Source organism: Gorilla gorilla, chromosome 17 (assembly GCF_029281585.2).
Source record: "Gorilla gorilla gorilla isolate KB3781 chromosome 17, NHGRI_mGorGor1-v2.1_pri, whole genome shotgun sequence".
Lineage (NCBI taxonomy): Eukaryota > Metazoa > Chordata > Mammalia > Primates > Hominidae > Gorilla > Gorilla gorilla.
Genome location: NC_073241.2, coordinates 92,043,701 through 92,449,978, shown reverse-complemented (window position 1 = coordinate 92,449,978; position 406,278 = coordinate 92,043,701). Strand labels below are relative to the sequence as shown.

The 406,278-nt window shown below is 41.2% G+C and overlaps 1 protein-coding gene, 1 long non-coding RNA gene and 1 other non-coding gene across 5 annotated transcripts; 1 reads left to right on the top strand and 2 right to left on the bottom strand.

Moving 5' to 3' along the window:
• Positions 1 to 47,613: 47,613 nt before the first annotated feature.
• On the bottom strand, positions 47,614 to 133,917 carry LOC129528398 (uncharacterized). Of its 3 annotated transcripts, none has more exons than XR_008673676.2 (6): positions 133,768 to 133,917; positions 132,113 to 132,237; positions 98,736 to 98,877; positions 60,284 to 60,494; positions 52,656 to 52,778; positions 47,614 to 48,073 (listed from the first exon to the last, which is right to left on the bottom strand). It is a non-coding gene; the product is annotated as an uncharacterized lncRNA (long non-coding RNA). The 3 variants fall into 3 exon arrangements; XR_008673675.2 differs by lacking the exon at positions 133,768 to 133,917 and adding an exon at positions 132,988 to 133,168; XR_008673677.2 differs by lacking the exon at positions 133,768 to 133,917 and adding an exon at positions 132,988 to 133,116 and having other exon boundaries at positions 132,113 to 132,230.
• An 11,827-nt stretch (positions 133,918 to 145,744) lies between these two features.
• PHLPP1 (PH domain and leucine rich repeat protein phosphatase 1) lies at positions 145,745 to 405,875 on the bottom strand. Its single transcript, XM_031003733.3, has 17 exons — positions 404,197 to 405,875; positions 290,248 to 290,444; positions 281,589 to 281,714; positions 259,905 to 260,071; positions 225,029 to 225,175; positions 224,175 to 224,405; positions 216,994 to 217,196; positions 214,884 to 214,944; positions 211,239 to 211,334; positions 206,108 to 206,263; positions 184,326 to 184,526; positions 180,980 to 181,142; positions 167,432 to 167,562; positions 162,710 to 162,814; positions 153,474 to 153,668; positions 150,561 to 150,789; positions 145,745 to 147,921 (listed from the first exon to the last, which is right to left on the bottom strand). The coding sequence occupies exons 1-17, from the start codon at positions 405,740 to 405,742 to the stop codon at positions 146,743 to 146,745; spliced, it is 5,133 nt and encodes a 1,710-aa protein (XP_030859593.2). The 5' UTR covers positions 405,743 to 405,875; the 3' UTR covers positions 145,745 to 146,742.
• LOC115931525 (U6 spliceosomal RNA) lies at positions 390,191 to 390,297 on the top strand. Its single transcript, XR_004067996.2, has one exon. It is a non-coding gene; the product is annotated as a U6 spliceosomal RNA (small nuclear RNA).
• Positions 405,876 to 406,278: the final 403 nt, after the last annotated feature.

Here is a 406,278-nt window from a genome sequence, read left to right as displayed (position 1 = left end):
ATCTGTTGAGCACCTGCTGGATACAACACTATGCATACTACCTTTTGCTCTCAAACCTTGCAAGGTAGGTATTGGCCTCTTGTATTTTGTAGGAGATAACTGAGACTCAAGACGTTGAAACTATATGCCCAAGTTCTCAATAATCATAAATTACAGAGGCAGGATTTGAGCTCTGGTGTGGCTGACTCCAAGGTCCATAATCCATCCTTTGAATCGGTAGCCTCCAAATTGCTGCACTTGGAACCATGGTGGCACAGCCTTCCCAAGGAGTACCCAGGCATGGGATGTTTAGAAGAATCAATGTTCTCAACACCCATGGGTACTCTTTCATAAACCGATTTCCGTGAGCACACCCCTGAGATCAAACAACTCTCCTTACTCTCCCCTTTCACAGTCATCTGTCACACTTCTCAGAAGAGAGACACACTCCTCCCTCTGTCTGAATCTAACTGTGATGCCCTGCGGTGGTGAGTGTCTCATACTGGCCCAGAGTTAACTGTGTGCCTGTCGTCCCAAGCGTGTGTCAGTGAGGTCAGGTTAGTGGCTTGAAATTGGCCTTGGTGGCCGGGTGCGGTGGCTCACGCCTGTAATCCCAGCACTTTGGGAGGCCGAGGCCAGTAGATCATGAGGTCAAGAGTTTGAGACCAGCCTGGCCAACATGGTGAAACACCATCTCTACCAAAAATACAAAAATTAGCAGGGTGTGATGGTGGGCACCTGTAATCCCAGCTACTCGGGAGGCTGAGGCAGGAGAATTGCTTGAACCCAGTAGGTGGAGGTTGCAGTGAGCTGAGATCACATCATTGTACTCCAGCCTGGGTGACAGAGCAAGACATGAACATTAAAAAAAAAAAGAAAAAGAAAAAGAAAAAAAAAAAGAAATTGGCTGTGGTGGAAGCGTTTATACCATGTAAATGAACAAAAGCTATAAAGCAGGGCTTTCTTTTCTTTGCCTTTTTCTTTTTTCCCCAGAGAGTAAATTTACCTACACACCACTGGGCATGGCCCTGGAGTGTTAGAATTCTTGGGTTACTGAAAGTCATGATTTGAAATCCTGGGGCTATATTGGATTGTAATGACTGGGGAGCAAATCTTTTTGGAAACTGATTTTCCAATTCTTTGCTTTCAACAAAGTTGAAAGAGTTTCTAGTGAAGAGAGCCGATAGATTTTTTAATGTGACTTTTGAATATACCAGAAATTCAAAGAGTTTAATAACGTTGCTATAACAAAACTCTTTCCAATCTCATGTAGTTGTTATGTGAACAGCCCTCCTCGGAGCTTATATCCATAAAGATAAAAAACAAGAATAGACTCACTGGTGAACACTAGTTCCCTCTAGCATTATGTAGTTTTTATTTATGGTTATGTGTCTTTCTGGGGATGGAGGAGAGAGGGAATAAACTAGTCCCATCTCTTTTAAGAGATTTATTTCCAATAAAATTTAAATTTTATACTTAATAATTATTTGTCAAAATTGTAATATATTTGTGCATTTTTATGAGTTGGGTAATAGTAATTGTATACTCAACTCAGGAACACAAAAAGCCTTATGGTCACAAAAATTTATAGATTTTCTATAGATGATTCTGAGGTAAATCAATTTTAAGAAATTGTAAGTTGTAAATTTAGTTGTAAGAAATATTATATTAGGATAAAATGAGAGGCAGAATTATGAATTTGAGGAGAAGAAAAAGAAATGTATAATGTCCAAGTGTCAAAAAGTAACTCCTATATTTTTCATGTAGGGTATTGAGTATCATGCCAGTATGGTATTTCGATTCCAATGGATATCGTTTGAAAATGATGTAACAAATTTATTTTTAAAATGTGAATTCTTAAAATAACTTGTCAGACAAACTTGTTATTAGCCTGTGTCAGAATTCTATTTCAGACTGGCCTCAAGAGAAGAGGCTCCCAGCAAGCCAGCCAATTCAGTGATTCTTTTTTGGAAGAGACACAAACAGAAAAAAGAAATGGCACCACAACAGAAGAACAGCTCGAGACTGGTTGACGTGGTTTAGATAGCTGAGTGGAGACCCTGACTTCTCAGCAGTTCTTAATCCCATTAAAGTCTATCCGGAAATTACCCAAGCATTTTATCAGGAATCATAATTACTTCATGGAAGGGGTTACAAATGACATCATACAAAAAAGTTCTGCCACAGACAGTTTGGGAACAATTTTCTTTCTTATGCTATTAAACAGTGCATTGGAAATTATATCCTTAGCAACTATTGACATTTACATTTAAAAAATGAACCGTCATACATGTGCAAGCGTGGTATATGTCTTTCAAACTGCTGACAAGGGGGCCTTCTGTCAAGTTGGGGTGGTACATCGGCTGATTCATCAGAAGACCCCTTCCTGGAAGCCCCTCCAGGCACTCCTCTGGACTTTATTGGAAACTGAAAAGCAGATACTACCCAGCGGAGTATTTTATTTAAATTAATCTTTCTGTCAGCACCAAGGAAACAAGTAATTGGATAAAAATAATAGTTGTAATAATTACTCAATCTGGGAACAAAAAGTAAAGCCTTAAGGTCACCAAAATGCATTTAAATGCATAAGCTTAATCTTGGCTGTAGAAAAGTATGAAACGCTAATCAATTTTAAATGTTAACATTAAGAAATCTCATCTGGGAAAAAATGGGGGTGAAAATGTGAATTTGAGGAGAGAAAGTGCCAAATTTCCAAGTGTTAAAAAAGAACTTGTTTCTGTATGTTTTATGTAGACGGTTTTCAATTATCAAACCATCGTGGTACTTAGCTTCCATTGTATACATTTTTAAAGTGATATAAAACAAATCTGGTTGCGATTCCTATCAACATAGGCATGAGCCACTGCGCTCAGCCCTCTTTGTTTTTGTGCTGGTTCCTTTGTGAAAGTTCTGCTGTTGAAGTGCTCCAGGACTCTACCCTCACAACCCTCTACAATCCCACATTTACTGGAAGAGGAGAGAAGGCAATGGATTTAGTCACCCTTTTTTGGTGTCCCACCACACACTGCCACCAAGTGGAGGACGGCATCTCAGGTCCCTGGCAACCTCATACTAAGAATGGAGGATTTGCCAGACAGGACGATTTCTGGGCCAATTTGGCCATTCAGCAATTCTTTTTGGAAGAGATACATACACAAAAAACTATTCAACTGTATGCAAATGTATACAAACTGTAAATGTATACAATGGGAATCTAAGTCCCTCAATGATTTAACACTCAAACACCACCTACATGGAAAACACAGAAACAAGTTTTCTTGTAACAGAAATTTGACATTGTTTCTTTTACTCCTCAAATTTACATTTTTTACCCCCCTCCCTCTATTTAATTTTGGGTGCTATTTTTTAATGTTTAAAGTTGATTAGCTTCTCTACTTTCCTACATATGTCTCTTTGGTTACTAACACCACTCTCAAGGGACCTTCCTTGGCAAAGGATGGGCCATCTGCCCTGGTGAGTTCAAAGATGACTGCTGGGTTTTTTGCCCAAACAACTGAGTGGATAGTGGTGTCATTTATTGAATTAGAAAAGGATTGAGAAAGTGAGGTGAGTGAGGATCAGATCTGGTGGAGGAGAATCAAGAGAAAACTCTTGTCAGTTGATAACTCCATCCTGTATCTCTCCTGAGTGCCAGACTCATGTCTAAGTCTCCTCTTGAATAGATAGTAGGGGTCTCAATCTCGATACAGAACTTCAATCAGTCATCAGCATATGGATAGTATATAGACATGGATTTGCATGACATTTCCTGTGGAAGGAGACAGTAGGTGAGGGTAGGGTCCTGGAGCACTTCCAACAGCAGAACTTTCACAAAGGAACCAGCACAAAAAGAGGGCTGGGTGTGGTGGCTCATGCCTGTAACCCCAGCACTTTGGGGGCCAAGGAGGCAGGATCAATTGAGCTCAGGAGTTTGAGACCAGTCTGGGAAACATAGTTAGACCATATCTCTACAGAAATAAATAAATAAATAAAAATTTTAAAAGAGAAGGATGTCTAAGGAAGTAGGAAGCCTTCTATTATGATTATTGTGTCATCATCTTACTTGAATCTCACAGGAATTTCATGAAGTAGATGTTATTGTCCCCATTGTCCAGATGTAGAAAATGAGGCTAAGAGAGACACATTAGTTAAGGTAGGCTAAATTAGGCTGCAATAACAAATAAACCCCCAAATATAAGTACCTCAACAAAGAGATGTATGCTCATGCCATAATCTAATGTAGGTTGGGAAACTCTTCCTGAGAACCTCTTATCCAGGAAGTGGCTCAGGAACCCAACCTCTTTCTATTTTGTGATGCCATCATCTTCAACAGGAGGTTCACAAACACCTGAAGCTGTCAAAACAGCAAATGCAAAGACAGTAAAATATCTCTCGATGGGTTTTGCTCCTTCACGCTGAATGTCCCAGCCATTTACAAGCCTTCATTATCCTAGTTGCCCCCATCTGAATGCACTTAATTTTTCGACATCCCTTTAGAAGATGACACCAAATGAATACCATTCCCTGGTCAGCAACTGTCCTGTCCCAAGTGCTTTGGGGCTACTCCCTTCCTAGCCTGGAAGCCACACCTTAGTGATAGGGATCAGAGCCACATTCATGTTTTACCCAGTGTTCTGAATTGTTGTCTGTTACATTGAGAGTGACATTAACCCCAGCTCTTTTTTTTTTTTTCATGAACGACTAGGATGCCTGTGAAAATTTACACAATTGATTTCTTTTAGCACAAACTCAAGTCTTGACACCTCTGTAAAATTTCATTTTCTTGGTCTCTGCCCTCCATGCCAAGCCATGTGAACATTCTGAGTCTCAATTCTTACCTCTGTCTCATTATCTAGCCCTCCAAATTTGTGTCATCTACAGATCTGATAAGACAGTCTTCTACACCTTTGTCTAAGTCTTTGATAAAATTACAAAACAGGTCAAGGCCAAAAATAGAGCCCTGTGCTGTTCTCCAAATAGCTCTCCATCAAACACAGACTATAATTTCTTCTTTTTATCTTTTTGCACTTCATAATTTGCTGAATAAAGGCAAAAGAAAGAGCCAAGTCTTCTTCTTTCTCTATATCATCTGTAAATATCTGTGCCTGTTTGTATTCTTTTTGTTGCAAACATATGCAAAAATTCCTTTTTGTTATTTTGCATTAAAAAATGGCAGCTCATTGCCCACCTTACCATACTTGTCATTAGTTTTTTCTGTCTGTCTGTCTGTATCCTGAATCACAGCTATCTCAGCCCACATCCACAATGAAAGCCATAGCCGCAAAGCAATCAGGCCCTGTCCTTTTCTCTCACTGCCTATAGCAGGTGACTTGACTTTAATTACAGACTCCTTTCAGAGTCTCCTACAGCTCCTCCATGGACCCCACAACAAGAATCTCAGAGGGTGACTGTCAAAAACTCTGAAAGGCCTGAGTTTTTCCCTACTTGCAAGTTATCAAGTCGGTCGGCCACAATTTTATGGATGCTGGTTGAAAACGTAATACTCCTGGGGTCAGATTATTCACAGTAATTGCAGTTGCCAGAGTTATCAGCATATTTAAGTGGGGTCCCCAAGCCCCAATTCTCTCAGGAAAATATGGATAGGACAGACACAATGAGTCAAAATATAGGAGAAGTCTGAATTTAGGGAGCTTGAATCTTCTGTATTAGGTAGTAAGCATGTCTGCCTTTTGTTCTGGAAAGAGATATTATCTCTGTGTTCCAAGGCTGTTCGCTATATACGTGTTTTTGAAAAGAGTCCAGAACAGAGCAATCAGCACCTTACTTACAACATAGACAGAAACATGAGAGATCCATGGAGAATTATCCATCATCAGTAACACAGGACAAGTCTACTCCTGTTGCATGTGAGGTGATCAAATGCAATGACAGCAAAATATATCCTTATAGGCATTGCTCTATGAAGCCAAATGTTCTAGCCACAATCTCAGCCCTACACCATCCTAGTTCCTCCATTTGGACATATTTCACATAGCAACATCTCTTTAAAACTCCAAATATGGTCATGTTTCCCTAGGCGAGAACTGACTCTATGCTGCTGATCATCAAAGTCAACCTTAAGTCCTCTTTTTTCAGCCACCTGCTGTCCATGGACACTGGATCTTGACTATCATATTATCTAAGGCCATTCATGGGCCAAATCAAATTTACAACCTACTCCAAAGACTAGGTCCTTCCTCAGCTTCCCCTTCCTCTTGCTGGTATCATCATTTCCTCAGGTTTCCAGGTTCAACACCATGGGCACCTCAGCTCACGCAGTGCTCATTTTGTGGGTTGATGAATGGATCCAGCCATTTGACACATATGTGTTGAGCTTCATGCAGAGGGTAGTGAGGTGGGCTCCAGGCTTTATAAATTATTAAGACCCAGGCTGGGTTCCCACAGGTAAACCATAAACATTTCTCTCTCTCTCTCTCTGCAGCCAAGCCTCGGATCTTTCTGTTTGGAACACCAGCTTGGATGCTAAGGAGCAATGGATTTTTCTCCATATTCTTTGTTTTTCCACAGTTTGGAGCTTACTCCATCTCAGAGCCCTGCAGGCAGGTTGGGGTAGAAGCCACAAAGATTATTATGAGTAAAACTCAGCAGCAAGCAGCTCAGGGGAGCTTTGATCCTCTCTCCCAAGGGGAACATCATCTCCTATATCCATGTGGAACCTCTCAGCTGGAGAACAAAAAGGGGAAAAAAGAGGAATAAAATATTTATAGAAAAGTTATTTCTCACAAGCAAGCATTTGTTCTAAGAGCTTTTAGAAGTGTAATTATTTTTCTCCTTCTTGGGCTTTTCTGTTTTTAATATGAAACACTTTAAAGTCCCCTGGTTCGATTTCCAGGAAGCAATAATCCATTTTGCCTTGGGTGGAGTTTAGGAGAGAAACTAGGTTTCAGAAGTGAATATGCTTCCACTGAAAATGCCACATGGAGCTCTTGCCTCTTCTTTAATGTTCTTGCATAACAAGAACCCCATTCCCAGGGGAAAGCAGGGTGGACCAGCAGTCTTTCTTTCCACCCTCTACTGCAAGTGTCTCTGTCCTATTTGAGCCACAGCTGGACTCCTGGCCTCACCCTCACCTACAAAGTGACTGTCATATACAAAGGGTAAACCTCGGGAACAGCACTACCCAACAGAAATTAAATGTGAGCCACAGATGTGAGCCACATATGTAATTTTTTTTTTTTTCCAGACGGAGTCTCTCTCTGCCACCCAGGCTGGAGTGCAGTGACACGATCTCGGCTCACTGCAACCTCTGCCTCCTGGGATCAAGCAATTCTCCTGCCTCAGCCTCCCAAGTAGCTGGGACTACAGGTGCATGCCACCATGCTAAGGTAGTTTTTGTACATTTAGTAGAGACAGGGTTTCACCATGTTACCCAGGGTGGTCTTGAACCCCTGAACTCAGGCAATCTGCCTGCCTCAGCTTCCCGAAGTGCTAGGATTACAGGCATGAGCCACTGTACCTGGCCGGCATATGTAATTTTTAATTTGTTAGTAGCCACATTTAAAAATTTTTTCAATAACCCCATGAAATTAATTGTTAAATATATTTTATTTAACTCAATTTATCATGTTAACATATAATACAAAAATTTTGAGATAGGCATGTAGGGAAAACTCTCAAACTGTGTATTTCCTCTACCATCATACCACAACAATCATCAACACAGAAGACTTCTGTGACCTAATGTATGGGTATTTTTCCCCACACACCAAGCAGGGAACACTAGCTGGCTGTCCTCTAATTCAGTTCCAACACTGTCTACCTGGAGACCTTGTCAGATCCCACAGGTTGAGGGCTCAGTCCCCAAGACTGCCCCTGACCACACCAGTCGGAAGTCCAGGCCTTTGGAACTGCTGACCAACAAGCTTCAAGTTGGGGTCCCCAGAGCCCCCTCTTTGGCTTCAGTGAATTTGCTGGAGCAGCTCACAGAACTCAGGGAAATACTTATGTTTACCGGTTTATCGTAAAAGATATTGCAAAGAATACAGATGAAGAGAAACGTGGGGTGAGGAATGGGGGACAGGGTGTGGAGCTTCTACGCCCTCCCTCGGTGCCACCCTCCAGGAACCTCAGCATGTTCAGCTGTCTGGAGGCTCCTTGAACCCTGTCCGCTGGGTTTTTATGGAAGCTTCATGATGTCAGCATTCCTTTCCCCAGGGCACAGGGTAGGAACCACTCATAGGAAGGTCTTAAGGACCTCAATCAGCTGCACGGAGTCTCCGTGCAGTGGACCTAGGCTCCAGCTGTGGCTACAACATAGGGTTTTTATACAAGAAAAATAAAGTGAATTAAGCCTGAAAAAAAAGAAAAGAACCTCAATCAGAAAAGCAGTAGAGTCCTGCCCTGGGGCAGGTGAAAAGGGGCAGAAGTAGGTCAGAGACTTAACACACCCACCATCATAATAAAAGACGGTAACAAGGGCTACGCGAGTCACAAGCCAGGAACCATGGAGGAAAACCAGTACCTATCATAACACCACAATAGGCTATGTTTTTTTTTTTCATACTAAGGCTTTGAAGTCAATGTGGAATTGACAGTGGCAGCATATCTCAGTGTGAGTGAGCCACATTTCAAGTGCTCAAGAACCACATGTGGCTGGTGGCCACCATGCTGGACCATAGCACCGGACCAGACCCTGTGTACAGATATTTGACATCTCATGCACAAGTGATGTGTCTGCAAAACGCCTTCCTCTTCAGGCCTCCGCTGCTCCCCACCTCACCCCATACTTGTTAATTAAGTTGTTAAAACAGGAAAACATCTTCTCCAACTCCCTCAATTCTCCTTTTTCAAGCTTAATCCAAAAAAGTTCTTACTTTTGAAACAGTTGTTATCAGTTCGAAGGGGAAACTAAATCTGAAATGTGTCCAGTGGAAGGATTGCAAGTCCTCTTGACAGGCAGTAAACTCTGGATATCAGGTCAGGGTTTGAATTCTGGCTTGCTAAGTGCATGACTTTGGGCAAAGCATGTGGCCTCTTTGCATCTTTGATCCTCATCAGTTCAATGGGTTGTGACACTTGTCCCACCATATTCTACCAGCCTCATACAGGGTAGTGGAGTCAGGGAGATCAAAGTGATGAATGTGAAAGAGTTTTCATGCCACATAAAATGGAAAATAATATTATTTATTATGAAAAACCATTAAAACATTATTTTCAGTGCAGCTACAGAAAATAATAAATCCACAATAGCTACGCAGACAGTGTAAAGATTCAAAGTAACAAACTGAACCAAAGAAGCAAATTCCTGTAATTACACGTCAACAATTTTCTCAACCACTACCAAACTTTGACTTGTCATTTTTATTTACAAAGAGAGAGAGGGAATAATAAACGTCTCCCAGGATAATAATCAACTGTGGTCCTTGGAGCCAGGTACACAACATGAGAATGCATCTTGATAATGGCTTACAATAAACTTAGTTATGATCTTGACAATGACACTGCAGAGAGCATCACATGTGGACCTTTTTTTCAAAGACCAACAATTTGAGATGTCTGCAGAGACTTCCTGCAATATCTCTGCCCCATAACCACCTGGATATTTCCTCGCAGTGATAGTTTTTAGATTAGTAACATTAGCTTCTAACATTCCCTATGACACCACTTAAAACTTACCTCCTTATTGTTTTATTTAAAATGAGATCTGTGTGCCGGGGAATGGGGAAATAGGTTGTCTTCATTCCTAATTTGTTCTCTCCCAAGTGTTATTTAAAAACAAAATTCCAATTTTGGACTTTTCCCATTTGCCTTTACTAATTACTTCTTTCATGTTCCACCCATTTGTGCCATAACTAATTCAAGTTCAAATAGAACTTAGTCACTATTTCATCACAGTCATCTGCTCCTAGAGAAGTCATCCACACGCCACAAAGACAGGAACCAAGAAGGCCTTGGCGCTTCATGAGGCCACAAGTGTTGTCCCTCTGATCCAATCACGCGAGACCAAATTTGTCTGGGTCCAAGAGTGTAGAACGTGTTCTTACCTCCAAATTCACATGTGCTAGTTGTATGGCGTGTGGAAATAAACGCAGACCAACCAAATGAGAAAAGCAAAGGCTATTTATTCAGAGCTTGCTATATATACTAAAGGAGTCGGCCACTCACTATCTTTTGCATTTTGGCAGAGAATCAAAGGCAAACAGATCAGTGGGAAAGCTTTAAAATGGCAAAGAGGGAAGGCTTTGAGCTCACCCTGATGGGAGGTTGTTGGCATAGGGTGGGGGCGCCTACATGGAGGTGGGCTAACTAGAAGCAGGACATCCTACATGAATAAGTATAGGTGCATATTGGCTTTCTCTGGTTGGTCCTAAATTGGAATCAGGGAAGAAAATCAAGGAAGCAGTCCATTATTAATTAACTCCTGGCCATTTGGGGGCAATTGTACAGAGGTTATTGTCTGGCTTCATGGGTTGTTTCTACAGACAGTGATCTGACTTCCTGCAAGTCTGATTTATAGCAGACCTGTTTCCTGGGCTGGTAACAGTAGGTCATGAGCTGGTTTCCTGGGCTGGCTGCTGTAGACTGTGGGTCTGAATTCTATTTTTATATCTGGTCTGGCCATTGCCCATTTGTATATTCAGTCTCTCAGCTGCAAAACAAAGCCAGTGAGGATGACAGGAACCTAGAAAGGAATAAACTTGAATGATCAGCAAATTATCAAATGAAGTCACCAGACTTCTGCAACACCCTGGCAGCCACCCAGCAATTTGCTAATGACATCCTCTAAGTCCTCCTCTCCCACTCCATAGCCACACCTTGGTGACATTTTTTTGTCTCCACTGCCACATTATATGAGACAGTGCCTCAAGAGCACATGCAATCCTGCAAAAGCCACCAAGATGTGCAGAACTCACATGCAGGAATTCAGCCTCACGTCTGGAGGCCTGATGATGCAACAGGTTATCCAAAGGGGATGCTGGGGTCCCAAAAGTTTTCTGAGATAAAGAATTTGGAAGCATCTCCTTGAGTTCCAGCAATCCTAAAATGTTTTACCACGGATTCTTTGGAAGAACTGCATCCACTTCCAACCACTACAAGTTGTTTTAACTATAATGTAGTGGTTGGGCTTTAAGTCAGATGGAATCCAACCCTGGCTTGGATCGTATAATTTCTAAAAACAAAGCATAAAGTAATTTACCTTTTACCCAGCACCTAGTGTGTGGCAGACACTATGCTAAGTGCTTCAGATACATTATCTCCTTTAATCTGTGGCAACAGCCTTATGAGATGAGTACCTTTATTTTGCATTTTATAGGTCTCACTGGGCTAAAATCAAGTTGTAGACAGAGCTGCCTCCCTTCTGGAGGCCCTAGGGGAGAATTGTATCCTTGCCTTTTCCAGCTTCTAGAGGCCCCCCAACATTCCGTAGGTGGTGACCCTTCCTCCCGTCACTCCAGCCTTTGCTTTCCTCACTCTCACTCTGATCTGCCTCTCTCTTACAACAACTCTAGGATTAGGTTGGGCCCACCCAGACAATCCAAAATTCTCCCCCCATCTCAAGATCCTTAACTAAATCACAACTGCAAAGTCCATTTTACCATGTAAGTTAACATACTCACAAGTTTCCGAACATTTGGATGTGGACATCTTTGGAGGAGTCATTATTCAGCCTACCACCACAGATAAAGAGGCTGAGGTTCAGAGTGGTTAATTTATTTTCACAAAGCCTCATAGCTAGTAGTAGTGGAACTGAGGTTTGACTTTTCCAACTACATCAGGCTTCCCTTTCTGAGTTCACCAGTTTGGCCCTTGAAACCAAACTCAGCATGGTACTATGTATGTAAAGTCTAACCTTCACCCTACTCTTCCTCAGTGTAATAGTCTGTCTAAATTAATGCTGCTAATTTATAAAGAAAGCAGATTTAATTGACTCACAGTTCCACATGGCTGGGGAGGCCTCAGGAAACTTACAATCATGGCAGAAGGCACCTCTGCACAGGGTGGCAGGAGAGAGAATGAGCGCCCACAGGAGTAATGCCACATGATTATAAAACCATCAGATCTCAAGAGAACTCACTATCACGAGAAAAGCATGGGGGAAACCACTCCCATGATTCAGTTACCTCCCACTGTGTCCCTCCTGTAACATGTGGGGATTATAATTCAAGATGAGATTTGGGTGGGGGCACAGCCAGACCATATCACCCAGGCCTGTGGGTCCCCACCACCAGCTGGTGCAGGCAGCTCCCAGCCATCCATGCCATCTTGAACCAGAAGCGCCAGCCTTCAGGGAGATGGTCATCTGCAGAAGAGAAGTTGTGGTGCCCAGAATTGCCTCTCTGTAAGGATTAGCCTCCTCCAATTAGACAGCCACAGCTCAGCAATTTTCTCCTGTTTCATTTCATCTTGCCCTCACCCCCACTCTGAATCTCTCAAAATTCTTCCCTAGCTCTATTCCCAAAGTATACAGGGATAATACCTGCTGTATAATCGTTCCTGTCCCCATTTCCTCCTCAAAATAGGTCAAGAGTAAGGAAGAATACCTGGTGGGACCAAGAATTATTCCCAAGAAAGGGAAATTTACCAGCCCCTGAATGGTTAGGGTGCTGTGAACCAGCAGCCCCATCAAGGAAGCTGCATGCACATCTCCAGGCTGAGTCCCAAGTGGGAGAAAGGCCCATCCCGATAGGTGGAAGATACTCTTGGAACCACTATGAAGACCCCATCATCTGTCCTTCCTTAACCCTCCCTCTTGACTGTCAGAAAATTCAAGGAGCCCTTGCTTACTCATATGGGGTAGAATTACAAAAGAGAGCAGCATACCAGTGTTGAGTTTGCTAATTTTCTGACCTTCTGGGCTCTGAATTTGACTCACCCAGATGTGTGTCATTTGATTGGTGCTCTCTGACCCGTCTGGACTTAGTGTCTTGTCTTCTGCATCCTTACAAGTTGGTTTCCTATTCTGGCATGCTAGCCTCCTATCATAAAATTTACCCCAAACGCTCACCAGAGCTTCTACTGCTGCCCCAGTTCCCAGGGTCTGTTCAATAAATTCACATCCTTGGGGGACACAAGCATTTCGTAATGTCTTCTCCAACAAGTCGAGGCCCCAAAGTCAGAGAAACACAACCCATTGTGCCAATGGTAGACACTATGCTGCTCTCTTTTATATTTTCTTATCGCATATGGTAGGGTGGGGGCTTAGAAGAACATAGCAGAGGTATTCATAATAAAGAAGAAATTAATAAAGACCACAGCAAGCCCAGATTCTTTATTTTATGTTCTCTCTGTACCATGGTTCAGTTACCTGTTAGAATAATTGCAGATCAATTTCATTTAGTTAGTAACTAAAAACAATTGCCTAGAATTCCCTTTGATCTCTCTCCATAGCGACAAATTGTACACGAAGAAGTCTAGCAAGAAAGGTGACTCTCAGAGGAACTTTTTGGGCCCCTTCTACAGGAGGAACTTTTTTGAGTCCTCAAGTGCTGAATTCCCCCATCTTTAACACTCAATGGCTCTTTGTGTTGATTTCTGCAATGGAGCAAGTCTTCAGCCCTCCCACCCTCTGTGAATTCTGGCCTGCAGTGAGACCTTGCATGAAGCACTGTGTAAATCCTGGACACAGTTGAGTGAGAGAGACATTTATTGTCTGTCTTGGCTGTAAGGGAGGCTAAGTGTTTATGAAGTATGTTAAGGACACACATGTCGTGGTGAGCCTGTATTACTGTCCTCTCACCCTGTGTCTGACCAATGATGCCGACAGACTGTGGACGTTATAATAATGATTCCTATGACTCCAGGGCACAGCTGGCCCTTTGGTTTTCTCATATAACTGATCTCAGGTTTCCAAGAGTCTTCAGGAGCATAATCGTATTAACAGCACACTCCCAGGTAGGGAATAAGTATACCAATGTTTCTTGGTCTCCAAAAACTAATCTAGACTTCTCTCTTGTAAATTTTCACTAGCCACTAAAGATAAGAAAATCATTTAGATAGTATAGAATATATCATGGTGAACCTTTCCAAAATGTATCCAGTGTTTTCATAGTTCAAGACCATTGTTATATTACATTATCTTACTTGTAAAAATCAAATTATATCTGAAGGGGAATATTTCTTTCAAAAATCAAGACTTAAATAAAGAACATCTTCCTCTTACAAGAATTCCAAAATGGCCAGGAAACATATACGTTCCTGGATATTCTTGGAAAAGTCATTTAACATTTATGGGTCTCTGTTTCTTAAAATTCTAGAAAAATCAAGGCATTGGCTGGGCGATCTCTGAAGCAGCACCTTCCAATAGAACTTCCACAATGACAGCAGTATTCTGCACCTTCACTGTCTGATACAGTAGCCACCTGCCACAGGGCGGCTATTGAGCACTTGAAATGTGACTGAAATGACTGAGAAAAGAATTAATTTAATTTAACTTAATCTAAATTTAAATAGCCACATATGGCTAGTGGCTATGTATTGGACAGGACAGGTCCAAGGGGTTCCTCGTTGATGTAAATACAATGGAGAAGTAGAGGTGAATACCCCAGGGCTGAGCAGGAAGGCCTTGGGATCCAGGTCTATAGTTATCCTACTGCGGAGAGCTACTCCTCTGCTAAAAGGACCTCTCAGCCACTGGCAGCTGGATGCAGAAGGGAAGGCTGCAGTACCCAGTAAACCACACACCCGCAAGACCACTTAGGCTCCAAAGGAGAAAGGATGAGGAACTGGGTGAATACTTACCAGGTGCAACTAACTAAGGGCATGACATCAAATGAGAAATAACAGAGCAGCCTCTTCTACCTTCTGTTCGGCCTTTTTGGATGTTCTCAGTCTAACTGCACACACCAATGACTTGGCCACTAAAGAGAAAGCGGGGACTTAGTCCTGTTAGATAAGGGAGCTGGCTCTCTGCCGCCAATCAATCAGAAAGCTTTTAAGATGGGAGTCTATGAAATATGTATTAAATACCAACAAAAAAAATGAATGCAATGAAGTTTTTAACTTAGAAGCACTCCTGGGAACCAGGGGCCAGGTTCTCACAACATAAAACCTGTATTAAGACCTCATTCCAGATAGGACTCATATCCACCTTCCTAAGGGATCAGTGAGGTCCAACAGGGTGTTTCTCCTCTTTGGGGTGGGAGGGAGGTCTGAAATTTGGTACTCTTCTGTGCTCCCCCAGAGCTAATTCCCTTTCTGAAAGAAACGAAAGCAACAGGAACACTCATTTGTGCCATTGTGTTCTGCACAATCACACGCCTTTCAATTGCCACATTAAAAATTCCTCCCAGGGCCCCATGGAGTTAGGTGATTATGTTTAATATAACCTTCTGGGTTTTGGTTTCATGCAGACTAGCAAAGAATATGGAAACATGTAATTCCATACTGCCCGAAGTACTTCTACAATTTGAGCCTCAATTAATGTTTGTTTACTTATCTGCTAATCTCACTCTTTTTTCTAAATTCATTCTCAGTAAGTGAGAGTGCAGAATCTGACGTTCAGTCATTTCTGAAATATGACCAAAATGGAAACCTCCCCAGAGAGCTATTCAATGGGGGAAAGGAAAAACATAAACTCCCAAATGAGTAACTCCGAGTGTCCTTTAATTTTCCTCTAACAGAAAACCATTTTCTACGAGAAGGTATGTGCACAAAGAGGTAACTTTTTAGAAATTTACCAGTGATTTTATCATGGTAAATTGAGCCACAATCCCAATGAGAATACTTGCTATTATTGTTAGAAATGCATAGAGCCTGTATTTATTTTCAGAGGAGTTTGGTATCATTTTTATGAGTTGCTCCTCACAAAAAGCAAAACAGAAAACACCCTGAACCTCTAAGAGGTAGATCAGATTTTATCTCTCTCTCTCTCTCTCTCTTTTTTTTTTTTTCCAAAGGAGGAAACCACATAAAATGATTTGCCCTGAGGTCAGCCAGCCCATTGGTGTCTGGGCTGGTGTTAGAAGTTCTGGTCTCTAGACTCCCAATCGGCTGAATTGTCTCTGGAGCCTGGTCCTTGTGTCCTCAGTGGAGACATGCATGTAGCTAGTAGCTATGCCGACAGACAAGTCTTTCTTCCTAAACACTCTCCACTCTTACCATCTGGCAGTCCCTGAGGGCTCAAAACTGCCCCACCAGTGAGACCTTCTAAGGTGGTTCTTTTGATTTCTTTGCAACACCCCCTGGATGGAGTCCGAGAGACTTCTTATTCTGAATTCTCTTCTGTAGCAAGCCAGTCATATTGCCATTTTTACTGTGATCTGGCCATGACCCCCAGGCTGTTCTGACGTCCCTGTTGATGTCTTCCCTGGGGCAGAATGTTCTTCAGACAGAGGATGGCTGAGCTGTAACTACTCATATGTGAGTGTAGGTCTTCCGGGCCTGGCCAGAGCTGCCAAGCAGGATAAGCCCATCATGGTCCTCAGCAAGGATAGAGAAGGGCCATTGGCAAGGTGAGTCCACTCCCGCCTGCAGGCCTGGCACAATGAGAGCAAGTGCGTTGTCCCAAGATCCCCTCAGCAGCACACTCTGGGGAAGAGATCCCAGTTGCTAGGGAAGGTTAAAGCAAGGTTCAGAAAACAAAACAAGCAAGAAAACTCAGTAGGTCAGTGAAACAAGAGCCTGGGCTCTGCACCCAAAGTTCCAACTTAGCGTATCATCCACACTACCCATGACGTAAGGGCGACCAGGCGCCACAGTATTTCTCAGAGTGTTCTGTGGAACGCCAGCTGCAGGAGGTGCTTGGCAGAAACTGGGTTTCATGGTCAAATGAGTCTGAGAAACACTGCAGATTACATTTCCCTCTGCAGTCATATCAGCATATCAAAGGTTATGAGAAGTTCCACAGTAGGCCGGGCATGGTGGCTTACGCCTGTAATCCCAGCCCTTTGTGAGGCCAAGGCAGGAGGGCAGATTGCTTGAGGTCAGGAGTTCGAGACCAGCCTGGCCAACATAGTGAAACTCCGTCTCTACTAAAAATACACAAAAATTAGCTGGGTGTGGTGGCGCACGCCTGTAGCCCCAGCTACTCAGGAGGCTGAAGCAGGAGAATCGCTTGAACCTGAGAGGCGGGGCTGGCAGTGAGCCGAGATCACACCATTGCACTCCGGCCTGGGCAACAAGAGTGAAACTCCATCTTAAAAAAAGAAAAAAAAAAAAAAAAGAAGTTCCACAATCGAGCAATGACTCTATTACTCTGTTACTCTGCTCAACCCAGAACACTCCAAATTTGACCACCCATAGGCCTTCTTTTTTATGGGACGCTGACTAATGTACCGTGGGACACTCGGGCAGATGTCTGTCTGCTCCATTCTCTCCTCTCCTGCCATCCTCCACCTTGAGCCAGGGCCATGTTGCCCACTCCTGGGTGGTCTCCCTGCCCTCTGGCATCCTCCAGGAAACCCAGACCAACTCATTTGTTCTAAACACCCCTTTCTCCACATCTCTCCCATAACCAAAGACCTACCATGACTCTCTACGTCCTCCTGAGATAAGGCTGGAATTTTCTGCCCCGTCTTGTATCTCCCATATTGACCCTTCACCCTCTCTGGGCAGCCATATTTTTTCCACTCAACACCACACTCCTGTCCTCCCCCAGGCCGGTCCTGAGGGGTAGCACTGAGAGCAGGGGCTTTGGAGGCCAACATGAATTTGAGTCCCATTGCTTTTCCTTCTGGACCGCATGACTCAAGCCTCTCTGAACCTTGGTTTTATCATCTGCAAAATGAACATAATGAGACCTGACTCAGGGCTGTGGTAAGCATGAGGCGAGCTAACACATGTCACTGCGGGGCCGGGCACATGGGAAGCTCAACAAGTGGTCATCCCTCTCATTCAGAGCCAAACATCCCCAGCAAACCCCGCTTCAGATACACTCACACTCATACCAGCTTCGAGGATTTCTTCCCCTCCTTCCCCCTACCTAGGCCTTACTCATCCTCTGGGGCCCCCTCGTTCCCACCGCCCCCATGAATCCTTCCCTGAAAATCCCGGCGCAGCGATCCCCTAGCCTGCACTTCTCCTGCAGGCATGGGTTTGGTTTTCCTCTGTTTCCACATGTTCCATAACGCTTTCCACCTGGTCCCCAGTAGGACTGCAAAGTCTTGAGTGCAGAGTCTCATCCCTCACTCTGCGTGGTCCCATAGACCTGTGCTCTGTACAGATGAGACGAGGCCTGCTTGTATATTCACATTAGGATGAACCTGGAGTCTTTTCCTCTTGGCTCCCTCAAAACCTTTTTCGTTCTCAATTTGCTATAACCTTTGAAACCTCGCCGTGTGGCATATTATAGAGAAGAGAGAAAAACTCAAAGGTGTGCTCTTTTTTAAAAAAAAATCCCAAATACCAGAAGGAAAATCCACACGTTGATTTCGGGGTTCATCATCAACACGCACTTGGTGAGCACCTTCTCTGGGACTTTGGGAAAAACCTGTTCTGGAAGGGCCCTTGGCTGTAGGAGCCAGTTACAGGGGACTGAAATAAGTACCCAGCCTGCTCCGCCACAGCTGCGGAGAGGAGAGAGCAGCAGGGGAGGCGCATGGAGAGAAAACGGCCAGGGGAAAATTTCCAGAAAGCCCACCCCAGGGGACACTGGGGTTTCCGGAAAGCAAGGAGTGACCCCCGCATTCCACCTACTTCCCCCCTACTAAAGGCTTCCGCAACTCCAGGGAGTCCTCCCCTTTTGAAGCTGAGCCTCGGCATCCTCGCCTACCTCCCTCCACCCTGCAGCAGAGAGGGCTGCCCCCAGCTGAGGATGGGGCACAGCAGCCAGAGGCTTCCCCGGTCTTCATGTCGGAAATCCTGTCTTTTCCAGCACATGCACACGCCACATACACCCCCGCCACACACACACACACACACACATCCCCACACACAACTCCACACACCACACACACACACACCCCATACCACATCACACCACACACACATCACACCATAGCACAACACACCATACACACACATGCCACACCACACCCACCACACACAAAATCACACCACACCACACACCATACACACACAACACACCATACACACACACTCCACACCACACACACAACATACCATACCCCACACACCATACACACATCACATGCACACACCACACACACACAGACCAAATCACAAAACACCACACACACCACCACACACACGACACCACACCACACGCATCACACACACCACGCCACCACACACACACACAGACCACACCACAAAACACCACACCACACCCATACACACCCCTATACACACACACAACACACACAGCAAACCACAACAAACCACAAACACCACAGCACGCCACAACACACCACACATCACACTACACCACACCACACCCACATCATACACCACACCACACCCACATCATACACCACACCACACCATACACACACACACACATCACATCACACCACACCACAATACACTACACACACACCACACACACCATGCCACAATACACTACACACACACACCACACACACCACCACATACATCACATCACACTACACACACATCACACCACACACACACCACACACAGACACACACCACACACACGTCACCCACCACAGTGCACCACAGACACACACCACACACACCACACCACACACATCACACAACACACCATACACACCACACACACACAGACACCACACCTTCTACACCTGACACCAAACATTACACCACATACATACCACACCACACACACACACACATGCACACACATGCACACACACACCACACACATGCACACACCACACACACCAAACCACACATCACACCACATGCACAACACACATCACACCACACACACACCACACCACACATCACACCACAAACCACACTACACACCTGCACACACACCACACATCACACCACACACACACACCACACACATATCATACCACACACATCACATGTCTCCCACCAAGTTTCCATTTCAATCTGTGACACCATCCTCCTTTCAACCTCTTGTCCTAGTGTGGACAACTTCACATTGGAATGCTGAATAAAGAAGGGTGTGAATTCCTATCTGTCCATCAGCGCCTCTTCATTATGGCTGAGCTAATTTGCAAGGAGAGGATTCCCTGCCTTCACCTCCACATCCCAGGAGGAGCTTCTTACTCAGCAGGTGTTCATCTACTCGCTCACAGGAAGTGACAAGAGGCTGTGGATTCCCAGGCAGGCCCAGTTGGGAAAGCTCCCACCAGTGACCTGGGACCCTCAGAGCCATGATGGGGGATGGAGAAGCCGACCAGGAAAAATGTTTGTTTTCTTTTTCTTTTTCTTTTTTTTCTTTTTTGGAGACAGAGTCTTGCTCTGTCGCCCAGTCTGGAGTGCAGTGGCACCATCTCAGCTCATTGCAACCTCCGCATCCTGGGTTCAAGCAATTCTCGTGCCTCAACCTCCTGAGTAGCTGGGATTACAGGCGTTCGTCACCACTCCTGGCTAATTTTTGTATTTTTAGTAGAGACGGGGTTTCATCGAACTCCTGACCTCAAGTGATCCGCCGGCCTCAGCCTCCCAAAGTGCTGGGATTACAGGCGTGAGCCACCGCGCCTGGCCTGTTTGTTTTCTTATCCTTCCTTTTTGAGACGGAGTCTCGCTCTGTCGCCCAGGCTGGAGTGCAGTGGTGCGATCTCGGCTCACTGCAAGCTCCGCCTCCCGGGTTCAGGCCGTTCTCCCGCCTCAGCCTCCTGAGTAGCTGGGACTACAGGCGCCCGCCACCACGCCCGGCTCATTTTTTTGTATTTTTAGTAGAGACGGGGTTTCACCATGTTAGCCAGGATGGTCTCTATCTCCTTCTTAACCAGCTCCAGGGTGAAGAGTACGTTTCCAGGAATCTCATTTCATTACCAGTGAACTCTGTTGTGATCAACATTCACTCTCTTAACTTTTTTTTCACTTTAATTCTTAGAATCAGGAGCGGTAGGCAAACAGCTGACACTCATTTTCTCTGTCAAAAAGGCAGTTTCGAATTATTGGTGAGCAACTGGTGGTCGCATAGGAGAGGGGAGAAGGGGAGAGTCCGGGGAGTGATCGATTGGGGGACGGGGATTAGGCATGCATAGCAGAGCCAGGGAGGTCACGTTGGGGACCCGCCATCCTTGACCACATCTGTTTAAATTCAGCCAGGGTAAAACATTAGCGCGCAGGAAGGCGGCTTCACGGGGAGGGAAAAGAGGGTGAGCTCCGCCTCCCCACACCCTAGGGCTGGAGGCCCAGCTCAGAACAGGAATCAGATGGTCCAGGTAGAGAGGCTATAGCCACGGTGAAGACCCAAAGCCAGGCCATTCCAGACGCTGGTTAGCTCCTGGGGGCGGGCCCAGGAGGGACTGGGAGGTGGGATGAGACCCTCCACCACTCTAGGAGAATGTGGGCTCGGAGCTAAGCTCACACACGCAAGCGCTCCACAGAGGCTCTGTTTACAGCATTATGTGGTTGCACAGCCTTTATTCAGGTTGGAGCTTTAACACCTTGAATGTGCAACAGAATCGGTCAAATCCCGTTTTGTTAGGGACATGGTGTTTTGCGGAGCCTCCTTTGTGGTGTCTGAGAGAGCAGTGGCAGATCGCCAGGGGCTCAGGCCCCAGGACCCCACTTGCCCTGCTGGGAGTGAGCCCAGTCATGAAGTCCTTGGCCTCCCAGAGCCTGTGTCTGCACTCACAGCTGAGCCTGGAGGAGCAGAGAGCCAGAAGCGTCAGGTCCTCCGAACTGGATATTCCCCTCCACTCAGTGCCCCCAAGCTCAGAGCTTGGAGAGAGCCGCACATCGGCTGCCTGTGCTGCTGGTCCCCTGGTTCAGGAGGGTCGGGTCCGCTGTGCCCAGGAGCTGCAGCCTCAGGTGCAGCACCCCATGGCTCTGGAGATGGCACCTGTGCAAACCGTGGGTGGCCCTCCCTCTTTTCTCTCCTGCCTTCTTTTTCTTGGCCATTTGAGGGTCACTTTTCTCTCCTATTCTTTTTCTCTGGTCTTGAACCTGAGGCCTATCAATCCACTTACAGCCTTGGCTTAAGCTACCTTGGAATTTTAAAAGAAAATTGTTGCCACCTGCCCTGGATGTTCCTGTTGTTGCCTTGAGATCTACAGTGTCTCAAGTGTGGGTAAGACGAAAGTGCCAGAGGCTCGTATGCCACCCGAGGCCTCATGCTGAATTCACTTACAGTCAGTTACAAATGCTTTTTAGATCTTCAGTGCTTCTGTGAAGCCTCATATTTGCTGTTCAGACAGACACTATAATGGAGATGGAATAAATGGACAGCAACTACACAGGACGGTGTGGGCAGATGGTGTTGGAGCGAGGGGTGCAGGTGGAGCCCACAGGAGAGGAAGGCTGATTGATCTTCTATGGGGAGAGCTTCATAGCGCGGGGGTGGGGGCACCTGACTGGCAAGCTGTTTGGTGTGAGTTTGGGGATGCAGCTGTCAGGGAGAACATCCCTTCTTGAATGAGCAGAAGCCTTCATGAATCCGCTGAACATGCTGCAGCACTAAATTTACTGTTTGCCACATGGCCAAGCTCATCTGCTCATCACAGTGGAGCTGGTGGCCTTGGCGTTATGGGCTCCCAACCCTGGCCAATGACATATGACAGCCCTGGGCACATCTTGAACCATGAAAGGAAGGCACAGGCCAGATGCCAGATACCAGGCTGATGCTTAAATGAGTGAAAGAGAAAATCACCCATCATCCTCCCCCCACCCCACCCCCAAAAAGCCAAAACCTAATTCAGACCAACCTGAAAACTAAAAATAAGAGATGGAGAGGAGGTGGAGAAGACAGCCATCCAGGAAATTCGTTTCTGACCATAGGGACTGAAAAAGACTTGCCTCTGCCCTCAGTTGGCAGAGTGGTTTGTTGTGCAACCTGTGAGACTCTGCCCAGTACCTCTTATCTGGGCTGTCAGTTAAACTGACACGGGTGACTCTCCCCACAACGGAGCTGTAATTAGCTCAGATGCCGGGCTGGGACAGGCCTGGGATGGGGCACTTCCAGGTGCTGGTGATAGACAGGGGCCCGCTCCAGCAGTAGTTCTGTTGGCGCTGTGCTCCTTCCCCACCCAGGCTAAGGGTTTGCCCTGCTCCTCTGGAGGCCATGGGACTGGCTGTGCACCTACAGGCCCATGGTGCAGAGCTACAGGGCACCACAAGCTGTCCACATGCCCACGTTAGAGTTTCACTCAGCCCTTGGCCTCCCAGGGAGAATCAAAGCTGAGTTAATAAGTGAAGCATTTACAGGCCACCTCATACTCTTGAAAGATAAGGAGAGCCCTCAACCTTGTGATAGATAAGCATTGTTCAAGGGCAGAAGTCTCCAGGGAAGACGTCTTGGAAAATCCATGTTTTCTATGGTCAGGGCTACCTTAGCCTCCCAGACCCTCCCAGAAGGGAGTAGAAATAGAGAGCCATGTGTCTGCTGGCCTGGTCTGCCCACTGGACATCGTGGGGCTGTGGGTGACACACTCGGGACACTTGCTGCACAGCCCGGTCCTGAGCCCTTCCCTGGACTCTGACGGCCCAGGTCTGGCTCTGCCCACAGCCCCGCTTTAGGCCGTGGCTCTTGCATACTTTGGCCTCCTGTGAACATTCAAAAGATGGTGGTGTCTGCCCTCGTGCATCTAAATAATAAAAATGTTTCCAAACCACAAGTTTTAAAATCCCACAAAGCTCTGATTTTCTCATGATGACTGGCTGCTGCTGCTTCCGACTTTCCTTCTGCCCTCCTTCACCTCCTCCTCTTTTTCTTCTTCAAGTGTCAAATTCTTTCAAAAGGCTTGTTTTATTTCATATCCCTGCTTGCTGATGCCCTGAGCGTGGGCTTGCTCTGTTGTTTGGTAGCCCAGTGTGGGCCGTAACCTTGCTCTTAGCAAACAGCTTCCAGCTGGGAGATGTGCCCCTTGGTCACCAGGACCAAACCCAGTTACTAGTTCTGTTGATGCCAAGAAGTCTTTCAATTACAGCGATGGGTACAACTGGTCTGCTTAGAATGAACTTGAGCCTGGAGCCCAGAGACCCAGGTGCCAGTCCAGGCTCTGCCTGCAACTGACCAGCCCTCTCTGGACTCAGTTTCCTCATCTGTAAAGTTACTAGAAGGCCACCGTGGTCGTTTCCAGCTTCTGCAGGCCACACCCTTGCTGTCATGGGATTCAGGCCAGGCCTGGACAGCCTCTGTCCTTACTGCCTCTGGCTTAGTCCTCATCCCAGAGAAGGCTGTGGGTCAAGACAGCGCCAGGAGGCTGGGCAGCAGTCCACTCCCAAACCCAACCAGGGATTAGGATCAAGCGGGGGGTGGGGTACACTCAATGCCCACACCTGATGTGCTAACCACTGGGTGAATTATTTTCACTTCTGTGAACAAGGCCTCTGCTATCGCTTCACCAAGAAGCCGGCCACATCTGAAAACCACCGGTGTTGCGAGTTGTCTTATGGAAAGTGGAAACAGGCAGGATGTGGTTTGAACTGACAAAACACCAAGGCAGCCCATTCCTCAGGAGGGGCTTTAAACAATGGCAAGGAGAATGGGGGAGGAGATCATGCCTTCTGACTTGGAGCCAACTGGCCATTAAGGCTGGGCCGGCAAACGAGCCACTTAGGACCAAGATGGTAAAACAACAACAACAACAACAAAACACACGCACAACAACCGAGAAACAAAAACAAATCAACAGTAGTATTGCTCCTTTCAGTAGTAAAACTCTGCATCTATACAGCAACTCCCACACTGAAGACGCTTTCACACGCACTGGGTGCTTGCTCATGATGACCTGCAGACAGGCGGAGCTGTGTTAATATTCCTTTTTTGGGGATAAGAATCCTGAGATAGGATGACGGCTGTGAAGACAGGAAGTGTCAAAGTGGTCCCAAAAGCCAGGACTCCTGAAGCCTGACCCCAATTCAGCATCTAGTTCTCCTGGCCCTGTGTAAACACAGCCCCATTCGAGAAAGGCAGCACTTCCTGTGACACCACAGCACACACCCCCGCCTTGGGTTGGGGGTGCATCCCCCCAAATGGATGCTGCGTGAAGGCAGAGGGCTTGAGGGCTTTACCACATACTCCCTGTGCCTCACACCTTGCTGCCCATTGAGACACTCCACAAAGTCTGATAAATGAACAATTAATTATAAATAATGAAAACACCGAGAGGCCACTCATCTCCAAAGATTTAGGTACAGAATTCGCCCAGCTGTGATAGGATCTTATGCGGAAAAGGTTTCTGTCTTGCCTCCTAAGCCAGTTGGATGAAAAGTCTTTTCCTTGGCTTTCCTGGAAAGGAGAAACATTAATGTGAAAAGACAGGAGTGAAATGAGTTCCTGGAAATTGACAGTGGTCCATTTCTCTGAACCTTAGAATTTGCTGCGCTTGACTCCTTTACATCCTGGGACCACTCCCGTGAGATAACAATTTCCCTGTGTTCCATCTGCAAGGACCTTCCTTGGTGTGTTGGTTGACATTTGATGGCTTTGCTGAGAGGTATTGTTTTGAAGAAGGTAACAATCCTAGCGCTCTTGTTGACTGGCTGGCTTAGCCACATTTGGGGTGGTTGTTCTTCTGAATGACTGTGGGGTAAGGGACACAGTGTCTCAGAGTCTCAGTTTCCTCATGTCTAAAATCAGGGTGATGATAAAAGTGTCCATAGCATGGGTTAGGGTTAGGTCGTAAGGATGGAGTGACGTCATGGTGGGGCCGCTGGGAACAGTGCCTGGCATAGAGCAAGTGCCCAATAAATAGCAGCTATTGTTACTCTTGCAGGGTTCTTTAAGCAGCATAATAGTCTTTAAATCATAAAATCTCAGCCTGCATTTTTTTTTCCTCATAGACATTATCCAGAGCAGCAGACCTTGTTCAATGTTTCCCTGGCTTCCTTCCCTCTGTTTTCAGTCTCTGGGGAGGAGTGGAAAGGAAGGACAATCTCATGCTGCAAATGCCACCTCTGCAAACTCCTTGGATTAATTCACAGCACTCAACTGAAATGACTTTTTATTTTTAGCACACATGAGTATTTAATATATGATAAAGGTTACACCGCGCATCAGTTGGGAAAGGAAGGACCACTCAATAAATGGAGCTGGAACAACTGGCTAATTATTTAGGAAAATGTGAGTCTATTTTTACCTTTAACCACACACCAAAAACTTTATAGATGGATCAGAAATGAATGCCATCTCAAATCCAAAATCAAATATGTGTACTTCAGAAAGAGGAACGTCCTTCTAAACATAGTGATAGAAAGACATAGAGATTTGACTACCTAAAATACAAGCCTATGAAAATCACAAAAATAATGAAATCAAAGATTAAATGTCATACCAGATGAAAATATTCATAACATAGGCAAGAGCCCATTACTTCATTGAGTTATTTGTCTTTTGATTAACTTGTAAGAGTTCTTTGTATATTCAGGAAATTAGCACTTTGGGTCTCGCATGTGTCATCTGCCATCTATCCACTTCTTTGTGGTATTCTCTGTCTCTCGGAAACTTGTAAGCCCTAAGCAGTTTAAATTTGTAAATCTAATAGAAATGAATTATAAGCTGACTTCATTGTATATATATCTATGTAGTCACCTTTGATGTCACCTGAGATCTGAGCTCTGCCAAGAATAACATAAACTGCACTATAGAACTGTTTGTTGTTGTTACAGTCTTAGTTGAGTGGATTACACAGAATTTTGGATCTATGTTCTCCTGCTGCCTTTAAAAAAAAGAGAGAGAGATCTGATAACTATTTTTGTTGGAATTTGGACAGAAAGCTGCCACTCTTAAAGCCTTATAGCTCTGTCTATTTTCAACCCGTGCCTTCATTTCTTTGCCTGAAAAATGAACCAAGTCACCAACTTTCACTGAATGTTTTCAGAGGCAGACCCCGAAAGGTTATTGCATCTGTGAGTGACTGCCTCCCTGTGGACTGGAAGGCATTGAAGGTTTTGTGATGTCATTCTCCCTATCTTTCGATGTCTTCTCCATCCATGTAGGCTAGATATCAATATCCCCCGTCCCTTGATTGGTTTCCATTCTGTTCTTTCACAGCTGAGCATGGGGAATTTCCAAACGAGAACTAGAGCAGGTAGGCATGGCAGCCAATGTTCCTGATGTCATTAGTTGTCTCTAAATCTCCGTGAAGTTTTTATTAGCTTCTGGTAACCAAGAAAAAAAAAGAAACAGCAAATCATTTGTTAAAGTCATGAAGCTGAACTAAATGGATAAGGTCCTCTAATTGACCTCGAGGAAGCTCAGGGACACTGTAGATCAGTGGTTAAATGACTTGTACGTCTAGATTTAGAGAAGATGTCTGGCTCCCGAGCAAATTTGTCTGCTCATAAATTTTTTGATTAGGCTGAAGCCTTCTGCCAACATATCCAGATATTCAATTCAGTATGTCCTTCATTTGAGCTAATATCGTGACTGAAAGCACAGCAATCTGAGAGACACAGTATTTAAATTTAAAATTGTGCTCACAGCTTGTTTCTAAGAGATCAATTTATTAGTCCAGGTGGGAGATAGAAATCCTCAAGGTTGTAGCTATGATGCTATTGGAAGCGAATTAATTGGAACCATGGGCTGAAGGCAGGAGCTCTCTGACTTCACACTGCCTGCCAAGGATGCCTTATTTTAAGTACGTCAGTATTCCTTGCAGGAAAATACTGTTACATATTTATTTTTGATAGCCTAGTTCAGGCTCCACAAGACATCACTGAAATGCCCAAAGTAAATTCTTGGTGTAAATCACTGGTGTTAAAGATAAACCACGAGCTTCTCGCTGCATCTCCATGACATCCAAATAAGGGTTCAGGTGCCTGTCAAAGGGGACAACAGGTCACAGAAGCTGCGTGGAACCTGGGCTTATTTACCAACTTTCCAACTCTTCACCCATTACAAGTAGAGATACATGGACAACACACTCCCTTTTAAATTGATGTTATTTTTCTCTCTTTCTAAAAAGAATTCCTATTGCCGGGCATGGTGGCTCATGCTTGTAATCCTAACACTTTGGGATGCCGAGGTGGGTGGATCGCCTGAGGTCAGCAGTTCGAGACCAGACTGGTCAACATGGTGAAACTCCGTTTCTACTAAAAATACAAAAATTAGCTGGGGTGGTGGCACATGCCTGCAATCCCAACTACCCGGGAGGCTGAGGCAGGAGAATCACTTGAACCCAGTAGGTGGAGGCTGCAGTGAGCCGATACTGGCACCACTGCACTCCAGCCTGGGCAACAGAGCGAGAAAGCGAGACTCCATCACAAAAACAAAAACAAAAAACAAAACAAAACAAAAAAACTTCTATTATTTTCTATCAAGAAAAATAATCTTGTATAAGAAGTATAAAAATCTGGATTAGAAATGCTATAAAACAAACAACAACAACGACAACAAAAACAAGCAAAAGACAACCAAAATAACTAAACATTTTTGATTTTCTAGATCTTTCTTTTCCCAGGCAGGTAACCTATTTTCTTCTGAGTAGGCAGTTTCCTGCTATCAAACATAAGTCAAGAGCTCTCCCAATCAGCAAGTGTCAGAATGAAAATAAATAGGTGTAACCTCTTTCATTAGAGACTTTTTTGGGAGTCTTTTCATGGGCAACTTTTGGTTTGGTTTGTCGCTTTACCAAGAGCTAAGATCTAGATAAGCAAGTATTCTTAGTGTTTCTCTGTCTGGGCATTTTTTCTAGTTCAGGAATGGCACTCTTCAGGGATCCGGCTTTGTGTACTAGCTCTGGTCTAACATTCTATCTTGTGTGGTGCTGGGCTTAACCTTTGCCACCAGGGGCATAGCCTCTTAAAACCCAAGGTCAAGCCCACCATGGATGACAAATGCCTGTGGAACAAACAACAACTTTGGTCTTCTCTTCTGTCATTTGGGGGGTTTAATGGCTTCCTTTTCTTTCGCCATACAAGCTATTATATAAGAGAGATTTCATTATATAAAAGAAGTTTCTCCAGATACCTTGGCTGCCATATGCCCACATATGATTTCCTACTAATGGCTTCTCTTTTTGTTGTTGTTCCTACTGTAGTCTCTCTCTCTCTCTTTCTCTCTCTTTCCCTCAGCCTTTCCAATCCAATGCTCCTATAACCAATTCCTGTGTTAAATCCTCTCTGTTTGAAATACTTGATTTCTCTTTTCCGGACTGGACATGATCCCTCTGTGTCTCTGGCACAGACACCATCCCTGAGTCTGACTTAGCTCCTCAGCCCTGACCTTCCATCTTCCTACTCAGCTAAGAGAGAGCTAATGAAAAGAAAGAAAAGCTATCATAGGAAATCTTATGTGGGCAATATAGCAGCTGAGAAACTGGGGGTGCAAAGGGGGTTGTGGGAAAGAAAATACAAAGCTTAAATGAACCTAAGTAAATTGTACACATCAATCAATGCAATTGCATAAATTAGTGTACAGAAAAGAAAAGGAGTTTGGGAGTCAGCATTGGATTCAAATTTTCTCTGCCACTTGCAGGTAGGGTTATCTTAAGCAAGATATTTTCCTTATGTTTAACGAGTTGAATTGTGTCTCCCAAAAGACACGTTGAAGACCTAATCCCCAGTATTTCAGAATGTGGCCTTATTTGGAAACGGGGTCATTGAGATATTAATTAAGTAGATAAAGTCTTACTAGGGTAGGGTGGATCCTTAATTCAACATGACTGGTGTTCTTATGAGGAGACACAGACACCTCATAAGAGAGAAGAATGCCACGGTGGTGAGGTAGAGATGGAACTGACGCAGCTGCAAACCAAAAAGTGTCAAGGGTCAACAACAACCACCGGGAGCCAGGAAGAGGCAAGGAAAGGTTCCATCTAGAGTCGGTGAGAGCATGGCCCTGCTGGCACCTTGACTTCTGGCTTCCAACCTCCAGAACTATGACAGATACGTTTCTGTTGTTTTAAGCCATCCAGTTTGTGGTGCTTTGCTGTGTCAGCCCTAGCAAACTAGTGCATTATCTGAGTCTCAGTTTCCTCATCCATAAAGGTGGGAGAATGATACTTTACAGCAATGTTCCCCAACCTTTTTGGCACCAGGGACTAGTTTCGTGGAGACAATTTTTCCACGGACAGGGGCCGAGGGGGATGGTTTCAGGATGATTCAAGTGCATTGCATTTACTGTGCACTTTATATTATGATTACATGGTAATATATAATGGAATAATTATACAATTCATGATAATTGTAGAACCAATGGGAGCCCCAAGCTTGTTTTCCTGCAACTAGACAGACCCATCCAGGGGTGATGGAGACAGCGACAGGTCATCAAGCATTGGATTCTCCTAAGGAGCCGCAACCTAGATCCCTCCCATGTGCAGTTCACAATAGGGTTCGCGGTCCTATGAGAATCTAATGCCTTCGCTGATCTGACAGGAGGCGGAGCGCAGGTGGTCATGTGAGCGATGGGGAGCAGCTGTAAATGCAGAGGAAGTTTTGTTTGCCCGCCTGCTGCTCACCTCCTGCCGCATGGTTCGGTTCCTCACAGGCCTAGGTACTATCTGTGGCCTCTTAGGAACTGGGCCACACAGGGTTTCACAGGTTGTGAAAGGGTTTGCCGCATTGTTTCCAAGATTTAAATAAGGACATGTGTGCCGAGCATGTCCTCATGTGTCCTCAATACATGGTCACTGTTGGTGATGTTCTGCAATTTTGAGGGGGCTGGCTCTCCACAGGACGCCACTCCTGTCAACAGTGCTTGCCTCCCTACACACACACACACACACGCATGCAAACACACACTACACACCACACCACACACACCACACCCACTCACACAATACCTACCATGCGCAGAAATACACACACTACACACCACACCACACTCACACACACCACACCCACTCTACACACCACACACACCCACTCACATTACACACCACACACACACACCACACACACCGCACCCACTCACCCAATACATACTATGCACAGAAATACACACACTACATACCACACCACACTCACACACACCACACCCACTCACACCACACACCACACACACACCCCACCACTCACACCACACTCACTCACACAATACATACCATGCACAGAAATACACACGCTACACACCACATCCACTCACACACACACTACACACACTACATACCATGCCACACTCACACACACTACACACCACACCACACACACCACACCCACTCCCACACTACATACCACACCACACTCACACACACCACACCCATTCACACACACGACACACACCACACCCACTCACTACATACCACACCCACAAATACACTACACACACCAGACTCACACACCACACTCACAAATGCACATGCTACACACCACACCACGCTCTCACACACACCACGCACACCACACACACAACATCCACTCACACACTACATACCACACACACAAATACACACACTACACACACCACACACACACCACACTCATCCTACACACCACACCACACTCATACACTACACACCACACACACCACACTCACACAGATGACACCACACTCACATCATACCACATTCACACACACTACAAACCATGCCACACACACCATACCATACACCACACACACACAAATACAAACACAACATGTGCCATACACACAAATACACAAACACACCATACCACATGCACACACACCCCACACAAACCACACTATGCACCACACCACATAGACCACACCAGACATGCACAAATACACCACACCACACACAAACCACACAAAGACACAAAGACACACCACATACACACCACATAAATCACACACATAACATACAACACACATCATGCATATCACACTACCATACACACACACACACACACACACACCAGTAGCCTCTGCTCTGTGTGTAGCCCTGCATGTGTGGCAGCAAACTCTGATGTGCTGTTGTCCGTTTCAAGACTTCCAGGATGTTCATTTCAGCCAGGCTTGGCCTGTGTAGAGGTCTGGCCAGAGGGGAAGGGGTCCGAATCCAGCCGTGGCCCTGGACAGCGACCTCTGGAGAGCACCCACTCCTAGCTGGGCCCTGCCCAACTGAAACTACTCCCTGTGGCATTCACCCCTGTGGCCTTAACTCAAAAGCACAAGGAGTTGCCAGTTATTAAAAAGTTGAAAGCAAAGTGCATTTGTTTCACATTTGCCAAGGTGTTTGCCAATGATAGATTAAAATGGCCATACCTTCTGGTCCTTTAATGTGCTCTACTTAAAAAAAAAAAATCAATTGCTGGTGACAACCCAACCTCAGATGGAGGGAGACAGAGCAGGCTTGGTTTGGTTTGGTTTGGTTCAGTTTGAATCCATGTGGGAAGCCCAGGGAGAGGGTAGCCCGTAGCCCCAATTCCTCCCCAGGCACAGGCAGCCTGTGTGTCGTTCTCACTAGCACTTAGGAACACTTGAAAATAATTTTCAAAGGAAGTAGGTAACTCTCCAAAATGTCCAGAGTGCAAATGAGAAACAGTCTTGCGGCCTCGCAAACATGTGCCGGGAGAGCCCATGGCTAAAGAGAGAACACGCATGTGCCTGTCTTCGACGTTGCCTGGTTTCTGGCTACCAGCTGCTCAGAGCTTAAATTGGAGCTGTCACAGACCAAAGATGCTGCCTGCAAATATAATATGTGCTTGGGACTCCTCAGCAGCGCCAGCTTCTCCTCCCCTCCCTGTGGCTGAACAAATCTGCGCTCCTGAAGAAAAGCAGAACTCTGGAATTGACCCGCTCCCTATCTGAGTCATCTTACCTTTAAGCCATAGTTGGACGGAGCTTCAGAGCCTCAGAGCCATTAACAGTGCACCTCTCCCACAAACACAAGCCTGCCTGAAGAGCAGCCGGCCCGGGGAACTCTAAACAGCAATTAGGCAAAATCTGAAATTACAGAGTTCTCACTCCACAGAGAAATGCAAATGATAATTTTGCCTCCTCCAAAGGCCCACAGCCTGATTTTGTCCTCCATCTGCAAAATGCTTCCTTCCACCCTCCAAAGAACTTCCCCAACGAGGCCTTCCTGGACAAGCCAGAAAGGGGGCTCATAGGTCCTCAGCTCAGTCTGTGTAATCTTCCTGCTGAAATCCTGGAGAGAGGGATGGAAGGGAGAAAGAGAAAGAGAGGGAGAGGGAGAGGGAAGGAGGGGAAAGAGGTAGAGGTTAGAAGAGAGACAGGGATCAAGGAAGGGAGGCAAGGAGAAAGAAAGAGAATTTCTTTTACATTGTTTTTACCCACCCCAAACAGTAGTTGGACACTAACTATGTCCTAAGCACTGTTGCAGATAAAGCAAAGTATAAGATGTATAACACCTTGGCTGAGTGCAATGGCTCACGCCTGTAATCCCAACACTTTGGGAGGCCAAGGTAGGAGGATCCCTTCAGGCCAAGATTTGGAGACCAGCCTGCGTAACATAGTGAGACCCCTCCCGCATCTCTACAGAATATATATATATTAGCCAGGTGTGATAGTGCTCGCCTGTAGTCCCAGCTACCTGGGAGGCTGAGGCAGGAGGACTGCTTAAGCCCAGGAGTTCAAGGTTGCAGTGAGCTGTGATCACGCCATTGCACTCCAGCCTGGGTGACAGAGTGAGACCCTGTCTCTAAAATAAACAGATAAGATGTAACCTTTAGGCTCAAGTCATTTCCAATCTAGTCAGGAGAAAAAAAAAAAGCCAAACACAACAATTTACTCAAGCACTTAATTTGATGCCACAGGTAACTATGGCTGTGCAAATGCCGGGAAGAGAGAGACAGCTGAGAGCTGGAGGAGGAGATGCTTCGTGGAGGAGCTGGAAGCTGAGGCAGACCCCGATAGAGAAGTCAAATCTGAACCAGAGGAGTCGGGTGAGAAGAACCGGTCCAGGAGAGGGAAGACAAGCTAAGTCCCGGGGTGAGCCCCTGTGGAAGAAGCCTCCACACTTCTCTGATGAACCCTGCGGCACCCTTAACACCACCAGGATTCCCTTTGTGCCTCCTTGTGCTTGGGTGCCCAGGGGTCCCAGAGTTCCTGGAGGGCAGGGGCTGTCTTTCCTGCTTTGCACGCCCAGCCCAGAGTACAGTGCCTGGGACACATGGCCACGAACGTAAATTGTGGATTGAACAGATGAGTGAACAAGAATAATATGAACTGCAAAGTAGGTGCCTGGCTGGAAATCTACCAGCCCATCCTTGGGGGGCTTTAATTCACTATCATCTCCTGTGTTCTTAAGAACCATCCAATGGGCTCTCAGTATAGGTTGGTAATGAAGCGGAGTCCAGGAGATGTCAGCTTGGAGGCCATCCCCACTCCGTACCTCTGGTGATGCTGTGAGATTCTCTGCCTCCGTTGAGGTTGTTGAGCTCTCACCTCTCACAGCCCTGTTGCAGTTGTCCCGAAAGATTTTGCTCCAGAACCAGTGAGCTCTCCGCCTGGCCAGATACGGGGTTTCTTCCCTTCCTCTGACTCCTCTTATCCCTTCAGTATCATAACTGCAGCCACTGAGCCCTGAAGGTGACCCCGTAGGGCTGGCTGCCCCTCGTTGCCCTGGGTAAAAGTCTTGGCTGAGCCTCCCCTTCTCCTTGGGTCTCCACCCTGGGACAGCCCACCGAGGGCCTGCTCAGTTCCGGGTCCCGACCTTGACCACGTTTATAATTTTCTGGATCACAAGGATTTCCTGGCTCTGGCCTGGGCTGGACCGGATGCTTTGGCTGTCTCAGCACCAGGTCTGACACAAGAGGTTCCTTGGGAGGCGGATCTGAGCTGGGACTGAAGCAGCAGGAACCCTGGGTAACAGGAGGCTGGAGGGTGAGGTGCAGAGGTAGGGAGAAAAGGCCATGGGGTATCAGGAGCTGACCGGAATTTGTGGTATGCAGGGCCTGCTGGGGGCAGTGGGGAAGGGGTCAACCTTGGGAGGGCCTTGAGCAAGGCATGGCATTAAGAATTTACCCTGTGGGTAGAAGAGGGCCATTAATGAGTTTTAAGCAGAGGGGACAAATGGCCAGATTTGTGTTTTAAAAAGATAACCCCTAGCTTTGATATTTTTAGCTATAAAGGGTTGCCTAGGTTAATGAATCACTTTTTAAATGTCCTATCTCGTATGTGCTCATCCATCAATACCCATCTCTCATTCATTATCCAGACACCCAGGGCACTCAGATTTATGAGGATGTGGGAGATAGTCAAGTGTACAATGGGGTGGGGGAGGCAGAATTCTAAACAGGGAGCCCATGAGGTTCCTTGGACCTGAGCTATTCTCTCTCTCTCTCCATTCCCAGGGTAAAACCCGTTTTGCCACAAGTCGTTTGGATTTTTAAAATCTCTATTTCATAACACACCAGAACTAAGTTGCTGTTTACTCGTTCCAACAGGACATGGTGTGTATAAATCATTCGATTAAGTTATTACTGGGTAAATCAAGAGCATCTGTGTGGGGGAGAAAGGCTGAGATCCTGACTCAGTGATTTGCAGCAGCGCCTAATAACATCTCCACTTGCGCATCTTCACAGAGCCAAGAGGCTGTCCACCAACTGTTTCCTCGCTTTAGCCCTGTGACCACCAAGGCACAGGCTCCAGGGACAGACTGCCTGGATTGGGCTCCAGCCTGGCTGTTTACATGTTGTGCAACCTTGGGTAAAATATTTAACCTCTCTGTGCCTCAGAAGCCTCATTTATAAGATAGGCATTATAACAGAATCTACCTCATAGGGGTGTTATAAGGACTGAAGGAATCAATACATGCAAAGTGCTTAGAACAATGCCTGGTTCACAGGGAGCACACAGTAGATGTTATCTATTCTTATTCTTATTCCCTTAGCTACCAAAACAGGACTAGAATTGGACTTAAATTTGTCAGTTTCCCATAGACTCAACATTGAATGTTGGCCCCTTCCATGTCCAAGGAACAGGCCCTTGCTTGTGTTCCATCATCGGTGAAGGTCCCATTTGTACATCTTTCCAGTTTGATTCTAGAATGCCTGTAGGCCTGATCAATTCCTTAGACTTTGCTCATCCCTATCTAGTTAGTAATTAACATATTAGGTTTGGGTGCCTAATATGTTAATTAGGTAGGATTGGGTGCCTGACAGTGAATGACTCTAAGTAACTGTGTGATGTGAATTACACCAGCGGCATTTGTATTCCCAGTTTCCAGAATATTCTAGGCACTCAATAATACTTGGTGGATGAATACGTAATGTTAAGGGCAACAACAGAAAGTATCATCTGGGCTGGGGCATGGTGGCTCATGCCTGTAATCTCAGTACTTTGGGAGGACAAGGCAGGAGGATTGCTTGAGCCCAGGAATTCAAGACCAGCCTGGGCAACATAGTGAGGCTCATCTCTATTTAAAAAGAAAGAAAGAAAGAAAGAAAGAAAGAAAGAAAGAAAGAAAGAAAGAAAGAAAGAAAGAAAGAAAGAAAGAAAGAAAGAAAGAAAGAAAGAAAGAAAGAAAGAAAGAAAGAAAGAAAGAAAGAAAGGAAGAAAGAAAGAAAGAAAGAAGGGAAAGAAAGAAGGAAAGAAAGGAAAGAAAGAAGGAAAGAAAGAAAGGAAAAGAAAGAAAAAGAAAGAAAGAAAGAAAGAAAGAAAGGAAGGAAGGAAGGAAGGAAAGAAAGAACAATCTGGGCTACTGTAGGGTTATTATTCCATCATGTACATCACACATTAAGAGTCAGCCTTCTACTATGCGTAGTTATAAAATAATCTCATTTAATTTACTAAGTGCCAACTGTAAAGCCATACACAGTCCTAAAATCACACCAATTAATTCTAGTCAACTGATCAGATACTCTGCTACTTGTTAAACTTCAAAATGTAGTGTTTACTGATTCAGATTAACCATGATTTAAAAAAAAAAACCTAAATCTACAGACTTACAAAATTGGCAAATTAGAGGTTATATGATCTACAAAAGCATTTTTCAACTTTAAAGAAAAAGATCCTTAGGAAGTATCTGTAAATTTCAAGTTCCCTATAGATGTTAAAAATACTATTCAATATACTAAAATGCATGTTCCATGAATACATCTATTTTACAAACATTAATAAATCGAGCTATAAGATATTGCCATTTAAGTCCAAGAACAAATGTAGGTGTTAATATTGAGTATGTAGAACAAGTAAAAGACAAAAATAAATAAATGTATTAGAGATAAAAAGATGGGATTTTATAAAGAAGGTAGAAAAAAGAAGCATGTCAAAGGAGAACTCAAGCCCAAAGTAATCAAGGCTTGTGGTTTATCCTAAAGGCCACAAAAACAGTTTATTATTTTCATCCCTAGCTTAGAAGGACAAAGACATGCTAGACCCCGCAGGGGTAGACAGCACAATCATAGCAGGTAGCAAAGAGAAAGAAGTTTCTTAACTCTGGCTGTCAGGGAACAGGTCCAGTGGCCACTCTGGAAGCACCTCAGCCACACTGGGTGAAGCCGATGCCACAGGATTTGGACTTAAAACTCAGCTGCCACTGCTCATGACCGCACCAGCTGATTGTCCTGACCTCCATTTTGGGGGTTTTCTTCTGGATCTTCACTGGTAAATGACTCAACCTATGATTCAATCTTTGTCTTTCATTCTTCAACCTGACGTTTGGGCCACTCCAAGACCCAGGATCTCATGTCCCTGAAATCTCCTGGTCAACATGGACCTTTATTAGTCTTCAACTCTCTGGCTCGGTTCTTGATTCTTTCCCCTTATTTTCTGCTTTGATAGAGCTAATAGATTGGAAGAACACAGACATATACACTATGCCTATAGCATATCACGATTACAGCAGAACACTTGATAAAGCCTCTCATTTAAATCCCAGTGGAACAGACTGGAAACTTGCATGCTGCATGGTAACATAATCAGATCACTGTTTCCCGAGTGTGTTTTATGGGACTCCATAAGAAGATAGCCTCACATACAGACACAAATATACAAAGTAGTCCGCATTCTTAACAAGTCCCTGGGAGCAACAATAATAAAGACCCTGAGAGCTTTTTTATTTATTTATTTATTTATTTATTTATTTTATTTTTTGAGACAGAGTCTCGCTCTTTTGCCAGGCTGGAGTGCAGTGGCACGATCTCAGCTCACTGCAACCTCCGCCTCCCAGGTTCAGGTGATTCTCCTGCCTCAGCCTCCTGCCTAGCTGGGATTACAGGTGTGCGCCACTACACCCAGCTAATTTTTGTATTTTTAGTAGAGATGGGGTTTCACCATGTTGGCCATGATGGTCTCAATCTCTTGACCTCATGATCTGCCCGCCTTGGCCTCCCAAAGTGCTGAGATTACGGGCATGAGCCAGCACACCCGGCCAAGAGCTTTTTTAAAAGTCTTATCAATATTTAGAGGAGCAGTTCCTCTATCAGACACATTCTGAGATAGCCTGAATTTGGGACGATTCATAGATGGTTTAATAACTGTACTCAGAGACTACTGCTTAGTGTCCATTTGTGGAGACACTGCTAGTTCTGTCTAGATCAAAAGGCTTTGCACTTGCCCTAATCAGCTCAATATTTTTTTTCCCATCAATGACTTTGAATTAGGCATAGAATCTATGTCTTTTAATTGGTGGTAGGAAGACAGTTAGTATAATGAAAGGCAGGGTCAAAATCAAAATAATCTGAATAAAGACTACTCATTGTGCCTTTTTTATTTGACTCGTATACCATCCTGCATTTGTGTTTTAAAAATTAATTGCACAAAAATATAACAGGAGAGAGTTGATTTGGCGATGGTTCACGAATAGCCTGCAAGCACAGCCCGAGCCAATGAAGTGATGCTAATGCAATTTAAAGCCACAGGCCTAGAAGCTTATTGTCCAGACCACGTCTGGAGTATCAAATCCTAGCTACTGCATTTTAAAACAGCCATTATGTGCAGAAGGGGTTGGACAGAGTGAAAGCCACCATCATAGGAAAACTGTCTGAAGGCATTAAATACGCTTGAGTTAGAATAAGAGAAAACTCTAGGAAGACTGTGTGTTGATTTATCTTCAGTATGCAAAAGACAATCATGTGGATACTGAGTAAGACTTGATCTATGTGCTCAAAGTCTAGATTGCAGGCCAAAGGGTATAAGTCAAGTTTCCCTTCAATATAATGACTTTTTCTTATGTCATATGGTCCAATAATGGGGATAGGTTGTCCTCATAAGTAGTATGCTCCCCATCATGGAAGATGTTCAAACAGATGCTGAATGCCCAAGTGTTGGGGCTGTTGAAGAAGGGATGACATCAAGCATTCTTCCTGGTTGTTTAAATATTTAACTGCTGTGTAGCCACCTCATTTGGGAGGATGGTCATAGATTACCTAGCCTGTCCTCTCAACCTTCTGCAGAATCTTCTCCCATGCCTAACTCTCTATGACATTTCTGCTTTTAGTCCTCAGTACCATCTGAAAGTGAGGGAGCATCAGGAGCTGCAGCTGTGGAGGCCTCTGAGCTGCTCCAGTGCCTGGGATTGTGTCCAACTCATGCTTTAACATTGCAAAACACCTTGATAGCTTTCCAACAAATTCCTCTCTATGTTCAAACTGACCTGACTCAGTTCTTACTACTGACAAACTAAAGAACTATAACTGCAACCCCAATCTCGTGCCTTTTAAATATCATCTCACCAGAAGATAGTTCAAGTTCATTTAAGCAGGGATTTGGGTCATCATTTTATAATATTCTTATTTCCCGTCCTTATACCCTGAGTGTCGAAGTCCATGTACATTAAAGCAATCAGAGAGATTCCAATTAGCCTCATAGTCACTCATGCTCAAGTGTAGAGTTCTGGAAGAACCAAAAAAGGCTGCTGGAACAGAGTTATTTACATTTTAATTAAAAAAAAAATACGCATCCGGCGATGCACATTTGACTCATAAGGGAACACTTATGCAAGTACCAGTTTTCCTCTGAAATGTCTCACTAGTGGTGTGAGTTTTATACGATAGTTTCTGGCCTGGAACCAAGAAAATGGCACAGTCTCTAAAAGTTCATTTGTTACACAGCTGGCCTGACAGTTAATTAATGGGCTTTATTAGGCTGGAGGTCGGGAGGCCTCCCTAAGCCAAGTTTAGGACCGAGTTAGGTATCAAGGGTCTGGAGCCCCAGATGAAGCTGAAACATCATGCTGTTAACTCCCCAAACTCTTGGCAATGCACAGCTTTCCTTTTAGAAGGTAATGGTTTCATGTCTCCTGTGAACAAGTCCTGTTAAAGATCAAAGCAATCTTTCATAATCTCATTTTGATGAGTTAAAGGGAAATGAACCAGAAACATGAAAATTAAATGTCCCTTAAAACTCCTTTTGGGATGTAAATACTAAGAAGAATGCCCCCCTACCCCGGCCAAACCCTATATGGGATTTTATCAGACCCCACCCACGTAGGGAAAACAGATCAAGGCTTCTGACAAATTGAGACGCATCTGGGTTTGCCTCTACCTAATTGGTCTGTATCATGATCCTGAAAAGGCTCTTGTCATGGAAAGGGCACCCGTGCTGTCCTGGCAGGTGGGGGTGAGAGCAAGGACTGTGCTGTGCTGCTTCCATCCACAGGGCATCATCTCTTCAAAGGGACCAATTGTAACCATCAAAAATGTAGGCTGCTACTTCAGCTTTAAAACACTCACTACATAAATGATGTCTCACGGGGCTCCAGGCTTATAAGTAAAAATGATTTTGTTTATGTGTTAATTTCTCACTAAAAACACAGCTCTCTCAAAGGAGTTTCCATAGCACATATGCCATCAAAGACAAATGCTCATTCAATCTGTCTCTTAAATGTGCAATGACTATCTCTGCATGTAAGAACGTAGAGGGTTTCATTTGTTTTTATTGAGGTGAAATTCACTTAACATAAAATTGTCGGGCACGGTGGCTCACACCTGTAATCCCAGCATTTTGGGAGGCTGAGGCGTGTGGATCACTTGAGGTCGGGAGTTTGAGACCAGCCTGACCAACATGGTAAAATGCTGCCTCTATTAAAAATACAAAATTAGCTGGGCATGGTGGCGCATGTCTGTAATCCTAGCTACTTGGCAGGCTGAGGGAGGAGAATTACTTGAACCAGGGAGGCGGAGGTTGTAGTGAGCTGAGATTGTGCCATTGCACTCCAGCCTGGACGATAAGAAAAAAACTCTGTCTCAAACAACAACAACAACAACAACAACAAACATAAAACTAACCATTCTAAAGTGAACAATTCCGTGGCATTTTATATGTTCACAATATTGTGCAACCACCACCTCTGCCTATTTGCAAATCATTTCCATCACCTTAAAAAATAGCCCCATACCTATCAAGCAGTTGTTCCTCAATCTTTCCTCTCCTCAGCCCCTGGCAACTACTAACCTGCTCTCTGTCTCCATGGATTCACCTCTTCTGGACATACCATATAAATGGAATCCCAGCCAGGCGTGGTGGCTCATGCCTGTAATCCCAGCACTTTGGGAGGCTGAGGTGGGCAGATGACCTGAGGTCAGGAGTTTGAGACCAGCCTGGCCAACACGGTGAAACCCCATCTCCACTAAAAATACAAAAATTAGCCAGGCATGGTGGCACACCCCTGTAATCACAGCTACTCAGGAGGCTGAGGAAGGAGAATCGCTTGAACCTGGGTGGTGGAGGTTGCACTGAGCCGAGATCGTGCCACTGCACACCAGCCTGGGTGACAGAGCAAGACTCCATCTTAAAATAAATAAATAAATAAATAAATTGAATCCTATAGTATGTTACCTTTGTGCATGGCTTCTTTCACTTAGCATTATGTTTTTGAGGTTTATCTGTATTGTAACATGAATCAGTACTTCATTCCTTTTTGTAGCTTAATAATATTCTGTTATATGTCTATGCCACAATTTGTTTATCCATTCATCTATTGATGGACATCTGGGCTGTTTCTGCCTTTTGGCTATTGTGAATAGTGCAGCTATAAACATGTGGGTACATGGATTTGTTTGGTCACCAGTTTTCAATTACTTTTTTTTTTTTTTTTAAGAAATGGGATCTTGCTATGTTGCCCAGGCTGGAGTGCAGGGGCTATTCACAGGAGCAATCATCATTGCATACTCAGCCTCAAACTCCTGGCTTAAGTGATCCTCCTGCCCCAGTCTTCTGCACAACTGGGACTACAAGCACAGGCTACACGCTCCTGGCTGTTTTCAATTCCTTTGGATATATACCTAGGAGTGGAATTGCTAGAGGGCCATTTGATGATAGAAAGAGCTATAGCTATACTCTGCATGCCTGTTTTTCCCCAACACCATAACACACACATAGGAAGTTAAATAACAATCCCCACAGCTGTGAACCCATCACCAGTTTCATTGAGTAGATATTGAAACTGCTACCTGGCATTTCAATGTCCTCAGGTCATGGAGGGGATAAGCAAGAAGGGAGGCCCCAGTGATTTCTGGAGAGATTGGCACTATCAAGGGCGCTGGGAGAGCTACACAGTGGGAGCCGGAGCAGTATTCATGGATGCCCAGGGGTACCCCTTAGGATGTCTGTACTGCCTGCTTCATGGTCAAGGTTAACAAAGCACTACACATCAACCCCACATGGGCAGCATCACCAAGGACTCAAACTCCTCAGGACTGAAAACGTAGGTCTCTTTCTCAAGCAAAGAATTTCAACCAACTGAGATGCTGGAAAAAGACAAGGAAAGTTTGGAATAGAATGGACAGTTGGCCAATCAGTCTTATTCCTGTTACCAGCTGCAGCAGAGCAGACTGATATCTTCAGCAGTATTTCTCTGCATGCTGCTTATGTGTAAGAATTTCCTCCCTTTTCTTGTTTAAATAGAAGTTACAATTTTTTCAAATGAAAAATCTGACTTCTGAGTGGATCACGTACAGAAACCTTCCTCTTTTCTTCAAACATGGATAAATATATTCATTTATTCACTGATGAACAAATATTTATTATTTGATAAATATGGTTCACTGTGCTGAGGGAATGGCAGGGAACAAAACAGGCAAAGTCCTTGCCCTCATAGACACTGCCTTCTAGAAGAGGGAGGGAGACAGAACACAGTAAGTTTATCATATATCAGGTAATGATAAGAGCTAAGCAGAACAATGAAAGAGATTGAGGAGACAGAGCTTTAAGAGAGGGTGGTCAGGCAGGGATGTGCACTCATTTGTCTGAGAAACAGCATGGAACCTGTAAAACTGAGTAGAGTGTGTAACGGGGAGGGTGGTAGGAAATGAGATCAGAGAAGTAGTGATGGCCTGTCTCATGCAGGGCCTGTGGCTGTAGTAAGAATTCCATAGAACTAGTAAAACCTGGATGCCAAAACCAAACAAGGGGAAGATAAGAAAGGAAAATCACAAGCCAATCTCAATCACAGACATTATCAAAGTCTTAACATAATATTAGCAAACGAAATCCAGAGATCTATTTTTAAAAAATCATTTTGGATTTATCCCTAGAATGCAAGGATGGTTCAGGATGAAAAGATAATCAAATGATATTTACCACTTTAAAAGATTAAGGAAGAAAATCATATGATTGTTTCAATAGTTACAGATAAAGCATTTGATAAATTCAACACTAACTCATGATTAAAAAAAAAACAAAACATAGTAAACTAGGATTAGAAGTGAATAAACTTCCTTAACCTGAGAAAGTATGTACAAAAAACATCCTTACAGAAGAATTGTTGGAAGCATGCCCTATAAAATCAAGAACGGGACAAAGATGTTCACTCTCAGTACTTCCATTCAACATTTTCCTGGAGGCTAGTAAGACAAGAGAAGACATAAAGATTGATGCACTGAATGGATGTGTCTGTGTCTGTATCAGCTTGGCATCATCACCACTTCCTCCTACAGTCTTCTCTGAATTGTGTAAGGTAGAAGCCTGAAACTGCATTTCCCAGCATCCCCTTCTCTGTATTACTCTGTGTTAAAGTTTGCAGTCCCATGAAATCTGATTGGTAGAGGAAGAGTTGAGGCTATCAGTCTCCAAATAAGGATGTAACCAGGTATTGGGGCAGACCTGATATGCCCAGTGAATATTTGAGAACCACCTGCTTCATTGCTGCATGCTTAGACAGCTGATGGACGCTTCTCAAAGATTCTTAGGATTGCAGCTGTTTCCTGTTAAGAACCACCAATTTGGTGCATTGCAGTAATCTAATTGTACATCCAGTTTGGCATACAATAAGGACAAAAAGAAAGAACAAAATTTTTAAATATTGGTTTTGTTCTTGTGAAACTATTATATGTATTTTGTAGAATGAAACATATATGTAATTATGCTAGTGTCATTAGAAACCAGATTTTCAATGTGAGAGAAAAAGAGATCCAAATACAAACCAAAGAATAAAACCCTGTGATCTTAAATTTAAAATGGAAATTTGAGTATCCTATGATGATTTTTCTCTTTAAAAATTAATTTTTTAGGAAACATAAATGAAAAAATACCTAGAAGTGAAGTCACCTGGAAATAGAATGATCAACCCAGTATCACGGAGTACCCTTAAATATCCATCAGGGAAATGCAAATCAAACCACAACGAAATATCGTTTCACAGCCACTAAGATGATTATAGTAAAAAAGACAAATATAGCAAGCATTGGTGAGGATGTTGAAAAATTAGAACCCTCTTACACTGACATGGTACAGTCATTCGGAAACAGTCTTCAGTTCCTCAAAAGCTTAAACATAAAGTTACCAAATGACCTAGCAATTCTACTCCTCATATATACTCACGCCAAATGTATCACATGTCCACAAAAACTTGCACACAAATGTTCATAGCAGCATTATTTATAATAGCCCAAACTGGAAAATACCCAAGTATCCATCAACTGATAACTGAGTAAGTAAAGTTGATTGTGATGATAGGTTGTACAACTGTATTAGTCCGTTTTCACACTGCTGATAAAGACATACCTGAGACGGGGTAACTTATTTTAAAAAAGAGGTTTAATTGACTCAAAATTCAACATAGCTGGGGGGACCTCACAATCATGGTGGAAGGTAAGGAGGAGCAAAGCCACATCTTACGTGGTGGCAGGCAAACAGAATGAAAGCCAAGCGAAAAGATGGTTATAAACCATCAGATCTCATGAAACTTATTCACTACCACAAGAACAGTATGGGGAAAACTGCCCCTATGATTCAGTTATCTCCTACTGGGTCCCTCCCACAATATGTGAGAATTATGGGAGCTACAATTCAAGATGAGATTTGAGTGGGGACAGCCAAACCATATCAACAACTCTGTGAATATATTAGAAGCCATTGAATTATACACTTTAAATGGATGAGTTATATAGGGTGTGAAATATATCTCAATGAAGCTGTTAAAAATAATACAGTATTTTAAAACTGATTATTAATGAAAGCACAGAAAAATACCAAGACTTAGGGTACAGCAATAGTTAAGGGAAATATTTATAGCACTAAAAATCTTTTTAGAACCATAAGAAAGATGAAATAAATGAACTCATGTCAATTCAAGAAGATAGAAAAAGAACAACAGAGTTTAGGCAAAAAAAATGTGATGGAAAGAAACATTAAAGATAAAAACAAAAAAATAAGAAAAGGAAACAAAAGTAAAATAGAAATGACAGAATGAGTCTTAGAAAAGAAAAATAATGCTAATAAAATAAATCCCCATTAAGGCTGATAAATAAAGAAAAATGAACAAATAAACATTAGGAATAGAAAAATATAATGTAATCACATATGCAGCAGAAACAAAATCATAAGGGAATCTGTGGCACAATTTTATGTCTATTCTGAAATTGGCTGAATTTTAAAATAGAAAAACTGAATAAAACAATTAGCATTAAAGAAATTGATTTGACAATCAAATATACCTGCCCTCAAGCCACCTCCCCAAAAAGACACTAGTCTTAGCTGATTTCAGCAGTGAATTTCATCAAACCTTTAAGGAAAAGATCATTGCTATCTTATATAAGCTTCCCAGACAACAGAAAAGGACAGTAGGCCACTGAGTTTAGATAGTGTAGAATTAACACCAAAATGAAACAAGGACAGTACAAGAGACAGAAACTATAGGTTATCTCACTTATAATGTAGATTAAAATTCCTGAATAAATATTAGCAAATGGAATCCAACCAGAGTATTTTTTTTTAATGATCACAACTAATTTTGATGTTTCCCAGGAAGGTAAGAATGTCAGAAATATCCATCAGGAGAACTTTACAACATTTATAGATCAAAAAGAAATAAAATGACACATTTTATTCTATAAATTCAACACCTTCTCTTATCTAAAAGAAAAACTCTTAGGAAGCTAGAAATGGAAGAGAACTTCCTTAATTTGATGAAGAGTTTTTACCAAAAACCTAAAGCAATCATATCACATCTTTCTGGATTATCCCTATTAAAACCAAGAAAAGGCAAGCAGGGCAGCCATCACCACCCCAGTCAACTTTACACAGAAAATACTAGCGAATGCAGTAAGCAACAAATAAATAAAATGCATAAGGTTTGGAAAGGAAGTGAAAATTTATTATTTTTAGGCATAGAAAATGCATAGATGGGTGGCGCACGGAGACTTACGCCTGTAATCCCAGCATTTTGAGAGGGCGAGGCAGGTGGGTCACCTGAGGTCAGGAGTTTGAGACCAGCATGACCAACATGGTGAAACCCCATCTCTACTAAAAATACAAAAAAATTAGCCAGGTGTGGTGGCACGTGTCTGTAACCCCAGCTACTCAGGAGGCTGAGGCAGGAGAATCACTTGAACCGGGAGGCAGAGGTTGCAGTGAGCCAAGATGGAACCATTGCACTCCAGCCTGAGCAACAAGAGCAAAACTCTGTCTCAAAAAAATAAATAAATAAAATAAAATAAGAAAGAAAGAACAAAGAAAATGCATAGATATCAACAGAAAATCTGTTAGAACTAAAAAAGGATTCAGCAAGGCTACTGATTACAAGATCAACATGCAAAATTCAATAACTTTTGAATGTGAACAATAACAAATGGGAAAAAATTGGAAAAAAAAAAAAAGCCAGCTCACAATAGCAGCAAAAACTATAAAGGACCTAAAGAATATACATTACATACCATTTTTAAGAGCTTTATGGGAAAAAATTATAGTTTTATTAAAGGATATAAAAGAAGATCTGAATAATGGGTAAGAGGTCTCAAAAGCATAAACATGTCAATTCTGCCCAAATTATCTATAAATTTAAGTAAATTCCAAACAAAATCCCAGCAGAACTTTTCTGTTCATTTGTAACGTGATTCTAAAATTCATATGGAAAAGTGAATTATCATTGCCAAGATAATTTTGAAAAATAAGAAAAATGGGTGGGCAGGAGCAGTTGGCCTGCAGATTCTGAAACATTCTAGATAGTTACAGAAATTAAAATACAGTTGTCTGAGCAGAGGAAGAGGCAGTGGACAGAATAGAGAGCCTGGTGCAAATCCATGTTCATGCAGGATTCACATGCAGGGGCTACGTGGGATGTGGAATATGATAGCGGTGGCACTAGAGATCAGCAGCGAAAGATGAGCTTGTGCGATCAATGATGATGGAAGCATTGGCTTTTCATATAAAAACTATAACTAGACTCCTACACTAATTATACAAAAATTAATTCCAGAAGAATTAAAGACTTCAGCACGAAAAATCGCAACTAAACACTGCTGAGATGTGAGACCTCAACCACATCTTGAATGCAAAATTTCCATCGAATGTGAATATCATAATTCTATGTATGTGAAATTTTTAAATAAGACAAAGCATAACTGTATGTTGTTCATGAAGATATTTTTTAGTTTAGTTTCTTTTATTTTTATTTTTTTATTTTTAAGTTTGAAGAATATCTTTATGGCCCAAAGTGAATCTGCCAAGCTTTTTAGGCCACCTTGCGTGCATTTTAGTTGTTTCCCCAAGGGAGAATCTGAATCGGTGCCTTCCCTGACTCTTTCCCAGCCAAAATGCGGGCACGTGACCAGGCCTGCCAATCAGACACGGGGGCCTCGGGCCGCGGGAGGGAGCTGGCTGGCTGCGCGTCTCCGGGAGCCTCTGTCATTTCAGTGGCGCATTCTGGGCAAAGGCGGTGTGGTCCCGGGGTGGGCAGCAGATTCCGGAAAGGGTCAGTTGGTTCTGGGAGTGTCCCTTTCATTGTCTCAGGCCTCTTTTCCCATCTGTCCCAAACGTTGTGTGAACTCCCGTCTGTCTCTCCTGAGTTCTTTTCTGCTTAAACTGGTCAGACCGGATTCTACTGCTTACAAATGACAACTGTAACTGACACGCAACCCTGCAGAACAGAAAACATCTTTATAACAAAACATACCCCATCAACGTTAGAGAGGAAAAAACAGGCCTCGAGAAGGTATTTGCAGGATCTATAACAAAGGAATTAATAAAGATATATACTGTATTTATCTTATCAGAGAATTTATCTTTAATGGAGAAAACTCAGATAAATAAAGAACAGAAGCACGCCCATAGGAAAGTGGAGGGAAGGAGAACAGGAAGTCCTCAGAAGCAGAAATCCAAAGGTCTTTATTATATATATTTGTTCTTATTTTTACAATTTACATAAGTAAAATTATGGCATTCATATTCCATACATTCCTTCACACAAGATAAGCGTACGTGAGACCTCAACCACATCTTCAGTGCAAAACTTCATGGAATGTGAATATCATAATTCTACTTATGTAAACATTTTAAATAAGAAAAAGTATAACTGTATGTTGTTTATGAAGTTTTTTTTTTTTTTTTTTTTTTGAGACGGAGTCTCGCTCTGTCGCCCAGGCTGGAGTGCAGTGGCGCGATCTCGGCTCACTGCAAGCTCCGCCTCCCGGGTTCACGCCATTCTCCTGCCTCAGCCTCCCGAGTAGCTGGGACTACAGGCGCCCGCCACCCCGCCCGGCTAATTTTTTGTATTTTTAGTAGAGAAGGGGTTTCACCATGTTAGCCAGGATGGTCTCGATCTCCTGACCTCGTGATCCGCCCACCTCGGCCTCCCAAAGTGCTGGGATTACAGGCGTGAGCCACCGCGCCCGGCCCCTGAAGATGTTTTTAAACTATTTTTAAAGTTTGAAGCTGGAAGCACGCACCGCTAAATATGATAGTGCTGCCTTTCCAGCGTAGAGGGCTCAGCAGCCAAGCATCACAATCAAAAGGCTTCTGAGATTTAGTTGTATTTATTTCTGGGGGGGTGGAGAGATAAACTGTTTACAGTTATTAATGGTCTAATATGGATTCTTTCACTCCATTTCCTACACTTACAGAAGAATTACATGACAGGAAATGGTATATTCTATGTGTAAAAATGACAGAGGGAAACTTCATCATAGAGTCCGGAAACATAAGCTTTTGAAAAAACAAGTACATTTCTGCGGCTTTATTCTCAACTCAATTTTTAATTATGCATGCAATTTACTCCCATGAATAAAGATAAAAGATCATAATGAGTCATTTATAATAATTTTAGGTCTTAAAAAAAGTAACGGAGCTTTTCCTTCTAACATGCCATGTTCTTCACAATGATCCTGTACCTCTGTGTAGCCATGACACCAAGCCTCCAAGATCACAACTGTGACATGCACCTGTCATTCACAGGCCAAGCCACAGGATGCCACTGTTGCATTTTTGCTATAATAGACTTTTACTTCAGGTGAATGAAGAAAGAAAAAAAGGAAACTCTATTTTTAATAAACAGACACATGGCAACCATTTAAGATTCAAGATACAACAAACCTTACCTTAGTTATTAGTTATGGCTAATTATTAAAATCCCTTTAAATTGGACTTTGAACATCACATATTGAAGTTGAGATTTCTATGCCAGCCATGTGCAATTGCTACATTTATAGACTCATGACATCTCTTAATATATTACTGACTTAAAATAACATATTCACTAGTATTTAAGCCTCTCTAAAATTGTTTGTTAATGGGTCAATGTATTTTTGAAATCAAAGTGTTGGGTAAATCAAAGTATCGTTTTCCTTTTACTTACCCAAAGATACTTATTTGCATTGTGATTGAACCACAACTGATAGTTATACTTGGCACTTTCCAATTTCTTTTTTTGTTTGTTTGTTTGTTTGTTTTTCTGATGGAGTTTCACTCTTGTTGCCCAGGCTGGAGTGCAATGGCGCTATCTCGGCTCACTGCAACCTCCGCCTCCTGGGTTCAAGCGATTCTCCTGGCTCAGCTTCCGAAGTAACTGGGATTACAGGTGCCCGCCACCACGCCTGGCTAATTTTTTTTTGTATTTTTAGAAAAGACGGGGTTTCACCAATTGGCCAGGCTCGTCTCGAACCTCTAACCTCAAGTGATCCGCCTGCCTTGGTCTCCCAAAGTGCTGGGATTACAGGCGGCACTTCCCAGTTTCTTTCTGACCCTGTCCCATACTTTCTAGCAAGTAAGTAAAGGTTTACAAACTAACAATTACAGGTCCCCAAAAAGCTGCTATTTAAAGGAGAACATTACTTTTGTCCTATGAGTAAATAAAATGTATAGGAAGATGTTCTCAAAATATAAAATATTTCTATTAAAAAGTGACCATATTTATGAATGCCCGGTCTATGTATACAGGAAATAAATAAATTGTAGTCTCTCAAAGAGACTGCAGCCTAATTAAGCACATCCCTTTCCTCTGCCAACTCAGTCAGTTTCTGTCTTCTGTGGATTTTCACAGCTCTTTGAATATGTGTTTAGTTATAACCTGCAGAAATTGTTCATTTGTTTATTCATTTCCCTATTCAACAAATACTAGGTGCAGAGAGCAAGACCAACACGACCTGTCCTAGGAGGTTACGGTCTAATAAATGCATTGCAATTACTGCTTACTCATCTTTCTCTTCTATAGGACTGTGAGCTATCCAGTATCCCCAGAATGCCAGGCAGAGCAGACTGCAAAGAAATGTTGCTTTGGTGAATGATGTGCCGGGATGAGGTGGAGGCAGGAAGGCCAGAAATGAGCACAGTCATCCAGCCAAACGGTGCTGGGAGCTCAGGACGGAGTGGCAGAGTGGTGTTGGGAAAGAAGGGACATTTAAACAAGATGGAAGAGCAAGAGGACTTGATGCTCCTGCAAGCAGTCCAGGAAAGGTTAGATTGTGTGTTTATTTTCCTCACTAAACCCACAAGATCTATATGTTGAAATTCTAACCCCTAAGGCAATAGGAAGTGGGGCCTTTTGCAGGTGATTATGTCAGATGGAATTAGTGCCCTTATAAAAGACACCCTAGAGAGCTGCCTTGCTCCTTCAACCACAGGAGGACACAGCAAGAAAGTGCCACCTATGAAACAGAAAGTGGGTTCTCACTAGACATCCAGTCTGCCTGGATCTTGAACCTGCCAGCCTCCAGAACCGTGAGAAATAAATTTCTATTGTTTATAAGCCACCCAGTCTATTTTGTTATAACAGCCGGAACAGACTGACACCTTGGCACTGGCAATCTTTCTATGTTATAGAATTAACCCAGTGCCAGCCTCATTTTTGTGAAATAAGCTGGCCTATTCTGCAGTAGATAGTAATCCAGCAATAAAAGGCAGGCAGTTGAAAAATCAACATGGAGCATTCCTCGGCCCATTCCCTTTGGTGCACTTAGCAAGGACATGAGCAGGCGCTGTCAGTTTGAGTCACAAGGCATGTGTCCTGGCTCGTCACGTGCCCCCGAGCACAGGTCTTAGAGTTTGGGGCAACTCTTCGGGGGTCAGTGTGACTCATAGGCATGGAGCATGAGCAAAGTGGTGGGCTGAGTGGTTAGAAGGTAATAAATTCTTAAACTTAACTAAAATAACCCAAGTCTTAATTCAGGATATTGGTTGCCTAAGCAACAGAGAGGTTAAAGCAGCAATAAATTATGGCTAGTCTTATCAAAATAGAGCTCCTACAGGTTTACAACAGGGCCCTAGCACCCTGGTTGTTGGCTGTCAAACACAATTGAGTATGGAGAAATGATCAAGTCCGTATCAAAGGAAAACAGAAAACCACGACCCAGGTACAAGGTCCAGAAACACTGAGGTCCTAATCTCAGACAGTTTGGAAAGCAGAAGACCTGCCTCTGAATCTCCGCCCTGGCCTTCACTCACAGTGCGGCCTCACTGGGCTGCCCGTCTTATCTCTGTGAACCTCAGACTGTCCTCTCTAAAGAGAGATGTTGTAAGGCTCCCACGAACTCACATTCATGGAAACACTCACAAAACAGCGAGATGCTTTGCAAAAAAAGTTACTGCTGTCTTTAAAAGATGAAAAACAATGTTAGTTGAGTAAGAGTAACAATAAAGCTATCATATTTTAATAAGAAATACCTATCAGCAGCCAGCAGTTCAGATGAGTGAAATTATCTGAACAAAGAAACCATGTCTATAACAACTTTTAAAAATCATTTTTTGTTAACACTCATACTTGACCTTCAGAGACACTGGAGTTCTGGCTAAGTTAAACATTTTTGCAAGGTCTTATGTGAAGACTTACAGTGGTATAGTCATCCTTCTTAGTCTTATACCAATGTCTGATTAATTTTTCTAGCACACCACACCGCCTCTGTCCAAATGTCTCTGTCACTCATTCAGTGCCTTGCTTACCCTGTGTTATTTTGTACATTCTCTCTCTTTCAGTCTCTCTCTCTCTCTCTCTCTCTCTCTGTCTGTCTGTCTCTCTCTCTCTCTGCCTTTGGTCCCACATAGGAGTTCCCCTCTCCAGCCAGACTGATTTTTCTGCCCCATATGCAATCCTCATTGTCCTTTTCTCCTTGAAGACCCAGGTCAGAGCATCAGCCACCCAGTGATGTCTACCCCATGTATGCTACGCTCACCAAAGGGAGTGTTGTGCTCTTGTTAGCTTGCTCTTCATGTTACCTTGCTCTTTGTGTTACCTTGCTCTTTGTGCCTTCAAGTAGACTTCAAGGTTTCTGAGAAAGGACCAGGAGGGGCCTCGCTTACTGCTCTTCAGTCCACGTTACCTGAGACTCAACCTTGTGTAGGTGGGCAGGAGTTGTCTGAAGATAGGGAGGAGGGCAAGAAGACATAAATGACTGTGAGCTCTTATACCTTGGAGAGGCCCCACAGAGCTTCACACAGTGCTGCTCCCCAAACAGTCCTAGAAGAAGAGGCCACTTTGTTTCATCTGGAGGAACTTAGGAACATACAAGTATAGGGTATTTACCAAGTGTGGAGTGAGCACTGGGCTGCCAGTGGGGATCCTAAGTCGGATGAAGAAGGAAGCTGGTGTGGCTGCCTTCTCTTCCCTTCTGCAATCCTGACGGACATGGAGGACAGAGACAGGTGTGGAGAAGACCCACACCTACAGGTGTAAGCTCCATTGAAAGGCAGACATGGCACAGAGGAATATATGCCATCTGAATGACATATGCAGTCAGCTGAATATATAAAGAGACATATATTTGAATGACTGATTTCATTCTTCCTCCCATCCCAATGCAATGAGAATTCAAAGAACAACACATATAACCTCTGTGTTCCACCAGCAAGTCCACACACAGCACACGCCACATGTGGAGGGGTTTTAGATAGAAGGAAATGTGACTTCTTGTCCTTCCTGCATTTTGCCTTCGTGAATTATGCATTCATCTCTGCCTCCCAGGACACCACTGATAGAAATCAAATCCATATTAATAATCCTCAAGGCGGAATATTCTCATTTGCCAACGTTTTATTTTTATACAGGTAGAATAAAAACAGTAAAATGCACAGATCTTAAGTGTTTAGTCTAATGAGTTTTGACAATTATATGCCATGTAACCACCACTTCAATCAAAACATAGAACATTTCCATCATTCTGGGAAATTTCCTTCTGCTCCCTCTCAGGTGATCCCACTCTCACCCCGCAGAGCAATCTCTCTGATTTACATCACCACGGTGAAGTTTTGCCTATTTTTGCATTTCATATAAAAGGAATCATATAATTTGCATTCTTTTGCTTCTGGCCTTTTGAGTTCAGCATAATGTTCATCCACATTGTTGCATGAATCAGTAGTTTTTTTTATTATTACTGAGCAGAATTCCATTGTATGAATGTGTCACAATTTACCTAATTTCCTATTGATAAACATTAGGGTTATCTCCAATTTTGTCTATTATGAAAAGAGCTGTTGTTGTGGTCATGTACAAATCCTTATGTGTACATGTGTTTTCAGTCATCTTGGGTAAATATGTAGTGTATTAGTTTGTTTTCATGCTGCTAATAAAGACATACCTGAGACTGGGTAATTTATAAAGGAAAGAGGTTTAATTGACTCACAGTTCAGCATGGCTAGAGAGGTCTCAGGAAACTTACAATCATGGGAGAAGGGGAAGCAAACATGTTCTTCTTCACATGATGGCAGCAAGGAGAAGTGCCAAGCAAAAGGGGGGAAGCCCCTTATAAAACCATCCGATCTCATGAGAACTCATTCACTATCACGAGAACAGCATTAGGGTAACAGCCTCCATGATTAAATTACCTCCCACCAGGTCCCTCCCACGACACGTGGGGATTATGGGAATTACAATCCAAGGTGAGATTTGGATGGGGACACAGCCAAACCATATCACATAGGAATGGAATATCTGCATCATAAGGTTAAACATATGTTTAACTTTATATAAAACTGTCAACTACAGTAGTCCCCCAAAACTGTTGTATCATTTCACATTCCCACCAGCAATAAATGAGAATTCCAGTTGCTCTGGATTCTTCCCAAAATTTGGTGTTGTCAGTTTGGCAGGGGGAGGGTTGTTTTGTCCTGTTGTGCTCCTTGCTTTAAGTTCTTCTAGTAGGTATGACGTGGTGACTCACTGTGGTTTCGACTTGCATGATGATTGACGGTAAGAGATGCTGAGCACCTTTTCATGTCTTATTGTCATTAATATACCTTCTTTTATGAAGCATCTGTTCAAGTCTTTTGCTCATTTTTTAAAGTTTTAAAAATTGTTTTATTTTTTATTTGAGACAGAGTCTCACTCTGTCACCCAGGCTGAAGTGCTGTGGTGCAATCATAGCTCACTGCAGCCTCAAACTCCTGGGGTGAAGCTATCCTCCCACCTTTGCCTCCCAGGTATCTGGGACAACAGGCACACGCCACCATGCCTGGCTAATTTTTTAATTTTTATTTTGTAGAGACAGGATCTCAACATATTGTCCAAGCTGGTGTCAAACTCCTGGACTCAAGCAAATCCTCCTGCCTCAGCTTTTGCCCATTTTAAAATGGGACTGTTCATCTCTTTATTGTTGATTTGTAAAAGTCCTATGTATTCTGGAGTAAAGTTTTCTGTCAAATATATATGCCACAAATGTTTTTCCCAATCTGTCCAGGGTTATCTGTTGATTTTCTTACCAGTATCTTTTGATAAGCAGAAAACCTTAATTTTAATAAAGTCTAAGTTATCTATTTTTTTACTTGATGGTTAACGGTTTTGGGATTCTGTTCAAGAAATCATTGTCCACCACAGGATCATGAAGATGAAGGCCTATAATTTTTTCCAGAAGCTTACGGTTCTGGATCTTATATTTAAATCTATAATTCAGCTCAAATTAATTTTTATGCATGGAATGATGTGGAAGTTGAAGATCACTTTTTCCCATATGAATATCCAAATTTTTCAACAAAATTTGTTAAAAAGACTTTCCCTGTTGGGCTGCCTTGGCATCTTGGTAAGACATCAATGGGCTATATATGGATGGGTCTATTTCTAGAGTTACTAACCTTTTATTTTTAAGCAACACATTCACCTGGAGAGTGGGTCCTCAAGACTCCTCAACTTCAGTCTTGTCTTTAAAGGGACTGATAGAGAACCCTTGATTTTTTAGAGAATAAAGCCTATATGTATTAAATTACAGTACTTAGTACATAGTACAAGGAGCAATATTTTCAGGCACCATACATAAACAATATGGAAGCCCCACAAACAACATGAATGACACATTGGTTTCATTTTCTTGAATTAAAATTCACTCTAACGTTAAGCTCTCATACCTCCATGCTGATAGGAAAATCAGTCTAAGATTTTCCTTAAATTTTTCCTTCCTTGTGGTTGCAGAAGAATCTTTTGCCAGGAGATTGAAAAATTGCTGGGGTGGGGAAGGGTCAGAAGGAAGAGGGCACCTCTGCTTTCTAGTCCATTAAGCTAACAGCTGATGTCCTTAAGGATCAAACCTAAATATTCCCTTCAAGGCCGGGTGCGGTGGCTCATGCTTGTAATCCCAGCACTTTGGGAGGCCGAGGCAGCCAGAACCCTTGAGCCCACGAGTTCGAGACCAGCCTGGGTAAAATGGCGAAACCTCGTCTCTACAAAAAAAAAAAAATTAGCCAGGCGTGGTGGCACGTGCCTGTAGTCCCAGCTACTCAGGAGGCTGAGGTGGGAGGACTGCTTGAGCCAGGGAGGTCAAGGCTGCAGTGAGCAGTGATCGTGCCACTGCACTCCAGCCTAGGCAACAGAGTGAAGTGAGGCCCTATCTAAAAATTAGATATAAATAAATAAATATTCCTTTCAGTTGGAGTGAGATAGAAGTCGAGGTTCATTTTTTATGGGAATCCAGTTGTTTTAGGCTCTGTGCCACATGGAGCACAGGGATCCCTGCATAGGCTGGGAGTCTCCAGGGGCTGACAGGGAGCTTCCCTAGGCTTCCCCGGCAGCTATGCCCCTCAGAAGCTGTTAACTGCTCGGATGTTATCAGTTTCCATGGAGTACAGCAATGGACATCTGATGTTCTTCTCTGCCCAATACAGCTTCCCTTCTTCTGGTAACAGACCTTCACTTTCTCTTTGGGAAGCCACCTTCCCCATCCCAGATTATGTTCCCCCAGATCGAAGAAGGTGTTATTCTACCCCCCCGTCCTGAAGGAAAGTGATTGTTTAAGCTCCAGACCTAAGTTAGGCCAATTCGAAGCAATGAATGAAAGTCAGGCCCTGGGATTCCTCTCCAAGAAGTTTCGTCGTTGGACTTCAATTCGGTGGGCTGTAGCCTCCATACTGGGAATATTCTATAGGGACAGAATCTGATGGAGAATGAAGCCAGCATGTTGGTCGGCACAGGCACAGGATGGGGAGAAAGGGACCAGGTCCTTCTGAGAAACAGAATTCAGCCATGTCTGAGCCAGGTTCACAGTCGCCTAAGTCATTAAATTCTCTTTAACCTTCAGCTCCCTGAAGTTGGGTTCTGCAAGAAGAGTCCTGACTAATATTTCACAACCTGGGCAGCCCAACACCCTCAGCCCTTCCCAATCTAGGGAGAGTTCTCTTCCTTTCGTCAGAACTTCTACTTCCATACCTCGTTCCCAGCACCAGCCTGTCAGGAAGCACACAGCCAGGAAGGGCACTGCCTAAGAGTGCTCACTTTTTCACCTGCCATGCTGCCTTCCTGCTTGGAATGGGTAAGGAAAAGCCACGGTGAGCACAAACACGAGATCTCAGGAGATCTCAGCAGAAACACAAGATCTCAGCAGAAACACGAGATCTCAGCACAAACACGAGATCTCAGCAGAAACACGAGATCTCAGCACAAACACGAGATCTCAGGACAAACACAAGATCTCAGCAGAAACACAAGATCTCAGCAGAAACACGAGATCTCAGCACAAACACGAGATCTCAGGACAAACACGAGATCTCAGCAGAAACACGAGATCTCAGCAGAAACACGAGATCTCAGCAGAAACACGAGATCTCAGCACAAACACCAGATCTCAGCACAAACACGAGATCTCAGCAGAAACACGAGATCTCAGCAGAAACACGAGATCTCAGCACAAACACGAGATCTCAGGACAAACACGAGATCTCAGCACAGACACGAGATCTCAGCACAGACACGAGATCTCAGCACCGACACGAGATCTCAGCACAGACACGAGATCTCAGCACAGACACGAGATCTCAGCACAGACACGAGATCTCAGCACAAACACGAGATCTCAGTGCAGCCAGCTGCCACTGGACCTTCTCCTCTCCTGCTTTCTTAGAATTGATCAATTTTCTCCCATATCCATTTGCTCCCCTCTTCTTTTTTTTTTTTTTTTGAGACTGGTTCTCGCTCTGTCGCCCAGGCTGGAGTGCAGTGGCACGACCTCAGCTCACTGCAACCTCTGCCTCTCAGGTTCAACCAATTCTCCTGCCTCAGCCTCTAGAGTAGCTGGGACTACAGGTGCACACCACCATGCCCGGCTAATTTTTGTATTTTTAGTAGAGATGGGGTTTCACGATGTTGGCTGGGCTGGTCTCGAACTCCTGGCCTCAAAGTGATCCGCCTGCCTCAGCCTCCCAAAGCGCTGTAATTACAGGCATAAGCCACCATGCCCGGCCTGGATTGCTTTGTTTTTAAGCCAATTTAATGCATGGATCACTTACCTTGTGTAAGTCCAGTACGCCTGGAATTATAAAACAGTCTCTCCCCTTGGAAGGCTCAGGTGTAATAAACAAGAATTTGAAACCAGGAGAGAGTGACTAAGGGAATGTGGATTCAGGCGGAAAAAAGCAGGAAAAAAGTCAACATTTCTAATTTGGAGAAACCGATGACACCACTGAGAGAGCCCCTCAGGGAAGAAGAGGGGGCTGGAGAATCCCTAAAGAGAAGCTTAGATAACACGGGGGAATCAGATGGCAGGATCTGCACGCATAGGACTCTGAAGGAGACTTGAGAGTCCATTAAATTACAGAATGTTTTTGTTAAATAATGCCTGAGGGGTGATCTGATCTGACATGGATAGCTCCTTTTATTTCTTTTAAGTAAAATTAAATCCAACTGTAAGCCCCAATTTCACCATTAACAAACGAGATAACAAAGTCAATAGTTCCCACAATATGCTTGGGTTAGGGACTCCTGCAACGCCCTTCCGGGTCTGCCACCCAGAGAAACTCGGCACTTATCTGCTTTATTAGTTGTAATTAGTCATATAATTTTTTAAAAAGCAAACATCTAAATAAGTTTGGACACCCAAGGATGAGATGATCTCGCATTTCCCTTGCAGTGCTAACATTTTTTCCTTCTCCTGAGCCCAATCTACTCCTCCACCCGCGTGACTTTGATTTGCAAATCACGTGTGTCACGCTCCCTCTCTGGGTTCCCTACCTGTTGTTGGTCACCAGGACTCAGAAACCAGATTTCTGACAAACTTGGATTTGTTAAATAGAGCTAAGTGCTACTGAGAAAAACAACGCAGGACAGGCCGGGGGTGGTGGCTCACACCCGTAATCTCAATACTTTGGGAGGCAGAGGCGGGAAGACGGCTCGAGCCTGGGGGGTTCCAGACCAGCCTGGGGAACAGAGTAAGACCCTGTCTCTACAAAAAATAAACAAAACTAGCCAGGTGTGGAAGCGTGCGTCTACAGACCCAGCTACTTGGGAGGCTGAGGTGGGAGGATCACTTGAGCCCAGGAGGTCAAGGCTGCAGTGATCCATGATTGCCACTGCACTCCAGCCTAGGCGACAGAGTGAAACCCGTCTCAAAAAAAAAAAAGAAAAAGAAAAAAGAAACAAAAGAAAAGAGAGAAGAGAAAAGCAGGACATAGGAAGGGGCCTGCAGGGTGTGGGTGGTGGTTTTAATGAGGGTGGTCTGGGAGAAGCCTCAGTGAGAACGTGGTGCTGAAACAAAGATCTGGTGGAGGTAAGGATGCAAGACGTGGGGACAGCAAGAGGGAAGCTGTGCAGAGCGAGGCCACAGCAAGGACAAAGCCCCGGAGGGAAGAGCCTGGTGCTGCAGCAGAATGGGCAAGAGAAAGTGGTGGAGGTGGAGGTGGAGGCTCGGTGGAGCCCAGGTTATATAGATGGTGGGTCCGAAACTTGCAGATGTATCAGAATCCCCGCGATTCCCCTCTCCAGAGCTTCTGATTCAGTAGGTCTGGGGTGGGGCCAAGATGTTTGCATTCCTAAGGAATTCCCAGGTGCTGCTGTCGCTGCTGGTCCAAGCCCACGCTTTGAGAACTGCTGCTGTAGACAGATGCCTAGAATGCTCTTCTCCCAGATGGCTGCACGAATCTCTCACGTTGCCTTTATGTTTTCATTCAAACATGACCTGTACAATGAGGGCTTCCCTGGCTACCTTACCCACCACAATTCCAAACTTCCTCCCCTACTAGACACACTCCATCCTCTGTCCCTACTTTTTTTTTTTTTAGACAGAGTCTCACTCTGTCACCCAGCTGGAGTGCAGCGGCGTGATCTTGGCTCACTGCAACCTCCGCCTCTGAGGCTCAAGCGATTCTCCTGTCTCAGCCTCCCGAGTAGCTGAGATGATAGGCATGCACCACCATGCCCAGCTAATTTTTGTAATTTTAGTAGAGACGGGGTTTCACCATGTTGGCCAGGCTGGTCTCGAACTCCTGGCCTCAAGTGATCTGCCTGCCTCAGCCTTCCAAAGTGCTGGGATTACAGGCGTGAGCCACCACACCCGGCCAATCCTCTGTCCCTACCTTCACAGCACTTCTCACCTGGATGAGATTCCTGGAGTTGTTGTAACAAATGACCACAGACCAGGGAGCTTAAAGCCACAGAAATTTACTCACTTACAGTGCTGGAGGTCAGAGGTCCAAAATCAAGGTGTTGGCAGAGCTGGTTCCTTCTGAAGACTTGGGGAGAAAGCTCCCATGCCGCTCTCCTAACTGCTGGTGGTCCCGGCACTGTTGGGTGACTCTGGGCTCATAGTTGCGTCACTCCCATCTCCACCTCCTTCCCACGGCTGCCTTCCCTCTGTGCCTCCCTGCGTCCTCACATGGCCTTCCTGTCAAGATGCCAGTCATTGAATTTAGTGCCTTCTCAAATCCAGTGTGACCTCATCTTGACTAATCACATCTGCAAAAATCCTATTTTCAAACAAGGTCACATTCTATGGTTCTGGGTGGGCATGAACTGAGTGGGGAGTGGGGGAGGGGACAGTATTTAACCCAGTACTTGACCCTTTATCAGGCAATATTTTGAATAGCTCTTGCTTATTTTCCTTCTCATGCAAATGTTCTTGCTAAGCTCCATGAAGACAGGGAATTGCCCCCCTTTTGTTCCGTTTTAAAATCATCAGTGACTAGAACAGTGCCTAGCACTTAACAGATTCTCAATGGATAGTTGTTGAATCCATAAATGTATGTGTAATAGAATAAATGGTATTTGGGCCAGGCGCGGTGGCTTATGCCTGCAATTCCAGCACTTTGGGAGGCCGAGGCGGGTGGATCACCTGAAGTCGGGAGTTCGAGACTATCCTGACCAACATGGAGAAATCCCATCTCTACTAAAAATACAAAATTAGCCTGGTGTGGTGGCACATGCCTGTAATCCCAGCTACTCCGGAGGCTGAGGCAGGAGAATCACTTAAATCTGGGAGGCGGAGGTTGCAGTGAGCCAAGATCACAACATTGCACTCCAGCCTGGGCAATAAGAGTGAAACTCCATCTCAAAAAAAAAAAAAGGTATTTGAAGACAAAACATGGCATGAGGGCATCAGGGGAGTGAATGAAGACTGGGACTTCCCAGGACTGAACTCTAGAGTGTCCCAGCGTGGAGAAGTGCGGGAGATGAGGAGGGAGCTGCAGAGGAGAATGAGAAGGGCCAGCCTGGGAAGGGGGAGGAGAGCCAGGACATCTGCTGTTTTGGAAACTCAGAGAGAGAGCACTGGCCATGACTTGACGTCAAGTGGAATGACGGCTGAGAATTTAGGCACATGGAAGTCACTGGTGACATTGACAAAAGCCATTTTGATGACGTTTTAGAGGTGAAAGCTGGTCAAATGCACAGAAAATCATCTGGTTGGAAACATCAAGACGATGAGAGTTGTTGTCTTTGGGTGGCCAGAACTGCTGAAGTCATTATTATCTTATTATTGCTTGACTGTACCTCTAAATGTAATAAATATGCAGCTGCTTTTATAAAATAAAATAATCTTAAGCCATATATAGTAAAACAGAAAAAAGTATCTGGAATTTTTCAGGGTTTACATTATTTTTCTATTTTACTTTGAATCTGCTTTGCGTTATCTGCCAATGTGTTCATGAAATTTTAGAATTAAGCAAAGTTAAAGATTATGAATTACCAGTTCATATTTTTAAAGTTTTTTTGCATAACACAAAACACTTTTTATAATTTATTTCACCAATCCCTTATTGTTAGACTTTTGAGTTATTGCCAACTAAAGTCCTATTGTTAGACATTTTGGTTGCTTCCGATTTGGGCCTAACAAACCATCAGAAGAATAACTGGATGAAACCAATAACTGGATGAAGCAAACCACCCAAGCCAGAATAATTGGATGAGAATAAATTACAAATAAGGGAGAGAGAGAGAAAAAAGGAGACACAAAACAACTGGAGAAATTCTGGGAAAACATAAAAAATTCTTTAAGAAGTAAAAGTTTTTTAAAAAATAAATCCTTTAGTACACAAAATTTGTCAACATTTGCAAAAAATACAGTGATTAGAGGTTAATTTTCAATCAAATTATTTTATTTTTAGAAATTATTGATTACTCAACTAAGTTGTTATTCACAAAATCATGTTCATGTTCCTCCCCCCGCCCTCGGTCCAATGCTTATGTGGCCACTTGGGGAGTTGTGCTACCATACTGTGTACGCGTTCGGTGGTATAAACCAAAAGAGTGCTTATCTTAATATTTGCAAGATTGCTTTCTAAAATCCAGTCCTTTTCTCTCAAATCTGGTAGTGGCACTGATCTATGGTTGACATAGTTCACCAGCAACGCAACAAAAGGGCATTACTTCAAGTTCAACATCTGACTGGGTCTCATTCCCAGTCCCGAGGGAGTGAATTCAGCACCTTCTTCTCCACGTTGATCCCCACAGTGGCCTGCACAGAAAGAGGGCAGGAAGATGTCCGGGCTCCAGCATCCCAAACGTGTCTGGTACATAACAGAAATGGAGAGCCACTCCAAATATAATTTGTTCCCGCCCACACCAACCCCATCCTGAAAACAGTAAAACAGCTCTTCATTTTTTTTTTTTTTCAAATGCAGATGGGTCACACTAACCAGAGATCGTTGTCAAAGCATTCACCATGTTGGTCTTCACTTTGATCAGCCTCAACCCGTCTGCTTCCAGTCCTCCGAAGCACGATCGATGTTTGTTTCAGACAGAACTAAAAATAAGAGCTAGCAGGATATTTGTCATAAAGCCACATTAGAATTGTCATTTCCAAGGAAAGCGAATCCACTCCTGGCACTAAAGTTGCTCATCTTGTTCTTTAGCATGGCAGCATTACATTCATTCCCAGGTAGTAATAAAACCATCTTCATCTCTTCCACCAGGGACAAATGTGAGAACCCAGCCCAGGTGAGCTTCTTAGAACATATGCTGTCCTATAAGAAAACTGCAGCCAGTTTTATCTCTCCCTTAGACAGCATATTATTTTTCTTTTATACACAATGTACACTTTGGCTGAACCATTTGAAAGTGAGTTTCAGACATCATGACCCTTCACCCCGAAGCACTTCAGCAAACATCCACCACCACCAACGTTCTCCCGTTCAACCACACCATGACCACACCAAAGGAAATCAACATTAATTATATAATATCTAATGTAGGGTCACTGCTCCAGTTTCCACAAGACTCTTCGAAATGTCTTTTATAGCTTAAAAATAATTTTATTATACAGTTGAGGTCATATACTACCTTTGGTTTCCATGTATTTTTTAGGGTCTTTTAACATAGAGTGATCCCCTTGCCTTTTTGATTTGCCTCGTTTTTCTGTTTTACATTACTCAGATTTTTTTTTTTAAGTCCACTCCAATTATCTTGTACCATCTCCTATGTCCTAGATTTGTCTGATTATTCCCTGATGATTAGATTCCGGTTAAACATTTTAAGCAAGAATGCCAGATAGACAGCAGGGCATCCTCATAGCATCATATCAGAAAGTGGGTGCTAAAGTTAGGCTGTTCAGACGCTGTGTTTGGCACTCAGCAGCCAACTTATTTTTAAAAAAATAAAATTAGCTAGGTGTGGTAGCTCGCTCCTATAGTCCTAGCTACTAGGGAGGAAAAGGCAGGAGGACTGCTTGAGACCGGAGTTCGAGGCCACACTGAGCTGTGATTATGCCCCTGCACTCCAGCCTGAGCGACAGAGTGAGACCTCATCTCTAAAAAATAAAAATAAGAATAAATTAGAAATAAATTTAACAAACCACACAGTGAACACATTTCTATTTCCTAATTTTCTAATAGCGTGATGAAAGCCCAGTGTATCTGTCATTACCATTTTCATGAGCAGCAATTTTTGTGATTTCTAATGCAGCTCTAAGCCACGAGCCTTCTCTATCACTGCGAAGGGGATGTTTAAAAAGCTGCCTTTAAAACCAACCACCACCTTGCACACAGAAAAAAAAACAGTCTTCACAAGCTAGGAATTTACAAGCTGAATCCCAAACTGAGACAGATGGCTGAGGGCAGTGGGCCACGTGGTTGCCCCTGTGGCCTCCGTCCTGGTCTGGGAATGGTCACTGGTGCAGGCACACATCACTCACAGGAGCGGTGTCCTCCAACCCACTGCAGCTCAAGTCCAGCCAGGAGACCCAGAGCTGAGCTGCTGCTTGTATTTTGGAAACCACATAAATCACACATAAGAATTCACAGGCTAACAGCAGGTAATGCCCGTTGAGATACGGGCAACTCCAGTGGGAAGAGGGTGTGTGCTGGGACTGAGTTCTATTCACCTCAGGATCCCCAGCCCAGGCCCCTGGCACTAAGCAGGGGCTAAGACAGGTAGGTTGTGACTCTTTGATCACCACCATTTACCCCTTGTCCTCATGATGTGATTTCTGGGCCTGGAAATGGCCCAGAAATGTGTGTCCCCCCAAGATCTATGTCCCCAAGAGCTTTCCTGTCTGCTGGAGCTGCCGAAAACCTGAGTTTTGTCCTGGTAGTTCGAGAGCCCTGTTACAATACAGCTGTCCCCAGCCATTTGCCTTCATGAGCGAGGCTGGAGAATTGAAGTGGAGTGCTCAGGCCTCGAGCAGAGCCTGGGTGCATCCTGCGAAGCCACTAGGGCTGGTTTACGGGGCTTTAGCTGACTCCCTGGGCACGTTGATGTACCTGTGCCAAATACCTGCTTATTAAGCGCCTACTGTACGCCGGACACTTTGTAACCCTGGTGCCCCCAAATCCACCAGCAGGACTCCCCCTGCCCCTTACTGTGGTCCAGGCTCCACTGTCCTGGGAAAAGACTGCCCCCTGGCACCTTCGCCCGCAGGATGAGTCGCCCCTCCCACCCCCTCCCCGGGCATCCATTGCAGCTGGAGGGCGCGAGGTGGGGACCTTGGGCACTGGGCCCTGTGGGCAGGAACCAGCAGGGCTGATCCCGAGCATGCCATCCTCATGGGCAGCAACTCAGCACTAACAAGCTTGCAGAGTCCTGGAGCTGCTCCAAGAAGGAGCACAGAGAACGGGGCCAGACTCTGGGGTCCCTGGTGGCTGAGGCAAGGTCTTGCAATAGGGAAGGGGGCAGAGTTGGGGAACCTCCTGAGCTTTCCTGGGTACAGGCTGAGGGAGGTTGAAGGTGGACCTCTGGGGGCCGTGGGAGCCAGGAGGCTGCTTGGAAAGAAGGAAGGTAGCAGGTTAAGATGCTGTGGGGTGGGCGGGCGCCTTGAGCTAATTTCCTAACCTTGGTCCCCTTTTGCGTGGATCCATTGCGCTCTTGGTTGTTTTTTGTTTGTTTTTGTTTTTTGTTTGTTTGTTTGACAGGCTCTCACTCTGCCACCCAGGCTGGAGTGCAATGGCGCTGTATCGGCTCACTGCAACCTCAAACTCCCAGGCTCAAGTGATTCTCATGCCTCAGCCTCCCAAGTAGCTGGGATTACAGGCCCGAGCCACCGTGTCTGGCTAATTTTTAAATTTTTTGTAGAGATGGGTTTTTCCATGACAGCCAGACTGATCTTGAACTCCTGGGCTCAAGCAATCCTCCAGCCTGGGCCTCCCAAAGTGCTGGGATTACAGGTGTGAGCCACCAACCCTGACCTGGACTCCAGGTTCTAAGAGCCCTCATCCCAGCTCCCCACCCCCGGGACTTAGCCATTTTAACCATGCCTTTGATGATCTTAGGGCACGATAGGAAGGGAAGGATGAGGATGGGAAGAGGGCAGCATGCTGGGGAAGGAGGGACATCAGCGGAAGGAGAGGGGGAGGAGTAGGTGACAATGTTCAGGATGTTTCCCTTTAAGGAGCCCGTATATTTTCTCACAGTGTAATACAGACACAGCGCCAGCCCTAGGTGTAATTTAAAAATTTCTAGTAGCCATGTTTTAAAAAGGAAAAGAAACGGAGAAATTAATTTTAAGATTTTTGTTAATCCAATATATCAAAAAATATCATTTTAACACATAATCAATACTAAAATCTAATGTGATGTTTTCCATTCCTTTTGTTGTACACGTCTTAGAAATCTGGTGTGCACAGAGCTTCTGTATTGGGACTAATCACATTCCAAGTGGTTAATAACTACATACGGACAGAAGTTACCATATTGCACAACCCAGGTGGAGACAAAATGAACCTGTCAGGTTGGGGCTGGGTGGCTGGAGTTTTCATCTATGTACTAAGAAGGATTGGGGGGTGGGAAGGGGAAAGAAGGTTTTTTTAAAAAAAGGCCTTTGAAATGATTAGAATCCTTTTCTTATTGAAATTTCAGACTTAAAAAAACATTTTTCAGGAAGAGGAGCAATTTGTCTGAATAAATCTGATGCGTGTATCTTATGATTTTGAACTTAATCAGTGCCTTATTGTGGTCAACCATATTTTATAGCTGTATAGTTGACCATATATAGTTGACCAACTATATAGAAGACCATATATTGTGGTCAACTATACAGATGGGCAGCCCTTTCCAGACTTCCAGCATCTCTTTCTAAATACAGTTCTGTCCAGCTTGATACTTCCACGCACACAGCGTCTTATTCCCCCTCTTCATTTTGGGGGTGGAACATGACTAATAAGAAAATGGACTGAACATTCAATCAATAAGAATAGTTACAAAAATATTCTCAAGTTGCATCAGGGTCTTTTTTTTTTTTTTGAGACGGAGTTTCCCTCTGTTGCCCAGGCTGGAGCGCAGTGGGGCGATCTCGGCTCACTGCAAGCTCCGCCTCCTGGGTTCACGCCATTCCCCTCCCTCAGCCTTCCAAGTAGCTGGGACTACAGGCACCTGCCACCATGCCCATCTAATTTTTTTGTATTTTCAATAGAGACGGGCTTTCACCGTGTTAGCCAGGATGGTCTCGATCTCCTAACCTCGTGATCTGCCCGCCTCGGCCTCCCAAAGTGCTGGGATTACAGGCGTGAATGTTGCATAAATAAAGCTGCTTTTAAGTGAACTATATTTTCAGCTTCTGGCAGCAGCAACTTCCACAAATGTTCTTTGGGGAAATACCCGCAATAAATATTCAAGTTGAAAAGAGTTTTGTGAACTCAAGACAGTACGTGAATTCACAGAAGATTGACCTTATTTAAAATCTGTTTTCAGCTACCAATTCTGTGTTCAAGGTAATGAACTCTCCTCCTAATCGAACCTGAAATTCACCTTTCAATTATGCATCAAATTGCAAAACCAAAGGACAGGCAGATAAATGTGAAATGAGCAGTCATGTTGTAAGTAAGACATGCTTTGTTCCATCATTTGTGGGCACAAGAACTCATGTTCTTTGCAAATCTTCCTGGCAGTGTCTGAGAACATACCAAACTGGAAGCATCTCAGGATTGTGCCTAGGGAGAGAGAGAAGAAAAGAGGGAGGAAGGGCTGGAGGGAGGGGGAGAGAGAGAGGAAGAAAGAGAAGAGAGAGAGAGAGAGAAAGAAAGAGGCGAGAAGAGAGACAGAGAAGAGAGAAAGAAAGAGAAGAGGGAGAAAGAGAGAGAGAGAAGGGAGCTCTTCTCTTACAGCAACTCCCCTTCCTTTTCTGCATTACATGAGAAAATGGTCTTTCATGTGGCAGAATGAAGAAAAGGTCTGTGTTTATTTTCTCCATCTTTGACTCTGAGGGAAGCTGAGCTGAGTGGTGGTAAATAACTATATAACTGAAATCGCCTTGCTTTGTGTTACCTTAGGAGTGGCTTGTTTTGTAGAGGCTTCAGATTTATGGAGACAGATTACACTCCACTATGTAAATCACTTTGTAAAAGTAAAATCGTAATTCCTTCGGGCCTCTAGGGTACAATTCGATGCACTAAAACAATAATTTACTATTAAGTGGGACCCTTGGGGTGGCTTTTTCTTAGAGAATCATCTTCTCGTTGGGAGACTGATTCATTAGGCTACAAGAAGGAAGCCTCCCTCTTTCTTGTCTACTGTGTCACGCTGTGCTTATACGTCCAAAAGCAGAAAGTTCAGGCTCCAGTTGAGAAGGTGGAAGGTCAGTTCTTGTGTGTCTGACACAGGGAAGGTATCATCGATTCTCAGGAATGACGAGGTGATACCACGTGGGGGACATGCATGTCTTAGCCTAGGATCCAGCAGGACTGGCGCCCTTCAACCATCCCGGCTTCACTGGCGTTTGAGGCAAGACCTTCAGACCTTTCCTTAAACTGCCAGGACATGGCACTCAGGTCTGCCATGATGTTGGGAATGTGAAACATAGTCTCTCTCAGACATTTAACTTGCATTTGTGTTTGATTTAGAGCACGGGGGTATTGTATTTGAAATATTCTCATATTTTTGATTTGCAGAAATAATAACCAATCAATTGCTCAATCCTCAACTGCTAAAATGAAATACAGTTTGGAGAGATAATAGTTAAATATTTCTAAAACTGTGCCCTGAAATTAAGAAGACCCATTTAAGAATTAGTAGCTTCAGGTTATTGAAAATGTAATTACTTTCAGCCTTTGTAATTTTGTTCCTCTTTTGTGGATGAAGACGAGAGTTCCACAAACAATACCATTCAGTGGAATTTAATATTCAAGAGAGGATTTGAGTGGTTCAAGATGAAATTAAATCACATGCTTGAGGAGGCTGCATTATGAGCGGCCTCCAAGCTACATTCTTGGATTTTCTAGTTGCTGGTTTCCTTCTAAGCATGGTGCTCCTCCTCCTCTCCATTGGTAGCCAGTGGTTTCATTGCCACTCGGATGACCAGCTCCCTAATAGCTCCATAATCCTTCTTCCACACCTACGCTTTTCTGTTTCATTATTAAGTGAACAGGATTTAGACAACTTTTCCCTCATGTCTCTTTTTCTCTTCTCACGGCTCTACTGGTTTACTCTGGAATTTAATTTCTTCTTTGCTAGCAGTTTCTCATTATGTGATTCAAAGAATAAGGGACAAGAAAAGAGGACCCCTCAGTATAACACACGCCTATTCCGCGTGAGAGCAGCGTTCACGTTCTTGTTTAATAGGCCTGGGAAATGCTTCCTAAAGCAACAGTGGAGTGGAGAGTTGGTAGGAACTGTTAATTGTCTTGTGTTGCTTTAGAAAATTGCTTGATTACAGTGGAGACATTTCAAAGGAGAAAAAGCTCCAGTATATGATGGCAAAACCATGTGTAAATCAACTCTGAGTTGTAAATTTGCCAAAATATTCTTTTACCTGGACACCCGGTCCCATCCTAACCCCTTTGTTCTTCAAAAATGAGAATATGGCTCTCTCTCCCTCTCCCTCTCCCTCTCCCTCTCCCTCTCCCTCTCCCTCTCCCTCTCCCGCTCCCTCTCCCTCTCCCTCTCCCTCTCCCCTCTCCCCTCTCCCCTCTCCCCTCTCCCCTCTCCCCTCTTTCCACGGTCTCCCTCTGATGCCGAGCCGAAGCTGGACGGTACTGCTGCCATCTCAGCTCACTGCAACCTCCCTGCCTGATTCTCCTGCCTCTGCCTGCCGAGTGCCTGCGATTGCAGGCGCGCACCGCCCCGCCTGACTGGTTTTCGTATTTTTTTGGTGGAGACGCGGTTTCGCTGTGTTGGCTGGGCTGGTCTCCAGCTCCTAACCGCGAGTGATCAGCCAGCCTCGGCCTCCCGAGGTGCCGGGATTGCAGACAGAGTCTGGTTAACTCAGTGCTCAATGGTGCCCAGGCTGGAGTGCAGTGGCGTGATCTTGGCCCACTACAACCACCTCCCAGCCGCCTGCCTTGGCCTCCCAAAGTGCCGAGATTGCAGCCTCTGCCCGGCTGCCGCCCCGTCTGGGAAGTGAGGAGCGTCTCCGCCTGGCCGCCCATCGTCCGGGATGTGAGGAGCCCCTCTGCCTGGCTGCCCAGTCTGGAAAGTGAGGAGCGTCTCTGCCCGGCCGCCATCCCATCTAGGAAACAAGGAGCGCCTCTTCCCAGCCGCCATCACATCTGGGAAGTGAGGAGCCTCTCTGCCCGGCCGCCCATCGTCTGAGATGTGGGGAGCACCTCTGCCCTGCCGCCCAGTCCAGGATGTGAGGAACGTCTCTGCCCGGCCGCCCCGTCTGAGAAGTGAGGAGACCCGCTGCCTGGCAACCGCCCCGTCTGAGAAGTGAGGAGCCCCTCCGCCCGGCAGCCACCCCGCCCAAGAAGTGAGGAGCCCCTCCGCCCAGCAGCCACCCCGTCTGGGAAGTGAGGAGCGTCTCCGCCTGGCAGCCACCTCGTCCGGGAGGGAGGTGGAGGGATCAGCCCCCCGCCCGGCCAGCCACCCTGTCCGGGAGGTGAGGGGCGCCTCTGCCCGGCCACCCCTACTGGGAAGTGAGGAGCCCCTCTGCGCGGCCAGCCGCTCCGTCCGGGAGGGAGGTGGGGGGGTCAGCCCCCCGCCCGGCCAGCCAACCCGTCCAGGAGGGAGGTGGGGGGGGGTCAGTCCCCCGCCCGGCCAGCCGCCCCGTCCGGGAGGGAGGTGGGGGGGCCAGCCCCCCGCCCGGCGAGCCGCCCCGTCCGGAAGGGAGGTGGGGGGGTTAGCCCACCGCCCAGCCTGCCGCCCTGTCCAGGAGGGAGGTGGGGGTTCGGCCCCCCGCCTGGCCGGCCACCCGGTCCGAGAGGTGAGGGGCGCCTCTGCCCGGCCGCCCCTACTGGGAAGTGAGGAGCCCCCCCCCGCCCGGCCAGCCGCCCCGTCCGGGAGGGAGGTGGGGGGGTCAGCCCCCCGCCAAGCAAGCCACCCCGTCCGGGAGGTGAGGGGCGCCTCTGCCCGGCCGCCCCTACTGGGAAGTGAGGAGCCCCTCAGCCCGGCCAGCCGCCCCGTCCGGGAGGGAGGTGGGGGGGTCAGCCCACCGCCCAGCCTGCCACCCTGTCCGGGAGGGAGGTGGGGGGGTCAGCCCCCCGCCGGGCCAGCCAACCCGTCCAGGAGGGAGGTGGGGGGGGGGTCAGTCCCCCGCCCGGCCAGCCGCCCCGTCCGGGAGGGAGGTGGGGGAGCCAGCCCCCCGCCTGGCGAGCCGCCCCGTCCGGAAGGGAGGTGGGGGGGTTAGCCCACCGCCCAGCCTGCCGCCCTGTCCAGCAGGGAGGTGGGGGTTCGGCCCCCCGCCTGGCTGGCCACCCGGTCCGAGAGGTGAGGGGCGCCTCTGCCCGGCCAGCCGCTCTGTCCGGGAGGGAGGTGGGGGGGTCAACCCCCCGCCTGGCCAGCCGCCCCGTCCGGGAGGTGAGGGGCACCTCTGCCCGGCCGCCCCTACTGGGAAGTGAGGAGCCCCCCCCGCCCGGCCAGCCGCCCCGTCCGGGAGGGAGGTGGGGGGGTCAGCCCCCCGCCAAGCAAGCCGCCCCGTCCGGGAGGTGAGGGGCGCCTCTGCCCGGCCGCCCCTACTGGGAAGTGAGGAGCCCCTCAGCCCGGCCAGCCGCCCCGTCCGGGAGGGAGGTGGGGGGGTCAGCCCACCGCCCAGCCTGCCACCCTGTCCGGGAGGGAGGTGGGGGGTCAGCCCCCCGCCTGGCCAGCCGCCCCGTCCGGGAGGGAGGTGGGGGGGTCAGCCCACTGCCCAGCCTGCCGCCCTGTCCGGGAGGGAGGTGAGGGTTCAGCCCCCCGCCTGGCCAGCCGCCCCATCCGGGAGGTGAGGGGCGCCTCTGCCCGGCCGCCCCTACTGGGAAGTGAGGAGCCCCTCTGCCCGGCCAGCCGCCCCGACCAGGAGGGAGGTGGGGGGGGTCAGCCCCCTGCCCGGCCAGCCACCCCGTCCGGGAGGTGAGGGGCACCTCTGCCCGGCCGCCCCTACTGGGAGGTGGGGAGCCCCTCTGCCCGGCCACCACCCCGGCTTGGGGGTGTACCCAACAGCTCATTGAGGACGGGTCATGATGACAATGGCGGTTTTGTGGAATGGAAAGGGGGGAAAGGTGGGGAAAAGATTGAGAAATCGGATGGTTGCCGTGTCTGTGTAGAAAGAGGTAGACATGGGAGACTTTTCATTTTGTTCTGTACTAAGAAAAAATTCTTCTGCCTTGGGATCCTGTTGATCTGTGACCCTACCCCCAACCCTGTGCTCTCTGAAACATGTGCTGTATCCACTCAGGGTTGAATGGATTAAGGGCGGTGCAAGATGTGCTTTGTTAAACAGTTGCTTGAAGGCAGCATGCTCGTTAAGAGCCATCACCACTCCCTAATCTCAAGTACCCAGGGACACAAACACTGCGGAAGGCCGCAGGGTCCTCTGCCTAGGGAAACCAGAGAACTTTGTTCACTTGCTTATCTGCTGACCTTCCCTCCACTATTGTCCTGTAACCCTACCAAATCCCCCTCTGCGAGAAACACCCAAGAATGATCAATAAAAAAAATAAAAATAAAAAAAAATAAATAAATAAATAAAAATGGAAAAAAAAAAAAAAAAAAAGACAAAAATGAGAATATGCTGGATAGACTATTTATAGCCTGCTTTCTGACAGCTTAATGCATATTAGGATTTTTTCTGTATAATTAAATGCTTTATAATACTTTTTATGATTACATATTATTTCATCTTATGACAGTTCATCATTTATTTAACCATGGCAGTGTTTCCAGTTTTTTCCTATTTATTTCAACAAAACCATGACATATGTACTTATGTCTATCTCTATTCCCATGCTTCCTGGCTGTCTAATTTCCTTCTCCATATTGTGGGTTGAAGCCCTTCCCTGGCCAGGGGTGTTGCTTGAATGAACCAACAGTATGGTTTATCTCACCAACAAACAACTTAGGCGTAGGAGTGATCCCAGGAATCCCCAAGCATCAAAGTCACTTATTTTACAGATGCAGTCAAGGCCTAGAGAAGCCAGGAAATTTACGAAAATTCTCCTAGCGAATGAGTTCAAAGCATAGACTGAAACCCAGGATTCCTGGATCTCCATTCCATGCTTTTTCCATCATACTAGGTCACTTCCCAAAGTGCCTGAAAAATAAAACCTTCAGAGCCACGCAAAAGCAAAAGAGCCATCTATCTATCATCTATCTATCTATCTATCTATCTATCTATCTACCTATCTATCTGTCTAGACAAACACATATATACATATAACTGTAACTTAGAGCAAAATGTAATTTATAATTACATTGTTAGTTACTTAAAAAAAAAAAAACCTCACTACAATATTATACAGATCTCCCTACAATAAGCTAGCATGAAATAATCCTAGTCTTATTAATCATGTCCCTGAAAAGTTTCCAGATGAGATAGAGACAGGAAAGCACCTGTCAGCCCCCAAAACCCTATGTCTCCAAGTGCTGAGTGCACGCACACAGCCGTCCGGTGTTAAGTGCTATGGAGACACCTGAAGCCTAGGCATCAAAGCATTCACCTGCCTTCCCTCCCACCTCCCATCAATTCTTGGAAGACACTAAAACAAAAGTTGTCCAAAACCAGTAAAGCGATCAAAGGGCCAAATCTCAATGGCTTTTCCCAAGTGTCGACCAGAGTCTTGACCATCGCTGCCCCAGGCTCATGGGCTGTAACAACCACAGAAATATGCTTTGAAACCTAACATGACAACCTCATATAATTGAAAAGCTGCCAGTGTTGAGGAGGTACAGATATTTAAAAGTCAGAAAGTTGCCAGCCACCCTCAGAAGGTCTTCATAATCAAGACACCTCAGTGTCTAAAGAGCAAGCTCCTCATGCCTGTAGTTCTTTGTGGGAATCTGTAGCCTCTTCCACTTGGTCATGAAACAGCCACAGTTCTGTGCTGGAGGATTTTCCAGATAATCCCAAAAGTGGGCTCACATTTCCTCAGTGCAAGTGGTATAACCAGCACCAACAGGACTCCAGCAGGATGAACACGCCTGATGACATCACTTTGTTGGTGTCAGCAGAGACTTGAGCTCAAATTGAGTGGTGTTGCTGCATCAGGAAAATAAACCAGTACTTACCGACTTGGAGAAGACAGATCTGTGAAAGTCTGAATCGCTTTTAGATCTTTGCAAACAGTTATTGCAAGCCTGGTATTTTTCAGATACCTAATAATATAGTAGTATTTTACATAATTGCCTTCCCTAACATTCGTAGAAAACTATAAATAGTCCTCTTAATGTGCACAGAAGTACTTATATTCCAGATGTTCCCATGGTGAAGGGACTTGAGCTATAATTTCCACCTATTTCAGAAGCACTGAGACACCAAAACTTGACAAGCTCATTCTTTTCTTTTCCCTCCTACATATTTCCAGCCCCCCTCCTCCAAGCCAGTGCTCGAGATAAGGCCGTCTCCCTTCCCAGTGGGGCTCAAGTGCATCTGCAGTGATTCCTGGCCTTTCTACTCCCTCTGAAACAAACTTCAAGAAAAACCCATCTTGGAAAAATGCTCTAGCCTTTGCTCGAGGAGAGGTGTATTTTGTGTGTCACATGTTGCTTGTTTCTGTTTTCTTTTTTTTTTTTAATTTTTATTTTTGCAGATGGAGTTTTGCTCTGCAGCCCAGGCTGGAGTGCATTGGCACAATCTTGGCTCACTGCAACCTCTGCTTCCTGGGTTCAAACAATTCACCTGCTTCAGCCTCCCAAGTAGCTGGGATTACAGGTGCATACCACCATGCCCAGCTAATTTTTGTGTTTTAGTAGAGATGGGGTTTCATCATGTTGACCAGGCTGGTCTCGAACTCCTGACCTCAAGTTATCCACCTGCCTCAGTCTCCCAAAATGCTGGGATTACATGCATGAGCCACCATGCTCGGCCCCTTGTTTCTGTTTTTAAAGGCTACTGGAGGTGGAGTGAGTGAAGGTTTCCTGCTGTTACTTGATTGAGGTTTCCTTTTCTTGACTACTGTGTTTTCGCGCCTGCTTATAAAACTACTGACGTGTGAATCTAGCAAAAAGTTTTTCCTCCACAATGTGAATTAGAATATTGACTAATAATTATTTTGAATTTTTTTAGGTTGGATTAAAATTTGCACTACTATTCCAGAAAACTCATTGTCTACTATAATCAGAACCATATTTTAGGCTGGGTGCAGTGGCTCACACCAGTAATCCCAGCACTTTAACACGTTGAAGTGGGAGGATTGCTTGAGCCTAGGAGTTCAAGACCAGCAGGGGCAATATGACAAGACCTCATCTCTACAAAAAAAAAAAAAAAAAAAAAAAAAAAATTAGCCAGGGTGGTGGCGCATGCCTGTGGTCCCAGCTACTCAGGAAGCTGAGGTGAGGAGGATAGCTTGAGCCCAGGAGGTCGAGGCTGCAGTGAGCTATGATTGCACCACTGCACTCCAGCCTGGGCAACAGAGCAATACCCTGTCTCAAAAAGAAAAAAAGAATATTTTAATCATGTTGGTCCTAACTTGCATTCTAAGTTTCATATTTAAAGGCACCATGCACCTGACTCTTCCCAACATAGAGCATGTGGTTGGAGAGGGTGCAGGTCTGGGGTAGGGGTGAAGGGAAGGGTCTGGAAGCCTCTGGTCCTCATTCATAGACCCTATAGAATAGAAAGGAGGGTTGCTTTGCTAACCTTCTGGGTGGTGGTAGGAACTCTTTCAGGTACATCAGTATCAGGCAAGACTCCCAGGGAAGTTGGGGATCTGGGAGTATATTTTTGTTAATCCAACTCTTTGTACCTCTCCTCGAAAGTCTGTGGGCCTCCACAGGGGTAGGCACTCTAGAGTTGGGTTAATGCAAACAGATTTCCAGATCTGCAACTTCCTTGAGAATTTTGTCTGATACTGACCTGCTGAGAACGGACCAGGTCTCCTTTGCCAGCCTCCCATTCACAACTGCTCTTCTCCCTCCTTACAAAAGAAAAGTGCACCTCTTGTGGGTGCCTCAGAACATAAAGACTAGAGTGTCAAGCCAAGGGCAATTTGACATATTGGTGTTTAATCAAAACATCATAAACTTGCAGTCACACATATTTCTGTTAAAGGAAAACATAGCTTCAGAGATGGAGTTTTTTAATCCAACTTAGATGCTCAGACTGTTTTAAACTGTTGTTTCTCCTCTTTTATCTCCTAACTACTGACAGAGAACTTGCCACCAGAGAGAAAGCAAGCAAGGAGAGAAACTCACATGCAGTGGGTGGCAAGTCTGTAAGCTTTATCCCACAGCACTCTTTGAAGTGAGATACTGTCTCAGAGACACATCTTAACACATTCACTTGAATTGAGGAATGAGGGCGGATTGTTTCTAACAGAAAGCCTCAGTAATTTCACTGATTGGTTAGACAATGAGGATTGACTTTATCAATTTGTTCATATGATGACAGACATTTTCCATAAATTAAATGAACTAAATTAGCAGCTCCAATGTCTCAAATAAAATAGATGTAAAGCCCTTGATAAGGTAAAAGCATTTTATCAAAAATAGTCTATTGGCAAAGGCATATTGAAATTAACAGTATTTAGATTTTCCTAACACTTTCTGGTAACAGTGGGTGAAACAAAATGCCTAAATGTAAGAATAAATAGATATAATTAATCATCATTTTTGGTTATTTTTCCCAAAGCTGGAAAATTAAATGGCTCCAATGATTGAATAACAAATCTTTTGAATCTTTTGTAAATCAGATGGTTTCCTTTTTTAGGGGGAGTGTATTGGCTTTTATTATAATTAAAGGAGAAGCTAATTGAGTTGTCACCTGATAGAATACTAAAAATAATTTTTGATGATGGATTTTTTTTTTTTTTTTTTTTGAGATGGAGTCTCGCCCTGTTACCCAGATTGGAGTGCAGTGGTGTGATCTCAGCTCACTGCAAGCTCCACCTCTTGGGTTCACGCCATTCTCCTGCCCCAGCCTCCCGAGTAGCTGGGACTACAGGCACCCACCACCACACCTGGCTAATTTTTTGTATTTTTAGTAGAGACGGGGTTTCACCATGTTAGCCATGATGGTCTCGATCTCCTGACCTCGTGATCTGCTTGCGTCAGCCTCCCAAAGTACTGGGATTACAGGCGTGAGCCACCGCGCCCGGCCGATGATGGATTTTTTTTAATTTTTGATGATGGATTATTAGGTGATTTTTGGAATATCCCTTGGAAAGAGTTCAAAGAGTTGGATGTTACTGTTGTAACAAAGTGCCTGCCATTTATTTATAGGAACAAAATTTTTTTAGAGCTTACATGTGTAAAAATGAAAACTAGGAGTAGAATTGAAGCTGAACCTTGTCTTACTCCAGCAATAAGTAATATTCACCTATAGATAAATCCATATCTAGAGAGACATTTTCAACAGCAGTTTACTTTTATATATAATAATTATATGTCAACATTTGAAATATATTTGTTTTGATGAATTGTAAACTAATAATAATTATAGCAATAAATCAGTCCAGATAAAAATTAATGCCTAGTACCCTATGGCTACTGAAAGTTTAAAAAGCTTGAAATTCCAATTTATGGGCATATTTCTGTGGCAAAGAATCAGGACTGAGTGATTGATTAATGCCTTGAAGCATAAAGATATTGCAACGGGATAGAATTCCATGGGAGAAGTACAATGGAAATGTGGGTTCAAGAAGAGAAAGAAATTATAAACAGTTCTGAAAGTTAAGCAACAGAGGTCCACATCCTTTTTAAGTCAATGTTGATGGTTTTCAACGCTCATGGTATTTAGACTCCGTTATTTATATGTAAAAGAGTTCTCCAACAGTTCTTTAAATCCAATTTTTACAACATAAAGTATGTCTTTTGTGACGATATTAACATATGATGAAAAAATTAAATGTCAGCCAAAACATGTGTGCAGGAGATATCTAGTTTTGTTTCAATTATTATATAAGCTACAGGAGAAGGGTCTGAAGTCCATTCTTCAGGTAACTTGGGTTTCTTGATATAAGACAGAACAGTTTTTCATTCTCTTTCACCTGTGCTTCTGTGAACAGACAACTAGCCTCCAATGCCCGGTGTGGCTAAATGTTCCCTTTCCTGTCACCTGAGTGTTTTTAAGCTTCAGCAACGTATCAACAGTTTTAAATTTATTTTTTATTTTTGGATACAGGGTCTTGCTCCGCTGCCCAGGCTGGAGTGCTGTGGTGCCATCATGGCTCATGGTAGCTTTGAACTCCTCAGCTCAAGCAATCCTCCTGCCTCAGCCTCCTGAGCAGCTGGGACTACAGATGCATGCCACCACACCTGGCTAATTTTTAAAATTTTTTTAGAGATGGAGTCTTACTATGTTACCCAGGCTGCTCTTGAACTCCTGGGCTCAAGCAACCCTCCCGCCTCAGCCTCCAAAAGTCTGGAACTCCAGGTGTGAGCCACCGCACCTGGCCTGGACCCCTTTTCAGGGGAAAATATGTTGTGGACCTCCTTTGTTGCCTTAAATTTTTTTCTATAGTAATGCTGCTTACAAATACAAAACTCCATATTTAATCCTTTATACTCATAGCTCTTATGCATTGATTTATAAAAACAAATTTACAAGTCAAAAACAAATCACATGCTGGGCACGGTGGCTCACGCCTATAATCCCAACACTTTGGGAGGCTGAGATGAGCCGATCACCTGAGGTCAGGAGTTCAACACCAGCATGGCCAACATGGTGAAACCCTCTCTGTACTAAAAATACAAAAATTAGCAGGGCATGGTGGTGGGCGCCTGTAATCCCAGCTACTTAGGAGGCTAAGGCAGGAGAATCTCTTGAACCTGGGAGGCAGAGGTTGCAGTGAGCCAAGATCATGCCACTGCACTGCAGCCTGGGCGACAGAGCAAGACTTCGTCTCAAAAAACAAACAAACAAAACAAATCACAAAGCCAACAAAATTAAAATGTTACCTCACAGGACTGTTGATCTTGTTTGTTGAAGCTAAATTGCTGCTCTCTATGAAACAGCACTCATTGCTGTGGCAGCAGTTTTGTTGTTTTGTTTAATTTTGACATCCCTGTATTCTTGGGGGGCATCTAATGGCTCAGTGATTTCCTTGCCTCTTCTCTGTCTAACTAGTTGAAATCTTTGTGTTCAGTTGGCACAAGGTGGTGTCACAGTTTCATCTGCCAAGATCTCTCCTTTTCAGAGCCCACTATTCTGGCAGTAGACCAGGACAATTATATGCTCCTTGGTGACAAAAAGATTGTAAATACAAATGCAGGTACCTTACTCCTGGGCAGGGATTTAGTTTTGGAGTGGTCACCAAATGATGCTGAATTTACTTCTATTAAGATCTTTAAAAATTAGCATCAAAAAATATGTATTGTACGGAACTCATGGCCCGCACCACATCCTCAGACTCTTGGAGCCCTGTAGATGCCAGTGTGGGACACACACTGCAATCTCAGCTATTACCCACAACCTGAATGGGTGCAGCGCTTACCAGTTTAGACAGGTCTGAGAAGACATGGAGGAAAGAGAGGTCATGAAATGGAATTTTCCATCTAAGCCACTCTAAGCAGCCCAGAGGCAAAGCATCTCTGAATTGCCCAGGATGCCTGGCAGAGTGCCTGGCATTTATGGTAAGTACTTTATAGTTTGTTTGTTAAAGTGATTTGTTTGTTTGTTTTTGAGATGGAGTCTCACTCTTGTTGCCAGGCTGGAATGCAGTGGCGTGATCTCGGCTCACTGCCGCCTCCACATACCGGGTTCAAGCAATTCTCTTGCCTCAGTCTCCCAAAGTGGCTGGGATTGCAGGCATCCACCACCACGCCGGGTTAATTTTTGTTTTGTTTTGTTTTGTTTTTGAGATGGAGTTTTGCTCTTGTTGCCCAGGCTGGAGTGCAATGGCGCAATCTCGTCTCACCGCAACCTCCACCTTCTGGGTTCAAGCGATTATCCTGCCTCAGCCTCTCGAGTAGCTGGGATTACAGGCATGCGCCACCATGCCCGGCCAATTTTTGTATTTTTAGTAGGGACGGGGTTTCACCATGTTGGCCAGGCTGGTCTCAAACTCCTGACCTCAGGTGATACTCCTGCCTCGGCCTCCCTAAGTGCTGTGATTACAGGCTGTTAAAGTGATTTAAATAGAAGACTCAAGTTACTAAGTCACCCAGGATGGGCCTCTGATGATTGGCTTTGTTTCTAAATATCCCAAAAATAATTTATCTGGGTTTATTATTATATCATATATAATCCCAAGCTCCTCCTATATATTTATATATAATATTATAACATATTATATATTATATATATTTCACATATAATATATAGTACATTAACTATATTTAATATAGGTACATTAAAATTATATTAAATATATATTAATTATAGTGAAGTAAAAATATTATATACTATACATGAGTTATAAATAATACATGTGTTATATAATATATAAAATTATATTATAACTCATAGATCATATGACATATATTATAGAGGCTGGGGTGGGGTGAGGCTCTGGCAGACTCATCTCGAAGCCGCTGTGGTTTGGCAAGTGCACTTCCATTGTGTGTCTCCGGGGAGCATATCTGAAGGGGGCCATTGGAGGCTGGGGCCACTATTGCTAAGCGCCGGTGGGAACTTAAATCATTGGATGTGTTGTTCATTATTCCCAGTCCTGTCTGAGTCTGCCATGGAGAAAGGTGTTCTCAGCATTGACTCCCCAGCCTTTCTCCAACCTTACCCCAAGCTTTTGAATAATACATATTTTCCTTGTCCGCAGATGATTTTCTCTTAAAAACATACGATGCCATCTAATCCCAACTGAGAGGCTAAATAGAACCCACACTTTTAAAAATAAAGTCATGTCTTTCCTATAATTTTTTAGCACTTAGTATATTTTGAGACTGTAACATTCTGGCACTCTTAGTTTTCTTCCAGAGACGTTATCAAGTTCTAAGTCATGTCGCTAAGTCAGCAACAAGCTTTCTTCCGTGCCTGATAGTCTAAGAACTCAACGCACAGGCTTTAAAACTACATTACCTTGGTTTAAATCTCACTCTTGCAACTTATTTGTTCTCTGACTTGGGAAGGCCACTTAACATTTCTGAGCCTTAGTTTTCTCATTTTAAAAATGGTTGTTGAAAGGACTAGGGGAACTAATACTGATCAGGTTTTTAATCACTGTGCCTGGCGTCGCAAAGAGCTCAATAAATAATAGCTGTTTTTCTGTCATTGCCTCCTAAAATATATAAATTCACATATGATTTTGGGAATTGAGTTCCTCGAATGAGATTTCCAAAGACTTTATTGGATGTAATTCATTTTCTACAACTTAATTTCTTCCCAGGTCCTTCCAAAATGCAGCCTAGTAACATCAACACACACCTATATACAGTATCCTGAAACCAGAACAGCCGTTTTACTGCACTGCTGTTTGCTCATAAAGCAGTCACATTGTTGGTGTCTGCTCTGCACTCAAGAAAGAAGGGATCAACACTTTACTGGAAATAAGACAGAAGACTCTGTTGGACTCAGGAGCTAACTTGTTATAATTTGCTCATTGAGTCTTAGGACTTTCTGATATGCAAAACCTTGAATTCTTTCATACTTGACTAGTTCTTTTCTCACTTTTAAATTACACGATTTCACTTTTAAATTATAGAACTTACAAAAAATTCTGAATTGAAATCTCTGAACCCAAAGCAGACACATTGGGTTGAGCTGTCTTACAAGAAGGTACGCCAAACTCAGTAGTGTGGATCCCAGTCTCAACACTGCCGCAGCCCGGCTGTGTGATCTTGGGTAACCCGCTGCCCTTCTCTGGGCCTCAGTCTCCTCTTCTACCAAATGAGAGGATGGACTCCATGAGGGCCATGATTCTAAACTCCCATTATTCTAAAAGAAAGAAGCAAAATTGACTTATAATCCCAAGGAAAAAGTAATTAAAATGTTTATAGAGCTCTATAGTTTACAAAGCACTGTCTCAAATGATTCCTATAACAATGCTATGAGATGTTATCATTTGTCCCATTATGGATGAGACTTTTGCCATACTGATAAATAAAGTGACAACCAAGAATATATAGTTCCTGAGCTAAGAAGAGATCCAGGATCTTTCTGTCTGGGATACTGGATTTCTAAATTTTCCCTAAATTTATAGTCATTTGATTAGAGGGGAAATTGCTTATACTTCAAATCCAGAAAATTATCTTTATCCTCATGGCTACTTGCCCGTTCACACGGATTCTCCAGGTTGCATCATTCATTCATTGACTAATTTCATCAGCATTTCCTGGCTATGTCAGTACAGCATCGTTCAAAGTGCTATGTGGAGATTCAAGAGAAGGACACATAAGCACGAGTTGTTCCCAGCAGTGGGGGAAACGGCGTGGGAAATGGATATACTATCCAGGTCTCCTTATGCACTGATACAGTCCCAGCACTTACAACAGTATCTGGTGCATGGTAGAAGAGTGAATGAATGAATGAAACCACAAGTGGGTTGAAGTATGGGGTCACACAATTCTGACCAACCCTCTTCTAGGAAGGTTCCCTTCCATTCACCACACAGGAGTCAGAACTTCTATCTTTCTACTCCCATTTCTGTAGCATATATCACATTGGGGTTGTTTTCCTTTAGTTTGAAGTTTTTCATCAAAGTCATACATGCTTGGAGTTAAAAATCAAATAGTGCCCAAGGGCTGGAAATAAATCACAGTGATTCTTTCCCCCTCCTTGCCCTCTCCCCACACTCCAGTTCTCATACCTCGAGGCAACCACTTTGAACCCTTTCAGCTGCAGCTCTGGAAATTACCTGCACAGCACTATGTAATATGCTTCGATGCTAAAGTTCTTGATCTAGCCATTGCAGATGGCATCTATCATCTGTTATGATGGATCACTATTTTAAATTAAGTCATATTTTTATGACTATTTATGACTTACTTTGTTTCAAGCACCCTGTCAGCTCTGCCATCTGCCTGACTCTTTTCTCACCCTGGCGGTGGACACCCTCGGATATCTAGGGAGCCCCCCATTTTTTCCAGAATTCCCCTCTCCCTAAACCCCCATCCTCCTGCTCCAGGTTGGCCCACTGCTCCTCCATCCTCCTCCCCATGCTCCCAGCTCACCACCAGTCTTGCCTGCTCCCAGGGCTTCATCTTTCCAGGTTTGCTCCTTGATCATCCACTTCTGATAACAGAAGGAAAGGAAGGTAGAGATCTGAGTCTAGTGTGCCTGAAAATCTATTTTGCCTCACATGTGAGTGAGCTTAGCACAGAGCCAAATTCTACATTCCTGTTTTCTCCAGATTTAGACGGCATTGCTCCCTCATCTTCTAGAGTCTGTGTTGAGGAGTCTGATGCCATGCTCTGCTTTTTTCTCTGCTTGGAAAGCTTTTGGGGACATTTATTTATCTTCATTGTTCACAGCAATGTGCCTTGATGCGGGTCTTTTCCTTCTGCTGTGTTGATAACTCAGTCAGCTCTTTCAGTCTAGAGATTTAAGTCTCAGTGTTAGAAAGTGCCCAGTGATTATTTTTTCTGACCATTTTCTCTGTGCTTTCATTCTGAAACCCCTATGAATCAGACTTTCAGAAATCTCCCATGTCTCTTTTCTTTCATATTTTCTATCTTTTTATCATTTATATTAATTTACTCAGCTTTGTCTACCAACACCTATGGTGAATTTTTTAAAATCTGGTGTTGTATTTGTTTTAAATTTCAAGGGTGCATTCTTCATCTCTGATTGTTACCATTTTATAGCATTTTATCCTTGTTTTAGAACTGCAATGTTTCCTGCTTCTAAGTATAGCATTTGGGTCTTTAGTTTTTAAATGTTCTCTCTTCCCTGCATGAGTTCCATTTTGCAGTTGTTTACTTGGGGCCTCCTCATGTTGAGGGTTCTCTTGGTGTGTTTGGAAAACCTCAGTTGTCTGGCATTGAAGACCATCAAAGACTAAATGGAAGCTCTGTGTGCAAGGTGGAATCTGTTAATGGTTCCTTGAGGGTCCCCTAAATGATATTTTCCCTAGAGCTATCCAGGGAATCCAAGGAGGAGAAATCCTCCCATCTCCTGAAAGTGGAGAGAAGAGAAGGTGTGGGTTACTTGTGACCTGCCCTCAGGCTAAGAGACCATTCCATTGGCAGACGTTGAGTATTCTCTCCCTCTTTTCAGCCTCATCCCCATCTCCATTTTGTGAATGGCTTTAAGCTAAGCTCCTCCAATTCAGTTCCTTCAGAAAATAGATCTCAAGCCTCCTGCCAGGAAGCAGTGGCTGGCAGCTAGCACCCTGTCTGAGACAGCAGAAGAGGGTTAAACATTCTCTGACTCCCCACGCAAGACCCTGCTTTCAACTGGGTATCCCAGCCCCTCTGTCTGACATTCCTGGTACCCCCACATTCTGACCTCTTGGGGTTCACCAGGACCTTCTTACTGTAGATTCCATTCTCTAAGTGCACTTTGGGTTGTGTCTTTCTCAGTTCTGCTAAGTCAATGACAATTGTCCATCTAATTTTTGTCCTGAAAAATTTCACTGAACTCTCTTCTCTACTGATGTCTTCTTCTATATTCTTTGTCCTTAGGGATTTATTCCTTTTTACTTCCTTACTATTATTTTATCAGAAGTGTCAGAAGGGAGAGGTGATACATATACGTTTCACATAACATCTTTGGGCTTGTGATTTGCTGATGTAAACACTTGTTCCTATTTATGAATGACATCCCCTCCTTTCTCTTTGGGAAAGTCCCTTCCTGGTTGCTCTCCGGTTTCTATTTTGGGAGGCATGATTTCCCCTCCGCTATTGGCTTTGTTGGTTCTTTCTTTTGTTCTGCTGTTGGATTTTCCCACCTGTTGTATGGTAAGTTTTGTTTGCACACTCTGCTTGCATGGACATTTCCTTGCCCTTCTCCATTTACCTTTCTGTATCTGGAAGTTTCTGAGTGCTCCCGTGCAGCCTCCTAGGAGGACAGGTCAGACCTGGGATTCATGCCCACAATAGCTCAGCGCAGTCTTCTCTGGGGCACATCAGGGCTCCAGCAGACACGTGTTCATGTCTAGAGCCTCCTTCCACCCCAGCAAACTGCTTGTTTCTTACTGCAACCTTGCAGTGGGGGAGGGGAGCTTTTCTAGCTTTATTCATAGGCAAAGAATGCTCACAGGCTGGAGTTTCCAGCAGGCAGGGCACCTGGCATTGACTCTCACTGTCCAAGGAGGCGGCCCAGCCCTCTTCCTCCATAGGGTTGGCTTCTTCTCACACTACTGCTGGCTTCCAGGCTGCTCACCCAGAGCTTCAGCCCCTGCTCACCACAGGGGTCTCCACTCCTGGTCCACAGAGATTTACATCTAGTTTTTGTTTTGTTTTATTTTTACTGTGACTGTTATGGGCTGAAATGATATGTTGAATGTCCCCCAAAATGATATGTTGAAGTCCTAACTCCCAGTACTTCAGAATGTGACCTATTTGGAAAGAGAGTCTTTACAGAGGTAATCAAGCTAAAATGAGGTCAGTGGGGTGATGAGGTCATGGGTGTGGACCCTAGGATTTGACTGGTGTCCTTGCCGAAAGGGGAACTATGGAAACAAACAGAGATGCCCAGAGAGAAGACAATGTGAGGAGACACGAGGAGCACCACCGGGGCGGTGATTCCACAAGTCAAGGAGTGCTGAAGATACCAGCAAACCACCAGACGCCAGGGGAGAGCTCGGAACGGGCCTTCCTCACAGCCCCCAGAAGGAACCAAACCTGCCAACACCTTGATCTTGGATTTCCAGCCTTGAGAACTGTGAGACAATACATTTGTATTGTTTAAGCTGCCCTATTTGTGGTCTTTTGTCCTGACATCCCCAGGAAGCTAAGTTAGTGACTGTATATTTTAATCCTTCAAATATATACTCTATCATCTCCATGTATAAATATATCAAATATATATTTGGCATTAGAAAGGGGAGGTTTCGCATGCATTCCTCTACCACACTGACCAGAAATCTATCACATTACCTGGTTTCCTTATCTGCTCACCATGAGGCACTCTGAGTCCAGAGGTTTTAATTCCCCTCTGTAACCACAGTGCCTGGTCTCTCGAAAGTGCTCAAGAATTGCTTTGTGAATCAGTTAATAGGCTGAGAAGGTGAGGGACCGATCAATTTGATGTGTGGTTATTCAGGGAATACTTCTCAAAAGAGGTAAAAATAGGCCGGGCGCAGTGGCTCATGCCTGTAATCCCAGCACTTTGGGAGGCTGAGGCAGGCAGAGTACTTGAGGTCAGGAGTTGGAGACCAGCCTGGCCAACATTGTGAAACCCCATCTCTACTAAAAATGTGAAAACTAGCCAGGTGTGAAGGGGGCACGCCTGTAGTCCCAGCTACTTGGGAGGCTGAGGCATGAGAATCGCTTGAACCCGGTAGGTGGAGGTTGCTGTGAGCCGAGATCACCCCACTGCCCTCCAGCCTGGATGGCAGAGTGAGACTCCGTTAAAAAAAAAAAAAAAGAGAGAGATAAAAATACTGAACAATTGGCTTTCATACGTATGTTCCTAATTTTGTTTTCTAATTGAATGCACTAGAGAACAATCTCGTACCCCTGGGCCTACCATATACATGAGGGTATCCCATCTGTCCCAGAATGGACTTTCCAAGAACGAGGCTTACATCATAATCCAGACCCTTGGGATGATCTCATACTTCCTGGTCCTTTCCTGAACTCTCATTTATTCATCCAAGAATTAATGAATTCCTTGAGCAGGTAGCTCTTGAGCCATCAGTCACAGATATTTGTTGAGTGCAAACTAAGTGTTAGGAATTGTTCTGTCCATGGGATGTATCTGTGAGCAAGACAGACAGCTTCCATCTTCTCATGAACCCTGGAGAAAGTCACAGATGATTATGTCCAACAGCTTTCGGTGACTAGATTGTTTCACACACAAAATCCACACCTCTGGGGAAGAACAGGTTTACTCCCTAGGCGTGACTGAGTAGAGCAATTTGTTGAAAGTACAATTTTTTTTGCTTGTGCTCTGAGACCCCTGGCACTTGTAAGAGCAGAGCCATCTCTGCATGGCTGTGTTGGGCAGATGCATGGAGCTGTGAAGTTTGAGAGACCTGGGTTTGAATGAAGAGGCTGACCCAATTCCTGGGGCCTTGGCTCTCTTACTGAACCTGTCTGGATCTCAGGGCTCACCTGTGAAAGGGTGGGAGCAATCCTACCTCACAGAGAGCCGGGAGAGCCTGATGAGGGAATGTGCTCGCATGACTGTTTCTTAACCATATATCAAAAAAGTCCCCAGTATTCAATATGAGATTAGCTTTCCTTGGAAAAGCTTATGGAGAGGTGCTAGGGTTTTGAAAATAGAGGTTGAAGAAATTATTTGTCTCTTTCTCTGTTTTGGTGGCGGTTTCCCACCTACCCTGGGATACAAATGTTATTGGTGATATAGATACTGTCCAGCCCTCCATCACTGTGTCTCTGCTGGGATTCCATGACCAAAAGGAGAGAACTAGAAAACTATGCTCTCAATAGCTGAGTGCTCTGTGGTCCTGGCCCTGGGTCTCGCACTCAGAGTTCACAGTGCATTTGATTCATGGTGCATGCCAAGAAGAACGCTGGCACTTTGGATTTGGTAAATGGCTTACTTGGTTTTCGGTTGAATTTTGTGCTGAGGCACAGCTAATTAGAACCCATCTGAAGATGGCATAAATAACTGGGTACTTCCACAGGCCTCTAGCCTTTAATGTTCCAATGACAGTCCTGACCTCCATCAAATATCTCCTCTTGCTCATTCACCCCCAGCCCAGGCTGGAGTGGGACATGGCAAACAGCACCAGCAGCAGCAGTAAGAAATGAGACACTCAGGTGATAGCTATGCCAGTGACTATGTCATGTTTTATTTAAAAATTCTCCTTACCCATTTTCTGGGATAGCCAGAGCAACCTATTTTATTTTTCTGCTTGGTTCCAGGTACGTGGGGACAGATGGCTAATATTTGCCAGACTGTATATATATGTACATAAATACCTTTTCTCCTCTAGCCTTGGGCTTAAATATTAAAGACGACAACCCTTATTATTGTTAGGGATTGTGAGTAAGAGAAAATTCTCATTTTGTGCACTCAAGCAAAATGACTTAATCAATTTCTCCTTGACTTACACAAAGGGAGTCTGAAGTTAAAGTTCATGCTTTAGAAGGCTTTATTGTGGAGACTTTTTTTCTCTCACACTGCACATCGAACTGACTTTTTATTCAACTGCTAATGATGTTGGGATAATTAAGATAAGCCTCAGAAACACTGCGTGGAGACAAATAGAAATTCCACTTATATAGTGGAATTTCTTTAAAAAGAAAATTGCCACAGTGTTTATCGTCAATGAATGCATTATGTAATTGTATATCATTGTAAGTCAAGTATTGGTACCTATTGTGTCTATATGACAGTTTTCAATTCACCCATTTCCCATAATGTAGAGTAAATCAGCTCATCTAAACAGAACAAAACAAAACAAAAGAGAGAAAGAAGGGGGTTAACGGTAGGTGTCCTTTTTTTTAGCAATGATGTCCTTTTAGTTACAGCTTGTAGTAAAATTAGAGGGTCCTGGGGTTGTTTTACATTATTTTTTGTTCTGCTTCTTAAAGGTTACTTAAGGTTTTGACTCTGATGAATCTTAGCTTTACTAGATCTGGGTGGCATGGGAAAGAATTTGGGAAGTTGGGAGTGAATGTTGCAAAAAGGCAACACAAAATACAGGGTGGAACTGGTCTAAAAAGACAGTGATACCGATGTAAAGGATGATGGCGTCTAAAGGCCTTGCTACTCAAATATGGACCAGCAATATCTACATCACCAGGGACGGGGGCGGGGTGGCCCTCATTAGAAATGCAGATTCTCAGGTCCCACTCCAGATTCACTGAGTCAGAATCTGCATTTTAATGAAATCCCCATTGAATTGTGAGAAGCACTGCTTTCAGAGACATCTGAGATCAGAGCGAATTCAAACATTTTTATAAAGGAGAAAATAGACTTACTCAAGATCACTGACAACATACAACAATTACCGTTGTTCTATAATCTCCACTATCTGTTCAACCTCCGCGGCATCTGTAGTTATAATCCCTATTTAAATTCCTACTATTATTTGTGTTTGTTTTCTTTTCTTCTTGACTAATACTGCTAAATGTTTATTTTGGAATTTTGTCCCCTAGAAAAGAACTTTTGGCTTTGTTGAACCTCACTATATATATTTCCTATTTCATTAATGTCTACTTTTACCTTTATTATATTTCTTCCCTTTTTGGCTTATTCTGATATTTTTTTTGGCGGAGGGGGGGTGGGAATTTTTCAGTTGCCTCCTAGGCTTATTACATTTTAGATTTTCTTCTTTCCTAATACAAACATCTAGAACTATAAATTGTTCTCTAAGTATCATGTTAGCTGCACCTGACAAATGTTGATGTGTAACTTTCAGTTACAGTTTAGCTCCAATATTTTCTAATTTCCATTGTGATTTTGTTTTTAATACATTAACAGATTTAAAGTGTTTTATGTAAGTTTCCAAATGCACAAGGTTTTTAAGTTATTGAATTGTGATTAAAGAGTATAGTCTATGGAATATTTACCAAAATTGGTATGTTAAGGTTTCCCACAGAGATGGTGAATTTGGTAGCTTCTTTGGTAGAGCTGTCAATTTTTGATTTATGTGCATTTGAGAGTCTGCTGTTAGTTCCATTCAAATTGAGAACTGTTACATATTTCTGGAAAATTGGACCTTTCATCATTCATTATGTCACGGCCTTTAGTGCTAGTAACGCTTTTTGCCTTAAAGTTTACTTAGTCTGATGTTAATATTGATATCACTACTTAATTTATCTTTGGGTTAGCATTACCTTGGTGTATGATTTTTTTTCATTCTTGACTTTTAATCTTCCGGTACTCTTATGCTTAAGACGTATGTCTCTTAAACAGCATACACCTACACTTAAAAAAAAAATCCAGCCACGCGATTTTTGCCTTTTTACCAGAAAGTTTAGTTCTTTTACATTTATAGTAATTACTGGATTTTTATCCACATCTTATTTTGTACTTTCTATTTGTTCTACTATTTTGTAGTTTTTTCTTTCTTTACTTCTTTAAAGTGTTTCTTTTTTTTCTTTTTGTTATTTCATTCCTCCCACCTCCACTTATTTGGAAAGTATGATGCAATATGTCTTTTTGTTTAGTGGTTACTCTAGGACAAACAAGCATGCTAACAACATTTAAAGTTAATTAATAACTTTATGCTCCTGTTGAGGACTTTAGAAAGCTTTAACTATAGTCATGCTCCTCCCCACTTATATTTTATTCTTGCCCGTTATTTAATCCTTACCTTTCCCTACAAATTAGATATTATTAGGCTGGGCGCGGTGGCTCACACCTGTAATCCCAGCACTTTGAGAGGCCGAGGCCGGCGGATCACGAGGTCAGGAGATGGAGACCAATCTGGCTAACACAGTGAAACCCCTTCTCTAGTAAAAATACAAAAAAAAATGGCCGGGCGTGGTGGGCGCCTGTAGTCCCAGCTACTCGGGAGGCTGAGGCAGGAGAATGGCCTGAGCCCAGGAGGCAGAGCTTGCAGTGAGCCCAGATCGCGCCACTGCACTCCAGCCTGGGCGACAGAGTGAGACTCCATCTCAAAAACAAAACAAACAAAAAAACAAACAACAACAAAAAAACAAATTAGATATTACTATCAATCAAGTGAAGTCACTTTCCTTTGGCTTGAAATAAATCCTTTAGAATTTCCTTTAGTCAGAGATTTGTTGTTGTTGTTTTATGATAAACTCTTTATGTTTCTATTTATATTAAAATGTCTTTATTTTGGTCTCCTTCTTATAAGATATTTTAATTCTTTCACATATTGACAACGTATTCTGCTGTCTTCTGGCTTCCATTATTGTGACTAAGAAATCAGTAGTAAGTCAAATGATCACTTTGCTGTGGGTGATCTTTCTTTTGTCTCTCTAGCTGCTTTTGAGATTTTCTCCTTTCCAAATTTTTGCAGTCTACCCATCTGACAAAGGGCTAATGTCCAGCATCTACAAAGAACTCAAACAAATTTACAAGAAAAAATCAAACAACCCCATCAAAAAGTGGGCAAAGGATATGAACAGACACTTCTCAAAAGAAGACATTTATGCAGCCAAAACACACATGAAAAAATGCTCATCATCACTGGCCATCAGAGAAATGCAAATCAAAACCACAATGAGATACCATCTCACACCAGTTACAATGGCGATCATTAAAAAGTCAGGAAACAACAGGTGCTGGAGAGGATGTGGAGAAATAGGAACACTTTTACACTGTTGGTGGGACTGTAAACTAGTTCAACCATTGTGGAAGACGGTGTGGTGATTTCTCAAGGATCTAGGACTAGAAATACCATTTGACCCAGCCATCCCATTACTGGGTATATACCCAAAGGATTATAAATCATGCTGCTATAAAGACACATGCACACGTATGTTTATTGCGGCACTATTCACAATAGCAAAGACTTGGAACCAACCCAAATGCCCATCAATGATAGACTGGATTAAGAAAATGTGGCACATATACACCGTGGAATACTATGCAGCCATAAAAAAGGATGAGTTCATGTCCTTTGTAGGGACATGGATGAAGCTGGAAACCATCATTCTCAGCAAACTATCGCAAGGACAGAAAACCAAACACCGCATGTTCTCACTCATAGGTGGGAACTGAACAATGAGAACACTTGGACACAGGAAGGGGAACATCACACACTGGGGCCTGTCATGGGGTGGGGGGAGGGGGGGAGGGATAGCATTAGGAGATATACCTAATGTAAATGATGAGTTAATGGGTGCAGCACACCAACATGGCACATGTATACATATGTAACAAACCTGCACGTTGTGCACATGCACCCTAGAACTTAAAGTATAATAATAATAAAAAAAAGATTTTGTCCTTTCCTTTGCTACTCTTTAGCTCTATTATGATGGATATAGGATTTGTATATTTCAAAAAGTTTTGGAAAATTTTCAGCAATTATTTTTTGAATGCTATCTATTCTTCATTCTTGTTTTCTACTTAAGGACTCAGATTAGACACGTATTAAACATTCTCATGTTGTACACCACCTTTCTTAACCTTTGCTTTATATTTTCTATATCATTTTTTGTAATTTCCACTGTAATTTCTTCTTTAAACCACAGGTTATAGAAACATGTTGCTTAATTTTCCAACATTTGGGATTTTTCTAGTTATATTTCTGTTATGCATTTACAGTGTATCATTACTGTGAAGAGAATATATACTCAATCTTCTATATGTTGCCTAATTAAAAAAAAAAAATTAGCCTGGGTGCGGTGGCTCATGCCTGTAATCCCAGCACTTTGGGAGGCCAAGGCAGGTGGATCACCAGAGGTCAGGAGTTTGAGGCCAGCCTGGCCAACACGGTGAAACCCCATCTCTACTAAAAATACAAAAATTAGCTGGGCATGGTGGTGGGCGCCTGTAGTCCCAGCTACTCAGGAGACTAAGGCAGGAGAATCTCTTGAATTCAGGAGGCGGAGATTGCAGTAAGCCGAGATTGCACCACTGTACTCCAGCCTGGGTGACAGAGCAAGACTCTATCTTAAAAAAAAAAAAAATTAAAATTAAAATTAAAAAAATTAAAAATGATACATATTTGTACATATTTATGGAGTACAAGTGATATTTTGTTACATGCATAGAATGTGTAATTATCAAGGGGGGTATTTGGGGTATTCACCACCTTGAGTATTTATCATTTCTATGTGTTGGGAACACCTTTAAGTTCTCTCTTCTAGCTATCTTGAAATATATAATACATGATTGTTAACTACAGTCACCTTACTCTCCTATCAAACATTAGAATTTATTTCTTCTATTTCACTGTATATTTGAACCCATTAACCAACCTCTCTTCCTCCCCCAGGCACATCCTTTCCAGCCTTTCTAACTATCATTCTACTCTCTACCTCCATGAGATCAACTATTTTAGGTCCCACATACGAGTGAGAATATGCAATATTTGTCTTTCTGTACCTGGCTAATTTTACTTAACATAATGGCCTCCAGTTCCATCTATGTTGCTACAAATGACAGGATTTCATTATTGTTTTATGGCCAAATAGTATTCCATTGTGTATTTATATTAATACCACATTTTCTTCTTTTTCTTTTTTTTTTTTTTTTGAGACAGAGTTTTGCTCTTGTTGCCCAGGCTGGAGTGCAATGGCGTGATCTTGGCTCACTGCAACCTCTACCTCCCAGGTTCAAGCAGTTCTTCTGCCTCAGCCTCCCAAGTAGCTGGGATTACAGGCATGTGTCACCATGCCTGGCTAATTTTTGTATTTTTGGTAGAGATGGGTTTTCACCATGTTGGCCAGCTTGGTCTTGAACTCCTGACCTCAGGTGATCCATCCGCCTTGGCCTCCCAAAGTGCTTGGATTACAGGCGTGAGCCACCGTGCCTGGCCACCACATTTTCTTTATCCATTCATCCATTGATCTTTATTTCCCTAGACTGCATTCTAAATTGTTTCACACCCATCTTTCAATTAACAAATACCCATGTTAGCTGTACCTAATTAGTTACTCCACTGATCTTTCTAAAAAATGTAACTGTGGCCAGGAGCCGTGGCTCACACCTGTAATCCCAGCAGTTTGGGAGGCCTAGGCAGGCGGATCACTTGAAGTCAGGAGTTCAAGACCAACCTGGCCAACATGGTGAAAACCCATCTCTACCAAAAATACAAAAAGTAGCCAGGCGTGGTGACGGGCACCTGTAATCCCAGTTACTCAGGAGGCTGAGGCATAAGAATTGTGTGAACCTAGGAGATGAAGGTTGCAGTGAGTTGAGATCATGTCACTGCACTCCAGCCTGGGTGACGGAGCGAGACTCAGTCTCAAAAAAAAAAAAAGTATATATATATAATTGCTATAATGTAATATGTATGTAATTGCTATAATTTTCATTTATTGAAGATCTACTAGATTTGTTTTTAAATCCACATGTTTCTGTCCAAATTTCCAAGCTTCTAGTTAATTTTTTTCCTGAAATCTACATGGGATTATAAATCTTTAATTTTAAAAGAACATATTAGATGTAGATAATGAGTATTCTTTATCTGAAAATAAGTATGTGAACTTTTAAAAGATCTATTTCTACTATCTGTTGTTTCTGCCTCTTCTCATTCATAGTAACTTGATTCCTCATAAATTTCATAATTTTTTTAAGCCACTTATATTCTTTGCAACTTTACCTGTGGGAATTCTTGCAGAACTGAATTAAATTATGTTTTTTTTTCTCTGGGAAGGTCGCTTACTTCTATGAATCATCTGGAGATGCTACAAACAAAGGATTTTAATTTAAAGTCTGCTTGATGTTTTCCAGATCACACAAGTGGTTAGTTAAGATAAAATCTTGCATGAGGGCTGGCATATGGTTGCAAATTCTCAAGGGATATATTTTTTTCCTTCTCCACCTGTCAGCAAGGCTGAGAAAAGCAAATTTTTTGCTATAAATTTCTGTGCAGTGGGGCTTATGTCTCACTCATACACAGTATAAGTCCCAGCTATATATGGGGGCCTCCTATTATATTCCCTCCTTGGGCAGAATCTGGGCTTTATCTCCATCCCCCTACACCCAAGGTACTTGCAAAGTGAAATCTTAAGATCTGGTGGAAACCCTTAGAGGAAAAGCTAGCTTTGGAACTTATTAATCTCCCAGAGGTCTTGATTTTATTTTATTTTTAGACTTGGTGTATTCCTCACTTATAATCATTTATAAAATTTGGTTTAAAAATTTTTAAAAACCATTTTAGTTGTTCCAGTAAGGACAGTCATTGTGTACCTGACTGCCATATTGCTAGAAGAAGTTACCAGGTATTCTTGCAGGAAAACAGAATTTAAGGGAAGCTGTGAAGACTGCCTATATACATCTTACTGTTGCAGGCTTAGGGCAATGTTATTGTTAATTCAGGATCATAGAAGACCAAGGATACAATAAGTAGGTGTATTAATCCACTTTCACATGCTGTAAAGAACTGCCTGAGACTGGGTAATTGACAAAGAGAAGAGGTTTAATTGACTCACAGTTCTGCAGGACTGGGGAGGCCACAGGAAACTTATAATCATAGTGGAAGGGGAAACAAACATATCCTTCTTCACATGGTAGCAGGAAGGAGAAGCGCCAAGCAAAGGGGGAAAAGCCTCTTATAAAAACATCAGATCTCATGAGAACTCACTATCACAAGAACAGCGTGAGGGTAACCACCCCATTATTCAATTATCTCCCAGTGGGTACTTCCCATGACATGGGACTGGAGGAACTACAATTCAAGATGAGATTTGGGTGGGGACACAGCCAAACCATATTAGTGGTAAAAACTGGATTATTGTGTATTAATGGAGAGGATCAATTACACAAAGAACCTAAAAATATGTTTGACACAAAGAGAATTCATTTTTCCAGGAAAATTAAAGAATTTAGAGACAAACTGGAGAGACGGAAAATTAAACAAAAAATCCTAATGCTCTTTGGGGAGTATCTTCTGAATTATTTTTATATTGCAGAGAGTTTGTAAACAGGCCTATTTATTATAATTATTAAAATTAATAACCAATTTATTACAGTAGTAAAATTTTAAATGTAAATATTCTTACACCCTTGTGTTTAATTTACAAATTGTATCCTACTTATAAATCTAGTAATTTTTGTCCAAAAATAAGAAATATGATATTCGCTTGTTCTTTGATTAATCTTAAATTAACTTAAGCTTAATAGTTAAAGTCTTCTAAACAATTAAATACGCCGGCCGGGCGTGGTGGCTTACGCCTGTAATCCCAGCACTTTGGGAGGTCGAGGTGGGTGGATCACGAGGTCAGGAGATTGAGACAATCCTGGCTAACACGGTGAAACCCTGTCTCTACTAAATATACAAAAAGTTAGCCGGGCGTAGTGGCGGGCGCCTATATTCCCAGCTACTCGGGAGGCTGAGGCAGGAAAATGGCGTGAACCCAGCGTGCGGAGCTTGCAGTGAGCTGAGATTGTGCCACTGCACTCCAGCCTGGGCAACAGGGCGAGACTCTGTCTCAAAAAAAAAAAAAAAAAAAGAAAAGAAAAAACAATTAAATATAACTTACAAACATAATTATGTTCTTTTAAACATTTTTAATGCCTGACTGGACAGATTTACAAAACAAAATCTTCTAAACTCTTAAGAAACTCTTGCAAATCAAACTTATAAACATAGTGAGCCAGTTTTTATTTTCTTTTTCTTTTTTTTATTTTTTCTATACACAGGGTCTTGCTATGTTTCCCAGGCTGACCTCAAACTCCTGGGCTCAAGTGATCCTCCTGCCTCAGACTGCTGAGTAGATGCGATTACAGGCACACACACCATACTTATTTCAGGTCAGTTTTTCTTAAACATTCAAATACTGTTTTAAAATTTAATCAAATTATCTTATACTTTATGAATTAAAATTGCAGGTCTAATACCAATGATGTATTTCAAATTGAAATCCCAAAATTGATATATCAGAGCTTCAAATGTATATTGTTTCTACCCCTTATTTATTATGTAGATTATCCTGATTATAAAACTTATTAATAAACTTAACACAAAATATTAATACCACAGGTTTGTTTTCCTTCACCATTTCTCTGCTTATATTAATATAATCTTAGAACTGTAAAGCCACTTAAGTAGAGAGGACAGATTCTTATCACTTGGAACAGCACTGATAAGACTGGGATGAAGTTTCAGAACTACAGTGAAATTGCTTATTGGTCAGAGATTGAGTGGGATGTGGGCATGACTGACCCTACCCAAGCATGGGTGAATATACTGAACCAATTCCATCAACCAGAAACCCAAAGCCACGCTTTTCAACTGGGATTTAGTCTTCAACCAGTGCATCATGTTTCTATTTTATCCACTTTTTAATCAAACCCCTTTCACCTCTTTATTACCTGAGTTGGGTATATGTGCCCCTACCCATATTGTAACCAATTTCCTTCATCATTTGTTTGGACTCTAATAACCTCTCTATGGTCTGATTGGATACTATGTGTTACTGTTTGCTTGTTATTTGGTTCTCACCCACAATTCTGCTATCATTTTATTCACAAGGACGGACATTTCATCTGACCAAGGCATGTCAGGAAAGACTTACAGGAAGAAATAATGTCAAAGCTAAGATCTGAAAGATTCATCCATCTATTTTTAAAATATTTATTGAGTAATTAACATATGCAAGTACTGATTTGGTATCTATTGAGTAGCTAACATATTCAGATACTAGTAGTCTAGTGGTGAACGCAACAGATTAAATGGCTGCCCTCATAAAGCTTATCTTTTGGTGGAGGAAGGCAACAAGTAACTAATACGGTATAAATGGGGGGATGACATGTGAGCAGTAACCTGAATGTCAAACAACAGGTGAAGGTCTAAGAAGATAAAGGAAGTCACTAAAAAGGATGACATAGATGAGTGGTTTTCAACTCTGTCAAGCTCAACACCCCTTTTTAATAGTAATAAATATTTTGTAATACCCCTCTTTTGTTACCCTGAAATTAAATTCACAGATAATATATTTACTCAGGTGCATAATTTTTTAAAAGAATGTACATAATGGCCTGACTATAATAGAAACAATTCAAATAGAATAAAATCTATGCATTTTTTATCCATATATGTCCAGTCACAAAAACAACTACTGTAGGTATTTCAGAGGAGAGTTAATGTAGAGAATTGGTTACAAAGATTTTGGAAAGGCTGGAAGAGCAAATCGATGAAGGTAGGGTTTTACAGGATTAGTAACTATAGGGAATGACTACCCCTGAGAACTGGAGAAGCAAAAACAGAAATGGTGTTACTCAGAGTCGCTGGTAGCCAGGCTGTGGCTGCCATCCTTCATAGCATAAGATCCAGGATGAACCAGAAGCCAGTGTCTCCTACTGGCAGACCGTCAAGTGAGGCAAGATGGGAAGGAATCTAGGAGCTGGAACTTGGAGGTTTCCAGCCCCAGAGGCAGAAGGCAGAGCTTAGAAGAAGTGTGCATTGCCAAGAGATCACAGTGTCAATTTGCAATTTTTAGACACAACTACATTTGAAGATACAATGAAGAAGTCAGATGCTTGAATCTACTTTTAAATAAGTTGAGATTTAGTAGGAATAAGACAATGTTCCACTAAATGTAGACACTTTATTTATATGATGTTTAGAAATAGAAGGCTAAATAAGTATATTCACCTCTATGTATAGTCATCACAGATACAGTGACCACCACACACCTATATACAGGTGGTGTGATGTTGTGATGTTGATTGAGCTGCTGTCACTGGCATTGCCATTGCTGACGAGATTCTCCAGGTGGTTGAGTCAACATTTCACAGTAAAAGGTCTAAACACACTATTAGTTGCATTGCTGGAAAATTTAGTGTATACTAAAACCACACCAAAAAGCTGCGTGCTTATATGCAAAATGAAGTTAGGTTTGGGTTTCAAATCATTATAAATTTTTTTTTACCTGTATGAATGTCCATTAGGATGTTCAAAACTGGGGCTGGACTCGAGTTTTGGAGGACATCTAATTTTTCACTCCTTTGCCTTCTAAATGTCATTTGCATGTTGCCACCACATCCCACTCCCACCCCTCATTATTATGACAACTAAAATTGTCTCCACAGATTTTCGGTCCCCAAAAAAAGAGGCAGCAGTGATTCTGAAAAGACCATTTTTCACATGGAAAATTATTATCGTGGCTGGGCGTAGTGGTTCACGCCTGTAATCCTAGCACTTTGGGAAGCCGAGGCAGGTGGGTCACCTGAGGTCAGAAGTTCTAGACCAGCCTGGCCAACATAGTGAAACCCAGTCTCTATTAAAAATACAGTAATTACCTAGATGTGGTGGTGGACGTCTGTAATCTCAGTAACTTGGGAGGCTGAGGCAGGAGAATCACTTGAACCCGGGAGGCGGAGGTTGCAGTGAGCCAAGATCACGCCATTGAATTCCAGCCTGTGCGACAGAGCTAGACTCCATCTCAAAAAAAAAAAAAAAAAAAAAAACAGAAAAGAAAAGAAAATTATTACCATCTGCGAAGTGAAAAGCAGGTTAGGAAATAATATTTCAGAATAATTCCCTGTCATTATTTTGAAAAGTGTTTATTCATACATACAAGAGAAAGGCTGGCAGTTGTCTTAGTCCATCCCTGGCTGCCATAAGAAAATGCCATACACTAGGTGACTTATAAACAACATACATGTATTTCTCATCATTTGAGAAGCTGAGAAGTCCCAGATCAAGGTGCCAGCAGATTTGGTGTCTGGTGAGGGCCCTTTTCCTGGTTCACAGACAGCTCTTCTCACTGTGTCTCAGGTGGTAGAAGGGCCAAGACAGCTCTCCGAGGTCTCTTGTATAAGGGCACGAAAGCCAATTGTGCAAGCTCCACCTCACGACCTGATCACCTCCCACATACCATCACCTGGGGGTTAGGATGTCAACATGTGGATCTGGGGGGAGCATAAACATTCAGTCCATTACAGTAGTGTATAAGCCAAAGTGTGAACAGTGGCCATTTATGATGTAGAGATTTGAGGAATGATTTTTTTTCCTTTATCTGTATTTTAAAAATTTTCTACTTGAGAAACTTTTAAGTTGATTCAAGGAAAAAAAAAAAAAAATCTATCGTAGGTCAGGCCAGACAGGATCAGTGAGGATCCTGGTTCCTTGGACCTGTCATACCCGAAATCTATCAACAGGCGCTAACTGCTTGACACAAGCTCCTGAAACAAGCATTTACTCAGACGAACTCCCAGCAATGCCACCCTCCTTCCTGCACATAAACCCCTCTTGGTCCTTGCTCTTCTTGGGGATGATGAACAGGGTATTTCCTTTCTTGGAAAAGTGCTGTGGGTCTGAAGCAGGCTGTGCTGCATTTGGGGCTTTGTAGCACAGTTTTCCTTAAGTATAGGAACCCCCCTAAACTCAGCACTTTGTGATGTAGGGATATTTCTCCCTCATGCCTGCACCATACATCTCAGCTATAAACTCCCAACTGGAAGACCCAGTCTGAGGTTTGGATAACCACTCCCCATCCATAGGCCAAGACAAATGCCCCACCAGCAAGCTGCAGAGAGATAAGGGAAGTTGCTTGCTGGGTGCTTGTGGCAGGCCTGGCACTTCGAGCCCTGCCAAGAAAAAACAGGGAAGGATGGTAGGACAGGAACACAGCATGAAGTCATTGGCAGGGGGTCCCTGTATATTTCCAAATGACTGCCCATTAGGATTTAACCTAACACACTGTCTCCAAGCCAGCCGCCAGCCTCCAAGACCTCTGCCCTGCACAGGCCCTTATGTTTGGACCAACAGGCAGGGTGTGGTTGTACCTGAAACACACATCTCCTAAGCCTGAATGCCTGGGCCAAGACTAGGGATAGCTTCCAGATGTGGGCTCCACATCTGGGCCAGCCGTCAGGAGACTGCTTATTTGAACAAAGACTGTAAGTACTCAAAGAGCCCCAAGGTCCGGAGAAGGCTGCCAAGACCTGGCGCACAGACGAGTACAGAACAGACCTCAATTTATGGTTCCAGGAGAGAAAGAAAGCTGTGCTTTGTGGTCCTGGATTGATACCCACGAAGCCAGGTACTCTATTCGCACAGGATGGGCAACAGCTCCATCCACAGGGCTGAAATGCGAGGCTTAGCCTCTAGGATAAGCAGAATTCCGGACTGAGGATGGGCTTCTATTTTCAGCAACCTGTCTCTTGACCCTTCCCCCCTTTCCATATCATCTCCTAATTGATATTCTCTGGAAATATTTTAGAAATACGGAATTTTGCAACTTTACAGTTTGGTGGGCCCTTTTAGCCCGTCATCCCCCACCAGACACCCATTGTTTTACACAGAGCCATGTGACTCGAGAATTTTCCCCACTGGATAAGGAGAAACAAACAAATAGAGCCACTGGCAGTCGTCTTTGGAAGAGGCCAACAAGATTACCGTGACATGGGGGCAGAGTACCCTACACTCCCGGGAAAGGGCAAACGTACTTCTCTGCTGAGTCGCGACAGGCTGACTAGGCCCCCTGCCCCCCAAATTCATATATTGAAGTTCTAGCTGGCAGTACCTCATGATGTGACTGCATTTGGAAGTGGAGATTTTAAAGAGTCAATTAAGTTAAAATGAGGTTGTCAGAATGGGCCCTAATCTAATGTGACTATGTCCTTATAAGCAGAAGAGATAGGACACAGATACACACAGAGAGGCGACCACGCGAAGACAGGCAGAAGGCGGCATCTACAAGCTGAGGAGGGGAGCCTCAGAAGAACCCATTCCTGCCGACACCTTGATCTCAGACATCTAGCCTCCAGAACCAGCCTCCAGGAAATACATTTCCATTGCTTAAGCTGCCAGTCTGTAGTAATTTGTTATGACAGGCCGAGCGGACTAATACGAGAGAGATGCTTGGGGTGTGCTGGGGAGGTGGGTGAGCTGCTTGGCTTGTAAGGGCCCTGGGGGTCAGGCTGGTTGGGAGGCCAGCGTGGCCCAGCGAGGAGCCCTGGGATGGATCTGAGCCCAAGGATGTTTGTCATTTTTGTCATTTTTTTTTTCAGTTTTGTGCTTTCTTTAGCCTCAAACTATGAATAAAGTTCTATTAAATGTCACTGCCTGACCTCTGCATTGCTGTGGGACATAAAGGAGAGGGTCCTTGGCTGGGCATGGTGGCTCATGCCTGTAATCCTAGCACTTTGGGAGGCCAAGGCTGGTAAATCACCTGAGTTCAGGAGTTCGAGACTAGCCTGACCAACATGGTGAAACCTGGTCTCTACTAAAAATAAAAAAAATAGCTGGGTGTGGTGGTGGGGGCCTGTAGTCCCAGCTACCTGGGAGGCTGAGGCATGAGAATCGGTTGAACCTTGGAGGCGGAGGTTGCAGTGAGCTGAGATCGAGCCACTGTACTCCAGCCTGGGTGACAGAGTGAGACTCCATCTAAAAAAAAAAAAAAAAAAGAAAACAAAAAGAAAAAAAAGTTAAAGAGGAGAAGGTCCTTGCTGAGGATGGAGTAGTCAAGGGAGAACCAGGTCCCTTCCTCTGGGCACAGAGGAGGACAGTTTTGGGACAGGATGGGAACCTTTGAGTACAGACCCAGGACACAGGGAGGGACCCACCCATCGCAGGGGCAGCATTCCTGGGGTTTTCCAGAACAGCCAGTGGGCAGTTGGAGGAGTAACAGCTTTCTTCAGGGAAGATGGTACAGGCTTCTTCTATTATAGTTTGGATAACACATAGCACAGGAATTTCACTAGCTATGTTACCTTAGGGAAGTTACTTAAACTCTCTGGTCCTGTTTTTGAGTATAAAATAGGATAATTATCCCTTCATAGAGTTGTTATAAGCATTAAATGAGACAACGTATAGAAAGGATTTAGCACTTTCTCTTATTCACCAAATATTTCTAAGCACCTACTGTGTGCCAGGTACCATTTTGTGCTGGGAGGCTGCAATAGAAAACAAGAGAGAAAATGTCCCTGTCCTCACAACTTATATTGTTAGAGATGGAGAAACGATGAAGGAAATAAAAGTGGAAAGTGGTTCTAGAAGGAAGAGGCGGGCTGCTGGGTCAAAGACTGTTGCAAAGCCAACATAAGGAGAAGACAGATCCATGAGCAAATGCCACATGTCCTCTCCTTCATGGGGTGTGGCTTTGGGTTTGTGTGAGGTGGGACAGATTGCTGAGCCCCTGCATGAACCAGACCCTAGAAAGGTGATGCACCAGGGAGAAGAGGCTGGAAAAATCCTGCTCATTGGCCCAGGGAAATAATGAGCAAGCTGATGTGTGCCCAGGATCCTGAGTGAGGAAAAATAAATCTCCTGTTTAAAAATAAAAGAAGTTTGGCAGTTCCTCGGAAAGTTAAATAAGAATTACCATAAGACCCAGCAATTCCACTACAAGGTGTGCACTCCAATGGCTGGAGGGAGGGACTTAAGCAGATACATGTACACCAGGGTTCACAGCAGCATTCATAGCAGCTATTTACAAGGGCCCAAAGGTGGAAACAACCCAGATGTCCATCAGCAGCTGAATGGATAAACAAAACAATGGTACATACATTTCGTGGAATATTGCTGAGTTTTCAAAAGGAATGAAATTCTGAGGCCGGGCGCGGTGGCTCACGCCTGTAATCCCAGCACTTTGGGAGGCCGAGGAGTGGGGATCGCTTGAGCACAAGAGTGAGAGACGCATCATCCACATGCATCCTTCCTTTCTGAGGGAGGTCGAATGGATCTGCTTCGGTAGGACGTAGTTTGTAATTCACCGAGCTGTGCTCAGTGCAGTCGAAAGCACGTGCAGTGCGCTCAAGACCCCCTCGCACTCGGGGCACACCTCCTGCCACTGGGCCGTGCTGCCCCCTCTGGCCGGTCCGCACACTGCAGCCCAAGGCGAGCCCTCCGGGGCGGTAGACGGGAAGGGGCAAGGAGGGCGCAGAATTCTGAGGCCTGGTAGTATTGTTTTTCTGACATAAGCCCACTCCTAATTCCGTTCCCTCTGAAATAGATTTGTGAGATATTTACAGTGCTCCTGTTCCCATGAAACCAAGCTCAACAAAAAGAAAAGGAGAAGGCAGCCAATCCAAGGAGCTGCAGCGCCCTCCGTGACCTGGAGCAGGTGCTTGGTCAGGACGGCACGCAGCACAGTTCTGGGCTCCCAGAGCCAATGGGTTTGCAGAGGCCCAGGGTATACTCTCTCCAGAACACCCCTTTTCGAAATCCAGGAGCATACAGAAAGAGACTAACATGTTCCACTACATTTTTAAACCTTTTGCATGAAAATGAAAAAACTACTATATGCTAAATTTTTTTTTTTTTTTTTTTTTTTGAGACGGAGTCTCGCTCTGTCGCCCATGCTGGAGTGCAGTGGTGCAATCTCGGCTCACTGCAAGCTCCGCCTCCCGGGTTCACGCCATTCTCCTGCCTCAGCCTCCCGAGTAGCTGGGACTACAGGCGCCCGCCACTGCGCCCGGCTAATTTTTTGTATTTTTAGTAGAGATGGGGTTTCACCGTGGTCTCGATCTCCTGACCTCGTGATCCGCCCACTTCGGCCTCCCAAAGTGCTGGGATTACAGGCGTGAGCCACCGCGCCCGGCCTATGCTAAATTTTTAAATGTCAAATGAAAAAAAAAATTTTTGTAATTCATATGAAAAACAAGGCCTAATCTTCCTAATATATAAAGAGCTCCCAGAAAAAGGAAGAAAAGAAAAAGAAATAACCCAAAAGAAAATCTGGGCCACATTCACGAAAAGCAAACACTGAAATATTATTTTCACCCACAAAATTGGGTGATTTTTAAAAACCCACAAAAGGAAACGCTAAACAGGGAAGCATCCCTTGGAAGCCACTTGCTTGATGGCCCCCACATTGAATCGCAGAACAATTCTCAAGAATTCACTTTTCACTTTCCCCACAAATGTCCTTACTACTAAATGTGAGGAGATTCACAAATATTTCTAGAGAAAATTATTTCCATTTAAATAAACAGAAGAAAAAATAAATCCCATTCCTAGTTTTTAAAAAATGTCATTAAAGGATAAGCTGACGGTAAGACCATTTTACCTCTGTATTTCCATGCTTATTCAGCTTAGTACTTAGACCAGTGATATTAATTAGTTTTGGATGGTTGTGATAAATGGATGGATGGATGGATGGATAGACAGACAGATAGATAGATAGATTGTGATGCACTAATGAAAAAAAGGTGGAAAAGAAGGGATGGAGGGAGAAAAGAAAGAAGGGAAGACAAAGGACAGAAAGAAGACAGGGGAATTCTTAGGTTGGTTGAATGGATAAATGGAAGGAAGGTTGGGATGGAAGAAAGGATGGTTGGCTGACTTACTGGCTGGCTGGATGTGATGGAATAATGAGTAGGTGGATGAAATGATAGATTAATGGGTGGAATGGATGATGGAAAGCTGAAAAATTGATAATGAAATATAACAAGACTCTCATCAAGTAATGTGGCTTGTCTCGGTTTAGGGACAGAAGCATTGATGATATAATTCTCTTCTTTTCTAGTAAAAATGGGAAATTTCATAAATTTTTTTAACTAGTTTCATTTCCAGCTGCCAAGACATACAGGGCTCTCAACTGAGATCCTGCCGCTTGAGCAAGAGGAAGGTGAAATGAGGTGCAAGGGTTAGCATCTTTACTTTACAGGTGAGGTAACTAACTCAACCCTCCTTTTGAATAATAAATATCCAAGCTATTACAGACTTTATAAAATACCATGCATTTAAAATAAAATTGTAGGCCATAGAAATGAACAAAAGAAGGGAAAGAACAGGGTCATTAAAGTTATTCTATGAGCTAGGACAGGTCACCCCAACTGTGGTTATGGCCAAGGCTAAATTACAGAGTGCAATGCCATCTGCCCCAGTGTTCTCTTCCTGTCACTCTCAAAGGCTTTTTATTCCAATTTATTTTAGGAGTGCCAAAAGGTATGTTTCTAATTCTATTTCTCTCCAGTTCTTTTTATAGTACTCAAGTCTGGGCAAATATCAGTAACATAAACGTGTGTCCTCGTTTTTGTATTTTAAGTCAGTGATAAGTTGAAGTACCCTGGATTTCCTGCTTCTTTGGAATTCATCACCTGCTGTTTTCAGAGCCAGCTGCACCTGTGTGGTTTTCGGAGCACAGGTCCACCTGCTGGACTGCCTGCTAGGCCATTAGCAAAGCCAGTGGCCAAATCACACACTTGGGCGTTGTTAGATTCTGTCACTTTAGTGATTGTGAAAAGCTCCAGGCTGCCTGCACCCCCTCCCAATGTTTGCCAGAGAACTGGGAGCTGGGGACAGGGGTTCATTTGGAAAATATCAGTAAGAAATAGGAAGTTCTAAAGTACTTATTATCTATGAGGAAGACAACCAATTATTGCCCTGAGTTTATTGGGGTCTTTCTCTCTTCACCTGTAAAAAAGTGCATTTGCCCAAAAGGTATTGAATTAAGGGGGTATAGTAGATGCTGCCAGATTCCCATATACCTCCCCTTGTCCTTCTTCCTCAGTGCTGACAGGCTCCCATGCTAGCTGCCAGCACATGGCCTGAGGACTTTCTCTTGCCCTGGAGCTCCCTTTTCTACCTGTGCCACTGCCTGAAGTGCTAGGGAGTTGATGCCCCTGGGAACAGCCACCCAACGATGATTGACAATTGGTATATATATACCCCAGCTCCCTTGCTTTTCAGGTAAAAACTCCGATGTGTGTGTTCTACATTGGCTTCTAGAGTTTCCCAAGTGGAATTAAGCTTCAGTCACCCACAGTGGTAGCTGAATGGATAACACAGGCTTTACTGGTTGCCTTCTCTTCCTGTCTCACTTCCCCACTCCCCTGCCAGCATCTCCTGGGGTCTTATCTTTCAAATAAACTACATGATCTGGAATCTTGTCTTAGGGTCTGATTCAAAGGGAACCCAAAGTCAAGCATCCTCTATGAATGGGATATTGCTGGGGAGATAGCAGAAGACATCTGGGAGATTCCCTTGCAAAACCAGAAATTATGGCTATCTCTCAAGCCTGAGCAGTCTACACAGTTTAGAGTTCCTCTGATGCAGTTTAGGGACCCTGTGGATGCCATGTACACCTTCAGGCCTGGGAGGGTGGGCTGAGGTGGACCCCAGCCAGAGGTGTTCAGAACACAATGAGCCCTGTAGGCAAAGATCAGGGGAGTGTCGGGACAGTTGGACGACAGAAGGACCCATTGTGTTCTCCTGCTGTCTCCATCCAGTGTACATTCTCCTCACCAGTCCCTTTTAACTGTGAGATAGGAGGTGGAGGGAGAAAAATGACTGGGAAAACAGGAGCCTTCCTGCATTCTACTCATTCCTTTTATACTCAACATATTTTTGTTCTGGAAAGTACACTTTTTAGTGTTTCTTTCAGGGAGGACCTGCTAGGAGTAAACTCACAATTTTTATTTGATTAAAGATTTATTTACAGGCCAAGCACGGTGGCTCACACCTGTAATCCTAACACATTTGGGAAGCTGAGGAGGGCAGATCACCTGAGGTCAGGAGTTCAAGACCTCTGGCCAACATGGTGAAACCCCGTCTCCACTGAAAATACAAAAATTAGCTGAGCATTGTGGCCTGTGACTGTAATCCCAGCTACTCAGGAGGCTGAGGCAGGAGAATCGCTTGAACCCCGGAGGTGGAGGCTGCAGTGAGCCAAGATCGCACCACTGCAGTCCAGCCTGGGTGACAGAGTGAAACTCCATCTAAAAAAAAAAAAAGAGAGAGAGAGAGAGAGATTTCTTTACAGTTCTCCCTTGGTATCTGCAGAATATTCCAAAACTCCCTGCAGATACCAAAATCTACAGATGTTATAATGCATTATATAAAGTGGCATTGTATTTGAATATAACCTATGCATATCCTCCTTTTTATATGTATTGTTCTTAATCAGTATTTTTTTCTGTTGTATCGTTGTGTCTTTTTTTTCTTAATATTTTCAATCCATGGTTGATGGAATCTATGGATGTGGAACCTGCAAATACAGAGGATGGACTGTATTTTGCTCTTAAAGTTGAAAAATAGTTTAACTAGGTTTTGAAGTCTACACTGGTAGTTATTTTCTGTTAGCTTGTGCCTTGTCTTCTGACTTCTCTTGCAGATACTGAGGAGGCTGTTGTTAATCTAGCAATGTCATTCTTTTGTAGATAAGCTCTCTCTCTCTCTCTCTCTCTCTCATTTCTTGATCCAGATAAATTTAATCCCCTTTTTCCCTCTCTGCTATTCTACAGTTTTATTTTCATGTGTCTAGCTGTGCCTTTATTTTTATTTCAGGGTTCTTTGCTGCTTGAACCTGTGGAATCATATCTCCTATCAATTCTTTTAAAAATTTCAGCCATTGTCTCTTTGAGAATTGCCATCATCTTATTTTTTTCTATTCTCTCTTAAAATTCTTATTAGGGATATGATAGCTCTTGTTATTCTACCCCCATGTCTCTTAAGTTTCTTTTAATATTCCCTATCTCCCCTTGGCTCCATCTTCCAATTTACAAACTCTTTCTTTAGCTGTGTCTAAGCAGCTGCTTAACCTCATCCACTGAGTGTTTAGTTTAAACAGTCCTATTTTTCATTTCTAGAGGTCCTATTTTTCATTTCTAGAGGTTCTATTTTTTTTTTTTTTTTCAAATCCACCTGGTCATAGTTGTCCTCTTTAGTTAGCCTCTCTTCTATGGTTTTTACTTTAAACATATTATATTATACTCTTTCAATTGAGCATTTTATTATCTGAAAGCTACCATGTTTGGGATGAATGCTTACTTTCACTCATGATGGAATATATTCTTTAGTGTTTCATAATTTTTTATTATAAAATTCTCTTTCAGAGATGGTCTTGTTTTATTCTGTTTTGTCTTCTGTGGGAATTCTGTGCAGCTTGGATCTTAGACATGTCCCTTCATAGTGGTTTCAATTTTGCTGTTGCCAGGTGTCTTGGAGATAGTTAAGGCAATTAAAAAGTCACCACTTCTGTGCTGCCACAGGTCACTTTCCATCAGCTGAGTCTTGGAACCTTTCCTCACTGCTTGCATGGCACCTTGCACACATCTCCATGGCACCTCACATCACACTCTGTTCTGAAGCTTATATGTCCCTTTCCTCTATTATTCTGAGAGCTCCTTAATATTCCTCAGGTCTATCACAGAGCTCATAAATATTTGTTGCATGAATGAACTTGGAGAAGCCAGCCCTCAGAGCCTCAGCTTCTTTGAATGGGATGTTATATTTCATCCTTACCTCATAAGATTGTCGGGATATCATAGACTCTTAGGGTCAAAAGGTGCTGTAATTCAATCCATAGGAGGTCCACATTAAATGCTTAATTCCCTGCATAAGATAATTAACTAAAAAGCCCTCACAAGCTGTGAAGGGCCAGCAGAGGTAACTGACTGTGCTTCTCCACTGCACCTGGCAGCTGGTTCACTATAACATTACTGTCTGTCTTTGTGCTCTGTGACTCAGGAATAGTTCCAGTGAAAAAGATCCATCATGCAGCAACAATTTCAAACTTTTCTGAGACCAGAACAAGGCTGCACCTGAAGCTGATTCCCTTGGGCATACTTTGGGTTTAGGATCCTTCAAAATCAAATGGCAGTGACCAAGAAAGCAGCTGTGTCCACTTTAAATGTCCACTATCTGTTCCTCACTTTCCAAACTTGACCAAACACTCTTTGAGGAGAGTGACCACAATATATATGTATCTGTATATTCCTATGGTCAAGCAGGAAGCACAGTACTAAACAGTAAGTTTGACTGAATTCTGTCTGACCCATTGAATTTCTTTCTTTCTTTTTTTTTTTTTTTTTTTTTTGAGACGGATCCTCACTCTGTCACCCAGGCTGGTCTGCAGTGGCACAATCTTGGTTCACTGCAACCTCCACCTCCCGGGTTCAAGCGATTCTCGTGCCTCAGCCTCCCAAGTAACTGGGATTACAGGCGCCCACCACACCCGGCTATTTTTTGTATTTTTAGTAGAGACGGGGTTTCAACATGTTGGCCAGGCTGGTCTTGAACTCCTGACCTCAAGCGAGCTGCCCGCGTTGGCCTCCCAAACTGCTGGGATTACAGGCGTGAGCCACTGTGCCCAGCCTGAATTTCAAGTTAAAGCTAGAGTTGCATTTGATGCTCAATACTCTAAATAAAAAATATATGCTACCTCACAAAACTAGAAATTCTTGATAATAGTAAAGCCATTTTTGGTTTGGGCTATACTTTTTTTTTTTAAAACTCAAGCTTTCCTTTGGTGGGAAAAAAAAGGATGGGGTTTGCTATGGGTTTCAGCGGCTCCAAATAGCTGTCTTCCCCTGCCCCCTAGTGGCTTCATGACAAACTGTGAGAACCTTCGCATCGTTTCTTCTCAATTTTCATTACTCCTATTCTTACTGTTTTTATTATTGCTTGTGAAAAAGACTTTCTTAAAATTATGCAACCTAAAAATTCGCCCTGCTTAACATGAAATAAATCTTCTGTACTTTTTCTAGAAAATATGCGTGCAGGGCCGGGCGCGGTGGCTCACACCTGTAATCCCAGCACTTTGGGAGGCCAAGTCAGGGGGATCACTTGAGGTCAGGAGTTTGAGACCAGCCTGGCCAACAAGGTGAAACCCCATCTCTACTGAAAATACAAAAAGTAGCCGGGTGTGGTGGCATGTGCCTGTAATCCCAGCTACTCGGGAGGCTGAGGCAGGAGAATCGCTGGAACCCGGGAGGCGGAGGTTGCAGTGAGCCAAGATCACGCCACTGTACTCCAGCCTGGGCAACAGAGCAAGACTCCATCTCAAAAAAAAAAAAAAAAAAAGAGAGAGCGAGAGAGAGAAAGAAAAAGGAAATATGTATACAGTCAGAGGCACCGTCCTAGACATAGAGAACACAGGAGTTTAGAAGCAATTTCCTCTCATTCCTCATCTGCGGCCATCGTAGACGTTTCCCTTCATAGTGGCCACCACCCTGGGAGGTCTTGCTCCATGGCTCCAGCTGACCCAACATGAAACGTCCACACCTTCCCCAGGCGCATTCTACTACCAGCACCTCCCAAATTAGACCTGAGCCAGCCTTCACATCATTCCCAGCCCCAGCCTCCTGTCCCGGCCAAGAACAGCCCCTTTCTTCCATGTGCCTTGGCTCCTGGGTCCCACCCCCTGCCTGTGCTCTCTGCATAAACACCATTGGTTTGGTATAACCCACTAGAATTGCATCCTAGACGTGAACCCAGCGTTTGTTCACAGTGTGTGACCAACACTAACACCAACCCCAGTGATTTCTGGTGAAGCACAGACCAGGCAAACCTTGTCTTTATCTGAGCCACTTAACATACTTCACAAAATTCAGTAAGCAGATAAATTAACAGAGATTACAGTCATTATGAGATTTAAACTTGTGTCCTCGAAGATCAGGTAGAGCCGCCCCATGAACCAAGTTGCTAAGAATTCAAAATATATGATCTATTGAGTTTCTCTGCACCAGCAAGCATAACTAGAAAATGAGTTTTTTAAATGACACCTTTACAACTGCATCAAGAAAACATCAAATACAAACACCTGGGAATAAATCTAACAAAAGATGTCTAAGACCCCTACCCTGAAAACTACAAAACATCATTGAAAGAAATTAAAGATCTAAGTAAACAGAGGAATTTGCAACGTTCATGGAATGAAAGCCTCAAAAGTATAAAAATGTCAATTATTCCAAAATATATTTATAGATTTAAAGTAATTCCCATCAAAATGCCAGATTTTTTTAAATTGGCAAGCTGATTCTAAAAATTCATGGGGAAATTTTTTAAAAATTACTTAAAGAAGAACGCTAAAGGAGTTACATTATCAGATATCAAAGCTTATTACATAATTCCATGTCTGGGTATATACCCCACAACATTGAAAGCAAGGACTTAAACAGATACTTGTACACCCATGTTCACACCAGCATTATTTGCAATAGCAAAAGGTGGAAGCAACCCAAGTGTCTGTAGACAAAATGTGGTGTACACATGCAGTGAAATATTATCCAGCCTTAGAAGGGAAAAAATTCTGACACCTGCTACCACATGGATGAATCTTGACGACATTATGGTAATTGAACTATGCCAGTCACTAAAGGACAAATGTCGTATGATTCTCCTTATATGAGGTACCTAGACTAGTCAAGCTTATCAAGACAGAAAGTAGGATGGTGATTGCCAGAGGCTTAGGGGAGAGATAATGGAGAGTGTTTGTTTAATGGATACAGAGTTTCAGTTTGGAAAGATAAAGAGTTCTAGAGATGGAGGGTGGTGATGGTTGCCCAGTGATGCAAATACATTTACTGACATTGAACTGTATACATAAAAATGGTTACAATGGTTAATTTTGTTATATGCATTCTACCACAATTTTTTTTTAAAAGGACTTGTTATAAAACTACAGCAATTAAGACAGTGTAATAAAGGCATAAGAACAAATAAACCAATGGAACAACACAGAAAGTCTAGACACAGGCTTACACACAAGGTCATCTAATTGATGACAGTAGTGACAATGCAGTAGAATGAGGAAAACCTGACCATTTAAAAAAATGATGTTGGGTCAGTTGGTTAACCTTATGCAGACAAAATATGCCTTAACACCTAATGCATACCACACACAGAAATCAATTCTGTGTTGTAGATCTAAATGGAAAAGATCAAATACTAAGCCACCTAGAAGAAAACATAGGGCGATATCTCAAAAGCACTAACCTTAAGGAAACAGATTGGTAAACTAGACTTAATTGAAATAAAAATACTTTTGTTTATCAGAAGATCACATTAAGATGAAAGGGCAAGCTTTGGAGTGAGAGAAGATATGTGTAATACACACACTCAACAATGTATAAAATGCCCTGCAAATCAATAAGAAAAAGACAACTCTCAAGAGATCGAGACCATCCTGGCCAACACAGTGAAACACCATCTGTACTAAAAATAGAAAAATTAGCTGGGTGTGGTGGTGCATGCCTGTAGTCCTAGCTACTCGGGAGGCTGAGGCAGGAGAATCGCTTGAACCTGGGAAGTGGAGGTTGCAGTGAGCCGAGATCATGCCACTGCACTCCAGCCTGGGCAACAGAGCGAGACGCCATCTCAAAAATAAAAAACAAAAAAAACAAAACAACTCAACACAAAAGTGGTCAAAAGACTTGAACAGGGACCGCACATGAGAATATACCCCAATGACCAATAAACACATCCAAAGATGGTCAACATCAAAATTAAACTACAAAAAGACATGGCAACAAAACACAACACACAGTACCACAGGTTGATGAGATTTTGGAGCAACTAAAACTCTAATGTATTGTTGAGAGCATAACTCGGTACAGATAGTGTTTATCTATGTCTCCTATAGCTGAGAATATGCATGCCTTATGGCCTAGAAATTCCACTCCTAGGTAACAATCCAACAGAAATTCAGTATGAATGTGAATAGCAATGGCATTCATAAAAATCCCAAAGCAGGAATTACCCAAATGTCCATTAACAGTAGAATGGATAAATAAATGGTTGTATATCCACAGAATGAAATACTATACAACAATGAAAAACACAAACTATTTAACACATTACATACGGGTGGATCTCACAAAAAAAAATGTCAAATAAAAGAGGGCAAATAAAAAAAGAAGATGATCCCATTTATATAGTCCAAAACAGGCAAGAGTAGTCTGTAGTGTTGGCAGTGAGGAGGATAGTGGTCCCTTGTAGGGGTGGTGACTAGGGGAGACATGAAGGAGGCTTCTGGACATATAGTAATGGTGCGGGCTACACAAGTATGTGAACTTCATGAAAATTCTTACTGGCAAATGAATAATTTGTGCACTGTTCCTTATGTGTGTTAATGTTCAATACAAAGTTTACTTTTAAAAGGTATATATTCTATATAATTCAGCCCAAAGACCACATTTTACTTAATGGAGAAACACTATACGTAGCCTCACTAATAATAATAATAGAAGAAAGACAAGGTAGGCCATATGTCCATATTCAATACTGCATTGGGGATAACCACCAATAAATCAAATAAGAGAAAGCAATTAGAGGAATAATAACTGGAAACTGAAAGGTAAAAGTATCTCTGTTTGTTGATGACATGACTATATATCTGGGAAACAAAAAATTAATGGGAAAACTACTACAAGCAAATAAAGGAATTCATTACAAATAACAGAAACTTAGCATCCGGAAAACAATAGCTTTTATATATTTAAACAATGATCAATTTATAATGTCAAAAGTATTTTAAGTAAAATAGCTCGACATAAACATAACATGAAATGTGTAAAACCCATATGAGAAAATTATTATATACTCCTGAAGACATGAAAGTACATTTGATGAAAAGACATGTATTTTTTTGAATAGACTCACTATCTTAAAAATGTTGACTCTCCCTAATTTATGTATAAAATCAACGTGGTATTGGGGTTTGTTTTTGTTTTTTCCTGGAGCTAGCCAAGTTAATTATAAAGATCATATGGAAGAAATATCAGGCAGGAATACCTAGGAAAATCCCGTGGAAAAAAAGAGTAATATGTGTATGTTGGAAAGGGGAGGTTACCAGATATTAAAACATAATGTAAAATCCTTATAATTAAAACAATGTTGTATTGGCATATGAATAGTCCAATTAAATAAAATCAAAAATCCAGAAATAGACTAAACTACACAAGGAAATATACCATACTATGAAGGTAATGTCTCAAATCAGTAAAGAAAGAAAACAATTTTTAATAAATGATGTTTGAACAACTGAATAACTATATGGGAAAAGATACAGTTGAATCTGCTTATCACACTATACTACAGGATAAATACCAGAGTAAGCCACACAAATCCCAGAGGAAAACATGGGTAAGTTACTCTACTACCAGGAAGCAGCAACATGTCTCAAAATCCAGAATTAGTGAAAGAAAGACATTTATAAACTTGACTATATTAAAAAAAACTTTTACATGGCAAAAAATAACATAAGCATGGACATTAACAGAATAATAAAAGAATATAAACAACTCTATGCCCCAAATTTGATAACTTGGATGAAATAGACCAATTCCGTGAAAGACACAATCTACCAAAACTCATACAAAGAGAAACAGATAATCTGAATAGGCCTATATCTATTAAAGAAATTGTATAGTAATTAAGGATGTTCCAAAACGAAAAGGACCAAGCCCAGACGGATTTGCTGGTGAATTCTACCAAACATTTAAGGAAGAAATTATACCAATTCCTTGCAATCTCTTCCAGAAAATAGAAGCGGAGGGAACACTTCCTAATTCATTCTGAGGCCAGCATTACCAGCATACTATAGCCAGACAAATATTACAAGAAGAGAAAACTACAGACCAATGTTTCTCATGAATGTAGATGCAATAATTCTCAGCAAGATATTAACAAATCAAATCCAACAATGTATACAAAGAATTATACACCACAATTAAGTAGGATTTATTCTAGTTATGCAAAGCTGGTTCAACATTTGAAAATCAATTAATATATCACACTAACAGCCTAAAAAAGAAAATCATATAATCACATCAATAGATGCAGAAAAGCCATTTGACAAATCCAACATCCATTCATGATAAAAACTCACAGGAAACTAGAAATAGAGGGAAACTTTCTCCATTTGATAAAGAACATCTACAAAAACCTACAGTTAAAATCATACTTGATGAGAAACTAGAAGCTCTCCCACTAAGATCAGCAACAAAGCAAGGATGTCTGCCTTCCCTACCTCTAACCAACGTCATACTGGAAGTCCTAAATAATGCAATAAGACAAGAAAAGGATACACAAGATATGCAGATTGGAAAGGAGGAAATAAAACCATCTTTGCTTGCAAATGACATGTTCATCTATGTAGAAAATCCCAAAGAACTGACAATAAAACTCCAGGAACTAATAAGTGATTACAGCAAGTTTTCAGGATACAAGGTTAGTATACAAAAGTCTATTGCTTTCCTATATACCAGCAATTAACAAGTGAAATCTGAAATTAAAAACACAATACCATTTACATTAGCACCCCCAAAATTAAATATCTAGGTATAAATCTAACAAAGTATGCACAAAACCTATAAGAGAAACACTACAAAACTCTAATGAAATAAATCAAAGGATAGCTAAATGAATGGAGATATATTCCATGTGCATAAATACAAAGATTTAGAATTGTTAAAATGTCAGTTCTTTGCACCATTATTTATAGGTCCAATGCAATTCCAATCAAAATTACAGAAAATTATGTTGTGGCTATCAACAAACTGATTCAAAGGTTTATATGGAAAGGTAAAAGACCTCAAATAGCCAATAGAATACTGAAGAAAAACAAAGTCAGAGGACACTACCCAGCTTCAAGACTTACAACAAAGCTACAGTAATCACTACAAGGTGGTATTGATAAAAGAAGAGACAAATCAATCAATGGAAAAGAATAGAGAGTCTAGAAATAGACCTATATAAATCTAGTCAGCTAATCTTTGGCAAAGGAGTAAGAGAAATTCAATGGGATAAAAATAGCCTTTTCAACAAATAATACTAGAACAACTGGATATTCACATGCCAAAAAAAAAAAAAAAAAGAATTTAGACATTGACTTTACGCCTTTCACTAAAACTAATTCAAAATGGATCGTAGACCTAAATACAAAATGCAAAAATATAAAGAGAAAAATATAGAAGAAAATCTAGGTGAACTTGGGCTTGGTGATTACCTTTTAGCTTCAACACCAAAAGCATAAGCTATAGGAGAAAATTTTGATAAGGTGGACTTTATTAAAATTTAAAACTTCTGTGAAAGACACTGTCAAGAGAATGAGAAGACAAGCCACAGCCTGGGAGAAAATATTTGTAAAATAAATAAATATAGGACTTATACCCAAAATATACCAAAAAAAGAAAACTTCTTAAAACTCAACAATAAGAAAACAAACAACGAAATAAGTGGGCATCTCACCAAAGAAGATATAGATGGCAAATAAACATATGAAAATATGCATAATATCATATAGAATTAGACAATAGCAAATTAAAATAAGATACTACTACCTATCTATTAGAATAGCTAAAACCAAAAACACTGACAGCATCAAATGCTGATGAGAATGTGAAGCAACAGGAGCCCTCATTCACTGCTGGTGAAGATGCAAAAGGGTCCAGCCACTTTGGAAGACAGTTCCAGTTTCTTACAAAGCTAAACATATTCTTACAATACGATCTGGCAATCATGCTCCTTGGTATTTATCCAAATGAGTTTAAAACTTATAGTCACACAAAAACCTGCACATGGATATTTATAGGAGTTTTCTTCATAATGGCCAGAATGTGGAAGCAGCCTAGATATCCCTCAGTAGGTGAATAGATAAGTAAATGTGATACATTACATACAATGGAATATTATTCAGAAATAAAAATAATGAGCTATCAAGCTACGAAAAGACATGCAGGAAGCTTAATTGCATATTGCTAAGGGAAGGAAACCAGTCAGAAAATATTTCCGACAAATGTCATCTATATGACATCCTGGAAAATGCAAAACTATAGAGACTGTAAAAATATCAGTGGTTTCCAGAGAGTTGGGGCAAGGAAGGGAGGAAGGGAGCGATGAACAGTTGGAGCCCAGGAGGGGTTTAGGGCAATGAAACGATTCCACACGACATGATAACAGTGGATACATGACATTTTGCATTTGTCAAAATGCATAGAATTGTTCAAGACAAGGAGTGAACCCTAATGTAAACTACAGACTTCAGTTGATAATTATGTCAATATTGGCTCCTGAACTGTAACACGTGTACAATTTGTAAGATGCTGATAATAAGGGAAGCTGTGTGTAGGGAGAAGAGAGGGTATTTGGGAACTCTGTACTTTCTGGGCAATTTTTTCTGTAAACCTAAAACTGTTCTTAAAAATGAAGTCTATTAATTAAAAAGAACAACATAGCGAAGTCAAAAGACTGGAAAAAATATTTGCAATTTGTATTACAGACAAAAGACTAATTTCCTGAATGTATAAAGCACCAGAAAACTGAAGAGCCAACAACTTGAATGAAAAAACTGATAAAAGACACAACAGATAATTCACCAAAAAAGAATGCAAATGACCCTTAAAGGTATGAAAAAATATGAAATTCCACTCATAAGAGAAAGGCAAATTAAAGCCATACTGCGGTGCCATTTCTCACCTATCAGATTGGCAAATATTCACAGCTATGATAAGCATTCTGTGATCAGGGTGGAGGAAACAGGCACCTTCGTATACTGTTGTTAAGAATGCGAAACAGCAGGCCGGGCGTGGTGGCTCACGCCTGTAATCCCAGCACTTTGGGAGGCCGAGGCGGGTGGATCACGAGGTCAGGAGATCGAGACCATCCTGGCTAACAAGGTGAAACCCCGTCTCTACTAAAATTACAAAAAATTAGCCGGGCGTGGTGGCGGGCGCCTGTAGTCCCAGCTACTCTGAAGGCTGAGGCAGGAGAAAGGTGTGAACCCGGGAGGCGGAGCTTGCAGTGAGTGGAGATCGTGCCACTGCACTCCAGCCTGGGCAACAAAGCAAGACTCCGTCTCAAAAAAAAAAGAAAAAAAAAAAAAGAATGCAAAACGGCACGACCTTTATGAAAGGGAATTTGGCAATATCTACAAAAATTGCATATGCTTTACCCTTTGACTCGGTAAATTCACTTCTAGAAATCCATCCCAAGGAAATATTGGGGAAAAAAAAAAAAAGCAAAATGCCCAGGCACGGTGACTCACGCCTGTAATCCCAGCACTTTGGGAGGCTGAGGTGGGAGGATTGCTTGACTCCAGGAGTTCAAGACCAGCCTGGGCAACATACTGAGACCCCGTCTCTACAAAAATTTAAAAATTAGCTGGGTGTGGTGGCACATACCTGTAGTCCCAGCTACTTGGGAGGCTGAAGTGGGAGGTTCCCTTGAGCCCAGGATCTCCAGGCTGCAGTGAGCCATGATTCTGCCACCGCACTCCAGCCTGGGCAACAGTGGGAGACCCTGCCTCAAAAAAAGGAAAAGAAAAGAATTAAAGAAAACTAATAAAAATGGTTAGCAAGAACAGAGACTAGACTGCTTGAGATTACCTTCTTACAGGTTTAACTTTGGGCCGTGTAACTAAAAAAATTACTAATGAGCATCCCTTTTTCCTGGTTCCAGGTCACTCTGCACAAGGCTGCAAGAAACATCCTTACACATATGTCCTTACATGCTGACGCTTTCATTTCTACAGGATGGAACACTAAGAGAGGAATTGTTGAAGAAGTCATACATTTTTAAAATTATGGAAATTGTCAAGCATGCAGAAATAGAAAGATATGTATAATGAACCTAATGTATATTAATCAGCTGGCAGAGTCTCACAGAGAAAGAATGGCTTTGGTGGCCTTTAGAGGCAGTATTTTGACTGTACATACTTGGCGGAATATGCCCTCAGGACAAGAAAGAACAGCAAAATAATTTAAAACTGGCCACAGGAGCCAAAACTTAAAAGGGCTCCCACTGATGTGAGCTGGAACAATTTGAGTATTTAAAAAAACAATAAATGCAATGTATTGAAACACATAAAATACACAAAATCCATGAATTAACAATTGCACTAAAAAAAATTATTGGTCACCGTCGGAGAACACTAGGGCATCAGTTTATTATTCTGAAAATTGATACAGAAAAAGAAGCCAACATTTATTCTGCCTTTCCTGAACAAATCATATTTCAGGGCAACCAAACAGTTCATAAGGCAAAGTTTGCTTTTATCCAAGAATTCCAGCTAATTGTTTCAGAAGGAATGACAGAGCTAGAAATCGCCATTTTGTAACATCTCTTGGAATAATGGACCTAGGCTGCATTATGAGCGGAGCCTCAGAGCACTCGGTGAAAGGTTGATAGGAATTTTATCTTGGACTGATCAGACTGACATACTCTGAAGCTGCTGACCAATATTTGGTATCCCCCATGTGCATGTGCTAATTACCTATCTATATGAACATATAGGACATGGGAATATGTACATATTGGAAAGTGTAGAAAACAACACTAGGTTAATGTAGATCACCGGGAGCGGGGAGTTTGGATGGTTCAATCCTATTTGTGTAAGGCGACATGTGTTTATGTGTGCTAAAAGAAAGGCAAGAAAGGAGGATCACCGAAGCTGTTAGGGTCGTCTTTGCTCAGATAGTTCCACCCCTGAGAAGCCTCCCCTCCCATGCTCTCCAGCACAGAGCTCACGCCCCTTGGCCATGCTGAATCATGAGGTTGTCTTACCATAGGAGGACAGGACGCCAATACACAGGAGAGCTTGGTGCAGTACGTGTGTGCAGGAGTCTGCTACACAGCCTGGTTCACCGGGACCTGGCACCGCGCATAGGCCTTGCAGAGAAGGCAATCCCAGCCAGACCCATGGCAGAGGAAGCCAGACAGGAAAATGGGATGGGATTCGCACTGCATCAGCCCAGCCGAGGTCAACCACAGATGCCACTTCAGGGTCTACTGGAAACTGTCCATGATATTAAGGTGCATTCTCATCACACTTGCCATCAGCTGTTGAGTGCACCAAAAGTCTCTCATTCTAAGGAGGGCTAGAGATGAAAAGCTTTGGGTATCCCATCACGCAGAGATGGTACAAGGTTCAGATCTACTTACACCTGCCTTCAGAGCTTAATGATTTGGTAAGATGATAAACAGGTAAGAGCTTCATAAACTGCAGGGCACTCTACAAATACTGGCACCTCTATTATAAAATGCCTTTAACTTTTAACTTGATGGAAGAAATTAGTGTGACTAAGAATCTGGTGCTTTCCTAACATGTCAATCTCTAAACTCAAAACGCTGTCATTTTAGATAGTTCTCACTCTGAAACTGGATTTAAATGAATAGGAAATCAAGCCTGAAGGGGAATAGTGCATGGGGAGAGGAGACCACGGCAAGGGACCTCCATGCTCCTCCGAGACACTGAAATGGGAAGTGATTAACCTTTGGATAGTCTGTGGGGTGATTTGGTATTTGGCCATGCCGCTGAGGCTGAAAGGTTAATGAATTTGCCGCCTGTGGAAGAGCCAGGCTGATGAGGAAGACGCTGTCTGCTGAGGGAGTGGGGAGGAGGGTGTGCTGGCAGTGGGGGGCACCTGGAGCTCCCCCAACCCCTGCCTCATCCCCTAAGTCACCCACAGGGTCCCTCAAGGCCCCTGCTTGGTGTCCTGCCAGAAGCGCCTGCTGGGCCCGGCCCTGGGCAACCCCCACACCTGCTGGCGGCTGCAGTGGGTGCCTCAGGGGCTGCCGTCCTGCCCTGTCACTGCCTTCGTCCACAGATAAAGAAATTCTGAGAGGAAGCAACTCCTGTGCCAGGAATGAGGCCTATGTTCAGGCCAGCTCCTCGGTGACATTGTGACATGGAGCTGCGCAGGGCCCTGTCCTCCCTCTCCACAGGCTGTAGAGGTGACAGCATTGGTCGGAACCTACTCTTCTTGGAATCGCCAGTGCCCTGGTTACAGCTTTGTGTTAAACAGGGTCCTTGGGTCCTTTCTTCAGCAAGAGCTGGAAAAAAGGACTCTCCATTTCTCCTCTGGTCCTTTACCCACTGTGATCTTCTACCCTGGCAGGACAACAGACTCACTAGAGGCTTGAGGAAATACTCACGTTGGCCCCACCCAATGCCAATGGAACCAGGGTCTCGGGTAAGGCCCTGGCATCAACATTCTTCCGAATTCTGATCCCCAGCAGATTCTAAGGTGCAGCTGGGGAAAGCCAGCAGCCCTGACCAAGCTCAGTCCCTCAGTGCCCTTGGACTCTGGGGCAGCCTGCAGGTCCCAGAGGGCCCACTCCAGCCACAGTCACTTCCTCATGCTGCCTTATCAGCCCTGATTGGTCCCTGCCAGCCTGTGATCCAGCCCCCGCTCCACTGGGGAAAGAGAGCTCCCACCCCAGCTCTAGATCCAGCATCACCCCAGCCCCACCTCTGTCCCTCCCGTGCTATGGTCCTGGAGCCTCAGCAGACACTGCCTGCAGTCAAGACACAGCTGAGCCCTGCTACTCTCCTTGGCTCTTCCCCGGGCCTCTCCCTCCTGGCTCTGGGTCTCCACCTTAACATAGAAATGTGTACCTTTTCCTCACTCAGGTAACTTGGACTGCCCAGCTCCCAAGTATCTTCAGCAGTGCTGGCTGGAAGAACACAAAGACTCTCAAGGGTGGGCCCTGCCTTCACTCCCTCTGGCCCATCGGTGCCCAGCACTCCTACTCATCCCAGTGTCCATGTGTGCTCCCCCAGGATACCTGACTTTTCATGCACCTCTGTTCTTTCTAAAATCTGAGAAGCCTCCTCCACTATCTTCCTTCCAAATCTCCCAAGTGTCTGGGGGCTGGGCCATGCCAGGAGCTGCTGCGGGCTACACAAGCTCTGGCCACACTGGCCTTCTCCAGGGAAAGGTTCAGGTATTAAGGAGTTTTATGCCAGGCCCAAGCATCTCCCTGGGGATCAGTGTGACACTTTCAGCAAGCCCTAGCCGTGCTGCACTCCGAGACTCTCCTTTTTTTTTTTCCACCATCTTCCCTGCAAATACTTCAGACCTGTCCAAGAGGATTAGAGTTGTTGGTTGGGGCACTTCCTGTCCAGCTTCCTTGCTGACCCCCAGAATTGTCTGCAGGTCCGCTTCATCCCTGGGCTTCAAGGCTCTGGTGTGTCACCACTGTTGACACTCATGAATCAGCCCAAGTCCCAGGACCAAGTCAGTTCCTGATGTGGACTAATCCCAGGTGAGTCCCTAACATGTAACTGATCAACTTGGGAATCACCGATCCAAGCGTACCACGAGGTCACTACAATGGCTGGGCCTCTGAGCACCCCACAGAGCTCCCTGTAGTTATTTCTGAGGACACTCAGGGCATTGTCCCAGGAGTTCCTTGCACAGGACCTGTTATGGGTTGAATTGTGTCTTCCACCAATCCTTATGTTGAAGTCCTAACCCCCAGGACCTCAGAATGTGATTTTATTTGGAAACAGAGTTGCTGTAGATGTAATTAGTTAAGACGAGGTCACACTGAGGCAGGGTGGGCCTTTCGTCTGATACAACTAGTTTCCTTATTAAAAGGTGTATTAGACAGGGTTCTCCAGAGGGACATAACTAATAGGATAGATGTACGTATGAAAGGGAGTTTATCAAGGAGAACTGACTCACACGATCACAAGGTAAAGTCCCACAATAGGCCATCTGCAAGCTGAGGAGCCAGGAAGCCAGTGGTGGATCAGTCCTCAAAACCTCAAGAGTAGGGAAGCCTTCAGTCTGTGGCCAAAGGCCCAAGAGCCCCTGGTAAACCACTGGTATAAGTCCAAGAGTCCAAAAGCTGAAGAACTTGGAGTCTGAGGTTAGAGGGCAGGAAGCATCCAGCATGGGAGAAAAATGAAGGCCGGAAGACTCAGCAGGCCTGCTCTTCCATCCTCTCCTGCCTGCTTTATTCTAGCCTTGCTGGCAGCTGATTAGATGGCTCCACCTAGACTGAGGGTGGGTCTGCCTCTCCCAGTCCACTGACTCAAATGTTAATCTCCTTTGGCAACACCCTCACAGACACACCCAGGAAAAATACTTTGCATTCTTCGATCCAATCAAGTTGATATTCAATGTTAACCATCACCAAAGGGGAAACTGGGACAGAGATAAGCACACTGGGGAATGCCACATGAAGATGAAGGCACAGGATGCCAGAGATGGCCAGCAACCCCCAAGCTGGGGGAGAGCGTGGAACAGATGCTTCCTCGAAGCATCAGAAGGCGCCAACCCTGCCGATACCTTGCTCTTGGACTTCTAGCTCCAGAACCATGAGACCACCTGTTTCTGTTGTTTAAGCCCTGTGTGCGTCTGTCCTCACACTGCTATAAAGAACTACCTGAGACTGGGTAATTTACAAAGAAAAGAGGTTTAATTGGCTTGCAGTTCCACAGGCTGCACAGGAAGCATGACAGGGAGGCCTCAGGAACCTTTTAATCACAGTGGAAGGCGAAGGGGAAGCAGGTACGTCTCTCTCACGTGGCCAGAGCAGGCAGAAGAGAGTGAAGGGGGAGGTGCCACACACTTTTCAACAACCAGATCTCGTGAGAACTCACTCACTGTCACAAAAACGGCACCAAGGGGGAAAACCAACCCCGTGATCCAACCACCACCCGCCAGGCCTCTCCTCGGATACTGGGGATCACAGTTCCACATGGGATTTGGGTGGGGACGCAGATCCAAACCATATGGAGCCCTCAGTCTGTGGTTCTGTTAAGGCAGCCTGAACAGAATAATGCTTGCCCCCATGCCGCTCCCTTCCAGTCTCTGCCCAGCCACCCCCTCCACTCCTCCTGCCACATGGTTCTCAGGAGACCCTCGTTTACTTGGGCACAGCCTTCCTCTGACCCCACCACTAGGTTCCCCTTTGCCCTTGATCCTGAGTGAACAGGCCTCTAATTCCCACCACCTGGAGACTGAGCTTGACCTCAAAGGACTTGACTGGAACTGCAGGGGCGTGTTAGAAGGGAAGCCTGACCCAGACAGCCACTCCCCAAACAACTGCAGCTCCTCTCACAGCCAAAGACGTCTCCTCCTGGGTGCCCCTGCCTGCCCTGTGGGTCAGGGACCACCCCTCCCATGGTGAATGTCCACACCCTTTAGAATTCAGCCCAAGCCCATGAGTCCCATAAGAGGACAGGGTTTCCCACAGCCCGTCTCAGGCCTCCTGATCTGCTTTCCCCCACCAGGCCCGGCCTCTCTTCAGGAAGGCTGGGTGCTCTTCCCTGTAAGTGCCAGGGAACTCATGTCCGACACAATAGTCCAACTCCGTCCTCTCCTGGAGTCTCAACCAGTGTGTGTGAATAATACAAGGTAGGGCATTGCCAGTCCACACCATTATGAAAGGATGCACTGGGTTGAACAGTGTCCCCAAAAAGTTCATGTCAAGGCCCAGCGTGGTGGCTCATGCCTGTAATCCCAGCACTTTGGGAGGCCGAGGCACACAGATCACCTGAGGTCAGAAATTCAAGACCAGCCTGGCCAACGTAGCAAAACCCTATCTCTACTAAAAACACAAAAGTTAGCCAGGTGTGGTGGTGGGTGTCTGTTTTCCCAGCTACTCGGAAGGCTGAGCAAGGAGAATCATTTGAACCCAGCAGGCAGAGGTTGCAGTGAGCTGAGATCGTGCCACTGCACTCCAGCCTGGACGACAGAGTGAGATTCTTTCAAAACAACAACAACAACAACAAAACCCAAAAAGTTCATGTCTACCTAGATCCTGTGAATGTGACCTTATTCAGGAACAAGGATTTTACAGATGTCATCAAGGTAAAATGAAGTCATACTCATGAATTCATGGTTAGGGTGGGCCCCAAATCCAATGTGACTGGTGTCCTTGTAAGAAGAGGACACTTTGGACACAGAGACCCAAACACATGGGGAAGGCCATGTGACAACAAAGACAGGGATTGCATCTGCAAGCCAAGGAATACCAGGACTGCCGGGAGCGGCCAGCAGCTGGAGAGGCCAGGAAGGGTTCTCCCCCAGCCTTCAGAGGGAGTATGGCCCTGCCGACTCCTGGAGCGTAGATTCCAGACTCTAGCATTGAGAGAGAATGAATCAATGTTGCTCGAAGTCTGATTTGTGGGGCGTTGCTATGGACGCTCTGGGAAACTCAGGCACAAGCCAGTAAGCCAGGGCTGTCCCTTTCACAGCTTTCCTCCCGAGTGAGCTTCTGTGGGTTAGGATGCTTTCATACGCACATAACCAACCCAACTCAAGTGGCTCAGGCAACAAAGGATCTATCCTACACCTTGATTTGCTTGATGAAAATAGATACGCATGCAGGTAACAATGATGAGTGTCCATGAGCATGGGGAGATTTGGGGGGCCCAGGCAGTAGGGCAGTACGTGTCAGATGTCAGCAGTGCTTACCTGGATGGGGGAGAGGAGAGCTGTAGAGAACCAGACAGAAGACTGCCTTTCAGCCTAAACACGTGCATTCACCTTACTTCATGGCTTTCCTGGAACAAAATGGCTCTTCACATTTGTGAATTGGAAGTGGGTTTTGTGCTGGAGTCAGCCCCAAAGAAGACATACAAGGTTTAGCGTCCTTTTTGAGACAAAAAGCTTCCCATGGAACCAGTATATTCTACCAAGATTTCAAAACTCTCTCTTTTTTTTTTTTAGACAGAGTCTGGCTCTGTCGCCCAGGCTGGAGTGTGGTGGCACGATCTCGGCTCACTGCAACCTCTGACTCCCAGGTTCAAGCAATTCTTCTGCCTCAGCCTCCCAAGTTGCTGGGATTACAGGTGCCCACCACCACACCCAGCTACTTTTTGTATTTTTTGTAGAGACAAGAGTTCACCATCTTGGCCAGGATGGTCTCGATCTCTTGACCTCGTGATCCAACCGCCTCCGCCTCCCAAAGTGCTGGGGTTACAGGCGTAAGCCACTGCGCAGGGACTCCAATTCCTTTATAAATTTATTTCTTCAGCATTGTCACTGAGATCTGTCTGTCCAGGCGGAGAAGCTCCTGGAGTGACAGCATCTGTCCTCAGGAGCATACTGCAGAGCTATAAACATGACGAACTCTCAGGAGTCCAAAGACACCAGGTATCCCAGGCTGGGCGCACACATGGATGTTGTTGCAGTGAGAACCAAAGACTTTTGCTTGAATTTCCTCCTCCTGGGGGACAAGGGCCATAGAGTCCTGGATGCTTAGCTCAAGGCCAATAGGCATGTGTTATATGCTAATCGATACACGCATTTGTGACCTGGGAGTATGCTGTTTTGAGCAGCTGCATGTCTATAGGAAATAATAAAGTGATTCATTTTTATGTTGCGAACTTCAGTATCTGATATAAATTCTATCAATATGCCTTTGCCACCAAGCTCCTGCCTCTAATATTTAACCATCATCTATTGTAGTTGCAACAAACTGAATCGATTGAGATTGAAAAATCAGATGTAAAAAAAAAAGTAGAAAAACATGTCCTTTGTGGTTAATATTAATCTTGCGATTGATTTTTTTTCTTTTAAGGAAGTCTGCCAAGAGTAGAGGAGACAATTAGGAGAAAAAGTGATTCACTGTATCCACAGCTTCAGAGGTCAAAAGGAGACAGAGCTGGCCTTGGTATTTGGCAGAGAGGAGAGTCAAGAGGTTGGGCCAGCAGCCGCACAGAAACACATCACATGAGACCTGGAGAGGGAGGAGGCAGAGAGCACGGGGCAGTCAGGAGGACGGGCTGGGCGCCATGCTCTGTGGGAGGGAGGGAGGCTCTGGTCTCCATGCCTTGGCTCCCAGTACAGCACCTTCCTGTTCCTGGATTTGCTTCCTGGACCAGACACAACACTCAATGACCTCTTTTAGTCAAAAACCTCTCCAAGACCAGGCTATTCTCGGCCTGCTGCACTTCTGCTTAGGCTATCCCAGAAGTGACCCCTGTATCAGAGCCAAGAAGGCTGTGTGGCACCTCTGGGTAAGATCTGTGGGGTCACTCACCAGAGACCCCTGGCACTTAGCATCAGAAGAAGATGGCTGAGCCTAGAAGGTGCTGACAAAACAAAAAACAAAACAAGCCCCCCTACTCCCACAACTTTCTCAGGTCATCACACCCTGGAATGATCCCAAGCAGCCCCATGCCACCACTCCCCAACCTTCTAGGAACCTCAGTAAAGGAGAAATATGTTATTGATGTCTCCACTCCACAGCTGTTGTCTCCCACGTACCCGCTATCTGCCTGGCACTGTTGGTCATTTTAGGGACACTTTAGACAGGCAAGTTTCTACTCCCAGGAAGCTTCCAACCTAATGGGGAGATTGTGAACAGGCAGATAAACGAGATCATTTTGGATATTGATGAAGGACAGGAAGAAATTAAAATGCAGTAATGTCATGTGGGGTGACTTGGAAGGGAGGGCCTTCCAAGTCAGGGTGGTCAAAGAAGACCCTTCGGTTACCCTGTGGGGAGGCAACATCTGAGCTGAGGTCAGAACAGAGAAGGAGCTGACACAAGACTCTCGGAAGAAGCACAGCAGACTGAAGAAGAGTGACTACACTGGGTCTAAATGGAGACCAGCCAGGCTCGCGCCGCAGGAAGGAAGCCGGTGTAACTAGACCAGTCACTGTAACTGGGGGTGACTTTGCCTCCCAGGGGATATCTGGCAATGTCTGCAGACAGTGTTGCTGTCGGCAGTGTGGGAGGATGCTAGTGGCAGCTGGTAGGTAGAGGCTAGAGATGGCACTAACTGTCCCACAATGCACAGGACAGCACCCAACCAAAGAATGATCTGGACTGAAATGTGCCTGGTGCTGAGGCTGAGAATCTTGGGGCCAGAGGGTGGAGTGAGGGCAAGAGGGCAAAAGCCCATGGCTGGGAGGTGGACAGATCACATAGGACCACGGGGGCCCTGATGAGGAGTTTGGGTTGTATTCTAAAATGATGGAAGGCCACTGGAGACTTCCCCTCGGGAATCTGGCATGATATGCATTAATAATGAGCTTCATGGCTCTGATGGGAAATAGATGGCTGTGGGTGCATAATGGACCCTCCTACAGAAGTGCAAATGAGAGATGATGGTAGCTTACAGGAGCTGTGGAGACAGACAGAAGTGGATGGCTGGGATATGTCTTTAAAAAAATGAGGCTGGGCACGGTGGCTCACACCTGTAATCCCAGCACTTTGGGAGGCCGAGGCGGGCAGATCACCTGAGGTCATGAGTTCGAGACCAGCCTGACCAACATGGAGAAACCCTGTCTCTACTAAAAATACAAAATTAGCCGGGCGTGGTGGTGCATGCCTGTAATCCCAGCTACTTGGGAGGCTGAGGCAGGAGAATTGCTTGAATCCGGGAGGCAGAGGTTGCAGTGAGCCGAGATGGCGCCACTGCACTCCAGCCTGGGTGACAGAGCGAGACTCCATCTCAGACACACACACAGAGGCTGGGCGCAGTGGCTCATGTCTATAATCCCAGCACTTTGGGAGGCTGGGGCAGGCGGATCACGAGATCATGAGTTCGAGACAAGACTAGCCAACATGGTGAAACCCTGTCTCTACTAAAAACACAAAAATTAGCCGGGCATGGTGGCAGGTGCCTGTAATCCCAGCTACCTGCAAGGCTGAGGCAGGAGAATTGCTTGAACCCGGGAGGTAGAGGTTGCAGTGAGCCAAGACCACACCACTGCACTTCAGCCTGGGAGACAGAGCAAGACTCTGTCTTGAAAAAAAAAAAAAAAAGAAAGAAAGAAAGAAAGAAAGAAACAGACTTGTCAATGAGTCGTCTGTGCAGAGTCAGAGTAGGGAGGGAAAAAGGAATCAAGGATGATCCCTGGGGTTTAGGGCAGAGCAAATGAGTGGATAATGGTGACATTTTTGTGATGAAAAAGACTGGGAGAAATAGTTTGGAGTAGCAAACCGGGAGTTCTGTTTTGGACGGGATGTGTTTGTGATGCCTATTACATATTCACAGGCAGAAAGACAGTAGACACTGCGCTAGCATCAGACAGATGGTATTTAAAGTACATAAGAGACACTGAAATCCACCAACAGTTACCAGTTTATGCCAGACTACTTCAACAATACTAAATTCAACATCAAAGAAGAATAGAGGAAGATATGTTCCTCTTATTGTTTGCCTAGAAAAAGTTCCTTAAGATATAATCATTTTTGATTCTTAGAAGAATAATTATTTTAAGGAGGCAGGACAATTCTCACTTACACATGATCTAGGAAGATGTCAAAAAATGCAGAATCATCCAGTAGAAGCTGTTAGGAGTCAGGACACACTTCACATGCCTGAAACACCTGTTCCCTGGCGGGGGTGTCGTTACCCCACTTCTCCATGGGCCACTTCCCAAACATCCTGTAAGAACCACTGGAGAATGTGCCCCTATGTGAAGCCATCTCTGTTCCTGAGGTGGGTGGCTCTTCTCCTCTCTGTGGATGTGAGACACTTTGAAATTAAGCCCTTCTACAGGCCAGGCCTCTGCTAATGACGTCAGGCACATTGTTTCACCGCATTGATGGCTGTGTACTGTGAATCCCAGTTTACAGATAAAGTCACCAAAGCACTGGGAGGTTACATTGCCAAGATCGCTGACTCGGGGCTGCTACTACAAAAGTACCTTAACATACTGGATGGCCCAGAAACAACAGAAATTTATTGCTCACCGTTCTGGAGGCTGGGCGTCAGCAGATTCGGTGTCTGGTGAGGTCCCACTTTTCTGGTTCAGAGATGGCACCTTTCCCGTGTCCTCACACAGTGGAAGAGGCAAGGCAGTTCCCATGGGCCTCTTTTATAAGGGCACTAATCCCATTCATAAGGGCAGATCGGTCATGACTCATCACCTCCCAAAGCTCCCCACCTCCAAATACCATTACATTGGTGATTAGGTTTCAACATACGAATTTTAGGGGGTACACAAGGATTCAGACCACAGCAGTCACCTAGTAATGAGGGCAGCACCAGGATTTGAACTCAGAGCTGTCTGCTCCAGAACCCTTGGCTCCTATTATTTTTTAAAATGACGTTTACTCTAATAGACTGTGAAATGCTTGAGGAAAAAAATATGCAAAGCTGAGTTCATGGAGAACACCAGCATCCTACACTGGCAAAGTACCACCTATCTGGAACTCATCTTAACATTTTACATCTTACCATGAACTTGCAGCTACTAGATTTGAGAGTACATAAGCCAGGTCATAGAAATCTGCTATCCATCACCAGCCACTAAAGGAGCATTTGCAAAGGGTAAAAATAAAATCTTGATTTTCCTTCTCAAAGCTGAGCTGTTTAATCCTTTAAAAATCATCCAATGCTACATCAGAATTTTCTCTTCATTCAACTTCTTTTTTCTTCCAAAAGGAAAAAAAAAATCTACATTACACTTCCCTTTGTGGTAGGTGCTTTGACCTCAGCACTCTCCTTCACTCTTGCTCCACTGCCCTGGGCCCACCCACTCTTCACCAGCGTTACTGGGGCTGCACCCACCCTCATCTGAAATCTAGAGCTATTCTTCCTATGCTGCAGAGAGGAACAGTCACAGCTCTCTACCTCTTGCTCCAATTGTTCATAACCTCTAATCAAGATAACAGCAAAGGGGGCCAGGTGCGGTGGCTCACGCCTGTAATCCCAGCACTTTGGGAGGCCAGGGCGGGGGGAAGGAGCAGATCACTTGAGGCCAGGAGTTCAAGACCGGCCTGGCCAATATGGCAAAACCCTGTCTCTACTAAAAATACAAAAATTAGCTGGGCATAGTGGTGCACACCTGTAATCCCATCTACTCAGGAGGCTGAGGCACGAGAATTGCTTGAACCCCAGAGACAGAAGTTGCAGTGAGCTGCGATTGTGCCACTGCACTCTAGCCTGGGTGACAGAGTGAGACTCTGTTTCAAAAAATGAAAAAAGATAATAGCAAAGATGTTTGTGAGTCTGTTCTCACGCTGCTATGAAGAAATACCCTAGACTGGGTAATTTATAAAGAAAACAGGTTTAATTAACTCACAGTTCCACAAGGCTGGGGAAGCCTCAAGAAACTTACAATCATGGCAGAAGGCACTGCTTCCCAGGGCAGCAAAAGCAAGAATGAGCGCCAGCAGGGGAAAGGCCAGATGCTTATAAAACCATCAGATCTCGTGAGAACTCACTCGCTATCACGAGACAGGGGAAACCAGCCCCATGATTCAATTACCTCCACCTGGTCCCTCCCATGACAGGTGGGGCTTATGGGGATTACAAATCAAGATGAGATTTTCGGTGGGGACACAGTTAAACCTTATCAGTGTTCAATAAAGTGTTATTTACAATAGCAAAAAGCTGAAAACCATATAAATGTGTTATTAATACATTTGAATACATAGTAATTCTGTTGGGTGAATTTGGGAATATTTATTGAGAATTTTTAAGAAAAAGGGAAGATGCACAACGAAATTTCAAAAAGGATATAAAATACAGCATAATCACAATTATTTTAAAATGGTGCTTAGCAAAAAAGCTGGACAAAAATTAAACAATGGTAATAGGTTTATCTCTAGACTGTGGGGTCAGGAGCCATCTTTTTTCCTTCCTGAATGTTTCTATCTTTTCCAACTTTTCTGTGTGCATTATTTTATAGTTGGGAAAAAGCACTATTGGTTATATTTTAAAATGTGTCCATAGCTTCTGGGGCAAATAAGGCTTTGTTCCATTTCCAGCACCTGTGTAAAGATGGTTAGTCATATGTGGTGCTAAGTAAGAAGGGTGCCAATGAAAAAGAACGGGGGCATGTTGTTTGCAAAGCTGGTGCATTCTTTTATACATACAATTATGCTGGAAGCTTATAATGTGCCAGGCACAATGGGAGCCCCTGAGATAAAAATGTTAGTAAGGCAAGGTCACTCTCCCAAGAATCTTACAAGATGAGAGATGCCCACTTAAAATCTAGGAATGAAAAAAAGAAATGTTTAATAAGGGTGGACCAAAATCCTTGAAGAAGATGAATACTTTTCTTTCATTACCATTAAAAAAAAAAAGAAAAAAACCAAAAAACTTTCCAGTGATTTAAACAAACAATCTTGACCAAATATAAAAGAGTGATAACAGAAATGGGGTCCCAAATAGATTTCCAAAACCTGTTCACTACCTTCTAGAGGGATGGCTGTAAATCCCCCCGCTTCCCGCTCAAACCCACTCCCAGGAAGGGAATGGAAGATATCTCAACCTCCCCAAATATGGTTTGTGCTCAAGCCTTACCTCTGGGTCACATTTCCTCCTTCTATCGAAAGGCAGCTCCCCTCTCCCCATAAACTGCGCCATGTTTAACACATCTTGCCTTCCACAGTAATGAACTGGAGATCTCTCCAAGCGTGCTCTGTAATCTGAATTGTGACATCTTGGATCCTGCCTGACATACAGACCAATCTCCCTCCCACTTGCTCTCCTAGAGAGTCTCCTTTTCCCTTGATTTCACTGGGACAGTGATGCCACAATTCCATCACTAGCAAAAGATCTAGACATACACACACACACACACACACACACACACACACACACACACACACCCCACTAAAGCCCTCTTTCTTTTCATTTTAAGCTAAATTTTGCCAAGTCACATCCATCTAGAATGAAAAGGTCCCAAACTACCCAAAGTGCTGGCTTCCTCAGCACTGAAGCAGACAGTTCCGTGCAGCGGAAGGCTACTCTCCTCTCCCTAAACTCACGCTCTGGGGGAGGAACCTATGGGTGCCCATCCCTGCGGCTGTGCCCTGGGAAACAGTGGTGTCCTGGAAGCATGAATAACAGGACTGGAAACGACTCCAAGTTCCTGCGTCCAAAGCTTCCCTTCACAAACAAAGGTGCATGAGTCCTAGGGGGTTGTCCAAATTCCCACTGTTGGGGTCACAGTGACAAAGGCTGTCTCCTTTGACCAAACTTGAGTCAGGCTGCCAAGTCCTCTTTCTGACAAATCCTTGACCTTGGCCCATTTAGTCCAGTTTTAGCAAGAATGCAGGCAGGCAGGTTTAGCAGCAAATGTTTCACCCTTGTTCTGACCACTCCTGATGTTTGATCAAATTCCTCCTCCCCACCCTGTAGGGCAGATGCACCCAACAGCAATAAGTCAAGCACACCCTGAGAATGACTCCATGGTCTTAAGGAATGTGTGTTCAAAGTTCTGAGCTAAGGAATCCAGGAGTGGCCGCCCGGAGATTCATCTGAAGGACGTCCAGACCCCTGGCCCATCCCTTGGAATGGCAGGCGGAATGGCAGGGATTGAGGCCCTTTGTTTTGGGTTAAATGAAGGTTGCTAGGTGGAGGTTGCCAGGTAGAGGTTGCCAGGTAGAGGTTGCTAAGTGAAAATGCCATATAACCCGCATGCTTCTTACACATGAGAGCCATCTTCCTGTCCAGCTTGGGGCTCCTGGACAGCTCTGTATGTGAGTCCCCAATAAACCCTATGTCTCCTTAGCTGGCTCCAGGTCTGTTCCTCAGCCTCTTGGACATGGCACCATCCCTACTGGAGTTAACAGGGGTTCTGCACGACAACCCTCATTATTTTTACTTTAGGAGATAGAATCTTGCCTTGTAACCCATTGTGGAGTGCAGTGGCGTGATCATGGCTCACTACAGCCTCGACCTCCTGGGCTCAAGTACTGCACCCAGCTTTATTTTGTGGGGGGCGCAGGAGAGTAGAGACGGGGTCTCACTTTTTTGCCCAGGCTGGTCTCAAATGCCTGGCCTCAAGTGATCCTCCTGCCTCAGCCTCACAAAGTACTGGGATTACAGGCGTGAGACCCCGTGCCGGCCCAGTCCTGACATCTTATCACCTGGCCTGCCTTCAGCAAGAATTCTGTCGTTGGCCAGAATCCCCTGTACTCCTGATGTTTCCTCTTAATTTTCCATCCGCTCACCTGCAGCCCGGCTCCTAGGCTAGAAATTCCCATTTCTCCTTGTATTCAGAGCATCGTGTTCACTAATGTCCCTTGGCCTTGGCCTCCATCTCACACACTCTTCCCCTGCATCACTGAGCTCCAGCCACGCCACCCTCCCCGGGGCGCCTGGGCGTGCCCAGTTTGCAGCCAGGAGGACCTCCCTGCATGGCCCCTGACCTCCCCGCCTGAGGGGAGGATGAACTGCGCACGCGCAGCCCGCCTTCCCTCCCTCGGGAGCCCGGGTCCCCTACAGGGGGCGCTCTCTGGCTGCGGGGGCAAGTCTGATTGAACCAGGCTCGCAGTCATTAGCTCACTTACCGGCGACACAGGGCACAGGCTCCATGGCCAGCCTTAAGACACACACGCAATCTTTTCGCCCTCTTCTGCTTGTTTCTCTGCCCTGTTCTGCTCTTGGTCAGATGCCGGGGTGAGGAGAGAGGGACGCTCTTTTTTGCCCACTCCCCCAGAGCGTCCCGGCTCTTGCTTCCGCTCCGGGTCATTGCAGTTGCCTCTGCTTGAAATTCCTTCCCTTCCTCCAGATCCTAATCTGACTTCTTTTCGGCCAGGTCTTAGGTCAGATATCACTCTCGATCACTTACCCTCTTCTATTTCCTTCATATCTTTTTTTGCAATCTGAAATATAATAGTGTTAATTTTAAAAAGTCTATTTATTCCTGGTCCATCTTCTCCATCGGGAGGCGCTGCCTGAAGGCATTGGCCTTCTCTGACCTCCTTCCCACTAACCTCAGGGGCTGGAATGGTGTCTGGAATAGAGGAAGTGCTCAGTGGATCGGTTCTCCGTGCTGAAAGTAGGCGAACAGTCAAAATAAATACCCCACCCTTACCCATCTCCCCAGGAGAGACGTTAGAGGGCTCCTGCTGGCTCAAAAGAAAAGGTGGATAAATGCTAACAATAGGGATGGGCCCCGAGGAAGCTAGGCCGCCCCTGCATGCACAGACCCTCCTGTGGGCATGCCCCACCGGGGCACAAGGGGCTGGCAGTGTTCTGGTGTGACGCTCTTCATTCAGTGTGGACTGGCAGCCCAGGAGCACCGGTCACCTGAGGACAGCCCCCAGGGCAAGACAGGGACCAAAACAAACAGAAACAGACAATTCAAGGAGCAAAACCAAAAACACCTATTCCAGTTTATATCCTCATAGAGGAAAAGACAGGATGCTAGGAAAAAGGAAGATTCAGAGAACTAAAAAGCACTTGGAAATTAAAATATGATAGAAGAGATTTTTTAAGAGATTTGGAGGATAAAATAAGGTTATCTCTCAGAAAGACAAAAGGGACATAAAGATAAGAAAACTTGAGGATTAGCCACAGTAGTCCAGTGTGAACTATAAAGATCTCAATAGGACAGGGGTTGATAAACTTTTTCTGTAAATGGCCAGATAGTAAATATTTTAGACATTGTGGGCCTTACAGCCTCTGTCCCAGCTACTCAATTCTGCCACTATAACACAAAAGCAGCTGTAGAGAACATGTAAATAATAAAGTTTTGTTGGAACACAACACGTAGTTGTGCAGATAAAGTTTTACTGAAACACAATCATTGTATCAGTCTCAGACTCAACAGTGGAAGCAGGAAGCAATGCTGTGAAATTTTTGAAGGAAAAGAGTTCCAGCCAGAATTCTATGCTCAACCACAAATCCATCAAGTGTTATGGAAAAACAAAGATATCTTCAGACAGGTAGGGGCTCATGAAACTGACTTCCTATGCATATTTTCTAAGGAAGTTACTGGAGATTTTTTCCTGGTAAAATGAAGGGGTACACCAAGAAAGAAGAAAACACAAACGCAGGGACAGGCGATCCAGTAAAGGAGATGAGCAAAGAAAATTCCCAGGAAGTGAGAAGGGAAGCACAAGGATGACAGCTTAGTAGCAATCCTGGGGATGAAAAGGCTAGACCGGACAGGGAGACAGAGGTGCCAGAGGGATGTCACTAACAAAAAGAGGAATAATCCATCCAGGCGTGGTAGTTCACGCCTGTAATCCCAGAACTTTGGGAGGCCGAGATGGGCGGATCACCTGAAGTCAGGAGCTCGAGACCAGTCTGGCCAACATGATGAAACCCCATCTCTACCAAAAATACAAAAATTAGCCGGGCATGGTGCCCACGTGCCTATAATCCCAGCTACTCAGGAGGCTGAAGTACGAGAATCTCTTGAACCCAGGAGGGGAAGATTGCAGTGAGCCGAGAGTGTGCCACTGCACTCCAGCCTGGGCGACAGCGTGAGATTCTGTCTTAAAAAAAAAAAAAAAAAAGAAAGAAAGGAAAAGAAAAAGAGGAATAACTTAATTCGTAGATTATTGAATGTGTTTGAACATATTTATACTTCTGATGGAGCGGTCGGGGATAAGTGAAAATTACATAGAAAATCAAGAGAGCAAAAACAAACAAACAAAAAACAGGCAAGTATTAACTCCAAAACAAATAAAAACCTGTACAGAAAAGGAGATAGAATCAAAAGGCACTACCTAGCTCAGCCGCGGATAATATTTACATATTCACAATGATACAAACACTGATTATTGATCTAACAAAATATGATTTAACAATGTCAGGAGGACAGGAGAAAAGGGTGTGTGTGCATGGGACGAGGGGGGTGAGAGCACAAAATCCTCATAGAGGGAAGGTAATAAGCACAAAAACAAAAAAATGAAGAGCTGGTGATCATAGCCTTTCTGGTTGGGGTGAACTGCACAAGAACAGCTGAAAGAGGCTGCCCTGGAGGACTGGGAGCCAGGGATGACAAGACAGGGAGGGAGGAGCAGGGGACTGATGCTTCTCTTTCCCGGCACACTCAACTATTGGGCTTTAAAAAGGATTTACATGTATACTTTGATATAGATAAAAGTGAATGATAAAAAAGAAGGACAGAGCAGCAGCACTGGAGGAAAAACTGCAAACAAGCAACAGCATGAAGGAGATGCTCCCGTGGGACCCGTGCACACTTTGGGACAGCAGGAGCAGGGCATGGCAGGGATGACAGGGCGAGCAGCCAACTCAGTGGGTGTCAGAACTTCAGGGCTGAAATCCTCAAAGTCCTGGGGGAACTGGGACAAGTTGGGTGCCCTGGGTGGGAAGAGTGCTGATGGTGGGAAGGTGGCCAGGTGGATTAGTCTGTACTCGCACTGTTCTCAAGAAATACCCGAGCCTGGATACTTTATAGAGAAAAGAGGTTTACTTGGCTCATGGTTCTGCAGGCTATACAGGAAGCATAGTGGCTTCTGCTTCTGGGGAGGCCTCAGGAAACTTACAATTATGTTGGAAGGCAAAGGGGAAGCAGGTGCGTCTTACATGGCCAGAGCAGGAAAACAGAGAGGGGTAAAGTGCTACACACTTTTAAACGACCAGCTCTCACGACAACCCACTCACTCACTTTCACGAGAACAGCACCAGGGGATGGTGCTAAACAATTCATGAGAACTGCACCCCCAGAATCCAGTCACCTCTCACCAGGCCCCAACCCCAACACTCAGGATTACAATTCCACATGAGATTTGGTGGGGACACAGATCCAACTCATATCCCTGAGGGTCAAATTGGGGCAGTCTTTTATGCTGTACTGAAGATTTGCATTTTTAATTGGATGTGAGAAGAAGCAACTCAGAGATTTAGGTGGGAGAGAAACATGATCCGATCAGTGTTTTAGAGAGATTTCTTGGGCAGTCATGAGGAGGACAAGACTGGAGGGAAAAGAAATAAAAGTGAAAGTGACTGGGAGAAGCACCAGGAATCTGTTCCAAAAACCTGGGAGATAACTGAGCGTCCCAATAAAACCCATAGTAAATGTGGGGGAGAGATGAGATGAGGCCCTCATGGGGGTGTTTGGGACATAGAGTTGACAGGACTTGGCGACAGATGATGGGGAGGTGGGGATGAAGTGGGTGAGCCTGGAGGTTGGCGGGTGGTGTGGGGGCCGCTTCCCTGCACCAACCTTGCTGGAGGCAAGGGGCTCTGCGTCCCTGGTTTGTGGTGCCCAAGGGGAGGGGGGTGTCCAGAAGGAGGATGGGCCTGGCTGCAGCCGTGGGAATGACCCAGTGGCCCAGGAAGCACCCCTGAAGTGAAGGGGAGGTGAAGGGAAGGGCTCTGGGGCCCCTTAGCCCTTCAGGATCAGGCAGGGAGAGCCTGGAAAATGAGGCATCAAAGCAGCAGCTCCAAGTCAGACCAAAGGCCAAATAAAAGCTGGTGAAACAAGAGGGATGGGATAGGCCCACACTGCTGCCAAAGGCTGAAACAGGTCCCTGGGTCCCTGAAGTCCCTGAAGGTATCAGTGTCTGTGGGGAGACCACAGCAGCCGTGGCAGGAGAAGCACACGGGAAAGCCTGGACAGCCTGGACGTGGGCGGGGACGGCGCCTGCCTGAGAAGCAGGTGGACACGAGCAGGAAGTGGGAAGAGCTAGGCCAGACTCAGGTACAGGAGAGAAGGTTTTATTTTTATTTTTGTAAACGAGATGAATCCTGCACTAATTATAGGTTGCAGAAGTGTCAGAAAGAGGCAGGGGGAAGTAGTCAGAGGATGAACACTTTCTCGGAGACAGGTGAAAGCAGGGAAGGGCAGGGCCTCCGTTTCCTTGAAAGAGGCTTGAGGACAGGGGGGTAAATGGTGCCTGTGAGGTGTAGAAGGGACAAGTGCAAGGGTGGCTGAGCAGCCCTGGGACTCAGTGGGGACTGAGGCTGGAAATCTGAGGACAGCACTCACCTCCATGGCCCTAGGCAGAAGAGGGCAGAGGGTTGGGCCCATGTCAAGGATAAGCCCCTTGAGACCCTCAGGCTGCTTCTAGCAAAAGCATGGCTAAAGCGGAGGCCACTCAGACTCACGGCGGGGCTTGCTGAGCCCCAGGTGTCCTCCCTCCCATCTTCACTCAAGATGCCAGGGCCTTCTACCCTCATTGCTAATGGGCATGTGGCCTGTCCTCAGGGTGCTAGAAAGGGGGGTGCACAGAGCAGGGTAAGGGTTCCTGCAGCAGAGGCAGCTGTGAGGCAAGCGTGCTGGATGGGAACGAGGGATGGCCGGCAGTATCCACCTTCCCCATGTGTGTACGACTGAAAGTTGATCAAAATCAAACCTGCTCATTCAAGAAAAGCAGCTGGGAAATGGTTTCCATGGTGTTCGGTGCACAGCACACAGCAGCATTGGCCCTGCTCCCCCTCAGCGCTCCAAGTTTGAGTCTTAGTGAGTGTCAGTGCAGCACAGGGTCGCTCTTATCTGCTCCTGTGTTGTCTGCACTCAGCGCGTGTGGAGAGGGTTCATCTTCTGCGGAGCCTCCTGGGCATTGCAGCGCAATGGCTAAGGGCACTCCATCTAAGAACGAGCCTGTTTGGGTGGCAGGGAGGAGCAGCTTGCGGGATGTGGACATTTGCCCCTCTTCGTTCACTGGTGATGGGAAGTATTATCCTTCATAAGTCCAGCAGATGGGAGAGCCTGGAGGTCACTGCTGGACAGTAAGAACTTCCCACTGAGCCGGTTCTCAGGGGTCACACTGGAGGGCTGGGGTTTAGAGGCCCTTTGGAGCTCAGGGTTGGCCATTAGCAGTTATGTGTGGGGCTTGGCCCTCCCCAGCCCACTCTGTCACTCCACTGTGTTTGTTGGTTCTAAGTCTCCCCAGTACATTGTCATCTTTTAAACTGTGGTTTTATTGTCCATCTCTGGGAGCCTCTCCCACTGCACTCTGCCCAGTGTGAGTGCTCCACTTATGCATGGAGGTGTTCACCAGTTTAGGAAGGGGCACCAAGGAGCCTTTATCTTTGGAGCACCAGCAGGAACAAACACAACACCAACTCAGCAAAACAGCACAGTGGATATTCTGCCTAGAAACGGGTCTGAGGTCAACTCTTGAGATGGTGTCTGCTGTGTGACGCTGAGACTGCTGAGACTAAAACAGAATGGAAAGGAAACAGACCTCTCTGGTCAAACTGCTGTTCTTGGCCATGTCCATCCATTGTCCTTTCTCTCCCCCCACACCCCATCATCCTTCAGGAAATGTCCCAGGAATAGTGACAGAATACACACCCAACACACCAGAATCTAAGGAATATAACAAAATTTAAATTTGAAAACTGGAGGACTCACAAAACTTTATGTCCTTATATGCAAACGACACACACAGGCGACACTGTAACACATGTCTGCTGAAGTTTTTGGGAAAAAAATCCTAATGGGCTTAACTTGTGAGAGATGGTGGTTTCAGCATATTGCTGTTCATAAGGAAGAAGTATGGCTTGTTGTTTGCAGGGTGTGCAGTGATATGACACATTTATTTATTTTTTCTTTTTTATTTTATTATTATTATACTTTTTTAGGGTACATGTGCACAATGTGCAGGTTAGTTACATATGTATACATGTGCCATGCTGGTGTGCTGCACCCATCAACTCATCATTTAGCATTAGGTATATCTCCTAATGCTATCCTTCCCCCCTCCCCCCACCCCACAACAGTCCCCAGAGTGTGATGTTCCCCTTCCTGTGTCCACGTGTTCTCATTGTTCAATTCCCACCGATGAGTGAGAATATGCGGTGTTTGGTTTTTTGTCCTTGCGATAGTTTGCTGAGAATGATGATTTCCAATTTCATCCATGTCCCTACAAAGGACATGAACTCATCATTTTTTATGGCTGCATAGTATTCCATGGTGTATATGGATGTGACACATTTAAATAAGCTATTTTTAACCATCTGAAATGCTCTAGGAGGAGGTGTATTACAGCAGTTCTTAAACAGTATTACAGATCATAAGGCAAATAAAATACATTTATTTTGTGTGCTTGATTTATTCGTGGCTTACAAGGCAATTTATATTAAGTGAAAACTAGTTTAAGAAACTTTGAATGTTAATTGTGGAGCAGTTTTCTTGAAAACTCAGAAAAGCAAATCACTTATTTATGAGTTCAAGAAAAGTCAACATCTGGAGGTGTAGCATTTGGGAAAACCATCTTCGTTGCCATTTCAACTTTCTCTCAATAGGTAAGATTGGTAATTAGGGGAAAGTGCCAGCTTACCAGAATGGAATAAGACCTAAGAAACTGAATGACTAGAAAGTACCTGTGATTTCAGTGAAGGCAGTTTCCCTTCCCTGTCCTTAGAAAAGTGGAGGAATGACAATGAGAGCAATTTCAGTCATGAGCAGATGGAAGAAAATTCTCCAAGTGTTCTGTTGCTTCCCCCTCTGCACAGGATAGAAGAACACTGTGTTTCTGATTGGGCATAAAATGAAGGGACTCATGAACCGAAGCTGGAGAAAGGCCATGCTTGTTTATGGGTACTCACATCAGGGCTGGGGACAGCATAGCCTCCAGCTTTCTACCACACACCCCAGAAAATGGACGGCCGCCTTGAGGACCCATCTGCCAATTTCCTCGGCAGTGTTCAACCTTAGTCTTCCAGAAGGAACAGGACAATATATGGGGCCTCCACACTGGCTTCTGCCATTCATGTGGGCCTGTAGGCCATCGTCAGGCTGGCTCACACCCTCATGAGGTTAGCACAGCCACCTCCACACCAAGCCATTTTCTCAGGGCCCCGTGCTGGTGAGGCAGAGCCACGCAAAGTAGCCAGCTCTTTACTGGTGTTTCCTAAACACGTTGAATGAATGCACACAGTGAAGCAGGTGGGTGTGAGCGGTGGGGTGTGCTTTCCATCACCAGCCCAAAGCTTTGTCTGCTAGATGTAATTCCTACATTCACTTAGTGAGCAGGGCAATAGACTCGCCGTACTAAGTTGGAACTTTGTTGTAATTTTGGTGCTGAGTGGGGTGAGGCTTAGGGGAAAAAAAAAAACCACCTTAGAGCCGTCTTTCAAATACATAGCAATAAGAATCAGTTCATGACAGATAAATGACAATAGTGAGATAAGAGTTTCCATAGACTAGTTTGCACAGTGTGAGTTAGGGGGATGCAATGAAAGAAAAATGAAATGGCAACAAACGAGAGAAGCCCATTTTCTCCATCATTACCAGTGCTTTTCCTTCTATAACAATTGTAATAAGTGACTTAAGAGTTTCCCATTTTCAAAAAGGTACTTTTTTCTTTCTTTCTTTTTTTTTTTAAGAGTCAGGGGCTTGCTCTGTTGCCCAGGCTGGCCTTGAACTCGCTGGCTCAAGTGATCCTCCAGCCTCAGCCTCCTGAGTCGCTGGGACTAACTTCAGGCCCACAGTACCATACCTGGCTTAAAAACGTGCTTTTGCTGCATTCCTCATTATTTTCTTTCAGATGCCCCTTAGTTCCTTCATTTGTAACAATGACAATATTTACACTTACATAAGGCTTTAGTATTTAAATTACTGCAAATACATGACCTAATTTGATTGCTGGAGAGGTAGGTAAGGCAGATACCAGAAACCCACACCTTATAGAAATTCTATCTTTTTTTAGGATGAGTTCATGTCCTTTGCAGGGACATGGATGAAGCTAGAAACCACCATTCTCAGCAAACTATCACAAGGCCAGAAAACCAAACACCACATGTTCTCACTCATAGGCTGGAACTGAACAATAAGAACACTTGGACATAGGGTGGGGAACATCACACACCGGGGCCTGTTGTGGGGTAGGGGGAGCAGGGAGGGATAGCATTAGGAGATATACCTAATGTAAATGACGAGTTAATGGGTGCAGCACACCAACATGGCACATGTATACATATGTAACAAACCTGCACGTTGTGCACATGTACCCTAGAACTTAAAGTATGATAATAATAATAAAAGAAAAAAAATTTTTTTTTGAGACAAGAGTCTCTGTCGCCCAGGCTGGAATGCAGTGGCGTGATCTCGGCTCATTGTAACCTCCGACTCCTGTGTTCAAGCAATTCTCCTGCCTCAGCCTGCCGAGTAGCTGGGATTACAGGCATGCACCACTACACCTGGCTAATTTTTGTATTTTTAGTAGAGACGGGATTTCAGTATGTTGGCCAGGCTGGTCTCGAACTCCTGACCTCAGGTGATCCACCCGCCTTGGCCTCCCTAAGTGCTGGGATTATAGGCATGAGCCCCCGTGCCCGGCCTGAAATTCTATCTTGTGATAACATGTCAGGGATGAACTCAAAATACCCTTTGATGAATGTTCACATGATCAAATGGAATTCTTCTCTCCCCTGCAGTGCCAGTGGTGAGGGGACTCTCAGGTGTTATCCTATAAGGTCCAGAACATGTTAACAGATGCTTTGTGTTTTGCTTTTTTTAACCATGGAGAAAGGGGAATTGGGAATTAGATGGACAATGAAGACAGACTTCTCTCCCAGCAAAACTATGATTCTGGTTATCCATCTTAATATTTCTGCATGTCAATTTCCCATGGAAAATCAGGCTCATCACAGGAACCAGCTGTCATCACTTCTACTGTCTTACAAAGCGGAAACACAGCTTCTCGGCTATACTTGACAGTGGTATAGGAGTTTGCTATCATGTGTTTACGAAAATACAGTGATAAGAAACTTAAACACTTTGTTTCTTCTGGGAAATTGAAGGAAGGATAAAGAGTGAAGCCCATTTCCACCCAAAGTCTAAGCTTACCAGCAGGTGGTGCTGTGACAAAAGCAATCAAGAGAAACCAAGGCAGGCAGGTGGGGTTTCTGGGCCCCAGAGATCGGCTCTGCTACCTCTCATCAAAGCCAGTGTTCGGGAGCGGGAGCGGGAGCGGGAGCGAAGGGCAGGAAGCTTGAGGACAGCACAGGGCGGGCAGCATGCGCTGGATCCAACACCAAACAGTTTCTAGGGTCCTCGATCAGGGGTTCTTCTCCTAGCAAGGCTCACCAGAGCTCTCCGCTTCCCGTTTCATTTCTTCCTTTCTCTCCCCTCAAAGCCCTTTCCCAATTATCTGGATTTCCAGCAGGAAGCAGGGAATAGAGCAGGCGGGAATGCCCTTCTCCCTAATACTTACCCTGCAGACACTGTGGCTTCAGGGATCTTCAAATATTAAGCACTTTAATATTCAGAAAGCACTTTCAGTTGTATAAGCAGCTCTACATATACTATTAGATGCTATCTGGATAAACAGAAATGCAAAGAAACTCCTCAGAAATAACTGAGGCAGCTCCTATGCAACCACATGGAGACCTATCAGCTAAGTCTATGCCACTTTGGTCACTCAGCATGTGCTTGACTGAATTAGCTTTTCATCTAAATGCCCTACTTACCCCAAGCCTCCAAAGGGCAGAGTCTCACTCCAAGGTGCCTTACATGTAGTATGTGCACAATGGGACCGAAAAGAGACAATAAACCCAGAAGCAAGCACAACTAAACTGGAGGACTCAGGAAAAAAGCAATTCCAAGTCTCATACCCCTTTCTCCTGCAGCAGACACAGAAGTTAGGAAATGAGGTTTCCCCACTGAGCTTGTGGGGCCCAGTGGCTGCCCCTGGCACAGAGTTGCTGTGGGGCCGATTTTAGAATCTGGAAGCGATTGCTGCCTCCGTGGACCACGCTCAGTCAGTTCTGACCACTCTGGAAGTGAGCTGCAGTGGAAGAGATCCACATACAAGGCCTGGGTCTGCTCCACCCCCGGGGACAGGTGAACCCTGCCCAGAGGGGGTTTAAGAACTGAGGAAGTCAGAGAACCAGCCCAGACCTGCAGGAACTAAGGCGTGGGTGTGAAAGCTTGGAGTTGTCCACATCTGCTTCAACCCAGTGGGGCAGCCCGAGGGAGAAGGCAAGGGGCTGGCAAGTGGAAGCGGGGCAGGGGTCCCAAGGTGGTTTAGCTTCCAGTCTCAGCCAGAGCGCTCCGCCTGTACTGGGGAGTCAGCTCCCTTGGTCCCTGGGTCTCTCACTGGGCCGAGATGAGGCAATTCTCTTCCATGGCTTTAGTGGTTTCCAAAGAGCACTGTGTGCAAGTAGCCTGATGTGGAAATGAAGTACGGCCATTACGAAAACAAAGTCCACCCAGCGGCCTCCTAGAGGGGGACACAGAGCCCACCACCGAGTCTACTAGTTAAGAAATAAGAACTGCCTGTCACCGAATTAGCCAGGTCCCACCCAAGGGCAGACCTAAAGAAGGAAGTCAGGTCTACATAGGAAGGTGGTCCATGTGAGATGAAGACCAACAGTATCTTCCACACAGGTTCACACGTGTAGGGTGGGGGCGAGGTGAGGGCGGAGGTCCCTGTCTGTAAATGCAGTTGACTAGTAGCTGGGAATATTGGCTTTCTTAAGTACACACCACTGCACCTACACGATTCCTGCTGGTGGTGGAGGGCAAGCCAACCAGCTTGATTGACCCTGTCCAAGTAAGAGGCAGGTTAACCTGCTTATGTGAGCTACAGGACCCCCAGGAAAACTGAAAACTTCGCTTCGTGAGAGTAAAGTTGTCCGGGGATCTCCCCTATCTATGCAACCTCTGTCTATCCCCCTTCTCACATCTTCCCTAAGAAGTACCTGAACATCTTACCCTAAGTCATAAGAAGAAATAGAAAAGCTGTAAGATCAGGCCTGGCACGGTGGCTCACACCTGTAATCCTAGCACTTTGGGAGGCTGAGGTGGGCAGATCACTTGAGGTTAGGAGTATGAGACCAGCCTGGCCAACATGGTGAAACCCCATCTTTACTAAAAATACAAAAATTGGCTGGGCATGGTGGCGGGTGCCTGTAATGCCAGCTATTCAGAGGCTGAGGCAGGAGAATCACTTGAACCCGGGAGGCGGAGGTTGCAGTGGGCAGAGAACACACCACTGCACTCCAGCCTGGGAGACAGGGCGAGACTCCATTTCAAAAAAAAAAAAAAAGAAAAGAAAAGAAAAGAAAAGCTGTAAGATCAGCTAATTATACTGCTTACCATTTGGTTAATTTCACATTTCATTCAATGTAGGTTAACTTACTGGATGTTTTTCTCTTAAAAAAAAAATCAGAAATATCTGATAACCCCAATATTCCATCCATTCTTTCTAAACGCAAGCTAGTGTGACTGTCTCCAAGAAACATCTGGCTGCTGAGACAAAAGCAGATGCTTGTAAATACTTGTAAATTTCATATTTATTGTAACAAAAATTATGACATGTCCATTTGTGCATTCTGCTTGAGTATAACTCTGGGTATGTAAATGGCCTAATGGGGCACTATACAACCATGCTGATTGTGGCAGCAGTAAGGAACAGTTAAAAGTGTCTGTCAAAGTGGAGAGGCTGGGACAGGGGAGGAAAATGGGTTCAGGGCCCTTGGGTGCAGGTTCTTGACCAGTGGCCTAAGATCCATTTCCTCTGGACAGAAACACTGCAGCTGCTCAGCCTCCTCATTCAGTGAAGTGAGGGTGAGTTGTGAGGCAGGCAGGCTCCTCAGAGGGGAGGGGGAGGGGAAACGTCAGTTACTTGGGCTGTGTCCTTACGCCAAGACTACAAAACATCGTAAGCCTCACTATACAACACTGAGCTATTTACAATAGAAATTCTCAATCAGCTGTTCTCTCAGAGAAAATTAGTGAATCCCAGTGACTTAAGTCACCTGACAGAGTAAAGCAACTCCTAGGAGTTAGTCTCCATATTCTACAAATGTCTATTATTTTCAAGACAAAAAAAACAAAACAAAACAAAACAAAAGCCTTTTCCCCCCAAAGAAATACAGAATTACAATATTATTAAATCATTTAGCAAAGGCAGCCTTCCCTGCCTTCCAAACAAACAAAACAACAAAAAGCCATTTTAAAAAATATTACATTATCATTAACTGTTTCTCTGTAATATATTAAACCTTTTGTTCTTTGTCTTTACATATCTGATATGTTAGGGGGAGAAGTTAACAAATGTAAATCATATTGGTAAAGCATCACTAGAAGAAAGTGGTGATTATTTAAAAAAATAACCCAAAGAAAGAGAACCTACAGATTAGCTGCGACGACAGGTTGGGAACAGTGTCTGGGGGAAGGATGTGGAGTAAAACCCCTGGTTTAATGTGAGCCTGGGAGACTCTTGCAACTCAGTCTTTTGTGGTTAGTTTATTTGTTAAACAGCTCGGCTGGGTCATAGTGGCGTGTCATAATAATCTGGCAGCTGGTCCAGCTGGTAGTGCCGCGGCAGCTGCGGCTGGAGCTGAGGGGGTGGTGGCGGCTGCTGCTGCTGCTGCTGCTGCTGTTGCTCCTGGTGATGCTTCATGATTTCTTTGACCTCCTCTTCCAGCTCCGGGGGTATGATAAACTGATCATCGGGATCCGGCTGAGCCGGGGCAGCAAAATAGCCTCCAGGCTTTCGAAGAGGTGCGTCTGTGGCCACCTCTATCACATTGTGGCTCCTTTCCTGGGGCGCAACAGAGCCATTGGCCCTCCGGCGCCCAATGGTCCCAACGGCAGAGAAGTCTGCCTTCCTGGGCAGACCTGGCTCATCCTCATTGGCGCTGATGACAATGCCCTCATCGCTGGCCTCTGCTGGCACCTGAAGCAGGTGCTGCTGTTTCTCCTTCTCCTTGGCCCGGCTACAGTGGATGTCCACCTCCACCTCCACCCGGCTGCCGTTGGTGAAGACGCCCTCGATGGGCTCCTCATCGTCACTGTCAAGGCCGTTGTCGGAGAAGGCGCTAGAGAACGTGGCGCTGGATAGCTGGCGCTGGAAGGAGTTGGACAGACAGATGGGGTGGAGCATGCAGCGCTGCTCACTGGGGTAGGCAGGGCTGTTCTCGCTTAGGGCTCCGGGCGGGGGCTCATCGGAGGCTGTTGACCCCACCTCGCTGCTCATCTCAGAAGTGGAGAGCTCACTGCTAATCTCGGAAGCCATGCCGCTGCTGGAGGACGGCACGCCCAGCCCATCTGAGGGCCGATCCTTGATCACCATGTTCACTGAGGGAGGAAAGATGCCAGGACTGGGTGGTGGCACAGCCCCACCGGCGCTGAGCTCGCAGCAGCAGAAGCTGTCCTCAGTGACACTGAGCTGCACCACCACAGCGCTGATGCTGTCGTGGCAGCCGTAGCTCTGGGCCAGGGTACACAGCTTCTTGGCAGCAGCCAGGGCGTCGGGCACGTTGCGCACGGCCTCCACGGCCTCCTCAACGGACAGGCTGTCCCACAACCCCTTACTGCCTAGGATGAAGAACTCATCCTGGGGGGTCAGGAGCACGGACTGCACGTGGGGGCGAGGCACCACACTGGGATGGAGGAAGGTGTAGCCCAGGATGCGCGTGGACTCAGTCACTCCGTTCACCTTGCCATCCTGGAAGAACAAGGGTTTGCAGACAGACAGTTAATACAGAGCACCTGCGGCAACTGTGCAGGTTCCCTGCGGGTCCCTCGACTGTCTCGACTGTAGGAGCACAGAGAAGTGCTGTGTGGCCCACAGAGGAAAGAAGGGCTCACTCTCTAGTGAGTAGTTAATGTGCACCTGTCATCAGAAACCCCAGGGAGTAGGCCTGGGCAGGTAAGGAGCAGTAGGGACAAAAGGAAAAGATTTCGGTTATGTGTGTTACTGGGAGCCCATTCACACTAGGTCACAAGTCCTGCTGTTTATCTAAAGCAAGCCATCATCTAGCCTTACACAGCAAGCATAGCTGGCTAGCTCCTCCTGTAAACATGGGTTTACATCTTCCCTCCCTTGGTGAACATGGTGATCAAGGATCGGCTCTCAGACGGGCTGGGTGTGGGAAGACTCTGAGGTAGCAAGAGACTTTCTGATAGAAGCCAGTCCTGAGCAAAGACACATGATGCAGGCATATATCAAGACAATACCCCTAAATCTTCCATTGCTCTCCATGATCACAAGAGGCAGTAGTGTCTAAAGGTCCAGAGAGGACTTGAAAGTACTTAAGCGGTGGAGAAAACCTTGGTTTGACTAGGTGGGTAAGAATGCTCATGTCAGGAGAACAGATGCTAAAGAAGAAATGCCAATTCTTACAACTTCCTTGAACTTGATTTCCTGTTGACCAATGGAGAAGGCAAGATCTGCTGGCTTTAGTTCAGCTGTGTGCATGCTATTTAAATCAATTACCAAAGTGCCAGACCACTTGCCAATAAAAAGACCTGGGTTTTTTTTTATTTATTTATTTTTTTTTTGCCATGTGTACCTGCTTGGTTCTTTATTCTTCAAATTTTGAGATTCTCAGGTCCATGACATACCTCTACATGCCCTAGTTTTAACACTTCTTTCCAGGAAAGGCTTCATTATGACAAATCCCTGTCTGGGATGACAAAGTGTTTCTTCCACAGAATATCCATTTCCTTTCCAGTCCTACCACTTCCCTTTATTTGGGATTTGGCAAGGTGTTTACTTGTCCTAGGGATGTCTTTCCCAGCTTCTCACACAACTTTGCCACACCACACTTATAAGCAGGTAAGCATTCCTATTAGTAAAATTAGTAAGATGGGCTTCAAGCACAACCTTAAACTGCCTTGATTCTACTGACATAATCTGTCCCCAAAGCATGGAATTTGGCAGAAACTGTTCTTGCTGTTCTGTCCATCCCTTTAGATTTCTCTCCATCAAAACCAATGGTTTTGTGATTCATGAGCAATGAAGCTTCCACCATGGGCTCCAGGAGTTCTGCTCCATTCGCTAATTCATCAAAGTGTCGGTCATCTGCCCTGTGCCTGAAAAAATGACGTGGGCAGACAGCAGTGACCTGCAGAGAAACATCTACCTTCAAGAGGTTTCCAGTCTTACATTGTTGATAAAACCCATAGAACCATGTACAGTTTGAGGTGGACTCTGGTGAAAGCTTATAGTCCAGTAGAGAAAAAAGACTGACTCCACACAGGCTTTGATGAGGGCCTTAAGAAAGAAACAGAAAGACTCAAGCTATACATGGGATTCTGTGCAAATGAGTCTGTGTGAATTTGTTCTCTGTCTATTCTTGGAGCAGAGAGGATGAACATGGATGGTAGACACTGTGCTAGGGAGCAGAAGACAGTCTAATGTGTACAGAATGCACTGAATTCAACTTTAGTTCAACATTATGCCAAACACAATTGAAGGTAAATGATTTCTGTGACCTACATGAATCATGGTTTGCACGTCAGACTTCTCTTGTTTTCTGTGCCTCGCCTCTTCCCTGCTTTTGTTTGCATTGCTTAATACTCAACAATGAGGTTTTGTTTTGTATTGTATTTTACTTCTCTTCATTGAGACACGCCCTCCAAACACACACACCACAGTCTGTGTTGTGGGGACTGCCCTGTGCATTGTGGGGTGTTGAGCAGCATTGTCCTAGCAGCGCTGTAGGATGCTCAGTGGCCTCAATCCACTGCATGCCAATTGCACTCTCCGCCCCAGCTGTGATGACCAAAAATGTCTCCATATGTTGCCAAATGTCTTGTGGGGAAGCAAACTGCCCCCAGTTGAAAACTGCTCACTGTGTACTCAAATGGGACATGAGGTATGAACCAAAATAACAACTAGTACACTTACATAGACGTTCATAGTTTACAAGTCGTACTAACCTTGTAAGATACGACAGATGCATGATTATTCCCACTTTACAGATGAGAAAACTGAGGCTTAGAGAGGTTTAAAGGTCACAACCTACAAGTGGCAGAGCTAAGATATGAAAACTACCAGTGTGATGTCAGGGGTAGAGCCCTCAACCACCAAAGCAGCCCTCTGCAGAGTGGCTGCAAACATGGAATGGGATCATGCCCATGAAGCACGCAGCACAGTGCCTGATGCAGAGAGGCAACCAACAAGCATATACATCATAATGTAAGACATTTGCTTTGTGATACTATGGATTTGGAATTCTAATGTCAAACCAACTTCAAAAGTGTTCTTTGAAGGCAAATGCTCCCTAGCTAGTTTCTGCTATGACCTGGTCTCCTCTCCTCTCCTCTCCACCATCCTGGGGAACACCCCTCTTTTCTCACCTCAGTGATAATGGCCTTGTGCTGTTTAATCCTCTTCAGCTCTTCTTCACAGCTCATGATGTAAGATCTGGACAGAGGCAGCGGCTTTCCATTTCGACAGAGAACTGTTTGGCACTTGCCCACATTAGCAGAGGTCAAGGTGAAGGATCCTCCTGGATCCACAGGGTCATGCTTGATATGACAAAGGACAGCGGCACCACCAAGCTTCTGCCCAGCAGTTCCAAGTTTCCTGGAATCCGAAGAGAGGGGGTGACACTCAAACACAGCCCATCGGTGCCAGTTCTGCAAATTCAACAGCAAGACCGCACCACTGGACAGGGCCAGGAAGGAGACAGCTGGGGATTCCACTCCGCCTCCTTCATCAAAGCACACACTGCTCCACCTCTTTGATGAAAAGAGCCCCTGAATCTGACATCACACACATCCACACAGAGAGGCTCACAACTGGAAGACAGTATCACTGTACCATTAAAAGCCACAGGTGCTGCTCTGGAAGGCGGTTGCCCCTGGGCTGCTGTGTACAGCCTGCTACCCTCATCAACCACACTGCCCTATCAGCACACTCCAAAGACAGCAGGAAAATGACTTCTTTCTCCATCTGCTTCTCTAAATTCCCTCTGTCCCCAGGAAAGGAACATTGAGAAAACCATGTACGTAAGAGCAGGTATAAACGCCCTACCCCACTAACAGGCACACTTTAGAAGAACCTGACAACCCTCTCCCCCTTATAAGGGTGTTTGCTGGTAGCAGCCTTGAAGTATTGGAGTGTTCATGTTCCTGCCCTATATAGTAAAGACTTTCTGGACCAGCACCATCTATTCTAGAAAACTCATAGAAAGGACATTCTAATAATCAAATACCAAGTGCTTGTGATTTATCTTTTTAATCATGAGAATCCACAGACCTACCAAATACAGAAAGCACCTGCAAATTCTGAAAATCAAAAATCAAAAACCCCTCTTACAAAGCTACTTGTTCTGGCAGATTATCAAGGGAGAGAAATGGCAGAGAGGGACAAAAGACCATTATTGCTCCCATGGCCTCATGAACTCCTATGGCAAGCCCCACAAATGGTAACACTGCCCAGGCCCCTGCTGTTCCTGAGTGGTACAGGAGCAAGAAAGTTAAGAAAAACAGCCTCCCGTTTTACAAGGGCAGACCCTCAGGTACTGTCTGCTCCTATCATGTGTGTAAGGTAAGCAACTGGCAAGAAGAGCAATGGAAACCAGGGCTGCCTACTTGCATGCATTAGGAAATCCCGCACAAAGACCAGTTCCCCTAAGGACCAAAAGCTCACCACACAACCCGTACCCTCTTAACAGATAGGGAAAATAAGAGACATACAAAAGACCCTGGAGAAGGGCCTATAGTTTAGGTTCCTAAACTCCAACTTTCAGATATTTGGCTCTAGACCCTTCCAAGGCATCTCTACTTTCTCCCTTTCACAGGCACAGTGTAAAAAGTATAGCAAGTAATCCGAGACCGGGGTTCTCAGTTTTTAATTCTTACCCAGTGCTTGAGGGTGCATAAAAAGCAGACCTTTTGGGGGTCGTGAAGGGATGTGTTTGTGCTGTGGTCTGTATGCACATGTGTATGTGTGTGCATATGATACATGCTTGCTGTTTTTCTAGAACAAAAGGGTGGTAAAAACAGGAAAGCTGATGTGCCTGCTAGTTACAACATCCTTTGAAGGGAGTCTCACAACCCGAGGTCAGGTCCTGGCTGCACTACCTATTAGCCCGTAGGCACTGTGCTTCACCTCACTGTACATCACTTTCAGTAACATTACCCAGCTAACTGGTAACAATTTATGACACATAAGGTAAAATTTAGAACAATGACTGGTACATATTAAGGGCTTGCTGGATATTAGCCATTATTGTTCAGTTGCTAATTGTATATGCTCACTGAGAATCTGAAAGTCAGGGGTGAGTGTAGCAGCAAGAACCACCCCAGGCTTGCCTCCACCAAGCTTTCTGAGAGGAACCATTTGTGATGCAGGTATCACTGTAAAAGGCTGCTCTGAACACTCCTCCCCAGACACCACTTCTACCCCTCTAACAAAGCTACTTGCTCTGGCAGAATATCAAGGGAGAGAAAGAGCAGATAAGGATAAAATACCATGACTGCTCTCATGACCTCAAATACCAGTACACTCATCACTCCTGGGTCCCACATGAGTGAGTCTGCAGTACAATACTTATAGACAGGCAATTCCATTATTACCTAGAAAGCCATGAAGGTGGTAAGAATAAACAATTCTCTGAATGAAGGAATCCTCATTCCTCTAAGAGTTACAAACAATATTCCACAATTTCTACAGCAACCTAAAGCTCTGCTGCTGGTGGAAACTCCAGGCTATGGCCTAGGATTCTGCCAGTAACACTGACTTCAACATTTAATAAAGGAGAAAACAAAATATAAAGAATGATTTAACTCTTGGGCTAAAATCTGACCATATTGATTTCACAAAGGTTTGCACTATCTCAAACCAGTGATAGTATTTCATAAGGGCCAAGAAACTAGGATAGAAACGGTCCATTTCAAAGAGAGGTCCCCACACCAGAAAGTCTAAAAAGCCCCTACAGCTCACATGATTTGGGAGGAGAAATGGCATTGCAAACAATCTGATGAAAATCTGCAATCAATACAGGCCAGTGAGGTCCAGTTCTCAGAGAAACTAATTCCTTGTCATTGTCTGAGCCTTCTACAAAGTTGTCTGAACATCAGTATGTCTCAAACTGGAGCACCATTCCTGATGCCTGGGCAACACCAAACTTGCCTGAATGCATCTTGGTACTCATAGTCAAAAAACATGGCTTGGAGACCATTGGGCACCTGCTTTTCTAAACAGGATAAACACTCAAAGAGCAAGAAAACACACAGCAGGTAAGCAGGAACTCTGAGTTTTACCTTTGCATGACAATGAATGTATTGACCATGTATTCTTCTTCGTTTTTTGTTTTTTGCAGCTCTTCAGCCAAAATGTCACTCATAGTGCACTGGAGAAGGTAGGGCACCTCCACATTCCGGTCTCCGTCAAACACACCATACAGGGCTTCGCGGTTGTCACAGAAGTTATTCACCGACAGGGCTGCGACACACAACCTGCAAGGCAACCACACTTCTGTGCTGAGTCCACTCATCCTCCTGCTCCAGGCCCAGCCCAGTGCTTATTTCAAGATTTTCCTAACTCAGTTTTCTCTCTTTCTTCATGACTCCAGACAGATTAAGGGCAGGTAAACTGACTCCAGCTAATTTCTAACAGCCAATTTTGATAAGCAGAGAAGGATGAGCACGAATTATGCTTCACACATGCCTTCCTACATGCTTCTCTTCTGATGAGTTTATTTTTAAATGTCAGTGACAGAAGGGGAAAAAGAGGCATGGGAAATAAGAGAAGATTATGAATCCATATCTACACATACATTCAATAAGCAGTTATTAACGAGAATCTCCACATCCAGCCAAAATAGAAAACTAAAACACTGGGAAAAATAGACGAAACCTATATGAAAAGCATGTACAAATACAGAAAAAGCCTCAAATGACTTTTAAAAAATTATTTTTATTTTTATTTCTTTTTGAGACAGGGTCTCCCTCTATCACCTAGGCTGCAGTGCAGTAGTGTGATCTCGGCTCACGGCAGTCTCCACTTCTAGGGCTCAAGCGATTCTCCCACCTCAGCCTCCTGAGTAGCTAGGACTACAGGAGTATGCCACCATGCCCAGCTAATTTTGTATTTTTAGTAGAGATGGGATTTCACCATGTTGGCCAGGCTGGTCTCAAACTCCTGAGCTTAAGCAATCTGCCAGCCTCAGCCTCCCAAAGTGCTGGGATCACAGGTGTGAGCCACTATGTCCAGCCTTCAAATGACCTTTTTAAAAGGCAGGAAAAACAAACAAACAAACAAACCCCAACTGGACAATAAGAGCACAGGTCAGTGATCCTGGAGAGAGCCTGCTTCCCGCCCAGCTTCCTCCTGGGGAAGTGTCCAGGCTGCAGCACAGGGAGGAAGACCCAGGTGGAGGCTGTGGTCTCCGTGCATTGAGGAGATGGAGCTGGGGGCTGAAGGAGGACAAGGTGGCCAGAGTCCGCAGTCAGTGCACTGGAGGAGGATAGTGGTTCCCGGCAAATGTGGAAAGTTTGGAGACTGTCTCCACTCCAAACTCAAAAGAATCAAACTGTTTCCAAGCAACTACGTCCCAGAAACTGTCCAAAATGAAACAGAGAGGAAAAAAAAAAGACTGGGAAAAAAAAAAAAAATAAGGCCAGGACCTTAGTGAGTGGTGGGATAACTTCAAACAGCCTACTATACTATAGGGAATTGGAGTCTTCGAAAGAAGAGACAGATAACGCTTTTGAGGAGTTGATGGCTGAAAACATTTCCAATATGAAGAAAATTATAACACTACAGACACTGCAAGCAAGAGAAACATGAAAAAGACTTAACTGAGACACATCAAAATCAAATTGCTAGAAACCAGGAACAAAGGCGGGAGCTAGAGTGGGGAAACCAGGACGTGCCCAACAGCAGGCTTCTCCCTGGAAACCTGGTAGGAGACAGTGGAGCAACATCTTGAATGTACCAATGGAAAACAACTAGAAAACAACCTAAATTTCTAAGCCAGTACAAACAGCTCTGAAAAGTTAAGGGGAAATAAAGACATTTCCAGATGCACAAATAAAAGCATTTACCACCAGCAGGATGGCACTAAAGAAATGGGAAAGGAAATCCTTGAGGCACAAGAAAATGACACTAGATGGAAATCCGGAACTGTACAAAAGAATGAAGCACAACGATAATGACAGCCAGGTGAGTGAACAGAAACATTTCCTCATTTTTTGTTTAATTTTTTTTTGAGATGGAGTCTCACTCTGTCACACAAGCTGGAGTGCAGTGGTGTGATCTTGGTTCACTGCAATCTCTGCCTCCCGGGTTCAAGTGGTTCTCCTCCCTCAGCCTCCTGAGTAGCTGGGATTACAGGCACCCGCCACCATGCCCAGCTAATTTTTGTATTTTCTGTAGAGACAGCGTTTCACCATCTTGGCCAGGTTGGTCTCATACTCCTGATCTCGAGCGATCCGCCTGCCTCGGCCTCTCAAAGTGCTGGGATTACAGTCATGAGCCACCATGCCCAGCCTCATTTTCTTATTTTAAAAATCACCTTAGAACAGTGATTCTTAATAGAATGTTCAATAATATTCTAATGGGTATTGGGAGGCAACAACAAAGAATTATCTGGCTCAAAATGTCAATGGTATTGAAGTTGAGAAACACTGCTTTAGAAAATAACTAAAGTAAAAATAACAATAATGTATTTTGGAGGTTATAACATAGATAGAAGCAGAACATATGACAACAACAGCATAAAGGCCAGGACAGGAGAAGGAGAAGTACATATTTGCAAGGTTCTTATATGTGAAATGACATTACTATTACTTGAAGGTAAACAGTAATAAGTTAAATATCATACTATAAACTCTAAACAAGCCACACATGTACACACAGAGACACACAGTAGAATAAGAATAAATAAAGATAAAATCAAATCATAACAAATAATCCAAAAGAATGAAGAAAAAGGAAAAAGGAAATAAAGAACAGATGGCACAAATAGAAAACAATAGTAAGGTGGAAGGTTTAAACCTAACCATATCAATAATTTCATTAAATATAAAGGCCTTAACACTACCGAAAAGACAAAAAATTCAGACTGAATAAAAAAGACCTAATTATATGCTGCCTATAAGAAATCCATTTTAAATATGAGACAAATAGGTTAAAAGTAAAAGGATTTTTTAAAAGGTATACCATGCTAACATTAATCAAAAGAAAGTTGAAATGGCTATGTTAATATCAGACAAAGTATATTTCAGAACAAAGAATATTATAGGAATAGAGAGTCATAATGATAAAGGGGTCAGTTCATCAAGAGGCTACATCATTCTAAATGTTTACATACTTAACAGAGCTTCAAGATGTATGAAGCAAAAACTGACAGAACTACAAGGAGAAACAGACAAATCCATATTCATAGCCTCTCAATCATCAACAGAAGAAGAAGACAGAAAACTGGTAGGAGGCTTGAGCAACAATATCAACCAACTTGAGTTAACTGGCATCATACCCAACAGCAATTTTTTTTTTTTTAAATGCACAAAGAACTTTTACCAAGATAGGTAAGATTCTGGACCAAAAATCAAGTCTAAATAAGTTTAAAGGATTCAAGTCATACAAAGCGTGTTCTCCAACGATATTAGTGAAATTACTTAAAAAAAAATTTACAACTCTAAATGCTTATATTACAGAATTAGAGGTCTCAAATCAATAATCTAAGCTTCCATTTAAAGAAACTAGAAAAAGAAGTACATAACAAACCCAAAGCAAGAAGAAAGGGAATCATAAAAATAAGAAAAGCAGTTGAGTGTGATAGCTCACACCTGTAATCTCAGTACTTTGAGAGGCCAAGGCAGGAGGATTGCTTGAGGCCAGGAGTTTAAGATCAGCCTGGGCAACAGAACAAGACCCTGTCTCTTAAAAACAAACAAACAAAACAAACAAACAAAAACAAAAAACCCATAAAACAAAAATTAAAACATAAGAAATGTGAAACAGAAAAATTATAGAGAAATATCAGTAAAACAAAAAATCTAGTTCTTTGAGAATATCAATAAAATCAATAAACCAAATCAAACTGATCAGGAAAAAGAAAACACAAATTACCAACATTAGGAATGAGAGAGGGGAGGAACATCTCTACAGATTCTACAGATTTTAAAAGCATAATAACGGGCTGGGCACGGTGGCTCATGCCTGTAATCCCAGCACTTTGGGAGGCTGAGGCGGGTGGACCATTTGAGGAGTTCGAGATCAGCCTGGCCAACATGGTGAAACTCTGTCTCCACTAAAAATACAAAAAATTAGCTGGGCGTGGTGGCGCACACCTGCAGTCCCAACTACTCAGAAGGCTGAGGCAGAAGAATTGCGTGAACCCAGAAGGGAAAGGTTGCAGTGAACCGAGATTGTGCCACTGCACTCCAGCCTGGGTGACAGAGTGAGACTCCATCTCCAAAAACAAACAAAAAAAAGCCTTATAATGGGATATTATGAACAGGCTTATGTCAATACATTTGAAAACTAGATAAAGCAGACCAATTCCTTGAAAGACACAAATTACCAAAGTTTGTTCAAGAAGAAAGAGATAATCCTATTTAAAGAAATTGTAGGTTAAAAAAAACCCAGAACAGATGGCTTCACTGGTGAATTCTTTTAAATATTTAAGAAGGCTATATTACCAATTTTATACAAACTCCTCCAGAAAACTCAAGATGAGGAAACACTTCCCAACTCATTCTATGAGGCCAGCATTACCCTGATACCAAACCCAAAGACATCACAAGAGAGCTACAGACTAATATCCACCATGGAATATAGACATCCTCAACAAATTAACAGCAAATCTAATCCAGCAGCATGTAAGAAATATAATACTTTAGGCTGGGTATGGTAGCTCACGCCTGTAATCCTAGCTCTTTGGGAGGCAGAGGAGGGCAGATCACTTGAGGTCAGGAGTTAGAGACCAGCTTGACCAACATGGAGAAACCCTGTCTCTACTAAAAATATAAAATTAGCCAGATATGGTGGCGCATGCCTGAAATCCTAGCTACTCGGGAGGCTGAGGTGGAGAACTGCTTGAACCCGGGAGGTGGAGGTTGCGGTGAACCGAGATCGTGCCATTGCACTCCAGCCTGGGCAATAAGAGTGAAACGCTGTCTAAAAAAAAAAAAAAAAAGATACTACATCGTGACCAAATGCATTTATACTTGGAATGCAAAGTGTATTTAACATTTTAAAATCAATCAATGTAATTAAACACATCAACAGACTGAAGAAGAAAAAAAACCATACAGTCATCTCAATTGATACAGAAAAAGTCTATGACAAAATGTGTTATCTGTTTATTATAAAAACTAAGATTTCATTATAAAATCTTAGCAAACTAGATATAGAAGAGAATTAACTTGATAAAGGGTGTCTACAAAAATACCGAGAGCTAACATCACATTTGATTGTGAATGAACAAGTTTTCACCAAAGAAGGTATATGGATGATAAATAAACATATGGAAAGAGTAGGGAAATGCAAATTAAAACCACAATGAGATATTATTATTAGAATGGCCAAAACAACAACAACCTGACAATAACACCTGCTGGTAAGATGTGTAGCTACTGGAACTCTTAGACATTGCTGTTGGGAGTGCGAAATGATACAGGCACTTTGGAAACAGTTTGGCAGTTTCTTACAAAAGTAAATATACACTTACCATATGACCCAGCAATCCTTATCCCTAGGCATTTGTCCAAGAGAAATGAAAACAAGCATTCATAAAAAACCTGTATGTAACTGTTTGCAACCTGTAGCACTTTCATTCGCAATTGCTAAAAACTTGAAACAATCTAAACATCCTTCAAATGGTGAACGGGTAAAACAAAAACAAACCATAATATGTCCATGCTATGGAATGCTACTCAGCAATAAAAAGCAACGAAAAGAAACGAACTACTGACACATGCAATAGTACAAACGAATCTCAAACGCATTATGTGATGGGAAAGAAGTCAGACTGAGAAGGCCATATACTATATAATTCTGTTTATAGGACATCCTGGAAAAGGCAAAATTAATGAGATTAAAAAACAGATCAGGAGTTGCCAAGGACAGGGGTTGGGGAGAAGAACTGACAAAAAGGGGCATGGGTAAATTTTGGTAGGTGAAGGAACTGGTCTATAACCTGTAGTGGTGGTTACACATGATGATATTCTTTTACCAAAACTTGCAGAACTGCCGGGCACGGCAGCTCACACCTGTAATCCCAGCACTTTGGGAGGCCGAGGCGGGCGGATCATGAGGTCAGGAGATCGAGACCATCCTGGCTAACACAGTGAAACCCCGTCTCTACTAAAAATACAAAAATTAGCCGGGCGTGGTGGCGGGCGCCTGTGGTCCCAGCTACTCGGGAGGCTGAGGCAGGAGAATGGCGTGAACCCGGGAGGCGGAGCCTGCAGTGAGCCCAGATTGCACCACTGTACTCCAGCCTGGGCAACAGCACAAGACTCCGTCTCAAAAAAAAAAAAAAAAACCTTGCAGAACTGTACATTAAAAAGGGTGAATTTTACTGAATATAGATTATACCTCTTACATATATAAATTAATAAAAAGAAAAAATTATTAAGCACCTGCTATGTATCATGGCTACATACCAGATATATAAACTTAAAAATATAATCCCTCCCTTTAAGGAGCTCAGGGATAAATAATAATAGTAATGACCATTATCATTAATAATATTAGTAGTTAACACTTAAATAGGGTTTATCATATGGCATACATTGTTCTAAGTATGTCATACATATTAACTCACGTGATCCTGTAACAACCCCATGAGGATAGGTGGTTTTTTCTTATTTCTTATTTTAGCTAAAGAGAGACTGAGAAACTGCCCATGGTCACACAGCAAGAAAGTATAGAACCCAGGTGCAAAGCCAGGCAACCTGGCTTCTATCTCAATCCTTTGAAATTCTTGCCTCTATTTATTATGAAAAACAAGTTATCCAAAATTATATGGCAATTAGTGGCAAAGTTAAATTTTAAAGTCATTTTATTCCGTCTTCCTTCTGTAGGCTCCCCTTGCTAATTGGAATGAGGTAGTATGAAAGAGAAAAAAAAATACAGTAACGTAGTTTTTTTTTCTTTCTTTCTTTTCTTTTTTTTTTTTTTTTTAAAGTATAGTGGTGATCATTCTTAGCATTTCTTTTCTGGTGAAGTTTCCTGTTTGGTTTTTAACCTAAAGAAGAGGCTAGGTTGGGAGTAGTGGCTCACATCTGTAATCCCAGCACTTTGGGAGGCTGAGGCAGGTGGATCACCTGAGGTCAGGAGTTCAAGACTGGCCTAGCCAACATGGTGAAACTCTGTTTCTACTAAAAATACAAAAATTAGTCGGGCATGGTGGTGGGCGCTGTAATCCCAGCTACTTGGGAGGCTGAGGCAGGATAATCACTTGAACCCGGGAGGCGGAAATTGCAGTGAGCCGAGATTGCGCCATTGCACTCCAGCCTGGGCGACAAGAGTGAAACTCCATCTCAAAAAAAAAAAAAAAAGAGGCTAATTATCCAACTGTAGCTCCCTCTTGGGTTTCCCCAAAGGATCTGAAATGACCCGACAGGAAGGCAATACTACACCTCAGAGAAAAGGAGGGAGGGAGAGAAGAGAATAGATGTCTATTGAGATTCGGAGAGAGGACAACCAGTTTTCCCCTTCTTTTAAGGTGGCAAGCAGCAAACTCTGTGTTTAAATGACTATTGACAATGCAAACAAAGTAAAAACAAAACAAAAAACACCAAAAAACAAACAAAAACCTCTCGAGAAACTTTTATTGGCAAAACCAAAGGGTAAAAAAGGCAAGGGAAAATATAAAGGGAGGGCCAAGCATAGCCTGGGACTACTGGGATGCTGTCCATTTTCTATTTCTTGTATTTATTTATTTATTTTTCTCTTTCAATGATTCTGTTCATTTTTTATTTCTGGATACAGGTGGTGGTCTGAAGGTGTGTTCACTCTGCAAGAATTCAAAGCGTTGTAGTGCACTTTGCTGTACACAAATGGTACTATGTGACACAATTGTGGAAGGGGGAATTATGCCCAAAAGCCCACCCAGATCTAATTGGTTACTTGCTCCATTAAGACACGAGTAGATATTAGATATTAATATACAGAGATATTTAAAAACTAATCTTAGATTTCACATTAGTGTTCAGAAATGAGCAGTTTCATTTACTGGTGTTTGTAAGGAAGACATAAAAGATCCTTTGATCTAAAAAGTAATGATCTCCAGAAAGAATCTTTGAGTGCTCTAAAGAATATATGAATTCTCCTCTGCCCCAACACAATGACATACTGTGCAAAGTCCATGGAAATGAGGGAGTAGCTGGAGCCCAGGCAGAACTGAGGCATACCTCCTCAGGTTATTCTGCCTTTTCTGAGCAAAGAGAACAGAGTTGTTAACTCTTCTCTAGAGAGCACAAGGCCAAATGACACCTTAGGGAAAGGGGAAAAGATCAATGTGTCAGATCCAGAATTTGAGTTGATGCTGTTTTCTGTTCCAAAGAAAAGCAGGCAGAATGGCAGCAACAATTCCAAACCTTTTATTTTCTATGAAGAGTATTCAGCTAGTCGGTGGTTCTCAAGCCTAGACCCATATTAGAATCACCTGGGGGAGATTTTAAAACATTCTGATTTAATGAGTCTAGGTTGAGAGACTTTTTAAAAACTTTGCTTACCTTACTGATTCTAATGTGTGCCCAGGGTTGAATACTAATGTTAGCTATTATTAGATCTACCTCCACTTTCTGTTCTTCCTTACAATACTTCTGTGTTCTTATACTTCAGCTAATTAAATTATGACCGTTCTAATTTACAGGATTCTTTACCTGTCTAGGTACTAATTATTAGCACCTCTTCATATAATACAAGCAAGCCTGAAAAGCCTGGTTACATTTTTCAGGAAAAATCAACATCTGTATCTAAGAGAGGGAAGGGTGGGGAAAATGGAGAAGAAAAAGATATTAAGATGGGCAAGTCCTGGTGGCAAGACAAGCAGATGACATTACAGACAATGGACATCAAACTGCTGCCAAGCTAATTTAGATTGTAAAAACAGCTCCATAGTCGATAACATGAGTGATGTTAAATATGCACAATTAAGCTACTTCTCCTTTAATACTATCTCTGCTTTGCTTGGTAAACAAGCGTCAGAGGAAGATAAAGGAGCTTTTCAAAGGAGCAGGGATGCATTTCAATACTTAGGCCTTTTCTAAACACTGGAGTCTTACATAGATATAATGTGTCAGTTACCTTGTATCCTAGCAACGTCTCCTACTAAGGGAGACTATGTGATTCCAAACAGGGCCTTCCCTTAATGTTCAAACATAAGTCGTGAGGGAGCCTCACTCTGGGGAAACTTGCAATACGCAAAGAAATTTTACATGAGAAAAGTGTGTGCTACAGCACTGAGTTTCTTTCTACCCAACTAAAGGAGTGAGACAGGCAGGAGGCACTTCTTCCTCTAAAGTTTCATCTGACTTACTTGTTTTTTACCCCCGAAGCTTCAGTGTAACCATGACTCCATACAGCTGGGGCTCCGGAAGGGTCTCCTGTAGAAGGCTGATCAATCTTGAAACAGCGGATATTACTAACAAGAGAAACAGGGAGGTAACAGGAATCATTAAAACCAAATGTGTGCAAATTGCTACCTTTATCCGAGAAATAAAAAATACACCTGTTAAGCACTCTGTACTTACCATTTCTTACTGTGTTTAATGTGTCTGAAATACTTATCAGCAACAAGAACCAGCTACTCGTTGTAATGAAAACTGAGGGGCATATATACAGAACACGAAAATTAGTTTTAATGAGCATCGTAAAGCAGCTATTAGAGACTTTCACACATTCCACTTTAGATGACTGCTCTCTCCTGGGAATGACAAGGACAGCTCTCAGCCTTGGCATGAGAAAACAAAACTTAAGCAATAGGATGGGTGTATTCTTACACTATGAATACTCAGAAAGAACAACAACAAAACACCTAAGCCACACTTATACTGCATTTAGATGATGTGAGAGAATTCTGCAATATTCATCTCCAAATCCAATTTCTGTCCATATAACCCCTCCAAATATTATCATGGACTTGCAGTTCCCTGGAGCTTCCAATACTCTCCTCACGGGTATAGCCAAGTATGCTAAGACTAATATCATTAAATAAAACATATATGTAAAATTACAAGGCAAATGAAGGGTATTTAATAAATTACAAGTTAACTGTATGTATTTAAACTGGGAGATTTCTTACCTCTCCTCAGCCCTCATATGCCATAATTGATCCAACAGGACCCAAAACAGAAATACTAAAGGGACAAATTCTCAAATAGCGTTTCTTAAAAATCAGCCTTGCCAGGAGCGGTGGCTCACGCCTGTAATCCCAGCACTTTGGGAGGCCGAGGCGGGCGGATCACCTGAGGTCGGGAGTTCGAGATCAGCCTGACCAACATGGAGAAACCCTGTCTCTACTAAAAATACAAAAAATTAGCTGGGCATGGTGGTGCATGCCTGTAATTCCAGCTACTCAGGAGGCTGAGGCAGGAGAATCACTTGAACTCGGGAGGTGGAGGTTGCGGTGAGCCAAGATTGTGCCACTGCACTCCAGCCTGGGCAACAAGAGCGAAACTCTGTCTCAAAAAATAAATAACATAACATAACATAACATAAAATAACATAAAATAAAATATAATAAAATAAAATCAGCCTCTAGAAAGCATTCTGTGCCCCTAAACAGGAAGTCATTCACAGATGTAAAGTAGTCTGTTAAAAGGCTGGCTACCACAAGGTGAAATAAGTCCTCTTACTTGTAAATTGCCACTAAGTTTCCCCCTCATTATTATTTAAACAAGGGAAAAAGTATATGTATTATCTGCTGACAACTGAAGCAACACCTACATAGTTCTGGTCATGACCACAAGAATTAAAATTATCTGTTGGTACTCATTACTCCCAAATCTAACAAATACTGTATATCCTTCCTAAGAACCAGTTAAAGCTCTAAGAAGTAAATCAATATCTAACTTGTATTCCCTTTGTATCTAGAAATAACGGATGGCAATTTTTCTGAAATTTAAAAATGTATGGTTAAAGAAAAGTTTCTACTCTCAATTACTAGCAAACATTTACTTTCCATCTTATCTTGAAAAACATAAATCATAGTGTCAATAGAAAATCCCCAAATCAAGTTAATACCTTGTTTTACAATAAGACTGGAGCTAAATCTTTTTTTCAAAGTTTTCAATTCTATAAATAAAAGAGGCATTAACAAAAAAAAGGACAGTCCTCCATCATTTGCTCTCCATATGACCTGGTACTCCATTTTATCCATCTAAAACAGTCAGCAATACAATAGGTTTCTTAAGACATATCCTAAGGCTCTTAGATACCATCCTGAAGTCTAGGGAAAAGTGAAGGCTCATTTTTAAAGGCATTTATAATTTTTACAGAACACAAAGTCTTCAGAGAAATAATTCCATTTCCTAGCCTGATTATTAAAGGAAAAAAAAAAATAACTCTTAACCGCCCCCTCTCCCCAGCACACAAATAATTCTTTCCAGTGAAGCAGCAATTTCTCTTCTCTACCTAGCTGAACACAGTGCGGCTGAGCAGCTATCTGAAGTGAAATGAATGCTGACTCTTGTATATCTTTATTTTTTATTTTTTGAGACGGAGTTTTGCTCTTGCTGCCCAGGCTGGAGTACAATAGCGTAACACGGCTCACTGCAACCTCTGCCCCCAGGTTCAAGCGACTCTCCCGCCTCAGCCTCCTGAGTAGCTGGGATTGCAGGCATGCGTCACCTCGCCCGCCAATTTTTTTGTATTTAGTAGAGACGGGTTTTCATCATGTTGGTCAGGCTGGTCGCAAACTCCTGACCTCAGGTGATCTACCCACCTCGGCCTCCCAAAGTGTTGGGATTACAGGCGTGAGCCACCACACCCGGCCATCTTGTATATCTTTAAATGAGTCAGAGTTCTGTGAACCACAGCTCAATCTCACAGAAGAGTCCTCATATGCACTTAATCGGCTCACATAAAACAAATAAACCAACCCTCTAAAAGTGCAAGTAATATACGGAAAATCTTCCAAGTCATTAAGAATCCACAACCTTCCAGATGTTAAACAGAAGGTAACATTTTAAGAGTATTACGATTTTTTGCTATAGGAAACTTTGGTCTGAGTAAGTGAATATTTTAAAAAGCTTGATACGTACGACAACTGCTTTTAAGAAGAGTGTAATACCAAATTATACTCCTTCAGCAGCACCAATTTGAGGGGGGAAATGTTATTCAAATATTTTATTTTGTATTTGCTTGATATACTAATAAGTTTGAACATCTTTTCATGTAACTATTTGTACTGCATCTGTTAAATGTTGTGTCCTTGGTTTATTTTGAGTACTTTTCTTATCATATAAGAACATTTTCTAGTAAGCATATTAATGCTTTTATTTTTCGTATTTCTCTTCCTAGTTTGTCATTTGCCATTTATATTTACTCCTGAGAGTTTTTGAAATAGGAAATAGACATTTAACACTTTTATGTATAAAAAGTATATTTACGTGTAAACATATACGACATAAATATTGAAACCAATCTACACGTACTGATTTCTTTTGTTGTGACTTACTCCCTTCATTTCTTGGCCTAAAAAGTCTTTTTCTAACTTGTGAAGATATTCATATGATTTATTACTTTTAAAAATCATTTAATTTTACAGATTCAACTATTTCAGCTGGATTTTGGTGTGATATAAGAATGCAACTTTAATTTTTCTCTAAGTGGCTACTTCCATTTATTAACAAATTTTGGTGCAATTATTTTTAAATTTTATTTGTAAAAAATGCTCAAAAATTTTTGTATCCTACGTATAAAAAATACTCAAAAGCTATCTGTTTAAAGATGATGTATTTTGATAATCCATGTTTTCTTGACCTTAAAAAGTACCTTAAAGATCACGTAGGCCATTTTTGTTCTCATCTTATAGGTGTGGACAGATGGAGGGGTTTAGGCCAAGGTTTCATACATGTGATCAACAATGGAGAGAACCTTGGTCTCTACGCCTTCCTCAGGACACTCAGGCAGTGTTTTTCAACTATGTATCAAAATTAATTTTCTCATCAAGTACTAAAATGCCAACAAATTAGGCACTAATTAGGCACTAATTAGGCCAATTCTATCCAGGAATCACTTTAAGTGCTTTTCAAACTTTGGTTTGCACTACAGCCTAGGATAGTATTAACGGACCAGTCACCAAAATTCTACTGTTCTTTTCTGATTCTCTTAAGATAATGGAAGATGACTTTCAGCAACAAATATTCCAACATTGAATAAACATATATGGCATGCATAATGACTAATGTATGACAATGTTTAAAACTGCTACTGATATACCCCAAAAAATTCTGAAAATTTAGAAAAGTTTAAAGAAAATAAACACTACCCATAATATTATTATCCAGAGAATAACACCACTTTAACTCTTTTTATATATCCTTTCAGGCATTTTCTAGATGTGTGTATGCACACACATGTACATATACCCAATGCACACAAATTTATAATGCAAAAATTGAATTATACTATAAAACTTCTTTGTGAATTTTATTAATATTTTCACTTAATATACTGTAAAGATCTTTTGAGTTAGCAATATAGCTCTAAATAATTTTAAATGGCTTTGTAATATTCAATTGTGGAACATTATTTAATTCTTAATAGACATTTAGAGTTCCATGATGAACATTCTCATTAAGACATCTTTCCTACTGCAGACCTTTAAGGTTTTACATAGAAAACTCCAACCACTAATTCTTTTATCAATATCAAGAATGAAACAGCATCAATGACCTCTTTCCCAAATCGTGAAGATCTAACTATTGGTAGGATCTAACTACTCCGCATTCTTGGTTTTATTTAAATAACCTGGATTTCAGTGCCACACTGTTAATTTTCCCTACATCATCCATCTCTTTTAAAATCCTTCCTTAACATTTGCATTAACTGTCACAACCACATTATCAGTGACTACTGAGATTTAAGTTACATCTTGGTTGTTCATTGCTTCCCTGCATCTTGTATATCCTGTTGTGTGTGTTAACACAGCTAACAAGTCAATGATGCTTCATATTTTGTTTCCCATTTTCACTAAGATATGAATCCCATTGCCAGTGGACAATGATGGGGATACAGTGCTTTACAGAATACTTACTTCAGTAGTTCCAGGGTTTTGTGATCAAGGACAAGGCGAGGGTTTCCAGTCAGGTCTAGCTCCTGCAGTTTGGGAGGCAGGTTTTCTGGTAATGTGACTTCACTTAGCTCATTACAGCTCAGGTCCACACACTGAAAAAAGAACAAGTGCAAACAAGAAAGAGATGGTCTAGAGAAGTTCTTCGGGGAATTCTATACTCCTACCCTTTGCATGCAAATCAGTCTGACCATTCATTATAATACACTAGACAAATGTGGAAAAGGAGGCTTATCTGTTATTTTGCCATAAACATTTAAAATAGATTTTGCTAAATGCAAAAAAAAGTTTTTTATTTTCTTTGAATAACAGAAAATCCATGTTCTTTATTCTTCCTATATTTTCCACTTAAGTTTATCTCCACGTTTAAAATTAAGCATTAACTAAAAAATCCTAATAGATTTTCTTATTGCTCACAAAATCTCTGTGCCATGAGAACTATAGCTCAAACATTAAAATGAACTTTAAAGGAATTTCTTAAAACAAAACAAAAAACAAAGAAGGCTGGGTACAGAGGCTCACGCTTGTAATCCCAGCACTTTGGGAGGCCGAGTAGGGTGGATCACTTGAGGTCAGGGGTTTGAGACCAGCCTGGCCAACGTGGTGAAACCCCATCTCTACTAAAAATACAAAAATTGGCCAGGTGGTGGAGCAAGCCTGTAATCCCAGCTATTCAAGGTGGTTGACACATGAGAATCACTTGAACCCAGTACGTGCACCGGGCGCAGTGGCTCACATCTGTAAACCCAGCACTTTGGGAGGCAGAGGCAGGCATATCACCTGAGGTCAGGAGTTCGAGATCAGCCTGGGCAACACAGTGAAACCCCCGTCTCTACTAAAAATACAAAATTAGCCAGGCATGGTGGCACATGCCTGTAATCCCAGCTACTAGAGAGGCTGAGGCAGCAGAATCGCTTGATTCTGGGAGGTGGAGGATGCAGTGAGCCGAGATCACGCCATTGCACTCCAGCCTGTGCAACAAGAGTAAATCTCCATCTCACCAAAAAAAAAAGAATCCGGGAGGTGCAGGTTGCAGTGAGCAGAGACCACGCCACTGCATTCCGGCCTGGGCGACAGAGCAAGACCCTGTCTCAAAAAAAAACAAAACAAAACAGAAAACAAACAAACAAACAAAAAACAAAGAAAAGAACATGTAAACTGAGGAAAAGGCAGGTAACACACTCAAAACGAGAAGATATTTCAAAAGAAGCTGAATAAGAAATTGGCAAAAGCAAGATGAGCAGGTAAGCCTGCCTAATCTGTGTCAAAAAAAAGGGGCTGAGTCAAGTATGGATCCTACCCTCAAGGCATCAACATCTGTACTCTCCAACAGGTCCTCCCTAATTTAACTTGAAAGAAAAATCACAAAAGGGTCATGTTGGTTACAAAAAAAAAATCAGGTTTTACCTGTAAGTAGAAATTATAGCTCCTTTCTCACAAAACTGATGTAAAGCTTAAATAAGGTGTACTGTAAAAAGAGGGGCTGCCCTTGTGTTCAGGGAGCAGGGAACCTAGGTGGAGAAGGCTCAGCATACACAAGAGAAATGGAGTGGTCAGCACTCTAGATATAAGAATGCAGAATATATATAGTATATAGTATATAGTATGGGGTGGAGAGCATTCAATTATCTGGCTGAATTAGTACCTTATTGTAAGTTTCAAAAGTGCTTACAGAAACGATCAAAGGGGAATTGTTTTGTTCTCTCTTCAGTCGTTTAAAAAAAGGGAGGAGGGAGATTATACTCAAGAACTTCAGGATCTTAGAAGTGGACAAAATCTTCCTTTTATTTGGAAAAATTCTCAAAGAATTTAAATCTAGTAGGGATTGGGGAAGGGTAGAGATTGGGTAAAATGAAAACCTGTATTTTTGGGTAAATATATTTTCAATAGACTTCAAACAACACAATGCTCTCACACAAAATGTTTCATACAGTTGCTTCCAAATAGTAGCAATGAAAAAAATTATATTGCCATTCTAAATAATCATATTTTATTATGAGAGCATTATAACCACATTATCCACAAAAAGCTGAGCAAAAAGAAAAGCTCAGAAAAATATACCCTTAAATCTACCACCCTAGCACACCCAGGGTTAGCATTCTGTTTTTTTTTCCTTATAGTCTTTTTCATATATATTTTTTAAAAGCCTTAAAAATCTCAAACATAGGTGCAATTTCATTACATTTCATTTACTCTTCTATCACTCTACTGCAACCATTTTCCCCATCTTCATTCCCATCTGCTATGGTCTGAATGTTTGTCCCCCAACAAATTTTCATCATATGCTGAAACTTAATCCCCAAAGTGATAGTATTAAGAAGTGGGGCCTTTGGGAACAGATGAGGTCATAAGGGCTTTGCCCTCATGCATGGGATTAGTGGCCTTATAAAACAGGCCCAGTGAGCTTGTTCACTCTTTGCACCTGACAAGCACACACGGAAGGAACTATCTATGAGAAATGGGGCCTTATCAGACCAAATCTGCTGGTACCTTCATCTTGGACTTCCCAGCCTCTAGACCTCTAGAACTGCGAGCAAGAAATTTCTGTTGTTAATAAATTATCCAGTCTAAGGCATGTTGTTATAGCAGCCTGAATGCCCTGATATACCACCACCTTTAATAGCCCCATACTAATTCTAGTAGATGTACATTAATTTACTTAACCTAAATATTAATATTGGAGAAAATGGTCATCTTTTTTTTTGCTTTGTTTTGTTTTTTTCAATTATAAATAATGGTTACATCAACAGTCAACCAGAGTTTAATGAAAAACTGATATCCGATAATACTGGGTAATAATGGGACATGCTACCAACAGAGTCAGTACACATCAGCATAGCAGGACAACAAATAGGGATATATACAATCTACTGGACACTGATGGGACAGGAAATAAAGAGCTAATAAGTGTGAGTAATTTAGGATGCAAGTAGTTGACAACAAAATTCAGGGGTCAGAAAATGCCTTTGGTCAAAGATTAAAGGCATTCTGCAGAAATATTCAATTTTATGAAATTGGTAAAAATTTTTTCTACAGATATAAACTAGCTCATTCTCTAAATTATCAAATTATGAAATGAGTTCGGTAGGGTAACTAATTAGTTATGAAGATAATGCTGCAGGCTGTAATGCAGACCTTCTTGGAGATGATGTTCCTGTGCCTCCCCTCTGCCCAGGACTGTTTGCTCCCCAAGGCTCCTGTGACAGAGTCTCTGATTCACTGCAGCCGGTTCCCTTCCGTCGAGCTCCACTCCCCTGGACTGACCTGCATCCCATTTCCCCCGGAGGGCTCTGGCTGCACCAGAAATTTGCTTTTGGTCTTGCTTCCCTCAACGCACTCCTTGTATGCGATCAGGATGGTTTCTCAGTGTGGTTTACTCCACCTGCTCACACTCCAGCTTCAGTCCGTCAGCCTGCTCCCAGGTGTCCTTCAACCCGACACCAAACTCCTCAGAATGCCCAACAAGGCATCCCCAACTTTGCACACTGGCTTCCTCACACTCCATGTTCCACCCATGCCAGAGTGCCTGCAGCTCATGCATGTGACATGCTTTCATCTGTCTGTGCCTTTACACATGCTTCTCTCTGTGCTTGGAACCCTTTTCTCATGCTTTTCTTGCTTTTTATCTGGTGCAATATGCCTGATTCCTTTTAAGACTCAACTCAATGCCAACTCTACTACAACCTGTTTCAATTTGGTGTCCCTTGTTATAATTATCTGCTTACTTATTTCTTCCATGAGACTATGGCCTCCTAGAGAGCAGGGATTGCTGCTGTTTCTCCCCGGATATCCTAAGCGAAGTGAACTGGAAAGTGTAGATGTTCAACAACTGGTTTGATTAAAAGGATGAACAAATGATTGCCTGGCACGTGACAATCATTTTTTCAGTGAGTTTATGAAGGACTCTTGTAAGGTGTTTCAGTAATTAAATCTGCTAGGATGGGAACTGAGATACCAGTGCTTAGGTTAAGTTCAGCATAGAATAAATAGCATTTTAATGCAATTTTAATACATTTTAAATATCATAGTTTATTTCTACATAAGAATGCAACCATTTTCTTTAATGGCAGATAAGCAAAAACACCCTTTTATACTTCTGCACACAGGAAGGAGGTTCGTTCACAGAAATTATAGAAAGTTGAAAAAAAAAATTACAGGATGTTGGTATCTAGTGCTGCCCTCCCAGTGTTAACACAGTGAGCAAGATGCTTAGAAGCACTCTGTCATGTTCCTTCAATAGTCCTCAACATAGGCTGACTGCTGAAGTACTCCACAAACACTTGTTGGCTGAATCATTATAATGGTTACCACTAAGCAAATAGAAAATATTTGAGTGAAACTGGAAAAAAAAAAAAGACCCTTTATATTGTTAATATATGTACCTCTATGGTTAGTGTACTACAACTTTCTTAAAAATATATTAAATAGAATGTTAAATCTGGCTAAAACACGACTAAAAGAAAATTATCTTTCCCTCTTTCAGGCCCATTCTAGAATATAGCTAACAAAAATTACTTCGTTATAATCAAAATTCTGGTAAGAATGCCCAAAAAAATATGCAACCCTCAGAAAAAGTGAGATAACTCATAGCTGAGAAGGAATTCTTGATTTAGAGGAAAATCATTACAAACACATTTAGATAAGAGCAAAAAAAGTCATTATATCTTAAAGAAAAAGAAATTCAACTTGATGTATAGTTTAAGTGTAACTATCACAAAAGCTGCATGGAGCCTATCTTTATTATGTTTTCCTCAGAACATTACCAAAGAAACAGGCATATCAATGTTCATAGCAAAGTATTATATATCATCTGCCAAATAGCCGCCTGTACTGCCCTGAAATGGCAACTTAACCTACCGGCTGCTAGATTCTGTAACACCCTACTTCCTTCCTTCCTGCAGACTATCCCCAGTCCACCACCTCCACCGTGCTCCCCAGTGGCACACTCAGTTCCAAAAATGAGGATCCCAATCACAGTCTGGATTTCCTTGCCCTTGCAAGCTAAAAGCTGCTAGTGTATAACATATTTCCCTACTGACTTCATAAGAAGTAAATAAATGCAAGTATTCTTTCAAAAGAAAATGTATTAAGGACCTACAAATTGGCAGGCAATAAGCCAACATCAGGGACATACGGAGATGGCAGACACAGTCCGTGCCCTTGAGGAACTCCCAAGATAGTGGGGGGAAATAAACAATACACCTTTAGCTGGTATGATCAACAATATGGCAGAAGTATGCACAGGTCATAGCAGCCCAGGGACAGATAACAAGACCCCAGAGAGGCCTTTCCAGAGAAGATTTTTGTGCAGAATCAAAGTTAATCAGGCATGTGAGAACAGGTGGACATCTAGGGAGAGCTAATAGCAGGTACAGCAGGAAGGAGACAAGAATAACGTTTGTGTGGCATATCAGGAAACTCACTATGAGCGGTTGCTGAGGCTGGAGACTATTGGGCCCCAGAGCAGAAGATAAGGCTGGGCAGGCAGAGGGCTCAGATAATGAACTATGGATCCTGTAGATCGTGTCTCATACAGAAGCAGTCTACACTGCCTGCTTTCTTATGATGCTATAGGAACTAGAACATTTTAGCTTAATAGTAAAATAAATATGCACACATATGTACTATTTCTCAATATACAACTTTTAGTCAAATTCTCTTAAACTACTATACATTCCTGGTGTTATAAAAGGCTAAGTGATCACTAACGTGGGATGTTCATACAACTAAGTAGGTTTATTAACTGAACAGAGTCAGTCTGAACTCAACTTTTACCCCAAACACAGACCTGAGAGTCACAGTGTAGTATGATTATTCTACATAAAATCGTATTTATGGTTGTGTGCCGTGGCTCACGTCTGTAATTCCAGCACTTTGGGAGACTGTTGTGGAAGGATTGCTTGAGGCCAGGAGTTCCAGATCCACCTGGGTAATATAGCAAGACCATCTCCGCATAAATTTTAAGAAATTAGCCAGGCTCCTGAGCACCTGGAGTCTCAGCTACTCAGGAAGCTGAGGTGGGAGCTTCCTGTGAGCCAAGGAAGTTGAGGCTGCAGTGAGTTATGATTGCACCACTGCACTCCGGCATGCGCAACAGAGCAAGACCCTCTTTTTAAAAAAAATCATATTTGTATATAATCACTGAGAAATGTGCATTAATGTTTAAGCTTCCTCACCTTACAGGGAGCTGCAAAGAAAGACCTTTAATCTCGTATAAAGCATTCCTTTTAAATTTACATACAGTGTCTCCATGATTTTCTCAACTGCATTTTAGATTTGGGAAGCCTTGAAGAAACCTTGGGAAACCTTAAAATTGGCAAGGATTTGAGGTGATAAAAATGACAAGCAGGGTAACAATCCTTAGTATTCTGTTTGTTCAAATACAGAATTTCCTCAAACACTAAAACTAAGTTATCTGCAAATTTTGACTTTTAAGAAAATGTATCCTGTATAAACTGAACAATTTCTTTACATCATCACTTCTTTTTTTATCCCCAAAGAGACAAGGTCTTGCCATGTTGCGCAGGCTGGTCTTGAACTCCTGGCCTCAAGCAATCCTCCAACCTCAGCCACCCAAAGTGTTGGAATTACAGGCATGAGCCACCGTGCCTAGCCCACCAGCACTTCTTAAAATTGATTATGGCCGGGCGCGGTGGCTCACGCCTGTAATCCCAGCACTTTGGGAGGCCAAGGCGGATGGATCACGAGGTCAGGAGATCGAGACCATCCTGGCTAACATGGCAAAACTCCGTCTCTACTAAAAAATAATACAAAAAATTAGCTGGGTGAGGTGGTGGGCGCCTGTAGTCCCAGCTACTCGGGAGGCTGAGGCAGGAGAATAGCGTGAACCCGGGAGGCAGAGCTTGCAGTGAGCCAAGATCGCGCCATTGCACTCCAGCCTGGGCGACAGCAAGACTCCGTCTCAAAAAAAAAAAAAAAAAAATTTAATTATGTGTGCCCTTGGGGGTACTCAACGGTATATTACAAAGTTACTGGATGCCTGGCACATGCATCTGGGGGCTTTAGTTTTACTCAGATTGAGAAGGGAAAGAGCCATTATTTTTACGTGAAAAAAAAAGAGAAATGATAAAAAGTAGAACATAAAATGAGCATGAATTTTTAGACTGAAAAAGAGACTTGAAAAGAAATTTACAAGTGATTCCAGGCGTCTCCCAGATTTCTGGGTGCGTGAGTGCACTTCCCTTTGCCCTCAGGATCTGAAGAGCACCACAGTAACCACCTCACAGATCACTTCTTCTGAGGACTGAGTCATGGTGCTCCTTTCTCCAGAAGCCTCTCTAAAGAAATGCTTTCTAAAATGCATGAGCTCATGAAGGACTAATTGTTCATCTGTATAGATACATAAGCTATTCCGTAAAATGTATGCAATAGTTTGTTAGAATGGGCATGGCTTTGAATTTAGAAAGATCTGCTGAAACCAGAGTTAAAAACAAACACACACAAAACTAGTCTGGGTTGGCCAGGCGCGGTGGCTCACGCCTGTAATCCCAGCACTCTGGGAGGACAAGGCGGGCAGATCACGAGGTCAGGAGGTTGAGACCATCCTGGCTAACACAGTGAAACCCTATCTCTACTAAAAATACAAAAAAATAGCCAGGCGTGGTGGCGGGCGCCTGTAGTCCCAGCTACTTGGGAGGCTGAGGTGGGAGAATGGCGTGAACCCAGGAGGCGGAACTTGCAGTGAACAGAGATCGTGCCACTGCGCTCCAGCCTGGGCAACAGAGCGAGAGAGACTCCATCTCAAAAAAAAAAAAAAAAAAAAAAAACTAGTCTGGGTTAACTCATTACACCAATTTTGAAAGATAGAGAGAATATGCAGTCTTAACTTCCTGCTAGTCTGTTCCTGGTGAGGCTGGGTGCAGAGTGGCTTCAATGGCCACTTTCCAGTAGACACTGCTTGCTTCCTCTTTTCTTAGTCCTTGTATCGAGCCTTGTCCCAAACAGGAATTGACATTAGATTCCACAACAGTTGGAAAATTTCCTCAGTAACTATTACTTAACTTGATTCCAGCACCATAATAATGACTGCTCCTGGTTTCAGGTTTTGGATATGCATTATGCCAAGCTGACGTTTTTACGTCTATTAGGTCAACTACGCCACCCAACTAAAGCCTAAACTTGGTTCCTGACCTGTCTTCATATCCATTTCCTACTTCCCCAAGAATCAACCCACTTTCTTCCATCCATTCTACCCAGCCATTTCCCCATGTTCTTTGTGTCTTTGTGATTGAGCTGATATTCTCTATTTCATTTGACTTTAGAGACAAGAACAACAACAAACAGGGCTTGCTGGAATCCAGGCAAGCCAAGTCTGGCTACATGGTGACTATGGGATTGTGGTTTTCTCTCTAGCTGATTGAGAGCTGATCTATATTCAGTTTATTTTTTAAAATTCCTATAGCCATTGTCCTCAAGAGTATAGCATATTAAAACTACTTCATGCTCCATTTCCCAGTTAAGGTAACACAGATTTTAGATATAAGTTCACTCAACTTAGCCAAGTAGTTTATTACTGCATGGAACAAACATGAAAATAATCTTCTAAAGATAATTAAAACATCTAAAAAGATGCTGTTCTTAGAATCAGTAAGCCACAGGAACATGGAAATTTGACAAAGAAGTTGCTGATATGATGTTTAAATCCCAAATTACAAACTTCATTCACCGCAAGTATCAACACTTATTTCACCTGCTTAAAATACACTTCAAAAAAGGGTTAGAACACCTGGCTCCAGCCTGGGTGACAGAGAACCTATGTCAAAAAAAAGCGAGGGAAGGGTTTAGAATAGGTCACTATTAACTAATAGCTTGGTTTTTGTTGCAAAATTACTATATTACCAATGTGACTGCTATGCAGTTCAGTGGAAGGAGAAACAAGTGCCATAACCAACCTCTGCTTCTGAGGTTCCTCAGCCATGAGCAGCCTTAGCATGGCCTTAGGTCCAGGTCCAGCCAAACCAAGTCTGGCGTCTGTGTGACTCAGATCTTGTTTTCCTTACTAGATGATCAAGAGCTAATCTGTATCCAGAGGGAGGTCTGTCTGTTTTAGAACCAAAAGAGAACACAATCTGCTCCAAGCAAAACTGGACTGGTGGTAGGGGTTTGAAAGATCAATGCGAAAGGGCTAAACAAAGGTGAGGATAATAACACTAATGTTCCACTCAGGCTCACTGGAAAATTCTGAAAAACTCATTTTATTTTTCCTACTAATAACTTACATAACCTCCCTATCCAAATACAGAAATTAACACCTGATGATCACTTTACAGATCTCATTAGATATTATCAAAATGAAAAAAATGCCAGAGCTCAATTTTATCCAAGATTAGATGGTGCAAATAGTCTAAGATGTACATGAATAATTAATTATTCAGGTGTTTTAAAAACATATTTTAGCATACATCTCAGTACGGAGATTTGTTTGCTCTTTTAAACAATAACTGTTTTTAAAACTTTGGTAACAAAGCTATGAATAATCACTTTCTTTTAATGTCTGAAAAGATAACAATGCTTGGTGAAACTAGCTAGTTAAATACACCATGATCTTATCTTTTCTGAAATGTTATCTGCTAAGTTTTTAAAATTGCAATGATCTTAATACCTTTATATGCTTTACAAGTAACACCTACTGCACTTTATTTTCAAGAAACAGTGTTAATGTAATCTAGAGTTATTAACTCAATAATAAAATTTTAATACAGGTTGGAATATATCACCATAGAAATGAAATTACTTCTTTTACATTAAAAATATGCTTAGTTTACATAAAATACATAAAAATAGGCACACTTTACAATGAAGACTTTCATAGGTATATTTATCATTTAAGATACGCACAATTTTTACAAGATTTTCTTTTAGATATTCAAATATACATAAATACGTATATTGCAACTTAAAATATTCTCATATGACACAAAAATATCAATTCAGAGTTCTGAAACAATATAACTACTATCTTTTTCAAGAATACTATCTGTCCAGGGATGAAACATTTACATGTTTGTACATAAAGGATACTTGATATTGCTCAGTGCACACATACCCTAAAACTTAAAGTATAAAAAAAAAAAAAAAAAATCCCAACAACAAAACTTCTATCTACTGGTAATGGAGGAGCTCAATCTGAAAGAATGGATATTGTTAACATAAGAAAAATGCTAAGGTGTAATAGCTGGGGGGAAAATCAATCAAAGAGCAAAAAAATGGAAACCATTTAAAAATATGGGAAGTAAAATTGAAAAGGAGTTGTAAAGCAGGTACAGAGAGAAGACAACAGGGGAAGGAATCAATAGCAACAAAGGTACTGATTCTGTAATCCAGGAATCCAAGCAAGAGTCTAGGAGAGGATTAGTTTTCATACAGCAAAATTTGTGTTTTGCAAAATCTAGTTATAATCTAAAAACATTTACATTTCTTTTTTTTTTTTTTGAGATGAAGTCTCACTCTGTCACCCAGGCTGGAGTGTATTGGTGTGATCTCGGCTCACTGTAGCTTCCCCCTCTCGGGTTCAAGTGATTCTCCCGCCTCAGCCTCCCAAGTAGCTGGGACTACAGGAATGTGCCACCACACCTGGCTAATTTTTGTATTTTTAGTACAGACAGTGTTTCACCATATTGGCGAGGCTGGTATCAAAAGCCTGACCTCAGGTGATCCACCTGCCTCAGTCTCCCAAGGAGCTGCTGTGCCTGGCCTGAATTTCTATTTGTATTTTATTTATTTATTTTTTTGAGATGGAGTTTTGCTCTTGTTGCCCAGGCTGGAGTGCAGTGGCGCAATCTCGGCTCACTGCAACCTCTGCCTTCGGGTTCAAGTGATTCTCCTGCCTCAGCTTCCTGGATAGCTGGGATTACAGGTGCCAACCACCATGCCCGGCTTATTTTTGTATTTTTAGTAGAGACAGAGTTTCACCATGTTGGCCAGGCTGGTCTCGAACTCCTGACCTCATGATCCACCTGCCTCAGCCTCCCAAAGTGCTGGGATTACAGGCGTGAGCCACCAAGCCAGGCCTCTATTTGTATTTTAAACCAAATACTTAAACAAAGAACCCCAAAACAAGAATCTAAATCTACATTTAAGAGTTTATAACATTAAAAGACAGATACAGACACTAAGACCAGCAAATAGGAGGTTTAATCTTGAGACTCTCACTTTCTCTTGTGCTAGAATTTCACCTGCACCACACATAGAGACCAGTTTAACAACCCCCAGTAAAAGATGGCACAGCACAGCCACTGTGTCAAGTAATGGGCAGCTAAGGAAACCCTGGAAGGTCTAGCTGACAACATCTTTCCTGTGCTGAAAGGCAAATAAACATTTGCTTAAGTAATAAATTTCTTGGATTTTGTTGAGCTTCAGCCAAAATAGTTGCTCTATATAATCAACATCACGTATGAACCACATTGAGGGCATGTGTTGATTAATAATGGCTAACATTTAGGGAGTTCTTCCTATGTGACACTCCTATTTCAAATGCTTTACATGTATTATTTCATTTCATCTCCATAACAATACTACAAAGGAAGTACCAATTCTTTTCTTTCTTTAACATACGAGGCAACAGAGCAGTGAATTTTCAGCTGGGATCCAACTGGAGGTCTGTCTCCCTTCAGAGCACGGCTTTTCCTCAGTGTGAAAGTTACTATACAGAAAGTAAAAATTCTGGAAATTTTTGTTGTTGTTGTTGTTGTTGTTTGTTTTTTGAGACGGAGTCTCGCTCTGTTGCCCAGGCTGGAGTGCAGTGGCACGATCTCGGCTCACTGCAAGCTCTGCCTCCCAGGTTCATGCCATTCTCCTGCCTCAGCCTCCCGAGTAGCTGGGACTACAGGCGCGAGCCACCATGCCCGGCTAATTTTTTATATTTTTAGTAGAGACAGGGTTTCACCGTGTTAGCCAGGATGGTCTCGATCTCCTGACCTCATGATCTGCCTGCCTCGGCCTCCCAAAGTGCTGGGATTACCAGCGTGAGCCACCGCGCCCAGCCAAATTCTGGAAATTTATAACAAACATCTTAAAATGCCACTGTGATGTATGAGACAGTGTTCTTAAAGCCCAAAGTAAAACATTTTGTGGCTTAAAGCATACGTGCACATGCGTGCGCGTGCACACACACACACACACACACACACACAAAATGGCTTGTACACATCTCAACCATATAAATGTGTAAAAACTGTTGTGATAAAAAGTTATGCAAGCCGGCCGGGCATGGTGGCTCACGCTTGTAATCCCAGCACTTTGGGAGGCCGAGGTGGGTGGATCACCTTGAGGTCAGGAGTTCAAGACCAGCCTGGCCAACATGGTGAAACCCTGTCTCTACAAAAAAATACAAAAGTTAGCTGGGCATGGTGGCAGGCGCCTGTAATCCCAGCTAGTCGGGAGGCTGCGGCGAGAGAATCGCTTGAACCCGGAAGACAGAGGTTGCAGTGAGCCAAGATTGCACCATTGCACTCCAGCCTGGGCAACAAGAGTGAAACTCCATCTCAAAAACAACAACAAAAAAAGTTATGCAAGCCATTTAAAATGTCTTCAAATGTCTATTTGCTTTCTTAATCTGAAACACAAGGTTTATATCAGCAAGTGCCTGGAAAGTGAAGAATGGCTAAGTTGGACTGCTCTTGTTCCCTGTTAGGAGATTAGAATATGCTCCAAGTCTGTAACCACCAAATTATTTTTCATTAAGCATAAAATCAATAACTAGAAATGCTAAGATACAAATGAAAAACTACATTGTATATAAAGAACTTTTTACTTCTGTACCATTTCCCTGCCAGAAAAGAAACAAAACAGGAACACATGGTTGTTACATGGCTTTCATTCTAGTGAACTGGTTTCATCCCATGAGTCTACCTCAAGTCAGCAGTCAGGATTTGCAGACTACCTCTGCTACCAATTTGCTGTCTTAATTTACACAGATCGCTTCACTTTTCAGCACCTCAGCGTCCTTACTTATCAAATGACAATAATATCTGCTCTGCCAATTTCATTCCGTTGAAATCAATGTTTGGTGACAGCAATGATGCTCTGTCTATATAGGGAATTACGATTAGTGGGCTAATATGGTGGGGTGTGCTATTTAACTAGCTGAGTTGGTAGGGAGCGATGTGTAGTGGTACTGTTAACTTTTTGAAACTGCGATTACACCAGCCTCAGCCTTTGAGCCTCATAACCACCCTGGAAATAAGTGGAACAACTATTAACAGATAACGAAGTATAGGGTGGCTATGTGGGTAGCCTCATGTCATACAGTAAGTGAGGGACTCAGCCTAGAAATCCAATTTTCCCAAAACCTGCTCCAGTGTTTTGCTTTGTTTTTTAACTCTGCCGACTCAACAGTGTAGCCTATTGGTTAGGAAGGAGGAAGTAAGGGCTAATGGGGGCCTTCATTCTGAATAAATCCAACAAAGATGCAAACGTCCTGAGTTGATGAGTTAGGAAGTCAACTTTCTTTGCCGACCTGAAGCTTAGAGTTTATGAAATGAAACCACATACCTTGATCTCTGGGAGCTGCATAACTTCGGGAAAGACCTCGATGCAGTTGGAGTGAGCAATCACGGTGTGCATGCGCCTGCAATTCATGATCGTTGTTGGGATGGCTTTCAGCTTATTCCCACTGAGATCAATTTCTTCAAGTTCCTCCAGTTTCGCCATTTTACTAAAAAAAGAGAAAATAAAGCAATTTAAAAGAAAATAATATATGACGAGAATAAAAGGATGAATTAAATTGCTGTCACTTTAAGGATTCATTTGTTAACAGTCATTTTTACAAACAAGACCATTTTTTCACTATCATTTTGGAGTACTGAAATATTTTAACACCTCCTTTCTCACTACAGAACAAAAACTATTCAACTCTTCAAATTGTCAACAAGAAGGAAAATGGATGCCCTTTTCCTCCTAAAAGTCTATGTGGAAATTAAGTTACCCTGGCAATAATCATGTTACTGTATAGCTTGGTCTGAACACTAATGAAAACACTATTTAAATGGGTCAAAAGCCAGCACTAATCCAATAAAACTGCCTTAAAAGAGCTCAGAGAGTATGATTTCTTTGTAGTGGCACTGAAAACTCAAGGGGGAGGTAGAGAACAGGTCTATAGTTCATATTAAGATAAGCTTTTTCTTCAACCCTCACTCCCCCAACTCCTCTGACATCACTGATGAATACAAAGTGGTGGTAACGAGCAAGGGGTGTGTTAAAAGCCCATTTGGATCACCTCTTGGACTTCTGGCAGAGCCCAAATTCACACCAGGGCCAAAAGACATTTATCTCAATTGTTGCTAAACATCTACCAAGAAGGAATCTCTCCAACCTTAATAATATGTTCTAATGTAATTAATTTAATACTTCTGTTTAAGAATGTCTTTTATTGTTCAAATCCTCCTCATCTATAATCTTCATCAATAATTACAATAACCAACTAAAGAAAAATTCCAGAATCAGGGTTTCTTGCATTCTTTATAAATTTGAAAGAAAAAACAATGCCTCTACTTCTGCAATCATTGTAACAGTATCTGGCACTTTTTTGACCCTTTTTCCACTCCTGCTGATGTTAGACTCCAAGAAGCACAGGATTCCCCATTAGTGTGACCCAGACTCATAAGCTGAATAATAGTTTACATTTTTTGGTATTGTTTCTACCTGTTATAGTTTCATTTGTCACAATACACTTTTAAACAATTTAACAAAAAAAACCACTGTATTATTTTTGTCATCTTTCAAATATAAAGATTATCTTGTTTATCTTGAAAATAAATATATGCCTAAGATACAGTAAAAACTAAGCTTTTATCTTATGAAGTCAGACCTTTTAATATCATATACATCCAGTGTGGTATCAGAATATACTACAAACAATATGTACACAGACTATGAAGTAATCCATCTATGATAGCCTGAATTTCTGAGAATATTATTTAAATATGTTATCATCATATTTTGAAAAAAATATAGTGATATGGTTTGGATTATTTGTCCCCTCCAAATCTCATGTTGAAACGTGATTCCCAGTGTCAGAGGTGGGGCCCAGTGGGAGGTGTTTTGGTCATGGGGGCAGATACCACATGAATGGCTTGATGCCCTTCCCATGGTAATCAGAGAATTCACACGCTGTGCATTCACGCAAGACCCTGGCATCTCTTTTGCCCCCTCTCTCACCATGTGACACAATGGCTCCCCTTCACCTTCTGCCATGATTTTAAGCTTCCTGAAGACTCACCAGAAGCAGATGCCAGCCCTTGTGCCTTGAAACTAATGGGTAATGGTGCATGAAAAATGATTAAAAGCATAGAAAACAGGCCCCCAAAAGAAAAAGTTAAAGAAATTTCCAACTCGCCACATAAAAAGAAGGTGGCAAAAGATGTGAAGACAAAATGACTAGATGGTGGTCCCGTTCTTTAATTCAGCAACCATTTAAGTGTGGGCTTTGTGTGAGATGTGAGGCTGAGGGAGACAGCAAGGTCACAGACCCAGCTCTTAAGGTGCTCTGGTTTGCAGGGGAGCTACTGAGCCACATAACAACCACAGGGAGACAGAATTCATTCCTAGATGGATTTTTTTACAAGGTGTGTGAAAAGTTTCTCTGCACTTAGGGTGGGTGATTACACCTGGCACGGGTCACTGGGGGTATATCCTCAGAATTAGAGCTGATGATCCTTTCCTCTGCAGGGTTTAGACATTCATCATCTGAAAGAAGACAATGAGCCCTTTCAGATAGGTTGCTGTTATGTGATTATCATGGTTTTTTCCAAAAATATCATTCCCCATTCCATAGTGAAGTAAAAGTAGATGGAAGTAAGCATAAAATAGTTTAATTATTAATATCAAATGAGGAGGAAAGTAAATATTTCATTACACCAAAAACAGAGCAATACTTTAAGTCAACATATACACAAGCCTTCCTTCTTCAGCAAGGGCTCGAACAGACTGGTAGCCCTGAAGGCAGCAGAGGGAAGCTATGATAGTGTTTTGATTAGGCCCCAATGCTGAGTTGCAGTTACCAAGCAGAAACCAGAAGGGTTAGTGTTTGTTTCTTTGATGCGTGGGTGTGTGTTCAAGCCCTAACTTGTTAGATGGATAAAAGCCAATGAAATGGAAACACGGTAAATCCTCACGGCAGGCTCAGCACGCAGATTCACTCAAAGCTAGATATAATGTCACCGCTCACCGAAAATTAGAAATTAAAGTAAAAACAAATTAAAAATGGACTATTTTGAGAGCCAGAATTTGCAATGTTACAGTTTGTATGGTAGTAGAGTCTACCACTGCTCTGTACATCATGAATATGAATATAAAGGTTGGTAGATAATGAAGGATTTTCACGTTCCTGGTTTACATTCTAATTCCCACATACCCTATTAGGTTAATGTTTTTGGAAACTTTATTATTTACTTTATTTTTTAATAGATAGGGTCTCACTGTGTTGCCCAGGCTCGTCTCAAATTCTTCAGCTCAAGTGATCCTCCCATGTCAGCCTCCCGAGTAGCTGGGAGTACAGGCACGCACTGCCACACCTGGCTCTAGGATAATGGTTTTTTAAAAAATTAATCTGACTGGTTAAAAAGAAGTAAAAGAAAAAACATACCTGCTAAACAACACATTTTATTTCAAAATCTTAAGAGCATTCTTGTGATTAGGTCTTTGGACACATATGAAGAAAACCAATCTACTTCTCTTTAGGGAAATGTCATCATAGCTTACATAAAGGAAACTGTGAAGGGAGCAGGAACAAGCAAACAAACTTGACATCACCTGGGAAATAAATATTTCAGCCTTCACCTTTCTATGAATACACTTTGAGAAATGCAATTCAGAACGCAGCTTTACAACTGTCCTTTACCTTGCTGGAAAACTCTGAAGTCGGTTATAAGCCATGTGAAGGATCTTCAAATGGGGGTGTCCCGTTAACAAGGGCACACATTTGTCGGTGAGGCTGTTATTGGTCAAATACAACTCTTGTAAGATACTGTTTGTCTCTTCGGAAAGCGTGGCTGGAGGAAGGCTTTCCAGTTTGTTCGCAGAGGCGTTCAGGAATCTCAGGCTACAATGACAAAACACAACAAAACGCCACTGAAAAGTCACAAAAACCCTCAAGAAACCTAAAAGCTTTGATACCAGGTACATTAGAAGCTGGGATCAGAAACATGAATTGAAAAGACAAGCCCTGGCTTCAAGGAGTTCAATTAGCAAGTATTTGTATCTGTGATCCACTAACTATCATGACCACAATAGCTATCTATATGTATTAAACACAGAGATACAACCAATTTTTATGGAAGCACAAAGGTAAGAGAAAGCAATTATTTTTATAGTTGGCGGGGAGTGGAAGAGAAAGTGATATGGTAAAGTTAATATTCTGACTTAAGGAAGAGAAAAAGAGTTTCCTATTTTGTAATCAAAAGTTTTTGCTAAAGCAGGAGGATGCCAGGAGTTTGAGACCAGCCTGGGCAACAAAGCAAGATCCTGCCTCTATAAAAATTAGGTGAATAAATAAATAATAAATAAATGGTTCTTATAGTAATAAAACAGGTATTAGATCACAATGCAACTAAATCACATAGTGACTTGAGTCCTCTTCAGTATAAAGTCCAAAGCACATTTTACTGGCTTTCACAAGTGCAGGAGATAATTTGCTCTCTATTAAAACAACATAATATGATGTAGCAATGAGAATAAAGAACTAAAACAACATGTATCAACAGGATGAATCTCACAAACACATAATGACCAAAAGAAGCCAGATACAAGAGGAGACCCACTGCATGATCCCATAACTATATAAAGTTCAAAGTCAGGCAAAATTACTCTGTAGTAACAGAAGTCAGGATGGCAGTAACTCTTAGGTGGGGAGGGAAAGGAGGCAGTATCCAGGAGACGGCGTGTAACGTTTCATATATTGTAATGTTCTGTTTCTTAGTCCAGGTGCTGGTTACACAAGTGTGCTCACTTTGAGACAAAGCATCAAGGGCTACACTTATGATCTGGCCTCTTTTCTGTATTTATAATGTACTTAAATAAATTTTACATTAAAACAAACAAACAAGATAATATATTGCTGCCACACTTTTCAGATGCTAGAGTGAAAAGAGGATAAAGGCCGGGCGTGGTGGCTCACGCCTGTAATCCCAGCACTTTGGGAGGCCGAGGCAGGCGGATCACGAGGTCAGGAGATTGAGACCATCCTGGCTAACATGGTGAAACCCCGTTTCTACTAAACATACAAAAAATTAGCCGGGCGTGGTGGCGGGCGCCTGCAGTCCCAGCTACTTGGGAGGCTGAGGCAGGAGAATGGCGTGAACCCAGGAGGCAGAGCTTGCAGTGAGCGGAGATCGCGCCACTGTACTCCAGCCTGGGCGACAGAGCGAGATTCCATCTCAAAAAAAAAAAAAAAAGAAAAGAAAGAAAAAGAAACGTGGATAAAATATAAAGAATGGTTTTATAACTAAGATAAGTAAAATTGTCAAAAAAAAAAAAATCCTCCACGGTGATTGTGAAATGTAGTTAAATGCACATTGCAAAGTTGCGGAATGGCAACAAATCCTTGCTGTGATCAGGTTCCAAATCACTCCAAAGGGACGGACTGTGTCACTCTCAAGAATCAGAGATGACCCTCCTGATTCATGACAAATGTCCAACTGTGCAGCTGCAGCAGGTGGGAAAGAGACGGTGCTCAGTACATAGCACTCGCCTACAAGAGTTAGAAGGGTCAAATCTCCCATGCCTCCCCCTGGCCCCCAGATCAACCCTGTTGATGAGCCACACTATTCCCTCATTTCAATCACTTTGGTTTGAAACTTTCACCATTCAATTCAGGACTATTCTGCCATCTGTTAAAAAAAAAAAAAAACGAATAAAATCATCCTTAAAAAGAATACAGAATACCGGGCAGTTATTTTTAATCTTGGAGAGAAAAAAAAAGGCTACTAGGAGTCCTCACCAGGACTGTCACTTCAAGCTCTCAGTCCACTAATTTAAAACTCTTCAATCTTGTACAACCCCTTCAACACACAAGCACCAACTCCATTACTTATCTGAGGAAAAGCAGCTTCCCCAAAATAGAACATTTTCCATTAAAGAAACACGTATTCCGTTGACATTAAAAAAAAAAAAAAAAAAAAAAAGGAAGTTAGAGAACGGCTGTCCAGACCATAAATAGTCATGGGAAATTATAGTCGTGTGTGCTACAGAGAAGGAAATAAAGGTCACTCCTGCAGTTTCTGAAATGGTTTTGAAGCAGGAAGGAAACAAGTTTCAGCACCATAGTTGTTTACCATCGCTGTTTAGAGTATTTTTATGAGTCTGTTTCTTTAGATCCCATTTAGACCACCTAATTTCCTGTTAAGAATTTCTTTAGTGTAGCATTAGAATAAATTACAATGTAAGAAATAAATTTTATTGCCCTAAAATATCATGGACTAGTGTTGGCTGGGAAACTATATAAAATAATTTCATTAAAATAGAATTCTCAGCTGGGCGCAGTGGCTCACACCTGTAATCCCAGCACTTTGGGTGGCTGAGGCGGGTGGATCACCTGAGGTCAGGAGTTCGAGACCAGCCTGGCCAACATGGTGAAACCCCCCCTCTCTACTAAAAATACAAATATTAGCTGGGTGTGGTGGCAGGCACCTGTAATCCCAGCTACTCGAGAGGGTGAGGCAGCAGAATCACTTGAACCCAGGAGGCAGAGGTTGCAGTGAGCCAAGACTGCACCATTGTGCTCTAGCCTGGGCAACAAGAGCGAAACTCCGGCTCAAAAAATAAATAAATAAATAAATAAAAAAGAAAGAAAGAAAGAAAGAAAAAAGACAAAAATAGAATTCTCTAGGAAATATGTAGTTACACACACACACGAACACATGAGATAAAACAAAGTGAATTCATGTTTGCATATTTTTTAGGCCAGAAAAAGAGGGAATGTTTTAAAAACAGACAAGTGAATGCTCATCTAGAAAGCTGCCAAACAACTTAAAAAACCCCTCATGGCATCTGAATAAAGGGAAGAAAGTGATTTCCTCAAAGATTTATCCTCTCATCTTTTTGAAAGTTGTCTGTAATTAAGGAACTATATACCTTTTATGCAAAATTAAGAGGGAAACTGCCAGCATCATCCACCTCCAAGAAATGAAACTAGTTAGTTGAAACCACATGAAGTGGTTCCAAAGGACATCATCTGAACTGCATAAAGTCTGACTTAATCACCTTGCTGGTTAATAGTCAAAGAGCAAACAATTGGACTAAAAATATTTTTTATTATCATAGTATCAGGAAAATTAAATTCAATACCCATTCACTTAAGCCATTCTTCCTAAAACCTCACAATGTTTCAGCAGGAGACAATTTAAATTGGTTTAATAGTCTACATTTCATCCTTCCACCAGAATGAACAAATACTTTAGTTTTGCAAAGTTTCTCCAGGATGGATAACAATTTTAGTAAATAAATAGGCTCCAGAACCCCACTCTCTGCTTTCAACCTTGCAAAAAAGCTGAATTCTTAAAGGGCTGAGTCAGGTCTCAACTCTGTATGATGTGATAACTATCCTCAAGCTTCTTCCTTACAGAATTTTGTAATAAGTATACTATAAAAAGATGGTTTAATGTGCCAACAGCTGTTTCATGCTTCATCCATATAACATTTTTCACTATGCAATCCTCTTCTAATTAGAGAAAAAGCAGTAACATATGACTGTTTTCTTTTCATTTGTAAGGTACTTTGTAGATTCCACAGACACCACAGACCTTTCTTCCTTCTTCTTTTCTTTTTCTTTTTTGACAGAGTCTTGCTCTGTTGCCCAGGCTGGAGTGCAGTGGCATTTGGCTCACAGCAACCTCCGCCTCCCAGGTTCAAGCAATTCTCCCACCTTAGCCTCCCGAGTAGCTGGGATTACAGGCATGCACCACCATGCCCAGGTAATTTTTGTATTTTTAGCAGAGACAGGGTTTCCCCATGTTGGCCAGGCTGGTCTCGAACTCCTGACTTCAAGTGACCCACCTGTCTAGGCCTCCCAAAGTGCTGGGATTACAGGTGTGAGCCACTGCACCTGGCCACTATTTTCTATCTCATTTGATTTTTCCATCACCCCAGAAATATACCCTCTCATATTTCACGAAAGACAAAACTCAAAGCTGAGAAAGTAACATTATTTGGCAATGGCTCAATAGAAACTAGTGGCAGAGACAGAAATAAAACTCGGATTTCATCAGTCTCAAGTCCACAGTTTTCTATCATGTGTCTCCAAAATTCAAATGTTGAAAAATAATTATAAAAACCTTTTTGTGGGGACATTTTCATAGGTCCTTTTTTTCTAAAAGAGCTGGAGGGTCAAGCAGGGCACCTGCATGTAATGTGAAGACCACGTGTGCACAGCATTTCAAACTCAATTCTTAAAACAAGTTAGTAAATAGCACAGTACTCAAGAACTTCTCTCAGCATAAAGTTCAAAAGTCTCAGAGAAAAGACACACAGATATGGCTCCTGCCCTAAAGTGTTTGGAAAGTCACCCGCAACAACAGTGAGACAAATCCATTTCCTGCTTCTTGAGCAATTGCTCTGCTCTCCTTGGCATATTCTGTCCATTTGACTCATCTATATATTTTTTGTTTTGTTTGCTTTTTAGTAATTTCCAGCACACCCTTAAATTTTACAGCCAAATTCTCTTAGAAACAGGGCACAGGATTTGGTACCATAACAGATTTATCTATTTGTAGACATACCAGGTATTGTAAAAATGATTTTTCTGGAAATCTGTACTGGGACTTATATACCATTAAAACTCTACATAGTCACAACTGTCTAACCCCAGCAAAACTCTTACTTTTAGGCAACCCTCTGATTTCTGTCTCCGAAGCATTCCAGAAGTGTAAACATTCCAAGTTTCTTATTATTGCTTGTTTTTATAACAAAGTACTTTTGACAGTTCCATCTATCTTCACAAGACTGACACTTCATGTTGTATTTCATTATCAGTCCTCCTTTCCTCTCCAATCAGTCTTATTATCTTAGATGACCTTGATGTTTTTGAAGTGTACTCGACAAATATTTTGTAAAATGTCTCTCAATTTAGGTTTCATGTTTCATCATCATTAGAGTAAGGTCATGCATTTTTGGCAAAAATATCGCAGAGGTTGTGCCCTTCTCAGGGCATCACATCAGGATATATGTGAGGCCAATGTCTTATTATTGGAGATATTAACTTTGATTACTTGGTTAAGGTGGTGTCTGCCAAGCATCTCCACTGCAAAGTAATAATTTTTTCTTTTGTAATTAAATAACGTGTGGAGAGATCATTTGAGACTATGAAACTCTTCTGTTTCTCATACTTTTGCCCATTAATTTAGCATTTGTGCTTGTAACAATCATTTCTGTGTTGTTTGCCAAATGATTTTTCTATTTTCATGATTCCCTCTACTTACAGTTTGTTAAATGGAATTATCCTACAAGAGCTCTCCCAATTTATTTACCTAATTACTTGCTTTATTTCAGTATCGTCATATTGATGTTTATTTTATTCTGCTGGATAGAATTCATTACTATCATTGTGTACTTTTTGCTCACGTTGTCCCAAATGTGGCCCCTGGGAGCTCCTTCAAGTTGACTCACGCATCCTTTGACATGCTCCCATCATTTTGTGAGCATTTCTTTACTTTTGGGCTCATCTTGTATTCAGCCTGCTCTAGCCCTACACTCAATCCTGTTTCCAAGGACACCTGATTCCTTTTGTTGAAGAATGATACTTAAAAAGCAAAGTCTTTTTATTTAATTTTATTTTTTTGTGAGATGGAGTCTTGCTCTGTTGCCCAAGCTGGAGTGCAATGGCTCGATCTCGGCTCACTGCAACCTCCACCTCCTGGGTTCAAGTGATTCTCCTGTCTCAGCCTCCCAAGCAGCTGAGATTACAGGCATGCATCACCACCCCGGCTAATTTTTGTATTTTTAGTAGAGACGGGGTTTTGCCACACTGGCCAGGCCGGTCTCGAACTCCTGACCTCAGGTGATCCGCCCACCTCGGCCTCCCAAAGTGCTGGGATTACAGGCAGGAGCCATGGCACCCGGCCAAAAACCAAGGTCTTGATGTTAGATATACTTCCTGGTACTGGCGTGTCACTACTTCTAGGCCTTCTTCTCAGCAGAAAGAACTAAAACATACATGTTTAGCTGTCTGGTAAGGTTTGTCTCTCCCTTGTATTAATAGTTTTACTTTTTCAGTGTTTTCCCAGCTATTCTTATATGATTCTTTTAACCATATGAACAGTAGCATCAATTTGTTTAACTTGATCATAAAAGCATTTTGGTATTTACATGATAATTGTGTTAAATTTGCAAAGTAATCTACAAAAAACTGATATCTTAATAATATTAAGTCGTCCTATCTAAGAACAAGGAATATTGTTTCATTTGTTCAAATCTGCAAATTTCAGAAGTGTTTTAACGTTTTATTCATATAGTTTTTGCACATTTCTTATTTATTCCTAAGTAACCTCCTTTGATGCTATTTTAAATGGGATTTTCACTACCAATATAATATGTCTTCCAATGGCTATGTTTGTGTATACAAAGGCTTTTGATTTCTGCATATTAATTTTATATCCCTGCTACTTTGTTGAAATACTTTGTTGTCTGAATTCATTTATCAGTGATTCTCTAGGGTTTTCCAAGTATACTATCATGTTAACTGCAATAGAGATAGTTTATCTCTTCTTTACCCAACGCTCATGCCTCTAATTGATCTTTTCTTGTCTAATTACCTGGCTAATATATCTAATATAACATTGAATAAGAGTGAAAATAACGGGCTTTCTTGTCCTGTTACTGATCTTAGTAGAAATACCAATGGGGTTTCCCCATTAAGAAATTGGCTTTAGGACTAAGTGTGTGTGTATATAATGTTAAAGAAGTATCCCTCCAAACCTGAGGTACTATTTTCCTTATTTTTTTATTAACAGCTTTATTGAGATATAATTCATAATTCACATATGGCTACACCTTGTTTATCCACACATGAGCTGAGGAACATTTGGGTTGTTTCCATTTTGGGGGTGAGTTAAGTTCAAGTACATGTATATTTTATTTTAGATTCAGAAGATATATGTGCAGGTTTGTTAAATGGGTAAATTGTGTAATGCTGGCATTTAGGCATCACCAAATAGTACCCAATAGGTAGTTTTTCAAACCGTATATCCCTTATCTCTTTCAGAGTCCTCAGTGTCTCTTGTTTCCGGCTTTATGGCCATGTGTATACACTGTTTAGCCCCCATGTATTAAGAAATAATGTGCAGTATTTTTCTGTTTCTGTATTAATTCACTGAGGATAACAGTCTCCAGCTGCATCCATGTTGCTGCAAAGGACATAATTTTGTTCTTTTTTATGGCTGTGTAGTATTCCATGGTATATATGTACCATATTTTCTTTATCCAATTCACCACCAATGGGTACATAGGTTGATTCCATGACTTTGCTATTGTGAATAGTGTTGCAATAAACATATGAGTGCAGGGAAGGTGTCTTTTTGATAAATGATTTCTTTTCCTTTGGGTACATATTCAGTAGTGTGATTGCTGGGTGGAATGATATTTCTATTTTTAGCTCTTTGAGAAATCTTCATACCGTTTTCCACAGGGGTTGAACTAATTCACATTCCTACCAACAATGTATGTTCTCTTTTCTCCATATCCTTGACAACATGTGTTATATTTTGACTTAATAGTCATTCTGACTGGTGTTGAGATGGTATCTCATTATGGCTGTAACTTGCATTTCTCTGATGATTGTGATGTTGAGCATTTTTTCATGTTTGCTGGCAGCCTGAATTTTTTCTTTTGAGAAGTGTCTATTAATGTCCTTTGCTCACTTTTTAATGGGGTTGTTTCTTTCTTATTTAAGTTTCTTATAGATATTTGTCCTTTGCCAGTTGCATAGTTTGCAAATATTTTCTCCCATTCTGTAGATTGTCTGTTCATTCTGTTGTTTCTTTTGCTGTGCAGAAGCTCTTTAGTTTAATTAAGTCCCATTTGTCAATATTTGTTTTTGTTGCATTTGCCTTCGAGGTCTTAGTCATAAATTCTTTGCCCAGGCCAATGTCCAGAAGAGTTTTTCTTCTATGATTTGTATCCTTTGAGGTATTATATTTAAGTTTTTAATCCATCTTGAGTTAGTTTTTGTATATGGTGGGAGGTAGGGGTCCAGTTTCATTCTTCTGCATATGGCTAACCAGTTTTCCCAGCACTATTTACTGAATAGAGTGTCCTTTCCTCATTATTTTTGTTGACTCTGTCAAAAGATCTGTTGGTTATAGGTGTATGGCTTTATTCCCAGGTCTCTATTTTGTTCCTCTGATCTATGCATCTGTTTTTGTAACAGTTCGATGCTGTTTTCATTACCTACAGTGTTTGCAGTATATTACCTGGAAGTCAGGTAATGTGATGCCTAAGACTTTGTTCTTTTTGCTTAGGATTGTTTTGGCTATTTGGCTCTTTTGTGTTTCCACGTGAATTTTATAATTTTTTTCTAATTTCATGAAAAATGACATTGGTAGTTTGATAGGAATTACATCGAATCTGTAGATTGTTTGGGCAGTATAACCATTTAAATGATACTGATTCTTCCAATCCACGAGCATGGAATGTTTTTCCACTTGTTTGTGTCATCTCTGATTTCTTTCATCAGTGTCTTATAGTTCTCCTTCTAGAGATCTTTCACCTCCTCGGATAAATGTATTCCTAGGTATTTTATTTCATTTTTTTGCTATTGTAAATGGGATTGTATTCTTGATTTGGTTCTCAGCTTGAAAGTTACTGGTGTACAGGAATGCTACTGATTTCGGGTGCTGATTCTGAATCCTGAAACTTTACTGAAGTTGTTTATCAAGTCTGAGAGTCTTTTGGAGGAACTTTTAGGGTTTTCTAGGTATAGAATCGTATCATCAACGAACGGATAATTTGATTTCCTCTTTTCCTATTTGGATGATCTTTATTCTTTCTCTTGCCTGACTGCTCTGGCTAGGACTTTTAGTACTATGTTCAATAGGAGTGGTGAGAGTAGGCATACTTGTCTTGTTCCAGTGTTAGGGGGAACACTTTCAACTTTTGCCCATTCAGTATGATGTTGGCTGTGGGTTTGTCATAGATGGCTCTTATTATTTTGAGGTACATTCCGTTGATGCCTAGTTTGTTGAGAGTTTTTATCATGTTGGGATACTGGATTTTAATCAAAGACTTTTTTCACATCTATTGAGATGATACAGTTTTTGTTTTTAATTGTTTATGTGGTGAATCACATATATTGATTTGTGTTTATTGAACCATCCTTGCATCCCAGGAATAAAGCTTTCTTGAGCATGATGAATTATCTTTTTGATATGCTGCTGAATTCAGCTGGCTAGTTATTTGATGAAGATTTTTGTGTCTATGTTCATCAGAGATATTGGCTTGTTATTTTCCTTTTTTGTTGTATCCTTGTCAGATTTTGGTATCAGGATGATACTGGTTTCATAGAATGAGTTAGGGAGGAATCCTGCCCCCTCAACTTTTTGGAATAGTTTCAATAAGATTGGTACCAGCCCTTCTTTGTCATGTCTGGTAGAATTCGGATGTGAATTCATCTGCTCCAGGGCTTTCTTTTCCATTGGTAGATTTTTATTATTGACTCAATTTTGTAACTCATTATTGGCCTGTTCAGGATTTTGATTTCTTCCTGGTTCAACCTTGGGAAGCTGTGTGTTTCCAGGGATTAATCCATTTCCTCTAGATTTTCTACTTTGTGTGCGTAGAGATATTTGCAGTAATCTCTGAGGATCTTTTCTGTTTCTGTGCTATCAGCTGTAATCTCATCTCTGTCATTTTCAATTTGTGCTTATTTGGATCTTTTTTTTTTTCTGTCACCCAGGCTGGAGTGCAGTGGCGCCATCTCGGCTCACTGTAACCTCCGCCTCCCGGATTCAAGCAGTTCTCCTGCCTCAGCCTCCCTAGTAGCTGGGATTATAGACATGTGCCACCATGCCCAGCTAATTTTTTTGTATTTTTAGTAGAGATGGGGTTTCACCATATTGGCCAGGCTGTTCTCAAACTCTTGACCTTATGATCCACCTGCCTCAGCCTCCCAAAGTGCTGGGATTACAGGCATGAGCCACCGTGCCCGGCCCTTTTTTTTTTTTGTTAATCTAGCAAGTAGTCTATCAATCTTGTTTATCCTTTCAAAGAACCAACTTTTTGTTTCACTGACTCTTTTTTTTTTGGTCTCAATTTCATTTAGTTCTCCTCTGATTTTAGTTATTTCTTCTCTTCTGCTAGCTCTGGGTTTAGTGTGTTCTGTTTTTTCTAGTTCCTTTAGGTCCAACAATTAGTTGTTAACTTGAGATTTTTCTGTTTTCTTGATGTAGGCACTTAGTGGTATAAACATTCCCTTTGCTGTATCCCAGAGGCTTTGGTATATTGTCTCTCTATTTTCATTTGTTTTAAAGAATTCCCTCAATTTTGTGTTTATTCCAAAGTCAATCGGAGGACCAAACTGTTTAGTTTCCATGTATTCATGGTTTTTTTTTTTTTTTTTTAGATGGAGTCTCTCTCTGTCACCCAGGCTGGAGTGCAGTCGTGTGATCTTGGCTCACTGCAACCTCTGCCTCCCGGGTTCAAGCAATTCTCCTGCCTCAGCCTCCCAAGTAGCTAGGACTACAGGCACTTGCCACCATTCCCGGCTAATTTTTTTGTATTTTCTTTTTTAGTAGAGATGGGACTTTCACTGTGTTAGCCAGGATGGTCTTGATCTCCTGACCTCGTGAGCCTCCTGCCTCGGCCTCCCAAAGTGCTGTGATTACAGGCATGAGCTACTGCACCCGGCCCTATTTGTGTGGTTTTGAGAGTTTCTCTTGGTATTAATGTCTAGTTTTATTCCACTGTGGTCTGAGAAGATGCTTGACAGGATTTCAATTTTTTGAATTTGTTGAGGCTTGCTTTATGACTGAGCAGGTAGTCAATCTTTGAGAATGTTCTGTGCACAGATAAGAAGAATGTATATTCTGTGGTTGTTGGATAGAGTATTCTAGACATCTACTAGGTCTATTTGGTCAAATGTTGAATTTAAGTCCAGAATTAGTATTCTGCCTTGATAGTCTGTTTAATGAGATACTGAAATCCCCTACTTTTACTGTATCTCTATCTCTTTTCTTAGGTCTGGTATTCGTTTTATAAATCTGGATGCTCTGATGTTGGGTGAGTATGTACATAGGATAATTAAATCTTCTGGTTGAATTGAACCCTTTATTATATAATGCAATTTTTTTTTTTACTGTTGTTGGTTTAAAGTCTGTTTTATCTGATACAAGAATAGCAACTCCTACTCTTTTGTTTTCTATTTGCATGATCTCTCTCCTTCCCTTTACTTTGAGTCTACAGATGTCATTACATGTGAGATGGGTCTCTTGAAGGCAATAGAAGGTTGGGTTCAAGCACATGTACTGATATATCTGAGTCTCAACTCTGTCATAATTATTTCATATTCATATTTGCCATGTTTCCCTCTCTATAGGATATATATTATGTCTTCTTTAACACATTAATTTTTCTGGTATTTAAGGAAGTTCGTATTTTTGTTCTATGGTTATCTTTGTACTTATGTCTTATTAAATGACCTTATCCCCTTGGATTTTTATTTAATCATTTCTTATCTGGCTTGCCAGTTTTTGTCAGCATTCTGTAAGTTACACCTATTGCCTAGATGGCAATCAATAAGCTCCTTCTACTTTACTTTTTCCTTTTTCTCTCTTCCCATTTCTAAGCGCATTATTTTTTATTTTGTTTTTAGAGACAGGGTCTGTCACCCAGGCTAGAGTGCAGTGGTCCATATCATAGCTCACTGCACCCTCGAGTTCCTGGACTCAAGGATTCCTGAGAGGCTCCTGCCTCAGCCTCTCAAGCAGCTGGGACTCTAAGTGTATGTAACCATGCCTGGCTAATTTTAAAAATTCTTTGTAGAGACAGGGTCTTGCTATGTTGCCCAGGCTTGTCTCAAACTCCTAACCTCAAGCTATCCTCCTGCTTTGGCCTCCCAAAGTGCTAGGACAACACGCATGAGCCACCACTCCCAGTCAAGCTGCATTACTAACAGTTTGTCACCACTTTTTGTATACTAGTCTTCCACCCTCTTTCCCACCTTTCAGTCTCAAATCTACATTTATATATACCAAAATGCTCACTATCATTCCTTTTGCTAAAATATACTAGTTATTTCTTGGTGGGATAAGTTCATCCTCTGGTACATCACGCCCATACAGCTTTCTGTGTGGACAGAAATGTTCCATGTCTTCACTCTCCAGCATGGTACCCACTATTACATGTGGCTACTGGGCACCTAAAATGTGACTAATACAATGAATTAACTAAGTCTTACATATTTATAAATTACAATTTATTTAAATTACTACTAAAAGCCACTGGATTATATACTTTCTTAAGAGGATGAATTTTATGGTGTGTGTATATCTAAAAAGCTACATGTGACTACAGGCTTTGAATCAGACTTAACAGCTTTAGCAGATTCCTGGAGAAGGGATCATGGGTGCACAGATCTCTAAGTCCTTGAGGTCTTTAAAAAGCAGCTTTATAGGGACGTAATTCACATAATATAAAATATACCCTTTTAAATTGTGTGACTTAGTGATTTTTTAGTTTTTTTCACAAATTTGTTCAACCATCACCACCATATAATTCCACAACAGTTTCATCATTCCATAAAGAAACCCTATACCCATCTGTAGTCACTCATCATTTCTCCCTTCCTCACATCCCCTGGATCTACTTTCTATCTGTATGGATTTGCCAAATCCAAATATTTCATATAAAAAGAATCATACAGCATGTATCATTTTGTGTCTGGCTTCTTTCACTTAGCATACTGCTTTCAGGGTTTATCCATGTTGCTGCATATACTAGTACCTAGTACCTTTTACTGGTGAATAATATTCCACTATCTATTATAACAGTTTGTTTATCCATTAATCAAGTGGTAGACATTTGAGTTCTACTTTCCAGTTGTTATTAATAATGTTGCTATCAACATTCATATACAAGTTTGGTGTAAACATATATGCTTTCATTTCTCTTGGGTATACACCTAAGAGTAGAATTGCTGGGTAATATTGTGTTTAATTATTTGAGGAACTGACAATCTGTTTTCCAAAGTACTTGCATCACTTTACATTCCTGCCAGCAGTGTACGAGGTTTCAGTTTCTCTCCATTTTGTCCAATACTTGTTACTGTGTTTTTGATTATAGCAACTCTAGTGGGTATAAGTCATATCTGATTGTGGTTTTTGTTTACATTTCCCCAATGGCTAATGATGTTAAGCATCTTTTTACGTGTTTCTTGGCCATTTGTATATTTTCTTTTGAGACATGTCTATTCAAATCCTGTGAACATATTTTCATTCAGCTATTTGTCTTTTTTATTGTGAATTGTAAGAGTTCTTTCAAGTTCCCTATCAGATATATTTCTGTGGGTTGCACATTCACTTTCTTGATGGTATCCTTTGAAGCACACAAGTTTTAAATTTTGATCAAATCCAATTTATCTATTTTTTTAGTTGTTGCTTATGTTTTTGGTGCTTACATGTTTAACAGTTTCTGTAACTTAGATCTTAAAGGAGACTTGGCTTGATATAAAAATCTTGAGTCAATCTTTCATTCAGTTTTTAAAAAACATTACTCCATTATTACCTTGCATTGTATAATGTTTTTGAGAAGTCTAATGACAATCTAAATATTTGCCTTTTAAAACTATTTTATCTTTTTACTGGTGGTCATAATTATTTATATCTTCAAAATCTAATAGTTTTAATATAATAAGTTTTAAAATGGAACATTCTGGGTTTATTCCAGGTACCCAATCGATACTCTTTTTCACATGTACTTTAAGGTATTTTGTTTGTTGTTGAAAAAATTCCTTGAATGATATTTTTAAATAATAGTTCTGTCAATTTTTTTTTGTCTTTGTTCTTCAAGGACACATATACAAATGTTATGCCTTTTGGATCTGTCTTCCATTTCCACTGTTTTATCTCTAACTTTTTCAAATAATTCTTTATCTTATTTTCATCCTCTTCATTTTCCTTTGTTTCTTTAATGTCCCTTATTAATTTTTCGGGTGTATTCTCCCTTGGGCACCCTGTAATTACTCCTCATTTCTCAGATAACTGTCATTTTCTTTCATTTTCTGAGTTCAATCACTTCTTTCCAGCCCTTCCTGTTTGTCCACTTTGTTCTCAGTTCCTTTTTTGTTTTATATCATAAAATGTTCACTTGACTATATTTAATTTTGCTGGGAATGTTGTCTTATAGTTTTCTTAGGCTTCACAATAGTTTTTTGGGGTACGAACTATTCGACAGTGGACATATGTTGTTTTTTGCTTTCTCATTTTGGGAGCCAATAACCCAATATGGATCTGTTCATCTTTTTCCCAGTCATTTTCAGTGTATCAGGTTGTTTTACAAGTTTCTTAGTTCGATGCTATATCTTCTATCAGCACAGGTAAGTGAAGATACATTAAGGGATCTCTTTGGACTGAGTAGGGAAGGGCTGTGTGTCCTCTGATGTTCTGGTTCACTTATCTTGTAGAACCTTTAGTTTTCCCCATTTGCTTTGCTTCCTCTTTACCAATCCAATTGCCAATTTTCCTTCAATAACTGTATTTCTGGCTTGCTATCCCTTCAAGTTGCACTTACTTATACCTAAACTTAGGTGGTAGTGGTAGACCCACCTAAAGCCCCACTGCCAGCTTTCCTCTTCTCTCTTCCGCATAGTTTTTCTGAATCTGCCGTCGCTTGACACAAAACCTTAGGGTATAGCATTGATACAGTCAAAGTGTAATTGCTGGGAATTGATGCTTATTTCTCTTTTTATTTATAAATTATCCTCTCACTGAATTAAGATGGGGGCTATCACACTTTGGAGCTGCTAAAGGAACACCATTTCTCACAGAAGATGCTCTAGCTCAGTAGGGTGCAATCTGGCTGCACTTCCTAATTCTCTAGGGAGCTTTCCTTAGTGCAGAATTCTCAACTTCAACTCGAAGATATTCTTGTTAAGTAGGTCAGGGTAGGGCCTCAAAATCTATATAGCAGAATTCTGATGGCTAGCAGAGTTGAGAATCATCATGGTGCAAAAACCCCTGTCCTAATGCATTTTCATGGTTTCTGGGGATATGCACACCCCTCACTGGCAGGGTGGACTCGCCCATGTCATCCATTTTAGGAGCATCAGAGAAACAGGGGCAAAGATGACCAAAGCAGTCTCTCAGAGTACAGGCAGAACTCTTCTGATAATCTACGAATGGCCTCTTTTCAATCTCAGAGCAATGTTCACAGCTGAACACAGGAATACTTGGAAGCTTCTGGCTAAACCTTTCTGGTTTGTTCTGGTTAAGAAAAATGGAGTTTGCCACCAGAACTCCAACCTTGCTAAGATTACATAATCGGCCACTTTCCAATGTCCCCACCCAACTCCGTTCTCCAGGACTGAGGTAGATTTTTTTGGGAGAAATAGGGGAGAGAAAAGAATGAAAATTCTCTTCCCCTTCATAGTATTCTAAACATCATTGACTGATTCTCTAGTTTTGAAAAAATTGTCAGTTGATTTTGATGTAATAACCCTGGTTAAGAACTATACCTTAAAATATTTGAGAAACACAACACTTTAAAAAGCAGAGAGGGGATGTATATGTTATCTAGAAATATCTCTAGACACATTCAGTTTTTCCATTAAAATCCTTCTTTTATAAAAATCTATTTGTTTCAGCAGTAGTACCTGGGTCACCTTAAGCTTTCAGTGTGTTCAGCAGACCATCTGCACTGGAGTCACTGGGGGAGCCTTGATAAACATACAGTTCCCAGACTATCCCTCTAAAATTGAAGGGAGAAGACCTGAGATAAGAGCCAAGAATCTGCTGCATGTTTGATAAGTACTCTAGGAAATTCTGAAAACACTTTGAGAAACACTATCTTAGTCCACTGTGACTCTGAAAACATCAGAACTTCACTCTCAAAACATCAGAACTTCACGATACATCAGAATGTCAAAAGATAGCCCTCGTCACTGAAAAAAATAGTTGCCTACAACTCAGATTTTTAAAATGCCAGAAATATCTGTCTTTGCCAAAAGGCACCAGTTGTCATGGTCAATCGATCACACTCTTCTAAATTTTCTGTTCCCTTTTAGTCCCTTTGATATTTACACGTATTCTCTCTGAGTCACTGAAACTTATGGTCTGTAATGTGACTAATACTCTGGGAATATTTAATAAACACACATGAGCAATTACCACGAAGCTCATTTGAACATACACTTCCCCAACTTCTGCCCCTGAAAATACCTTGTACTAGAGTCCACCCAGGAATAAAAACAGACCTGGCTGCCCTCCCAGAGCAGGGACCTATAACTCCCCTTTAAAGGGTCCATTTTCGGCTTTGTTAATTAGGCTGACTTTATCAGGAGAAGCGGTCTGGCCATCAAATGTGCATGCAGATGCTAGATGGACAGGGAGTCAGCCAATGCCAAGATTTCAGGAAGAAACAGAAGGATGGCAGTCCCTCTGGCAATGTCTCATCCACTCCGGTGACCCATGGAGAATGTCTACCCTCCCTGCACCCATCTGTTGATGACAACTAATTATCTGAAACTCTTTTGGGGTTTCCATCAGGAAAATCCTCAACTCTAATTAAAAAGACAGGTAAATCAGAAATCTAGGCCCATGATCTAGATTAGAATATCTTCCTCAAGTATTTAGAGGAAGATGAAGATAACTAAAAGTTGTCTAATGTAACATAGATTCCCCTGTTTGTTATTTGGTTACCAAATAGCTTCCTGCTACCAGGTATAGCAGATTAATATATACTATTCTAAAGTTGTAATACCTTTTTTTCATTTTTTGAGACACACTGACACTCTGTAACCCAGGCTGGAGTGTAGGTGGCGTGATCAGAGCTCACGGCAGCCTCGAACTCCTAGGCTCAAGGGATCCTCCCACCTCAGCCTTCCAAGTCCAGAGGTGTGTGCCACCACACCTGACTTTTTTTTTTTTTTTTCAATTTGTAGTGACAGGGTCTTGCCATGTTGCCCAGGCTGGTCTCAAACTCCTAGGCTCAAGCAATCCTCCCGTGTTGGCCTCCCAAAGTTCTGGGATTATAGGTGTCAGCCACTGTGTCTGGCCCTGTAATACTTAACAGACAGTATCACGTAATTAAACCTATGAGACTGGCTTTAGCAGGCAAAATTCAGAGCAAAGGAAAACTCTCATGAGTCAAAATATGGTCTTCTGCTCTGTGTCCAATAACACATGCTTCTCTGATATTTCTCTTGACACTTGGTAGTGCAAGTTCTACTTAAGAACACAAACCACTGAAACATATAAAGCCCTTTCCTCAGTTATATAACGAAACACAGAACTGTAACCATAATTTATTATCACAAAAAATATAAAAAAGGAATTTACATATTTTTAAGATTTGTATTAAGTAGCAAACTGAATGGAAGGGCAACTGAAGCAAAGTTTCACCAATGCCTGCAGCTATTTGCCAAACACACAGCTTTGTATCATCCAACAACAAAATGTTGCTCATTATACCATGAGCCTAAATTATACTAGACCAACCTTGTAATTTTCCATCTATTCTACCTTCTTAAACCTACCTTTCACTATAGTTTATTGTGCAGCTACTTTAAACTCTTCATTCGATTGTAAGCTTCTTGAGGATAATTCCTATGTTTAGTCATTTCTCAATGTCCTATGCATCCAGCACAGTGATTTAAACTCATTGAGATGTCTGCTACATTGAACCATGTGAACAAAAACAAATCACAACTGAAACCACCTGCAAGAAGCCAGTCACAAAGAATCTTTCCTAAAAACTGTCTTTAATATTTTAAATTTCATGTTTTCCGGGTTGGCCTACTTCAACAACTATCAGTACTAGTTTATTCATTTCCCCCTCAAACTCATCAAACCAAATACACGATATTTGTAAATTTTCCTGAGTTTAAATTACGCCTCAATAAAAAAAAGTAATAAAATTTTTAAAAATAGGTAGGTAAAAATTTCCATTATTGAGGTTGTGCAAAGAGGATAAGTATTAACCTTTAAAGGCAATAATTTGGTGGAAATCATTAGAAAATATTATTTTTCTTATCTTCTAACAAGTGAACTAATACAAAAATATGGTTTAAAAAAACAGCTAATCAAATTTATCCCACCCCCTTCACATAATCCTGTCTGCCCAAGATAATTAACAATCTTAACTTTTCTCTCTGATTCTGCTATATCAGTTGCTATGCCATGCTGGAGATGTAGCAATTAGAGCTTGGAAAACAAAGGTGCAGGAGTATGTCTTCTTGAAAAAGTTTCTTATTTCTCCCATTTTTTGGTCATTTGTTTTACTCTCATAAAATAAAACCAAGATATTTGCCCCTTCTCATTCCCCCAACCCTTTACTCCAGAACTCTCCTGTGCCAGAAATGCATTTATCCTGCCCTGTCCTCCCCTCGCAGCCTCCAAAGGCTGGCAAATTGTCCCCCACGGTCCCCGTTTTCAAAAATGCAGCTGGCTGTAAACAGGTCAGTCTATTTGTATGGGGATTTCTGCCTAAATGCCTTTAGCTAACACTGCTGGCCTAGCTTATGATAGCAGTGTCCTTCCAGTGGCTCAGTTCACATCTTTGTTCAGTTCACATTCACGTTCCAGTTCACACAATCCTTCCTTTTCCAACATACAGGTACCGTTTGGGAATTGTACAAATAAGCAAAATGAGAAAACCAAGGTTTAGAATGACCTGCACAGAATTACAAAGCCAACAATGAAGGCAGTGGTTCTCAATCCTGGGAGTCACCACAATCCCCTAAAACTACAACTGTTCTTACTTAAATCCTTGTCCAAACACATCTAAACATGAAAATACAGTCTCCAGAGAATGAAAAACAGAAATGTCCTTGTAAAATCAAATTCTCAGGGATGAATAAAGAATGATTATTATCTATTGGAAATTCTAGCACTGATAACCTTTAATAGTCGTGAACTTAACAGAATTGGCCAGATTCGGAAATGGTTTTTATTTCATTCAGACTCCTAAAACCTAAATCCATTCCTTTATTTGGTTCTACAGATTCAGTGTAGAACTCTAGGGGAACAAGTGGATTCTCATTATGATATAACTTATAATTCTCCATAGGAGAAGAAATCAAATTTTATAGTATTCACAACCAAAAAGCATATGTCTAAAGTGATCTGTCTCTGCACACTGTGCTTTGATATTAACGTAAAAACAAGAATTCTAGCCTGGTGTGGTGGCTCATGCCTGTAACCCCAGCACTTTGGGAGGCCAAGGCGGGTGGATCACTTGAGATCAGAAGTTTAAGACCAGCCTGGTCAACGTGGGGAAACCCCATCTCTACTAAAATTACAAAAATTAGCTGGAAGTGGTGGCATGCGCCTGTAATCCCGGCTATTTGGGAGGCTGAGGGAAGAGAATCACTTGAACCCAGGAGGTGGAGGTTGCAATGAGCTGAGATCACACCACTGCACTCCAAGCCTGGGCCACAAAGCTAGACTCCGTCTCCAAAACAAACAAACAAACAAACAAACAAAAAAACCCAAAACCAAAAAACAAGAATTCTTTCAATGATCTTGAAACATTTCACTTTTTACCAGGAGGATGACACAGTACTGGCCAATTACAATATGACAATCCCATTTTCTCATAGTTCTATTGTTTCTTTATAATTATTCCAGTTGGAATTCGTTATAACTTACATGAGTACACTGAAAATAATTTTCTTTTTAAGTGAGGAAAACAGAACGAAAGGAAAAAGAAGAGTGCTAGAAATGTTCTATATCTTGTTCTGGGTAAGGTGGTCCCTGCAACCATTTCTATAAATATGTAAAAATTCATTGAGCAGTAGCCTTAAAAGTTGGACACTTTACTGAATGTAAGTCATGTTTTTGTAGTAAGATTTTTTTAATCTTATTAAAGATTTATGGAAAAGATGAGGAAGAAAAAAATATAAAGCCAGGAATGAAGGCAGCATTTGAAATTCCTTAAATTCTCTATCATTTATTACACAAATATTTTTTGAGCACTTTCCTTTATTCCAGACACAGTGTAAGATGTTGATGATAAAACTATAATTAAGACACAGTCACTGGCCACATGGTGTTAGTAATCTAATAATGGAGAGAGACAAGTGAACAAGAAATTACAATACAGTGTGTGATGAGTATTACGGCAGGAGTAAGCTCAGGGAGTTAGGAACATGCAGTGGGAAATCTAATTCGGCTTAGGAGAGCCAGAGATCGCAGACGGCCATTTCATCCACATAATATGACACATGCTGAAACATAGCTAACATTTATTTTGTAAGGTAAAAAGATCTGTCATCATTTCCTTCTCTTCTCTGCACTTCTAGAAGCAATATTAAATTTAACGTTTTTGTCTTCATTATGAGATACACTAAAAGTTAGATCCTTCATATTGTCTCTAAAGTAATGGTCACTCCCTAAAAATAAACATGGGAGCAGAAGTCAAAATAACTCAGGTTATGAGACACTTTAGAATGATGCACATGGGTTCTGAAGCAAACAAGATGCTCCAAAGTAAGTTAACAGCCACTGTTACTTAAAGCTTTCTTTAAAGAAAATTCTGTATGTGGCAACTTATCACAACAAAATAACAGAGCTTCATTTAATGTTGAAATTAACCTCTCCCTCCCATTCAAAACAACTTCAAATGCTTAGTGTATGATACAAGTAATTTAGGAAAATTTTGTTTGTTCAAAACAAAATAATTGAATTGAATATGGAATTAATTATGATAAAGATAAGAAGGACTGTTTAAAAAACAATAAGTCCTAGGCGTGGTGGCTCATACCTATAATCCCAGTATTTTGGGAGGCCAAGGTGGGTGGATCACTTGAGCCCAGGAGTTCGAAACCAGCCTGGCCAACATGGCAAAACCCCACCTCTACTAAAAATACAAAAAATTAGCTGGGCGTGGTAGCACATGCCTGTAGTTCCAGCTACTTGGGAGGCTGAGGCAGGAGAATCGCTTCAACCTGGGAGGCAGAGGTTCCAGTGAGCCGAGATCACACCACTGCACTCCAGCGTAGGCGACAGAGTGCGACTCTGTCTCAAAAAATCAAAAAACAAAAAACACCACCACCAACAAAAAACAATAACAACTAAGCTAACTCTGGGACAATTCATCTCCATCTCCCAAAGTCCCAAACATGTGAAAGCGGGAACAGAGAATCGTAAGATAATTAAGCTAAGCCTGGCATGGGATGTGACCAGGTAGTAACAGAGCAGCACACTTCTCATCCTTGTTTTACACCTACATCCCCATGACACATGTTTACGGACAATGTAACCTACTTTGCTCTAGAGAGCAGCAAAGTTAATAAAGAATCTATAGGTTGCTCCTGACTCCATCGCCTACAAAATGGTCAGTAAAGTGGCTGGCAAACTATTTCCTTCACAAATCTGGGACAGATACATACTCAGAAAGTTTATACAGTCTCAGGTCACGAAAGACAAAGATACAAATGAGGGAATATTTATAGACTCAGATGATAAACAAGACAAATGGCTTTACCTGTCAGCCTTCATCAGAAGGTTAGGCGGGAGCTCAAGGAGCTGGTTGTGTTGCACATCCAAGACCTCCACCGAGGTTCTTTCTAGCCTTTCAGGCAGCCTTGCCAACTGGTTGTGTCCTGCCAGTAGTTTCCGGAGACTGCTATTACAAAATAAGCTGTATAAAAAGGGACAAAAGACCAAAAAATGAAAAAGAGTAAAGAATACTTAAAATTACCTCTCCAAAAATCACAAATTCACTTGGAGCAACTACAAATTCATTTTAATATAAATTCAAACTTGAAACTATTTGTGTTTCAATACTTTCTATACTCAAAAAAAGGAGGAAGGAAAAAACTATGTAGACAAATATTGAGCAAAGAAGCTCTACATAGCAAAAAACAAGTTCTATAGATGTACGCACTGAAGAGATCAGTCTAATCTTGTTAGGGTCACAAGGCAAGCTTTCAAAGGCTGCATGCTTCTCCAGAGTAGGGCTTGTATCTTGTATTGTCCCAGAATGCTGGGTGCTTTACCCATAAGAGATTCTGAGTAAACACAACTGAGCAGTCTTTACCTACAGGATCTGCATTAAATAAAGGGTTCTTCAATCAAACTTTTACAAATGTCAACTGAGAAAATGTTATGTTTTTCCTCAGTTGTATTTCACAATCCTAATTATTTCTTCTTTGCCTCACTTCCCTGGCTGTATGTCTGTTTTTTCTAGCTTAATCCTAGACCAAGGTAGAGACTCTCTCCCGAAAGAGCAGCATGTACTTAATCCACTGTTTTCTTGAGACTTAAAGAGCTGTTTGGAAGCTTGGCTGTGTTTCTTGTAAAGGTCACCAGAACCGTCAGAGATGATGAATACTTGTTAATCTAATGTAAATCTACATTATGACCACTTCAGACTTCTCCAACATTACAGAGAATAAAACAGGCCCTGGGTTTAAGCAGACATCTGGGGGGTGGGGAAGAGTGAGGTTACAATTTGCATCCTGATCACTTTAGATTAAGAATTAATTTATCAATCTGCCTAATTAATAAATTAATTTATTAATCTGCTGTCAAAGAATGAGGCTTCCTCATCCACCTCCTGTTTTCCACCATTCTGATCTCACTCACAAATGCCCACAATTTTTTAAAGTTAATTTTTAATTAACACAAATTAGCATACATTTATGGTGTAAAACATGTTTTAATATACGTATACATTGTGGGATGGCTAAATCAAGCTAATTATCATATGCATTACCTCACATATTTATCTTTTTTTTTTGTGATGAGAACATTTAAATCTACTCCCTTAGCTATTTTCAAGAATACAAGACATTGTTATTAACTGTAGTTACAATGCTGCGCAATAGGTCTCTTGAACTTACTCTTCCTGTCTAATCCAAATTTTGTATCCTTCAATCCACAAGAGTTAAAAATCCCCATAACATTAGGGAATAACTTTATTCACTTTAAATAGCAAATGGAGTTTCTTTGCTCACAAAGATGCTAGCAACCTGTCTCAACCCTGTGACACCACAGGCCCCAGTTAAAGATCCCCGAGTTGGCAGGTTTAGCTATCAGTGTGACAAGACAGATTATCCAGGCCAGATTATCTATGCAGTTACCATTACCACAGGGCAGTCTCTGTAATGGTCACTCCAGCCTATTAGCTCAGCATGTGGTTCATCATATATATATATATCCTTTACCACATAAATAACTAAAAGGTGATAAAATCTTTTATCTTTATTTTTCCAAATAAAAAAGATCAACTATAGGATGAGTACTGAATGCTAATTATTGGGTTTAGTTCAATTCTTTTGGGTACTGTCTAAACATTAAAATACTTTCTTTCCTTTTTAATACATTTCCGTCTCTAATAATTTCTCTTTTGTCAAACTCCTTTTTTTTTGTTTTTTTGAGACAGAGTCTCACTCTGTCGCCCAGGCTGGAGTGCAATGGCGCAATCTTGGCTCACTGCAACCTCTGCCTCCTGGGTTCAAGTGATTCTCCTGCCTCAGTCTCCAGAGTAGCTGGGACTACAGGCGTGCACCACCACGTCTAGCTAATTTTCATATTTTTTAGTAGAGACGGGGTTTCACCATGTTGGTCAGGCTGGTCTTGAACTCCTGACCTCAGGTGATCCGCCTGCCTCGGCCTCCCCATGTGCTGGGATTACAGGCATGAGCCACTGTGCCTGGCCCTGTCAAACTCTTTATATACCTTACTTGGATAGACAAAGTATGAGTATTAAATCAATTTTAATGAATCATTGTCTTGCCTGAATTTTTTTTTTTTTTTTCTTTTTAAGAGGCAGGGTCTCAGCTCCGTTGCCCAGGCTGGAGTGCAGTGATGCAATCATAGGTCACTGTAACCTCAACCTCCTAGGCTCAAGCAATCCTCCTGCCTCAAGTCTTCCAAGTAGCTGGGACTACAGGCACACACCACCATATCTAGCTAATTTTATTTTTTGCAGAGATAGGTTCTTGCAGTGTTGCCCAGGCTGGTCTTGAACTCCTGGGCTCAAGCAATCTTCCTGCCTTGGCCTCCCAACGTGCTGAAACTACAGGCAAGAGCCACGGTGCCCAGCCTTGCCTATTACATCAACAACAGGGCTCATACAGAGTTTGCAATTGAACAACACTATAAACAGAAAAACAATGCATACTCTTTTTGTCCCACATGTTAAACACACACAAACACACACACACACACACACAAAGAATACTGTTTAAATTCTTTAACAATAGAGCATTTGGGATTTGCATTGAATAAGCATTTGTTTAGATTCTCAAAAAGCCTGTTCTGATACAGAACAAATTAAAGATCAACGAATTTGGGAGGAAAATTGGATAAAATGTCAGTTATCTTGCATTTGTTTGTTTATATATATAATATATAAATATATGTTAATGTATAATATATACAAATATAAAATATATATAAAATATATCTTTGTAGCCTTCAGCAAAACAGAGAACTTGGATGCCAATGTGCTATCTGTGGGATTGAGGGGTGGAAGGCGGAAAGAGAACAGAGAAAATAGAAAAGGCTAGGTGTGGTGGCTCATGGCTATAATCCCAGCACTTTGGGAGGCTGAGGCAGGCGGATCACCTGAGGTCAGGAGTTCAAGAACAGCCTGGTCAACATAGTGAAACCCCGTCTCTACTAAAAATACAAAAATTAGCTGGGCATGGTGGTGCATACCTGTAGTCCCAGCTACTCGGGAGGCTGAGGCACGAGAATTGCTGGAACCCAGGAGGCAGAGGTTGCAGTGAGCCAAGATCGCACCACTGCATTGCAGCCTGGGCAACAGACTGAGACTCTGTCTCAAAAAAAAAAAAAAAAGAATAGAAGGAAAGAAAATAGAAGAAAAGATAAGGTAAAAAATTTTTTTCAACGAATTATTTTTTTTTTCCTTACTGTTTTCATTTTTCCTGTTCCTCTACTAAAAGGGTCATGCATGGACACACACACACACACACACACACACACACACACACACACACACACACACACACACACACCCTCTTGTTAATGGTGATGGCTGCAATGGGTCACTTAAATGCTCAGTCAACATAATATTCTAGGGCAGAAAGCACTTTCAAATGGATCGTATTTACAGGTAAAATGTATTGCTGCAGAACATAATGAAATTAACAGAGCTTGTCAGGGATGAAAATATAACTCAGATTTCTTTAATAAGAGCTACATTCTAACACAGTGTTATCAAATATAAGCCACATGTAATTTTAAATTATCTAATAGCCACATTAAAAGAAAGAATAAAAGAACAAGTAAATGAATTCTCAGAGTATTATTTCATTTAACCCAGAATATACCCCAAATATTAACGTGTAATTAATGTACACTATTATTAATATTTTACATTCCATGTATATTTTACACTTACAGCACTTCTCAATTAGGACTAGTCACATTTCAGGTGCTCAACAGTCACTTGGCTAATGGCTGGCTGGGGGCTACCATACTGGACAGCTCAACTCTAACATGTTTACTAGGCTTACCAAGCAAGTATATCTTCTGGGTAAGGAAACAGGAATGGTGATCACATACCTTTAAAGATTGTGCACTAAAGTACACAATCTTTGTGTACCGTTTTTTTGGAGTAAAGTAAAAGTTTACTCCAAAATGGTGACATACTTCTATAATATTTTCACTGATGTTTTTGACTACACATAGCTAAAAATAACTGACTTCCTCTGTTCAGTGACTGGCTGAGAATGGTGGAAATAATAAGACCTGGGTTGAGGCAGCCACAAGTAACTATATGAATTTGTTAATTGGAATTAATGGATACACAAAATTCAGTTCCTCAGTCACATTAGCCACATTGCAAGTGCTCAATAGCCACAGACGGCCAGTGGATACCATACTGGCCAGCACAGATGCAGAGCACTTCAATCATCACAGAAAGTTCTACAGGACAGCACTGGATAGACTCTTGGTTACTAACTGCATGGCTAGTCACTAAACGTCCACTAATATTTTGGACCATGATTAGTCAACTTGAAAATATCTGTCTATATTTACAGACAATAGAAGTCATCGCGTGGCTGTTTTGCAAATCCTGCCATTAAAGTGAAAATTATAAAATAAAAATAAGAACATATTTAAGAGAGAGAAGGAAAGAGAAGTTCTTGAACCTTCTACTCCCAAATTTCACAACAAGAAAAAGAGAATCTAGTTTGCTCTTTCTAGGTTTCATGACCTAACCATCTTTTTCCCCCCTCAAAGTTAAAGGCTAGGGAGAACAAAAGGTATTTATGGTTAAAGTAGACATGTTAAGTCAATGAACAGACGTGGAAGATTCTGAAAGACTTAAGATTCCAGAAGTGGGCCAATCATATTGTTTGCTTCAAAGATTGTTTTTGGCTTACTTAAAAATTTCCACCAAGCACCACTGCCTGCATGGTTTTGAAAAGTCTGGCTGAGAGTCAAAGCCTCACTCTACTCCTCACTGCACTGCATGAAGCAAGTGTGTAACTTGAAGACACCACATGGGGTAAAAGACACCATATTAGTTTTTAAAGCAAACTCTTTTAGGCTTATGATACCAAGTTAAACACTGAATCAGCAATTTTTAAAATTGCTCATCTATTGTGAGATCCTCTCATTTGATCTGTAATACTCACCGGGCAGGAAGTTCACATATTTGATTATGACCAATATCCAAAACTTCTAGCTTTCGGCTTTCACATACCCACTCAGGCACATTTTCTAAGCGGTTCCTAAATGCAAGAACATAAAAGTAATTGGTTGAATTTGTCCTCAAATGTGGTTCTAAACTCAAATTGATTACAAAGAATAAATAAAACCTCAAATAAAATACAGAAGTACCAAGGGCATAAATCGAAAGAATGTGTGGATTCGCTTTTCTCTAGAAGCAAGATGAATTGTGATAGGGAGAAGAAATAAAGAAAAAGTAAGGAAGAGGCAGAGCACAGTGGCTCACGCCTATGGGAGGATCACTTGTGCCCAAGAGTTCGAGATCAGCCTGGGCAACATAGCGAGACTCCATTTCTACAAAACATAAAAAATTAGTTGCTCATGGTGGCATGCACCTATAGTCCCAGCTACTCAAAAGGGTACAGTGGGAGGACTGCTGGAGTAGAGGAGTTCGAGGTTTACAAGTGAGCTATGATCTCATCACTGCACTCCAACCTGGGTGACAGCATGAGACCCTATCTTTAGGTTAAATTAAATTTTTTAAAAAGAAGGAAGGACATAGTTACATAGTCTGTATCATCTCTAAAGTCTAAAAAAACAGTCTAGCTCCAAATTTACTTTCCTAAAGGGTCTATAGACCTATGCCAAGTTCAGGGAGAATATGTGTTATATTGAACATAAAAACACACAAAGTCAATGGCATATCATAGTTTTATTTTCAAATTTGTATTTTTACACTTAATATTAAAATAGTTCCCAACTCCAGCTGTCATCATGAAACCACAGCCATGGATAAATGGGAAGGGAGAGAAACAGTTTTAAAATGGTGGCAGTGAAAAGTTCACTGACAGTTAAGACTCAGAATTAATTATTTAAAAACATTTACTTGGGCACTAGATGGTAATTACAGTTACTATAAAAAAGAGAACTAGGCCAGGCGTGGTAGCTCATGCCTGTAATCCCGGCACTTTGGGAGGCCCAGGCTGCAGATCACCGGAGGTCAGGAGCTTGACACAAGCCTGACTAACATGGTGAAACCCTGTCTCTACTAAAAAAATACAAAAATTAGCCGGGTGTGGTGGCACATGGCTATAATCCCAGCTACTCAGGAGGCTGAGGCACGAGAATCATTTGAACCCGGGAGGCGGAGGTTGCCGTGAGCCAAGATCACACCATTGCACTCCAGACTGGGCAACAAGAGCGAAACTCTGTCTCAAAAAAAAAAAAAAGAGAGAGAGAGAACTAAACTAATGGTGTCTTTAACTATTAAATGAATTGATCATTACTTAGATAAACTACTCTATTTGAATGTGTCCCTAGTTACACTGGTTAGCTTTTTACTTTCTTTTTAAAATACATAAAATGATCAGGCACAAAGAATTTCAAACAGTATGTACATTATGACAATTCTTTATACACAGATGAGTAATTCTGTGAAAACATGATGCTTGGGATAAGAATTATAAGATATTACAGCAAAAGGAAAAATAATTTTGATGTTAGGGTGGTGGAATTATGCACTATTTATGTTCTTTAATTTTGCAATTATATCTACTCCTCAATTAAAATACAGAAATAGAAGGAATTATTTTCTGCTTAGTGTCTGTATAAGCACATACAGTTCTGGATTTGAAGCCCTAAACATTGACATGCTCATTTTTTTTTAATTGTTAATATCTAAAACATCTCAACAGGATAGGGGATTGAAAGTATTCTTTAGTAAAAACAACCCCAACATACAAAAATTAAAACTTCTGTAAGTGATAAAATAACTTAGAACTTTGCATGGAGGAACCTGACCTAGTAAACACTGTGATAGGAGACAGCATGGGAGATGGATGAGGTAGTGTGTTATAGTGAAGATTCTGGGCATGAGAGTGGCCACAGGAAGATGAATTATCATTTAAGAGGCAGAATTCAGAGACAAGCATGACACAAGAGTTTCCAATTCAGTCTCACTTAGGGGTTTCAATGGCTACCATTTGCTGATTACACTGTCTTTAAAAAGTAGTTTAACTCTATGACTAATTCTTGAAAATACATCTGGGCCGGGCATGGTGGTTCATACCTATAATCCCAGCCCTTTGGGAGGCCAAGGCGGGTGGATCACTTGAGGTCAGGAGTTCCAGACCAGCCTGGCCAACATGGTGAAACCCCATCTCTACAGAAATACAAGAAAATTAGCCAGGCATGGTGGTGTGTGCCTGTAATCCCAGCTGCTCAGGAGGCTGGAGCAGGAGAATCATTTGAACCCAGGGAGTAGAGGTTGCAGTGAGCCAAGACTGCGCCACTGCACTCCAGCCTAGGCAACAGAGCGAGACTCCATCTCAAAAAAAAAAAAAAAAAAAAGAAAAGAACTGTTCAAGATATTTATATGCATCCATGTACGCAAATCCCATTCCTATACTCTTCCTATACTGCTCTTATTCAAAATGTGAAAATAACATTTGGGGTTGCTGGGGGGTGGGAGGAGTGGGTGGGGAAAGAAAACTAATTAGGTAATGTCTGATTTAAGTTAATTAAATAAAATTATCTGATAGGTAGTAGGAAATGCATGAAGCACTACTCAAAGAGTTTTATGATTTTATAATTATATATTTATAATAAAAATTTAAATGTAATATTTTCCCAATAGCTAAATACTGACACATCTTGCATAATTACGATTGAATATATTATTAAAATAGCTAAGCCTGTGTAATCTCAAGATAAAAGGCAAAATTCTGTACAAGACAAATCATACAATAGTTGTGATTAAAAAGCATGGTGACTGTTAATAAACACACCAGAATTTAAGCCCTGAAATGAGTTAACAGTTGTCACCTTGAGTGGGCCACAAACTCCCTATGTTTAGAACATTTTTGTGTATCTCCTTTGGAATTACCTTCCAAATGAGTTGCAATTTTAAAATTCATTGTTAAAAATGTTTAAGTTTACGTGGTACAAATACATACTGTAGACACTGTCAAGCCTTTGTGCCTTCAAGAAAAAGTCTACTATAATATTTGTGGGAACCGCAATAAATATAATACACTGCAGAAGCAAATTACCATAAAAGGTAAAATAGTTAGCATATTCAAAAAGGAGCTAAGAAAACCAAGCAGGTTGTAGAGAATTTCTATTTTGATAGGCTTTGTCACTATTTCCTAAGAATTCTTAGCGAAGAGATATATGTCTAAACAAGGGGGGTAAGAAATCAAAAGAAATAAAGCACTTAAAAAATTAAATCATCCTAAGACTTGGCAGAGTTTGAAAGAAAATTTTGAAAATAAAAAATAAAATTAACATTACTTCAGGGAAAGACACAAAAATATGATTCATATAATGAAAAGAGTTATTAGAGCTTTAAGCCATACGGCCCTCAACTCACTCACCTTTCAAGTCCAAATGTGGTGTTCAAATTGGTGCCCACAGACACTTTGATGCTCTGGTTTGAACTACAAATGTATTTTAATCAATAGATATATATAATTTTAGAGGATAAAGTAAAAATCATTAATTTTTTAGCATTTACCTTGAAAATATTAAAAAGTACTTGTGCATAAGCTCAGACAGAATTACTAAATAATTTTCTAGTAGACTCTAGAGGGCTCTAAGACTTGACTTCTTACCTTGAAACATCCATGTAGGACAGATAATTTGGAACTGGGTAAACATCAAGTTGAACAAGTTCTAGGAAGAAAAAAAAAACCCACAAAGACATTACTATACAAATGACATAGAGACTCTTTTTGTATATGGAACGTCATTACTGTGCTTTATTCTCTATTGTTTGTTTAGTTTAGGAAGTACAATACATCATTTGTTTAACTTTGAAAGTGCAGGAAAGTAAAAAAGAACTTTTAATCACAAGATCTTCAGAGATTGAAATACATCATGCATTCTAATTTCCTACCTCTTTGCTATCCATTTACTGTTGCTCTTATTGTTATGCAGGCTGTATCACATCTGAAAGATTAACCACGAGTACCATCCTTTTAAAACCCAAGGGTCCTTCTGTAAAACCAAGTAATGCTTCTTGTCTTTTGCCCTCATCACCTTACTGAAACAGCACTCCAGTGGGTCACAAATGACTTATTTTACTTAAATCTGAAACACTTCCTGAACACTTTATGAAATATGACACCACTGTCCCCTGTCACTGTGTTTCTTGGACAAGAGTAGTTTGTAAATGTCCTTCTGCTTCTCTAAACAATTACCAAGTAATTCACAGGTGCAGCTCCTATCTGGTTGCCCAGTCTGGCTCCAGCTAAGTGTGAGGGGCTTGTAAGTTGACCTTTGGTACTAGCACTCTCCTCTCTTCCAGTTACCTTACTTCCCTGGTTTCAGGTATCACCTCTGAGCAGGTAAGTCTCAAATCAACATATGTAATCTTGACTACAAGTTCCCATTAACCCACATGAAGCCCATCACAATAACTGGGATTAGTGGAGTAGTGGATTACCCTCAACCTTCTTCTATAAATGCATTCTGTACACACTATTTTCACATTAACTGCCTTAAAGCATCACTTCCATCATGTCTCCTCCACTTTAGAGTCTCTACTGGTTCTCTATCGCTTACTAAGCTAAGGGCAATGCTTGACCATCTGACAAAAGCATGCATCCCCTAATTACTTCTATGGGTTCAGAATTCCCTATTTTCTCCCAACTGCCGAACAAGCCACATTCAGGTTCTTTCTTCCTACTTCATTCCCACTGGTTATCTAAATCCTATAACCCTTCAGTGCTCAGCCAAACTGATTACACTAGAAAATATACCTGTTTGAGGCTTGGCTTGTTTTTCTGAGATAATAGTAATCACGTTTGAAAAATCCTTCATCTTTCAGAGCTCATGAGCTGCACTATGCATAAAACAAGTGCGTGATAAACATATGTTCAACTTGCAGTAGTGAACACTTGTTTTCATTCAGTTTACTGACTGTAGGGAATGGAAACCTTCATCTTAGCAAACATATGCCCATATTACCTTTTCTTTTTTGGAACTGCCCTGATTTTCAGATTCTTAGAAAGAAATATTATTAAATGATTAAGACTCTAGCTTTATGGTGTCCTTCTTGTGCATATATCATTCTAGTTTATCTTTTTTTAATTATCTTTTCTTGTCTTTTTTTTTTTTGAGACAGGGTCTCGCTCTGTCAACCAGGCTGGAGTGCAGTAGTGTGATCTCAGACCACCGCAGCCTCCACCTCCTGGGCTCCAGCAATCCTCCTGCCTCAGCTTCCCATTCCCAAGTAGCTGGGACTACAGGCATACACCACCATGCCCAGCTAACATTCTGGTTTATATTAAGGTGAGTTCTTTGTTAGTCAAACATGAAACTGGAGATCCTGAATGGAGTCAAAATAAAACTTCCTTTCATTCTCCAGTATTAAATAAAGGTTCCAGATTTAGTAATAAGGTAGTAAAGATCTCTAGATCTTGGTAATGTAGCCCAAGAAATAGTTCACTTTTCTCTCTTCCTTTAAGCAGAAAAATCAAATCAAAAGTGGGAATAACTTATCCAAATCACAATACGAGAAAAAAATTAGGGACAATAAAATTTTCCTTTTTGAGTCCTTTAAACAGTAAGTCAGCATTTTTCTTTTGTGACTTTTATTTTAGCAAAATTTGAGCTATTTTACTAACTACTTGAGCAAAGAACAATCAGAGGCAGAAATAATGATGCTGGGTAAATTCCTGGAACCGAAAGAACAACTTTGATGTGGCCTATGATACATACCATTAGAAGAGGCATAGAGTCCTTTTAGGAAATAGCCACAGATGTCTAATGTGACCAGTTGATTCCTTTCACAGTGTAAAACTTCAATGTTGTTGAAAATCATAGCATCTAGATCACCAAGCTTATTGTCTCGTAGGTCAAGCTGAGTAACATGCTGTAGAAAGTCCACTTCATCTGCTATCAGCTTCCTAATTACGTTCAACCTTGAGGGCAAAGGACATAGAGAATATAATTAACTGCAATGCTATAAGTAAATGGGCACACCCTAATATGAGAAATAGCGAGAAAGAACTCAATTCTCTCTGTATTATAGTTCTCCATGATTTTTGGAATCTCAGCATCTGGCCTTTCTTAACTAGCCAGAGTATCTATTTTTAGCTATAATTCCAGGAGGGTTTAACCTTCACAATATATTCTGAAACACAAGTGACACCACTACAGCTGGGAGAGGAATAAGCACATTGACTTTACCTTAATTCACTTCGAGAGGGAAAAAAATTCCACTTAAGCACTGACTTTCAAAGAACTAGGAACTGACATCCAAGGAACTGTGAAACTATCTACACCATACCGAAAAGAACATAAGAAACAAAACTCAGAACAACTGTTATGCACATCACAACTACAATGAATATTTAATGAAGGAGAGAGGATACATGAACAGGTGGATGAGTAGCATGGAATTAAAGGTTGAGGTGGAAAAACAGTAATGGACGGGAGTCACACAACGAATAAGAGTTGCACACTGAATGGGAGCACCAGAGATGGGAATGCAAGCACAAGACTCCCAACTGCTCAGGACCAGGATGAACCACCAAAACTATCTCTGTCTATAAAATACTGCTTGATAGAGTGAAGTGCAGAAAATACTGAAATCCGGCATCTAGAATCCATTGAGAAATCTTAGAATGCTGGACAAAAATGAGAACCAACACCTCTGTGATGAAGCAAGGCACAGGGGAAAACTGGCGGAATCTCTAGCCATAAGAACTAGTGAGCTAACTGACTGAAGTTGCTGTGGATGAACTATCAGAAAATAAGTAGTAATGGGGACTAGGAACCAAAATAACAAAGACATATTTAGCTTCAAAAGGGAGAAAAATAGATGGAAATGTCAATTTCCAGTTTGTTAGGCTATGTCTAACTCCTTTAAAAACAAACAACAAAAACCATCTACTTTCCATTACAAAGCCAGCAAAGTGCTGAGATGATGCACTTGTTTAGAAAAGTATTAATATAAGATGGGTGCGATGGCTCACACCTGTAATCCCAGCACTTTGGGAGGCCGAGGTGGGTGGTTCACGAGGTCAGGAGTTCGAGACCAGTCTGGCCAGCATGGTGAAAACCCATCTCTACTAAAAAAAAATACAAAAAATTAGCTGGGCATGGTGGCACATGCCTGTAATCCCAGCTACTCGGGAAGCTGAGGCAGGAGAATTGCTTAAACCCAGGAGGCGGAGGTTGTGGTGAGCCAAGATCACGCCATTGCACTCTAGCCTGGGCGACAGAGCGAGACTCCGTCTCAAAAAAAAAAAAAAAAGAAAAAAGGAGTATTAATATAAGTCTAGAATACAGGAAAAAGCTAGAGTTTCTCCATAGTGAATTTCTGTCCTTTAAAAAAATAAAATAAACCTATGGAAAATGAATTAAGAATAATATCCTAAAGCCACTGAAACACAAGGATGAGTTCCAGCAAAGAGCTGGGATTTGTCAACACGCAAGCACAGAATATGGCCTTTTCCAATGGCCCTAAGAGGATGTTTTTTTGGCTCCTTCTCTTTTTTTATTCCAGGTTGTAAGATTTAAAAACTGGCCTTGACCCAGCAATCTGCCTATTTCCAAATGCTCACTAGATTACTAGAATGTGTAAACAGAATAAAAAAGAAAAAACACATCTCATCTTGGGTACAACAGACTGCAGGAATGGAACAAATGTCCCATCTTCTTCCCAATCTACACTTCAAATAACCTTCATAATGGCTTTATCATCTTCACTTGAAAGAGCCATACACAATTTCATTCAATACAATGAAATTGTATTAGTACTAAAATAATAAGCGTTGATTTAATAAGGAGACAAAAAAATCTATAACAAAAGCAAAGTTAATGTAACAAAAAAGAAAGCTAACATTTGGCTTAAGTTGTTAACTCTCACCATGACTGAAATACCAAGTTTTCAGGTTCACACAGTAATTCAGCTACTTAGGATGAACCGTTTTATTATTTGTTTAATTGACAGATAAAACTGTACATATTTATTGTGTACAGCATGACTTTTGAAATATATGTATACTGTGAAGTGACTAATTCTAGCTAGCTCACATGCACTATCTCACATAGTTATTTGTGAGATATTTCACTTTTGTGGTGAAAATACTTTACATCCACTCTCTTAGCATTGTTCAAGAATACAATATATTATGGCAGGATGTGGTAGCTCAAACTCTAATCCTACCACTTTGGGAGGCTGAAGTAGAAGGTTCGTTTGAGACCAGACTGGGCAACAGAGCAAGACCCCATCTCTACAAAAAAATTAAAAATTAGCCAGCCATGGTGGCACGTGCCTGTACTCCCAGCTATTTGAGAGGCTGGGGCAGGAAGATCACTCAAACCCAGGAGTTTGAGGCTGCAGTGAACTGTGATTGCACCACAGCCTGGGTAACAAAGTGAGACCCTGTCTCAAAAAAAAAAAAAACAAAGAAAAAGAAAAAGAAAAAACAAGAATACAAATACAACATATTGTTGACCACAGTCACCATGATGTAACTAGGACAAACTTTTAATTTATTTATTTATTTATTTATTTATTTATTTATTTATTTATTAATTATTTTAAGGCAAAGTCTTGCTCTGTCACCCAGGCTGGAGTGCAGTGGTGCGATCTTGGCCCACTGCAACCTCCGCCTCCTGGGTTCAAACAAGTCTCCTGTCTTAGCCTCCCGAGTAGTTGGGACTACAGGAACATGCCACCACAGCCAGCTAATTTTTGCATTTTTAGTAGAGGCGGGGTTTTGCCATGTTGGCCAGGCTGGTCTTGAACTCCTGACCTCAGGTGATCCACCTGCCTCGGCCTCCCAAAGTGCTGAGATTACAGGCAGGAGCCACTGCACCTGGCCCAGACAAACTTTTTAAGAGGCAAAATATGATGAAAATTCCCTTCTGGCCAGGCGTGGTTACTCATGCCTGTAATTCTCAGCACTTAGGGAGGCTAAGGCAGGAGAACTTGAGCCCAGGAGTTTGAGCCAGCCTAGGCAACAAACTGAGGTCCCATCTCTCCAAAAAATTTAAAAATTAGCCAAGTGTGGTAGTGTGTACTTTTCATCCCAGCTACACAGGAGGCTGAGGGAGGGGGATCACTTAAGTCCAGAAGATCAAGGCTCTAATGAGTTGCGCTTCTACCGCTGCACTCCAGCCTGTAGAAGGGCTATGGTGATGGTGACAACGATGATGACCTATGGCTTTGTTGCAGTAACAGATGAATAAAACAAGGTGTTTTTCAACAGATTTCACAATTTAGTAAGGAGAGTCAAATATGTTTTATAAAATACAGGAACTACAGGTATGTGGTAAGTGCCACGAATGATGTATAAAATGTAGAGAATGTTTTTTTAAAAAAGAGGCTATGGAAAAGGAAGCAACTCATCTGATTCCCAAGAGTAGGCAGAATGAAACAGGTGTACATGGGAGAAGAAAAGCAGGTGCGAGGAAGCATTGGAACAGCCTCTGCATCAAACAGAAGAGCACAGGGCAAGTTTTGTGCCTGCCTGAATAGCTTCTACAGGAGTGCAGGGGATGCGAGGGTCTGTGCTACAAAGGTGGGTGAGGCAATTAACCAAGGACTGGACCTACTAAGGACTAACACTGGGGTTGAAGGATAAATAAAAACAGTGCTTAAATTATCTAAGGTAAAGGAGACCTATTTTCTAAAGTTGTAATTCATGACAGACTGATGTATAGTACACAACCCATACACAGCTCACATCACATGCAACTCACTGTGCAAGTTTGACAACATCTAAATTAGTTGAGGCCAGGCGCAGTGGCTCATGGCTATAATCCCAGCACTTTGGGAGGCCGAAGCAGTTGGATCACTTGAGGTCAGGAGTTCGAGACCAACCTGGCCAACATGGTGAAACCCTGTCTCTACTAAAAATACAAAAAATTAGCCAGTCATGGTGATGGGCGCCTGTAATCCCAGTTACTTGGGAGGCTGAGGCAGGAAAATTGCTTAAATCTGGGAAGCGGAGGTTGCAGTGAGCCGAGATCACACCACTGCACTCCAGTCTGGGCAACAAGAAATTCCGTCTCAAAAAAAAAAAAAAAAAAAATAATAATAATAATAATAATAATAATAAATAAAACAAAATAAAATAAACTAGTTGATTCCCTGTACAACAAGAATCAACTCGTAATGCAGTTGGATATTGTGGCAATGTCAAATCATTATATGTTACTAAAATATTAGTCTCAACTTCTGTACACATCTCATTGTGGAAAAGTAGCAAATAGTTAACTTGCCACCACAGGTTAGAGGCCCACACATGAGCAGCTCAGAGATAGAGCCTCATCCTCAAAGGACTCACATACCAGTGGGCTGAAACCAAATATGAGGGCTTGAATACCTTGAACTAGAGAACCGGAGGCTCTGAGCAAAATTGTGCTTGCTTGGGAAGCTGCACAATGGAAGCAAATGGCTCAGGTAGAAGACAACAGTCACAGTGAGAAGAAAAAGGAAGGGATAAAAGAGAGAAACTCATGTAAAAGAAGAGGTGACAGAATCAGCCAAGAGTTGTGTGTCTGGAAAACCAATGAGGTGGTGTTGCTATCAGCAAAAAAAGAAATCCATGAGAAAGAATTGGTTGAGTAAGAAAGACACTGAACTCTGTTTTACATGTATTTGGTTAAATGTGTGAATAGGGAAAACCAAGAAGTTATCCAGCTGGCAGCTTAAGTGGAACTGGTCTCAAGAAGTCAAAGAAGGAATAGGGAAAGACTGGGGAATGATTAACATCAAGATGAAAGGTGAAAATGAAGCCTGAGAGTATATGCAACCACCAAGGCAGAAAACATGGATAGAAAGAGAACTGACCAAGAAGTAACAGCCACACTTTGTACAAAGAGGAGAAAGAGGAGAGGGGAGGAGGAATTATTAATGATGCCACAGAAGAAATAATATCTAATTCAAACAACATCAATGCAAAGAAAAAAATAATCAATCTGATGTACCATTTCCATTTAAAGGGAAAAAAAATTGAATAAAAGTAGCCCTTTACTTAGAGAAACTAAGCAAGACTCTCCTTAAATTACTCCACTAGCTTTGATTTTAAGTATTAAGGCAGAATTAAGCTGGGTGTGGTGGCTCATGTCTGTAATCCCAGCACTTTGAGAGGTCGAGGCAGGTGGATCACTTGAGGTCAGGAGTTCAAGACCAGTCTGGCCAATATGGTGAACCCCTGTCTTTACTAAAAATACAAAAACTAGCCAGGTGTGGTGGCGGGCACTTGTAATCCCAGCTACTTGGGAGGTTGAGGGAGGAGAATCTCTTGAACCCGGGAGGTGGAGGTTGCAGTGAGCTGAGATCATGCCACTGCACTCCAGCCTGGGCGACAGAGAGATACTCTATCTCTGAAAACAGAAGCAAAAACAAAAACAATAAACAACAAATAAAGTATTAAGGCAGAATTAGAACAAACCTGATCTGATTTTCCCCTCCTCAGCTCAGGAGCCAGGAATGAAGCAGTTACTCATGGTCATGCAACATTTACAGAGTGTCTAATGTCTATTCTGGTATTTAAATATCCTGTAGGTGATGTCATCTAAAAACTCAAGTTAGAACTATGAATCTGAAGAATTTATAAAGCTCTTACTAAGATTTATTACTTCCAGACATTTCAGATTGATCTTATGTGTAAACTAATTCAGATCAAGAAAAATAATGTCTCCCTACACGTACCAGGTAACTCAGAAACCATCTCATTCTTACTACCTGAGGTCAGTGCAAGCCATTGTCCTTGGCTCTAATGAAGTTCTACCACTGGTGGATGAATAAAATAGGGCTTAAATTCTGCAATATGAGGGTTTTCTAAATACAAGGAACTCAAGAGGCAAATAATGTTAACAATTTAGAAAGCAAGTTAACAAAGTGTTTAGAGTTCCTTATCTTGTCACATTCCAAGAAATTCTCAAAAATCAGATAAATTATAACCACTTTTACCTCCAAATTAAGAATTTTATATCTGCAAATTGCTAATACCTCCCTAGGAGGGACAGGTCTGATTCCTTTATTCTGAGGAAAGGTGAAGCCAAGCAATTCTTTATGGGACTGGAATGTATAGGTTTCCTAGGCTGAACCATATGAAAGGAGAAGAAAGGGGAGCAAAAGGTGATGCTCCTTTACACCGATGAAACTGAACATGCCTGAGTACTTGGGAGGCTGAGGCAGGAAGATCACCTGAGCCCAGGAGTTTGAGGCTGCAGTGAGCTCTGGGCACATCATTACACTCCAGGCCAGGCAAGAGAGCAAGGCCCTATCTCTTTAAAAACAACAACAAAAAACAGGACGGGCATGTTGGCTCATGCCTGTAATCCCAGCACTTTGGGAGGCCGAGGCGGGTGGATCACGAGGTCAGGAGATCGAGACCATCCTGGCTACTAACACAGTGAAACTTCGTCTCTACTAAAAATACAAAAAAATTAGCCAGGCATGGTGATGGGTGCCTGTAGTCCCAGCTACTAGGGAGGCTGAGACAGGAGAATGGCATGAACCTGGCAGGCGGAGCTTGCAGTAAGCCAAGATCAGGCCACCGCACTCCAGCCTGGGCGACAGAGCGAGACTTTGACTCAAAAAAAAAAAAAAAAAAGAAAAAACAAAACAAGAACAACAAAAAAACCAAAAACCAACAACAACAACAAAAAACAAAACAAAACGAAAACAAAAAACAGCTCTCTCACTCAACTGGGTTCCAATTTGCAAAACAAAGACCTTCAAGACATACATCAGTGAGAAAGTTTCCAGTAATAGCAAACCCTACTATTAATCATAATTCTTCCCTCTAGGCAGAAATAGAAAAACGGGCCCACATTCAATTACCCAGCCTGTTTGCCTTGGTTAATAACCTACTCCCCACCCCTGCAATATAAGCCAACCACTCAAATGAGATCTATTTCTCAAAAATGGTTACCTTAGATCCACATGTTTAATGTGAGGCATTTTTCTTAAAGCCTGTAGCCTAAGGGTCTCCACACAGTTTCCAGACATACAAAGTTTATCCACAGCAGTCAATTTCTCCAATACTTCGGGAATGTCAGTAAATTCATTGAAAGAAAGACCCAGATAACTAAGCTGCTTCATGTTCTCCAACTCAGCAGGAAGGGATTGGAGAAAGTTTCCATCCAACAAAAATGTCTGTAAGCTATTAGAGAAAACATAAGAATTACAAAGAGAACGTATAAATTTTACATCTTTATTATCAACATACAAGTTCCATAAGTGTAGACCGTATTACCAGAAAATGTATTACTCTTCGCAAAATGCATAAGGGCAGGGCCTGAGGCAATAATGGACCAAAGAGAAATAATCAGAGATAAGCATCTTAATCTTTTATTGAAAATGAAAATTATGACTAGTTTTCCCAATTTGAATAGGCTTAAATGGGAGCAATGTGAGCTAACTGTGATATGAATTGATTCAGATATCCTTTGGGCTTTCCTTGTTATTTCTTAAAATTAATTTCTAAGTCTTAGAATTCAATATAACTCAGAAAAATGAGAACATAACCCACATTCCATGCTTAGACATACTCATCTGTAGGGATCTTCAGTTCTAAACAAGAATATTTAATTTTTTTACAAGACTGTAAGGAGTACAAATCCAACACATGAACTCCATACGGACTACATAGTCCCCGATCTCTTGATTTGGGGCCAAGACTTACATGACCAACATAACAAGTTAACTAATCTCATGTGCCACACCCCCAATGCAGTTTCCCTGGGGCTTCTGGATATACCCGCCAGTGGGGTTTGAAGTACACACTTGTGCATCACTCCAACGGCTGCCGGGACTGATCGCAGGGCATTGCAGGACACGTTCAGCTCTGCCAGGGTTGGAATACTGCAGACTGCCAGTGGGAAGTCCCCTAAATGATTATTGGAAAGGTTAAGACTCTTCAACTTGGTGAACCTATTACAATAAAGCAAAACAAAAGGGAAAAAAGAGACAAATGTCATTAACATCATAATTTTAGCATAGCCTAAGAGATAATCTAGCCCAACTCCCAAATTCAACTAAAGAGGAAATGGGGGCCCCAGAGAGGTTAAGGAGCAGCAGCACTGGAATGCACATCTGCTGACTCTAAGGCCAGTGTTTTACCTAAAATGTAAACATTCTATCTAAAAACAAACTTTTCCCTCTAAAATAAGGTTGAATATTTCAGGAAGTGAATTCTGCTGGAGTAAGCTTTCTAGCAGTATCTCAATTAGCTTAATTAACACTGTGTAAATGGCCCCAGTGAAGGAGGAGAGGGACCAGGCAGAGCTGGCGTTAGCCCTTCTGGAGTCGGTGCTGTTCCAGACAAGTCAAAAACTCCTGTTTCATGTTTCTCAAACCCAAAACTGAAATAATAAAAACTTATCAAAACAATACTCTCTCTAAGGTAACCAGGACTTCGCAGTTCCAAATTTAAGAACCAATTATCAGCTGGGCCTGGTGGCTCAGGCCTGTAATCCTAGCACTTTGGGAAGCCGAGATGAGTGGATCACTTGAGGCCAGAAGTTTGGGACCAGCCTGGCCAACATGGTGAAACCCCGTCTCTACCAAAAACACAAAAAATTAGCCGGGCATGGTGGTGCACCCCTGTAATCCCAGCTACTCAGGAGGCTAAGGCACAAGAATCACTTGAACCTGGGAGGTGGAGGTTGCAGTGAGCTGAGATTGCACTCCTGGAATGTAGCCTGGGCGACACAGTGACACTCTATCTCAAAAAAGAACCAATTATCATTCGTCGATCTCAATAAAGTACTTGATTGATGCTGCTGACCACACACCCTTCTTCTTCTTAGCTCTCTTAAGCCCTCTTCTCATGTATTACCTTCCTTTTCTTCATCTTTTCTTCCCCAGCCCAAACTGAAGTAATCTTCATAGATAGGTTTTTTAGCAGTTTCATGCTCTCTCTACACTGTTTTCCTTGGAAATGTTTTGACTCCTATGTGAGCAATTATCTCAGTCCTATCATATGCTGGCTCCTCTCCTGAGCTACCCCACATTTCCAGCCCCAAACTGAACTTACCATCTTTATTCCAAACTGGCACTTCTTTTTCCTCTATTTTTGTTAATAGCCCTTTCATTTTCACAGTTGCCCAAGCAACTTAAGCAATTAAAGAAGCTATCTTTAATTTTTTACTTCTCTGTGCACTCTTACATTTGGCCTATCAACGACCTCTACACCATCTCTAAATGAGATAAGAATCAGATCAGTGCCTGCATTATGCTAACTCCTTTAAAAACCGCCCACATCTAATACTAGACAGTATGCACTCTGCCTAGAAGAGACACACACACTCTAAAAACAAACACAATTCAACCCAATCAGTATATGTTAAGCTGTATTCTAAATAGTTAAATAAAAGTTGATTCTAAACGGAAAGCTGACAATGTACCTATTTGACAGGTTGAGTGTTACCTTGATTTTTAAATAATACCTGTTTACTTGGATGGCTGAGTATAATAGACCTAATTGTATTTTAAATTTTAAAAAAATCACTTAGGGAAGAATTATTCCTAAATCTGGATAATCGTTTTTAAACTGTTTTATATTAGGGCCATTAGGCCTTCTTAAAGAATGCTTATCCTCAGCCAGGTGCAGTGGCTTATACCTGTAATCCCAGCACTTTGGGAGGCCGAGGTGGGCAGATCACCTGAGGTCAGGAGTTCAAGACCAGCCTGGCCAACATGATGAAACTTTGTCTCTACTAAAAATACAAAAAAAATTAGCCAGCCATGTTGGCGGGCACCTGTAGTCCCAGCTATGCTGGAGGCTGAGGCAGAAGAATTGCTTGAACCCAGGAGACAGAGGTTGCGGTAAACCAAGATCACGCCTCTGCACTCCAGCCTGGGCGATAGAGCGAGACTCTGTCTCAAAAAAAAAAAAAAAAGCCTATCCACTATTCTGATTATTTATAATCACTGCAAAACACAAGCTAGAATTACAGAGTCTCTTATTCCTAGTCCAGTGATTCTAAAAGCATGCTTGGGGGACCCCAGAGGAGGTACCTGAGACCCTTTCAGAAGATCCACATGGTCAAACTTTTTTTTTTTTTTGAGATGGAGTCTTGCTCTGCCGCCCAGGCTGGACTGCAGTGGTGCAATCTCGGCTCACTGCAAGCTCCGCCTCCTGGGTTCACGCCATTCTCCTGCCTCAGCCTCCCGAGTAGCTGGGACTACAGGCACCCGCCACCATGCCTGGCTAATTTTTTGTATTTTTATTAGAGACGGGGTTTCACCATGTTGGCCAGGATGGTCTCGATCTCCTGGCCTCGTGATCCGCCCGCCTCAGCCTCTCAAAGTGCTGGGATTACAGGCGTAAGCCACCGCGCCTGGCTGGTCAAACTATTTTTATAACAATACTAAGATGTTACTTGCTTTATGCCACTTTCTTCCGCACACCTAACTGTCCCTCTCATATTTCAGTGGAGACTTCCAGACAGTACCTGCTTTTGTAATAGCACACCTGATGGAATACAGAAAGAGATATAAGAATCCAGCCAGATATTAAAAGATTCACCAAAATAGAAAACAACGACACTCTGGCCGGGTGTGGTGACTCACGCCTGTAATCCCAGCACTTTGGGAGGCTGAGGCAGGTGGATCACCTGAAGTCAGGAGTTCGAGACCAGCCTGGCCAAGATGGTGAAACCCTGTCTCTACTAAAAATACAAAAATTAGCTGGGTGTGGTGGTGTGCACCTGTAGTCCCAGCTACTCAGGAGGCTGAGGCAGGAGAATCACTTGAACCTGGGAGGCGGAGGTCGCAGTGAGCCGAGATCATGCCATTGCATTCCAGCCTGGGTGACAGGAGCAAAACTCCGTAAACAAAAAAAAAGAAAAAAAAGAAAGAAAATGAAAAGAAAACAATGACACTCTTCTTACCATTTTTGTTTTGAAACACTGTTTTTTCATTTAAAAAGTTACTAAAAACATCATTTATGTTAATATGGTTTATTACTGTCTAAATGAATTAATATACATTAAAATATTTCTTTCTTTTTTTTTTTTTTTTTTTTTTTTTGAGAAAGGGTCTCTATTGACAAGGCTGGAATGCAGTGGTGGGATCATGGGTCACTGCAGCCTCAACCTCCTGGGCTCAGGTGATCCTCCCACCTCAGCCTCCTGAGTAGCTGGGACTACATGCACGCACCACCAAATGCAGCTATGTTTTTTTTTTTTTTTTTTTTTTTTTTTGTAGAGATGAAGTTTTGCCATTTTGCCCAGGCTGGTCCTGAACTCCTGGGCTCAAGCAATCTGCCTGTCTTGGCCTCCCAAAGTGTTAGAACTAAAGGCATGAGTCATCGCGCCTACCCTAAAATATTTCTTTTCTTTTTTTTGAGACGGAGTCTAGCTCTGTCATCTAGGCTGGAGTGCAGTGGCGTGATCTCGGCTCACTGCAACCTCCACCTCCTGGGTTGCAATTCTCCTGCCTCAGCCTCCCAAGTAGCTGGGATTACAGGTGCCCAGAACCACATTTGGCTGATTTTTGTATTTTTAGTAGAGACAGGGTTTCACTATGTTGGCCAGGCTGGTCTCGAACTCCTGACCTCAGGTGATCCGCCCGCCTTGGCCTCCCAAAGTGTTGGGATTACAGGCGTGAGCCACTGCACCCAGTCTATATTTCTTAGTTTAAATTTATAATTCAGCAAATATCGATATATATAATTGACATAAATGTTGCTTAAGGTCCTCAATATTTTAGAGAGCAAAGGAGTCCTGAAATAAGATTCCCATATGAAACACAGTACATCCAGTTAAATTTAAATTTCAGATAAACAATAAATATTTTTAATAGTATGTCCCAAACATTGCATCATGGGGCACACTTATACTGAAAAAAGTTATTCAATGTTTGTATGAAATTCAAATTTAACTGGTGCTTCCTCCCCTATCCCCTAACCTAAATCTGGCAACTCTATCTGATATAAAATGTTTACCCTAGGCATCACAGATGAAACTGCTGCTCTAGTACAAACAAAAACAGCATTCCACTTTCTAGATATTTTTCCCCATTTGAGAGAATGGGCCAGTTTTAAAATTTGCATCCAATTAAATTAACTTAAAAAAAAGTTCCTCTAGGAAGAAAAAAAATCCACTAGACATTATCCAACATAATAGAGCACGTGAACTTTTCAAAAGTGGGGAACAGAAAGGCTGCAGAGCTAGTAATTACTCAAGATGAGAAATGAAAGCATTGGCTTTTGGAAAAGTATAGGTCAATAATGTGGCAGTGGGGGTGGTGTTTAATTCATTTGTGAAAACAAATTTACTAGGATGATATCACTCCTGAGGATAAAGGAAAGCAGCAATACGCTGAATGAGGAAAACGCAGTTAACAAGTTTTAAATGGAAAAGAAGGCTCGGTGGAGTGGCTCACGCCTGTAATCCCAGCACTTTGGGAGGCTGAGGCGGGTGGATCACCTGAGGTCAAGACTTCGAGACCAGCCTGGCCAAGATGGTGAGACCCCATCTCTACTAAAAATATAAAAATTAGCCGAGCGTGGTGGCGGGTGCCTGTAGTCCAGCTACTCGGCAGGCTGAGGCAGGAGAATCACTTGAACTAGGGAGACAGAGGTCACAGTGAGCCGAGATCATGCCACTGCACTTCCAGCCTGGGTGACAAAGCAAGACTCCATCTCAAAACTAAATAAATAAATAAATAAATAAATAAATAAATAAATAAATAAATAAAATGGAAGAGAGAAAAAAAACCTCTTAACAAGTATCTCCCATTCATTTTATGTATATATGAACATTGTGAAAGTGATAATGACCCCTACCTCTAATTATAAAGAGAAAGAGATACAACCATTCTCTGCATCAGCTAAATGAGAAAACACTACTAGCTTTATGTAAAGAGAACTGCCCTCAGTCCTAGGTGCCAAGTGCCCCCTACAGAACAAGGAGTCGGGGGCACCGTTTCCCTAGAGCTGCAAGGTCCAGTATAATACCACAAGTGCCAGGTAACACTGGGCACCTGAAATGGGACTAGTCCTAATGGAAATGTTCTTGAAATACAAAATATAGAGTATATTTCAAAGACTGAGTACAAAAAAGAAGAATATAAACTATCTCATTAACTTTTTAGAACTGATAACAACTGATATATTGGCTTAAATAAGAATATATTATTGAAATTACATGTGGCTCATATTATATTCCCATTCGAGAAGCGCCTTCTCCATACTAAGAGTACGCAGGAGACTGGAATTCCTTACCCTGCACACCAACCTTGCCTCCAGACCTTGTGTGGGTTCTTCCCTGGGTTCATCCTCCCACCAGTGTGTGCACCCATGTGCCCTAGCATGGGCAGAGCTTGGACATATGGGCTGCAGTGTCCACACCCCTGGTATGGTGAGGAATGGAGCTGGAGGAAGGAAGAGAAGAGGTGGGGTCCCTGGCCCAGCTCTGCCCATGTTATCATATTCAGTGCAGAATCCCAGGGAGTCTGAGGATTCTAAATTGGAATCTGTGTTTCCAGGACATTAATTTTATATTTGACAAGGTAGAGGGAGATAACATATTTTACTTAACAGTTTCTTAGCTTGGTTATAACTTAAATATTCAGATATATGGTATGTGGCTCTCCATTTATACTCATACCCTAGACCTATAAATTTTAAGAGCTGATTCTGACTTAAAAGTATCCTCAAAGTCTTGCTCCTTCTCACTACATTCCCCACCCCCTTTGCATTCCTCCCTGTGTAGCCAATCCCCCAAACTCTTCCCAGAGAAGGACATGGTATTCAGCAGAGACTTATCAAATAAAGCATGGATTGTTTCTGAGAACTTAAGTTCTTGATCTGAACGTATCAACCAACATTAAAACACATCTGTTGTGGTAACTAACCCTTTGCCTTCTCAGAGTTCCACTTTTCCTTTCTAGATGTGGAAAGCAGTCAGATTATAGGACATTTGCAGATCCAAATACTGTTTCAGAGAAAGATAGAGGGTAGGTCCACAGAGAATTCACTTCCCTTGAGTATTTGGAATGAGTGAAACACATACTTGGAAGCAATGTTTAAGTTATGAGAGATAAGAGATCAAAAGGGTGAATGGATGACCTTTCTTCACTTTACCTTCATTTAAAAAGAATGCAAAGGAGACAGCCAGGTGACAGCACCCTGGTATGGAGGAAAAGTCTAGAAATCTCTGTCTCTGTAATAAAATATAAGACTTTCAGCTTTGCCATAATAGGTAAGCCAGATATTTTTATTAATTCATTCATTCATTATTTTGAGACAGGGTCCACTGTGTCTGCCAGGTTGGAGTGCAGTGGTGTGATAACGGCTCACTGCAGTCTTGACTTCCCAGGCTCCAGCAATCCCACCTCAGCCTCGCAAGTAGCTGGGACCACAGGTGTGCACCACCACGTCCAGCTAATTTTTGTATTTTTGGTAAAGACAGGATTTCTCCATGTTGCCCAGGCTGGCCTCAAGGGCCTGAGCTCAAGCAGTCTACCTGCCTCAGCCTCCCAAAGTACTGGGATTACAGGTGTGAGTGACCACGCTTGGCCAGGTAAGCCAGATAAATGATGAAATGCACACAGACCCAGATTCCAAGATAAAATTGACTGGTTTTAAAAAGAAAAAAAAAAAAACATACACACACACACACACACACACACACATTTTGTGAAATATTTTAAATAATTCTATTTTAAACTAATATTTCAGTGCTACCGTTGCATTCAATGAGGCTACCGATATTTCTTCATAGCTGTTCAACATAGGTAAGTGGAAGAGAATCACAGCATCACAGATTTTAAGATTACTAAAAAATATTTTAATGATGATTGTACTAACTACAGTGGTCAGTTTATAATCATAGCCAGGGACAATTCTACTTGATGCTTTAAAATGACAAGAAACCTGTGGCTTTTAAAAAACATCATGCCTGTAATCCCAGCATTTGGGGAGGCAAACAAAGGAGGGAGGACTGTTTGAGCCCAGGAGTCCAAGACTAGCCTGGGCAACACAGGGAGATCCCATCTCTACAAAAAGTAAAATAAAATTAGCCAGGCAGGGTGGTATGTGCCTGTGGTCCCACCTACTTGGCAGGCTGAGGTGGGAGGACAGCTTGAACCCAGAAGGTTGAGGCTGCAGTCAGCTGTGACTATGCCACAGCACTCCAGCCTAGGCAATACAGTGAGACTCTATCTAAAAAAAGAAAAAATAAAATAAAAATAAAAACAAAAAACAAAATTCCCATGTTGAAACTTAATCCCCAATGTGATAAGAGGTACGGTCTTTAGGAGGTAATTAGGTCATGAGGGTCTGTCCTTACAATTGGGATTAGTGTCCCTGTAAAATAAATTGAAGGGAGCTGCCTTGCCCCTTCAGCCACGTGAGGACGAAAGGAGGAAAGCTGCATCCTTGAAGCACAGAATGAGTCCTCACCAGACACCAAACCTGCTGGTGCCTTGATCCTGGACTTCACAGCCTCTAGAACTGAAATAAATTTCTGTTGTTTATAAATTATCCACTCTAAGGTAAATTGATATAGCAGCCCAAACAGACTAAAGCAGTGGATATATCTTTCTTTTTTCTCATGTGTTACCGAAAAATGAGACTAGAAGGGGACTTTGAAGTCATTTTCTTTAATTTTCCAAGCTCATAGATAAAAAAAAAACAGGCCCAGAGAAACTGTATGACTACTGCATGCAATTATGAATCTACTGCCTTTCGACGTCATTACTACTTTTCATCTCTCCTCCTCCTCTTTTATTAAACCTTATTAAAGAGTTTAATATAAATAAATATCTATCACTCATAATCTAAGCCACAGGTCAAAGAATGGCCTCAGGAAAGCACTATCTTTTCATTCTCATTTTCCCCTACCAAGAGTAGCAGTATGAGTAATGGAGGACAGTGAATATTCTGAACACTATATTTACCTTCAAACCAATTCAAGCACAGCTCAGTGCTCCCAAACTACTCAACAACCTGAAAAGACTGACTTCATTTTCCAGGACAAGCAGTATGTTTTAAAGAAAGAAATATAACTCATGTTCATTTGTCCTACAATACAGAGAGTTCACACTACAGAAAGGAAGTTAACATTTATGCAGCACATAATCAAGAGTAATCTTAATTATTAAAATGAAGTTATTTCAGTCACAGTATTATATTTAGCAAACAGCAATGAGCATCACTCAGGTCTGACTTACTCCAAAGGCACGCTTTTAGTTACTGATACCAAGTGTCACAGAAAAGCACAATCAACTAAATATACTTGATAATCTACAGAGACAGAAAACTATAACTGTAGTATGTTTGCAAACAAACCTGAAGTCTCCTTCAAACGAGGTATCCTAAGTGCCCTATAACAAAGTGCAAAGGCTGGTGCCATGACTCACACCTGGAACCCCAGCACTTTGGGAAGCTGAGGCAGGAGGACCACTTGAGGCCAGGAGCTCAAGACCAGAGTGGGCAACATAGCAAGATCCCATCTCTACTAAAAAAAATTTAAATTAGTTGGGTGTGGTGGTGTGCACCTGTAGTCCTAGCTACTCGGTTGGATCACTTGAGCCCAGGAGCTTGAGGCAATAATGAGCTGTGATAGTGCCACTGTGCTCCAGCCTGGGCCATAGAGCAAGACCCTGTCTCTAAAATAAATAAATTAAACAAACAAACAATGTGCATGACTGTTTGCCAAGGGTGGGGCCCTCAAGTGGCAGAAGGTCAAAGTGGGGACAGGGAAGAGATGGTAGAATTAAGCTGATACTATCACTATTAAATTACTAACACTGCTTTAATTTGCACCTCCTACTATATTTACATTATAAAATGAAAGTACGGTAATAATGACACCGTACATTTATACACAAAATGTGCTAAACTATCTAGGGGTGTGATCTACTAGTGTTCCTACCTTTTCCTTCCTTTCTCCAGCTTCACAGCCATGACTAATAAATGGCAGAGACAGAACAGCACACAACTTCAAACTGCTATTGAGAGAATAGAGCAATCAGTTCCATCCCTGTATTTTCTTACTCTCCCCTGTAATCTAGACAACAGTAGACCACGTAAATGTATCACTGTCTACACTTGGCTTTAAATGGAATTTTTCCCCAGTTACTAAATTTTGAGGTGTAATATTCCAAGCTACTCCCTTAAGCAAATTATTTAACTCTATAAAAGGGAAGAGTGTTTAGTTTCTTAATCAGAAAAGTTTAAATGCACTAAATTCATGCATCCAACTTCCCTACCTTTATTAGGTAAATATAAAGTTTTTGTTTTGTTTTGTTTTGTTTTTGAGACGGAGTCTCACTCTGTCACCCATGCTGGAGTCCAGTGGTGCTATCTAAGCTCACAGCAACCTCCGCCTCCCAGGTTCAAGCGATTCTTCTGCCTCAGCCTACCGAGTAGCTGGGACTACAGGTGCATGCCACCACACCCAGCTAATTTTTGTATTTTTAGTAGAGACAGGGTTTCACCATATTGGCCAGGCTGGTTTCGAACTTCTGACCTTGTGATCCACCCACCTCAGCCTCCCAAAGTGCTGGGATTACAGGCATAAGCCACCACGCCTGGCCAATATACAGGTTTTTAAAACAAGTAAACCACGGTTCAACAAGCTTATTTGAGTCTGGCCTCTAAAAAACTAGTTGGGAGTCAATGCTCATTAGAAAATGAAGTGGAGCCATTTCTATCCAAGGGCAGGAAAGAAAACAAAAAAGCCAATGTTTTACAGTGTCAAAGTTGAAAGAAAGAAACAAATATACACAAATGTTACCAATCCTCACATACTTCCTCCTTCTGGGCTTGTTTTGTCATAAGATGTGCTTAATCTTTTTCATTTTCTTAACATTTAATCTATACTCAAAAATGTAGGTACAAAGCTATTTTTGCATGTGAGTTACAGGGAATGGCTATATATGCTTGTACATATTTAGGAAATAAAACCAAATAAACAGCATGATGACTATTTGGAGACATAATATTAATTAGCTTTAGATATATCTAAGTCTTGAGTAATTCTTCTTCCAGGAACTAGGGACATATACACTTGAAAACTTGACTAAAATAACAGTATGATGGAAGTAGTTGTACTTTTAAACCTATTCTAAATGTGCTCAAAATGGGTGTCACAAGTAACACCCAGGAAGAGAAAACCATACCGTTTTAGTCAATGATTCTAATAGAGAGAAATCAGTATTATTCACCACAAGTGGGTCAATTAAAAAGACTCCCTAGGTAAATAAATTTCCGTTTCACAGTAACAGCCCGTGTTTAACTTGTTTTTTCCTCTGTGGGGCACATGCTAGCCCACTTTGGAAATTATTAGGCTTCAGTATTAAGTAATGAAGGAGCTGCTCAACGGCTGGACTTGTAAGCGTCGCTCTGGGCCTGCCCCCTACTTTGCATCAATTATGAAAAGCAGGATCCCTAATGGCTTTGAGTGGCTCTGCCTTAGTGGGGAGTTGCCAGGCTGTCAGTGCTCTGTAAGACTCACTGTATTTTCTTTTAAGAGAAAGATTTTATTTGATTACCAAAACAATAATGCTCATTTTAACAAAGTGAGTCAAACTATAGAAGCACATAAAGAAAAAGTTAACAGTCTCTCCCACTTCATTTCAAATCCTACCCTCCTGAGATAAGCAGTGTCAATAGTTTGGTTTATATCCTTCCAAAGCTTTTCCTCCTTACAGCTGCATAAATAGGAGATAGCCCCCTCCACATTTTTTTGAATCAGACTATACCACATATATTTTTTCTGCAAATTGTTTACTCACCCAATACAAACAAATCATCTTACTGAGTCAGTACATAAAAACCTAACTCAATCTTTTTGACAGCTGCATAATACACAGAGTACAAACGAACCATAATGTATTCCATTCCTCCACTGATTGACATTAGGAGTACTCTCAGTTTTTCTGCTGTTACAATTCTGCAAGAAACATCCACTGATGTATCTGGTTGTGTATTAATGATTTTACTTTACAGTACTTATTGGTGCCTAATAGGCCTTATCCTTAATTCTGAAATCCAAGAGACTCTGAAAATTCAAAGATTTTTAATTGACTCATGTGGTGGCAAAAGCTGATCTGAACTGATGTGAATATTCATTTGATCTCTCTAGAAATATGAATGTGTCTACTTATGGGGTGCTCTCTCAAACCCTGCTGGAGGTGTTACATAATGTACAGTATATGCACCATGTTAACTCCATTTAATCTGAAAACACAATTGTCCTCAAGAGTTTTAATAAGGGACTGTGAATCCATACTTCTAAAAGTATAACTGATGGCCCCAAGAGTATGTACAGTTTAAATATGTACTACAAAACTACAAAAAAAAGTTACAGAAATTCATACTCCCATTCAGCCACGTAAGAGAGGGTCCCTTTCCCCATGCTAGCATTTAATGTTAGCATCTTTTCAACTGTTGCCAATCTAATGGGCAAAAATCACATAGGTCATTTCAATTTTTATTTTGCAGTAAAGTTGAGCTGCTTTTTGCAAAGAAGAAAATGGTAATTGCAAATCTTCTTTGAGATACACATTCATATCCTTTGCCCACTTTTGTAATGGACTATTCACCTGCCACTTAGTTTGCAGGCATTCCCTGAATACCACCTGCCGTGTACTGTCAAATGCTACAAACACGCCCTCCCAGCCTGCTGCTGGTGTTTCCCACTCTGTTCATGGTGACTTTTGCCACACACTAATTTTTAATTTTTATTTGCTCATATTTGGCAATCTCTTCCTTTATGGGATCTCTGTTTTTAATTTTGCTTGAGAAGGTCCTCTCACTCCACCCAAAGTGGTACAGATGTTCTCTTAATGTTTCCTTCTAACATGTATATATATTTTATTTTTTACATTTGGATCCTAATTCCACCTGACATGTTTTACAAGAAATGTTAGATGGAGGGCCAACTATTTTCTTTCTGGTACCTAGCTATGTCACCAACATTTATTAAATAAGTCATCCTTTCTTTTTTTCTTTTTTTTTTTTTTTTTTTGAGATGTGGTCTTGCTCTCTCAAAAATAAATAAATACATAAATAGATAAAATCAACCTTATCCATTCAATTTAAATAAATTTTATATACTAGGGGAAGGGAGAACAAAAAGAGAAAGCTTAATGCTTTTCCAATAAAATAGAAAAGCTTGGGTAAAATGAGTTACACTTACTTTATGTTTCTCTTTACTTTTTTCCAAAAGAATTTATAAAACCAAGCACATGTTGTTGTTCTTAAGAGCACACCTTGTGGTTTTGAGACCATTAAAGTTTGACAGAGTAACTTTTCTTTTTTATCTTTAGAAGAAATAATCTTGTGAAGTGTATCAAAGTACTTTTAAAAATGTGTATTGAATATACTTGCTCTTTAGAAACTATAGTTAAGTGAATGGCCGGATGCGGTGGCTCACGCCTGGTAATCCCAGCACTTTGGGAGGCCGAGGCAGGCAGATCACGAGGTCAGGAGATTGAGACCACGGTGAAACCCCGTCTCTACTAAAATTACAAAAAAAAATTAGCCAGGCACGGTGGCGGGCACCTGTAGTCCCAGCTACTCGGGAGGCTGAGGCAGGAGAATGGCGTGAACCTGGGAGGCAGAGCTTGCAGTGAGCTGAGATCGCGCCACTGCACTCCAGCCTGGGTGACAGAGCAAGACACCATCTCAAAAAAAAAAAAAAAAATAGTTAAGTGAATGAATGAGAGACACAGACCCCCGGTAAGCAACTTCCTTTTCCATGAACTCCTCAAATTCCAGTTCCTTTCGTGTGGTGCTTCTTTGGCTTGGTTAAGTTTGTCCTACAGTCATGTGTTAATATTCTTGCCCCAATCCAACTATGACATAGGGCAACCTGCATGTGCCATAATAGTTACATAAGGAAGCCAAATAATTTCTAAAAGGCATGAGAGAGGCTGTCTTTCCTGGATGAGGAAAGGAAGGAACACCTTTTGCCCCATGTTCCTTTTGGACTCATCTGTGGTGGCAATGGCATGAGAAACATTTGACTCATTGTGCCTGCTTCAGAATTGCTGGGAACACCCACCCTTCAGAAGGCGTGACTCAACTCCTTTTGGCTTTCACATTGTTGTCCACACCCCCAAACTCTATTGGCCTGTAACTGAACTCTCACATCTTCTCAGTTTCTTGGTGCAGTGCTTTTCCTGTCGTCCCTATATGACTTCTAAAATCAATCCACATGAACTTACGTATGCCCTTCTGTTCCAAGGGCCAAGGAGTCCACCAGCCTTGTTCCCAGTGAGCACCTGCAATCATCTGGAAGGCTTAGCAGTGCACGAATGCTAATGTGGCACACAACCAGTTTGTCAACACTTGAGCCAAAATAAACAAATCATCCTATCTGAATCCTAGTCACCATAAATGCCTCCTGGTACAAGTAAAATAAACATATCACCTTTTCATATAACTAGAAAACAAAAATAAGCACACGCATATTTTACTTAGGTAAAAATTAAAATTTACAGTCATGAAAGAATTTTACAATTTTTTAAAGAACTGCTACAGATGTTGAAAATCAGAATAAATTTACCAAAGCTAAAACTCATAATTTTTCAAAAGTAATAATCAAAGAAATAGAGAATTCTCAGTGTTGACAATAATTTCCATGGACATTTTGCTGTAAAGGCAAATTAAAGCATTCCCTAAAGAGAAAAATTCTTTAATTAAAAAAAAACCTTTATTATTTATTTTTTAAAGTGATGAGGTGTCACTGTCACCCAGGCTAGAGTGCAGTGGTGTGATCATAGCTCACTGCAGCCTTGACCTTCTTGGCTCAAGCAATTCCCACGCATCAGTGTCCACAGTATGTGGGACTACTACACCCAGCCCTAAAGAGAAAACTTATCTTAATTCCTCTTTTAAAATAATTCAAACAAACAACAAAAAAAATAATAATTAAAGTAATTCAAACAAGAGGTACTTACTGGTTACTATGTGCCAAACCTTAGGCTGGGTTAATCCTATGGATACAATAACAAACAAGGCACAGCTCCTGCCTATGGTGGAGAGGGAGGTACGCAGTGGAAAGCTCCATGAGTCCAGTAAGTAAATTACATAGAGAACCACTCTAGATCATAAGATGGTAATTACGTGAAAACAGCAGCCACTAGATCTATAGTAAGCCTGAACTAACTAAATTCAGGAAAACAACGAGTCATAAGCTGCATAAATTTGTCATTTTGATTCTTTAATAAATTAGCAATATAAGAATCAAAAACCAAGAAATATGTTATCACATTACACTTAAACATATCTGTTTTGAGATGGTTTCTTTACTCAATTTATCCATTACTACATTTTTTTTTCATTTTCTCACCAACATATCTGCCCACAGTTAGCCCATTAATTGCCAATGATATTCAAGAGATGTTTAATATTAACCACCACACTAGGACAAATAAAAATATTACAATAACAAAACAAAACAAAAAAATTCCTTAAAAAGGCAGAAAATGGATCACTATTTCTGCTCCTCTTCTCAAACCAAAGGAGAGAAGATTCACAAGTATACTTGGATAAAATCCCACTCAAGTCACATAAAGATATATAAAAAGGAAAACCAAATAGCATCTATATCAAGGATATTGGATTACCAAACAAATGAGAAAGTGAGCATAAGCAAAAGTCAGTGAGAATAATTAGGTCATGAAAACGTGCTTAGACAGTAGCCTAAACACCATATAACAAATAGGCTAAGCATATCTCACAGCCAAATGAGGAAAAAAAAAACCCTAACACCCAAAAGTTTCCTAGGTATAATAAAAGTCTGATGCTAGGGTTGAACCATTATTCACTAAACATTTCTTGAGTTCTTACTATGCACAAAGGTGCTGGAAGTATACAAATGTGATTTAGACATGGTTTTCACCCTCCAGGAACTTGAAACAATTTGAGAACAAAGCTCTTATAAAATAAAGCAGAAGGTGAAAACTGAAAACTTACTGGCGGCATTGGGGGGTGGGGGGAGGAAGTACCATGAGTTTTTACAAAAGTGAAAACTTTTACCTAAGGAACATGAGTAGGAGTTCAATAGACAGAGGGGGACTGGAAGACAGACCATTTAAAAAGAATCGTATGGTATGGCTATTTCTCAAACTTCAGCATGCACTGTTATAATGCAGATTCCTGGGCCCCATCACTGTAAGTTCTGATTCAGGTCTGGGATGAAAAACAGGCATCTGTGTTTCTAGTTATCTTAGTCTATTTTGTGTTGCTATAACAGAATACCAGCTGGGCACAGTGGCTCACACCTGTAATCCCAGTACTTTGGGAGGCCAAGGTGGGCAGATCACGAGGTCAGAAGATCGAGACCATCCTGACTAACACGGTGAACCCTGTCTACTAAAAATACAAACAATTAGCCCAGCGTGGTGGCACACGCCTGTAATCCAAGCTACTCAGGAGGCGGAGGTGGGAGAATCGCTTGAACCCAGGAGGCAGAGGTTGCAGTGAGCCGAGATCACACCACTGCACTCCAGCCTGGGTGACAGAGTAAGACTCTGACACACACACACACACACACACACACACACACACACACGTCCACAATACCATTGACTGGGTAATTTATAAAGAAAAAATTGATTTCTCACAGTTCTGAAGGTTGGGAAGTCCAATTTCAAGATGCTGGCATCTGTTGAGGGCCTTCTTGCTGTGTCATCCCATGGCAGAAGAGCAGTAAGAGCAAGAGAGCAAACTCACAGCCTCAGGCCCTTTGATAATGGGCATTAATACATTCATGAAGGTAGAGCCCTCATGGCCTAATCACCTCTTTAAAGTCCCACCTCTTAATACTATTGCATGGGGGATTATGTTTCCAACACATCAACTTTGGAGGACACATTCAAACCATAGCACCAATAAACACTACAGGTGATTCTGATGTAGGCATTTCATGAATCATTTTGTGCAACACTGATTTGGAAAGCAAAAACTACAAGGTAATTGGGAAACATTAAGTAGACCAAATTATTAAGGAGAAAGAAGCCCTGTGGTTGTAAAGAATGCTTAAAGTCTAATCACAGGGCATGTCAAGAAGACACTGGTATTTGCCTATGAAAAACTTTGAATTGAATGAAATAGTACATCTGAACATGCACATATTTATCACATGTATCAGATAATATCTCCCCTTTGTTGCACTTCCAGACACACACACACACACACACACACACACAAATACGAGGAGTATAAATATGCATTCTGACAAAGTTTAAAATTAGGGGGAAAAAAACAACTATTTAGAAAGTCAGCCTTTCCCCAAGGTTTTCTTATTAATTATACATCCAAAAGACATCACCAGGGAGGAATGGGTGTGCCCTGCTTTTACAGAGGTCACTGTCAAATATCCTGCCAGCTCTGGTGTCATCATCCTCACCACTCCAGAGAAATGACAAGAGGAATGTGACTCCTCCCATTCAAAGCTCCATTAGTTTAGAGCATGGTGAGTGACATCAAAATTACAGCCACTAAAGAAAAACAGAAATTTTCATGGGTCCTTAGTTTTCAAAACTGACATGCGTGTGTTGTCTGAATGAGCTGCAGAGTTAGATGTGTTTATTTGACATGAAGTAGCAGAGAGAGGGAGGAGAGAAGTATTGGTCTCCATCAGCATTCTCATACTGGCAACCAAAGAATTATTTCAGAAGTCATCAGCAAAGATGTTAATTATGTTCCCAAGTCCCAAGTTATGATGACACTTCACCATCAACAAAATAAGCATCAGTTTGGTCCTCTTACTCTATACTTATTACTATGCACTAGGAGCTGTGCAGAGTAAAGTTGATTACCACTCAGAATAGCAAATATCTACAAATACAGTGTTGGCATTAAACTCTTGCAGTTAAGTTAAAGCTCAGAGAATACGGCAAAGAGCTCAACAGAGCTCAAAGAATGGAAGTGGACAGAATACAATAACTGAATTGGAATCAAGCCAAGGCTTTTGAAGATACCAGCTTCTCTCCCTTCTATTTAAGTGGGAATAAATGCTAAAGAACATCTTAAACTATCCCAAAAAGTCAATAGGGCAAACTAATTTAATATAGCCTGGCTGATATTTTGTTTCTGAGCTCCGTCTTCAAAATGTACTATATGAGGGAATAAGAAAATGGGTCATTATTGCCATAAATTAGGTCGGCAGCATTAGGCAAGAAGAGAACCAAAGGCTATACAATCACGGAGCCCCAAGCACCACCTGCCGGCTCTGCTTTGCTCAAATTCTCTGGGAAGGAAAATGGGAATCTTGTGAAATGGAAAGCTTCCCAAGAGGATCACAATTCCATCTGAAAAGCAAAGCTGTATAAGAAAGGAACTTCCAGTTCTGGGAACAGTTAACTGACAAAAAGACATTCCATACATTCCATGAAATTCCTTAAACATCTGGCAAGCCTCATGGAACCCTGGTAGTGGAAATTCCTTCCCAAGGTTATCTCTAACCCTGAGCAGTATTTGCGCTGTTTTTCTTTTACATAGGCTTTACTCTTTCTTCAGCAGTCTGCAGCTGGCTTGCCTCTAACGTTTTTTATACAGCAGAGTGTCTTCAAAGAAGCTGAAATTGTTCTAAGCGCTGCTGTTTAAATCCATCAAATGAACTGCAAAAATGTTTTAGCATGCCACTCTTTATTTCACTATGCTAATGAATTATCACTATTTCCATTAAAAGAAGTCTTCATGAATTATGTATAAAAACAAAAACTAAAATCTTTCAATAAAACCTGGAAATGTGGGCTTTTGGTAATGATAAGTAATTAACATTAATCACTTTACATCTGGAATGCCAACATCCCCAAAAGAGTAGAAGAGCAGAATAGGAAATAAGGTCATTTGTTTTCTACTCCAAGGGGACCAAAAATGTAGAAATTTGAGCTTTCTAAGAAGAGAGGTACTTGATAAATGCCATGCATAATTAGGAGTTTCTCACTGCTCATTTCTTCATACTTTCATTCTATTATGCCCACATCCTTGCACGCCCAACTCCATTCACTCTTTCCCTCGTTCTCGCATGAGAGGACCTGCCCCTCCATCTCTCCATTTTCAGCTAAACCAAATTTCACATCTAATCAGAGCTGAAATCACGTCTTTCCTCCAAGTGTTGAATTCACTCCCCTCTTGACCCAAGTAATCTTTACTTATTTCAGGTGAAAACATACTCAATTTATACCACAGCCTCTAAGACACAATCACGCAAGCCTGAGTTCCTTGAAATTGATATGTAGGTGCCACATAATGCAATGTGGTTGATCAATAATCATTCTAAGTGACTGATGTCCCCTTAAAATAGTCACCTTGAATACTAAATGCAAGAAATGGTCCCGCTGCTCAAAGCATTTCTAAATGTTCTCTTCCTAAAGTTTTATGATCACATTATTTTGATTATCCTTGGTGGTGGGAAAACCAACAATTCAGTTCAGTGAGTATTTATTAAGGACTTTACAGTAGATGGCAATTTTAGAAATTTTTAGATGTTTACCATAAAAGGATTGATAAGTACAAAAAATATTTAAAAAGTGAACAATTCAGAAGAGCAAAAGGTCACATGGAATTGAGAAGTAACTAAAAGCTTCAAGGAAAAAATGCCATTACAAATACACTTTGAAGGGTGGGGTAGGAGTCGCTAGGTTGAGCCTGGGTTCGGCAGGTGGTCAAAGGTAAAAGTTGGGGCACATTCTTGCAAGATGAGTGGCAAGAGAATGTGAAGTGAGTTTAGAGAACGGTAAAATAAACCATAGATTTTTTTTTAGAAGTCCAGTTTCATACGGTCCATTTTAAAACTAGTATCTCCTTTTCCAACTTCAAATCCTTTCTTACATTTTTCTACGTAAGGTTTTCTGAATCATCTCACTGTGCATATTGTCTTTTATCATACTTTCAACCAAAGAGAAATACAATGATAAATTACCAGTCTCACTTCCTTCTAAAAGTTACTACAGGCCGGGCACAGTGGCTCACACCTGTAATCCCAGCACTTTGGGAGGCTGAGGCAGGCAGATCATCTCAGGTCAGGAGTTCGAGACCAGCCTGGCCAACATGGTGAAACCCCATCTTTACTAAAAATACAAAAATTAGCCGGGTGTGGTGGCGGCCACCTGTAATCCCAGCTACTCGGGAGGCTGAGGCAGGAGAATCACTTGAACGCAGGAGGCACAGGTTGCAGTGAGCTGAAATCGTGTCACTGCACTCCAACCTGGCGGGGACGATAGAGTGAGACTCTGATCTCAAAAAACAAAATTAAAAAAATAAAAGTTGCTACAAATACCTTTTGCAAAGAAGTTGCTACAAATACCTTTTGCGAAGAATACATAAAATTGAATGAATAAAGGCACTTCCCCCACCATTCACTCAAGAGTGCATTCATTTATGGAGTATCTATTTAATGCTCACCTAGCAACAGTAATGACCTCTGAGGGGGACTTGATTCCTGCCCTCTCAGAATGCAAAGCCAAGCAGAGCACACAAGATAAATATACAAAACAAAGGTGATAAAAGTTAAGGCCATACTGCTATTCCCATGAGTCACAGTATCTTTACAAAAACAGGCTTAACTATTACACAGAATTTCATAAAACTGTCAGGGGACAATAGTAACACACAATGGCAAAATTCGATATCCAAAGGAGAATGTTAAGAAAAACAAAAACGCTGGTGGTATACTTTTTTTTTGTCCTATTTCCATATCATATATGATAAAAATCACATTAAGAATTCTATAGGCCAAACGTGGTGCCTCATGCCTGTGATCCCAGCACTTTGGGAGGCCGAGGTGGGCAGATAATGAGGTCAGGAGACTGAGACCATCCTGGCTAACACGGTGAAACTCCGTCTCTACTAAAAATACAAAAAATCAGCCAGGAGTGGTGGCACGCACCTATAGTCCCAGCTACTCGGGAGGCTGAGGCATGAGAATCGCTTGAACCCGGGAGGCGGAAGTTGCAGTGAGCCGAGATCGCGCCACTGTACTCCAGCCTGAGTGGCAGAGTGAGACTCCGTCTCAAATATAATAATCATAATCATAATCATAATCATAATAATTCTACAGATACATAGCAGGTCCTCGAACAATGTCATTTCATTCAATGTCATTTAGCTATAATGTTAATGAGGAAAAAAATCAAATCCTGGTGAGGATCACTGTCTGTGTGAAGTTTGCCCATTCTCCTCCGTCTGTGTGGGTTTTCTTGGGGTACTCACTTCCTCCCACATCCTAAAGCTGTGCACATTACGTTCACCAGTGTGTCCACATGGCGAGTGAGAGACAGAGAGCAAGAGTGTGTGTGTGTGTGTGTGTGTGTGTGTGTGTGCGCGCGCGCACGCCCTGTGATGGGATGCTGTCCTACCCAGGGCTGGTTCCTGTCTGGCACTCTTAGCTGCCGGGAGAAGCTCCAGCCACCAGCAACCTGAACTGGAAAAACTTGGTAAATAATTGCCCTTTTTTGTTTGTTTTTTGAGATGGAGTCTTGCTCTGTCACCCAGGCTGGAGTGCAGTGGCACAATCTCAGCTCACTGCAACCTCTGTCTCCCGGGGTCAGGCGATTCTCATGCCTCAGCCTCCCAAATACCTGGGATTACAGGTGTGCACCACCATGCCCGGCTAAGTTTTTGTATTTTTAGTAGAGATAGGGTTTCAACATGTTGGTCAGGCTGGTCGCAAACTCCTGACCTCAGGTAATCTACCTGCCTTGGCCTCCCAAAGTGCTGGGATTACAGACGTGAGCCACCTCAACCGGCCTATATCTTACTTGTTTTTATTAATCTTTTTTTTTTTTTTTTTTTTTTTTGAGACAGAGCTTCGTTCTGATTGCTCAGGCTGGAGTGCAATGGCGTGATCTCGGCTCACCACAAACTCCACCTCTCGGGTTGAAGCGATTCTCCTGTCTCAGCCTCACGAGTAGCTGGGATTACAGGCATGCACCACCACGGCCCAGCTAATTTTTGTATTTTTAGTAGAGACGGGGTTTCACCGTGTTGGTCAGGCTGGTCTTGAACTCCTGATCTCGTGATCTACCTGCCTTGGCCCCCCAAAGTGCTGGGATTACAAGCGTGAGCCACCGCATCTGGCCCTTTATTTATCTTTCTTAAGTATATGCATAGCTCATATTTATTTCAATGCTTAATATTAAAAGCATTTTGATCTTTATTTAGTAGTTTCATGGTGGTGTAACCAGAAATATGCCCTAAGAACTTAACTCTTGTTTATATCAATTAACCTATGGTAAAACTGGTTTCATTACATATGAAATTAAATGAGGAGTTACTGTACATGATTTATCAAGTCATTTAAAATACCAACTTCTACTGAAATTATAGTGCTAGCCCTAAAAAAGTAATTCCATTTCTAGAACCAGCTAGGACCTTCTAGCTGTGCTAGTTTTGTTTCTCTATACCAATTTACTTACAAACAGCAAAAGCCAGAAAGATCCATCTGGATCCACTTCCTTTATTAATGGAAGCGATAACCACCAACCATAAACAAACAATTGAAACATTATAATAAATTTCTATTTATGAAGTAGTTATTTTATAATTTGTCTAATTTCCACACATAGAATTAAACAATTTAAGTGTATTTTAATTATCACCAATTTGGCAAGTACTTACTAGAACACAGGCTTCTTTCTTAAACTGGCTGGTATAAGTAATTAGTAATTAAAATAGTCTAAGATAAAGACATTTTAGTTGAACTTAAGTGACAAACTTTCCAAGTACCATGGACAAAGTTACTGGAAACACACACACACAAATTATTACTATCAAACTTTACTTTTGACTTCATTCTCCTATTCCTTTTTCTAAACATGGCAGGATATCACCATAAAAGAACTCTCTATCATCCCTTATGAAGGACTGCAGAATACGCTACCCCAAAATATACCACTTTGGCATAAGGATTATACTGGGCCAAACGCACTTGAAAAACAGCAGGTGTAAAAAGGAGTGCTCTGACCTCCCCTTTTCTTTTTTTTTTTTTTTTTTTTTTTTGAGGCAGAGTTTTGCTCTGTTGCCCAGGCTGGAATGCACTGGCTCAGTCTCGGCTCACTGCAACCTCCGCCTCCCAGATTCAAGTGATTCTCCTGCCTCAGCCTCCTGAGTAGCTGGGACTACAGGTACCCGCCACTACACCTGGCTAATTTTTGTATTTTTAATAGTGGCGGGATTTTACCATGTTGGCCAGGCTGGTCTTGAACTCCTGACCTCAAATAATCCACTCACCTCAGCCTCCCAAAGTGCTGGGATTACAGGCGTGAGCCACCACGCCCCACCTAATTTTTTTTTTTGAGACTGAGTCTCGCTCTGTCCCACAGGCTGGAGTCCAGTGGCGCGATCTCTGCTCACTGCAACCTCCACTTCCCGGGTTCAAGCGATTCTCCTGCCTCAGCCTCTGGAGTAGCTCAGATTACAGGCACCCACCACCACACTGGCTAATTTTTGTAGTTTTAGTTGAGACAAGGTTTCACCATGTGGGCCAGGCTGGTTTCAAACTCCTGGCCTCAAATGATTCACCCACCTCAGCCTCCCAAAGTGCTGGGATTATAGGCCTGAGCCACTGCACCTGGCCTCTGACCTCCCCTTCTTGAAATCAAGAAACAAAACTCCCTTGTGAAAGATGCCCTCTATGTAGCAGGAGGAAAGCAACATTCTGACCACAAGAGATGGAATGGAGGCTAAGACAATTCTGTACAAACAACATTTGTTAAAATAACTCATCTTCCTTTGGTCTCCCCATATATTTTACTTACTTTTCCACAATTTCCTCTGTGTTCAACCTAGTATATAAGCACTTAGATTTTGTCACTTCTTTAGGTCTTCATTTTCCCATGGGGGTTCCTATGCACATGTAAAAATCTGTATACTTTTCTCCCGCTAATGCCTTATGTCCATTTAGTTCTCAGAACCAGGTGGAGGCTTTTAGAGGGTACGGGTAAAGTTTTGCCTCCTCTATATTTACAAACTCTAGGTCCTTCAATGATCCTCCCTATACATCCTTAATAAATGATAAATAAATGGCACATTTATAAGAGCTAGGCCAGGTGCAGTGGCTCATGCCTATAACCCCAGCCCTTTGGGAGGCCGAGGCACGCAGATCACTTGAGGTGAGGAGTTCAAGACCAGCCTGGCCAACATGGTGAAACCCCATCTCTACTAAAAATACAAAAATTTGCTGGGCGTGGTGGCGTGTGCCTGTAATCCCAGCTACTCAGGAGGCTGAGGCAGGAGACTCGCCTAACTCTGGGAGATGGATGCTGCAGTGAGCCGAGAATCACGCCACTGTACTCCAGCCTGGGGGATAGACCAAGACTGTAAAAAAAAAAAAAAAAAAAAAATTTAAGAGCTAAATTTGGCCAGGCGTGGTGACTCACGCCTGTAATCCCAGCACTTTCGGAGGCCGAGGCAGTCAGATCACCTGAGGTCAGGAGTTGGAAACCAGACTGGCCGACATGGTGAAACTCCGTCTCTACTAATAATACAAAAATTAGCCTGGGTGTGGTGGTGCACACCTGTAATCCCAGTTACTTGGGAGGCTGAGGCAGGAGAATTGCTTGAACCCAGGAGGCAGAGGTTGCAGTGAGCCGAGATTGCACCACTGCACTCCAGCCTGGGTGACAAGAGTGAAACTCCATCTCAAAAAAAACAAAAACAAAAACAAAAATAAACAGAGCTAAATTTAAATTTACCAGGGCAGTAAAATGTTCAAACATCATTATAATTTAGTGTGAATAAGTTCATACAGCTTTGCTATCATATTAAAACATAAAATTAAGACATGGGGGAAAAAATATATTCCTTAAATTTAAATCAGCAAAAAGTTGTCTTCTTCACTGACTCTACAAAGAAACTTACCATATTTTATGAAAAATCATTCTCTATTGCAAATAACAATAATCTTAGTATTAAGACTATCTGAGTCATCTAGAGATATAGTTAACATAAGTGAAGTACTATTAATAAAAGAGATAAACAATGTATTATAGTTATTAGTGACACATATAATAAGGAAAGAAACCATCAAAACCACCAAAAATTACCCTGATGTTTGCCTCTCCTCTATATTTTGAAAACTAACTTGAAGAGTTCCAATGCCAATAAAGGAAAAACAAACAGCACTAGTTCCAAGAACAATGTTTTCCCTCTGAAACTGCTGACCTGTGTGTGTACATCAGCATGCCATCTTTCCAGATTTAGAATGTTGGTGCAAATACCAATTTAAATGTTCTGTGAAAATAGCTCATTTGTTAAAGGTAAAAATTTGTAGTAGAAAGAAAAATTAAGGGGATATGTGCTTAAGATAAAATGTCTCTGAACTCCTACCTGTTATAATTATATTGTACTTTAAGTTTCTCCCTGGTTATTTGCCCTAACACTGTAACCTAAAACTTAATTCCTTGAAACTTAGGTAAAAACGTAAAAATAAATTACCCTTTGGCATCTAAAATGTTCCCTGTGAAACATACATTAGAGATTACCACAAATTCCTAAACACACAAATAAAAATAAGCAACTAAACATATGGCATATTTCGAAGCCACCACACTAAGTGACTGGACATTTAAAAACCACGTTAATGCTCTCTGCAGTACTAACATGACTTTCTTAAATACACATTATACATTTAATTCCTGGTATTAAATATATGTATATAAGAGGGGGGTATATGTGCATGTGTGTACTTATCAACTTATTACTCTGGAATCTTAGCAATAAAAATTTTTCTTGGACAATGGAAGTGGGAGACAAACACCTCATAGTAGTGTGTAATGAAAGAGAAACTGGTGGCCGGGCACAGTGGCTCACACCTGTTAATTCCAGAATTGTGGGACACCGAGGCTGGCAGATCACAAGGTCAGGAGTTCAAGACCAGCCTGGCCAATATGGTGAGACCCCCCGTCTCTACTAACAATACAAAAATTGGCCAGGCGTGTTGGCGCGCACCTGTAGTCTCATCTATTCGGGAGGCTGAGGCAGAAGAATCACTTGAACCCGGGAGGCAGAGGTTGCAGTAAGCCGAGGCGAGATTGTGCCACTGCACTCCAGCCTGGGCGACAGAGCAAGAGTCCGTCTTAAAATAAAAAGAAAGAGAAACTGGTATAAAGCCTAGTTTTTTCCAAAGAGCAGCAAAACAGCAGCTTCACCAGTTACTCCGATACCACATAGGAAGTCCCCTAGGCCTATCTTCCTCATGCTGAAAGCAACAGAAAGAACAAAACAGAAATCTTTTATTGCAGTGTAAAATTTTAAAATTCTCTACCTTAAACAAATCAAAATCACTGCCTTATATTACATAGTACAAAGTACAAGCTGATAATATGTCACTTGGTATGCTTTGTTTTGCCTTTTTAAAAGAAAAGTCAGTGAAAGAAGCTGGACTCAAACACATATTGTGTGCTCCATTTAGATCAAGTACAAAGACAAGTGAAACTACTTCATGATGTTCTAAGTCAGGATAGTGATGATGTTTAGGGTAATAAAGAGAAGGGTACAAGGACGGCTTCTGGAGTGCTGGCAATATTCTCTTCCTCATATGTGTACTGGTTACATGGATGTGTTCACTTCGTGGAAATCCATCAAGTTATACACTCATATCTGCCTTTTCTATGTTTTTTTATACTTCTACAAATTTTCAAAAGGTTACAGAAGGAGGAGTAAGACCCCAGATCCTCTCCCCAATTCCAGCAGAGGACAATTTATTCCCTGGAATAAAACGAACCAGAGGGCTGGGCGCGGTGGCTCACGCCTGTAATCCCTGCACTTTGGGAGGCCAAGGCGGGCGGATCACGAGGTCAGGAGATCGAGACCATCCTGGCTAACATGGTGAAACCCCGTCTCTACTAAAAATACAAAAAATTAGCCGGGCGTGGTGGCGGGCGCCTGTAGTCCCAGCTACTCGGGAGGCTGAGGCAGGAGAATGGCGTGAACCCGGGAGGCGGAGCTTGCAGTGAGCTGAGATTGCGCCACTGCACTCCAGCCTGGGCGACAGAGCCAGACTCCGTCTCAAAAAAAAAAAAAAAAAAAAAACAAAAAAAAAACGAACCAGAGTCCCTGATTCAAAGACATCAGGCATACTACATCACAGCATGACAAACAGGGAAACTGCTTTCTTCGGCCCTTCATTTGACCCAGGGAGGTAATTTGGAAGAGAGAGAATAGTCTGTCAAAGCATCAGGGAGGTAATTTGGAAAAGAGAGAATAGTTTGTCAAACTATAGAGCAATAAGAGAATGAAAACCACTGAGGTAATTTCTTATTTAGTTATACATACAGCTTGAGTATTCTCAATGATTCTTCTTCATCTTGAGATTTTAAACAACAGCTGAAAAATGGCTCATGTCCAGTGACTTGGTTTACTTTTATATTCAAAATACTTCAGTCTTAGTGTAATATACTCATTTTCTGAGATGCTGATTATTGAACATATGGTCTCTAAAAAGATAATTCCAGAAGTCCATCTGGGTAACATCAAAGACTCCTTTATCTCCTTTCATACCACATGGCTCAGTAATACTGTCTTATCAGACATGTGTTCTTTGCAATTATTTTTCTGATCAATGATAGGTTTGGGAAATTAGAGAAAATAAATGTCACTGAAAACAAAGTATTAACTAAATTTGTACATATAATGTTAATGTTTACATATACAATTTTAAGATACAACTTTTTTTTTTTTTTTTTTTGAGACAGAGTCTCGCTCAGTCACTCAGGCCGGAGTGCAGTGGCGCCATTTCGGCTCACTGCAACCTCTACCTCCCAGGTTCAGGCGATTCTCTTGCCTTAGCCTCCCGAGGAGCTGGGATTACAGGTGTGCGCCATGACGCCTAGCTATTTTTTTGTATTTTTAGTAGAGACAGGTTTCACCATGTTGGCCAGGCTGGCCAACATGACCTCAAATCATCCACCCACCTTAGCCTCCCAAAGTTACAGGCAAGATACAATTTTTATCTAAAATAGTCTGAAGTTATCCCTTATTGATTTGGTACACATGCAATGCTACAGAAACTGGCTTATGGAAGTTAAAATGAATAAGACATGATTGTCAAAGGATGACGGTATAATCTGTAGTATTGTTTAATTCTTTGTAATTACCTAAGTGTCAAAATATCTCTCATAAATTGAAAAGAAAAAAGTTATCAAGCATAATAGAAAACACTGTTCTGAAAACAGGGAAGTTAAATAAAAATCCACATACGGCCGGGCACAGTGGCTCACGCTTGTAATCCCAGCACTTTGGGAGGCTGAGGCGGGAGGATCACAAGGTCAGGAGATCAAGACCATCCTGGCTAAAATGGTGAAACCTTGTCTCCACTAAAAATAGAAAAATTAGCCAGGCGTGGTGGTGGGCGCCTGTAATCCCAGCTACTCAGGAGGCTAAGGCAGGAGAATGGCGTGAACCCGGAAGGCGGAGCTTGCGGTGAGCCGAGATCGCGCCACTGCACTCCAGCCTGGACAACAGAGCCAGACTCCATCTAAAAAAAAAAAAAAATCCACATACTAAACCTTGAGATTCCTCCTCTCTTTTCCACTCATTACCCTGAATCTTGGCATGCATCGCCGTGGCAGAATACCAAAGGGTTTCTCTAGCAAACTGACACCCCCTGAGGAAAAGGTCCACACACTGTCTTTGCTGTGTAGCAGGCCAGAAGAACAAGCACATACCCTGGCTCCAGGAAGAAAAAAGTCTCCAAGAAAAAGGTGCTGAGAGGAATATAAGAATTCCATCAGAAAGCTTACAAATACCAGGGGAAAAAGAAAAGTATACAAGTGATAAAGTGAAGCTGCTATCAAGCCAGCACAAGAAAGGAAATATAATCACTGCAATTAAATCCCTTAGTTGTGAATAAGTTCCAGGTTCATAATAACGTAAATAGTGAGTACTGACTTAACCAAAAATTAACACCTATATATTGAGAGGATAGGGGAAAGAGAAGTTAGTACATGTGGTGTGGGGTAGACGGGGTGTGAGACAATGTAAACGAATGAAATCCTTATCTTCCATAGTAATGAGTCAACATATAATGTCCAATAATGAAAAAATCAAAACATAGCAGTATACACATAATATTTAGAAAGAGAAAGGAAAACAGCAGAAAGAGCCAAAAGATTCAAAAGGGTTGTCTAGGGAGCAGGACTTGGATGTAGGGATGGGCTGGAGCCTCAGGCACCTACTTCTTATTGTAAACTTCACTGCTTATTAAGATCTTTAAAAATCTATATAGGGTGTTACTTTGATGAAGGAAAAAGGCTTAAATTTTTAAAAATACAAAATAAAACAAAACCAAGAAATGTAAAAAACAGCGGGCAACAAAAATAGGGCTAACCTGCAGAGGGAAAATGACAACAAGACAATCAGCTCTCAAAGGTAGCGCAACAGACCAGGTGAGGGTTGAGAAGTACTTTTACTATAACAGCTGGGGAGAGAGGGTGTGTGCAGTAGAGGGATGGGAGCAGAGGAGAAAAGAGGATGAGCTCAAAAGATACCACACAGAATCAAGAGACATGGGGGATCAAGTCGGTGACTCTGTAAGAACTAAAAGGCAAGACAGAATCTGAATCCTCCTGAAGTGGGTCAGGCCCAAAATATCCCTCCACCTGGATATTTATTCCACAAATACTGGCTCTTTGGGAGCATTTTAATTTTCTTTTTGTTTAGGTTTAAAATGTTTGGATTATTATGAAATACTCAAATTTAAAAAATGCAGAAAACTGTAACATTCATCGGCATTAACTATACAGCGTTTTAAAATACTAACCTTTTGGGCCAGGCGTGGTGGCTCATGCCTGTAATCCCAGCACTTTGGGAGGCCAAGATGGGTAGATTACCTGAGGTCAGGAGTTTGAGACCAGCCTGGCCAACATGGCAAAACCCCGTCTCTACTAAAACTACAAAAATTAGCCAGGCATGGTGGCAGGTGCCTGTAATCCCAGCTACTCAGGAGGCTAAGGCAGGAGAATCGCTTGAACCTGGGGGGCGGAGGTTGCAGTGAGTCAAGATCGCACCATTGCACTCCCGCTGGGCAACAGAGTGAGGATCTGTCTCCAAAAAAAAAACAAAAAACACAAAAACAAAAACCTTTTGGCCTTTCATTTTTCTTTTTAAAGAAATAAACGTTACAGATATAGTTGAAACCTTGTTCAAACCATTCACTAATCCCATCCCCCTGTCTCCCTAAAAGGTAACCATTAAACTGAATTTGGCAGTTAACATCCCCATAGACCCCAACTTTAAAAGAGAGCATTAGGTTGGATGAATTTTTTTTTTTTAACTTTTATTTTAAGTTCAAAGCTACATGAGCAGGTTTGTTACACAGGTAAACGTGTGTCATGAGGGTTTGTTGTACATATATTTCATCACCCAGGTACTACGCCTAGTATCTGTTAGTTATTTTTCCTAATCCTCTCCTTCTTCCTGCCCTCCAGCCTCCAATAGGCCCCACTGTGTGTTGTTCCCCTCTATGTGTCCATGTATTCTCATCACTTGACACCCACTTATAAGTAAGAGCATGCAGTATTTGGTTTTCTGTTCCTGCATTAATTTGCTAAGGATAACAGTCTCCAGCTCCATCCATGTCCCTGAAAAGGACATAATCTCACTTTTTATGGCTGCATAGTATTCCATGGTATATTAAGTACCACATTTCTTTATCCAGCCTATCATTGATGGGCATTTGGGTTGATAGTCTGGATGAATTCTAATGCACCATTCTGTTCTAAGACATCAGGATTTGGCAGTATGATAGAAAGTCTTTGATGTTCTATAATAGAAGTGCAAAAGTCAACACTTCTGTGAAATATGCAAAAATATTTCCCAATAATTTCAAACCTCAGAACACACTGATTGATGATAGTTCATGATGGGTAGCTCCAGAAACAAACAAACAAAATGATAATAATGATTATAACCTTTCAGCCAAAAAGAAAAAAAAAGCATATTAACTTTACTGTTGTAGTGCCAGTACAACTTTTTATTTTATTTTTGAGACAGGTTTTCCCTCTGTTGCCTAGGCTGGAGTGCAGTAGTGTAATCATGGCTCACTGCAGCCTCAAACTACTGGGATCAAGCAATCCTCATGCCTCAGCCTCCCCAGTAGTTGAGACTACTGTGCTACTATACCCAGCTAATTTTTAAATTTTTCTTTATAGAGATGGGGTCTCATAACATTGACAGGCTGGTTTCAAACTCCTGGTCTCAAGCCAGCTTCCTGCCTCAGTTTCCCAAAGTGTTGGGATTATAGGACTGAGCCATTGCATCCAGCCAGTCCAAAATTAATAACAATACATAGAGCATATAAAACCTAAGCTTAAGTATTTTGCAAACAAATCAGTCCTACCATTTGTCTTTAGTGAAAATGCGAGACTGAAGACAGAAAAATTATGTTTAAAGAACTGTGGTATACCTGTTATTAGATTCTAGTATCAGCTGTTTTTGAGGTTTTTTCCTGCAATTTAGACTAATCCTACTTATTCCTGTGAACCAACCAGTGATCTCTGCTGCTGCTCAGAAGAAATAAAAGGGATGGGTAATGTAAAAATCCTGATCAGTATTCTAATTCTGGGCAGGTACTGGAATCAGCTAGGGACCCCATATCAGCTTGGTTCCACAACAACTGCCTAGTTAATAGAAAGCCTTCTTATTTAGTTTACTTGGGATAATTTTACTTATTTTGTTTTACTGTTGTAGAATATATTGCTGTTGTACTCTTTGTGTAGGAATGCAGATAAGCTTACTGAATGTTTTCTTAAATTGAACACTTACTATTCTTCCAGATAGCACCTCTTGTTGGAACTCACTGTTATCAATGGCCCTCGCCAGACCTACGCTTTGTGACTGACCTCCTCTCTACCTTGAATACAAGAGGCCCTCATAGTTAGGCAGGAATATCATTGTCCCTATTCAGCCTGAAGAAGTTACAGAAGATGGATCTTCATTCCTCTACAACCCTTAGGATTAAAGATCTCCTTATAAAAGGGAGGGGCAGCCAGGCGCAGTAGCTCACGTCTGTAACCCCAGTACTTTGGGAGGCCGAGGTGGGTGGATTACCTGAGGTCAGGAGTTCGAGACCAGCCTGGCCAAAATGGTGAAACCCTACCTCTACTAAAAATACAAAAATTAGCTGGGAGTGGTGGTGGGCGCCTATAGTCCCAGCTACTGGGGAGGCTGAGGCAGGAGAATTGCCTGAACCCGGGAGGTGGAGGTTGCAGTGAGCCGAGACTGTGCCACTGCACTCCAGTCTGGGCAACAGGAGTGAGACTCTGTCTCAAAAAAATAAATTAATTAAAATAAATAAATAAACAAATAAATTTTTAAAAATAAAAAAATAAAAGGGAAGGGGGAAATATGTCAGAGGCATTCGAACCTGAGTGACTCCATCTTGAATAGGGGCTGGGTAAAATAAGGTTTACCCCTACTGGGCTGCATTCCCAGGAGGTTAGGCATTCTTACTCACAGGATGAAATAGGAGGTCAGCACAAGATACAGGTCACAAAGATCTTGCTGATAAAACAGGATGCGGTAAAGAAGCTGGCCAAAAGCCACCAAAACCAAAATGGTGATGAAAAGTTGACCTCTGGCTGTCTCACTGCTCATTGTATGCTGATTATAATGCATTAGCATACTAAGAGACACTCCCACCAGCACCATGAGCTTACAAATCCCATGGCAATATCAGAAAGTTACACTATATGGTCTAAAAAGGGGAGGGACCCTTAGTTCTGGGACTTGGCTACCCCTTTCCCAGAACACTCATAAATAATCCACCCCATTGATTATATTTAGCATATAATCAAGAAATAACCATAGGCTGGGCCCGGTGGCTCATGCCTGTAATCCCAGCACTTTGGGAGGCCGAGGTGGGTGGATCACTTGAGTCCAAGAGTTCAAGACCAGCCTGGCAACATGGTGAAACCCCATCTCTACTAAAAATATAAATTCTAGCTGTGCGTGGTGGTGGTGCATGCCTGTAATCCCAGCTATTTGGGAGGCTGAGGCAGGAGGATCACTTGAGCACGGGAGGCGAAGGTTGCTGTGAGCCACCACTGCACTCCAGCCTGGGTGACAGCAAAACAATGTCTAAAAAAAGAAAGAAAGAAAAGAAGAGAGAGAGAAAAGAGAGAGAGAGAGAACCATAAAAGTAGCCAACCAGCAGCCCTTAGGGCTGCTTTGCCTATGGAGTAAGCCATTCTTTATTCCTTTACTTTCTTAATAAACTTGCTTTCAATTAAAAAAAAAAAAAAGAATACCACAGTGATAACTTTCATAGTACACATCAGCTACAGGGGACAATCAGGAATTGCTGGAGCAAAATATCCTTATTAGAGTCTTGATTGCCTATGTAATTAATTCACTGCAGCACCAAACTGTCCCAGTTGTCATTATATTCTTCTCTATTCTTTTCTTCCGGGCAATATTAACAGTAAAAATATTCTTTAAAAAAATTGTAATGCCAGTTTTACTTAAGAATGTCCTTGATGACACACGAAAGTTATTTCTTATTACATCTCAACCCCTGAGTATATGTCTTTTTAATTTTCTGGGTGATAAAATAGGAAGTACACAAAAAACACTTCTGGTGCACACTGAAGTATGATAGTTATCTCAAGGAAAACACTTATCTGATGATGTGAGCTGTGGGCCAAACCAGTCGCTATTTATAGAGAACCCCATTTTTACTTGAAAGAACAACTGACAAACTATTATTATTCATACTTGGGTATTTGGCAGACATTTTCTCAAAAATGAAGTGAGAAGGCTGCTTACCAGAAAACAACTGATGGCATGTGCTGCCAATAATGGCCTTCAAATTTCTAATGAAAAATTAAAGTTTTGGAAAACTCGTTTCCACAGTAAGCTTAACAACATCCCAATACTTAAAAGACTTTACTGATAAGATCAGTGGTGATATTGGCTGGGCGCAGTGGTTCACACCTGTAATCCCAGCACTTTGGGAGGTCAAGGTGGGCAGATCACTTCAGGTCAGGAGTTCGAGACCAGACTGGCCAACATGGTGAAACCCCATCTCTACTAAAAATATAAAAAAATTAGCCAGGTGTTGGGGGAGCGCCTGTAATCCGAGCTACTTCAGAGGCTGAGGCGGGAGAATCACTAGAACCCGGGAGGCAGTGGTTGCAGTGAGCCGAGATTGTGCCACCACACTCTAGCCTGGGCGACAGAGTGAGACTCCATCTCAAAAAAAGAAAAAAATAAAAGATCAGTGGTGATATTAACAAATGTGAATTCTTAAAATTCCATAATAAAATACATTAACATTTGGAGTATCTGTGTTACACAACGAAGTAGTACTCTCCAAATGACCAACACTTAATGCAATAAAGTGATGCATGGGTAAAGAGTCAAATCAAACTGCAAGTCAGATCAATGGATCTTACCGTTAAAGAATTCAAAAAGCTCACGAATAGGGTTTTAGATTCCATTTTAGAACTAACATTTAAGAAATGACCACTTGTCAAGTTTTGGTATAGTATCAAGGAAGGATATTCACAATTACCTGAAAAGACAATTAAAATACTCTTCCATTTTCCAATTACATCCACAAACTTTATAAGCAACTATTGGATTATTTTTTCTGGATGTTAAAAACCATAAACAGAATCACAATGGTTATCACATTTTAATTCCTAATCATATCAGTCATGTAAAAACAAATGAACTAGCAGTTATTTATTTAAAAGTTATACTCTTTGCAGTTACATAGTCTTACATATTTGCAACAAATATATAAGTATCAAAGGTTTAATTTACCACAGAATGAAGACTGATCACTGCTCCAAAGAGGAAAGGAAGTGAATGTGGTAAATTCTTAAATCTGTTTTGGAGACATGCAAGTCAAGTCCCTCTCTTCTAGTTTAAACGAGCAGATTCTAGGCCAGGTGTGGTGTCTCACGCCTATAATCACAGCACTTTGGGAGGCCAAGAAGGGCAGATCACTTGAGGTTAGGAGTTCAAGACCAGCCTGGCCAACATGGTAAAACCCCATCTCTACTAAAAATACAAAAATTAAGAGGGCGTGGGCGCCTGTAATCCCAGCTACTCGGGAGGCTGAGGCAGGTGAATCACTTGGGCCCAGGAGGAGGAGGTTGCAGTGAGCCGAGATCATGCCACTGCACTCCAGCCTGAGACAGAGCAAGACTCTGTCTCAAAAAAATAAAAAATAAAGGAGCAGGTTCTATTTATTTAACATGTGACTCCTGAAACCCACACACTAATCACCCAGATGACACGATGTAAGTTGATTTAAACGCTGGTTCTTAAATTTCTAAGGAAATACCTTTTTATGGGAAAAAATGACCTTTCATAAATTTCAAAAGAAACAATTTAATCTGAACAAACACCTGAAGTTCAGAAGTAACACACCAAATGTTATTAATTTTTTGCAGATGCATTTTTAGATAGGAATAAAAGTTGTTTAAGGAGAATTGTTCTTACACAACTCTATCCAGTTAATAAATATCATAAATCATTAGTTTCAAAAGCAAGAACCTTAAAAAAAATTTCAGATTGAGAATTGGTAATGTCTTCACTAATAAACAAAGTCCTATTACCCTGTTATCTGAAGGAGAAAGTTTACACACTAGCTTTTTTCGTGAGAATATTCAAGAGATAACAAGCAGAAGTTCATTCTGCCCCCACCCCTTCCTAACGATCTACCCATTTCTGCAGGCTTACCTTTGCAGTTCATTAAGCCCCCTGGCAGCTGGAAGGCTAGGGTTCTGCCTTAGGAAGTTTTGTTTTAAATTGAGATGAGTGAGGTCTTGGCTGTAGAAGAGGTTGGCAGGCAGATGTTCCAGGCTACAACATGAGAGGTCCACTGAGCTAATGCGCTGGGATGCAACCTAAAGGGGGATAAAACTTAATTTTAATACCATCCATTTATCCTATAACTACTTTCTATGGATAGAAATAAGATAATCCCAATTTGGAATAGATATTCTATGAAAGTAGCACTGTTAGTCCAAATATAAACCAACAAGAATATTCAGTCATGTGCCGCATACCAACCTTTCAGTCAATAATGTACCACACACAGCAGTCCCACAAGATTATAAAGAAGCTGAAAAAGTCCTATCACCTAGTGATATGGCAGCTATCATAATGTCATAGCACAACACACTGCCTTCTATGTTTAGATACACAAATATTTACCATTTTGTTACAACTGCCCACGGTATTCGGTACAGTAACATGCTACACATGTTTGTAACCTAGGAGCAATAGCCTAGGTGTGTAGTCGGCTAACACCATCTAGGTTTGTGTAAGTACACACTGATGTTTGCACCATGAAGAAACTGCCTAACAACACATTTCTCAAGATATATCCCTGTCATTAAGTGATGCATGTCTGTACTTAGTATTTGAGCCAAGTACTTTATAAAAGCAGGAAAATGTCCCTGCCTGGAGGGTATGTACAGTAACCTAGCATAGGAGACAGGCTGGAAAGAACATAGATTATTCCATCAGGTTTAGTGATATCAGTAATCTCCAATGCAGGAGTTTTATTCCTGAAAACATAAGGAATAATTCTCTCCAACAGAAAGAGAATTCAGAGCTATCGAGTAAATACACAGTCAAGAGACAGATACTAAGATCTAAACTGAACATATAAAAGCCATTGTATATACTGATTTAAAATAGCACAAATAAAGAAAAAGACCAAGACCTTTACACTGACCTTGTACACATCTTCAATTAATGGTATAGTAGAATCAGATTCCATTGCCTCTCTGCTACAAACTTTTCAGGCTGCCTCTCCCAGTTTCAGTGAAATGCTTATAAATTCATTGTGCTTTGCTTCATGTAAGTATTTTATGTAAAACTTATTTTATGTCTAAATATTTATCCAGATGTTCAATGCCTTCCTGGTTAAATGACTCCTCCCACGGCCAGGATCTCAGGGCTAAAGACCAACTTTTATGTGGGAAGCAGAAAACACACTGACCACTCCGTATTTCTCAAATGCTCTTCCCAATATTGTAGGTAACACAGTGCCAATTTATGCTAAAGCACATGGCTTCAGCCCCACTTCCACACATCTTGGTTTTCTCTCCTCACAGAGGCAATGGGAGTATAGTTCTAAAACTTTGGTTAATTCTCCCTATTTACCTTTACCAAAGCTTTAGGGCAGAAACTTCACTGCTTCTCTGTGATCAGTCAGATCTCTTTTTCTTTTACCAAACCCCAGGTTTCTGTTCCTAATTACACAAGGCAGTAGAACGTAGTCCTTAGGTGTATGGTTCTGAGTTCAGTGTCCAGATTCATAGCCCAGCACCACCACTCAGGAGCTGAGATAACTTGAATAGATCACTGATCTAAGATCCAGTTTTCTCATCTGTATAACACATATAAAGATGGTACCTACTTCTACATGCCTGGCACAGAAAAAGCACTCAATAAATGTTAACTGCTATTACTATTACTAGTACTACTACTAACACTACCATTTCCAAATCAAATCATTCACATTTTATTTTTTATTAAAAAAATACTTTTAGATAATAAAGTAGGGGCAAGGTCTTGCCATGTTGCCCAGGATGGTCTCAAACTACTAGGCTAGGTTGATCCTCTCACGTCAGCCTCCCAAAGTGCTGGATTACAGGCATGAGCCACCACACCCAGCTTCATTCACATTTTATATTCACTAAAATTCATACTCTCCTGATGCTAAAAGTATCCAGAAGTAAATTCTTCTAAGATATGTTCTGCTAGATCAGGTATGGTGGCTCACATCTGTAATCCCAGCACTTTCGGAGGCCAAGGCAGGTGGATCATTTGAGGTCAGAAGTTCCAGACCAGCCTGGCCAATATGGTAAAACCCCGACTCTACTAAAAATACAAAAATTAGCTGGGCGTAGTGGTGGGTGCCTGTAATCCCGGCTACTCGGGAGGCTGAGGCAGCAGAATTGCTTGAACCCACGAGGCAGAGGTTGCAGTGAGCTGAGATCGTGCCATTGCACTCCAGCCTGGGCAACAGAGAGAGGCTCTGTCTCAAAAAAAAAAAAAAAGGTTCTGCTGATGGAATATTTGAGCTTAGGAGAAACTACTTTGCACACATGAAAGCTAAAGGTATACTGGGGCGAGAAAGGCTGGGCAGGACTTATCTCTAAAGACTTTACCAAGAAAGTCTGAGTTTGCATTTTACCAATTTTATCTTTCTGTGAATTTTCACCATTAAATAAGAAAAAGAAACTTCCAAACAGGGCCAAACCACTCATATAAAGAAAGATGTAAAAAGGGATAGAATGTTAATGGGCCTGAAAGTAGGTGCAAAAGCACCACGCCACACAGGATTCCTACGGCATTCATAGGAAGTGGATGGGAACCTGTTTATAGAAAGTGAGTTTGAAAGCTCTGCTAGTTAGTGGAATCATTCATTCAAAAATATGTGTTGAGAATCTACTTAATGGTGTGTGGCAGGCCTTTTATTTCCTGAGACACAAAAGGAAAACAAGACAGACACAGTCTCTGCCCTGAATGAGTACACATCAAGAGGAGAGGGTAATTAAGATACTACATGATAACTGTTACAAGAATAGGAAGTGCAAGGACACAGAACAGAATCCCAGGGGTCAGAAAAGGATTCCCAGAGGATGTAATGTCCAAGCCCAAACTTGAAGCCTCAGTAGAAATCTGTGTTTTTTGCCCCAAATTCTTTCTCCTTCAAACTCATGATCCTAAGGGGAACAGCAAACAAAGTACCCAGATGCTCTGGATTCGTGGGTAAGCATGCACTCCAGGTCTGAGCAATCTGAGTGTCCTATCTGCTGAAGCCACAGACTGATCCAACAGGTGCTAGCACGGGACCCAAGCTAGGTTAATCAGAGGACTTCTCTCGGATTTACATATTCTGAAACCAGGAGAGAAAGAGAACCAGCTGCTTAGAGCTGCAGTTAAAATGAAGGAACTAGATCCATATGTATCAATCTGACTTGATACAAATGCAAACTGCAGCATAACACATTCCATTTATGAAAACAATTTTTAATACAATACACACACACCTCCATATATTAGATGGATGAATAGTTATATGTGCAATATATACCATGAGATCATAAATTTCTATTGTTTTAAGCCACCAAGGGTTTGCTAATATATTACAGCAGCCACAGGAAACTAATGCAACCCTTCTTTATTTTTTCCATTGTACTTTTCATTTTCATTCATTCAACATGTTTACTGAATATCTACTAGAGGTGCCAATTACTGTTCTAGGTGAGCCCTTAATATACTTCAGAAAACAAAATGAAGATCCCTCCCCTATTAAGCTTTCTTTACAAATAAATAAATTATATGTTAAAAAAAAATTGGTAAGCACTACAGGGGAAAAAAAAAAAACAGCTTGAGAAAGGGGGTCAAGACTGCTGGGAAGGTGGTGGATTGTAATTTAAATAGGTTAGTGAGAGTGGTCCCCACTGAAAAGACCACATTTAGAAAGGAAAAACAGGAGAAGTTGGCTGATAGGATTTATCTGGAAGAAGATGCTGCCAGGCAGAGGAAGTACCCAGAGTTAGGACCCTTAGAGAAGCATGCCCTAGCTAGGCATGGTGGCTCATGCCTGTAATCCCAGCACTTTGGGAGGCTGGGGTGGGAGGACTGTTTGAGCCCAGAAGTTCGAGATCAGCCTGGGCAACATAGTGAGACCACCAACTCTACTAATAAAAAAAATTTTTAATTAGCTGGGCGTGGTGGTGCGTGCCTATAGTCCCAGCTACTTGGGAAGCTGAGGTGGATGGACCACTTGAGCCCAGAAGGTCGAGGTTGCAGTGAGCTTTGATCATACCACTGCACTCCAGCCTGGGCAATAAAGCCAGACCCTGTCTCAAATTGGTAAAAGGAGCACACTTGGCATGTCCGAGGGACTTGAGAACACTGATAATAAGGAGACAGTGACTGGCAAGGAGGTCAGAAGGTAAAGGGGCAGGGGATATGGGGTAAGCAGCAGATCCTGTGGGACCTTCAGGCCTTGTAAGGACTCTGGCTTTTAAGGTGAGTGAAATGGGATGTGTGGAAAGGTTCTGAGAAGTGTGAGGTGATCACCAACATATGGTCGGTGCTCCATATCCACTGGGGATTAGCTCCTGGACCCCAGCAGGTACCAAAATCCACGGATGCTCAAGTCCCTGACATAAAATGCCATAGTACACTCAGCCCTCCGTGTTGGCAGGTTTTGATCCACAGTTAGTTGAATCTGAAAATGGGAAACTCGCAGTAAGGAGGGCCTACTGTACCATGGAATTTTCTTATTTTTTCTCCATCTTTGTCTCTAGATTGTAAGCTCCATAAAGGAAAGGATTTTTCTATTTTGTTCACTGATATAACCCCACGTTGAGTACTTGGGAGGACCCTCAAAACATCTTGCTGGAAGAATGGCCAGAAGATGACCTTATACCTCCTCCTTTCTCACCAGGCGACCTCTGCATCTAGTGCATCCTTTCATTTGGCAACCACTTTGAAGAAGACAAATTCCATTTCAAATGAAGCATCCCACTAAATACTCCCTTTGGACAACTAAGAGAAAATGATTTAACATCAAGTTGTATTGGCTTCCTTTCCTCCTTCTAGACCGTAAGCTGTTTCTGCTGGAAACAAGGAGGAGGAAACCACATTAACGAGGCTACAAGCAACGGCAGTCCTGTGTGAGCTATGTAGAACTAGGAATGTCTATCGTGAGAACATAAATTCAACATGTTAATATGGCCACTAGACAGTGAGCTGCATAGGTGACCACAAAAGCTACCACTAGCTACACCACTGCCCAGTCCCATAAGCTGCAACAGAATGGGAGATTTAAGTGCTTCTACTCGGAGCAACCTGGGCACATCAGGGCTCTACCACAAAGAGAGGAAAGCACTCTACTTCGAAGGTATGGCTTGATTCCCAAATGAGAAAACTACCAGCTGGGCTATCCAAAGAAACTGTGACCCACCTACACAGCAGCTATTAAAACTGAGATCCTGCCTGAAATAAGAAAGACCTACATACATAAAAAAAATTAATCAAAAAACCACATGTGCACACCTCAGAGCAAGTAGCCTTTAGTATTCTAGCATTTTCCTTTTCCAAGTAACAATAATAATAGTTAATATTTAAGTAGTGCCTTCTTTGTGATAGGCACTCTTCCAAGAGCTTAAGATACAATATTTAGCTTAATCTTCACAACAACCCTGTGCAGTAAGAACTTACCCCTGTTTCAAAGATAAAGATTAAACTGAGTCACAGAGTGTGCGCCCAAGGCCATTTAGTTTAAAAAGCAGCAGGATCAGGCTGGGTGCAGGGGCTCATGCCTGTAATCCCAACACTATGGGAGGCCGAGGTGGGTGGATCATTTGAGGTCAGGAGTTTGAGACCAGCCTGGCCAACATGGTGAAACCCCTTCTCTACTAAAAATACAAAAATTAACCAGGCATGGTGGCAGATGCCTGTAATTCCAGCTACTCAGGAGGCTGAGGCAGGAGAATCACTTGAACCTGGGAGGCGGAGATTGCAGTGAACCAAGATTGAGCCATCACACTCCACCCTGGGTGACAAGAGCGAAACTTCGTCTCAAAAAAAAAAAAAAAAAAAGTAGCAGGATCAGAGTTTGAACAAGAGCCAGTACTATTAACTGTATGCCATCAGGTCAAGACCTGGATCTCACCAGAAGGGAGGCTTCTCTAATCCCCATCATAAAATAACATAACTACAGCAAAGAAAATTAGATGTACTCCTCAGGATATGTTTAAGCCTTAGAAATGAAGACAAGGTGGTCAGAGACAGTGAGTCCTCCTCGGGAGAAGCAGTAGAGACCATCTGCTGACCAAATACAGATTTCCGAGGAGGGGTGAATCCCCATGGGGCATTATTCCTTGACATCATAGGCTCTGCCCACTCCAATTCCACACAACTTATCCAACTGGGCAACAGTGATGCCATCCAGTGAGCACCTAATCAAAATTTTAAAGGTTACAGGAAAAGTATAAGAGGTTATAGATATTTGGGAAGTGAAACAGGCATATATAGAAAGTGCCTCAAATCTCTGTTACAGAAAGCTTCTAAAGGATCTCAGAATATAAATTCCTTTTGGCAAAAGCTACTGTACTTATAACCACAGACAAGATAGTTGAAGGCACAAAGGTGAGGTCCACACAACTTGACATACAGGAGAAAGGGCACCAGCTTAACAGTATGTGGGGTAGGTAGGAACAGTTCTACTTACTAGCAACGTGACTTTGAATAAGTCACTTCGCTTACCTGTCCTTCAAGTTTCCTTATCTCTAAAATAGACTAAGTCCTGTCTTATAGACTAATAGACCTGCCCTGATCACGTCAACAAGTTGCTGCAGTAATACCATTTTATTCATTTTAAAAAATCAGGAGAGGCTCTGTAGACCCAGTATCCCCACAGCAATGTCTACCACTGCAAGCAATAAAAGTCTATAAAACAAAAAAGACTACGATGTAAGCCAATGCTCTCGTCGTTGAGCAGTTATAAGGATAAACTGCAATCAGCCAGACCATCAATGAACTACAAATGAAGAGATTCAAGTTGTGATCAGTTGAAGGTAACTGTGGCATAGAAAGTCAGTTTTAGTCTGTATTAACAATAACAGGCTGGGGGCAGAGGCTCACGCCTGTAATCCCAGTACTTTGTGGGGCCAAGGGGGGCAGATCACCTGAGGTCAGGAGTTCAAGACCAGCCTGGCCAACATGGGGAAACTCCATCTCTACTGAAAATACAAAAATTAGCTGGGTGGGGTGGCGGGCACCTGTAATCCCAGCTACTCAGGAGGCTGAGGTAGGAGAATCGCTTGAACCCGAGAGGCAGAGGTTGCAGGGAGCCAAGATTGCGCCACTGCACTCCAGCCTGGGCAACAACAGCGAGACTCCATCTCAAAAACAAAACGAAACAAGAACAAAAAAAAAAAAAGAAAAAAGAAAAAAAAAATTAAGGCTAATTGAGTTAGTAAATTAAATGGGACTTTTCTACCGCGATGGACACACCCTGAGAGATACATCAAAATGAACATAATTTCCAACTACCTGCTCAGGTGGTCTCTTTTTTTCCCAAATGACTTGTAAATATACATAAGGGAAGGAGGGTTCATTTGGTCCTCAAAATATTTCCTCTAAAGAACACTGCACTATAAAAAATGCTAATGTGAACAACAAAATTTTCAGATGACTCAATGGGTGGCCACACATTTCTAACATACAACTCAGCTTGACACTTTCCTAAGTCATTTCTTTGCCTATTATTAGGACCCTTATGACAAAAACGTCCCTCCTCTGAGTGTAGCTGGGTTGCATTTGTAAACCAATCTATCTGTCCTATCCTTACCCTATCCCTGCCACACTTTCAAAATTCTCATCTTCCCTTGCAAGAGGACAGTACTCTGCATCATTCCCATTACTCTTCTTGGTTCAGTTAGTGGATAATCGTCTTTCACAGGCAAGGGAAAATTCACAGTAACATTAATGTGATGATTTTGCCCCGTCTATACTTTAGTAAAGTTGTATTCACCCTTCTTATGTGCATGGCATGCTCAAAATTAACCAGAATGACTCTAAAAGGCTTGGTCAAAGCAGCTGAAATACCACAAATAATTCTGCTTGTGTGAAGTGAAAGACTGCTGTCAACCTGCTGGGCACGGTGGCTCACGCCTGTAATCCCAGCACTTTGGAAGGCCGAGGCGGGTGGATCATGATGTCAGGAGATCGAGAACATCCTGGCTAACACAGTGAAACCCCATCTCTACTAAAAATACAAAAAATTAGCCAGGCGTGGTGGCAGGCGCCTGTAGTCCCAGCTACTCGGGAGGCTGAGGCAGGAGAATGGCATGAACCCAGGAGGCGGAGCTTGCAGTGAGCCGAGATTGGGCCACTGCACTCCAGCCGGGGCGACACAGTGAGACTCCATCTCAAAAAATAAATAAATAAATAAATAAAAATTAATTACATCATATATCTTCATAATGTTCCAATAAAAGCATATCAAAGCTACCAGTTTTATACTTATGAAATTCTACCTGGAATTTCAGAATCTCACCATTTCTTTTTCTTAAATGGTTAAATGAGATGGAAAAAGATATATAAGCAATAAAATATGGGCCAGGCACAGTGACTCATGCCTGTAATTTCTACACTTTGGGAGGCTGAGGCAGGAGGACCACTTGAGTCCAGGAGATTCAGGCCAGCCCAGACAACACAGCAAGACCCCATCTCTACAAAATTAAATTAAAAAATTGGCCAGGTGTGGTGGCACGTGCCTATAGTCCTAGCTACATGGGAGGCTGAGGTGGGAGGAATCCTTGAGCCCAGAAGCTTGAGGCTGCAGTGAACTATGATTGTGCCACTGCCCTCCAGCATGGGTGAAAGAGGGAGATCTTGTCTCAAAAAAAAAAGAAAAGAAAAAAGATTACGCAAATTATACAACACTTAAAATGATTCGAGGTAATGACATAGCAAATCAATGAATACAACAGGAAAATCCAGACAGGCTATCATCAATAGGTTAAAAATGAGAGATGGGCTGGGAGCAGTGGCTCACGCCTGTAATCCTAGCACTTTGGGAGGCCGAGGCAGGCAGATCATGAGGTCAGGAGTTTGAGACCAGTCTGACCAACATAATGAAACCCTGTCTCCATTAAAAATACAAAAATTAGCCGGGTGTGGTGGCGCACACCTGTAATCCCAGCTACTCAGGAGACTGAGGCAAAAGAATCTCTTGAATCCGGGAGGCGGAGGGTGCAGTGAGCCAAGATCGCACCACTGCACTCCAGCCTAGGTGACAGAACAAGACTCCGTCTCAAAAACAAATAAATAAATATGAGAGATGGTATTCTGTGAGGGCAAAAGCATGTGGGAGAGGTAGGATCTATGATTTTAAAATGATAGGCTATGAGGTACCTGTTAAAATATAGTTAAAAGACCCAAAAATAAGAGTATGGAAACAACTGCAGGCTGGGGAAGAAAACAAAACAAAACAAAATCCCTGGCTCACTGTTCAAGGACCAAGCTATAACAATATTTAAAAAGCCAATCAAGAGAACTCCAGACCAAGAGATCCTCCAAGGTATCCTCAGCTCTCTTTGCCAGCAGAGGTGAGGGGATGGGGATGAGGAGGCAGCATGCGCGGGGCCATCAAGCTAACCTGAGTGAATCATTCAATAAACATTTGTTATTTGCCTTTTATGAACCAGGAACTATACCAGGTACTGGAGAGATGCAGTCTTTGTCTCCAAAAGCTTAGCCTCTTGAGGACACACACATCTAAATAACTGTAATTCACTAAAGAGGATGCAGCAGTGCCATAAGAGCACACACAGGGCCAAGAACAATCCTCAGAGCTCCACGTCAACAGCATCAGTGCTGACACAGTCCCCTCCCTTGACAAAATGAGCCACGTATTCACAGGCACTTCTGCTGCATTTGTCCAGTGAGCTCATCATGCGGCCAAAAGTGAAAATGTGGACTCTTTAGGAGTCAGAAGCAACAGTATAGGGTCAGAGGAGATGTCACTAACAGCTTTCCAAAATCATGAGCCACCAGTGTCACTCCAACAGTTATCTCCCTTCCACACACACAAACCCCATTGTGTTTCTCAGTAACAACAAAAAAGTAGAGTTCAGCTTGGGTGGAGATCAAATCTGAACTCAGAGTTCCTTCCTCAGTTCCTTATTGGCAAAATATGTATAAACAATCTCTTTAAAATGTTACTACCTGAGAATGTTTCTGAACGTCATGGCAGCATTCCCCCAAAGGTGTTATCGCCTTGACAAAGGAGAAATGAACCACAAAAAAACTTACATTCTAGCTTTCTATTAAAATACATAATACAAATACTATTCAAGTGGTTCTACTACTAGAAATGAACTACTTGTTTTCCCCCCCGCCCTCCCCCCTCCCCCCCGAGATGGAGTCTTGCTCTGTCACCCATCTGGGATTGCAGTAGCACAATCTCAGCTCACTGCAACCTCCACCTTCCGAGTTCAAGCAATTCTCCTGCCTCAGCCTCCTGAGTAGCTGGGATTACAGGCGCCTGCCACCACACCCAGCTAATTTTTGTATTTTTAGTAGAGACAGGGTTTCTCCATTTTTGGTCAGGCTGGTCTCAAACTCCTGACCTTGTGATCCACCTGCCTCGGCCTCCCAAAGTGCTGGGATTACAGGCGTGAGCCACCGCACCCGACCTGTTTTGTTTCTAAATACAAAAAAAAAATTGATGTTTAATTTCCAAGTCTAATATACAAGGTTCAGTATGTTTAATACAGAGTTCATAGATTGTTTTTCCAATTACTCCACTACTTCCTACTTTATAAAATAATAAATTAGACCAGTGGGTAGAAGAATTTAACCCTTCGGAGTAGGTGTAGAAAATTTAATACTCTGGGTTAAAAATACTGGGGACTCAAAAAATCCTAAGTATGTAATGGGAACTAAACTTTAAAGGATATATATATATATATATATATATTTTTTTTTTTTTTTTTTTTTTTGTAGAGACAGGGCCTTGCTATGTTGCCCAGGCTTGCCTTGAACTCCTGGCCTCAAGTGATCTTCCCCACTCAGCCTCCCAAAGTGTTGGGATTACAGGCATGAACCACCATTCACCATGCCTGGTAGATTTTTTTTTTTTTTTTTTTTTTTTTGGAGACAGAATCTCAATCTATCACCCAGGCTGGAGTGCAATGGTACGATCTTGGCTTCGCCTCCTGGGTTCAAACAACTCTCCTGCCTCAGCCTCCTGAGTAGCTGGGATTACAGGCATGTGCCACGACACCTGGCTAATTTTTGTATTTTTAGTAGAGATGGGGTTTCACCATGTTGGCCAGGGTGGTCTCGAACTCCTGACCTCAGGTGATCCACCCGCCTCAGCTTCCCAAACTGGTGGGATTACAGGCATGAGCCACCGTGCCCGGCCACCTGGTAGATATATATTTAAATTGGGCTAAACTCTCAGATTAAAAGAATCTAACTTTAAAATATAACATGACCAGATACAGATATCTGGTTAATCATATATGCTAAATTCCTGATATATCAATATTTGACCAGTTTGCAAAGAATCAGACAACAGTAGTTCCCTCACCATTGAAAACAATTCAGTCTGCTTTGAATGACTCAGAAAGCATCTCAGATTTCTTAAATAACTCTTGGTCATCATTTAAGAAGATCAATGAGCAATGTAGAGTGACTATATGCTCAAGTGTCTTTTAGCAGCATACTCCAATAAATAGACTGCCTGAGAAACTACCTTTTGTCATAGTACTGGGCTGCCTGGATTCTGCTGCCAACTCTGTATATAAAGTACTTTATTGAGATATTTTCAGTAAATCTTAGTTATTATTTAAATCTTTGTTTTCAGTCCCTTCCAACCACTGTAAAACACTGGAAGTACAAATAAGTAAAAGGAGTAAGGTAGTAGAACTTAATGCATAAAGCAGTAATTGAATGCTTTATATATCAGTTCCCTCATCTGCAAAATGGGGATAATAATATCTAAGACATATTATCTTCTGGTATTAAAAACCAACCACAGCCTGGGCGCAGTAGCTTGTGCCTGTCATCCCAGTACTTTGGGAGGCCAAGGTGGGAGGACTGCTTCAGCCCAGGAGCTCAAGGCCAGCCTGGGCAACATGGCAAGACCCCGTCTCTACAAAAAATACAAAAATTAGCTGGGAGTGGTGGCGCATGCCTGTGGTCCCAGTTACTCGGGAGGCTGAGGTGGGAGGATCACTTGAGCCTGGAAGGTCAAAGCCTGCAGTGAGCTGTAATCATGCCACTGCACAGCAGCTTGAGCAACAGAGTGAGACCCTGTCTCAAAAAAAAAAAAAAAAAATCAACAAAAAACCAACCTCATAGAATTGTTATCAGCACCTACTTCACAGGGCTACTACAAAGTATCTTGAACAGTGCTTGTCAAATGGTAAAAGTTACCAAAATGTTAGTTATTACTATGTGCATTATTGTTGTCACTATAGCATCAATTTGGTACAGTAAATAATTATATTGTTTAGAAAATATGTCAACAAGTTGAGGGACGAAAAGAGCAAAAATATTTTCTTTTAGGGCTGACCTCACAAATAAATGGGTAACTAATTCACTTTGAACATAATGTCTAAAGCAAGGAAAATAACGGTCACATACTCTGTGCTGATCAGATGAGATCTGCAAGGATGTCAACAAATCAGAGCACCCAGAAAAAAATCTATGAGATAAAGTATCTGAGAACCAAGCAACAGAAGGAATTGTTGGAATTGCCAGGGATACTTCTGCTGAAAATAGACTGCTAAGGAGCAGACAGGGCAGTGCAAGGGCACAGATCCTGGTAACTCAACAATATTGAGAGGTTATTAAATAGGAAAGGGAGTCGAATTTTCTTGTGTTTTACCAGATAGAAAAATTCGGGTCAATGAGTCAAAGCTAGAGGAAACAGACTTCAGCTCACTTATAAGGAAAAACTGTCACATCAGACACTACAGATGTTGGAAATGCCTACGGACATGGGTGGGATGGTGTGAGAGTCTGGTCTTTTCCAAATCTTAAGTCTCTGAACTAAGAGTCGTTTGTTGTTGAAGACTAGAATTCAAGGTTAAACTAAAGAATGCTTTCAAAGAAAATGTCAAATAACTGGTAGCACAATTATTTTAGAAAACTGCAGTAAATATTAATATTTGCTTCTTGTCAGCTACCTTACAAGGGCCCTTACCAATATTAAAACAACATTTTACAACTTTAAAATGCAGCTGTAAGTTCCTCCCTTGAGCCCTAGAAGTTATTTTATTAAAGATAACATTATACAGATCAAACCTGCAAGTATTTTAAAGTACTAATAACAGAAGTACAGACCCCAACCAAACTTCTTTAAGGTTTCCTGGGAAAAATTTTCCAGAGTTCCACCAAGAACACATGAGGAACACGTTTCCATTTGCTGAGGTCCTGGCAATCCACGTGGAGCCTAGTGCCTGGCACAAAGAAAAGACAGAAGAGTCCTCTCTTTCCTCCCTCCCTCTCCCCATCTCTCCTTGCTGGACAGTGAGAACAACAACTGCTAATTCCAACACAGCTGGAGAAAGAAGGGGGAAGAGATGAGAAGACAGGATGAAGGAAGATGGAAGTACATGGGATGCATTTAAAATGGTAATAGTCTAATTATACAAATGAGCACTGCTTCACAAAAACACGCTTCTTTTGTTATGAGACGATAAGCAAACTAGGTATCTTTGCCATTTGTTTAAAACTGGATTATAAAACTTTAGAGAAAATAAAATTAAATAGTTCTAAACTGAAATAACTTTAGAATTGAAGTGAAAACCTCTTCTTCAGGAATATATTAACTAGGATTTCAGAAACAAGAGCCACTACAGGAAAAAAAAAAAGGAATAGAAGGGATTAGCAGTGAGGAAATAAGACAGGTATAGATGAAGCATAATTATATCTGTAAAGAGATCATTCTATTATTTTCTACTAACTTAATTTTATGTGTAACAAAAAACTTAATACAATCCAAAATGTTACCTTCTCCCTAAATTCAAAGAAGAAGTTCTAAGTTCTCTAACTTCATAGACTGTTGCTTTCTAACTGTAACAAAGATTCCATAATGTAATTTTTTATATAACAAATCCATTACTATATTGGAAAGTTAATTATAATACTGGGTAACTTACAGTCATATTTCTACAAGAAAATGAAATGGAACTAGCAGGAAACTTACTGGCCAGCATTCATTTACTTAAGCTTTTTTTTTTTTTTTTTTCACACTTCTCAGACATGTGTGATATGATCTTTAGAGGATATCTTTGCAAACTGCCTCTGCACATACTTGACCTATCCTTCCTGAAATGAATTTACTTTTCTTGTCTTCATGGTGAACACCTATTTATCCTTAAAAGACTCAGCTTGCCCACTGCCTCCTTGAAGTCTTCCTATACCCAAATATCTCATATACTAACTCATATACTAAATTTCCAAACTTTTCTCACAAACTTTTCTTGTCACTACAGAATTGGTACAAGAGCAATCTTCTCAGGATTCATGTCATTCAGACCCACAGTTCCATTTATTATCATCTTTTTTTTTTTTTTTTTTTTTTTTTGAGATGGAGTTTTGCTCTCATTGCCCAGGCTGGAGTGCAGTGGCACCATCTTGGGTCACTGCAACCTCTACCTCCTGAGTTCAAGCGATTCTCCTGCCTCAGCCTCCCGGGTAGCTGGGATTACAGGCACCTGCCACCATGCCTGGCTAATTTTTTTTTGTATTTTTAGTGGAGACGGGGTTTCACCTTCTTGGCCAGGCTGGTCTTGAACTCAGGTGATCGACCTGCCTTGGCCTCCCAAAGTGCTGGGATTACAGGCGTAAGCCACTGCACCCAGCCCCTTCATTCCATTTAGATTCTATGGTAGGCTTGTTAGATCAAAGGGCCCTTGATTCTTCATCCAAAAAAATGGGTGTAAAATGTGAATTGAGGGTTTCCAGAAAAGCCCTTGACTCCTCAGTAGAACAGTATTGATAGCAAAAGCTTCTTATCATTACAACCTCAAAGTTACAAACTACAGCACAATCCCTAAAGGACAAGTGGCAGACCATGCTAACAAAAGGCAGCAGACTTCCTGAACTACACTTCAAGTTAAGAGGCAAAATATGGGTAAAAGATGTCTAAGTCATATTAAAGGGTTCCTTGTAATTACACCTAATAACACAAATCGATATGTTGGAAACCTCAATCTTGTTATACTAGAATGATTTGACTCAATTGATTAGTTAAGTATTCCTTGAGTAAAATCTAGACAGTAAGACACTGTTTTTAAGCAAATGAAACCAAAAGTTCAATTGTGATTCACCATGTGTCTTACTCTTTTTTAAAAGGGTGATGTTTGCTCATCATTTCATGGGATCGTTTAGCATGAAATGTGGCTCCGATTTGCCTACACTGTGCATGTTTAGGGTGCACTCAAATCATGGCAACCAGAAGTTCACTGCAGTGACTTTTTCCCTCGAGTCAATGGCCTAGAATTAAACACTATGGTTAATACTGAGAGCTACACAGCAGGAGAGATAACAGTCACCTGCAACTGTCAGCCACTGATCAACACAGAGAAAGAGACATGTAGACAGGTTCATGGCCCTCCAGGAGGCCTGAATTTACCATGCTGTTTTCATCGTCACCATGTTATAACCAACTAAAAGGTTTGAGGTCCTTGGAAGAGGTCATGCTGTGCCTTTTCCTTTTCCCTACACAAGAGAACTGGGACAATGTTGAAGATAAAATGCCTAAGATTAGACATCGTGTCCCTAACTGCAGGGCTCCATCACTTTCAATTCAGTCATGTTACTATTCAGATTCAAAATGCTGAACTTAGAAATGTGCCATGTAGTAAACTGTTCTCATTTTCATCTAGCTAATCAATATTGGAGAGCATTCCATCTGTCTAATAAAAAGTTAAAAGCGTAGCTCACAATATGCCCTTTCCACAAGTGTTGCAAATTTTCTTGGGTACCACATGCTACATCACTATTTCAGGAATAAGGTACCTGAATCAACCCTCTAATCTTTATCTGAACTGTCCATTCTTTAAAAAACACACACACATAGATAATGGTGTTGTAAAAAGAGTAATTGTAAGAAGAGTCCTCATCTTCTAGAGTTATACACACATGTGAAAATAGTTGTGAGTGAAATAATGTCTGGGGTTTGCTTTGTAATAATCCAGAGAGAAAGGGAGCATACCGATAGCCCACTGGCCAGCAGATGGTAACTGTGGAAGCCAGGTCACAGGTGTGTGGGGGTTACTACATAATTATCTCTACTTCAGAATATTGGATATTTTCTGTAATAAAGAGTAAGAAAAAAAAGGGACACAACACTAAGTCACTGACCTGAATCCACTTTTAATCTTCCATGGAATAAAGAAAAATACTTTATTTTTATTTTATTTATTTATTTATTTTTGAGATGAAATCTTGCTCTGTCGCCCAGGCTGGAGCGCAGTGGCGCAATCTCGGCTCAGTGCAACCTTCGCCTCCTGGGTTCAAAAGCGATTCTCCTGCCTCAGCCTCCTGAGTAGCTGGGATTACAGACACCCGCCATCATGCCCAGCTAATTTTTGTATTTTTTGTAGAGACCATGTTGGCCAGGCTGGTCTTGAACTCCTAACCTCAGGTGATCTGCCCGCCTCAGCCTCCCACAGTGTTGGGATTACAGGTGTGAGCCACCACGCCCGGCCAAGAAGCAGACTTTAAAGTAGAATAATATGGTGTTACAGAAGTCACTGAACTTTTAAATTAAAACTAAGACATGCTACACATTCACATGAAAGCCTAACTTTGAAAAGAATTCACAGTATCAATCAACATATCCACAATGAATGCACTTTAAAAAGTGGACCATCAAGATGGATATCCAGGTCAGCATTTCCATCAAGTTACTCATATATCTGATAGGAGCTCTTCTGCACGTTCTTGTTATTCCCTCAGCTTAGCCGTAGCCTTTTCACATCACTGCCCCTCTAACCACTTTGAAAACATGCTGGATACATGTACCTATGTTGAACAAACAGAGCCGTTTTTTACACTGTATATAATAGGAGGTTTACTCAATTTTTACAGCATGCTGTGCATTAATATTTTAGGAATGAATTTACAACCAATATTGTAATCCTCCCAAAAGAGATCTCCCACAGTGTCTACCACTAATACACATCCAAAATAAAAACTCTAAAGAGACTGCCTTGGGTATTATTTTGGCAAGCAATATTAAGTGCTAATGTTTAAAAATAGTAAGTATATAAAAGCCTATCTTGGTAGAACACATCTGATTAATAAACTATAAATTTTCCCAAAATCAAATGAAACAAATTAGAACAAAAAATAACACTTCTCTTGTAGCTGAAAATCCAGAAAAATAAACTGAAAATAAAGAACTTTCCTTTTAAATTACTTCCTTAATTCATTTTAATTTAAAAATAATGGAAATTTGTTTCTTTTTTGCCCTCCTACTCTGGGGTGGGGACAGTTACTAACAATCAGAAACTTTTGTTTCTGTTGTTGGTTTGTTTTTCTTTTAGGTCCTTATCAAAATGAATCCTTATCTAAACATCAAGATGTAAAGACTATCCATTCTGAGAATGTTTTGTTTCTCAATATGAAGAAAAGAAACTAAACATTTCCATAGTAACAGTGAGTGTGACTAAATGATATAACTTCCTAATACCTACATAGGAAGAAGAGCAGATGACAATTGAAGGGGGAAACTGGAAGCTGAAGGAGCTTGTAACAATCAGCCTTATCCATGTCAAATTCCCTGTAGGCATATATTCCCAAACGGAGCGAGATTCTAGTCTACTCTCCCTAGATGCTAGGTTAAAAAGGAAAAGGCATTATCAAAAGATTATCCTCAACACATAATGCTTAAAGAAGGGTGTGGCCATGTTTTACACAGGATTCAAACCCAAACAGGGAGTTCCTTCACCCATTTCTTTTATAATATCTAATCTCTTTTAATCAGTCCTTTACAATTCATTTGTCCTTAATTCACTAACTGTAACTGCTAAACATTTTTGAAATATGTATCTGGTTTTTAAAATTGGAGAAGGGAAAAGTACTGTATTGAAAATCTGCATTTACTAGGCCAGGGACGGTGGCTCATGCCTGTAATCCCAGCACTTTGGGAGGCCGAGGCAGGCGGATCATCTGAGGTCAGGAGTTCAAGACCAGCCTGGCCAACATGGTGAAATCCCATTTCTACTAAAAATACAAAAAAATTAGCCCGGCATGGTGGCGCACACCTGTAATCCCAGCTACTCAGGAGGCTGAGGTGGGAGAATTGCTTGAACCCGGGAGATGGAGGTTGCAGTGAGCTAAAATCACACTACTGCACTCCAGGCTCAGCTACAGAGCAAGACTCCATCTCAAAAAAAAAAAAAAGAAAGTCTGCATTTACTAAAATGTATCACCCTCTGTTCCCCACCCCAACTTCTCAGGAGGAAATCATTTCCCCAATGTCTGCCATCCTTTCCCCAAAAGGCTGCCACGGTTGTTAAGAGCAGCAAAAGGTAACTTGTTCAGACAAACTAAGACCCGTGTCTTTATCTGCTGAAAATACACATACAAATAGATAATACTTTAAAATATTATTTGACCCATCAAGGATGACCGTCATAAAATTATTTTATTGAGTTAGTTAGTTCTACTCACTTACTATGTGCCAGTATAAATCTATTATATGCATATCTCAAATAAGCCCTAAAAGGTAAGTACTATTATTATTATTATTCCCCTCATTAGATGAAAAAGTTTAAAACTTGGAACTTAGATATAGCCACATGGCTAGGAAATGGTGGAATCCATGCCTGCCTTACTTTGAAACTCAAACTCTTGACCCCAACACTACACAGCTTCTCTAATCAAAGCCTTTCTAAAAGAAGGTCTTATTCTAATTAGTTGTAGTCAATACCAGTAATCTAAGATAATCAAATCAAAGTCCCTCTGCCCTCTTGGAAATACTCAGCTCCACTTATTGTAAGTATAAAATGTATGCTGTATATGTAAATGTGTGTGAATTATTGTCTACATACAACTGCAGGGCATTTCAGCACTTTTGAGGAATACCTCATCAGTATTCCTCAAAACTGTCAAGGTCATGAAAAACACAGAAAAGTAGGCCAGGTGCAGTGGCTCACACCTGTAATCCCAGCACTTTGGTAGGCCTAAGCAGGCAGATCATGAGGTCAGGAGTTGGACACTAGCCTTGCCAACATAGTGAAACCCCGTCTCTAATAAAAACACAAAAAATTAGCCGGGTATGGTGGCACGTGCCTGTAGTCAAAGCTACTCAGTAGGCTGAGATGGGAGAATTGTTTGAACCCACGAGGCATAGGTTGCAGTGAGCCAAGACCGTCCCATTACACTCCAGCCTGGGCGACAGAGCGAGACTCCATCTCAAAAAAAAAAAAAAAAGAGAGAAAGAAAAACAGAAAAGTGAAAAACTGTCACACACTAGAGGAGACAAAAGAGAGACATGACAATCAAATGCAATGTGGTATCTTGAATTAGATCTTGAAACAGAAAAAAGGCAATGGAAAAACTAGTGAAATCCAAATAAAGGCCAGGCGCAGTGGCTCACGCCTATAGTCCCAGCACTTTGAAAGGTCAAGGCAGGCGGATCACTTGAGGTCAGGAGTTCAAAACCAGCCTGGCCAACATAGTGAAACCCCATCTGTACTAAAAATACAAAAATTAGCCAGGCATGGGCACATGCCTTTAATCTCAGCTACTCAGGAGACTGAGGTAGGAGAATTGCTTGAACCCAGGAGGCGGAGGTTGTAGTGACCCAAGATCGTGCCACTGCACTCCAGCCTGGATGACACAGCAAGGCTCTGTCTCAAACAAAAACAAAAAAATAAATTCCACAGGTTAGTTCAGAGTTATGTACTAATGATGGTTTCTTATACTTGAGAGATATATTGTGGTAATACATCTGCTAAACTGAGTGAGGGGGTTGGGAAACTATGTTTGAGAACTCTCTGTACTATCTTTGCAACTTCTCTGTAATTATAAAAGTATTCCAAAATAAAGAAAAAGTTAATAATTTAAAAGTTGATTTAAAATATCAACATCTCTATACAGAAAGAAATGTGCTGCACTTTGATCCTAGTTAGGCATTTTATTCTGAATAAAGCAGAGTGTAGGCAATTGACTCACTGCTTTCAACCCATAAAACCACTTTGATATAAATACATACAAAAGCACAATAAAAATGATAAATTATAAATATAAAAGCCCAATGGTATTTAATATCTCATCTCCTCACATTTGTAAACATATCAATAATTTTAAAACCAGACAAGTATACTTCTAATATCACATTAATTCTACATGTGAATCTGAAGGACAAGGGTCCTCTTCCCTACTTTTTCCTGCAGGAGTGCTGCCTTACACATTTAGAACCTCCATTTGTCTATTAGGTTGAGAGAATTTTCTAAGCCCTATCAACCAAAACTCTCTACCCATTGCTTCTTCTCTAAGAGGAAGAGAAACCAGCTCTCCTAAATGATATCTCATCATCAGGCTCTCCTAAATGATATCTCATCATCAGGCAATGGTTTTCACCTGGTAATTCAAATGTGGCCAGTATTTCAAAACGATTTTCTAGATACTGTTCTCAAATTTTCTCTTAACTGTTTTCCAAAGTTATTCCCTTACTCATTCACTTGACAAATAATTACATCACACAGCAATCTGAATCACACTGAACTTGGATAACAAGTTAAATTACCAATCCAAAAATATGAAAGCATATTCCATTGTAATGCTCCTGGCACCCTAGAGAGATCTTGTCATTTCAAAAACAACACCCAAACCAAGGCACTAAGGACTGCAATCCACCCCATTATTTTACACTTAATTCTCTAAATGAGATATAAAAACATTCTTACACAGGTTACCTGAAATATCAGCATTTATTTGTCTTATTTATAATGTGATTCTGGTTTACATTAAACACAAAAGTACTAGATATTATATATAATTATATATTATATTATATATATACATATATATATATTTTTTTTTAAGTCAGAGTCTCACTCTGTCACCAAGGCTGTAGTGTAATGGTGCAATCTCGGCTCACTGCAACCTCCACCTTCCCAGTTCGCAATTTTCGTGCCTCAGCCTCCCGAGTATCTGGGACTACAGGTGTGTACCATCATGCCTGGCTAATTTTTTTGTATTTTTAGTAGAGATGGGGTTTCACCATTTTGGCCAGGCTGGTCTCAAACTCCTGAACTCAAGTGATCTGCCTGTCTCAGCCTTCCAAAGTGCTGGGATTACAGGAGTGAGCCAGTGTGCCTGGCCAAAAGTACTATATATTATTTCATGGGACATGGTGATCTTATTAAATGAGAGGAATATAAAATGGCCAAAATAAGATAAAAAATTAAATCACTGAAAAGGCAGAATAAAGGTGAAGGGGAGATGGTATAATATTAGACTATTTATATGAAAAAACAGTCAGAGAAAGAAGGGAAATTTGTAACAATTCTCTGGGTATTTTGTGGTTTTATAGTTGTCTTAGCCTGGGTCAGTCCCTCAAATATTCTCAATCTCATGTTTTTTATCTACAACATTAAGATAGTAATGCCTGTTTACACACCAATTTATTTTTAAGTATAAACTGGGCAAGTAAAAAACAATTTTTAAAAAGCCACTTTTCAGGCAAAATTAGTTTTTAAAAAACTAAAAATTGCTAATCACTGGCAGTATCTGGGGAGGAAAAAAAAAGTGTGTGTAACTAACCATATTTTAGACCCAGCTAAAGCAGAAAGGAACTTTGTAGCCAGCTAGAAGCTGAGTCGATTCCTGGATTAAGTGCTTGCTTACCTTGGAGACTTGTCGCAGCCACCTTAAGTATTCTGTGAAAGTATCAAAGCAAATGTAGTAAGTCTGGCTTTGGGGTCCAGAGGAGCTAAATGCTAAACAGTGTTGGTGCTTTTTCACTTCTTCTACCTATAAAAGCAAACAGAGAGAAGCAGAAACAAGTCAGACAGCAGAACCACTGATGTATTTCACTAACTATGCCTCTGATCAAGGAGCCTGCATGGATTTGCATGTTTCCCTATATATGTTACTCATTAATGAGAACTAAGTTCCTGCATATGATCACCCAATTTGAATTACAAAGAAACCAAAAAAAAGGGGAGTTTTATCTTTACTATATTTCCCCACCACAGTGAAATTCTCCTCTTTCTGTTTAAAATTAGTCCAGACTCCCTTTCTTATTCTTCTAACCTCACAATAGGGTGCTGGGGTTCTTACTTCCTCTTAGAATTTTTACTTAAGATTTTACTTAGGAATTTTTACTTAAGAAGTCTTCAAGCATATTAAATAAGTATTGAAAACATTACTGTTAAACTGAAATTAACCTGTAATAAAACCCTACCATGAGAACTTTCAAGTCCTAATGATGCAGTGAAATACAATCAAATCAAATTTCCACTCCTTGTAAGTTCTTCACAAGGGGAAAAATACACACCAAAAGTAACATTATACAAACTTCTATGTTTGGAAACTTAATAACAAACTTCTAAACAACTCACAGGTGCAAGGAGAAATTACAACCAAAATTTTAAAACGCTTAGAACTAAACAATTCTAGAAAAACTACATATCAAAATCTGTATGTTGCAATAAAAGGAGATATACAAAGGGAAATGTATATATATATATATTTTTTTCAATTGAACGCGTGTATCTTTTGATAGTCATATTGGAAAAGAAGGTAGAACATTAATTTGCTCGGCATGCACCTTAAGAACTTGGAAGGAAGTCTGGGCATGGTGGTTCACGCCTGTAATCCCACCACTTTGGGAGGCCAAGGCAGGTGGATCACCTGAGGTCAGGAGTTCGAGACCAGCCTGGTCAACATGGTAAAACCCCTCTCTACTAAAAATACAAAAAAAGCCTTACAGCTAGGAGCGGTGGTGGGTGCCTGTAGTCCCAGCTACTGGGGAGGCTGAGGTGGAAGGATTGCTTAAACCCAGGAGGCAGAGGTTGCAGTGAGCTGAGATCCAGCCTGGGTGACAGAGCAAGACTCTGTCTCCGAAAAAAAAAAAAAAAACTTGGAAGGAAAAAAAAAAATCAAACCTCCAAACTGAATAAATCCAAAATTGAAAGAAGGCTATGATAAAAACTAGCAATTGGTGAAATGAAAACCAAATATGTAAGAGAAAACATTAACAAAGCAAAATACTGATTCTTCAAGAAAACTAGTACAATTGATAAATACTCTGGCAAGAAAAATGGATACATCCTCTGGCAAGAAAAAGAGAGCAGAGACACTTATAAATACTACTAACAATGAAAAGGGAGACACAGCTACAGATTCGCCAGAGATTAAGAAGAGAATATTATGAACAATTTTGTGACAAATTCTTAGAAAAAATATGTTTTTACCAATACTACTAAATAAAGAAAAACCAAGAGCCTAAATAGTCCTATCAGCCAGGTGCAGGCTCACACTTGTAATCCCAGCACTTCGGGAGACCGAGAGGGACAGATCGCTTGAGCCCAGGAGTTGGAGATCAACCTGTGCAACATGGCAAAACCTTATCTCTACAAAAAACAGAAAAACAAAAGTTAGCTGGGTGTGGCGGCGCACACCTTGTAGTCCTATAGCTACTCAGAAGTCTAAAGTGGGGAAATCGCCCAAGCCTGGGGAGGTCAAGGCTATAGTGTGGAGTAACTACACCACTGCACTCCAGCCTGGACAATGGAGTAAAATCCAGTGTTAACCAAACAAAACAAAAATTGAATAGTCCTATAACTTTTTTTTTGAGACGGAATTTCACTCCTTGCCCAGGCTGGAGTGCAGTGGTGCAATCTTAGCTCACTGCAAACTCCGCCTTCCGAGTTCAAGCGATTCTCCTATCTCAACCTCCTGAGTAGATGGGATTACAGCCTTGGCCTCCCAAAGTGCTGGAATTACAGGCATGAGCCACGCCTGGCCCCTATATAACCATTTAAAATATAGAAGGTTTTTTTTTTTTTTAATGTCTCAAAAAAAATCAGGCCCATATAGCTTTACAGGTAACTTTTACCAAAGTTTCAAAAAATAGATCAATCCAAACTCATGCAAACTCATCCAGCAAACAAAAAAATGAAGGAAAACACCCCAACCCATTCTATGAGGATAGTATAACCAAGACCCACACAAGAACAGTAACAGAAAGGAAACTTACAGGTAACCACGGTCATAAAGATTTATCTTGAACAAAATGTTGCATCAAAATCCAGTAATTTTTATTTATTTATTTATTTATTTATTTATTTATTTATTTATTTATTTATTTTTAGATGGAGTCTCGCTCTGTTGCCCAGGCTGCAGTGCAGTGGCACGATCTCAGCTCACTGCAACCTCCGCCTCCCGGGTTCAAGCGATTCTCCTGCCTCAGCCTCCCAAGTAACTGGGATTACAGGCGCCTGCCACTGCGCCACCAATTTTTGTATTTTTAGTAAAGACAGGGTTTCACCATCTTGGCCAGTCTGGTCTTGAACTCCTGACCTCGTGATCAACCTGCCTCAGCCTCTCAAGTGCTGGGATTACAGGCATCAGTCACCGTTCCCAGCCTTTTAATTAATTAATTAATTTATTTATTTTAGAAAACCCAGTAATTTAAAAATATATATGTATCAAGAACAAGGCCGGGCACGGTGGCTCACCCCTATAATCGCAGTACTTTGGAAGGCTGAGGCAGGCGAATCATTTGAGGTCAGGAGTTTGAGACCAGCCTGGCCAACATGGTGAAACCCCACTTCTACTAAAAACACAAAAATTAGTCGGGCGTGGTGGTGCATGTCTGTAATCCCAGGTACTCAGGAGGCTGAGGCAGGAGAATCGCTTGAACCCGGGAGGTGGAGGATGCAGTGAGCTGATATTGTGCCAGTGTGCTCCAGCCTGGGCAACACAGCAAGACTCCGCCTCAAAAAAAAAAAAAAGAACCAGTTGAATTTACCTCAGATAAAGAAAGACAGTTTAACGTAATTAGAACTATAAAACCATTAATCACATTAACGGATTAAAGACATCCATACTATTATCCCCACAGTTGCAGAAAAAGCTGTTAGTAACTTCATTCAGGCTGAAATGAAGGATAAAAATTCTCAGCAAACTCAGAAAATAAAAACTCACTTAAACTGACCAAGGGTATTTATCAAACATCTAAAGCAAACTTCAATGTTAATGATGAGATATCATTCTCAAGATCACTGATAAGGAGCCAGGTGCGGTGGCTCACACCTGTAATCCCAGCACTTTAGGAGGCCGAGGCAGGGGGGTCACCTGAGGTCAGGAGACCAGCCTGGTCAACATGATGAAACCCAGTCTCTACTAAAAATACAAAAATTAGCTGGGTGTGGTGGCATGCGCCTGTAGTCCCAGCTACTCGGGAGGCTGAGGCAGGAGAATGGCTTGAACCTGGGAGACAGAGGTTGCAGTGAACCAAGAATGCACCACTGCACTCCAGCCTGCGTGACAGAGACAGACTCTGTCTCAAAAAAAAAAAAGAAAAAAAAAAAGGATCATTGATAAGTATCTACTGTTTCTATTCAGCACTGTACTAGATCTTCCTGCCCATAACAGTAAGACAAAGAAAAGGAAGAAATCTGTCATCATTTGAATATTATATGATTAGCTATACAGTAAACAAAAAAACCTACAGGCATCATATTAGAATAAACCAGAACATTTAGCAAGATGATGAATCAATACTCAAGATCAATACTCAAAAACCAACTGTGTTTCTATAAACCAAACAGAAAATACGATTTTTTAAAAAATGCTGTGTAAACAAATTGACAGATATCAAGCAAAAGGTTTCTTAGGGATGGAGAGGAGTGGGAGAGGGTGGGAGGAAAGGAAAATAAAAGGGTGGGAGGAAAGGAGAACAAAGGGACACGAGGAAACTTCTGGGAATAATGAACATGGTCACTATCTTGGTTGCCGTGATGGTTTAATGGGGGTATACAGCTATCAAATTGTGTTAACTGGAGTGTACAGTTATAAAACTGAAATGTGCAATTTATTGTTGTCAATTATACGTCAGTAAAGTGTTGGTGAAGATGTGGAGAAACAACACTTGTACACTGATGTGAATGCAAAATGGTACATCGACCCTGAAAAACAACTTGGTATCATCTTGTGAAAGTAGATGTGTGTATGTCCCAGAGCCCAGTAACCGAGCTCCAAAGTGTATACCCAACAGTAGTATTTCTCAAGGAGATCATTATAGGAATTGTGGATTGAATAGTTCTTCATTGTCCCCTATGCAGAACTCTCTAATACTTCGCACGATATTTTAAACTCTCTGCCTCTGCCTTTAAATGCCAAGAGTGTCCCCTGCAGCAAAGATAATGTTATTCACCAATCACTATCTACTCCACATTTCTCAGACCCCTTGCAATTAAGGTGGAGTGATGTGACTAGTTCTGGCCAATGAGCCACAGAGAGAAGTGGCATGTGTCACTTCTGCATCCAAACATACAAGGCCCATGAATGATGCTCCAATTACCTCTTCCCTTGCCAAAACAACAAAGGGAAGTATAAAAGAGCCAAGACTTCAACAGGCTGGGTCCCTGAACAACTGTGTGACAAAAGAAACGCCCACCCCCCAACCCCACTGACCCACAACAGACAATGTGAGAAATAACTGTTATGACAAGTCACTAAGATTGGGGGGAAAAGAGGGGTGTTACCATGGCATTACTTATGCTTATATTAACTGATAATGTTCACTGTTCAATCATCTGACCATCAAAACATTCCTACATATAACCAAATGTCCCTCCAGCATAGTAACTCCACTTGCAAACTACTGTCTTAGAAAAGGTACTTGCACACCAGGAGGCATATCAACATGAGACTATAGCAGCAGCACTGTTTATAACAACAACAAACTGAAAGCAACCCAAATGTCCATCAGCAGGAAAATTACTTAAGGAATTATGAAAACTGTGGAATGTTTACAGTAGACATTATAGAGAAATGAAAACCACATAAGTAACATGTAATCTTATTATGAAACATCGTATTAGGTGAATAAATTCAATTACAGAAGACCACAGCAATTTATCACTTTTATACACATCAAAAACAAGCAAAATATAGATACACGGTAAAACTTATTTCAAAAAAGGAAAAAATGAGGAATATACATTCTAGGACAGTGAATCCTTCTAGGGCTAGGGGAGGCAATGAGTATATGTAAAGAGAACACAGGTAGAAGAAACACTGGTATTGATATCCCCACAGTTCCTAAATTCAGTAGTGGCTGACAATTCTTCAATTTATTATACTTCATAATTTAACAAATATTAATTAAAATATAGTATTATCTGGCCAGGCGTGGTGGCTCACGCCTGTAATCCCAGCACTATGGGAGGCCGAAGCAGGCGGATCACTTGAGATCAGGAGTTCAAGACCAGCCTGGCCAACACGGTGAAACCCTGTCTCTACTAAAAGTACAAAAATTGGCCGGGCATGGTGGTGTGCACCTGCAGTCCCAGCTACTCAGGAGGCTGAGGCAGGAGAATCGCTTGAACCGGGGAGGCAGAGAGTGCAGTGACCCAAGATCGCACCACTGCACTCCAGCCTGGATGACAAAGCAAGACTGTCTTTTAAAAAAAAATAATAATAATACATTATTTAAAAATCTATGTTAAATTCTATAGGACAAGTTAAATACAACATTAAAACTGTATAATATAAATGTATCTATTAAATACTCTTTCAATAACTAAATTTTGAGAGTTTTATTTAACAGCAAAGCCATATATGTAAAGTAATGACCATGCTCATGTGGTATGAAACCACAGCAATTCTAACTAGGTTATGACCAATCTATCTCACACCTTATTTCTAAATCTATAGCTCTTCTATATCTAAATTAAAAAGAAAAAATAAAACTCCTTTCATTTATACTCTGTTTTTTCTTTAACAACAGAACAGGATAAAAAAAAAAACAACAACAGACAAAAATTAATGAAAGCTCAAATTGCAAGAAATCAATTATTTTTCCCTAACTCAGTCAACGGATATAAAAGACTCAATTTTTCAATGTAGTCAATTATTTTTTAAAGGCATAGTATAAAACAGGTTTTACAAGTTTTGCTTGTGAAAAGAGGAAGCTATTAACTTTCAATTCACTCAGTGGTAGAAGACCATCCAGTAACAGACCTGGGAAACAGGACAAGACTCTAGTACTGAATGAAAATGCTAATTATAACCGGATCTGCTGACCTTATCTGAACATTCCATGTGCTTTCCTGCCTCTGCCTCTATGAGCATAATAATCTTTCTGACCATCTCCTTCACATGTCAAAAGACTTTTCATCCTTCAAATTCCATCATAATTGCTACCTCTTTCATTACAAAATTCCCTCTTACCCGACAAAATGTAATCTCTCCTTCCATTAATCCCCCACAGTACCTTCCTGCATCTTTCTTACAACAGATATCATTGTGCCTACTTCATCTTCTGATACAAAATTATAAGCTCTTCAAAGGCAGGCAGGGTTATTTAGCTATGTTGGTATTTCTGGGGTGCCAAGCACAGTGCCTTCCCCAAAGAGGATACTGAATAAATAGTTATATTAGATTTGCCTACGCAAACACCCAGCATCACAAAGAGAGAGACTGTTGACCTAACAAAGCATCAAACATTAAATATGCATTTTTAATAATCTATAGTGGTAATACAGATGAGTATTTTTTCAGTAATCCATCCATCCACAGGGCAAAATCTTAGTATATCAGTCACTAACTCTTCAATGCTCCGACAAAAGTTAAGCAGCATTGGTTTCAAAATGAACGACTAAAATCGATCTAAATGCATCTTGCACAGCCTGACCAAAACCTATTTTTGAAAATGATCAAGTATTAGCCTTCTTGAAACTAGAATAGAGGGGAAAAAACTAACATAGGCTATTTATTCATAAGGAAAGACTACAAGAATGTGCTTGCTACATAGCAGTGAACAACAAAACCATTTATTACCATACACATGGGGTCTTACTTCCTTCACTTACAACCCTTGAAACAGATCAGACATTTAGACAACCAATTAACAAATGGTTTACTTAGGCCAGGCACAGTGGCTCACGCCTGTAATCTCAGCACTCTGGGAGGCCAAAGTGGGTGAATCACGAGGTCAGGAGATCAAGACCATCCTGGCTAACATGGTGAAACCCTGTCTCTACTAAAAATACAAAAAATTAGCTGGATATGGTGTCATGCGCCTGTAGTCCCAGCTACTTGGGAGGCTGAGGCAGGAGAATCACTTGAACCCGGGAGGCAGAGGTTGCAGTGAGCTGGGATCGCGCCACCACACTCCAGCCTGGGAAACAGAGCAAGACTCCATCTCAAAAAAAAAAAAAGAAAAAGAAAAAATATTTGCTTAATGTGCCCCCAATGACCCATTTTCTCATCCAAATCCTAATTTCCATTTATTAACATATCACTTAAAAATCAAGAAATACTGACCTGTAACTATGGTGATGCTACCCTTACCAATGCTTGGGACTTTATAAATAACTCTGACAAAGAAAATAATGTAACATTTCCCCAAGTAATCTGGTTCTATTTTATAAATAATAGCAATAAAATAGTTAACATACCCAAAGCAAAGAAATCAGTAATGTCAAAAATGTATCAGTTGTATCACATTTTCTCCGAAATGAGAAACATTTAAGATTCAAAATTTATAACTAGGCACTTAATAAACTAAAAATGCTAACCCCACTGATCACTAAACACAGATAGGGGAAAATGTGGTCAAAGACTTAAGCACTATAGACTCAAACCCTCGGCATGTGTCAATGTTTCTAAATTCACGAAATTAAGGATGAGTGTACTCTACTAGAAAATGTATCCTTAAGATATCAACTCATAAGTAACGAATTTATCATCTAAACTCTGACATATGACAATAAAATTCTACCTATTTTCTGTCCAGTAGGTAAAATGCACATAACTAATGAAGCAATGATCATCAAGGCCTCACATGAGCCAATGGCACTGTTTTTTCCCCACAGCTCCACCAACTGACAACACCCACAACAGGAACTGAATAAGACCTCAGATGAGTAAAAAAATCATCTACCCCATATCACAGAAATGGCTCAAAGTAAGGTCCTTACTGATGCTGGGAAACCTGTTAGTATTTTGCTTGTTTTAAACTTACTTTTCGGCCTGGCATGGTGGCTCACACCTGTAATCCCAGCACTTTGGGAGGCCGAGGTGGGCAGATCACTTGAGGTCAGGAGTTCAAGACCAGCCTGGCCAACATGGTGAAACCCCATCTCTACTAAAAATACAAAAATTAGCCAGGTGTGGTGGTGCACGCCTGTAATCCTGGCTGAGGCAGGAGAATCGCTTGAACTCAGGAGGCAGAGGTTGCAGTGAGTTGAGACCACGCCACTACACTTGAGCCTGTGTGACAGAGTGAGACTCTGACTCAATAAACAAACAAACAAACAAACAAACTTACTTTTCCACCAATTAGTGGCAGAACATGCATCTTTCCGGTCAAGCTGTCTTTCACAGATGATACTATCAGGCAGGTCCCACATAGGATGACTTGGCGTCTTGTCCATCGGTTCACTGGCAACTGCATCTTGCCTTTACGGACATTATACATTCCTGAGAGCTGAATCCGTTCAGAGCTACCCGTGCTGTGAGGTTTTCCTGAAATAAACAGAAGCAAACATGTTATTCTTTTAAAATGGACCCTTTTCCTACTCATCTACATAGCAGATATATGAATTGGACAACAAGGGAATAATTCAAGGGAAAATTATAAATTCAATCTAATTTATAATTGAGATGACAACTGTCATAATGGAATTATGGTAAGAACTACATCTCCACATGTACACGTAACAATAAGCGAAGAGCCTTTTCCATAAAATCATAGGAAAACACCATTTTAACTCTTTGTTTTAACTGGAGGTTTCTTTTCTTTTTTTTTTGAGATGGAGTTTCCCTCTGTCACCCAGGCTGGAGTGCAGTGGCGCAATCTTGACTAATTGCAACCTCCGCCTCCCTGGTTCAAGCAATTCTCCTGCCTCAGTCTCCCATGTAGCTGGGACTACAGGTGCCGGCCACCACACGACTAAATTTTTTGTATTTTTAGTAGAGATGGGGTTTACACCATGTTGGTCAGGCTGGTCTCAAACTCCCTACCTCAGGTGATCTGCCCGCCTCAGCCTCCCAAAGTGCTGGGATTACAGGCGTGAGCCACCACGCCCGGGTTGGAGTTTTATCTTTCAACTTGTGCCTATCTTTCACAAGTTAATTTTACATTTGAAACGACTTCATGATGTTTATGAATGCTTAGATTTAAATACACTAAGAAGAAAGTATTATAGCCTGAGATAGGAAAATAACATCCAACATCTTACATTTAATAAAACTAATCAGTTTAATAAAATTAACTGCAGATTTTTTCTCCTACAGATATTCAATGTATATTTACTGTAAAGGAAACATTAGAAAAGAAATCTTTTTCTTAAAAAAACACTATTATTTCCTATTAGAAATACTATCCCAGCAACCCATGAAGAATGGGTCCTACAATGCTTATGACTCATGGTAAGGAGCACAGAGACAGAGAAATAAGTAATGAGGCTGAAAGGCAGAAAGAGATCTGAGAAAGGTCTGACGAGTCTTTACTTCCCAAATGGAAACGAATTTGGCAGAATTAGTTAGGCAAGTCTTATCAACTTAATGGGAGAACTACTGTGATTGACATGAACATAGTGACAGTCATATAAGCAACCAGAAAAGTATTTCCCCATTTCTAGATACTGAACAGATAATTTCAGAGTACCAAAGCCTCTGCCCAGAGATAAGTTAATAAGAGATATATGTACTATAGTAGGACCCCAGTCAGGAATAACATATTTATTTAGAAGTTGGACTAGTTGCCAAGGGCTAGCAAAAGAAATAGGTTCAAGATAAATTATATTCTTATTAATATTAAAAATCAACATAAATACCAAGTGGTTTTGATACATGTCTAAAACCTATTAGACAGGGAACAGGAAGAACAACAGCTCTAAAAATAAATAACAAGAAACTCCAAAGAGTATCTGAACCTTCCCAATACATACTTTGGGCACAGATGTTAGGAAATAAGCCACAGGTTCGAATTTCACTTCTTCTTTCTCCCATATCAAAATGTTTTATAAAATAAATACTTCACACTACAAAATTTTGCTGAGGCTGGGCCAGGATGAAGTATAACAGTGATTCAGCTACTTGAACCAGGTGCCCAGCAAACAGCTACACTGTTAGAGCTCTCACTGGAAAGGTACCATATTGTTTGTCTACCACATGTTAGTTTTCCCACAAATGAGTAGGAAGCCCAGAAGATTATTTAAAACATGTGAGATGTGACAGGCCAAGGGCTGCCAATGATGGATCAGACACAGTGATTCACATGTCCCATTCTGCACAAGTTCATTTATACCTAGAGAGGAAGATGCTGGGGTTTCCAGTCTAAGAGCTCCTTACTATATGACAGACTCTCTTCCTGTGGGGAAGAAGTAAGAGAGAAGAAAAGACAAAGAATAATAAAAATGAAAAGCAAGTGAAGGACTAAAAACAATGGACAATAGGCAACTGGGTTTCCAAACTCCAATTTCCTTGACATAATAAACTAATGCTAAAAAGGGATCTGATCTACACACACACACACACACACACACACACACACACACACAAATGCAAAGAAGTAGGCATTTTATTCAGTCCATCAGAGAGTGGCTTCAAGAATACTTGTTAACCTGTCACATTTATGCAGTTCTATGAAGAACCAGAGACTGGAAGAAAAGGGAACAGGGGTACATAAGGGCTGGCCCTTCAATTCTCCAACTCCATATACACCCTACAGAAAGCCCCAGAGCAAATCACCAGACAGACTGGACAAAGGCCAGAAGGGATCTTTAACAGAAGAGTATGGATACATCAGTAGATACTGGCTCTTTATTCCCTAGTCAGAAAAATTCCCAAGAGTTCTGAATTGTCCTGGAGCCCAACAGTCAGATCAGCCTGTCCTTGGAAAACCCTAAAGATCCCAGTATGAATTAAATCCCTCTGGTCTTGCTCTGAATGAATTTCAATGTCCCTATTGTCTGTCCTCTCCCTGGGTGTCCCAGATCAGACACATCCTTAGGACATGGCTGTGTACTAAGTGGGCCCTGGGGAATATGGAGATGAATGAGGTAATATATACCTAGACAATCACCCAGGTGCACCCTCCTTTTTATCAGACTTCCTTGTTCTACGACATAAGGAATATTTTTGCTCTTCCTGCCAATTCTCAAAATTCTCAACTCAGAGGAATTCCAGTTGCCCTATTCTCTAATAAACACTGACAATACCAAAGTAACTCATGTCTGCTAGCTTAAAGCTGGGTCAGTTGTAACTTTTACTTTAGAAATGTTACTCTAATTCCCTACAGGCTTAAGGCATTTTTACATGATCCAGGAGGAAAAATAGACGCAAAAGCAAACATTTCAAGCTGAGACAGAAACATAACAACAGAGAGTGATTTGAAAACATATTCATATACTTTCTCTTTTACTTACGCACTTGGCACATAGTAGGTAAGGTGATCTATACCAGTCTATTTAAAAACCAGGCATGGGCCCACTTGTAGAAAATTACAGCACAATGCTAAAGAATCAAACTAGACCCTCTGGATTATTTTATTTTATTCATTTTTTTTTTTTTGAGACAGGGTCTCACTCTGTCACCCAGGCTGGAGTGCAGTGGCATGATCTCGGCTCACTGATACCTCCGCCTCCCAGGTTCAATTGATTCTTCTGCCTCAGCCTCCCAAGTACCTCGGATTACAGACGTGTGCCACCATGCCCGGCTAATTTTTGTATTTTTAATAGAGACAGGTTTCCCCATATTGGCCGGGCTGGTCTCAAACTCCTGACCTCGTGATCCACCCACCTTGGCCTCCCAAAGTGCTGGGATTACAGACATGAACCACCGCGCCCGGATGGCCTCTGGATCTTGATTACATACTCAAGGCTCCTCTCCCACACCAAAATGACAGTTCTTATTTCACATAGTAAAATTGTTTTTTTAAAGAGGGGGCAAAAAAGAGCATGAAATGTCTGTTATAAGCCACTATGCTAGATGCTAGAGGTATCAAGAAAATGTTCTCTGCGCCAAATTGCTTAAAGCAAAATCTATAAAAATGTAGTCCAAAAACCATATAAAGCAAAACCTCTAAAAATGTAGTCCAAGGACCACGTATATTAGTATCACTTAGATTTCTGTCTACTACCGCAGCCCTAGATTTGAAACATTGGTAGCCAAGGCCTGAGACCTGCACTTCAGCAACCACAAATAGATGCTTATATTTTGTGACCATAAATCTAAAATAATAAAATAAGTCATTCCCCAAGGTCAGCTTATTTTCTAACAAATGTATTCTTCACATTCATGAATTCAGGATTTTAATTGTCATCTCCGTAAGTAAGCTAGTTCAATCTTTTCATGTCATATAAAGCTACCTTAAAAATATGATGAAAGCAATGGACCTCCAGAAAAAAAAAAAACAAATAAATAAATATGCACAGACATCAGATTTGGCAGATAACTGTAGTAGATTTATTTGACCATACCCATGAGAATAAAGGATGGTGAAATCACTCAATAACAAGAGCCAATTCCCATTTCTTTAAATCACATTCCAAACATGAAGAAGTGGTGGTTTAAAATTAATTTCTCCTATAGCCGAATTTACTCTTACAAAATTATTTCTACTTTAATTGGCTTGTCACTTTGCCTTTTATCTTTTTTATCTCTTCTTTCACATAGTTTACCTATCTCAGGAGGCCTAGCCTACCTAGCAAACTATTTAGACAGATAATATTTATCTTGATAGACATTTTTTCCAATAAAAAAAGCTGAGTATTATAGTGATAGGTCTACTGTAATTGCTATAATTAAAAATGTATCTGGGCCAGGTGCAGTGGCTTATGCCTGTAATCTCAGCACTTTAAAAGGCCAAGGTGGGAAGTCTGCTTGAGCTCAGGAGTTCAAGACCAGCCTGAGCAACATAGTGAAACCCCATCTCCATAAAAAAATTAGCTGGGAGTGGTGGCAGGCACCTGTAGTCCCAGCTAATCAGGAAGTTGAGGTAAGAAGTCTGCTTGAGCCCAGGAAGTCAAGGCTGCAGTGCACTATGATTGTGCCACTGCACTCCACAGCCTGGGAGATGGAATAAGACCTTGTCTTTAAAATATATATATTATACAAATATATATTATATATATAATAAATATAATATATAATAAAATATAAAAAATATATAATATTTATATAATATATAATTTGGTTGATATATTTATATATATACATACATTGGTTTTTAAAGTATTTACAATTTTACATCAGAAAGCCAAAACTAACATCTTAACCAAAAAGTAAAACATTATTTGAGAAAGTACATATTGGGCTGGACACAGTGGCTCATGCCTGTAATCCTGGCACTTTGGGAGGCTGAAGTGGGTGGACTACTTGAGGTCAGGAGCTCGAGACCAGCCTGGCCAAGATGGCGAAACCCCGTCTCTACTAAAAATACAAAAATTATCCAGGCGTGGTGGCAGGCACCCGTAGTCCTAGCTACTCGGGAGACTGAGGGAGGACAATCACTTGAACCCGGGAGACTGAGGGAGGACAATCACTTGAACCCGGGAGGCAGAGGTTGCACTGAGCTGAGATTGTGCCACTGCACTCCAGCCTAGGTGACAGAGCAAGAGTCTGTCTCAAAAAAAAAAAAAAAGAAAGTATATATATTGGCTCATTTGACCACTGTTAAAAAAAATTGGGGGTGGGGGTGGTCCATTATAAGTAAAACTTTAAGAAAACTGAAGCAACATACTTTGTGTGCCTTTGTTGGGGTTGTTTTACATCCTGAATGGTTTAAACATTTATTTTCACAGTAAGACCTTGTCATTTTTTTCAGAGCCAAAAAGTCATTGTTTTGTGAAGTATTTTTCTAGTGCCATGAATTGTTTTTGCAAAATGCTTTCTATGATAGAAACGTCCACCTTTTAAAAATCTTCCACTTTTTTTAGATTAATGTATAAAAGACATACAGTAAACTACATAAAGTATAAAATAAGATATGATGTATCTACACACATGAAACCATCACCAGAAAATAAGTATATTGATCATGCCGTTTCCTCATGTCCCATTGTGATTTCTCCCTCCCCCTATATCCCTCCAGAGTTCCTCCCGCGCTCAGGCAACTGCTGATCTGGTTTCTGTCACTTCCATCCATGTTGTTGCAAGAGTTCATTATTTTTTGTTGCTGAGTAGTATTACATTGTATGAATATACCACAGTTTAACCATTGATCTGCTAATGGACATTTGAATTGTTTACAGTCTTTTTTTTTTTCTATTTTGATGGAGAACACTGGTGTACAAGTCTTGGTATAGACAAATGCTTTGATTCCTCTCGGGTAAATACCTAGGATTGGAATGGCTGGTTTGTACCATTTTACATCCCCAGCACCAGTGCAGAGAGTTCCCGATGCTCCACATCCCTGTCAACATTTTTTTTTTTTTTTTTTTTTTTTTTTGAGACGGAGTTTCGCTCTTGTTGCCCAGCTGGAGTGCAATGCCATGATCTCGGCTCACTGCAACCTCCACCTCCCAGGTTCAAGCAATTCTCCTGCCTCAGCCTCCCAGGTAGTTGGGATTACAGGCAACCGCCACCACGCCTGGCTAATTTTTGTATTTTTAGTAGAGATGGGGTTTCACCATGTTGGCCAGGCTGGTCTCTAACTGCCCACCTCAGATGGTCCACCCACCTCGGCCTCCCAAAGTGCTGGAATTACAGGCATAAGCCACCACGCCTGGCCCCCAGTCAACACTTTTAGCCATTCTAGTGCATATGTAGTAGTATCTCCCTATGGTTTTAAGTTGCATTCCCCTAATGACTAATCATCTTCTCGCAAGTTTGTGATCCGCATATCTTCTTTGCCAAAGTAACTATTCAAATCCTGTGTTCAATTTTAATTGGGTTGAGTCCTTTACATATTCTTAACATAAATCCTCTGCCAGATATCTATATATATCTACATATATATGTAGATATATATATTTATGTAGATATATATATATGTAGATATATATAGACATATATATTTGAGACAGTCTTGCTGTTGCCCAGGCTGGAGTGCAGTGGCACGATCACAGCTCGCTACAGTCTCAACCTTCTAGGGTCAAATGATCCTCTCTCCTCAAGCCTCCTGAATAGCTGGGACTACAGGTGCCCGCCACCATGCCCGGCTAATTTTTTTCTATTTTTTGTAGAGACAGGGTCACTATGTTGCCCAGGCTGGTTTCGAATTCCTGCACTCAAACAATCCTTCCACCTCGGCCCCCACGTGTTGGGATTATAAGCTTGAGTCACTGTGCCCAGACTTCTGTCAAATATATGACTTGCAAATATTTTCTCCCAGTCTGGCTTACTTTTTTATTTTCTTGAGAGTATTTTCAGAAAGCAAAAGTTTCCATTTTAATAAAGCCTAATTATTTGATTAGTCTTTTATAGTTAGTGGTTTTTGTGTTGTACTTAAAAAATCTTTGACAAACTGAAGGCCAGTAAAATTTTCTCCCATGTTTTCTTCTAGAAATTTTATAGTTCTAATTCTTACATTTAAGTCTAGATCAATTTCAAGCAAAAATTTCTATTAACAAAATCAAGAAATAAGGCTGAGATTTGGTCTGGGTCTTCTTTTATGTTTGTTTTTATTTTTGGCAAAAGGCTACATCAATTGTTCTAAGACCACTGGTGAAATTCCTACAATTGCCTTGGTACCTGCAATAAAACTGAGTTGCCAATAGTTATATAGGTCAATTTATTGATTAGTCCTTCCATTACTCTATTTGTCTACCTTCATACTATCTTGAGTAGTGAATCTTTAAAATTATTTGTGAAACCAGTTGGTATAAATCCTGCTCTGTAAAAAGGCACAGTTACAATCTGGATGCCTTTTATTTATTTTGCTTACCTCACTGCTACAACCTTGAACAGAAGTGGTGAAAGCAGACATCCTTTCCTTTTTCCTGATCTTAAGGGGGAGGCATTCAAATTTTTGCCATTTAAAACACTATTAGCGGCCAGGCGCAGTGGCTCACGCCTGTAATCCCAGCACTTTGGAAGTCCGAGGCGGGCGGATCACGAGGTTAGGAGATCGAGACCATCCTGGCTAACACGGTGAAACCCCGTCTCTACTAAAACTATAAAAAAAAAAAAAAAAAAATAGCTGGGCCTGGTGGCGGGTGTCTGCAGTCCCAGCTACTCAGGATGCTGAGGCAGGAGAATGGCATGAACCTGGGAGGCAGAGCTTGCAGTGAGCCAAGATCATGCCACTGCACTCCAGCCTGGACCACAGAGCGAGACTCTGTCTCCAAAAAAAAAAAAAAAAAAACACTATTTTCTACAGATCCTCTATATTGAACTGAGGAAGTTTCCTTTTATTCCTAACTTGCCACGTTATCTTTTTTTTCTAAATCAGAAAGGGATATTGGAGTTCCTCAAATGCTGTTTCTGCCACCAACTAAGATGATTATGATGAATTTAATTGATAATATTTTGCTTTAAGAAACAGGGTCCTGGTCCGTAGCCCACACTGTGCAGTACCACAATCATGGCTCTGTGTAACATCAAACTCCTGGGCTCAGGTGATCTTTCTGCCTCAGCCTCCTGAGTGGCTAGGACTACAGCTACATACCAGCATGCTCGGCTAATTAAAAAAAATTTTTTTTTGTAGAGATGGGCATAGTGGCACACACCTGTAATCCCAGCTACTCAAGAGGCTTGAGTAGGAGGTGGGAGAATTGCTTGAACATGGGAGGCAGAAGTTGCAGTGAGCCCAAACAGCGCCACTGCACTCCAGCCCAGGAGACAGAGCAAGACTCTGTCTCAAAAAAAAAAAGAACATACATTCTTATTATCCTTTTAATATCTATAGAATCTGTAATGATGTCACCTCTTTCATTCCTGATATTGGTAACTTGAGTCTTCTATCTTTTCTTGATCAGTTTGGTTAGAGAACTACCAATTTTATTAAGCTTCTTAAAGGTTTTAAATTCACTGATCTTCTTTTTCTTTTTTTTTTTTCTTTTTTTTTTTTTTGATAAAGGGTCTCACTCTGTCACCCAGGCTGCAGTATACTGATGCGATCTCGGTTCACTGCAACCTCTGCCTCCCAGGCTGAAGTGATTCTCCCAGCCCAGCCTCCCAAGTAGCTGGGACTACAGGCATATGCCATTATGCCCAGCTGACTTTTGTACTTTTTGTAGAGACAGGGTTTCGCCACGTTCCTCAGGCTCACTGATTTTCTGTTACTTTTGTTTCATTTATTTTTTTCATTGTTATTGCTTATTGCTTCTTTTACTAACATATATTTTTTCTTTTTTAAAGACAGAGTTTCACCATGTTGCCCAGGCTGGTCTCAAACTCTTGCACTCAAGTGATCTGCCCACCTCAGCCTCCCAGTGTTGGGATTACAGGTGTGAGCCAATGCACTGGGTCCATCTTTTACTAATTTTGAGGTTCTCTTCTTTCTAAACACTGCTTAACTGCATCCCATAAATTCTGGTATATTGTGTTTTAACTTTTCATCCGTTCACAGTACTTTCTAATTTCCTTTTTATTTCTTCTATCACACATAGCTATTTTGGAAGTATGTAATTTAATTGACACGTATTTGAAGATTTTCCAGCTGTCTTTCTTTTATTGGTCTCTGGTTTAATCCCACTGTGGTCAGAGAATGTTCTTTGTAGGAATTAATTTTTAAAATATTTTGTTCTCGCCTTGCCTTACAGTGCTGAATTAAAAACAAAATAAACTTACTATACTTGTTTTATAGTGTAAAATACAGTCTATCTTGGTTAATGTTTGTATTAGTTTTCATACTGCTATAAAAAAGTGCCTGAGACTGGGTAATTTATTAAGGAAAGGGCTTTGATTGACTAACAGTTCAGCATGGCAGGGGAGGACTAAGGAAACACAATCATGGTAGAAGGGGAAGCAAAGCACCTTCTTCACAAGGTGGCAGGAAGGAGAAGTGCTGAGCGAAGGGGGATGAGCCCCTTATAAAACCATCAGGTCTCATGAGAACTCACTCACCATCATGAGAATGGCATGGGGGAAACTGCCCCCATGATTCAATTACCTCCATCTGGTCTCTCCTTTGACATGTGGGTATTATGGGGATTACAATTCAAGATGAAATTTGGGTGGGGACACAAAGCCTAACCATATCAATGTTCCATATGTACTTGAAAAGAATGTGTATTTTGCTATGGCAGAGTGCATTATTCTATAAACTGAGGTCCAGTTGGCTAAGAGTGCTAGTCAAGTCTTCTATATTTTTAATAATTTTGTCTACACATTTTTTCAAAGATTGAGAGAAAGACATTGAAATGTTTTGCTATAATTGTGGATCTGTCTATTTCTGCTTGCAGTTCTACCAGCTTTTGATTTATTTATACTGAAGTTCTATTTAGGTGCATAAACATTTAGGATTGTTGTATCTTCTTGATGTATGGATTGCTTTATCATTATAAAATGACCTTCTTTATCACTGATTATACTGTTTTCTCTAAAATCTACTTTGTCAATACAAATATAGCCACTCTATTTTTCTTACAATCAGTGTTACCAACATTTATATTTTTTCATCTTTTTACTTTGAACCTATATGGTCTTTATATTTAAAATGGGTTTCTTGGCCAGCCAGGCACAGAGGTTCACACCTGTAGTCCCAGCACTTGGGAGGCCAAGGTGGGTGGATCACCTGAGGTCAGGAGTTCAAAAAAAGCCTGGCGGCCAACATGGTGAAACCCCTTCTCTACTAAAAATACAGAAATTTGCTGGGTGTGGTGGCAGGCGCCTGTAATCCCAGCTACTCGGGAGGCTGAGGCAGGAGAATCGCTTGAACCCAGGAGGCAGAGGTTGCAGTGAGCCCAGATTGCACCATTGCACTCCAGCCTGTGCAACAAGAGTAAAATTCTGTCTCTAAATAAATAATAATAAAATAAAATAGGTTTCTTGTAGGCAGCAGTTACCTCTTTTTAATCTGATAATCTGTCTTTTAACTGAAACATTTACTCCTTTTACATTAATGTGACTGCTGATAATGTAAATATAGATGTGTTTGAATTGAAATTGGCCATATTATTCTTTGTTTCCTACTTATCCCATCTGTTCTTTGTTTTTACTCATTTTATGCCTTGTTTTGTATTAACTGATTCCATTTTATCCCCTTGGTTGGCATATTAACAATTCATTCCCTCCTGCTTTCTTCTTAATGGTTGCTTTATGGTTCATTATATACATTTTGAACACACAATCTACCTTCAAGTAATATTATACCACTTCATGAACACCATAAGTAGTACACTACAACAATATACTTCCATTTCCATTACCAATATAATATTGTATCACTTCATGTACAATTTAAGAACCTTAGAATAATACACTGCCATTTCCCTTCTCCCAGTCTTTGTGCTATTGTTGCCATTTGTTTGTTTCCTTACGTTACTGACAGTGGTATGCATGAGTTGGTTTATACTGGTTCACAAGTTGGTTGTTGAACTTTCAGTAATAAATACTCAAAACTCATTACATCCTAATTATTTTACTACATTTTACTTTGTCTAACACATACATCTATTGTACATTAATGTTGGAAATACTATATAATGGTATATTACTGTGTATCTATTCCCAGCTCTGCATTTAGTGACATCATGTTGGTAGCTTGAAAACCACCACTGTGGCTGTATTTACAGCATGCAAATTGGCAAACGGTACCATCAAGGCAAAGAGGAGGTTGTTAATCATTTTCTGGCAGTCCAGTGGTTATAACCTCCCCCTTGCCCACCCACGATATACTATTGTTATCTTTACTAAAATAGCACATTACCTTGGAAGAGAATTTTTAAAATAAGTCTTTTATATTTATTATTTAAAGTGTTCTTCATTCCTTTATGTAGATCCAGATTTCCTCCTTTGACCTCAATGGCTTGACATTTCTTACGACACAGGTCTGCTGTTGATAGTCTTTCAGCTTTTGTAAATTTGAGAAAGTCTTCCTTTTCCTTTGTTTTTTCAAAAATATTTTCTTTTTGAGATGGAGTCTTGCTGTGTCACCCAGGCTGGAGTGCAGTGGCGCAATCTTGGCTCACTGCAACCTCTGCCTCCCTGGTTCAAGCAATTCTCCCTGCCTCAGCCTCCCAAGTAGCTGGGACTACAGGCATCCGCCACCACAGTAATTTTTATATTTTTTAGTAGAGACGGGGTTTCGCCATGTTGACCAGGTTGGTCTCGATCTCCTGACTTCAGGTGATCCACCTGCCTTGGCTTCCGAAAGTGCTGAGATTACAGGCGTGAGCCACTGCGGCTGGCCCAAAAATATTTTCACTGTGTACAGAATTCTAGGTCAAAGCTTTTTTCTTTCAGAATGATCTCTTCCACTGACTTCTAGTGTTCAATGTTTCTGTCAAGAAGTTTGGCCCGGGCATGGTGGCTCACACCTGTAATACCAGCACTTTGGAAGGCCAAGGCAGGAGGATGACGAGGTCAAGAGATCAAGACCATCCTAGCCAATATGGTGAAACCCTGTCTTGGCTAAACATACAAAAATTAGCTGGGCGTGGTGGTGCACACCTGTAGTCCCAGCTACTCGGGAGGCTGAGGCAGGAGAATCGCTTGAACCTGGGAGGCGGAGGTTGCAGTGAGCTGAGATCTCGCCACTACACTCCAGCCTGGTGACACAATAAGACACCGTCTCAAAAAAAAAAAAAAAAAAAAAGTCTGTTGACATTCTTAAGTCCTAGCATGTTCTGCATTCTGTCAGTGCTTTTTTAAAGATTTTTTTCTTTTTATCACTGGTTTTAAGCAATTTAATTATGCTTTTTAGCATACTTCATGTTTCATGTGCTCAAGGTTTGTGGAACTTAGATTTATGGTCAAATTTGATATTTTTCCAGCCATTATTTTAAATTTTTTTTCTGACCTCATAAGGCCTCTCCAGGGACTCCAATTACAAACACTTGAAGTTATCCCACAGTTCATTATGGGTTTTTTTTTAATTCTGTATGTTTCATCGTTGGTAATCAATTACTGTATCTTCAAGTTCACTAATCCTTTCTTCTGTAGTGTTTGAGCTATTGTTAATCCTATCCAGTGTATTTTTCATCTCTATAAATTCAATTTGTGTATGTATGTGTGTGTATTTACCTACATATACACATATGCATTCACATACGTATGTATTTATCTTCCATGTCTCTCCTTAATATGCAAATGCTTTCTTTTATTTTCGTGAATATATGGAACATAACTAAAATAGCTGCTTAAATGTCCTTGGCAACTAAGTCTATCATTTGTATCATTTCTGTGTTAGTTGAGTTCCACAGAGCCAGGCATAGTGGCTCACACCTACAATTCCAGCACTTTGGGAGGCCAAGGCAGGAGGATTGCTTGCATCCAGGAATTTCAGACCAGCCTGGGAAACACAGTGAGACGTCCATCTCTGCAAAAAAGTACAAAAATTAGCTGGGTATGGTGGCGTGCACCTGTAGTCCCAGCTACTCTGGAGGCTGAGGTCACAGGATCATCTGAGCCCAGGAAGGTGAGGCTGAAGTGAGTCAAAGTCACACCACTGCACTCTAGCCTGGGCAACAGAGCAAGACCCTGTCTCTACTATTAAAATACTTAAATAGTTAAAAGTTCCCAAGACAACCTCATAGATTTGGCTAAATAAAAATGATAAATTTTCAAAGAGGCCTGGAAAATACTTTCACAAAATATGGCAGAAATGATGTCTTATTTAATATAATAATTTTACAAAACAGTAACCTAATGGAAAAAAATAAAGACATATAAACAGGCAAGTTCATATAATAAGTACAAGTAGACAAAAAATATATCCCCCAAATTGCCACTGATAATAGTAAAAACTAAAACAAACTACAACCATTTACCACTTCTCTAATTGGCAAAGATTTTAAAAAACTAATAATACCCACCACTGCATAAAGTTTTAGAAAAATAAACAAACTTCTTTTTTTTTATTATTTATTTTTATTTTTTTGAGACGGAGTTTTGTTGAGTGCAATGGCACGATCTCAGCTCACTGCAACCTCCGCCTCCCAGGTTCAAGTGATTCTCCTGCCTCAGCCTCCTGAGTAGCTGGGATTACAGGCACGTGCCACCATGCCCAGCTAAATTTTTTTGTATTTTTAGTAGAGACGGGGTTTCACAGTGTTACTTGGGCTGGTCTTGAACTCCTGACCTCATGATCCGCCCACCTCGGCCTCCCAAAGTGCTGGGATTACAGGCGTGAGCCACTGCACCCGGCCAGAAACAAACTTGTTATACATTGCTGATATGAGTGTACATTAATACAACCTTTCTGAGGGGCAATTTGAAAATAGATTTCAAGAGCCTTAATTTTTGTACTCTTTTCAACTTCCAGACATTTAATCTAAGAAAAAAACTTAAATTCACAAAAATGTATGTAAAGAATACCCAATGTAATATTATTTATAGTGAAGAAACATTAAAAACCCTCCTCAACATTCAACAAAAGGAAACTGGTTAAAGTAGAATGCATCTATAATGCAATTATAAGAAATCACTTGAAACGATACTATTGATATGTAACTGCCAACCTGAAAAGATGGTTACCATAGAGTATCAACAGAAAAATGTCTGTTTTAGACTACAGGTATGTCATAATTCTGACACTGTAAATAAATACAATATGTATTCATTCAAATATCAGGAAAAGGGTAGCACAAATTTAAAGTTTAAGAACAGAACAAGTTTAAATATATGCCCACAAATTATTTTAAATTCTTTCCTTCAAAAGAGAGCACCTAATTCCACTTTCTTTGTGTCTGTACTGCACTTAGTGACTGGCTTCTAACAAACAAAATGTAGAAGAAGTGACAGCAGCAGCTTGTGAATTCTGAAACTAGGTCACAAAAGCATATAGCTTCCTCCTTCCTCTCTCTCTAGGATCACTCCCTCTGGGGAAGCCAGCTGCCCTGTCGTGAGGATACTCATACAATCCTTTGAAAAGGCCAACAAGGTGAGGAACTGAAACTTCCTGCCAACAGCCAGCAAGGAACTAAGGCCTCTTAACAACAGCCATGTGAGCAGGCCATATTAGAAACATCCTCAAGGCCGGGCGCGGTGGCTCACACCTGTAATCCCAGCACTTTTGGGAGGCTGAGGCAGGCGATCACTAGGTCAGGAGATCGAGACCATCCTGGCTAACACAGTGAAACCCCGGCTCTACTAAAAATACAAAAAATTAGCCGGGCGTGGTGGCGGGCGCCTGTAGTCCCAGCTACTCAGCAGGCTGAGGCAGGAGAATGGCGTGAACCTGGGAGGCAGAGCTTGCAGTGAGCCGAGATCGCGCCACTGCACTCCAGCCTGGGCAACAGAACAAGACTCTGTCAAAAAAAAAAAAAAAAGAGGAAAAAAAAAAAGAAACATCCTCCAGCCACGGTCAAATCCAGAGAACTCCAGCCCCTAGGGCCAGACTGCAAACTTCAAGATGGACCCTGATCCAGAACTACACAGCTAAGCCACTCCTGAAACTCCTGCATTCCTGACTCAGAGATAAATGTCTGGTGTTTAAACCACTAAGCTAAGCCATTCCTGAATTCCTAACTCAGAAATAAATGTTTGGTGTTTTAAACTACTAAGTTTTGGGGCAAAACCACACAACTTTACTGTGTTGGTTTCACATAATTCTATTTACTGAACACAGTAAAACTTTAATAACCTACACTTCCCTAAAAGAGCCTACAAAATTTATAGGACTTTGTATAAATCTACTATAACTAGAAATGGTCAAAAACAAGAATAAGAACAACACATTAAGCAATCACAAGAATTTCCAAAATGTAAGAGAGTGAAAGTACTCATGATAAATAATGCACCAAAATCTAAGAAAAGTATGATCACTATATAAAGCTACTGGAAGAATTTACCATGTCCCTGGAGCTGAAAATGGTCAAATGAGTGAAAACACTCAACTCTCACCTCACCCTCTTTATCTTCAGAGCTTAGACTGATAAAACTCTAAAGCATGTTTTTTATTGCATATAAATCCTTAAATCCTTCTTCACTATGACCAGTGACAGAAAGAATGAATTAAAGTACTTGCCTAGGGTCATTTCAAGAGCTAGGAGAAGGATTCAAATGACTCCGTAAGAGGTCTAGGGGAGCACTAAACTGCATCTGGGAATTCTGTCTCAGAGCTAAGAAGCTAAAAGAAGCTCAGCAAGGAGTACTGGCAGGAGCTTTGAAACAGATTTAAGACTAGCTGCTTTTTAGCTAATGGAAACGACAACCAGCTGCTAAATAGATTTGGGAGGGTTAATTTATGCATCAGATCAAAATATATGAAGTCAACTGCCCAGTAAATCTTGCTTCTTACTGACAGCTATTCAATTTGATTAGGTTTATTTATATCTCCCAAATTACCATAAACACTTATCCTGGACAAATGTCATGCCCTGAACCTTTTGATAATCTCTAAATTCCTGAATATGCCTACAGATTATAGTTTTCTTTATAATATTGATTAACTAGTACCTGAAAAATAGTACCCCTTTATATCTCTATAGATTCTGCAAACATAGGGCTAAAGTAATTAAAAAGGAAAAAAAAAATCCACCAAAGAAAATTCTCACATAAACTATAGTAAAATGAGCCACGAACTTTTAAAATAATACAAAATCAAAATTATAAACATGATCACTGATTGTATGTTTGTGTAGTGGTGCAGGAAATAATAAATTAAAATGCTGAAAGGGAAAGGCTGAATGAAGACAAGTTAGAACGAAAGGCTTCAAACCTGAGCATGTGCCAAAACCACCTAGAAGTCTTGCTAAAACAGAGATTGAGGGGCTCTGCCACTCAAGAGTTTCTCATTCAATAGTTCTGGGCAGGAGCCTGAGATTTTGCAGATGTTGCAGGTGTAGGGACCACAACTTGAGACCCACCAAGTTACAGTATTATGTTACTAACATAACTAACCAACTTGACCTGGTGGATCATCAGGATTTGGTTGATTATACCTAGACCAAAGAAGCAAGCAAATCAGGTCAGAGAGAAGAGTGAGGCAAACGTGGGGCATAATGGATGAGAGAACAGGTGCTGCCCAAACTTTCCACTCCCCTCTTTCTTCCTTCCTTCCTCCATCTCTCTTCCTCAAAAGGAACTAGATTCAGTTCTCAGGCATCTTTAAAGTTCCCTTCATTACACGATTCCATGGACAGATCACAATTATTCTTCAGTAGTCCCGAATGCCTGATGCTCACATCTCTTTTTGGGATGTGTATGTTTGGGATGTATGAGAAGGTATCTTCTTCAAATGTGGGTTTCATTACAATTTTGAATTCATACAGACCATAGCCCTTCCTCCCTTTTATGAGCTTCTTCAGCTCAGTTCCAGGAGCAATATATGGTGAGTTGGGGCAGCCTCCCACTATTAACTTCATATCTGGCAAAACATATTAGAAATTTGCAAAATCAACCTTCACTTGTCAGTTCAATGTCTTCACCATCTGTTACTTCTCACATTTCCTGTGCATAATTTCACACAATACCTTAAGAGTCCTTTCAGCATTCTCAAGTTTTCTTTCTTATTTGATGAGCAATATTTTCATTGGTTGGAATAATCACTGAAACACTTTCACTAACTTCTTGTTGCTGTCACTTCCATTGTAACAGATGGTAGACCTGTTCAGTTCCGTAGGTTTAGCTTCCACCACATTCAACATTCTGAAGTTACGTACAACTTCTATATTCCACCTAGAAACCATCACTTTTGTAGACTTCAGGATTTTAATCACCGCCTTCCCAGCTGAATTTATTTTTGTGGTACTTTTCCATAGAAAAAAAAAAAAAAGGTCACAGGCACAAAAGTTAAAGTGTGCAATGTCATGAGCAAGGAGACACAACTGAACTTCGCTGAAACAATGAAGCTGGGCAGCAGGCCTCACTCAGGGTGGGCTTAACTCAAATTTCAGCCTCAGAAAAATTACCAGTTACACTCTGTCATGAGGATTTAGAGGCCTTAGGAATGACTCAATGTTAACTCTTGGAATGTCTAAGGTCCAGTATACCCCTATTTACTCTTAACTCCTCTAAAGGAACAAACATACGTAGCTACCTCCTTTAGATAAGAACTATGACTGTGTCAGAGGTGATGCACACTGCTGTGGGTGTGGAAATCAGGATGATGAAGCTAGACAGCTCCACAGCTCCAACTGAGTCAAGTTTTCACTGTGACATGCTTTTATCAGGAGTGCTGTGGTGTTTCTTCTGAGCATACACATACTCCTAAGTATATAATAAAATAAAAATTCGAAAGCCGAGCATGAATGATTTTGGGATAATCTACACCACTGTTTCTCTCTCTTCAAACGGTGAAAAAACGAACTATATTTCCATTTTCTTTGCTGCAAACAGACTTCGGCCAAGATGACTTCAGACTATGATTAAGAGCCACGTCCCTACAATCATATAAGTCCCAATATAATTAAAAATTCTTTTCCAGTGGTTCTAACTAGAAGGTTGGGTTATAGAGTTTACTTTCTACTGTGTAATACACAGCTATTGTTTAAATTAGTCTTTTATAAACAAAAATTCCAAGAGCAAAACAATTTCCTAAAAACTTTATGTTCCACTCCTCTCTACTGCATTAGATAATAATCAACTCACTGCCCTTTTCCCTACAAAGCTGATCACATTAAATATGTTGAGTCTGGATTCAAAAGTTCAAAAAATGACCTTAAGAAGCTATCTTGTACAGACATGACATCAGAAAAATACCTTAAACCCATTCCCAATAGATGGCTTCTCTCAACTTATTAGGAATCTCTTTAAAAAATTATAAAACCTCCTATAATTAGCCTATTACTAAGATTTACCTTTTGGAAATTTTACAAGCTTTGTTTTAAAACTTCTTAGAACCACACACAAAATCCATAGAGTTCTCACTTAAATGTTTTCTAATTACTATAAATACAGCCCCATTAACAAAAGTTTAAAAGAAAAGGAAGTTAAAAAAAAAAAAAAGACACAACAACATAACCATAATCCTACTATCTTCATAGTAAACGGTTTGGTGAATTTTCGTCCATTTTAAAAATTTGCATACCTTTTTACATAGTTGTAATCATAACATATACACAACTTTACATCCTGCTTTAACCCCTTCACACACCTTTGTATCATACACACCTTTCTAAGCTGTCATTTTATATCTAAAGGACTGCAAAATATTCCGTAAGTTATCATTTGTTTACCAGTTTCTTTATTGTTCAAGATTGTTTCTGATCTTTTATTCTATAAACTGCTAGGTCAAACAGCATGAATTTTCTGACTCCAGATCCCTATTTAATGTTACCATTTCTTTCTAGCCAGCAGCTCTAAACCAGCTATCAATCAAAATGAGCAAAAATAAGCATGTTTCTACTACTGAATTATTTTTCCCACAGGAATGAGCAACTTTTCCGGACATTCTCAAACCCAGCAAAACACCAATAGGTTTTTCCAATCCTTGCCTCTGTCTTCACATCACCTTTTTCTCTATATCTCTATGTGTCCTCTTTGTTTCTTATAAAGACCAGTAATTAGATTTAGGGTCCATTATAATCCAGTTTGATCTCATCTTAACTAATTATGTCTGTAAAGACCCTAAGGTCACATTCTGAGGTTTTAGCTGGACAGAATTGGGGGACAATAAACTCCTACACTACTGACCTCCGATCTAAATAAGTCTAATTTTCTTTGGTTTTACAACGTTTTTATTTTTAATTAAATAACTATTTACAGTACTACCTTTGTTCAGTATTGCTTTCACGTATTTTCAACATAATGCAGTGAGAGTACAGTAGTCCCCCTTATCCATGATTTTGCTTTCTGTGATTTCAGTTACCCACAGCCAACCTGAGTCAGAACATATGAATGGTATAGTAAGATATTTTCAGAGAGAAAGAAACCACGTACATACAACTTTTATTATGGTATACTGTTATAATTATTCTATTTTATTCTTAGTTATTGTTGTTAATCTCTTACTGTGCCTAATTTATAAATTAAACTTTATCACAGGTGTGTTTATATAGGAAAAAACCCTAAGTATAGTATATTGAGGGTTCAGTACTATCCCCAGTTTCAGGCATCCACTGGGAGTCTTGGAACAAATTCTCCCAAGATAAAAGAGGAACACTGTATTAAGATTACCACAAAAAAAATTACTTAATCACTAAATCTTACCTGAGATCAAGCACTTCTTACCAGCAAAGCTCCAAATAGATTGCTAGGGAAATATGGCATTTTGACTTTTAAATATTAAAGTCAAATGCCCCAGAAGACCAAAGTATCATGCCTCTATGCACTGTATCTGGAAATTCAAACTACTATAGACACACAAAGGACACAGTGATTTTTGTCTGTAGTAGGGCAATTTCTTGACTAAGGTCCAATCATCAGTGTATGAGTAGATTGTACCAGTGTTACCACTTCAGCTCTAAGTTAAACAAGTCTTGCTGTTTATTTAACTAGAGAAGCTCTCTTAGCACTCAGAAAAGACTTAAAAACCACGAAGATGGACCCTGCAGACTATCACAATCTTACATATTCAACAGTCTTATAAACTTTTGCAACCTACTCACAACACCAAATAGAGCTAGTATCAACCAATTAAATAAACCAACTGGAAAGTGAACTAAAATGTTAACACATGTACAAAAGATCTGCATATTCATTGTAAAACACTGAAGAGAACATAATTATTTGGCAAACATTCATTTAACCAGCATCTAGGGTAAAAACAGAATGTTTTTAAAAAAATAGTGCCCCAACATTCATTGAGTTGTAAGACATACTGAGAAATGCCAATGACTTTTTTTTTTTTTTGAGATGGAGTCTTGCTCTGTCGCCAGGCTGGAGTGCAGTGGCGCAATCTCAGCTCACTGCAAGCTCCACCTCCCAGGTTCAAGTGATTCTCCCGCCTCAGGCTCCGGAGTAGCTGGGACTACAGGCTCCCACCACCATGCCCAGCTAATTTTTTTCGTATTTTTAGTAGAGATGAGGTTTCACCATGTTGGCCAGGATGGTCTCCATCTCTTGACCTTGTGATCCACCTACCTCGGCCTCGCAAAGTGCTGGGATTACAGGCATAAGCCACCGCACCTGGCCTGTTACCTTTTTGATACTTATATTGTGTATATCTGCAGAAATACTCAACTTTGGATGGGATGAGATATTCACAGCAGAATTATTTTTGAGGTTTTCTCAAATTAATGATTTGGAGCCCTAAAATAATAATTACAAGGTTCTGACTTAATTTCCATTGTGATACCACTTAGGCCTTGTCTTCCCCACAGGTAATCTCCTCAGGGGAAAAGAAAGTGGAAAGAATAGAACATTCAGTTATTTTTTTGTTTGAAACGACAGTTTTGTTTAAAAATGGAACGGCGGTGGCTTCTAGCCTTCAAATAAAACATATATTTTTAAAAATTCACATTTAGAAAGATTTAATATTCTGGTACTCTATTAAATTTCAACTCATATTAAATTGTGTTTTATATGATCTACATGAGCATCTCTATACCTGGCAGTAGGCAGGCAACAAGACAGATTCCAGCCCTCAAAAAACTTAAAGTCTAGTAAAATAATAACCAGGCAACTGCAGTATAATTTTGTAGAAACTGTAATAGAAAAAGTACAGTGTACTAGGGAATCACATGAGATACAAATTCCAGGCCAGGCACGGTGGCTCACGCCTGTAATCCCAGCACTTTGGGAGGCCAAGGTGGGTGAATCACCTGAGGTCAGGAGTTTGAGACCAGCCTGACCAACATGGAGAAATCCCGTCTCTACTAAAAATATAAAAAAATTAGCCGGGCTTGGTGGCACATGCCTGTAATCTCAGCTACTCAGGAGGCTGAGGCAGGAGAATCGCTTGAACCCAGGAGGCGGAGGTCGCAGTGAGCCAACATGGTGCCATTGCACCCCAGCCTGGGCAACAAGAGTGAAACTCCGTCTCAAACAACAAAAAAAAAAAAACAAAAAAAAACAGAGAGATGAATTCCAAACAAAAGTGACTATTTTAGACAAGTACTTAGCATAAGAGAACTATTAAAAAGTATCCATGCGCATATAATTAGCGTGATAAATTTTATCAATATATGTAATCATGTAAAGTACAGATTGATTACATCATACTGTCAACTTCCCAATTTCTATCTCCAGCCCAGTCTTCTTCACTTGAATTATAGATTGATTACATCATACTGTCAACTTCCCAATTTCTATCTCCAGCCCAGTCTTCTTCACTTGAATCCAGTTTCCTATGGTCATCTGTCCACTACTCCACAGATCTACTTTAACGGCTCCTCCTACTTTTCTAAGATTAACTTATCTTCAGAAAAGACGATTCCATTCATTGAGTGTCTTGGATCAAAACCCAAAGCCTCTTCCTCAACTTCTCTCTCTCACACACCCCAGACCCAATCCAAGCCCCACCTCTGCCCTATCTTTAAAAAATACAGTCATGCACCGCATAACTTTTTGGTCAAGACAGACCACACACACATAGGATGATGGTCCCGTAAGATTATAATGGAGGTAAAAAATTCCTATTGCCTAATTCAATTATTTTAAAAATAAATTTAGTGTAGCCTAAGTGTCCAGTGTTTATACAGTCTACTAGTGTACAGTAATGTCCTAGGCCTTCATATTCTCTCACCACTCACTCACTGACCCACCCAACGCAATTCCCGGCCTGCAAACTCCACTCACAGTAAGTACCCTAGAGAGGTGTACCATTTTTTATCCTTTATACTGTATTTTTACTATAATTTTTTTCTATATTTAGAAGTTTAGATACACTAATACTTCCCATTGTGTTACAACTGCCTACAATATTCAGTACAGTAACACGCTGCACAGGTTTATAGCCTAGGAGCAAAAGGCTATATACCATACAGCATAGAGAGATGTGGAGTAAGCTGTATCATCTAGGTTTGTGTAATACACTCCATGACGTTCACACAAGAACAAAATTGCCTAATGGCACATTTCTCAGAATGTGTCCCTGTTGTTAAACAACACATGAATGTAAAAACATCTTAGTCCTCTTTTAGGTTTATAAGCTATGTGAATATGAGAATTATACCATCTTCTTTATGCTTCTCCCCAAGAAATCATAAGCCTTAGAGCAAATACTCAATACATATGATTGTATTTTAATTAATTTAAATTTACTTAAAATTTTAGAGTAGTACCTTAATTTTATGTCCTTGAATTTTAGAGTAATTACAATTAATAGAAAATATAACTTGCTGGAAAAACTAAGACCAATTATTATTGAGAACTCTGAATTCACCATCACTCTCTCAATAACTATGTAATAAAGAAGATGTGAGAGTTTCTTTTTTGTATAACAAAGAAGAAAATTATCTTGTGGTCACATATTGCAATAATCCCAAAGATTGAAATAATCCCAAAAGACTTGAAATAATAATGCCAAAAGACTTGAAAAAAATCCAATTAATACCTTCATCTTACACTAAACCACATTTCTCTATGAAAGACAATAAGGGCAACTTTATTCATAAAAAATTTTTAAACTAAAAGCTGACAAATTTTGAATAAATAACATACTGATTTAAACTAATTCCTGATGCATTCACCTCAAAGTCCTCATTTCTTGGAATTTCCTCAAATAGTTCTGACTCTCTTTATCTCCTATAGACAATCCTGAGCTCATCTAATCCCAAACAAATTTAAAAGGAAAACAAAACTATATTTAAAAGCTTTAGAGTTGAAGAATATAATCTCATACTGTCTGAGACAAAGTTCCATGTAGATAAACAGAAAATTATGTCTTTCAAAAAAGATGTCAAGCTAATCCTTGAAGATCTAATTTCAACATTGCAAACAACATTTAGATAGCCCAATTACAGAAAGTAGTGTACACACAATATACCACAAAATTCTTACTGTCTTTTTTATTTTCCTATGAATGGTTTGCCTTGGGAGTACAGTTTTATCTATCTCTCAAAAGAAACGAGTTTTCTCAAAAATATTAGGACCAACAAGAACAGCAAAAAAAGAATCAACTAACCAAATAACAAGCCATCCTCAAAGAATACTTGTTCATCAGTTCCACTGCTATGATCATTTTTATGCCTTATGCCTTTGAAGAAAAATCAGGAAAGCGGGAGAAAAGAACAAGCATAAATAATACTAGAAATAAATAACAGAGAATGTTTCCTTTCCTTCCAAATGTATCAGTAAATCCTTTTTGGAATTACCATAAGAAATAAATCAAGAAGAAAATGGCAGAAAGGAGTCAAGTAATAGAAATTGCTGTTTTTTATGACAGTTACTTAAATCTTATTACCAATTCTCCCTTCTTCTAAGTGTTTATACATACATCACAGGTAGAGGATTTTCCTGTGTTCCAAATAAAGATAGCACTTCTCAGGGTACGGATATGATATAAAATTCTTCAGTTTGAGTTTTTGTTTTGTTTCACTTTCCCTACAAATAGATGAACAGAAGTCCGGGAGGGCACTTTGTTTGCATTTAGAATACTACAAAAGAAACAGAACAACCATTACTTCTATTAAAAGAGAACTTTTAAAGTCATTTAAAATTATATGCAGAAGAGAATGAATTAGATAAAAATATTTTGAAATATTTTATATTCTATGATTTCAAACATTAAAAAAAAAAGCAACACTGGCAATCTATATGCATGGGGGTGAAAAAGAATCTTGACCTCTGCCGCACACCATACCTAGATATTAACACAGGAGAATATCTTCATGACCTTAACATAGGCAAGGTTTCTTAAGTAGACACCCACAAAAACCAATCATTATTAAAAGACAGACACAGAATACATTAAAACTAAAAGTGTATGCCATCGAAAGACACCATTAAGACAGTGGAAAAAGGTCGGGCATGGTGGCTCATACCTATAATCCCAACACTTTGAGAGTCTGAGATAGGAGGATCACTTAGGCCCAGGAGTGTGGGACCAGCCTGAGCAACATGGCAAGACTCTCGGTCTCTACAAAAAAAATTAAAAAGTTAGCCAGGTGTGGGGCGCATGCTTGTAGTCCTAGTTACTCAGGAAGCTGAGGTGGGAGGATCTCTTGAGCCCAGGAGTTCAAGGTTGCAGTGACCTCTATGATTATATCACTGTATATTATATACAGTGTATATTCCACTGTATATTATATACAGTGGTATATTCCACTGTATATTATATACAGTGTATATTCCACTGTATATTATATACAGTGTATATTATACTGTATATGTATATTATATACAGTGTATATTATACTGTATATGTATATTATATAGTGTATATTATACTGTATATGTATATTATATACAGTGTATATTATACTGTGTGTATGTATATGTGTGTGTTTACATATATACACACACACACTGTGTATTATACCAGCCTGGGCCACAGAGCGAGACCGTGTTCTTAAAAAAAGGAGGGGGATGGGGGGCTGGGGGCAGGCAAGCCACAGAATAGAAAAAAAAGATAACCGTAACATATATAACTAGCAAAACGTTCATATCCAGAATACATTAAAAAAGCCTCTAACAATTACTTTTTCTTTTATTTTCTTTTTCTCACTCTGTTGCCTAGGCTGGAGTGCAGTGGCATGATCACAGCTCACTGCAACCTTTAACTCCTAGGTTCAAGTGATCCTCCCACCTCGAGCCTCCCAGCCCAAGGTGCTGGGATTACAGGTGTGACCCACTGTGCCAGGCCCAATTAGTTTTTGAAAAAGGGCAACCCAGTAAAAAATGAATAAAAAAACTAGACACCTTCACCCTACACATACACCCCCGATATGGTTTGACTCTGTTTCCCCACCCAAATCCCATCATAAATCGTAACCCTTACATGTCAGGGGAGGGACCTGATGGGAGGTGATTGGATCATGGGGGCAGTTTCTCCCATGCTGTTCTCATGATGGTGAGTGAGTTCTCATGAGATCTGATGGTTTCATAAGGGGCTCTTCCCCCTTCACTTCTCTCTCTTTCCTGCCCCCTGGTGAAGAAGGTACTTGCCTCTCCTTCACCTGCCGCCATTAACTGTAAGTTTCCTGAGGTCTTTCCAGCCATTTGGAACTGTGAGTCAATTACACATCTTTCCCTTTATATATTATTTCCCAGTCTCGGGCAGTTCTTTATGGCAGTGTGAAAACGGACTAATACACACACCCACCCACCCCCAATATCTATAGAACCAATAAAAATCTTAGTTTCAGGGAAACGCAAATTAAAATCACAATGAGCCCAAACTATACACCAACCACAATGGTTGAGCTTAAGACAATAGCAAACGTTGACAAGGATATGAAGCAATAAGAACTCTCATATATTGCTGTGGAAATATAAACTGGTATAATCTCTTTACAATTGTTTGCAGAATCTACTAAAGTTAAAACATAAATACCCTACAACTCATCCACTCCATTCCTAGAGATTTACCAAAGCAAAAAAATACATGTAAATTGCACTAGAAGATGCACAAGAATGTTCATGGCAGCATTATTTGTAACTAGGTAGGAAAAAGAAAACCTGGAAACACAGCTGTCCAAAAACAGTAGTAGTATTAACTGTGGTATAATTATACAATGTAAAACTACATAGCAATGACCTCCTACATGCAAAATGATGGCTGAATCTCACAAACAATCTTAAGTTAAACACAAAAGAGTACATATGATAAGCTACTATTTATATAAAGCTCAAAATGAGCAGAACTAAGCTAGAGTGTTAGAAATTAGGACAGCAGTTATTTTGGAGGGGGTAGGTAATAACTACGAGGGGGAAAAGCGGGGGACTTGGGATGCTGACAGTATTTTGAGCTCAGTAGTAACCACTTGGTGATGAAGACTTGCATACCTTTCTGAATGTATGTTATATTCTAATAAAAGATCTGATTTTTCTTAAAAACTATCTGATTTAGAAAAACTAATGATAAACAGACAAATGTTTAAATTAAATTTCTAGCATACAACCTGTTCACACCAATATGAACCCTTAACATATCCAGAGAGCATAGTCTTCCAAACAAAACATTTGAGATTGTTTCTAAATCTGATTTTATATTTAAGACTTTTAAGGCATAAAATAAAAACATAAAATGATTAAAGCATTAGGCAGTATACTTTCTCCATTCTCCACCCTACTCTCAAAATTTATCTTCCGCCACTTACCTTTATTCAACCCTCACTGAGCTTCTCCCCGGTTCCAACATGCCGTTCCTTACCAACTTGCCCTGCCTGAAACAACTTCTCTGAACTCCAATCTAATTTTTTATTTGGAATCTACAGGACTGGACTTCTCCCCTACAAAAGGCATAATTAGTACGTTTCTACCTTGTTAATACTCCTCAAGACAACTTTACAAGTTGTCATTTGCCCAAGTAAGTTCCACGCTCCAACAGAGGGCAGTAACTCATCCATTTATACATTCTCGGTGTTTTCACACAGTAGAAAAATGGATGAAAACATGTACATATGTGTTTTACAGAAGAGACATATTACTTTCAATTCAACCAATATTTATTAAGTGCTTGTTAAGTACCTATGATACTTAGCCCAAATTAGGAAATCAGAAATAAAGTTACTTCAATCCAGCTGCATTTTGAAGTCCATGTCCTGCTATCCCTACTTTAGTTAGCACTATGATGTTCTGGAGCCATAAATACTGTAACTGTGATGCTTAGAACAGTTTCAATCATCAAAATTATTCTGCTTGGGAGGGTGTGTTAATCCCCACATGCTCAGGCTCCACTTTGCTCTTTCCCTTCCCTGGAATCGAATCTGCCCTCTTCCCCACATGTACCCCTCCAAAAAGACTTGGGAACCTTATCACTTCCTTCCTGGGTTGCTCCACTGTTTTCTTGCTGTTCAGGCTCAGCTCTGCAGTTCCTGCAGACTCCATGCTCCTCCCTTTCTTTGGGCCACTCAGTCCTTGCTCTGACCCACTGGTGAGCCAACCTTTCTTCTTTTCTTTGGCCTCTCTTCCATCAACAACTGGAAAAAGGGGTAGCTCGTAACCTCATAACCCCCTCTGCTCATTCTTCTAGCCCTTCTTTGCCTCTGGGTGCTCACATACACACATTCTGGCCAAGAAAGTAGTCAGGGGAGTGAGAGAAAAGAAAGGCAACAAGGAAAAAAAGGTTAAAAAAAATAGAAAAAGTAAAAATATTAATGGTACTAGACATAAGTCAAAACAACACAAAGCCAATGTGTTCCTAGAGACTAGGAGTGATGCTCTGTGTATGCAAATGTGAATGACATAGAAGTTAAATATGAAATATGAAATATGAGAAAAACAAGACATAGGTAAGAAAATGTGTTAAAATGCTGAAGAGACAGAAAGTAAATGCCTGACTTGGAAAGAAATATGAGAAACCATGGACATCAAACAGAGGCCAGGCACAGTGGTTCACGCCTATAATCCCAGCACTTTGGGAGGCGGAGGCAGGCGGACCACTTGACGTCAGGAGTTTGAGACCAGTCTGGCCAACATGGGGAAACCCATCTCTAGTAAAAATACAAAAATTAGCCGGGCGTGGTGGTGCATGCCTGTAGTCTCAGCTACTCAAGAGGCTGAGGCAGGAGAATCACTTGAATCCGGGAGGCAGAGGTTGCAGTAAGCCAAGATCACGCCATTGCACTCCAGCCTGGGCGACGGACGGACAGCGGGAGGCTCCATATACTAACTAACAATTTCTGCTTGATGCATCTCTTTAGCATCAAACCTACCAGGCAAAACATGTCACCTCAGCAAATTCACAATTAAAAATTAATTACTCAGAACAATTAATTAGAAATTAGCAGCCAGGAGTGGTGGCTCACATCTGTAATCCCAGCACTTTGGGAGGCCAAGGCAAGCGGATTACTTGAGGCCAGGAGTTTGAGACCAGCCTGGCCAACATGGTGAAACCCCGTCTCTACTAAAAATACAAAAATTAGCAGGGTGTGGGCACTCTAATCCCTGGTACTTGGGAGGCTGAGGCAGGAGAATCACTGGGGCCCAGGAGAAGGAGGTTACAGTGAGCCAAGATCATGCCACTGCACTCCAGCCTGGGAGACAGGGCAAGAAAGGGAAGGAGGGAGGGAGGGAGGGAAGGAAGCAAGGAAGCAAGGAAGGAAGGAATTAGCTGTAATTCAACTCTCAACTTAATTTGCACAAATACCAACAAAGGGAATTTCTGGTTAAGTAAAAGTGGATTTCAGCTGAACTTCTCTCTATGTCTCCTCCACCAACAGTGACAAGAGATTCTTACCCCTAAAGATTGAGTTCATGTTTACAAAAGCTCACTATTAAGTCATGCAAAGAATGCAGGTAGCCGGAGAAGCCAGCTCAGCATCAAATACCTTCAAGGCACTCTAGAAAATAAAGCCCTACTCTAAATAGGTTATTATTAGGATCATAAGCAGAAACTCGCTAAACAACAAAACAAGTAACATGAACCAAAGTAAATATCAAACTGAGAGGGTTTTTACAACAGAAACTCTTCTTTTCATATGCTCCCCTGAGACAAACAGCCCATTCTTCAGCCACCCTCACTCACTTTCCCCTTGAGAATTTTAACTGCATATAATGAAAGATGTTATAGGTGAGTTTGTATGCATTATCCATGACTAATCTAGAAGCAGAAAAAAGTTGAGATCACCACTATATACCTAATATTAACTATAGAGCCAGCTTTAAAACATAACTGAAGACTGAACTTACTAAAAATAATCAAACCACAAGAACTATACAGCTGACCCAAATACATTACATTTTATGCAACACAAACTCTAAAGCGTTGATTTATAACGCAAACCAAGAACATTCGGATATCCCTGTTGTTCAAAACCTTCCCCACCTGTTCTCTGTCCCCAGAAGTGACAAGTGTGTAAAGGGCCTTCTATGCACTCTGCCTCCCACTGGACTCAGCCAGTGGGGGGTGGGGAAGGAAGAGAGCGTGGTCAAGGGTATCAATTCTCCGGACACCCTCCCTATTAGGTGGCCTCCAGCTGGCCGTGCCCTGGTCTGAAGTTCTCTCAAGGTGCAGTCAGCTCTAGCTAAAGGGTCTAGCATCTCCTGCTAGGTTCTATAAATCTCTTCTTCCACTCATCCCTTTGGGGTGTGGGTTAATAACATCTCCAGCAGTTGATAATTTCAGGCATTTTCTACACTAAACCTTGCAGTTCCCCAATACCCTGTCCACATCCTTCTAAAATTCTCCTGATTTAAGTGTGCTATTTCCTGTTGAGACCTTGACTATTATACTTGTTAAAAAGAGGAAAAATGTTTTAATGAACATTTAAGAGATATGTTCTGTTTATAAGCAGTAAGGCCCAAGCAAATAAACAAAAACCCTCAGCTATATTTTCAATATGAATACAGGTGAGGGAAGGTCAAAGAACTGCACTTCTGCTGTAGAACACACACTGTATTCTACAAGGGTATCATAAAATAAATGGTTTATGATAGATGAATGGAGAGAGATGCCTGAAAGGGGGAAAATACAGCAGGAAGATCCGGGGACCTGCACACTGTGCAACTATCATTCTTTCTATTCCAGATGCTCTCATTCTTTAGCTGTGCACCTTAAACACATCCTTTGAGCTCAGTTTCCTAATGTAAGGCATAGATTCTATGAGATGAACTCTGCGGTCCTTTCTAGCTTCAAAATTTTCTAAATAGTATGTCTGTCTTGTGATGACAGGTTAAAGAGAATGGATAATGCTTCTGAACAGGGAATATCACAGCCTCTCAGTGGCCTTTATAACCACCTCAAGAGATGTCCCAGCCAACAGACTGTACATCCTCAAAGTCTTGCTACCAATAGTGGCTCCCCATTAGTAAGTGAAAGCTCACTGATATAAACCAAATGACATAAAGTACATGAAACAAAATGTTATTTTTAGTATCCTTTCATTGTCCATTTTATACAATAGCCTATTTACCACTCCTCTGGTTCTTTTCTTCCTCTTTATGAGTGATTATCCAAGATCACTGCAGCTTCCCTTTCTTTCCTTAAAATCTCACTCATTGTCTGTGAACTCCATTCAGTAGAGAATATTTCAAGGCCAGAGGAAGGATGGGAAATTCAAATAAGTCAATTTTGCTACTGAATAATTGTACTAAAACATTGTAGCTTTGGAAGGGAGCTTAAGTCTAATTGCTAAAACTAAAATTTGCCAGTTTTCTGAGTTTTGTTTTTTGCTTTGTTTTGTTTTGTTTTTAAACATGCCCATTCTTTTAACAGGTATCTAGTGGACACACAAGAAGATCCAGGAACATCTGTTTTATTACCACTAGATTTCACTGGGGACCTTTCCGGCTCTTACAGGGGTTGCCTTGATCTGTGAATCAATCAGACACAGTGACCACCCAGACAGCTCAGCCACAGAGTTCAAAGAAGAGAAGGTGAGGCAAACTCTAGGAAACAAATGAGCAATAAAAAACAAGAGGGAAAGGTTCATTTTTGCATAGGAGTTTTGCTAGAGTTGTCAAAGCAGGCCTATAAACGCTCATAATGCAAATACTTCAACAACATAACTCTAAAATGTTTCTGAAGACTTTTAAAAGGGTCTTTCTTTTCTTAGTAATTTAATATGTTCTACTTTAACAAAAGTAGGGCACTTCTGTGAGTCAACTCCTATAAACTATCTCAGAGTTTAAATTTTGCTTCATAAGATATATCAGTGTAGACTAAGGAGTACCAAGAAGTAAAGGATTGTGTATTTTGGTCATTTTCGAAGAAAAATTTAAGAAAGATGCAAGATAGGACAAAAAGGACGAGTGGAATCATGCACACCTGGATCCCAAGCAAAGCAATTTAATTTCTTTCTGAATAATTTATAAAACATAATACCAATATCTGAGGCACGTGGTGAGGTGTTAGTTTTGGGTCCAGCAGCATCAGGATCACCTGAGAACCTGTTAGAAAAGCAAATTTGTGGGCCTTACTCCGAACTATTTAATAAGAAACTCTGGGGTTGGGGTCCAGCCACCTGGGCTTTTATGAGCCTTCTAGGTGATTCTGATGCATGCTCAAGTTTGAGAAGCACTATTATAAGGAGGGAATGAAGTCAAGTTTACAAAATCTGTAGCTTGGAAAAAGGAATCAACTATTTTATTTAAGATTTTAATTCTTTCCTTTCCAAGACATGTACTGAGAGTTACTATGTAACAGGAAATATTTAAACATACATGGCCCTATATGCCTTCCATTAGTCAGGATAAAACAGGACATTAAATCATGGTCAGTCTTATAGTGTCCTCAGGTTTTAGGAATTACATTCTACTGAGCCATAATCAACCTCTCTCCCCGGCAATGCTTATCCTGAGATTCCTCATAATTTCACTGTACCAAGAGATGAAAAATTGTATCATTTAATGTAGGGAACACTGAGACACTTAAAGGTATACAAATGTGTTATAATTAGGGACTTAAATTAATCAAGGTCTGCACATAACAAGTTGAAGAATGGTAAGAAAATAAGAGATGACAAGGTTTCCAGATAATTAGCACTTGGCTTATTTCCTCATTTCCTTCAAGTCTCTGCTCAAGTCAAAGCAAGGCCTGCCCTGACCGTCCATTTGTAATAGTGCAACCCCCATTCCCTAGCACCTCCTTACCCTGCCCTACTTCTCTTTTCCACAGCACCTACCATATAGTATGTTATAAAACTGATGTGTTATGCTTATTGGTTATTTCTTCTGCCCACTAGGATATAAGCTTTATGGGGACACAGAGCATTGTCCATGGGGACACATGGATATATCTTGGGCACCTACAACAGTGCCTGGGGCAGAGAAGTCATTCAATACCTGACACACAGTGGCCTCAAACAAAAGTTGTGGAATTAACAGCTGGGTAATATTTAAGATATATTATGGTAAAAAATGTTTAAGATGTGAACATCTTTGGGAAAAGGAATAAAAAAAGTTTTGGTTACAGAAGAATAATCTATTCCTACCCAAACAGGTTGGAAGGTATGCACTTGATTTATCAGCTTTACCTTTAAATACCTTGAGGATTTATATGAAATAAGATTTATATGAAATAAGATCAATGTTGATTATTGTTCAATAAAATCAGATATCTGTATCTCACTTGGGCAATATTTATATATCTTCTGCCTATCTACAGAATTCTAAGAAATGGCAATCTGGGCTTGAATTGCCAAAGAAATAGAAAATAGAATTTCTCTTCCCAAAAAATTAGCAATCCAGATAATATGCAATCTATAAACAAAACACTAATCAACAGTTTTCTGAAACAACTGTAAATTCATAACAAGTTTATTCTCTCTTCCAGCAGATGGCTGACCAAAACAGCACTTTGTTCATGTTTTTAACAAATTTTCCAGAAAGAATAATCATGCTCAAATGCTTTCTCTTGTCTTTGTTTATGGACAGGGTCCCTGGCACATTCTATCTAAAGGCACCTACCTGACTATGCACCAAGAAAAGAAATGAACTTTTTCTATTCTAATAACCTTCAACTCTTCCCTATTTCAAATATTCAAATACTTCCATCTGTAAAGTTCGGCCAAGTTCATAAACTATCTGGCAAAAATAACAAAATACAAAAAGACCTGGGACCTTGGCAGGGAAAGGAATGAAGGTTAAAGTTATGTTTGAACAATTCCTTCCTCTCCTCTACTAGGTTCAAAGTCTTTCTTTTAACTACTAATTCATCATGGAAGCAATGCAGCACAGTAGTTCCAAAACATGGATTCCAAAGCCGGACAGCTTAGGTTTGACCTCTGCCTCTTACTCTCTCTACTGACCTCTCTGTCTTAGTTTCCTCCCTGTAAAACGGTAAAAACAATAACACCTTCCTGTTGTGAGGATTAAATAGGCCAATATAACTGTAAAGCACAATGATACTTCATATTTACTATTATTATTACAGCTCTGAAAATTCTGAGTTTTACAAACTTGGAATTTACTTTTAACAAGGTACTTCAACAAAATCCATTATCACTAACAAATTTCAAATTTGTCAAGGAATTAATCACAAGCTATACCTGCTTTGTAAACCGTGGACTCACACAGGAAACTAACAAGGAAAGTGGTCAGAGTATGGGAAGCTCCATAACCTTTCAAAGAATGACAAGTGTCAATGTCACATGGCAAGAAATTAGGAAGCCATTAACATACCCTGAGTAGAAGGATGACATAGTAAAACTGTATCTCCAGAACATTACTTTAATAGCTGTGTACAGGACAGTTTAGACAAGAGACTCGAAGCAGCAAACTAGCAAGAAACTTGCACAGCACGTAACTATGCAATAATCCAGGCAATTGATCAATAAGATTTTAGATTAGAAGGTGAAATTGAGTGGGAAGGGCTAGGGGTCATATTAAAAGTCTGAGAGTAGTGAGGGGCAACAGGATATTGGAGGTGCTAAGGGATGTCTATGCTTTCTGCAGCATGGGATAGAAGATAAGTTTTCATTTCTAATTCAGGTGTTCATGGGCTCAACTGAAAAGATTCCTGTAGAGAACAGGTCAACTACCATCCAGTGACCAAGTCCGGCTTATGGTTTGTTTCTGAGTGACCAGTGAGTTAAGAATGGTTTCTACAATTTTTTTTTTTTTTTTTTTTTTTGAGATGGAGTCTCACTCTGTCGCCCAGGCTGGAGTGCAGTGGTGTGATCTCGGCTTGGCTCGGCTCGGCTCACTGCAACCTCCACCTCCCGGGTTCAAGCAATTCCCCTGCCTCAGCCTCCCGAGTAGCTGGGACTACAGGCGCACGCCACCACTCCCAGCTAATTTTTTGTATTTTAGTAGAGATGAGGTTTCACCGTGTTGCCAAGGCTCGTTGCGAACTCCTGAGCTCAGGGAATCCGCCCACCTCAGCCTCCCAAAGTGCTGGGATTACAAGTGTGAGCCATCACGCCCGGCCAGTTTTCACATTTTTAAAGTAAAAAATTTAGAGGGTTGTAAAAAACCAATTAAGAATATGCAACAAAGACCTACGAGAACTGCACAGCCTAAAATATTATATTTATTACCTAGTCCTTTACAGAAAACATTTGCCAACCCTTGTTTTCAAGCAGTATCAAAGCAGATTTCAAAATAAGCTGAAACTGATGGATAATAAAGAGGCTGGGGGCTACACAGTGTATAGCCCACTTTTTTCCTTATTCTATTGCCCTTAAGAGTTTGTTCCCTACTCTGTCTACTTAATCCTTAATGTGGTTAGGTTAGTAAAAGTATTGATGCTCATTAGAAACAAATCTTCCCCAGCACTGAAAACACCACACTACAGAGTCCACTTGGAGCATTTACATAACAAGGGCCAGTTCCTGTGTGTCCTTCATCTTTTGCTGGTCAACAATAAATCTACAAATACAAACTGAGTCATTTGTGTAAAAAAAAACTAGTTCTTTAAATTGTTAATTGTAGATTAAAACAGTAATAATTAAGCAAGTCACTATAGCTCATGCCTGTAATCCCATCACTTTGGGAAGCCAAGGCAGGAGGATCCCTTGAGTCCAGGAGTTGAAAATCAACCTTGACAACACAGCAAGATCCTATCTCTAAAAAAAAAAAAAAATCAAAACTTAGCTGGGCATGGTGATGTGCAGCTGTAGTCCCATCTACTTAGAAGGTTGAGGTTAAGAGGATCACTAGAGTCGGGGAATTCAAGGTTGCAGTGAGCTATGACTGTGCTACTGCACTCAGCCTGGGTGACAGAGTGAGAATCTGCCTTTAAAAAAAAAAAAGTAATAATTAAACTCTCAACAAAAAATACACTTGTGGAATGAAAAGTCATTCCCATATCCAAAATCGCAGACTAATATACTGATTTATAAAATGTTCTAGAAAGGGACTTAGAGCTGCTTCTGGAAAGAAAAAAAAAACAACAAAACAAAACAAGCACTTCAAATCTATCACTTTTTTCGGGGGGGATAGATATATAAGTGTGTAGGTATATATGTATGCATATGTATACAAAATATATATGACATTTCACCTTAAGTTTTAAAAGAAGGTTTATCATAATCTTCCATGAGAGCCACATAACCTCCCAATATTAAAAAATGCTGGTTTAATTTCTTTAACAAAACTTGTCTTTCAGGAAAGCAAGTTAGTTATGGCAAAGGTCACTATATATGTGGATAGCAACAATAAAGGAGATTCATCAATATTGGGAAACCAAACTTGTATAATTTCAGCTTGATATAGGATTGAACATAAAGGAAATTAAGACCCAACTGGCAGGCTGACAGACCCCAGTTTGAGAAACATTCAACTAGTCCAAACCACAGGAGGTAGAGCAGGGAATTACCATCATGGCACAGGAGTTAAGAGAATAGACTCTAGAGTCAGACAGACCTGTGTTTGAGTCCTGGCTCCACCTCTCCCTAGTGTGTGAATTTGGGCAAGTTACAAATTCAATCATCAGTTTATTCCTCCGTAGAAACAGATAAAACTAGCACTTAAATCATTTATGTGTAGTATTTGGTATAGTGCCTAATACATAGCAAGCACTCAATAACTGTTAACTAAATTAATGTTATAATGTATATTAAGTTCTATGTTCAATAAATCCAGGTTATGGTTGTTACTATGGAAGAGCTAAGGAGCAGGCTGACTGTCTGGACAAGGACCAGTGTCAGGAATGGCCAACACTAAACTATAAGTAGATCAAGTTCCATCAACAGGTAAATCTGGCAGTTAGAATGAAATGGTTCAAACAGGCAGGCAAGCTGATATGAAGGCGAAACAGCAGCAGGTGGTAAAACCTAGCTTTGAAGATTGATTCATTAGACTTGGAAAGAACCAGAACCATTATTCAATTTTCCAGAACGGATTTTCTATGCAAATATCTAGGTGACTTGTTGATCATGACAAGCAACCCCCTGCAATCTACATTCACTCGATAAGCTTTATACAGGTTTTGTTTTTTGTTTTCTTTTCTGAGACGGAGTCTCGCTCTGTTGCCCAGGCTGGAGTGCAGTGGTATGATCTCAGCTCACTGCAACCTCTGCCTCCTGGGTTCAAGTGATTCTCCCGCCTCAGCCTCCCAAGTTGCTGGGACTACAGGCATGCGCCACCATGCCCAGCTAATTTTTGTATTTTTAGTACAGACAGGGTCACACCATGTTGGCCAAGCTGGTCTCGAACTCCCAACCTCAGGTGATCCACCCACCTCAGCCTCCCAAAGTGCTGGGATTACAGCCATACAGCCATGCACCACTGTGCGTGACCTTTTTTTTTTTTTTTTTTTTTTTTGAGACAGAGGCTCGCTCTCTCACCAAGGCTGGAGTGCAGTGGCACAACCATGGTTCACTGCAGCCTTGACCTCCTGTGCTCAAACAATCTTCCCACCTTGGCCTCCCAAGTAGCTGCAACCTAGGTGCACACCACCATACCTGGCTAATAAATTTTTTGTAAAGACGGGGTCTCCCTATGTTGCCCAGACTGGTCACAAACTCCTGGGCTCAAGCAATCCTCACGTCTCAGACTCCTAAAGTGCTGGGATTACAGGCGTGAGCCACCACATCTGGCTTAGAAACATTTTTAAAGTTTATCAATGGGTGTTCCTTTGTAACATTTAGAGAAACAAAGAAGTCATCAGAATACACTGATTAGAAGGCAAGGAGTAGGTTAGAAGAGAGCAAAAGTGGAATTTAGTCAGAAAAGAGTATCAAAATCAGAGTTTTTCCCACCAGAAGAAAGTGAAGCCATCAAAAAAATTATAAAAAAATCATTCACACTGAAAGGACATCAGCAATAAAATCTACTGTTTCACACCAGTGCCCAAAGAACACAAATGAGACAGCAAATTACAGTTTTACTCTGGCACTAACAATTCAATAGGTCATGCCTGAGAAAATATTTCTTTTCTAAGCTGCCTTTAAGTTCCAGCTGTTTGAAAGATGGGACACTCTCCAAGTCCATAAGTAAAACTCGGTCAGTATCATATACTACCTGGACTTGACTTTCCTATTTCCATAGCAGTCACTGAAAATGATAGTTTGCAGCATAAAAAGAGGAGTTTGATTTAGTCACTCTGATTAGAAAAACATATGCTTACATTTATAATAACAAAATCTGCTTGGTTATAGGAATCTAAACTAGAAAAATAGTTGTTTTCATTATTTCTTTATTCAGAAAGAGAGAAAATGTCTCCAGGAAAAAAAAAAAGTGTACTCATTAATTAGCAGGGTAATAATTATAGTTATGAAAGAAAAAAATGGGTACGAATCCAATTTACCTAAGGTTGCTTTCCTTCAAGTCCACCTGTTAACTGTGTAGACTCTTAACCTTCCAATGACAGTCAGTATCTGCAATGATTAATTAGTCATTTTAATAAAGAACACTATTTCCTATGAAGACAAAAGTCTAAAGTCATATCATAAGTTCCCTACTGTTGTAAATCCAGCCTCAAAAAAATGTCAATGACATGAAGCTGTACTATCTTGCTTTCCTAACGCATTTCATGATGCTCAGCTAATAAATTTAGAGTATTTGTTTAAAGATCATAAAAAACAGCAAGAACATTCAATGATGCAGCAAAAGAGCTGTCATATTGCTGGCAGGAAATTGGATCTCCCTTTGTAGCTTGAATAAAGTCAGAAGCAAAGCATCCCTCTGCAGAAGCAAGAAAAGCCAAGCAAAACCACAAGAGAAACATAGGAGGAAACTTTCATTTGGGGTTGATGGCAATTCTTAATACTTCTATATTTTTAAAATTATATTGAAATAAGCATTATGGAGTAGAATGGAAATTTTACATAACATTTCAGGAGGAAACATGTGGCTACACAGTGCTGTCAGGCTAGCATGCCTGCCTCTGCTTCTGCTCCCACCCTCCAAGCAGATGGGCAAGTCTCATTACTGACTTTTTGTTTGTAAGTAGAAACTATGTATCTGAACAGCTTGTTTTCAAGAAAATCCAATCATCCCACAAAATTTTTAAAAAACTACAAATCAACCACTAATTATTAAGCGCTTGCTAGGACAATAATGAAAGCATGCTCATTTTGCTTGTCTTGGGAACTGTCGGAAAGAGCCTCTTAGTGCTCCAGGCCTTTAATTCCAAGCTCCGGCCAGGTCTGTCGCCAGCTCCTCAACTCAGCACACCAAAAACAAAGCCAGTCTTCCTCCCTGCAAAATCAGCTGCCTGTCCCATTTCTGCAGTAGTAAACAACATTCTCCCAGACTCATGAGCTGCAAAACCTGGGGTCACTTTTAAATACTCCCTCCCTCTTTGCCATGTATATCCAGTTAACCACTTCATCCTCAAGAATCATCATAGCATCTCTTGTATCCATCCCTTCCTCTCAGTCCCCAGACTCAGATTCATGACCTTAACTCCCACTCAACTAATGGCAACAGCCACATAACTACTCTTTCTGTCCACAGTTTCTTCCTACCACATACCACCACCAGCATGCATGCCACCACCAGGAATCATGGTGGGTACCTTCATTTGTTCCACTTAAAGGCTGTGACTTTATATAAAACATTTTAAATCCTGATAGCTGCTAACAATAATATTAATATATTAGCTTTCCTAAACTTGGGAGTCATGTGGTATTCTAGATTACTGAGCTTTATAGATGCCCAAAAATTTATTCTTTTGGCAATATGTTTTACTTCAATACTTTTGAATATGTCATAACTTGTCCTGCCTGGTCAAAAATCAAATAAATAGCAAGTACCTTTTCTTGATGGCCTTAGGTCATCATCATTATGGGGTTATATTAGAGTATAATAAATGATATTCATAAAACATCCATGGACACTACTGAGGTCCCAGACTGCTGGCTCCCACTTTATGAATGCTACTTTTGATACCTCCTCCCATGTGTTTTATTGAAATTCTGTAGTGTCTGTTTGGGCTGCTTAGAGGTCTTTTTTCGCTAGCCTCCTGGCCCAAGGTTGTGCTTGCAAGTGATCGCTGACTGACAACCAAACACTAAATAGGTGAGGTGTGCCTATTTATTTAGCCTTCTTATTTATAGTCTTACCTTTCCAAATTTTTAAAAAATTCATGGAAAGCATTGACTCTCTTTTATGTAATCTGTATTTATTTCCTGCTATTCCTAGCTGTTGTTCCATCATAATAGCCCATGAAATTACTAGCCTCACACACAATTTATCTTTAAAAATTAGCTGGAAAATAAGTATACTTAGACACACAGGACTTCAACTGCGATAAATGACCTATCAAGCTCATTAAAGAAAAAGCCAAAGAAAATGTGTTACTGTGAAAAGCATCAAAGGTTTATATGTTTATTTTCTTTATACTCATGTAGATGAATATGCATATATATGTATATATTAAATTGGTCTCGGGTGCAGCCTTGAACTACTTGCCTTCATCACTCAGAACTTCCCAGCCATAGAACTAAAAAGGTGCATTCCAAACAGCATCAGGGATTTGCAGCATAAAGAAACAAAAGCCAGACAGAGCAGGAACTTGGAGATAAAAAGTATGGTACCTGGAGACTAGGCATCAGGGTGAAGAAGGTTTATGCTGTGTGAGAAGACACTGATGAAGAATGGAGGGAGTCAGTCCCCACCCCCTGCTGCTGGGCTTCCCTACTGCACCTACACCACTGAGGCAGAGAACAAGGTATTTCACCTCTGCAAACAATCTTTTTAAAAACAGCCCAGAAAATTCTGGGAACAATTCAGATGTTTTACAAAATCTGAAACGTTATTTGTCCATGTGACTCTTCAAAACCAAAGGCATTGTTTTTAACAACTAAATCTGTCATTTGATCAATACAGCTACACACACAACACATACACACATAAACACACATATAGCCATCTGAGTTTTTTTTTTCAAGCAACGATTCTTTTAAGACAAAAATGTCACCTACTTATATGAAAATGCTCTCTGCCATTGTTTGTTTCTGTGGAAAACAACAAAATCTTACATATATTCACTAATGCTTAAGGAAAGAAATCACCTGGCATAGTTCAGACTCCTGAAATATTTTCAGCTCATCTTGCTTCCCCACCCGCTGTGTGCTCATCTGACATCAGTGTGGTTCTCCCTGCCTGGTTTATTGCCTTGACACAAAGCCTTGATGTGGCTTTGTTTAATTTAGCTTTATGGGCTTCCCTGCCACAACATTAAGAACTCAGCGATGGGAATGGAGGCAAGCCACTTCCATTGCACGTTAAGCTGGGTTTTCTGTTTTGTTTTTTTTTTTTTTAAACACACCTCTTATTTGCTAACAACAAGATGAAAGGGCCTGGTAGAACTGGTTCCCTTTGCACAACAGAAAAACAGACATAAGAATACAAAGAGATGAAAGAACCTAAGATATAAGAAATATATAGGAAAAAGGGGGAAAAAGGCATTCTGAGTAAACCATCTTTTATCTGGAATTCAAAATACTCTGTTCTTGGTTTATCCAACCAGTACCAAAAAGACAAGTTGTACAGTATAAAAAGGGTTTGGTATGGTAATTTTACAACTCAAGATTGATGTCTTGAAAACCATAAGATGCACAAGTTTTAATTACAATTTATGGTGACACACCTTGGTAGACTGAACAAGAACAGCTCTTTGGCAAAAACAAAAAAACAAAAAACCCTCTTACTACCCATCTATTTTTGAAAGCACATGAATTACATAAAATGGTGCTGTGTTATAAACAGCACACAAAAGGAAAAACCTTTCACCTTTTGCCAGAAGACACTATTCCAATATAAATTGAGAAGGGAGGGACTGATTTCTAACTTGTCCCTGGTAATTACAGTGAGATTACACATGCACTGCAAGTCCTGCTTAGTCTCTGTCTCTGACAACAGTCATCCTTCCCTATTCCCACCATTCTAGTCCCTGCTTTACCACCTTGGCTCATTCAGAAAAATACAAGTGTGCCCAGGACACCTGGGCAGTGAAAGTGGATCCGCCTCCCGGAGATAAAGCCTAGGGGTTCTCTGTTAACAACCAATTCAAAGGAAGGAATTTAAAGAAAACAAACTTAAAAGGGCCTCTCTGCTGCGCCTCAGGAGACCATAGCTTCAAACAGATAGAAAATGCTATTGGCATAAAGTCTTCATTGATGTATTATTGAAAAAATCAAATAACATAAAACAGACATGAAATGTTTATGACAGGATACTGAATGAATACAGTGCCATTGAGGTCTAATAAAACTAGCAATGTTCTCCCAAAGGCAGCAGACTGGATAAAGACTCTAAACAGGGCAAATGTACTTTTAACCAAGTTCCACTTAACCAACCCACTGGATTACCCACTCATTTCCATTCCTTCAGTAAAACACATCAGTGAAATCCATAACACCGTGGGATGCCCCACTAGTATGCACAGCATATTCCTATCCCCCACCCCCGCTGCACGGTAATGCTAATTGTACTTGTAATTATATTATTAATAACGTTTACAAAGACCAGTGAAATATGAAGGCAAAGTAATTTCTGTGAAAATTAAACTAAATGCTTTGGAGAAACTCAATCAAGTGAATCAATTAATAAAAATACCAAAATAGGTTCAGAAAGAAACTGTAAATGGGAAAAGGCTGATAAAAATCTATACCCTGGTTCCAAGGCAAGAACTAAAATAAAAATTCCATTCCTGCTTCTGTCATCCTCGGAATATTAAACTAGGAATTATTCTTTGCTCCCCTCAGTTCCTCCCTTCAAAATGATGCTTTAGGTCGGGCACGGTGGCTCAAGCCTATAATCCCAGCACTTTGGGAGGCCGAGGTGGGCGGATCATCTGAGGTCAGAAGTTCGAGACCAGCCTGGCTAACATGGCGAAAACCCGTCTCTATTAAAAATACAAAAATCAGCCAGGCCGTAGCAGCACGTGCCTGTAGTCCCAGCTACTCGTGAGGCTGAGGCAGGAGAATCATTTACAGGAGGTGGAGGTTGCAGTGGGCTGAGTGTACCATATACAAATAATTGGGGTTAGCTATATTTCAAAAATTGAGAGCAATCTGTTAAGCTAAAAAGAAAAGAGAGAAAAAAAAAGGCATCCTGAGTAAAACATCTTTTCTCTGGAATCTAAAATTCCAGAGAAAATTGAATTTTTTCCCTGCACTCTGGCCTGGGCGACAAAGTGAGACTCCGTCTCTAAATAAATAAATAAATAAATGAATGCATGCACGCTTTAGAGGTATTCTACACCTCCCTGCCTCTACATAAAGTCTAAGATGAAGAGAGTATTTGCAAATTACCTTAAACATTTTATATTCTCCTTTAGCCAGCTTTTTCAATTAACTGACCAAATACTCATTCTAATTATGTTACATCAGAAATTTTATACTAAATAAGCAGCACAAACCATTGCAAAAAATGAAGACAAATGTCATGACTTCTTTGGCACAATTGGCAGCTTTTAGAAGAGGCAGTTCACAGAGTAGACTGTGAACCTTTTACCAAAATCATTCTACTAAGTGTAGCTACTATTAAAAGCAAGAGCTTAGGACAGCCTTTAAGTGTAGATACAAAAAAAGTCAATGATTTTTTATTCATTTGCTTTGTAAACAGCATTCTTAAATTGCAGATGACTTTTTCTCCTTAATATTGATCAAGAAAATCAGATGTTTAAATGAAAAGTTTGTTGCAAAAAGCAAAGACAATGGGAACAGTAACTTTGAAAATAAGGCAGCGAGATTAGTAACGTACCCAAGGTCACAGAGCTAGGAAATAAAACAGCCAAGACAGTCTGATTCCATGGACTTAACCAAAAGTAATAATGATAGTTAAGGATCACAAAACAAAACAACAACAACAACAACAACAAAATGGTGATACTACAACAAGATGGTGATAATAATAAATGATAACCAACTTGATGGTTCAATTCATAAAGTTCAAGATATGGGAAGCATCAGACTCATCCGCCTACTGGAGAGGGCTTGTAGACACAGAATAAAGATGTTTATCTTTTAAAATACCTATTACTCCTTACACTGCAAGGAACACTTTAAAAACTGACTTTTACCTGTGAGCATTAGCCACAGACGCCTATATTAAGAAATGTAATGTCTCTCTTTTAGGAAGATGCTCTGGCATCAGTGTGCAGAAGGGACTAGAAACTGAGGGACCACACTAGAGGCTATCACTGGTTAAACTGACTACAAGAAATTAATGACAATCTTGAGCTAAGGCAGGGATAGAAAGTCAAAGAGGGTGATAAGAGATATATTTAGGAAGTAGTCATCTCCCTATGAGTATCTACCTATGGTTATTACAGTTATTGATTAAGCACTTGTTGCAGGTCAGGCACTTGGCTATGGACTGAAAATATTCAAATACAATTCAGTTCAGCTTACCACTCTTCCCCCTGCATGGCCCACTCCTGCCATACCAAACGATGGCATGGTTTCCTCACCTCCAAAATTTAACCGACAGCATATTCCTTTTTTACTTAGGCCCCAAATCCAGCATGAACGGTAATGACCCGAGAAAAGAACAATGCCAAAATTTTGGCAAAACAGCACAGTGGGCAGTGGAGAAAGCCTTTGGCATTAGGAAAACTACTTTCATGTTACGCTTTTCTTGCCTGTAAGGAAACTTTTTTCCCACAAACAATTTAAGTCTATATTAATGCCATTTTCTTCTCCCCAGAAGGATGTTACTAATCTATAAACGGTACTAAAATTTACAATCTAGGTAGATCAATCTTGCCCAACACCATCTCTAATAGCCACAGCACAAAGGTAGAGAAACCAGCCTTATTTCTCTATTTCAGTCCCAAGGTACTGCTTTGAATTTGTTTTTGCTCTAACAAACAGAGCAACCGCTTCTCCCTCTATAAACAGTACTCTCTCCTTTCCTGAATGATGAACACAGCAGGAATCTTAACACTGCTTCAGATGTTACATAAATTCTCCCTGTCCTTCTGAGGATGATACAGAGAGTCTTAAATGGCTCTTTATCTACTGACTGTGACATCACTGTTGGCAACCACGGCACTATAATTGTTTTGGGGGAGAAGCACTGAATATCTCTGAGTGATCACATGCATTCTCTATTCCCTCCCTATCAGCCAAACACTGTATTTAGTGAACAATATAAACAATACATCAATTACAGTCCTTTAAAATTGAGAGTCAAACAGAAAAACATAACAATTATCTGGTTTTCTATGTTTTATAACAACCTAATTTTGGAGCTATGATTTAATTGCCTTCGTTATAAATAAAGAGTTTTTCAAATTATTCTCCCCTCCTCTAGCATTTATGCTATATTAATCTTTTTTCCACAAATATCTATATATCTTCTGATTTTATGACTCATTTTGCCCTGAACAGACCATGCTTCAATTTCTCAATTACGGCAACTACGTCAAAAAAGAAACCACAATTACTGAATTCAAAAAAGGATCCCCATAATCTTCTGTAGATTTAAGTGTCAGTGAAACTAGCTTGTGCTCTGTTCCAATTCACTCTCAAAAAGTTCAATTAGGACTAAATGAAATGACCAAAAAGTATAGTCCAAAACGTTAACACGTACTGAAGCAGGCTATACATCTGCAAACAACATGAGGTTTTATTAGTGATAATTCTCCCATTTCTTCAGCACACAGACAAATGTGTGGCTTTAGCAGTTTCTGATTTTGCACCACTCACTTAACTGCAAGTTGGTCTTCACTGGAACTAACTTAGCCCTTAAACTTCTCTTCCTTCTGCAGATGGCAGCTTATGGGTATGGCTACAAAACCTACCATGAGTTGTAGTACACCAACTTCTATTACCCTCCTCAAGCCTAAAATAAGAATTCTGTCCCTGCTTTCTTTCTATTAGCCTTTGGGATGAAACTATTATAGTAGAAACTTTACATTCCTCTTTTACTCTCACTATTGACATTTGGGGCCAGATAATTCTTTCCTGAGAGGCAATCCTGTGTATTGTAGGATGTTTCACTGTCCAATGACAAATGTCAAAGTAATCCCTCCACTTGTGACAATGAAAAAGTCTCCAGATGTTGCCAAATGCTCATGAGAACCACTGCTTTAGACATACCCCACTGTCTGTCTGCCCCATGTGAAGTCTAGGATGAGGAAAGTACAATCAGAGAATGAGAATAACTTCAAAATACTCCCCATCGTCTTGAATCTTAAAAATGCACAACCTTGGAGGCCATGAGCCTGGGTCTGGAGTTACAAGTGCTCTGAGCTGTAGCCAGCAGCTTCAGCTCTGCCTAGCCAGGTGGCAGACACTAGGCCCTTCCTTGCTGTGGCCATCTTTCTTCTCATTCTCAGGCCCTTTCTTGAATGAGAGACCAGACCAAAATTGTGAGAAGTATAAGTTCTCTAAAAGTCAACTATAAATTCAGTATTGCTTTTTTACTTCCATTATGTGGACTGTTGTGCCTACAGTCAATCATTTCACCCCATAAGAAACATGATTTAATTAGGTTAAGGCACAAGTTATTAGGCTGTATTCCAAACATAAACTGGTAGCTGTTCTAAGAGAAAAAAAAAATGCATCAAGAAGAAAGGGCAAAAGAAAAGATTTTCTTCAAGGCTTCAAGTGTCCCCTTGATAATAGTGCTATTCATGGATCAGAAAAGATACTCATTTCATGAGTGCTGCACAATAGCTTCTTGTTACAATAACCATTACAATATAGCATTTATTGAAAGGCTTGTGGGCTGGGTGTGGTGGCTCACGCCTGTAATCCCAGCACTTTGGGAGGCCGAGGCGGGCAGATCACGAGGTCAGGAGATAGGCACCATCCTGGCTAACATGGTGAAACCCCGTCTCTACTGAAAATACAAAAAAATTAGCCAGGCATGGTGGTGGGCACCTGTAGTCCCAGCTACTCAGGAGGCTAAGGCAGATGAATGGCGTGAACCCGGGAGGCAGAGCTTGCAGTGAGCCAAGATCACGCCACTGTGCTCCAGCCTGGGCAACAGAGCAAGACTCTGTCTCAAAAAAAAAAAAAAAAAAAAAAAAAGAAAGGCTTGTGGGGAGCAGAATCAAGACCTAGTAACTATAGGTGACTCACCTTTTTTTTTTTTTTTAAACTCTGAAAACAAATACTTTTAACTCACTAAGTTTTAGCATGAGTACCAGTGATGGGTATCATTTCTATCTTCTGGCAAGAACAGTATTTTATTGGTCCCTAAATTATTTAAAGATTCTCATAAACTCTCATCAAAGTGATTTACTTATGAGAGCAGGAAGCAACCCAAACTATGGCTAAGTGTTTAAAACATTATAAAAGTAAATAAATTAATTTTACTCCAGCACAAACAGAAGTCAAAAAACAGACCACTGGAAGTCAAAAAACAAATAGCTCTTTGCCCCGAAAACATCTGATCTTAATCTGTCAAAAATTACCACTGCACTGCCTTTTGCTATGCCATCTTTAACACCACCAAGAGTCACTACCCCTCGTTATTTCTCCTTCCCTCAAATAATTTACAGGTAAGAATTTATAGGATAGGAGATTTATCCCTATCTTACCTACGGATAGATATTAAAGTCAGTGAATAGGATAAAATCACATATTATTGAAATTATTGCTGTAAATTCCTTCCTTTGTGTATTCTGTCACATATATAACACTTATAGTTAATATAAAAGATGGAGTACATATAGCTGAATTCATGTAAATTAAACTTGTATATAATATGTCTGCACTGTACTAAGATACTTTTAAGCAAGAATATATATGGCAGAGAGAGCCCCATTATTTAGTATTGAATCCTTCACAGTAAGTCACATCTTTTTAGGTGATAATATTGCGTGGCAACCCTGAATTATTCCACCCAATTAAAAAATCCAATTGAGTTAAACTATTACATCTTGCTCCTTACACCTTAGTCTATGTCTGGTGCCTCTGTTCTCTCTCCACAACCCTTACTTGGTTCAGCAGAAGAGGCTTGCCACATGTTCACAAATACAAGCAAAAATCAGGATTAGGAGACACCTGCACAGGCAGACTCATGCCTCTTGGCAGACATCCTCCAGTTGAGCAAGAGGAGCATCAGTAAAGTGAAGAGGAAATAGGAAGCAAAGTGTTTGTGTAAATATGTAACAAAGACAAACCCCTTTGGCATCTGAAAAGCATGAAATCAAAAGTATGGCTGAAAACATATTACAATAGGACTTAGGACAACAGAGAATTCATGACCATAACAAAAAAGAATGTGAAACAATGACAAGTCACTGAACCTCCAACACTGCTACCAAGTGTTATTTGTGATGGAGGCAACTGGCACTTTCTTACAAAACTTTTATTAGTCACTAAAACAGTTTCTTAGGGGAATCTTCATTCCAATCAGCAAGACTCACAGCTAAAAATTTCTCATATGTATTCCAAGCTAATGAAAATCTGGTGAATATAGGCCCTTTTTAAGAAAATACAATAAATCAAAGTTATCTTCATGAGGCTATGTTTCTAATGAACACGCAGCATTAAAACTGGAGCTTAAAATGCAGAAGACAGTTTGACTATAAATTAAAATCACACATATTTAACATAATTAATTTGGTGGAAAAAAAAAATCATCCTATCCCAGGTGGGAGGGTAGAGATATACCTCTAATCACACTGTTTTTCACGTGGAGCCAGAAAGAGGAATACAAAACCACTCCAGAACCCAGTGACTCTCACAAGTGAAGGTGAGCGTCAGAGAAACAGGCTGCAACAGGTCACCAGGGCAGGAAAGGCCTGATGTGGAGCCAGGAGCCAAAACTAAGAGCCCAGTGATAGAGCCAGGTTAGACAGGAACAAGACATAGCATTTCCAAACACGTAAGATGAAGCAGACACCTGTCTACTGTCCATGGCGAGGCCCTGGTAGGCAGGTTAGGTGAGCAACCCACATTAAGGCAAGACATGAAATGGAGAGAAAATCTGTCCAAAGCCACATCAAAGTTATAATCATTTAGACTGACGTACAAACTTTTCTAAGACCATCAATTATTGAGTATCTACGGAGCACTTTATATACCTTATCTAATTTACTTAAGCGCTCCCAAAAATCTTATGAGGCAAATATAAAATTTCAACAATTTTTAAATTAAGGAAACTAAGATTTAGAAGAGTTACATAGTTTTCCCAAACTCAAATAGTCAAATAAGTGGTAAAGCTAACCTTTGAGTCAAGGCCTTTTGGATTCCAAAGCCAGTGTTCTCAAGAATAAACCCAAATGTCTAAATGCAAGCTTTTCCCATTGAAACACACAATCTGGAAGGTTAAAGTTACTGGCAGCATCCTGTTGTTAAGAGTTCCACTGGCATTGAAAACTGTGTTATGTATCACACTAACCAAGAAGCTGGAGAGGATATGAGGTATCATATAGCATGAGGGAATCCAAGGACCATAAGGTGTATTGTTGAGATGCATCAGTATACAGTAAGGAAGACTCCTTAATCAAAATGCTGCCAGCACATGCAAATAAAGAATTTGACAAACTACAGCAGAGGTTCTCCAAGCATGGTTCTTTGATCAGCAGTGATATAACCTAAGGACTTCTTACAAACTCAAGTTCTCAGGTCCCACTCCAGACATACTGAATCAGAAACTCAGGGTGGGGAGCAGCAATCCATGTTTTAACAAATCCTAAGGTGATTCTGATGAGCACTGAACTACAGAACACGGAATGGAACATTCAGCATTCTATAAGATTTCTTAAAACTGATGCATATCTAATGTCAATGAAGAATGATATGAACCTTAACTAAAACTGATGTGCTAAAGTAGGACACATGAGGCCAAGTCAATCATAAAATTCTCAAATGACTTCCAAAGAAGAAAAAGGTTGAGAACCTTCAAACTGTGAGAAGGCCAAATAAGTATCCTTAAGACAAACCTTTATTATCCACTTAAATAATACCGTCAATTTTTAAATCAATATGCCCAATAAATCATGTACAGTATTTCTTACTGCAGCCACTAACAAAAATGAAAACAAATAAAAACTGAAATAAACTAGACCACTTCTGAATCCTTCAGATGTTTTAATGTTCAGTTAAGTAAAACAAACTCGACTATTCCTTCTTGAAAAGCATAATGGTAACTGGACAACTATCATATATACCACATACGCATACAACCTATAAAAATTCCCACAAGCGCAAAATGACTGGTTCTTGCCCAGAATTACATAATTATACACTGTTAAAAAAAGACTAACATTTGAGACCATTTCATTCAACTCTATTATTTTATAAATTAGGGAACTGAGGGCCAAAATATTCATGTGGACAGTTGGCTACTGGCAGAACTAAAACCAGAGGCTGGGCTTCCTGACCTCCAGCCCAGAGAGCTCTCAATCTACCAGCCTGCCTCAGCCAAGCTTTAACTCAAAAAAAACAGAACACATGGCCTGATGATACTTCAGCTAGTCCCAAAACACCTCTGGAATTAATCGAAACTTAAAACCAAAAGAAGAGTATTATTTAGCTACATTAAAGAATTGATATGAAGAGAAATCATGACCCGACAAATTGAATACGAGACAGAACCCTGTAATCTGCATACCAGCTCCAGCCACAAAAGACAGTATCTGTTTCTACCATAATTAAATTCTGTACTACGTAATGAAAAGCTGAATCAATTACTGAGTAATTTAAACAGACAATCATATCAATTAGTACCTATTTAGTCACAAGTTGTTTTTGACTGTCAGTTACTTCAGTGAGGATGATGATACAGATGACATTCATCCCTCTGCACACTCACCAAGCACCTGCTGTGTGTCTCCATTCACTGGGATACTGCAGTAAGTAAACCATACAGCAAGGCAACCACTCTCCTGAGGATTACTGACCAACAAGAGGCAGGGTGACAAGTACCATGGAGACAGTTAAAATAGTGTAATGGAATAGGTGACTAGAGAGGAATGGAGACTGCTGAAGATCGCTCTGAGGAGGTGACATTTAATATGAAACCTGAAGAAAAAAAAATCTGAAGGTCTGGAGAAGAAGATTACCGACAGACGGGACCACAAATACAAAGGCCTAAGGAGAGCATGCACTTTCATGCTCAGGCAGAGTAGCGGAAGCAAGGCTACCAAGGGGAGGAGGGGTAGGAGATAAGGCTGAGCACGAAGGCCTAGGAGGGCATTCAGATTTCATTCTAAGTGCAATGGGAAACCCCTGGAAGGTTTTAAATAGGAGCATGACAGGGTCTAATTACATATGAATATAACAAAATCATTACAAATTTTCAACAGCCTCTGAGTTTATTACTCCAGCCACTAACATTCCCTGAATTAACAATATACAAGCCTATGGCTAACCTCGTGGGACCAAAGAAGTCAGAAGGCTTAATTTAAAATATTTCCAAAGCATAATATGAGCAAATATGCTAAAGAATGACTCAAAATCTATACCACATCATCAAGCTATAAACATTAATCAATAAACTAACAGTTACTCCACAGACTAAATTATTCTATCTCCTGGATACTTAGCCTGTATACTACCTTAGAATAGCAGTAATAAAAGTTTTACAAGGTGTTTTTTGGAGCTCTACTTTCATTTTTAAAAACCCTCTAAAGAATAAACTTAATTTGAACACACGCTTGTATTATTTCTAAAAATATGTAATCTTACACTTAAATAGCTATGTCTCTGAGCAAAACAACAGCAAGGCCCTGATGGAATAAGCACGGTATACAATAAGTCAGAGGGAGTTCAGAATAATGAATTTATTCCTACCAAAAGAATAAATAATAAATTTACTCTTACCATTCTCCTCATCACATCTTCACTGCTGGTTCAACAGAAGCTACTTCCTAATTAAACTAAAGGCTATATTTAGTCTTCCAGATTATTCTCTTTAAGTTAGCCCCTCTAAGTATAAAATGATTTTTAAAAACAACATAGCACCCAAAATTTACTGGCTGCCCAGTCTGCCCTTCAAGTCAATGATTTCCAATGCTGTCTTTTTAACTGCCAAGGTTCCTCAACTATTCCCTCCAAAAAAGTCTCCTGTATCACAATGGTCTAGGAGGTGCTGGGAAGAATATCAAAGGTAATACATTAAAAAGAGTTCAATCTAACAAAATAATGACAATAGAATGCAGTAAATATAATAACAGAAGTTATGGCTAAGTCCTCCAAGTTAGGGATTGATTAATTCTTTACATAGAAAACTGGCTGATTCACTCTCTCCTTGTCATATGGTATGACATGGAGATTCCAACAAGTGACATCACCTAGATTTAGGCAACTCTTGGGAAATTGACAGTTATTGAGGATTTTTCAGCAAGGTAGTAACACGAATGACTGGAGTAATTTTAGAGTAATAACCTATGACATTATGGCATTATGGAAATAGATGTAGAAGGCAGACATGATATGCAGGACACCAATGAGAAGGGTGTTTTAATGTGAGAGACAAAAACAACGAGCACTTTAACAAAAATATTCTAAAAGAGAGTCCTTACTGGTTGGGGGAAGGGGATGAGTCCTTTCTAAAACAGAAATCTATTACAAGTGATATCCAAATATAGACAGTGAGGGAAAAGGTAAAGTCAAAAATGGATCACAGACTTAAAACTACAGAGCTTCTAGAAGAAAACTCAAGAAAAATCTTTGTGACTTTACAGTAGGCAAAAAATACCTCACAAATTAGGCTTTAAAAAAATTTTAACTTCTGCTTTTCAAAATAACACCCTTTAGATAATATGTAAGAAATATATAATAAAATATATAATATAAATAAGAATATAAGAAACCACAGAATAGGATAAAATATTTTTCAATACATACATATACCTAACAAGGACTAACATCCAGCATATAAAAAGAACTTTTACAACTCAATGACAACCCAATAAGAAAAATGGGCAAAAGATCTAAACTCACATCTCATAAATGAAGATATCTGAATGGCACATGGAAAGATGCTCAAAATCATTCACCATCAAAGAAATGCAAATTTAAGCTACAATAAGATACCACTACAAGCTCATTAGAATGGCTCAAATTTAAAAGACTAACACCAAATACTGCAGAGAATGTAGAGCATTTGGAACTTTCAAACACTGCTGGTGAAAATGCAAAATGGTATAAACACTTTGGAAAATGGTTTGGCCGTTTCCTTTAAAATTAAACGAACATCTACCATTGGGTTGCTAAATATTTACCCCCCAAAAATAAAAACATGTTCACAGAAAGTCTTGTACACCAATGTTCATAACACATTGTTCATATTAGCCAAAAACCAGAAATAGCCCAAGTGTCCATCAATAGGAGAATGACTAAACAAACTGTCATGTATTCATACAATACAATACCAGTCAGCAGGCTGGGCATGGTGGCTCACGCCTGTAATCCCAACACTTTGGGAGGCGGAGGCAGGTGGATCACAAGGTCAGGAGATTGAGACCATCCCGGCCAACATGGTGAAACCCCGTCTCTACTAAAAATACAAAAATTAGCCGGGTGTGGTGGCGGGTGCCTGTAATCCCAGCTACTTGGGAGGCTGAGGCAGGAGAATCACTTGAACCCAGGAGACAGAGGTTGCAGCAAGCCAGGAGGCAGAGGTTGCAATGAGCTGAGATCACACCACTGCACTTCACCCTGGGCCACAGAGTGAGACTCCGTCTCAGGAAAAAAAAAAAAAACACTCAGCAATAAAAAGGAATGAACTACTGAATACAACATGGGTGAATCTCAAAGTCATTCTACTGAGTACAAGTGAGCAGATGCAAAAAGAGTAAGTGATGGCTCAATTTTGTATGTCAACTTGGTTAAGATACACTAGGTGTTGCTGTGAAAATATTTTACAAATGTGATTAACTACACTCAGTTGACTTTAAGTAGACTTCCCTCTATAATGTGGGTGGGCCTAATCTAATCAGTCGACGGCAATAAGAACAAAAAACAGATTTCCCAGAGGAAGAGGAATTCTGACTCAATACACTAACATAGAAATCCTGTCTACATTTCCAGCCTGCCCTACAGATTTTAGACTCAAAATTACAACATCAATTCCTGTCTGAGTTTCCAGATTGCTGGCCAGCCCTACAAACTTCAAACTCAAGACTGTAGCACAGAATCTTAACACGAGTTTCCAGCCTGTCAGCTTGCCCTAAAACTGTTGGACTTGCCAGTTCCCATAAGCAAGCCAATTCCTTAAAATATACTTCTTTATATATATATATTTTAAAATCTCTTTATAGATATATATCTATGCCTATGTATAGACATAGATAGGCTATCTTATTGGTTCTCTTTCTCTGGAGAACCCTAATACAACATTTTGTATTTATATGAAATTATATAAATTATGCAATTTATACAAAATTATAGAAATGCAAACGAATCTCTAGTGACTAAAGGTAGATAATGAACTTGGTTCCCTAGGTCAAGGGTAGATAGAGGATAAACATTGCAAAGTGGCATGAGAAAACTTCTGGGGATGACGGAAATCTTTTATATCTTGACTGTGGTGGTGGTTTCACAGGTGGATATAGGTCAAAACTGATCTAATTATATACTTCAAATGACAGTTTACTGTATATAAATTATACCTCAATAAATTACACCTAAAAGTGGACAACTAGGTGAATGATAGTGTCATTAGTCAAGATAAAAAATACATGAAGAATACATGCTGAAGTGGATTTACCTTTAGTCACACTAAACTGTGGTTCTACTGGGACATCCTGTGGTAATGCCAAGAAAGCCAATGAATATATGAGTTTAGACCTGAAAAGATAAATGTGAGCTGAATGCAGCTTTGGGAGTTGTCTGCACAAAAGTAATAAGAATGGCTAGGGACAGATTTGATGAGAACAAGATAGCAAGTAAAGAAAAGGAAGGTCTTATTAGTGGGCTGGGCGCGGTGGCTCACGCCTGAATCCCAGTACTTCAGGAGGCCGAGGCAGGTGGATCACCTGAGGTCATGAGTTCAAGACCAAGCTGGTCAACATGTTAAAACCCTGTCTCTACTAAAAATACAAAAAATTAGCCGGGCGTGGTGGTAGGCGCCTATAATCCCAGCTACTCAGGAGGCTGAGGCAGTAGAATCGCTTGAACCCAGGAGGCAGAGGCTGCAGTGAGCTGAGATGGCGCCACTGCACTCCAGCCTGGATGACAGAATGAGATTCCGTCTCCAAGAAAAAAAAGAATGCTTTATTAGTGTCCCACAGATTCTGCTATTGGGTCTTTTGTGACCTGAGGAATGTAGTTTCAATGGAGTAGTAGGGTTGGAAGGTGGACTGAAATCAGTTTTAGAAATAAAAGGAAATTCTTTTAAAGTGACCATGGTGATTATGGGTTATTTTTTTAAGACATTAGCTATAAAAGCAAGAGAAAAGGAAGTTGATAAATAGGAATGAGAACTAAGAAGGGTTTTATTTTTTGCTTTTTTTTTTTAGAGGTATTTTTGTTTGTTCCCATTTCATGTGCTATTCATTTGATCTGAAATATTAGTTTTGTTTGTACACAGAAAACATTTGAACACTTTTATAGCCAGAAAGAATGAGCCCACAATGTCGGCAGGTTGACACCACAAAAGGAAAGGATAAGGTTTCTAAACGAAAGTCAAGAACACAGATGAAATTGTTACCTTAAATAATCATCTCAATGGGTTCTACAAATTCTTAAGACAGCTTTCAAATTTACTGCAATTTTAAGTGTGTATATAATGCCTCTTTTAAAAGAAGGGATGGGAATCATTATGATATTAGCTCAGTCAAGGGCAAAGGAAGACTTACTAAATGACCTCTATGTCAAAACCTTTCACAGTTATCATCACATTTAGACATCACAACTTTGCAATCCATTTGTAGAAGAAAAACAAAAGGCTCAAAGAGGTCAAGTGACCTTCCCGAGGTCAAAAACCCAATGGGCAGCTGACTAAGGCTCAAAATGAAGCTGATCTGACTTCAATCTCCTTGCACTTCCCCATGCCATGCTACGTGTCTAACAATCTGGAATTATCACAGAGGAGCAAAAATAGCTGAATTCAGCTGCAGTGAACAGTATCAGGAAAGAAGAGAAAAAAACTGCCCGGGACCACATATTATACCTGGCCTTAAATCTATCCAAGCTAACCAGATTTTGGACAACAGGCCAATGAATGAGACAATGAATCAGTACATATATCACAAGAAGGCTGCTACACAGACTGAATGTTTGTGCACCCACCCACAAAAAAACATGTATTAAAATACTAACCCCTAATGTGACGCTGTTAGAAGTGAGACCTTTGGGTGGTGATGATGTTGTGAGGGCAAAGCACTCATGAATGAGATTAGTGACCTCATAAAAGCAGCCCCAGAGAGCTGCCTTGCCTTTCCTGCCAGGTGAGAACACAGTGAGAAGATGGCCAACTATAAGCCAGGAAACAGGCCTCCATCAACATGGAATCTGCCAGCAACTTGATCTTGGACTTCCCAGCCTCCAGGATTGTGAGAAATCAATTATGTTGTTTATAAAACCACACATTCTATGATATTTTATAATGGCAGCCTAAACGAACTAAGACAGGGTTGTGTCATTTTCTACCAAATTCACAGCAACATCAGCAATGGCTTTTCAAATTTCAGTTCTTTGAGCTTCCTCAACATTTAGGGTGGAGATACACTACATTTTGGTTAACAACAAACAGAACCCATCCCCCTCACCCCAAAAATAATTTTATTTAGGAAGTTATCCTCCCTAAAAATCTGGCATGTTGTGGAGGCAAAGAAGTATGAATAAAGAAAACACACAAACGAACAACAAGGAAACTTTCCATGTAGCCAAAGTTCTCACAACACCCATCTCTTAAATGCACTACTTTATCTCAGGGAGACAAGTAAGGTAAACTATATCAAGGCCATAGGCAAGCTCCAAAAAAAATCATGAAGTACAAAGTTCAAACAACATTACAGGTTTTGAAGGGCTTTGACAACGTTCCACCTTCTACCTATGGAGACTTGTAGCTAACACAAATGTCCCATTATACTGCTTGATGTTTTCCAGCAGCTAAAACCTGTGAAACACGTTAAAAAGAAAAAAATTAAGTGGGGTGGGGATCTTAGAGTAGATCCAATTCAGCAGTACCACAGAAACTAAAGTTTAAATAAGGAGACTCTCAAAACTCCAGCAGCCTAGGGTTCCCAGCATGACAAAATCCAAGCCTTTTTCATTCCTCTTGCTTCCCATATTCATCTCTTTCCTTTGGCTTCCAAGAACATCACATACTGCTTACAATCTTGACTGCGCCTCAGCATACCATAAAGGTCCATTGTACTCAATTTTAGAGTTTTTTTTGGGTGGGGGTGGGAGAGGAATTCTTTTTTGAGCAGTTCTAACTATATATAAGGATTGTATTTTGTTACTTTTTTTTTTCTTGGACACCTTCCAAAGAACAAAAAGAAAATCTTTTTTTTTTTTTTTTTTTTTGAGAAAGAGTCTTGCTCAGTAGCCCAGGCTGGAGTGCAGTGGCACAATCTCAGCTCACTGTAACCTCCACCTGCCAGGTTCAAGCCATTCTCATCCCTCAGCCCCCCAAGTAGCTGGTACTACAGGCATGTGCCACTACGCCCAGCTAATTTTTGTATTTTTAGTAGAGATGGGGTCTCACCATGTTGGCCAGGCTGGCCTTGAACTCCTGACCTCATGCGATGCACCCACATCGGCCTCCCCAAGTGCTGAGATTACAGGCATGAGCCAGCATGCCCAATTTAAATTTAATTATTTTTTAAAAACAATAAAATTCACTATCTTTCAAGCCCGATGGGTCTACTGGAGCATTTCATCAACCTAAGATATGTTATGGCATCCTAGTGATCTCGCTTTTCCTGTATCTTAAAACACTTTATTTCATCACCCTAAGAATTATTTCATTATTACACATCAATTATTGCCAATTATGCTTAAAAAAAATAAAGAAAACAGAACAGAAAAATGGAATCCTATTTTCCATGATACGATATAATGATGAAATAAATTATTACTATTATATTATCACCCTTTAGTTTTCTTACTGCATTACCCAAAACATTACATAACCTTCCAGAAGAGTTTTAGACTAAACATACTAACTTTATAGTCTGCTTTTAGCTTTCACTGAACACAGTTGAGAATTCAGAATTTTTCATTTTCTGCCCACAATGGCAAAGAGAAGTGACAAATGGAGACACAGCACAGTTACGTCAGAAGATGAATGCAGAGAGACAGATGACAGCACTCTAGCATCAGATTCTGATGAAAGGAGAAGAAGACAGAAGAAGAAGAAGAAACTGATCATACAGGCTGAATGTCCCTAATACAGAAATCTGAAATGCTCCCAAATCTGAAACTTTTTGAGTGCCAATAAGATGCCAGAAGCAGGCAATGGACATTGTTAACACTGCAGAAGAAGTGCTTATTGATGACAGGTGAAAATGGCTGATGGGCTTATTGAAGGCCTAGAGTAGTGTGCATTCTTAACAGAAGAAGGTATCAATCATATCAATTTTTAAAATCAAAGAGAGATGTCTAAGATCAAAACCAATGTTAACGAGGCAGATGACTCTAGAGGAAACATTTTTAGAAGCCATCCAGCAGAAAGCCTCCTCATAACTAGAGGACCCACTTCCTGGTCCCTCGACTGCTTCTGATGTTTCTTCTCTCCTAAAAAAGCTCAGTGTACACTAACCTTTTAATCAAAACACAACATCATCAGTGTACGGATGGGTGAATTTTTAAACAAAAACACAGCATTATAGGTGGAGACTAAAAACCTGCCATTGTTCATTGGGGCTGTTGTTTAATAGATGGTACAGGTCATTCTGTTGATGCTTTTCTGCTTACAGGCTTAGTTACCATGAATACATTATTTTTTCACTGTATTAATGGTATGTCATATTTCTCACTGTTAAGAACTCATGTGTGAATAAGTATAAGAGAATGATTGCTTAATGGTAGCATATACATTCAAAGTCAGGAACAATGGTGATGCCAAACCACCTCAGATGATCCACATGGATGGCTGAGATAGTGACAACTTTGCTTTCTTTTCTTTTTTTTTTTTTCTTTTGAGACAGTCTCACTCTGTCGCCCAGGCTGGAGGGCAATGGCTCAATCTCGGCTCACTGCAACCTCCACCTCCTGGGTTCAAGCGATTTTCCTGCCTTAGCCTCCCGAGTAGCTGGGATTACAGGTGTGTGCCACCATGCCCAGTTCATTTTTGTATTTTTAGTATAGATAGGGTTATACCATGTTGGCTGGTCTCAAACTCCTGACCTCGGGTGATCCACCCACCTCGGCCTCCCAAAGTGTTGGGATTACAGGCATGAGCCACCGCGCCCGGACCATCTTTGCTTTCTAAAGATTCAATGTATATACCATCTTTGTTTCATGCACAAAATTATTTTAAAATATTATATAAAATTACCTTCAGACTATGTGTATAAGGTGTATAGGAAACATAAATGAACTTCGTGTTCAGACTTGGATCCTATCCCCAAGATATATTATGTATATGCAAATATTCCCCACACCCCCAAAAAAATTCCAAAATCCAAAACACTTCCGGTTCCAAACATTTTGGAAATGGAATATTCAATCTGTATAAGCGAAATCCAAACTATGAATCTTTAATGAAGACATCCTACATGGATTTTCTCAAATTCAAGAACCGATGCATCACCAATATATTTCTAAATGCAAAAAGAATGTATGGTGTTCTCATCCAAAAAGTCATTCAACAGAAAGGACTACATGGTGCAATATTCTACAATAAGAATTTGAACCATACCATTTTGCTAAAATGGCCTGTAACAAAACTTCATATGGTTGTTACTGGATTACAAGTTGACACATGTTAACCAGAGTAGGCCGGGCACGGTGGCTCACGCCTGGAATCCCAGCACTTTGGGAGGCCAAGGCAGGTGGATCACCTGAGGTCAGGAGCTTGAGACAAGCCTGGCCAACAAGGTGAAACCCCATATCTACTAAAAATACAAAATTAGCCAGGTGTGGTGGTGCATGCCTGTAATCCCAGCTACCTGGGAGGCTGAGGCAGGAGAATCACTTGAAACCAGGAGGCGGAGGTTGCAGTGAGCCAAGATCATGCCAGTGCACTCCAGCCTGGGTGACAAAAGTGAAGCTCCATCTCAAAAATAAATAAATAAAAATAAAATAAAAATAAAAAGACTAGTAGGAAATACATGATTTGGAAATAAAAAATATTCGCTAGATTGATGATGCTAATTGGCTTTTTACAAACCTAGGAAGAAAAATATGTTGCAAACATGGAGGAAAGATGATGGCCTCCTTCAACAGAACTGAGTTGTCCAAGATTTCAAAAAGTTCTTCAAGCATGGCATTTGATGATGTAAGTACAAGAAGAACAAAAAGTAATGATAAGGTAGAACTTATTAGAGATGTATTTGAAATATGGAATCAGTATTAATAAGATGGAAATGTTCTAGATTCACGTATAACAGTTGATGAACAGTTAGCTGCATTTTAGCACATTACTCATTTGGAATACATCATGGAAGAAGAATTTGGGTATACTATGCTTAAATTCTTATTAAAGTATTCTAATAAAGCTGTTCTCCCTATCCCTTTATTGTTCTGTACATTATTTGTAAAGTGAAAACTGCACAAACATTACAAAAGAGCCATTGGATTCAGACAACAAACGGTAATGGCCTATTTTTCCTGGTATATGAAAGAGCATCTTGGTGACATTTCTGTGAATGTTTAAAAAAACGATGCATTTTAGAAACAAAGAATACATCCTTTGAATCCTAGCATGATTACACAAGAGTTTGTTTAAAATTGCTTATCCTCCCTCCCCACAGCAATCACATCTAGTTATTCTACTCATTTCAAAATCAGAAATCATTTTTTTTCACTTGGTCAATACTTTTTCTAAAATAAAACGCTTCAAAACAGCCTGGCAGAAACCAGGGATTACATAAAATCCTCTTTAAGAACATTCCTACCTCTGGACTTCTGATTCCACAATACTAAAAGGCTTAGTCAAGATTTACATCTAATGTTCCACTAAAATTCAAATATATTTCTGATCTACAATTTCTAATCACACTTGACTTTGTTTCTTTCAGTTAAATAATCTCTGAAAGTTTGATACCGAATGCTAAGCGAATGAGCAGTTCTTAATAATTTCTAGATATTAGAGTTATTCTTTTAAGGACTCAGTCTATCTTTATTATTAGCAATCATTTATAGATGATATATTAAACTTCCAATAGTTTATTTCTAATTCAACCTTGATGATCAATGAGGATAGCAGCCATCACTAACAGACTGTCATCCCCACCATCACCCCAGAGAATACAGCATATAAATCATTTTCTTGATACCTATAAACTAAAATTATAATTCTGATAGCTAAAAGCTTACTAAGGCATAAATTGCTTGTTTTTATCCTAATAAAACCCAGTTTCCGGTATTTGCTCTCTCTAGTCTTTTTCTCCCCCATCTCCTTTTTCATTGTTAGGTAATCATATAATTTCTCCTCCCCACCTACATAATGGTTTGATTATTGTCACTGAGAATACCTAGAGCAGCCTCTTTTCCACTTGCATGTTTCTAATATAACCACGTAACTAAGCTCAGCAGAATTATATTTAAAGATAATGAAATTTGATCTGGGTAAGGTTTAGTGACTTCAATTTAGGATAGAGAATTTTCCAACTTATTTTCTCATTTTTGCCTGTATTACAGATAGGTATGGTTGTTAAAGAAACTTTTGTTGTACTGTTTCTGTTGTTTACAGAGTAATGTAATTTTTAAACTTATATTCCAGAGAGATATAAAATAGCCTCCTCCATCATCAGCCAATGATATCACTGTTGAGCTGTTTTCAATAAAAGTTCATGCTGTACTTCCTGCCTCACAGGTCATGTCTGGTTCCGTTTTTGGATCTTCTCCACTGTATTCAATCCCTTTGGTTCTCAAGGTGACTACTGACTGATCAGGGGCTTGAAAAAAGGGAGACAATATTGGTTTTTAATTTGTTTTTGTTTTTCTCTAATCATAGCAGCTGAAATTTTTCATCCAAGCTGTGGCTTCTTTGACTACTACATTGCAGTTCTCAAACTTTTAACTTTAGACTTCTCTGGATAGTTTCTAAGATATAAATTAAATTCGGTATCAATGAAAACAAACTTACAAAACAGGCCTTCTTGGCAACACCCCTCTCCCCAGATATAGAGGTGCTAATGGATTCTCATCCTCTCCTAGGAGCCCTAAAATGACTTGAGCCTCACATCAACTCTCTTTGCTACAGTTAAGTCAATTCTCTTTTCTTAGTTATCTAAGTGCCAGCCAAATACTGCATCTTAGCATTTTTCATTCCAAACCACTTTGTGGATGAAGAGGGCCACACTGAAACGGGCCACTCCCTGAACTGATTGGTTTTCTGCTATTGTACTCTATTTAACCAGATAGGAAAAAATAAAACAGCACAATTTCTCTAACACAAAAGCAGTACAGTCTATATTCTCCCCCATACCTCCAAACACACATGCCACCAGATTCAAACAGCTGTTACCCACTTACCTATTTAGAAATGCAATCAAATATAAATATTTTCAGAGACAGATCAATTCTTGCATTCTAAAACTCTGTGGCAACAGTAATTCTTATGAGTCATTACCTAAGATTTCATGCCTATGCCACAGGCAAGTCATGCTCCAAACTGTTCAATCATTTCATTTAAAGCGCTCAAAAACTGAATTGGGTTTTGCCATATATGGGCCATAACTTTTCATGTACGGAAGAATGGATCAAATCCAACAGAAAACTGCAAATGATTTTCTCTCTAGTTTTATACAGTAATGGGTTTATTCTCCCAAATTCTAGGACTTTCTCAAGCGGTTGCAGGAATTGCGGTTTTGGCTCTCTTAAGCCAATGTAAGCACATTTCCCACTGTTCATTAACTGAGAGAAGGCCAAATAACATTGTGGCACTTTTGAAAAGCTGAAGGAATCTCGGTTTTAGTGGTCTCCTTTGAAATTATGTATTTTAACCTTCCCCATTCCTGTTGGAAAATTAATTTTCCTGATCTGATATTGTCTCCTTTCCATATACTGAGATATCATAATACTATGATTTAGGGCCTGATACCAAGTTAAATGCTCAAAGCGAGATATTTTTCATTTGCTATATCCACTCACTGCCACCCCCTCCACCATTTCTTGTAATCCAAGGATCTGGCAGGAGAGTGGCTGGCAGGAGCTAGAATTTAATCTGTGGATGGCAGTTAATTATAAAATAACAGGTCCCAGCTTGTTTCTACTTTCCACCCCCAAGAACATTTATAAATCTATACATCTGTAGACAGTTTATCTTTCAAAAACTTCTCATTTTAAATTTGTTACCCTCACATAACTCTTAAGAGTTAGTGATTGGTAACTCGATTTTAGAGATGAAGTCTTTGGTGTTGAAGTAAAAGAGATTCAATATTTAACACCCTTATTTTTCCAGCCCAAGTTCAAAACCAGTAAGACAGGAAAGCCAGAAAGAAAAATATATATTTATCTGATATATAATATACAGCTGATATATTATATAGAGCGATATAGATACACAGATAATAGCTTTATTACTAATAAAGCGTAGGTTGGAAAAGGTAGCTTAGCTCTATTAGTCGAGTGGTCTTGGCTAATATTTCACCCCAGAATTAGGCCAGTTTCTCTACCTAGTCACAGGTGCAGCTCGACAGGCAGAGGCCTCCCTGAGGAGGCCTGCCCCTATAAAACTCACAGCATGAACAAGCACAGCAGAATGCAAGATCTGTAGGAAAGGAATGAGCTGAAACTAGGCAGGCCCAGTTCCTTTTTCCAAACTCGAAGATAAGTCACTTCTCCTCCCCTAGGGAAGACTAAAGTGAGGGAGTTACTAGAGAGGCCAGGAGTATTATTCCAGTGAATGTCCATCCCATACAAGCATGCAAACACGAAACCAGAAGAAAGTTATTCCCCAAAATGCAGCACCAAGTAACCTCAAGTTGCCCCCAAAGCCAGGCTGACATTCCCCAGTTCCCACACGTTGAACTTGCTGACTGAAACAGTTTTCCTCTCCACCTATCTAAATCCTATTCATCTTACATTATTAAGATTATCTTCAATTCTCCTTTTCTGTACACATATATATATTATATATACATGTATATATAATATATATATGTTAATATATATACATATATATAAATATACATATATACATATTATATATACATATATATGTATATATAATATATATATATGTTTTTTTGTTTTTTTTGTTTTTTTGAGACGGAGTCTAGCTCTGTCGCCCAGGCTGGAGCACAGTGGCGCGATCTCGGCTCACTGCAAGCTCCCCCTTCTCGCTCTGTCGCCGAGGCTGGAAGTGCAGTGGCGCAATCTCGGCTCACTGCAAGTTCCGCCTCCCAGGTTCACACCATTCTCCTGCCTCAGCCTCCCGAGTAGCTGGGACTACAGGCACCTGCCACCACACTCAGCTAATTTTTTTTGTAATTTTAGTAGAGACGGGGTTTCACCATGTTAGCCAGGATGGTCTCGATCTCCTGACCTCGTGATCCACCCGCCTTGGCCTCCCATAGTGCTGGGATTACAGGCGTGAGCCACTGCGCCCGGACCCTTTCCTGTACAAATATTTTATGTCACTTACCCTTTTTGAGAACACATGCATCTTAAAAACTACATGCTTTACCCTGTAGATCTACTTAAGCAGATACATGGAAGCTTTAATAGACTGCAATATGCTGAGAAGCAACAAACAGTGGAAGACCATTAATTCATCTTGCAGTCTTCCCTTGGGTACTTCAAGATATATGAGCAAATGGCTTACAGATCCAATAAAGGTACCAATGCATGCACCAAATATTAGTAAAGCTTAACTTAAGCATAAATACAGCTTTAATATTTTCTTTTCATATCCAAATGTACTTATTTGCATACTTCCTATTATGCCAGCACCCCTCTTTGGAGACCACCACTTCATGCAATGGGGAGTGACATTAGTGCTGAACTTTAAGAAAGAGAACTCTGACAGCAATGAGAAGACAGAAAAAGAGAATGACCAGATATCCAAAATGGGTTCATAGCATCGAACATGAGAAGGCCATGCATAAGATGGGGTAGGTCCAATCAACAAAATTTGAAAAAAGGTCAGCTTTGGAGTGGTCTGAAAAGGGAGACAAAGGAGGAGACAGAATTCTGGATGATTTCACGGTAACAATCTTGAGTGACTTGGAGGATATAATAGTATTAACTAAAAAGGAAAATGCACAAGATAGCAATTTGAGGGAAGGACATTTAGATGAAGAGATCCTTGAGAAATACATGCATTTAAAAGACTAGTGGGAGAGAAACTAATGAAGGAGCTGAAAATGGCCAGTGACACTGGAAAAGAACGACGACAGTAAAGTGTCCTAGTAGCCAAGGGAAGAGAGAAAGCACTTTTTAAAGGATGAGATGATCACTTGTGTCAACTTGTGTCAATAATTAAAGGAGGCAAGGGACAAGACGACATCCGTGGATATGGCAAATAGCCAATAATAATGAAAGCTAGCATCACATCTGCTGCATGCTTGTCACATGCCAGGCACACCACTTCAAGAGTTGTACAAGTAAGAACTCATTTCATCCCCAAGAACCCTAGGACGTAAGTGTGACTAGCATCCCCATTTTGGTGCTCAGCCTCTCGAGTAGCTGGGCTTACAGGCATGCGCCACCAGGCCCAGCTAATTTTTGTATTTTTAGTAGAGACGGGGTTTCACCATGTTGGCCAGGCTGGTCTCGAACTCCTGACCTCAGGTGATCCACCTGCCTTGGCCTCCCTTGTACAAGTAAGAACCCATTTCATCCCCAAGATGAACGTTAAGTGTGACTAGCATCCCCATTTTGGTTCATCCCCAATTTCATTTCATCCCCAAGAACCATAGAACATAAGTGTGACTAGCATCCCCATTTTGGTAACCAACAAGAAAATTAAATCCATAATAAGGAAGAGGCAGAACCCAAAGTGGATGGGGCTGAGGACATATGAAAGGTGAGAAAGAATAATCTGCCTATAAATGAACAGAGGTATAAGAAAACAGAACAGCAGCTGCAAGTAAAAATGGTTTTGTTTGTTTGTTTTGTTTTTTTGGTTGTTGTTTTTTTTTTTTTTTTTTTTTTTGAGATGGAGTTTCACTCTTGTTGCTCAGGCTAGAGAGCAATGGCTTGATCTTGGCTCACTGCAACCTCCGCCTGCCGGGTTCAAGCGATTCTTCTCCCTCAGCCTCCCAAGTAGCTGGGATTATAGCATGCACCACCACGCCCGGCTAATTTTTGTATTTTCAGTAGAGACGGAGTTTCTCCATGTTGGTCAGGCTAGTCTCGAACTGCTGACCTCAGGTGATCCGCCCGCCTCAGCCTCCCAAAGTGCTGGGATTACAGGCGTGAGCCACCGCACCCAGCTTGATTTTTAAGACAGAAACTATTTGAGCATTTAAGCGTTTATCAACTGAAGAGACAGAATCTAGGTCTGCCCCATAGAAAAAAAAATCTCTGGTGCTACTGGGAAAAGTCACGAAGACAGAGGTATGATGTCAAAGAGTCCAGAAAGTAGACAGAGAAAGAAATATAGTAGAGAATAGCATAGTGTCACCAAACAATAGTGTCACAGCACCATGGACTGACTGACTCTGACAGTGAGAAAACTAAAAAAGAGGGACTGAGAAAGAGTAAGATCTGAGAGGAATCAGACAGAAATGGCAGCTGTGTAGCAGTCTCGGAGTTCCTTCCATCCCAACACAAGGGTGCGATGAGTGACAGCAGTTCAGTACAGGCTGCAAAAGGCTGAATGAGGTGTTCGCATGACTTGCTGCACGGGAGACTAGAAAACCTGGCAAAAGGTAGAGTCCAGGGCTGTAGACAGCAGGTGTCCAGGGCCTACTCAACCTATAGGAAAAGCACTGGGTGATCTTCCCCTGCTTTTTGGTAGCGCCCTGTTTCCTCCCGAGTTCCACTGGAGGTCAGAGAACACAGTCTCAGGTTTCACACTATATACTTATTTCAGAAGCATGCAGAGTTATGCAGAAAAAAGGACACTCAAAGAGCAGTAGAACAGACAAGTTACTGCAACCACTTTAGCTGCACAGGTTGGCTACTTCTCTACACAGCTTGGGAGCTCATGCATAGCCCGGAGGGAGAAGTGATTGCTAGAGAACAAAAAAATTAGTAACTGAGTCATACGGGGAAAATTTCTGGATAAAAATTTTAATTGGCTAGGTGGATCCTTAGACTGGTAGACTTTGTGGATTTAGCTGCAAAGTGTATTTAAAGGAGTGTTAAAAAGTAACAACTGTTGTTTTAGATATTTTACAATTTATATTTCTAGGATAAAAACACTAAGAACTCTTTTCCATAAACACCTCTATTGCAACCATTATGGTAAAATTAAAAAATAATCAATATTTTAAAATGAATTATATACATGCAATAGAGGTATTTCCTTTGAGCAGTTTATATCCTACTTAGATTAATCATAAAAACCAAGGTCGCAAAATTAAAGAATTGTTCTAATTTTTAAAATTTAAATTCAAAGCATAAATCTACATGAAAATCACGTAAAATCAAGAGAACAGGTAGGGCATGGTGGCTCACACTTGTAATCCCAGTACTTTGGGAGGCCAAGGCAGGTGGATCATTTGAGGTCAGGAGTTCGAGACCAGCCTGGCCAACATGGTGAAACCTCGTCTCTACTAAAAATGCAAAAATTAGCTGGGCATGGTGGCACACATCTGTAGTTCCAGCTACTTAGGAGGCCGAGACAGGAGAATCGCTTGAACCTAGGAGGTGGAGGCTGCAGCAAGCCGAGATTGCGCCACTGCACTCCAGCCTGGGTGAAACTGTGAGACCTTCTCAAAAAAAAAAAAAAAAAAAGATAAAAAAAAAAAAATCAAGAAAACAGAAGTAATTTCTAGAAAAACACTAGTTTTTTTAAGGTTTTTTTTTTTTTAATAATTACAGAAAGATTATAAACTGAATGGAAAAGACTTGGGTTCAGTGTCAGCCGATAATTATTTACAGGTTCCTAAACAATCAATTCCCTCTTTAGGACTCAATCTGTTCAATACAGATGAGTGACGACCTGAACTAGATGCAAAGTACATCAAAACCATAGCTTTACAAATGCAGACAGTCAATTTTCTAGAACAAAAACAGGATTCTATTTAGCTGGGTGGTGAGGAATACTCATAGCACTTATAATTTATTAATTTAAAAATCCATATTAATTGTTATTAAGAATAAAAAATATTACTTAGGTTTCACATACTAAGTAAAAGCTTTAGATCTTCATTAGGTTTAAGATTATCTGATTATAATGAGGATAGAGTGTAGGACATTTTTCCCAAGTATTTTTTAAATCTGTTTAAAAAATGCTTACAGAGGACCAGTGCAGCAGCTCATGCCTATAATCCCAACACTTTGAGAGGCTGAGGCAGGAGGACTGCTTCAGGGCCAAGAGTTCAAGACCAACCTGGCCAACATAGTGAGACTCTGTCATTATTTTTTTAAAAAAAGAAAAATGCTTACAGAAATGTATCAAATTCAGTACCTCTACTTCAAATTTGTAGAAGGCCTGTTATTTTTTCTTTACATTACTAATACCATCATTTCTTTCTTTTTTTTTTTTTTTTTTTTTGAGACGGAGTCTCGCTCTGTCACCCAGGCTGGAGCGCAGTGGCGCGATCTCGGCTCACTGCAAGCTCCGCCTCCTGGGTTCACGCCATTCTCATGCCTCAGCCTCCCAAGTAGCTGGGACTACAAGCGCCCGCCACCACACCCGGCTAATTTTTTTGTATTTTTAGTAGAGACGGGGTTTCACCGTGTTAGCCCGGCCCTACCATCATTTCTTAATAAACCATATTCTTTTAACACCTTGCTTTGAGAACTGTACCATTTAATTATCACCAGTCCTTCCAGAATATTTGAAAGAGATGCTGCAATGCTTTTAAGTTTTAACAAGATTTGTCGATCTCGAGAGTCTGCACATATGCAGCATTGTTATTAAAAATGCCAGCGAAGTCCAGGCACAGTGGCTCACGTCTGTAATCCCAGCACTTTGGGAGGCCAGGGCGGGCAGATTGCTTGAGCTCAGGAGTTCAAGACCAGTCTGGGCAACATGGCAAAATCCCATCGCTACAAAAAATACAAAAAAACTAGCTGGGCAGTGTGGTGGCAGGTGCCTGTAGTCCCAGCTACTTGGGAGGCTGAGGCAGGAGGATCACTTGAGCTCAGAGAGTCGAGGTGGCAGTGAGCCATGACTGTGCCACTGCACTCCCGCCTAGGCAGCCCTGTCTAAAACAAAATAAAATAAAACAAAACAAAACAAAATAATGCCAGGGAGACACTCATTCCAAGAGGTATCACTGTAAATTTCATCAAGTTTTGCTAAGCAGGCCACTAATAACAAACAAAAAACCCACCTTGTTTAAATCCCATTTTATATTCACCCTTTCTCTTCTCAAACTCTGAATTCCTACAAAATTAAATTATGTCCTCTAGTTTACAATGTGGACGTGGAGGAAGAAAACTAAAGAAGGGCAACAGGCCGGGCGCGGTGGCTCACGCCTGTAATCCCAGCACTTTGGGAGGCCGAGGCGGGTGGATCACGAGGTCAGGAGATCGAGACCATCCTGGCTAACACGGTGAAACCCCGTCTCTACTAAAAATACTAAAAATTAGCCGGGCGTGGTGGCGGGCGCCTGTAGTCCCAGCTACTCGGGAGGCTGAGGCAGGAGAATGGCGTGAACCCAGGAGGCGGAGCTTGCAGTGAGCCGAGATCGCGCCACTGCACTCCAGCCTGGGCGACAGAGCGAGACTCCGTCTCAAAAAAAAAAAAAAAAAAAAAAAAAAAAAAAAAAAAAAAAAAAAAAAGAAGGGCAACAGAGAGAGCCTTGCACCGAGACCACAACCACTCCAGGGGGTGGGATTATATCCATTCCACACAGGAGGAATCGGAAGCTTTGGGAGCTGACGTAAAACTGGTAAACGGTGAAACCAGGATTCAAACCCAATTCTACCTGGCTGCCAAAACCACACATTGCTTTCCCCAGTTCACAGGCTATCACAGCATCAGCAGCAATCAAGGTAGAAAACCTAATCGAATATCACAAAAATAGGAACCCATCTGTGATGAGAAAACTTACAGATCTCGGACTGCAAACTGAAAATGCCTACAGGGCCAAGGCAAGTAATATAAAATGAAGGGAATTCAACGGGACTGGGAACAGGAGACCATGTGTATCATCTACGGAGGCAGCTGCTGCTTCACTTCATGCAGGAATGTGGGCCTGGTGTTGCCAGATTTTGTGCTTCTTTTCAAGAGACACTGGAAATAATCTCATTATTTCATACTGACAATTAATTTTTAAAAATTAAACACACCACTGATCAAACAATATAAATCTGTAGACCACTAGTATCCATCCCTTAGAACTGCCAGTTTTCAACCTCCAATATTCTGGGGGCACTACTATCATTTCTAATAGAAACAGAAATACAAAGACAAGTATGGAACCCAAGGGGCAAAGAGACACAGGTCTGAGAACAGCCGGAAGATTATAAAAACTAGATGAATCATATCCGTTTAAGCCAAGATGAAATTAGTCACTAACTATATATTTCATTCCCAGGGTTTTAGTTTTCTATTTCCCAAAGAAAGAGCAAGGCTGCAAAAGAGAAGATTGGTTGGGGGAGGGGAGGAACAATATAGCTAATGATGAAATGATACATAAATGGTAAGATGATTTTAATGCTCAGGCAAAACCAGCTCTTAACTGAGTCAGTCAACCACCAGTTACAGAAACTTGAAGATATCACTAATTCTGAACAAGATTAATTTGGGTGGGTAGAATTAGTCATTTCGTTATTAGTCCTTAATTTTAGCCATCAAAGCATAACCAAGGGAAAGTAAGCATATCAGTGTGGTTACATTTCAAGCAAGATCTTGAAATTAAGACAAATATTTAGTATGTTCAAGAGATTTTGACAAATATTACTTAAGCCAAAGACACAAATGAGAACATACTCAATATAGCTAACTCTTCCCATCTCTCTATGCATCCTCTCTATCTCTATCTGTTGCATTTCCAAAGAAATATCTTTGTGAATAAATTCAGAAACATTTTAGCTGCAAACACAACAGAATCTCCAAAAGTACACACTGACCTAAGGCTGAAAAGAGTTTTCATTTTACAGGTGAGTGGAGATTTTTTTAAGCTATGGAAATGATTACATTTTTTAAACATTTTCCCAAACTTTTTGAGGTTGCAAGACAATTATTTTTACCTGTGATTTTTCTGCAGCAGTCTTCTCACTAAATGACAGGGCCATCTGATACACTCCATACCATTATAGGCATGCAAACCCTTGATACGGATCCCACCACATAGTACTAAATCACCCTGTCATATTTATGTAATTTTTTTTTTTTTTTTTTTTTATTGATCATTCTTGGGTGTTTCTCGCAGAGGGGGATTTGGTAGGGTTACAGGACAATAGTGGAGGGAAGGTCAGCAGATAAGCAAGTGAACAAAGTTCTCTGGTTTCCCTAGGCAGAGGACCCTGCGGCCTTCCGCAGTGTTTGTGTCCCTCGGTACTTGAGATTAGGGAGTGGTGATGGCTCTTAACGAGCATGCTGCCTTCAAGCATCTGTTTAACAAAGCACATCTTGCACCGCCCTTAATCCATTCAACCCTGAGTGGATACAGCACATGTTTCAGAGAGCACAGGGTTGGGGGTAGGGTCACAGATCAACAGGATCCCAAGGCAGAAGAATTTTTTCTTAGTACAGAACAAAATGAAAAGTCTCCCATGTCTACCTCTTTCTACACAGACACGGCAACCATCCGATTTCTCAATCTTTTCCCCACCTTTCCCCCCTTTCCATTCCACAAAACCGCCATTGTCATCATGACCCGTTCTCAATGAGCTGTTGGGTATACCTCCAAGCCGGGGTGGTGGCCGGGCAGAGGGGCTCCTCACTTCCCAGTAGGGGCGGCCGGGCAGAGGCGCCCCTCACCTCCCGGATGGGGCGGCTGGCCAGGCGGGGGGCCGAACCCCCACCTCCCTCCCGGACAGGGCGGCAGGCTGGGCAGTGGGCTGACCCCCCCACCTCCCTCCCGGACGGGGCGGCTGGCCAGGCGGGGGGCTGACCCCCCACCTCCCTCCCGGACAGGGTGGCAGGCTGGGCGGTGGGCTGACCCCCCCACCTCCCTCCCGGACGGGGCGGCTGGCCGGGCTGAGGGGCTCCTCACTTCCCAGTAGGGGCGGCCGGGCAGAGGCGCCCCTCACCTCTCGGACCGGGTGGCCGGCCAGGCGGGGGGCCGAACCCCCACCTCCCTCCCGGACAGGGCGGCAGGCTGGGCGGTGGGCTAACCCCCCCACCTCCCTTCCGGACGGGGCGGCTCGCCGGGCGGGGGACTGACCCCCCCCCACCTCCCTCCTGGACGGGTTGGCTGGCCGGGCGGGGGGCTGACCCCCCCACCTCCCTCCCGGACAGGGTGGCAGGCTGGGCGGTGGGCTGACCCCCCCACCTCCCTCCCGGACGGGGCGGCTGGCCGGGCTGAGGGGCTCCTCACTTCCCAGTAGGGGCGGCCGGGCAGAGGCGCCCCTCATGTAATTTTTTAAAGTAGCTACAAGTTGTCTTAAGGACTGTTCTCTCTATCCTATGTACTTCCCACAAAGCAGACTCACAAATTCAACAAATCAACATTTCCATATAAATCTTGTTTTTGACTCCAGAACATCACAGTCGGCTCTGTAAACATTACACAGGAATTAAACACAAAATTTTCCTTTTTCCTTAGTTTAGAAAGACTTGGATTCAACAAGAGCCTCCATTCTCCCCTTATTGCAATCACCATGTGAAAAGAAGGTAATTTGCATTTGGTTCATTATCCTTAAAAGGAAGCAATTTTCAAAGAGGTGGAAAGATCGCTTTTTTGTTTTGTTTTGTTTTGTTTTGTTTTGTTTTGTTTCAACTCCTAAGGAAATCCTTCACTCTGGTGGCACGGGTTTTCCACATGCAAAATGCAAGTGCGGTCATAAACTGAAATTTTTTCTGAAATGGACTGACTAGAGAAAGTTACAAACTTAACAAGATGTCTCATCTCTGCCTCAGACCAATCCACTCAACAGTACCTAGTTAAGGTGTCAGAGGCTCTTTACCTTAGCAAAAAGAAGCTAAATTTTTTTATTTGTTTGCTAATTAGGGGTTTCTGTGACTACCCAAAGATGCACAAAGAAATAAACGTTTTGCTTTTAGCTAAAGAAACGGAGTAAGGAGAGAATACTATCATAACAGCATGGGTTGAGCACGAAAGGATACCCATTTACTAGATGACAAATCTTCACCAAGTTACTTAGCTTCCAAGTTACTTAGTGCTTTTCCCTTCCCTTGGAAATGTCAGTTTACTGGCCTGAATTAGGTGTTTCATTTTGTCTTTTTAAAAGCTATGTTATTAATCACTGGAAGCCAAAATGATTTACTTTGGTAAAGGTACCCTATAGGGGTAAGAAAAAAAAGTTACAGTTACAATTTTACCATCCAAAGTGCAACAACTTTTCTTAGAATAGGGAAAAAGATTTCTACTCTCTGCTAATAATAAACTTTAAATGTATATTTTTTAGAGCACTTGGAGAAAAAGATATTTTACATTTGCAGAAACTCCGCTCGTGGGGTCGAAATGCATGCTGCCTCTACCACACTATAACCGACGAGCTTTTATTTAAAAGTGTCCCTAAACTAGAACTTTCCACAGCTGAAAACTAACTGAACATATTTCTTTCAAATCCGAACACACCAATGAAAAAGGCCTTGCTCACGAAAACAAACACCTTAAGGGCCCAGAGCCAAATGGGCAAGATGAAAACGTTTTTGCAGGAAATATTCACAGGTTGAGTTGTTCACACAGGTCTGTAAGCAGGTGAAAGAGCAAGCCGCAAAAAGAGCTGCAAAACTGGAAAACAGCACAAGGGTGGCCCAAGGTAAGCAAGCACCAAGGCAACCAGGTATTCTGTGCCAGCTGAGGACCACAGGTGTCTTGCTAAAGAATTTAGAGAAGAAAAACTACATGTGTTTATAGCTTTATATTTAAGCTATAATAGACAGAGTCTACCTCTACCAGCACACTGCCAGTTTCAGAAGTCAGTGACGTCAGAAAAGGAGTGAAGGTTAGCCCTGACAGAATAGAAAAGCAGCAAACTTTTCAGAAGTTAAAATGGGGACACCCCATACAAATGGGTAGAAGTATCCCAGTATGGCCTGCACTACAAAGAGAAAAATTAAAACACACTTTTTCAAAACCTCAAAGAAAACTCCAAGCCTTATTTGAAACACAGAAGGACATCAGTACAACATTACTAACAAATCTCTAACAGTCAGCAAGAAATGAAATAAAAACTAATTAAATTCACACTTCAGTTTTATCTCACTCAAACAAGAACTGTTTCAGAGGCACTAAATACATTGGCCCATTACTGGTTTGCTTCATGTAGGTTTCTGTTTGTTTCAGTAGTCATTCTATAAACTAATAAGATTATGTATTGAGGCCTTGTCTTCCTGTAAAGTATAAACTGGCACCTACCTACTGCAGTATTTTGCATACAATGTTGACGTCTGTACAAATAATGACATTTTGCTTGAAAACCAAGTTTTAACGTTAAGGATACCCCTTGTCCACTCAAGTCTCCCTTTTATGTATCATATTACACCATCAAAAATTAGCATCTCCCATCACCTCTAGAGACAAAAGTCTCAATCGTATGTACATGCACCGCAGTGAGTATGGCAGACATTGCTGGAGGCTCATTCTACACTTCTCTTCTTGATCAAACCCCACTTTTGTTGAAGTATCTACCTGTCCTGCAAATAGCCATGTGCTTCAGGAAAAAGTCAACCCTGCCCCTAACTCCAACAAAGAGATTCTCATTTCTAAACCAATCATGGTAACTGGTTTAGAATGGGTATATTACAATTCCTCCCACTGATACGTGGGAAACCTAACTGGGGGCTTTGGGGAATTTTTCTTAAGAAAAAGTATCCGTTTCTTCCTATCCCCCTCTTCTCTAGACTGTCGTTTCCAAAAGTGTTATGTAGAACCGCTGCAGCAGCATATGGCCAAGAGGGAAGCCTGCCTGAGAGCAAACCGCCAAGTCAAGGATAGCAGAGCTCAGAGAGAGAAAAAACTAAAGTCCTTAAGGACATCAATGAGTTCCTCATCATACCACATATTGTCTAGATCCCAACCACTTCTGGATTCTCAATGTTGTGAAATAATAATCCCCTGATTATTTAAGCTTGTTTGATTCAGGCTGTCCATTACTTGCAGACGATGGCATGCTAAATGTGTGGGCCTCCTCTCCTTCTGGGCACATGGCAGGACTATCCTTCCTAGCTCCCTGGTGACTGGGTAGGCCATGCCACTTCTGCCAAGTGAGCTGAAGCCCTCTAGAACTTTCTTTTCCCTTTGGTAGCCAGCAGCATTCCGGATAGTGTTTACTCCATCAGCCTGGCCCTGAGTGGATAATGATGTATACGAAGCTTCCCTCTCCCTCCATGATGATTAAGACAACATGAGCAGAAAATAAACCTTTATTATTTCAAGCCACTAAAGTTACTTGGGAATCATGAGCTAGTGTAGCATGTTCTAACACATTTTATTAAAAAAAATAAATAAATGAGTCAAAGAAAGAAATCATTAATCTGTGTTCTCACTTGGCACAAATTGAAGGGGGGGGGAACCAAAATATTCTCACAAACCATGTTTCTTTTTGCCTTAACAAGACATAAAGAAATGGCAAAAAGAATAATTTGCTAAGGGAAAGTAAGAAAAGAGAACTTCCCCCAGAAGAGTGAATAATACCTTCTAAGAAACCCCCAATAGAAACTGCCCAGTTCAAGCAAACAAAAAATAGATACAAACTATCTTACCAGCACAAAATAAAGCAATTTTCTACCTGTCTTAGTCTGTTTGGGCTGCTATAACAAAGTACCATAAACTGAGCAGTTTATAAACAACAGAAATGTATTTCTCACAGTTCTGGAGGCTGGGAAGTCCAAGATCAAGGCACCAGTAGATTTGGTGTCTGGTGAGGGTCAGATTCCTAGCTCATAGCTGGCACCTTCTCACTGCATCCTCACAGGGTGGAAGAAGAATAGTCTCTCTCAGGCGTCTTTTATAAGGGCACTAATCCTATTCATGAAGGCTTTGCTTTCATGACCTAATCACCCCCAAAAAGGTCCCCACCTCCTAAAACTATCACCTTGGAGTTTAGGATTTCAACATATGAATTGTACAGGGACACACATACACTCATACCACGGCACTATCTAAACTTTGCCCTCTTTCTCCATAGTAATCATTAGAGGGGAAGAAGTTACTTATCGAGAAAATTGGTATTGGTAACAATCTAAAGAAAGGAAAAGAATGAGCCAATGGATTGACAGAGCATGACAGGATCAGGTTTTGGACGTCCAGGCTAGTTACAGAAGTGCTTTTCAACTTTCACGTATCTACACAGAATGAAAGGATTATAATGATCATCTATCTATTCAGGGGACAACAAAGAAAGAAACATAAAATGTCTAAACCTCTACTTCCTACAAAAAACATCAGCTAATTTCACTATGTCAGTTATTTCAAAATGCTGTTGTCTAGCTGGCTAACTCAAAGACAAAAATCTGTCAATGTCAAGAAGCCTACTGTGGTCCTGGAGACACATATTAGAAATCCTAGAAAGACTACAGTCACTTTTTTTTCAGAGACAGGGTATTGCTATGCTGCCCAGGCCTTGATCTCCTGAGCTCAAGCAATCCTCCCACCTCACCCTTCTAAGTAGCTGGGACTACAGGTATGTACCACCAGGTGTAGCTGACTATGGCAATTGCTACTTTCTATTAAACATTACAGAAATGTAACGCCGTGAACATTACATCCTCAATCCTATTTCTTCTCTCTTAATTTATATGTGGAATCTGGTATGTTGTATATATCATTGTTACCCTTATAGCAAATTACAGGGGGAATGACTTCCATTACGTTTTGATACAATAGCTAAGCAGCCCTCCCTTCTGATATTTCCCTCAGGGGTCTGGAGAGGCCTACTTTTGATACTGTGGATCCAAAGTACACTAAGCTTTCTCAAACACCTTCTAGTCCTTTCCATGATGCTCCCCAAAGCAAAAACACCTTGCTCTCTCAGCGTTAACTGCAAAATGCAATCTTCTTGTTCCTCTTACCAGAAAGCCTCTGAAAGCCAAACACATTTTATTACACTGAAACTGGCAGAGAAACAATTTGGGAGGGGAAAAAAAGTATGAAGACTGCAGCCTCTACACCTCTAAAGGAGTGGCCAACTTGCAGACAGGTGCCCTGCACAGATTCCTGTGCACACACAGACATGCCCTACTGCTACCCCAACATTCATACCCAACAACAACTGCCTAGTCTTGTCTCCAAGCACAGTGTGCCAGACTGACAAGACAGGTGATGGGGAATGCCTGTTGCACAAAGATGAAAAGAATTCCACAGCAGAACAGAACAGCTGAGCAAGTAATTCAGGCACAACTGAGAGGCCAGAATCTAAGACAAAGTACAATGGCAACTCTGGAGAAGGTAAGATGGTAAAGCAGTTCAGAAGAACAGCTGAAGTGTTTAAGACAAGCAGGGTGGGAACTACAAGCTGAAGGGCTAGTTACATGGGTGTAACAAAATGCTTTCACCACACAGCCTTTATTGAGAATCAGGAATAGGTGACAGCTCAAGAAAATAACCAACCCAACTCCAAAAGGGCTGACTTCAAGGAAAAGCAATAGCCTCAATCTCACAGGATCAAAAATTACTATGGTTTCTCTTTCTTTGGCCCATAGTAAGAAATCTTACAAAACAGTCCATTTCATTAATTGAACTTGCAGAGAAATAAACTGCAAACTTTAAAAAGTCATAATCTTAGGGAAATTATACTTTTATTAGCCTAATTTGTTGGAAGGTACATCAACAATAGTAACATGTTATATCCTGAAAAGGAAGGGTGAAGCCCATCCTAGAGTGGGCAGCATGGACAGGGCATGCTCCTGTCTCAATGTTTAGTAACTAATGAATTTCTAAAGTCCCACTACTTAGTAGAGCACCTGAATGCAGCTACACACATCTACAGTGACCTGATTAAATTTTTAGGAAGGCAGTGAACAGAAACATCTGCTAGGGAACAGGACCAGATGCCAGCAATGCATGCAAAGTGCCTGTGCAACTTATGGGACATTGCTGGGTGCAACAAATGATAGTTATTACATTACTATTATAAAAACAAGCCTTCAGTTATTTTCCTCTAATCAAACTCTCTATATAAACCATATTGTAAAAGTCTTCTTAAGTGACTTATATAAACTCAGTTGATTAAATCAGAAAAGAGCACATTAAAATGATAAATCATATAGAATACTATGAACTAAAAACATTTTTTGTCATCAGCTTCCCATATTAAAAAAGAGAACTTTACCTAAGAAAACATCCTTAACCATAATAAAATGTGCAGCATATCCTCATGCCCACCTCACTAAAAAACAAAACAGAAAAAGCTCTGCACTATTTCTCTCAATGCAAACTACTGATATTCAGTTCTTCATCCTTATTCTATTACCTGGTTTCCTATGCATCTAGTCAAGGGTCCCATGTGTCAGAATTCTTCTTGTCATAACCCTTAAATAGCTATTTTTCTTTGTTTATAATTTTTAAATGTATGTCACAGTAGTAATATGGCACAACACACAACTACACTCTCCACTTTTATTTAGTTTTCATCCAGTTATTCACACTTATTGTCTACTGAAGATTTTTCAGGGATTTGACAAGCTGTTTGATTTTTTGTTGTTGTTTTTAACTGCATGGTCAGCTTCAATAAGGATCTACTGAGACAGTAAGAGAGCAGACACTTGAAACGATCCCAAAAGTTTTGAAAAAGATATTAAACATGTAACAAGAGTGGAATCTAACCTTGACCATCCCCTGATAAGGTATTCATTCAAAGCAAACAAAACGCAACAAGATCAAGCTTCCCTTGGGTTACAGAACTACTATTAACCAAGAGAACATCCTGGCAATTCAAAATTGGTGCCATGCTATTCTCAAGAATCCATCTACACTCATCTTTATCTATTTTCTACCACACTGGCCTCTCGAAACAAAACAAAATCATTCTAGTTCCCCTCTTTATCTGCATATCTATTTGAAAAGACTGGAGATATAACAACAATTCAGCGTCTGTTGTAAAAGGTCGCATACTCTAAACCAAACCTAAATTAATACTTATTTTTAAAGACCATGCAGAAGAGAAAAGCATTCCTTAGCCTCTTTATCTTCCTGTTTAGATTTTAAAATATTTAGATGTTTGCTTGAACACCCTGCTTCTCTGTGTCAACTCCCAACTTACTACTAACACAACCTTAAGAGCTATTCTTTACTGGGTGGGGGCGCGGGGGGCCTGGCCAGGCACAGTGCTCGTGCCTGTGGTCCCAGCTACTCAGGAGGCTAAAGCGAGAAGACTGCCTGAGCCCAAGTGTTTAAGGCTGCAGGGAGGCATGTTCATGGCACTGCACTCCAGCCTGGGCAACAGAGCAAGACCTTGTCTCTAAAAAAGAAAATACAAAATTTAAAAATAAAAATCTTTTTAAATCCTTTAAAATACATTCACTGTAAGGAATAAATTCCTTTGGAGCACATTACCATTCCAATGCCCCCTACCCTCATATGACCTGAAAAGCTTTTTCTGAGTGTTTTAGTACTACTTGTAAATAGATGTCAGAAGAAGACATATTTTCTGTTATTTAACAGGAGTTATCAATCCACTGAGTCACTTAAGACCCTCCTTTATAGCTATGTTCCTGAGTGTGCTTTTTGTTTGGTGTTTTGTTTTTAAGGGCAGAGCAGGAAATGAAGGAGGGGAAAGACCCACATAGTCTTTGCCTTCCCTCATCTTTCCCCTCCCCCTCCATCCACCCCAAATGACTGTGAGAACTTCCTGCAGTGAGAACACCATGAATAGGGCCTGGCATCCAGACAGGAAAGATAGTGCAGGACTAGGAATGCCCTGAATAAAGCTTCTATGCAGCCACGAAATTAAAGGGATTCAGGAGCGACACAAAGGGCCTGGCTAGTTAATGGATTCAGTCTTTTCTTTTACAGTATAATTAGGCAGCATACAAATGAAAGCCTTTTCCAAGGAGCTGGACTGGACTAACAAGGCCAAATGACTCTCCTCTGCATGCTTGCCATTTTCCCCCTTGAGATGATGTTGTTCTTACTCTTAGAAAAACATCTCAGGAGGAAGTTGAAGTACAAATTCTCTCCTACCTAGAGGTCAAATTCCGAGCCACCTTCAAGTTTTACTCCTTTGGACATTTCCATATACATCACTTGTTTTAGAGACAGTTCGGACAGGGAAAGACTACCCCCTTCCTCCCACAAACATTCTATATGCTTCACATTTATTTTTTAAAATAATAATTATACTAGGAAATGTTTCTAGATCAATTCTGCCAACTAGGCTTATGAATAAGTAGTGGGGAAAACCTCTTACACATCTCAGATGCGCAGTTCTAAGAATCAATTCAAGATTCACTATGGATCACTGACATCTCAGCTGCAGTACTCAAAAAATCAAACGTGGCTAACACTGCTTTTTTGTTGGTGTTGGTTTTTTTAAAATGCATCTCTCACTTTGGGACTTTGGGCACCTGAGGAATCAGGGACACCTGAGAAACAGTATTTAAAGTGAACAGACATGTAGACAAATGAACTCCACAAATTTCTCTCTTTTTTCCCACTCTCTATCGTACTTGAATCCTTTCATTTTCTCTTTAATTGTTCCATCCAGGCGTTTCACCCAAAATGGGGTGACCTGTCACCTAAACCTTAATAAAGCAGGGAGTTTTTTGAAATGCAGCAAGAAAAAATACATTAATGAATCACAGAAGAAAGTGGAGAACCCAGTAGCTTGTAAAAAAAAAAACAACTAGGAAATTCACCCTCCCTATGTTAAACTATAGAATACAGTGTTTCCTTCCACAACAGCAACAAGTCTCACAAGTAGCTGGAAATTAGGAAAAAGAAAAGAAGGGCAATAAATGCAATAGACAAAAAGTCAACAGTCCAATCTGAGACAAGCTGAATCTGAGCAGAGCTTTTGAAAAAAACTATAAAAATATAAGTGCGGGGTTTTGAAGAATGTAAAGGCTTTTTCTTTTTCTCCTACGTAAAAGAGAGTGGCTATATTAGTAATCACAGAGCAACAAGTCTGATAGGAGTCTGCAGGTGCCCTATTGTGTGTGTATAGAGGGATGGAGAGAGAGGGAGAGCAGGAGGCAGAGACAGAGAGAGAGAAAGATTATCACTAGACTTGTCTAGGTGAAAGCCTCATGAGGACATGAACTACTTCTGTATCTCCAATGAACACATAACTGCACGTAATAACAACACCCTTTGCCAAAAGAAAGATGAAAAATGGGTGTTTCAAGCTGATTTGTGTCCCCCTCCCCCATAATTTATATGCTGAAGCCCTAACTCTCAGTACCTCAAAATGTAACTATATTTGGAGACAGGGTCTTTAGAGGGGTGATAAGGTTAAAATGAGGCTGTCAGGGTGGGCCTTAACCCAATCTGACTGGTATTCTTTTTTTGTTTTGTTTTGTTTTTTGTTTTTGTTTTTGTTTTGAGGTGGAGTCTCGCTCTGTCGCCCAGGCTGGAGTGCAGTGGCGCCATCTTGGCTCACTGCAATCTCCGCCTCCGGAGTTTAAGAGATTCTCCCGTCTCAGCCTCCTGAGTAGCTAAAACTACAGGCATGTGCCACCATACCCAGCTAATTTTTATATTTTTAGTAAAGACGAGGTTTCACCATGTTGGCCAGGCTAGTCTCGAACTCCTGACCTCAAGTGACCTGTCCACTTTGGCTTCCCAAAGTGGGATTACAGGCATGAGCCACCGCGCCCAACCCTGACTGGTATTCTTATAAGAAGAAATCTGGACACACAAGAGACACCAGAGATGTGCAGGCACAGCTGGAAACACCAAGTGAGGACAAAGGGAGAAGGTGGCCATCTGCGTGCCAATAGGCCTCAGGAGAAACCAACCCTGCCAACACCTTCATCTTGGCCTTCTAGCCTCCAGACTGTGGAGAAAATGAATTTCGGTTGTTTAAGCCACCCAGTTTGTGGTATTTTGCTATCACAACCTGAGCAGAATAATACAACGGGAAAGGCAGAAACTGGAAAGAGAGAAACTGAAAGGAAGAAAAGGAAGAAGTTAAATAGCCAGAATGTTAAATGTTATCTCAAAGTCTGTAGAAATACATACTTTCTCCCACATACTTTTCCATATTGTAGTAAATTCTTTTTGCAAGTAGGTATCTTTTTTAAGAGTCTTTTTTCCCCCACTCCCAGGAGGTTTGGAGTTTGGTCATATGAGGCTGCAAAACTTAAATTAAAAAAAAAAAAAAAAACCTTATATACACATTTATTTAGAATACCAGCAAGCCTTTGGGTAAATCTGAACATGTGCCAACCAAATAATAATAATTATGTAAAATTTCAGGAGTAAAAAAGTAAGAAAGCAAAAACACTAGAGAAAAGTGTAACACCTACAAATGAAGACGAGTTATCAGAGTTGACATATGCTAAGGTCTTTGTTTTTGGGGTTTTGTTTTAAAGAAAGGATGTTGAAGAAATGGTGATTATACGCTTTTTATGTGACATGTAGAAGTTAAATATTTAAAGGTAACCACTAAAATAATGTATTATAAAACTTCCAGAAGAATGGACAGTAAAATGAGAACTAAAGAACACATTACCAAGAAAAGAGAAAATTAAAACCTTAAAAGGTGTGTTGGGGGGGGGCCACAAAGTCAAAAGTAAACAAATCCAAATATAAATAGATTGAATCCATAGATTCTCAGATTAAATTTTAAACCTGCTATATGTTGTTTAGAAGAAGGGCAACTATGGCAATATAGTAAGACCATAAAGGAAAAAATATATACCAAGTAAACAGTAACCCAAAAAAGCTATCATCATATTAATACCAAGCAAAATAGCCACTAAAGCAGAAGTCACTATTAGAAATAAAATGTCACTATATAATGAGAAAAAGATTCCACCAACAAGAAGAATATAACTATTCCGAATTTGGGCGGGGCGTGGTGGCTCACCCCTGTAATCCCAGCACTTTGGTGGCCAAGGCCGGCAGACTGCTTGAGCCCAGGAGTTCCAGACCAGCCTGGGCAACAGGGCAAAAACCCATCTCTACAGAAAAACTAAAAAAATTAGCCGAGTGTGGTGGCATACGCCTGTAGTCCCAGCTACTCAGGAGGCTGAGGTGGGAGGATCACTTGAGCCCAGGAGGCTGAGGCTGCAGTGAGCAGTGATTGTGCCACTGCACTCCAGCCTGGATGACAGAGCAATACCCTCATCTCAAAAAAAAAAAAAAAACCCTATCCTGAATTTGCCTGCTATTTATCAACATAGCCTCAAAATACATTGAATTGAAGGGGGAATTTCATGAATTCACAATTATGGAAGAAGGACTTCATGCATACAGTACTGTCAATAGTTGAGTAGTAAAAAAATTAGTAAAACTATAGAAGATGAATGAAATACTTAACAATCACGATCTAAGGAACACATTAGACCTAACCAACACCCAACAATTAGAATGTACCTTCTTTTCAAGCAGACATGGAACAATTATACCAGATCACAAAGTTAATCTCAACCAATACCAAAGAATCAATATCATCCAGGCACTTTGACAATTATACGATAAAATCTAAAATAGTAAAATCTGAATTTACAAATTCTGATGTATTTGAAAACATCAAAATGACCTTTAAAACAATTCATGAAATAAAAGAAAAAAAATCAGCCAGGTACAGTAGCTCACACCTGTAATCCCAGCACTCTGGAAGGCCAAGGCGAGAGGATCACTTGAGCCCAGGAGTTCAAAACCAGCTTAGGCAACAGAGTGAGACCCCGTCTCTACAAAACATTTTTTAAAAATTAGCCAGGTGTAGTGGCAAACACCTGTCAGTCCACCTACTCAGGAGGCTGAGGTGGGAGAATCGCTTGAGCCCAGGAGTTCAAGGCTGCAGTGACCCATGACTGTGCACACCAGCCTGAATGACACATGGAGACCCTGTTGAAGAAGGAAGTGAAGGAAGGGGAGGGGAGAGGAGGGAAGGTGGGAGAGGAGGGAAGGTAGCAAAGGTAAGAGGAGGAAAGGGAAAGAAAGACAAAAATCGGCTGGGCGCTGTGGCTCACACCTGTAATTCCAGCATTTTGGGAGGCTGAGAATCGCCTGAACTCAGGAGGTGGAGGTTGCAGTGAGCCAAGATCATTCCACTGCAATCCAACCTGGGCAAAAGAGCGAGACTCTGTTTCCAAAAAAAAAAAAAAAAGGAAATGAAGAAAGCCTGAAAATTAGTAAGCTAGGCACCTGACCTTAGGAATAAAATGAAAGAGAACTCCTAACAAAACTAATTGATGGAATTAAAAATAAGAGCATAAATTAAGTATGGGAGAGGGGAATGATAGAAATTTCAAGAAAACCTAATGCTGATTCTTTCAAAACACGAATAAAATTTACAAAGCCATGGTTAGACCAACAGTAAAGAGAAGGAACTAAAAAGGAGACATCTGAAATGTAGTAGATTTAAATAATGCTGAAAAACAGACATGGAATATTTTCTAGAAAAGTATCTCTTCCCAAAACTGAGTCTAGAACAATTAGAAAACCGGAATATAGCTATAACCGTTAGATACATTGAATTTGTAGTTTAAAGGCTACCAGGTCCAGAAAGCTTAAGCAAGTTCTACCAAGCGAAAAATAAATCACATTGCTATGCACCAGCAAACATTTTTTTTAGTTTTAATACATCATTTATAATAGAAAAAAAACCCACATACAATATATAGGAATAAATCTCACAACACATGCGCCAGGTTGTTGGGATCAAAAGTTGTACACAGGTTTACAACTTAAAAAAAAAAAAATCACATCTGAAGCACAGCAAAATGTTAGATTCAACAAAGCTGGTGGATAGTTACAAAGGTGTTCTTTATATTACTCTTGTCTTCAGGCTTGAAATGGCCTATAATACATTTTTTAAAAGAAGAAATACTGCAAAGCTAAAATCATTTGGGCAAAACAAACTAAAATAATTGCTATTTAAGAACATCATTCAAATAGTGTTCATCTTACAATTTTCAAAGGCAACACGCAGAAAAGGAAGAAGAAAAGCAAATTGCCGAAGTAAGCCCTGACTAACAGCAGCAGGAACACAAGAAAGTGCTAACATTTGAGGAAAACTCACTATAAAAAATTAGTTTTGGCCGGGCGTGGTGGCTCATGCCTGTAATCCCAGCACTTTGGGAGGCCAAGGAGGGTGGATCACCTGAGGTCGAGAGTTCGAGACCAGCCTGACCAACATGGAGAAACCCTGTCTCTACTAAAAATACAAAATTAGCCAGGTATGGCGGCTCATGCCTGTAGTCTCAGCTACTCAGGAGGCTGAGAGGCAGGAGGATCGCTTGAACCCGGGAGGGGGAGGTTGCGGTGAGCCAAGATCACGCCATTGCACTCCAGCCTGGGCAACAAGAGTGAAACTCCGTCTCAAAAAAAAAAAAATTAGTTTTTCTTCCATCTTCCTCCACTTATATAACATATATTAGGCATGCATTTGAGTATTCCCCTTGGGAGCCCAGAAAGAAATCCAGTGGTCAGCAATTCAGATCTAACACCTCTGACCTGGTCTCTGACACAGTTCACTATATACTAGTACAGTATTTTGATTTCAAATCTTTATAGTTTTCCTCCAGATTGTAAAAATTCTTATCATAGATTCATATGTAGAACACTGGCCAACATTTACTACCAGTAACTTTTTTCAATTCAGTCACTAAAAGAGGCAAGAGTAACATTAAGAATTTTAATTTTAATCATGAATTTTTCAAAGATTTGGTTTAGTGATTATAATTTCAATACTGAAATGGTTTTAAAAAATGTAAAGTATTTGGTAAATACAGAACGGAGGTACTATTAAAATTACTCCAAAAAACCTCTAATTTCTTGCAACACTATAGCACATCCCCGTCACTCACCACTGCACTATGTGAAGGCACCCACATGCTCTCAATGAGAGTTCTCACCACCCACAAATGCCACTGAAGGACTGCTTAAAATTGAAACACCTCACTTTTAATAGTACCACTTGTTGACAATTTTTAACAGTATAAAATAAGCTAGATTTCTTAATGCAATGTTAGTTTATTGATTGGAGTCATTCAAACTACATTTTCATGTAATAACCACTAGGGAACAAGAATTTAGCCTATACTAGAACATGCAACTGGTAACGTGTTTACTTTTCCTGTTCTCTTAATCATGATAAACTAAATATTCTCCTGGAGTCAAAGGGTACAGAACCTGACCCCACCCACACTTTTTATCGAAGGTTGTCAGCAGCAAGTAAAGGTTCAGGCAGGCTTAACATCTACCAAAAAAAATTAAAACCTCAACTCTAATTTCAAAGTATGCATTAGTATAACAAATAAGATTACTAAACCCTAAAATGCAATGGTATTAAAATTATTATTGTTTTTAAATGATATCCAAATGCCAGGTTTCAAAACATTACAAAATTACACCAGCTATACCTCCTAAACTATCTTCGAGTTTGTGGGCTCTATCCATGCTGTACTTCCTTCCTTTGGACATAAACCAAATGGAGGAATTCAAACTCCAAATTCTTAGGGCAAGAAAGGAAAGCCTAGCTAATGTTTAAAAATCTATTATTAAGAAGCCTATCCCTGATTTACATGTGACTAATGTCTGAGCTAAACATGTGCATATCTACACAAATTATTTATAATATTGTACAGTGTTATACTAGTAACATACCATGATTACAATCACTTTCAGTAACACATGCCAGTGGAGGAAGTAGAGGTGCTAACATCACTGAAGTTTCAAACATGGATGTGCATTACATGATCTGTTTATCTTCCTATGCCTTCATTATCAGGTTGATTTACTGGTTCCTTTTCTCCCTTACTCATTCAATAAGAATCGAGCACCTACTATACACCAAGCCTTCTGTTAGGCACTAAAAAACCAATATCCACAGTCCAAGGGAGAGGCACATGAGAACAAATTCATGCAACGCATGGAGTCAGGCTTAAGACAGAGGTATGAAGCACAGCAGGAACTTCAGCTGGCACTCTGACTACTCTCTGAACAAACATCAATCCTTAGACAGTGAAACAGCTCAAATATCAGCTTGGAGAAAACATGCGGCAAAAAATGCATTGAATTTCAGAGACACCACACAAATAAAGGTAATTTCTGTTGCTCTAAGTCAGGGTTCACAAACCCAGCAGGCCTCTGGGACCAGGCAGGAAGCCTGTATGAGGAGTGTGCTCTGCACCAGGTGTGGGCATGCGCCCTCTGAAGGAGCCCCACCACTCACCAGAGGCATTGCCGCGGAAGCTGGGGTGCCCAGATACTCTGATTTTTTAAAACAGAATTTTAAAAAAGAAGAAATCTTGATTCTTATGGGAACTTTACAATGTCTAACTCATGGCAATTAACTTTAAAGTATTTCCAATTGTGCCTACCAAACAAAACACACCTGTGAGCCACATGTGTCCCACGGGCACCAGTTTTGGACCTCTGCTCTAAATCCAGCAAAAGAAGATCCAACTTACCTCTCCACATCAAAGTAGTAAACATTAAGCAAAACTCAAAAAAATAAAAAAGCCTATCAACATATATATCCAAAATTTCAATGTAACCACCACAGAGATGCAGTCACAAAAACTCACCCTGTGAGAAACTCTACAGGACAAATAACCTGGTTTTTTCAACAAGTAAATTGCAAGGAAAGAGAGGGAGAGGGGGAGGGTGGAAGAGGAGAGGGAAGAAGAGCTGGAGAGGAGGGAAACCTAAAATTAAAAGAAATTTAAAAGACATAAAAAACGCAATTACTAGGTTTGGACCACATTTGGATCATAATTCAAACCAAAAATGTAAGATTAATGGAAATTTGATCACTGACTAGGTAATTGCTGAAAAATAGGAATTAGTGTTAATTTTTAAGAAAATAACAGTGTCATCGTTTTGACTGAAGTACTTCCAAAAGAGTATTTCTGTATGGAGATACTTAAGTTTAGAGGTATTTATGGATGAAATGATATGAGATCTAGGATTAGTTTCAAAATAACCTAAGCAGAGGAAGGTGATTCGAGATAAAGTAAGACTGGCCATGAGTTGGCAACTGCTGATGCTGGGTAATGATTACATGAGAGTTCATTACATTATTTTGCCTACTTTTGTAACTGTGTTTAAATTTTCCGTAATAAAAAAAAATTCTAAAAAAAAAAGCTGTTTTTAAGTTTTTCCTATTCACTATCACTTAATCTACTCAAAAATAGGGAAATGATGCAAAGGATTAAGACAACCAAGAGAGGGAAAAAGAACAGAAAATAATACTTCAATAATAACTATAAAGAAACTAATTAACCTGCCCCTTAATTTAAAAATAATTGACTTTGTAAGTAACCCTGGGACCTCTCTTGTTTATGGATAAAAGTGTAAAAAAAAAAATCCTAAGCAAGTATAATTTCATTTAATATCTCCCTAACAGGACATACAAATTAGAATGCTGTATTCCAACTCCATTAAAATGGAAATTGGTTGTTAAAGTATCAAGAGAACACACTGAATTGGTGTTTTTTAATGTCCTCAATCAAACATCCTTGATGTTCAGCACAGTTTATTATCATTGGGGGTGAGTTACGGGAAGTTGGAATACACAGCAGGGAATTTTATATACTCATTCAATAAGAGGTACTAATTTTTCTTTTCTAAGAAAAGGAAAATGAGTGTGCTGGGATGGGGCAGAAACAGAGTAAAATAGAGCTTCCGATAAAAATTTTAAAAGGCCAGCTGCAGTGGCTCACACCTGTAATCCCAACACTTTGGGAGGCCGAGCCAGGTGGATCACAAGGTCAGGAATTCGAGACCAGCCTGACCAACATGGTGAAACCCCGTCTCTACTGAAAATACAAAAATTAGCTAGGCGTGGTGGGCACCTGCAGTCCCAGCTACTCGGGAGGCTGAGGCAGGAGAATCGCTTGAACCCGGGAGGCGGAAGTTGCAGTGAGCCAAGATCGCGCCACTGCACTCCAGCCTGGGCGACAGAGCAAGACTCCATCTCAAAAAAAAAAAAAAAATTACATGAAGCCAGTAAAAAGACTATGCCTTTATTCTCAGACCACACCCCTTTGCATTCTGGGAGCATCTTGGGGCGTCAGATAACATAGAGTCAATCAATGTAGCTGTATAAGGAACTACACAGCTGTGTAGGTGGCTAAAAGATGAAGAAAGTCATGTACATAGGAAGAACAGAAAAAGTGGTTGTTCTTGTGTGTTCAGATTCTAGAAAAGATCGCGTTACTTTTATCTTCCTTTTCTCCCTCCTACTGATAAGATAAAAAGTTAGAAAATGATAGTCATGGCACCTGTCCTTGAAAAAGACAAATCTAAAGAACATTTGATAACTCAATGGAATGGTCTCCCATTATCTTAAAATCAATTCCAAAACACTGTGGCCTCAAAGGCCTTTGTAGCTAGACTTAACAGAGAATTCATATATCTACCTATTTTGCATTGAATTTAAGAGGAGAAAAACTATAATGACCAAAGCATTCGGTCAGGCAGAAGTTAGCCCCAGACCACACACCCATGATATGGCCCCTTACAATTTCCTGATATTCTCAATCACTACACTATATTCACACTGGTCCTCCCTCTAAGTCCTTAAACTTGCCGGGCTTCCTACCTCAGGGCTTTCAAACACACTGTTTCCCTATTTGCAATGCTCTTTCACGTACCCTGTAACCCAAGCTACTATTCAATCCTCAGGTCTCACCTTAAACAAGAATTCACTGCATACTAGATTTCTTCCTCGTGGCACACATAACAATTACAATTAAACAATTATTTATAAAAGTATTTGGTAAGTTTACTCCCTACTTTGAAGTCACAAGGGCAAGGACCTTCTTGTTAAAGACTGGCACATAAAAGGCACAAAGTTCAAGAAGTATTTGCAAGAAATTGAGAGGAAGAACCCTATAGTACTGTCTTACTCTGCTCTGTTTTACGATAATCTGTGTCCTTGTGCAATTGGCTTAAGCTTCTGAAAAGGCAGAGGATCTGGTGACTCATCTTTTCCCCCAGCCTTCAAAGCACCTTATACCTTGGGAAGCAAGCACTCCACATCTGAATTGACTAAGTAGACTCAGGGAAAAAAAAGACAGTGTCCCATATGAAAAAGAGTTTCTGTTACCACTAATCAGTGACTTTTGAACACAAACAAACCTTTGTGCCAACAACTGCTAGCCCAATAAATACAAAGTTCCTGAGCAAGTAAAAAACAACCGAACTCTACAGCCATTCCACCAGGGCCTATAAAATCAAGAACGGTCTATTATTTTTTTCCACTGTTACTGCTGTTTGGCAATTCATCATATGAAGAGTGAGCAATTATGGTTCTTTCTCAAGAGTTTCTATCCTAGTTCTCAAACTACCTTTATTAAAAATCTACAAAACACAACTTTGCTACGGGAATATAAAATAGCTAGATGATCTGAAGACTTCAGTAAATATTTGAGCAATTATATTCTTTTTTTTTTTCTTCTTTTTGAGACAGAGTCTGACTCTGTTGCCCAGGCTGGAGTGCAGTGGCATGATCTCGGCCCACTGCAACCTCCGCCTCCCAGGTTCAAGCAATTCTCCTGCCTCAGCTTCCACAGTAGCTGGGATTACAAAGGTGTGCACCACCACGCCTGGCTAGTTTTTGTATTTTTAGTATGTATGGGGTCTCACCATGTTGGCCAGGCTGGTCTTGAACTCCTGACCTCAGGTGATCCCCTGCCTCAGTCTCCCAAAGTGCTGGGATTACAGGCATGAGCCACCGTGCCCAGCCACAATTATGTTCTTAAGAAAAACTAAAATAATGCTCGTTTTTGTTTCAATAACCATAATTTAAAATCTTGGCATCTAGCCCAGTCCTGAGCACAAAATGAAAATACAATGCTTACTACAATTAACAAGATTTCCATGATAGGTTTAGCATGGTTTCTTAACAGTGTTTATTATTTATTAATTGTCCTCTATATCATCTGGTTTATATCTACCTGAACTTAAAATATACCATGTCTTTATGTTCACTTTATAAACAGATTTAATCCATGAGTTATTTTGATAATCTAAGAATGGAAAATACATTCTTCAGAATCAGCTCTTACCTAATAAGTCATAAGAAAAAAGAAGTCATAAGAAAAAAATCAAATCTATCTCAGAAATATCCATAAATGAGTTTATAAACAGAAAGGAAACAGAAATATAATAGAAAGCACAATCCCAGCTTGGTTATTTACTACCCGCAGCTTTCATGAAGGCTTCTGAACATCCTGCCTTTCTGCCTCCTGACCTACCCACCCTCCCTCCCGCCCAAACACATACACACCCCTACAGATTAGGAGCAGGGAACTACAAGCTGTGCTTGCTATCAAAACAAACCTACCTAATGCAAGCATTGCCGAACCTGTAAAACCAAGTTTGGCAATCAGCTCCTCCACCTCTCCTTTGTCCCCGCTTCCCTTCCAGTGCAGTAAGGTGCTTTAGGATGGCCCAAGGAAGGATCAATCCTCCAAAAATTCAGCAGTAGTTGAAATCACTCATGAATTCACAGCAGATGGTATACACTATGATTAGTTGGTTGATGAGCTCGAGAAAAAGCATATTACAATAAATATTGAGATGTGACTCTTCTTTACCTTCTAATTCACTAAGAAAACTGAGGCCAGTTGAGACCCAAAGACTTCCAGAGCTCTTACAAGAATCTCTTTATCCATCCTTCCTAAAACCCTTATGGAAACAGATGACCCTCTTCCCACCTAGGGTTAACTCCTTCATGGATGCTCCATGCCTGCTTATTTCTTTCTTTCCTTTGTTTAAATTTTTCCCCTCTGTTCATCCATCATCCTTAGCCTCTTTCTCCCTCTCTCCCCTCAGGATAGAAATACTGTTCAAATTTCTGCCTTCAGGGCCTCTTCTCTTCTTCCACTGAGATATAACTTACATCTAATAAAGCACACAAACCATAAGGGTACCAATCAATGAACTGTTGTATATGTACCCACCCAGAAAACTAAAACCCAAATCAATACAAAGAGCAATATCAAGACCAAACGGCTCCTCATGTCCCTTCCCATCCATATCTCGCTGAAAGGTAACCACTACAATACGTCACCAAAAATTAGCTTTGCCAGCTAACTGACCTTCATATAAACATAATCATAGAGGTGTATCTCCTTCATGTCCGAATTATTTCACTCAATATAACTCGCTACTACTTTTTAAATATAGGCATTCTTCGGAGTTGCTTCCTAAGGCCTTTCCTCACTCTAACAATTTCATTCAATCCAAAGGCTTCAAAACTACTATCTGTCTAGCATTTTCATTCAATCCAAAGGCTTCAAAAGTACTACCTAAATATAGATGATCCTGGAGCTCTTCAGACATACTTGAGTATTCTTCAGGAACCTCAAACTTAACACATCCAAATTCTAACTCATCATCTCTCCCCTTACCCTAAAACCAATTCCTGCTCGCATATTCTGCCTGTTGGTTAATGGGATTACAGTCACCCCTAAGCTAGAAACCTCCAAGTCATCCAGACATATAAAATGTTGTTGGTCTAGTTCACACCATATCCCTAGTTACCAACATGGAGGACATACAGTAGTCTGCACTTATCTGCAATTTTACTTTCCACAGTTTCAGTTGCCCACAGCCAACCACAGTCCAAAAACAGATGAGTATAATACAGTAAGATTGACAGATGATATTCACATAACTTTTATTACAGTACATTGTTATAACTGTTCCATTGGATTAGTATTTATTGTTGTTAATCTCTTACTGTACCTAATTTAGAAATTAAACTTTATCATAGGAATATATGTATAGGAAAAAACATAGTAGAGTCATCCCTTGCTATCCAAGTGGTACTGGTTCCAGGACCACCACCCACCCCAAAAGATACCAAAATCAATGGACACTCAAGTCCCTTATATAAATATTTGTATATAACTTATGCATATCCTCCCACATACTTTAAATTATCTCTAGATTACTTATAATACTTAACACAATGTAAACGCTATGTAAATATCCAATAGTTGTTATACTGCATTTTTATATTGTTGCATTGTTGCATTGTTTTGGGGTTTTGTTGTTTTTGAGACAGGTCTCACTTTGTTGCCCAGGCTGCAGTGCAGTGGCACCATCACAACTCACTGCAGGCTCAGCCTCCCAGGCTCAAGCTATCCTCCCACTTCAGCCTCCTGGGCAGCTGGGACTACAGGCATGTGCCACCACATTTGGCTAATTTAAGAAAAAAAAAAAAATGGTAGAGAAAGGGTCTCACTATGTTACCTAGGCTATTATTTTTTATTGTTTTTTTTTTTTCCTGAATATTTTCGGTCTGTGGTTGGTTGAATCCATTAATGCAGAACCCATGGATACAGACGGCCTACTGTATATCTAATGTTCTACCTATAGGGATAGGTACTACCCCCAGCTTCAGGCATCCACTAGAGGTCTTGGAACATACCCTTCTCAAATTAAGTGGGAACTGCTGTACTCAAATTAGTTCAGGAGTGAATAAAAAATCCTGAACTGCCCTTCCCCCCTCCACATATAATCATTCATTAAGACCCAACAATTCTACATTGTAAACAATTATCCTATGTTCATGGTTCTTCATCTGCACTGACCTCGTGTAGACCTTCATCTAACTTCTAGGTCCCCTGCCAAAAATGTCCTATCCCGTCCACTCCAGCTCCTGGTCTACTCTTCCTAATCCTCAAAAGCATCTCCCACCGACCCTATCACAACTGCAGCAGAGGTGATTACCTCCTCCCTTTTTGGAATGACAAATACCTTGTACAAACCTCACAAGCAGCACATTCCAAGTAGCACTGCATGCTTTCCTTCCCTGCCACTAGGCTGAACTCCCTGAGCCAAGGGCAGCATATCATTCCTTCGTCAGCTCCTAACAGGCTGTTTTAACACACAAAGTCAAAACATGTTTATCAAAGGCCCTACACTAAGGCAGTCTCCAAGTTTCTAGTTAGTCCCTCGCCAATCTATCCTCCAGCTGGCTGCCCAGTTAATGCCAAAGACTACAAATCTAATCATGTCATTCTCCACTTGACTTGCTTATCGAGTCAAGTCCTTAGCATGTGAGGCCTTTCACCACATGGCCTCAACCTCTCTTTTAGTCTCATCTCCTACCACTTTTCATCACATCACCTAAAATTTCACCACTCCAAACTACTCACCATTCCCCACCCACATCGAGCCCTGTCATTCATGCTGCAGTACCTGGCATGCCCTTTTCATGCAATGCTAGTCTCTCATTTTCTCAGAGAATCTTTCCCAGGAATCCTTTCCAGAGGATTCTACTTCCAGGGAGCTGGTATGTCAGCCTTTCTGGATTCCCCTGGCACTGTGTAAATGCCTCCAATAAGGCATTTCAAGTTTTATTATTATTATTTATGTAAACGTCACCTCCCATTAGATAGGAAAAACTCAACATTCAAAAGACATACATCCTAAGAGCTTCATAAATGTAATACATATTCTTTTTATACCTCCTCACTTCTGTCTGATAGCCATAGCTAGTGCTAGCATTTATTTTGTATATGGAAAAAAACAAATGGCTCCTAGAAGAAAACCAAGTAAATAAATAATGTCTATATCACTTCCTGAGAGTTACCACACATATGGTAACCAGTAGAAAGTGACAAACCTCCACTGAGATTTGGAAGCTGCGTGGTGAGCCAGGCCCATTTACCAACTAAACAGATGGCTGCAGTCAGCATAACGTGTATTACCATTTCAAACTCATGCCTCAGCAAAACCAGTCCTTCAATGTTAAATTGTAAATACCAAGAACAGAGGACACACTTTCATTCATTATGTCGCCAACTCCTAAGTAGTGCCTGGTCCTCAAGGATCACTGAATTAATCAGTGATATCCGCTACACAATCTGTTGCTTCCTACTTTTATGAACTGATCCACAATTCTTCCATCACCCAACTGTAAACTTGTCATCTTGGAGCTTCTGTTGCCAAAAGAGCCAGTTAGCTACTGAGTCCCAGGATAATATCCACATCAATCTCCTTTACTCCCTCCCACTGCCCTAGCTCAGGCCCTCAGTGTCTCGCCTGAACCACACGGTGGTTTACCTCCTTCAACTTCTACCCTCTCCCCCTCCCACCATGCAGATGAAACTCCTGGGGATCTTGTTAAAATGCCGATTATGCAGTAAGTCTGAGGTGGGGCCTGAGATTCTGCATTTCTAACAAGCCCCCAGGAGAGGCTGATGGTGCTGGTCCACAGACCACATTTCAAGGGGCCAAGGCTCAACACAATGCAGTCAACAAGCAGAGGCCAGCTAACCATCAATCAGGAATGGACAAGCAGAGGTTTCTATGCTAGGTAAGAAACTGTATTAGATGCTCTCTGCTCCCTTCCGGTGCAAAGATTCCAGGCCATCTCTGGGCTATCCATGAGGTTCTCACCCATTTTATACAAGTGAAGCCTGGCAAAGCTATACTCTTTTTTTTTTTAATTTTTTATGTATTATTATTATACTTTAAGTTTTAGGGTACATGTGCACAATGTGCAGGTTAGTTACATATGTATACATGTGCCATTTAACAGCCATTACTTCACTTATGGCATTTGTCAGGTTCTGATTTAGTAACTGTCTACAGACAACCCTGGTTTAGTCTATTCCAATATTACATACGTTTCTAAGAGATAAAGAAGATACTGTGCATGGGGTAAGTATAATTGTGCCTGTGATAGTACCCTAAAGATAAATGAACTGTACTACTTTCTTTTACCCATCATCAGGATTATCTGGAGGTTGATGCTACCTGGGGTAATCTGTCAGTTTCTTAAAACCAAGAGGGTGGTCAACTGGTTTTGTTGTTGTTGTTGTTTTGATGGGGGGCTGGGAAGGGGAAGTATGCATATCTATAAAAGTAGGAAGCAATGACACCTTCCAATTCTAATGGCTACAAGCCAATTCAGGATGTAAAATAAGCATTCCAACTATACAAACAAGACAATCCCTACTCTCAGAAATGAACTTCTGTGTGGTATCTTAAGAATGACATCCTCGGCCAGGCAGGGTAGCTTATGTCTATAATCCCAGCACTTTGGGAGGCCAAGACAGGCGGATTACTTGAACTAAGGAGTTTGAGATCAGCCTGGGCAACATGGCAAAACCTCGTCTCTACAAACAATACAAAAATTAAAATTAGCCAGATTACAAAAATACAAAAATTTAAAATGCCAAATTACAGGTGGCATGCACCTGTAGTCCCAGCCACTAGGGAGGCTGAGGTGGGAGGATGCCTTGAGCATAGGAGGCAGAGGCTGCAGTGAGTGGAAATCGCACCACTACACTCCCGTCTAAGCAACAGTACCAGATCCTGCCTCAAAAAAAAGAAAAAGAATGACATCCTCTTAAGCAGTTCCAAGATGTTTGTAGAACTTTTTCTCATCACATATTCATTTTGCGAATTAAACACCAAGTCCCTCACATGACTTGGTTACAAAGCAAGGGATCATTGAGCTTCTGCTTCATAATCACAAGGGCAAATAACTGTTCTCCTCCTGATTACATTGGTGCTAACATTTCTGTTAACATCCCCCATAAAAATCAGCCTGTCAAGTGTTGATATTGCTCTAATGAGTTAACTGAAGTCTCTGTAAAAATTTTCACAGAGGGCAAATAGGTGTTATTTAATAATAGATGGTGGAAAATACCCACTGGCAGGTAATTAACCTGAATGTTGATTGGTTTGAATTAAAAGTATTTTATTTGGATTAGAAGCATGACTTATTTTAGTCAGACAGGCTGAAATAATTTTTTTTTGTTACCACGGTGTTTCTCATAATTATAAAACACAAAAAGCAAAAAGCAGCTCATTTTCCAGTGTTGTCATCCACATTACTACAAGACAATATTTCACAGAGCCACTGCCATCTACTCAAGATGAAAATAATTTATAATAGGTCATTAGTAAAGACAACCTGCCATGTGTGTAGTACAGGTTTTACAGCCACGGATAAAAGAGCTAATAAGTTGTTTTATGCTTATATGAATGCTGAAAGATTTTGTTTCTTCCTAGCATAAACGAGAGGTTTTTTTAAAAAATTCCTCCTTCCATGAAGATCCAGAGAGGAGATACAGAGGTTTTTAAAAAATGACCCCAGGTCATGATCAAATCATCATCTTCCAATTTTTACATGAATGTGGTGTACGTATGACACCAAACTAAAAAAAAGTACCTCCCTTCAGAAGATAAACAGCACTTCCCATCAACCTCATAAATCCATAGAAAAATAAAACCTCATAGGCCTTAAAAAAAAGAAATACAAGGATGTCCCTCAGTGTACTCTAGGCTACTGTCAGGCTTTAGTGCCACCTCCAGCACATGCACATTTGCATTTTTTTGTTTCAAAAAATCAAAACGAATATTTGCTTAACCCAGAATTTAGATCCTCACACACTATAATACAAATAGAGCCCAAAACGATTCAAGTGATAAAAAGGCCCAGATGCCTGGAAGTATTTGGTAAATGCTAAGGATTCAACTGGAACTATTAACCCTAAACTCAGTCGACTGTATCTGGAACCAATAATTTAGCGTTGCTCCTAAAACAATTCAGGATCCCAGAACTGAAGCAACAGTCTACTCCTAGTCCTTCAAGGGCAACACAGTGGAGTTTGGAGGCTCTCTCTCCCCATTCCTGCTACTACAGTAACCTGCGAATACTATGTCTCCATTAGAACACTTTTCACCTTTTTATTGTTAATGTTGGCTTGTTTCCACAAACATGCCCTCAAATTGGTAAGTAATTCAAGGGATCCTAGACAATTCACATTAATCATCTTTAATTCAAAGGATCACGATATAGTAAATAATCACAGTAATTACTGATTAAATGAATGAATGTGTATAGGCATACCTCAGAAATACTGCAGGTTCAGTTCCAGACCACTGTTACAGGGCGAATATCACAATAAAGTCACATGAATTTTTTGGTTTCCTAGTGCATATAAAAAGTTATGTTTACACAGTATAGTCTATTAAGTTTGTAACAGCATTACGTATAAAACACAATGCACACACCCTAATTTAAAAATACTGCTAAAAAGTACTAACAATGATCTGAGCCTTTGGCAAGTCATAATCTTTTTGCTGGTGAAGGGTCTAGCCTCAATGTTGATGGCTGCTGACTGATTCAGGTGGTTGCTGCTGCAGATTGGAGTGGCTGTGGCAATTTCTTGAAATAAGACAATAAAGTTTGCTGCTCAACTAACTACTCCTTTGACAAAAGATTTCTCTTTGATAGCACTTTACTCAGAACTTTTTTCAAAATTGGAGTCAATTCTCTCAAACCCTGCTGCTCCTTTATCAACTAAGTTTATGTAATATTCTAAATTCTTTGTTGTCATTTCAACAATGTTCACAGCTTCTTCACCAGGAGTAGATTCCTTCTCAAGAAACCACTTTCTTTGCTTGTCCATAAGAGGAAATTCCTCATCCATTCAAGTTTCATCATGAGATTGCAGCAATTCAGTCTCATCTCCAGGCTCCACTTCTAATTGTAGTTCTTTTGCTATTTCCAACACATCTGCAGTTACTTCCTCCATGGAAGTCTTGAACTCCTCATTATCATACATAAATCAACTTCTTCTAAATCCATGTTAATGGAGGTTCTCCTCCCATGAATCACAAATGTTCTTAATGGCATCCGGAATGGTGAAACCTTTCCAAAAGGTTTTCAATTTATTTTGTCCAGATGTATCAAGGGAATTACTATCTATGGCAGCTATAGCCTTACAAAATGTATTTCTTAAATAATAAGACCAGAAATTCAAAATTACTCCTTGATCCATGGAGTACAGAATGGATGTTGTGTTAGCAGGCATGAAAACAACATTAATCTCTATGTACATCTCCATCAGAGCTCTCGAATGACCAGGTACATTTTCAGTGGGCAGTAATATTTTGAAAGGAATCTTTTCTTTTTCTGAGCAGTAGGTCTCAAAAATGGGCTTAAAATATTAAGTAAATAATGCTACAAACAGGTGTGCTGTAATCCAGCTTTGTTATGCCACTCATAGAACACAGAGTAGATTTAGCAGAATTCTCAGGGGCCCTAGATTTTCAAAATGGTAAATGAGCATCCGCTTCAACTTAAAGTCACCAGCTGCATTAATTCCTAACAAAAGAGTCAGCCTATCCTTTGAAGGAAGCCAGATACTGACTTCTCCTCTCTAGCTATGAAAGTCCTAGATGGCCTCTTCTGCCAATAGAAAGCTGCTTCATCCATCTACACTGAAAATCTGTCACTTGGTGTAGCTGCCTTCATCAATGATCTTAGCGGGATCCTCCAGATAACTTGCTGCAGATTCTACATCAGGTTCTACACATCATAACTTGTGCAGCTTCACCTTGCACCTTTGTATTATGGACACAGCTTATTTCCTTCAATCTCATGAACCAACCTCTGCTAGCTTCAAACTTCTCTTTTGAAACTTCCTCACCTTTCTCAGCCTTCAAAAAATTAAAGAGAGTTAGGACCTTGCTCTGGATTAGGGTTTGGATTAAGTGAATGTGGTACCTGGTTTGATCTTCTATGTAGACCACTAAAACGTTCTCCATATCAGCAATAAGGTTGTTTTGCCTTCTTATGATTCATGTGTTCGCTGGAGTAGCACTTTTAATTTCCTTCAATAACCTCTTTTGCATTTGCAACTTGGTTAACTGTTTGTGGCACAGGAGAACTAGCTTTTGGCCTTTGTCAGATTTCGACATGCCTTCCTTTACAAAGTTTAATCATATTCAGCTTTTGATTTAATGTGAGAGACTTGTGACTCTTCCTTTCAATTGAACACTTAGGCCTTTATAGGGTTACTAACTCGCCCAATTTCAATACTGTTGTGTCTCAGGGAACAGGGAGGCCCCAGGAGAGGGAAAAAGATGGGGGAATAGCCAGCCGGTCAAGGAGTCAAAACACACACAACTTTATCAAGCTTGCCATCTTACATGAGCGTGGTCTGTGATGCCCCAAAACAATTACAATAGTAACATCAAAAATCACTGATCACAGATCACCTTAACAGATGTAACAATGAAAAGGGTGCTCACTTCGGCAGCATATATACTAATAGTGGAATGATACAGAGAAAATTAGCATGGTCCCTATGCAAGGATGACATGCAAATTCATGAAACGTTCCCTATTTTTTTAAAAAATTATAAACAATGAAAAGTTTTGAAATATTGCAAGACTCACCAAAATATGACACAGAGACACAAAGTGAGCACATGCTGTTGGAAAAAACATTGCCAACAGACTTGCTCAACACAGGGTTGCCACAAACCTTCAATTTGTAAGAAATGCAATATCTGCAAAGCACAACAAAAGCAAGCACAATAAAACAAGGTATGCCTGTACAGTCTTCCATGTAACTGAGCATCAGTGCCCAACAACAGTAGATCCCATCTTCCTTAATGAGCCCTAATTAACTCTAATTAACATCTGTGGCAATTTCCCATTGCTAAAAATAATAAAACCACATTACATTTGTATAACATTCACAGTTTACAAAGCACTTCCACACGTATCATCAAATCTGAATCTCACAAAGTTCTTCAAAACAGTTTTTTGTGTTTTTTTTTTTTTTTTTTTTTTTGAGACGAAGTTTTGCTCATTGCCCAGGCTAGAGTGCAATGGCACGATCTCAGCTCACTGCAACCTCTGCCTCCCGTTTTCATGGGATTCTCTTGCCTCAGCCGCCTCCCAAGTAGCTGATTTTTTTGTATTTTTAGTAGTGACAGGGTTTCACCATGTTAGCCAGACTGGTCTCGAACTCCTGACCTCAGGTGATCCACCTGCCTCGGCCTCCCAAAGTGCTGGGATTACAGGCATGAGCCACTGCACCTGGCCGAAAACAGATTTTTTTAAAATCACCTTTTTTTTTTTTCTCTCTCTCTCTCTAATAAATGAGGCTGAAGGAGGTTAAGGGGTTTACTATAGGTCTCACATCATGTAAAGAGGCACAAAGACCAGAGAAGGGCTCCAGTGCTCTTTCCACCCCAAGAAAGAGCAGCAACAGACATCCCAAAACGTGGAGGGATGGTGTGTAAGAACTAGTACTGTCGTCATAGACACTTTCATTCATTATCTTACTTGATCCTCTCAACAACCTCGTGCAGCAGGTAAGAAAGAATGCAGAAGAGCCGTGTCAGTGGCACAGCCAGAACTCAAGTCCAGGTGGTAACTAGTTTAAAGTCTATGCTTCACAAATGCTGATGTGCCCAAACTGACCACAGAAGCTCATGAGGGATACGTTTTCCATATTCAGCAAATCAAGGGGGACACTTACCAGTTAACTCTGACATGTGATGCCTGAACTTGAATTCTGCCTCTCTCTTGCTCACTGTACAAATCTAGACAAGTTACCAAACTGCTCTGTAACTCCATTTCTCTATCTGTAATACTGGGGTGATAACATAACCTACCTCATACGGTTGTTGTGAGAATTAAATTAATAGTTATAAAGCACTTAATATTTATAAAGCACTAAACAGTAATTAGCATACAGGGTGATAGAAATGTTTACTAAATACCAAAATACTATATAATTTCTTGAACATTAGGCAGCAGGATACAATTATGCTGAAGCAGTTCAATTCTTTTGCACTTGCTTATTCAAATTTTTTTAAAATAACATCTGGTTTGTCATTGTGGAAGAAAGCACTGTTACATACAAATACCTAAATGTGGTGACCACAGTTTCATTTCATTTAGGTTTTTTTTTTTTTTAGACGAAGACATGCTCTGTCACCCAGGCTGGAGCGCAGTGGCATGATCTCAGCTCATTGCAACCTCCACCTCCCTGGTTCAAGCGATTCTCCTGCCTCGGCCTCCCGAGTAGCTGGGATTACAGCCGCGCACCACCATGCCTGGCTAATTTTTTGTATTTTTAGTAGGGACAGGGTCTCTAACTCCTGACCTCAAGTGATCTGCCCGCTTCAGCCTCCCAAAGTGCTGGGATTACAGGCGTGAGCCACCATGCCCAGCTTCCCTTAGTATTTTACAGCAATGGGTCCGGAGATTTTCTCCTTAAGTGTTCATGTATTAAAAAGCCTATAGTCAACTACAGCAAAGGTGATTTGGAACTTCTGCAACACAACTAAAAGCCTACAGAAGAGAAACCTAGTTGTCCAACAAACAGAATCTTATAAAGCCACCAAACCCAACAGCAGTACCATTTGTGTCTTGTAGTCATTTATATAATAACTAAGAATTGGTCAATAGACCATGAAAGCCCGTTTGCCAAAGATGGTAGATGTTCTAATTTGACTTTTCTATATTTGACATGTGTTCCTTTTCCCTCCCCCATTCCCACTAAAAAAAACACTTCATTTTTTCTGGGAATTAACTGACTCAACAGCACTAACGTACCATGGGTACAATTAGAACACTGGTCGCAGGATCACAGAGTTCTGCTATCTCAAGTTAGAGCTATTTCAAATTATTATTCCTGTAATCAAGAACTGTCATCAGTTCAAGACAACGCACGGAACCCCCTTCTCAGGCTAGCCAAAAAAAAACTCAAGGCACCACTGGCAGAGTCTGCTAATTTCAATAGGCATGTTAGCCTTCCTTTTTTAAAATTAAAAGATAAACCAGGCCAGGTGCAGTGGCTCATGCCTGTAATCCCAGCACTTTGGGAGGCCGAGGCGGGCAGATCACGAGGTCAGGAGTTTGAGACCAGCCTGGCCAACATGGTGAAACCCCGTCTCTACTGAAAATACAAAAAGTACCCAGGTGTAGTGGCGTGCACCTGTAATCCCAGCTACATGGGAGGCTGAGGCAGGACAGGAGAATCACTTGAACCTGGGAGGCAGAGGTTGCAGTGAACTAAGATCGCGCCACTGCACTCCTGCCTGGGTGGCAGAGTGAGACACTGTCTCAAAAAAAAAAAAAAAAAAAAGATAAAGATAAGCCATATGTGCTTCACAATGACCTTTAAGGGGTAGCCCCCAGAATTTCTCCAGAAGGTGAAAAAAGTTCAGTGAATCTGAGCAGTATAAACAGCTGAGACTGCTGCCTAATGCAAAATAAATTAGTCAAAGAGCTCAAATTCAGAAAACAGAAATCAATGCTTTATGTCACTTCTTTAAAAAAAAAATTTTTTTTTTTTTTTTTGAGACAGTCTCACTCCATTGCCCAGGCTGGAGTGCAGTGGTACCATCTCGGCTCACTACAATTTCTGCCTCCTGGACTCAAGTGATTCTTCTGCCTCAGCCTCCTGAGTAGCTGGGATTACAGGGATGCACCACCACGTCCAGCTAATTTTTGTATTTTTAGTAGAGACGAGGTTTCGCCATGTTGGCCAGGCTGGTCTCAAGCTCCTGACATCAGGTGATCTGCCCGCCCACCTGCCTCAGCCTCCCAAAGTGCTAGGATTATACGCGTGAGCCACCGCACCTGGCCTAAAAAATTATCTCTAATACGTAAAGGGTGAAAAATACACATAGAAGCAATATTTTATATTCCAGCCCCCCTCCCCTTCCCATCCAAGCCACTTAGAGATGATACAGAATCCACAGGAAAGGAGTATCCTGATAAGTCCATATCCAGAAGCACATAAGCTGCCATCCTAAAAGTGACAATGGCATGGGAAATTGGGGCATCAAAAAGAAATGCAGTGGTAAGGCTAAAGAGCCTTCCCTTTCTCCCTACTGTCCCTCAACAAATCCTAATACCTACCCTAAACTTACATTACCCCATACTGTAGATTTTAATCCCCGGCCTGCCAGTTAAAACAGACAAGCAGAAATGGCATAAACTCCGGAGAAAAGTGTTTTTGTTTTTTTTTTTTTTTGAGACAGGGTCTCGCTCTGTCACCCAAGCTGGAGTGCAGTGGCATGACCATGGCTCACAGCAGCCTCGAACTCCTGGACTCAAGAAATCTTCCCACCTCAGCTTCCCAAGTAGCTAGGACTACAAGCATGCTACCATGCCCAGCTAATTTTGTTTATTATTATTATTTTGTAGAGAATGGGTCTCACTATGTTGTCAAGGCTGGTCTCAAACTCCTCAGCACAAATGATTCTTCTGCCTTGGCCTCCCAAAGTGTGGGAAATACAGGCATGTGCCACATACCTGCCAAAAGGGGCATTCTAAATCAGTGAAGAAAGAACACAGTTATTCAATTAAAATGTGCGAACAATTTGTTATTTTTCCTCTTTTTTTTTTTTTTTTTTTTTTTTTGAGACAGAGTATCACTCTGTCACCCAGGCTGGAGTGCAATGGCTTGATCTCGGCTCACTGCAACCTTCACCTCCCAGGTTCAAGAGATTCTTCTGCCTCAGCCTCCCGAGTAGCTGGGATTACAGGTGCCTGCCACCATGCCCAGCTAATTTTTGTATTTTTAGTAGAGATGGGGTTTCACCATGTTGGTCAGGTTGGTCTTGAACTCCTGGCCTCAGGTGATCCACCTACCTCGGCCTCCCAAAGTGCTGGGATTACAGGTGTGAGCCACCGCACCCGGCCTCTCCTTCCTATCTTAAACGATGATACATCAAATTTTTATGCATAGAAAACTATAAAATACTGGCCGGGCATGGTGGGTCACGCCTGTAATCCCAGAACTTTGGGAGGCCGAGGCAGACGGATCACCTGAGCTCAGGAGTTCAAGACCAGCATGGCCAACATGGCAAAACCCCATCTCTACTAAAAATACAAAAGTTAGCTGAGCGTGGTGGCAGGCGCCTGTAATCCCAGCTACTCAGGAGGCTGAGGCATGAGAATCGCATGAACCCGGGAGGCAGAGGTTGTAGTGAGCCAAGATCACACCACTGCACTCCAGCCTGGGTGACAGAGCAAGACTCCATCAAAAAAAAAAAAAAAAAGAACAGAACAGAACAGGAAAGAAAAGAAAAGAAAATGATAAAATACTACAAGTACTAGAAAATTTTTAAAATCCTGGAGTAGAAGAGATATTCCTAAGCATGACACAGACCCTGAAAACCTAGAGGAAAAGACTGATATAAAAGTGAACAGATAAAGAAAAAAAAAAAAAGCAGGCAAGGGCTATGAACAAGTCACAATGAGTTACCAATTAACGTTCAACAAAATTAACTGCAAATTTTTTTAAATTGAGATTTTTTTTTCCCCAGGATCAGTTACCCTACTCACCCCCTCCCATCCATAAATACAACTACTACCTCTCATCATATCCTACCTCAATACTCAATGGAGAACATGCGTGTGTGTGTGTGTATATATACACATACATATATATAGTGTGTGTGTGTGCATAAGGAAGAATAAGTTTGCCAACTATAGCAGTCTTTATACACGAGAGTTCCTTGTTACTTAAAACTGAATGTCAGCTGCACCCCAGCCATACCACCTCTCTAAGAGACCATCAAGAGAAATTTTTCCTCTGCTTCAGCATCTGGGGTACTCAATATGACAGATGCAATATATTTTTACCCTTGTGTACTTACGCATTTTTTAAAAAGTTCCTTTACTCATTTAAAAATGAACAGTAATCTTTGGGGAATTAATTGACTTAGTAGGCTAACTCTCATAGAAAGGAAGCTAAAGCTTTTACTTAAGATAAATAATTAAATTAAAATGAAATCTAGCATAAAAGGAAATCTGTCATACCCTAAAATTAGCTGGAAATATTTGTTTCCACAGTTCACAAACTATCTTTTTGCTAATGAGAGCAGGATATTTCTTTCTCTATCTCTCTCTCTCTTTTTTTAAGAGACAGAAAGAGAGAGAGAAAGTATTCAAAGCAATGGCATATTTCTGATAAAGACTTCCAAATCAGCACACAACAAAAGCCCAAAGATACTGAACAAGTTGTTTCAATTATGTCACAGAAAGGTAGAACTGCGTACATGTACCTGAAAAATAAGCTAAGTTGCAATTAATTTTGACACATCTTTTTAAAAATAATTCAAAGAAGATAATGTTGAATCTTTTTAATACATACATATTTATTTATTTTTTTATTTATTATTATTATTTTTTTTTGAGACTGAGTTTTGCTCTGCCGCCCAGACGGGAATGCAGTGGCGCGATGTTGGCTCACTGCAACCTCTGCCTCCCGGGTTCAAGCGATTCTCCTGCCCCAGCCTCTGGAGTAGCTGGAATTACAGGCATGCGCCACTAGTCCCAGCTAAGTTTTTGTATTTTTAGTAGAGACAGGGTTTCACCATGTTAGCCAGGCTGGTCTCGAACTCCTGACCTCAGGTGATCTGCCCGACTCAGCCTCCCAAAGTGCTGGGATTACAGGTGTGAGCCACCACACACAGCCAACACACACATATTTAAAGGGAAATTTTTTTCAAAATTCATGCTTAAATTTTTCTCCCAAATTATTTTTTTAATTCAATGATTTCTTTTTCTAACACTTTTATTCTTTTAACAATTTCACCTTCAAAGTACTGAATGAACTAAGAACATTGATTTTCTAACACTGTACCTCTTCTCTGCCAACTGTCAATAGTTCTATCATGCATCCCACAAAGGTAACATCACTGATGAAATCTAATTTCTCTCTCTTCAATTAAAATACCCACCTGTCCCATCAGAAGTTCCTTTCTTACAATCTGTCAAAGTGATATGCAACCCCTCAAAAGCACTGATTAGAATGAAAAGAACTAGAAAAAAACCTTGAATAGAGAAACGACTGTGTAAAGCACACAATTTCTTTAACTTTCATTTTTAATAGTATTAATATAAAGAACCACCAAAGACAGTAAGTATACAGATTCACAGTGTGGGAAAAAAAGAACACTGGACAGATCACCAAAATCCTAGGTGGTGGTCCTAACTCTGTAACTGACTTGACCAATGATTCTGGACCAGATTCTTTACCTCACAGGTTTATTTTTCTCATCTATAAAAATACAGATGTTGGACTAAATTATCTCTACAACATCCTAAATTCTATTACCTGTCCAAAGTAACAGTGCAAAAAATCCATTTTCTTCAAATGTTTTTTCTCCTACTGACTCTAAGCACCGGTAGGCAAGCACACAGCTCACCATAAATAAAGCTAACTAGCCAGCAAATTTTACACATTTGTATCCCTCTAATACAGTTATTAGAGTAAACTTGATGAACTAGACTATGAAGACATCTTGCTAAGTTAATTTAAGAACTTCACTTTAACTTAAAAGAGGATGTACTTCTTTATACTCATCTCTGGCATGCTGAATTTTACTTTAGGAGTAGGAATGACAGGGAACGGGGTAATCAAACATCGATTCTTGTCCTAATCTACACCAAAGAGGAGGTCTGCTTTGTTTGGTTGGAAACCTCCAGCTGACTTGTGTACATTAGGTCCAAGCCCATAAGAAAAGGCAGGGGATTTGACAGTTTTAAGCCCATAGCCATGTCTTACACAACTTAAAACAACTACAACTTTCAAAGCCCTTCAAAAAAAACAGGCTCTCTAATGAAGCCTCAGAATGTTACGAGTTGGAAGAGATCTTGGACTTGCTCTACTCCAACCCCATCGTTTTACAGATGAGGAAATCAAAGCCCAGGGTAGGTTAAAATGAATGCCCAAAGTCATGCCAAGTTTCCCAACTCTCAGACTACTTTCTCTAAAAAGCAGTACATTTTCTCTCACAGTGTGAGATAAAAGGAAAAAATTCTTTCCCAAAGTTCTGTTTTTGAAGAGGAGAGTTACTTTGACCCAACCCCCACCCCCAACACACCAGCCAAGCTCTTGCTGTATTTAAAAACACGCCTGGTATTTGAAAAGAAAGCCCAAACACTAACACATTATTAACTGAGGCAGGTATATGAAAAGATTCATTCTCCACCTGCTCTTCCTCAGATGTCTGACTGAGAAGAAATAGAGAGCAACAAATACAAATCTCTTCCTGCTTAAACAGAATGTGAGAAAAACCCTTTTAAAAAATTACAACCAATTCAAATTCTCTCTAACTTCACTTTCTAATTAGATTTTTCACTCATTATTGAAACGGTCCAAAACCAAATATTTCAAATTTCATCAGTCTTCAACTGAATGCTTTCACAAACAAGAAGCAAGGCTAATTTACTTTTAGCCAAGCTCCAGTTAGAAAAAAATATGCCAAAATTCTGGATGTTTTTTGCTTGTGTTTTTCTAAAGTATTGATATCTCCAAAATCATACAATATGTGCAACCTCCAAACAAAGTATTTTATGGAGTTTTCATTATTAACTTCTAGGTCACAAACTCAGAGGCCACTAGGCTTACACCTCCACAAGACACTTTATTGTTAAACACACTTTACAATGTACAAAAATCTCAAATGTAAAAAATACAACAGTGAAAAAAATTACTTCAGTATGCATGTGGCATTACAAAATGGTTATGCCTTGTTTCACTTAACATACCAAAAAGTATATGAGGCCAAGTCATGGTAACACAACAAAACCATTCCAACTCTAAAATCAAAGAATAACAACACTTCATTAATCCAGTAACTGTTATTATGATTGATAAAAAGCATAATATCACACAACTTCAAAGAGTTGCTATTTCACAGTTACCTAAATATACTAACATCTTTTAATCAAAGTATCATTAAAGTCTATTCTTCCTAAGTACTTGAGTTTCAATTTATCATAAGTTTCTGGAGTTGAAGTTTCATACAAATCCAGTCAGTCATACAGCCTTAGGTTATAAATATCTAATATATCTAATGAATTCATATGGTGGATTTTGTTTAATTATATTATCTTTAGAAAGCCAAAGGTAAGTATAAAAAAGGGTTTGCCGTAGAATCACAGTGACGTCAGGCCAGATTCAAAACCCCTCATTACCAATGTTCCACCAGATGCATGTGATTAAAGGGATGGAATGGGTTTAGAAGGTGGAACTTTAAAGAAAAAAAAAGACTTCATTTTCCCAGGCTGTTTTAGACATTTTGATAACATCTCTTTCTCTTTTTCAAAATGTCAGGCGTCTTTAAAGGAATCGTTTTTCTATTGAGCGGCTTCAGGATCTCTGGACTTTCACAGTACAATCAAACCTTCTCCAGTCCAGATAGACTGAATTATGTTAAACCCTGGCACATAACAAAATCATTAAATCTAAGATGCCTCATTTGACAGATGTCTCATTAAATTCACTGCAAAATTAACTACGAGATGCCTTTGAAAAGTTGGGGGAAACCTGTTAACTCTAAGAAAACTTTCAGAGAGAGCTATTCTCTCAAAATCCAGAGTTCACTCACGTGAAATAGAAGATATTAATAGTATGTAGCACATCTAAAATCTCCTGCCATGGGAGAAATGCCGCTGTGTGTATGTGTGTTTAACACATCCCTGGGGACCCAAACAGGATGGAAGCTGAAAAATCAGGGCACACACCACCAGCTGCTTAACAAAATTCCACAAATTAAATTCAACAAATGTTAAACTAAAATGCCAAGGATTATACTAGGCTTAGATCACATACAATGTCAGTGAATGTTATGCTACCAGTAAATGAAAAGCTAAATTCAGGATTCTAAGAAGAGAATGAGAAACAACAAAAACATTTTACACTTAAAAAATAACTTATCTTTGTATATATCAATCATTTAAGGTGGGTGATTTGATAATCTTATAGCAACCAAAAGATAAAACTTTCAACCTAAAACTTTACACAAACTCATTTACACTCATCTCCTGCCCCTACAATTACTTCAATGAGTACAAAAGACACACGAATTTAGGAATAACTATGAAATTCAAGGAGAAGAACTTACTATCTCTAGCACTATATAACATATGAATTATAAAAATTATACAAGAGCACAGTAACATCAACAAAGCATCATTAAAAGACAACTCGATTTTTTAATAATAGGTTTAGGCAAATAAGATATTTAATGAGAAATATTTTCAGTTACTTTAAAAGCCATGTTTTAAAGCTACTGAACTGTCACACACACACACACACACACACACACACACACACCCCTCAAAAGTTACCCACTTTTCAGGCAAAGTGTTAATTCTCTACTTCCCAATGAAGATTTACAGTTTAACAAATAGGTATGCTTGAATAAGAGAATAAAGAACTATTATGTAAACTTTAATTCATATCAACCATACCAAGCATGACTATTTGCAACCAGGATATTTAGAACACTTCAGTATTTTTTCCATACTGTCTCCTTATTGGTCCGTCTTGGTTCTTTACATTTTTAAAGGCACCATGATAAACAGAACCATCCACATTTCACAAGAAATACCACTTTGAACTAGAGGATAATACCACCTCATTACCAACAAAAACAGCATATTTTTGGAATGCTTTTAACCAAGGGAAAAATTCAAGTGTAAATTTAATTTAGCATCAATTCATGGAAAGTGATACGAATTGCAAAATAAAATACCCAAGCTCTCTATTCTCCGCCCTCCCGAGGACGGAAATACGACGAGTCAGATCTCTCTGTGCATCAGTTTCTCCATCTGAAAAGAGGATTGCCACTGACTCCTCCTTAACACTGTTTTTGAAAGGGCGAATGAAATAATTTATGTAAAAACCCTTTAAGATGTTTGAAGATAATAAAAACCAGTGTATTGTAGATGTTACCACGCCATAGTAGTGAAGGGTGGCATGTACTTTACAACAAAAACAAATATAAAATATAAATATAAAAATGTAAAATACTAAAAAAAAAATTTAAACCCTCTGTACTGAAAATTAAAGGGACTATTCAAGCACACACTGGTGTCACACGTTCGAACCGCGTTACTCAATACTGCTGTAATTATAGTAATAAGAACCTGCTTGTCAATATTATAGCTTAATGCTGAACCACCTCTCCCCTCTTGGTTTGCATGTAGGAAACCACATTAAGGTTTGATCATTCCCAGAAGAGAAAAGAAATAAAATATGAGAGGGATAAAAAGATTGTTCCCGCGAAATCCCAAGGAGTCACACACAAAAATACCTTGTCCGAGATTCACTAGGTACAGTGAATGTGCACTTTATTCTGTCAACACCCTTTGTCATTATTAAAATTCGAAAAGAAATTGCTAGACTACTCAGATCTAAGTGCTGGGAGAAAAGAGTCAAAAAATATAAGAAGATATAGTTTAATGCTGCCCTACATCAATGACAAAGGCTCCCCAGAGAGTCTAAAACAAAAGCTCATTCATGTTTAGGAGTCCACAACTTATGTCGGGCAACCTTAAGTTCTTGAATTTTTTAACCTATAATTACTCTCTTTCAGGCAAAATTTAAGATGTCTGATTTTAAAAGGATATTAAACACTTAAGTAACTTCAGATAAAGCTAATTAAATTTTCCCATATCTTAAGTCAGCTAAGAGAATGGTGGCCTGGTAGATGCTATAACAATTTTCAAACCAAGTTTTCATTAACAACTCTGTAATTAGATAGTACCTTTATCCAAGGCCTTCTCGCTCATTAAAGACTTTCATTTTACTTTACCCAGATAAATATTTAAATATTCAAAGCAACCACAAATGGCTTTCAAAGCCTCTAAAAAACAACCCTAGTCAGGTTACAAATACTAAAATTGAACAGAAAGGTGATCTTCAAGAAAGCAGACCCTCAAGACAGTAGATAAGCTCAATTTAAATGCAGAAAAATATTCAAAAGAATTTGAAAGCAACTTCCTAGCTATCCTTAACCCCAACTATATGTAAACAAAACAACATGCAGCAATAAATTTAAAAATAAGTTATATATAAAATTACCAATGGGGTACAGAATTTTCAAAAACCCTGTAAAAGATGTCATCTAAAACAAACATTAATTATCCTCTTCCTACAGAAAAAAACTACTACCAAAATGTAACTCTGTCCTGTTGAGGTGTCCTATATTCTGTTGGAACACAGAGATCATTTCTAGGAATCACTTCCAGCCTGGTGCAAATCTTCACTATATGTGGAGTCCTGACAATGTTTCCATAAGTGAGACTACGCTTTTGTTCATCAATAACTGAACTTCTTTGCAAAAATTCAAGTGGATTCACCATACACTAAATTTTGTTCTACTGCAAATGAATAACAGCAGAGATGTCTGGTATATTAACTTAGGCTTAAAATAAGCTCAACTTTGCTTTAAAGCCAAAATAAGCAATTAGACAACTTTGCAACAATCAGGCATTTTTCTTCTAGGACACCTGTACACTGGCTTCATGTTTAAGAATAGGGTGGATACTTTGTGTGGCATCCCCACACATCTGAGTACATGTAAGCACATACTCAGAGGCATACATGCATTTATGCTGTACATACAGAAATAAGGCAGTAAGTGCAGAATGAGGTAACAATTACTGCTTTTCATAAAGAACAAAACAAAAAGATTAAAAGATCATGCCAAACATTTAAGATTTAACCAGGAAAGACTTGTCATTTTAATATTGAGATGAGGTTTTGAGAAAAAAGAAAGTGCTTATTACCCATCAGAATATTTTAGACAGTCTTGAAGGGAAACACAGATTCAAACTTCGTAACTGTGACACCCAAAACCTTTCCGTGGACACTTATCACAATGGATATATCCAATCATAAGCAAAATCTTTCCATATAAAATTTGTTCAAACTCTATTTAATACATCCCTTGTTTTTATATACAGTTCCTTCCATGTAGTTAAAGGGCACCTATTTTTAATGCTTTTGTAAAATAACAATATTTTACAAATTACATGAATTAAAGGAGAAAAGAATACAGTTGTTGATCTTACATAAAAAATCATCTATTTCCTGGACCATAAACTTTAAAAGCCATGTCATCGAGTTGACAAATTATCTTCAGATACTGCAAATGCTACTGTATTACGATTTGGTTTTCTTTACAAGGAAAAGATTCATCAGAAATCCACTTAAATTTCAGAAAAACTTCCAAGAAATTTAAAGGGCATCTCTCTCACCAGGAATCCTGTCAGTCTTGCATATTTCAATGTGGGAGAAAAGATGTAAAGATTTCTTCATGCAAACTAATTAAATTGCCACTGGGACACACAAGCTGGACCAAAAGACATTAAATTGTAAAGAATGGCTACAAATTAATGGAGTTATAAGTATGATTATTTTCCACCATCACCTACAACCTAAAAACCTAAAGTTAGCGAAGAGTTAACACTCTTGATTTAATTTTGCTATGAGAACTTTATTTTAAATAAAATTCCTTCTCACTGAGAACATAATTATTCAAACCAGAGGAGGAAAGGGATGTAAACTACTTAGAAAACTCAAGTACAATATCCAGCATCTATAGCTCCTGAATTTAGTACTAGCCAAATCTTCAGCCAAAAGAGAAACATTACATGGGTCACCCCTAGTCAAGAATTTGCTAATGTACTGAAACAAGCAGGGGAAGATTTTAGGTCACATCTGAAGAAATAGCAACCACTTAAATCCTTCTTGTGAACCTTCCTGCAAGGCGTATTGCGGTGGTCAGTTCTGACCATAAAGGCTGGAAGAAATGAGATTAACAGGCAAAATCATTTTTTTTATGCAAGACAAACTTGCAGACGAAACAGAAATCGAGCAAAAAAAGCGCTGGGGAAAAGTATCAGTTAAAAAGGGACCCTTCTGTCAGATTTCTAATGAGGGCTCGGTGGGTAATTTATGAGTGTGGCAGAGCTGAATAAACAAAGGCACCAGTTGACAAGTCAGGAGCTCCCGGTGGCACACACAGCTAGAACGCTGAACTGGACAGTCAAATGCAGGCAAAAGTGTTATAGAGCATTTTTGTTGTCATTTCTTCTGTCCGTCTTATGCTCAAGTGACAGTTTACCTGAAATACCAAACAGCCTGAAACCCAATATGCCCCTGAGGAAGCACCTTTATGGTTAAATGTGCTCTTGCCGCTTTCAGGGGGATCTGCTTCCTGTACTTCCTGGTGATTCAGCCACCTCTTTCACATTGCTTTCCAACCTCTGAGCTCTCAAGATCGATAAAACGTGCAGACTGAAAGATTGCTCAATCTAGTACTACACAGACTGTATGAAAAAGCTGTAAAGTTTAAGACAAAGACTCATCAGGACCCGCACTTACTCTTGGGTTGGGCAAACTGACAAGCAATTTGAATCACTCCTCGGTCCTCGGCAGCTTTTGCAACCACCCGTCAAGGCAGGTGACTTCCTTACCTGCATAGAAGCGGATGAGGCAGCCAATCTCCGAGTCCATGCCTTCCTCCTGCACCCTCCACAGCTCCCCAAATCCCAGTTGGAAGAGGTAGTCATTTTGAATCTGCAATGGCTTCTCCTCCGCCTCCAAGCGCCGGGTGGTCTCTCCGTGGAGCTGCACGTACAGGGTGGGCGGCGGGGGCGGCGGAGGCGCCTTCTCCGCGGTCACCCCGCTCCTCCCGGGGATAGACTGGAGGCCTCCCGGGGCCACGGCTGCCGCCGCCTTCTCCTCGCACGACCCCTCGCGGACCGCCCCGCCCGGGCTGTCAATGGCCCTCGGGGCTTTCTGCTGCGGCTGAGGCGAGGAAGCCGTCTGGGGAAGCGGGAGGGGCTGCGCGGGGTGGCCGGGACGGCGGGGCTGGCCCGGGACCCCCGTCGGGGCCGAGGCTGAGTCGGCCTCGAGCTCTTCCGACGACGACGAGGAGCCGCCGCCGCTGCTGTAGGGGTCCAACCGGTCAGACACGCTCTCGGCGCTGGGACTCAGACTGAAGCTCTCGGTGTCGGAGACCACAGGCCGTGGGGCGCGGGGCGAAGAGACAGGGCCCCCAACGAACGGCTCGCCGGGGCTGGAGTCCGAGGGCGCTGGGCTGGCGCGGCGCGACCACCCGCCCGGGCCGCCGACGGGCAGGGGTAGGTCGGCGGGGGGCGCGCGCGGAGGACCCCCGACGGCACCCGGCGCGCTCCTCGCGGGCGGTACCTCCGAGTCCCGCGGCTCCGGGGGCGCCAGCCGGGGGCCGGCCTCGGGGGGCGGTTCAGCGGGCTCCCGGGCGGCGGCGGCTCCGGGCCCCTGGCCCAGCACCTTCACCACGCCGCCGCCTTTGTGGCCCAGCTGCAGCAGGCGGGCGGCCACCTCGCCGGCCGTGGTGTCCAGTGTGCAGAGCACCGGGCGCAGGTAGGTCGAGGCCATGTGGCGGTCGAAGACGTGCACGCAGCCGCGCTGGAGCTGGTGCCTCACCCAGTCCCGGTCCGACGGCTGCAGCTGCAGCGTCTGCCGGTGCTTCAGGAGCAGCGTCTTCCTGTCCAGGCTCCGGGTGCACAGCGACGCCGAGGCCGAGCAGGAGGCGGGGAGGCCGGCAGCGCCAGGGGAGTGCGAGGCAGCAGCGGCCGAGGACGACGACGACGACGAGGCGGCCGCGGCGGCCGCGGACAGATTCCTCTTCAGCCGCCCTCTCCTCAGCAGGAGGGAGTTGGCGCCGCCGCCGGCCCCGGGTACGGGGGCAGCCCCGCCGGCAATGGGCTGGGGCGCCCCGCGCCGCCTCCTGCGCCCGGCACCCCCTGCTCTGCCCGGCAGCGGCCCCGGCGGCGCCTCGCCTGGGGCCTCTTCCCGCGCCCCGCCGCCGCTGCCGTTCCCGCCGCTCGGGGCCGCCGGGGTCAGCGCGGGCTCCGGACTCCGGCCGCCCCCGGCCGCCGCCGCCAGAGCCGCAGCGGCGGCCGCTGGAGCCGAAGCTCGGTCCTCCCTGCCAAGCTCGGGGAGTCGCTGTACCGTGGCCGCGGCGGCGGGCTCCATTGCAGTGGGGCTTCGGGTTTCCCCCCCAGCTCCGGAGGCAGCGGGCGGAGAGGGAGGCGATGAGGCGGAGGTGGGAGACGGCGGCGGCGCGCGGAGAAGGAAGAAGCCAATGGCGTTGTGCGCGGCCGTTCCAGGGGATTATGTGGCGATTCGGAGCATTCCGTCGGTGTCTCAGTGTTCCATCCCGCGCGCCCGCCTCGCCGCCACCGCCCCCCCGACACACGCCCTCCCCGCCCGGGTCGCGGGCTCCCCAGCGCCGGCCCCGCCCGCTACCCCCGCCTCAACCCGGCGAACCAGCCGCGGATCTGGGCTCATTGAATATTAATCATGCGCCGGGAGCGGGAAGGCGGGAGGCTGGCAGGGCGGGAGGGCCGCGTGTGCCTCATGAATATTCATCGCCGGCATGACGGCATTCCAGGGAGGAGTGGGGAGAGCCGGGGGATGGCCGGAGGCGGAGCTTCAGGGTAAACAAACGTGACGCGTGCGTACGAGGGCGGGGTGGGGGGCAGTTTCCCGGGAGGTTCCTGAGCCGGCCT

Excerpts from the sequence above, each read along its gene's own strand:
- PHLPP1 (XM_031003733.3), bottom strand. The coding sequence starts at position 405,742 with ATGGAGCCCGCCGCCGCGGCCACGGTACAGCGACTCCCCGAGCTTGGC. Across the intron at positions 290,445-404,196 it reads CCTCATCCGCTTCTATGCAG|GAAAACCTCACAGCACGGGT; the intron begins GTAAGGAAGTCA and ends TGTTTATTTCAG. Across the intron at positions 224,406-225,028 it reads GCCGTTGGAGTGATGCACAA|CTTACAGACATTTTTGTTGG; the intron begins GTGTGTACTTCA and ends TTTCTCTAATAG.